At 48.5% G+C, this 565,726-nt stretch overlaps 18 protein-coding genes and 1 long non-coding RNA gene across 42 annotated transcripts; 14 read left to right on the top strand and 5 right to left on the bottom strand.

Moving 5' to 3' along the window:
* The first annotated feature begins 20,802 nt into the window (after positions 1-20,802).
* LOC308071510 (transmembrane protein 121) lies at positions 20,803-77,109 on the top strand. Its single transcript, XM_080407031.1, has 2 exons — positions 20,803-20,911; positions 55,668-77,109. Exon 2 carries the CDS (start codon positions 56,305-56,307, stop codon positions 57,241-57,243), a length of 939 nt encoding a protein of 312 aa, XP_080263157.1. The 5' UTR covers positions 20,803-20,911; positions 55,668-56,304; the 3' UTR covers positions 57,244-77,109.
* A 25,765-nt stretch (positions 77,110-102,874) lies between these two features.
* NOS1AP (nitric oxide synthase 1 adaptor protein) lies at positions 102,875-152,535 on the top strand. 5 transcript variants are annotated; one of them, XM_080407018.1, is made up of 12 exons: positions 102,879-104,729; positions 114,839-114,910; positions 136,978-137,070; positions 137,424-137,497; positions 138,118-138,226; positions 138,467-138,608; positions 139,818-139,981; positions 140,516-140,683; positions 143,764-143,929; positions 144,511-144,660; positions 150,030-150,297; positions 150,395-152,535. In XM_080407018.1, exons 1-12 carry the CDS (start codon positions 104,625-104,627, stop codon positions 150,888-150,890), a joined length of 2,007 nt encoding a protein of 668 aa, XP_080263144.1. In that variant the 5' UTR covers positions 102,879-104,624; the 3' UTR covers positions 150,891-152,535. The 5 variants fall into 5 exon arrangements, 4 of the variants coding, with proteins under 4 accessions (XP_080263146.1, XP_080263147.1, XP_080263144.1 ...); XM_080407019.1 differs by having other exon boundaries at positions 102,880-104,729; positions 137,439-137,497; XR_013931233.1 differs by lacking the exons at positions 150,030-150,297; positions 150,395-152,535 and adding an exon at positions 146,479-147,588 and having other exon boundaries at positions 102,875-104,729; positions 144,511-145,074.
* Positions 152,536-153,374: 839 nt separating this feature from the next.
* On the top strand, positions 153,375-169,067 carry UHMK1 (U2AF homology motif kinase 1). Of its 2 annotated transcripts, XM_080407026.1 has the most exons (9): positions 153,375-153,788; positions 155,072-155,364; positions 158,187-158,378; positions 159,177-159,271; positions 160,211-160,287; positions 163,459-163,557; positions 164,532-164,620; positions 165,099-165,173; positions 168,005-169,067. In XM_080407026.1, exons 1-9 carry the CDS (start codon positions 153,503-153,505, stop codon positions 168,158-168,160), a joined length of 1,362 nt encoding a protein of 453 aa, XP_080263152.1. In that variant the 5' UTR covers positions 153,375-153,502; the 3' UTR covers positions 168,161-169,067. The 2 variants fall into 2 exon arrangements, with proteins under 2 accessions (XP_080263152.1, XP_080263151.1); XM_080407025.1 differs by having other exon boundaries at positions 153,378-153,788; positions 165,099-169,067.
* Positions 169,068-169,189: 122 nt separating this feature from the next.
* UAP1 (UDP-N-acetylglucosamine pyrophosphorylase 1) lies at positions 169,190-177,569 on the top strand. 3 transcript variants are annotated; one of them, XM_080407023.1, is made up of 10 exons: positions 169,190-170,290; positions 170,373-170,577; positions 171,267-171,442; positions 171,723-171,895; positions 173,005-173,198; positions 173,609-173,752; positions 174,031-174,219; positions 174,667-174,714; positions 176,693-176,759; positions 177,004-177,569. In XM_080407023.1, the coding sequence occupies exons 1-10, from the start codon at positions 169,993-169,995 to the stop codon at positions 177,094-177,096; spliced, it is 1,587 nt and encodes a 528-aa protein (XP_080263149.1). In that variant the 5' UTR covers positions 169,190-169,992; the 3' UTR covers positions 177,097-177,569. The 3 variants fall into 3 exon arrangements, with proteins under 3 accessions (XP_080263149.1, XP_080263148.1, XP_080263150.1); XM_080407022.1 differs by having other exon boundaries at positions 169,963-170,577; XM_080407024.1 differs by lacking the exon at positions 174,667-174,714 and having other exon boundaries at positions 169,964-170,577.
* A 105-nt stretch (positions 177,570-177,674) lies between these two features.
* On the top strand, positions 177,675-191,991 carry DDR2 (discoidin domain receptor tyrosine kinase 2). The gene is made up of 17 exons (XM_080407006.1): positions 177,675-180,153; positions 183,690-183,790; positions 185,685-185,787; positions 185,908-186,139; positions 186,222-186,369; positions 186,500-186,605; positions 187,005-187,188; positions 187,260-187,503; positions 187,625-187,687; positions 187,831-187,961; positions 188,463-188,673; positions 189,140-189,363; positions 189,481-189,617; positions 190,038-190,229; positions 190,377-190,611; positions 191,113-191,262; positions 191,738-191,991. The coding sequence occupies exons 2-17, from the start codon at positions 183,700-183,702 to the stop codon at positions 191,873-191,875; spliced, it is 2,589 nt and encodes an 862-aa protein (XP_080263132.1). The 5' UTR covers positions 177,675-180,153; positions 183,690-183,699; the 3' UTR covers positions 191,876-191,991.
* A 1,196-nt stretch (positions 191,992-193,187) lies between these two features.
* HSD17B7 (hydroxysteroid 17-beta dehydrogenase 7) lies at positions 193,188-201,338 on the top strand. Of its 2 annotated transcripts, none has more exons than XM_080407029.1 (9): positions 193,188-193,407; positions 194,932-195,135; positions 195,231-195,323; positions 196,095-196,209; positions 196,703-196,897; positions 197,842-197,946; positions 198,981-199,037; positions 199,643-199,741; positions 200,151-201,338. In XM_080407029.1, exons 1-9 carry the CDS (start codon positions 193,199-193,201, stop codon positions 200,244-200,246), a joined length of 1,173 nt encoding a protein of 390 aa, XP_080263155.1. In that variant the 5' UTR covers positions 193,188-193,198; the 3' UTR covers positions 200,247-201,338. The 2 variants fall into 2 exon arrangements, with proteins under 2 accessions (XP_080263155.1, XP_080263156.1); XM_080407030.1 differs by lacking the exon at positions 193,188-193,407 and adding an exon at positions 193,423-194,741.
* A 9,881-nt stretch (positions 201,339-211,219) lies between these two features.
* Positions 211,220-228,142, top strand: OLFML2B (olfactomedin like 2B). 2 transcript variants are annotated; one of them, XM_080406998.1, is made up of 8 exons: positions 211,220-214,592; positions 215,385-215,648; positions 219,163-219,270; positions 222,868-223,044; positions 224,723-224,951; positions 225,884-226,474; positions 226,941-227,117; positions 227,419-228,142. In XM_080406998.1, the coding sequence occupies exons 1-8, from the start codon at positions 213,885-213,887 to the stop codon at positions 228,018-228,020; spliced, it is 2,856 nt and encodes a 951-aa protein (XP_080263124.1). In that variant the 5' UTR covers positions 211,220-213,884; the 3' UTR covers positions 228,021-228,142. The 2 variants fall into 2 exon arrangements, with proteins under 2 accessions (XP_080263124.1, XP_080263123.1); XM_080406997.1 differs by having other exon boundaries at positions 224,723-224,960.
* Positions 228,143-229,433: 1,291 nt separating this feature from the next.
* On the bottom strand, positions 229,434-311,149 carry ATF6 (activating transcription factor 6). 2 transcript variants are annotated; one of them, XM_080407016.1, is made up of 16 exons: positions 310,938-311,149; positions 310,779-310,855; positions 308,910-308,997; positions 308,489-308,583; positions 307,859-307,988; positions 307,409-307,615; positions 304,684-304,904; positions 298,731-298,916; positions 298,236-298,327; positions 286,240-286,383; positions 284,313-284,432; positions 283,287-283,389; positions 282,042-282,106; positions 278,126-278,240; positions 249,143-249,227; positions 229,434-231,879 (listed from the first exon to the last, which is right to left on the bottom strand). In XM_080407016.1, the coding sequence occupies exons 1-16, from the start codon at positions 311,005-311,007 to the stop codon at positions 231,671-231,673; spliced, it is 2,007 nt and encodes a 668-aa protein (XP_080263142.1). In that variant the 5' UTR covers positions 311,008-311,149; the 3' UTR covers positions 229,434-231,670. The 2 variants fall into 2 exon arrangements, with proteins under 2 accessions (XP_080263142.1, XP_080263143.1); XM_080407017.1 differs by having other exon boundaries at positions 278,126-278,237.
* Positions 278,764-282,033, bottom strand: LOC308071512. Its single transcript, XR_013931234.1, has 2 exons — positions 281,203-282,033; positions 278,764-281,075 (listed from the first exon to the last, which is right to left on the bottom strand). It is a non-coding gene; the product is annotated as an uncharacterized lncRNA (long non-coding RNA).
* Positions 311,150-311,247: 98 nt separating the features above from the next.
* Positions 311,248-321,709, bottom strand: LOC308071501 (P-selectin-like). 7 transcript variants are annotated; one of them, XM_080407003.1, is made up of 17 exons: positions 321,593-321,709; positions 320,513-320,603; positions 317,883-318,272; positions 317,678-317,785; positions 317,383-317,565; positions 315,059-315,244; positions 314,734-314,919; positions 314,416-314,601; positions 314,098-314,283; positions 313,778-313,963; positions 313,457-313,642; positions 313,137-313,322; positions 312,765-312,950; positions 312,484-312,606; positions 312,058-312,088; positions 311,810-311,865; positions 311,248-311,589 (listed from the first exon to the last, which is right to left on the bottom strand). In XM_080407003.1, exons 1-16 carry the CDS (start codon positions 321,593-321,595, stop codon positions 311,811-311,813), a joined length of 2,472 nt encoding a protein of 823 aa, XP_080263129.1. In that variant the 5' UTR covers positions 321,596-321,709; the 3' UTR covers positions 311,248-311,589; position 311,810. The 7 variants fall into 7 exon arrangements, with proteins under 7 accessions (XP_080263129.1, XP_080263125.1, XP_080263128.1 ...); XM_080406999.1 differs by lacking the exon at positions 321,593-321,709 and adding an exon at positions 321,147-321,320; XM_080407002.1 differs by lacking the exons at positions 313,778-313,963; positions 321,593-321,709 and adding an exon at positions 321,147-321,320.
* A 153-nt stretch (positions 321,710-321,862) lies between these two features.
* LOC308071508 (1-phosphatidylinositol phosphodiesterase-like) lies at positions 321,863-328,560 on the bottom strand. Of its 2 annotated transcripts, none has more exons than XM_080407027.1 (2): positions 327,821-328,560; positions 321,863-327,607 (listed from the first exon to the last, which is right to left on the bottom strand). In XM_080407027.1, the coding sequence occupies exons 1-2, from the start codon at positions 327,975-327,977 to the stop codon at positions 326,532-326,534; spliced, it is 1,233 nt and encodes a 410-aa protein (XP_080263153.1). In that variant the 5' UTR covers positions 327,978-328,560; the 3' UTR covers positions 321,863-326,531. The 2 variants fall into 2 exon arrangements, with proteins under 2 accessions (XP_080263153.1, XP_080263154.1); XM_080407028.1 differs by having other exon boundaries at positions 321,863-327,604.
* A 185-nt stretch (positions 328,561-328,745) lies between these two features.
* On the top strand, positions 328,746-331,267 carry HTATIP2 (HIV-1 Tat interactive protein 2). Its single transcript, XM_080407032.1, has 5 exons — positions 328,746-328,964; positions 329,049-329,156; positions 329,240-329,377; positions 330,116-330,177; positions 330,750-331,267. Exons 1-5 carry the CDS (start codon positions 328,806-328,808, stop codon positions 330,973-330,975), a joined length of 693 nt encoding a protein of 230 aa, XP_080263158.1. The 5' UTR covers positions 328,746-328,805; the 3' UTR covers positions 330,976-331,267.
* A 4,830-nt stretch (positions 331,268-336,097) lies between these two features.
* RGS5 (regulator of G protein signaling 5) lies at positions 336,098-349,870 on the top strand. The gene is made up of 5 exons (XM_080406995.1): positions 336,098-336,788; positions 342,067-342,177; positions 344,912-344,973; positions 345,086-345,252; positions 345,771-349,870. Exons 1-5 carry the CDS (start codon positions 336,745-336,747, stop codon positions 345,930-345,932), a joined length of 546 nt encoding a protein of 181 aa, XP_080263121.1. The 5' UTR covers positions 336,098-336,744; the 3' UTR covers positions 345,933-349,870.
* A 753-nt stretch (positions 349,871-350,623) lies between these two features.
* On the bottom strand, positions 350,624-555,673 carry RGS4 (regulator of G protein signaling 4). Of its 4 annotated transcripts, XM_080406987.1 has the most exons (10): positions 531,825-555,673; positions 437,581-437,684; positions 393,926-394,077; positions 383,873-385,866; positions 371,352-371,520; positions 361,708-361,890; positions 354,964-355,068; positions 353,925-353,986; positions 353,033-353,199; positions 350,624-352,495 (listed from the first exon to the last, which is right to left on the bottom strand). In XM_080406987.1, the coding sequence occupies exons 5-10, from the start codon at positions 371,369-371,371 to the stop codon at positions 352,244-352,246; spliced, it is 789 nt and encodes a 262-aa protein (XP_080263113.1). In that variant the 5' UTR covers positions 371,372-371,520; positions 383,873-385,866; positions 393,926-394,077; positions 437,581-437,684; positions 531,825-555,673; the 3' UTR covers positions 350,624-352,243. The 4 variants fall into 4 exon arrangements, with proteins under 4 accessions (XP_080263113.1, XP_080263111.1, XP_080263112.1 ...); XM_080406985.1 differs by lacking the exon at positions 393,926-394,077 and having other exon boundaries at positions 361,708-371,520; positions 383,873-384,031; positions 385,782-385,866; XM_080406986.1 differs by lacking the exons at positions 393,926-394,077; positions 437,581-437,684; positions 531,825-555,673 and adding an exon at positions 386,356-386,664 and having other exon boundaries at positions 361,708-371,520; positions 383,873-384,031; positions 385,782-385,866.
* On the top strand, positions 386,789-395,457 carry RGS18 (regulator of G protein signaling 18). 2 transcript variants are annotated; one of them, XM_080406990.1, is made up of 5 exons: positions 386,789-387,101; positions 387,757-387,858; positions 391,345-391,406; positions 392,273-392,439; positions 394,895-395,457. In XM_080406990.1, exons 1-5 carry the CDS (start codon positions 386,983-386,985, stop codon positions 395,147-395,149), a joined length of 705 nt encoding a protein of 234 aa, XP_080263116.1. In that variant the 5' UTR covers positions 386,789-386,982; the 3' UTR covers positions 395,150-395,457. The 2 variants fall into 2 exon arrangements, with proteins under 2 accessions (XP_080263116.1, XP_080263115.1); XM_080406989.1 differs by having other exon boundaries at positions 391,342-391,406.
* RGS21 (regulator of G protein signaling 21) lies at positions 399,954-437,573 on the top strand. Its single transcript, XM_080406996.1, has 4 exons — positions 399,954-402,038; positions 402,503-408,374; positions 409,569-409,735; positions 410,706-437,573. Exons 2-4 carry the CDS (start codon positions 408,209-408,211, stop codon positions 410,907-410,909), a joined length of 537 nt encoding a protein of 178 aa, XP_080263122.1. The 5' UTR covers positions 399,954-402,038; positions 402,503-408,208; the 3' UTR covers positions 410,910-437,573.
* On the top strand, positions 448,188-451,883 carry RGS1 (regulator of G protein signaling 1). The gene is made up of 5 exons (XM_080406994.1): positions 448,188-448,426; positions 448,797-448,880; positions 449,523-449,584; positions 450,143-450,306; positions 451,001-451,883. The coding sequence occupies exons 1-5, from the start codon at positions 448,323-448,325 to the stop codon at positions 451,184-451,186; spliced, it is 600 nt and encodes a 199-aa protein (XP_080263120.1). The 5' UTR covers positions 448,188-448,322; the 3' UTR covers positions 451,187-451,883.
* Positions 452,001-505,485, top strand: RGS13 (regulator of G protein signaling 13). Of its 3 annotated transcripts, none has more exons than XM_080406993.1 (5): positions 452,001-462,279; positions 464,812-464,880; positions 467,431-467,492; positions 469,356-469,522; positions 472,410-505,485. In XM_080406993.1, the coding sequence occupies exons 2-5, from the start codon at positions 464,816-464,818 to the stop codon at positions 472,593-472,595; spliced, it is 480 nt and encodes a 159-aa protein (XP_080263119.1). In that variant the 5' UTR covers positions 452,001-462,279; positions 464,812-464,815; the 3' UTR covers positions 472,596-505,485. The 3 variants fall into 3 exon arrangements, with proteins under 3 accessions (XP_080263119.1, XP_080263117.1, XP_080263118.1); XM_080406991.1 differs by having other exon boundaries at positions 464,812-465,600; XM_080406992.1 differs by having other exon boundaries at positions 452,001-464,880.
* RGS2 (regulator of G protein signaling 2) lies at positions 512,570-517,175 on the top strand. Its single transcript, XM_080406984.1, has 5 exons — positions 512,570-514,229; positions 514,475-514,573; positions 514,671-514,732; positions 515,598-515,764; positions 516,204-517,175. The coding sequence occupies exons 1-5, from the start codon at positions 513,904-513,906 to the stop codon at positions 516,396-516,398; spliced, it is 849 nt and encodes a 282-aa protein (XP_080263110.1). The 5' UTR covers positions 512,570-513,903; the 3' UTR covers positions 516,399-517,175.
* Positions 555,674-565,726: the final 10,053 nt, after the last annotated feature.

Genomic DNA, 565,726 nt, shown 5'->3' with positions numbered 1-565,726 from the left:
GGGGGATAGAACTGTAAGACGCTCCTTGCAGGAGACCGAGCGTAAATTAAAATAAGTACTGCTGTGCTTTTGGATCCGAGAAGACTGGGAAAAGCAGTGGCAATAACTCCAATTTGCACAGCTGATGGGAGAGAAAGGGCTCAGCACAAGAAGCCAGCCACACCCCCACCTTGTCCAGCCTCCCCATCCACCACTGCTGGCACAGAGGTTTGCGAGCATCACTGAGCTGTCAGAGGTCTTCAAACAGGGACATAGATCAGCTCACAATTTCTAAAAGGACAAAGCTCAGCTGATCTCAACATCCCTTTCTTGCATGCACGGTAGGGTTGTAAGACATAGTCACATTACAATGATCTACAGGATCTTTTGCTGGAGTCTTGCCACCTCCTGGCTGGGTTCCCGGCAGAGCTTGCGCGCCCTGCAGAGGCAAAGGCTTCAACGCTCTGTGGCCACATTTCCCTCTCCCCATCAGACCCCACGTTCCTCCTCCCCAGACGCATTCATTGACACGCTGCAAGCAGACATCTCTTTTTGGTGCTGCATCTTGTGCTGCCAAAGGAGTGCTTTGCAGCACATCCAACAGCAAGCGGTGGTGGTTTTACTTTCACAACAATAATTACTCTGCAAGGCGCTTGTCAGTTATTGTGCTCCATGGTAATCAAAACCTCCACTTTGAAAATACAGGGCGTATTCCAGTCTGCTTGTGCTCTGTGTGGGAAGATCACTCATTCATGGCTCTGTCTTGCAGCCAAGTCATGACAGGTGGGTGGGCTGGAGTGAAATTTGGGAGTCTGTGACTCATGAAATTGCTCCAGCAGCTCAAGGGGTTCAGTTTCCCTCCCAGCACCCAAAATTGTGGCCCGACTGCTGCTCCCTGTGCTGCATCCCACCTCCCCAGGAGGTATTGTCCCTTTTGCAGCTTCTGGGCCAGGCACTCTGCTGCACCCTGCTCCTACAGCACCTCCTGCGCAGGGCTGGGGGCTGCAGGGGAGCCCATCCATCTCGCTCTGACAGTAAGGAATGGGAAGGCGTTGCTGGTGATTCATCCCCATTAAGGGAATGCAAGCAAACCTCACCTGTCTAACTCCGCAGCTGGCTTCATTAACTCCCAGCACCCTCCGTCATCAGATCAATCACACAGTAAAGCTGCACATCAGCCCTTGGCACTCTCCTGGCCTCAGCCCCCTTAAGTTCCCACACAGATGGCCTGACAGAGCCAGCTGAGCTCAGCCACTCAAGCCATGCCCTGGAGACCCTCCCTCCCAGCTTAGGAGGGGCTGTGTGGGGTACAGTGAGGGTCTGTGTGCCATGCCAGCATCGGACAAGCAGCCACCACTGCAGCTTGCAGGTGGCAGATCCTGGGACGTGCTGCCAGGAGACCCTGCACTGTACCAGCAGGCAGAGACACCAAGGAGCCACCTGCCGTGGCCATTGCAGCACAGGCTGAGACCACCCCCTGCCCCCAGGACCACGCATGCAGCATGTGTGACTGCAGCCCAGTATGTACGCTGCTGCCCACTCCAGCTCCTTGCAGCCCTGGAGATGTTTGTATGAGCCAAGCATTTCCAGCAAGGTATGTATCCCATGGATCCAACTTTGCCAGCCTCTGGTCTTGGGGCTAGGAGTTTTAAAAACACGATTTTCCCCAAATCCATGGTTGCTGCTATGGCCTGTTTCGGTGCCATTGAGTGTTTGCTACCAGGATGGTGACAGAAAATGTTTCCTGATCAGCTAAACCTTCAGGCACTTTGGCTGAAGGAGAAGTGCCTGAAAAAGGTCAAGTTCATTTGGTTTTGGTTTTTCTCATGCTGCAAAACTGCTCTGCAGGGCATGCCACCTGGACCTGGTGTACCAAGGGCTGCAGTAGGCATGTGCCCTGGGAAGTGACATAATGTGTGACAAGTTTCAGCCTGAGAATTGGTTTGCTTGAAGGGCAGAGGCTGCTGGGGCAAGGGGAGCACCGGGAGCAGAGCCCAACACAATGGAGCAGGCAGAGGCGACACACATCTCGGCTGTGGGAGCATGTAGCAGTCCCCTGCACCGTGGCCAAGGGATGCAACGCTTGGCTCTGCCTCTCCCGGAGGGACCCACAGGCGGGGACAGGAGCCTAGCCCTGAGAAGGGGGCACAGCACGAGGAAGCCCAGTGAACCGGGGCAGCCATCTGACACGGTGCCAGGCAAGAGCTGTTGAGCGCAGCAGTGGCATCTCTGCCACAGTAGCTAATGCGCAGTACCATGGCTGTCTGGCTACAGGTGCCTGAATCTAGTTAGGTACTTCAGCACAATGACCATTTTAATTAAGTAAAGCCAATTGCCTCTGATGGATGCACTAGCATATGAAATTCCCAGGCAAGTTGCCATTGCATGTCCCCCCGCTGGAGTTCATTTCCTCTGCTTTGTAAACAGTTTGAACAAGAAGCCCTTTTTTTCCCCAGGTACAGCACAACAAACCTAGGCCTCCAAACCAGGCAGAAAGCTCCCCAAGGCAGCAGGAGCGGGGCACAAAATGCACATCAAGCACTGTGCACGCCGTGGAGTGCAGGCAGAACTCTGGTCCAGGCTGGATCCCCCATCCCACTGACCGGAGGATAGGAACACAAGGGCAACCTTTAACCAACAGCTTCAGCTGCAGTGGATTTCCAGCTTTAAAGAGGTTGTCAGGAGCCTAAACCAGACCACATCTTTATGTGACAGCAAGAAGCCGCAGGAGTTAGAAGCATGAAACACAGGCCAAGAGCATAATTCCCTTCTCCTTTACAACTGATGAAGAAAAATAAAGTAAATTGCCAAAGCAACCACTTTAAGGGGTCAGGGTAGTCTGATTTCATTAGGGGCTAAATCCTTCTAACATGCATGATACATCTTATTTAATGTATGTACTTCCACTGCATACAGAGGCCCCCTCCATCACCAGACAGCAGGTTGCAAGGGACCCCAGGAGCCATGCTGTGTTTTGGGGGCACTAGCAGAATTTGCTGGCTGTCCCACACAGCCCTCCTCTGGGAGCCTCCCCACATCCAGGCTCACCCTAACACAGCAAGCAGCTCCATCCCTGGCTGCTCCCTCACAGGGACCAGGGCTGTCCCAGCAGGCTGCTGAACCCACAGGTACTCACCATTGCTAGATATCATAGGAAGAAGCAAACCACCATCTTCTCCCCTGATAGCATCCCAGAATGGGTGCAGGGACCTTGCAGCAGCTCCCAATTCTTCTCAAGAGCCTGTGCTACATCCCCAGCCCTGCTCCAACCCCCAAAAACTTTGCAGGAGCCTGGAGCTGCCTTTTATCCCCCAGCAGCCCTGCCCCAGGCTGATTCCCATCACCTGGCAAGCTCCCTACCCAGGGCCACCCAGTGCCACCCAGGTGTGCTCAGCAGCTGTGGTCCAGCCCCAGGAGTGGGGTAGGATCAGGGCCAGGAGGCCAGCCTGCATGGGCAAGATCTGCCTCCAGCTCCATCGCTCCCAGCCACGGGAAGTCCACAGGGGCCTTTGGGAGAAGTTTGGATCTGACCAACCCAGTGTAGCTGGCCAAGCAACCGCGTGGGCTCCCGCCCCTGCTGCTCTGCAGGTTGGTCTCCCAGGCAGGAGGCATTTTTCTCCCTAAAGGGTTGTGCCCAGTGGCTCTTCCTGTAAATCTCCATCTCCCTGCGCAAGAGCAGCAGCAGCTCTGGGAACTCAAATCTGTCAGCTTCTGGGGGAATAAATGGTCCACAACTAACAGTTTCTTCAAGAAATCAAATAGAACAACAATATATGGAAAGACCACATGCTTAAAAGGAAATCATTGGGGCTGCTTAATTTGTGAATCCAACCCTACTTAACTTTTTTTTAATTACTCCCATAAAGCCAGCAGTTTCAAGCACACATGGAATATTGTGAGCAGATTCAAATCTAATTAGCTGTGTTCACGTTAATTAGATTCATTGTGGTTTTGATGCTCAGCTCTTCCTTCAAGTTTTATCTTGCAGCATGTGTTCATAATTAACCCAAATTTAGTGTGTAGTTAAGGCCAGTTCTGTAGGAAAGGCTCTGCTTTCGCTTTCCCGATGGACAGCCCCTCGCATGTGTTGCCTAGGGGCTGTAAGGGATGCAGGGAGCTGGTCCTGCAGGGAATGTGGCAGAGTCATGGCTCTCTTAACCTTCAGAAATGTGTGATTTGGGGCTCCAGAGAGATCTGAAGTGCACAGGGAAAACATCAAGCTTAATGAGTCCAGCCGGTACAGCCCATAGCAATGAAACCAGGGGAGATGCTTGTGCCTCTGGGTGATGCATGGGGGCTGAGCACCAGGACAGATCCTGTTCTGTCCCTGCCTGGAGCTGGCGCATTCTGGCTGGGCTCCCAGCAGTGCCCAGAACTCCTGCTCCAGTCCCCCCAGCCATGGCTCAGACGGCTCCTCACCAGCACTCTCCTTGCGTGGGCTCCTACCCATGTCCCTCACCGCCCTTCATCCCCAGGGCTCGTTTGTCCCTCTCCATGGGTACATGCTGCTCCTCTGTGGGACCCTTGTGGGTGTTACTGGTGAGAACCGGTTGGGACACCTTTATTGTGAAGCAGATGTGAGGTCTGTAGTCAGAAACCCCCAGTTATTCAGATGAAACCTTGCAGTTTTTATCAGCACACAGCTTTTGCTTTACTGTTTGTGCTCACAGAGTAGGACCAAGCAGAGCCACGTGCCAGAGGTGAGGTTTGGGAAGCACAAGCCTTTCCGAGGCTGCCAGAGCCAGAGCACCCTCATCAGCCAGACCTGAGGCTGCCCTACAGCTGGGCAGGGGGTCCGTGTGTCCTCAGGGCTGGCTCTGCTGGGACGGTGGTGGCTGTGGAGGGAGGTGATGCAAACCGCCTTTCTGCTGTGAAAGCAGGTGATCGCTGGGTTTGGGGCTTAAAGTTGTGTCAAAGTCCCTTGTGCTTGGTCTCCAGCTGGCTGGGGTCCATGGCCAGGCAGAGGTGCCATGCTGGGGACACGACAGCTGCATGAGCTCAGAGAACAGCATTGCCTTGGGGAAGGACGTCATTTGTATAAAGCCTGCCTGGCTCTATTTTAAACAAGCTCTTTTTTCCTTGCCTTGATTTCACCAGCTAAATATTTGCTCTTACAGGACACTGGTAATTAGATTAATGTGTATTTCTTGCTTATCTGAGAGCAGGTTTGGTAGGCATGGAGGTTCCTCCAGCATGTGTGCCTTCCTGCAGGCTCCAAGAAGCAGCAGTGTTTCGCCAGGGCTGGCTGGGAGAGGCTATGGAGGGGCTGGAGGGGCTGGAGGGGCAGCACTGACAGTCCGGGAAGGCAGCTGTAAAGCTCCCAGAATCACATTCCCAGCCAGGGGTTCCGTAACATCATTGCCCAGGGCCAGGGGAAACCTTCACCCCAATGTCTTAGAGGATAATTTGGAAAGTTGGATTTGCCTCCTCACCCCCCCAAAAAAGAAAAAAAAAGGTAAAGTGTTCAGTTGAAAATCCTGCCCCCCCTCCACGTATTACATTCTTCTTCTTTTATAATTTGAAACAACAGAAGTATTGGTTCCATTCAAAGAAAAATGTAAAGTCTAGTAATGAACCATCCACAACTGAAAGTCTCTCTCATATGAGATTCAAGGAAATGCTTTCTTGCATAATGATAAATGACATTATTAATTTATTTGGTATTTCCGAGCCACCAAAAAGTCTGAAGAAGTGCTATGTTGTGTTGACACTGACACAAAATAACCGTGACAGGTCATTCCTACTCTTCAGAATTGTCACAGGAGCAAAAGAGCAGAGATTTGTTGACTTGTCCAGCTCTGCACTCAGAAAAACTAGGGTGGTGGCCTGGCCCTGTGTGCCATCCCTGGGTGGGGGCAAAGCATCTCTCTGAAAAGCAGTTTTTGAGAACACATTACACAGAACAAAGCAAAAAGCACTGACTTCTACACTGTTGGTTTTTTGGTTTTTTGTTTTTTGTTTTTTGTTTTTTTTTTTTTTAAACAGGAAAAAAGCCTTGTGGCTTTCTTTTTAAGAAGAAAAATTCTTTGAAAGGACAGCCCCTTTATTTTTCTTAAATATCTACGGTGATACCTTCCAGAGTTCAAGGTATTTGGCTGCTGACAGATTCAGGATGTCAAATGGAACTCTTGCCAGCTGGCACCGTGCAGGCAGCCTCGGCTCAAAGAGAGATGAACCGTACCACAGGGAGTGCCGGGAGCTTGATGGGCAGGGAATAAACCCTTAAGACACAAAGCCAACCTTCTGCAAGGCAAGGATTAAGGTTTCTGGTGTTGCTGATATACGGCTCCTTCTGCCCATGTTTTAGGGGGCTGCCCTTAGCTAACTGGTGGGGTGCTACGTCTGCAACAGGAGCCCCTGCCATGCACCATGAACAGCCCCGAGGGCAGGGGGCTAGGGGCACAGGGGCTAGTGGGTGGGAGGTCTGTGGGGCTCGATGTCTCCTTAGCCAGAGAGCAGCACCTCACCTCCCACAGACCCCGGGCAAACACCTGTGGCTTGTCCCAGTATTTTCAAAAGCCACTGAGAACTGCAACTGATGGGCTTGAGCAAGCATATGGCTCCTCACCCGCCCCTACAAGCACACTGCCAGGGCCAGTGGCTGCAATCAGTTCCACCAGCACTAATGAGCGCATCTAACGAGTGGAGGGGGCCAGAGATCGTGACTGGGCTGCATGGCAGGAGGGGATGGTGAGGGGACCCAGTGCTGCTGGCGTCACCTCCGTTCCCACGTGGGGCTCTGGTCTGAGCTGCCTTGGGGGCTGAATCGCCCTGTTCCCCAGCCCTGCGCCCATCCAGCCGCTCAGCCACGGCTCGCTGCTCCCTCCACCCCGGTGACATATGCCAAGTCCAAAACAGCTTCTTCTACGAAGTTCAAACAAACTCTATGAGTTTGACCTTTTCTAGGCCAAAAAAAAAAAAAATTACTAGAAAGAAAGTCCCTGGTCTATTGAGAGAAGCTGTGTTCACAGATAAAACAGATGTGGTAAAGCAGAATAGAGTTTGCTGGACACCTTTTGACACAGTCATATCATCCAAAAAATGCAATTTCATCAAAATCTTCTGGAGGATGATGTGAATTTGAGTATAACCTCACTTCAGAACAAAGAAGCAACATGTACCTTGCAAAGCTCCCCATCTCCCCATTTGTCCCTTCTAGAGCACAGCATTTTCCCTCTTCTTGGTGCCTTTCCCACTATACGTTAGCAAACCCCAGCACGAGCAGGCGAAGAGCCCTCGTGTTGTGCGGGGTGGCAGGAGGAGAGGCTGCCCTGCTGCCTGGCACGTGCACGGGGTGCTGCCCTGATGAAGACCTGCAAATGAGCAGGATGAAGCAGGGCAGGAGAATCCAGAGACGGCTCAGGCAGAGACCAGGCTCTGGGGTCCCGAGCATGCCCCTGCCGTATGCCAAAGCAGCCACAGGCTCACCACTGTCCCCAGATTCCCTGAGCAGGAGCGAGTCACCAGGAGCATCCCAGTCTCCTTCATTTTTGGGTGTGACGGCACGGAGGGAGGATGTGCAGTGGGATCTGAACTTCCCTAAGGCTAAAATAGGGTTTTCAGGGACTGAGTGTAGGTGGGACATGGCCCAGCAGCATGGACAGCAAAGGCAGAAGGAGGGATGGATGGCATTCAGAGGTGTCTTTCTGTTGAATGCCACCTGCTTCCCTTTGATACAGCAGGTCTGGGGATGGCATTGGGTGGTCAAATACCTAATTAGAATAAAAATTTAGATTTCTGCTTTCTGAATGAAATAAATCCCACTCTACTTTGACAAATCTTTGACTCATCTTTTTTCCCCCCAAGACTTTTCTGGGGGAAAAAAAAAGAAAAAAGATGCAAGCTAAATTCCCTTTCATTCCAGTTTCACAGTTTGACCAATTAAAAATTACTTTTTTGGGCAGAGGAAGGAGGAAGGGCAGCAATTTGCTTCAATTCCCTATATTCCTAACAAACCCCATATTATTTCTATCAGATCTGTGCCAAAATGAGTTTCTCCTGGATTTTCAGAAAACTCTTCAAGCCCTGCTTGCAGTTTCCCATTGCCACGTGCTGCTCAGCTCCCTAATAAAGAATTGCAGTAGATTGGGCATCTAGCTGTGGAAATCAATACAAAATTCTTTTTTGCAGGTGAGTCCTCCCTGGCAGGCGGTACAGAGCAGGGGGCTGGGGAGAGCACAGCCTCTGCAATGCCATCCCACTTCCAATCCCCACGGGGGCAAAGGGAACCTGCCCCTGGAGACAGCCTGAGCCGGGACTGTCCTGCCTGCTGTTATACACCAGCTATTTTGCTGCAGGTTATTTTGTCAGAAATGCCCTGGCACTGGGGACAGAGGGACATGACACCAGGGGGATGGGATGGGGGGTCCAGCAGCCCAGCAGACAGTCTGAGCACCCCAGGGGCTGCTCAGATGCTGTGCCATCCAACATACCTGCTGTGGAGGTTTTATGGTTTTTCCCCTTTCTGATGGATCACTGGGTGATTTTTCTTTGCTTTGGAACGAGATGCAGAAAGCTTGACAAATGGCAAGGAGAAAAATTTCTTGCGCCAGAATAATTCAATTTTATTGTAATTCTTTGCCGCGCACCACGCTTCCTTGAACTTGCTGGGGGGTGAGAATTACTTGATGGAGAGTATAACATGTGGAAAGCCTCAGAAAGCTTGCTGGAGCTGGCTGTGCTCTTGTCCTCCCTTGCTCCCAGCCCCTGCCACACCATCAGGGTGGGAAATGCAAAGTAAAAGGGCTCTGGGTGATGTGAAGTTGGTATCTGCTCCCCAAAATCCTTCTCTGGCTGCTGGACCCAAAAGGGAGCCCCACACGTCTCCGGCGAGTGTGCATTGGTAAAGTCCCAGCTGGTCCTTGCCCTACAGCTCCAGCCACAGCCGTGGTCCTTCCTGTGTGATGGCATTTGCTTCTTAAAAATTCAGCTGGAATTTCTAGTGAATGAAAAAGTTCCCAATCCCCCCCAGTTTGGGAGGTGGAAATGCAGGACAGCCACTGTTCCCCCACGTCACGTAGGGTGGCTTGTTAAGCCCTTTGCCATGCTCTGCTATTAAGGTTACAGAAATGGCAAGCACCACTAGCTTTTTTTTGGCAGTTTATCACTAGAATGACCAAGGCATGCTCTGGGCAATCAGAGAAGGATAAAAATTGCTTGGAAAAAGAAGTCAGCCTACTGTTCCCTTGTGTGATTATTTTCAGCCCTTTGGACCTAAAAATCAATGCTGGAGTGCGGAAGGCAATGGTGTGTGAGCAGAGCGGAGGCACCCGCAGCCTGGGGAGATGCTGGCTCTGCCTCGTGTTGGGGAGGCAGTGGCCACCTCCAGGGCTGCAGGCGCCTGCCCCCCATCCCACTCCCCAAGAGCAGCTAGCAGCACCCACGCTCAGCTCTGCCCCACAGGGCGTCTTGTTTTGCAAGGGATTCAGCATCTCTCACTGCCATGATTTTTGGGAAGAAGGGGCGCTGGTGCCTGCTCACTGCAGGAGATGGGGCTCTTTGATGGTGTCTTGGTGCTGCTGTCCTTTTAAAAAGCCTTATGGGCTTACACCGCTGGAGAGGAGGAGCAGCAGCAGGGGGAATGAATTAGAGCCGTGAAATTGGAAGCACCTGGGTGAGCGCTGTTAGCAGGGCTTGCACAAAGATGAGCAGGAGGCTTCTGTGGTGGGACAGGCAGCACAGGACAGAAGTGGAAATGTGGCCCTGTCCCCCTGAGCACCCATCTGTGTGAGGGCCTGTGCATGCCTGCAGCACTGCCCCGGGGCTTTGCTCACTGCAGAGCATCACCCCCTACCCATGGCATGGGACAGCCCCAAAGGCTCCCCGGGTCGACGGTGGCAGCCCTGGGTGATGGCTCCCTGCTGATGGCAATTTCTAGCCTGGCCAATTTTCTGCCTCTTGATTTACGCTTTATGTATGTTAGGCAGCGCTATTTTTTAAAATTGAAATGTCACGTAATGCTTGAATCAAGTGACTTACAAAAACCTGGAAGGCTAAATATAGTTAATTTGCACAATAGCCTTCACCTGCCAAGCGAATGTAAGTCAGCAGGAGAGCCACAGCTTTGCTCAACCGGGATGTGGGCGGCTGGATGTTAGCTCCTCCGTGTATAAAGGTACTCGCAGAAGGAAGAACAGGCAGAGGAGTCTGAGACGGCAGGAGGTGGGTGATATGGGCAGTCCCCGGCAGGGATGGTGGGTACCACAGAGGTCGGCTTGTTTGGGAAGGATGCGGGCTGCGCTGGGATGGCTGGCCTGGGAGAGAAAAGCCTTGCCAGTGGGGGTAAGATAAGGGGTGGGGAAAAGCGAGGTGTGGGCTAAGGTGAGGTGTGCCCTTCTTGGCTGTCACAGCTGGATGCTGTCTTGCCTCAGGGCATTCACAGCATCTCTTCCCTTTCCACTAATAGGATTTGGGAGCTTAGCTACCTTTGTGCAATAATGACAGCTCACCCCAGAGTCTTTCAGGCATGGCTGCTTGGCTGCCTAAAAGCCTGGAAAACTGCTAATGAAAACTAATTCCTGCCCAGAGCCGCGGCACCCGGTGTGCCTTGGGAGGGCCACCTCTTCAGTGGGATGCCTGCTGCCCGCACGGCTGCTGGCCCCCATGCTGCCCCACTGTGTGTGGGGGTCCTCCAAGGATGGCAGCCGCTCACCCCGTACCCGTGCCACCCGTCCCGCTCCGCAAGGCTCTCCAGCACAGCACCCCTGGGAGCTGCAGGAGGGCAGGGGTACCGATCGTGGCTGCAGAGCCCTAGCAAGGAGGGCATCTCTAGCAGCAGGGGGGCTTTTCACCCCACAGAACAGGCTTAACAAAATTCAGAGGCTGGAAATGAGGAATACATGAGTGTGCAAAACCCTTTGGCTTTCCTACACCCAGGGCCTGGCATCCATCCTAACCTCCTCGCAGATGCTCACAGAGAAGCTCATGTTTTATTTAGCCCCCCTGGCCAGCTGAAGCAGCATTTCCTTCCTCTCACCTCCCTTCCCACCCAGCTGCTTCCCTCTCCTCTCCTCTGATACAGCCTGATGCTTCCCTGAGAGCCTGCCCTTGGTACCAGCCTCTCCGGCGCAGGAGCACGGTGTGGCTGGCAGACGTGCTCTGCCCTGCGACTGCTGATGAGTCTAGAGCATGTTTGGGTTTTTTTGGTTTCGGGGGTTTTTTTTGCCAAAAAAAGATGAACTGTCCAATTATTATCCTAATGGATGTGACATGTTCTCCGCGAACTGACACATAACATATGGCGCAGGATTACATCCCTCTAAATGATTCATGTAGTTCATCACCACCACGATTTTCTTCTCCTTTCCAGAGCTGCGTCTTCCCATGTAGCTACAATTCATGGCATCTCCTCCCCGTTGCCCCTCCTCGGCTCCAGCTGCTGTGGCATTTTCAGCCTCAGGTAGACTTCAGGCAGCTTTGCCCATCGTAGTGGTCATCTCCAGCCCGGCTACTTGTGCGATGCAGCCAGCACGCAGAGCACAGGTGGCTTGTCTTCACTCCTCACCTTTTAATAACACCCTGTGGCCAGCCCAGGGGTTCCCTGCCAGCACCTTTGTGATGAGGCTGCGAGGGCTGGAGATGCACATCCCGCAGGTGAGATGGTTGGAGCAGTTTACCCACAAGAAGAATTTTACTCCTACAATGGAAAATTCCTTCAAGGAAAAAGTATTAATTGAGATGCAAATTCACCATCCTCTTTGCAGAAAATAAGCCCATTTTCCCTACACAAAGCTCCAGTAACCTATTTGTAAGAGCACCACACGACAGCGATAACTCCAGCTCCCCAGGAAAATTAGCACGGAGCAGTATATGGCAACAGAGAGCAGCATCCTGGCCTTGCTTATCCTTGGGACATTCAAGAAAGAATTAATACAATTTAACTTTCCTAAGTCACACATTTTGCTGGGGAACTTTAAATGGGTTTTTAATATAGAAGCCTGGTCTGCAGCTCGTGAATCGAGAGAGCCTCTTGGGGCATTTACCAACCAGTCTGCTTTAATAGAAAAACCATACTGTGGCAACATGCAAAGCCTCGTGTTAGGGGGAGGCAAGGTAACGATGCTCTGTGCTGCCCACTTATAGCCAAGAGCTAATTATCTGATGAATTCCATGGGAATGGAACTGATACTAAATTACTTAAGATGCTATGAACAAAAAGCTCTGCTAAAAAAACATTGCTCAGGCAGCGAGTTAAATACTCAAATGTTGGGAAAGGCCAGATTTGTGGTTCCTGCGCAACTTTAATTTTGCTCCACATGCACTGGAATGAGAGAAAAGCCCCAGGAGAAAGGAGTAAATGATCGTTTAACTAAACACTGCATCGTAATGTAAATGGGGGCAGAATGAAGGTCAAACCGACTACCATAAAACTACCCTTGTCTGATTTCTGAAGCTTGAGCTTGCAGCCTTTTAAGGGAGACTTTGGCGAGATTGCCCAACCTGTTTTTTTGGTTTTTTGGTTGGTTTTTTTTTAAGTTTTCCAATCGTTTTAAAAAAAAAACCAAACCCAAGGGAGGGGAGTGATGATGCGCAGAGCCTCGCTGTGCCTCCACCTGGCCAAGCCAGCTGCCTCGAAGGGTGAGGAGCAAGGCCAGCAGATCTGCTCCTGGATTGACTTGACAGCTTCAGCCAGAGTTTTGGATTAATAAACCTCAGCTGACAGATCAATCTCATCAGACAGAAGTTCTTGTTATCCAAATTGCTCCTCTGCAACTCCGGGCCTGAATCATTTGTCTCTTTCTAAAACGTGTTGAAAGGCCATCAGTTGCCTCCAAAGCCATTTCTGGGCGGCTGTCCGTGCCGCTGCTGAAGCCTGCCTGCCCACCGTCCTACCCCTCATGGGCATGGTGCTGGAGTCGGTGCAGGCTGTGCAACCCCTCCTTCCCTGGCATTCCTCCCACCCAGGACCTCCTCTTCTCACCGAGCAAAGGAACCAGCACCATCCTGGCTTCTCCTGAAAAACGCAGCGAGTGCCCGTACACTGCTTCCAAAGAGCCTTAGATGTACCTCAACTGTACCCTGATTAGCTCTCGGTCTGAAATCCTCCCAGAAGTCAAACAGGAACCTTTCATGCATTTGAAATTAAATATAACCCAACTTCGCAGCTGCCTAGGCTTCTGCAGGGAGCTGCTGTCTCACCCGCACAGACTCCAGCTGTGCATTCCCTCTACAGTCATTTGGTCTCCCACCATAAATTGCACAGTGAGACCGTGGCCTTGTCTCATCCCTGATGAGTCTGGGTACAAGAGAGTGTTTCAGGGTATCACGAGCCTCTGGCAAGAGCTGCCAGCCAAAGCAGCCACCGGCAGCCTGCCCAGACCCCCTGATGTAAAAATATTTCTCTCTAGTAAGTATTGTTTAACATCCTTAACATCAGTTAAAAACGACCTGGGAAGTATTTCCCCCAGCAGAGGAGCAAGACTAGTAATTAGCAATAAAAAGCAAAATCCACCAACAGCCAGAGTGGGAAAATAGACAGCAATCAATGGGAAACACAGCAAATTGATCTGGGAAGCAAAAGCAACGGGGCAGAACAAATCCCTGGTCCAAGGGGGCAAGCCAACAGCAAAGGGGAAGTTTTGAGCTCTGAAGGAAGCCGAGCGATGGGGAGCTGGGGATCATAACCCAGTGCTATACTGATGTGGAAAAGGCAGTCACTCTTCCTAGTTTTCCTATGGAGTGCAGCCAGCCAGCTGCTGAGGCATGCCCCAGCCCTGGCAGGAGCAGCCTTGCCCCCCCCCAGCCCCCCCGAGCTCCTGGACCCCCATCCCACTGCCTCCCAGGGCTGACCGTTCCTGCACAGCCGGCAGCCTGCCAGCTCCTCTACACCGGCTCCATATAATTGCTCTTGCAGCTATAAATAATCTTTATCTCCCTCTCCGCTCTTCCCATGACGTTCCCTGGGATGCAGAGGCATGGCTTCCCTGTGACTCAGCCGCTCCGCGCTGCTCAGCCCCTGCCACCGCGCCTCTGCCTGTCCCTAGGGTGCTGCCGTGTCACTGGCAGGTGGCTGAGCAGCGAGGACAGGCTGGGGATGGCAGAGAGGTGGCTTTGCAGTGTCTCCACAGCTGTACAGAGCCATGTACCGGTCATGGGCCGTATCCGCAGGGACAGATTTGAAGGTGGGGGAAGGAATTTCATGGAGGGAGACTCTTGAGTGAGTTTTGTTTGCAAAAGGGGAAAAGAGAAGAAAGCAAGCAAGCCGGGGGGGGGGGGGGGGGGGAGACGGGGGGGAGACAAATGAGTATTTTCTTTTCCCTCCTACTAAGCAAGGAGAGTTTGCAGTGATTTGTCTTCACGTTTTGCTTGTCTAGAAGGAAAGTGCTAAGAAACTGCTGTGTTTTCACCAACACCTCCCCTTGCCATAAGAAGGCATCCCTCGGCTCAGATGGTTGATGTCCCTCTGCAGGGAGTGCTTACTGTCCCCTGGCACCACCAGCAGCAGGAGGCACCTCACCATGGGGTGCCTGAGGGGGAAGAGCAGGGAGATGCCCAGCAAGGGTGCAGCGAGCGGTGCCAGGAAGAGCAGCAGGAGCTGGGCAGCATCCTCACCCTTGTTTTCCCAAGGTGTGCCAGGTCTTGGCATGTTGGGGGCATTTTTTAGCTATGGCTGTGGCCATGGCTGCAGGAGCAAGGTGCATTGCTGGCATGAACTCGGCCACCTCCTTGCCCCAGCCTTCGCTTGGGGCAGATTTGGACACAGATGCACCCCAGAGAGCCCACGGGGACAGGCAGCTGTTAACAGGCATGAAGAAACCTCTCAGCGGAAACATTGCCCTCCAGAGAACCACTATTTCAGCAGCAGCTGTGAGATGCAAAGTCATTTTTCCCCTTTCCATTTAAGGAGATACCAATAAAAAAACCAAGCACAAAACCGCACTGTGGTTCCATTTTTCAGTTTAGAGGAAAGCGGGAATTACACTACTTTCTAGGAAAGTCACAAACCAAATGCCCAGGCTTTGAAAAAGGATTTCCCTCCTGAAGACAACCACTTCCATCATTATCAGCTGGGGGAAAAAAACCACCAGGCTTTCCACAGACAATTTCCTGGCTCTTTAGGAGCATCAGCCCCTATTGGGTGCCCAAGTGCACTCACTGTCACCCCACTCAGGGACACCAGCTGGTGTGCCCCCTCCCTGGGCACCCAGCCCTGGCTGCTGCCCAGCCACCTGCCTGGAAATTGGGAGCTAATTGAATCCATTTGCAATTACCTTTCCAGCCCCCCACCAAGGTTCTGTTTCCACCCTGGAAGGCTGCACTCTTTTGCTGAGAGCAGCATCTGACATTATCAGTGCTAATTCCCTGTGGCTCTGTTTATTAGGCCAGAGGACTTCCCCAGAGTAATCAAACCCAGCCAGAAATCGCGTTAAACCCACAAAACAAACACTGGTGTTTGCAGCACAAAGCCCTTCCTGTCTCATTAAGATCAATTAGATTGTCTTGAGCAAACTTTCCCCTTTCTTTCTGCTAAGCCTGGACCATTAAGCCCATCCTCCACCTAAACATGTTCAACAGCTAATCTGAAGGTGAAAAATATCGGTTGCTTCTAGGCAGGCTGTCTCCAAAGCAGGCTGCAAAGATAAAGACATCAAGGTAGGGTGGGTACCCGGGACACCCATCCCACAACCCTTTCCCCGCCTTGAAAGGATGCGCACACCCGAGGCATCTCCTCTCCATTACTCTCAGGACATCCCGGCTCAGCCGACCCCAGCACAGGCTGCAGGAGCCTCTCTGGGTGCATGGGGTGGGCTAGCAGCAGCTGCTACCCACCCTGCTCAGCCTGCGTTAATGCTTTGGTATATTTATTGGACGCCACAACGAATGCTTCTAGGGCCCAAAAGTCCCAGCTGGTGTAGAGCAGCACGGCTTATCTGCGGCACTGATTTACACAGAGCATCTGCTGCAAGGGGAAGGGAGGAATACATTAAAGAACTGTAAATTCAGGTGGTGGAGCAGCCCTGGCTCCCCAGCAGCCAGGGTTAGCCATCCGTGCAGAGTCCCGTGGGAGGACAGCCCCAAGAGAGGGAGAGAAGGAGAAGGGGTGTTGGCTGGTCCCTCAGCATCAGCTATGAATACGCTGGAAGAGCTGCCATCCTGGGCTGCATCCTGACCCTCGTGGGCTGCACACAGTCATGTCCCAGTGTGGGGGGATGCTCCAAGGCACTGGGGGAGCTGGGGTCCTGAGCCCAGAGGACTGTGCACATTCCCTCTCTCAGGGCCATAAGGACCACATGCAAATTCTCAGCTTGGCATCAGCAAGCAGCAGCCAAAGGTGCACACCCAAAGCAAGGACTTCAACCGCAGTCTGCAGCCTCCATCCCCCAGCTCCCTGCTGTGTAACAAGCCCACTTTCTCACAGGCATGGCTGAGCATCACACAGAGCAGAGCTGACGTGGCTTTGCTAAGAGCCAGCAAGAAAAGGAAAGACATAATTAAACTCCTGACTCTGGCTACAAACATTGCATAATGAAATTAGCCCCCCGGTCCCAGGCGGTGAACTTCCTGCAGAGCACGCGGGTGCAGACGGCAGCAGCCACCCTCCAGGGCTACGACAGCGGCGCCAGCTCACATCCACTGGCCCTGCTGAAGGCTGGGCATCTTCTGAGCTCTCCACAGAATCTCCCAAGCCGCACAAGGCTTGTGGATGCTGGCACAGACTTGTGGCGTTCCCCCAAGGAAGGAGCTCTCTGCACCTGAACAGGGACAGCAAGCTCGTGTGCTCAGCCGAGTGTCCTATTTCCATTAAATTTGAACATAGCAGGACTTCTGTAGGGCTTTCTGAATCACCCCAGATTCAACTGGAAGAGGAGTTTCTCATCCCCAAATGAGAGCAGCCTGGCACAGGAACATGCACATTCCAGCAGCTCCCAAATCCTGCTGTTCGGTATCCCCAGCCATGGAGAGAATAAATTTGCCACTGCTTGTGAGCCCAGGAAGTCACTCGGAGAGGATGCTGCAGGGAAAGATGATGTTGACTCAATGGGGAGGGTGTCTGTTGCTCCGGGGGTGGAAAAGGAGGAGGGAAGGGAGCTGCCCCCGCCAGATCTGGGAACCACAGGAGAATTTGGATAGGATTTCTGCTAGAAGGCAAATAACATCAACTGGCCTCTGGAGATTGATTGTTTTCTCAGAAATCTTAACATGCAAGAATTGGCAAATAAACAGCAATTTTAGAGAAACCACAAAGTTTCTTTTCTCCTCTTTTTTTTTGTTTTTTTTTTTTTGTTGTTTTTAACTCAGAAGAGGCAGCTACACAGGTCGTCCCTGCTCGCTGTGCCAAGTGCTGCGAAGGCAGGGCCAGCGCTCACACAGATGCAGGAAAAACGACAGGCTTGTGTGGCTGGCTTAAAGGTTTAAGCTTAAAATTGGAATTAGAGCCTGGTTCCGCCCTGGTATGGCTGAAAGCTGGTGTAGGATATCCCTCCTATGGTGTATTTGCCCCAGCCCCCTGCTCCATCCCTTGGCCAGAGAGGCAGCACCTCTGCCCTGAAGGCTGGCTGCACAGACACCTTCCGTGGGATTGCACCCGTGCGGCAAAGGCGCCACTCGGAAAGAGCCAGGAGCAGATGGTGTCACGCATGGAGGCGCTTGCACTTTCCCTTTCCGCTGGCAGAGCTGCTAAGTGCCTTCATCCCGCGTGGAGGATGTTAGCTGCATCCTACTTAGTGAGTTCGGTGCAACCCAGGGGGCCCGTACTTGCGAAGACATGGGGAGGAGAAGGAAGCTTGGCAATGCGAGGATGAAGCAGAGAAGAGCTCCTGCTAGTGGCAGATGAAGTTGTGGCTGGAGCAGAAGAGGCACAGTGAAGCGCTCAGGCTGTTTTGAAGAGCAGCACCTGCACCCAGCCCGGGAGAAATCCGCTGGGACCCACGCTGGAGGGCAAGAGGTGTGAGTGTGTTTGCAAACGGACAAAGCCACCGGCTGAAAAATGGAGTTTTTGCAACTAATTATTTTCAGTAACTGACCAGCTTTACGGATGGTTGAATAACATTCATCAGATAAATTATTCATGATTCCTTTCCACTGATCAGCAAATCAATTAGCCACAAACCTCTCTTCAATTATTCATCCAGCTCCAGTGGGGTAAATGGGGAGATTTACGACACAGACAACGAACTAACTTATATTTCAAAACAGGGACTCTTAAAGCCCTTAAACCTTGTTCTGAACTGGCTCAAACGACCCAGTGCTTTGGCTCACAGTTGAAGTCTCCAAGCTCATGTCCTGCGTGCTGCCTGCTCCATAACGTCCCCCGCCAGGGAGAGGAGGCAGCGTGGACCTGTGGGCACGGGGATGGAGAGGCACACTCTCGGGAGGTTTGGCAGGGTGCACAAGTGATGTGGAAACACAGGCGTGCTCCACGATGAAGAAACTGGTAGATATGGCCAAGTCAGATTGCACCAAGACCCGGTGCAGAAGTAACTGGGTAAGCAGAAGCAGCCTGCTGTGCGCATGAGGTCGGCTGTGAGCACAGGCAGAACTCTCCCCTATAATCGCCTCAGGTATGGGCCTGCTGGAAAGTTGCATTTCTGCAAATTAACCTCTACTGTTATAATTCACTGTAAAAGCACTCTCACACCAAAATTAAGGAGTGTTGACAATGTTACGCTGCACAGTAAATGCAAGTAAGAGTTATTAGACTAACAAATAGCCAAATTAGCATAAGAGCTGGCTTTGCCTCACTGGAGTAGCAACCTTAGAGGCTGTGTAAGTGAAGCATAATTCAGTGTAAGTGTGATAAGTGACCAGGGCTGCACGGAGAGATCTCTAAATTGCCCTGCTTTGCAAGGCTTCACATCCCGACTGTGCTGGTGCTCCAGCTGAAGTGAGGCCTTCCTGCTATACCTGGCATGGCCACAGGTCCCTTATGGCAATCTGCAGTATTGCTTGTTAATGTGGTTGGAAATTAGGGTTGTGGCTGCCCTGTGTAGATAAAGCGGGTTGAGATGTAGGAGAGCAGCTGCTGTACATGCCAGGCAAAGCTTCTTTTCCTGCAGCGATGTAGGAACAGGCACAGGAATAGCAAGGCACGCCAGGGTAAAAGCATCACTTGCAGCTTTGATTGATCTGGTTAGTGGATTAAACTCATACTCATATAAACACACTTGCTGCCTTAATCTGCTTTTGTGCAGCTTGCCTGAGAGGGCCCCCTCCTCACACAGTCCCATCCATAAGTGCAGAGGGTTTGTTCATTTGGAGCAACTTTGTCTACAGGCAAGAGGCTGTGAAGGCACCTACTCTGCTGGTGCTCACAGGCTCCCCCAGGACACATGCCCAGCCCAGCGTGGCGACCTAGTGCAGAGCAGCCTCCAGCTTTTAGCTGGGGAAGCTGTTGGCTCCAGTTTGACAGTTTTCCCATAGTTGGCATCCCAGTGCAGAGGAACTGTAGCCACACCGGGGGGCTGAGCCAGTCGGCTGTGCCAGGGGTAACTGCTGCTTGAGATGCAGTGGGAGACTCTGAGCCAGCCGATTCTGCATCCCGGGAGGGTGCCCCATTCACACCACGAAGCGACAGTGCTTTCCTCTGCAAAGAGTGCAATGGCTCCCTCTTTGCAAAGTGCTGTAAGCCTGTGGGTAGGAGGGGTGAGAGCAGGGCTGCTGGCTGGCCTCCCTCCACCCTTCACCTTTCAGTGCTGCACATCCTTGGTGAAGAAGGCAGCTAACCAAGGAGCTGCTGCTCTGGGATCACTGGTCCTGTGCCCCGGGAAACATCCCAACTGAAGCTGGATATCTAGGACAGAGCTCCCCACGCTTCAGCCGCTGCTGTCAACAGGCAAAGTCTGTGGAGTTAAGAGATTTCTAGGGGCATCAGTTCCCATCCCTGTTACCCACATGCCAAGCCCACCTACGGCAGGGTGCCTTGGGTGCTGTGGGGGTCAGGGCTGCCACACCAATGCCCCGGTGAAGCATCTTACCCATGCCTGGGCAGGGCCGGCAGCGGGAGGAAGGCATGGTGGGGCAGGAGGGAGGCTGGAAAATTGATACTGGGATAGGACATGTGCCTAGCCTGGGCTGCCCATGGGATGGTGTGGGAGCTCCGCTATGGGGGGGCAGGCCATGGGGTGGGGGAAAAGACGGGGCAGCCCCTCTCCATTTTCCAGCAAGGCAGCTGAGCCAGCCCCGGGGCACAGCCAGGAGAAGGGCTTGAGGTCAGTGTCCCGGGCTCTGGGACTGGCCACAGCTCCCCGGGATGGTGACGGGGGTCCTGGGCTCTGGGACAGGGATGGAGATGGGGTGGCGGTGGGGGAGATGGGGTGGCGGTGGGGGAGGTGGGGTGGCGGCAGGGGCGCGGAGGCTGTGCGCTGTGATGTTGCTCTTAGGCGGCAGGGACGGCGACCGGGGTCCCGAGGTCTGCGCCCATCCTCCAGCGACCCGGGGGCGGCGTGGCGGGGCGCAGCTTGCTCTCGGGTGCCAGCAACGGGGCTCCCCGGCCGCAGGACGCCGACGGAGCCCCCCCCCCCCCCCCCCCCGCTCCCGGGAACCGGGGCCCGCCCGCGTCCTGCGGGCAGAGCGGCGGGCTGCGGGGAGGGGGCTGGTCCCGGTGCCCCCCCGCGGCGGCGCGGGGCGGAGGGGCGGTGGGCACGGCCCCCCCTCCCCGCGCACCGCCCCGCCGCCCGCCCCCAGCGCGCCTCCCGCGGACGGCGGAGCGCGGCGCGGGGCCGGGGGGCGGCGAGCGGCGGCGGGGCGGCCCGCAGCCCCCGACGGCAGCGGCGGCGATGCGGCGAGGCGGGGCGGCGGGCGGCGAGGCGGGGCGGCGGGCAGCGCGGCGGGGGTGGCGGGCGCCGCGGGGCTGAGCGGCGGGCGGCCGGGGCTCCGCGGCCCCCGGGGGCACCCGCCCGCCCCGCCCGGCACCGCACCCGGCACCGCACCCGGCAGCGCACCCGGTACACACGGATTTACGGCGCGGACTGCAGCCCCGGAGCGGCCCCCGCAGGTAAGGCACGACCGGCAGCACCGGCGGGGGGTCCCGCCGCCCCCGCGGCGCCGCTCCAAGCATCGCCCCCCCCCCCCCCCTCCCTCCGCATTGCTCAGCGGACGCGGCACAAGTTTCCCCCGTTGCGGTCCCACCGGGCAGTGTCGTCCCCCCCCGCGCCACTCCGCCATCGGGTGCTGCAGGGATGGGGCAGCCCCGGCGGCCGCTCGCCCTCCGCTCCGCTCCGCTCCGCTCCGCTCCCCTCCCCGCTGTGCCCCCGAGTCCCTCCGGCGGGGTCGCAGCGTGGGCCGGGGTCCCGCAGGGGCAGCAGCGGGGTGCTGGGGGGGCTGCGGCCAACGCGCCCCCCAGGAGGAGGGTCGGTGGGCAGGAGGCGGGGGGAGAGCAGAGCCGGCTGCGGGGGCTGCTGCGGGAGATGCTTCTTGCTTTTGGACCAAACTTGGCTGCGGGGAACCTGCACTCAGCCCGGGAGCCCCGTGGTGGGACCCCTGCCGCGGGGGTGTGCACCAAGGGCATGCCCAGAGCATCCCGCCGCTCGGGGCACTGGGTGCCTCGCCTGGGTGGAGTGGCTGTCCCAGTATTGGGGATGCTCTCCAGCTAGGCCTCAGCTGGAGGATGCAGGAGCCGTGTTGGATCTGTCCTCCACCAGGATTGGGAACTCTCCCCAGCCCCCCTCGCAGCAGGGCTGGGTGCCGGGAGGCTCACCTTGTGGGCACGGGGTGCTCCTGGTTTCCCTGTTGGGAACCTGGACCCTTTGCAGTCGACCTCAGAAGGCAAGTGTAGGAGAAGTGGCATAGCCCATGGGAGAGATGGCACAGCCCGTGGGAGAGGTGGTGTAGCCCATAAGAGAGGTAGCATAGCCCGTGGGAGAGGTGGCACAGCCCAGTGGTCACCATACACCCTGAGGCACCGGGAGGGGGTTGGCCCTCCCCTGAGGATGCTGAATGTGCCCCCATCTCCCACCCTGCTGGCAGAGGCACTGCCCACCCACAGAGCTGATGTGCACAGGAGGACGTGGGTGATGCTGGGGGTCCTGCCCCACTGGCACTGTCGGGTGTGGATTTTATTTGGGGCCTTTCCAGTGCCTGGAGAATCCCCATCCAGAGCCTTTTCCCCCTTTTTCCTGCACGGTGGCAGGCTGTCACCGTCCGTCGGGCAGACAGGCAGTGCTGCTGAGCCGTGACTTCCCATGGGTGTGGGGTGTCGATCCGAGCTCCGCCAGAGCACGGGTGGAAGTTGTGCTCAGCCCGGTGCATCAGCTGGGGAGCCTGATCCGATGCTCCCGAGCTGGAGGGGAGTCAGATCCAGAGTCCTCACTGTCACCTCACATGCCACTGTCATACTTTTTGTGGGGCAGCAGGGCAGCTAGCACGTGGGTTTAGGTGTCCCATGGTAGTTTATGCCAGGAATCTGGATGCCTCTTTAGTTGTGAGCTGCCTTCACCTGGGCCCACCATAATGCCCAGTCCTGGTACCATCCCCTCCACATCTCCCGGGCTTGCTGAGCCCCACGGGTCCTGGGCAGCTCCTTCATCTGCTAGTGCTGATGCTGTGCTGGCCTGCATTCAGGCTGTGGGCTGTCCACCCTGGCGCTGTGCGTAACAGCTGGCACCTGCCTTCTCCCCTGGGTGCCTGTTGGGTGCGGAGGGTGCCCTGGGTTCATCTGTGGGATCAGATATGAGTGCAAGAGTCTGATCGCTTGCGTGCAAAATCCTCCTCCAGAAATCCCCTTCTCCTGAGCGCCACCGATGTAAGATGAAATAAGCACAGATCCTGCAGTTTTAGGGCTCTCGACAGGTTTTGCTGCAACCAGCATAGACTGGGCTGAATATAAAATGGGTTTTTCTCCATTTCCTGATGCAAAGCTTTTGCCGTCAGCATGAAAACAGATGTTTGGCTGTCTGTTTAAGCCAGTTTTACAGAAAACTGCCTGTGGTTTAAGACACTAGCGGTAGTCGGATCTCTAGCCCTGTCCCGTTCACCTCTGTGGTTCCAAAGGCTTCCTGAGCGTAGCTGTCCTTAAACTCCCCTGGACCTGGTAGAGCCAGGGCTGCTGCTGGAGGGGTATCCCCCTGCTCCCTTTAGAAACTAGTAGGGGAAATACAAAACACCGTGCAAATGCTGGAGGAGGGTTTTGGAGCGGTGAGCCGAGGAAGCGAGCGTGTCTTGGCACAGCGTCGCAGTTGGAGCTCGTGCCTGGAGCTGAGTCCCCACTGCTGTGTCCCCGAGTCCCCATCCAGCTCTGGGCGCCCTGCTGTGTGCTGCAGGTGCTCTGGGGAGCGTGGTGGAGGATCTGGGCCCTAGCTTCTCTGCCGCCTTGCTGTGAAAAGGCAGCAGCCGCAGCAGGCTGTCCCCCAGGAGTGCCGTGTACCCGTACCGGCCCGGGAGACAGCCCCACTGATTCAGTTATTTAGCACGTAGATCCAGAGAGAGCGTTTTCCTATGCCTGCTTTTCTGCTTTAACGAATTGATAGATCGCTGCTGCTGTTTTGCTATGGGCCAACTAAAAGCACAGCCTGTGCACTGTTCTGGAACTCATCTTGCTCGTTTTCTTGTAGCTACCCAGACCATGAGGCTGGCCGGGGACAGTGGCAGGAGGGAGGTGCAGGTTCTGCCCTGGGCTCAGGGTGCCACGGCAGGGCTCTGCTGAATCACAGCTACCTGGGTGCTCCCTCTGCCTTCGCAGGATGCTGCTGGTGCTCCAACAAGTAGCTTCATGTGTAAATGGGGATTTCTTCAAAACTCCTGGGAGGGGAGCAGCTGGCAACGGAATAGCTCTGTGGCAAAAAACGTTTGTGTGTGTGTGCGCGTGTGTGTGTTTGTGTGAACTCCAGTCTAAATGGGAGAGGGAAAACATCCAGAGTTACGGAACTAATGCAAATGGAGTTGGCTTTCATCTCTCCCTGCAGCATCCTTTGTGGAAGGCATTTGCATTTCCCCAAAGTCAGTTCCTCCCTGCCTGTCCCTCAAGCAAATCCACAGCTACAGAGCAGAGGAAAGCCTTTTACAAGGTGAGGGGTGGCTCTCCAGATCTGGAGAGAGGTGAACTCAAAATATTTGAAAAGGAAAGCTCTTATTTTAAGGTAGCAACTCTGGACATGGCAGTGGATTGCACACACAGACTGCGGTGTGCCCCGCTATTGACCACAGGGCTGGGGACCATTCCTGGGCTCCTACCAGGCTACCACAAGCAGGTGACCCATCCAGGAGGGGGACAGGGATGGGGATGGGGGGGCTCATGCATGCCTCTGACCTCACCCTAGCACAACTCCAGGATGCCACCAGGACCTGCTTCTGCAAGATGTGCTGGGAGACCCCTGTGGCTTCTATCTAACAGCTCTGAGGTCCCCAGACATCCTCTTCTCCCCATCCCCAGTGGTGCAGGGGGCTGCTGAGCCTGGGGGCTGCAAACAGCTCCAGGGTGGACTGCTGCTATTTGGGAGGAAGGCTCCAGCTCAGCAAAAATACAAACAAAACAAGATTTCATGAGCACTCTAGCAATAGCTATTAGCTATGCTAAAAGGATTAACAGCTCCGCAGGACTCCTCAAGTGTTTAAAACATAACTCAAGCATCAAAGGCAGCTCTTGTAGGCTCACATTTTCACATCAAGTAACTCTGAAAATTCCTATCCAACTTAATTAAAACATCCACTAGGCTCCTTAAAAGCAAAAAAGAAAAAAACTCCACCAAAAAACAAAGGCCTTTTTTTCCTTAAGCACCAAGCCATTTTGAAGAGAGGAGTTTACAGAAAAGTATGTAGGCTTCTTTGTTAAAGAATCACCTTTGTGGAAGTCCCCTATCCCCAGAGCACTGTGTCTGATTAATCTCAGGCTTTCCCAAAAGGAAATAAGTGTTTTTTGGGGGTTGTCCCCCCTACCCCCACCCCCTGCTGAGGGACCACAGAAGAAAGATGAAAAAGTGAGAAGAGCTTTGTAGAGAAAGTTAGGTAAGAGGGTGGGGGAGTGTCAAATCCAGACCTATAATAGGAAAGAAGCCACCAAAGTGCTGGTTAAAGTACCTTTCATCTTGAAGGCTCTAAAGTGCTGTGCAGCCCATGAATACACACAAAGGCTGGAAAATAATTGACAACAACCAGCATCATGAGATGAAGTCACCACCTTGGCTGGCAGCAGAGTCACCACAGGCACGTCACTGGCTTGTTTGCCATCAGTCCCTGACTGCCTCTCTGCTTGGCTGGATTTGTTACCGGAGTTGTGAGCTGGCTCAGCCAAGCTATTCTGCAAGATCCCAAGCCAAAGTTTTAGATGCCGCATTTGTGTGACACTTAGGTGGGAACATGTGGTCCTGAGCTGGCCCAGCATGGCCGAGGTGTGATGGTGCTAGTCAGCCCCTTCCCAGGCTCCTTCCCTCGTGTGCTGGGTCCTAGGCAGCATCACCAGCATCTCCCATAGCGTTGGGATTTAATCCTCCATCCCTGTGATGTGTCTGGCCTCGGTGACGCTGGGTTGTCCCCAAGCTTCAGCAAATATCCTCCCTGACCACCCTTACCCTCCTCTGCCTCAGGGGCCCTAGTTATTTCAGGTGCCCTGGGGAGACTTAAAATAGGTAGAGAGGCTCCCTCTGTACAAGGTATAACCAGGATGGTGTCACTGGAGCTATGGGTGCATTAAACACAATACCTAGACCTAGAAAATGCTTTTCTGACATCCACAGGGGCCTAGAACATTTTAGGATTTCATCCCATGATGTGAATTTTGTTGGTTTTGATCAGTAACAAATTAGCAACCCCCAAAAAAGAATTAAATAGCTCTCTCTTTCCTCTTGTTTTCGGGTGGGTTTGGTTTCTTTCTCTTCGCCATGCCCTGTGTGGTCAGAGGGTGCCTGCAAAGGCAGTGCTGAGAAACGCTGTCAGGAGCAGAGCTGCTGCTGCTGCATCTTCTGGGGAAGATTTGCAGCACGCCTTTCCTCTTCCCTTCCCGCCTGGCCGTTTTCTTGAGGTGGACTGTAGGACTCGGGCAAACAGCCTCCCACTGCTGGGGACCCTCCGGGCTGCCCCTGGGGACCCGTCGCACTCTGGTGCTGGGGACAGCAGGCTGCAGTTGTGCAGGGCTGGTGGCACAGGAAGGTGTGTGAGCACAGACTTTGTACCCATGCGCTCCGTGCACGGTCAGGATGTGAAATGCAGGAATTAGGAGGTAGACAGGGTTTTTACATCAAGTGTTTATAGCACCTTCCTCACTTTGTGTCTAGACATAGCTATAAATGAGGGAGAGGGCTATTACCTAGGAATAAAACTATTGAAACCAGCCCTGGAGAGCTTGTTGCTGTATATCCAAGGAACTGGGAGATTCCTTATGATTAATGTAACGATATCAAAGGCTATAAACTCACCACAGTTGGGTACTGAGTCAGGGGACACACTTACAATGTACCTGCCACTTGCAGCTTAGACTAAGCATTAACTATGGTCTCTTGCCAGCCCTTGGCCATTCCTGGGGCTGCCGCTAGCTTACAGATCATGGGTTCAGTTCAACTGACTCCACCAACTGCAATGGTGTAATAAAACAGCCCAGTAATCACCAAGGTGTAATTTCTCATTGCGGCGTGGACCGGCAGTGTGTGGAGGAGAGGCGATGCTGTGAGCGGAGCCCGGGCTGTGCAGCTCACTGGGAAACTCTGCCTTCGCGCCTGCTGAGTTCAGGCAGGGAGAGCAGGGGCTGTGCTGTGTGCGTGGGCAGCCTGTGCCACCGCTGACCGCTCCGAGCAGTGCCCTGCCTGTCTGCGTGGCGGTGGGCAGGGGGCTTCACTGCGGGTGGGACATGCCTGAGATCTGAACCCAGAACTCCCAGTCCCCATCCTAGCCCTGACGCGCAAGATCCTGCCCTGTAAATACTGGTGGCAGAAGTTAGACTGAAGGGATCTGATTTTTTTTTTTTTTTTGGATGCAAATTCTTTTCTCTGATCTTTGCTTCTACCATGTCTAGCACAGCGGGGTCTCGGTCTCTGCCTAAGGCTTTGCAATACTGTTATAACATCAGCAAAAGTAATAAAGAAGAGGATGGAGTCCCTGGAAAAAATACCATGAAGCAAACCGCTGACACACTCTTGACAGTGGCCACATCAAGAGCACAAAGACTTATTTTTTCAGCTAAGAGACACCTACCTACGCTGGGTCTGATTGATGGAGTGGAGTGGCAGGGGATGTCTCTTCTGAGCCCTTGGTTGAAGTGCTGTCATTAGAGGATGAAAAAGGTGGGGGGAAAGGCTTACCACTGACGGTTGGGACCCATTGGGACCTGCTAGCCCATGGCTAACTTGCCTTCCGAGGGATGAGGGATGGGAAGGAGCAGCAGTGCAAGCGGTTGGTGCAGGAGGCAGCAGGTGGGAAGGTTGGGTCTGTACCTTTGTGTCTGCAGAAAATGTTTCCCAAGTTAGGTTTCCTTCCCCACATTAGGTTTCCTCCTCCAGGTTAAATTTCTTCCCCAGACCGTGTGCCGTGTCCAGGACTTGTACCCCCCGGGAGTTTTACCGTGCACGCATTCAAGATTAGGACGTGCTTCGATAATACGGACCTCCTAAGTAGCTCAGATTTATTAAAAGCTGCACTCATTTGACTCCATAAAGAATGCTGTTGGGAATACAGCGACGCTTCTTGGATGTGAGTAAATATTGGCCTTGAATGAAGCTGCTGATAATGGGAGATAAGTTATCAACAGCTGTTTAACCTAATATTACTTCCATACAAGATAACTCTGAGCTTTTGCAAGAGGTTAATAACTAGATGCAGAATCCATTGCTGCGTACAAAGACACCTGACAAACTGTAGCCTTAATTTTTCCCCTGGGCTTTATTACACCTAAAGGAGCACGTAGCAGGGAAACATGCTGGTGGGTCAGGCCCGGCTCTGGCAGCAGCCGGAGGCAATGCTGTTGACCACGCAGCTCTATGCAGTGACCAAGGGAACAAGCGTGTTTCTGTGAGAATCTAGCTCCTCCAGATCAGAGGTGCTGCGATGGCATCACTACTATATGGTTATATTATGTGGCCATATAGAGCTTTTGCTGCTGCTAATCAGGCTTGAATCCCTGTGCTGGGCAGTGTCTGCACTGCCCATCCCAGCACAGTGACCGCGGAGCAAAGAGTGAAGGAAGGTAGATTATACATGGCATGAATACAGGTATTTGGGAGGTGATGTCAAAACACAAAGCGTGTATCAGTTGCAGGTCACAGGATCCGCTCGAAAGGGAATGCAGCTGATCCGATACAAGGTTTTAGCCCACAGTTATGGGTGTATTTTCCGCATAGCTTTAGGTGGCTACTGGCCTCTGCTGTGTCTGTTACAGCCTGCTGTTGGACCTGTAATTCCACAGGGTTTTTAGAAAGAAGAGGTTGGCAAGGGCCAGAAGCACTCAGGAAGATTGGAAGGGCTCTGCTAGCGAGCCGTGCTCGGCTCTGCAGCCAGCTGTGCGCACCAGACTTCTTTCTCCGCAGAAGGGCTGCTCCCCGGCGCTGCCCCAGGCGTAGGGCTGAGGCAGAGGAGATGTCTCCAGCCCCTCACCACCCCTGCGATGTAGGACTGTGCTGGCTGTTTTAATTACGTTCCTCTCACTTGGTCCCAGCCGTGGACGCTGTAGCCTTTCAGCGATCGGCTTCACCATCTGCTAAGGGAAGGGCTGGGGTGGGATGTGGTGGGAGTGGACCACCGCTTGGCCCTCTTTGCTAGCAGGAGCCACAGGGTTTCCCTGCGCTTTCCCTGAGCATCAGGCGAACACGACGGCACTGGTGTTAATGTCCAGCTGGGACATGCCTTGAATGTCTCTGAAGACACTGATCAGCCTGACCGAGCGCCCTCGGTAGAGGCTCCTGGCAGGAGCTGGGCTGGCTTTCAATGCTCCTGGCTCCCAGCCCCTTCTTTATCCAGCAGACCACACTGCTGCTCAGCAGAGCTGGCTGCAGATGCTAGGACAGCAGCTGCAGTCCTATTGATCCCTGTGGGGATGATGAGCCCAAATGAAGACCCTTGGGAAATCAGCACAGAATATAAAAATCTGGCTGCAAAGCAGAGGCTCGGACTGTGACAGCTCTGCAGATAAACCCATGTGAGAGCCCAGCTGTGCAGAGCATCCACAGAGAGACTGCTTTGAATGTGGCTTTGATGCTTGGGATACACAAGGAAATCTTCATCCCTTCCCAGGAGCCCATCACAGCTTTCGCTTCTCCCAGAGGAAGCACGTGGAAGTGGGTCCAGGTCCCTGCACCCATAGAGGGGACAAGTCCTTGGTTCCCCTGGGGCCAAGTGGTTCTTCCTCAGGTTGCAAGGCTGGAGGGAGCAAACTCAAGCACCTTGGGAACACGTTCTCTTCAAACCTCCCACTGCCTTAGGGCTGGGAGGGTCAGAGAAGCCCTGTGGCCCCCAAAACGAAGTAAGTCCTTTTCCTACTGCTGCAACAGCTGTTGCACAAGTAGATGGGGACATGTGCATTTGCAGGCCGTGCTGCAGCCCTGGCATGTAACTCTTGCCTGTTAGAATCGCTGGGCATAGGGGCTGTGATGCCTGAAGGCACTTGGCTGGCTCAGGTGGGTAGGGGGACGCTGCTGCACTACCCTGCGTGTTACTGGGCTCTGGGTAGCTGCGTTTGGGCTAGCCCCGTTAAACAGCTCACAGCACCGCCTGCTTAGGCAAGCACATCTCTGGGGTCTTGCTATTAACTCCAGTAAAGAAGAAAGCTGCTGTTTTAATCGCTGTATGTGGCTGCTTTTTCTCCACCCAAGCATTTCAGGTGAACTTCCCCCCCGCCCCGTGCTGTTTGCAAACCATGCAGTGTGCAAGTGTGCCCTCACCCTTTTCACACACCCGCCCGAGTGAGACAGCAAATTGCAGGTCCCTGGTTGTCCTTAAATTAGCAAATCACAGAATGGTTCGGGCTGGAGGGGACGTCTGGAGAACATCTAGTCCAACCTCCCTGCTAAAGCAGGGTCTCCTCCGGCAGGTTGCACAGTCACGTCCAGGCAGGTTTGAGCGTCTCCAGAGGAGACCCCATGGCCTCTCTGAGCAGCCAGTGCCAGGGCTCCATCACCCTCAAGGTAAAGTTCTTCCTCACATTCAGATGGAACCACCTGTGTTGCAGGTTGTGCCCGCTGCCCCTTGTCCTGTCGCTGGGCACCACTGAACAGGGCCTGGCCCCGTCCCCTTGGCACCCACCCTTAAGATGCTTGTGTGCACTGATAGCTGACAGCTCAGGCTGCTGCTGCCCTGGGGCGGCTTGTCTGTTCCTTGCAAGTTCATTTCTGCCACAGCGGCAGAGCTGGGCGCTTTAGGTTAGCTTTTCTATAGCCACCCCCTGCCCCTGCATGTCATTTACACTGTGAGGTTAACGTGTAGTCTGATAGAAACTTTATTATTAAAGATCCTGAGTTCTTGCATTAATTAAGTTAGGACAGCCTGGGTTGACTGTGGACTTGCTTGCCTGCATTTAAAAAGCACAAGAAATTCCTGTGGCCCTGCTGCCAGCGTGTGAGTGATTTCCTCGTGCTAAGGCTGGGCAAGTTCTGCATCCAAGCAGCTGCTCCCTGCTGCGGACTGTAACCTTGTGATTCTCTTCCAGAGCTGGATTTTAAGCTTTAAGTTTACTGCTGCGAGCAAGATCCTGGCTGGCAACAGCTTCTCTGGTTTTCTGCATTTCCAGGAGAACCTGCTGCATAGTGGTTCTGCTGATCAGCACCTCCCCTTGCCCCACGCAGGCTGCACTTCGGCATCCCAGCCCGCTGGTACCTCACACTGTGTTGTGTGGTACCGAAGCTTTCCTTGCTGCTGCGCATCCTTTTCCTAGGCAACTTCCATTTACCTGTGTAGCCATTGGCTCCTATTTTAAAACTTGCTTTTAATCCCTTTGCTCTGGTTTGCTCTGGTTTGAATTCCCCTGGTGTATCTTAAATTTGGGTGAGCATGACGGCTGGTTTTCAGTGGGCAGCACAGCAGTGAGCCACTTAGGGCTCTTCCTTCCACTCCTCCCCATCCCTTCCATGGTTGCAGAAATACAGTCACTGGCTTGTTTGGTTTGTATTTCCCTGATCAAAATCAATCCCGTGTTTTCTTTGGTTTCTGCTTTGATTTCTTAGCTTTTCTGATCTTCCCACCTTTACTGCAGCTACACAACTTTGTCCAACCTAATAGCCAGGGCTGTTCTGTCCTCCTGTGTAACCAGGCTTTGGCAGTTAATCCTCGATCGTGCCTGGGGATTCATGGGGAGAGGAGAGCATTGTTTTGAATTCCCTCTCATACCCAAGCCTAGCAGGGCGAGTATAGCAAATTTCCAGTTGCAGAAGAACTTTGCAAAGTTGTGCTGCACTTTATTTCCTTGCCAAAGGCAAAATAAAACCACCCAGGGAAGAGGGAAGAAAGAGCAGAGGAAAATGCAACAGACATCAAAGGAAAAATGCTGAAAGAGAGGGGAGAACTGGCACCCTTAATGTGAATTTGGGAGGAATTTATACACCTGAAGTGAAATAATCGTAGAGCTCAGGTAGTTTAGGTCACTTCACTGGGAGTCGTTGCTCTTCATTAACCTCCCAGCCACCCAGGTTCAGGTGTCAGCTCAACATCAAACCGCAGCCGATCAAAACTTACTCTGTTTGAAAAATTGCTGGAAAATTGGGTTTTCAAGTGACTGAATGTGATTTTATGAGGCACCTGCCTTCCTCAATATTGTAAATCATTCAAGATCAAAAATCTGAAAATGGATATTTGGGCCTGAAATCCAGTACTATGCTGCAGCCAAAAAGAGCTGAGAAAATGCTGTTGCATTTATTTGTAAGTGAGGAGTCTCTTTATTTTTCCCCATGTGCTGTGGGGATTTTCTTCCCCCTGCCTCCCCCAAGAAGGTGGGGCGGGATCCAGGCACTGCCTTGCCCGGAGAGCAACACAGAAAGCAACTTGGATTACTTCCACAGGAAAGAACCTGGTTTTCCAGCTGTCTCTACTGGCTGGGGATGCTCTCTCCCAGCTCAGCAGTACAGGAATGTGCAGGGAGATAGTAAGAAAAATGCTGCTGGGAAGGACAGCTGGCTCAAGCAGCTCCGGGATGAGCGTTGTCCATCATGGCCATTTATTTGGTTGGCAGAAAAAGTGGAAGCGGGTCTGGAGAGTGAAAGAGGCTTTCCCAGAATAGCTACAGCATATCGGGGCTGAGAGAGACAGGCCATGCAAGCCCTGGGTCTGCTGCTTTATTTCTGCCTTGCCTGTCTGGAATGTAGGAGTTCCTGAGAGAGCTATGGGATAGAAACTGCCACGTGAGATGTCACTTACGGTGATGCTGTGTGAGGAGTGCCTGTCCTGGAGGATGCGCTGGAAGCCTGGGTGAGCAGCTGGCTGCAGGCAAAGTGACCAAGTTCGGATCAGTGGCGGGTGCTGATGCCACCAAGGCACCCCAGTTGAGGACTTGCTGTTCCACAGTGGCCTCCTACCGGAATTCCTAGCCTCTGCAGTGCGGGGTGGCTGACCACACTTTTGCATTACATCCACAGCAGAGTGACCTGTTCAGATCGAGTTGTAGCCAAAATGCGTGCAAGCAGGCGTACAGTGTTCTCGTGGCATCCCAGAAACTCGATGGGACCCTGTAACCAAATGCTTGCCCGATCCCTTGCAAAAAATTTTTTCCTGGACAAATCCCACCAGTAGCTTCTACTGGTCTTCTGCATCACGTTATCTTGTTTAATATAAAGTGTCTGCAAGCCGTCGCTGAGCCGGCATTCATTGTCAGCCAGCTGTCAAGCTTAATTGGGTTGTCCTGTAAAATATCTTGCATATAAGTAAATCAAAAAGAGTGGGGCCCATAAAAGGGCCAGCATGTGGCACATTCATGTTATTTATAGGCTTCTCTGTGGTGCTCATCACCATGGCAGCTATGAAGGTTGACACTGACAGTTGTAAGGAAATGCCACGTATGTTTTAAAAGAGCCATGTGTATGAAATAAAGTGGGGCTTATGCGTCCCGGTGGAGCTAGGAGGCAAGTGTGTGGTGTTGGGCAGGGAGCTGGAAGGGGACATGGCAGGCGATAGCGGCTCTGTGGGCTGAGGGCTTCTGGGGCCATAAAGCCCACAGCCCTGTGCCCCAGGTGCTGCATCCTGCTATCTCTTTGGAAAAGTTGGGAACAAAACCTGACTCCCCTTTTCTGTGTCCTCTGTGCCCGGACTGGCCCAAAGCGCCATCCATCCTTCTTCCAGCCTGAGTTTATTCATTGCCAGTTTATCCTCATCTGTTCTTGTGACAGCACTGTCCTTTGACTTAAATAGCTCTGCTCCCTCGCTGGTGCTTACAGCCCTGCTGCGTTTGGCAGTGCTGATCCTGCCTTGCTGGGCTGCTGAGCAGGGTTCGTGCAGGGGCTGCACCCCATGAAGCGTGGCGTGACACAGTGTGGCACGGCACGGCATGGCACAGCGGCTCAGCAACCCCAGCCAGGTGCAGTCCTGGGCTGGCTGGGGCTGCCGACAGCCCCTGCTGAAATTAAGGCAAAAGGGCCCAAAAGTACCCACATGCAGGAGGCTGGAGACCTCTTCACCTAGTTTCTCCTCTTCGGGATGAAGCCTTCATTTACCAGCTTGTTTTTCATACTTTTCCGTTTAATTATTCTGAAGCCAGTGGTGATTGCTCACGCCGAGCTTACCTTCTACAGCTGGCTTTTTAATAATGCTCTTTCTACTTAAAAAGCAAACAAAAGCAGCAGCTCCTCATGTCGGTTCTGTAACTGGCAGATAAAAAGCCTGCTCCAGCCACATCCAGGTGGAATTGGTTTGAGCATCCACACCTCAGTCTCTGCCTGGAAAGCAGCCTCGTGCAGAATGCTGTCAGTCCCAGCAGCGTTGCTGTCTCCAGCAGCATTGCTCCAAAATGCCTTCCAGGGAGATGTATAGCAAACCCTCAACATGCTCTTTTTATTTCAAAATGACCTGGTCTCTCAGCTGGTGCCAGTCGTCCTAATTCCTCCGTATACCTGGTCAGGCTCTATCTCTCTCATCTCCATCTTCTTACTTGCCTCAGGTGGTTTCTTTCCCTCAGGGTGTCACAGCTGAGCCTTGACCCTAGAAACCCAGGACTTTTAAGCCAGTCCTTCATGGATCTCTCTCTCCCAGTGAAAAAAGCTTTTTATAAACCCAAATCTTTCTTTTCCTTTGCTAGCTGTGGCTTTCCCATCTTTTGTCAGGAGTTTTTTCCCTAAGGACTTGCCCTCTTGGAGAGGGCTGTTTCTCAGGGGTGCCCCTGGTGCACGCAGTGCCTTTCCCATTATCCTTGCTTCTCTGCAGCAGAAACCAAACCGTGCCTGTTTTCCCCTCACCTAGGGACAAGCAGGTGCTTCTTCCTCTCCTGGTCATGTCTTTTCTCTTTGCTCGCTGTGGGCAGCCTTAGTTCCCGGGCTCCCGTGGGTGATGCACCTTTTGTTGCCATGAAATAAATGCCATGTCTCCCCAGCAGCCACCCGTGGGCTCAGGTCACTGCTCCCAGCCCTGCACCTGAGCTGCAGCAAGGACACCTTCCTCACCATGTCAGGAAAGCCCCAGGGGACAGAGAAGTCATTATTAAAATCACTGTTTCTGCCTGTTGATGGTAACCATACCTGTATTCCTGCAGGAGCACGGGGGTTCACAGGTATACGTTTGTAAGCGTTCAGTTTATGCTTTCTTAATAACAGTAAAGTGCTTTTGCCAAAGGCATTTGGTTAAAGAGTTGAAGTAAATAAACACGCTGGGGATTTTTTTCTGGGGAAAGGCAAGTCGCGGGCTGTCCTGGAGCTGATAGAACTGCCCTACTAACACTTACTGCCCTGGCACCTAGTGTCGGTCCCACAGACACTGTGGGTCCCGGTCACAGCAATGAGCTCACATGGGTAATGGATGTTAGGCACTTGCTGCAATGCTTTTTCTGGCTCCTACAACTCCATTCAAGAGCCCTGCTTGGAGAGCAAATGCATAGGGTCTCTTTTTGCTCTAAGACTTATATGCTTATTAAGCTTTCTGCAGCGGAAAAAAGATTGCAAGGCAATTCAGCTTGCTAGCTAGGTCATGAATCCACATATATGTTACGAGTGCAAAGATATGCGTGTGCCCTGGGCTTTACCCAATCATACCGAGTAGTAATACAAGTCAGGGCGAAAATAAATCTTGAAACCAACTGCCTTACACGAAGCAAATACTTATTTTACCTAAAACCTAATTTTAGAACCTCAAAACTGTAGCCAGTCTCCTTTGTCTCACCATATGACTTTGCATAATGACATATATATGGATATGCATATATATATCTTTGTAAATAGATATGTATTTGTAAACACACTCTATTTTTTCCCCATTTTTTTTTTTTGAATGCAAGTGCCCCAAGAGCCAGCACTTGCTGTGTCAGCGGGGAATCTCTCCGCACGCTAGCAGTCCTCTTCCTCGCCCGGGCACGGGGAAGGCAGCGCAGGCACCCAGCCCTGCCACGTTAACATGCAGTTAGCGCTGTTTCTTTGGGCAGCAGCAGCTGGGAAATGCCAAAGCATGGCTTTAATGCTGACTTCCAGCATCGCTGGGATTGACGTGCTGCCCTGAGTAAAATGAAAGGCTGATGGGCATCAGGCCCTGGGGTTGCTGGCAGGGGATGCTGCCTGCAGCCCTGCCTCCCTCGCTGGCCGCATCTGGCCCCTGCTGTAGTGATCTCAGCTCTGGCACAGTGGCAGTGTCAAGATGCAGCATTTAGATGCGCTGTAGCGTGGGATGAAATGTTTTGCATGCCCTTTGTTTGATACCCATGGAGGTCATTTGGGGAATGCCAGAGGTTTCGAGGGAATGTCCCGAGGGAGTCAGGATGTGCTCAGGTTTTGAAGTTCTCTGGAAAAAGTAGCAGAGGGCTTTGCTTTTCAGCAAAAAAAAGTACTTTTCAGCATTACGCTTTCCTGCATCCTCCCTGTGCTGAGTGTCTGAGTTCGTTTATGCAGCTATATTAACTTTGAATTCACCTTTCCATGGTGTTTCCTTCCCCTGCACACTTTTCCCTATGCACAGCCCAGCCTCCTTCAACAGGGCTGGGTTTGTAGGAAAGGTTTGGATGTGCAGCGGTGGGAGGCGGTCAGGAAAAGCCCATCTCATTCCTCCCCAACCATGAGGGTCCAGAGGGGGTCCCTCTGGGCACCCCACAGACCAGAACCATGCTAGGGCTTGCACAGCGGCTCCCTATGATGCTTCTGCCTGCCCGGGTCCTTCAGGGCCCCACGCGACATCATGAGGCTGGGAGTGGGGCTGGTGGCCCCGATGGTTGCATTAAGCACCTTGCAGTCCTTGCTACCCGCGAAGGCGGCAGCCTCTCGTGCGGCTGCAGGAGGGTTTTGGCTTGTGACTGGAAGCGTCTGGCGCTGGTGGCTGGAGAACAAGGCTCTGCATGAGCCAAGTGAGTCTTGCAGGCTCAGGAGCCAGAAAGTGAAGCGAAAGGCATGGCTTCAAGATTCCTTTTTAAAGTAGTGCCATGACTGTGAAGCCACTCATGAAAAATCTTGGTGGGAGGCCCAAGTGCTCAGGACCGGCTGCCGGTGCTGGGTGAGGCCACATCATGGCGTGGAGCAGCTCTGAAGAAGCAAACGCTCGTGCAAATGTGTAGGGGTGTGTGGATCCCCGGAGACGGTGGGGAAGGGCTGTGTGTGGGGGTACTTCTCTCTGGGGAAGGGGAAAGGTCTGCCAGAGCCACCCTGAAAGAAACAGGGAGGTGCTGCCACCCTGGGAAGGTGCAGCCCTACCTCTCCACCGGAGGAGCAGAGCAGGTACAGGAGATGAAAAGACCTGCTGCTCTCTGCTTATTGAAGGAAAATGGTGTTTCCTGGCAGCACTACAGATCTGACATTTTGATCCATTGAAATGCTCTCAAAATATACATCAGGAGGAAGTGATCAAAGCCGGGGGCATGAGGAGAGGTTCTCCTCCCCTCTGCTGGGCTCTCCCCACCCCGGTACCCCGCAGCAGGGTGGATGCGCACAGGGGCTCCCACCGCGGCGCCAGCTTGTGGGGAGGTTTGACTGGGCGATGGATTGCTGAGCCCATCGCTTCTGGCTCAGCCCGAGCAGTTCTGGAAGGAGAAACCGATTGTGATTTAAAGATGTCAGAATCAGGAAATCCATCATGTCCCTCGCTAACCTGCTGCTGTGATTAATTACCCTCACCATTAACTGCCCTTTACAAATACACACCTTATTTCCAACCTAAATTAGTCCCTGGGCCTGGCTGCACCAGACAGTGATGCATGGAGGAGCATGCAGGGGCCGGTCGGCAGCGGGGCAGCACAGGCTGCGGGCATGGACACCCACTGCCATGCCTCGCGGCCGCTGCCAGCACCACAGCCAGCAGCGAGGGGGGCGGGAGTCCCCATGAAGAACACCCCCAGAGTGGCTCCACAAGGCTCCACCCAGGCTCGGGGACATTGCGGGAGTGCTTGGTCTGCGGAGGGAGCAGGAGTGGGACAAGGGACAGCACCCTGCCCCAGCCCCTCGTGGGAGCATCCTCAGGACATGCTCACAGAGCAGTACATCACGTACTGGTCCCCTTCCCGCACAGGAGGCTCTTCCAGCAAACATGCGGGCAGAAGCTTGCTCTGGCTCTGAACTAAACTGTGCAGTAAATTAAGCCTCATCTGCATGAAATTTCCTCTGCATGTACGTTCAGGGATGAACCTGGGAACAGGTTTTATCCAAATTCTCCTGTCTTTTGACTTTAATTTAAAAAGCTAGAATCTCCTATAATTGCCTCTGTGCTCGCGGAGAATTGGGGAATACTAAGAAACCCTCTGGTGGCTAATTGAATGCCTTATAAATGTTCCGACTGTAAGCAAAGTTCTCTGTCTTACATTATAAAGATATTTAGATCCAATTCTGTGCTAGGGTGATAATTTTATGAGGGATTTTCATATCTTTTGGACGCAATATGGAATGGATCATTACATTTTTTTACACTTAATTGCTTTTATCATCCAGAAATATTCAGCGTTTAATGATAATAAAGCACTTCTGCTAAGGAGGCCAAACACCATATACATTATTGCCTCGTGGTGCTGTAGTGCACAGCTCCTCAGCACTGCATGTCTGTGTGTCATCCTTCTGCTGTGGCAGAGGGGGATGCTGAGGCCAGGGGAGTAGCAGCTCACCCCCAAATCACCCTTTGGCCAGGAGGGAAGAGTGTTGTGATGTCCAGAGGTGCAGGGTAGAGCCCCACAAAACTGAGAGATTTTCTTGGTTTCCCTAGCACCCACATTTCCTGGCACCTGCCCCACGGCAGCCGGCACATGGAGGATGCTGCTGCAGCAGCTGGGGACGAGGTGGTAGAGCTGCCCGGTGCAGGCACTGCTGCATTCGGCTGCCGGGCTGCAGGAGGGGATCAGGAGCGGGCCTTGCTCTGTCCCACAGCAGGCACAGAGTTTCTCTTGAATCTGCCAGACTGCCTTGAACGGAAGCAATTTGCTGCTCTCCGGGCAGCCGGGTTGCTCTGGCACCTCTCTGCCAGCTTTGCTCCTCGGAGGCAGGGATTCAGACCCCGGTACAGATGTTTGCTTGCTGCGTTGCCCATAGCTTTCCAAGAACACATTTTTTGATGGCCTTCTACAGCTTTGGGTTAAAACCATTTACATCATTTATTAACTATTTATTAATGCTTTATAGGTGCTACAAGCCCATTGGAGACATCAGTGGAGTCCTAGCGATGCTTATAAGCTTATCAGCAGACACTATAATTGATGGCTATAAGCAATCTGCTGACCTGTTGGGCCCTGCAACAATTGATTAACTATGCATTAAAACATCTAGAAATCATTTATGAACCTTTTATAAACTATTTATAAGTGAGCAGGGACAGATTTATTCATTACTGTTCACGCGCTTACAGCGGAGGGGCCGAGGGAGCCCTGAAGCTCCAGCAGCCCAGCTCCAGGCAGCAGCACGTCCATGGGGAGCATGCCCAATATCGCAAGAAACCCTTCATCGCTCCACCCATTCTCCCAAATTACGCTGCCTTCCTGCAGGCCCAGGGGGGTCAAGTTTCCTCACGGAGGTGGGTTGTTCTCCCAAGGACCAGAAATGACACAGAATGGAGAATTTGCTGCTATTTTGCAGAGTCAGGTAGTTCAGCTAAGTAGGGGCTGGCGAGAATCCAGTAGCAGCTCTTTAATACACTGTTGGGCTAAACTTAGAGAGGATGAGCAGGCTTGTGTGTTGCTTTGCTTCTAGCAGGGTAGGATTAAATTACCCATTCCATTTTCCTTCATATTAGTATGCAGGGTAGAGAGAGCCAAAGGCAGCAGCTGCCAGCAAAACCCCATCGGCTGCTGGGCACTCTCAGGCAATGAGCTGATCCTGGTTAAATTGGGGATGGAGTGTGAGGCTCAGGCTCACATCTGAAGATGACTCTAGCATGGATTGTGTTTGGGTTTTTTTCCCCCCAACTAGATGAGTTTCCAGGTGGATAATGGAAAAAAAAAACCACACCAAATCTGTTTTCTACTACTGCCAGTACAGCAGGGGAAGGGAAGGTGGAGTTGACTTGCTCAGCTTAGACTTCATGAATCTTTTCCACGTTCCTGATATATAGCATTTGTACCAAAGAATAGAGGCGTTCCGTGGTGAGCACTGCCCAAAACGAGTTAACGCTGTTTCTCACTGCAGAGTCCCAAAACACTTACTGCCGCTGTGGGTTGTCTCCAGCCCACCGAAACATGTATCACTTGACACTGAGGAACCTGCTTGTCTCTGGGAGCTCACCATCACCGAACAGAAGTTGCCGATAGAAACTCCCCATGTGTTGACAGAAGAAATGACACCTGTAATGGGATCTTAGCATCTACTATCACTTCTAACAGTCCATCTATAATCTCGCCTGCAGCAGATGCTGTCTAGCAAGACGTGGGGATAAGTGATGACTTCCTAGGAGCTGGTGTTCAGCATAGCACGTCTATCAGCTAGCAGAAAGGGGGCAGATGTGCCCTGTGCTTATTGTAAGGAGGAAGGAAAGAAGGAACCTCTTATCTGCATTGTTTTCTTACCAAAGATGTTCAGATGACTGCTGTAGGCCAAACCAGGTGTGAACTGGAGGGATGTCTTGTTGCTCAGCAGAGAGTGGGTTCCCAGCATTAGCCACAGTCTGACAGCGGCTGATTTGTATGGCGACAAATGGTTAGTTGTGTTTCAAGACCTTGTTTAAGTTTACGGAACGGGTATATTTATGGCCATGTAATTCATTCAATGGAAAGCTGTGCAGAGTTGTTCTGTATTTATAAACTGGACTAATTCAAGATCTGCAGTGGATGTGCCCTCATCAGTTTAAAACTGACCTGAGGCCAAATTAGCACAAGCCTGAATCTCGCTGTGCTCTCCCAGTCCTGCTGTCACTCAGGGCCAGGGGCTTTTAGGGTGTCTGTAGGATATAGCTGACACAAACATCATGCAGAACGGCTCTTGTATTTCAGCTCAGAGGAAAGAAGAGCCAGCTCTCCAGTCTCTCCTACAAATACACTTGAGCTGTTTTGAAGTACAGCACAAAGAAATCAGCTTTCAATGGGAAAGGAACACAAAGACGCACCCAAAAAGCATAGGTGGCTCATTATTCATGTAAGAACACTCAGATCAGCATGCTCCTCATCTGGCTCTGTCCAAGGATGAGGGGAGGCTTGGAGGGCCAGAGGACCCACCACCCCAGCCAGGAAGCAGGGCTGAGTGCCACGTGGGGGCTGTACACTCCCCCCCCCCCCCCCCCAGCTCACACTGCAAGCTGGAGCTGCCCTTATTTCTGGGGGGCAAAGAAGTACAGGAGGTGGGGAGCACATCCTGTCTGGGCCAGCTCACTCCATTCCTGAAGCTAAACCCCACCAGGGTTTAGCTCCACAGTTAGAAACTACTGCCTGTCCCTCTGGGCAGGATGGCCAGCCGCCAGCCCCAGCACATCCCACAGGAGAAGGGGGATGCTGTGACACACAAAGGGTGCTGGGAAAGAGTGGTTTGGAAGGAAGGAGGTCTGGGAAAGGCTGTTGGGCTCCCAAGGTGGGAGGAAACCCCCAAAAATGGAGCTGAAGCAAAATGCTGGGGGAAAGAGCCCAAAGAACATCTCACAGAAGCAGGGATACATCCCCACTGGCCAAGAGCTTCACTGAGCAGCGTCTGCTCCCTGGGCGAGCACTCATCGTGGAGAGCAGCAGTGGGACGGAGCTAACGGCACTAGTGGCTGTCCCCAGCAAGGGAGCACGAGTGCTGCAGTGTCAGCCAAGCACATGCCAGTCCCTCCTTTGGCAGGAGCCCACAGCCGAGTAAGCAGAGCTGAGCTAAGTGATGAACGGCTGGAGCCGCACTCTTACCAGGAGGAGGTCAAGGGCTCTGCAGGACACGGCAGAAGGTGAAAGGAGGCTCCTACCATCCTCGTGTCTTGCAACAACGTGCTGCTGGTGCTGCTTGGCTGGGGAGCTGTACAGCTCCATCCTGAAAGCCCAGCTACCCTTAGCAGTGCACCCAAGCCCCAGCTGGGAAGGTGGCTGCCCCCAGCACCATCTCACGCAGACCAGTACACCCTCCCAGTGCACAGCAGCAATAAAGACAGCCCAGGCCTGGCTCCTTGCAGCAGCGTTTGCATTTTATACTCACTTGGTTCTCAAAGCCTGAAATAGCAGAAATCACATCAAGCCAAGCCCCCAGGGCACTAGAGATGCTCCACACCTGGGAAGAGTGGGAAGTCACCAGTTTCCCTGTAACAGCTCAGCTGCAGTGGCTTTTATGTTTGAAAGCCACTCCCCAGCTGTACAGACCGAGGCCCTTAGTGCCTCTCCTTTTAGGGTGGGAATGCTTGGCAGCTGGTTTTGTGGTGAGCTAAGCCTGTGCCTGGTTCCTGCACTCTTGCACCCTGCCTCAAAGCCTGCTCAAAGAGAGGCCAGCCAGGCTCTGGGCAAGGAACCGGGGGATGCGAGGACCCCCCTCTCAATTGCACGTTCCTACTGCATCCCTCAGACAACAGAAATTCAAGACTTTGTCCTGCATTTGGCCTCTGTGCTAAGCACCAATCCCTCTTGGCTGCTTGTGCCCGGAGAGCAGCAGCTGCATGGGTCGTGGGGATGTCACTGTGGGCAGGAGCAGAGCGTGGTGGCAGCTACGAGGCACAGGCTGCACGGTGCTGCGGCAGGTGTTGGCCACCTGATTACACAGGAATTAACTACCCAGAGCAGAAGACAGCTTGTTTCCTGGAAATATGTAAACACAGGGAACTGTTGTAATGCATGGGGCCACAGAGCAGAAAAGCACCCTTGGAGCTGTGGTGGCAGAGGGTCCCCTAGGTCCCCCTATGCTGGGAGGTGGGCTGTCAGGAATCCTAATGAGAAAAGGCTGCCTAACGAGGCAAATCAGGCAGGAGTAGGGGCTGTGGCCACGGGGGACCCTGTGGGAGGGTGGTGGGGTGTGAGTGGCAAAGGGTAAGGGTGGGAGATGGAAAACGGTGGTGTGAAAATCAAGGCAGAGTGTTCACTTAATGCTTAGGGAGGTCAGGAGGGCCTCCAGGAGCAGGTTTCAGAATACAAATGAAAATAAAAGCTGATTGCAAGTGCACCCACTGTGCCCCTGCAGCTTTCTGCAGGGCTTTCTGCAGCTCAGCAGGGACCCGGGGCAGCAACCCCCCAGACCCCCAGTCTCGCTGCTGGCTTAGCAGGGTTTTATCATTGCCCGTTCCGTGCAGGAGGGATGCCTGTTGCTCTGCAAGCGCTGATTTTCCCGTGCCTCTTGCAGTTGAAAGTTCAGTGAGAAATACCTGCCAGAAAGACATTTACCACATTTCACGTTTTCTCTGAAAAACTGGGAAATGTCTGATCTGTTCCTCACTTTATTGCCGCTTCCCCAGGGATGAGCTCCCCTCCCACCAGGGAAGAAGGGACAAAGCTGCATGATGGCTCTGTGGCCATTAGTGGATAGAAAAAGGTTTTATTGCTCTTTCCTTTGTCTGACCTTACTTGGGAATGAGGTTTGAATCCTCTTCCCCTGGAAGCGTGTTTTCTAGCCTACCGCACAACCTGGTGTTTATCTTCTTTATTGTTCCCAAGAAGTCCAAACAGTTTGCTATTTTAAAGTCAATGTAAAGTTAGCAGCAGAGGGCAGGGGAGGAGGAGGAGAAGAGTAAAACAACCCTGGAGAGAAAAAGGACGTCTTTCTGAGGCTGAACAAAGCATCTCAGGCTGACTCCTAACCATTCTCCACAGTTTTTTATTTTGCTCAAAAATTCAAGTGAAAATAATTAAATGGCAGCCAAACAGAAATAATTTATAGTGGATTTTCAGCCTGTCTACTAGACCGAATCTAACCTGTCATTCAGACACCCCCCTAACAGAGATGTGGCCCTCAGGAGGAGAGCTGCTGTCCCTGCCCTGCCCCAGGGATGTCCCACATCCCACCCACACTCCCCAGCCTCCATCCTCCCCTGCAACTGCCACAATTTTTGGGTGCCTGGAGGCTATGGAGCATGGGGAGAGACGCACATTCAGGCACGGCAAGCCTGGAAGTGATGCACGCTACTGACTGTGGCTGTGACTGTGCCAGGTCAACATTACGATGCTGCTTAATGTAGTTGCAGCAACGGCTGATGCAGTTGTTCCTGCATCCCACATGCGAGCTGTGGTGTTAGCCACGGTGCGGTTGCTTGGCTGTGATCAGTAGCAAGAGAGCTTTCCGTATGCATTTTAATTTAAAATGTGAAAAAATGGAATGGAAAATTAGCCCGTTCTGAGCACAGTTAGAAAGAAACAACTTCAAAAGTTGACAATTTGGGGCAAGTCTCCCTTCAAAGATGTTTCTAAATTAGCCATTTTGGGTCAGTCTCTGTCTCTCATCCTCTGAACATCCCTTGTCCCTCCCATTTCACAGGGGGGTGGAAAACAGTTAGCAGTTCCCCACTCCTAAATAGCATCTTTCAGCAGCTGGCTAAGCTGCAAAACGGATTAGCTTTGCCTTACAGCTCTGCACACAATTTCAGGCTTGCACTGAAGTTGCATAGCCTTTCTAAGCAAAACATTCCCCATGAAGCCCCTTCTGGGGATACCGGGAGATAGAAACGAGACTCCTGAGCAGCAGCACACTGGAGATGGGGGAGCGGAGAACACCGGGCAGATGGGGGTTCTGCCGTCACGGACAAAGCTAGCACTGAACTTGGGCAGGGCATGCTTTCCTGTCATCTGAAGTGAGGGGGCAAGGAGTCAGGCTGGAGCCTGGCAGCGACCCTGGTGCTGGGAGCCCAGATCTGGGGCTGGGGAGGTGAGGAGGGACCTTGCGCAAGCATCTGCTCTGTCCCTGGGCACCTGCAGTCGTGGGGACAGGGGTTTCAGAGGGACCCGTGGCAGGTCCCAGCCCGCGGCCAGCTGGCCCGTGGGACAGTGCCAACACTCGCTGAAGCCCTAGCAATGTGCAAGGGCAAGTCAGGTGCTGCCTCCAGGGATGCTGCGTCTGAGCACTTCAGCCTGCTTTCTTCCCTTGTGCAAGCACAGGCTTTTAAAGCCTGCCAGCCTCCCCTTCTGCAGGGGACCTGACCCGGCCACAGCCCTCCTGGCAGGAGATAAATTGCTCCTTTGAAAGTAGAAATGAGCTCCCGTTGCCTGCTCTGATTGCACCGTCCCATGCACAGCGCGGCTGGGAAGCGGGTGCAGTGGGAGCCCGGTGGATGCGCTGGCCGGGAGGCAGCCTTGGGAGGCCAGGAGACAGCCTCTGCCCTGCACCACCGGGCAGGGGGTCCATGTGTCAGCAGCGCAGGTGACAGCCTCAGCCCGGGGGCGGTTAATGCCAGCGCAGATGTCGGAGGCACAGGCCATACGGACTCAGCCAGTCATTTTGTGGCCAAAGAGCATTCACTGCGCACCCTCCCTCCCTCCCTTCCTCCCCCCCTCGCAGAGATACCCAAACAGCAAGAGCCTGCTTTTGAGGTTGGAAGTCAGGTTTAGAATTTTAATGATATCCTGTATCCCACAGCCTTTCATTTGGGGAAAAACTGCTCTAAATGACCCATTTTTCTTAGTATAATGATAATCATTACCAAGAGGAAAATGTGCACTGAAGCTGGGGACAAATGCAAGCACAGAGTAGATGGGATGGCTGATTCTGGCTGGCAAAACGCTACATGGAGAAATAAACCTTTTATACTTAGAATATGTCTTTAAACATGCATGTAAATTTGTAACAAATAAGTCACCATGGCTTGAAACGGGAAGCAAGAGAGAGCAGCCATAAATATTTTATCTCCTTGGCAATGAGCTCCAGCACAGCAAATTGTCACATCCTCCTGGGGGAGAGGACGCTGGCTCACACTGTCAGATGGAGAAGCTGCAGTATCTCCCGATTTCTGTGCAGCCTCTGCGCCGAGCATCCTCCTCACCTGTGACCTGGCAGCAAGGAGCCCTGGAACTTCCCCACCGCGGGGGACAGGGCTCCTGCCCGCTCACCCTCCTCAGCTCACACCGCTCCACGGGCCACTGTGGCACGCAGGTCCTTCCAAGCACGGATCCTCAACAAGGATCGATGACTTAGATATTTATTTTATTTATTTATTTTTTTAGGAGGGAGAGAATTTCATTAGCAAAGGAAAGCCTGAAAAAACAACAGCTCAGGCAAACAAACAACTCAATCCAAACAGGCCCCAGACCAAACAAGCAGCATACACCTCCTGCATGATGGGGTGCTGCCTAACCAGCAGCTCAGACCCTTGCAGGGGCACCACACAGGTGCTTGGGCTGGGCCGCTGGTGGTCTGAGCTGCACGAGGCGTATGGAAGTGTCCCCAAGTGGCTGACACCTCAGGATGGATGCAAAGGAGGGGGTACCAGAGATACTGACCGAGATACGCAGGCTGTTATTTCAAATACCCTGGCACATGCTCGCCCTGGGTGCCTCAAGACCTTCCTGGCTGCATGCCAGCTGGTGCCCACGCGCGGGGCTGTGGCAGGTCCCAGCACCTCTCAGGTCTGGCTCCTGGGTGGCTTGGAGCATCACTGTGTCACTGCCTGGGAGGCAAGTGGAGGACCTTTGGGAGGGCAGCACTGTGGAAACACAAATCCCTCCCACTGGGAGCTGTGCAGTAGTGCGTTAGCAGCATGTGACACAGCATGGGTGATGCTCCTTGTGAAGGTGATGAGACCAGAAGCCTTCATCAGACACACTCCTGGAAGCTCAGATCAGGGCATTTGCAGCTCATTCCGTGAGCCTCCAGACTCTGCTGAACTGTGACCCTGCACCCACGGGGGCCAGGGACCAGAAGATGCTCCGTGGAACAGAGCCACCATCCTGCCCCTGCTTCCAGGTGCTGGAACAAATTTGAGGAACTAGGCTTGGTCACGACTCTCCATGTGACCTTGAAATTCCTTTGCCTTTAGAGTGGGAGTCAAAGCCTGGGTGCTTGCTGGAGGTGGCATTCGGCTGAACCTGCTGTGGAGTGATGCGTGAGGGTATAAACAGAAAACGCTGTGGAGAGTTGTCCTCGAGGTGAAACATAAGGCACCTCATTTAGTGCCCAGGCTTCAGTTTAGAAGTCATCAGCTGCCTCTGACTATGATGTTCAAGCATCTGAAGAATTCAATTAGGTGTGACCTAAGGAAAACCTATATACATGTAACTGATGGGGGGGGGGAGGATGTTCTGATCCCAGGTAATTGCTCTCTTCTGGAGTAGCCTGCAGCAGCCCCTTGGTCTGGCTCGTACACCAAGGATGTAGCTGGTTAGGTCTGCAAGTGATATAAAAAGTCTGGTCTCTGGGTGCTGGAATTGGATTAGACACCAGCAAGACAGATTTTATTGGATTTATTAGATGGCTGGTAGAGGGAAGGCTGGAAAACAGAGGAAGAGAAATGGCTCCCTGGTGACCTCCAGGCTGGCATTTTTTTTCTTGCACTACATCAAAGCAGGTGCAATGTTTATCTCCCAAGTGATGCCAGAGCAGCAGATGCCAGCATTGCCCCCACCCCAGAGGCTGCAGCACACACAGGATGGGCAGGGTGACCCTGAGCTTGGTGCCTATGTGGAGGGCCAACCGATCTGCCTGCTGTCCTCCTGAGCCTAACAAGCATCGCGACTCACCGGCACACCACTTGGCAGAGTGCCTGGTCCAGAAGGGTCTGGCAGTGGCGTGGACATGAATGATGGAGAGCAAATGTAGACCAGAATCCGCTGATGCCCGTCTCCAGCTCTGTGGCACCACCAGCCCCCTACCATGACTCAGCTGTGTTTTAAGACCAGACAAGTCAATAGTTGTCTCCTGGAGGATGCACCACCAGCAGTTCTCATCCTGCTAGATTTTGTGATGACTGGTGGTGAGCTATTGCCATCAATAATTAACATTGAACCAGCCTTGCCAAAATAAATTCACCAAGTGCGTAGCAAGCAAAGGTCCCTTGATTTTGCAAGCTACCCACCGGTTCTTTCTCGCTTGCTGTCCCTGCATTACCAAGGGGAGCTTTGCGGCACTCGAAGTCAGAAAAAAAGACACGATGTTCTTAGTGAAGCTTTTACTGGGATACACTCATGCCTGCTGCCTGCTCATGAGCCACTTCACCAGGGAAGCAAAAATAGCTGAGATGCCTTCTCATCTCACGGGGAGCTGGCTCAGATGCAAGAGGCTGAGCAGCTCCACGCCTGTTCTCGGGGGAGCCCGTCGCCCGTGCAGGACAGGGCAGATGGCTGCCTTAGACCTGGGTGAGCAGCAGCATGCCAGGTGTCACTGGAGGATGAGACCTGTTGTCACAGGAGAGGCTCTGTCTCAGGAAGGTCCCTGAGGAGTAGGCAGGGGACTAGACGCTGTGGGAGCCAGCCAGGCATCACCAGCAGTACCGTCTCAGGTGGGCTTGGGAGAACAGAGAGCAGCAAGATTACCCCAGGGATTAACTGCACCCCCCCATCTCTGCTGCTGGGTGCACAGCAGCAGAATCCTGGCATTGCCAGTGGGGGAGCGTTCCCCCCTCTAGGTTCAGGTTTCCCGGCGAGGTTTGGAGGTTACATTGCACGCAGCCTGGGTGCATGGCTGGTGGGAGAAGGTAGCCTTGCCAAGCTCCACAGGAGCCAGCAGACACAATCTCCTTTTATCATAGTGACTGGGCTCTGCTCCTCCATTCCACCACAGTGGCCAGCAGCTGATTGCATTAATTAAGAGCAGAACAATCACTCTTAATCAAAGGCCAGACTGGTGGCAGCAGCAGCAGACTGCCCAGCTCAATCTCTACATGCTGCCCAGTGCATCCCACCTCTACTAGCCCTATGCTCAGGACAGAGAGGAAATAACAAGGACGTAATTGTTTCTCTCCAACTGCAACACGCCACCAGGGCCTGGCAGCAGGGATGAGCCTGGGGCAGCTCCCAGGGAGGGCAGAGATGCCCCCCTGCTTTGTGTAGCTGTTCTCAGGGCTGGTGGGTGAGCTGGTTGGCCTCCAGAGGTGCCTCCTTACCTAGGCAATGGTAACCCCTCAAGCACCCAGGTCCTCTGCTCACATGGGGAGACAAGGTGGGGGAGCTTTCCCATGGCAGCAGGACACACGGTCATTCTTGCTGTCCTTGTGCCCTAGCACAGAGCTGCTTCTGGGATCTGGTGCAGCACCTCCCAAAAGCCGTGGAGCACAGAAAGCGCTCCATAGCTTCAGCATCAAGTAGCAGGAGGTCTCCAGGATTGCAGTTTGAGAGTCAGGCCCCTCTAATCTCCCTTGTGAGCTTGCCCTGGTTTATATGCATCAGCAACTTGCTGCCCATGACCTTTCCTGGCATTCTGTGGGTGAGGGGGGAGGTAAGAGGACAGGTCCCTCACCTACTGCCTTTAGTCTGACATCCAGCCTGGTCCCAGGTCAGAGAAACCAGCAGGTGTGTCTCTGCCCAGGTCTCTAGAAGAAAGCCTGCAAGCCAGCCCCTCATCCCTTCAGCCATCTACTGTAGAATCATCCCTGTCTAAACACTTTCTCATGTAGGTAGGAGGTGCCTGTGGATCTCAGCTGCATCTTCCCTGGGACATTCTGGAGTGCTGCCCCAGAGCTCCCAGCAGCCCCCTCCCCTGCAAGCATGCTTTTAGCACCAGGGAACTCCCAGCACATCCCTATTTATAGCTTCACACACCAGGTTCCTTTTTTTTTTTTAATTAGCTGACTCCCTCTCAGTCATGCCTAGATGAGACGAGGGGCAGCCAGAGCTTCTTGGCTCTCAGGCACCTGATGCTGCCAGAGCAGTGCTGAGAGCACTCCAGTGCGTTGGGTAAGGGTGCTGGGAGCAGTGCTCTCAAGAAAATTCATGCCTCCCTGCCAGCACCCAGGAGAGTGAGAACAAGGATGAGCCAGACCAGGGAGCTTTTCCATCCTCCATCCACATGGATTTCCAGCAGGCAGTAGGGGAAAGTGTCTGCACGAAGATTCTGCACCGGCTCTGTAGTTTCCTTTCCCCTAATACTGACAATGTGAGGTTATTTGAGGGGCTGGCAGTGATTCACACACAAAAGTACAGCCTCAAGCTACTGAAATTGGATCCAAGTTTTATGCTCCTGGCCTGGTGTTTGCATTTATGCCTATTTGTAGCACAGAGAAAATCAAAGCTCTGGGCTTTGCTTGCAGGTGAAACTTGGTGACCAGTTGGGTTAGGCCTGTCTGTCCAGGAAGGTACCAGCAGAGGCCAAAGGCGGTGGTGTATCGCTGTATTTTAGTTGTGACTTGTGCGGATGCAAGTTGCAGGTGTGCTGTCAGCCCTGTGGTGCCTGGGGGAGGAGGGCTCCTGTGCAGCTACTGCTTTGTCACCTGCATGATGTGTTTTGCCCCAGCACAAAGATGGTGCAGCTCCATCAGCCAAAAGCAGAAGGGTTTCCCAGGCAGGGGACAAGTCCTGCTTGGGGAGCTGGCACTGTCACAGGTGGCCTGGCTAGGGGACCAGTGAGGATGCTGAGCACACACTGTGGGGTGGGCTGGGAGCATGCTGGAGGGAACACTTAAAATCCAATAGCATCTTGAAAAAGTGGAGAAATAACCTGAAAACCAAAAAAAAAAAATCCACCAGTGTTGTTGGGTCAAATTCCATGGGAAGGGGCAAGTCATGTCACCACTGTGAGAGCCAGTGGTGGGCACAATGTCTGCAGGAGCACTGGGGCAAGAGGGCGGCTTGGGAGGGCAGGGGCACGGGTAAGACTATGATGGACTTCGGCAGAGGAGGAGCGAGTCCCTATGGGAGGACTCCCGAGGTAGCAGAATGAGGAAAAGCCCCAGAACCGGTGGGGAAAGCTCTGCTGAAGGGTGAGCAAAGAGCGCAGGGAGCGGAGGACGGGGACACCTCTGCGACTGGGACCTGCATGCCATGGGCACTGAGCTCCATGTGCATCGCCCCACCATGGCAAATGCACACACAACCAGATGTTTGCCAAACGTGCCCAGTTTTGTGTGCCCAAACTGACAAATCACGGGGGATTTTGATGCTTTTAAATCTGGGGTTTGGTCCAGATCAGAACGAAATCTTGAAAATCTACCTGACTTGGAAACACCTAGCAATTCCTTTACAGAAACAATGCATTTAGCTAGGAGAATGGTAAATTGGTTTGGTAGTGTCAAGACATAGTAGTATAATTTAATGTTTTATGTACAAGTCAAAATGAGTCATTTACCTTCTCTAAACACTATGTTTAAACACCCAAGACATCCGAAAAGCCTTTTTAAATTTTTTGACACGTCTGTCAAATATCATCAAACTCAGCATGTTTGTGAACAGGGAGATGTTCCCAGCAGCTCCAGCTGCCTGTGTTGGTGGGAGAGCCCTGGCCAGGACAGCCAGGGGGGACAGGACTGCCAACACAAAAGGCCATCCATCGTCACAGGGCTCTGCTTTGGGCAAGAAGCAGTTCCCCACCCTGTCACAAAAGTGATGTGATTGAGAGGGTGGTTTTATTTTTTTCCTACTCAGGCAACAGGTCTGATACTTTCTGACTGGGTTTCAGGTGAAATAAACCCGCCTGAGGGAAGTGATGGGGGGTTGCAGCGTGAGAGACCAGTGGATGCACTCACCGCCAAAAGCTGGAGCTGGTTCCACCTGACAGCCCGGCTGCACTGTTTATTTTGGGCAGGTTCTGGGAGCGGTTTGCAGCTCTTTCCCTGTTTCTCGGATGTGCCTACAGTAAATTATCTGTAATCATTAGCAAGTGGGCTGTTTCCTCTTTCAGACACGATTAGTGGGCAGGGTCCGGAAAAAAACTTCCTCAATCTCATTTCCTTCACAGGATGCGCTTGAGATGCCAGTACTGCCTTGGAGGAGGCAGGGCACAGCCGCTGCCAAGCCAGCTTCCCGGCTCCACAGGGTACAAGCATCCCCCCTCCGTCAGTCCCCAGGGGCTGCCCTTGGGGGGCAGGTGAAATCCCAGCCTGCAGGTCAGTGAGGCTGAGTGAGGCACCCCCAGGCACCAATTTTTAGCAAGGCGAGGCAGGAAAATGCAATGGCATGGGGACGACATGATTTATAGTTTCTGACTCAGAGGAGAATTCGCTGTCCCTGTTAAACCCCATCCTTACGTGGTGCACGGAGCTTGCAAATAATTCAGTGAGTCACAAAAAGCATAAAGCGATTAAGAGCCGCTTCCCAGCCCCGACCTCTGCCAAGAGCAGGTCGCTTGGCTGTTACTCGGTTGCTCCCTGAAGCACAGCGGGCTGCTGATGGGCAATGCCCGGCTTTTGGTCCCCACAGATGGTGGCCATGGCCATTGCCTCATCCTGCCCCACACTGGGGACAGGGCCAGGACATGGGGCAGGGCAGGGCAGGCGCTGCCAGCCGGGGAAAGGGCTCTGTGGAGCAGCAGCTCTTCAGAGGGCTGAAGGACTAAGTGAAGGGGAGCTTCAGATTTACACTCAGGAAAGCTGGAATAAATCAAACCAATTAAAGTGCAAATGAAGCTTTAAGCAATGTGGCATCCTAACTACCTGGGAAGCACGTTGTGTATACTTTTGCCTTGCTCCCTCCCTCTTGTATTTATAGACAGAATTCAAATCACTTAAATAATTTAAACTAATTTGCCAGGTATGGCCGGGGTTTGGGAAGCGCCTGCTGGCATTAATGAAGCTGTGTTTTGACAGTGGCTCCACAAGCCTTCCAGGCTTTTCTGCAGCCACTTGCTCCCTAGACCTGGGAGATGGGGCTTGTCTGGCTGCGCAGGGATGCCTGCGGCTGCCTGCACTGGCACGGCTCTCAGTGATGCCGGGTGATGCTGGGCATGGGCAGTGCGCGGAGGTGGGAGAGGATGCAGGAAGGCACCGGTGATGGCTGGCCACGGGTTGCAGATGCTGGTAATGGCAGAGCCAGTGGTAATTAATCACACTGCAATGAGTAACTGGCATGACAGTGGAAAGTACAGTTTATTTTTCTTCCCAACTGCCTAGCCTGGTGGTCAAGCAAGACTGTGACCGCACATCCCTGGGTAACCACAGGTCCTTTATGACAGTCAGCAGGGCTGGGAAAGATGGGTAAAGGACCAAGAAATAATGTCGCCAGCCAGAGCAGATGCACCAGAGTAATAAGGGCAGGGGCTGGCTGCACCTCTGCTGCTCAATCACCCTCCGTGCCAGAGGAAGCAGGGCAGAGATGGCAGTGCAAACCCTGCACTTCACCTGTGTTTGCACCCACCTGCAGGACCACTGAATCTCTCCAGGAAATCACAGCCTACCCCCCCCCCCCCCCCGCCCCACCCATTCCCACCACAGCCTCTCCTACCCTGCAGGGACACTGGGAAGGCTGGGCTGGGAAATGGGGTGTCCCCAAGGAAGCCGCAGAGATGGGGAGGGGGCACGCTGCTGCTGCCTATCCCCGTGCTGTGCTGCCAGCCTTCACTGGTGTGGCTGGACACTGCCCGTGGGCTGCATCTCGCCAGCTGATCACAAGCTGCAGTCAGTGTTAGCGAGTGCATTTTCTCACTCAAGTGCAAGCAGCGGGGCTGTTCGCAGAGGGTAGTGGTAGAGGAGAATACACAGATATGAACTGAATTTTGTCCCAGTGAGGAGGCCCGTAGCTGCCAAGACTGAAGCAGCACTGCAATACCTGCTCGTGGGAGCCCTGGCACCAAGTGGCATGCAAAGGCTGCTAGTTCCCTTCCCGGAGGAAGCTGCCAGCCTGGCTTGCCAACATCTGTAACACTCCGAGCTTGTTGCGTACAGGTGAGCTGCCTTTTATTTACAAGAATTCCTGCAGGAAGTAAATTTTGTGAATGCTTGTCTAAATAAATATTTGCCTCAGTATGCTCTTGTGGCTATCTGACATGCTCATTTTCTTGTCTATCCAGCATGTTTCTCAAGTGGTTTCTGAATGTACTGTCAAATGCAGTCATTCAAAAATTATGAATCTGGATTTCCCAGAATAATGGTTATTTAAAAGCTACCTGGTTTTTTTAATAGTCCTCTGAGGAGAGTTTTACATGCCCCCTCCCTGGTAGGATGGTCACACATCACTCAAACAGGCAAGCTCTGCTCCATGGATAGGCAGAGACTTCCGTATTTCCATATAGCACCAGGGCTGCAAGAGGTGGGGAAAAGATCAGCTATTGCACAGCTGGAAAGTAAAAAGAAGAGCTTGTGCCATAGCAAGTGCTTGGAAACTACTTGCAAAGGCAAGAGAGTTGCTTGCTCTGGGTAATACAGGATTTAACCCAAGAGAAAGCAGGGCCTGAGCCCTGTGATTCAGCTCAGCCCCACGATCCCCTTCCTCCACTCTGAAAGGTCATTGTAACAAATGAACGTATTTATCAAACCCATCCCGAGCCGCTGTGAATCACTCAGGAGCAGACAGGAGGGAACAATCCACTGTTCGAGCATATTTTTTGCTGAAAACAATCTGCTCAGCACTGATGGTGAAAGACTTGTTTGCTGCTGTTATAAACACCAGGAATTAATATTGTCCGGTGCCCTGGGTATTCACCGAGGGGCAGGGCAGGGTTTTTTCTGTGCACTTTCATGTAGGCGTGAGGATAGCTTGGGCTGGGAGCGTGTGCCTTCCCCAGCTTCCCAGGCCACATGTCTAACGCACAGGGGGCAGAGGGGCATGATTTACAAGCAAGCTGCTTCCTAACCTTAACGTGCTGTGATGCACCCACTGCCCTTTAAATAACCGCTGTCTTTTGGATGCATAAATACTTCAGGGGGAAGAAAAAAACCCCACCATTTCCTCCTGAAAGACCTAATTTATCTGGAATTATCCATCCTTGGCTATAAATCCCCTGTAAAACTTGGCATGAGTTTAAAAGCAGTTACAGCAACGACTGTATATTTTTATCTGAAACCTCGAGAAAGAACAAATTGAAGCCCTAAACAGCAGTTACAAGACGGCGCAGAGAGCTGCGCTGGTGAGAGTGGGGCTGTGGAGGGTGCCTTGCCTGGAAAGCATTGTTTTGGGGTACTCATGAACCCACCCCCAGCTTTTTGGTTTCTTTCTGAGCAATTCCAGCTTGAGAAGTTACTGTAACGCAGCAGTTTTCCCTGCTGTGCACAAAGTCTGGCAGCACACTCAGTGTGGGAGTCCCAGCTGGGGCAGCAGTTCTTAAGTCCACTGCTAATGTTTGCTGAGAGCCACATCCTCGCTTGCCTCATCCTTCAGGAACCAGGGCACAGGTACACACAGAGCTGGTGTCCACCTACTCTCACACACGTTGAGGCTGGTTCTAACTCCTCCGGCTTCCCACTTTTTCTTCTTTCTTCTTCTTCTCTCCCTGAAGCAGGAGAGGATCTAGCTTTTGTTTAAATGAGGCCACATAAACATAAGCAGCTGCAGTACACTTCCCCGTGCAAAGTAGGGCAGGTCTTTAATGGCTTACAATTCCTTGGGCTGGGCTTCTTCCCTTCAACCTCCGCCTCTGCCTCTCTCCCTAAAAGATGAAGAGCCCAGGTTTGTGTGTGTCCTCATTATGCCAGCCAGCGGGGAGCAGGAGCAGTGCCACCGAGTCCCTCTGATACCTCCTGGGGCTCTCCCTGGGTCGTGGCCCCCCTCCTGCAAGCAGGGATGCCCCCCGGCGCCAAGGAGTGGGCAGCCAAGCTACATGCATGTGTGGGGTTCAGCTCAGCACCTTCACAGCCCTCCAAATCCAGGTCCAGGCTCAGCCCAGCCCCGCTGGGCTGGGTAAGGAGCACTCTCAGAGCCAGCAGCCTGGCTGCGTCACCTGGGAGGTGTCATCTCCAGGGCCGCCATTCCCACCAAGCAGTGCCAAAGGCTGGTGAAGCGCAGGTTGCGTGAGACGAGACTCTGCGGCCAGACGCAACCGTGGTGGCCAGGCTCCATAGGATGCAAGGGGGTGATGGTCTGTGGCATCAAGCACTTTCCTCCCAGGCAGCTGCCATGCACGAAGGGCTAGCTGTCACACGGTGTGGGATGGGCATATCTGACTGTGATCGTTATTTATGTCTTCCACTCTGTGTAAGCAGTTTGGTAGTACTCTTGAGTGCACTGGGACCTATTCACTTCCCAGGAGTGCGGTCCCTGCATGGAAAAGATTAACAAGTGAATCATGCAAGCGCAGCATGGCGAGACAGAGCTGTGACCGTGAGCAGCTGAGGCAGTTCAGAAAGCTGCTGGGACCTCATGCCACCCTGGGGACAGCTTGGCTACCCTTTCCCCTGCTGTGTTCATCCTCAATAAAAAGTTATTCTGCATTAAGCGAGGCGCAGGGCATGGTAGTGGGGGCCCTGGCAGTGGGACAGTACCTGGTGGGAGCCCAGTTCATGCCATGGTGTGGTGGGAGCTGAGGGGGGCTGTTGTCCTCGCTGTCCCCTGGCCAGCACGTGGAGGGACCCTAACGCTCCTTCTCTGCTATCTTTTCCAGGGATGGAGGGATGTGTGCGCAGCTGGGAGCAGCAGGAGCATGGCACAGCCCCACAGGGATAGATGTGAAGGTGGTTCCCTGTGAGGACACGGCGAGACCCTCCCAGACCCTGGAGGAGTGCGGGGTCTCACTGGGGTGAGGGGAGCTGCCCATCCTGCCCAGCCGGCCAGGTCTGCCTGCTGCCCAATCGCCTAGTGCATTCCCAGGGAGCTGTACCAGGATCTGGGGCTCGGAGCCTGGAGGTGCATTAGCGCCGTCAGATCACTGGAGAGGCTGACAACAATGGGGAACCTGCCACAGAAGAGGGACATCCCTCCAGGAGGCCCCACACACCTGTGAGCCCTGGCTGCAGGTGGCAGAGGGTGTTCGGCCAGCCCTGGGGCTGGGGCCAGAGCTGTGGCACTTACGGAGCACAGCCAGCAAAGGGCCAGGAGCTGGGGTAGGGTCTGCAGGGGCAGCCTGGAGCCCTGGGAGAGCAGGGCTGCCTGCTGAGCCGCTGCTCCTCCAGGAACCTTCTCCTGGAGCTGGGGGACGGAGCAGCCCTTGGTCGCCGGGCTCACTGCAGATGTCCCCTTGTGCCCCGCTGGCAGGGCTGCTCCCCTAGTGCCAGCTTGGAGGGACAGCTGCTCATCTCACCATGGTGCTGCCGCCGCCTGACAAGCGTCACGTCTGTCTGACCACCATCGTCATCATGACCAGCATGGCCTTCATGGACGCCTACCTGGTGGAGCAGAACCAAGGCCCCCGCAAGATTGGCGTCTGCATCATTGTGCTGGTGGGGGACATCTGCTTCCTCATCGTGCTGCGCTACGTGGCAGTGTGGGTGGGGGCAGAGGTGAAGACGGCCAAGCGGGGCTATGCCATGATCCTGTGGTTCCTCTACATCTTCGTGCTGGAGATCAAACTGTATTTCATCTTTCAGAATTACAAAGCTGACAAGAAGAACCTGGAGACGGTGGCCAGGAAAGCCCTGACCCTGCTCCTCTCCATCTGTGTTCCGGGGCTCTACCTGGTGCTGGTGGCCTTGGACAGCATGGAGTACATACGGACCTTTCGGAAGAAAGAGGACTTGCGGGGACGCCTCTTCTGGGTGGCTCTTGACCTGCTGGATATCTTGGACATCCAGGCTAACCTGTGGGAGCCGCACAGGACCGGCCTGCCCATCTGGGCAGAGGGGCTCATGTTCTTCTACTGCTACATACTCCTCCTGATCCTGCCTTGCGTGTCCCTCAGTGAGATCAGCATGCAAGGGGAGCACATTGCCCCGCAAAAAATGATGCTCTACCCTGTCCTCAGCCTGGTCACCATTAACATCGTCACTATCTTCATCCGGGCCATCAACATGGTCTTATTCCAGGACAGCAGGGTCTCCACCATCTTTATAGGCAAGAACATCATCGCCATCGCTACCAAGGCATGCACCTTCCTCGAGTACAAGCGGCAGGTGAAGGAGTTCCCCCAGAACGCCATCGCCCTGGAGCTCCAGCAGAACTCCCTCTCCCACAACCAGACCATCCACAGCACACAGGGCATCCCCCATGAGCCATCGCCCACCAGTGAGATCCTTGACACATGAGGGATGGCCTGCAGATGAGCCTTGGTTCAGACAGCCCCATGCCGAGTGGAGGAGGGATGCTGCTCTCTTGCTGCCACGGGGCGAGCGCAACGGACAAATCCCAGCAGTGAGGGCTCTTCTAGGCACAAAACACCAACCATGTTTTAATTGAGCTATGGAGTGTCCCCTAGACGTCTTCATCTCAGGTATAACCCTAGGAGTCCTCCAGACAAACCAAATGAACTTGCAAAGGACCTGAACCAGCTAACCCTCTCTCTCCCTCCTGCCACCATCTCCCCTCCTGAGCAAAGACCACTAAGGTTGCAATGTCCCTTTTTACTCCTCAAGCACCTCACCTTTACTCCAAGCCTGGAACGAAGGTTTTGTTACCGGAGACCTTTTTATGGAGTGGGGACAGGGGCATGGGTGTTTGGGCTGGGGGGGAGGGTGGGACGTTTGAATCAGTAAACCCTGTGATCGTAGATGTCTCTTATCTCCAATGGTTGTGTTTACAGTTTCCTATTTATAACGGCTCCCAGGGGCTCCCGGGCAGCCCCAGGGGGCCGGTGTCCTTGCGGTGGGTGCTGGGCAAGAGCAGCAAGCCCTGCGCTGGGGAGCAGGGCGGGGGGCCAGCGTGGCTCCCCAGCCCTGGGATGGGGGGGACTGCGCCTCCACCAGCACACTGTGCCGACTCTGCTGGGAGCAATATTTGACAAGCTAAAGCTAATCTAATGCTGGTGTTTTATGTATTTCATTCAATCCAAACAACTCAGCACAATATTTCTATTTTTAGAAGGGTCTCTCTCCCCCCCACCGCCATTGTGAGCCTCCCTGCCTGCAGCAGCCGTGCAGCCTGCCTGCAGGCGCAGGCACCCGGGAGGGCTTAGTAATAAGGACAGCGACGATGCCTTTCACCCCAGCATCGAGCGTTTATAAAGAGGGCTGCTTTCCACAGCTACTATATTTTTAAAATTAAATATTTCCAAAAAAACCCCAAACCACAAAACCCCCAAAAGAGCTGGGAAGGACGTGCTGCCCCGGGCAGGTGGCTAGGTTCGGGTGGGGGGGCACGGGTCTCTGCCATGCTGCTGTGGCGGGGGCTCAGCTGGCCACGGGCAGCATGGCGAGAGGCGAGGGCCAGCCAGACAATAAAAGCCCCATGAGAGCAATGGCTTCTGGTGGTCTCTTTTCTGCCAGTGTGTGGAGGGAGGGAGGGGGGCAACTCGGGGGGCAGCTCCTGTACAGTCCAAATCACTTGGGTCCTATATCTGCCTCCCCTGGAGCCCCCAAGTGCCCTGCCGAGGTGCTGTGCCCTGCACTCAGCAAGCAGCGGGCACAGAAAGCAAATAAATAATTTTTCCAGATTAAATGTTGCCCCAGGGGCTGGGCACCTCTCAGCTGCCTGCACCTGGGGGGAGGCGCAAGGAGACAAGCAGAAAAGCTGTATCTCAAACACGCTGAAATGGGATATTTTTGCTTTTTCTAAACCAAACATTTCATTTTGAGGACACAGAATAAAATGCCTGATGCTGTTTACATTTCTCTTCCACATTTTCTCCGGGCTCTGCTCACCAAATTTGACCTAAATCCACAAATCATTGTAGTCTCTATCTTTTCAGCCCATCATGATCTGTCCAGACCGTTTTGCCCAGCCCTGGTCCAGCCTTCCAAATTTAGGACCAGGCAATCACAGCCCTGCTCAGCTGCTCTGTCACCCAAGGATGACTTTGAAGGGGGGAGTTCTCTACTGGGAATAAATCCGCTGAGAAATAAAATGACACCTTTGCCAGCAGAAGTGAGTTTGCAGTAGATTTAGCCAACTGGAAAAGTTTCTTCCTCCTTTCCCTCAGAGAACATGAAAGGAAGAGGGCAAGTGATTTAAAAGGTATTAGCAGAAATTAATTAAATTGCGAAATTATTATGGAATACCTATGGAATTACATATTACATCTCTACTGGTGCCATTAAAATACATGCGATTAACATCAGTACAATTAACTCCCAAGTATCTAATATCATTCTGCCACTCTTTTAGGTAATTAATTTATGAGCTTTTGTTTTACAGCTCTTCCCTTGAACTGAGCGGAGGAAAACCTGCCGGTGCTGGAAGTGCGGTGCTGCTGGCTGCAGCGCGGTGCTGAGCAGCTGGGGCTGGCACCAGCTCAGGCAGCGCCCAGCATCGGGCTGCACCCACAGCAGGTGTTTTATCCTGGGGATAAAATAAATTACCCAGGGGTTACTCTGACAGGTTGTTGTGTGTATTTTTGTTCTGTCTCAAGCCTGGTAGCTAGCTCTGCAGCCATGCCTTATATTGGAATGGATTAATATTGCCTTGAGCCTGGTCTGTTGCTAAGGTTGCTTGGGGGGATGTCTAGCTGTGCTCCCTGGGTGGAGCCGGGATGGGAAGGGAATAGTGCTTCATCCTCCTGGTGCCGTAACCTCTGAGCAGGCTTAGGAGTCCCCACCACCTTTTCCCTGAGGTTGCAAGACACTGTTTTCCACTGCTGACAGAGGGTTGTCATCTTGGTGGAGAGGGGTGTCCTTGGGGAAGGGCTGCCCTGAGCCCCTGCATTAGGAGCAGCAGTGGGAGGAGAGGTCCTGGAGGCGATGCTCACCTGGGATGCAGTGCACTGCATCATTCCTGTAAAGGTGCTTGAGCACACTGGTGCTGGAAGCCTGCTCTGTGGTGAAGGGAGGGAGGAGAGGCTTTTCTCACCTTCTGCTGTTCAACATCCCCTGGGGGCTCTGTGTGCATCATGTTTCTTACTCAGCAACGCAACCCTTCCTTTTCAAAACCATCTTGGAAGCAAGTGTTACGAGCCAGCCCCTCCACAGCAGCCGCCAGAGGAAGGCTGGGAAGCGAGGGGAGAGGAGAGCTGGCTGGGAGAGGTGGTGTGGCTGGTGGCTGCGAGCAGAAGGGAGAGCCAGAGCAGCCAGCAAAGAGCTGGGAGACATGGAGACAGTGTCGCAATGGGAGCACTGCAACTGCTCCTTGCCCAGTGCTTGCTGAGGGCAATGCAATGCAAACTGCCACCGCCACAAAATCCAGCCCTGCCCAGCAGGTTCAAGAGCTCCAGGAGCCTTGGGACCGGCAGGAGGGATGGCACAGTGGTGGTGGCCGTGCAGGGTGAGTGGCTCCCAGCCTGGCTGTTTGCTAGGCGAAGGTGATATTTTGCTGCGGGCCATGAGAACTAAAGGAAACAATTAAAACTAAATAGGCTGGAACCGAGCAATTTTTCAGCTTTCCACTGAGAAGGTGTATCGGCAAAAGAGCTCCTTTGTGAAATGCTAAATCCTCCTGGCAAGCTGTAGACTCCCACCTGCTGAAGTGAAAGCAGCACGGCAATAATGCAGAAGAAGGGGTGCAAATTCCCAACCCTCCAGTGGAAAACCCACAGAGCAGCATCCCTTGCTGCCATTCAGAAACAGGCCACGGGCATGAGGGAGCTCCTGCCCTTGGCGGGGAGAGACTGGTGGTGCTTTTGGGGGCCCAAGTGGTGCTTCCCTACCGGTTGCCGACCTGCTGGGCAGTGCTGAGGTGAATGTCTCCTTCCAAACCAAGAGACAGCTCCTGGAGGAGCCAGCTCCAGCCTGTAGCTTGTAGGAGATGCCAGGGTGATGGTACCTCTCAAGATGCAAACCCCCAAGCTTCTCTGAGCCTTCCTGTCAGGCTGGTCCTGAAGGGCAGCAGCTTGTTCCAGTCCTGTGCAGCCACAGGTAATCTGTGCTCACTCCCTGGGCAGTGGGGATGGGCTGGACAGAACCCATCTACCTCCTGAGCATTGCAGAACTGCAAAAGGAGCTGACAAGTAAGGGGAGCAAAGCATCACACTCGGGCAAATCCATCTGATGAAGAGGCAGCAACAGGCTGGTGCTGCTGCATGCCCAACGCCGCCTGTGAGAAGAGCCTGGATCTAGCTCTTGTGTCCCCACAGCCTGGAGGTACCTGCAGGACCTCCACCCTTCTTGCTGCCTCGGGCTGAATCACCAGATATTTTATCCTCCTGGGGGCTCACATCCCGCATGCAGCAGCACAACTACCTTGCTGCTGCACTGACCCATGTATCCCACAGTCAAGGGCACTGGGAAGGCAAGTGGGGTGCGAGCTATAGCTTTTCTTTCCCAGGGTCCTGGCAGCTCTCATGTGTCCTGCTTGTCCTCTGATGATTTGATGTTGGCAGGTGAAAATATCTGATGTTGCAGCCCACGTGTAAGGCTGGTGTCAGGCACCAAGCTGAAAGCACCCTGCGGTCCTGCAGCCAGATTCTCTGCATGAGCATGGCACTGGTGTCTTTTCAGGGTCTGAAAGTGCTTGGGAGGATTGAGGAGAAGACAGACAATGCAGCACAAGAATGGCCCTGCAGCCAGGCTGGCTCTCGGCAGCGTGAGACTTTGCAAACCACACGCCAAGAGCAGGGTGCCTGGGGACAGGTTGCCCTCCCAGCCCAGCACCTGCTCCTTTTTCCTGAGGTTTAATTACTGCTCCCACCCGAGTACTTCCCAGTGAACAGGCTCCCTCACAGCCACCCACAGACAAACACCCACTGCTGCTTTGGGGTGCCTGAGAGCATCACCTCCTAAAGGAACCCCGGGAAGGTGCAGGGGGCAGAAGCTGCCTGGGCTGCGGGGAAGCCAAGGCAGGGTGCAGGGAGGTGCTGTCCTGCAGGCAGGAGAGCAGTAGGATGCTTTGCCTCCTAACATGTACCGCTCCGATGTCCTCCTCAAGCACACCATGTGCTTGTGTGCACAGCCCTGCTGAGCAGCCACCAAGCCATACGGTGGGGAGCGAGTCAGGCTGTCAGGTTGTGTCTAACTGGGCAGGGTAAAAAGGTTCTCCATTCCCTCCTTGGCAAAACCCATAGCGCTGCCTGTGGGGTCCCATGCATTCTGGTGCCACCCAGTGTAGCCCCATGCACTGCCACCTTGGCACGTATTCAAAGAAGTCTTTCTTTTTTTTCTTTTCTTTTGTTCAGTCTGAGTTAATTTGTTGAGCAGAGGGAGACTGAGCATTCATGCCAATAACTGTTTTCCTCCTGCCTGCCCCAGATTCACTGCACTTTTTAAGCTCAGGCCAAGGCTGCAATAAAAAACAAAGGACAGGTGTCCAGAGCACCATAACAGCAATTCCCGTCCTCCTAAATTCCTCCTGCCCAGGCTCTGTGGCCAAAGTTTGAGCTTCTCATTAATTTAATCCTGACTTTGAACACCCTGGATTTTTCAGCTGTGTCTGGTTTTTAGGTCTGGCATCCTTGAAGGGTAATATCCATTTAAGTTACTGGTTCGGGTTTGCTCATTTAATTTCACCTTAATAAAGATTTTATGTGGTTTTGACATGTTCAGTGTCTCAAATGTATTGACACGGCAGCCTGAAGAAGCATTATGACCATAATAGCTCAGGAAGCATTAAAAAGACCCCGGCAAGGTATATTGATTGCCCTCTTTCACAGTTGTTTGAAGACAAAGACCAGTCATAGGGAAGAGCAAGTACTGTATTTTGGTTTTATGTGAGCTTCCCTGATGTTACAGCACTTTATGTGTGCAAAAGGCATTTGCAAAAATATCTGTACAAGTCCTTCATTTGGGATTCTGTCAGGAGGGGGATTTTGAAGGAATAATGCTGCAGATAACAGAAAAGTCACCTCCAAGGAAAAGGCATCAAAGCATAAATAAATAAATAAGTGAAGAAGATGCCCAGATTCTCCCCACTGGTGTATCCCAGAGGAAAATCCCACGGCTGACCACAGCTCGCTGGGGACTCACTGCAACACGTTGAGGGAAATGGTAGATCATCTTCCCAAACCTGTCCCTACAGCTGTGGGTTTCCCCATCGGCTCTTCCCGGCTAATGTACCCCTCAAGTCTGTGTGAAAATGCAAACGCATTACGGGCATGGTACACTAACTGCAACAGAGGTAAAAATTAGTAGAATGACCCATTGGCAGGGGTAGGAACATACTTGGGAGAGGAGCATAATTAGCACCTCGTGGCCAGTATTTGCTTACAAAGAGACATCCCAGCAGGCCCTGGGCAGCCACCTGCCCTACTGCTAATGGGAGGATCTTTTTTTAAAGGCAGTTTACTAATTGCAACCAGTTTCCTCCAACCCAAGCAAACATGACTTCTGTTCAAAGGAGCCATGCACCAAGGAGGAAAACCAGCTGCAGTAAAACAGCAGCATCTCTAACTGTATGGCCATGCATGATTTTGCCAGGTGATGCTGGCATGGGCTCTGCCCTCTGCACCAGCCCAGTGTGTGGGTGCAGGAGCCAGTGTTGGGCTCCTGCTTGGCTTTTGGGTAGGGAAAAGGGAAGGAGTGTGTCCCAAGAAGCAGGTCACAACAAGACACATGCAATGAGAGGACTGGTGCAGAGAGAGGTCCAAGGAAGGACTTTCCTTCCCCACCCTTACAGCACAACGTGGCAGAAGAGATATTGCTATGACACCAAGTCAACATTTCAGGCCATAAGGCCAGCAGACGTGAGGTCTGCAGGGTGTAGTAGCCACAAACCCTTTTCCTTTACATTGCCATAGCTGAGTGATTACCCTTGCCTTGATGTCCATGGCTCCCTGACTTCTTCAAATCTGCCGTGAAATAATAACCCGTTGCTCGCAGGAGCTCACGGAGCTGAGGATGCTGAGAAGCAGAGCACAGTGCCTTGAGCATGCCAGGCACATCCTCCCCCACCCTGGGTGGGCCACACCGGCAGGCATCTAATAACCCAGTGTCTCAGCTCCCAGGGCTTTACACATAAAGCCTGCTCTGCCCAGCAGAATAAATACCTCGAGCAGAAAAAGGCACTGTTTCCCTTTATTTGCACTAGTGCCAGGGAGAACTTAGTATTCAAAAAGTGTTTTCGGATGCTTCACTTCACAGCTGGTGAATGAACTCGGAGAACTCAATAAACCCCTTTGTAAGAAATTATCTCTCATTAATCTCTCCGGTGAGGCTGGCACCTGGAATAGTATAAATCTTTACCTGCACATAGTAGGAGACAGGGGAATGGGCCATAGGCAGAAAGCGTGTTATACTGGGAGAGTCCCAAATGCCAAATAAAGAATAAATCCTCATAAAATTTTCCTCCTCATCTCCTCCTGGGAAGAGGACATCAGCACTTGCAGGAGGTGGATCCTTGGTGGAAGGGCTTTTAGCAGGAGGAAAGGCAGCACAAGGGCCTTGAACAGTCTGCAGGTACTTTGGGGGGAACCTCCCCTCCCTTCCATCAGACATTTCAGGAAATGTCCAAAAGCTTTCCCTGGTGCTGCCTGCTCAGGAGCAAACACAAGGACTGCCAGCTTGCAGCTCCCTGCCTCATCCCGACTACCTGCTCTGGAGAGCACACGCTTTCTGCCTTGTCCTTAACCACAGCAACAAGCCGGGCTGGCTGTGCTGCAGCACACTGTGCACCTCCAGCATGTATGATCACACTCCTACAAGCCTCACAGCTACCAAACCCATCTCCCCCAGGCAGGACATCTCTGAGAAACGCTATGTTTGGAAAGGAGAAAGATGATTCGAGCAAACCTGGAACAGCTTGCTGTAGAAATAGCATCCAGAGTTTTCTCGCTTGCAGGGGATTCTGAAGTTTATTTTGCTGTTCTCTGCTTCAGTGCAACAGATGGCAGGGAGACGCGGTGGCCCAGAATATTAATGCTTCCCTCCAGCATCTGTGTCCTCAGAGCAACTGGCATCTCTCTTGCTGAGCATCATGCAGCCTCATCTTCTGTCTCAGGGCCATGCTCAGGGCCGCGCTCTTCCCACGTCAGCTAGGAATTAAAACGTGTGACTCCATCCGCAGTGGCTCTCTCAGAGACAGAGCATCTTGCATCACAAGCTGCAGGGCAGAGGCTGGGGCTGGGAAGCAGGGATGTGGTTATGGCAGAGATATCAACCACCTTGCCCAAATGGGGAACAAATGAAAAAAATAAAAATGCTGTGAAGCAGATCTGTTCTGTGGCCATAACCACCACGCTGCACTGGAAAGAGTATTCAGCTTCTATTTTAAGAATCGTCTCTTATTGATGTCTAATGTCCCATGACCAGTATCCAACGAGGAGCAATTAAGCATTTGCTTAGATAAAACGTATGTCTTCAAGCGATAATCAGGCAAAATATCTTCCACCATAATGTCAATATATGATTTTGTACCATGGAAATAAATGTGTCATAAAAATCCCACTTCTCCCATGTGATGGCTACCCTCTCTCCCTGTTCCCAGCAAGTTGCAGTGGCTTGCTCTGTGCTGGGGCTACTGGGGCTGTGAAGCACTGCATGGCTCAACTTTCCAGCTTGCTGGTAATAAAAGCCAAGCTCAGCCTGCTGTGTTCCTTCAGACACCTTCAGCTGACAGGCTGTGGCAGAGGACTGTAAGCCATTCAGAAGGGATAAAATTTTATACAGCTCCAAAATTTAATAATATGAGCCCCAGCAATCACACAGATAAATTTAATGGTGACCACTCAGAGACCTGATGGCTGAACTGTAATATTTGACAAGGCTGCTGAATAATGAACGAGGCTTTCTCAGACCCAGAGGGGTCTGGAGACCAGTGTTTTGGCCCTCTCCAGCTCTGTGTAGGAAGGAGCTGGCACTGTGCTGCCCATGAAGTGTGAACGGCCATGAGTTACACCTGCCAAGCCCAACGCTGGCAACTGGCCAAGTATTTTCTGCGGGGGACGTGATGCCACCAGCCCACTGGTACTCTGCAGCCTGTGCCACCCCTGCTTTGGGTTGTTGGGACACCTGAGCATCGCTTCCCATGACTGGCTTTGCCCTGCAAGATCTGTCACCACTGCCTCACACTTCTGCCAGGCACTTTCCAGGGGCTCCGCCTGATGGAGTTCTTCCTTTATTCATTTTTCTTAAAAGAAGAAAATTACATCCATACTATTATGTGCAAAGAACATGACTACTGCGGGGTTCAGGATTTAAAAGGCGGCGAGTGCTCATAGCAACTGTGCCTCTGCCATCCTCACCCAGGCACTGTAAATGCTCTTTGATTTTTGTTTTAACAAGAGCAGTGCCAGGTTCAGGGCACATGGACTTGTAAGGGAAGGGATGTGCTTTGATAGCTGGTTCTGTTCTTCTTCCACAGGTTCATGTGGGATGCAGGAAAGGTTACCAATGCCTGTAGTCAACTAATATCTGGGGCCTTGCGGAGAGATCAGCGGTGGTGCCGGGAATGACTCAGCTGCAGCAGATCTCCTTGCTTACAAACCCAGCCTTTCCAAAGCACCCTGGGCATTTGCTTTTGTCAGGATCAAGCTTACAACAGGTTTCCACTTCTTTTTCTTTTTTTTCCCCAGAACATCCCACTGCAAACCGTATCAGACTTCCAGACCGTCCCTGGAAGAAATGTTGCCTCTAACCTGCTTAAGCCTTGCCACAGTGCCCATTTAATCACTCCTTTCCTGGGCTGAGCACCTTGCCATACCCACCTCCTTCAGCCTGAGCCTTTGCAGAGCACGTTCCCAGCAGCATGCTGGCCCCAGGAAGGGTGAGATACACCTAGCATGGTTCTCAGGAGCACGATAGCAAGCTTGGCATTTAATCTGCTCAGCACCAAGTGGGATTTAGCAAAGGATCTACCTGTAATTGTCAGGCCTAAAGGACTTTTAAACATGTCCTTTAACTGGTTCCTGAAGGACTTGTACTATTTTAATAAACATCTCAGGAAAGAAAAGCTCTCTGTGGAGCATTGGCTTTGAGAACTGAAAGCAATCTCACCCTACACACAACATCAAATTTGATTGACAAGGCCAATACGATAAACCATGCTGATTGACATTAATTAGCCTGCCAGCCTTTAATTGCTTCTGATCATGTTCTACATCACTCTGATTAAAAAATTAGTCCCCTGCAAAAAAATCAATGCAGCAGGGGGTGGTTTGAGAAGATCTCAACTAGGGCCTGGGATTTCACGCTCAATGCCTTTGCTTAGCATGGGCGGATCTTTTCAAAGGGACATCACGGCACTGGGTCAGGCAGGCAGGGAAGAAGCCTTTCAGCCTAACAGTTATAATGAACCGTTCCTGCTCAAGGTGTTTTTTCTTTAGAGGAACCCAGATCCTAGAAGAAGAGGAGAGCAGCTAGCCACACAAGGCAAAGTCATGCCAGCAGCCAGAGCTGCAGCATTACGGGGCAGCAGGAGCAGAGGTGCAGGCAAGACCCCGTCAAGGAGCTGATGGGATGCAGCCGAGGCAGCTCCTTGTCCCCTTGGTTACCCACAGCCATGCATCATCACAACCCCTGCTTTGAGGCTGGACTTGGGTCTCTTGGCACAGAAAGACAGTACCACACTTGGCAGAGGAGCTTTCCTTTCACCCAGGTGCCATCTGATCCCTGCAGAAGCCCCTGTCCCTGCAGGAGTCCCCCATGCCCAACCCAGTAGATGCACACCCACCATGCCGTGTTCTGTCCTTAAGAAGTGCTGATGAGCTGGGGCATGTCTGATGAGGCACAGGAGAGGCTAATTACTGCTCCCTGTGGCATAGAGGGTGTGGGTGGTCAGGCTGTAGCTGACCTGGGTTTAGTTTAACAGCAGCTTTCTGAGCTGCAGCCAACCAGCCAGCTGGCTGGATGGACCCAGCTGAGGTGTGCCGCAGCACAGGCATACCTGGAGCCTGCAATCTCCTGCCAAGCTTGAAGCACTAACTGCAGCCAGGACCAAGTCATTTTTCTCTCTTTCCATCCCTTCTTCCTTTGCATTTGATTGCATTTGCAAATACATCCTACACTGCACCCTCGCTGCTGCACACAGGCAGGCTGGGAGGGTGGGCAGGCTGTAGCCCCCATTTCCCTTCTCCCACTTGCCTCACCACCTGGCATTTTGGGACTGTGATGACTGTGGAACCCGGGGAGTGCTTCCCCTGGCCTACTTCTCTCCCTCCCCTGGGATAATTTTCAGGAAGCCTCTGCTTTTCATAGCCTGCAGAGGTGCATTGCTGTGGGGTGGCTCCCTGTGTGGCCGGGGACAGAGGGGGCTTGTTCCTGGGGACAGCCCCAGTGTGGGGCAAACACCACCCCATCAGCCCTCACACCCCAGCTCTGCGCTCAGCCAGAGAGTCCTCCCTTTTCTCTCTTCTTCCCTTCTCTGCCAGTCCTGGCTTCCCTCAGCCCAGCCGAAGCGAGGGGGTCTGTGAGGAGCTGGGCAGGAAGGTGGGGGGCAGCAGCCTGCCAGGAGATGAAGTGCAATGCTAAAGAGCAGCCTTGGCCAACAAAGAGGGGATGAAAAAGTCTCAATGGATCGATTTTTGGGGAGAAAACCTCATCAGTTCTTTGCCAAGCAAGGACGTTTGGGGGGTTCATCACCTCTTCCCTTTTGATGCCTACAAACCGGAGCTGAGGAGCTCTGTGAAATCCACAGTTCCCATGGCAGCCAGCAGCAGCTCCCAGACCAATAAAAGCCAGGATATGATCACAATCTATTAGTTTGATAATATCATTTATAGTTGACTTAGAACTGCGTCCCATCTAATTAAAAGGGAGCTGCGTGTGAAAAGCACAAGAGCAGAAAAAGGCAGAGAGTATCGTTGCCCTGAGCTCTGTGCCTGCGCAGCTGTCTTGTTGGTGAATGGCTTTTTATTTCCTGTTTCACATTGGAGCTAATTTCATCCATCACCAGAACCAATGTGACTCATGCCCCTAGCAAGAGACTGATGCAATGAGAAAGCACCGAGAGGGAGGGGAAAGCATCGTTCTCCAGAGCCAGTGTCATCTGAAGCTCCTTTTTTCCTTAATTATGCTGGTCTATCTCCTGGGTTTTTCGGGGACTTGTGTTGTGCAAAGGCAGGGGAAAGCATGCAGTGGAAACAGAAAATCCAGTCCAAATCCTTCTCCTCTTTCTCATTGCAAGCACAGGGAAGCAGGGACAGCACAGGGCTGGCTCAAGAGCCCTTGTTAGAAGGGTTCAGGTGGAAGGCACAGGAGAGGGTAGGGATTCCTCAGAGATACATGCCTTCTTGGCAAACTCATTTTTTGTGGAAAGCAAAATGCTGCTTTTTCACCTACAGCCAAAATTCCCCCCACATGCCCCTGAATTAGAAGAGGAAAGGGAGCAGTTGTGGACACAAAGGAGTAAGAGCTGACCACATCCTATTTTCAGCCTGGGCAGCTGTATTCCTGAGGCAGCTCTCACCCGCTGGAGCTCTCTGGATGCTGCGTTTGCTCCCTGAGCCGTGCAGGTGCAGGCTGACAGGCTGCAGCAGGGCTGTGATGTTCTGATACCGCACCCACCTGTGGGCTGGGAAATAGTCTCCCACTCCCGCAGGCTGTGGTGGGTCTCTTCCCATGTCCTCTTGGAAGTGGCAAGGAGCTCAAACACACCCAGGAGCATTCTGGAGCCCACCTCAGTTGGGCAAATTATGATCTGTGTTTCACCGCAGGGCTCTGCAAAGCTTTGCCAGCATGGAGCAATCCAGCTTCCCTACTAAGAAAGTCATCCTGAGCAGGAGCATCGCTTCTTTCACAAGCACCTAATTGTCAGAGCTGGAGAGGTGTTGGAGAGCATTTGGAGGATATAGGTCATGCTGATGAAGAAAATGTAGACAGGTCCCTGGCATCTTATAGCCCAATGGAGCTGGTTCAGCCGCAGTGGCCGCTGCCTCGTCTTCCTCACAAGAGGAAGAAGGAACGGTGGGCTCTGGAGCCTGCCCAGATCCCTAGGCCCAGCACCAGCACCATGGGGTGTTTGCACAACTGTGGGCATCACGAGGACTGCCAAGGGCCTGCAGGCTCCTGAACGATTTAGGTGCTTTTGAAAGATGTGTACTCTGTCCCTGAGCAAAGGCACTGAAAGAACTACCAAGCTGGAGGATCTCTTGGGGATCTCGTGGTGCTGTAGCACCAGCAAGGAGCTCCTCTCCTTGCTCCTACCTGCCAGCTGACCAGAAAATCCCCCTGGCCCGGCTGCAGCCAAGAGCACAAGCTGCTTTCCCAACCTGCCCCAGAGGGTTTGCGAGAGCTTTTCCAGGTCAAAGGGATATGAGCTGTTGCTTTCCTGAAAGACTTGTTAACTGGAGCACTCTCCAAGGAGCAAGCTGTGCAGGATGCTGGACAGAGCATGGGCAGAGGGGCAGCCTACCAGGGCTTAGGCTCAGGGTTGCACAGGAGGGGGTGCTCACGCTGTGGGGAAAAAGCAAAAGCCCTCATCTGATATCCACCCTGTGCAGGGACCCATGCAGGACACAGCCCCTACATACTGGGCACAAGATCTTCCTTGCTCACTCCCAGGCTGCCTTGTGGCAGGGGCTCTGAGCAGGGCTTTCCCCTGGAGTGCAGCATCCTGCTGTCTGTCCTTCAAGGTGATCACCAGCATCTCGTGGCATCATTGCCTGGCTGCTCCTGCAGCACCTATACTTAAGGTGAGATTTTCTGGGCCATCAAAGCATGCAGGGCTGGCCACCATCCTTATTCAGAAAGCAGAGACCTGCTTGCCTTTCAGAGCGTGATAATAGAGCTGTGAAATTTCAGCTGCTTTATTCTGCAGGCAGCCTCCAGCACACTGGTGTTCTCAGAGAGGCTGCCAAGTTGTCTGTTCTCACACCACATTAGCTGTGCTCATTGCAGGCTCTCACCTCTCCTTGTGAGTGCCAACGTCTCCCTGATGCATGCGGGGTCTGCTTGTCAGAAGTCCAGCTGCAAGTCTGGGTGCTCAGCCTCCAGGCTTCACGAAGTCCCTCTTACCTAGGCGCTAAAACTTAATCTTGCATGCTTTAACTGAAATTCATGGCCCGACTATGTGCAACTCCCTGTTGGAAAGATGCTACTGACAGCCTCTGGTTTGTTCTCTGCCAGGGAGCTTGGGGACCAGCTCCCAGGAGCACTGCACAGCCCTTGGCATGGGGACACTGGCATGGGAACCCTCCCCACTACCTGGGCTGGTACTTCTCCCCTTAAACAAATAACCTCTGTGTTGAATTACATTTCTTAATTTAACATTCCATCTAATCCATGTATACATTGACATCCAGGGCCATCTTTCCATTTCATTTGAGGCCATCACTGGATTTCATCTTCCAGCTTCCAAAGGCAGTCATTTATCTCCTCCACAAAACACCTCCTTCCTGGGCTTTCAGCATCGCACTGCTGCTCTGGGCTTTCAGCATCACGTTGCTGCTCTCCTGCCTGTGAAGCAGAAATCCGAACAGAGCCACGTTGCCTCCCAAGCAAACCATCTCTGCGGGGCTGGCTGGGCTGGCTGCAAGTCACAGCTCAGACAGGCTGCAATTAGTAGGTAGGATGCTTTCTGTAAGCCCTCTGCTTCTGCAAGCTGCCCCCGCTAGCTTCACCCTGATACTTTCTGGGGACGTGCTCAGATCCAGAGTCATGCCAGTGAGCAGGTTACAAACTCTGCGAATTATTTCACCTCTGTCCCTGCCAGTTCCTTCCCCTGGAGCCCGGTGGCAGTTCTGCCTATGAGACATGGGCCATGAGTGGGGCTGCTCCCTGCTGCCGCGTCCTCCTGTTGGTGGCTGACATGAGGAGCACAGTCAATAATTGGAGCTGATGAGCTGTTTCAAGCAAATGCTCTGTCTCCATGTTAACACGCACCTCCAGGATGCAGGAAAATTAAGCAAACTCATGAAGCAGAAGCCAAATTATCTCCAAATGGGTTTTCTTTCCAGCGTTGCTGAAGAGGTGTCAGTCACTTTTCAGATTATTTCCCATAGCTGGGGATGATGAAGGAAGACATCTGGGATAAAGGTTCCTTCTGCTGCCGTCATGCAGAGCAGCTCTGTGACAGTCTCTCCACCTGACAGGCCTGAAGAATTAGATCATTTATCTGTAAAATCAGCTTTCGCAGCGATGTCCCCAGGAGCCGAGGATGATGGGCTGGGAAGGAGGGAGTAGCCATGGCAAGACAAATACCAGTGATGGGCAGAGAGGCTTGCAAAGCATGTGAGAGCATCCCGGCCACTAGTCCATACATTTTAATGGAAAATTACTTCCAGTCTGTACACTTTAATGGAAAATGAATCCTGTCAAACCCTGCATGTTGGGTTTCTTCCCCTCCCCTGTAGTTACAAGCTTGATTGATAAAAGTAAATGTGTTGACATTACACATAGGTACCTGCCATGGTATCACCCATCAGCCTGATTCATACACATGGGAGGTACAGATGTGTGCAGTTTATAGACTGAAAATTGTCTCATAGATAGATCTGAGAGTACCTGGAAATGGAAAAGCATCACTCAGTGGTGCTAATTCTGGTGGCACCCCACAGATACCAGTCTTCTGTTGTATCATTTTATTAAGATTGTTCAAAGTGAGCAGGAACATGATTTTACATAATAAACAGGCAGGGGTGGGAGCTGCTCCTTGAAGCTCCATGCTTATTCCCCCCAGAGCAGCCACCAGCAGCATCCCTTGCTTCATTGGGATGCTGCAGCAGGATAGTGAGCAGGTTGGGCCATGCTGCGGGACACTGCTCTTCCCCTAACCCCCCTGTCTCTCCAGCCTGGAGGGCTCTGATACAGCCTCTGCGGTGCAAATCAAAGCAACCGCATCAAAGGAGACAACAGCAGAGGAGAAAGGAGCCTTCAAAGGCAGCTGGCCATGAGGCCAAAGAGAATTTATCTTTAATCATTTTCTCCTGAAAGGGGAAAATCCCACCCACTGCACTGGGCTCTCCCTGCCTAAGGCATGAAACAAGCAGGGGCAACCCCTGCCACCACCTGAGCAAGCAAAGCAGGAGGACAAGACATGTCTCCCAGGACCAAGGACACATGAGGTGATCAAACCCATAAAAACAAGGCACCTCTGAGCTTCCCACATGCTGGAGAGCGCAGGCATGGGGCAGTTGGGGTTGCTTCTGCCCACTTCAACTGTGCACAGGGAGCAGGAGGCTCCTGCCCATGGTGGGATGCTCCCTGCAGCAGCTGCCTAGTGCATCACCAGCCCTTTTGAAGTGGAGGCGGTGGCAAGATTTCCACCAGTCCCATCAAGAGGTGCTTCTGACCACAGCATTTCCCCCTGGGGATTACTCCTGACAGCCAGCTTCATTGCTTCTGATACTAATATCCTGCTGCTGCTCCTCATCCTGCAGCCCTGGCTTGAGTGCCATGTCTGCACCTGTCCAGCATTTGCTTACATTTATGGGCTGCTTCTGAGATGTTGTCTCCCTCTGCCATACATATTTCATTTGTCAAAAAAAACTACTTGGGAAAAAACTCAGATGAGACTAAAAAATCCAAGCCAGAAGTCAAGATGCTCTTGAGCTGACCTGCCTCAGGGGACCTTCACCCTCATCAAATAGGGTGACTAAAATGAATGCATCTGCAATATTATTGCAAATGAAGCCGGCTGCTTTGCCTTTTCAGTATTTATGACCCTTTTCATTTGTGAATGTTCAAGTATACCAGCTTAGGCTCACAAAAGGTGGAAATGAAATGCATCGTGTCTGTCTAAGAGCAGAAAATAAGAAAGGAATTTCCTTGCCATTTGGAAAAGCTCCTTTCATTATCTTTATAATAAAGGTACAGGCTGGAAGTCCTGCAGATAATTTGCACAGGACAAGGTACTCTCGGTAAGGGTAAAAACCCATCTAAAATAAACCTCTATTGCCAGAGAAGTATTTAGTTTGGATTTGGGTCAGGATATTGTTCTAATGCTAGATGCCATTGCAAATCTCACTGCAGGCACTCAGTGCCATATTTCTGGTGAGCACAATGAATGGCTCATGAACATCTGTATCACAAGGATTCAAAGGAAATCCTGACGAACTAGATAGCCTTCTAGGATGGAATGACTGGCTGGGTAGATGAGGGTAGAACAGTTAGTGTTGCCTACCTTGACATCAGCAAGGCTTTTGACACTCTCTCCCATAACACCCTCATAGGTAACCTCAGGAAGGGTGGGTGAGATGGGTGGGCTGTGAACGGGCTGAACGGCGGAGCCCAGGGGGCTGTGACCAGTGGCGCAGAGCCTAGCTGGAGGCCTGCAGCCAGCGGTGTTCCCAGGGTCAGCACTGGGCCCTGTCCTGTTGAACTTAACCGTCAACGCCCTGGGGGAAGGGGCAGAGGCACCTTTGCTGGCAGCTGTGCTGGAAGTCCCCGTGAGGAGGGACAGGGACACATGTCATAGCCAAGCTCGGGGACGCAGGAGAAGGGATGAAGCTGGCACCAGCTCAGCTGCCAGCTGAACCTGGAGCACAGTGGCCCACCAGCACCAGAGACCAAGGCCTTCCAGGAGCCCCGTGTGGGCGTACAAGTGTCACGCTTGTGGCTAAGGAGACAGACAGCAGGGAAGCCTTTGGCTTTCAGTGCTGAAAATACTTGAAAATTCACGGAACGGCGGAGGTTGGAAGGCACCTCTGGCAGTCAGTTTGTCCAGCCCCCTGCTCAGGTAGAGTTAAGATTTTTGTTTAAGATTTTTCGGCTCTCCTCCTAACATGGGCTGCCACTTAGCCCCCAGCAGGGTCCCCAAGAGGGTTTTGAGCAGAACCGCGTCACGCCTGCCCAGCTGCGGCACAGCGCTGAGCGCAGCTTGGATGGAGCTCTGGGCACAGCTCCTTCTCGCTGAGCAGTTCAGGGCACTGCCCAAATGCCCGGGGACACAGTCCCGCTCCCCTGCTGGGCTCAGCGGCTGCCGGCGGCGCAGCAGCACATTTCCCGCCAAACCCGCCTACACAGGTCCTGCCCAGCTCCGCCTCATCCTTCGCCACCTGCCGGGTGGGCAAGGAAGGGCATTGTGACATGACAGAACCTGGCGTGACATCAGCCCATGGCTTGTCTCACCGGCAACCCTTGCAAGCGCAGACAGTCAGGGCAGCCCCTCGCGCCTGGTGGTCAGTCCCTGAAGTCTGCTCAGGGCGACAGCCCAAGCCAGCTTGTGCATCCAGATTTTTTCTCTCAGGAGAGAAAATGAAGTGGCTCTGCCTCGTTGCCTCCCTGAGCGTGGCTCTCTGCGTGGCAGTTCCAGCTGTTGGTGGCCTTGACTTTTCTAGCTACTACAGCTGGATCACAACCAAGATCAACATCCTTCATGATGTCCTGAAGGAACTGCCGATTGTCACAGACAGCATGGCCGCCGAATGGATGAGCACCATTGGCCTTCGCATCCCCCGCAGCTGGGTCAGGTTCAGGATGGGCATCTTTCCCAAGGGTCTGAAGCAAGCACCCTCCAACGCGGAGAGCATGGCCGCCGAATGGACGAGCACCATTGGCCTTCGCAACCCCCGCAGCACGGTGAGGGTCAGGATGGGTGTCTATCCCGAGGGCCTGGAGCAACCACCCGTCAGCGCAGAGAGCACGGCCTCTGACCTGCCCCACACTCTGGTCTGGCTTTGACACTGCCTTGCCCAGGTGGACATGACCTGGCTGCTTTGCAAGTCTGGCCAAATCGTGTGACCGTTCATCACGGTTTGGATTGAGCTTTACCTCTGGAGACAATGGAGGAGACGCCGGGAACAGGTGAGCAATCGCGACCAGTCGTGCAGGAAGGGATTGGGCTTTGGGGAGCAGGGAACCACAACAGCCTTGGCCCAGAAGGCTTGCAATGAGAAAACAAACCCCAGCACGGGCAAGAAAGCCTCAGCAAGGCCCCGATAGGTCCTCTGCCTCTTCCCCAGGGACACACCAGGCCGCAGGACTGAAACCCTCCCCAGCCCCCAGCATGACACAGGGCCTGCCAGAGCTTTCCGCAGCCCAGCGTGCTGCCCAGAGCAGACCGGCAAGGCGGGAGCTCTTCTGGAGGAAGCCAAGTCCAGCAGGACACTTCTTGGCCCCCCAAGTCCCCGTCTGTCTCATTGTGCTCCCGGCCCTGTCCTTTCCAGGGAAGGGGTTCGACGGCCTCATCTTCCGTGCGGACAGGCGGCCGGGAAAAGGGCACCTTCTCCAGACACGAACTGCTCTGCCGGCTGGACGCCCAAAACACCCGCCTGCTCAGGCTCCTGAGGACTGTTTACCGCCTCTGCCTGAAAGATCTCCGGCACCAGTACTACAAGAGGAAGGCACGAGAAGAGGACAAGAAGAGGAGAGCCTCTGGTAGCTCCCCGTGCAACGGCAGCTAGAGCGTGCGCTCGGTGGGTTGGCACTGTGAAAGGCAGCGGTGCAAGCGAGTGCTTGCTGTCCATGCGAGGTGGGATGTGGGGCAGGAGAGAACAGGCATCCATGACTGTGAGGTGCTGCATGAGTGCCTGCGTCCCAGGAGGAGGGCCCCGCATCCCGGCAGTGTGCCCATGTCCCCGTGAGCTTCCCGGTAGGTGTGCGTGTCCCACTGAGGTGCCTGGTGCGTGCCCTTGTCCCAGTGAGGGGTGTGGGGGTTGCTCCCCACGTCCCAGAAAGGTGGCCATGGCAAGTGCCTCCCCGTGACCCACTGGGGTCCTTAGGACCTCCAAGGTTGGTGCAAGGGCAAGCGTGACACTAGGCAGAGGGTCAGGTGTTAGGGACCCGGTGGATAACAGTTCTGCCCGTGGCATTTTCACCCAGCTAACAGTGACTTCTCTTCAGGGTGACCGCCGGCTGCTGCCTCAGGCCATGCCTCAGCCCACCAAAGGCTCCTGGGATGAGGGCCCCTCCACAGACCTCAGCCTCCTCCGCTGGCTGGAGGCCATTACCTGGGCCCCGGTGACCATCTTCCCACAAGGTGGCCATGGCCATGGCCCACGGGTGACCACGCCACCGGTGGGCCGCCTGTGCCTGCCCTGCACAACAGCCAGCGGGCATTCGGCGAGGATCTCTGCAAGGGCCCCTTCGACACCCTCCCCAAGGTGCTGCCAGGGCCCACCGGCATCCCAAAGGCCAGGGCTCATCTCCGTCTCCTCGAAGCGGACAGCCAGAGCATGCCTGTGCAGCAGACACCCGGGAAACTCGGCTGAACTCCTGCCGGGAGCAGCCTGCTTTCTCAGTCTTCGGGCGCTGTTCAGATCTATAAAGTGTATTTCTCCTGGAGCACGTGTCGTTTGGGTACCGAGGGGTGCCGGGGAAGCGGGAAGAGGAAATGCAGTGGTGCGAGCCAGGCTGCTCTGTGAGGGCTTGCAGAGCGTGCGCTCCAGGAGAAGCGGGAGAGCTGGGCTGGGAGAGAGCGGGCACCCATGGCTGTGAGGTGCCCCGCAGGCACCCGTGTTCCAGGAGGAGGGCCCCGCATCCCAGCAGGGTGCCCCACCTCCCAGTGAGATGCCTGGTGGGTGCCCATGTCCCAGCAAGGCGGCAGTGGCCGCTGCGCGCCCAGGGCCCCACGGGCCACCTCCCTCCAGGAATAATTCTAGACTATTCGCACTCCTCATTCTCAAGGGGATACGAGCACCCGCATGCAGCAGTGCTGGCGGGCAAACGTGGCCAACCTCCTGCCAGGTTGAATGAAAAGCGAGGCATTTTCCTGTGGGCTCCTACACTGCCCACCTCGGGGTAAGGCAGGCTCTGGGCAGACATCTGGAGCACCAGGCGGCTGCGCTGCCGTTCAGCGAGTCCGGGGCAGGGTGGAGAGCTGGGCGCAGAGGGACCCAGAGAAGTTCAGCCAAGGCAAGTGTGAGATCCCGTGCCCGGGGGGGAGCAGCCCCATGCATCGGTACGTTCTGGGGGCTGGCCTGCTGGAAGGCAGCTCTGCGGGGAAGGGCCTGGGAGCGCTGGTGGGCAGCAAGTTGCCCATGGGCCAGCAGTGTGCCTGTGTGGGCCGGCAGGCCTGTGGGATCCTGGGGTGCGTGAGGAGGAGCGTGGCCAGCAGGTTGATGGAGATGATCCTCCTGCTCTGCTCTGCCCTGCTGAGGCCGCGCCTGGAGTGCTGTGTGCAGTGCTGGGCTCCCCAGTTCTAGAGAGACGTGGGGGGGACAGGGTGGGCAGCCTCCCTACTGGAGACGGTCCAGCGGAGAGCTATGAATCTCAGGAAGGGACTGGAGCATCTCCCTTAGGAGGAAAGGCTGGAGGAGCTGGGCCTGTTTAGCCTGGAGAAGAGGAGGCTGAGCGAGGATCTTATCAATGTCTACAAAGGCCAGTTCCGAGAGCACAGGGCCAGGCTGTTCTCTGTGGTGTCCAGTGACAGGGCAAGGGGCAAAGGGCAGTGGGCACCAATGCAACACAGGGAGTTCCACCTGAATAAGAGGATAACTTTTTCACCTTGAGGGTGATGGAGCCCTGGCACTGGCTGCCCAGAGAGCCCATGGGGGTCTCCTTCTCTGGAGACGCTCAAACCTGCCTGGAAAGGACTCTGTGCAGCCTTGCTGGAGGAGACTCTGCTTTAGCGAGGGGTTGGACTCAAACCCTGACCATGCTCTCATTCTGTGAATTTTCATTTTTCAACATCAAAACATTTCCTGATGATTTTTTCAGCTGAAATATGCAGGTTCCTTGTAAAAGCATGATCTGTTGGAGGGCAAGGCCATTCTGATAAGCGTTGTGGCTTCTTTCTGAATTTTCACCATGCAAATTATGCCTGGGCATCCATGGGCTCACAGCTGAAGACACATCTGGGGATAATAATAGGCAGGGCATTTACTGAAAAGGTAGCTCAGATGCTCCAGGTGCTTTAGAAGATGGAGGCCATGCAGTCTGACCATGTCCACCTTGGTGCTCAGACAGCTGGAGGCTGCTCTGTGTGCTAGGAGCTTAATGGGCCAGCTTGGTCATCCATTACTAACCCCATCCTGCACATGGATAGTGGTGGAGCACATGGTCCTGAACAAGCTTGGGCTGGCAGAAGGTCCCTTGGCTGCAGAGCTGGTGTCTTCTGGCTCAGAGAGACAAGTCCACCGCTGCAGCCAGGAACTGTGTTATGTCTGCTGTAATGCAACCGTAACATGCAGGGTCACTTCTTAACTACTGTCTGGTTCATATATAGATGTGTTTAAGGAGAACGTAAGCAGGAGTTCCTACAGTATCCTGATAGTAGAACTACTGTGTAAAGCAGGGTAAGGAGGGCATCTAGCTGCAGGCAAGGGCACACAGGCTGGTCCCCACACATGCTGCTCGCCTTGCATCCTCCACCACTCAGCTCCCACCCTCCAAAAAAACATCCCTGATTTCCCCATGGCCCCACCAACCAGCGGCTGTTTCCTCCCCTCTCATGCTCCCAAATGAGTGTGAAGTGGAAAGCAGCAGGAACTATTTCCATTTGAACGCTTTGAGGCTGATTACAGTGGAAAAGCAACTAGGAATAGGGGAAAATATAATCACAGGTAGCGGTATTAGCATCACTAAATGGGGCTCTGAAAAAGCAGCTTCTTCCAAAAAACTTCATTTCTTTTAATTCCTGCCTTTTAGTGGGCTGTGGAGGTATTTATAGCACCTTGTTTGGCACGGTATGAAAATCCCTGCTTGGTGCAAGCAGATGCTGGCCACGGAGCAGCACCCGGACTTGGCACCTGATTGCTCACAGATTAATAGCAACCTGTCACATATGTCATCTCTCTGGCCCTAATAAGCAGGACTCAGCCCTCTCCACTCTGCAGAGGGAACAGCGCCAAAGAATTTCTCCCCAGTGCTGTTATTTTGTTTATGTTTTCTCAAGTATATAATGGGTAAGGGAAATATTGTGGAGGCAATAAAATTTCAGGAGCACAAAGCAAAGACTTTATTCGTAAAGGCAAAGTCCTTACATACTGAAGTTGTCAAAAGATAGCATGAATTATTGAGGGGGAACTGTGATGCCTTCACACAGTACAGCAAACCACTGTATCTACCAACTGGATGGAAAGCAGCTGCACCAGCACCTGACACCTCACATCATGAGAGGGCCCAAACCGGCAGCATTGTTTTTACGGCATTAATTATGGATGCGGCTCTGAGCACCCACTGCCAGATACCCTCTGCTTGAAGCGTCACTGCTCTGTGAGCTGCACGACAGCATTAGCTTGCTTTTGGGAAAGAGAAACCCCCATGAGCAGATGGAGGGATGCAGGGGCAGCAGAAGAGGTCTTTGGATGAGGCTGGCTGTTACATGCATTTATTTTCAGATGTGAGCAGGCTTACTCTTGTGTGGGGATGCACCAGCACAGCTGGGTCACAGGATCAGCTGCACTCCTGGGTCTGGGTGAGCTCAGTTTACTTGGGTGTTTCAGACCATGCTTTTCTCTTTTAAATATACGCTAAGCCCTCAGCAGATAGGATCTCTCCTAGTTTGGCATTTTCATGTAAGCTTAATTCTTGATTTTACTAGACACTGGTGTTCTCTCCAGAGTTGCCATAGTTACTGATGCATGCATTTCTGATTTCACACGCTAATGACTGTCCCAACCTCTTGTTTGTGGAATAAACTATGCAACCCTGAGAGCAACAGAAAATGAAATATTAAAGCACTTATGGTTCAGAAAGTAGACATCATGAATCAGAGATCAGAATTAATGGCATTATCAAGCCTGGATTAAAATAATCCAAGCCTTTAGGCCAAGCATGAAAGCAGAACAGCCCCCAAACCAGATTTGTGAGGGTGGTCCGAATGTCAGGGGCAGCGTGGTGTGGGGAGTGTCACCCCACACCTGCACACCAGGACTAGCCAGGCAGAAGCTCCGGCTCTGCCACTCCATGAAATGATGGTGGGGAAGACCTGGCAGTCTGGCACTGGAGGGGCAGAGACAGAAGCCATGCTCTGGGGCAGCCCAGCCTAAAGAGCAGCATCCCTACAGGAGATACCATCCCCCACTTCCAATGCTTCTTTCCCACAGTGAGGAGAGAGGATAAGTAGATATCTTCCAGACAGCATTCAGAGCAACCTCAGGGAGTGATGTACTGGCACAGGGAGAGCACTGGTCTTGCAGCAAGGCCCAGGCTGTCACCTCCCTCTCCCTGTACATTGCCGGCTTCCCAGAACTGGGCTGTGAAGATGCTTCTGGAGCATGCCATTGCCTTGGGATAGCAGCAGCCTGCTCCAAAACACTGGTTTTGCCCTTGGGATACCCACAAGACCCTGTCCAGAGGCTCTCAGCACCCTCCAGCATTTGACAGGGCACATAAGAGGCCCAAGGGTCCATCAGCACCCCGACGGCTCTGGGGTTCGGATTTGAAAGGGGAGGGCAGCAAACCCCCCAGGGTGCATCCCCCAGGCACTGCAGCATGGCTTTTGAGTGTCTGGTCTGTAGCTTTGCTGGTCCCATTGCTTGCCTCCTGCCTGGAAGGGTGGTAAGATCCTACCGCCCACCCCAGAGCTCCTGTCTCTGCCTGTTCATCCACCATGGCCATCCCCTGGGGACAGCCAGCAGTTCTCATGCATTCTTGTGCTAGCCCTGCTAGCACCAGGCCTGCTAGCCAATGGCCCTGTCCTTAGAGAGGTCACTGGGCAGCAAGGTGTCCCTGTCAAGGGCAGTGTCATCACCCAAGGATGCATGAGGTGGGTGAGCAGCCAGTGACAGGCAGGAGCTGCATTACCCCATGCCAGTGCTGAGACAACTCATTACGCACTTGGCTGGCTTGGAACTAAATTATAATAAATGCATAATCAACTATTTAAATTTCCAGCAATGGGATGGAAGTGCAGTCGTTTGCCCTGCTGATGCAGGGCTGTAACAAGCACCCTTTCCCCCCGGCACCATGGGGCCCATTGCCTTCTCCTGCAGCACACCCACATCCCCAGCAGCTCTGGCAGGCCACCAATTAAAATAGCTTTGGATAGTTAAAATGAAACCAAATGCAAATTACAACGGAGGCCAGGCTGGGGGAGCAGCAGCAGTGGCTTGCCCTTGACACTTATGCTGGGTCTGTTTGCACATGCCACCCAGGGAGCCAGACCTGCTCCACCCGCTGGGTGAGCATGCAGGTCCTGTGGCAGGAACAGAGCCTGCCAGCACCGGGTCATGGGATGAAATCTTGACCCCAGAGATGGATGATGGTAAATTCAAAAGACCCTTCCAAAACCTTGCCTGCCACTGGCACACACACTCCCCTGCTCCATCACTCAGGAGCATGACCATGTTTTGCCCGGGAGCAGTTTCCAGTCTCAGTCCACCAGATGCAGGGTTATTTTTAACCTGCTCTCCTCTCTGGCAGGCTCTGGCTTTGGCAGGAGATTTTTGCAGTGCCACAATGCCAGGCTAAGCTTGGAAACATCCTGTGGGGACTGCTGGAGGGCCAGATAAATGGCAGAGGCTCTCGCTGGCTGCAGCCACACATGTACTATGTGACAGGCAGCATCCCTCCGGGCAAGCAGCAGGTCTGAGCCAGGCTGCTTCTCCCTGCTGCCTCAGCTAGTGCAGTTTGGGCAGTGCAAAGGGAAAGCAGCAAGGAGGTTCCTCCCTGATGCTTTCCTCACCCTGATACAAGGCCAGAGACCAAATGGAGACGATGTTGCACTGCTACAACCAGACCATGGGGGTCCTTAGTGCTCCGGAGTGAGGGAAGCATCTCCTCCCTGCAGTCTGCTGTGGGTGCTGCTGGAGAACCTAACCCTGGTCTCTGGCCAAGGCAGAAGTGAAATCAAGGGTCCTTCTGGTGGGACTAAGACCCTGGTGGGTGCAATGAGGTGGGATGGGGAGGGGGTTCATCGCAGAGGCACTCTCTGCTCACTGCTGCAGACTTCTACCCCTGCTGTGCTGGCCTCAGCTTGGGGAGCCCCCGGGGTAATCTGAGGAGGCTTCATCCTTGTGCCAGGGAACTCTCTGTAGCCAGGGCCAGCAGCCCGTCACGCTCCGCGATGTGCTCATCTCCGGCTCGCTGCTATTAATTCACGATCGATACCTCCCTCGGCAGGGTGCCCTTGGTTTGTCCGTATGGTGAGCAGCACACAATAAACCCGCAGCTAACTGCAGCAATTGGGGCACAACACCCACCCCACCCCCACCCCCAGGTTACAACCGGGAGGGTTATGGCTGCCAGGTACCTGCACCCAGGAGGTTTCCAGCATGCATCTCTGTGGCACTACATCCCTCTGAGAAACAGGGCTGCAGCAGGTTGAGATGAGGAGGAGGAGAACAGAACAGGGTGGGACAGACAGACAGACAAGCAAGAGGCAAACAGCCCAGGTGCATGAGTGCCCTTTCCCTCAGGAAGCCAGGTTAAAAGTCACTTCTTTTCCTTGGCGCAATGTGAGACAAGCTGTGCCTACACTTCTCCGGGTCCTGAGCCCTGCCCCCAGGTAATTAGCTCTTTAACTGTCTTCACACCAAAGAGTGATTTAAGGAGCTCGATCTGTTTAGCTTATTAAAGAGCTGGGTAAAGAAGAAACCTGACCACAGCCTTTAAGCACCTGTCTGTGGAGATGATGTATGATATTGAATAGGTCTTTGCAGTAGATGAAGACACCACAACGTCCAGCACTGAAAACTCAGCAAATTTCAAGCTGAAAACACGATGAGCACTTTGCTTGTAGGAGCAGTTGGCTGTCTAGGAGATTACTGAGACATGTGATGGGCTCAGCGCCACTTGGAGAAAACTTACATGAATGCTTCCAGCTGCCAGTGCACAGCAGTATCTGAGAAGGGCTGTCCCGAGCAGAGGGTGGTGGATGGACAGCCCCTTGGAGAAAGCAAGCAGTACATGGAGCAGCAGGGAAACCTGGGCGTGAAGAGAATAGTAAGGGAACCAAAACTAGAGAAAGAAGTTGAGTGGAAGTCCTTTAAACCTCCAGACAAGCTTTCACAGTGTGCTCTGGCGCAGGTGTATTCCTTGCAAGTACACGGAACCAATTGCTTTTCCTCATCACCTCCGTGGGCACAAACATACTCTGAGTTCTCCCATCATTGTTGCTCCAAATTCTTCAGCTTCCCTCTGAATCACAGCTTTACTTTATCTCTGCAAGTACAATAGAGGGAAGGAATTGTACACAGAGGAAAGCAATTAAAAATGTTCATTTTTTGTTAAATTGTTGAAAAGACAAAACTGACATAATTTCTTAGCACAGCATGCGCTCAGGAAAGTCACTGTTCAGAGCAAGGACATGGAAATACATGATGACTACCTCACCTTCAGGACCACTAGCTTGGAGCTGGCCATATCTTGCAGCTCCTAGCTCCTAGCTTTGTAGAAACCTAGAGGTCCATGCCACCAAAGGACCCTGAGGGACATGTAAAGCAGCGTATGGAGAAGATGCATTTTGTGAGACAGCCAAAGCCACGCCATGCACTCCGTGCTCCTGCCAGCTGTAGCCACAGGGTCTTGCAGGTCACAGAGAGCTTGCAAATATCTGAGCTGGCCTGATGTGGCCCTGGGGGTGGTGGTGAGCACCGAAAGCATCCAGACACATTTTCTGCTCCCTGCCCCGTGAGCCTGAACACCTGGTTATCTGCCCGGCCGGTGGCTTGGTCCAGAGATTTCTCAGTAATTCTTGGAGGTGTTTACTGTCTCATGCTATGTATTTGCATACATCCAATTTACAGTTCCCATCATCTAACTGCCTTGGTAATTGGGCAGCTGGTCTCAGAAATGCTGATTTACCACTCTGCTGATGACATAATGTGTGTTTGCATTTGCAAGAGGCAGCCGTGAAATCCCTCCCTCCTGAACTGAATTCCACTATTGATTTTGCTTTATTGGATTAATATTACCATGACCTGCTGTTTTACTTGGTGCGTTTAACATACCAGCAGGAACACACCCATGCAGCTCTTTCACCACAAACTGCATCTCCCGCATGGAGCACGTGCAGCTCCCCGGTCTTGGCACTCCTGCAAGGGAATAATAATCCCTGCCCGCTGGGAATAGCAGCGAGACTGCAGCTGGAAGTGCAAACAGTAAAGGCCACCTCAAAATGTTTCTGGTTGGATTGTGTTTTGCTCTGCCAACAACTGCCTGAGGCTGGGAGCAACTTTACTGCTGCCTCCCCATCTTGCCCCGTGACCACCACTGGCTGCAGGATCCAGCTCAGTGGCCGAGCAAGGGGCTTTGACGTGGCTTGTTCGGGTGGCTGCATGCATCCCTGCTGAGCTCCGTGCACCAACCATCTCTAGTGCTGGCAGTGGCGGTGGTGCCTGAGCTGCCCAGCCCACACTAGTACAGCTGACTCAAGGAGGACAACGTGCAGGACAAGGGAAAATGGTAATGAAGCGTTCCCTGTCGAAGAGTGAGAGCGCTCAGAGCCAGCTTCCCACGCGGCCAGCTGTCTCATGTGCTTTTTACATTTGGTTGCCGTCCAACCTGAAATAAGAGCAGTCTCCAAAGGCAGGCATTTGTCACTGCCCAAAAGGACTCGTGAGCAAGGTCAGCCCGGACCGCTGCAGCACAGCTTGCCGGTGCCTTGTGCTGAAGAAGGGCTTGAGCATACTGTCCCCAAACCTCGGTCCATGTCCCCCTGCAGCCCCCGAGTGCACAGAGAAGGAAACAGCTACAGTGCAGGCTTGCTACAAATAAAAAAAGCAAGAAAGTGATTTTGCTTATAGACACCCTTATTCTTGCAGTCCAGCAAAACTGATCATTTTTTTCCGTAGCTGGTAATTCTTGTATTTGCTTATTTCCTAAAGGAAAGCTTTCTCTTCGAAAGCAGAAATGACAAACGCCGGTGTTTCATTCATACGGTGCTTCAGAGGCTTGGACATCTCTGCGCCACCTGCCATGGCAGAGAGCAGGTACCTGGGGGACGTGGTGTCGCTTTGCATCACCGACTGGCTCAGGATGTCCAGTCACAGAGAGCGAGAAGCTTTTAAAATTTCTGTGCAGTCCTTATGTACCAGGACTTACAGCAAAACCCGCTTTTTTTCCAGCACTGCACAACACAATTGACTCAGATTTCTTAACGTGCAATTTTGGGTAGCAGAAAACAGGCACCAGAAGGATAATTTCAAGAGAGCAAATGATGAGGAGAACATCATAAAAATGAAATGCACTGGAAGGAAAAATACTTGCATAAAGCAAGTTGAGGCTGCCTGAACGGGACTGGGCAGCGGATCTCCATCTCTGTGATGGATAATATTGTTTTCTACTAGTTTTTGAGTTGCTTTTATTATCGTGGAGATGCAGGAACAAGCTCAGACCATGCCCTTGGACCGTGCCCACCTCATCCATCCCCGAGCTCTCCGTTTCCCATGCTGGGAGGCAGTGGCAGCCGGGGCTCAGGGGGGCCAGGAGCAGCTCCATGCTGATGAGCCCCAATCACCAACTCCACACAGCAGGTGGGCTCGAGCATATTCAAATGCCAGTCTCCCAGCTTCGCCCATACTAATTTTCTACGGTCTCTTAGTAACTGGCTGGTACAGGTTATGTTAATATAGATCTAAATTCTCCAAAGAGCAGAAAATTAAAGGAAATTATGAATCAATTTACGTTTCATCTGATTCATAAACCTACACACTCTACAAAATGAGTTGATTTGAAATAATTAAGGTTAAGAATGTCCTCATCACCTCTTCAATAATCCTACTAGATGCACTGCATTTTCCCCGTCTTCACTCTTGTTCTCTTTAGCATTTCAAATTGCACATCCCCCTTTGTTTTTTTCCAAACTATTGAAAATTTACCAGGCAATTAAAGAGTGATATGTAATAATAATAACAGCAATAACAATAATAAGAGCAATAGGCTGTGTTTGCAGCAGGAGGAGCAAAATGCTGAAGGAAGGGAGATGAAGAGGGAATTCCTGTGTACATGGAGCCCTTTGCAGAGCAGCCCCAGCGCATGTTATTTGTCAAGCCATAGGAATCAGATTATTTATAAGCCCTTTCACATGTCAGAGCAGGACATGGCAGCAGGACTCCTCCTCTGCAAGCAGGCTCTCCCTGCACCTTCAAGACCCTCCCTGGTGCAACAGCCACCAGCACAAGCGAACATCTTCCTTTGCCTAGCAAACCATGCTCTGCTATAAGTTTCTTCTGCAGAGCTGCGAGGATGATCACTCCAACCCTTCCAAGGATTTCTCATTAAGGTAATTTTTTTACCAGCAGGTTTTTTTGTCAGGATGATACATTTAAATCAGCTCAACCACAGCTGACTCACATGTGAATAGCCCCCAGTGAGGAGCAGAACCTACTCCTTCCATGGAAATTTTACAGGGAAACGGAGAAGGGATTTTTCCATCGCCCTGGACCTGGCATAACACATCCCCCATGCCATATTGGTGGTAAGATGACCTAACTGCACCTGGGACCTCACAGTACAAATGCATGGCAATTTTCTTTATCTACTGAAGGTAAAGGAGGGAGAATGGCTCTTTTCATGGATTAATTTCATGACAATGGGATGCACTGCTCCAGTATGCGTTTGCTTCCATTGTTGATTTTTATCAGCGATCAGTTTGTCAGTGGTTACAAGTCTCTTCATTGGGAAATAAACATCAGCTACATGCAACTACATGGCGGCAGCAGTATTTAGCTCCAACAGACAACTGTTGTCTGTCCGGATTGCTCCAGCGATAAAGCAGAAACTGTCATGCATCCCCAGTACCACTTCCACAGGTCTCCAGGGAGCAACAACGTGTCCTTCCCCACCCGACATCAGACAAGTGTTATGGCGGGGATTTGTGAGCAGGAGCTGCCACAGCCTTCTGCTTGGAGTCGGATGCAGCAGGCAGAAAAGTACCCAAGGATCAGGGCCTGATGCCATGAGAAGATATTTCCTGGTGCCAGCTGAAGGGCTCTGCAGCATTTCCAATGGAGCAGAAGGGCTCTGCCGGCACTGACATGTGATGTTAAATAGAAGTGAATCGTGTCTTTCCTTGGCTTGGCTTGCTGAACCCTTCAGCACTTTGCAAAGGAGAGGGTGTTTGATTTGAGCGGGGCGATGCGGAAGCTCAGCCATCTCCTTCATGCATTGATCCGGCTCCATCCACTGCAAGCCAGAGAATTCGCTCCAATGGTGGGTGACCCTGTGGTTGGTGGCCAGCTGCCTGTCATCTCAGGGAGGGGTGGATTTGTGACCCTCTCCTCAGAAACAGGCCCCCAGGCATGCCAGTCTGCAGAGACACCACAGGACAAGGCAACCACATCCTGGGCTACTTTGGGATGAGGAAAGACAGGTGATGCAGGGGAGTTATGACATCATTCTCCTCAGTGCTGGCAAGGCTGCGCCTGAAGTAGTGCCCACTTTGGGTCCCACCCCCAGCTCAGAAGAGGCTTTGGGGAGAAACCAAAGGCTAAGGTGGTCAGGGCCAGATCTAGCACTGGTGATAGTCCTGCTCTGAGCCAGACAGGGGCTGGATTAGGGGCCAGACAGCAAACTTCGGTGATTCTGGGGTTTGACATGCAAGGTCTTCCCTGCAAGGGAAGGACCGTGACGTCTTTGGGGAGACAAGCATGTCGCTTCTTGGTACGCTGCAGCAACAAGATGAAGACGCTGAACCCTTGTGAACCATAGTCTGAATTGCAGCCTTGCCAAACAGACTCAGCCATGTTCAAATGGTAAGAGAAATGTCCAGGGGCAATGTCAGACCCTGGGACATACAGAGCAATTACAGCAATACCCAACAACGCAAACCTGAGGCTTAGGAGAGTAGCTGCACTTTTCTCTTTGAGCCTTCCAGTTTGTATTGCATCTCAGGAGCTATTCCCCCTCTTCCTCCCCTCCGTGTGGACCAGCAGCTTGGATTCCACTTGTTGACACAGTTGTAAATCACTCTTGACAAATTTAACGACGACTCAAGGGCAGCAAAGAAACAGTAAACAGCAAAGAATGAATGTTGTTCCTGCTAAAATCAGTGCGTGACCGGTGCATCCTCCCGCAGCCACCTGTGCCTGACTCTGTGGGGCTGGGAATACGTGCTGACTGTAGCCAGAAAGGTCACTCACCCCCACTTAGAGATAAAATGCCAAATCACAGCTGACATCTCACTTAAACTCCCCTAGCCAAGTGTGCTTCAACACACTGCTCCGGGCAGGCTTGTGCCAGCCAAGGCGAGCAGAGCCCCTGGCCCCTTTGCAGGTGGGCTCACCTCTGGCTGATGCTCAAGGCTGGGAGCGCTGCCATCCCCAGGAGCTAATGACCACGGGCAGCACAACTCCTGGTTGAACCTTCCCTGTGAGCTGCAGTCCTTGCTCAGTCTTGGATGTTGCCCTGGATGCTGCTGGCTGGCTGGGGCTTTTAACCAGGCACAACCATGTGCATCCTGCAGAAGAGCCCTCTCTCCCATTTCATGCTGCCAGCAAAGCAAGGGGCTGGGTTTTCCCCTAGCACAGGGGCTGGAAGCGGACTCACAGCTCACTGTGCCAGTAACTGAGTCCCCTGTGGGGCCGCAGGCTACTTCTCTTTTAAATAAAACCATGGGGCAAGGTCAAGAGCCCAGCCCCACAGCTAGGATAGCTCATGCCCTTTTGCTCCCTGCTCCAGTCCTCACCAGTACATGCAGAGAGCACAGTGAGCACGCAAGGAGGGGTCCTGTGACCCAAAACCAGGTCGGTCTGTGACATCCTCCTTCCAGCAGCACCAAAGCCGGCACTTGCCTGCCAGGACGCCCAGCTGTAGTTGCCCATGCTCTGCAGCCACCCTTCCCCCTGGCCCCAGTGCAGGGATTTTCAAGTTTTCATGAGGCTGTGGAGATCTCCTGTCACCAACATGTCTTGCCTTGATTTGTGTCTCAGCCCTTTTGCTCTGCAGACTCCTGGGGCTTGGGTGTTCTGCGTGCTCCCAGCAGGACTGTGTCAGTCAGAGAAGCAGGCAGGGGTGGAAGAAGCCTGACGGGCTATTTGCATTGATAGCAGGAGATATGATGGGAATGAATATCAAACTGTCATCTCCGTCATCTTGTGGCCAAGGTAACGGTGGGAAGTGGGTTCGCCTTGTTGAATCCCTCTTCAGATGAAAAATAGCTAGCATCAAGCTGCTCTTGCTCACAGATTCCTCCTGTTCAGTTTTTAATATAACGATCCAATTTGCTCAACACAGCTGCAGTTTTTGGGCTCTTTCCAGCTTCCGTGTCTGATACAGAAATTCTGCCTCCTGTGCAGAAAGGAGCTGTCCATCCTTACACAGGATCCAGCCCCTTCCCCCTGCAATGCTCCCTGAACACACTGTCCCCACGCCCCAGCATGCAGGACAGGAACCGGTACACATGGGAATCTTTCCTGTACTTTTGAGGTTTTATTGCCCATGACAAAGAGTTCGAAGAGTGCAGACCCGAGAGGGGATGCCCAAGCCAACAGCGCGCAGTCACGCCATGCCCTTCCCTTACCCACAGCTCTTTCCCAAAGGCACTGGGAGCTCTTCCTTTAACTGGGCTCTCCTTTGCACACAGGTGCTTTGCTCCCTGAATTCCTTTGCTGCAAGATTAAGGTGTATGGCAAAGAAGCAGAGCTGCCCAGGTGGCGTGGCTCTTGCCTGCAAGAGAAGATCACCTGGAATTCTTCTGAGGCTTGCTTCCTTGGGTGCGGGGCCAGCCAAGAGATCCCTATTTCTCACCCAGATGGGGGAATCGAAAGTTCCTTGGCCTGCTCAGCTTCACTGAATTACCCTAATCCAGCAGGAGAGGAGGATAAAGCAGAAGGGGGTGCCCCCCTCATGCTGCACAACTCTGTGCAGCTAAATAAGAGCTTATTATTCTTAATTCTTGCTTGTTCTTACCCTAAGTGCTGCGGTTTCCCCATGCTGCAGGTCAGCTGAGCCCCCTCCCCACGCCACACAGTCTGCAGCACTTTTCCATCCCCCGCTCAAATCTGACACCACTCCCACGGGGAAGCCAGAGCACTTGCAAATCGGACCATCTTCCCTCTACTTAAACAAAACCCATCCTAAATATAACCTTGCCCTGGGCAGTGGCTCGCCAAGCTTCCTGTGCATTGCAAGAGCTGTGCAGCTGTGAAAGCAGCAGTGTCTCTGACGGAGGGCTGCTGGTCCCTCGCCCTGCACGCAGTGCTCAGCACCCACGGCTGGGTGCACAGCACCCATTAGCTGCGGGGGATGCTCTGACAGACAGACCCCTCAAACTTTCCCCATTTTACTGAGCAGCCCTGGGAAAGGGACCAGACCTCAACATCTCCCCTCACTGAAGGGCAGCAATCTCTGCACCTTGTCCTCTGTGCCATGCAGCAGGAGTGATGCTCAGGAGCTCTGACCTTCTAAAAGGGGATGTGGAGGTGGCAAAACAAGCCCTGCACCTCTGCTGCCAGAGACAGGCAGGCATGGGGCACTGCCGCTGCTTGGGGGGTGGCTGATGCCATCAAAGGCTCATTTCTGCTTCACTGACAGTGAGAGAAGAGCCGTGCAGAAGGGCAGAAATCAGAGGCACAGTGCAGCTCTGGCCAGGCAGTTTGCTCATGCAGCTCCAATTCAGCTTCTTGAAAATGTTGTCCTACTTATTTAATCTTTCAGAAAGATGCCTGATGGGTTTTATAAAGTGTCTGAGTGCAGTTTATGCTCTTGGGCTGCAGAAAATTCAGTGCCTTTTGGTTGTCTCTGAGGGTAATAAAGAAAGAGTTCGGAAGCCTTATTAGGCTTCATTTCCATTTCTCTCCGTGTTGAAGGCATACTAAATAACTCCATCTGGGTGGATTTGGAGTATCCGTCATTTGCTTTTCTTCAGGACAAGCACCAGTATAGATTATGAAAAGTTAAAAATTAAACAAAAATCTTACTCAGTCTCTCATTTACTTTATTTTTTCACTTTTTTCCCCATGCCTATCATCTTGCAATTGTAAACAGCTTGGGCAGCTGAACTACTGTTTCTCCCCAGTTCCTCAGTCCCAGACCCTGAGACTTCAAAGGCATACTGAAATCCAGAAAAGAGATGGCTCCCACAAATTCTTATGCTCAGGTCATGTTTCTGTGGCTCTCCAGGAACAAGTGTATTGTATTTCTTCTTCATTCCAGGCTCAGAAGGGTTTTTCTCCCATGTGTTTTGGATCTGTTTCTTTGAACGGAGCAGCCTGAGGATGACCAAGCACAAAGCAAGTGTAAGATGAGGCTCCCCAGTCATTGAACCTGCCTTTAAATTGGCCCCTTAAACTCCTCCACTGAGTTGTTGCACCCAGGAAGGCTACAAGTCGTTTGGACTCCACAAATTGGGCACAAAGGGAATAACTGAATTTCAGGGAGGAAATTTAGCTTTCCCTTAGACTGTTACCTGATGCTACACCCCTGCTTATACTGGCACTTCTCACCACACACCTGGCTACTGAGCTGGTTGCAAGGTGTGGGGGCAGGTGGATGTAATTCAGGTCAGGGAATGAGGCTCCTGGGAACCCGAAGCAGGAGAGGAGCTTTTTCTCACCTTCCTAAAAACAACACTTCTATCACAAAAAAGCCACTTGTTTTGCTGCAAGTGACAGAATCCATGCTCTTTGACATTTCTGTTTCCCTGGGAAATTTCTTTTTTACATCCTGTATATTAAAATATATTCTAAATGATTGTTATGTCACAGGGAAATGGCATAGCTATTTTAGTAATTATCTGGTTTATAGATTCAAAGGCTTTAGGGCCAGAGGGGACTATTATCTGCAGAGCCGCAGCCAGAGAAGCTCGCCTGATGATTCCTCCCTCAAGCCCAGCATTTCTGGCCAAGTGACAATCCATCTTTACACAGACAGAAACCCATTCATAACTAGAAAGCATCAAATGCTGGAGAATTTACATCACCTGTGGGTGCCCTGTACCTGTGCAGGGTGCTTGGCAGTTCTCCTCCCCAGCCACCCTGACAGCAGCAGGGGGGCAGCCCACGCTCCCTGCAGCCAGCTCCCGGCTCGCTCTCATTAAGACAGAGCTCTGTTTATAGCAGAAAAAACCCCAACCCTCTCTGCTTCGACCGTTTCCTTCCTAATGTCTGGAGCAATTGCAGAGGAAGGACGAGCCGAGGCTGGGCTGGCGGCACCAATCCAGCCGGCTGCTGCCATCTACGGCAGGGGCGCACATCGGCCAGGGCTGTGCCAGTTCCGGAGAGCCCAGCCAGGGTACCCATCCCCGCACCATCCATCGCCTCCCTTCTCCCCATGGGTGTCAGCATCTGTAACATCCAGGGCAGCACGACTGGACATCACAGACCCTGCCAGAGTCCCTGAGCCTCTCAGTTATTATCCTTTCCTTTCCTATGAGGAGAAATGCCTAGAAGTGGGACCTGGGGCCCTTCACAGAAGCCACAGGGACTCCAGCCCCCGGGGTGTGAGGACCAGTTGATTGCTCCAACACGAGCTGTTGATCTGTTACCGCCAGACCCTCCTTTTGGGGCTGTGAAGAGTTTTGCAAGTGCAGTAGGCAGAGACTGATGCGCTCCCCGCTGCCCGGGAGCCCCTAGCCCCAGCACCCGGTCCCTCGCACCCACTGCAAAGCAGTTGCAGGTGGTTGTGGCACCGTGAGCTGTTTCACCTGCATACCACAGTGGGGGATGAGGAATTAAGTGGACTCTAATTTTATCATCAGGGTTCATTAGGTTAATTAAATACTGTGGATGCACTCTGTTAATCAGCTTTGCAATGGGAGAGTGGTTTCAGCAGGAGTCAAGGAGCTACTCAGAAGCCACTCAGCTAATGGTGCTAAATCCAATTTCATGCAATGGAACAGCACCGGGGAGATGATTAATGGGTTTCATGTCTCCCCATTTGTGGGGGCTGTCCCCAGCTCCCCCCAGAGCCAAAGGGAGCGGACGGTGGGCTAGCCCGCAGTCAGCTTGTTGCTGGCTCGCAGTGCGACGGAGCCTGGTGGAGCTCATTACTCCTTGAAACAATCTTGGGATCTGGGCAAGGGAAAGAAGAAGTTTTTCTGGGCTGGTGTCAGCATCCCGATGCCAGGCGGGGCCAGCCCAACTGCTCAGGTGAGCCTCCTCCCCGTGCCCAGCAGGGAGATGCTGATTTGGAGCCATCACGGCAGAGAACACTCCAGAGCTGCACTGAGGCAGGGCAGTGATTTCAGAGACAGACAACAAATTGCCCATACAAATATATTACTGAATTCAATGATCTAATGCCGTTTGGAAAGGGTTTGCATTTTCATACGTCTGAGAGGAAGATCAGAGACACCACCTTCAAAAAAGCTCTCACGGGCTAGTCCCTCCTCTCTCCTCAGCACACAAGAAGTGACTTTGAAATATGAAACGGCGTTGACGGCAAAGCAGTTGTAATAAAAGTACTCGTTATGCGACTCAAAGGGTGGGGAAAATTATCACCTGAACAAGCAGGAAGATGTGACTAGTGGTGGCGTGAGGACTGGGCTCCACGCAGAGCAGTGACACAGCCACCCCGTGCTGGGGGATTGCCCCATGCTGCTGAGCCAAGCAGCAGTGGGGGGATCAGAAATAAGGGTATTTTCCCACACTGCGTGAGAGGGAGGAGGGAAGAAGTGGGCACCAGAGCATGCTCCGGCAAGGCATGTTGACTGAAGGGCTGTGAAGGAGCTGGCAGAAGGATGGACTGGACCCGTGATGGGGATAGCATCCCTCGTAACTTCACAGCAGCAAATAAAGGGCAAGTTTACTGGGATTCAGTGATTTTAGAGTGAGTGATAAGAAAATTCATGCCCCTTCTCTGGCTTTTATGGGGACTCTGTGCTCATCAGATAATTCTGATTTTGCTCTTTGGTGAGGCTACGGCTTTGGCTGGTAAAGGTAATGGCATAGGCATGAAATACTTGGGCTTTCCTGGCATTTGAATCTGGACAGTGCAACAGTTTGACTTTAAAAGTTATCAGGAAAAGACACATTAGGTGAGTTAAAACACAGCCGACAAGCTTGTTTTAAGAAGTCGGTATAAGCCAGAAACCCGGAGCCGGTGGGCATCACTGGGGTCTGTGCAGGTCAGGATTTGGCATTTCTGCCAGTAGCTGCTGGCAGTGCTTGCCGCTTGGCCAGGGTGAGCCAAGTGGCCACGACGGTGAACACAAAAGGCTGAGCTTTGCAGTCTGTGCCAAACGGGGAGACAGGGGTAGGGGCTTCTCAAACAGCTCCCCTTCCCTAGGCTGAGCTAATTTAGCTCCCAGCTTCTGTCCTTAGAGCCTGTGCTCCCATGCTGGCCACCACAGTGGCCTCACCGGCCTCGCTTCGGGATGTCACTGTCCTTGTGCTGGGGAGCCCAAGCCAGCCCCAGCTCTGCAGCTGCATTTTTCCTCCATCATCACATGAACTTGGGTGATGCTATTTTAAAAGCAAAAATATGTCCATGTGCGCTTTTCTTACAGACAGTAATCTCAGCATCTGTTCAGGCTGCTGAAGCACCTTGTAGCACTGGAATCGCGTGCTCCAATATTTGTTAAAGGACAGGATTATTTTCTGTTGATTTCAGGCTAATCACACAAAGAAAAGCAACATCTGCTGAGTGAATGGGCTCCCAAGGAGAATTAACCACTCTCACACAGAAAAGAATGGGAAAGAGTTGAACCAGCAAGATTCTCTTTAGGAAGAAGAACATTTATTTTTAGCGCCTTGTGTGGCCCCATCCACCCCTCCCTCTTTTCTGCCAGTGCCTGTTGGAGGCAGGCAAATACCGCTGGCATTGGCTTTTCTCCTTCCTCCCCCTCATCCCCAACCCCACATTATGACCCCCTTTCACTGATTGAGCCACTCAGGAAAAAACACAATTTCTAGCAGGAAAAACCCACAATTTCTAGCATGTTGTCCATCTACCGTGCAGATAAACTTATTTGCCCATGAAATTAGTGCAACAGAGATTATTTGAATCCATGCCAAGGTTACCCATAAAACACAAATCAGCCACACAAAGGTGGAGTGGGGAGCCCTGGTAATAAGATGGAAGCAATATAGGAAACTATCCTAACAGGAGTGTGGTAATTAGAATTGGGCTGTTTTTTTCCCATTGCATGAAGAGGCACGCCATAAATCAGGAAGGCATCTGCCGTGCAGGATCCAAGGGCTCTCAAAGCAGTAGGAAAAAGCCATCCATCACTGTTAGCGGAAGGAAGATTTGAGTTTAAATTACGGATTCTCAAACTATGCGTTTGCAATTGTTTGGAAACAAAGTCCTCTTTAATTTCTCCCTTGGCTCTGGGAGGGGGCTAAACTGGCTGCAGCAGGGTTCAGCTGATGCCTAATCAGGCCCCAAAAGGAGCAGAAAGGGAAAATAAAATGGGGACCCAAGGGCTCTGGTGTGTAGCTGCTGCTTCTCCCACCGAGCACCCACACCTGCCCTCTTACCCACCTTGCCTTCTTTCCTTTGTGGGCATTTTGCCACTTACAGCATGTTTCTGAAATAACCCGGTCCTTGAAACAGAGAAGAGGCAAGAGAGGGACAATCTCAAGAGCTTTCTTCCAGCTGCACACTCCCGCTGGCACGCTTCCCTTCCCACTGACCTCTGTGCTTCCACCAGCACCAAAACCTCCTGCAGGGAAGCAGACCCAGGGTGCCCAGGAGATGCAGGCATGTTCCCCCATGCCTGATCCTCTGACAGTCCAGACACTCGCTCGCAGCCCAGGACAAACCCTGTGCCACAGATTTTTGGACAGATGACCCTTCCCTGGGTGCCACCTTCAGCTGAGGCTGTGGAAATGGTTCCCTCTGGATCCCAACTCCCAGCTCCTCCTGCGGGGCTTGGTCACCCCCGCTAGCCCCATCATGCAGCCTGCAGCTACATCCCCATGTCCCCTTCTTGCCCATTCACTGTCACCCTGCTGGCATGCCCAGCACATTTCCATATCTCCCACAGCCCCGGTTCCCCAGTGCTGAGGGACACCACCCCACCCGGTGTGGCTTGCCACCTCCCTCTGGTGGCGCTGGTGATGCTGAGGACCAGCCATGCTCTGGCTCTGGCAGGCAGCTGCTGGGCACAGGGGGCTCTGAGCATCCCTTACCCCTCTTCCCAATGTCCCACCAAGGAGCTGGCTTGGACTCAGCACGATGGTCCCCACACCTCCTTCCATCCATCTGTCCACCCATCCCAGCAGCAGCAAGCACCCACCTAAGCTGTTCATCCCTTCTCTCGCGAGTGTCCAGCCACAGTGAAATTACGTGAATTCTGTAATGATGGAACCCAGGGCTGTTAACTGTGCTGCTTTAATTCTCCCCCAGCATTTGCAGTCACTGGGTTTTGGGGGCTGATATATATTATTTTTTCATGTGAATACATCTCCAGGCAAGAAAGTCGAGCAACAAACACAGAAATGTTCATTGCCCAGATATGAGAGGTCCCTTAGGAGAATATATCAGAGTTATGGCGTTAGCATGTACAATACGTGGGACTGAGAGTGAAATATTGCCTCCGCAGGCCATTGCCTATCGACAGGCTGTGGGAAGAGAGCTGTGGGTGAGGAGCAGAGCCAGGGGAGGTTTTCTAGGTGAGGGTAGGGACCGGTGTGTGTCCCCGAAGTTGTACATAAGTGCTGAGAGAGACATTTGCCATGAGCTTTGCCCTGGCAGGGCTGGGTGCAGGGAGTGTTTCTGGGAACGCTGCACCCATCTGCAGGCACTGGCCCGCGGGCACAGCTATGGCACAGGTACAGCTGTGGTCTGAGCACCCATGGGATTTTCACATCCCCTTGCACGGGGAAAGGTGTGCACGCTCTCACTTTCGGCAAGGGTGAAGACCGACCACTCGTACCTAGCCCGAGAGGAGCTCCCCCAGCCTGGTGGGCTGCACGGAGGTGTCCCAGCCCCTGCCTCACCACTCTCGTAAGTCACTGTGTGTCAATCCCCAGATGAACACAGGCGTGTGTCAGAATTAATCATTCTGGCAGTTTACAAGGCAATTAAAGGAAGGGGCCATGTGTCTGATTATACAGCAAATAAGCCTTGGCAAATTACAAACATATCAAAGGTAGTTCCAATTAGCTGCAGTGATTCACGGGGGAGAGCACCCAGGATAACAGCTCCTCCTCAGTTTGGTGTCTTACACTCGGGAACCCAGCAATAACATGTCTGAAGATCAAAAGCTGCATTCCCAAATGAAGAATGCCAAGTATTGTATTTATTTATCAGCCACAAGTGAGGCATTGCTACAAGAAGCTTGACAACTAGATGCGGCAATTAACATATCATTTGAATATGGCTACTTGCTTGTCACACAAATAAGGAAGATGCTCTTCTTCCTTGTGCCTTGGTATAGAAGCTGAGAAAAGCCATATTCCTTCTTTCTCATCTCTGGTGCAACATAAAAGCTATGGCCAAAATCCTGCCCTCTGGACTGGGATGATAGGGACGAGGCTAGCTTGGAGTCCCAGGCGTCCTGGGCTCTTGCTGCAGTGAGGGAAGTCTTGCTGTATAAATTCCCTTACATTCAGACAAAACCAGCCTCAAGACCTTTCCTTCCACAGTGATTCAACCTTGGGAACAGCATCCTGATAAACCGTGAATGAATTTCAGACCAGCAGCTCTCCGAGCCAGCACCTTGCGGTGTCACACCCCCAGGGCAGCTGCTTGCTGCCGCAGCCCACCCTACCACCCTGCTGAGGGATCGCCAGCACCGCTCCCTCTCTCTTCAGGTCCTCGCCCTCCTCTTGGGCATCTGCCCTCTGCAATTCCCATCCTCATTGCTGTGTACAGCTCAAACCTTGTGTGGGCAGGGGAACCTGCCAGCCAGCCATGAACAAGCCCATTTGTTGGCTTCTTCCACTTTTGCATTTTCTTTTTGACCTCCATGGTCTGACAGGTAGCGTGGGGCAGCTTGTTTCATTCATTGGGAGTATGTGGAGGAGTGATGATTTAAGGGGATATGATTTACCTTGCAGTGAGGTGGTCTGGCATGATATCTTGGGTGGGCAGCCCTCAGCAGCTTGCTGCAGATGTTTTCTGGCTCCATCTAGATACAACCTAAAAGTTCTGGGAACTGGGGAAGGAGCTGAGCCCTGGTGCTGTATGCTGTGCTTGCTGTGGGGGTGGCTAACACTGTACATCAAGAAGGTAAGTTCTGGTTCTTACAGTGAGCAGCTGTTAATACATTTATTGATAAGTTTACTGACAACTATTGTAACTGATCATGCTGAGGATCGTTAAGAATGATGTTTATGCAGTGTGTGTTTCTTATTATGCCTTGTAGGCATGTTTATCATTAATGGGCCAGTGAGATTAGAACAAGACGAATATTGTACAGTATGGCATCTGCGTGGCTGGGAAGTGGTCAGTGGATATGGGTGTTGCTCCAGCCCGCTGTGGGAGTACTCCTGGTCCTGGGTAGCTCCTACATGTGGAGCCCCGTGGGAGGCTCCCAGGGGTGGGCTCTCACTGCCACTAGCTCCCTGCCATGGCACTGGGACCCTGGGTGCTCCATACCTTCCAGGCTCTCCTAGCTTACTTGCAGACTGTAAGCTGTCAGGGAGGAACGTTAATTTTAGCCAGCACCTGCTTCACTCCAGGGAGTGTGTTTATTTCAGAAGCACCATGTGTTTGTCTTTCTGAAACAAAAATGTTTCAAGACTTGAGGTTTGTGGAGAGCTTCCAAAAACCTGGGCTAATTGCAAATTGAATAGAAATCATAGTGCAAAGAATCATAATGCCTACAAAGACAAAATCTGAGTTTTCAGGTTGTTCCATTAACAGTCTGTCTGCACCCCAGCAGATATCAAAGATGTGCCTGTGTTTTTAAAAACAGCTCTGGAATTGTTCCCAGTCCCACCTCTAAAATAAATAAATACATAAGTGTTTGCCTGATGAGAATGAGCTCTGCCAGCTCATCAGAATAAAATGTCAGCAAATGCCAGCAAGTTCCTGACCTTAATTCAGCGGCTTGCCTTCCTCCCCTTTCTGAAGTTTTTTGCTTCCTTCCTAGCCCTTGCTATTTAGATGTTAATCACCAGGTTTTATTAGGCAGAAAACGAATCTGCTTGCTGTGCTGACCCACATGCCTTGCTTAGCACTTCTTCCACCTGGGACTGTGCATGTGACTGGAGGGACAAGGTGACTCCCTGCCCAAGCCCATCATAAGCTCACAGGTAGTGAGCATTGGGATGCTCTACTGTCGCACAGGTGTGTGCTCTAGTGCACTCTTCAACTGCAGGACCATGACCTTAAAATAATTTACTGCTATAGGATTTTGTGGATCTGGAGCACCCAGCTATGAGCTGGATCCTACCTTTCCCATTTGAATGCCTGCCTAAGGGCCAATTTGTTTTATAATTTATTGCTTAGAGCTGCAAAATCTGCCATCTGCTCATTACCACTCACAGCCACACTCTGCGATGTTTCCCATTCCCACCCACATCCAGCACAATAAAAAAAATATTTGCATACCTGGCCAAAAGCTCTTTTATTATCGTTGTCTGGAGGAGGGGCCTCCCAGGCGCCAACAGCACGCAGTGTGTTTTCCCCAAAACCACCATGCTGCTCTGCTCCTGGGGGAGCAACAAGTGCGATGGTGGCTGTGGAGTAATCAGCTGTGGGTGCATGGAATTGCTGGCTCTGGGAGCACTGGCAGCCAGGGAAGGGGGGTCCCGGCCTCCTGGGGCTGTGGGGAGTGCTTGCCACCGGCTGCTTCACAGATGGCTGTCCTCTCCTCCCGCAGCCGTGTGGCACAGGGGCTGGGGGGAAGGCTGCAGTGTTGCCATGCTGGTGCAAACAGTGTTTTGAGGTGCAAAGTGCTCTGCAAACATTGCGTTTCCCATGTCTTCCAGGCTAGGTTAAGGATTGCAGGTGGATTCTGTTAGAGGCTGTGGATATTTCAGTAACAAATGTACCTTTCTGCTGGAATTACTGCAGCGTGTGTATATACAGAGTGTGTGTGTATACATAGATAGATAGATATAGATATGCACGCAGGTTTTTTTAAGGGTGAGACCAGGCAATGGATGCTGGCACTTGCAGGCCTGACTACCTTTATTAAATACTAGCACGATTATCAGCTCTTCTCTAGTCCCAAACCCTACCAAAGCTTTGTGATGCTTTGAAAACTGCCACAGGCAAACCTGAAACCCTCCTGACCCACTCTTCCAGGCTTTTGGGTACGTGTCCCAGTGCGGACCGAAGCGTGCCCAATGGCACCCCAGCACCCGCGGCCTGGAGCGGGGCTGCTGGGCCTGCCTGGAGGGCTCGCTGCTGCGGGCACGCAGTGACATCCTTGGTATATTTTTGTCCGGCTTTCGCATGCCTGGCTGCAAGCACATCCTCAACGGACGGGGGATGGCGGGCGCGGGGAGCAGGCCGGGGCCGGCCCGGTTTCGAAGCTCCGGGCTGCCGCGCAGGGGGCTGGGACCAGGCCGGCGCCAGCCGTGGCCGCCGGGCCCGGGCTGCCTGTGCTGCACTCCCCGGCCTGCCCAGGAGATGGCAGCCCAGCCTCACAGAGCCACACGCCGCGGCGGGCGGCCGGCGCCGGGAGAGGCCTGGGCAGGGCCCCCGAGCGCCGGGGGCGGAGCGGGGCCGCCGCCGCCTACCCCCGGCACGGCCGCCCGCCCCGCGGGCCCCTGTGCCGGCCCACGGAGGGGCCCTCGGGGCCCGCCGGTCGCCAGTGGAGGGGCCCGCGGGGCCCTGTGTTGGCCAGTGGCGGAGCCCGGGGGCCCTGCTCTCCTTTATGGAGGGGCCCGTAGGGCCCTGCCTGTGACCCCCTGGCCCACGGAGGGGCCCTGGTGGCCCTGCCCCCCTTCATGGAGGGACCCTGGGAACCCTACCCGTGGCCCCCTGGCCCATGGAGGGATCCGAGGGGCCCTGCCCTCCTCCATGGAGGGGCCCTGGTGGCCCTGCCCACGACCCCCTGGCACACAGAGGGACCCGAGGGGCCCTGCCCGCGGCTCCCTGGCACACGGAGGGACCCTGGGGGCCCTGCCCTCCTTCATGGAGAGGCCCGAGGGGCCCTGCCCGCGGCTCCCAGGCCCATAGAGGGGCCCTCGGGGCCCTCTGCTCCCTCCTGGAGGGGCCCTCGGGGCCTGCTCGCAGTTCCCTGCCTCATGGAGGAGCCCTTGGGGCCTGCCGAAACCTCTTGTTAATAGATGAGCCCTTCAAAATGTCTTTGTGGTTCACTCGGGGGCCATGTGCCCGATCGTAGGTGTCCCTGGCTTTGGGGTCCCCCCCCTGCAGGGGTGGCACACGGGACCTTTGACCCCGGCTGTTGCGTGAAGGCGGGCGAGCCGTGCAGGGTGGAAGTGCATGGGGCTGCAATAACAAGCAAACCGGTTACACAACTCCAACGTGTGCTTCCAGGGCTTCTAATTATTGATTCTGAGAGCGAGGAAACAGGTTCCGGACCTGCAAGACAAACAAGAGTGTGAGAAATTAATCCTCTCCCTTTCTTCAGAGATCTGTACTTTCTGGTAGTGGACTAGGCTCAATCCTGGGATCAAAAGCCCAGAGAGGGTCTCCCAGGACAAGGTGGTGGCTTGGCAGGCATAGGGCAAAGGCAGGGAGAGTTGGTCACTGATCTCAGAAAAAAAGACAGTGTTTGTTTTTATAACAGGAAGGTGGAATCATGTGAAACGCCAGAAGTATCCCAAACCGCCTGCAGCACCTGTGTCTGGAGCACCTCCTGATGCAGCAAGTACTACCCAAACCACACTCGGGGCAGCAGGTGGGGGCTTTGGGGATAAACAAGTTGCAGGAAGAGTTACACACACACACACACACACACACACACACACGAGCTGCTGTTTCACACACCACAGCAGTACTGAGCTGCTGATGCGGGGCCCACAAGCTGATCCAGAAGCAACTGTGGAGTGAGACTCGTCCTTTGGTTCAACCCTGGTATTTTCAGAGCAGGCTCCAGGCACCACAGCAGTCGGTGAAAACAGCCACTGTGACCGTGGAAGGGTCCAGAGGAGCTGGCTATGGACTGCCCAGGGCATCCACCACCTACCAGGGGCTGCCAGCAGCCCCAGCGCTGCCAGGCAAACCCACCAAGACTGCCTGGGAGGGACTGGTTTGCTTGCCAGGCTCTGAAGCTTTTCCATCAAACACCAATGTCTGCGCCTGGGGAAAAACCTCCCCAAAGGCACCGTTCACTGAAGAGATGCTCACAAGCCTTCCCACATAGGAATTCAGTTCTTCACCAAATCCATAGGGCTTTGCTAGCTGTGGAAAGCCAGCAGCTGGCAAGACTGTATGTCTTTAATCAAATTTAGTACAGGAACAGGGCTCCAGAGAAGCTGTGGGACCTCTGTCCCTGGGAATACTTGGAGCCTACCTAGACACAGCCCTGAGCTGCTGCTCTCATCTTGAAGCTTGCCCTCCTTGGTGCAGGCGTTGGACTAGAGACCTCCAGGGGACTTCTCCAGTGGCTGTATCATTCCCAGCACTGGGACTTCAGTGCTGTCAGCTAAAACTTTGCTAGAGGTAAACAGAAACCTTCAGCAAGAAGCCAGAGCATCAAACACCATGGAGCAGATCCTGCCTCAAGACTGTCCCACCAATCTGCCTTCTCCAGACTTAAGTGCCTTGTGGGTGTTCAGTGCTCTGCACCCTTTTCGCCCAGGGATCTCTGCAAGCGCAGTCACCAAGCTGCTGCAGCTGCAACACACAGCGCTGATCCCCTGCCCCCTTCCAAAACAAGGAGTAAAGGTTTTCAAGAGCCCGGGGCTTGCTGGCATCTTGCCTTCAGTGGGAAATCAGCCCTTGATTCACTAGTCCAAATGCTGACAGCTCCGTGTGATCCCACCCTGAGCGGCACAGCAGCCATTCCCATGCACATCTCCTGGGCATGATGGAACACAGGGATTTCTCAGCCTCTAGGGATGCTGGAAAACTTGCTTTGCTTTGAAGGGAACAATAATTTTTCAGATGTGGCTGGCTCTGTAACTATGTTACAAATGCACGAGTCTGAAAAATCAATGGCCCTGAATCTATTCCACCCAGGAAGGATCAACAGTTAGCACCACTGTGGGCTCTGCAGTCATTTAGAAACCCAAGGCACACGAGGGAAACGTGCGCTGGTGTGTAGAAACATGCAAGCAGAGCAATGCAAGGGCTTTGGGAATGGGGAGGTCTCCTGTGGAGCGGGGGGGTGCATCTTGTTCCAAGCATAAGGCCAGCATGAGTTCTCAAGCCATACTGCAGTGAGATGAGCTCCACGGCTGTGTCTGTGGGTACCAAACCCCAGAGGGATAGAGCCTGACCTGCGGATGCATGACGTGTGTTGGGGGGAAGGGGTGACACAGCCTGCGCTTGCGGGCAGAGCTGGGTGAGTGGGTCTCTGCGCGTCTGGAAAGCAGCAGTGGGGTGCTTTCCGTGGGTGGGGGGGCACTGTACAGCTTTCGGGGCTTCTCTAAAGTAGGGCACAATAGTGTCTGCTCATGACCGTCGTTAAGCACAGGGTGGTGATTTCGGCTTGATTGCCGTCGCGTCAGGTGCCGATACCAAGACCTGGACATCGAGTCCATCGGCCCGCGTGGTTGTAGCAGCCCGGGATCTCCCAGCCAGGGTCTCCCGGCCCTGCTGCCAGCCCCCGGGAAGGTGGCACGGTGCTCCGCCACTGCTCTGCGCACCCCGGGCTCGCCTGCCCCCCCCATCCCGCAACCACGTGCCAGACTTTTTAACGTTCCTTTATTTATTATATTTGGGGTTTAAAAAAAAACAACTTCGGCGGGGCCGGGGTGCATACCCGGCACCGCGCACTAGGTGTCAGCGGTGCCTTCACCGGCGCCCCTCTCGGGTGCTGGTTTTTCGCCGGCTCCCCCGCGGGGGGGTGCGGAGACCCGCGCTGGCAGCCCCCTCCCCGCCCTTCCTCCGCGCTGCGCGGCGGCGCGTCCCCGCCCCGGGGCCGGCCGGTGGCGAGGGGCGGAGGTTCCGCGGCGGCGGCGCCGGGCGCGCTGCAGGGGCAGCCCGGCCGCCGCGGGGCCGCCATGCCCGCCAAGTCCAAGTACAACCTGGTGGACGACCGGCATGACCTCCGCATCCCCCTGCACAACGAGGACGCCTTCCAGCACGGCATCTGCTTCGAGGCCAAGGTGGGCAGCGGCGGGAGGTGTCCGCGGGGGCCCCTGCCCAGCGCTCGCACCCTCACCCCCCGCGATTCCCTGTTTTCCAGCTCTCCCTTCTTGGGTTTTCTCCGCTTTCCCCGGGAGCCCTTCCCGTTGGTGTTGCCTCCTCTTCCCCAAACTCAGCTGCAAAGAGTTGGGTGAGGCTTCCCACCCATCCCGTAAGGATGTGGAAGCTGGCTAGCCGAGTCAAGCGGGAGCGGGGCCACCCCGCTGCTTCACCCCAGCATCCCTCCGTGGCCCTGCATCCCTCCACGTCTCTGCCTGGCGCTGCTTGGGGCCGTTGGCCCCAGGGAGCCGGGGGCTGTGTGCACCTTCCCGGGAAAGGGTCGCGGGCTCGGGCTTTGCCCTGCATTCCCACCGCCGTGGGTAGTGCTGGAGCGGCGGCTGGCGGGTGGGCGGTGGGTGCCTGCAGGATGCTTTGTACCCTGGTGCTCCGCTTATGGGATAAACCCATCGTGTGCGCAGCCGGAGGAACCGCATGCCACTTGCGGTGCAGTGCAAGAGGTCAGGGCCGCCCGCCTGAAAAAAAATCTTGCTATTTTTCCTTACCATTCTCGCTAGTGGGTTTGGCAGGAAGCGCTCTTTCTTTTTCTTTTTTTCTGTTGGGACCTCTCAGTCTCTTACTCCTCTTAGACCGTGGCTTCCCGCTGGCTGAAAGCTTGTGGTCTCGGGGCGGGCTGAGAAAAAGCTGAGCTACCTGTCCGTGGGTCGGTAGCGCTGGCTGGCAGTACACCGGGAAGTAGCTGACCATGGAATTTGAAAAGGGAAAACAAAATCCTTCCCTGTTTGCTGTTCCTGGGGGATACAGTTATCACACTGTTGAGATACGCAAGTGAGGTCGACTTGGAAAAACACCTGGTGTAAAATAGTTTTGAGTGGCAGGGAAGCAGGCATCTGTCACCCACTGTTTTCCTCGGAGCACATATACTGGTAGGGGACACAGATATGGCATCTAATTGTGCGCAGTGCCCTGGGGTCAAGGCTGTGGCTCATGGGAGGGTGTTGAAGTGTTGCTTTGCCCCTTTTCTCAGGGCTAGGAGGGTTCCTCTGCAGAGACCATCACCCACCCGATGGCAGGCACCCTGCTGCAGAGAGTATAAAGCAGCAGAGTTGTTTACGGAGCAAACTTAAACCTGCTTTGCAGCTGTTTCCTGGGAAAAACTGTTCAAATTCAGCTTTTCAGCCTTTTGCTCCTGGGTTATTGGAGCCGATTGCCATTTTGTTGCTAGTACCTGCTCACCCCTCACCTGTGGGGAGGCTGCAAAGCATCTCGCCTTCTAAACCCCGTGTGCCTCTTCCATGCCTGGCTTGGGGGGTGAGGAGTGGGATGGGGCTTCAGTTGCCCCTCAGTCTGCTTGTGGCTCATCTTTTTTTCCGTGCTGCTGGGTTTGGCTGCATTAATAGGGTAGTGCGTATTAGTCTTTGTTAGCTCCTCTTTCTCTTATTTGGTATCCTGTGGCACGCGTTGATGCCAAGCACAGTCCGTACAAAACCCAGCTTCCGAATTTGTGGGTTTCTCCAGCATCCCCTAATGCCAGATGCAGAATGCAGATGGCTTAGGCAATTACTCCATCCTTTTATTAGATTGCTGGAGATTAATTAAATGCTTACACTCCTTTAGTTCCTTTTATCCCCAAGAATCCAGAGCACTTAAACCGGCGCGGCTCTTGTTTCGGCCAGGCACCCAGTGCGAGTCACAAAAATGAGGATCTCTGATTTAGAGCAGAACTTTGGGGGAAGATTGAAGAAGAAAAATACTCATGTGGGGTGCTGGGACTTGTGTGCCTGTCTCCTAAAAGCCTCCTGGGATCGCTGATAGTGCAGGCAGTGGGGATCCTGGTGTTACAGCCCTCAGCAGCTGGATCAGTGCTCTTTGCTCTGCTGCCTGGGATTCCTGACGAGCTTGCTTGGGGCTCACTGCAGGGGGGTAATGTGGGCTTGAGTCAGTATGTGCTGATTTATTGTTTTAATTTTTAATATTATTTGTAAACTCAGACCTACGCTGTCTGTTGCTGTCTTTAAATGGCACGTGTAGTGGATGTAGTGGGTGTTTTGGTTCATCAGTAGTTGCTGACATCCATGCTGTTGTCCCCTTTGCCTTTCTCCCAAGGGAGTCCTGGCATCCCAGGGGTGAGTGGCTGCAGGCAGTTAGGATTTGGCCATTTTCAAGCACAGAGCAATGGACTCACTCTGAAGCAAGAGGTAGTGTCACACGTGATGCCATCAGGAGACTTTGTTGCTTGTCCCCGCTGAAGCCATTTGCAGCCATATGCTCTGGCACGGGGACACTGCGTCTGAGTGAAGTGTCCTCTAAGGATTATGTTAATCCATTTTCTGGACATAAATCCAATAGTTGGAAAATCCCACTCCATCTTCTTAGGAATAGTAATACATTTCACACTTTTGGATCTGTTTTCATTGGCCACCTCTCTTGACATCAAACCCCTGTGTGTCCTGGAGCCGCCTTGGCCAGGCTGCTGGGAGTCGGAGGAGCTGGCTCCAAGGGGAGGCCAAAAGTTCATTTTCTTCTGCGCCTTGTGGTCTGAATTGTTGAGTAAAATCAAAAGCCTGGCCTCTTGGTTTAGCTGAAGCTAAATTCCCACTTGTGCAATGTTTTTTTGATTAAATAACTGGATATGTAGAGAGTAAAGACAGCTCCTGTCCTCCTCCACCTCTCTACGCAGCACGGCTCCTCCAGTCCGGGTGAGGTGGAGGGGGATGCAAGCTTACTCCTTATCTTCCCAAGGCCTTGGTGCTGCGGGACAAAACCCAAGGGCCACCTTGTGCAACACCAGCAATTCCGCACATTCAGAAATCATGACTCAGGCTACTCCAACGCCTCCAGAGATATCAGTGTGTAGAGGGAATTAAGTGGGGTGTTGGAGCCTGTCTAGAGTGCCAGACCCCCTGTCTGTTTGAGTGCAGGGGTTCTGGGTGCTGCTGGGTTCGCACAGGCAAGGTGTTACTGGCCCCTGTTAAATCTGCTCTCGGGAGTTTCGCTGGGCTGGGCTCTCCTCCTGCCGTGGAGGTCTCGTGGCCCACAGTGAGGTCCCACCCACCGAGTACCCATTATTTGGAAACAGATGTCAGTCCTTCAGTCCTGAGACCCATTAATCCAGTCACAGTGCTCTAATGTACATGGTTCCCAACGAAGGGGCAGGTGGATGCAAGGACCCTCTCTGCTGCTCCCCCATCAGCAGTAGAAGGGGCTGTCCAAGCAAACCCTGGTCCTTGGAGAGACCCACCACCTGTGGTCCAGGACTGCCAAGAGCTGGGACGAGACATGTGCTGGTGTTCCCAATCCCAGGCCTGTTTGCAGGTAGATGTGGGGCTGGAGGTTTGGGAGGATTGCTGTTCTTCTGGGCAGCAGGTGGTTTTTTTGCATATGAGTGGTGGTTCGGTTTCTTCTTTTTTTTCCCTTAAGGGATCTTGGCAACCAGGCATTTTCTCTCGTTTGTCAGTACTTTTCTCCTCTTTTGTGCGTGGGAAACTGAAGTCGAACCAAGCATCTGCTGCTGTCTATGTTTGGAGACGGGACATGAAGGAGACTTTATTCTGATTCAGTTATGCCCTTTCCTATGAACCCTGCAGCTCACCTGCCCGCCATCCTTCCGAGGCTGCGAGCGCTGGCAGTGCCTGCCAATTGCTGCAAAGATAAATCATTTATCAGGAAAAAGGATTATAGCCTCAGGTGAACACTATGCAGCGGATGCGTGTGTGTTTCCATTCCTGTGTGTATTTTCATGTACGTAGGGGCTATACATAAAAGGGTTTTGAAGTGAGTTGAATTGCAGGCAGCTCCGATCAGGGTTTTAGTTCCCATCCTCTGCTTCAGGCTCCCTTCCCAGCGAGGTTCCCTTTCCTCAAGGGCTGGGAAGCTGGAGACAGGTTATGTGAAGCTCTGCACTTCTTTAGCTGGCTGGGAGAGACTTGGCAGCTTTATTTGGGGGCTGTTTGTACTGGCAGCTCTGGGATATGGTGTGCTCTGTCAGGGCTGCTCAGCCCAGAGCAAAGCTGCTGTGTGATTTAGCCTGGGATTGCTTGCTCAAGGCTATAAATAACCTTCCCAAGTGCCACAAAAGTTCTCATCTTGAAACAGTGGCATATTTCTGCCATACTTGTTAAGTCAGTTCACAGGCTGCTTAGTGAAGCTCTTAGCAAAAAAAAAAAAAAAAAACCAACAAAAAAAACCCAAACCAAAACCACCCATCTCTGCTGGGATTTGGCAGGGCTGTGCATGCCCAGACCACGGGTCCCGGCCTGGCAGCGCGTGGGCTCGGCGGATGCCAGAAGGTCCTGAGGAGGGAGCGATGGGTGTGGGATGCTCCCAGCCCTGCTGTCTGGCCGCTGCAGTGCTGGGCTTGCACATCCCATACCTGAAGGCTTGTTAAGTCCCATAGCTGGGTGTAAGTGCAGGAAGCTTGGCCCCTGCGTGGGGGCAGCTGTGGGCGGCAGGGCTGGGTGGGTATGGAAACGGGGACGAGCGGACAGCCCTACTCTGTTGATATGGAAAAACTTCAGGTTTCCTGCTGCACCTGCTCGCTCTGGGTCCTGGTGTTCCCGCTGCAGGGCCGCTTCCTGCTGCAAAGGTGTCTGCTGTTACCACATGAGCCCTGTTTTGGCTGGCGAGAGGGGAGCGTGGGTGAGGTACACATGGCTCTGCTGGGTGCTGGGGTCTTGGGACCCTCAGAGCTCTGTTTATGGTACTCGAGCCCCAGTGCAGCTTATAGGCAGTGCAAATGATTCTAGTATCAGCAGGCAGATAAGCACTAAATATCCTTAAGGCATCAATTTGACCAGTGCTGCCCGGTGTGAGGTGTCCCAGTGTTAGTGCCCGCTGTCTGGTTGCGTAGCTCTGGATGGATCTGATATGCTGCATTAAACTGCCTGGCTGCCACAGCTAGGTGCACCCTGGTTTCTCGGGGTGCAGAGCCCCGTTAAGGGAGGACCGGGCAGGGCTAGAGCCCTCCAGCTCAGCAGAGAGGCTGCTGCACCTGCCTGCCAGGCTCAGGCTGGAAAGCCAGGGCTTTTTTCCACTGAAGTCAGCGGGCATGCTGACTTTTCCATCCCTTTTGGCCTCTGAGCCTGCACCACCACAGCCTGAATAAACTTCCCCCCATTTCCTTCCAGCGAGGCTGGGTGTTCCTGGGGCGCAGGCAGAGCTGGGGCCGTGCCAGCCCAGCCCCGTGGCTCCTCGGGCAGAGGCCGTGTGTGGGCAACTGGCAAGCGGGAGCACCAGGACAGCGAAAGTCGCAGGAACTGGATTTCTCCTTGCTTTCCCTGATGGCAGCAGCCCTGGGGGAGAAGTTCTTACCAGCCAGGCTGCAGACAGGCTGCGTGTTTCCCTGGGCGCTGGTGAGGTAAAGAGGTTTCTTGGGGCACCTGGCTGGGGACTGGTGCCTGAGCACTTTGGCCCTCGCTTTGTGGCACAGCCGTGTGTCATGGTGCCAGTGTCCCAGTACCAGGTACAGCCTCACACGGCCCTGGACTCTTCAGAAATCATGGGACACTTGCACCCCGTATCTGATGTCTGCCACCCAGCTGCCGGTACATCTGGCAACTCCTTCCAGCCAAGCTGGGGTTGAAGCAGGACCCCCTGCTTGGACGGGGCTCCATGGCCCAGGGGATGGCTGTGTACACCGTGGTGCGATGCCCCAGCCTGGGCATGATGCCAGTGTGTCTCCTCTGCCTGCGCTGCCCCGTTGCCCACCTGCCTGCAGCTCCTGTGCAGAAGCAGTGGCTCCCCATGCGTGGCAAGCTCTCTGACTCAGGGTGGCTTTTGAAGCTGGAAGCCCGGCAGCCAGCCAATCTAGGCTCCCCTGTAAGTTGGGTATGATTCAGCGCTGACCTTTGCATGCAGTGTGGGGCTGGCAGAGCAGCAGTGTGCCTCCCTCGGGAAGGCTTTCACTGCCCACCACTGCCCACCACCCGCAAGGGATCTCATCAACACCCCTTGGAAGGTGTCCCCCTGGCAGCGATGCAATCGGCCTTCAGGTTTCTGAAAATACCTGCCACCTGCTGTCACAGAAAAAGCACCTTCTCAAGAAAATGAATTTCTGACAGAGCAGAAAAAAAGCAATATTAAACAACGTCAAGGAAAAAAGAGAAACTAAGTGACTTGTGCAAACAGTGGTTTGGCAAAGTGATCTCCTTTGTTTTCTTGTATTATATTTTTTTCCCTCTGGCCAGGGAAGGACCAGTATTTCCCTGAACTGGACAGGTCTTTCGTAAGCCATAGGAGGAGGGTGCGTGGTGTGGGCTGTGTCTGGGACAGACAGAGGAACCTGTTTGCAGGGGAGGGGGGCAGCAAGCAAAGTCCCTCAGGTGCTGAGAAGCCCGGTGGGTGACAGCCACCAAGCCTGTGCAACAGCAGAGAGAGGGGCTGCCCTTTCTAGAGGCCCTGACCGATGGAAGGCTGGATCCCACGCAGGAGGATGAGGAGCAGTGGAGCACACAGGGGACCAGAAGCACCCTGCAAAAGAGGTGCTTTGTGCCTCCCTGCCCATGCCACCGGGCGTGATGTGGCCCCCAGCAGCTCTGACCGTTTGCAATGCGAGGGCTGCCTTTGTCGGGCTGCCAGAGCGCCTCGTTACAGAAGGGACCCCCTCAGCTGCCCATTCACCAGCACTCTGAGAGGGTGGCCTTTCTTCTCCTAATTGGACCGGGGAGGAGGGGGCTGCCTGGGATTGCCCTCCCCACTGAGCCAGCCGTGCCCCCTGCTTTCAGAACATGGGGATCAGTGACCCCCTAATCCTGCCTGGCTCTTGGGTGCACGTGGGGGGCCCCCACCTCTGCCCCCCATCCCCGGCAGTGTGGTGGGGCCATGGATCTGGAGGTGATTATTTGGAAAAGCCACGTCCTGCATATGTACATATGGTTTCCTCCTCAGTTCCTGGCAGCGTGGGGAGGGTGGGCTCTTTCATGGGTTTATTTTCTTTGTCAGCTCTCTTTCACACAGCTTTATTTTCCCTCCTTTTGTCTCGGGCGCCTTCCTTTCTCCTCCCCGGGCTCAGCCCCAGCCCTGCTGCCTCCCTTTCCCGCAGGGTCGACCTGCTGGTACGGATGCTGGCATGGATGCCAGCTCGAGCCCTGGGAGCCAGGACGCCGGCCCCTGCGGGGACCAGGACCACCACCATGCCTGGCACCCTGCCTGGGGCACATAAGTGTTAAAGGCAGGCAAAAGCCTATGCCTGGGGTCTGGGAGCCCCAATGCGCAGGGGTCCCTGGGGCTGCTGCCCTGGGAGAGGGGAGCTGGGTCTCAGCGTTGGGGTGGGATAGGGGGGAAGTCCCACACCCCGGAGGCTCCGGCTGCTTTGCTGATCCTCGCCTCCGCCTTGCCTGCTTTATCCCACACCTCTTTCCGAAATGGAAGTCGGTGCTGTGAGTGGGAGGGCTGGAGGGGAGTGGAGCAGGAGCGGCCCTCGGTGCGCTTATCGCCTGCAGATCACTGGTAGATAGGGGCGGTTTCTCAGGCCATCCCTGCTCCTCCCTGGGAAACGGTAGCTTAGCTGACAGGCTGACCTCCGAGTCCACGTTTCTGGGGGGATGCTCACCACATTGGGAAGGGTTACTCCTCTGCCGTACAGTTCCCATGTGGGATTTCTGCCCTGAAAGCAAAAATAATCTGGGGGGACTTTATCCTTCTGTTGAGTTTTGTGAAATGTGCGAAAAATACCTGGAACCGGAGGGAGAGGTGGGTGTGTTTGGAGCTGTGAGGACAGTAATTGTGTGGAGCGAACCCACGCTGGGGCTGGAGCTGCCATGGGCTCTGGCAGGGGCACACTCCCGCGGAACGTGGGATGCAACAGGATGCCCTGGAGCCCAGGCTTAGGAGAAAAGGTGAATCCTGCATGGTTTATGTCCCGCGCCCCTTGGTTTGGGTACACGTGAATGTGCGCCGGAGGGGAATAGCTGAATAAAGGGGTGTAGATAGGACAGCATCAAGACATTCCTACTGTCGGTGCTGTTTCCCAGGAGGGCCATCCAAGGAGGTGCTGCCTGGTCCGAGGTGGTGTCTGGCTTCCGCTCCATCACTTGCTTATGAGGCGACCCAGCCCTGCCAGGGTCCCCCATACAATCATGGGCATGACTGAGTGCTGCTGCTGGCCAAGGTTGTGGTTGTCAGCCAGGAGGTTGGCATTGCTCGAATTCGTGTGGCTGTGGGAGCCAGTGGTGGATGGGGCCGTCTCCTGCCCTGCTGATAGCTGCCGACGCTTGCCCTGTCCTTGCACGTGGCTGTATTCTGCGCCCGCCTGGGGAAGGAAAATGCAGGGAAAAGAAAAACGATTACCCCTCTGGTGGCAGTGACCTCGTGCTGTCGGGAATAGTTGGAAGGAGACAGATATCCTCTGGCTGCAAATGGCTATCCCTCTCCTCGTCTAAGCTATAGTCTGCCTTGCAGGTGCATGGGAAGCAGTGCCGGGCAGTCCTACCCAGAGAGCAGCGTGGGCAGGCCGGGTGGGAGAGGTGCTGAGCAGCTGAGATGTTCACCTAGCAGGGGACGGTGGGGGAAGGTCCTTCCTTACGTGCTGCACTGTCATCGTGTGCCCAGGGCTCTGGCTGCCTCAGCCCTCCTCACCTCCTACTTTTTATTGATGATTTCCAGACTTTATGTAAGAAAAGAGAATCGACTGATGTCAGAGATGCCTCTCTTAATATGGCCTGAACCTTTGAAGAGGTGGGAAGGCTCTGCTTAGGGGATGTGACTGAAAATTTATCAAAACCTGTGCTTTTGCAGTCGTGTGGTTGGGGTCTGGGCAGTTAATGTTGCTGTTGCCGGTGGTGTGCACCGTGGGCTTTAATTCCTGCTTACATAAAGCTGCCCTTCACCATGGCAGCCTGCTCAGCACGTGACAAACATGCCAGCTGTTTGGTGTTTATTTTTATATCCTCTGCCTTCACATCTACTCTCAGCACTGACTGCCCGGTGCCGGCCGCTGGATGCCTGCCTCTGTCTCCACCCCAGGCAGGAGCCGTGCAGCTGGGGCTGGCCATGCTGGGTGGTTGGGCTGGTCGAGTTTGTGGTGCAGACGTGAGGGTGAGCAAGGAGGGCTCTCTGGGACAGCATGCACACACTAAGCCCAGGCAGGGTCACGCAGCCCCCACACTGTGCCCTCAATAGAGATGGCAGCAGCGTCCCAGCGGAGAGGTGCTGGCAGTCCCGTGGCGATGCTGGGTGAGAAATAACCCCTCTCCACAGCCCCTTCCTGTGCGGTGACCCCAGCACATGTTCAACCATGTTAACTACTGGTGCTTGAAACCAGTGACCTGGGTTTTCACGGTGCCAGTGAAGGTTATGGCCATATTCACAGGAACATACAGCCCTGCCAGCTTCAGTGCCTGTGCTGCGCTGCCGAGGGTTACGTCAGCGCTCATGTCGAGATGAGGCGTGGGAGCACAGGGGGCTAGTAAATAGACTCAAACCACTTTTCTTCTAACTACACGTTTTTAGCGCTCAGCTTTGACTCTTCATCGCTTGTCTGTTTTCTGATCCTTCTTCTGAATCTGCCCTCTTCTATTTTATTTTTAAAAAGGTTTTTGTTCGGCATCTCTCTGTGCTGGGTCACAGTGGTGCTGCCTTTGGTCCCCTTTGAATAGCAAAGCGGTTCCTTTATTCTGGAGGCTTGGCCTGGAGGCTCAGCATTGCTGCAGAAACAGCCAAGGGTTTGACAGTGCTGTAATTAAATACTGAAGGGCCTGTCACAGGACAGGTTGCCCCAGCTATTTTAGGGATATTCCAATATCCAAGTCTCTAATAGATGACTCGGTGCAGCCGAGGGGATATTGGCTTATACCTATGTACTTTGGTTGCGGCATAGATGAATGAGTCCTGCTGGCCTGATCACTGAAGTTATTTTCCTTTTAGAATAAGGGCTGCTGAATTCTTGAAACATTGCAGTGAGGGAACAGCTTCATGGTGGGAGGCGTGTAAGGCTTCAGGTGCAGTGGGCAAAACACCACCTGTTCCCCAGAAGTGTCCCTGGGTTCCTTCCAGGCATGCCATCGAGGCCGTGGTGGGACTATGAGGTTTCCAGTGCCATGGAAACTCAACTAATCTGCTGTTTCTTTCCCCCCAGTACATCGGGAGCCTGGATGTGCCGCGGCCAAACAGCCGGGTGGAGATTGTGACGGCCATGCGGCGGATCAGGGTGAGTGTGGTGAGGATGCTCGTTCCACTTCTGCGTTGGGGTGGTGGGTGCACCGATCCGCCCTCTCTGCTTACAGCCTTTACTTGCATAAATCCTGCTCTCCAGGTTATTCATAACTGTATTTTTCACCGTCCTTCTGTCCATTGAGATCTCCATGTAATCCAGCACGATGCCTGCAAGCTTTATGTGCCACACCGTCAGTTTGAGCATCCCTAGCGCTGGCTGTCCCCTGTGGTACCTGGGCATCCCGTGTGCCGTGGTAGCACGTCTGCAATTTGGAGGATTTCCTCATGCATCAGTCCCAATTAAAAAATAATAGCAAACTACTTGTGGAAGAGGTCTGTTTGTGTTTTACTGCTTGTGTTAATGCTTCAGCTGCATGAGAATTTGGGCACTGCCTGGATATGCCAGCAGGTTAGTGCCTGGTAAATGGCAGTGTGCAAATTAAAGTGCTGAGTAATGAGCTGCTGGGGCCAGCCAGCAGCGAGCTTGTTTAACAGCAAGTAGGTCAGGGGATGTCATCTGGTAATGAAGTCATCTGGCTTCCCAAAATACTTATAGCCAGGATGCGGGGTGCTCTTGCCATGTAACGCTTGGCTGATAGCCAGGAGAGGAGCTTTTCTTGTGCTCCCTGGCCTCTCGCCTGCAAACTGGAAGGTGTTCAGGGGCAGACTGGGTGGTGAGCAAACCACACACCCGGGGACCTTGCTGCCCCCAGGGTTAAAACAGCACAAGCCTGACTGCTTTTCGAGGTATGAGACATCCCTTTGGTTAGACCTTGGTCTGGCATACATGGTGGTATGGCCATAGGCACAGGGAATTTGGTCTGCTCCGTGGGTCACAGCAAGGGGTCTCCCCTGTCTTCCAGGGGTGGCTCTCTCCTTGGAATAACATTCTTAACTGGAAGGAACTGAGGATGCTTGCAGGGATGTTGAGTAATGGACGAGCTGTCTTTCTGGTGGCCTCATGGGATCCTCTAAGCACCGGACCTGCTCGTGCAGCTGAGCAGCCCTACCAGGGCTCTGCTGTCACCCTGCTCCTCTCTCAGCCCCTTCTGTGGACTCAGGCTATAATCTCGTTTTCCCTTTTCTCATCACCAGTGGAAGAGAGGAGTATCATATCCCAAGAAGAGAAGTATTGTATCGCAAGGACACAGATTGCAAGACTCATCTGTTTCAAATTTTCAGGGTGTAAATACTTTGTGGGCTTTTCTCAACAGCTTTCCTACCCCTTGCCCTGTCCTCTTGGTGGTGAACGTTGTGGCCACTGCACAAGCTGGGAAGTCCTTTCTGGCATTAGGTTTGCTCACCTTGGTTCCAGATGAGGTTTGGGGCAGAACAACTGTTATGGTGTCAAGAGCTGTTATAAACAGCTGTTTCCTTCCCTGCCTTTCAAGATAAGACTTTTGAAAGAATGCAGCTCCACCCCCAAAAATCATGTAACTCCACAGCTGTATGGGAGAATGGGCACAACTTTGGGGGCTTAAATAAACCCTAGGTAGAAAAAAAACCCCAAACACCAAAACATCCTTGTTGACAAATATAAATAAACTTAACCATAGTCGAGAAAATCCATAGGTAAAGCTCTGAATGGGCAGGGGAAGGACACAAATTAGGGTAAAATAATGATTTCTCATGGTGAATGATGTGCTTGAAACGTGTGCTCAGGCTTCCCTGACCAAGTGTAAGGCAAGAGAGATGCAAGTCATTGAAAAACCGTGATTTTGCAGATCAGATCTGCCAGGGAGACTTTTAATGCCTGTTTATTTGTTATGGTGTGCTGTTTGTGAAGAGGATGCCAAGATGGTTTGTTTTATGGAAATTTAGTCCTGTAGCCCTTCCCTGGTTTCCCATGTTTTGTGCTGGCCTTGCACCCAGCAGCAAGACGTTACTGCAGCATAGCAAGGGCATTTGTTGGCTGAGCTGGGTGCTGGAAGCTGGTTTCAGTTTGGCTGGAGGTCAAGGAATGCATGTTCTTAAAGCAGAAGGGTAGTTATGTTCTTCAAGGAATAAAGTAATCCCAAAATATTGATATGGGGAAACCAGAGGAAGAAAAATTTTATTTAGGCACAGAAAGCAAGCAATGGGAGATGGTCAGGGGCAAGCTGCAGTGGTTCTGCGTGTGGTGTGTGAAGCAGCTGCTGTCCCTCAGGTTTGCATGGATTTTAATGCAGTCCTTGGTTTAGGAAGAAAGTGCTGTGTCCCAGTTTGTTCTGAGTTAGTGGCTGCTGGTGAAGGAGGGGGACCCTTGCTGTCTGCCCTGCTGCTGCAGCTCCCCTTTCTCAGTGCTGCCTTTGCCCTAGCTGCTCGCTGGGCTTTGCCTCTGTTTACTAAATGATAAAAAAAAATGATCCTGTCAAGAAGTGAGGAAGCATGCTGCCTGACTGTGAGGGTCCCGAGGGGGAGAGCGCCCTGGAAGACCCCTGTGCTGGGCTGGGAGCAGGGAGGGATGGGGCCATGAGCAGCAGCAGCTCCTGCAGTGCTGCCTGCCCTCTCCTCCCTGGCAGCTGGGACTGGAGGGCAAGTGCCTCCGGCCTGGCTGATCCCAGCTTCCTGGTTAGGTGCAGACCTGACCCTTTGGGGGCAAAGAGGAGAACACAGCATAGCCAGCATTGCTGGAATTCCTGCTCCGGCAGGGCCCTGCTGCCACTCTCCCTAGAGCAAAGCAGAGCAACGGCTGTGGGCAGAACGGCTCCGCCAGAGCAATATATTTATATATATATAAAGCCCAAATCTGGTCCCTTTCGTGGGTTGGATTGAGAGGGGTTTCATACAGGGCATCAGTGTTGCAAAGCAGGGGTGCCATCCCCTTCCTACCCCCAGCTGAAGGGCTGGCAGTGGCATGGCCATGGTGACTGCACTGGCTGCAGGGAGAGTTTCTGTCCAGAAGCAGGAGGATGTTGGAGAATTCCCGGGATTCTTACAGCTCAGGGGGGAGAGGAGGGAAGGGGAGGTGCTCAGCCAGCTGCCTCTGCCTTCCTGCTTTTCCTGCTTGAAATGTGTGCTCGGGCTTCCCTGATATAGAGTAAGACAAGGGAGATGCAAGTCATTGAAAGGCCATGGCTTTGCAGCTCAGATCTGCCAGAGAGACTTTTAATGTCTGTTTATTTGTCGCTGGGCTTTCCTGGGATATCAGCTGGGGTTGTTAGAGACACAGCCCCATCCTGCTCTGTGTCTTGGTGCAAATCCCTAGCCCTGACAGGACTCGGTGGAATGGGACATTAGCCGTGCCAAGGATGCACTTGGACAGCAGTTTTGCAAGCTGCAGCTTTCCTCCAAAGCCTACATCTTCTGGCTGTTTGCTGCAGCTTTCCATCAAAGCTATGTCTTCTGGCTTTCCTGCAGATCACTGATTGCCATGTCAGTACTCATAAATACAACAGGCAAGGACTTGTTTTCCTGGCAAGTGGCTGGGCTTGTGTCTGTACAACTGAATCCCTTCTCCTCATCATCCCAAAACAGGGTGACCCGGTCTGTGTTGCTTCATGCCCTGCACTGCTGTGGTAGGTTGGCCTTCAGAGTGCTCTTTGGCTCCTCAGGATGCAAGGTGTGAGAAACCAATCCGTAAGTCCAGATAGTTACCTGTTGGGCACCTGAACATCAAAAAATCCTAAGCTCAACAGTAATTAAATGGTTGTTAAAGCTGCAGCCAGCCTGTCCTGTTGGGGTGTGCCCAGGGGATCTTCCTTGCCCAGGCTCTCCTGGGAAGCAGCAGCCCAGAGGTCACAGTGCTCTTCTGCTCTGCGCTGGTCACGGGCAAGGCTTGAGAAACTCACATGGGAGCTCATGAGAGTGGTCTGGGACAGGTCGTACACCCATCAGTTGCCAAAGAGGGTGTTATGGTACGGGAGAGCAAGAGCCCAATTGATGCATCTTCCCAACCATGAGGACTATGGGCAGTTTAAAGTGCCTGAGCTAGCTGCAAGACATCCTTTCTTGTTTTCTTTTCTTTCCAGAATGGCTAAGCACATGGGGCCCTAAATGACAAGGATAACTGTATATTTTTCATGTTGTCATGATGTAAATATATGCAAATGCTTTCCTCTCTGTGCTCCTGGCATGTCGCCAGTGCTACCTGGCTGGGGCTTGGTGCGGTCGTTCTAGAGAATTTGGAATGATCCTTTTTTTGCTGCTTGGATTGCTGAGTGCAGCTTTAATCCAGGTTTTCTTTGGTGCCAGAAAGGATGAAATCCTATATAGGCACTTCTTAAAAGCTGCTTCTGTGGAAGTCTTCTGCAAGCCTGTTTCTGGGAAGCGTCCAGCTGAGTTTTGCAGGCTCAGAACAAGGAGACATTTAAAGTATTTTAAAATCTAGCTCCTCAACGCCTCCTACTCTGTCAGGTACATCTGATTTTGTGGAACTTCTGCTGCTTTGCATAGCTGAGCTCTGATTTAGCAAATTGGCAAAATTGCTGAATTTCAACAAGCTTGTTTAAAGCGAGATTTTGCATCCTCTGCTAAGCCACATGCACAGTTGGACTGGTGTGAAAATTAGTGCATGCGGGCAGTTATTTGTGTAGAGCACCTGGTGTAGTTTGAGCTCATTTAATTAAAATATTTCTGAGATATCCCTGTTCTGCCATGGCGAGTTTTTAAAAGCGTTGGGTCATTTACGATGATGCCTTCCTTTTTTTCCTTTTTTTTTGTTTTTTTTCTTTCATCATGCAACGAGCAGCATGGATGTCCCTGCTGTAAAGCAGAGCAGGATTTGAAAGTGAGCTGGCCCTGTGTGCATGAGCCCTGCCTGGGGGCAGCCCACCCCTGGCTGCCCGTGGGGGACCTGCAGGCAGGCAGCAGGCTGGCCAGGAGATGCTCAAGCTTTGGCCTCCCAAAAAGCTCAGCCTGCTCTTTGCCAAGGCACTCGGCGCAAGGTGAATTATCGCCGGGCTAATGACTTGATGTGATTATCCCAGATGAACAAGATTATGTTGTATTAGATCTGGGAGGAATCGAAGGGATATCTGTAATAATTTCAATTGCTCTTTCAGTGCTCTGACAATTGCAGTAAAAAGACTGAAGGCTTCCGGGCAAGTTCATTGTATTTCTCCCGGCACCACCAACGCCACTTAACTTCTTAATGAAATAACGGCTAGTCTGCTCTTGCTACCAACGTGCTGCCTACTTGATTGCATGAAATAGGTCAGGATCTCATCCTGTGGTTAGTATTTAATGAATAAACTGATTAAATTAGTACCCAGATTCACTGGAGCAGCCTTTTAACCAAGACTACCTATAGGGGAGGGATGGTTTCCAGGAGAGCTGGCCAAAGCGTGGTGGCCCTGGCTTTGCTCTCTGTTTTAATACCATGGCCAGGGTGCGGCGGGTGCTTTCCAGTGATGCTTTGAAGGTTACTGGCAGTGTTAAGTAGTGTGAGTTGTACATAGGCTCTGTTGTAACGCATGTGTAGTAAAATTAGAAGTTGAAGGAGGTGAATGATTCCATGTGGCAGAGGGCAGGCATCTGAACTGGTAAGAAGGTGTGGTGTGAGACATTAACGATGGAAAGCAAGGTCTGAGCCCCTGGGGAAGCCAGGTGGGGATGAGGCTTTGGGCACTGCTTGCCAGAGGGACTTCGGAAAGGCGCTCCCGGGCAGATGTGAGCAAGTCTTGCCTGTGCCGGCTGTCTGCCAGGCTTGCTGGGTCATGCAGTGGCAGGAATGACTGGGCTCAGCCAGATGTGCAACATGATGGGTCCCGAGGAGACGAGGAACAGGCATGTTCCTCTTCCCCCAGTAGCTGGCCTCGTAAATAAGTCATGATAAGCTCATTGTCTGTTGGCTTTCAGCAATACCTTAGCTAAGAATCCTCTGCTAGGGTTGGGGCAGCAGCACGTCCCTTGTGGCCAGTCTCCAAACCTTGGTGGGGAGGAGAGCTTGGTGGCAGGGGGTCCAGCCTGGGAAAGAGCAGGGGGTTCCCAGCCAGACAGAGAGCTCGGTTGTGGAACCAGTGAGGATGAAGGAAACCATAACCCAGGTGGGGGAGAGTGCTTTGGGAAAGCTAGTGAGCCAGGAGGTGCATGCTGGCACGTGGTCTTCCCCATACCTCCTGTCTCTCTGAGGAGCTCAGCACTTCTGATCTGGGCGAGTGTCCCAGGGGCAGGCAGTGCTCTGGCAGGAACACATCAGCTGACACTGGGCATGCCAGTGCAAGCAGCGATGCCCTGGTGGGCGATGCTGGCCTGTAGCCAGTCAAATGCCTTTGAGAGGGCTGGAGCCAAGTAGGCACTGAGCCTGGGGTGGGACTGGAGCTGCTGGCAAAAAGCTGGGAGGCAGCAGTGCTTTGTGTCCTCTGCATCCCTGTCACACATCCTTGCCCTGTGTTTGCTTGGGTTGGCCTTTCCCCGGCTGGGCTTCCTTCTCTGGAAGCCGACAGTGGCTCCCTGTGACTCATCTCACTCCCAGGCTGGGGGCTTTCCCCACCGGCACTCGCCGTGAGTCAAGGTACCAGCTTGCCCATGCCTGAGCCATTGGCAAGTGTCTGCTGGGAGCTGAAGGGAGAGGATGGGGAATAACATCTGCCAGGCTCCCTGAGCATGGGGGGGAGGGCAGACCTTCACATTGCTCCTTCTCAGCCAGGTGCTACTCTGCCAGCTCCCACCCCCCCTCTAAATTCATGGCCAACACCTAAAGTCATTTCACAAATGCCTGTCCCCTTGTGTGCCCTTGTGCTCCCTCCTCTCACTCCTGCTTCATGCGTGTTCTTCCTTGGAAACGTTACTTCGGGCAGGCTGTAAGTATTGCACTGATGGGTTGCGTTACCTGTTGGGGTGTCACTGTGTGCTGGAGAGGTGCCCCCGGCTTGCCGTGGCTCCTTCCTTTGAGGCTCCCATAGTGCACGCACGGTTTTGGTAGCACAGCAGGCCCAGTTCAGTGCCAGGGCTCAGCTGCACTGGAAGCAGGGCACTCTGGTGCTGCAAACCTTGCTTTCTGCGGGAACGTGGCGTAGCTGGAGCACTGATGCACAGAACCTTCTGCAAATGCTGTGGAAGCTGCCAGCGGCGCCCAGGTCGCCCTCCTGCTCCCCGTGTGCCTGCTCTGGCTTTTCCTCCTGCCAAGAAGGGAGTGATGTGTTACATGCTCTGGCTCACGGGCATGAACGGATTTAGCCTGGCTGTCAAGGGGGAGGTCTGCAGCTTGCTCTGGGAGCTTTGGGGTCATGAGGGCACTAGTAATTGCTGTTTGTGAGGGTTTGAAGAGTGCTTACAGAAACCATTGTCCTTTGATAGCTCTCTGCTCCTTCTGCAAGGTGACAGAGCTGCCTTTGATTGCCTGACCCTCTAACCTGCATAAACCTCTGCAGAAAGTATTATTACTGAGGGAAGGGACTGTGTTCAGTGTCACCAGCCGTAATGCACCCAGCTCGGTGCTCTCCAGCCCCACCACTGTCACGAAGAGGTGACAGTCTCTTCTACTGCTAGAAACTTGCTAGCAAAGATAACATCTCCACTTACCTTTGCATTTTAGAGTAAATTCCAAACTGCATGTAAGAGGGAGCTCCTGGCAGACCTGAGAGGTGGTTGAGAGGAGAAATGGGTTTGAGAGGGGTACGCTGAGGTGTGGCTGATTTCAGGGTCTGCAACTCATCCTAGCATCTCCCAGCACTTCCCTGAGCAGCACAGAAGGTGCCAGAAAGGAGTTCTGTTGGTAGTTCTCACACTGCCCCGGTAGCCAGATGAAAGGCACCACAAAAGTTGGGCTACCTGCTTTCTGGGCTGAGATGGGGAACTGCTGACTTTTGTACTCGGCCGGAGAAGAGAGCTGGACCCATCCCTCTTTTCCAGTTCCTTTGAGGGTGTGTCTCTTTACACCCATGGCATTGCTTTTATTTGGAGGTTTTTTCTTCTACCACAGCATGGAATTTTCCTGTGTTTTTTAATATATCAGGGCTTTCATCAGTTTGCTGCCACAATGGCAGCATTTTACTCTTGGGATGGAGCGGGGTCCAAGTGCTGCCTTGTGCTGAACACTGGAGTTTACGGACCTGAGCAGGAGACATGGGCAGCCATATCCTGGGCAGCTGCCTCTTCCAGCCAGGCATGAGTGTGGCCAGAGATGACACCTGGCTCTTGCTCTGTGATTAGGGGGAGAAATAGCTTAGGAAGAGGAGAGCAAAGAGTAAAAAAAACACTAATAAGCAGGGGGTCACAGGTCAAACAGTATTTAGTATCTGTCTTATGGATGAGAAACTGAGGCATGGGGAGACTAAGTGACCTGCCAGACTCCTTCCGAGGGAGGCATCTCTGCGCAGGGAACCGGGCTGAATTAAAATCAAACCAAGCTGAAGCCAACACTTTACATGCTACTCTTGTGTGTGATTCTTTCTGCTCTCGTGCTTCCCTGCCAGTCCTGGAGGGCCAGGGACCTCTTTATTTAATTTGTTGAACTGTTCTCTGCTGCATCACCTTGGAAGAGAGGCAAAACGCAGATTTACAGCCATGCAAAAAAATGCCACGTGCCCCAGTTTCTTCACTGTTAAAATAAATTTTTGGTGGTTTTGGCTTCCCCAGGAAGATGTTCCAGGGGATGCTGTACACCAAACAGCCAGGGGGAAGAGCAGTGTCAGAGCCTGCCTTGCAGCCTGCAGCAAGGTGCGAAGGATTTTGGCACGGGGCTTTGTGGCTGTGAGAGCTGTAAGGGCAGGTGCGTAACGGTGTGTTCCTGCGGTGTGCGGGAGCAGAGGAAAGGATCGCGTCTGTTTTAAGGGGAGAGGCTGCAAAAACTATTGTGTGCGCTGGTCTGTGGAATGGATCTTGTTTAATTATAGAGCTGGTGGAAAGGATGTGTCTATTGTAGGACAGCAGAACAAGCACAGCCGAGAACAAGATAAAGGAGCCGAGCCCTCTCCCAGTCCTAGCGGAGAAGGGCTGTAGCCTGCAAAGCGTGATGAAAGCCCTGGAGGTCCCCTGCTGCCTCCTGCCTGCACCTCTCACCCTGCGGGGAGGCCGTCACGGCCGTGCAGGGGCTGCTGCTGCTTCTCGGCACAGCACTGCAGCCACAGGCCGGGTCCCCGGCTGCCCCGCTGTCCCCGTAGACGATAGTCGGTGGGTGAAGCAATGTGCTTCAACTGGGATTTTTGGAGGGATTGGACTTTCCCAGGCTGGAGTGAAGTCTACCCTGGGCAAAGATGCTACATGAAGAATGTAGCCAAATTTGAATGAATTTTCGGAGAAGAAAACCTTCTCAGGTCAGTCCTCTCCAATGGAGAACGAGGATCCTAGTGGTTCTTAATCTGTCACTCGGTTTTCACCAGCCTGAGTTTAACATGGTGAGAAAAAGCCCCAGCCAAATCAGTTCTCCTTGCCATATGCTTGCCTATGGAAACTGCAGATCCGTTTCAGTGGAAACTGTAAAAATCGGCCTGAAGCAGGTATTCATTGCAGGAAACTGCAGCAAAGAAGGTTAAATTTCATCTTAACTCTTCAACTGAGAACAGCCCCGTTCACAGTAACACTGTGATGTTTACAGTGTTGTTCTGGGATTGCAATAGTGATATGCATTATAAAGATCTATCTCCTCCTTTTTCCCCTCCAAGGCCTCCAGTTTTGTTTTGGCATTTTGCTCCAATGACATTTTGTTACTCCCTCTTAACATGATGGATGGGACTGTTCTGGACTCCTTCAAACACTCCCTGATCCCAAGGAATTTCGGGGATGCGTGCGTATCTCTCCAGTACTGGAAACACAAAGAGCACGTCTCTGCTGACCTCTGCATGCGTGCTAAGGAATCCTTAGTATCTAAAAAAGAGCAATCTGGAGTAATTGGCCCAAAGCTGGTGGTGAGTGTGATTCAGGCTGCAGGTCCTGTTGAGCTTTCTGGGAAGACAGACACATCTTTCTGTGGTTTGAATGGGTCCGACTTCAACTCCCAGTTAGTCAATCTTCTCCATTTGCCTGAAGTCAAAGACCCTTCGATGTGCCGAAGCTCTCCCCGAGTCCCAGGTCTCAGCTGTGGACAAGTCCCCCCCAGCCTACTCTTTAGATAAGCTGAGTGGAAAGAGTTTGTTTTAACCTCTGGCACTTCAGAGTCTGAGAAACCTGCCTCATGTTCCTGTTGCTTTTTTCTAAACTCTTTTCTGTTGCTTCAAGTGTGTGATAAAGCAGAACGTTTTATGTCAGGATGGGTATTAGTAGTGATTCCAGCAGTGGCATGTTTTGAGATAGTATCACCTTGCTGTTTTGCTACACGTTGCCCTGCTCATGTGCCCAGGACCACACGCTCTTCAGTGTCCTTTCCACTGGGTGACACCTATCGATGTCTCCAGGTTTTTTTTAAGGATGCATTTCTGCATCATGTGGATGCAGCTTCTGTTCCTTTTTCCTTTGGGAGGCTGCTTGGCCAATGCCATGTAAAATCAACCTGAAATGAGTGGATGCCGAATTCCTGTACACTTGACATGGAGAGCAAATACTCTTTTTTTCTTCCAGACCTGCATAAAAGTGAGCATTGCTGTGCTCCCCTCGCCATGGGGTTTCCTGGAAGCACAGCACCATTTTGTCACCTATCTGTCATTGCTTCGTTTGGGGCTCCACCAGTGAGGTGGATTTTAGCCCCTTAATCTGGGCTGTGTGGTCACTTTAGATAAAGTTTTTTGTCAAAACGCATGCAAAGGGGGAAACGGCCATGTATTCTCTTCAGTTTCTCAGCCAGACTGATGCGTTTGTGAAGTACACACTTAATTTCAATGAGATAGTTTAGGGTTTCAACTTGCATAGAACTCGTGCTGTGCAAAGTTGTACTGCAATCCTTTTGCTAGATATGAAGTCCTGTGCTGGCTGTTTTCTAACTCTGCCTAAAGTCTTGGAGCTTTTATTAGCTTGGAAATTTTTCTGTAAGTCTTTCTAAATCTCTCTAAAGGACGTTCTTCTGACTTGTTGACTAACGTGTAGAGTGTAGTGAATGATTTTTAATACCTGCATTAGTTATTGCTGAAATAGGAACCGTGAAACAAGTGTGATACGAATCATTACCTCTTTTTCTCCAGTTACAACCCAGAAACATCGTTGAGCACTGCCAGCGTCTAATGAGCCCCACAGGGCTGGCTTGTTTCTGCTGTGCCGAGCATTTAATGCTGCTGCTCATTCATTCTTTATTAATTGTCTGAATTTCATAATTGCTGATTTAGTTACACTGTTACCAGCTTGCCTTCCTTCCGTTCATCACTGTATTTAGTAGGGCCTGTAGCCATAGGATGAGGGGTAATGATTTTAAACTCAAGGAGGGTACATTTAGATTAGATATTGGGGAGAAATTCTTTACTGCGAGGGTGTTGAGGCACTGGTGCAGGCTGCCCAGAGCAGCTGTGGATGCCCCATCCCTGGAAGTGCTCAAGACCAGGTTGGACAGGACTTGGAGTAACTTGGTTGGAAAGAGATGATCTTTAAAGTCCCTTCTAAACCAAACCATCCTATGATTCTGTAATTCCACCTGGCTGTTCTCATCTGCCTTCTCAGCTGGTCTTACTCAAGCTTTTTATGCAACTGTGAGAGAGCAGCTCTTTGGTGAACAGTAGAAAAATACCAAAATAAATCCTGTATTTCACAACTTAGGGTGTAAATCCCGCAGTGTTCTGATTCGGCTCGCTTTGCTGAGCTGAAACCTTTCTGAAGCACTGCGTGGGCATGTTCTTCTGGTGCCCCTCTCTTTCTCACCTACTTGGGGCAACTCCGCGCTCTCCTGCAGTGTCAGCCCGGTCTCCAGCCCCCTGCGTGGGGGTGGCGATGATCTCAGCTGCCTTGAGGCAGGGTCCCTCTTAGAAAGGAAGCATTTGGGGAAGAAAGCTAATCTTGAACACAGAAATGTTGTTTTCCTGCTGAGGCGGTGGAAGATGCCCAGCTGGGCACTGCCTGCACTGCTCGGCACCGCGTGCTCCCGGGGTCCCCCAGGGCATCGGTTCTTGCCGCGCCAGAAAGAGGCAGGAGTTTAATTAGGGATTACTGTAAACAGGCATGACTAAACTTCTGCAAATGGCAATGCTTTTCGTTAAGCTGAGCTCATTCCAGCACATGGGTTCGAAACCGCTGTAGGCTGAGTGAGTAGAGGCCATTTCAAGGCTACTGTAGCTTCTTACCTTCAAAGGGCGGTTGTGAGGAACCATCACCAAACAGCTAGTGCAGCCACTGCCTTTGCCTGCATAGGTCAAACCAATGCTTATCTAATTAAAAATGCCACAAATTCCAGTCAGATGTGGAGTTCCCAAGGAATGTGCTTCTTCTTATTTTAGCAACAGGTGGTAAATATTAAAATGTGTACAGCTCATCTCTTGTCTTCTATCTCCAGGGCTGTGAAAAGCAGTGCGAAAGCAGTGCCTGCAGATGCACACAGAGCCTGCTCCTTCTTTTTGTTAACCGAAGGGAGCAGCTCAAAGCCTAGTTATTTTTGCAACCAGTTCAACCAGTATCCCATAGGCACCCATGCACCAGTTAATCTGTGTGCGCTGTACTTGGTCATTGGAGATGGCAGCGTGTGAAGGCAGGTGGGAGCCCGCTGTCTCCCACACAGGTCCGGTCCCTGCTGTTATCACTTCCTTGGATTTCTGAAAGGAGTCTAGAGAAAATTTCAAGGCAGGGGGTAGCCTGTGGGACGGTCTCCACTGGCCTTCACGCCTGGCTGAGAGGCACCGCTTTTCCCAGCCCATGAGCAGTTGCTGCCGCTCGGAGCCATCGCTGTGTGTGCCCAGCCTGGGGGAGAAATTATATGGTTGTGCTGGGATGGGGTCTCTCAGCTTTCTTTTATAAGCTTGGTATTACTTAAGCCCCAATGAAGTGAACAATAACGCGTGTGCAGGGACCTGTTGGTGGCTTTGATGAGCTGCTGGGTGGAGCTGAGGGGTGTTGCTGGGGAGCGTGCTCCTGCACCACCGGCTCCATCCCTCATGCGCATTGTGCTGCTGCACCCCTCTGCACAGCGCTGGGCTTCCACGGCACACAGAGTGGCTGCAAGCTGCCTTGGGAGGGGAGATATGCTGGTGTGTCTCAGGTCTCCTTTGAATCTCTGATTTGATGTAATTTTAAAAAAAACCCAAACCACCACAACACTGTAAGACTGGGACAAGGAGGTATGGAACCCCTAAGGATTTCCTGTAAGGGAGGTAAATAATCTTGTAAATGGAAGTCTGCAAAAGAGGGGGTGAGAATAGGTGCTTCCTAGAGGAACCGTCTCCGTTTAACCCTATGATTGATATTGATTTAATTGGTACCAGTTCTGATTTCTCTGAGATTCCTGTGAAACTGCTCGGATGGAAGATGGCTTTTGTATGTGACCCAGTTTGCCACCTCGACCCGTGAAGCATGCAGGTGGTGAGGGGAGGCTGGAGGAAGCAGATCAAGGCAGCTATCTGGTAGGAAATAGCAAGCCAAGCAGAAAGAATTTATTGTGAAGTATTCAATGTTATTGGAAAATATTTTTTGTGTGATAAATGGATATGCTGTGATCCAGGGATTGTTTCAAAGAGGCAACCTTAACTCTGCTGCTCTCACAACATGGGTATTTTTAGACTGATTCCCATTTATACCCATCAGTACTCGCAACCATCACAGACGGATACCAAAATTAAACCTGAAGTTGGATGGGAAAATAGGCATTGACCTTGTCAGTACGAACCAAAATCATATCTTATTTCAGACAAACACATGCACCTCGGAGTCGCATTTTCCCATATGTGCAAATGCAAACTCTGTGGAACCATGGAAGAGTTTTAAAAAGCATCGTTAAGCCCAAGAACAAGCATCCAATACTTCATTACTCCTCCCCCACTTCCAAATTACCATGCCCTTTGATTAAAGTCTAGCTACTGGCAAAACCACCAGCACCGGGGTGTAGACAGTGTGTTGGGGGAAATGTAAGCCTGAGGAGCAGCTCAAATCTGAGCTGGTAGGATGGCAGAGGCATCCAGCTTGTTTGCCCATGCCATGCTGGCAGTTGTTTGCTGATGGAGCCAGCAGGAATCTTGGTCCTGCCCCGAAACATCTCTGTGATTTCATGCCCCGCAGTGGGAGCCATCCCCACCGCAAGTGCGAGTGCTGCAGGCTGGTTTTGTCCCAGGTTTTGGTGGCAGGAGAGGGGAGCACAAGCAAAGTGGCCACACCAAGGAGATCCCCAAATCTCCCTGCTGTCCTTGTCTGTCTCCCAGCCCCAAGAGAGAGCAGGGAGGTGCTGCCGGCATCCCACGGGTGAGCCCCTGCTGGTGCGTGGTGCGCAGGCGTGACCATGGCCATGGCCAGCATGTACTTTGCAGCTGCATGTGGGAATTGAGGTGGTAACATGTCTTCACCAGAGCTGCAATGGGATTGCATGCCCCTGGCAAAGGGTCAGGGGAGTCCTCGACAGGCACAGGCAGCAGCACAGCACTTTGGTAGGGCAGCTTAAGGCAGTCTTCTAAAAATGGGTTTCAGTCCATTTATTGCTGATCAGATTAGTAGGCTAAGCAGGTATTCCAGCGTGCTCCCCTCCCGCAAGCCTGAGTCCCTGTGGGTTTAAAGTGCAGCCTGGAAAAGCAGACTGTCAGGTTTTGAAGCCTTGTTCAGAAACGCCTCTTGGATGAAGCTGACCGCGTTCCTGGGAGGTATCACACTTTCCAGCTGCTTTATCCCCTGACATCTGCCGGTGCCACGGTAGAGCTGGGGCGATGCACGAGGGAGAGGTGGGCTGGGACGGGCTGGCATGTGCCTTTCTGCTAGTGGGAGCAGCAGCCCGCAGCGGGAGGGAGTGATGCTGCACGCCTGGGGACCCCGCTGGCGGGGCAGGACCCCCGGCTCTCCGCTGCCCTGCCCGCCTGACAGCCGCGCTCTCGGGAGAGGCAGAGCTGCCTGCGCTCCCTGCCCCGTGGCAGGCTGTGCCCAGCTGCCTGCCACACTCTGATATTCCCAGACCCGTGTGGGTCAGGGACTCTCTTCTGATCTGCGAGGCTACTCCTGGCCAGGCTGCATCTGTCTGCTGCTGTGCCAAAGCTGTATTTTAAATTATTCTCTTTCTCTCCAGTGCTCTTATCTTTCTGCCACTGTGTTTAGAGATACTGGTCGTGTTCTCCCATTTAGCAGAAATGCTTACACTTCTCTTGGATGGCCAGTGCTCCCGGCTGAAACTCATCGGGAAACCTTTCTCCGTGCTGCTTTCTTGCCCACATAAGCCTGTCTGGGCTTGTACTGTGTGATTCTAATGAGTACTCATCCTGCACAGTGGCAGCGCAGCGCATCCTTATCGGGCACAGTTGCATTTGATGCGTCCTGTATGCGTGGCGCCAGCCCCAGCGCAGAGCGTGTCTGCACCTGGCAAGCTGGGCGCAGCGTGCGCCTTGCCGACGCGTGGGCTTTGCCAGCCTTTGGGCCCAGGAAGCTGTTGGTTCACAGGACCCACGGGCACGTCGCCGTCCTGTGCTCGCTGCGCTGCCTGCCTCGAGGTGGTGCAGCCCCTCCATCACTGGAAGCCCCGCTTCTCCTCCAGTTAGCAAAGCACCAGAAGGAAAAAAAAAGAAGCAATGAGATGTTCCTGGCTGCGGTGTGCTGCCAGTGCTTCGGCAGGACCCTGGCACTGAGTTCTGCATGTTGTTTACCCCACAAAGGGCTAGCGGGCAGCAGGTGCTGCCTACCTGCTCCTTCTGCTTTCCAAGCCCATCGGCTGGGCAGCTCAGCACCCCTGGCCAGGAAGGGGCTGTGTCCCTCCCAGGTTCCCTTTCCTGCACAGCCTGCGGGCAGCTGTGAGTCATCCAAGGGCACCAGCGTTGGTGCCATTTCCTTGTGTGTTCAGTAAAGCGAAGTCCTTGTCCCCTGCACAGTGCCGCTGTTAGCCGTTCCTCCCAATTACTGCTGTTAGGATCCTAGCAGGGTTTCTCAGGCTTCCCTCCTGCGGGGTGTGCCTGATCTCCTGTACCTTTCTGAGATTTACTTTCATTCTCTGTGTTTTCAGCAGCAGAAGTTTCAAGGTATGTGGTTTCCCCCCGCGGTCATTAATACTTGGAGCTGTGGAGCCTGTGCCTCAGCTGTCATTTTGCAATAAGTTAATTCTTCATCAAGAGAACAGTGCCACTCCTCCCCCCAAAGTGCTGGGAAAGCTTTCACTGGTCTGCCACGTCTTTCGTTAGCCTGAGCTGACCTTGGGTTAAAGTCTAACCCTGAAGGTATTTTATTAGCTGCCGTGCCAGGCAGCTGCGAGGAGGAGCCAAGGGAGTGGGCACCGGCTCCCAGCACCCTGCCCCGCTCCCCGGCCAGCGCCAGCCCTGTGCTTGCCGTTGGGTCCCCATGACAAAGGGTGGCAGGAGCCATGGGAGAGCTGCGGGGACATCACAGCAGGCACAGGTCGGAGGGTCCTGGCCAGCCAGCCCTTCGCACTCAGCTAAGGTGGCTCTGCCGGATGCCGCTTTGCTCAGGTTTGTGTCCTTTCCGTGTAAACACAAAGAAATACAGTTTTCTGGCAGAAAAATACCCCCCTTTCTCTGCTATTTCTTACAGCAGGTCTTTTTTCTCCTGCCTCCCAAGCTAGCAGAGTAGCACTGAATTTTGTTAATTCTCAAACCACTGCTCTTTCCCCAGCACAAGCTTGTAATTATTTTTTTTTTTAATATGAGGAAGAGGAGGAAGAGGATAGAGGATGGAAGGGGACAGGGACAGCTCGATGCATTTAGGGGAACTTCATTAAAAAATTTTCTGTTTATTTGTGTTCTGCTAGCACAACCTGACCATATTCCTGGTACCATATTCCTGGTACCATATTCCTGGTACCTTCCCTTCGTGATGGAGAGTGCTAGTGGGCAGACTTAAATCTGTACCCGCCGCAGTTTAGATGGGCTGGAATAAAATGGGGCCAGTTTTATTCAAGTTAACTTTTTTCAGGTGCTTGAGAATGTGGGGGGGTGGGGTGGGGGAATATGATGAATCTAGAAAGACATCATCTCTCCTCTTTAGTGTCTGATCTGCCTAACCTAGTGTGCAGTGCGTGGTTACAAGTTTTCTTACACTTTTACTGTGTAGAAACAGCATGACAGGGATGGATAACACATTTCTAAGGATGCTGAGTTTTCCGTGCTTTTCACACATACCCGTAATACTTGGATTCATACACAATTTTACTCTAAGCTGACAAGGTTACATGCGCTCTCTATTAAGCAACATATGTTACTCTGTTCTCCAGAAAGGGCAATTTTAATACTCCACCAGTAGGAATATGTTGCACAATGATGCATACCCCAGCTGCCGTTATTTTCCATCTAAAGTTATTTAAATAGTGAACTCTGCATAAAAGGCAAATGTTGAAAATAGACTACTACTAACCTCAGGTGAATGGTAAGGTGCTCATGATCTGATTAAATAGACGTTTCTTTTCTAATTGGGAAGATGAACATCTTTCTTTGTGGGCAGTGTAAAATTAATGGATAATCTGTATTCACCTCTTAGCTGCTTGGGGTTTATGAGTGATCTTTTTTATTAGTGTGACCACCTGTACTTTTTTTCTTGATTATTTTTATATATATCTCTCTCATAGGTTCATTTTCAATGTGTGCTTAAAAATTTTAGTAGAGTGCTTAGAGCTTCAGCTGGAGACTGACTGTGGAGCTGTGCAAGTCCAGGAACAGACTGGTGTCTCTTCCGCTCTTTCCATTTTCTGTGTATTTCCCATCTATCTTCTAGGATTCCCACATTGCTGTAGCCAAGAATTAACCCAAACTTGCGGTATTATTACAGACATTTAAAGATCCAGAATCATGCCCAAGATGGGCAAACTACCTAGGGTCGAAGGCCAAGAAAGCTCCTCTGACTGTTACACCATTTGGCAGTGAAATGCTGCATGGTGTGAAACTAAAAAGGGATCATGGGGAAGTTGCACAAATCTTCATTCTTTCCTTGATCCAAAGCTGGATAATTATTTCTATATAATTTCTTTATTAAACAGTAGGCTGGAGCTGGAGCCATCGGTAGCTGAAGATACCATCCTGGTTCCCTCAGTGGAGGGAAATGTGAGGGTCTTTGTCCTGAAGTAGTCACTTAAAATCAGAATGCGGTACCCAGAGAGCACGGAGTGAATTGCTGTCACCCAGCTCCCTGCACCTAGTTGCAGAGGCGCTCCTGTTGCTCCTGTCGCAATGCACAGCAAAGCTCCCCCTGAGCATCCCCCTCCTCTCCCAGCAGCAGGGCAGGCTCCGGGCTGGTGGCTTTGAGAAACCCCACTTTTGCTTTGCTTGTTGGCTCAGTGAGAAGCTCGTTAGCAGCCATGGTGTGGATTTTAGTGCATCTTTGGGGATGCAGGCTGTGTTCCCAGCAAGGGTTGTATGGCATTGGTCCGGTGCCCCTGGAAATGTGCAGGTTTTCCTCTCCCCTGGGTCAGCTAGTGCCTGTTGGGTTTGGATTCGGCAGCAGCTGCTGAGACTGTGCAGACCATCTCAAAGTCCCTTCGGTGGCATTTCCAACCTTGCCATCACCTCTGCTCTCCTCCCAGCAATAGGGAAAGCTAAAATCTTAATGCTTTGCATCCCTCTCTGTTCCCCAGCAGAAGGAGGGATGTTGACAGATGTGGGCAGACCCAGCAGAACTCTGTGCCCAGGGCAGACAGGCTGTGGTCAAGAATAACTCCAAGCCAGGGAGGTCCTGATCAGTTGTACAGAGAGATGTTTTCTGTGGCCCCATTAAGTAAAGAGGCTTGCAGGGCAGGTGTTAGCAAGGGCAGGTCCTGTCGATGTGCACCACGTCAGTGAGACCATCTGAGATGTCCAGCAGGAACAAAAAGCCCATACTGGCACCTGTAGTCTGCTAATGGGAAGGATTTGCCATTGCTTCGGAGAAGTCCAAGGAGATAGCAGAGGGCCAGCCACCCCTCCCGGGCTGGGGCATGCCAGGGTGCACGCAGGGCAGCCAGCCCAGCCCCAAGCACTGCTCCTGGCACTCGCCTAGTGCCTCCGGCTGACTGTGACCATCAGCCACTGCCTTCCCGGGAGCTGCGGGGGCTTGCTGGGGTGTGCAAGGACTTGTGGTGAGACATGCCTTTCTCCTGCCGTAACCAGCAAGCGGTACCCTGGCATGGCAGGGCACTGAGCGGGGCTGGCTGTGGCAGCTGCTGTCACTGCCAACATGAACTGCTGCGCCATGAGCTGGCAGGTCTGAGCACAGGTTCTGCCCTGCGCAGTTTGGGGTTCATCCCTTACAGTCTCTGTGGCTCAAATCTCACATAGAGGAACTACATAAGCCTGATGCCCCCTTGGACTCTAGCCACAGGTACTGCTTGGGGTTAAATCCCGCTGATTTGCTGAATTAGCTTTGTGAACAAAGAGCAAATTGCACACTGTGGCTGTAAGGAGCGGGGTGGCAGCCTAAGAATGGTGTGCCAGGCTCTGCAGAGCTTCCTCTTGGTTTGGTCTGCTGCTCCTCTCTCCTGGGTCCTTTTCCTCCCTTCTTGCACCTATTCACCCAAACTCAAATTTGAAAGCCCCTCAAAACCAGCGATGCATCTCCTGGCCGGTGGGACTCGGCATGCCTGCCCTGCGCAACCCAGGGATGTGTGTGGCGGCTCAGTGGAATTGCTGTTTTATTGAATCCTCTTCCATGCTAATTTGTTATTAAATTATGGTTAGTGTTTCATTAAAGCCCCAGTGGGCATGAGTTCATTAGCGTTTTAGTGGCTAGAGCTGCGCTTCGTTGAATGGGAAATGTGTCCCAAAGAGCATCTGAACTCGTCGGAGCGATCGCGCCCGTGAGCTCTGGTTGGGGCGGGATGTGCCGTAGCTCTCTAAGTGCATGGCTCGGACTTGCTAAGGAGCTTGGCTTTTGCCTCGGCATCAGGATAAGGGCCTGGATTTATGCAAGGGCTTAACAAATCTGGCTGGTCGAGCTGTCTGAGAATTTGACTTCTTTGATCCAGTCAGTTCTCATTGGAGTTTTGCCGTGAGCTGTCAACACAAAGGGACTTGGGCTTCAGCGTGGCAGAGGCAAACCAGCTTTCTCCATGGCACTCCGCTGTGCCAGGCTCGGGGCGAGCCCGGGCAGAATGCCTTGCTTGCAGCAAGGGATTGTGGAAGCTTCTCCAAGGAGCTTTGCATTGATTTTGTCCCTGAAACATATGCCAGAGCTGGGTAGCATCTTTGTTGAAACATCCTGGCCTGTCTGCATTGCTGTCCTGGGGCTGTTACTCACCCCCAAACCAGGCTAAAAATCAGTCTCTCTAACCCTGAGATATTTTTCAGGGTTGTTGTTTCTTCCAAGCCCATATTAATTAGCACTTGGGATGGCCCAGAATAGAAACCCCACAGCTCCAGGAACGTGGAAATGCAACTTGATGTTTATAATCAGTGATGGTTAGGACCAATAAATCAGGCTGCAGCTCCACAAGGTGCCATGCATCACTGTGGGTGCTGCAGAGAGCATCCAGCTCAGCCCACGGCTTCTGGAAAAATGGCATGCAGAGCTTTAGAAGGTGCTGGGTTAATTAACGCAAGGTAGCTGGGCTGGAGCTCACCTTTACAGAGCTAAGTCAAGACATTTCTTTAGTGTTAGGTACCAGACACTGCTGTGACCTCGCTATTGGATTGGTGTCTTAGCAAGGCTCAGAGAGGGGGTTCTTGGATGCAGTTTCACCTCTGCTTGTAACGATGGGGAAGGGGACTATGAGAGAAGGGGAATACAAGAAGGACCCTGATGGGCTTTTTGGTGAGACCCTTCTCCCTGCAGAATGAGCCCTGCAAGCAGCATACAGGTATGTGCTGGGGATTTTGAGGCTGGCTGTAGCCATGATGGGAGCCCGAGCTCTGCTTTTCCTCGAGCCCATCACCACGGCTTCAGCCCCATAGTGGGTGGGCTTGTACAACTCACCTGGTCTGTGCACTGAGGGGGGCAGAGCTGTGTTCCCCCCCCCCGCCCGCCCCCGCTGTTTTCTGAGTCATTTGTATCTCCCATCCCCATCAGTGGACTTTAAAATGGCTTTGAGGAATTATACTTTCAGCTCTTTTATCATTCGATCACAGGTCAGGGCCAGCAGCTTTTCCTGCCTGCTGGTTCTGTCTGCCAAAGTTAATACATCATGCAGTGCTGGAAATGTCACACCAAGGCTCGAGGCTCGGCACGGACTGGAGGCAGAGCTTTGCATTGGGGCGCCTGCCTTGTGCTCCCTCTGCAGAGAAACTGGCAAAATAATGAGAGGATAAATTAAATTCTTCTTCCTCAGGTGTGCGACGTGCAGGATGCGGGGCTTTCCTGCTGCTGGGCTTTCCTGCTGCTGGGCAGGCACAGAGGATCTGTCCCTACGGCTGTGCACAGCACCCTGCGTGTGGGACCAGCACACCGGGTACCTGATGTGGGTGCACCCGTGGCAGACTGGTTATGGGACTCCCCAAAAGTCCTACCGCAGGAGGTTGCTCAGCTTAAATGGCTCATCTAGCCTATTCCCCTGCCAGCCCCCTCCCTGCCTGTAAGAATCTAAATGCTAAAGTGGCTGAATTTTGGGGGCTCTAGTTCTCTCCCTGAGCTGGACCAGAGCTTTGTGTTTAGTCACTGATCCTTGAAAGTTCCTGTTGGGTTTTTTTCCTGTCCAGTGGCTTCTAATTCAAGTGGGTAATTGCATTATCCCATCTCCCCTGGAGAGGGAGGTTCAAAGAGTCCTCAGTAATCACCTTCAGTTCTATACTGAGCCCAAAAATAACCCCCACTCGAAATGCCGTTTCCTTTACCAGAGCTCAGCAATGGCCACAAGCCAGCAGGGCAGACCGGCCGGCCCTGGGGGCTGGCAGTGCCGGGGAGGTGGCAGTCTCTTTCCAGGGAAGTACAGCCCTTTGGAGGGCCAGAGCAAGTGCCTGAGAAACACCAGTTCACGTTTGCAGCAGCATCCTGAGCTGAGCAAAGCATTATCCACATCCAGGAGCCAGCCTGCCTTGGGGTGTGCTCCTCCGGCTGCTGGGCATGGGGACACTGCAGGGCCCCCCCTGTGCTGTCCTAGTGTGGGTGCGCAGGCTGATGCAGGCATGTGCTCAGGGAGTCATCTGGGATCAGGGAAACCTTTCCCGGTCCCTCTCGCCCCTTCCCGGCAGAGCCTTTTCAGTCCTCCCTGGGGCTTTCCTGGTGCCGGGAGGCTAATTCAGGTTTTTCTTCCATCTCCTGCAGTATGAGTTTAAAGCCAAGAATATCAAGAAGAAGAAAGTGAGTCTCATTGTGTCGGTGGACGGCGTGAAGGTCATTCTGAAGAAGAAGAAGAAGGTAGGCAGCCGTGCCTCAGCAGCAGGAGCCCTCCCCTCACGGTGCAGGGACCTGCAGCATCCTTGAATTTCTGGGATACTGGTGCACGGAGAGGAGGGAGGGGCTGGAATCAGCCTCGGATGGGCCAGTACTCTCAGGGTGGCTGAGCCAGTCCTGATGCAGGTGTAGAAGAGGCTCAGGGGCCCACATGGGAGGTGATGTGGGACATGGCCGGTCCCCATCAAGACCTGTCCCTTGGCAAAGGGTTGCAGGGGAAAAGCAGCAGAGCTGTGACAAGAGCTTCCCGGGTCTGTCCCTGGATGGTCTGCCCTGTCCTTGATCTCAGGGGCAGCATCTGACGTACTCATTTTCAGCTTCTTTCATTGCAGAAAAAAGAATGGGCCTGGGATGAAAACAAAATGCTCGTCATGCACGATCCCATCTACAGGTGAGCCTGCTCGGTGAGGGGACAGAGGCTCGTGTGGCTCCACCGTGCCACTTACCCCATGCCACACCAGCACCACACTGGGGACCGACTGTGCAGAGCTGCTGCTGTCCCCACAGAGGGCAGCTCCCCTCACGTGCTGTGCTTTCCAAAACTGCCCATCGCTCTTCTTCCATCTTGCTGGCAAAAGCTAAGAGCATGAGGTGTCTGTGTCCTGGGGAAGCTGATGGGAGCAAGAAAGGGCCCCAGCCATGCCAGGGAGGGAGCAGCAGGCACCCCAGTAAGGAGGCCAGCTCTCTGAGCGGGCAAAGCAGAGGGGTGAGGTTTGCTCTTCTCTGTCCCTGGAGGGCTCTGGGACTCCTGTACCTGGGGGCGGAGCGGAGAAAGCCCCATGCTGCCTCTGCAAAATGCTTGCTGCTGCCAAGTCAGCAGGCTAATTTTCCCAGCCAAGGCAAAACCACTGCCAAAAAATTTTCTAATGGGCTTTAGCAGGGATGTGCTGCAGAGGCTGGGCATCTGCCAGCACCCCATGCCCTGGGAAGCACTGGCTGTGGCCTCGGCAGTCTCCTGGGCCTGTGGGTAATATGTATGTTGATATCTTCCCTTCCTTTCTGTCTTTGCAGGATATTCTATGTGTCTCATGACTCCCAGGACCTAAAGATCTTTAGCTACATTGCCAGGGATGGGTCTAGCAATGTCTTCAGGTGCAATGTCTTCAAATCCAAGAAGAAGGTAAAGATGCTGGGATGTGCATCCAACCATCGCAGGGCCTCGGTGGGATGGCTGGGGCAGGACCCCATGGCATTGTGCTGCAGCTGGTGGCCCAGAGCACCCTGGGGATCTGAGCTCTGGTGCCTCAGTCCCTGTGGCAGCACACCAAGACCCGAGAGCTGTGCCAGGTTGGGGAGGTCACTGGGCAGGGGCAACCCAGCTGAGGTTATGTTCCTTCTCTCCTTCCCTTGCCTGCTGCAGAGCCAAGCCATGCGCATCGTCCGGACGGTGGGACAGGCATTTGAGGTCTGCCACAAGCTGAGCCTGCAGCACACCCAGCAAAATGCAGATGGGCAGGAGGATGGAGACAGTGAGAGGAATGGGGATGATCTGGATGTCCCAGGTATTCTGCGAGGGCAAAGGCAGGGGTGGCATGCGGGTCCTGGAGCCTGGCAGAAGTGGTTTGCAGGGTCAGCATCTTCCCCTGCCACTCCTTGCTGGCTGACACCTGCAGGGAATGGATTTGCACAGCAATCTGGCCTGCAGCACCTCGGGCTCAAGCTGGGATCTTGCCCAGCAAGAAGCCTTCGCTAGGTGTTAGCCATCATCCTCGCAGACATCCCCCTTGCTGGGAGCCCATTAGCAGCACCAGGGACTCTGCTGGGCGCCGAAGTACTCTGCGTGCTCGGCTGCACACACTGCAAACATTTCCTTGCTGCTTCCACAGAAGCCCTAAGCTCAGCCCTTCCTCGTGTCCCGAGGTGCTCCCGGGGCCGGGACTGGCTCTCTGCGATTCCCTGCATGTGTGAAGCTGCACTTGGGGTCTTGCATCAAGCTCCCAGAGCTGCAGGCAGCCTGCGGACCCCCTGCCCCCTTATCGGCTCCATGGGCAGAGGGTGCAGGGAGGCGTGCCGCTGGCTGGGGGGCTGCTGGTGCAGCCTCATCACCCCAGGCTCTGCCGGGCCCCGGGAAGCTGCTGTGCTCCTTGGTGCTGGTGCCTGCCATGGAGGGGTGGCAGATGTTTTGCAAGAGGTTGGTCAAACGCCTCCAGTGCCCGTTGGGATGCTGGTGGGTGCTCCTGCCCGGCCAGGTGCTGGATCCCCCCCCATCCCAACAGGAGCAGCCTGGGCTGTGCCGCCGTTTCCTGCTTGCCTTTGCAACCGGTGCTGTTGTGATGACCTAATCATCGGGCTGTCCTGGGCCGGTCATTGTTTGATTTTCCTCCACACAATGTCCTGGCCATGATACACAGCTCCCTGGGGATTTCTGAGCATCTGTTTTTATTGGGTTTTTTTCCCCTGTAATCTCTTGTTTACCTTTCTTTAGCTGTCTCTGTGTCTCCTGCTCTTGGTGGCCCATTTGTCTCACATCAGGGGTTTTGGCAGCTGTTCCCCAGGTTTGGTGTGCTGGGGCTGGCTGTGTTTTTGGCCACAAGCCTCATTCAAAGCAGCAGCAGGAAGCACAGCTGTATGCCTCCGTACCAGAGCCCGAGGGTGGGTGGCGTGGGGGCGGCGGGGACCGACCGGTGGGCATTGCCCACCATGCCGTGGGCGCAGCGTAGCAAGCTCCCACTCCACACGGGCTGTGTTCTGCTCTGACGCTGCTCCCACAGCCTGCCGCCTCACCAGCGTGGAGAGGGCAGCCGCCTCAGCTGAGGAGACGGACATTGATGCCGTGGAGCTGCCGCTGCCTGGAGCCGACATCCTCGACTTCAGCCGCGGCGTGACCGACCTCGACGCTGTGGGCAAGGAGGCGACCGCCTATGCCGACGCCAAGGTGCGTGGGTCCCTGCCCTCCGCTCTCAGGGCATGGTACGGCCCCAGCCCCGGCGGCTCTGATGTGCATCCCAGGGGCCCCAGGATCCGGAGGGATTGTGCAGCATTCCCCAGCTCCTCAGTCAAAGCCATCTGCCGCCGCAGGGCAGCCCTTTGGCTCCGGGCCCAGGGTGCTGTGCTGAGCCTCAGCTGTGTGCAGCCACACGGAAAGCGTCTGGGGCAGAGCCGATAGGGATTTTTTCACGCACGCACGCAAAAAAAAAAAAAAAGACTATTTTGATACACTGGAAATTTCATGAGAAGCATCAGCACTTTCGGGAGTTTTCTACAGAAGTATTTGGGCTGTGTTTGATACTGAAAAAATACTGTCTTTGAAGTTTTTCAGCACCCCCAGCAAAGCGAGCATTTGCTTTGAATGCAGCAGCTTCTTTCCTGGGTATTTTGGGGGCTGCTCTGTGCCGCAGCCCGTGTGTGCCTGGTGGCTCTCTGTGGCGAGGGGCACAAGATCACACTTTTTGATGTTGGTGTTTTGCAGAGCTGCCTCCACCCTGAAGATATCTTGACGGCGTCGCCCAAAATGCTGCTGCCCTCGTCCGCCCAGCTGCCTGACCTGGGAACACCCCTCTCTGCCCACCACCAAATGCAGCTCCTCCAGCAGCTCCTGCAGCAGCAGCAGCAGCAGACACAAGTAGCCGTGGCACAGGTTCTCCCCTCCGCTCTTTGCCCAGGGGAAGCAGCAGGCTTGCTGCCCGAGGCGGTGTTGAAGGCGGGCAGCTCCCTGGGGAGGGCAGGCTGCCTCCAGGCCCAGATGCTGAGGTGGTGGCTGTGGGGGAAGCTGGGGCACAAGGGGATGGGGAGGGGCCACCTCCTGGGCTCTGCAGCAAGGGGAGAGGAGTGGCCATTTGCCCTGGCCCCTGCACAAAAGATGAGGTGCTTAGGTCTGCGTGCCACCAGGTTTCTTGGTCCTTTGGCTCCTGTCTGCTTGCCAGCACCTGGCCTCAGCGTTTGCCCCGGCCGAGTGCTGCCTGGGCTGTGCAGCTGACAGCTCATTCTCTGTGCCGGTATTTCTCGTTTAAGCAACTCCAGCTGCTTCATCCAACTGATTACCTTAGCTTTAGTTGTTCCCTGACCCATCTCGGTGCTCTCTGCAATTGCTCGACCTTCTTTCTGGCCTGAGCAATCAGCTCCAGCAGCCTGCTGTGGTTCGCGGCAGCTTTCTTCTTCTCACATCAGAAAGTCAGTATTGGTCCTTCTGGCCAAGCTGCTGCCCCAAGAGCCCATGTGGCTGCTGGGGTCATGGTCTTGGGAAGCTGCTTTCCCTTCTGGAAGAGGGACCTGCATCCTCGGGGAATTCTTGATGTCTGCTCAAGTATGGTGTTGCTACAGGCAAAGCTTGCCAGGCAAGCAGTGCTTCTGCGGTAGGGACTACTCACCTTCAGTAATTCCCAGTCTTTGTGTAGCTGCAGAGCCTTGTGGTGGCAGTTTCTTTTTCTTCTTATGGAATAGCCTAATGCCATTTCTTGGCTGGCTCCTGGGATGGCAGCCAGTGGCCTCACCCCCCTCTCTCTTAAGAGCTGATGCCCTGCTCTGGACCCCTGGCCACCCCCAGGGTGATTCTTGTCACTGAGCTGCTCCCCAGTCTCTTCAGTGCGCACCGTGGTGATTTTGTATTGTAATTTATTAATAAGAAAGTTGGGTCCTATCATGTCAGATGCCTTTCAGATGACTGCATGCATTACATCAACACCTCTGTCAATGGCATTTGTCATCTTCTCTCAAAAAGTATCGAGTCAATTTTTCTCTGAACATGTGGTGGTGAGCACAGGCTTAATTCTTCACTAACAAAGCTGGGAGATCCACTGTGCTGACCAGGGCCTGTGCTTAGTCTATTGCTACGGGGACCATCCTGTAATTATGTTGGCCTGTAATTACTTGGGTGAGGATGAGACGCCGTTTAGTTCCCTCACTGACCAGACACTTGCTTTTGCAAGACGTTTCCAGATACCTGTGAGAGTTCGTTGTCTTGAATTAAGGCCAGGAGTCCTTCCTGGGTCTTGTCCCAGATATGCAAGATACGATGTTTGGGCTGTGCTCGCATCTTCTCTTGGCATCACATGAGCATCACCTGGCCCCTGCTGCAGGCACCTGTGGTGGAGACAGCTACGGGCTGCAAGGAAGGGCGATTTCCAGGCTGACGCTGCCAGCACCAAGCTTTGGCACCCGCTTAACATTTAAATGTGATTCCATCCCTGCCAGCTCGGCTTGGGGTCTCTGCTTCACCCACCAGTATTTGGGCAGAGAGTCCCTTTCCCACCATGCTGCTGTGCCCGCCCTGCCCTACCAGCGGCAGCAGGAGGAGGAGGTGACGGTTGCTCCTGCTGCAATGGTGTCGAGTGTCTCACCTGGCTGATGGCCCACAGGCAAACCAAAAGGGCTCTCTCTGTGCTGCCTGCTCAGAGTACAAAGTATTGCACCCCTTTGCCCTTGGTCTGACTTCATGGGCAGTTGCAAGTCCCAGCCCCTGGCCTGGCCTCGAGCTCGCTGCGCTTCAGCACTGCTCTGCCAAGGGCACTGCCCCGCTGCCTCGCTGGCTGCGTTTGGGCAGCTCAGGACAAAGCAGGCAGCAGCGGCACTGCCTCCTGGTACCCATCCAGGGGGGCAGGTGGTCCCCAGCTGGGCTGCTTTTGGGGCCCTGTAGCCGCAGCAGCACCTCACCCTTAGCAGCCCTCCTCTTCCCCAAGGTCATTTCCAGGCCAAGGTAAAACTCTTTGTGTTTGTTGGTGGGGCTTTTGTGTTTTGAGTTTTTGTTTGTTTGATGTTTAATCTGTGCTCTCCTGGTTGCCCATGAGCTGTGGCTGGTGCAGTCCTTGCAGGCATTTGTAGGAGCTGTGGGTGGGTGGCAGGGAAGGGGTGCTGAGCTGGTGTGGGCTCTGGGTGGCTCTGCACTGCTCTCCCGTGTCCAGAGTACGCTCCTGGGGCTCTCCTTGCTTGAGCTCAGACCAGAGCGCTGCCCAAGCTGCCCCTGGCAGGGGCTCCTGGCTGGCCTCACCCAGCAGCATCCCACCTTCCCTGGGGCGTGGTGCTGGTGATACAGATGCTTGCATACGCGTAGTTGTGCTGAAATTAACCAGCTTCTTGCCCATGGACTCCCCCTGGACTAACATCCAGGCATTTCTTTCCGGGGCCAGAGCGAGCAGCCAGGTCGCATCCCCAGAGCCACCGTGTCCCAGCAGCACTGCCATCTGTGTTGCTCCAGGCGTGTCGTGCCTGTTGCAGCCGGAGCTGCCTGCAGCTCCAGGGCAGCTCTGATGCTCCAGCCCCTGCTAGCGACAGGCACCGCTGGCAGGACCCTGTCTCTGGGAAACCCGCCCAGAAAGGCAGCTCGGCCAGGGCTGGCTTGCACGCCCAGCACCATCCAGTTGGTCAAGCCTGTCTTCTCTTCTGCATCCATCTGGCTTCCTTCTGGGCTGCCCTTTCCTTGTGCATTCATGGCACATGTGCCTGGCCAAGAGTTCCAGTCAGTGCCTCCTCCCTTTGCCTTGGGCTTTTCCACCAGAGAGGCCAGGGGACCATGCGCTAGATTTTCTGTGCCCTGGTGCAACACTGCTGCTTGTCCCCGCTCCCCATCACATCTGCGGGTACCTGCGGATACCTGGGCTTCTTCATCAAAGCTTGGTGGGATACTGGTGAGCCCCGGTAGATGAGCAGGGGTGGCCGGAGTTGAAGCTCTCAGCCTTCAAGCAGCATCTCCCACACGCTGACCCCTTCTTTCCCATCACACAGGTCCACTTGCTGAAGGACCAGCTGGCCGCGGAGGCGGCAGCGCGGCTGGAGGCCCAGGCTCGCGTGCACCAGCTCCTGCTCCAGAACAAGGACTTGCTGCAGCACATCTCGCTCCTGGTCAAACAGGTGCAGGAGCTGGAGCTGAAGCTGGCGGGGAACACCACCAGTAAGCGCTCCTGCCCTTTCTTCTTCTCTCACAGCTAGCTGGGTCTGTGGAGGACATGCATGTGCGTGTTTCTCTTGGGGTTTTTGTGCACTTCCAGTGGTTCTGTGTAGGGAAGTATTAGTGCCCTTCTGGCCTGGCTTGTGCATGTGCGGCAGGGTGCCTGCATGCAGCGTGGGAAGGGGCATGGGGAGGGCTGTATGGACAGGCAGTCACATACGGCTATCAGCTGTACGTCTGCTTTCCCCAGTGGCTGCGTGCTCTAGGCCAGCTCCTTACCTGCCCAAGAGCCCCTCCTTGACCTTCTTCTCCAGCAGATGTGGCCCTCAGCTCCCTGCAGGAGCTGGGGTGGGAGACAGACAACTTTTTGTCCTGCAAAACTGGCTCTTTGTTGGCCAGCAGCAGCTCCAGGCACCAGTGTCACCAAATGAGCCCCTCCGAATGGTGGCAGTGGGGAGACTGACACCGAAACGGCCCCAGACCATCCTCCGCTGGCCAGTCTGCAGCCAGCCGTGGTGGCCGGGGGATGCCCGGGCAAGCCGGGGTGGCACTGCCTGTCTCTCAGCCGTGCCCTTCTCTTGCAGCGGGCTCCCAGGACAGTCTGCTGGAGATCACCTTCCGCTCCAACGTCCTCCCCGTCCTCTGCGACCCGACCACCCCGCAGCCTGAGGACACCCACCCGCCACCGCTGGGCTCTGGCTCAGGCTTCCCCAGCACCCTGGGCAGCCCCATAGGTAGGAACGACTGTCTGGTGAAGCTGGAGTGCTACCGCTTTCTGCCAGGCTCGGGGCCACCCGCCCCGGAGCCAGCGCTGGGCAGCCTGGAGCTCATCAAGTTCCGCGAGTCGGGCATCGCCTCCGAGTATGAGTCCAACACGGACGAGAGCGAGGAGCGCGACTCCTGGTCCCAGGAGGAACCGCCGCACCTGCTCCATGTCCAGCCCAGGCAGGACCTGGGTGACAGCCTGGAGGATGAGATCGCGGTGTAGGGGTCAGCAGGAGGTAGTGCAGAGCAGCCGGGCCCTGCCGGAGCTGGGGTGGACCCTGGCCGTAGCCCCCTGGCCCTGGCAGGGATGGGACAGCCCAGAGGGAGAGAGGGCAGAGAAGGGAGCGCGATTCTTCCAGCCCGCGGCCGGGAGGTGTGCGGAGGTGAGGATGCAGCCGTGCCGAGGGGGTGCGCTGGGTGTGCTGCGCTCCGGTGTGCATGGGCTTGTGTGCTGAGCTGGAGTGTCCCCGCTTCGCATCGGACAGTGAGCTGACAGCCGCTTGTGCTACCCCCTGGTCCCTGAGCTCCACAAGATGCCTTTCGAGGGTGGGCAGAAACAAGGGGCTCCCTGCTGGATTAGCCACTGCTGCTGGTGGGGCAGCAGTAAAGCAGGTGGAGGTTTTCGCTGGGAGAATGAGAGAGCAGGCATGGGGCAGTGAGCAGGGACAAGAGGGACCAAGGAGGCAGCGTCAGGGCAGTGGGCAGGGACAGAGCTGCTGGTGGGTGGTCTGGCTCTCTGCGTGGCGGAGAGGGTGGGGGACGAGGCCAGGGCCATGCTAGCAGGGTGGTTGGGGTTGGTGATGGTGCACTGTCAGCGAGGGCGTGTGAGAGGTGAAGCAGCGGGAGATGAGCCTGGGAAGGAGCTGGAAGGATGGGATGAGGTGAGGTTGTGCAGGGTGGCCGGGCACAAGCAGCTCCTGGCAAGGTGATGGTGTCTGTGGCGCTTCCAGGACAGGGTTTGTCCCAGCCTAAGGCAGAGGGAGGTCACACAGGCACTGCCCACTTCTCTCCCAGGCTGCGGAGCAGAGAGGAAGGCATGGCTTGGTGCAGAGCAGGGAGCCGGGGCAGACAGCACGGGGCTGTGGAGTGTCCTTTCCCTCATTGTCCAGTCCTTGGGCTCTTTGGTATGGCTGCGAGGTTTCAAAGCCTTTCTGGTGCTCTCAAGTCACGTTTTCAAGCACTTCCCTGCACCCCCCATCACCACAGGCTCCCTGCTTTGCTTTGTAGAAAACCCTCCCATTTCCCAGCACTTGTTTGCTCCCAGACCAGGGCTGGGGGATGCAGTGCTGGTGTCGACCTTGCGCAGGGATGGGCACATTTGCCACCCCTTGATGGGGAGCAAACTGCTTCCTCTGCAGTGGGGCTCCTTCCTGCCTCTGGTTTGTACCCTCCAGAAAAGTGAATCCAAGACCTCAGGATCCCCCACCAGAACCCAAGATAACCATGGCTGAGAGCCACCTGGAGATCATCCCAATCTCCAAGGGATCCAGAGCTTGTTTCTTTTCTACAAACACATTTAATAGCTGCCTGTTGCTGCAGCCTGTAAGAGGCCACAGCTGAAGGGGTGTGAACCAGTCCTAATGTCCCCCCTGCTCCTTGTGGAAACACTCAATGAGGTGGGAATTGGCACCGTTACCTTCCTTCCCATACACCCTTCTATCCTGCTTCTGCTTTGCTTTGTTGCTTCCCTGCTGCTCTTGCCTTTGCCAGCTCTGTCTCTGCTAGATCTGCCTGCAACTAACCCCTAGCTGAGGATCTCCCAGACATGAACTCTTGCTCTCCTCCAGGGCTTAGCCCAGCTGCTGAGGAAGGTCCATCACTTCTTTCTGCCCTTTGGAACTGAGAGCTGCTGAGGAGTGAGGTGTGGGTGAGACCCTCGGGGTCGGTACGGGCTGTGCTATGCACCCTCTGCCGCAGGAGGCTGGGTGCTGTGAGGAGCTAGAGTCCTAGTGGGAGGGATGGATGTTTCAGTGTCCCTAGCAGTGGCCTGGTGTCCAGGGGAGCCCCCTGCACTGGCCATGGAGGAGGCAGAGTGGGAGTGGGTGCTGTTTGGGACACGGGTGCTCCTGTCCTCTGGCCACCAATACCTCCATATGTCCTGTCCCACCCTGCTGTGTGCCAGCCCCTCTGCTGGGGACCCCAACACCCCACTGCCAGCTCACAGTGGTTGGAGGTGAAAGCATGGGGTGGGAAGCTGGTCTCCCCAGAAGGAAGAGGCGGGGATGACAGCATGCAGAGGACGTGGTGCAGGCAGCGTAGGGATGTGTGGGTGAGCTCAGAGCGCGACTTCCATGTGGGCAGACAGATCGCGCAGGAGAGGGGACTGCAGGAGCTTGGCCCTACGCACAGGGCAGATGAAGGGAAAGCCTGGGAGGAGCAGCAGCAGGCAAGAGCCCTCTTCCAGGCTGTGCTGTCTCAGAAAGCAGCTAGGGCTGAGCCATCTCCCCACACCACTGCTCCTGCCCGTCCCTGCCACACATGCCCAGCCCAGGCTGTGCCCCACAAGGAGCTGTCGGGACCAGCCGCGGGCTCAGGCTGCTGCCCAGCGCTCTGCCCGCAGGGGACGGTGGTGCGTGCCCCACAGGCTGAGGGTGCTGCTGGAGCTGGATGGGACCCTGCCAGCGTCCCGCTGCACCACAAGTGTACATGTGTAAATGATCCTTCTCCTCAGTCAGCGCTGCCTCCAAGATGCCTCTATCCTCTCACTTTTGTTATGGGCCTTGACTGGGGATTTATAGCTATATTTTTTTGTCCTTTCTTTTCCTACAACTGTTGTGTTACTAACTGTTGACTCAATCTTATCTGGGAAACCAATCTGTCAATGTAAGTGCACTTAACCCTTGGGTGTTGTCATTAGTCGACTGGCTTTTGCTAAATAAATCTTTCTATTTCTCAAGGCTTTCTGTTGTCTCTTCCTTCTCACTGACTCTCTCTCTTTCTGTACTTCTCTCCCCCTCCACGCTGGGAGTCAGCACCGGCTGTGGCATCCCTTGCACAGACCCCTCCAACCTAAGCACCCTCCCCAGTGGGACCCTCGTTTGTGCCCACCAGAGCGAGGTGCCTGAACATTGCTGGGAGTAGCGGGGGGTTCAGCCTTCCCCTTCCACCACTGCACAGCCCAGGGTCGTCTCAGGGCTGACCCCACAGTTCATGGGTGCCGGGGCACCCCCAGCATCAGCAGAGCTCCCTGCAGAGATGCTAAGCGGCGCTTTCAGGGGCTCATGCGATTTTTGGCCGCTGGGGAAGGAGAAGTCAGGAAGAGCCTCTTAAAGGATGGCGGAAATGTTGTGCAGGCAAGAGCAGCAGGCAGACGGGGCTGGCTGCTCCTAAAACGATTTATTCCGGCGCCGGCAGGAGCAATGGAGCAGTGCCCTCCCGCGGCGGCTGCACCGCTGGCTGGGCTGCACCGCTGCCTCGGGAGCTGCAGCCTCCTGCGCCTTGCAGGGCCTTGAGCTTGCGGTAGTACACCTTGCAGCTGTAGCCCTCCTGGGAGCTGTGCTGGATGTGGGTCTTGACCATCCACAGTGTGGGGAAGAGGCGGCAGCACGACATGCACTGGTAGCCGTGCCGGGTCACTGGCTGCCCCTGGGAAGCAGCAAGGATGTCCCGGACCATGATGCTGGCTCTGCTGCTGGCCAGCCTGTCCCACTCGGGGGGCTGGGGCTCGTCTGAGGAGCCGGAGGAGGAGCAGACAATCTCTGAGAGGTCATCAGGCTCCTCGTCCTCCTGGGTGCTGGTGGCTGAGCCGCAGGAGAGGCGGCCCCAGTGCTGCTGGGTGGCTCCTTCGGTGCGCACAAAGTAGCTGTAGGGCGAGCACCAGGGCCGGTAGATGGTGCAGGTACTGGCAGGGGGCTCACTGACCGATGGGGTTGCGGGGCTGCTGGCTGCGGAGGAAAGGGTCTGCAGTGACTCACGGGTCCCTGTAAGAACCTGGCCCCTGCAGGGTTGGGAGCTGTGCTGGAGACCCTTCCTCTGTGTCTCCATGGGATGCAGAGGTGGCTGGTTCTATCCCAGTATGTCCCCCCGGCATGGAGGGTAGCATCCCTCCCCTCATGGGGCATGGGTAGAGATGGGCGCAGGGTGGTGGTGGGCACTGAGGCACCGGCACAGCACCGGGCTCACCCAGCAGCCGGCTGGAGCCGTCTCGCAGAGGGCTGCACTGGCTGGCACAGGGGCAGCAAGGTGGGGACTGAGCTGGCACTCCTAGGGGCAGCACCCACAACTTTGAGGATTCCTACTGGGAAGACACAGGGGAGAAACCAGTGTAGCTCAGAGGTGGAGTGTGACTGCATGAGCCCACCAGGTTCCCAGAAAGCACCCGCTGCCACAGACCCACCTGGTCCCCTTTTCCCCACCCATGCAGGAGGATGTGCCCAGCAAAACCCCTCCGTGGCCACCTGCCCACCAGCCCTCGCTGTGCTGCGGGAAGCTGAGCAGTGCCAGGGCTGTGCCCAGGGTGGGGTGCCCGGGGGAGCCCTCCCCATGGCAGGCTCACCGGGAAGGCTGGCAGTGCCCCAGGGGCATGGGGCCTCCAGGCTTCTTGTCCTGGTGCCACAGGGCATGGCCCTGATAGAAACGGTGGGCTCCACAAAGCTCTCCATCACCCTCGCGTAGCTGCTGTGTGGCTCCTGTGCCACAGTACCCATGCTGTTATTTGGCTGATGTCATAAAAGGCATGATGTCACACGTGTGCGCAGTACATAGCAGGATACTCTGGGCAGTGTGCTCAGCCCCCAGGACCTCTGGGGAGCTTGGCCAGCGCAAGGGGAGAGCCAGCTTGGGCTGGAGAGGGAGCCTTGTGGGGGTGGGCAGTGCAGAGCCCAGGCTGTGTGTGGCCCCAGAGAGCCCCTGCTGCTTTGTGGGTGCCTGGCTGGCACCACACGAGATGTCTCTGCAGGCAGCACGGCAGGTCTGGGCAGGGGGTTGGCAGCACGTCTTGCCCAGCAGCGCGGAAGGGACTTGCCTGCTGTCCCCTTGCCATTCCCTTGGTAAATCCTCTCTCTCTCTCTTTCTTTCCACAACCTGCTTCCCAAGTCACTCGGTGTCAGGTAAGAGATGCTCTCAGTGTGATGGCAGTGCCAGTGTGGAGCCTTGGGCTTGCTGCTACCCCAACTCACCCTGTGCTATCCCCAGTGCATGCACTGCCCTGTGCAGCCCTGGCATGGCCTGGCTGCCCACAGCCTCTGCGGGGCCGCAGGAGCAGCCTCCCCGGCCCCCAGATTGTGTTCCCATGCTGCTGGGTTGGGAACTGGCAGGCAGCTCTGGGACATGCCATCCCTGCCAGGGTCCCCCCTCCAGCCTGGCTCACACCCCCTCTCTGTTCTCTTTCCCACTCCAGTGGACCAGAGCATGTTTGAGAACGCCAGCGCCAGCACGGCACCTACCCCCCGGCCACAGCACATCCCTGCCACGGCGGGCACCCCGTTGCAGCCCTCCCGCCCCGCCAGCAGCCAGCACCTCCGCAACCTGGGCAAGGCCGTGGGGGCCAAGGTGAATGACCTCCTGCGCCGCAAGGAGCCAGCCGGCCTCCCTGTTGTGGGAGTGATGGAGGTGAACGCCAGCGCTGGGGCCATGCTGGACACGGGACAGCCGGCTAGTGAGGATGGGTGAGCACCTCCATGGCGTACACCCCACGGCGGGGCCATTGGGACAGGCTGGAGGGGCCTCAGCACGGGGCTGTATGTGACTTCTCTGTGCTTGCAGGGCTGTGGGGCTGGATGCCTTTCCCCGGCTGGAACCCCCGCCCCCTGTCACCAAGAAGCGGATGCCACGTGCCCTGAAGACCCCGCAGGACATGCTCATCGCACCACAGCCGGCAGGGACCAGCCCAAGGAGCAGCACGGAAGAGCCCCCTGAACCGCCCACAGCCCACCCTGACCCTGCAGAGGAGCAGTCGGGGATGAGGGACCCGTCCCCTCCAGAATGCCCTGGGGTTGCCAGCATGATGGGCACCCCAGAGTCCAGCGGGGACCAGCCCACCGGTGCCCTCCCTGTGCCCGACCTCATCCATAAGGGCAGCCTGGATAGCCAGAGGCGAGTGGGCGAGAGGGCTGCTGAGACCTCACCCTGCACAGAGAAGCCCTCGCGGAGACAGGGGCTGCTGGAGCATGAGCCACCGGGGAGCACGGGGCAGACGGAGCCACATACCCCCAGCTGGGAGGTGGAAGGGCCCCATCCCGACCTACTGTCCTTCGAGTAGTGGCGGGGGAGCTGTGACAGGGGCACCGTGGGGGCTGGCTCTCCCAAACATGTCTCTCGCTGCTACTTGCTGGTTTTGGGGTCATTATTTTGGAGGGGGGGGGGGGGAGCGCTGGGGTGGCAGGAGCCATTGCTGCCCCAGCGTGGGGTGTGGGGAGCCATGACACCCCACTTCTCCCCAAACACCCATGGGGGCACGGCCCATCCTGCTATGGTTTCTGCAGCCCCATCCCAGTCAGTGCAAAGCTCCCATCCTGCCACGGCACCACCATCCTGTCCGCAGCCAGGGGCCATGCTGAGCTGGGGACCAAGGGTGGGCTTGCCCAGCAGCCTGGGTCCTTGTGCGTGGGAGCAGAAATGCCAGCCTGCCCCCAGCCCTGTTGGCTCTGCCGGGGTGAGTGTCCCACACTGTTCCCCACATCTGCGATGACTGCCCCAGTCTGGAGGATTTCCCAGCCTGTGTTGTGTGCTTGCTGAGATACCCCGTCCCAGGGTGCCAGCAGGCTCACCCAGCCCTAGTGCCTGGTGCCAGGGAGCCAGATGGCAGATGTGCCCCAGACCGCCTCCAGGTACTGACCCCTCAGCGTTATTCCTCCCAAGTGCCATCTGCAGTGAAGCCCCAGCCTCAGAGATGCGCTTGCAGTGCAGGCTTTGTGGGGAGCGGGGCTGGATGCCTGGGGCCGCATGGATGCTGGCCATTGGCTCTGGTGGGGAGTAGAGCTCCCCAGGAGAACCCTCTCCAGCTCCCGCTTGTTTCTTGGTCTTGCCCCAGCCACCACGCAAGCAGGAAGCCCACCACCCCTCTCCTTCCTTTCCTGGGGCAGTGATGTCTTTGCGAGACTGGGATGCAGGAAGCCATGCGGTCCTCTGATACTGCTCTATGATTGTTTCGCCATGAATTACAGGAGAGGTTAGGCAGCCTGTGGACCCTTGGGCTGGTGCAAGGAAGCAGCTGTGAGATGGCACTTTTTGCTCGGAACTTTTACATGCATCCTCACTGCAAAAGTGCTTTTGAGAAAAAAAAGCTCCAAAGACCAGATTCTGTCTGGAGGAAGCTAGGGAGTCATGGATGGGGTACCTCTGCTCGCAGCTTCTCCTGGGCGACACAGGGTGGCTGGGCTGAAGCAATGTCTTCCACCACCCAAAGCCACGTTGTGGTCCTGCTGAAGGAAGGAGGTTGTGAGCATGGCTGCCTTTGCCCTGGGAGTAGCCGCTGTGCCTCCTTGCCTGGCGGCGTGGTGGCTTTCGTGGTGGCGCTGGGGCTCTGCAGTGCTCAGCCACTGGGAAGGCCTCACTCAAGAGCGAAGGAGATGCCAGAGACGCACAGAGCCTGTGGTCGGTGCTGAGGTATAACACACCCTGTGTATAATGTGATTATGTTGTGCATGGCTGATGCCACCCCACAAACAGAAATCTACATGAGTATGTATATGTGTATGCTGCCTAGACCTACACTGCATTGTATATGTTCATGGAAAGAAGGGCTTGTAGCCACTTTTTGAGGAACCAGCATCTTCCAACCCTGCCAATCACAAAGGAACCTCACTGCTGGTCCAGTCCCTCTATTTATGTTGTCTAGGGTGTGTATGTAGTTTGGGACAAAATATGCAGATTGCACAATAAATATTTTTTTTCTTTTTTACTCACCGACACGTAGCTGTCCCTTGATGGAAGGGAACTGCCAACCCCAGCTCAGTATAGCCCTGAAGCCCCTGAGCAAGGCCAGGTACCTGCCAGGTGCTCATGCAGGGGGGGCTGCACAGCCAAGGAGTGAGGCAGTGGCCCTGGCAGCCCCATGGAGGTGAGGGGAGCTGGAGGAAGCTGCCATCCAGTTCCATACTGCTGGACTGATCGCATAGGACGACAGGGTCTGCTGTGTTAAAGCCATGGGTTTAAGGGAAGTATCCCCCCAAAGCACCGCCAGAGGCCTGACACCTACAAAGGGCACCCCAGTCCTGGAAGCCAGGCCCGGTGGCACAGCCAGGCACTCATCAGGCGAGTCTGGCAGTGCCCAGGCTGAGCGTGGCACGGCTGCCTGGTTGAGCTTGGTGCTGAGGGGATGGGACCCCCAGTCAGTGGCTGGGCTGAGGGGGTAGGACCCCCACAGCTGCTGAGGGACTGAAGCCCGCCCGCTTCGGGGCTGAGGGGAGGACACATCCCCGGCGCTGAGGGCACCGAAGCCTGTCTGCTCCGAGGCTGAGGGGAAGACTGGCCGCGGGGGTGAGGGGACCGCAGCCCACCCGCTCCGGGGCTTGAGGGGAGGACAGGCCTCGGGGCTGAGGTGACAGGCCCGCCCGCTCCGAGGCGGAGGGGAGGACGGGGCCGAGGGGACCCCAGCCCGCCCGCTGCGGGCCTGAGGAGAGGCCGGGCCGCGGGTGCTGAGGGGCCGCGTGCCCCCGGGCAAGGCCCGCCCCGCTGCCGGCCCCGCCCCGCTGCCGGCCCCGCCCCGCGGGAGGGGAGGTCCCGCCGGGAGCTGCCGCCACCGCCCCGCCCCGTTTCCGGTGTCATGGCGGCCGGAGCGCGGCGGCGGCCGGCGCCGGGGCGGGCGGCGGTGGCGCGGCAGCGGCGGGGCAGCGGGAGCGGCGGGGGGGCGATGTGAGGCGGGGCGGCGCCATGTCGGGGTGCGTGTGGGGCGCGGCGCCGCTGCTGGAGGCGCTGGGCCGGCTGTGGGAAGTGCAGGCGCCGCTGGGCAGCGGCTCCTCGGCCTCCGTCTACCGGGTGCGCTGCTGCGGGGACCCGCGGGCCCCCCCCGGTGCCGTCAAGGAGTTCGTGCCGCCCCCGCCGCGGCCCGGCCCGGCTCGCCGCCCCGGGGCCCGCCCGCCCGCCGCCGACTGCGCGGAGTACGGCTTCCGCAAGGAGCGCGCCGCGCTCGAGCACCTCCGCGGGCACCGCAACATCGGTAACGGCACCGCGGCCGCCGCGGGGTCCCCCTAGGGCCAGGCGGCGCCCCCACCCGCCAGCAGGGAGGGGAGCCCCCAGACCCTTTGGGAATGCGCGTTCCCTCGCCCCCAGGCAGAGCCCCGCTGGCAGGGCTCGGTCCGCAGCCCGGTGCGCCCCTCCCCGCCCTCCCCGGATCCCCAGCCCGGTGCGCCCCCCCTCCCTCCCCGGACCCCCAGCCTAGTGTCCGGCCCCCCCACGGCCCCCCAGCCCGGTGCACCACCCCCACCCACCCTCCCAGGACCCTCGGCCCAGTGCATTCCCCCTCCCCAGCCCCCCAGCCCGGTGTCTGTCCCCCCCACGGACCCCCAGCCCGATGTCCATCCTCATGTCCCCCCCGGGACCACCGGCCCGGTGCACCTCCCAAGCTTGGCACCCCTAGGTGGGCAGGTTTGATGGCCCTGTGCCCAGACACGCCGAAGCAGTGTCCTTGCAGTGGGCGCTTCCTGGTACCCCCTGCCCCGGGGCAGGCTCCTGGGTATCCCCCCCCCCTTCCCTGGGCTGGGGGCCTGCAGGTGACGTCCCCGGGGTGGGCAGGAGCAGGAGATGGTGTCACCCTTTGGGCTGGCAGAGTAGGTGGCCACAGGCAGGGCACCCCAAAGTCCCTTTTTGGGCACGGCTGGCTGAGCTGCCCCAGCAAGAGCTGTGCTGCCTGCTAGCCCCCCTGCTAGCCCCCCAACTGTGGCAGGAGCCCCTGGTCTGCCGTGTGGGTGGGGATGAGCCTGTGGGGGGAGGAAGCCTGTGTGTCAGAGGCGGCTGCTGGAAGCCCCCAGGTTCACCTGCTTCTCTTTGGGTTTCTTTGTCGGTGCGACAGGGTTTTTAATGCTTTTTAATACCTAGACACCCAGACAGAGTTCAGGTTCCCTCTGTGCTAGGTCTGTCACAGGAGGAGACTGACACATCCCAAGAAGGGTGGTATTACCTCTGTTTTACCTACTGGGACCTGCTTATCCATGTCCCAGAGATTGTCCTGAGCGGGAGCACCCATCCCTGTCGCTTTCGCAGAGCCTGGCAGGGTGCTGTGAGACCAGCCTGTCCTCCAAAGCCTGTAGGGGTGACATGGCTGGTTTTCCCTTGCCGCTTGCCTGTGGTATCTGGTTCTCCATCTCTGAACATCACACCTTGTAAAACAGATGAGCTGCCTCCTGCAGCTTTTGTGGTCTTCTGGGCAGTAGTGGAGAGTGGTGGAACATGATGACAGTGTAATTGCTTGTTACTGATGCCTGTCACTGTGTCTCACCATAGTGACACTGTATGGCGTGTTCACCAACCACTACTCTGCAAATGGCCCGTCTCGCTGTCTCCTGCTGGAGCTGCTGGACATCAGCGTGTCTGAGCTGCTGCTGCACTCCAGCAACCAGGGCTGCTCCATGTGGATGATCCAACACTGCGCCCGAGATGTTCTCGAAGCCCTGGCTTTCCTGCACCACAAAGGCTACGTGCATGCAGACCTCAAGCCACGCAACATCCTGTGGAGTGCAGAGGAGGAGTGCTTTAAGCTCATTGACTTTGGACTTAGCTTCAAAGAAGGGAATCAGGTTTGGAACATGCTGCTCTCAAAGCAGTTGTCTGTGTTGGTTTGTGTGAGTCTGTGATGCTTTCAGCTCATGAGCATAGCAGTTGACGTGGCCTGATGAGAGCAGTAGCTGAGCTGGTGCAGAGGGTTTCCTGGAAAAGGCTAAAATGTTGTCTGACCCCAGAAACAGGAGCTCGTGTTCCCATTCTCTGTCTGTTTCTGTTTCTCTGGTTTCTGTTGACGTCTTAACCTTTGCATTACACGTGACAACGAATTCCAAAGTTAATGATGCACTGATGAAAGCGATGTCTCAGCTTCCTGGAAAGTTTGCTAGTTTTCATGTGGTCAGATGAGTGGGAACACCCAGATCTGTGGAATGTCCTTTTATCATCCCTTATCGTATGTAGTCGTAATCCAGGCTTCACCGTGAGCCTCCCCAATCAATTGCATTATCTCTGGCAGTGTCCTTACGCCTGTCTTTACTTTCATCCTATCTTCATCAGCTTCCCTGTTTCAGGAAGTCTTAATATTTCTTTCCCATGTTACTGTGTTGATGGAAGCCCATACTGTGGTTGTGGGTGGGCAGGGTCCACTCTTTACTGATGTGAACAGATCTCTGCCTGTCCTGCTCTGCTTTTCCCATTTGTTGGGCTTTCACTCCCTCTTCATGCTGTCACTTTTTTGTTTTGGTTGTACTGGGTTTTGTAGGTTTGTCCTTGCCCATTTTATTGTGTTCCGTGGCCTCTGATGAAAGTGGAAAGCCTCAGGAGGTTCTGCTGTAGGCTTGATAGGTTTTTTTTTCACCCCTACCTCTCTCAGTAATGGCCCGTGAGGGGTATCGGTAAAGTTTTTCATCAGGTAACCTCTTAGCCCTTTAATCACTGGGTGATGGACAGTAAGTCTAGTAAACAGGCTATGGTTTTTCTGTGCAGACGTTGTCCTGGCTTGTCCCTATTCCATGCAGTCTTACTCATTTAGAGGCTTTAAATTAATATACTATTTTAACTGGTTTACCTGGTATTTGATGGTACAGCCCACTGATCTGTGACTATCAGAGGACTGTGTGGGTGACCTGTCTCTGAATTCTTTCATACAGGAGCTGGTTTTAATGTTTGTACTTCTTAACTCCTCCATGTTGTCTTCACTTCTCCCACGTTCTTGGCTGAATGCTGGTTTCTGCTGGTAATCTGTTGCTGTCTATCAGAAAAAAACATTCTCTTGGTGTCCTGCGTCTAATGCAGATATTTTTTTTAATTCAGGTCTGTGTTCTGCTGCTTGCTCTGTAAGTTGCCTCATAATAGTTGATCAGGTGTTTTATTTGCTTCTGTGGTTCCTGCCAGTCTGCTTTCTTTGGGCTGATTTGCCCTTGCCTGTTCTCAAAAATATGCTGGCTATATGACTAACCTTCTGACCCTGCTCTGAATGTGCACCGGGTATCAGCTTCCCCTTGCTTTCCCACCCCTGCCTTGGGCAGCAGCATACACGCATGATTTCCTTGTCTGAGTCAAGACTATACTACTTTTATTTGTGATAGCTTTGCTGAGCTTATCCTTGCATAACTTTTCACATTGTTGCTGTGTAACAGATAATAGCTGTACATAGCACAAGGTCTCAGCCACTTATATCTCTCACAATTATTTAGATGGTAGGAGTGAAATTCTACTTGCTGTTTTTGCTGGTGCCATTGACCACGTTTTTTTCCCTATCTCTAAATGTTTTTTGGTGGGGCTGCTAAATTGCTGATTTTGCCATGCTGGAGGTTCTGCTCTTTCCTGATAGGAGGATGGGCTCTGATGGGTAATTTGTGTATCAATTTTTTTTAAGTTCATAAACCACTTTTGAGCTCTGTTGCCGGAAAATGTCTTCTGTAAACTCTGTTTTCAATCAGAAACTTAGATAGCTTTGGTTTGAATATATTCCCCTGGTAAGAATTCCCAATCCTGCGCCTTGTTCAGGAGGTAGGCTTGCCTATTCCTCTGTCATTCCTTGAGTTGCATCAGTGTGTCTAAAATGAGCCCTCCCATGTTAAAAAGGTGCAGTGTGCAGTTTGTCTTTGGACCCTTAGAAGACTTGGCTAGACAAAGCCACAGCTGGCTGATGAGGTATTGGCTGTGAGCAGGAGGCTGGACTGGAGACCTTCAGAGCAGCCCCTCCAGCCAGCACTTGTGTGGTTCTATAATTTCCTGTTTTCTTCTAAGGAGGCAGTGGGTGGGCATTTTATTTTACTCAGCCAGCCACAGCAGCTGGGCAGGTGTTGATTGCCGCAGCACTTCTGGCTGCAAGGGGAAGAAGGAAGAGGTGCGTGGGAAGCATCTTTGATAATTTCCTTGTCTGAGCGTTAGGTGTCTGCTTCATTCTTTCAACGTTTTGTTCCAGAGAATGTCAGTACTTGAATAATGGCAGCTGTTACTGATCCCCACTCTTCAGACCGGGTTGTTTGTGCTCTCATGCAGCCAATGTGAGAGCGTGTTGTGGGTGTCCGAGACTTATCCTGAAACTTCTAGCATCTTCTGCGCTTATGAGAGTTAATGGGCCAGTCTGCAGTGACATCCAGCCTCTTCCTCCCAGCAGTGCTGTCTTTCAGAGTGATCAGATGTTAGTGGAGTGCCTGCTGTTTTGCTGGGAGATGTTTTCCAGTCAGTCTGGGTTTTTTTTCTCATCAGCACAGCAGTATAGCGAGTTGAACTGCCTGCCTAACATGACTGTCTGTACAACGCTTTCTGTCAATGTAGCGGTAGTATTTTGGTGATCTGTTTGGAAGGATGTCTGTGGACTGATTTAAGGATAGAGTGGAGAACCTGGATCTGGAAGATTAATGTTTTCTGTGTGTTTCATCTTCCATAGGATGTGAAATACATTCAGACAGACGGGTATCGGGCTCCAGAGGCAGAACTGCAGAACTGCCTGGCACAGGCAGGGCTCCAGAGCGAGACGGAGTGTACCTCTGCTGTGGATCTGTGGAGTCTGGGAATTGTTTTACTGGAAATGTTCTCAGGAATGAAACTGAAACATACAGTCCAATCTCAGGAATGGAAGGTGAGTGAGAGCTGCTGCAGGCATTCTTGCTTGCATCGAACAAGTCCTCCTGCTTCTTGTTCATAACCTGGATTTGTGAGCTAGCACCTGGCAACTAGAGAGTGTTTTTAGGATGTTCCTCTAGTCCTGTTGCCTGGAGAATTAAGGTTCCAGAGCCATAAAGACCCGCCTGCCCTGTGGGTCTGGCATGTCTGAAGGCTGCCTGTGTTCAGGTTACTGAAAGCTAAGGGATCCAGGAGTCTGTGTTTGGAGCCTGTGTCTTGCCAGAGTTTGGGAGGCGAGTTGCGCTGGCTGTAGTGTGGCGCAGAAGCAAGAATGAAATGTATGGCTGATGGCTGCCAGCTAGTTCAGCAGCACAATGACAGAGGAATTATTTGCTGGTTTTAGTCTAACAGTAGCTTTGATTTAGGGATCTTCTTGTAAGTCTGTATCCTGAGAAAAAAGGGGAAGGCTCTGTGCTGCAAGCCTAGAGCCTGACTCTGTCCTTCGTTCTGTATGAAACAATATTGTTTTGTGTTCCCCTTCCCAGTAAGTATCCTTTCAGCATCATGACATCCGCAGTAGCAGCAAATTTGGCTGTGCCTAGAAACTTCCAGCTTTTGCACAGGGAAATGGGAAAAACTTTGTCTGCTTTGGGCCTGCTGGTTTAACATGTGAGGCTTCAGCACTGGGGATCTCTCACAAAATGCCACAGTACCAGAGCCCTCTGCATGCAGTCCAGAAGATGGTGGGATGTTGCAAGCTTTGCACTGGTGATTTTTTTTTTCCTCCCTAAGCACTGTTTCTTTCTCGTTCCAGACAAACAGTTCTGCCATCATTGATCGCATATTTGCCAGTGAAGGGGTGGTTAATTCAGCCATTCCAGCTTATCACCTCAGAGACCTTATCAAAAGGTATCTTATAATATTTACTGTTGCTTAAAGATGTGCTCTGTAAAGTCTTGTACTTTGCTCTTGGTAACTTAGAGCCCACACCTAACACTTTTTTTTTTTGTTGTTGTTTTTTTAAATTTCCCTCTGCTGTGCTAGTAACAAGTGCAAGCATTAGCAGAGATGCTTCAGCTCCTCTGATTTTGGCACAGTTTGGAATAAGCACATAAAGAATATCAGTCATTGTATTAATTATTTGCTCTTTCAGTGTTTTGCATTTCCTGCCAATGAGGTTGTATTTGGAGAAGACTGCAGACTTTGATGCTTTAGGGGAGTGTTGTCAGAAATAAGGGGAGCAGACAGACAGTGCTGCTCCTCCACCACTGTCAAGATTCAAATGCACTTGTGCAGCTCCCTACTGAGAGGTCTGCTGTGGGGATTGCTTTTGCTGTCCTGTGACTCTGCTCTGAGGCTACAGAGTGATTGAGGACACAACTTGGCAGAAATAACATCAGGAGCTTCTAGTAAAGCCGAGTAGGGGATGTTCTCAGGCAAGCCCTGGGCTATTACCTGCTTTGAATCCCATTTATAGACAGATGTGGGAGCTCCTTGGAGTGTGATTTCTTTCCTGAGTCTGCATGTGTGCCTGAGACATGGGCTGAATGGCTCGGGGACGTGCAGCTGGAACGTGCCATGTTCCTTGTGAACTTGTAAATGACTTCCATCATGTGGTGCTGAGAGACATCGAGAAGGATGTCCTACTGTACCATGTACCCAAAATGCTTTCAGGGAATCGTTCTGGTGTGCTTTAGCTGTGAATTGGAAGACATGCTTCTCCCTCTTCTCTTTGTACCATGAGCACCCCAAAGACAGGGTATTCCTCTGTACTGGCTTCCAACCCGAGTTGAATTTGTTGATGCGGGAATGTCACGTGCAAGATCATAAAGGTGTCTTCTCTTCCAGCATGCTTCATTGTGACCAAGGAAAGCGAGCCTCCGCTGAGAAGGCTTTATGCAGCCCGTTCTTCAGCATTCCCTTTGGTAAGCTGTGCATGTCAACCGTGCTCACGGCTTTCTCAGCATGTACTGGAAGCAGGGCCGAGTGCAGTTAAATTGTGGTGGCTCTGGTTTTGGCCTGGTTGCTGCTCCTTTGCTCTTTGCTGGCGCTTGCCAGCCCTCTGTGGTACTACAGCAGGCGGGTCGGAGCAATGCCTGTGCTCTCAGTGCTGCCCTGCCCCTCTTGCCCTGCGAGCTGTCGCTTTTTCTTTGGTTGGACTCCCATTAAATTCTGCCTAGATCAAACTGACCAAGAGTGTATCAGCAGCGGCATTCATGAGAGGACAAAAATAACTAAGGTATCTACCTAGTACTGTGACCATGAAGGTGCTTTTGAAGAGTACAGTGCTATTTGTGGCAAGTGGATGGTTTTTCTTAAGACAAGCGTTTCCCAGTTCAGAAGCCAGGAATGTGAGTGACTAGGGTGGTGGGAGCATCTGCTCCTGCCTCCTCTGCTCAGGTCCAGTAGTCCCACTGTGTTCCTGTGGTGCGAGCCTGTTTTTGCAGTGACTGGCCTGCCTCCTCTGGTGCCTGTGTGGCAGGTCATGGATAGATGTCAGTGTTGTTTTCACTGGCACTTTCTCTTCAATTTAATAAAATGGTGATGTTTTCCCAGGACCAGCCCCATGTGGGTTGCAGGCTGTCAGCAAAAGATGGGCTGTCTTTAGGCCCATATCCCTGTTTTCTGTTCCAAAAGCAACACGGTAGCATTCTCCAGAGCTTGCCTGCTTTCAAGAACACCAGCAAAGAGCTCTGCATCCAGTTTTCCTGCAGCATAAATTAATGCTTCAGGCATCCAGCTTCTGGCTAGGCTAGCATTTTCCCTTGGATCTAGCCCTGCTTTTTTTGAGCTGCTTGGTGTACCTTGCAGTGAAGGTTGTATATTGCCTGTTGAGGTCATGTCAAGATACTGGAGTTCCTCTGTATTAGGCAAAGGTAATAACAAACTCGTTCCTGTATTCAGGCTTCTCTTGCATCTCAGAAACTGGGACTGTTGTAACCAAAGCCACTTTCTGTGGCTGAACCTTGCAGCCAGTATTGCTTTAGAGCAGCGGGAATAGTATTTTGGCAGTACTTTCTGGTCTGGTTTTAACACAGGCCTCTGACTGTACCTGGGAAGGTGCTTCTGTGGTTAGCGCTACAAGTTTATGTAACAGCTTCAGTTTTCCGTAGTTCTCTTTGCTGGTTCTCTTCTTTGCCAAACTTGTACATACACTTGTCTGCACAAAGGAGCATTTACTGTTGCTTTCCTGGGAAGTCAGAAAACGAACTGTCGTTGCCTTTCACTTGGACACGGTTTTTCTGTTGAGAGCAAAGACAGCTGAGAATGGCTTTCCTTGCCTTTTACAGCCAAGTTTTGACTTTCAAGTTCATCAACTTCTTTCCTGAGCTGCCTGCAGGCTCTGTTGTCAGTGGTTGGTATCACCTGGTACTTTGAAGAGGACCAGAGGGGCTGGGCAGAAAGTACCTCCTAAGGTGGAAGGGTATTGCAAGAAATGCAGTTGTCACTTGGTTACGGGAAGACCAGATGGCTCTGAGTCCTAGGAGTTGGTTTGTTTCCCTGTCTGAAAAAGAGATGTGAAACGGACAGACTTACTTGAACAAAAGGGGCAACATATAAGACCGAGGCAACACTTAAATATTTTTAATATTCCTTTCATTCCCATTTCCATCTGATGTTGTCTCTTGGTTGCCAACAGTCCGGTGGAGGAATGGTCCCAGAGGTTTGCTTGGAGCTGGAGCATGCCTGGTTATCTGAATGCAGCACCTTTCTTCAAAGGGCTGTCCCACAGTCCTGTCTGGGCATCGTCTAGACTGATAAGGTGTTTCATACTCTAAGCTTTTCATAAGAACTCTTCCATGTCAGGCAGGAGGAGATTTATAGTGTGTGTGCTTGTCTGTCATCTCCTCTTGCACTATGATATCAATGTCTTCAGTCTGTGCCTAGCAGAGATGTCTGCTCCCTCATTTGTATTGTGTGCTTAGCTTGGAAAAGTATTTCCAAGGAAATAATAGCCCACTATGTTTGTAAACATAGTCAGAAGGCTCAGATGGGAGAATTGGAGCCGTTTCTTCCCTTTTCTCTTCCCTCTCTCACTGTCAAGTGGGGGAACTGTGAGATACTGCTATTGTGTTTGGCTACCGTAGCTGCCAATACAAACAAAACGTTAACACTCTCCAAGCACTGCAAGTTGGGCTCCCAGGTCTTAAATTCCTGACTGGCCTGCCAGTTCTTTTCAGGAATGTGTCTGTGGAAAAGTGGTACTGTCCCTGCTGTTTTGAGTTTCTAGAGGACTGAGTGTCCTCTCAGACGTGACTCCCATAATTTGGCTTTAGTCTGGCCACCTTGGCTGTTTCTTTATTCCACCTAGCATCTCTGCTACACTGTTCCAGGCCATCCTGGAGCTGCTTGTTTTCTAGAGCCATGTGCTCTGTGGCGGTGGGCTGTATTTCTGCTCCTGTAAAGCTGTTGACGGGATCACTGTTCACCCACCTTGCGGCCACCTTCTTGTGGCTATGCCTCATTCTACAGCACTGCATTGTTTAAGTAACTAAGTAGTTTTCCCCATTTCTCTTGGTGGTCTTCAAAACAGCGCATTGCAGTTGGATTTTGAAGGGGGAATGGTTTACATGGGGTTTAGGGAAGAACTGAAAGATACCCTAGAAAATGCCGAGGCTTGTGCCTTAGTAGAGCTTAAGAATTGGAGTTGCAGAAGCTGGCCAGCCTGTTTTCAGCTTGTCTGGGAGCAGTAGCAGGAGAGGCAAGTTGCAGAGTAGTTCTTTCATCTCGTGTCTCTGTATATACAGGGCAGTTTGTTTAACTAGCATAGCGTTTAAGGTCACATCAGTTTCTGAACCTGAGCTAAGCAGACGTAACTCCGTTCTTAATTTCTGCTAGCTTTGTAATTTTAAAAGCAATTTCAGGTGCTGGCCTCAGTATAATTGCAGAGTGCGCTGAACCCTTTGAAAGAGTGTCTCAGTGCACAAGTGAAGAGAAGTTGGAAATGGGGCACACAGGTGGTAGTAGAGAGAAAGCAGAACTACTGCAAAGAGCAGTAAGTGCTTGTGTATGATAGTGTATATTGAGTCACCTTCCTGTTTTCTTGCTCCTTTGGGTTTTGATTTCTATTCTCTAATTCTTTGTGTTTCAAACAGCTCCCCATATCGAAGATTTGGTAATGCTCCCCACGCCTGTGCTGAGGCTGCTAAATGTTCTAAGTGACGCTTCTCTGCAGTGTGAAGAAGAATATGAAGGTTGGTGCAAGCCATGCAATTTCAATATAGCAGTGTCATCTTACAGACTGTTTTGTTTGGCTTTGGGGATGTGAGAGCAAGCAGGAGGGCAATTAATAGGCTCACGAACAGTAAACAAAGAGCTGCTCAGCTGAGATTCGATACCAGTGGGTCAACTATACCAACAGAGAATAGACTAAGAGATTGAAACAGAAAGCAGAGCTTGTAGCGAGTTCTTGATGGATTCCAGATTTTATAAAAAAAAATAAATTAAAAAAAGTTTATTTTCTCCTTTGGCTAAATGCCAACAGACCTCATAATGCGTTTGTGGCTGTGAGCTTCCACTGGACATGTACAGGACTGTGGAGCCCAGTAGCAGAGATCCTTAAAAATTTGCTAATGAACTTACCCAAGATCTCAGCAGAGAACTGAAGTACCTCATTGGAGTTCTTAAACTGTAGCAAAAACTATGCATGGTAGGTGGCAAGGCATGTCAGTGGAATTTGCATTTTTGCTTGCTCTCAGATCCACGTGAGTGGCAAAAGCTAGAGAGCTCTGGGGATATGAGCAGAACCCAGTCTCTTAAACTCATACAAAGAAGGGTTTGTGGCAGCCACTTTAGTTCCCCTCCTCCAAGCACCATAACAAAAAGAAAAAAAAAAAAAAAAGCACTCACAGATCCCAGATGTTTTAGCTAGTGGAAGGCCAGGCTTTGTGTGCAAGGAAAAGCACTGTCCATGTGCTCCAGAGCGTGCTGTTGGGGATTCACTGCTTGCCGGTCTGTGCTCTGAGCTTTGGTTCAGACACTTGTCTCATTATGCAGCCGTTAAGCAGTGTCACCTTCTGCCCTGGCATGTCTTGATTGTTTATTTCAAATTGAAAGGAAAAGGCTATATGTTGACTGAGTGTTCTTGATGTGTTCATCTGGCCTTTGTTTGTTTCTTGGCTCATTCTCATTTGCAAAACGCAAGACAACCAGCTCTTTCCTTTGTCAGATATCCTGGAAGACATAAGGGAGGAGTGTCAGAAATACGGACCGGTGGTTTCCTTGCTTATTCCAAAGGAGAATCCTGGTAAAGGCCAAGTAAGTGAATTAAGAGGCTGTGTATTCCCACGTACACTCCATGTGCTGCAGGACTGCCTCTCAGCTCCTGAAAATCTCCTGGCTGATGACAGTGCTAAAAATAGCTGGTTATCTTGAAGGATGGCACAGGTTCCTTGCCCGTTATGTAAGGCTGCCTAACCTGGGAGGTGCCCAGACAGCTTCAGCAGGGGAGCCGGGATATGGGCAGGATGAGGAGAAGCCAAGGGGTGGGAGAGGATGTAGAGCAGCATCATACTTTGTCCCACCTTACCGAGCACGCTCCCTTTAGAAATGAGGAGCAAGAGATGAAATTCCAGTTCAGAGATGCAGCTCCTTCCTTTTTAGCTGTACTGCTGTGGGCTCAACCAAGGGTAGAGGGGAAAAATTTGTTCAGGAACAGTTTCCCCGGTTGCATGGGTGGGAGGGAGCGAGTGGCATGCTGCACTGGAAGTCCTGTTTCTCCTCTCTCTTTTTTCAGGTCTTTGTTGAATATGCAAATGCTGGTGATTCCAAAGCTGCCCAAAAAATGCTGACTGGAAAGATTTTTGATGGCAAGTTTGTTGTGGCTACGTTTTACCCACTGAGTGCCTATAAGAGAGGATATCTGTACCAAAACTTGCTGTAGGCAGTAGCAACAATCAGGAGAGTTGTCTTGCTCCTCTTCCTCACGTGTTTTACAGTTGAATGTACAAAAGAGCTTCCTAGCCCTGCTTCAGAGTCATCTGTGAAGGAGAGATGCAAAGGACTTTAACTGGGCTTTGAAACCTTTACTGCTGCTTTGTGATGTGCAGAGGAGGCTGGGATGGCTTTCAGCGTGTGCTTGTGTGTATGTTGTGCTTGCTCGTTTACATCGGGTGTGTGGCTTTGCCCCGGCGGGCGCTCGGGTGGCAGGAGTGGTGACTGTGGGAGCCTGGGAGGCCAAGCAGATCTTGGCAAGCCCTTGTAAGTGGTTGAAGTGAGGCCGTTGAAAGTCTTGGCCTTAGCACTTGACTTTGCTCTGAGGAGAGGATTTCTTTAAGATTTCCTATCCCTGTAACATATGTGCTCTTCTCCAGTGCAGGGGAGGAGGAGGAAGGCTTACCTGCTTTTTGTTGATATCTCTAATAAATAAACAAGCAGAAGCACCATCCTTTCTAAACCAAACCAGGAGGACTTTTGAGTCTTCACATCACACAGAGCAGAGGGAGGTGGTGAAATCGGATCTGCTGAGCCTACAGTGTTACCCTGTCACTGCCTCATGACCCGAGAGGAGCCATCCGTCCGGCCTGGCCCACGTGCCGTGCTGGGCTTAGGCAGCGAGGTGTGGGTGACGCTGCGGTGAGCTGAACTTGCTTGTATGCCTGGGGTGGGCAGGGGCTGCTGGTGGATACGTGTGGTCAGAGCAGTGCAGCCTCAGTCCCGACAGACCTGTAAGCACTTTGTAGCCTGAGGTGATATGAAAACCCTGTTGTGTGGAGTCATCTTTCTAGCTTATACCCTGTGCTGGCACTGATGCTCCCTAGCTCTGGTGCCAAATCATCTGTAATATGTAAGCGTCCTTAGGTGGTATTTTTGGAAAAGAGTGCTACAGCACACAGTATTCTTTGTATCTCAGCAGGACTGCTGCCCTGCAAGTCTTGTAAGAAAGAACAAATATTTGTCCGTCAAAGGTCCCAAGCTTGGCTTTTCTGTGTTGTGCATTTTGGTTTTGCATTAACCCATTAGACTTGTAGGTTAGAAGCACTGACACTTTTGGTCCTTCGTAGGTTACATAAAGGGCCTGAGGCAATCTGAGATCCTGTATGGAAAGCGCTCTGTCAGTAATCAGACTTAACCGGTCAGGAGAAGGTCGTTCCGGGTTATCAGGGACAACAGCCACATGCTTTTGGGGGAAAAAATCCCTGGGCGAGCAGCATGGCTGCTCCCCCCAGAGCATGCTCTCTGCTGCTGTGGCTTCAGTGCACAGGTGGGAGCTGCCATCTGGGGCAGGCGGTGGCTTTTTCCCAGGGGGGTGCAAACCCGTGCACCCAGCGGACCCTCTCCCTGCAGAGGGGGCACTTTGCTCCTGGCAAGTGCAGTGTGAAACAGCCCTCCTTAGAGGGGGACCAGCATATCCTGGCTCGTGGCCCTGATGCAGTTTTTGTGAGAAGGAGAGCCCTCGTGAATTCTTTTCTCCAGCTGAAACACTTGCAGGCAGCTGCCTGAACCATCTCTGATCTTCCCTGGAATAATACCTGAATTACCTTACAGTTTACTTTTTGCATCTTGCTGATGCTGGACTTGCTGGAATCCCGCACTTCAAAGTTCCACTTGATATTTTTTTGCCCTGTGCACGTGTGTGTGGTATATCAGGAGATCCGATGTCTGTAGCATTTCAGGAGCTTGAGTTCCTCCCTGTGCTGGTGTGTAGTCCTGTCTGCTGTGGCCCTTCCCAAACTCTCCCAGAAAGGACCAATCTCTCTGAATTTTTCTGTTGCCTTTGAGGTGGTAGGTTTTCCAGGGAGGGGAGTGGGGAAATCTCACAATGAGTTTTAAGGTGCGATCTGCCCATCAGACTTTTTCTGGGAATTATGCTACTTTGGTGTACATAGCTGTAAAGCAGCTTTGCATAGATGGAGTGAGTGATTCATTGCTTTTAATGTAACTGTCCTTGCAGTGAAGCACCTTTAGTGTCTGGGAGGAATTGGATGATTAACTGGGTGAAGGTTTCTCCTATGTGAAGAGGAGTGTTTAAAGCACTCCAAGCATTGGTAGGTGATGACTGACCTCCTCAACTCTGGGTTGTTGCTTTCCCTGGTGGGCTGAGCCATGGGTGAAAGCAGTTTGGCCCAAAATTCACGTGTTGGATGCCATCGTGTCAGCAGCGTTGAGCTGGCTGCGTGTGTGCCTGTCAGCTGGCAGAAGCAGACTGAGAGCCCCAGCCCCGCTGAGTGCCAGCCCATGTGGGGACATGGGGAGCTCCCCTGTGTGTGGGGCGTGAGGTCTGTCACCTACAGCGGTACCAGGACAGGGAGATGCTGGGCTGCAGGTGCAGAACTTCAGTGCATTTAAGTTCTCACATGTGTTTGTGTGAGAGCAGCTGTGAGCTGCTCTGTCATCTTTCGAGCACGTCTTTTTCAGTCAGAACTATGCTTTGAACTTGCAACTAAAGATGAGCCGTGCCAGGATTAATCTTTAGAGAGGAGCTACAACCTGTTCCTGCAATGTGGTAGAGCTGTTCCACCAGATTTTGGCTAGGGTTTTGTTCAGCTGCTTTAAAGGAGCTAAATAAATCTTCAAGATGCAAACTCCTGCTACCAGATTTTCTCTCTGGATGCTCATTGTTCAGGCTTGAGCACTGAGCTGGGCAAAACCCCCAAAGCTGCTTTTTTTAATTATTCTTTTTAATTTTCCTCCTGGCAAGAGTTGGAAGATGCTGATCTCTGCCCTGTCACTGTACCCTGCCCCTGGCATCCCTCCGGAGGCTGTGGGGTACAAGGAGGTTTAGAAGCTCCTTGGAGCAGAAGCATTTTATCTTTATTCCTCATCCTCTACCTTCAAAGCCTTTTTCTGTCAAGCTGAAGCTCGCTCTAGTGTCTCGGTGATCTGTTGGTGGCTTGGCAAAAGTTTCAGCCCTGCTAAAGCCTGTGAGTTTCTTAACTCTGTAGATTGTATCCGAAGTGTGTGTGGCGATGCAATCCAAGGTGTCTTGTCGTGGTGTGTGCCTGGGGGGCCTGGCTTTCCTCACCTCCAATGTACTGCCGGCTGGAGTTGCAGAAGCATTGATGCTTTCTACTCAGATGCTTGCTGGGTTTCTCATTCTGTGCTGCTGACACAATATAGCCCTTGGGGTAGCACCCACCTATGTCCTAGCTAGGTGACAGCTAAACGTAAAAACCCACAGGCTGCCTTTGAGGGAGAGCTCTGCTTGCGGTGGGGGGAAAGGGATGAAGGATGGAGCCTCTGGAGCCAGCTGGGGAGGGATGCAGCCCTCCTCCCCCCCCCACTGGAGCAGGCAGTCGAGGGGCTGTGTCCCCTGGGAGCGTGTGAGTGAACCAGGAAATGGGCGCTCTGCTGTTCCTTGGTGGTGGGGTTTTGTAGGTGCTCTGACACGGAATGTCACCGCTCATTGAAGCGTAGCATCCTTCCTCTGCCACCAGCGTCTGCGCGGGAGCAGCGAGGGAGAAGGTTCTTTGCACTTCCACCGATTTATCATATGCAAGGAGGGTAACTGGTTTTTAAATCACTGGCTGAAGCACAAGTTAGCTCCAATCTTCGTTGTATTCCTCGTTTTCTCACTGCTCTCCAGCCTCCGAAGCTGGCAGCCTGAGCACCATGGTGCCCCCAGGTTGTACCCCGCGAGGGGCTCGGTGCTCCCACAGCCCCGTGCGCCCCCTCGGCCCCTGTCAGCTGTTGTACCCCGCACGCAGCGTTGCTGAGCAGATGTGTGCTTGATACAGGTGATTAATAAACGATGCTTCAGTACGAAGCGGTTGTCTGGCGTGACTTTCTGGGACACCGCCGCCACACGAGGCCTGTCACCCCGTGCCGGGCCGGCTGGGCGACGGGGCCGTGACCCAGCCACGGCGGTGCTGGCGCCTTATGCTCGGTGGCTGAAAATTCCGGTGGGGGCCGGGCCGGGTCCCCTCGTGCCCCGCCGTGTCCCCCGGGCTCCGCTGGCCGGCGCCGCCCGCGCGCTCCCTGCGCTCGCCATGGCGTAATGGTTTCCGAAATGATGTCACCGGAGGGAGCGCGGGCTGGGTCGGGCGGCGCCCCCGGGCCTTGCACAACTTCCCGCAGCCGGGCGGGCGTGGGCCGAGGCGGGCGGGGTTCTGGCTGCAGCCCACGCGGGTTTTACCCCATGCTCCCCTAAGGAAGGGACAGCGGAGCCGCGCTGGGGTTGGCCCGGGCACGGCTGCCCGTGGGGCTCCTGTGCAGAGCCCCCGCCTGCCCCGCTGGGGGGAGGTTCCCCCTCCTGCGGCGCGAAGGGGTGCTGCCCGTCCGCCCCGGGGGGTCCCGCAGCGCCGCGTCACGCGTGGGCCGGGAGGGCGGGGCCGTTACGGGAAGCTCCGCTCCCGCCCCGCCCGCACGGAGGGACCCGGGCCGGCGCGCTGACGTGGCAGCCGTTACCATAGCACCCGCGGGGGGCACGCGCGCCCCTCCGCCACCACCGCTCCGATTGGCGGCGCCGCTGGGGAAGGGGGCGGGCTGTCACGCGCTCCTTCCCTCCGCGCCCATTGGGTGAGCGGCGGGCACCGCGTCGCGCGGGGTGCACCCGCCGCGGTGACATTGCACCCCGCAGCCAATGAGGGAGCGGGACGTACCGCCGCCGCTTGCTATTGGCGGCCCCGCGGCGGCGGGGGTCTATAAAAGGGCGGCGGGGGGGGCGCGGCGGCCCCGTGGCGGCGGGCGGGATGGAGGCGGTGGAGGAGCCCGCGGGCGAGGCGCTGCGGCAGCGGCTGGCGGCAGGCGGGCAGGACCATGTCCTGCGCTTCTGGCCCGAGCTGGGCGACGCGGCCCGCCGGGCGCTGGCGGCGGAGCTGCGTGACATGGACGTGGTCGAGATCAACCGCTTCTTCCGCCGCGCCCGCGGGAACGGCGGTACCGGCGGGGCGGCGGCGGGGCTGGACGCGCGGATGGAGCCGGTGCCGCGGGACGTGCTGGGCAGCGCCTACCGCGACCGCGGGCTGGTGCCGGGCTGGGAGAGCCGCGGTAGGTGCGGGGGCCGGCGGGGCCCGGCGCGGCGCGGTGCCGGCGCGGCGGGCCCCACGCGTGTGTGCTCTCCCGGGCGCAGGGCTGGCGGAGATCGCGGGGAGCCGCGTGGCCGCGCTGCTGCTGGCCGGCGGGCAGGGCACTCGCCTCGGCGTCCCCTACCCCAAGGGCATGTGCGACGTGGGGCTGCCCTCCCGCAAGACCCTCTTCCATCTCCAGGCCCAGCGCCTGCGGCGGCTGCAGCAGCTGGCGGAGGAGCAGCACGGCACCCCCTGCCACATCCCCTGGTGAGCGTCCTGCCCTGCGCCCCTGGGTGGCCTTGGTGGGTCACAGGGATGCTAGCCCCCTTGGTGTCAGCAGCCCACAGGCTGGTGGCAGCCCAGTTGGTGTCCATAGCCCGCAGGTCGGTGCTAACCCCTTTGGCAGTCCGAGGGCCCGTGGGTCAGTGCTGACCCTGTTGGTGTCCGTAGCCCGTGGCGTGGTGCCAGCCCAGTGGGTGTCAGTAGCCCACAGGTCAGTGCTCGGCAGCCTGAAGGCCTGGGGTTCAGTGCTGACCCCCGTGGTGTTTGTAGCCCATGGGCTGGTGCTAGCTCTGCTGATGCCAGTAGCCCACGGGTCGGTGGCAGCCCGAGGGCCTGTGGGTCAGTGCTGACCCCCTTGGTGTCAGTAGCCCGTGGGTCATTTCCAGCCTCCTTGGCAGCCTGAGGGCCCGTAAGTTGATGCACACCCTCTTGCCGGCTCAAGTCCTGAGGTGCAGTAGGGTTGTGGAGATGAGTGTTTCAAGGAGGGGTGAAACCCCTCGTTGACTTGCCAAAGAGGTGGGACCGCACCAGGTCAGATCATTCTGAATGCTCGGGCAAGGGGGAAGAAGCCTGCCATGGGTGTTACGGCTGGGGCTGTTTGCCATGTTTGGGCTGAGGGGTGTGAGACCCTGCTTCTCCTCACTGCTCATCATCTCTCTCCTGCGCTGTGACAGGTACATCATGACAAGTGGCCGGACTATGGAGTCCACCAAGGAGTTCTTCCTGAAGCATCGCTATTTTGGCTTGAAGAAGGAAAACATTATCTTCTTCCAGCAGGGCATGCTGCCTGCCCTAGGGTTCGATGGGAAGATCCTGCTGGAAGAGAAGGGCAAGATTGCTATGGCACCAGGTTGGTGGCCAGGAGGAGCTGGCGGGAGGGGTGCATGGGGTGAGACACAGTGTTGAGAACAAGCTTTTGGAGCCTGCATAGGGCAGCCTTACAGCGTGATGTGGCCCATGGGTGACACAGGCTGGGAGGTGTCCGTCTTGGTGGGGGGAGGACCAGGGTGGGGTATGGCTGGGCTGGTGACCCTCCACCCTGGCTCCATGGGGAAGGAAGATGGGTGTGGGTGGTTGACGGGACAGCTGAGTGTTGCTGCTGCATCCCCAGTGTCTTGTTCCCTTTACAGATGGCAACGGGGGCCTGTATCGTGCCCTGGGGGCACACGGCATCGTGGATGACATGGAGCGGAGGGGCGTGCAGAGCGTCCACGTCTACTGCGTGGACAACATCCTGGTGAAGGTGGCTGACCCCAGGTTCATCGGGTTCTGTTTGGAGAAGGGAGCAGACTGTGGGGCCAAGGTATGGTTTCCAGGGAAGGCAGGCACCACTTCCCTAACTCCTCATCCTTTCTTTGCCAGCTTGCTGCAGTCAGGAGGGATTGCTAAGCACCAGAAGCTTGCTGGTGGATTAGCATGTGCTGCCAGAGTCTCACCTGCCCCTCAGGTCTGGCATCCCAGGGGATGCAGGTCATCACTGACCCCTGCCTGGCACTGCCCCTTCCCTCCCATGGGAATGTGGCACTGACAACCCTAGGGCTCACAGGTTCCCTAGTCCCTGGGCCCAAGAGCTGCCAGGGAGCCCTGGATGCTGGGTGGCTGTGGGGAGCACGGACAGCCCGGATTCCTGCCGCAAGCTGCCAGCTGTCCCCAGCCGTGACGTCCTGGGCACTGGACCAGGACAGGGTGGGTGCAGCTGACTGCTGACGCTGAGCTCAGCCCCGTGTCTCCCGGGTAGGACGTTACACACCCAGAGCTTTATTTAAGGGCTGGATTAACAGCCAAAGGGGCTGAGTGATTGTGTTTGCGTTGGGCTTGGCTCTGACAAACAAATGAGAAGGCTTGCTGGCCTTGGAAGGTTTCTGAGTGAGCTGGGAAAGGGAAAGCAGTTCCTCCTCCTGGCCTGAGCGAGAGAAGGAGAAAATAAACCTTAGCAGGCAGAAAGGAGAAAGTCCTGTGGCCCTGCTGTGGTGGCAGTGACGAGTAGGGATTTGCTGAGGGGGTCCCATGCCCAGAGGGAGGTGTGTAGGATGCGAGGAAGAGGAAGGAGGTCAGGTGTAGGGTGATGGCACTGCTGAACCAGCAGCCTCCTGCCTGTGCACTGCAAGCTGGCTGTTCGCAGGCGGGCTGGGTGCTAAAAATATCCATGCCCTCTGCCAGCCACGTGCGGGCTTGGTGCCAGATCCTGCCCGCATGCTCTTGAGTATACCCGGCACCCTGTGACCCAGCCCTGCCATCTCACCCAGTTCTGGTCACCAGCTCCAAAAGCAGCTGGGAGGGGAGGGCTGCAGCATCCCTATCCCTGCACTTTCCCGTGCAGGCAAACACCTCTACAGGGGCTGCTAGATACAGGAATACATTTGAAGTGCAGGGCTTTGGAGAGCTTTCCCCAACAGTGCTTCCCTTGGGCAGGTGGTGGAGAAGACCAACCCCACAGAGCCGGTTGGCGTGGTGTGCCGAGTGGACGGTGTCTACCAGGTGGTGGAGTACAGTGAGATCTCCCTGGTCACTGCCCAGAAACGGGGCCCAGACGGACGGCTGCTCTTCAATGCAGGCAACATCGCCAATCACTACTTCACCACTGCCTTCCTGAAAGATATAGTCAAGTAAGGGCCTGCTGGGGTGCTGGAGGAGGAGCGCTGGTGCTGAGCCGAGCTGGCTGCCCAGCCACCTGTGCCTTGCTTTCTGCTGGTTGAGCTCCAGCTGTTTGCAGGTGTGCTGGGGTGAGGCCCGTGGGGCTCTGGTCCCTGGCCCCAGCATGCACGGCCTGACCCCCAACTGCACGTGGTCCCTTCCTTCAGATAAAGTTTCCCTTGGTCATTCCGCTGGTGCCAGAGTGCAGGCCCCTGGGGCTGTCCTCTCCTGGCTGCCATGGGGATGAACAGCCCCTGCCTCGGGGGCGGGGGGGTTGGGGGCCAGGGCAGAGCAGCCATCCTGCTGCAGCAGTGTCTGAGCCGGGGAGGCTGGAAATGTGCCTTGCTTGGGTGACCGACACCTCTTCCTTGGCCCATTGCAGCACTTACGAACCGCAGCTGCAGCACCATGTAGCAGAGAAGAAGATCCCACATGTGGACATCGCTACAGGGCAGCTGATCCAACCGGAGAAGCCCAATGGGATCAAGATGGAAAAGTTTGTCTTTGACATCTTCCAGTTTTCCAAGTATGTTCTTTTCTCTCTGTGGGGAGCAGGCTGCTGGCTCTTCCTTGGGCAGCTTGGAGACCCTCTGGGGGGGTGCCAGGGTTGTGCTCAGGCAATGGGACAGGATCCCAGCTCCCGTGCTGTTTGACAGCAGTGGATGATTGGGCTCTGAGATGAGCAGGGACGTGAACAGCAGGAGGGACAGGTGCTTCCTGACCTTGGGAGAAGCCAAAGTGACAGGGAGCAGCCGTGTTTCCCAAACCTGAACCTCCTGTGCCCTGTTTCCCCTCCCCCACCAGGAAGTTTGTGGTGTACGAGGTGCTGCGTGAGGATGAGTTTTCTCCTCTGAAGAACGCAGACAGCCAGAACGGCAAGGACAACCCCACCACAGCCCGACACGCCTTGATGTCCCTGCACCACTGCTGGGTTCTCAATGCAGGGGGGCACTTTGTGGATGAAAATGGCACACGCATCCCTGCCATTCCTCGGTGAGTTGCTGCTCCCAGCACTCCTGCATCTTTTCTGGGCTGGATATAAAGCACCGGGCAGTCCCCTGAAACCAGTGCTCCTGAAACCAGTGTTGCTGGAGTGACCAGCTCTAGGTCCCTTCTCCCAGGTGATCTGTGGGGTAGAGCTGGGTGCTGGCCGGGTGGTGGCTGCCGAAGGGATGCTCGCTCAGTCAGCAGGAGCTTTCCTTCTTGATTGAATGCCTTTGAACCAAATCATGCCGATCTCTATTGCACAGCCAAGGTTGCCTGTGCAAGAATGAGGTGGCTTTCTAAAGCCCAAGTGTGCCAGCAGACCCCTGCAGCAGCCAGGCTGGGGTTGCAGCATCACTCAACCCAGAGACCTCCCGCCACCCCTGTTTGGAGAACAGCAAACCCCAGACTTTGTTTTTTCCCCACCCTTGCTAACCCTTGTTTATTCCCACGTAGAGTCACAAACGGAAGGTCAGATGCCACCCCAGCAGATGTCAATGACAAGTAACTATACCGTGCAGCGTGCATGGTGGCGGGGCTGTGCTTAGGCACTAACGGGCTGTAGGTGAAGCAGTGTGCCAGGCTGCAGTTGCCGCGATGGGTGCGCGCTGGTGAGCAGGTGCCCGTAGTGACTAACGGGGCTGGGGGCTGCATGCTGGGGGTGGGGCATGTCTCACTACAGGACCCTGCGGCTGCCGCTTCTCACGGTGGCGGGCGGTAGGCAGCATCTGCTCCCTCCTTGGCTCCTTTCCGCAGAAGTGGGGATAACTGGAAGGGGCTTGTGCTGCTGGTACAAATGCAGGGCAGTGGGCTGTCTGCGCGCAGCCCTGAAGGCAGGATGCTGTTGGGAAACACGCTGGCGTGTCCCTTCAGTTACGCTCCGCTGTGCGTCACACCGTGGCGTAGCACAGCCTGGGCTGATCCCAGCCGGTCCCTAGCTGGAGGTGGCTGCCATCTCCCGGTGTCCGCCAGGCATCCGGGCAGATGGAAACGGGATTAAAAACACAAAGTAAACAGCAAGCGGGCTTTGATGTAGCATGTGCAAATCTCAGTGTGGGCGGCCAGCTGTGCTTTGTGTGACTTCAGCTCTTGAGTTTTGAAGATCCAGACTGTGACACCAGGGAAAGCCCCTGGCTCAGCACCCAAAAGTTTACAGAAGTAAATGGGAAAGTTGACAGAAACATTAAAGCAACTTCTGTAATAGCAGCGTGTTCTTCTGCAGGTGCAGGGCACAGAGCTGGTGAGTGTAAAATGACTTGCAGAGCGAGCTAGCCTGTTGCCTTCCCTTTTTTCAGGAGAAGGTGTACTTTCTGGTGGGATACGCCTGGGGTCTTTGTTTTTAGTTCAAGGCTCCAAATGATTTAAGGCTTATTACTAGGCCATCACACTAGTTACAGTGTAGGATAAAGGAGGCACTTTATCCTACACATCCGTCAATGCCAGTTAACGGCAATTCTTTTTTTTTTTTTTTTTTTTTTCAAAAAAATATTATCTGGAAATTAATCCAGCTCTAAGGCAAACACAAGTGCAAGGGCTGGGTTAGGATGGGTGAGTTATATTTACTCGCAGGTGGAACAGGAGGGGGCTGAGCGAGTGCGTGGCAATGACATTGTCACAGGTAACATGCTGCAGTGGCGAGCGGGTGTGAAGGGGTACCCTGGGGTGCTGCTGTGGTTCCTCATCGGCTCTGCATGGCTGCACTCCCTGGGGCCAGGCTTATGTGCCGGCTGGATCCAGGGAGCATCCTCAGGGTCCTACAAAGGCTGGTGGCAGCAGGAGTGCGGTTAGGGACTCCCGGCAGACCCTGCCCAGCAGTGCTGCTGCGGCTGTTCTCAGGGGCAGGCAGAGCTGGTGTGGGTCTGCTGTTGTCCTCGCCAGCTCTGGCTTGCGTGCAGAAAGGAGGAGCTGTGACAATTGATCTGAAAGGCAAAGGCAGGAGGAGCAGGCGGTGCCGCAGGGAGTATTCCTGAGCAAGCAGACAGGCTTACCCTGTGTCCTCAGGTTGTGCTTTAAACAAAGAGTGTATTTAAAAAAAGACCTGTTGTGACGAGCCAAACGGGAAGGTGCTGTGAGTGCATCTTTCATCACGCCAAGGGTGCAAGAGGAGGAGGAGGAGGAAGGGGTGACTGGCTTGCATGCAGCATCAAATACAGCAGGGCGGTGGTCCAGGCCAGGGGCATAGGTGCTGCTGTAGTTGCCTACACGGAAAGGCGTGTAGATCCTCATTAAAGCCGCATCTAAAACTCTTCTCTTTCAGTCGCTGCTGGTACCTAAACTTTAGCTTGCGCCTCTGTGGAAGCCACGCAAGGCTTGACTAACTCAGGGCAGCTCTGCACTGGCGGGGTCTTTGTGGGCCGGCAGCCACCGGTGCCCCAGACAGCCGCTGACCCCCACACTGGCATCTGTGAGACCTCTGGGCACCGCCCGTGTCCCTGGTGGGATGTAGCTAACCCTCCTGCCCTTTTTTTATTATTCTCTGCAGCTTGAAGGATGCAAATGACCTGCCAATCCAGTGTGAAATTTCTCCCCTTGTCTCCTATGGAGGAGAAGTGAGTACTGGCTCTCCAGAGCTCGGGTGCCCTTGCAGATTAACCAGCAGGGTGGGGGGCTGGCAGGGCACACGCATGAGCCCTGGCCGGGGAGGGGGTGTAAGCCACAAAAGCATGACATGAATTCACTGTGGAGCTTTTTGAGGCAGTGTCCTGGCACAGGAGGGGACCAGAGCCACCTGTGAGGAGGTCAGCAGAGCAGATGACATGTGTGTTCCTCACGAGCTGCCTTGTCCTCCCTTAGGGTCTGGAAAAATACGTGAAGGACCGAGAGTTTCGTGCACCTTTGATTATCGATGAGGATGGGATCCACGAGCTGGTGAAGAATGGGATGTAGTGGCAGCATGGTGCCCAAGCCAGGCTGCCCGTCCCACTGCTGGGCTGCAAGTTCAGACACGTGAAGGTTTTTGGCTGTTACTGATAGGGGCTGGTCCTGCTTGCTCTGGCCCTGTGCAGAGGAGGATGTAACGCACTTGGTTCTTGCCATGTTGTACGCTTCTATTTATATGTTAATTTAAAACCCAAACACTTTATGGATTCTCCTGCCACAAAGCACAGCTATGGTGCTGCTTTTTGTGCTCTAGGCTGTGGGCATTTGTTTTTAAACATGTATATAGTAATAGTCATTGTACATGCAGAGGATTTTTATGGTACGGGGCTGGGGTTAATCTTGAATTTTTATTTTTCTCAAATCTACATGACTATTTTTTTTATTAGGGTCCTTGTCATTGCCCATGTCCTCCCTTTTGGTCATCCTTTTTATGTTGCACAACTGGAAGCACCCGATTAAACTCGTGAGTCCCTCCTGTCTGTCATCTGGTGGCGTTTTAGTGATGGTGGCTTTCTGCAGAGGCTCTGCTGCTAGAACAGAGGGCTGGCTGTGTCACACCAAGTGCCCCACTCTGCCCGGCGTAGCAGGGTTTGCTGCGGGGGGGCTGCAGGCAGCTCCTCTGGCCTGTGACACTCATTTGGGGCATTGCCGCAGGAAGCGGAAGGCTGCATTTCCCTCTTGAGTTTCAGCAAATGGTGGCAAGCCCTGAGCAGGTAGGAACAGGCAGGTGTGCTGTGCTGTGCTGCGCTGCCGGAGTGCTCGGGATGAACGCAGCCTGGCGCGGTGCCCTCTGGCTGTGCTGCGTGCCCACTGCCTTTCCAAGGAGGGCTCCTGCTGGAGCCCGGATCCCCACAGTGGGGTGTCCCATGCCCTTGGGCAGAGCAGCTCTGCTGCCTCCCCTTCAGCTTGCCGGGGGAGATGGTGCTCAGCCAGCTCCTCTCCTCCTCCCAAGCCCCACCACAGCCTCTACTGGGGGGGTGGGGGCACAGCCACCCACGGTGCTGCAGCTGCCTGGGGGGGATTTTCCCTTGCAGGGCTGGGACTGGGGCCCAAACTGCTCCCCTGGGGGAAGTTGCCTGTCCCCCAAGTGCCAAGGTGGCTGTCGGGCACCCCCGGCTCAACTGAGCACTCGCCCCCCCCAGGCAGCATGCCTGGGAAGCTGGGGCCATGTGGGGGGTCCTGGCCGGTGCTGTGGCTGCTGGTGGCTCGCCATGGGCCAGCTGGGCTGTGTGTGGCCAAGGCAGGCTGGCAGCTGCGGGTCCTGGGGGGGATGGCCTGGGATGGGGGCCAGAGTAGATGCAAGGAGCTGGTGCGGAGTGCTGTGGGTGGTCTGCACAGCCCCCCATCTGCTGGGCCCTGGGAGCAGGCACTGCGAGGAAGGGATATCTGCTCTCCAGGGAGCAGGTGGACGCCCCCGAAGCTGCTCTTCCTTGGCATGGGGCAGGCAGCAGCTGGAGGATGGTGTGGCCCACCTGGGGGGAATGCATGTGGTCCTAGGAGCAGTAATGAGCAGGAGCGAGGGTCTGCACAGTGGGCCCGAGGGGGTCACTGCTCTGACCGGCTTCACAGCTGCTGGGAGGAGTGGAGCAGGAGGTGTTGTTCACTTCGCGTTTTTTGGCTCTGCACATCGACACCTTTGCGTTAGGTCCTGGGATGGAGCGATGTGGTGCTGGCTGCTGCCAAGTCATCTGAGCGCCAGTTCTAGGTAGCAGGAGGCGAGCAGAGCGGAGCTGGCTTGTGTTTGTGCCAGCGTGCACGTAGGGCAGCCTGTGTGCCGGCAAGGGCTTCATCCTGCCAGCTGATCCGAGGCGGCACGTGGGGCATGGCACAGAGCCCTGCAGTGGGCACCGCGTGAACCTGCTCCTTGCCAGCCGTCCCATAGCTGTGCTGCTGCAACCACTGCCCCCGCCGCATCCATGGCTGGGCTGGCACCGCAGCCCCTCTCTGGTGGCAGCAGTGAGGGTCACCAGCATCCTGCCACGGGCAGGGGATGGCTCTCCCTGCTTGTGACTCGGTTTGCTCGGCTGGAGAGCAGGCAGGTTGGGAGCCGGGTGAGGTGGCTGGTTTAGGAGCAAGGCTGTAGCCGGGCTGCGAGGTGCTGGGTGGGATGGGAGCACTTTTTGGGAGCACCGACTTGCTGCTAGAGGTGCTGCTTTCCTCCCACAGCGGTGTGGGCGCTGGCATAAAATACAGCCGAAACACTAGTCTTAAAAAAAAAAAAAAAAAAAAAAAAAAATTGCTTTTTTTTAAAAAAAAGATTTTAATTACGCTTTTACCTATTGCACAAAAATGAACGTGATCTGACGATTATTATTTTCTCCCTGCCCTGTTGTGTAGTCAGTGGCCGCGGTGCCAAGCTAGTGCCTGGAAATGATGTAAAACCACGACTTCAGCACGCAGCCTGGGGAGCCCCAGCACTGATTCCATGCCATGTGCCAGGGCCAGGCAGCCCCGGCCGGTGTCCGTGCCGTGTGTACCCGCGCAGGGCACGGGCACCCTTCCCACCAGGGGCTGGGAGTGGGGCAGCCCCTGCGGGACCCTCCAGGCCAGCGATGGGGCCTTGTGGAGACCCCCCCATCACCTGCATTCTGGGGGTGTCCCGCCTGACCCTGATACCCCACGGTGCAGGAGGAGGGTCCTGTACACTGTGCCATCCCGCAACCACGGGAGCGAGCGCTGGAAAGCAAAACCCTGCCTATTGCTTTAAGTTCCCTCACTGGCCCTGGGGATTTTTTTTTTTTTTTCATTTTTTCTCTTGCGCTATGAATGGGTTTTGCTGTAAATTATAGCTTTGCACACATTCCCTTGGGCCGAGGAAAATAACCTCCGTCGAAAAGCCAGCCTGGATTGGTGACTGGCTCCCCCTCTCCGCTCCCTAATTGAAACCAAATGTGCAAGATGTAGGATTGTGGGATTTCTGGCCGGCTCCCAGGAATCCGCAGAATGCAAACGCGCTCCCAGAGGCATCTTGCATCAGCCCGGGGAAGTTTGCTCCTCGCCTGGCTCCCCTGGCCCGGGCGAGGGGCGAGGAGCCCGCCCGGCCGCCACCGCCACCCCGCTCCGGTGAGTCACTCTCGGGTGCGTGGGGACATGTTTGTCCCCGGGTTGGGGTCTGGGGGGGATGTGGGGCCAGCCGTGCTCCGTAGAGGGGCCAGAGCGTGAGGTTGGCTGGGAAGGGGCTGGGGCACAGCAGGGCTGTGTCCCCTCCCGGGGAGGTGACATTTGGCCCCTTCCCTCCAGTTTTGTCCCCACTGCCGGCATTGTCCCCCCTGTGCCTCGTGCCAGGCCAGCGTTGCGTGGTGTCCCTCCAACAGACCTGTGTGTCTGTTGGCAGAGCCAGCGGCGGTGCTGGGCTAGCCAGAGAGGCCCCACTGTCCCCAGGGACCCCCTCGCCAGGCACCAGGTCACACTGGCAAGGGGACACAGGGCCACCGGGCTGGTCGTCCTGAGCATCCTGCCCCCTATCCTGGTGCTGGGGACCTGCTTGTGGCACCCCAGCCCTGCACTGTGGCAGAGCCCCTCTGTGCGCCGGGGCACGGGGCAAGGAGGAGGGCTGCAAGCTCCCAGCTGGCAGGGAACGCTTGCAGGGTGCAGCACCCACAGGTCCACATCCCCAGGCCCCTTGGCCACCGGCTGTGCCGCTGGCAGGTCTCCCCAGGGCAGCTGGCACCAGCGGGGACGCAGTGGACTCCCCTTGCACCCTGTACGACTGCAATGTCCCCGGCTGAGCCGGCCAACCTGTGGCTGGGGAGGCGCTTGCCTGTGGAGAAAATGGGGCTGCATCCAGCCCAGAGAAGGTCTAAAATGGCATTTTTTGGAAGGAAGGAGAACTACGGGTCCCGGCATGCTGCACTACCCTCCCGCCGAGGCTGCGCCGGCGGCACAGCATGCTGGGGGCTGTAGTGCCCGCTGGGGTGGGGGTCCTGAACCCTCTTACTGAAACACTGCGTGCCTTGGGTCATGGCCCAGGGTTGCAGGGAGCCTTGTGCCACTTGGGGACATTCCCTCCAGCGTGGCCTTGGTGCGTCCCACCCGCCTGCCATGCCAGCAGGTGGTGAGTCCCTGGCCCCGCGTGAGGGCAGGGACTCTGCAGTGGGAGCCCTGGGAGACCCTGTGTCCAGGAGCTGGGGTGCGCAGGGGGTGTGGGCTGCTGCTGTGCAGCCCCTTCCCCACGGACAGTGCTCCTCTGGTGCCAGCAAGGACAGTGGTGCCCACCTGGGGAGCGAGCTGGGGACTTCTACAGCCAGCGTGGGCTGGGAGCGAGAGGGACCACGGCTCGCGTGGTGTTTGTTTCTAAACAAATACGGATTTGATTTCAGTAGAATAAGAAGGGCAGGAAATAAAAAGGGAAAACAAAAATACAGCAGCTGAGGGAAGGTCCTGAGTCCAGGCGACGCTAGGGAGGAGCTCCAAAAACTCTCTGCACTAAATATTTCCAGTGATCGAAAATTTTCGGTAAACATTTTCAGGCAAAACGTTGCAAAGCCATCCCTTTTGCAGGGCTGTTGGAACAAAAATTATTTCCAGCTGGGTTGCCAGTACCGCTTGGCCAGTTTGACCGCGTGTCCCTTAGCCCCCAGCCTTGATGCCTGAGTCACTGTCTCCCTGTTGTCCCCCAGTCCCACTCCCCTGAGGAGCGACAAGTGCTTCCCGATGGCCACGCTGGGATAATTTCCCTATATTAGACTAAATGTAAGCGCATTCCCTGCGGGAGATTACGGCATCTGGTATCCTGATGCTTAAAGGGTTTACTCAGCCTGAAAGAATAGTGGGGAAAAAAATATCCCTAGATGTTTTTTTGGAATGTAGAAGGAAATTAAGATTTTTAATGTTGGGGGAACTGGCCATCATCAAACACAGGAGCCTTGTGTGCACCTCTCAGCGATGCAGCTGAAATTCCCAGTTGCAGCTGAGTGAGTTGCAACTAACTAAACTTTCCCAGCTGGGAATGTATTTTAAAAAAGAGGAACCACATAGGTTTTTTTCAAAAACAAAGGGGAAAAAGTCACCCTAAGTCGAGGTGTTTATTTTTACCTCCTGCAGAGCTCATGGCGTTTAGCAGAGATCCCCTGGGAATGCAGCCATGCGCTGCTGGGTGCGGAGAGCCTCTGGCAGGGTGTGGGTGGCATCTCCCGGGGCTTTGCACTCCCCTTGGATGCTGGCACGGTCCCAGCAAGCCTGCCTCGCTCCGGCCGGGCCAAGCCCCCCGGTTCTGCTAGCCAGCGGGGCTGTGTCCAGCACCTCCCAGCTGGGCTCTGCAGGATGGAGGCATCCCACCCTGTGGCAGCTGCTTCAGGGTGGGCTCGGGCTCGCTCTTGGTGGTGGGGTGGGCACAGGCAGACACAGCCAAGCACCCACCTGTGGTGTCACCGATGCTTAGCCAGCTTGGGGACCTGTCAACCCAGCCCAGACATCCCTGTATGGCAGGACTTGGCTGGGATTTACCCCAGCACTTGAGTGCAGCCAGGACCTGTATGGCCAGGAGCTATGGTCCCCTTAACCCCCAAGTTAATAAGTTGTTCCTGCAAAGGTTAATGTGCATGTAAATTAGATTAAAATAGCCTTTTTTTTTTTTTTTTTTTTTTTTTTAATAAAAGGAGGACTAATCTGCATCCAATGCTTGTGTGAAGGGCTGTCCCAGGAGGACAGATATCCTCTTGGCAAATAAGGGAAGGGGGTGCTGGGGGCAGGGTTGGTTTCAGGGTGTCCCTGGTGTGTCCTCCATGGTGCCATGTCCCGTGGGGGACCTCCAGAGGTGTGTGTGTGCAGCAGGAGCTACTGGGGGTCTGGGGCATCCTGGCAGCCAAGGGTGAGCCAGGGCCATGGCCACTGCCCTGCAAAGTGGTGGTGGTGGCAGGGCTGACTCAGAGGCAGGGACATCCCAGAGCTGGGGCCAGGGGGATCCCCTCATGCCATGGGCTGCACGCTGCCCTGAGGAGCCCCACTAGCACTGGTCCTTTCTCCCCTTGTTGCAGCCTGAGCCCCGCTGCCAGGACCCCCAGTCCCCTCCAGCCCCACACTCCTCTAGAGGCAGCGGGTACAAGCTGGTTCCCGCTCCCTCTGTCACACCTTTCTGTGTCACCCATGTCCCCGAGATCCGCTCCGCCGGAGAGAACTGTCACAATAAATACACTATAAATCTCAGGCCATTATCTGCTATTATCTCTCCCGAGCCAGCAGGCAGAGAAACCGCTGGTTGCAACACGCTATTATTTAGTTATACGATGGGGTTGTGCAACGTCTTGCTTTCAAAGCCATCCAAGGGCGGCCGGCCCAGCCTTTCTGCCCATCGGTGGAGCCAGACGGCGCCGGCCCTAAGCAGAGTCCCGGGAGGTTTGTGTAGCTCCCTGTGGCCCTTTCATGTGGCCGGCTCCAGGATGTGGCATGCCGTGGCTGCCAGGGTGGTGGTGGAGGGGATGGGACACGGGGACCCCTTTGACCGCCATCGCAGATGTGAGGCTTGGGGCTCTGCTCTGGGGCTGAGGCGGGGACGCAGGGTCTCGTGCCGGGGAAGCCCTCTTGTCCTCGGCTGACCATCCCAAGCAGGACTGGCATTTCCCCATGGCTCAGCTTGACAAGTCCTGGCTCTGTCTCTGCAGGACTGCCGACATGCTGACCACCCCCAGGCCAGCCCTGCTGCTGCTGCTGCTGCTGCTTCTGCTGCACATCCCACAGGCTGTGAGAGCCCAGGTCAACCCAGGTAAGTGAGATGGTGACCGGGTGGCTGCAGGAGCCACGGGGTGTGTTTCCAGGGCTGTGCTCCTGTCAGGGCATCTGGGCTTGGGCTTGTGCCATATCCACCATCGCCGAGAGTTTCCCAGCTCTGCGAGCAGTGTGTGATGGCCCCCCAAGCCCACACCTGCCCTGGGCACTGCTGTCCTGCATGTGGCTTGGCCACAGCTGGTGACACAGTAAGCATCCTCCGTGTGCTGTGGGTGCCTATCCTGGCACTGGCGGGGTGGTGGGGCACAGGCAAAGCGCTGCAGCTGGAGCCCCAGGTGCTGAGCAGGGCCCTACTTCATCGGGGCTCATTGAGCCTGCTCAGTTTTGAGGCTGCGGCGTGCAGAAGGTGAGGCACTGGGGTATTGTTTGCTGCCGCTGGGACATGCTTTCTTTGGTGGTTTCGCAGCAAGCCAAGGTTGGCTTTTGTAAAGCGGCTTGACTAGGTGCCTGGCTTCTGCTGAGAAACCACAACACTGCGCCAGATGTCAGCGAGAGATGTGTATTTAAGTGGTTGTTTCTGCAGGGCTCAGCCCCCTCCTGTGCTGCAGGGATGGACGCAGAGCCCAGGCTTCCTCAGTGTGTCAGGGTTTCCCCAGGGCATCCCTGTAACAAGTCCCTTCAAAGGCTTCTTCTGTCCGTCGGAAGTCTGCTGGGTCTTCCCTGAAGGTTGCATGGTGCTTAGGGAAGCAATTCTGTTTCTTCTGCAGCCATCCAGGGCTGACAGTGCTGGCTTTGCCTGGCCAGGATGGTTATTACCTAGGGCAAAAGAGCTAGGCACGTTCAGCAAGAATTAAACGGGAATTCAGCGGGAGTTGCACTCTGCAGAACATTGCAAATGTGAAAGATGGAGCCAAGAAGCGATGCTCCCCATTGTGCTAAAGGTCATGCCGAAGATGTTCCCATCCCACAGTGGGATGCAGGGGATGGTCTCTGTGGCATGGGGACCAGGGCATGGGAGCTGGCTGCCAGGTGGCACCACATGCTGGGATGCAGGCTCCTTGCTGGTGCAGCATGGGGCCAGCTGGAGGCGGTGGAAGCAGGAGGTGGCCCTGGCACTGCACCCTTGCCTGGGCCCTGCCACCTCTGTGCGGGTGTTTGCTCGGGGTGGCTTGCGGAGGGAGCACTGTGGGCTGGAGCCGGCGGCCAGACAGTAAACATGGCCAAACAAGCTGGCCTTTCAGCAGCTCTCTTGGCAGCCAGGCGTGAAAAAATAACTCCTGGGAAGTGGTGTGGATGCAGTGCCGGGGGAGCCGGCTGCCACTCGAGGATGCAGCCCGCCCGCCACCCTGGGTACTTTTCCACTGGCAGCTGGAGCAGGAGCAGGGCTGGTGATGGGAGCTGTGGGGACAGTGGGGACAGGGAGCGCCTACCTTTGTTGCTGGTACCCCAGGCAGGTGGGGGAGCAGCGGGGCAGCTGAGAACAGGTTGCTGCGGGTGGGTTTTTTGGGCAAGCAACCTCTGGAGCGAGCCCTCTGGATGCCCCCAGAAAGAGGAGCGTGGGGACAGCAGTGCCAAGCCACAGGCTCTCCCTCCCCGCAGCTGAAGTGCTTGCCAGTAAGGCTGGAGGGATCTCCAGGGACCAGGTGTGCCCAGCAGCCCTTGGAACGCTGCCTTCCCTTGCTCCCAGCTTTGCTTCGAGCTGGGCTGGCATCTGCTTCTGGCCAGCGGCTCCGTTTGCTCGGGCAGGTGTGTGCCTGCGCAGAACCATCCCACCACGCTTCATCCCCTCTCTGTAAGCCAGCAGGATGAAGAGCTCTGCGCCTGAGCTGCCCGTGGTGCTGTGGATGTGCCGCAGCCCCAGCAGTGCCATGTGTCTTGGCTGGCGAGGCGAGGAGGCATGCCCGCTCAGCACCCTGCTGGTCTCGTTGCAGCGGTGTGCCGGTACCCCTTGGGGATGTCAGGCGGGCACATCCCCGATGAGGACATCTCAGCCTCCAGCCAGTGGTCCGAGTCCACAGCTGCCAAGTACGGACGGTGAGTGCAGGGACCTTCCTGCAACAGCCACGGCAGGGTCTGGGCTGCCACAGAGGGGCAAAAGGTGGACATGGGGCTGGTTTCAGCCGCTGGAACGGTTCCTCCACTCTGGCTTCGCAGGCTGGACTCAGAGGATGGCGATGGTGCCTGGTGCCCTGAGATCCCAGTGGAGCCTGATGACCTGAAGGAATTCCTGCAGATCGACCTGCGCGCCCTGCACTTCATCACACTGGTGGGCACCCAGGGCCGCCACGCTGGTGGCCATGGCAATGAGTTTGCGCCCATGTATAAGATCAACTACAGCCGGGACGGCACCCGCTGGATCTCCTGGAGGAACCGGCACAGGAAGCAGGTGAGGAGACGGGCAGGGGCTGCACCGGGCACTGGGTAAGGGGCTGCACCCGCCCATCCCCATGGTGCTTCTCTCTCCTCAGGTGCTGGATGGAAACACCAACCCCTATGACATTGTCCTCAAGGACCTGGAGCCACCCCTCATCGCCCGCTTCGTCCGCTTCATCCCTGTCACTGACCACTCCATGAACGTCTGCCTGCGCGTGGAGCTGTACGGCTGCGTCTGGCTGGGTGGGTGCAGCCCTGTGCCTTGCCCGTGTCACCGGAGCCCGGTGAGGGGGATGCCTGTCCCGCTGGGGGCTGGCAAAGCCCTGAGTGGGGTGTCAAGCGTGGGCTGCCGCTCACCCTCTCCTCCCCACAGATGGGCTGGTATCCTACAACGCACCAGCCGGGCAGCAGCTCATCCTTCCCGGCGGCACCGTCATCTACCTGAACGACTCGGTGTACGATGGGGCATTCGGGTACAGGTGAGGACCCGGCAGGCTCATGCATGTTGTGGGTGCCGTGCTGGGCAGGAGGGGATGGGGGTGTTTCTTCCCTGCATTTGCAGACTGATGGGCTGATCCTCAGCAGAGAAAATACTTGGGGTGTCCCTGAAGCGGGGGACATGGCCAGCTCTGGGAGGCTGCACATCATGGTGGGGAAAGCACCCCCAGACCTCCACTCAGATTTGCACTGACTGCACTGCATGCGCAGCACCCCGCAGCCTTTTCCAGAGAGAACAATAAGAAGAACAAAAAACCCTCCTGAATTTTCCAGGGGCTGCGAGGAGCTGCTGGAGGGGGGTGGGTGGGTGGGTTGCTGGGTGGTGGCAGATTTGCAGGATTGGCAAGAGTCACGCTCCTTTTCCCCTTCACACACACCAGCATGACAGAGGGCCTGGGCCAGCTGACGGACGGGGTGTCGGGGCTGGATGACTTCACGCAGACCCACGAGTACCACGTCTGGCCGGGCTACGACTACGTTGGCTGGCGCAATGAGAGCACCGCTGGTGGCTACGTGGAGATCACCTTCGAGTTCGACCGCATCAGGAACTTCACTGCCATGAAGGTCCGTGCGCCCCCCGCCCTGTTCCCTGTCCCTGTCCCCCACTGTGGCTGCGCTGACAGGCTGCCCCACAGGTCCACTGCAACAACATGTTCGCCAAAGGGGTGAAGATCTTCAAGGAGGTGCAGTGCTATTTTCGGTCTGACACTAGCGAGTGGGAGCCTGGTGCCGTCTCCTCAGTGCCGGTGCTGGATGACGTGAACCCCAGCGCCCGCTTCGTCACCGTGCCCCTGCTCCACCGCATGGCCAGTGCCATCAAGTGCCAGTACTACTTCGCCGACGCCTGGATGATGTTCAGCGAGATCACTTTCCAGTCAGGTACCTGCTACCACCAGTCCCACTGGGACCGGACACTCCTGGGGGGCTGTTTCAAGGAGGCAGTGGGGCTGTGGGGTACCCATGCCCCCCACTCTGATGCTGTCCTCTTCTCCCTTGCCAGACGCAGCCATGTACAACAACTCGGTGGCCCCCCCTGAGGCACCTGTGGTCCCTACCACTTATGGTAAGGCATCAAAAAGCACGTCACCCTGAGCTGGGTGGGGGGATGCTCTGAGGGGGGTCTGCCCTGCCCGATGGAGGAAAGGGGCAGTGGCTCTCCACACACCACAGCATGACAGGCTCTTGCTGTCCCTTTCTCACTGCCAGACCCCACACTCAAGGTAGATGACAGCAACACACGCATCCTGATCGGGTGCCTGGTGGCAATCATCTTCATCCTGGTGGCCATCATCGTCATCATATTGTGGCGGCAGTTCTGGCAGAAGATGCTGGAGAAGGTGGGCAAGCGTGGGATGGCTTGTGAGGTGCTCCAGGGTGGTGGGCTTGTACCAGAACGGGGAAAGCAGACTCCACATGGGGGCTGATGTTCCCTTCCCCTCTTTGGGAAGGTTGTGATTTGCACCCATCTCCCAAGCAAGGGGATTTAGCTGAGCAGGGTGGTGATGTTGGGATCTTCCTGCTCTCCCACCCCTCTACCCTAAAGCTGGGCTGGGGAAGAGGAACCTGAGGAGGGGGTCTCACTGCAGCCCCCGGCTAATCGAGGGCAGTCACAAAGGTGGTGTAGTGAAACTCTTCTCCGCAGAGGCAGACAATAGAAAGGGGTGACATGAGGACCAGCATCTTCCCTAGATGGGTGCTGCAGCCCTGGGACAGGGAGCTAGAGAGGGGAGCTTGGGTCTGGGCACAGGCCTGGTGCCATGGAGCACAGGACACCCCGTCCTGCCAGTGCCATGGGGACCCGCTGCCCAGCTGTCTCCTCCCTTGTCCCTCTCTCACAGGCGTCGCGGAGGATGCTGGATGACGAAATGACCGTCAGCCTCTCCCTGCCCAGCGAATCTAGCATGTTCAACCACAACCGCTCCTCCTCCTCCAGCGAGCAGGAGTCCAGCTCAACCTACGACCGCATATTCCCCCTGGGACCTGACTACCAGGAGCCCTCCCGCCTGATCCGCAAGCTGCCCGAGTTCACCCCAGGGGAGGAGGACACGGGTGAGAGCCAGGACACCCTGCATGCCCCGAGCCCCCTGCTGAAGCCCCCTCTCCCCAGCCCTAGCTCCTGGCCAATCTCCAAACATTTAAGCACAGAGGGGTGGGGGGAGGTCAGCCATGCTCCTGTGCATCCTGCTTGGAGGTCACGCAGAGCCTGCGGCCGGGAGCCATCGCCGGTGTCCATTGCCAGGCTAAGCTGTGTCCCCAGCGCATCCTTGGGATGCTCTGGCATCTCCTCCTTGGTGAAGTCTGGTGCCTGGGGCTGGGCTGGTGCATTTGTCAGTGGCGGGGAAGGGGCAGAGCAGCCTGTGATGCCTGCAGGAGCCCAGCCATGCTGGGGCAGCACGGCAGCTCTGGGGAGGACGGGGACGGAGAAGCCAGTGGCTGGAGTGTGAGCGGGTGCCAGGGAGCAGAGAGTGCAGGGCCGGACACCCACGGAGGGGCTGGCCCTGCTGTCCCTCCCCAGGCTGCAGCAGCCCCGTGAAGCCATCCCAGGCCAGTGTCCCCGAGGGCGTCCCCCACTATGCCGAGGCAGACATCGTGAACCTGCAGGGTGTGACAGGCGGCAACACCTACTCAGTGCCGGCCCTCACCATGGACCTGCTCTCCGGCAAGGATGTGGCCGTCGAGGAGTTCCCCAGGAAGCTGCTGACCTTCAAGGAGAAGCTGGGGGAAGGCCAGTTTGGGGAGGTGAGTGGCAGCTGGACCTGCTCTGAGGCAGGCTCGGGCAAGGCTCTTCCCAGTTTGCAGGGGCCGGGGGAGGCTGCCAGCCCACAGAGGTAACGGCTGCCCTGGGCACCCCTCCAGGTTCACCTCTGTGAAGTGGAGGGGATGGAGAAGTTCAAGGTGAAGGACTTTCTTCTGGAGGGCTTGGACGCCAGCTCCAACCGCCCCGTGCTGGTGGCTGTGAAGATGCTGCGAGCGGATGCCAACAAGAACGCCAGGTATGGGGCTGGGAGTGCACACACCCTGGCATTGCCCCCCATGTAGGGTCCCCCAGGAGAGCCAGGATGCTTGGAAAGCATCCTCCCCCTGCAGCAGGGTGCTTGGTGCAGCTGCAAGGAACACACATCTGAGCTGTCTGGGGCTGCTGGGCTGCTGCAATTCAGGACTCTTGGTCCTCGCTGGTCCTAATCAGCTCCCCAGTGCCCCACCAACCCACTGAGGCCACCCCAAAGCCGTGTGTGGATCAGCCCTGAGCTTCCCCTTGTGGCCTCCAATCCCAGGGGAGGGGGGACCCGCAGGTCCCCCATGAGGCTTGGATGGGAGGATGGCACACGGGTGGCATGTTCGGCCAGTCCGTGCGCACCTCCGTGCCCCTCGGGGTCTGTCTATCCGATCCGTGTGGTTTCTGTTCCGGAAAGGAATGATTTTCTGAAGGAAATCAAGATCATGTCGCGGCTGAAGGACCCCAACATCATCCGGCTGCTGGCGGTTTGCATTGCGGACGACCCCCTGTGCATGATTACAGAGTACATGGAGAACGGAGACCTCAATCAATTCCTGTCCCGCCAGCAGGCAGGCAGCCCCCCCGCCGGCCATGCGCCCACTGTCAGGTAGCACTGCCCGGGACAGGCAGGGGCAGGCAGCGCTGCCTGCTCTAGGCACGCTGCCCGGCAATGGGGCACCTGCTTGGGGCCATGGACCCCATGGCTGCCGTCCTTCCTGGCATCTCAGTCCTACTTTGTGTCCCCCCTCGGCAGCTACAGTGACCTGCACTTCATGGCCACCCAGATCGCCTCTGGCATGAAGTACCTCTCCTCCCTCAACTTTGTGCACCGAGACCTGGCCACACGCAACTGCCTGGTGGGGAAGCAGTACACCATCAAGATTGCAGACTTCGGCATGAGCAGGAATCTCTACAGCGGGGACTACTACCGCATCCAGGGGCGGGCGGTGCTCCCCATCCGCTGGATGTCTTGGGAGAGCATCCTGCTGGTACGTGGGGGCTGAGGTCCTCTGATGGACACGACGTGGACCTGGGGCTGCTCACAGTCTTGGTTCCTTGGGCTGGGGGGTGCAGAAGGGATGGGGAATTCTCTCCTTCCTGGAGCCTAGCTTTGGGGTGAAGCATGCAGAAAGGCATGGCAGGAGAAGAGGACAATGGTGATCTTTGGTGTCCAACCTTTGGGAGGAATGCTTGATATTTTCTCATGGCCATGATCAGACATGGAAAAGGGAGGAGGGTTACATTATCTCTGCAAGGAGCTGAGTCCTTACCAAGCCCCAGCTCTTAGAGCAGTTGCTGCAAGCTGGACCTGGAGCTCAGCAGGCTCTGGCCCCAGGCAGAGAGCCGGTCCGTGGGACCAAGCCCTGCTCTGGGCCCAGGTCTGGAAGCTGAAGCAACCCAAAAGATGTATTGAATCCTGAGCACGTAGGGCTTATGGAGCAGGATGGGGTAATGCCTGTGCCTGACCCTCCTCTGCTCCCTCCGGCCAGGGCAAGTTCACGACAGCCAGTGATGTGTGGGCATTCGGTGTGACGCTGTGGGAGACCTTCACGCTCTGCCGGGAGCAACCCTACTCCCAGCTCTCCGACGAGCAGGTCATCGAAAACACCGGCGAGTTCTTCCGGGACCAGGGCCGGCAGGTAGAGATGGGACAGGACAGGATGGGCTGGGATGGAATGGGATGGGATGAGTCAGGGTGGGACGGGGTGGGATGGGGCTGGATGAGAGGGGATGGGACAGGATGGGACATGACAGGCAGTGGTGTGCTGGGGACACCAGGGTCTTGGGGAAAGACTTTAAGGTGACCAGATAGGGAGCCTGGCTATGCGGGAGTTATGGGACAGGAGCTCCTCTGGGAAGGAGCCCTGGTGAAGGGCCTGGCGCAGCAAATCCTGCACTTTACACAGCCCTGGGCACCGCCAGCCTGCTGACCCCACTCTGGTGTTTAGCCAGGCTGGGAAACATTCCCAGGACCTGCACTTTGCTGTCTGGATGTCCCCTCGCCCCTCAACACACAGCAGCACAGCCCCTTGCCTCACTGCAGGGAGCGGTTTGCTTTTTTATTTCCGTGTCAGTAAGTCTCTCCCTTTGTCATCTTTGCTTTTTGTTTCGAAGACCTACCTTCCCCAGCCTGCACTTTGCCCTGACTCAGTCTATAAGCTAATGCTCAGCTGCTGGAGACGGGACACTAAAGATCGGCCATCCTTCCAGGACATCCATTGCCTTCTCCAAGAGTCAGCCAGTGAAGAATGACCTTTTGCTCCCCCGCAGCCTGGTCCCCATCCCTCCCCATTCCCAGAGGAGCCCCATACGCAAACTGAAGCCACTTCACTCGGACTTAGCAATAAAACCCAGGCAGCTGGTCTTGTTCTCATTGTACAGTGAAGCCTCAGAAGAAAACCCCAAGGGCAGCAAGGAGAGCCACGGCATGGGACGATTCGGACCTCCTGCTTGCTTGCTGACCCGAGCCCAGGAGCGACGTGGGCTGAGATGAGGGTTATTTATTGACACAGTGTGTTCTTGGTGATGATGACCAGGACAGAGCAGCTTCTCTCCCCTGGTTGGAGGGGAGAAACATCAGCTGGACCTTCTCCATGAGGAAGCTCCTGGCCCATACATGGGGCAGGTGCCTGGGGAAGGGATGCGTGCGGGTACGTGCCCGCTGGAGCAGGGACCGTCCAGCAGCCACAACCTGCTCGAGGAGGAGCTGGGAGTTGCCGCTAGCTCACAGCGGGCTGTGCAATTACAGGGAGAAAACAAAAACTCCCCAGACATTTTGGACTTTGGATATGCTGTGTGGAGGGGCAGGAAGCCCCGTCCCTGCTGGCCAGACCCCAGTTGCACAGGGAGAAGCCTGGTGTGCTGCCGGCTCCTTGCCTGGCTGCTGGGGTGGGCAGCGTGCTCAGCTGCAGCTCCTCCCTGTCAGCCAGGGAGGAGTGGGCATGCCAGCCCCGATGAGAAACATGCCAAGGGGACCTCCTCTCACCACCCACAGCCACTCTAGAGCTGCTCAACTGCCCACAAAATGCATTTTGGATGCCCCACGGGTGCTGCACAGCAGCAGGATGTTAGCACCTTTCACCTCCAAGGGGAAATCTTCAGGTCCTCCTCTCCCAGGATAAATCCACATCTCCACCTGCCGTGTGAGAGGATTGCACATAGCAGAGCTTTCACCGGCTGCTGCCCAATGCCCAAGCCTGCAACAGCCCGTGGGCATGGAGCAGCAGGCACCCCAGCTCTCCCTGGCTCTTGGCCCAGAGATCGCAGCTCGGCTAAAGCACCTGGACTCTGGTGCCCTGAGCATCCCACAGCAGTCTGGCACCAGTCCGTCCTTCCAGATCCGGCAGCTCCGTGAGCAAACTGGACAGGTGCCAAAGCCGCATGTCCCCCAGGAGCCCTGGCAGGGTACCCATCATGCCCCCGTATCGGACCCTCCTGCTGCTGGACAGGAGGAACTTTGTACTTTGAGAGTACACGGACCCCTCCATACTTTCGTATGCATTAATTCAGCACGATCAAGTCACGCGTGGCACAGTTTCCAGTATACTATTGCTAAGGCATGTATATATTCAGTAGATGCACCTACATATAGGGGCAAACCCGCTGAAGAGACACTTGCTACGTGAATCTGCTTGCATGGTTTCCTTGTGGCACTTCAGAATGCAGCTCGCCTCCTCTGTGGGCATCCCCGGGAGCCCGGCCAGTACCCGCCTGCTGGGGTGCTTGGGGGCTGCGCTGTGTGCCCTGAGATGCTGTGTGGGGAGAGCTTGGGGGAGCACACACGGGTAAGCATAAGAGATGGAGGAAGGATGCTGAAGAGACCTGCTGGTTGACCCACAGCAGTTGCCCATCTCCTTGGGTGACAGGGAGGGAGGGCGCTCTGAGGCTCAGCATCTGCATCAGGAGATGTCACCAGCAGGGACCGAGGTGTGATGGTGGGTCTGGCAGAGGGGAGGGCAGGGGTAGGGGTCTGTGCTCTGTGGGCAGGCTGGTTGGTCTCCCTGCACGTGGTTCTGCTGGCTGTGGCAGAGGAGATCTCGTCCTTGCTGTGTGTGTTACTGGTGGCCACGCGTCACGCTGTGGCTGAACCAGGAGCGAGGACAGGCTTTGTTCATGCCACTTAATTGATATCTGTCTCTGGCCTCAGATGCCTTCTACCTGCTCAGGGAGCACTGCAGCCACTCCCAGCCCTGTCTCAGCAAGCTGGGAGCTGGGAGCATCAGGCCAGGCAGGGGCACATCTGCCCAAGGACACCGCAGACCCCACCAACCCGACCCCTGGGCTTTGTGCCTGGGCACCCTGCACTGGGTGCACATGGCCGCGGGCCATGGCTCAGGGAGGTGCTGGGGGCTGGCGTGTCCATCCTCTGCTCCAGCCATGACACCAGCCCACCAGGAGAAGGGTGGCAGCTGGCATCTCTGGCAGGGTCGGTGCATCCAGACTTCTGCCACAGTAGCACCGGGAAACAGTGACCTGGTGGTGCTTCTGTTTGGCTGCAAAACGTCTCTCTGTGGCGAAGGATGGGAGGGCAGAGTGTGCCAGGGCTGCCTGCGGAAAGCCTGCCTGCTGCAGTGGTGGAGCACAATGGACTTGCCTTTGCCAGGCTGGCAAGGCAAGGCAGGGGAAGGCAAGGCAGGGGAAGGCAAGGCAGGGGAAGGCAAGGCAAGCCAAAGCAGCAAGGCAAAGCAAGACAAAGCAGTGAGGCAAGGCAAGGAAACGAGGCAAAGTATCACGGCAAGGCATAACAAGGTGAGGCAAGGCAGCAAGGCACGGTATGACCGGGCAAGGCAAGACTGGGCAACGCATGGCAAGGCAGCAAGGCGAGGAGAGCAGCTCGAAAGAGTAGGCGTGGCCTCCACACAGGGGAGTGGCCGTCATATGGGGCGTGGCCTCAACATGGGGGCGTGCCCAAGAGGGCGTGTCCCCTTGCGCCCCGCCCCCTCCGCTCGGCCCACCATCACGCCACCGGCGGCGCAGTCCCCGCCCCCTCCGCGCGCGGCGATTGGCGGGGGCAGCGGGGCGGGGCGTCACCGCCGGGCGCCCTTATAGTGCGGGGGAGGGGCGGCGGTAGCGGTGGCGGCGTGATGGAGCGGGTGGTGCTGGTGACCGGTGCTAGCGGGTGGGGAACGGGAGCGCGAACGGGAGGAGGAGGAGGAGGAGGGGGAGCGGGAGCGGGAGCGGGAGCGCGAACGGGAGGAGGAGGGGGAACGGGAGCGCGAACGGGAGGGGGAGCGGGAGCGCGAACGCGAACGGGAGGAGGAACGGGAGCGGGCGCGGGCCAGCCGGCGGGTGACACGGTGCCGTTGCAGCGGCGTGGGGCTGGCGCTGTGCCGGCGGCTGCTGGAGGAGGATGGCCGCATCCACCTCTGCATCGCCTGCCGCAACGCCCAGAAGAGCGAAGCCACGCGGGACCTCATCCTGGACACCCACCCCGCCGCCCAGGTCTCCACCGTGGAGGTGGACCTGGGTAACCTGGCCTCTGTCCTGCGCGTCGCCCGTGAGCTGCGCTGCAGGTACGGGGCCCCCCGTGCCGGGGTCCGTCCGTCCCCCTTTCCCCCCTCCGCCACCCCGCCGGGGCCCCCTCACCCCTGTGCTCTGCCCCACGCAGGTTCCAGCACCTGGACTTTGTTTACCTCAACGCTGGGATCATGCCCAACCCACACGTGAACTTCAAGGCGCTCTGGCACGGCCTGCTCACCGGGTAGGAGATGCCGGGGGGGGCCTGGCTGACAGCGGCCAGGGTGTGCCCCTGGGTCCCAGGCCAAAGACCCCATCATGTCCCAGTGGGATGCGTGGCCTTGTGTGGGGTGGCCTTGGCAGCTGGGGTGTTGTGGGGCACCCGGGGCTGCTGCTGATCCCGGGTACCTAGAAGGTGATGCCGGGTACCGGGTGAACACCGCCGGCACGCTGCCGGGGGGGGTGAAAGCTGCTGCTGCTGGGTCTCCTTGCTGTTGTTTTGGTTCTGCTGTAGGTTTTTGTAGTTGTTTTCAGCTGCGGATTGCGTGTTTTGTGAAGCTAATGGTTGGTGTGGGTGTAAGTGCTGTGAGGCTGAGCATCTCCGTCCTGTAAGCCCCGTGGGGATGTTGAGCGAAGGGGCTGGCACTGAGTCCCATGCCGTTGTTGGGGTGCTGGCCAGAGGTGCTAGACTGCTTTCCTTATCTGAATTAGGGCTTAGTTCCATGCTGGAGCTTGATTTTTGTTACCTGAATATGAAATGGGAGAGTAAGACTTCTTTTTTTTTTTCTTTAATGGTACTTTACTGTGGGGAAAGGAAGGGACAAGTCATCTCTGCTCAAGTCAGTACTGAGACACTCACAAATAACGAGACTGGGATACTCTAGTAACTTTTTTTCCAGTCATTTTTTTCATGAATCCTTTGAAGGTGAAACTAGAGAGCCCATGTGGAGCCTGTGAGTTGGGGAGCAATAGGTGTCTCCTGACAGTGTTCCTAACTCCCATCCTTGGCTTTCAGGAGGGTGCTTCACATGCTGACCACTGCGGAAGGCATCATGACCCAGACGGACAGGCTGAACGGAGATGGACTTCAGGAGGTGTTTGCTACCAACCTTTTTGGACACTTTATCCTGGTGAGGCTGCGTGTGAGGGCCGAGGTGTGCCTGGTGTGGGTAGGGGTGGGTGCAGGCAGTACTGGTGAATTGGTTCTGGCTTACAGGTTTGGATGATGCTGCAGCCTGGCAGGTAACGAATGATAGGGCAAAGGCTCCATTTAAATAGCAATTGAAAGCAGTGTTGAAAGGATTGATATAATTTTAAGGTTATTCTAGTTAGCTAGTGAATAGAGGTGAGCCATACCTAATTCTCTCTGTGTCCAAAGTGAATACTGAGGCTCGGCTGTGTTAAATCCTGAGGGCTCAGCTGAGCTGTGCAAGAGAATGGCAGGTGCTTCTAAATGTTCCTGGTGGACTTTGGGCCAAAGTCACACCTGAGCAGTGGCCACTGGCTTGTCTAGTGAAGACTGGCCAAGAAAGCTGACATAAGGTTGCAGCTTTTGAGAACTGTAAAGCTATACTGTAAAACTTGACAACTACTGTGTTAAGTAAGTTAAAAATTCTCTTGCAGGTTCGTCAACTTGAGTCTCTACTCTGCGGTAACGAAAAGCCCTCACGACTCATCTGGACCTCTTCCAGCAATGCCAGGGAGTCTGCCTTCAGCCTCTCTGACTATCAGCATGCCAAGGGGCAGGAATCATACAGTTCCTCCAAATATGCTACTGACCTGACAAGTGTGGTTTTGAACAGGAAATTTAATAAGCAGGTGATGATGGGGTTTGTATGTCTGAAGAAACCTAATGAGCTCCTACTATTTATAATTATCATTACATTGTTGTTGCCTAGTTGCATTCATTCATAGCAATCCTATATGTTCCTTAATGCACATGTAGATGCTAAACACGCCTGAGGTTGAACTGGTGGTGTGGGTGGTAGAGAATCTGCCAGAGAGATTGCTTCTGGGGTTCTTGTTGGAAAAACTTCTGAAAGCAGAAGACTTTAAGAGCTGTCCCTGCCTTGCAAGCTCTAGCCGTCTCTTTAGACTAAAGAATTGGTCTTAAAGAGCAAAGAGCTGCCGCTCTTTTCAGGCATACCTGCCTGTCAGAACAGGGCTGCACTGGCAGCTTTGCCTGCGAGCTCTTGAGGTGCAGGCTCTGCTGTCTCTCCTGATGGCTCCAACGCTGCTGTTCACATTTGTTATACTAAGATGTATGAGCAACTTGCCTTCCCTGTCACGGGGGACTGCCAGCCTTTGTTGGCAAGCTGCAGCCCTAGTCCAGTGATGGTGATTGCACTCTTTAGAAGTACTTCAGGAGAAAATGGCTTTGTCCTAGAAGGCTGAGCCCTTATCTCTTAAGTGCGAGGTAGCCTTTGACCTGAGTGGGCTGTAATTTATGGGATGACTGCTGGTGGTGCTGAGCCGCATGGAGGCTGCAACATGAGGTGATGCGTTGGGAGGCTGCGCCTTCTGTCTCGTGGGCTTGCAACAGGCACAGCTTTAACTTGACCATCTTCAACTTAAACTTCTCAGAAGTCCTGACATCTAATCACTCTCTGGCTCTGGTAACTTCAGGGAGGAGAATACCTACTGTTTACTAGTCCATACTCACCTTCATTTTCTTGCTGAGAAGTACTAAGACAGAAGGATTATGATCAGTTTTTAAACTGACTGTTGTGTATTTGCACACTGACTTGGTTTCTCCTCTGCAGGGTCTGTATTCCAGTGTTGTTTGTCCTGGTCTCGTTATGTCTAACATGACCTACAGAATTTTGCCAGTTTTCCTGTGGAAGCTGCTGATGCCCATCATGTGGCTGGTAAGTGGATCTCCTGGCTGGTTTTGGGTTGAGGTAGCTCTGCTGTGATACACTTCACCGCAAGTGATGCGCAGTGTGCTTCTGGCTCCTTGCCACCTGTGCTGCTATACACTTCTGTTGGATTGAGCAGGCTGGCCCCTCTGCAAACTTTCCCATTGCCACCTTGGCGCCCTGATTTCCAAGCTGAGTTCAGAGGTCTGGCGCTGGGCAGCACTGTGCACAGAGCCAGGGTTCTGCCCTTTGGTCACAGCGGTGTTTGTAAAGGCTCGCCTTGGAAGGGTAGCCAGCCTGCTGAGGGCCTGTGAGGCACCATCGCTTTGGTGGCAGCAGAGCCGAGGACAAAACTTGGCCCCTGTGCTTTGAAATGCTGTTTGTTTCTAGAACAGACTCTGTATCTTTCAGTGTTCTCCTTTCCATCCCTCCAGAAGGCCATGTCTCCTGCTGTCTTCTTTCCCTCCCTCGGAAGCCAAAGCCTCCTGCACTCTATTGCCTCTTCCCCAAAACTTTCCTTGTCTTTATTCCTCTGGGCTCTAGCTTTTTACATTCGCTACGGTTCTGCCCCTGAAGGCTGTCTGCTGTAAGCTTTGATGCTCTTGCTGCAAGATTGGCCTTTCCCCTTAAGCTGCCCCAGTTGGCAGCAGCTGATCCTGGTGGATCACATTTCTCCTAGCAGGGGAGAGGCAATGCCTTCTCGGTTGTCCTGGGTGCTGGCAGCACTGCAGATCTTCTCTGCCTCCTGCCCTACGTGTGCTTGAGACCGTGCAGGGAGAGGTGCCCACAAGGCGTGTGTGTGGCCCGTTGCCTCTTGCTTTGGGGGTGAGTGTGGCACAGGGCTTCCCGATCTGCTGGGTGGCTCCAGAAGATAGTTTGTGGTGATAAAGGGATGCTTTAGTCGTAAGCACACAGTGTTACCTGAGTCAGCTTTGAGAAGCCTTTCTACCTCTAGTAAATTATCTGGCGTGGCTGGGCTGCAGGGGGCTTGCCAAAGAACCCATGGGCCACAATACAGATTCTGTCATTACTTTTCCCCTCAGATCCGATTTTTTGCCAAAACTTACACTCTGACACCGTATAATGGAGCAGAAGCTCATGTAAGTAGTTCACAAAAATTGATTTTAATATTCCCTCCTCCTGGGTAGCCCTTCCAGGGTCTGCTGGCTTGAGCAAAGAGCCTCTGGCAAGGCTGGTGGGTGGGTGCTGTGTTTCAGCCCTCAGCAGTGTACAGCGGGGGGGGCTGGGGGCCCAGCTGTGAGCGAGGTTGATCCACCAGCTGATGCTTTATGACCTTCATCAGGTACCCGTAAAAGAAACTGTTTTGGAAAAAAAAACTATTTCTTCTCTCTCAGTGCAGGGAAGGCTGCTCTCCCTGTTGGCAGCCCAGCAGCCGTAGACGTGCCGGCATGGGGGTGGAGGTGGGTGGTGCAGGGCGCAGTGTGTCTCAAGCACAGCAGTGACCCAACTTAGCCACGTTAGTGGTTCAGCACTGGGACACAAGCCTGGGTTACTGTTGGCTCAGACAGGTCACAGCTGAGGGGAGCCAGCTCGGAACTTTTTCTCTAGATACCAGGTCTTCCCCTGCTCGATGGAAGCCCCTGTGGCGTGTTCTGCTGCATCCATGGGCAGCTGGGTTGCTGGCCGCAGGCTTGGCTGGGGCAGTGTGCACCAGACTCAGACACGCTTCTGCTGTCCTTCCTAGGTGTGGCTGTTCAAACAGAAGCCGGAGCACCTGGATGCACTTGTCAAGTACCACAGCTGTACTTCTGGACTGGGGAAGAACTACGTGGAACCCAGAAAGGTAAATGGCAGTCTCCGGCTGCAGGGGACTTGGCTAGGGATCTTGCCATCTCCCTTGCATGGAAGGGTTGGTGCCAAGGGTGTCCTGTGGCTGGAGTGGAAACAAGAGGCCTGTTGAATGCTGAGCAGCAAGGAGGGATCTGACATTATCTGTGAGGTTTCCTAGAGTAACTTGGTTCAGGCTGGAGTCTGGAAGGCGGTGGAGGTGATGGTTAAAACAGGGTGAGTGCCTAGTGGTGCTTCCCCAAAATACATTCTGGCTTGTGCCCTGGTGACAGATGTCTCTGCTTCCCTCTCTGTGACCGCAGAAGCTCTGGAGATGCATCCTGCCTGTCCCTAGAGCTGCCCTCAGCATCTCTGCTGGCTGCTGTGAGTGGTGGTCTCACACTGCTGTTCTTACTGTCTTCCAGATTGATGTGGATGAGGACACTGCTGAGAAACTTTACCAAAAGCTGTTGGAGCTGGAGAGGGAGACTCTGGAGAGATACAGTGATCTCCTAGATTGAGTACCGCCAGTGTCAGTGGGATCAACAGTCTCGTATTCAGTAACGTGGGCTTTCTTCATTCTGGTGCTACTTATGTTGCCTGCTGTTCTGCAGGCACGTGGCTTTGGACCCCGTCTTCTCAACAGAAGGTGAACAGTTCCTGAAAATGGAAATGTGAAAACTGAAGAGAAATACTTAGTCTTTCTGGTATAGGACTTTTTTCTGGCATAAACAGGAGACCTAGAGTAGGTGGAGACTGTTTTAACACAGTTGCAATGCGGTGTCTTGCAAAAGCATGACTGAACTGTGCACAGTTCGGGAGCAGCCCCAAAACATGTGGTTTAAATCTGGCTTAGCGCAGGAAAGGCAACAGTCTGGGGTGCTTCCCTGTGTCTTGGCCCTACCAGTCTTTCTAGATGGCTCGAACCCATTACCTGTGGTGGATCCTGAAGTACTTGAAGGCTCGATCTTCAGCAGAGCTGCTCTTACACTTGTGCACCAAAGCTGGGGACAGCTTGCCGGACGTGCTCAACAAGGTTGAACCTTACTGGGAGCCAGGCTTTGCACAGCGTCTGAGGCCAAGCTCCTGAAGGGCTGGCCTGAGAAGCGCACCCCCTGCCCCAGCTGTGGGGACAGATGTCTTGCTGGGTATGGGGCCATAAAGGTTCTAACCACGACTGGCTGGAAAGGCTGAAGCTGTTGCTGTTAACCTGGGCTCAGGGCTAGTCTGCGCTGTTTTTAGCAAGAGTGAGAGGTTACCGTGTCATTTTATCTATTTAATTCTCTTTTTATATAAATCTACTGTACCGAGTAATCTTCCTGTTGTCTGTCTGGGGAGCTTCACCAGGTACCTGGTGTACTTCAAATGCTGCAATGAATAAACGACTGGAACTGACTTGCCCTTGCCGCAGTGGTGGTTTTACTCCAAGAGCCAGCCGCTTTTGACTCAGAGGGCTGGAAGGGAGGCTGGTTTATTGCCTTGCACAATGAGCCCGTGCATACCTGGGGAGTGCGGGGTCTCTTCTCTCCTGCTGCAGGCGAGCTGTTAACTACCTCTTTGGGCTTACTTCTCATTCCTACTAGTTAATAAAAGACATGAGTGGCTTCTGAAGACTTCGCTGTGGTTTTGTGTGTTGAGCACCTGTGGGGTGTTTGAGATTATTTCCCAGCCTTAGGCACTTGGGAGACAGACGTCTCTGGTGCTTGCTCACCCTGTTGTGTCATGTAATTACTGATTTAATGCTCCCTCATAAGGGAGGATTACAGTGTGCCCAGGCGCTTCCCTGGGCGCTGGCGAGGGCCAGGTGAGGTTAGGAGGGAGGCTGTGCTGCTCAGCCCTGTGCCACCTGGGCCGAGGTGGAGATGACCTGTGCTCTGGAGCTGTGGCTGCGCCCGTAAGGAGGGGCCGGCTGTGGGGTCCGTGTAGGAAACTGCAGAAGCACAGAGCTGGCAGAAGCTCATCATTGAGTTGGCTCGTATGGATACAGATTTAAAGAATCTTACTTTTTTCTTGTTTGTTTTTTTTGTTTTTTTTTTTAACTCCTTCCCTCCATCGGCTGTTCTTGAGCACCCCTGCCAAGTATGGGGTACTGCTAGCATGGTGGTGTCTGTAGTAGGAAATAGTTCAGTTCTGAGTTTGGGCTGAGCAGCACCTCTCAGCTGAGCCCTCACGTGAGGCTACCTGAGCTCCCAGTGCCGGTGTGGGGGGGAGCACGGTCTGTTCTGGCCTGACATCCGAACAGAGTGAGAGGTTGGCCATTGTGGAGTGATGCTTCCCTCGGCTGTGGCTGTACCTGTTCGGAGTTGTGAAGCAGCTTGGGGTGTGCTCACGTGGACTTTTACATAAATGCGATAGTGTTTGTCCCAGCACCACATCTGGGTGCTGTGGCTTTGTTCAGTTGCATCCTGACACCCCTGGGGCTAGAGCCCCCCCCTTTTTTGGGTGCCTTTCCTTCTCCATGGGGAAGGAGTCAGCGGCTGCCTGTCTCTTCAACTTGGTGTGCTTGATCCTCACAGCATCTTACAGCAGTATTTGGATCCTTGTTCTGGAGACTAATTAAGCAGGTCTTCTTGATTGGTTTTAAATTAGCATCCTGAACTTTGCTGTGCTCTGCCCTGGGCTGTAGCAAGTATCCCTCACTGCCTCCACCTTTAGGATTCCCCACCTACCCCAAAGCCAACTTATCCCTGCTCTCACTGTTCTGATACTGCTCCTGCCTCATTTTCTTTCCAGGGTGAGATAAACAAAATAGCAAACATTACTCAAAACGGTCTGATGCAACGTTTCACGAAGCACGTGCAGGTTACCAGGTGATGGGAAGGACAGGGTGCTTACGCTAAGCTGATCCCTGTATTGCCCTGCACTGCCTGCCTGCTGGCTCTGCGGCTGTGGCAGCCTGAGGGTTAGAATGCGGCAAGGTCTGGAGATGCTGGATGAGGTAGCTCCGAGTAAGCTAGTATAGTTAGGAAAAATAAATGCGTTCTGGTACATGAGGTTTTGGTTTTGTTTCTTTTTCTAGAGCCTGGAATAAAGCGACAAATTTCTAGGGTGGGCAGGGATTGATGACCACAGGTAGGACCTTTGAGGTGTTTTTCTCAATTGTGTGCCTGTGGGCTGAAGTTGGGCATTTATTGGGGAAGTTGTGCCCGATGGGATGGGGCGAGTGCTTTTTGCCTGTGGAGCATGTAGAGGCCGGTGAGTGGAGGGGGCATGTGATACACCACCACTACTTTTGAGCTCTCCATAATGTTGGTGTCAAGTAGAGCTATGAACAGGTTTCTGGTCTCATCTTAGAAGCACTCTGTAGCTCTCACTTGAGGATTTGGGGTTCAGGGTTAGAGAAAATGTGTAATTCTGTCCCTTTGTGTCTGAGCTTAGCCTGCTGCGTGGTTTAGTTTCACTTGCGCTGCTGTGGAGGCACCTGGTATGCTGCGTTGTTACATCCTGGGAGATGCAAGCATGGGATTCAGGAGCTGCAGAGCATCTGCTGCGGCATGTAGTTCTGGTTGGGGTGGATGCAGAGTGGCCTCTGGAGGTCTCTAGCTCAGCTTCCTGCTCAGAGTTACATGAAGAAGAAACAAGAAGTGCTAAAGCCCAAGCTGAGCCTCTCTGGAGAGATGGGACAGCCTGAAAAGATGGGACAAAGCTTGTGGTTTCCCATGCGTTGGGTGCTGCATGGAGCTGGAGATGCACAGTCGTCGCAGGTGTCTCCAGAAGACTGGTCTTCAGTTGGAGGAGGTGCTTTAGTGGCCTACAGAACTTGTCACAGCACCCCACTGCTCCATAGGCGTTTCTGCCTGCTTTTGTGACCCCAGGCATTATTGTCCATGTCCTTCCGTAGAAGAAAACCTGGCTGTGCTCAGCCTCACCTTCTGCTTCTCTCCTCGATGTTGTGAGAAGCTGGACATCTCTGCAACCAAAAGATGGGACTGTTCTGTGGGATGGGAACTGTAAACACTTCTGAAGCTTCATTTTTCATCCTGACACCACAGGTAGACCTGGTGCCTTGAAATGTAGACTGCCCAAAGGACAGCAGGTGGCTTGCTGTTTGTTGCTTTCTGTGAACTTTGCCTGCTGAACCTGGCCCAAGGGGTGCTATGCCACCTGCTTTGGCTGCCCACCACGCAGGTGACCATGAACAGAGCTGGCTAAACGCTCTCGAGCTGCCAGGCTGCAGGGAAGAATGGCTCCTCGCGCCCTGCTCTTGGCTAACAGATGCTGATGCATGGAGCTTAATCCCCCAGCCTAATCCCTTTTGGCCGGCAGGCACATCCAGGCATGAAAGCAGTAATGGAGAAACAGCAACTGGGTCAAGGAGAGCAGGCAGGTACACACATTCCATCAACCTCTTCTCAATGCGCTCCTGTCCCCTTGCCTTCACTTGCCAAGGGAGCAGAGACACCGCTGATGCCATTGCATGAGTCGGACGCCTCTGTTGAGGTCATGCACGCGGAGTTGTTGAGCGCTTTGTGCAATGAAAACAGGTCCTGCCCAGAGCATGTGGCCCCGTGGTGGAGCTGGGGGTGATGCAGGGCGGTGAGAAATGCCAGGCGTGGGATGGGGGAAGAGCCTGCAGTGGCAGCTCTGAGTCAGTGCTAAGACAGGAGCCTTCTGTTTGTGGTCCTCAGATACGGAGCTTTCCAGAGAAGTTCCAGGGCAGGTCTTGAGCCTGAACACACGTTGCGGTTGCTCTATGACGTCCTGCGCAATCGGGCTGTGCAATCTAATATCTAACCATCATACCTCATCCCGAGTCACCAGTTTCTTATCTTCATAGGCAAACGTGTCGCCTTGCTTCAAACACAGGGCAAGTCCTCCATCGCCTTACAGCTCAGCTGGCTTTCAGCTATGTAGGGCACTGATAACAGGAGCGTGGGTAGGAACTGCAGGCCAGCTGTGGCCCAGGGAGGAGAAAGCTTGAGATCGGCGTGGTAGGGCTGAAATCCCCACAGCTGGGTGGCACTTGCCTCTCCAGGAGGGGAAGGCAACAGGATTAAAGGAAACAAGGACCAGGATGTGCCCTGTAAACAGAGGTGGATGTAAGACAGCCAGTTTGTTTCCAAACACCCAGGGGGTCACCTTCAAATGGCAATTTTGATGTTGACAGTGTTTGGAGGGGAGCTGCTCTGAGGGCGGGGGAGGAGAGACATAGCTCTGAAGAGCTGGGTGAGAAACAGGGAGCAGAAACCCCTCTGGAGCGCTGCAGGAGCATGGTGGGTCTGTCTGGCAGGGGGCAGCCAAGAGGGACATGGATCCCGGTGGGTTTTGCTGAGAATGGGCAGATTGTAGAACCCCACGAAGTTTTTGGCTGGGAGGGAGAGCTCGCACCTCCAGCCAGCCCCACTCCAAGCAGATGGCCTCGTGGCTGGCCCAGGCGGCTCAGGAAAATGTCCAGGTGAGTTTTGGAGTCTCAAGGGATGAAGACCCCACAGCTCCCCCGAGCTCTGTCCCGGGGCTGCTCCCACACCCCACCCCACTCTGCAGCTCCCCAGGGGCGAGGAAGGCTGAATTGCTTGAAGGGTGAGATGTCGGAGGCTTGGGGCAGGCATGTGCCACACAGCCAAGGAAATGGGAAAGTCCACAGAGAGCCAAGTCTGCCTGCAGGGTCAGGGAGGCTTTCCAGTGTTTCTTTGCAAGACATGGAGCTGTGCCCGGAGGAGAAACCAGGAGTTTAGGAACAGTGTATGCAAAAAACTGGAATGAGTAATAAATCCTTTATCTAGCTCATCAACAGATGCTCCTGTGTAAGAGCAGAGCTTGGAGAGGCTACAGTGCTGTAATTAACGTTTTTGGCATTGGTGCTCAGTGAGAGGAGTCTAGGAAGGCTGCTTGGCCAGAAACGCTCTTGCAGATGCAAGGATTTACTTCAAACCAAAGTGCTAGCAGGGCAGGTGGGTGAATGACCAGGGCTGGATGACTTTCATCTTGAGGCAAAGTAGCTGAACTGATCACTGTGCGTTCATTTCTCCCTTAAAATTGCCTTCAAGCAAAGCAAACAGGAGGAGGGTGGCTGGATACTCCGCCTGGGGTCAAGCTGTGCAAGGTCTTGCTGAGAGGTGGCACTGATGCTAAACGCTTATATAAGATCCTCCGCTTATATAGGATCCTCCTTCTCAATCGAGAAGCTACTAAAAGACAAAGACGACCTCAGGGTGCAGCGGGGAGGCACAGCTCCAGTCTTGCCCTGCTCCTTTTTTTCTGTCTGTCTCAGCAGAAGCTCTGGTCAGTTCCGCTTAGTTCAGCACATGCCTGACTGCAGGAATCATGTCCCCTGGAAGAGGCTGCGTCAGCTTCTCCAGGGCAGGGGCAGTGGGGGTACCCGGCAGTCTGGCAGAGTGGAGGCGGTGGGGTGTTCAGGGCTCCCTCCGGGGCTGGCTGCATGGGGACAGCCCCCGTAACCCAATTTTGGTGCCATGATGTGAGACGGCGTGTTGTGCCACCCGCCGCTGAGCACAGTCCCACCCTCAAGGGACAGCACCAACATCGGGGCGGGGGATCCAGCCAGTCTCTACAAGTGGCTGTGTGGGACAGGGCTGAGAGGACAGCCATGCTTTTGAGCATCAAATTCAGTTGCAGAGACCTAGGCATGCTCGCCCGCAGCTCAGGTACTCCTGAGATTCACCTCTGAAGTAGCTCCATGAGTCACTGTGGCCTGCGCCTCTTTGGGAGGCACAAGGCGGGTGCAGCAATATCTTATGTCCTTGTGATCTGAATAGATGGTGGCTCATCCATGGTGAGCCAGCAAAAGCCGGACCTGCTGAGATGGTTTGGGTACGTCATTTCCAAGCAGCGGCACGTGGAGGCCGCAGGGATGCTGCTCGGCACCTGTCAGCCTCATGGAGCCCAGGGACATGTGCTGCTTAGCCTCCAGGCACTGGGGATTTATTAATGGTCTTAAAATGCAGTGGCACCACTCAGGAGCAGAGCAGAGCCTCACACTGCCTACCCACACTCTGCCTGTCAGCAGCTGCCACAGCTCGGGGGTCAGGCGAGCTGCATCACAGCCCTGCCTTGAATTCCCTGGATATCTTTCAGCAGGTCATGGCTTCCTTGGCCTTGAGCAGCTCTTGGGCTGACTCAGGGTCTCCCTGATGTGCCCAGCAGCTCCCCGTGCCATGCTAGGCATCCTTGTCTGGAGAGGAATGTGTTGACACCTGGGGCTGGGCTGCATGGGTGGGAGCCGGCAGAACTTGCTGGGGGGGGGCACCTGGGTCTGTGGCACAGCAGAGGTGTCGCAGAACAGAAAGGGTTGGAGGCCAGCTGTGAGGATGGCTCCACCTCTGGGCTAGCTGCCAGGCAGCGGCGGAGGCTGAGGTCCATGGAGTTAGGGAGAGGAGGCTGTAGCGTGCACATGGCCTTGTGTTTAGTTGGGAAGGGAACGTCAGATCTAAGGCCAGAGAAGCTGGATGGGTGGGAGCAACTGGTAGTTTGGGCATTTCTCTGCGTACAGGCAGCGTGATGTCTCCAGATGGTTTATTCTAGACTTACTGGAGTGTTGATGACCGGAGGTCCCTTGTTGAGGATGTCCTTCTTGGAGCAGGACTAGCACCCGCACTAACAATCCACCCCTCTGTCCCCTGCAGGGCCCCACGGTGCTTATCATGTCCTTCGGCTCTCCTGCTCTCCTTTCATGCCCTGAGTCACGAGGCTTTTGCATCCAGGGCCTTGCAGCTCACACCTGAGGTAAGAGATGCATCCTCGCACCCAAACACCTCCTGTGGGGTGAGCACTCTCCAAGGGGGAAGATGTGCCAGGGCAGCGTAGCCCCCGGGGTGCTTAGCCGCGGGGACCCCTGTGGCAGGGCTCCTTGCTCTGCATGGGATGGGTGTGTTGGCAGCTGCCTTGTCACATGGTGGGCCTTTTGGAGACCCCTCTGCCATTTGCAGTGGGACCAGAAGTCAACAGAGGTCCCCCTGGCTGGGGGGAGGCCCGGCCAGTCACATGAGTAGCACTCAGTTTGGCTCCCACAGCAGACACCGGGAATGGATTTTACCTTTCTGAAATCCAGCCCTTGGGCTGGTGAGCCACCTGGCAGGCAGCTCTCGTGGGATGCCAGAGTCCTGCCTCAGCACCGTGGGCATCAGTGGCTTCCTCCCACCCACGTGGTGATGGCCCTTGGCGCTTCCTTCACCAACAAAGCCCTTGGCGAGTTTGGTGGCTCCCGTCGGGGCTGTTGGGGTCCCGGGCATGGCATTTAATGAGAAGGGACCGTGAGTGTGGGAAAGCTCCTGCAGGTGATGTCACTCCTCGGTGTGCACAGTTGTCCTCTGACCGCAGAGGCTGAAAGCCAGGTCCAGCCTCTGCTTTCCTTTCTTTCCCCAAATGTGAGGACAATGTTGTTGGGATGTAGAGCCATAGTGTTGGAGAGGTTATAGGTGAAAAGGGTGAGCACACAGTCTGGGTGGTGGGATTAGAAGCTGATGGTGTCTTCCCAAATATCCCTTGGTTCCCCCATGAGACTTCAGGCTCCTCAGTGAGGCGTGGACACCGAGCGCAGCGGAGTGAGCTGCTGCTGCTATCCCAGGGCAAAGAGGGAGCACATTGGGACAGGTTTGGTGATGGTGGGGCTGGTTCCATCTCCAGATGTCCTGCCAGGGGCATCTCACCAGCAGGTGCTGCTGGCACGTGGTGCTGTGTCCCAGAGTGACCTGCCCTGGCACATCCACCTGTTCAATCACCTGCCCTGAGTGCTGCAGATTGGGTTGATACTTGCTGCTCACTGCCTGACAAGCTGAATTTAGTAATTAGTTACAACTTGACCTGCCAATACTCCTTGTGACCCAGACCTCTGACAGGGAGAGGTCATGTCTTTATCAGCCCTTGCTAATCCCCATTTTCTCCCCACCTTTTCCTCTTGACTGTGCCCACGTGTCCCTCTCTGAGGTGCTCAGCAGTGACGCAGCTGCTGCAGGACAAAGGTTGGCCTTTGTGGTGTTTAGCAGGGCACCGGTATGTGAGCTGTGGGTCCAGCCACGGTGTCCTGGACACCACAAAGCCAACGGGCAGCTCACATACCCATGTGTGTACGAGTGTTGATGGAGCAGCCACGGCAGCGTGTGGGTGTGCTGGAAGCGTGCTGATGCGGCAGGGCATTGGCATTGACTATGTGGCCTCAAAACCCAGGGATGGTCTTGCACAGCCCCACGCAGTGGAGAGGGCACATTGTGCTACTGTGATGTGCGTGCTCGAGGGTATTTATATTTTGAAACATAGCAAGGTGGAACCTTGCCTTGATCACAGGAGCTCAGCCAGGTTTAATTACAGCGTGCAGTGGGGCCGGGTACAAACAACTGGCATCTCAGGGAAGCAGGATGTGTATAGCTGCATCCCTGCACCGGGGAAGGCGACAGTGGGTATGAGCTGGAGGTCAGGGGTGAGGACACTCCCTCCCATTACCCTCTGGCTTTTTTTGTCACCTTTGGTGCTGCTCAAAGCTGGGTTCCTAGCCAGACCTGTTTTCCTGGCCATGCCAATTGTGGGGTAACCACAGAGCAGAAGTTTCCATGGATGAAGAGCAGCGCTGCAAGGGTCTCCAAGGCTACCCTGGGAGCTGTGCTGCCTGCAGCCCGCAGGTACCGGTGCCGGCACAGGGCAGGCACCCTCGTGTGCAGGAAGGCCCAGGTGAGTCCAAAAAGCTTCTGACACTGACGGTGTCAGACAGGCCCCAGAGTCTGGCACTGCTTGGTGAGCGGGAATAGGAAGCCATGAATTTCAGCATAATATGATTGTAAGGCAGAACTTTTATGAAGTCCCACTTTTCTCATATTACAGTAAGCTGTCCTGAGCTTTGTACTTGGTGCCTGTGCCACTCAGCTTGGTGCAAGTTCTCCTAAATCCAGCTTTCGGCTGCTCTCATAAGCTCTTACCAGCTCAAACAGACCGGCCTGGGAAGCCTGAGGCTCATCCCAGCCAGCTACCCCATCTGACACAGCACAACTCTCCTGGCCTGGCCCAGGTGTGAAAAAACACTATTTTAAAGTTGTTGTTGTTATTATTATTAGCATATTTTTAAATACATCTCCTATTCTGGCTTGGACAGACCTCCTCTGTCTGCCCAGGGCTTGCTGAAGGAGGGATGCTGAAAGGTCAGGCTCGATGCAGTCGTGCCTCCCGCAGGTGACATGGCTTGGACAGCCTCCCAAAGGCTGGCTGCTGGGCCGTGTGCCTGTTGACCCAGGTCTTGTTTGACTTGCAGGCATAAACACGGGTGTCACCGCCAAGGTCTGTAGGGAAACCTCTCAAATTGCTGTGCAACTCAGGGCCGTGTGATGGGCTTTCCCATCTAGTCAATTTGCTCCTGGAGACGGATTTCCTCCTTCAGCAGATGAAGGTAGGAGGGAGCTTCCCTCCCCCTGGGCACCTGCAGCAAAGCTGTGTGGTGGAGCTGATGCCTGAGAGACTGCTTGCTGCAGCTCCTCGCCAGGCTGCGTGGTCTCCTGCCATCCAGCCCTGTGCTGTCCCCAAGTGAGTGGCATCTGTTGAGTCCACCTCTCACTTCACATGCTCAGCTATCTCTCCGCTGGCCCTTGGCAGCTACAGAAGCATTGCCTGTTGGCAGCAGGCACTGAGCTGCAGAGCCCAGGGCCATGGTGGCATGCCCCGCCAGCCTCTCTGTACGTGACCTCTGGAAGGCACAGCTGGACTAGCTAGTGCCTGGCAAAATCCAGCCTGGGAATGCTGACAAGGAGACCTACCTCCTGCAACATCAACAGGATGTGGTGCTGGCACCTGAGGCCACGGGACCAAAAGCCACAGGAGCTGAGGCCACAGGGAGGTGCTGGGAAGAGCAACAGCACGCACAAGGAGTGTGCGGGGATCAGCCACAGCCTCTAGCTCACCTTGCTCACCTCTGGGCCACACAACAAGGAAGATGACGTGCACCACTGGCGATGCTAAGCATCACTCAGATTTTGGCCCTAAGTGAGCTGGGGTGTGTGCTCTGCAGGTGTGTGTCCTTCTCGCCCCCGCCATCAATACCAGCCTGGCAGGAGTGGCTGACACACCAGAGGGTCAGGCTGCCATCCGGAGACAGGCGGGAGAAATGGGCTGACAGGGACCTCATGCAGTTCGGCGCAAAGGCCTGCGCTTGGGGAGGAACAGCCCCCCCCCCCCCCCCCATCCCCACATGCTGGGGGCCACCCAGTTGGAGAGAAGCCCATCGGAAAAGGCCCCGAGGGTGCTGGTGGGCACCAAGCTGCAGCTGAGCTAGCACCCTGCCTCTGCGGTGATGAGTGGTGTCTGGGGGTGCCATGGGGGAGTGCTTCGGAAGCTGAGGGAGGGGATCCTTCCCTCCTGCTCAGCACCGGGGTGCTGTGTCCAGTTCTGGGCTGCCCAGTACAAGAGAGACATGGGTGTACTGGAGAGGGTCCAGCGAAGGGCCAGGAAGCTGATGGAGGGACCGGAGCATCCCTCCTGCCAGGACAAGCTGAGCCAGTTGGGCTGCTCAGCCTGCAGAAGGCCCGGGTGTGTGTGTGTGTGGGGGGGTGTGTGTGTGTGTGTGTGTGTGGCTCGGGCAGGCAGCGCTGCCCCCTGCCCCCAGCAGGGAGCATTTTAATTGCAAAGAATTTTACCGAGCGACAGCCCCGAGGACCCGGGCCGGGCCGTGCGGCGGTGCCACGCGGGGGTGCTGCGGCCCCGCGCAGCTGGATGCGGCCGGCGGCGGGCACGGACCGGCAGCGCCGGGACCGCCCGCCTCGGTACCGGGCATCCCGGGCAGCGGGCATCCCGGGACACCCAGCATCCCGGGCAGTGGGCATCCAGGGCAGCGGGATCCCGGGGCAGCAGGCATCCCGGGAAGCAGGCATCCCGTGGCACCCGGCATCCCAGGGTACTGGGCATCCAGGTCAGCAGGCATCCCGGAGCACCAGGCATCCCGGGGACTAGGCATCCCAGGGCAGCGTGCATCCTGAGGCAGCAGGCATCCCAGGGTACCAGGCAACCCAGGGTACTGGGCATCGTGGGCAACAAGGCATCCCAGGGCAGTGGACATCCTGGGGTACCGGGTATCCCAGGGCAGCAGGCATCCCTGGGCAACAGGCATCCCAGGGCACTGGTCATTGCAGGGCAGCAGTGCCCGGGCAGCCATTCCAGTGCTGAGGATGGCAGCGGTTGGGTGCTCTGCCACTGTATGTGCTGTCTCCCTCCGTCCTGCCAAGCTCAGCATCCCCTTGCATCAAAATTAATAGCTCATGATGGCACTAGCGTCGGGGTCAGCCCAGATCTTAAGCTTCCCACCATCATATGACCTGACTTGACCCACAGTGTCACAGTCTCCCTGTTGCTGATGTCTCTCACAAAGTGCTGCCCAGACCTCACGGGGGAGGCAGGGAGGTAGAAGGTGCCCAAGGACATGCTTTCCGGGGGGGAGCTGGAGCTGGGGGCAGGTTTTTTGCACTCACAGCTTCAGGCACAGAGATGCTGTGTTGCTTGTCATGGGGCTGTTAGATTCCCTTTTTCCCAGAGCTGGTGATGTCCTCACTTGTGGCACTTGAAGAGCACCATGTGCCTGCTTCTTCGGGCAAAGCCCAGCTTTGCACAAGACCAGTCACATGGGATGGGGTCAGGCATGGGGACACTGGGGCCTCCTGCTTGGGCCAAGGTTTGGGCCAGTCTTCTTCAGCAAGACCGAAAAGCCAGAGCGACACTTGCTTGCTCCACTGTCCTCCTCTGTTTGTGGGTTTGTCTTGCTCTTGTCTTGAAGGGGGAATGCTCAGCCTTTCCAGATGATCACGGTGGATCCAAAGTGCCTGTCACTGTGTCCTCTTGTCCCCAAAGGACCAGCTGAAACTTGCCTTAAGCCAAGCTAAATACCACCAGCAAGGCTTTCTTCCCCTCAACAAAGCATGTCAGTAATATGTGAAATCCTTCCTTTTCGTTTTGAAATGCTGTGGTCGATTTGTTTTCCTTCTTTTCCCAGCCTTTGGAAGTGACTTAGGAAAAGGCTTCAAGAGTTTTAGGTGCTGTTTGCCATGGGACCTCTCGGGGCTGCTCTCAGCTGCCAGCCGGGACAGTGATGTGACTGTCTGGGGGTCTGGCGCCCTGAGCCAGCTGGGGACTCCGGAGCTGGGGGCTCAGGGAGCCCCTGTCTCGCAGCCCCAGGGCAGCCTGTGCTGACAGATGGAGCAGCTGCCCCCAAGGAAGCTCGGCTGCTGTCAGCACGGAGCAATGGAAACAGAAGTGAAGGAGCTGATGCCCAAGGGACGTTTCATCCTTGAGAGAGGTTGGTGGGGGGAGGCTTTTAGGAGTGACTTCCCCCTCCTACTGCTCTCCAGATACCCAAAGGCTGGATGTCCTTGTCCTCCCATTCTCCCTGGCTGCTTGCCCTTCCGCTCTGTTCTGCTCAGCCTTGCTGCAGGGATCTGTGCATCCCTTCCCCCTTCTCCACAGGCTTCACTTCCCAGGGAGGCTGGAGGAGAGGGAGGCACAGCACCATGCCACACAAAGCCTGCGGTCCTGGCCCTGGAGTCAGCAGCTTCTGCTGGCCTCAGTGCCACAGGCGCTTCCTCTCTCACGGTAGATGTTTTCCTTGTGTCTGCCAGCTCCATCCCTGCAGACTGTCCCTGGGAGAGAGTGATATGGGATGGGAGAGCTGGAGCCCCCCCAGTCCCAGGGCTGCAGGCACAGCTTTTGGGTGGTTTGGGGATGCCTGTGCGTTAAGGTCTGGGGGTGCTTCGCTTGTGCACAGCCGTGCTTCAGCAAGCGTTGGTGTGGCCTCCTGTGCCACCCACTGTGCCTGAGGCTTCTCCCTCCGACCTGGGGGCAGGTTTGGAGGAAAACGTGAACTTGTGTCACACCTGGGCGCGCAGTGCTGGCGTGTCTTTGATTGCCATAGGTGCGTTTATAACAGTATCTCATGTTGCTTCACGTGTCAGCGAGGCCTGTTGTAGACACCTAGATGGCGGAGGATGCTGTGCCCACGCTTTCCCCGGGAACAGCACGTCCAGGACATTTCCCTTTGGCAAGAGGTGCAGAAGGATGCGGGGCTGCCAGAGCACGGCTGCTTCCCGATGGCGTCAGCTGGGATTTGAGTGAGTGCATGGAGGTCTGCGCTCATGGCTGGGAGCCTGGCTTCTGAGACACGAACTGCTGCATGTTCCCAGCGCACGCTGGGTTAACGGAGAGCCACAGGCGCTGTGTGCCGCACCGTGCCGTGCCGTGCCATGCCATGCCGTGCTTTGACATGCCTTGCTGTGCCATGCCATCGAGGTGGCTTCCCTGTGACCCCAAGCACATGGAGGAGGGAGCCAGGCTTCAGCAGGGGATGGACAGGAGCCGGGCGGGCTGCGGTGCCTTTCCAGCCCGCAGCAGCCCGGGGCGAGCCGCAGGGATGCGCAGGCCGGCTCGCTGCGGTGCGCCCGCTCCGGGAAGGTGGGTCGCAGCCCCCCGGGGCAGCCCCGCGTGCGGGACCTGCCGCGGGCAGACGGTGCCCGAGTCCCCCCGTGCCCGGAGCCGGGCTCGCCCTGTGCCACGGAGGCAGCCCCGAGGCTGGGGGCGAGCCGCCGGGGGGCCCCCGCCGCAGGTGGGAAGCACCGCCCGGGGCGGCCCCGGTCCCGCCCCGCCGCCCGCCCCGGCCCCCCCGCCGCGGGGGGAGGAGGACCGGAGGGAGGAGCGGGGAGGGCGGCCCGGGGTGGGGGGGGGAGCCCGGCCTCGCCCGCGCCCGCCGCGCCGCACCTGAGCGAGCAGCGCCGGCTCCGCGCCGGCCCCGGCCCCTCCGCCGCCCGCCCATGGCTCGGCCGCTGCCGCTGCTGCTGTGCCTGGCCGCGCTGGGCGCCGGCTGCCGGGCGGGGTCCCCCCCCGGCGGCACGGCCGGGCCCCCCCCCCAGCCGCTGCAGGACGAGGCGGACAACCAGGAGAACATCCTCTCGCAGGTACCGGCCGGATGGTGCTGGGGGTGGGCTGCGGGGACCCTTATGGCCCGGGGGGCGGCCGGGGGGGGGGGCAGCTCCCAGCCTCCGTCCTGCAGCCTGCGGGGGGGAGGATCGGGGCAGGGGGAGCCCCCCGGGTGGAGCCTCTTTGTGTGCAGAGGGTCTTCCCCCGCCGGCGGGACGCGGTGGGGCCGCGCTGTGCGTTGCCCCCAGCCCTCGGAGGCGGCTGGCGGGGGTCAGTGGGGGCTGTCTGTGTGCCTGGGCTTCCCGAAGCGCTGCCTGCAAAGCTCCGTGAAGGAAATTCCTGGCATTGTACGGGGCTAATCAGAAATGCTGCTTTGCCACCAGTTAAGCTGCCTAACGGGTGGCTGTGGGTCGCCCAGCCGGCGCACACTCGTGCTCTTTGCCCGTGTAAACCCACCTTGCTCAGCGCAGCAGGTGACTTACTGGGGTCTGGTGGACACGGAGTGGTAAAATCCAGCAGGGAGGGTTTGTGTGTTAAACCCTCCTGTTTGCAAACCAGAGCGGCTTGGTCCGATTTGCACGAAGTAGAATAAAAAAATACCCTGTTGGAAGAAGCCAGGCTTTATTCCCCGTGTAGGCAGGGATGGGAAAGCTCTGTGCTCTCTAGAAAACCTCCCGGTCAGTGAATTTTTGGGAAGAGCTGGCCAGTTTCCTCGAGGCTCAGGGTGTCCAAAGTGTCCTTGTTTGGCTCTGGAGGCACAGAGTGTCCTTGTCCCTTGCTGGGCGGGTGGCAGAGGAGACCCTTGCTAACTGCTGGTGCCCTGTGCTCAGTTGTTAGGTGACTACGACAAGGTGAAGGCGGTGTCCGAAGGCTCCGACTGTCGGTGCAAATGCCTGGTCAGACCCCTGGGCCGCGGTGCCTGCCAAAGGATTAACGAGGGCGCTTACAAAGCGGAGGATTTTTACACGGTGGAAACCATCACGTCAGGACCCAGCTGCAAGTGTGCGTGTGTGGCCCCCCCCTCAGCGCTCAACCCTTGCGAGGGGGACTTCAGGCTGAAGAAGCTGCGGGAGGCAGAGAGCAGCGACCTGAAGGTAGGAGAGCAGCTTGAATACAGGGCTCTCTGGGGAGGGGGGATCTTCTGAAGCCTCTTCTTTCAGAGGTTTTGTCTAAAACCCTTTTTTCCTAAACTTTTTTGTCTCTAAACCATCTCTTAGTTACTTTTATATCTGCATGTTTGATGTAAAAATCAAGCTCAGCTTAAGGGATTGATTTCAGCAGCTGCAGTCGATGATTCATTTGATTCATCCCGTGCTGCTTGGGGTCCCCGGTGGCTGCCTCTGCTGGAAGCCCAGGAGGGACTAGGCTGCTCCCTGCCCTTTGTCCAGTCGAAGTGTCCCTAGGGGACAGCTCTGCTCCGCTCACCAGCTGCCAGGTCTTTTTCCCGTCGCAGAGAGGGGCTCCCAAGGACCCACGCAAAAAGCTGCTCTGGCTTGCAAGGGCCGAGAGCCACTGATGCGTCAGCGTGAGGGTGTGTTACACAGCTGGCTGATGGCAGGATGGGGTTTGTTGTTTTACAATGATGAAGCTTCTATACCGTTTAGTATGTTATCTCTTTAGTAACATGTACCTCTTTTCCAAATGTGACAGTGTTTGTTCTAAGTACTTGTGACTTTTATGGGATGCTGACTTTGCTGGTCTACCCGCTGGCAGCAGACCCTGCTGCATTTTCCAGTGTGTTACCTGCACGGGGCAGCAGAAACCCTCCCTGAAGGGCCACTGCCTTGGTCCAGCCCTGGGGAGTGCCCAGAGTAGAAGGCTGAGTGCTGGTAGCACTCGTGTGCAAGGTGATGGGACATACCCCTAGGCTGTGCTGCTAGCCCTGGCTCAGGCGGGAAGGCAGGCAGCACGCGAGGTGGGGTGTGTGGGGCAGCCTGCCGCTGGGGCCACCACGATGGGTTTCTTCTAATTAATTTGGAGCTCAAGGATGTGTTTCATCTTGTCCGACTGCAGACAGTTAGAAGCTTCTTGTCCAAGCTCCCCTGCAGCTAGGGAAGATAAACAGGCACAGGCAGGCAATCCATCATTTCAGGGAAGGAGGAGTCGCAGCCTGGAGTTGTTTGGTGGTCCCTCATCTGCAGGAGAAGCCAGGATGTCCTGCTTAGCCTTAGATGAGGAGCGGTGGGCCCTCAGTGGTTAGGGGAGGGGACAGCCTCCGAAGTGACCGAGCCAGCCCTGTAGTCCCTTGCCGGGCGGCAGGCAGAGCTGCTCCACCAGCAGCTCACACCTCTCTCCCTGTGCTCTCCAGAGCCGGGCAGCCTCCAGGAGGAGCCGAGCAGCGTGACGAGCTGGGCCCTTGGCTCCGGCTGCCTCTTCCCACCGGGGAGCTGCTCACAGCCAGCTGTGGTGTGAAAGCTTGTCCTCTAGGAACTGGCCCAGGCTCCTTCGCTCGTTTTGCAGGGATCTGCGGCCAAACGATTTCACAAGGTTTATCCAAATATACACATGTGGGGTTTTTCTTTGCTGCAAGTCAAACCCAAGGAGCTGTGAAAACAGGCTGGCTCTCTCGCCGAGCACAGAGCCCCTCCTCGGGTCGAGCATGCTGGGAACGGCCGCTTCTTGTAGGAGAAGCTGGGAAGCAGGAGAGGATGCAGCTCCAGTTCCTACGTGACTCATGAGGAGCAGCTCCCGTGCTCATGGCAGGGGGGGAGCTGGGGCTGGGAAGGATGAGCCAGGCCGCCTCACCTCATTGCTCCTAACGGCTCCAGGGGCTTTGCTGCCCGTGCTGGTCTGATCAGCATCGTTCTTGCCCGCTCCAGCAGTGGGAAGCACATGGAGTTGTGCTTTACGTCTGTTGTGTTCTACTGGGCTTTCTTATGCTCCAAGACAAAAACTCTGGGGACCCATGTGTGGGAGAGCCGTGGGAAGTTCCCCCAAGTGAGAGCCCTTCCTTATGGTGGGTGGGCTGGGGGATGCATCCCCAAGGGAACAGCGAGGAAGGGAGTAGAGAAGCCCAGGCAACAGGAACGTACCCTTGGGACACCCTGACTCAGTCAGATGGCTGTGCTGGGCATCCCAGCTGAAGGGTCGGTCCCATCTGTGCCTTTAGTAAGGTCCCATGGGAATTCATGGACCGTTAGAGCAGTGAGAGCCGAAGTCTGCGTTGGGTGAAGGGAAGGAACCATCGAGCTGGCGTGTTCAGGGAGGGTCACCTTAGTGTTGGTGGGGGTAGTGAAATCTAAGATCTGTTTTTTGTGAAATCACAACGTGCTGCTCCTCCGCTTTGTAGGCACAGGGTGCGTTTTGGGGGTCTTGGGTGCAGAGTCTGGGCAAGGAGCCTGTGCTCAGGAAGATTTGGAAGGTGGTTAATAAAGTCTGCAACCTTTGTGCGCTGATGGAAGTTATCCAGCCTGGAGGGAAAGCATATGTCTCCAGTGGCTGTCTGGCAGGTTGCGCGCATTGTATCGGTCGTCTCCGTCCAGTTCTCAGTGGAAAGTGGATGCACAGCCATAAAACAGTCCTTGTCTCTTAAACGCTGCCATTTTATCTGGCCCAAAAAATCTTTCCTTTGCTGTCAGCTCCACAGGGAGACTGCAGAGGCTGGGCTGGAAACTCAGAGTGCTGCCAGCAGTGCTGCCTGTACTTCTCCCATGTTTATGGAGCTCTGTCGACCAGTTTGTAGCTGCTGGGAGAAAATGTCACCTTGTAGTAATTCCCATGCATTGAAAATACTTCTCAGCCATCAGGGCTCTAAGTTCTGCAGCACCATGCTGGACACGTGGGACTGGGGGAAGCAGGAGTGTGTGGGAGCTGAGGCAGGGAATGGTACCGGAGTCCTTCTCACCATCCTGTGCCTCCCTCAGCGCTGTCCTCTGTGGAGTGAGCACTGAGAACCCTGTGAAATGCAGACCAAGGGTATTGCTGTCTGGATCCCCGGGATCAGTGAGCAGGGGCTGATGCAGGACAGGACACAGGGATGTGACCCTTCCCACTGCGGGAAGGGGGTGAGTTAAATACAGGGTGTCTCTGAAATGGGTGGCCGAAAAGAAAGCAGCACCCCTCTGACAAAGCTGTTCGCCAGGGAAGCAAACTGTTATTACCAGGCTGGCACTATGTTTCAGTTGCTTCACTCTTGTGTTTGTGAATATTTTAAAAATTTTTAACAAGTTTCTTCTTGTTCCAGGGGAAAAAAAGCACGGGACGGCACAAACTCAGAGTCTGATCTCAAACTCACTTTTATTTGAGATGCTGTTCTTTTGTTGCCTCTTTTGCTGCTAGTCATGTCACTGATGGAGTTGCTAAGCCTTTGGGCTTGTGAGAGAGCTTGCCTTGAGCTGGCAAGGACAGTGCTGCTCCTTGCTGCGCTTACAAATCCCCAGCACCCAAAACGTGCTCCTGAAGCCCTGCAGAGGTGGTGTGTGTTGCTGTGCATGCTGTGCACTGACCGCAGCAGCAATGCCGCAGGGCTGCCTGAAGAAAAACTTGCTTTTTAGTAATCTTCTAGCACTCAGATGGGTGCCTTGCCCTTGACTCTTTGGCTGTAGAAACCATGCAGGGTGTTTTGCAGCAAGTGTCTCTGTCTGACGGTGCGCTCCCTTTGCCTTGCAGCTGTCTTCCATCGTTGAGATGCTGGAAAGTGCCTTTTATGGCTTAGACCTTCTGAAGCTGCACTCGGTCACAACCAAGCTGGTGGGTCGGGTGGAGAAGCTGGAGGAGGTAAGATGAGTCCTGCTTTCCTTCGAGGTTATTGCCTTAGGTGGGACTGGCCTCAAATAGAGTCCTTCGTACCTTTGGTGCATTCAGAGCCTCGTTCCTTTTGGAGGAAATGTTAATTAACTGTTTGGCTGAAACTAAACTAGACTAGACTGTCCAGACTAGACCCTCCATGGTTCCTGGTGGGCAGTGCCCAGTGCCTCCCCTGTCAGCCTCCCCGACCCTCTCCAGTTCCCCCATCCCTCCTGGCCCAAACTGGGTGTGGGGTCCCAGCTGTGGTCTCACCAGGACCAGCACCTCCCCGGGGGCAGAAGAGCCTGCTGCTTAGTTTTTCCTTGTCTCTGTTTTCTGCCTGTGCCGGTTGCTCTGAACCGGCTGCTTTTGCGCTGTGTGATGTGGGGGCAGGAGGCTCAGGGCTCGTGCTGGGGCACGCTCCCCAGTGCTGCTGGTAGCTAAGGAGGTCACATTCCTTAAGGACCAAGATGGTCTGCATTAAAAAAGAGCTGAACCCTCAACACTCCTAAAAAGATATATAACGTACCTTCAATTTTTTTTTTTTCTTAGTGCAGACTTCCAGTGAAATAATTTTCACTTCCATACAGTTTAATATTTCTTTGGCTAGCCCAGCGTAGGGTTTGCAGTCTGTTAAGCTGTGCTCAGCTATGTAGGAACAGGTTGCCAGATTAAATACTGGAGTTTTCTCCCGTGGTCCGTATCTGGGACAGTAATTCTACATTCTTGTCGGAGCGGAGCAGTCCTGTTCGTCTGCAGCCAGGAGCTGAGAGGCGATGATTTATAAAGCCAAAATTCCACTTGCAAAGTGTTTCGGGAAGGCACAGCGTGCTCCATCCCGGGGTCAGGAAGGAGACAGCCGAGAGGAGCATGCCTGCCTGGGGGCTCTGGGTTTCCAAGCACGATGGTTGACCCACAAGGGGGAAAAAGGGGGTTTGAGGTCTAAAAATAACAAAGCCCCAATGTTTTTGTTTGAATCCCACCCTCTTCCTCTGTGGTTTAGTGTATTCTCCAGTTTTCGTTGGGTTTGCCGCTGAGTCTTTGCTGATTAGGGGTGAGGAGCAGGGGAAGTGGAACCATGCCGCCAGCCCCCTGCCGCGCGTCCCCACTGTGGAGCTTCACTGCTGCGGCACTGGTGGCCACAGGTCTGGTGGCAGAGCGAGCCCTGTCCCCCAGCATGGCAAGCTGGGCTCGCCTGGAGCAGGGGATGCTGCACTGAACGCAAAGGGCCCCATCAGGGGTAGCGCCCACAGTCGGCTGGGTTAGGGATGACGGTGGGGAGGAGCCTTTTTTTGGGGGTATCGTTTATGGATCTGTGGCCCATGAATTGGTCTCGCCCTGAAACTAGCTGAGTGAAAACGGTACTGTTAGACATTGTCACCTTTAAACTGGTCAGACCAGACTGATGCAGCATGTCAGCCCAGTGAGTTCCTCAAAGACCTTGCTGGTGGCTGAGTCAGAGGCTAAGGTAAGGGTTAGAAGTTTGGGTGTTGACAAATGGCGTAAGGCATTACTTCCCATGAGGGTATCGCTTCTTCGGTACCAAAGCGGCCCTGTCTCCTAGCTGGTTCCTGCACAGGGGTCTCAGCACGAGCAGTGCTGGTGGCACTTGTGTGTCTGGGTGTGTTGGGGTGACCTTGCTGTGTGGCTGTGCTGCTCGCAGCCCGTCGCAGAGAGGCAGGCAGGCAGAAAGCTCGGTCTGGCTGAAGTAGGGTGACCAGGGATGGAGCAGTGAAGGCATAGGATGGGGGAATTCACAGGTTTGGGTCTTTAATTTCCCAGAAGCAGGGCTGCTGGATTGTGTAACAAGCAGCTGAAGCTGCCTGTAGGCACTCAGCAGGATGGAGAAGGGCAGGAGGGGTCCGGGTTCGATGGAGATTCCCCAGTGCCGCTGGGGCAGGGCAAAGCTGATGCAGGCAGCAGGTGTGAAACACTGGCGTAGCACGTAAATTCCTGTTGAGAGGAGGAGGAGGATTGCACCCGGCATCGGCCATGGGGTCTGATACAATGGGCAGCTGAGATGCTGAAGAAGAGCCTGGCATGGCTTCTAAGCATCAGCCTCCCAGGCAGGTGGGCGTTTAGCAGCTGCTCCCCGGTGAAGCAGCTGAGCGGCCTTGAGCAGCGTCACAGGCCAGGCTTTGGTGGTGCCCCCCCACTCAAGGGGGAGCAGATTTTATCCCGAAGCAGGCCATAAAACAACTGTTACACAGAATAAACGATAAGGACAAAGGCTGTTGGAATCTGTTCTCCTCCCAAAAGGAGGCTGGTGTCGAAGCTGCTTCTGCGCTGCTCCTAGAAGAGCATCATGAGATTCCCTGTTCCTTTTCCTTCTACAGCAAAACGCTTGCTGCAGGGTCCCTGTGTGATTGGGCTCAGCCTCAAAATTTGCATGACAAATCTGTGGCTCTCAGTTCCTGAGTAAAGGCTGGGAACTCAGATGCCCGTGGAGGAGGTTGGGGGTTAACTGAGCTCAGGATGGTATTTTTGTAGAGATGAGAACGTATTGCGAGTTGTTTCCAGTATAATGAGGTATTTTACACCAACGGTGTTGGTAAAGGGAAGGAACCCCCAAATACTCGGTCCGCAGGGCTAGCGCCTTGGCTAGTGAGGCAGCTCCTGTGCTTTGTCTTTAGCTTGCAGCTGTTGCATCAGCTGCGATTCTGAGGTCGCAGGTGGAGGTCACAGTGCTTTTTAGCAGAAATTAATGGCAGGGCAGATTGAAAATGAAGGATTGGGGGAGCTGGCCCCGGTCTCTGTGCCGAAGTGCTTTGATGGATGTGCCATCTATTCAAAACTGTCACCATTTAAGATGTAAAAGACCGAGGAGTGATAAGCAGAGACTGCAACAACCCCTTGGCTACAAGGTGCGTCTGTGGTTGGGGGACTGAGAAGGGCGAAGGGGATTGCCTGCCCTGGGCTGCCTGATGAGCTGCAGCCAGCCCCAGCTCCCTCCTGGTCCCAGTACAGCTCTCTGAGGGTCACTGGCTTTCTTCCTCTCCCCAAATACTTCCTCTCTTCTGTGGGAGTGGAGAGCAGTGGGGAGGAGCAGTGCTGAGCATGGGTGGCCAGGCGGCAGGGCAGGACCGGGGGAACAGAAACCAGAAAAGTGGGATGCCCACCCCAAGGACTTGTCTCGGGGGTCAGGCAGGCAGCAGCCAGCCAGGACGGGACCCTGCTAGGAAAGCGGGTTTAATAAATGGGAGATAAACTGGCTGCCGTAGGGAAAGGAGGTGAAGCTGGGACTCTAGATGTTTTAGCTTGTCTTTTCCTCTTCCTTCCGTAAGCCAGCGAGCATGGCTGAAGATGGATGTTGAAGAACCTCAGGGCCACTCTCCGGCTCCATGGGGCCCTGTGGCAGAGCAGATCTGGGATGTGCACACCAGTGATGGGGTTTCTGGATCCCACTGGGGTCAGGGGCACCTTCTTGGCATCTGAAGTGCCCAGCTCTATGGAGAAGGCCAGCTGTGAGCCCAGGGTGGGAGCACAGAGCTTGCTGGCTCCTGGGCTGTGGTTTGGGGACTGTGGAGCATCCCCTGTGGGTAAAATGTCCCTTTACACGCGGTGAAGTCTCCTCTCTCCCTTTTCTAGGGCATATCCAGGAACTTCATGCAGGAAGGCCACCGGGCAGGAGCCAACGTGGACGAGCATCTGCAGGATCCCCACCGCAGGGACAGGGAGAACTGCTCCAGCCTCATCACCAACAGCCTTGCTGACATCGAGAGCTCGCTGCAGCGGGATGCCGAGGCTGCCTACACGCACACAGAGGTGCGACCCCCAAGCGCGTTGCATGTCTCGAGGTCACTGCTGCCACGCAAAGCAGCCCAGAGGGTGTCTCCTGGATGTGGCCCCTGGCAGGCCACCAGCCCCGGGTTATTCTCTTCTTGGCACAGCTGACCCCATTTCTGTGCCTCTGGCTCCAGCCTGCTTCTTTCGGCAGAGCCCAGCTGCGCCGGGATGTGGGAGGGAGCAGGAGCAGGAGGCTGCGCTCCTGGCCTCCCCCCTTCCCACAGGGCTGTTGGTTTTCGAGGTCAGCAGCGGCTGCGCTGCTCGGGAAGCGTGATGTCATTGCGGGGCCGGCTGGGAAGCACTGGGAAATGTGGAGCCTTTGATTAGCAGGGCTTGGGGGCTCGGTGGAGGGACAGCCTGTCGCCCACCTTCCCGGGCAATTACCCTCCCAAGGCAGCCCCTGCGCCTGGCAGGCTCCGGGCAGAGCCTTGGGCATCCCACTGGCTCCAGCGCCCAGCCCCAGGTTGCAGGGGGTCCCAGTGCAGGGACCTCCCCTGCCTGAGGCAGTGGTTTCTCTGCAGCCCCAGAGAGAGGTGTTTTGGGAAAAGGCCTGCTCAGAGGGTCCTGACCCCCTGGCTGCTTCGGTGGTGCAATCTAGCCTGGCATCGCGCTGCTCTGAGCCATGCTGGGTGGCTCCTGGAGCGTCCTGCCTTCACCCCAGGGTCCCCTCTGCAGGGCAAAAGGAGGTGTCTGGGGAGGGGGGAAGAAGTGCCACATCGTTTCCAGCTCCAAACAGGGGTGCTCAGCTCCTGGGAGCGAGGACAGCCTGCACGTGCGACCCCCCAGCACTGAGAGCGGGGGTTGTGGGCCCTACGCTGGGGTGGGCTCCCCGAGCCCTGGTGGGGACAAGGGTGGGCTCCCACGCAGGCACTGGGGGTCAGCATGTGGGGGAATGGCATGTGGCGGGGGGGTGCCTGGCCCCTCTCCCTCTGCTCCCCATAACCTGAGCTGAGGCTCCACTGCCCACTGGAGAGGAGCCAGCCCTGGCCAGGCAGGAGAGCGAAGCGCCGGGCTTTTATTACCCCGAGTGACCTCATTTCCCAATGTTCCCCTTCACTCGCTGTTAATTGCAGCAGGGTTGTGAAGGAACCCTGGGTCCATCTTCTCAGCCAAATGGGCACCGTGTCAACCTTGGGGCTGTCTTTCCGATTTCCTTTAATGAGATGAAATCCTTCAGGCATGAGGTGGCTGCCTCAGCATGGAGCTCCTGGTCCCTGCCCCGCAGGGGGGTTTCCAGTTCTGCTGGGACGGTGCCTTCGGCCTCTCTGCTCTGCTGGAGCTGGGTCATGTCGCACGCTCCTGCAGATGGGCTGCTGGCACTGGTCCCCGCTGCGCGAGGGGGTGTGCGTCGGGTGCGTGGGCGAGTGGTGGTGGTGTGGGTGGACCCCTGCATGCTGCCCCCGTGTCCCGCAGCCTTACGGAGCACGGGGTCCCGGGTTTGCAGGGAGGCATTGGGGTCATGCAGAGGCAATGCTGGCCTGCCACCCCTGCTGTCTCCTGGAGGGTTTCCTGCAGCAGCAGGGACAGAAGGTGACCCTGAGAAAGGAGGGAGGACCGAGCATCCTACCCGCGCTTGGCTAGCCAGCCTGACCTGCCCCATCCCCCAAAACGCTGCTGTTCTGACCCATCCCATAACAACCTCCTGTATCTCTTCCAGGGAAAATATGAAGAAAAATTCCTGAAAGATGAAACCATCTCCCAGCAGATCAACTCTGTTGAGTCCCTTGCAGAGCTGCACCTCTCTCCGGAGGACGACAAACCCAAGCAGCTCTTGCAGAGGAAACTGCACGTGAGGAGCCGGCCTCCTTCCAAGCCCACCATCATCCGAGGGGTCACCTATTACAAAGCCCAGTCCACGGAGTCAGAGAATGACATCGAGGAGCAACGTGAGTCAGGTTTGCAGCTGCGTCCCACAGCAAAACCAGCGTCTGCCCTCAAGTCCTTTCTCATCCCCCGGGCAAAGCACGTGGGGTCACTCACGACAGCAGGGAGGGCTTGGAGGCAGGAGGAGGTGGGATGGCTGGTACCTCACCACTGCGCAGCCTTTGCGCCCTGCGGGGGGGAGCAGGGCAGCATCGTTATTTGGTGGCAGATCCCTGCTAGCTAAGGAAACGGCTCACTGCTTTGGTTTAAAACACCCAGCACCTTTCCAAAAAGTTTATGTGTGTTAGTCCTGCAGATCCACCTGCCCGATGGCACCCAGGGAGGTTTGTGCAGCGGTCTGGGTGGTGGGAGGCAGCTCTGAGCTCCTGCTGGCTGCTGCTCGTGGCTCTGGCCGTGGCAAGAGCCCGGAGGCTCAGCCCCCCAGCACCCTCGGTGCCTGGCAGCGCGGGCCAGCAGGGCAAGTGCCCTTTCTCTGCAAAGCCAGCTCAGCAGTGAGGTGGGCCAGCACAGCCACGCGTGGGCTCCTGAGGTATGAAGGAGCAAAGGGTGGCCGGGGGGCCCAGGTGGTCCCTGTGCCCTGGTTTCCAGCCTGGGTTGGGTGGATGGGAGCCGGCTGGGTGCCACGGCTGTGTCCCCGTCCTGCCCCGTCTCTGGGAGCTGACAGGATGGAATCGCTCTCTGTCACCTCCTGCTCTGCCCAGCCTGCAGCGGTGGATGTCGCCGTGATGGGGTCTTGCTGACCTCCTAACGTGGGCATCGTCAGCCCCTGCAGGTCATGCGGCCCTTCTCTGGCTGGAATTTAAGCGGCGGATTTAGTCCAGGACAGGCTGGAGGAGCAGGCGGAGGAGCCAGAGCGGTGGGGCAAGTGCAGAGGGGCTGTGGGGGAATTGCTCCTGCTCGCTGTGGGGCTGACACCCATGCCTGTGTTTGGCAGCGGATGAGCTGTTCAGCGGGGACAACACCGTGGACCTGCTGATCGAGGACCAGCTCCTGAGGCCCAGCAGCAGGGCGGGTGAGGGCGTGAGGAAGCCCTCCCCGGTGGGATGGCCACCCACCCCCGGCAGCGACCCCACCACCCCGCCAGCCACCGACACTGCTGCAACGGCCACGGTGCCCCTGTCCCCTGCCACGTCCCTGGGGCCCACGCCAGACCCCACTGCTGTCAGCAGGTTGACCCCCACCCCGGAGACAACTGCCTCGGTGGGGCTGGCAGAGGAGGGGACCCCGCAGCTACTGGCAACCTTGGCCAGCACAGTGGTGGCCACAGCCACGGTGAGCCTGTCTGCAGCCACCACCGCTGTCCCCACCACCGCTGTCCCCACCACCGCTGTCCCCACCACCGCTGTCCCCAGCCCTGCCATTCCCACCACTGCTGGGACCCTGAGGGACATGGGGACAAGCCCTGCCCCAGAGAGCAGCTCAGGAGCCTGGGGACAGGCGAGCACCCCTGCGATGCCAGTGAGCCCCAGCATCCCCGCCACCCCGAAGCAGGCCCTGGACGAGGAGGACATCAGGAACATCATCGGTGAGTGCCTGCAGGTCCCGCACTGACCCAGCTGTGTGCGTGGGGGCTGGCTCCTGCCCACAGCTTGTCCTGCTAGGCGCAGCACGCCTGGCTTTGCTCATGGGTGGGAGGTGTCCTGGAGATCGAGGCTGGACAGCACTTTACTGGGGCACCAGGTTTACTTGCTTGTTAACTCTGGAACCTCCTGTAGTCTCCTCCAGTTTGAGGGGCTGGGCAGGGCGGAATGAGGCCTCCCTGGAGATGGACCCGAGACAGGCGGCAGCCTCCACTGGGGCAGGGACACTGCTGAGGACGTGGGGAGCTCTTTGCAGGGTCTGGCGGGCACTGCTGGGCTTCTTCAGGCTGCGGCAGTGGGGGTACCTGCTGGGTGGGTGAGGGGCTGGGCGGGGGGTGTTGTCCCCCAGCAGGAGCAGGGAGAGCATGGCTACATGCCTCGAGCCTCACGAGCCTTTCTCTGTCCACGCAGGTCGCTGCAAGGACACCCTGTCCACCATCTCGGGGCCCACCACCCAGAACACCTATGGGCGCAATGAGGGGGCCTGGATGAAGGACCCCCTGGCCCGGGAGGAGCGGATCTATGTCACCAACTACTACTATGGGAACACGCTGGTGGAGTTTAGGAACCTTGACAACTTCAAGCAAGGTAGGCTTGCACCATCCACTGATCCGCTGGTCCAAGTAGTGTCCCTGTTCCCTGGGATGCTGCACCGTGCAGGGATGCCCTGCCTTCCCTCCTGGGGGCCAGTGCCCAGCGTGTGGGGTTTGGAGCATGGGGCTGGTCAGGCTCCTGTGGTGGCTCTGGACTTTCTTGTCGCCGTGCCAGGCTGGGGCTGGTGGCTGGGGAGAGAGTGCAGGCAGTGCGGAGGGCAGAGTGTGCTGGTGGCAGGGCCACCAACCCCAAAGCAAAGGGAGGGTCTTGCCAGCAAGGTGTCTCTGCCCCGCAGGTCGCTGGAGCAACTCCTACAAGCTCCCGTACAGCTGGATTGGGACAGGGCACGTTGTCTACAACGGCTCCTTCTACTACAACCGGGCCTTCACGCGCAACATCATCAAATATGACCTGAAGCAGCGGTATGTGGCTGCCTGGGCCATGCTGCACGACGTGGCCTACGAGGAGTCCACCCCATGGCGGTGGCGAGGCCACTCGGATGTGGACTTTGCCGTGGATGAGAATGGCCTGTGGGTCATCTATCCAGCCATCAGCTATGAGGGCTTCAACCAGGAGGTGATTGTGCTGAGCAAGCTGAATGCAGCCGACCTCAGCACCCAGAAGGAGACCACGTGGCGGACAGGGCTGCGGAAGAACTTCTACGGGAACTGCTTTGTCATCTGTGGGGTCCTGTACGCGGTTGACAGCTACAACAAGAGGAACGCCAACATCTCCTACGCCTTTGACACACACACCAACACACAGATCATCCCCCGGCTGCTCTTTGAGAACGAGTACGCCTACACCACGCAGATAGACTATAATCCCAAGGACCGCCTGCTCTACGCCTGGGACAATGGGCACCAAGTCACCTACCATGTCATCTTTGCCTACTGAGACCCGACCCCCCACAGTGGGGCACTGCGAGTCAGGGGCCACCAGCACCTTTTATTATTATTTTTATTGTTATTATTGTTATTTTGTACAAATCAAAGAGTAAATGATGGGTTTTGTTTCAATCTGGTTTTTTTTTTTTTTTTTTTAAATGGTGGATTGTAGATCAATCCCCCGGCCAGAACCACCCTCTCTGTTTGCTGTAACTTTGCTTCTGGATTCTTCCCTTCCTGCAGGGAGGAGGTCCTCCTTCAGGAGCTCAGACCCAGCTCTCCTGCCCTGGGAGGAGGAGGAGGAGGTGGCCCAGACATGGTCCTCCTGATGAGGGTGGTTTGTTTTTGTTTTTTTTTTTTTTTAGCTAAAGATGATCAGCAAGAGACCCAGAACTAGTGCAAAGCTGGCCTTTCTGCTGCAGGCACTGGGTCCCAGCGGGACGCCCGTGCCTGTCTGTCCTGGTGGAGGATGTGTGTGTCCCGTGGGAAAGTCCCGTCTCTCGGGACCACCTTGCCAGCAGGCCCTTTGGAGATCCTGCTGTACGATGCTCAGCTCTGACAGCCCCTGGTGCTGGCACTTATGCCAAGGACTGTCCCCTCCGGCCAGGGCTCTGCCCTTTGCAACGCTCTGGGGGGGCCAGGTGCACTCTGAGCCCTGACTCACGTCTGGAGCGAGCTGGCGGTGGGAGGGGGACACTGTAAATACGTGTAGATGGCTTTTATTTGTTCATTTTGTAACCCAAAATAGTCCCCTTTTGGCATTTGCTGGGCGAAGGCTCTGCTCGGCCAGGCGCTGGGCTGGGGGGCTGGGGGGACCCCTCGGGGCAAGGGGAGCCCTCGCTCCCCATCCCACTGCCACTCCGTCTCCCACGTGCCCTCTTGCTGCCGTGCTCGCCCTGGTCCTGGCTGTTGGCCATCGGGAGCCCCTCACGGAGACCCAGCCCCCGCCCCTCTGCCCGGCAGCACCTTGTATTTACCTGCTGTCAGTAATAAAACATCAAGTACCTTTGCAGCTGTTCGGGACTTTCTTTGGGTCTGGCTCACCCTCTGGGCGCCCAGAAGGAATACACGGGGGCTTTGGGGTGGGTTTCGGTTGGGGGAGTGCTGGAGGGGGCCTCGGGGTGGCTGGAGGCTGCTGGGCCCTGGCCCTGGGGCAGGGTGGCGTGGCTGGGGCCAGCCCTGCGAAGGGCTCGGCTCTCTCGTGCCTGCAGTCACCCTCGGGCTGCGCTGAGACCCCTCACCGCCTCCTCTTCCCTGGGCTCTGGGTGAGATGCCCACTCCCCAGGAGCGGAGTTTGGGTGCACACACCTTGGGCAGTGCCAGCACCGTGCCGAGGAGAGCCGCGCTGCGGCCCAAGAGACGGTGGGAGACAGCGCTGCCCTTCTAGTCATTTGCTTAAGAAAGACAGTATTAACAAGCAAAATAATAATAAATAAAAGAACTGTTTTATTGCCTTCAGTGCTAGGGACACAAACAGAGCTACACGGGACGAGAGGTGCTCTCCACCCCTGGAGCCCACGGGTGCTGACTGAGGATGCAGTGCCGCAGTTGCCCCCAAGCCCCTGGCCCCCCACAGTAGCCCCCTGCACCGTGCCAGGCTGTGCGCCCACCACCCCGGCTCCCCTGCGGCAAACACCCTCCCGGAGCAGCCTCTGCCCAGGGCTGTGGCAGAGCTGCGCGCCTCCGGCTGGGGCACCGCTGGGGTTTTGGGTTTTGCCTATTGTGTGAGCTGGCCCACGGTCAGGTGGGGCCGAGGGCCAGGAAAAGGAACTGGTGCAAGGAGCGCAGCCAAACCCCTCGCCGAGCCCGGCTGCTTCCCAGCAGCGCGAGCGCCGAGGGGACGGGGGCCTGTGCAGCTCACGCTGACTACGTGGCAAAGGGCAAAGCTTTTCCATAGTGTTGCAAGGCACATACTTCACAGGGGTGTATTACTCCTCACTCTCCTCCTCACCTCCCCTGAGCTGTTTGTCTTGCTGGAGGAGCAACCTTTATTTCCTAACAGTGCCACACACAAATAATAATAATAATAATTATCAACAGTAATAAAAAAATCCACATCAGTCAGTGGTTCAGACAATGAAGGAAAGGCAGCTGGCTGTCAAACTGAAGCCCGTCATCTGTGCTAAATGCAAAGGGGGAAAAAAAAAGTAACATGCTGAAGTCATTACAAAAGGCCGATGCTCTGCTGGCGCCTCATCCCAGCTGAGCACCGCAGTGCACCGTGCACCGGACCCCTCAGCCGCCCAGCTCTGGCCCAGGGCTTGGCTGACAAAGTTGGGACCATTAAACAGAGCTCTGCAGTGGGCTCTGGAACAGCAGCAGGCGACTGCAGCAAGAGCCATGTCTAGTAGTTCAGTGCTTGGGGACAAATGGCATGCTCCCCTGCTGCGTGATGGGCGGTTGTCAGTGCTGGCAGGGCAGAGGAGGGGTGGTGTGGGGGGGTGTGTGCGTGTCTCTGGGGCTGGGTTTCAGGAGGAAGGTGCTGTAGCTGCGTCCCGCTGAAATGAAGCAGCTCTTCTGCCCCAGCAGGGCCGGCACTGCTCTGTAGGCTGTTAGCAGCAAAAAGCGTCAAATATTACACCCTCCCCCTGCCCCCCGAAAACAACGAAGCACCAAATCCCAAACAAAACGGGAAGGGTGGGGGGGACACCAACAAAAAACCCAAACGAAAGTACAATCTTTAGAAACACTGCAGTACATCACCACCCTTGGGCAAAGCCCCAGCCGCCTGCCAGCTCACCACGCTGCTGCACGGGCTGGGGACGGCAGCAGCCGGGCACAGGAGGGCTCCGGCAGGTGAGGGGGGGATGTGTACCCCGCCTCGGTGGCAGCGCAGGCTGCTCCGCTTGTAGTGTTCTGACTGTAAGCGCAGCTCCCCACCACCCCACCGGCTGCTGGGGCTGGGCTGCCCCACAGCACTGCTGCAGCCCTGGGAAGCAGCCCGGGGCGTCCCGGCGAGGGAGGCTGCTCGGGCAGGGATCTGGGCGGGCGTGCGGGGCTGACGAGGAGCGGGGCCGCCTGGCCGGGCTCGGCACAGCCACTCTGGCAGAGAAGGGATGCCCCTGCTCCTGCTCCTGCCCCTGGGGCACAGGGCCAGGGCTGGGGTGCAGGGCTGCAGCTGTCCCCACACCCACAGCTGGGAGCTGGACACCGCTTCCTCCTGCTGCCCCGAGCGCCCTGCGGGGAGGGAGCCTCACCCCGAGCACGGGCCCTTCAGCGGTGTCCCTGGGCCAGGGCCCCAGTGCTCAGCGCCCCATCTACAGAGGTGGTTTAACAGGGACAAAACAATAGCCAGCAAACCCAACAATTTTACCCAGTGCATAAGTATCAAGGATGGCCCACGTCCCCCCCGACACCAGCCCTGGGCACCTGCAGCTGATGCAGAGCCCAAGACTGCAGCAGCATGCCTCACCCGCACCTCTGTCACCAGGCATTGCACGCTGCGTGGCTCTGTTCCTGGCAAGGGGCCAGCTGAGCTGTATAATCCACGGGCAGGATGCGGCCACTGGATAGGGTCAGGCGGAGGAATGGGCTAAGTGGGCCTGCCCTTGCTGTGCCGAAGTGCCAGGAGCCCCAGGGACCTGCTAGCAGAGAGGCTTAGCCCGGCAGCAGGACCTGCTGCACGCCGGGTGCGCAGGCCATGCCGCTATGCCGCAGGAGCTACTGCAGGGATTTGACAATGGCTCTCAGGGCATGGGGCGTCTCTGGGACGGAGGGAGACGAGCTGTAGAAGGTGTCGGTGTGGTTTCTGCGCTGCTCTCGGAGGTACGGAGGGACAGAAGAACTTTTGATGTGGAGGATCCTGGTGTCCATCACTTCACAGTCGATCTGCATCATCACCTCATAGTCCTGCCCATTGATAACATTCTCTGCAAAAGTAAGGACAAAAAAAAAAAATAATTTTGAGTTAGTCCTGTAGTCTAGTGACCCAACAGAACCAAGAAGAGAGCTTTCTGGACCTTCTTCTGTCTGGTAGAGGAGGGCAGCCCCCTTCCTTTTTGCAGCTCAACACATGGAGCTCCATCTCAGGCAGTGCAGCCCCAAACTCAAAGGGCCCAGGCCACGCTTAGCATGTGCAGTCACACGTAGAAATTCCTGTCCTTTTTTTTCTGCCCTTCTTCATCTGCACATAATTACCAACGGAGTTTGCGTTGTGTAACATTTAATACTGAACTGTTGTTCTTGAGCCACTAAAGTATAGGGGTGATTGAAGATAGGGCTTACTTAAGCAAGCTGAACGTTTCGCTTTCTTTTTATTGGTTTAAGAATACTTACGCATTCTTAAAAAAAGGTATGTAACCCCCTTGACACCGAGGATCTAGAGGAATCTCTTCACCAGCTTATTAATAAAAAAAAAGTTAAAATGCAATTTCTGGAAAGAATTAACTGTCCTAATTACCATCCTGTTGTACTTGCATGACATTGTGGTGGCATCGGCCAAGGCCATTATTACCCCAAGACCTCCAGACACAGGGAGACCCAGGCTAGTGCATGGGACCCTAGCACAGGGGCATGCCGGGCTGCATCACCCCAGCGCGGCCCCAGGCTGGGCACATCTGCTGCCACAGAAGCTGCTGGGCTTACAGGCAGGGGCTGTGCACATGGCTAGCATCTGCTGCCTGGATTTAAAGGTGGGAGACTATTCCCTGCATAGACAGTATGTCCAGGAATGTGAGAGCTGAGATTGGATTTCCAGGCACGACCAATCCTCGCCTTTCAAAGTCAGAAGACTGCCATCGGCGGGGTTTTCTTTCTGTGCTAAGGAGGATGGAAGATCACCTAATGGAAAGCGTATGGATTGGAGGAATGCAATATACATTACTGATTTTTACTGTTTTCCTGGATTAAATCTGACTCTGGATGACAGCTGACAACCGGGGCTGGACCTGCTTGTACCCCACGCCACCTGTAGAAGCCATTAGATCAAGTATGTCTGGTGTAGTAATGAAAAGCAGGAGCAAACCCTTGCTAAGGGGGCTGAGAGCCTGCAAGGGAAATCAAAGCTCCCACCTGCAGAAATGAAATGGAAAAAGTGCCACCGAGCGACCGAGGCCAGGAGCAGCTGTGCATGTCTGCGCTGCTGACCCCAACACCCTGACAAGCACCTCATCCCTTCCAGGCATGGTGCTGCTGCTAAAGCCCTACCATGGCTCAGGGTGCCGTATGCCCAGCTGGGACCCTTTTAGAGGCTGTTCCTCCAGGTCACCCTTTCCCTCATCCTTTGGATGTGCTCTTGGTTCCCACCCGACAGGCTCAGGAGAAGATGGTGGAGAGGGCTGGGCTGGTTGGTGGTGCTGCTCAGGACAGGAGGTTGCATGGGGCAGCAGAGGGGCAGCTGTGAGGGGCAAAGAGCCTGGAGACAGCAAATGGGAGCAGACTGGCTCCCTGCGACACAGCAAGCTGAAAACACCGCTCCTCAGCTCTCACATTGCTTGATAGGACCCTGGCTATGTCAGAAAACGTGCTCCAAAGCCACAAGTGGGTGAGGTGGGATGGGACAGCGGCCAGGGCCAGGAAAACCTCTCGGTAAAGCAGTAAGACTTTCCCACATCTGCCCGCAGCAGCCAGCGCGGCGGGGTATCATTAGGGTCCCTGGCATTACACAACACGGAGGAGAGCAGCAATCCCAGGGAGCAGCCCGTGCGAGGGAGGGAGCTGTGCTGCGTGGGTGGCGGCGCCCAGCATGGGAAACATCAGCCCATCTCGGCCGGCTGGGATCCCACTTCTCCCCGCGCTGACACAGGCTCCCCCTGCGACTAAGTGAACCACGATGCAGCAAGGCACAGCTCTGCTACCCGCTGCAAGAGCTGCTGTGTCTTCTGAGGCCACCACAGCTGAGATGATAGCTGGGAGGGATCATGCTCACAACGAACCTCTGGCCAGCAGGCACGGAGGGGGCTCACACACCCAACTCGGACATCCACAGAGTGCCTGAATCCTGCCCGGTGTCGGTACGCTCAGGTTTAAAGACAGGTATCTGATTCTTTCCCCTTTCGGGTTGAAGGTGTTGTCTATGAAGAACTGCTGCAGGGAGCTTCTGCAGAGGGTCTCACCTCACAGGGATGAGGACAGTAGCAGGAACGGCTCAGTTCCCACTACAGACATTTCTAGCAGCCTTTCCCATTACCATTAGCACCGAAGTGACCTAAAAGAGGAGGTGGGATTTCCCACAAAGACAGCAGTTACTGCTTGGTGATGCTGCTGGGCGCCTGGACCAGCTGCATCGCAAGGCGCAGTCTGAACGCCGTGCCAGCCCTGGGACAGCTGGCCACCACGGGACAGCCCTGCCCGGCCCACCCTGGCCCAGAGGGTGGAGGGGCTGATGCTCTGCCTAAGCCCACGTGATGCTCTCAGCAAAACAACAGGCAAACGTGACCTGAATGCAGCCGGCACGATCCGCTGTTTGGAAAGACTAGCTCACTGTCAAAGGGGCAGGCATTGCAAAAATGATTCCACATGGCTCCATCCTGAGCTTGATGCCATTAAACTGTTTCATGATCTGGATGAGGAACAGAGAGCATACTTATAGGATTTCTGGAAGATGCAAAACTGGAGAGATTTCAACCACCTTGGAGTATTGGATTAGACTGCAGTTTCGATAAAACAGAGAAGCTGTCCAAGATCTTCAGGATGCATTTCAACCAAGGCGAGAGCGAAGTACAATGCTCAGGAGAATTGGAAAACACGAGTACAAAATGGGGCTGGGCAGAAGCACTGCAGAAAAAGCCTGAGGACTGCAGAGGATCACTGTGGATAAGCCAAAAGCAAGGCAGGACTAGAAATGACCAACTCAAGTTCAAGAGAAACAGGTTTATCTTTGACCAAGTTTCTAATGATAAGGAAATACAAGCCCTGGGTGAAGCTACCTCAGGAGACCACAGCATCTCCGTGACTGGCAGTTTTGAAGCACAGGCTGGGTGGCCGCCTGTCGGACAAGACCCAGGGTACTTGACCCTCGCTCTGCAGAGGCACTCGCAGCCACTCGTGGTCCCTCTGGCCCTGCCTTTCTGCGAGCTGCAGGTGCCTGTTCGTGACTGCAGCGCCTTAGGGTAGACTGCGGCCCCTCACTGAAGAGCTGAGGTCCACAAGGCAGCCGACACACGTCAGCGGAGCTCCTCTTTGCTCGTGACAGACAAGGCAGTGCAACTTGGGCAAAGGCCTTGCAGTGAGACTCGAGCTGATGTTTGCCACAGGGTAGGGGCACACACCTGCAGCGCCCATGGCTCAGCCGGCAGTGAGAACTGTGCCCTGTTGCCTTGACGCTCAGCTTAAAGCCAGTGGCCATGTTCAGCTGCGCTATTCCTAATCCCTTGTCAGCAAGTGGGCACTCTCTGGATGGAGTAGAGCTGTGGGTTCTCCATGGGACCCTCAGCCTGACCTCATCCACAGAACAGGCCAACAATTTTGCCTGGTGATTCCTGCATCAGATCTTTTAAAAATAGCCCAGTCCAGCTTTCTTCCCTTCCCCTCCCATGAGGTCACCCAGCAGCACCAACATCTGGAGACACCAGTGGAGCACAGAGAGGCCCTGGCGAGTGCTGAGCTCACCAGTTGCACGTGGCCGATCTCTGGAGGGGTCAGTGTAGGTAACCAGGGCTTTCTCTCAGCGCTCAGGTCAGCAAGTACTGCCCTGCCTGAGGCACAGCAGGCAGGGGTGTCTGTGCAGGCAGGGTGACAGCCCCAAGGTGCTGCTCCACCGCTGGCTGGAAGGTCGGCACTGCTAACGTGCCTTACACTGTGCCGCCTAATCGCCCAGGGCAACACTGACACTGAATTATCTCTAAATTTTATTGTCTTGAATTACCTATGACTGGTATTTTTTGGGATTACCTAAGTGAAAACACAGGAGCGGATCTCCTGTAGAGGTGTCTGGATTTATAAATAGATTTACTGCTCCTCTTTGAAGTTCAGAACGTACGGCCTCTCACATGGTACAGCCTCGGGCTTAAGAAGCTATCCTTCCCAGGCCAAAAGGCTGTGTTGCAGTTAATTATTTTTTAACAGGTTTAAAAGCCGTGCTTCAAATGATAGACTATTTCAAATTAACAGCAAAGGTAACCGTGCCAAGTGTTGCTGTTCCCTGACTGCACCTTCCCAACGAGGCTCACTGGCTCGCACAGGCAGCACCGAATTCCCAGCACGAGCTTGGTCTAGGGAACAGAAATCTAATTCCCCAGTGCTGCTCTCTAGGGTTTACGGCAGCTCCTCTTAAAAACAAACATGTTGCAAGATCCAACTGATGAAAGCTGAAGTCTGCAGTCCAAACCAAAAACATTTAGCAAATAAGGCTGAGGGTAATAACTACTGTTACAAATTACCAAAGATGATGGAAGATTGTCTTCAAACTGGAAGCACTAGATTTTCAAAATGGGCTTATTAGAAAGACCGTAAAATCAAAATCCTTCTTCTCCCCTTAACGGTACTGACACACATTAATCAGCTGAATGTTCAGAAGTCCATCTTCTTGGTATTAGGCACCTACTTCTACAAGAGGTGCTCTCTTAGAGAAAAGCAGAAGGCAGGTGGAGAGCTTTGACAGGCATGCAATGAAAATCTTAGTGTCTGCTCTGGAGTAAGTCAGAACAGACGGTGATGTCAGTTGTCTCTCTAGAGTTAAACTCTACACATGTCAGTGGGCTGTTTGGCCCTACGGATGCAGCCATAGAACAGGGACACGTTATTCTGGTGATTTACCCTTTCCCACCTATACGCACCTTCTTCCCTAAAAAGCTTTGCTGCAGGAAAATGCTTGTCTTGAGAACTGCACGGTTTGAGGAGAGGCTGAAACAGAACTCCTCTGAAACGCCGCCTGACCCTGCTGGAGAGTTCCAAGGCTGTAACCAAACACCATGGAAGAGCTCCTTGGCTTTCTGAAGGTGTGCTCACGCCTCAGGTACATGGATAAAGCCTTGTTCTACCAGATCAACTATGAATTTTACCTTATTCTGGGCAGCCCCACAGTGGGCTACCTAAAAAACATTCTGACAGACCACTACAACAATTCAGGGCCTGGACCACCGAGTTGACATCACCGATTCTCAGACTCTTCTCCAAGGCCCCAGCTGCCTTTGCAGCAGATAGCCCACACACCTACTGGCTGCTTCCTTAGTCAGTGACTTCTAAAAGTGGTCAGAACCTGCCCAGCTCTACTCCCACTGTGCTCACTGAGTACACAGCTAAGCTAGTGTCAACCACATGGATGTTAAACATGTCCTTAGCTCTTCCAGTAAGACAAGGAAGGGAAATCACTTGCCCCGTCTTTAATTTAACTACCTGTCTTTGTCGGTAAGGCTAGAGGATCATCCCCTCCTTGTGGATAATAATGTAGAGTGATTTTGCTATCCATGGGACTAGTTTAGTTGATGTCGAAGTAGGTGCCAGGGAATTATCTCTGCGTAAGGTGATACAAACCACCAGCTCTTTTAAAACCACTTTTGCTGAACAGCTACTCATGCCCTTTATACTTTCCACATTTCCTTCTAATGAGAAAGTTTGCTTTGCCACACCAGATTCCAAAGACAGTCTGTTCCAGTGTTAATTTACACTTGGAGCTCCTTCCGCAGCCCCATCTACCTCACCAGCAGCCAACGCAGCTTTCAAAGAGCCACCAGATGTGTTCCAGTACCTGGTTGCTTTGTGCTAGCTGCGCCAAGATGATGACGCTAAAGTTTGGTTTAAAGAATGATTTAGCACCAAATTACCCAAATAATTTATACTGCAACCTGCCCTGGCCCAAAACAGAGGCAATGTTCAAGGCAGCAGAGGGTTCAGAAAGCGCAGGCTTCAGGAGAAGGCGAGGGCACCAGCTGCAGGCAGCTCTGGGGCTGGCCTCCTGGAGGGCTGCAGCTGTCCCCAGCCATAACGCAGGGGGCTTCCTCCGCACTGTCACCTCTGCAATCCTCCGCCCCATCTCTGCTGAGCAGCCCTGACTGTCCTACCCAGCACATCTGGACGATGTTTCCATCTGAAGGGTTGGTATACACTACCAAATAAGTATATAAATGAAGCAGTGTTACTCTAACAGCTACGCAGACTAAAAATACACTCACTGCAACAGCGCAGCAGGGCTCCTAAAACATTTACAGATTTACTTGCTATCCGGGATTATTTGAGGCAAAGGAGAAAGTTATACTGTGACCAAAATAACGTCTCTTTTTAAACGTAAACTCCCGCTTAGAACTGTTTGCAAACAAACCAGATGCAATGGTGTCCCCTCTCAGTCCCTGACACAGGTTAAGTGAGACCCTGGGCATTGCAGGTCTTCAGGTGTCCTAGCACCCCTCCATCAGCGAGCGAGGCTGCTGGGTCTACATGCATACAGGAGCAGGGGTCACAGTCAGAACCACTGGATCCGCACAATCAAAGTCACTTTGACAAGCCACAAGATGCTAGCAAGGAGACAGGGGCTGTCTCCATGTCTAAGCTGTTGGAGCACTGGTGCCAGGGGCTATCCAAGGGGGATATATACAGGCATGAGAGGTAAAACAAGAAACCTGGAGGAAACAAGCTCTCTGTGATCTCCTAAGTAAATAATGGAGGTGCAGGAGAGATTGGCACTGGCTGTGGATGAGGACCAGAACATGCCCTGAGGTTGCGCCACTATGTTATTTATGGAAAAGGCCAGTGCCTGTGGGCACGTGGTCAGTGGCAGGTTTGTGCCAGACGGTGACCTGCAGCACCTGGTCCAGACTGGGAGATCTTGGGGAGAGGGAAGGAACGTTGGCTCTTCCCAGGGACCACTGCCCACCTGATCTCCTCCCATTCCAATCTTCTTTCATGCTGCACAGTCACTTCCCTCTAAGAGAAAGAGCAAGAACTACAGAGGAGAGGGCCCACCACTTAAAGCTCCCTCAGGTAGAGTATTTCTCAGAAATACTGAGATATTTTTGAGAGCACTGGCTGTGCATATGTGTGTTGTTGGCAGAGTATCATTGCTGCAGGATGGCCATACTTGAAACCTAACCAGCTGTGGCAATGCTAATGACAAGGGGAAAAACAGAAGAGGAAAATAAGACAAGATGCAAAGCAGCTCTGCTGTGCTGAGTGAAGGAAAGAGGCTGGAGAAAGAGCAGCTCTGTTAGGCAGAACCATCCTGTGCCTGCTTGGGAGGCACAAAAAGTATAAACAAGCTCCCCACACAGCCTGCAAACCCAGACATACCCACTTACATGACAAATCACTGTACACAGGAGAGCAGACTAGAGAGCAATTCCAGTAAAGGCTTCTTTCAAGAACAAGGGCTGGAGGGCTTGTCCCATCACACAGGGGACTGCTCCCTTTGAGAGTGGCAGGGAGGGACTGGGAGGCATGGGCACAGCCCCTTTGGTTCCTACCACAGCCATAGCATCCTACAAATGCTGTTATTGCTGGAAAACCCTTCTGGCCCAATGCTACCTTTAGTTTTAAAGGCCAGAGAGCTCCTCTTTTTCCCACTGTGCTGGTAAACTGCCTGCTCTCCTTTTCCAGCCTTGGTGCTGCCTAAGGACGGCGTGTTCTGCGCAGGCAGGAGAGCAAAGTCCCGGCAGCAAAGTCCCATCCAACGTTCTGCCTCTAACACTGACCAGTAGGACCAGCAAAAGTCAGGGCAAGCGTGTACTTTTTGGCGATATGTGAAACAGTAAATAACTGCTTCCTAGCTACCTCATCTACGCCGTTCATGGTTCTTCAGGTCTTGTTATAACCCTTCCCTCAGCCATCGCTGTCAAACTCAACAGTCGCTGTGCTAAGGGAGCTGTTGCACTTGATGTTCATCGCTGTTGCTTTTCCCCTGCATCTTTCATTGTTTTATATACATCTATAAACATCTATGACAAAATATGTATAGCACAGAAGATGGGGATTCAGCAGGGCTGTAAAGATGGTTCATGTTTTGTTTTCTACTTCCTCTCTAATAAATCATAGTGCTCTTCCTCCTTGGCTAAGCCAGTGCTCCAGGGAAGGATGCACAGTGCCTCCTCTGAGCAGCAGCAGCTTGGTTAGAACCTGCCATTGTATGTTTGGTCAGGAACATTTTTCCCATGCAAATCCTTTTGCATTTTTTTCCCACCGAGTTTCAACTACTGAACAGTTTTGCTCCCTCCCAAGATCTTCCAGCCTGTGACTGGAGATGTACAGGCATCTCCCCAGCACAGACCTGCGTGGGAGCCTCCTGGTAACACCCCCTTTATTGGGGGAACATCTGTTTCCACCTTTTATTTACACCTTGTAGAGGGATACTAATCCACAAGGCAGCCTTCCCCGTTGTCTCACAACAGCTTGGTTTCCTTTAGCAGTCGCTGAAGAACTACCTTTTCCCAAGTTTTTCAAACGCTCAGGTATGTTATTGCGCTGAAGAGACCACCCTTATCTTCACACTTGTTATCCCTCTGAGGCCTCTGATGGAGCACTGAGGCAGGACCTTCCCCTGCAGCAAGCTGTGCCAACTCTTCCCAATCTATCGTATGTACCAGGGCATGCTCGACTCTCACAGGTTGAGCCAGCTTGTGCAGAAGCCAGACTTGATTTTTCACAGTTGCTGAGGCTATTTTAAAACAGTTCACCTTATTTGTCACTTGCAATTCTCCTGACACTTACACAGCCTCAGTGGTTAACATCAGCACAAGAACTTTTTGCTCTTCCCTTCAACAGTGCTGATTTCAACTTCAAGTGCTCTTTTACACCTTGGTCCTCCACAGGCACTAGAGATTCCCTGGCAGGTTTCCTCTGAAAAATGTTTTTATTATTTTTTTTTTGCCTCAGGCACACTGTTCCTCAGTATCTTTTTCTGGCTTGACTTCTTATGGTTTGACATTTAGTTTGCCAGAAATTGTCCTCTTTTCTATTCCCTCATTTGGCTACAATGTCTATTGTTTAAAAGATATCTTCTTACTTCTATGAATCGACATTAATGTGTTACTTAAGCCCGCTGGATTTTTTAGGGTCCTTTTAAAGACTTTTGCAGTGAACTTTTAATCTTTAATCAATCTTCATAACATTTGCCAGCATTTTACCCTAACGGTTATTCTTTTAATATGTTTTCCTATTCTTTTTTAGCCTTTACCTTTGAACTGTAGTATCATTTCACTTTGTAGACACTTACTGATAGAATTAGTTTAACTATTTGAGTTCATTATTTTTTTCAAGAGGCAGCATCACTTTTTCATTGACATGGACCTTCTCTATCACCCAATATCATTTGTATCCTAGTCCTAAAGAGTCTCACTGATTTAAGAGCGAAGGCTGGTGAAAGCCTGTATTCACTTCTAGTTGAAATGGCTTTATAGGTTGGATGGTATCCAAAGCATGAGCTGAATTTTCCACCTGTCTCACTTGGACACGTAAAATTACCTCATTTATTTAGATACTGTGATCAGCTCTTGCTTATAGAAGAATATTTTTAACACCACCTCTGTGAAGATTCTGTCTGTGTGGGGTAAGCACCTTCCTCCACATGAGCTTCTCTGATTCAATGCATTCACCAGTTAATTAAAAAGAAATCATACACACACGTTGCAGAGCACCTATCTGAATGCTGCACACTAATAAAAGCGAGACATCTGATTCAAAGATTTCTGTCTCCCAGCTACAACAGCAGGAGATTCACACCTTTAATGTGAGTCCTGCTCTGAAACAGAGTGCATCCTTTCTCATGGTGAGGGGCTGCTCGGGCTGGCAATCTTTTTCTTCATCCACAATCACCCAGAAAGCATTTGTGCTGTACAGGGACATGCCATGGTCTCTTTGTCTGGGGCTACTACAGACAGGATGGAGGTAGGTGGTTTGCAATGAAGTGCTGGATGACCAGAAATGTTCTTCAGATGCTCAAGATGTATTTCTCAAGTGCTTTCCTACAGCAACCCTGCTACAGAGGATCAAGCCCAGAGGATGTCCAGGAAGCACACCATGAAGTGCCAGAGGTAAGGTGGACAGTATGAAGAAGTTGAGGAAAGCTGTAGCATGGAGGACAGACCTGGGATATGAGAGGAAAGCAAAAGCCTCTCCCAGCCCCGCTGGTGGCAGTCTCCTTAGAGATTGCAATCCAAACGCTGAAAAAGACCGTCTTAGATGGCTGTGTTTTTACTGATCTCTAGGTTTACTCCAGTGATGTTCTCAAGACAGTACTCATAAATATGAACCTCCTCTACCAGGTCTGTTGCAGATTTTTATGTTTTTACAGGGCGAGCTCATTATGGATAATTATGTTTCAGATCACTGCAGAAATAAAGAGCTACCAGAGTTGGCCTGTGTATCGCAAACATAAAACTGTTTTAACACTAAAAGGAATTATGTAATCCTGAATTTACAACATTTGAAAATGTATTAAGGCAGATCAGCTGGGCTCAGGGCTAGAATTACGATGTGCTGCCCAAACACAGTTCAGCGTAGCAGAGATGGCAACGGTAATCTCACGGATTGGGAAGCAAATCTTCTCTTCGCTTTGCAGCACAGCTCTCGGCACAGGGCTTTCTGGGACGCTCGGTGGGCGAGCATACCTACATGGCAGTATGGGCATGCAGGGTTAACGGACACCTAGAAGACAGGGTCTCTGCAGCGAGAAGCATAAACATTCGGTTCTAAACTGAATTTGGCTCCTTCTGCAACTCCACACTGGCATCCATACTGGCAGCTAATGTCACGGGTTTCTTTTTTCTTCTACTTCGCAGATTTTATAGAAGTGTGTCTTTTATATGGAAAAAACAATCTGGTGTAATAACTCGAACACTGGCGTTGGAAATACTAAGTACGAAGTCCAATTAATTTATGACTCATTCTCTACCCCCTTCGTGAACAACATGTTCCCAAGAAAATGCCATCTGCAGCATTTATCCTGCCTATACAGGGAAGACCAGTCACACTGGAGCTTGGCCTGCTCCACCACACAAACCCCAAGAGATAGTCTTTTTTTGTATTAATGAAGGGGCAAAAAGGCACAGAAGATCCTCTGAAATCATCTTCCTGTTCTTTTGAATACACAAAAATAGGTTACTCATTTAGCAATTTAGGTAAACAGCTCGTTATGAAAAGTCATTGGGGAATAAGTTTTTATGATTTCATTTCTTGATTGTTTCCTGTCTAACTAAATAAACATGAACTCAAGTGACACAGATTCCATTACTCTTGTGCGCAGATTCTTGAATGATGTCTTTCATACTTTTCTGAATAATTTAATCTCCTTTCTGTCAAAGACAACATATATTAACAGACAATGGTTGGGGAGAGCAAAGTCTCTCAAAGACAGCAAAATCTGTTGAAAACTTCTCTTTAAGGTTGAATCTAGGCAATGATCGATTCTGATGTTCAAAGAAATGTAGGAAAGTTTGGGGGAGGTATTATGTTTCGATAAACTGTGCTTTTACATCGCTTTGAACAGAGAATGGGAGTGAGAACAGCAGCATCTTACAACATGACTAAAACCTGTCATTAAAATTCCTTGATAAAGTATGTTCTGCCACGATCCCAATCCTGACCTCTACAGCACAGCTTTACCCGAGCACGAGAGCTGAAGTACAGCTGTGACATTAGCAAACCATCCTAATTACAGCAGAACCATAGCGACCTGACATGATACTTGCCCACAACTGCACACAAGGGGTGGCAGAATCTCCCCGTTTCTCAATCCAGGCTCAGTAATCGGTTATTGCAGTGAGGTCTAACCCAGAGCTAACCACAGCTCAGATTCCTCCCTAGTCAGGCTTCACCAAACTACTTTTATCCCACAACTGGCAGCCCAAGAAGCAGAAGGGTGGCGTTTTCAAAATAGCCTGTAGGTTTACGGCATGGAGACATTCTCAGATATATTTCCCTGCATCCTGGTTTAGAGATCTTGATGCTTTGAAGGATTCTCAGTGACCTTCCTGAAAAACCTTAGCCGTCGCCCTTCTTTCATCTCACAGATAGGTTGCAATCCTACATACACAACTTCCAGAGCCTTCTGCTCACACACTATAGCTTATAAGGCTGTGCTGTTCTCAGCACTTTTTGCTAAAGCCAGATATAAAAGCAGAAACAATGAGGGAAGTATCTCTACAGATCATGCTGGTGTGGCCAAGAGATGTGATCTCTGCACCTACTAGAGTGGCTGAGCTTCTCAGTCTGGGGCCAAGGACAGCAGCTGGGAGATGGAGCCACACAGACTGAGTTGTGGCTTCTAAGCATGATGAGAAGAATGAACCAACAGCTAGAGATAGCTGGGGCCATCAGCCTCCTGGAAACCATTCCCAAGCCATCCCAAGTGAGAGAGAAGGATACCCAAAACGTTAAGCAGCAACCTTCAGGGAAGCAGCTGCTGTTGAGCAGTACATATTGTTTTAGATCTTCCTCATTCAATGACTGACTGAGAATTTTACTTCTTGCTCTGAAAGACGGAAATGGCATCTTTTGTTTGCTTGACCCTGAAAGGCAGAGGAAGTTGGAGACTTTATTTATTTAACCCCAAGACATGGGAACTTACAGAACATTGTCACTTCCCAAAGAGCTTTTGTTTTTATTTTCCTTCTCAGCCTGTGTGGGTTCTGTTTGCCTTATGGATTTTTCACAGACAGTTAGCTACCAGCCTTGGACATCTGTGAGTGGCCTGCACATGGCTGCAAGTTGAAAAGAAGGTTCTTTGTAGCTGCATGCAAATAATCATGCTGCTTGATGGCAGAAACAGGTCTAGCTTTGATCAAAAAGCCTTACCACTAGATTGTTATTGACCTTTTTCATTAGAACGGGTGTTATTTCAGAGCACTTTTGAAGTCTGTTACATCAGTATGATGATGGATGCTAGGAAGGAAGGCTGAGGAAACTGGTTGCAATCACAAGCTGGCCAGCACAACAGAGCACATGGACTTTGCAAAACTCACCATCCCATTCACAGTACATTTCTGCCCTTAGGAGACTATTTTGCTGTTGTGTGTCACGACAAAAGGAGCAGGGCTCCTTAAGAACCCAGAAACATACAAGCTACAGAGGGTCAGGCACCCAAACAACCCTCTCAAAGGCAGACTGTGACACCTATCCAGAGTCTTTGTAAAGAATTCAAAACTCTCTCTGTCATGGCTGCCAATTCCCAGAAAATGAGCCTCAGACCTCACCAGGGGCTTTCTCATCAGGTCTTTCACTTTTGTTTGGCTGTGAGTGCAGACACCAGCCTTCAGTTTAGAGACAGCAAACGATGGAAGGACTTTCAAGTACGGGCAACTGTTCTGCACGGGGATCCTAGTGAAAAAGGCCTTCTTAGCCTTAGTGCTGCTAAGGCCACCGGTACTCACGGTGAGCACACACCTGCACAGACATACACAGCTGCTCCTACCAAGAGGACGTGCAAGCTGTGAGAGCGCCTAACCTCACCCTAGGGAGAAATGCATTAACAGAATGGGCTAAATGCTGAATGCTGTCTCCTACACGGAATGGCTGTGCACACGTTAGCACTTTAGTGTGCTGCAAGGAGGGGACTACTGGTGGCGTGTGTGGCGCTGCAAAGCTGCAGGCATTCTGCAGAGACAAAGGCTTGAGCTTCGGGCAGGAAGAGTGGCTTAGCTATGCTGTGCTCTATAGATTATTTTGACCCAAAGATCGATCTTATAACCCACTGTATTTTTTACAGAAGTTAAGTAAATAGAAAGCTAATCGCAGATGTTTTCATTTAAACTTCAAGAAAGGCACCGCCTATATGTCAATCTGGAATTGGTGTAATGAGCCAACAAGACTCTGAATTACAATAAAAGCAAATTTAGGAATGAAATCTACTGGAGACTTAACTGGTCTCAAGTGCATAGTTAGATTTCTAAAATAATAGCTGCGATCCAGCATAACAAACATGACTTGCTTAAAAACAAAAGCCAGAGTTTAATTGTACATTGCAGTTGGCTTTCATTCCCATGAGAAACTGCAAGATATTTCTTTTTGGAATAATTTCTCAGTAAAGGCACACCAATGGTGCCCGCAAAACCATGTACATCAGGACAAGGACTACCCAGTCCTGCTTTTTTCCTTCCAGGCTTACCACCCCTAATGTCCTTATGTACCATCAGGCAGATATTCTGCGGCACTGCTTGTGTCCACAAATGCTGGGGCTTTGCCGTTGGGCAGAGGAGGTCAAAAAGTGGACATGGCTGGCTGCAGGGGCCAAGGGGAGAGCTGTACCCAGGGAGAGCAGCCAGCAGGGGAATGGGAGAAGGGTAAAGGGCTCGTGAGAGCATCTGAGGAGGCAGAAAGGGAGGAGCTGACAGCAAGTACTGGCTGTGAACTGGGGGTGGCCCAGCAGGCTTGGAAAGGGGTTTGGAACAGGGTGGGGAAGGAGGAGAAGAGGGTAAGAGGGGGAGAACTAACAGGTACTGGCATGTAACGAATTACTATACTTTTAAAAAAATGATTAATACTTAAATGTATTTAACATGTTAACATATGAAACATTTAAATATTTAAACATACTTCTGTGTACCTGCACAGAAGCCCACAGAAGGGGATTTCGCTGGCTTACCATGCTTGTAAAGGCGCATGGGCGATTCAGGCTGACCAGGAGAAGAAGCACATAGGAAAAAGTTACATGGTAATGGCCATTTTTACTTTTTTCCAATATGCAACAACTGAATAGTTTTTATCAAGTTTTTAACTTGAAAACAAGTAACATACTGTTATTGCTTTGTACAATATTGTTCTCTTATTTCCACCTTATTGAATGCATGCGTGTGCACATACACGCATCAGTCTACTACAAAATTTTTGCCACTAGCTGCACAGCACTGGGACTGCCACTGGCCAGGCTTACCCCAGTTCTTCCCTCCAAGAAAAACTCTCCGAACTGTAAACCTGATTTTGCTTCGTACACTGGTGAAAACTGCCAGACCGATCTCACACAACCTCCATGCAGAGTCATGCAGGACAGTGACTGACAACTCCTTTTACTTCCTAATCTTTGCCCATACCTGTTCTCTGTCTCTGCAGCTGGTGGTGGGAAAGGCTCAAGCCAACTGAAGGCAGAGTCTCTAGCGAAGCTCAGAAGGCACTCAAGCAACCAAAATGCAATCAGAAAAGGATGATGGTCCTACTAGGAAAAGACTGTCCAAGTAGTTCGAAGGGTTCTTGGATGAGCAGTAAGCTGTCTCGTGTTTGGAAAGTGTCACGGCTAAACTGTAATACACAGACAAATAAAGATCCTGCAGAAGAAAGCAAGTGATGGAAGTTCTGAAAAAGTTCCAAAGCACAGACCACTTTCATTCCCTTTATCTCCTCTGCCAGGCTGGGGGCAGCAAAAAGGAAGAGCCAGGAAGTGGCAGTGGAAAAGGTTTCCCTTCCTCCACAGAGATCTGGCTGAGGCACAAGAAAAGGCAGGAGGGGACAAGTTCTTTCTCTGAAAGTTTTGCCAGTTCCTCCCAGGGAGACCTGTCCTCTTCTAGCAGCCAACTCTCTGCAGGTGGACAAAGAATTAAGGTGGGCTTAAAGAACAGCAGACAGCTGGGAGGAAAGCTTTGCTGTCAGCTAACTTCCAGATGCTTGTTCAGGACGTGCTCAGTCCCCACGGAGGCAGAATAGGGTGGAGAAGCAACGTTCTCAAAGGAGAGAAATGGGTTCTTCTCCAGGCAGAATTTTTAGTGAATCATCTCCAGGTAATCTACTAATAATCAAATTAAAAATCAAGACAAGTTACCTACTGGCTTCTGTGTATCTTGTGATTTTTTTCCTAATACCTGGCTGAGTGTCACAGAGGAAACAGTGTTTGATGCTGTTGTTTACTTAATGCTATCCTTGTGTCTCATCTGTTTCAACATCTCTGCCCAAATCCCTGGACGTTTTTTTTTTTTATTTCCTGGATTATGCTGATGTTCTGAAGAACTCAAGTAACTAGAATTTCACAATGTTTCATTATTAACAAAGGATAAGATTTGTCACTGGATTCTGATGTGTATTTTCCAAATTCTATTTCCTCCAACAACTGAAAAGTTATTTCAAGTGATACAAGACTCAGTAACATGTAAGAAAAAATACTTTGCAATCTTGAAACAGTGTTTGTTCTTCAAGTGATAAAGTGCCCATTTGCATGTGATAATTCAGCTCGGCAAGAAAAGGATTTTTGTAAAGGACATGAAAAGGGAATTTCAGGCAGATAAATGCCAAAAATAATTCTGATACATCTAATAAAAATTCCCCTAAGATAGCTGGTTATAGACTATCACACCCTACTTACTGTATGGCATGGGAAAATTTAATTATCAAAATGCTGAAAGCCTGAACTGATTATTTTTTTTCTTAGTTTATGGAAATTTGCATCATCAGATAATGTTCTCGGCATGCCTGAATTTAACAAAAACATTTGAGTTTATGATTCACTTGTACTGTTAAACACTTAAAGTTTTAAAAAGCATTACGTCCACAGATATTCAGAAAGTAAAGTTTATACTACTACAGGATTCACGATGTGTTTTGATGACTGTGACAGTGACCCTGTGCCCCAAACATGTCCTAACTTGGCAGCTCCTCACCATATGAATTAATGATATATTTATTCAGTTCATGTCCTGTCTTTCACGTGGGACTAAGATGCAGATCAAGAATATTTCACTAATAAGCCTGTGCTCCTAGTGCAAAGCTGTTTTCTCTGCCATCCTGCAGCACTGTAACATGATTATTATTAATCCTGACCATGCCGTGCTGAGAGGTCCCACTCACGCTGAGTGTTGTATAACAGAGCGGTAAACAGCTGAGGAAGCTGATGGAAGGCAGTCAGCATCCTAACAAACCAGGAAGGCCAAGGAATTTACCCTGCTAAGCAGGCGCAGGAAAAACCCAAAGGAGAGGATGAGGACAGTCTCCACACTCGACAGGATCTTTGCAGCCACCAAGTTAGAGAAACTAGATCACATTCAAGTAACCCTTAATCAGCTATGCATTAAATCACTGGGACTGGATGGCACCACCCCCGTCCTCGCAGGAGCTAGAATGAGATACTGCGGAACTGCTGGCCAGGCCATGCAACCTCTCATTACAGTCCCGGTGACCAAGCTCTGGTGATTTGCCAGCACCCCAGCTCCAGCGGGGACCCCAGCAACTAAAATGACCAGCCTGACTTCTTTTTCAAATCTATGAAGACAGACATTTGGTCTAAGTTTGGTTTCCACATACAAGTTAGGCACATCTCTGAAATTATCGTTCTCTCTCATGTTTTGGACTTACCATTGATGTTTACAGCTGGCAAAACTATAGACATCTTTGGTCTTCTGGTCTTGTTATGTGTGGTGGCTGGCAATAACAGGTGGTCCTGGAAAATAGGGGAAAAGATGTGTTAAATCTACCCTGGAAGTACAGAGCTGGGAAAATTCCTTTCCATTCTGTCTTACAGGCATTCCACATAAAACTATTTATGACAGATTAGCAAACTCAAATTGTTGAGGGAGTCTTCCAGCAGTCACAGCAATTGTTCATGCTGTGTAACTGAGAAGAAATCCCTATCGCATGCAGCAGAATATGAAAAAGCCTTGATCATGTGGAAAGAGATGGAAACTACTATTAGGCCCTCATTCAACAGAGTACTTATGTATATGATTAAAGTAATTCAACTTGACTTCAATGATATTTAAACATGTGGTTAAGGGCTTTGCTGAACTGGAGCCTTTACTTGCAGCGCTGTCTGCTTTATATATAAATGTCATCTTGCCGTATCTATGTCAAGCCCTACACCGCATGCCTCGTGCGATAGGACTGTATCAGTCAGGGTTGTGACGGGGTGTGAAATAGGAGCTCTGCTGACAAAACGTACCAGAGAAGTTCAACGGCAAAGCTGTGCTTTAGTAGCTTATCTCAGCTTCGAGGTGGCTGGATGCTGCTATAAGACAGCAGTGTTCAAACTAACTACCCTGGGTTTTGGCAGTGCAGCCTGCATCTGCAGGAGATGCTCTGGATGTGGACCTGACTTGCCAGGAAAAATGCAGCTTTTCTGCAGTTTTTTAGCTGTTGCTGAACTCAAGTTGCTCAACTTGCAGCCTGGGAAAATATGGTTCTGCCCTTACCAACAGAAGTAATAGAACGTAAAGCGCCAGTCCAAGCATCTCCCATATTACTGTGCTATGCTGATGCAGACAGACCAAAAAAAGACCGCTAAGGACAGGGGAAGCATCGCATGCCTTGCAAAGCTTAGCTTCCCTCACAGAAGGTTGCTTCACTGCACCGCCTCAGTATGCAGTGGGCGTTGCAAGGGAAATGTATTTGCTCTCTCTTAGTAATTAGGAACAAAAGACTGTGTTTAGACAATTGACAAATTGAGTTTAAATTTCTGACTCTGGCTCTAAGTGAAATGAAAACCTGCCAGTCACTAAGTATCTCTTCCAAGTCCCAAAGAATTAACAGAAAGGTTTATTTTCCCAGTCCCTGTGTTTGCCCCCTCCCAATCCCAGCAATGCCAAACTCACTCCCAGTACCTCTGAAAAGGATGAAAGCCAGCAGTTGTCACCATGTTAAACAGGCGGAGACCAACTCATTAAGAAGTCTTTGCAACTGTCCTTTGCAACCAGATCTAAACATCTGTCGTTCACTTTACAAGAGCCAGCATCTACCTCACATGGCTAAAAAGCAGAAGCAAGTTTGATGCTCTCATCTCATTTCATGCTTTCCCCTTTGTAAAACTCCCACGATATTTTACAAACCCAGCATTCAAGAAACTTTACATGCAGCTTTTCAGCTCCCTGCTTAAGGGTAAGAACAGGCACGCAAACACCTCATGCTTTTAGGCAAGGTTATCTTTTTGGCAGACAGAATAAGACTTCCATCAGGACACAGTTAACTTCTTAATGCCAGGGTAACTGTATTTTCCCCATTTCAGTACCTAAACACTACACTGTCATGTCTAAGATGCAGGGAACTGAGTTACACAGGAGGTTAGGTACTAAATATGTCAAGGTAGTCTGCAGATACATTGCAGAAATATCACTTTTTTTTTTTTCCCCACCAAAAAAACCCAAACCCAAAACCAAATGACTGACCATGAGAAGAAAACATTACTTCAATAAACGACTGTAATTAAAACCATCTTGGTACCAAAATTATAAAACCACTCTGGCATAATTCTCAGACTACATATGTAATTCCCATCTCGTTTCTGATCCACTAGAGATTAAGACAACACTCAGGAAGACAATGAACTTTACAGAAAAACTGTTCTTGAAATTCAGCGTTCCCGAGGGAAGAGGCCAAAGATAAGACGTCCATTAAAACTACATTTTGCGACAACGTCCTCGCTGTGATTTGATGACTATTTTTAAAATCACTTTAAAAAAATGCTTATCCTGTTCTTTGTTTTTTTTTTTTTTTTTTTCTTTTTCAGTGCTTCTGAGAGCCCACAACATCACTACCTAGCAAAATGCAAGTGCTGCAGATTACAAGTAACTACTATTTTTTCACTAATGTATCTGAAGATAGGTACATTAATTGATGCTGGCTTAGTTTTGTTTATAATGACACCTTTATTTACTGTAAGTATAAATTGTATTAAGAATTATCACAAAGACTTAACACCTGGAGTACCTCTACAGAAGTAACATCAGTGTCACACAGAACCACAGGATGGTCAGGGTTGGAAGGCACCTCTGGAGACCATCTAGTCCAACCCCCCGCTAAAGCAGGGTCTCCTCCAGCAGGCTGCACAGTCACGTCCAGGCAGGTTTGAGCGTCTCCAGAGGAGACCCCATGGGCTCTCTGGGCAGCCAGTGCCAGGGCTCCATCACCCTCAAGGTAAAGTTCTTCCTCACATTCAGATGGAACCACCTGTGTTGCAGTTTGTGCCCGCTGCCCCTTGTCCTGTCGCTGGGCACCACTGAAAAGTGTCATGACAGAAATGCCAAATTCCTGGATAGCAAAAAAATAAGGGAAATTCCTCTGGCACCTCCTGTACGATTACCTTTCTTGGCTGCACCATGAAAGGTTCAGGCTGGATGTTCAGAAACAGTTTTTCACTCAGAGCATGGTGCAATCCCGGAACAGGTCAGCAAGAGAGCTAGGGGATCTTGGAGTTTTCCAAGCCCCAGAGCCACGGCTGCCCTTATCTACTGTCAGCAACAGTTCTGCTTCAAGGGAGAAAGTTGGGCTAGGCACCACCAGAGGTCTTCTCTACCCATTTCGATGATCTTACGATTCTCTTTCTGCAGTCCACAGGACAGATGCTGGCAGTACCAGCTTCTCCTAACAGTCCTATGGTAACCACAGGGGCAGCGCAAACACCTCAGACTTGGCCTTTTACAAGCTCTGCATCTCCTCCATCATAGTTAAATTCAAAGACTTGGCTCAGACTCACCTGCAAGTAACAAATTGTACACCATGACTACAACACAGCCAAGCTATGCAATAATACTGCTGGGCAGGTTCAGATTCCACTAAACTGATTTGCTGGAAAACAATACTTTAAACCTTGCATTGAAAATGAGATGTAAAATTCACATTTCTTAGTTCTGCCTCACCTAGAAACTATTTTTTTTTTTTAATACCAGGAGTTAGATTTAATCTCAACTAATTTTAGATTTCTGTGAATGATGTTTCAAGAGCTGCAAAGAAGAAACAAGCAATTCACTACTATCTGCATTCTTTCGTCACGATCTGGATTAAAACAAAAACGTTGAGTAATTTTCTGTTACATCAGCCAACTAAAGCAGGCAGGTATTTTGCTCTACACTAAGACAGCACTGGAGACAACAGGAGCTCCAGAGAAGTCTGATGCTCTCCAGTGACTCCCATGAGAATGAGGTCTAGTTCAGACCAGTCAACCAACATCCAAACGCCTGAAGCTGTATGAAGTGAATCCCACCCAGCGGTCCTCCTTTCCTTGCCTCAGAAGAACGAAAGGAGTGTTGTTTTCTAGACAATTACAGACATTCAAAACCGAAGGACTGTTAAAGAGGACAGATATACAAAATGTCAATATTGTAAATCAGTCTAACCTAGTGAACCTATTTTACACATGGCAGGCCCAACACATCCTGCTCAGCCACACAAAATCCTGTTAGACAGAAACAGATAAGATAAAAATTTTGCTGCCTATTATCTGTACACCATTGGCAGCAACCCCTCCGCACACAACCCGACAAGATCAACTCACCAGATCTGATATAAAGTCCACAGGGAACCATTTTCAATGCAGCTGAAGGCATTAAAACTAACTTCCCGTTAGCTTCCAGACTCTGAAATGTCTCCCAAACCTACACAGCAAAGTGTACGTTCACGTATCCATTCACCTGCTGCTCTGTTTTACCGGACCAGTTTGAGCGGTAGGAGGGAAGACCCAGGGCCTTCTCTCCCACAGCAGACAGCGAGACAACAAAGTAATTTCCACTTGTGTTTGTGTATCCAAATGTGCTCTGGAGTTGCTGCACAACTCCTCAGTGTTTCAACGCCACCTTTGGAGAAGCCAGTCATGTAAGAAACCAGTCAGCTAGAAGTCCAAACTGCTACTGGGAGCTAACGTGCAAGACACATGGATTAGATACTGCCTACCTCTACTAAAGCCAGCCGTTTTTTAAAGTCTGGAATTAGGGAAATTTATCCATCTCCCTAATAACCTTTATCTTTTATATGCAGGAGTGTCCCTCTGACAACTAGTCCTAACTTGCAACATTTCATAACTACCCTCATTCTACACTGAAGGCAAAGGTAGCAGCCGGTATGCTGCAGAGCATCATAAATATTCTGCCTACAGTTTAGGAACCTCCAATATTCTCAAGCCCAAATGTCTTCATATAGTCCACAACTTTTATTTAAAAGCAATACCTGATTATTTATACGCAACATAAATGAATGGATGGGTTAGTGACTGGGAAGATATTAGGCATTTAGAAACACTGTTTGAACGCGTATCTGAAACATTAACTATCTTCTCCTATCCTGTTCTGAAATATGCTGAATTGCATCCCAGAGGGGTGTGTGATGTTATTACTCATCCCTAATTTTAAACACTAGACAAAAAAAAAAAAACCTATCTAAAATTAAAATGCTGGTTTGTGATATTAACACATGGTATAAAACTGAAAATGAATAAAAGCAAATCCTGCAAGTCAGCATCTGGCCCGCAAGCATGAACGTCAACCAGAGGCAGAATAAATCACAACTATTACCCAGCAACAGATGGCCCTGGCTTGGGCCAAGATCTGCACTTAGATGAGATGACAATTTAAACAGACGATGCAGACCTGAGACTGCTGGCAGAATGACTGGAAAAATATCAGCCTGGAAAGACAGTATTTCAAACACAACCCTAGCTTCAGCATTCTCATTTTGCTTTTGATCACCTCTACAATCCAGTGATATTGAAGCCAGATGAGACGGACAGACAGATAAATATAGATATAGATACTAAAAAACTAGCCACAAATGTATTACCTTAATTTAATAAGTTGGAATACAGAAACACATTTTTTCCAGGGGATAAGGTCTGAAGCTGTTACTTGTTAAATTTCTGATTAATAACCACGTTTATTAAGTCCTTCCCACCACAAAACATTCAGGACACTATTCTTAGAATACAATTAACCAGAGTTGTAAACGCTTAGAAATTAGGCACCTCTATAGAATTAATTAATTCTTTTTACTCTGCTGGCTAATTCAGTGCCTGCTGATCTGCTTCTGGACTCAACAACACATGGAACTGCAATAAAGTTTTTAAGGCTTCTTACATAAGATCAGTGTTGTCAGGGCTCTAACAGGGATTAAGCTTTGGAGCCTCATGTATCTCTAACCCCCACAGTCAACTGGCAATAGAAATCCTGTTCCACTGTGCTAGAATATTCCAAAACCCGCTGCCCCTGCAGCTTCAGCCCGAGTCTTATGACATGTGGTTTGGTTCCCAAAGTTCCCACTACCTAGATACATGAAAACTTGTGGGCATCTTGGCTTTCATTTAAAAAAAATAAAACAATTGTTTCTAACTCTCATAGCTAACAGACATAAAGAAAACCTCATCACTGCATACCATGAAGTTTCATTAAACAGAGAAAACATGCTCAAAGGGTCTTTTTGGTATTTTTTTTTTTTAAACTGTCATCATTTTGGAAGTTGGATTCTTAGCTTTTAAATTATTAGACTTGGCAATATTGCTTGGTTTGGTTTTTGCAATGCATGTCCCGTCAGCAACATGCACCCAGCAGCAGCCACCTCCCTGGGGAGCAGTTTGCCCCCTCACTACAGGCAATTTGTGGAGCTCCTCCTCCATTTCTGTGTGTTTGAAAGAAACACGAAGGAATTAATCCTTGCAGCATGCTTTTGAGAAGGAAAATATTACCAGTGTTATGCAGAATGTTTAGAGATGTGCACGCATTTGAGGGATGCCCAAGTGACAGGGGACACAAAGGAACGGATTTCCAAACCAGCCTAGGGTCTGCACTCCCAGCATGAGCTGTCTTTCCTCCCATCCCTAAGGTTACTTATCTATCAAATTAATTCCCCTACATTTTTCTTACCTGCTGTGCTTAGGTAGGGATAAGTATCTTTCAAAAGCCTTTTCTACTGTCTTGAGGAAAAACATTACCTACTAGAAAATAATGAACATAACTTGATTTAAACATGCTTTCTTGCAGTGTATTTAGCACATCTGCCTACGTAACCACTGTTTGTCACGCTGTCGAAGGGCAAGCCATGCCTCTGACCCTTCCCAGCGGTTTGGAGCGTGTGCCCTGCAAAGTACAGATGTGATCCGTGTGGGAGCCACGACTCCACTGCTGCAAGACAGACTCTCTTGCTTCTGACAAGGACTTTGCCAAAGTGTCCGAATGAGACCCACTCTTCGTTAAGAGATCCATCTCCGATGAGCTAAGGATAATCTTTTAAAAAACAAATGACATTTGTTACTTTACAGGAATAAGAGCTCCAAGGAGACTGGATTAAAATACCAAAGGAAGACCTTCATGTGCTGTTCTTGTAATGCGCTGTTCTCGTAATTTGCCTTGATGAGGAGATTTGATCTTTACCATTGCCTTGGAGACCAGCTATGGACGAGAATACTGCAACTAACAACGATAGCTGCCAGAGCAGAGTGGGCAAATAAAGCCAGGCGCCTCGGCATGCCAAAGGGTACTCTGTCCAGGCAGCTTCACAAGACTTCTTACAGTAAACAAACGCTGTAGCTGGACATTTTTTCATCTCTGTTTATGACTAAGAGGTCTCCCAGGGAATCGTGCCTCAATCTCTTCCAGCCTGAATCTTCACGCTGTGATCCTAGGACTGCGTTACAACTGCTGCCGATGCATGCCGAGGAGCTTCCCACATCCCACTGAAGTGCTGGCAGCTTCCCAAAGCTGCTGGGGGTACCAGTTTTCTTTAACGGCATTAATTTAGGTACTGTTCAACAACTCCTGACAGCTTAAAAGCTTATCTATTAACTATCTGACTACACCTAGTTATCTCAAGATGAAGCAGATAGAAAGCAAGCGGCTTTTTTGACCATAAAAAATTGTGCATCAAATCCATGTATTGTCTTTCAAACCTGTTTTTTCTGAACATCATCAGGGATTTCAGGTCAACAAGACAACACCAGATCTTCTTTAGAGGTATGCTTTTGGCCATAGAAAGAGTGTGAAACAAAAATGTGCTTTCACGGGCCCAGAAAGCTGTATGCAACTTCAGAGACCGCCCTGTACAGGTCCTCTGAGGAGCTGTACTTTTTAAAACCCTGTGCTGACAGAGTCAATGAGCCAGCTTTTCTTTCATAAACCACAGATTTCACACGTTTTGAAAATTTCAAAATAATTGTTTCAGGCTGTCTAGCTGTTGCCAGAGATGTGATGTTTCCATCCTGACCTCCTCCACAGGCCACTGGACCTGCACTGAGCAGCACCGCAGCCTTTGGCACGCGGCTCCTAACCGTGAAATGGTACCCGTGAGGCTGGAACTTCATTCTCAGGACATCCAGGGCTGAACATCAGCAGCTCTCTGGACACAAAAGGAGGCTGTGTTCTCCAGGGAAGAGAACTTACTGCAATGCGCTCATGGCCTGGGAGCTGATTCTCATTTACCCCAGCAGTTCCCAGTGCTGCAAAGCACATAGCACGGATCACGGTGTAAATGAGAACTGGGTCTTGGCATATCTGTTTCTGGTTTCCTCTATGAGTTTGAAGAGGACGTGTATGAAAGTTTACAAATTTGTAGAGGAAACAGCTGTATAATTTCACCATTGGTTTGGTTGGGTGATGGCAACCATATGGTGTCCTGAGGACACACCACACTGGATACAGCACTGGTCCATCTGAAAACACCAGAAGCTCCTGCAGCGTTACTTTGGCTATCAGTGGATATTAAACGGGCAGTAGCTGTAGGGGGGAGGGTGCCTCTGAAACTACCACCATCCTACCATTTCAGTCTGACCCTTGTATCTGAAAAGCTTGGGAATGGTTTTAAGAGCAGAAAAAAAAGAAAAAGAAAAAAAAGAGAGAGAAAACCAGTTAAAACCTCTACACAAACTGTGACTCATAGCCACAATACTTGCTCATTATACCATGAACAGTAAAGCTGTCTTGTTTTTACAGTTGTGTCTTTTTTTTTTTTTTTTTAAAGGTAGAACTTATAAATCCAAGCAGATTTACTCACCCCATCATGGATCCTTACCGGGAATCCACGACATGCAAAGATGACTATGGGAGTGAGTGAAAGGTGGGATAATGACTGCAAGGAATCCACAGAAAACCCGCAATAAAAATTCACAAGGTCTCAGTCTCTGCACCCACTCTTGACAGCCCACCTTGGGAGGCCCCAGTAGCTTTACTGCTTGGCGTTTAACAATAACTATTTAACTTAATTTGAAAGAGTACCAGCTCTGCATGTATTAAACTGGAGGTTAGCTAGCATATATTAACACTGTTTGGTTTTGCAGCACACTTAAAGACGACAGTTTGTATTCGAGAATTCAACTCCCAACTCCTAATCATAGAATTTACTCAGTCTTCTAAGTTTTAAGCCTATCTGGGGTGGGGAGGGCCACACACACCACAGCGCGGACGGGACTGTCCCATAACAGGAAAGCTCCCAGAAGTGGTGGGAATGGAGCTTCTCTTTCTGATTTTATTTTTGCCCAAAGCACTCCTATTCACACCGATGTGGTTCCAATCCCAGTGTTTCTGAGCACAGGTGGTTTTTACAGCCTGTACTTTGCACACAGCAATGAAGTGATGAGATATGCTTTTTATTTAAGCGTTTTACCAGAAGCAGCTCAATCCCTCAGTCAATAAAATGTCCTGTAGTGTAAGATTACACCTTTCTGACGTTCCCAGACCATTTTTTACAAATAACACCTAACTGCACTCTGGAACTCTTTCTGGTCACTGTCCCTGCAGAAAAGGGAGTTGCTATCCAGTTTAGTTCCCACATGAGAGACCTTTTAATGAAGAAGTCTTTAGTGCCTTTTATTGTCAACTGTGCTACTGCCAGATGTGATGTGGCTTGGGCTCCAAAACTAAACTAACTGGAAAGCACCTCGCTGTGAGTCAGAGAGCCTTGTGAAAATCCCAGAGACTTCAGCAGAATGGAAAATTCACTCTGCCACCAGCTTCCTTCGGAGGAGTTTCCTCCACTCCCTTCAGTGGCAGCACTGCTGCTTCTCTACAAGCAGGGCTCAACTATGGAGCATTTTCTTATTGGAAAGGAGAACCAGCAGCAAAGGACCTCTTCTGGATTAAGAACTAAAAACATTATGGAGACTACCAAGGATATGGGGACCTGCTGTGAATGAACCGTGTCCTCCTCTGCAGTTCACAAATGGAGACTGCAAACATGGGTAAAGCAAGAGCTACTTTTTGTCCTTTCTCCTTTTGGGTTGAATTTATGTTACACTGCCTTAAAGACAAAAAGGAACCTAAAAAACAGAGGCCAAATTAAAGACACCTAGTTTAGATTTTTAAGTGGACGGCGAGCGTCTCGACATTTCTTCACATCATCCCTCCAGCAGCACTTGACTCCCAAAAGATCTAAGACATAACAGCAATCACCATGATTCCATTTTAGAACAACAACAAAAAATATTTCCAGGTATAAAACCAGAGGACCTAGCTCCACAATGACTTGAGACAAATTAAGCTTTCCCGCTGCTGAAGCTGTTCCTGATTTCCTCCTCCTGACTGTCCTGGGCTGAGCATTCCTGCTGCTGCCCCAGAGCTGATGCTGACCTCTTCTGCCTCCAAGGAAAACCAACTCATCTTGCTAAGATGGAAACAAGCAGCACGCACAGATATGACAACTTCCCCTACCTGTCTTCCAGCCACCAACCGTTTTCAATTACTGTTATAGGGATTTTCTAACAAAGATGTGAATTGTGTATATTTAGTAGGTATTAATAGATTTCTCTTCCATGAACTTTCTCAGTCCTCCCTTGAATACATGTAAACTTAGATCACCTATAATACATTTCTGCAAGAAGTTCCACAAGTCTACTTCTATTGTACACATTGCTTCCTTTCCTTGGTTTGAACCCACATGCTCCTGCTTAATTTGTTGCCCTTTGTTTCATCTGGTATCCTACTCTGTTCCCTCTATGTAGAAGATCAAAGTTACAATTGAGAAAGCAAGAATAAAAATGCAAGAGGATCTCATTACTCCATCAAGGTTTGAAAAGACCAACACAAGAAGTTTCTAATACACAACAGACTATAATGCAAAGTATTACTTAGATGCACCAAAGACAGCTGCAAAGCAGATGTCATATAAAGGTGAAAAAAATTCATATACTATTCAGTTCTTTTTTTTTTTTTCATGGTTTACAATCCCTTTATTCAACTTCCAAGGCTGAAGAGGAGGAATTATGCCTTACGATAACACTGAAATATGCCAGCAATTAGGTATCCATGAGTCAAACTGTAGAATCTACCTAGTGGCCTCTGAGAAGGAATCCTGTCTCCCTTCAAAGAATCAGAATATAAGCCTACTTTTGGAAGAGAGGCCCACTACCCTTCCATCCTACCGAAACAGCTATCTTCGTTTGTTAACAAAGTGACACCAGCTGCAAAATGACTGGCTATTCTCAAGCTCCCTGTCCCCCTGCAAATTCCTCTTTCTGGAGTTAGCCAAGATGAACCCGCCTCATTTCTGTCCAAGCTTTTTTGACTCTCACTTTTGACTTGCAACACATCCTAAACAAAAAGCACTAAATATCGTCAGCCTCCTCCTGCGAACAGGAAATCCTCCAGGAAATCGCAGTCAGTAGAAGCTTGTGTGTACAGATGTTAATTAGGCACACCAGGAGGCACAGCAAAGCCACTCAACTGCAACAGAAAATGAGAAGGCACCCCATTTGGACTTTATATCTACCATAAACACACTCTTCCTTGTAGTTTTGTCTTTTCCCCCTTGTACAGGAAAGAAAAAGAAAGGCCATGTGAACAAGGAGGGCACAGGACAGAGACTGGACAGAAATCCAGCCAATTAAACTTGTCTGCAGAACGGCTTTGCAAGGCCTGAAAGTAAAGAACAATGCATGCATTTGCTATGATGTAATTTTGGTTTGGCAGCAGATTAAAAAAAAATTCCTAAACACAAAGTAAGAGGATGTGAAGAACAGAATTCTATGGTTAAGTAAACAGTTTGGTTAAAATCATATAGGAAGGTTTTTAAGGACTTGAAAATGCTTTGATAATTTGTGTGTTATTTGTGGAAATTAGTTGAATTTCAAGATAAACTGGAAAAGATAAGCCTATATGGATAGTTCTCAGTTCTAAGCTTCCATGAAGAGTAAAAAAAAAAAAACAACCAAAAAAAACCAAACCAAAAAACCAACCAGCCTGTACTGGTGGAAAAATTCTTCCTATTATGATGGATAAGGATAAAATTTTCTTATAAAGGCTTTCTCATTCAAACCAGCATCATAAAATTTAAAAATTTTACTCCAAATTATTTGAAAATTATGTTTCTCTGCCATTTTCTGTCCTTCCCACGGGCTATATAAGCACAGAAATGCAGTTCATTCGTAACTCCCAGTTCAGCCTGTCAATTATCTTTGTAGATTTTACAAAGTTGTAAGACTCAAAAGGAATTAATTGTTTTATTACTACTACCCATAAAAAGAAATTCCCCCTCCTTCTCTAATTCATTGCAGCAGAGTTCTGCTTTTGCATAGCATCTGCAGGCTATTAGTTTTGCAACTGCAATCTGTAATTGCAAAACCATGTAATTTAGGTAGGGCATGTGAATAAGGTCCAGTAAAACCAAAAAGGATATAATCCAGATTCTTTGCTTCTCTGACAAAACGTTAACCCAAAGTTTCTATATTTGCTTGCAAGACCTCAGGTCTTCTGCATAAGAAAAATTCTGGATTCCCAGAATTATTGCCCAGCTGGAGTCCCAAAAGAGCGCACACAACACAAACTGAAGCAGGGAAAGTTATTATCAACAAACACCTTTTCTCCGCTGTGCTGCCTTTGCAGCCCTGCCACATAAGCAGAGAGCCAACCAACGCGCAGAAGTGATGTGGTTTCGTGGGCACGCTCCTTGGATCCAGCATCATGAGATGGGCTAGACTGTAAATCCTGATTTCTCTCTAGATCAGAATTCCCATGAAACAGAAGCTGGATGAGTAAAAAGAAATTTATGTCAGGCTTTCTCCAAATGCTGGATCAACATAACACTGTGGTTTAAAATCCATTTGCTAATATGGCTGTCTTCTGCTTGCTGTTCTGACTGAGTTCAAAGGACAGTGAAGTACCACAACACTTTGATCTCACTTTGTGGTGAGACCTCCATCCTTAGAGCTCTTCAGAGCCCACTTGATGATGCCACAGCCAACCTCACACAGCATCAGTGACAGCCTTCCTTCACACAGGAGGCTGGACCAGAGGGTCTTTCTAACCAGCATCTCTACGATCTGTAAGGACCTTGTCTCAGATTTGGAAGAGTCTGTCAAGATTATACTTCTACCTCACCCTTTCCCTGTCTTACTAACTCGCAAACCACTCATGGAAAGACCATATGAGGAAGATGTTGATCGCAATCGGGGCTACATACACATGAGAATCCCATGAAGTGCCACACGATCTGTGACTGCACACTCTTCTGACAAAACAATTTCTCTTCAAAGGAGAAGAAAGCATCCTTTCTTACAGAGCAAAAATACAACCCATCCCCACCCACCCCCAGGTAAGTAGGGAATGCAAGAGAACTTTAAATTCCTAACCAGAAACAACTGCCAAGTAGAGTCCAGACTTCAACCTTTTTTTAAATCATGGCAATTCATTTGATCACAGTGTGTTCAGTCCTACAATACATATGGCACAAGATCCAGCCCTGGTTTGAAATTACTGCCTTCTTCAGCAACAGAAATCATTTATTTGCATCCCTCATTGAATCTCCACGCTACGTAAGATAGCGGCAAGGCAAGAAGTAGATCACTTGCAGTTGTCAGTGCAGCAGACTCATCATCTTGGACAGCTCAGGCAAAGAGCTGAACAGACCACAACACAGATGCAGGATTCGGTCTCAAGGGCAATTTTTATAAAATGGATCCAAAAGATGTTCTCAAGAAAAGAACAATTATATTTATTACTGGTGCACAGGTGAATATACAGTTAAAGTTTTGGATGAAAATACTGCTAGACTGCAAAACTCAATTTTACAGAAGCTGTTAATTACTCTAAAAAGTAGGTACCTGCTACATCATACTTTACAAAAGGACCAAAACTGTTCATTAGCCCAAATGCTGCACGTGAGCTGATGCATTCTTGAGCTAAAGACCTAGCATGGGATTTATCTTAGAACATATTTCAGTGCCTGCAAAAAAGAACATATGCGTCCTTTGCAGCCAGGACATTAAGTACTGGATTCAAACCTGGTCTGAGGGAATAAAATGACATTTGGCCAACAGCAACTTATATATCACAGTTACTGTGACTTTCTCCCTTTCCCGATCCATCTACTGATCCGTGACTGCTTCTAACTTCCTGGCAATACACTCACTGGGGAGGGTAATGCATATGGAGGAGGAAACAAAAAACCGGAAAGCAATGAGCGGCAAAAACCAGGAATAGCTTTCAACGCTAATGACAGGAGAGAATAAAGTAACAGTCTGAATTAAATTCTAGGCCAAAAGCAGTGAAAGGCAAAGGGCAGTAGCAGAGGATGCCCCTCTCTGTTTTCCCCACTGGGACAGCCGCACTCGCTGGTGTTTGCCTTCGACTGCCCACGAGCAGACAGTGGCAGCCCGACTCTCATCTGCAGCCAAAGAGATGCTGCTCCTGAAAGTGCAGTAGATGTACAGGAATTTAGCAACAAACCTTTCCTAATTGTGGAAGTTGAATCAGCTACACAGACATACATCAGAAGGACTGGAAAGTATCTGTTCAAAATATTTGTTATCCCTCAATTTTCTGAGAAAAGCGACTGATTGTGAGAGTTGAGCCTCTGGGGATTTCCTCCTGCCCCCCATCCCTTAGCCTCATGTGCTCAAGGTACCTGAATATACCTCTTAACCTCGCCAAGGGTAATTCTTCTTCACTGAGATAGGGGTATTGCCTCCCAGCAGAAATGATGTTTTGGGTCACAGGCAGAAAGGTGTTTTATAAACACAGGCAGTACTTTCAGCAAACTGCCTTTGACCTGGTTTTAAAAATTGAGGTCCCATTTGCACTGTCAGTTCCTGCTGGTCAAAGCGGCTTTAGAAGCATCTCTCTAAGGAAGCCAAAGAAACGGGTGCTCTTCCTTCTCTACTGACCTACCGTCTCCATCCTCTGATTTCACTATGGCAAACTGTTTCCCCCTTGTTCCACATTCTGCCAAAGCTGAACAAAAGCGTGCCTTTATAGAAACTTCCCAGAGTGCAAATGCCACTGTCAAAAGCTCAAGAATAAAGGAACATGAGAGAGACAGAAAGAAACACAACCAGATAACAAGGAAACAAACATTCTTCTCAGTCAGCAGGAAGACTGCATTTTTGTCTGAATCCCCTAGATTTACCCAGAGCTCTGTAATGACTTCAGCCCAGACTTGGGTGCGTCTCTGCACGTCTTGGCAGCAGGGACAGGCAGAGTTCCTAGGCTGCTGATGGCTGGACAGTGGTCTGGCACACTCGGGCCAGGGCTGGTGCTCCAGATCCAAGCCGCCTTTTGTTTTTTCCCCAAATGTTGGTTCAGAGTCAACAAGGTTTTAATATCAAGATGCAGTGGGCTGAATCTAAATTTGACGGCAGCGTTTTAATCTGTGCAATGTGTACTGCATTAGAGATGCTTGCTGGAAGATGTTTCTCATTCTGCTGATCCCAGGACATCTGTATGGCTAAGGATATATCAACTATTCATAGCTTCTTCTAATTAAAGAGATAGTCAATATAATAACATTAAAGAAGCTGTCACCTCTGTTACTAATAATCTCAGTTAAAACTAGAGGATGAAGATGAAGTTTCCTTCCATTATTTTGCCTGTTGGTTTGCATAACTCGTATTTACCCCAGTCTGATGAGCTTCCTTCTCTTCACATTTGTAGCTAAGTTTCACTTCTAAATCTCAATTCTGAGTCCAGTTTTGTTGCCAAGTGCCTGCTCTGTTTGAATTTCTAGTGTTGCTGAGGAAGACGTAAATCAGTTCTAGAAACAGACTTAATTTTATAAGGGGGGAAGAGGGTCTACAGATATCTAACATTTTTTCCCCGAAAAAGAAAACCTCAAACCAAAACACAAAAACAACCTAATGGAAATGGCCTTGAAAGGCATAAATAACTTACATGATTAACTCACATTCTGTGGCAAAAAGGATCTTGGGTGCCTGATGTTGAGGATGCTTCCTTCATCACCCCCAACCTACCTTACAAAAGTGCACTTTAGAATGGCTGGGCATAGCCTACAGGTGGGCTGAGCAATCAGACCCCCATGGCCACCAGAAACAGAGGGTTCCTTCAGCATCCCTCAGCCCTTGCACCTTCCCTGCCAACCTTCTGGCAATCGTCAGATCCTCCTGCAAGTCCCCTGAACTCTTCAGGCTGTTTTTCTGCCCACACGATAAAATGGCTCAAGGATGGATCTGACAAGAGCACACACAACCAAGGGAACACTGACAACAGGAACTCTCCTTTCTGGTGATGGCAAAATGTTTAATTGACTCACTGGTCTTTACCCTTAAAAAATCCTGGAAGCTGCTCATGTAGCTAGGAAAGAGAAGAAATCATCCAACTTCGAACAGTGTGAAAGCACAGCATTTTTTTTTTTTTTTTTCACTACAGTGCTGTAGGAACTCATACAGGCCATCTAACCTTACAGCCCTGTGATGGAGGCAAAGCACTATGCACTTTTTGTGACCAAAACAGCAGTTTCCTTAGAAAAAGCTTTCTCTTGTGACAACAATAATTTACTTGTGTCCTGGTCTGATGCCTGACTGATAAAGGATAAACAGGGGTATCAGGTGGTGCAAGAACATCGCACTCCTTGTCCATCTTGTGACTGACCATGTGAGTAACTGCCTGTCTGCCACAGCAATTGAATTAGCAAGATCACAGGCACCAGATTAGATTAAAGAAAGTGAAAGGTCAGCTTCAGGAAGATAGAAATGTAGAGAGATGCTTGCTACTCAAAAGACACATCAGGTTACAGCTTTCAGGCTGGCCCTGTCTCTCTTCCTGGAGACCCATGTGTTTTCTTCTATCAGTACTTGCCAACTCTCAACCACATTTAAAACATAACGGCTTGAGCAAATAGAAGCCTTTCATGTCCCCACTTAGGATGAGATTAATTTTTTCCAGCTTTAGCTGTCTGACAGAGTCGTCTAGGCTCCCTTCCAAATCTACAGAAGGAGAGAGGCACCTCTGGAAGGAAATTCAGTCCATGCAATGGTAGGTGTTTGGGACAGGTGGGAAAAATTGAGGGGAGCTTTTTTGCCTCCATTGAGTGGAGAAGAAGCCTTACGCAGTGCACGAGAATTTGTGGTGCCTGGTAGTCCATAAAGCAGCAACAGCAGTCTGCAAAATGATTTAAGAAAAAACACCCAGATGCAGAGAAATCAAGGAAGAAAAACAGAAGTACTGGAGGAACACTGCAAGTCAAGCAACCCCAGGCCACATCTAGGCAGCACAGCCAGGGCATTGAGGAAAGTTTTGTCACCTTCTGTTCAGCACTGGTGAGACCATAGCTGGAATACCATGTAAAGTTTTGGGTCCCCTTCTCCCAGGCAAAGGTGGATGTTGGGAAACTGGAGAGGGGCCAGTAGAGGCTATGAAGATGGTCAGGGTCTGGGGGACGTGGTCTGGGAAGAGAGATGAAGGGAGCTGGGCTAGGATGTGTTCTGCTGGAGAGGAGACAAGGGGGCCTACCTAGGAGCTACCTACAACTACCTGAAGGGAGTTACAGAGAAATCAGAGCCAAATTCCATAGCACCAGATGACACGCCAAGCGCAGTGGTTTGGGACGTTCAGATTCTTCCCCTGCCAGGTGGTGCAGCCCTGCAATGGGTCACCGCAGAGGTGGAGGGTCTCCCTGTCTTCGGAGGGTCCCAAGACTTGGCTAGATCAAGCCAGAGCTGATCTGATCTAGTGCTGACAACAGTCTCACTTCAGACTAGAGAGCTGCAGAGGTCCCTCCAGCACACTCCCACGGTTCTGTGAACATTCACAGTTTGAGTGCAATTGTTAGCAAGTGAAAAACAAAATGGCAATACTGCACAAGACTGTAAGCAGATTTTTACAAAATATTTTTCATTAAGGATTATTGAGAAGCTCTGGTGTAAAGGGAGATGGTGCCAGTGATACCAAACAAATGAATGTGTGCAGTTCTCCGCATTTATCTGTGCATATCTCACTTGATATGCACCACTAACTTAAACACCTAGAAATACAATAAATGCGTTTGCCTTGAAGTACTCTAATTACATACATTTTGCTTGTGAAAAAAGAAGTCTCAAGCTAATTTCAACATTTTCTGCCAATATCCTGCAAAGTATGATGCAACCATATCAGAGAACCACAGAAGCTGTGTTTTCATAGATGTGGGTTTTAAAAATGAACTGTCCCATTGACAACATTTCACCAAGCCAGTGGAGTTTCCAGCTTTTCCAACTGTTCCAAAATACGGGGGACTTTCAGGTCAAAGAAAGGCTCCACTGGAATTCTAATCATAGAAGGAGGATGTGAAGAATGATGCATGAAGGTTTTCAGACGAGTAAGTACATCATTAGACACTGAGGCTACAAACACTATGGCAAAATAACTGATTTCACTATGTGGATAGCATCGATTGCACCGGCACTTTTTTAATCATCTGAACTACGCTCCCATATGAACCCTCCCCTCTTCTTACTACTGTAGTGGTTTTAATTCTACACAAAAAGCTGGAACATCCTGGACTCACCACAATTACTGCAAAATATCAGAAAGGTATTGAGCACCCTGAAGGCACTAACTACTAATCCTCTCCACCAGCACAGCTGGAGGGCCACTCAGCTTGTCATTAACCAATTCAGTATGTGTAGTCTCTGTTCTCTTTTACCCCAACTCTTCAATGAAAACACCTAATCAGACCCTCAACGTGAGGGTATACAGAAGAGCAAGAGCCTGAGGTTACTTCATCCTGGTGGATGTGCTCCCTTTCATCTCCATTCCCTCTTGCCCTCTGAACCTTTCCCGGCTCTGCAGAGCTATCCCTGACCTGCACAAAGGCAACCTGAACTCCAGGCAGTCCCCGAGCTGCAGATCATTTTCCTCTCTCCCTCTGATCACACAGAAATCTGTTTATAAGGATATCAAAAGTGCACACAGCCCTGTAACAACTGCACATGCCATTACTGGGAGGGAAACACAGACAAAGAGCACAGCAACGCATCGTTTGACGGGTCAGATTCGACACTGTAATTTCATACAAGCCAAAGCAGCTGCATCAAGGCTTTGTCAGGATTTCTGTTTTCAAACAGAAAAAGCACTGCAAGCAGATAAAGGTGATCTGTAACAGAATCAAACAAAAGGTGCCGTAGCCGAGGTACAGGGTTCTGGGTTTATTTTCCTTCTTTTACAGACCATTCTTGTTCTTAGGTGTCTATTTCCTATGTGAATTAAGTTACTGGGAGTGGCTTTTCTAAACAAACCGGTGAATTCTTAAATCAGCTATCGAGATTTGGAGAGACTATGTTAAGGGTTGTCAGTTTTGATCCAGGTGAAGAAGTGCTAATCCACGGAGGCTAATGGATGGTAGTGGTTGTAACTGCCAGGATGGCTGAGGAGGAACAGCAGTGCTGTAGGGAACTAAATGCTAATATTTGAGAACATACAGGACATCAGGCTGCTCTCCCTGACAAGGTCTGCAGCGGTACTCTCCTGTTTGCAGACACATGTGTGCAAGACAATGACAATGAAGTAGAGATGAACCACTTTTTACATGCATTTGTTACATCCTTTTGACCAGTCACACGATGTAGGTAAAGCCCTCATCCTGGACTGCCATACCAAACGGACACTAACCAGCTTTACACTGAAACAGAAATACCCTGTTCACAACACTGCAACAGTTTACCCAGCTGGCTTAATGCTCCTTTTTTAGCATTTGTAGTATCACCTTTGTGTTCAGCCTGAACCTGAAGAGTTCCCTTGTGCTTGTGTAAATGTAGTTCTTCGCACCTCCTCTTACTCTCCTAGAGCCACAAGTAACTGCTTTTGTCAAAATTTTACACCAAGAATGTGTACTGCTGCATCTGTCCCTTTTTCTCCAAATGACAGCATGTTTATGTCCTGTTTAATTTTTGTACGCGTTTCTCTAAGCTGCCCCTTCAGAAACTGAGCTTGTGAAGTTAGGAAACCTCTTGCCTAGACTGTATGCAGCACCTTGGTTGCCTGCTGGGGAGTTACAGCTTACATCTGGTAAGCAAATACCAAACAGATGGTTTACGAAAGGAAAGATAAACCCACAGTGTCTTTCCCTGATGGCAAGAAGATACTCTTCTGGAGATGCTGGCCCCAGACCTACCTGAGACAGCAAAATGGTTCCTTTTCAACCTCATTTTCCAGCAGTCACCTGCCCAGTGATTACCTGCTGAGTTCCTGATCCTGATGTAAAACCCCAGGTCCGAGCATTTAGGACTGTTCTTAGACAGCAGGAGAGCTCTGTACTGGTTTCCTGGAAAGGATATTAAACCAGGGCCTCCCAGACGCTAACAAGTGACTCAACCCAGGAACCTCCACACTGGCCAAGGTTCAAGGAAGGAACCCTCAGTGAGGAACAGCTTGGGAATGTCCACTTCTGGAGTCTCAGAGAGTATTAACAGTGTAATGCACAGAAGCTTTGCCGGACTTAGATCCAGAGAAGGCAGCCTGTGTACCTTCCTTGCACACAGTGAGCTCTCAGTCTGCACCCAGCTTAGACTGTTTTCCTCACATTGGATACCACCTCTGTTTGAGACAGCTGACACTTCAAACCTTATTTTGGATAGTCACAAAACCAGGGAACAATAATAATCACTTATGCAATGCAACGCTTAGCAGAGCTTTGCTAACCAAACTCCAGGGGCAGTGGCCCATGGGATTTAACAGACAGGCCATTTCCACCTCCGGCTCACCGTGGTGCAACATGCTGTTCGGGTTGTTCATGTGCCCCTCCAGCATAGCTTTGCCTTCTCTTGATGAGAAAAAAGTATTTTCTAGGACCAGAATTATTCATAAGCACATTTTAACATTTGCAATCAAAACACAAAGAGGATTTCCTGAACAGTGGATTCCAACATGAAAAATCTCTTGGCTTAGCCCAAGGTATTCCAAATCCTTTATCACTGACCCAAAGCCGGACAGATTCCATTAGCTATGCTGGCGAAACTGGAGTTTATCCAGCTACGCGGTAAGGAGCAAGCCATATCAGGCATAAAGCAAAAGGATCTCATTCTCAGATCCATCTCTCCGCTTTAACTACCAGTCAACCCTACTGGAAGCTGGTATGGAAGTATATTTTGAAAGAATTAAGTGGTGAGAAGCTGCTATGGACATAGGCAGACACACCTATACAGGACTCTTAAGAAAGAGTGTTTAGCCACAGAGCATACACTTCTGCAACAGATCCATCCTGATAAAGCACAGTGAAGGAAAAGTAGATTGCATTCTGGGGAGAAGGCCCTACTGCTTTCTAGTATTCACAGAGAGAAGATTTAGGTGCCAAAGAGTCTCCTTACACTCCTACACTTTATAAGAGCAAGTGAATTTCTGCAACTACTACTCTGTCTTTACATCACTCATGCCGGTAGACAGGCCACAACCAACCATGAGTCCCAGAAGTAGAAAACAAATTTTATGCTCCGCTCTCAAACAGTTTTAAAGCTAGCTACGAGTTTCAAAGCCAGTTTAAAGATAAAAATGTACAGTTAATTTTACTTCTATTTTATCACACTTCTTGTCCTAAGGAGCATAAGTGATTTAAAAATAAAACCTGGAAGCCACAAGTGTTCTGTTTGGTCCAGTGGGAGGTGATGATAATCCGCATACACTCATAATAGCACCTGGGCTCTTACTTCATAAAATAAGCTTTGTGTGCTGTCCAGCTAGAAATCTGGCAGAAGGATTAATTCAAACTGGAAGCAAATAACTTCATCTGACCAGAATTAACTCTAGAACTGTGCCTAAGATTTTAAATAACGCTCTCAAATGTAACGCTGTAATGATTAACATTCACTAAGAGGTAGGATTTCTATTGTGGACACAAAGACTACCAAATAAAACCAAGAACATCTCAGTTCTACACATTTTACTTTTGTAAAGACTCTGCCTGGGCTGTCAGATATTAAAACTGAAAAGGAACAGAAAAAAACAGTAGTCTGAAGCTGTGGAAGTATGAAGTTCAACTAAGAAAATAAGCATGGGTATTTCAAAGTGCTCACTGCACATACTATCATTCAAGGCAAATGAAATATCATGAAGGTCATTTTTTACATGAAGCAGCTCATTCCTACCAAACACAGGTCAATGCTTTACTGGCTACTGCAGCTCGAGAGTTGAAGGTATCATTTATGTCTTTATACAGTTAGGGCTCCGTCAGCATCGACTCCATAACTAAAAACTACTACAGATCATAAGCAAAAGCCCATCATTCCCTTCTGGGAACCATTCAGAATAATCTGAGCCAATTTTTCTTCAATTAATACTGTGTTGTCATTAAAGAAAAACACATTATTATCTGGCATTATTAAAGTATTATTAATGCATTATTAAACTTGGGTTATTTCCTGAAGGAAAGGAACGGCTTCAGAGCTGCATTTCCGCTGCCTGCTCTAACTGAACGCACATTCCTTGTTTGTGGAAAAACTTGTGTTCCTGCTGACTTTGTTGTCTGCAACTGTCTGTTCTCTATTCTTAATAAGTGAGATACTGCTGTCACTTCCTTTACCAAGGAGGCAATTCCCACTTTATAATCACGTCTTCCTCCCACACTTCCCAATTATACTCCTCTAGCCTATGTCCACACCAATTTCATAAGCAGTGGGTCTTTTACAGAGGCCTTCCAAAACCAGCAATCTTCCTCTACTTCTTGCCCACAACTCTTTGTCTGTCAAACATGCAGCACATTTTAAATACATGTATACTATTACTGGTCACATCTGTCTGCAACCAGTTTGGGTTTTGGAGACATTTTTTGCAGTATGTTTTATTTTCACTATAATTATCTACAGTGTATGTTGTCCTTCCAAATACTAGTTTAAAAATAGCAAAGTATTAGTTAGGCCTGGGACATATAACGCTGAAAGAAGTCCAGTGACGGCATTAATATGATTCATGAAGTTCCAGCAACCATACAGAAGACAAATGAATCAAGACTATAGACAGAAAACCCAAAAGTATCTTTTGCTCCATGCCAGAGAGATTCAAGTGACTTTTCTGTCTCTGCTTATACATTTGTCCTCAACACCACATTCATTCTCAATTTTATTTGGAGGACAGTGCGGTTCAAAGGGACCCAAGGAGATAAAAATCAGAGTGACTAAGACTTTGCTTCCAAAACGTCTTGGAGAGCCGGGAACAGAACAGACATTTCCAAAGGATGTCTGATGCGACAGGCATTACCTCCCTTCTCAGAAACGCGTTTTGCATTCTCATTCCGGTCCGTCCTAACCACTGTTTGCATCTGGCGGAGCCAAACAGCTGCTGCCCGGAAGAGGCCACACTGCAGCTGGTACTTGCTGGCTGCTCCTCTTTGGCTTCCACCCACTGCACATCCAAGATGTCTCATTGCCTGGCTCCTTTCCTTCCTTCTCCGCTCAGCCTGCTCGCTCTCTGCAGCACACGCAGAGCCCTCCGCTGCTTCACTCCTTAAAGTATGTTCTTACACAGGAACACAACTTCTAGGTGTTTCAGAGTGACAAGTGAGAAATAATGAAGCGATCAGAGGTTTTGCTGGAAAACACTACGGCACTGATAGAAAAGGCTTTTAAAGAACTGCTGGCCTGTAGCTGTAAACCTAAAAATACTTCTTTTGAGTTCCCAGTTACCTAAATGGGGAGTGGAGTTGTTCTCGTACACGTGTATTTTGATAATTCCAGGAATGAGGTAAGGCCATTTATGCTCTATATACCAACATACATTTTTAGACTTAATTTTAGATTCCTGAAGTTGTTTCTGGAGGTTTTTAGACTAAGATGCTACCAAAAGCAACATCTTTCCCAGCTGAGTACGCAAAAGATGACAGAGAACCCTCTTCCCCACCACCTCCTAGTCCCTTTGATATGCTGTCAGCTCTCCCTGCTCCCCACCTACCAGAAATATTCTGCACTCGAACAGATGACAGTTTGAGGAAGACCAAAAAGAAAGCTTGCTTCACTGTTTTCACAGGGACACCTGGGACTTGGGAGGAGAAAGTTCTCGACACAGAGAGAATCCACAGTTTAGCCAGAAAAGAGGGAATTTATAACAAAGAATGCAGCAGTCCAGACTTCATTTTCACTCAAGACCCTTAGATGGAAACAGGAGGTTTTCATAATGGATTTTCAAATTTGAAAGTCAAATGCAACTGTACTTTGACAGAGGCCGGCTCACTGAGCTTCAGGGCATACTGAAGCACAATCACACACACTATTTGCTTTTTCAGATTTTCCCAGGGAGGCAAGGGCTGACCTCACAGAGAGGACAGGCTAAAGGGTGACCTCTGCTTTGAAAAAGACAGGCAATTTTATCATGAATACTATGCCCCAAGACTCAGTTCTTTCAACAGGTATTATTCTCAGCATCTGTATACAATATAGGACAAGACCTTAAAATCCTATGATCCTTGGTAAAGTAATTTTTTGCTCTGCATAGCTAAGCTCAGGCTCCCCAAGAGCAAGGGGATTTTGTAAAATCTTTCAAAAATCTGCATGTTAACTTGCAGCAGTTGCAAACCCAGAGGACTCAAACATATAAAACAGCTACCATGTCTTTAGGAGCAGCAGGACTATGCGAGTCTAATCAATGTATTTTATCTGAATGAAAGAGCAAATTATACATCCCAGTCCACAAAAATGCACAAACAAAGTCAACAGCAGAAAACTTCTTGTTCAGTAAAAAACACCCATTGTCAAGTGCAACAAAATAGGAGAAAAGTGTATGTTAGGACTGAATTTCTGGCTACAAAACATCATCTCAAGCCGACTTCTTACAAAGCAGTTTTGCCTGCAGGACGTAGATGGCATCAAGAGTGCAGTGAATTGGAACCTGCCTCACTTGTGCTCTCTGAACAAATTCAAACTATTGCCAGAATTGTGTGTGCCGCACAGCAAACTACTGCTACACAAGCACGTCAAAGCTAGGCATTACAATCTTTTACTGTCTGAAAGTATCACCCCAAATTCAATTAACACAGCACAAGCACAGGCTTATTACCAACAAAAGCAAAACACAACCTAGATGTTTTTATTTCTAGCACACTCAGCGTTCACACAAAGAATGAACAAAAGTTCTGATTTAAATTTGGCTTAATGACTTAAATGAAAGTTTGTTTGTAGAATTTGAGAAATCCTTAAATGCTCATTGCAGATGTTGGCTTGTAAGTCCAGAAATTCACATCCATAATAACACACTTCCCTGAAGGTCTATGGTTGAAGTGCCATGGCACTGAAGCAGAAAGTTACAAAGTGAAATTCTGGTCCTACTGAGGCTGGTAAAGGCTTGCCATTGATTTCCATAAGGCCAGCATCAGTCTTGCTCTAAGAAATAATAACCAGAATCACCTTTTAATATCTAATTTTTTTACTGAAATATAGTGTACAATAGCGTATAAACGCTGCATTAAATGTAATTGGCGACTTTGCTACCAGGAGTGATTTGTGCTTTGAAATAAATAGTGAGAGGAAATGCTAGTAGCCTTCTAAGTTTCCCAAGTGAAAACAACTTTAAGCCACGCTTTCTTTAAAAACAGTAATTACATCCTTACCCTAAAAAAGTCACTGTCTTTAATAAGCCTGCAGAGATGTCATCAAAGGGTCACTGGCAGAGTCTTCCAGGATGGGGAAATGTACCACTTAACCACCGCAAGTTGCGGGGACTCTGATGCTAACCACACAAGAGCAGAATGATCTGTAGTGGCATTTACCAGCCAAAGTAAATTGGAACAGATTTGTTTTCTCCCATGATTTACTTAATTACCTTTCAAATTAAGCCTAGCTATTCAAGTAATTCTAGAAACAATCTCAAGGTCTGAATACTCCATGGCCAAACAGATGTGAGCTCTGAGAGAGAACTGTTTGGGTGCCAGGCTTACAGGAGAACAGCAGCCAGGTGTCTATCTCCCTCCTGACACAGCATGTTGTACTAACTAACTTGAATTTTATAGCTGTGCTCCACTGGGGTTTTAGAACAGATCAAGCAGACTTGGTATCACAGACATTAAAGGGCAGAAATCAAAGGTGCTGGCAGAGCAACAGGCTCTCAGTCCTGCATCTCAGACCCGGGGGAAACGGAAGGAAGGTTCAATGCCAGCTGGAGACTCCAACGTGCTGCGGCAGAGCTCAAATTGCCATAGTCTTTTCACCGAAGCACAACTTTTCTCTTGGTACCTGCTGCACAGACCTCTCAGCTCTGAACACGCTCCCAAAGCCAACCCAACACAGCACAATTAGAGGCACGCTACAAAGACACAGGTTTTGAGTGCTGGAGCAGAAGGCACAGCTGTGAAGATATACAGCTGGGAACGCACATTTTGTTACATTGCCAGGTGTCAGCTTCTGCAATGCTAAATGACTGCTGAAAACAATGGTTTCCTAAAAGTTAAGCAGCAAGAAAAAATTAAATTAACAAGTTAACATCCCAAGAAATAAATGGTGGCAAGTCTTGCCTATGAGGGATGTTGGCCGCTGAGGCCTGGCGGAGCTGGGAGACTACTCTGCTTCTGTTCAAGAATTCTTTACTCACTGTCAGTTACACATTTCTTCTTGTTTAAAAATGACATTACAGATTCCCCTGGCACTAGGAGAAAATTAACTTCTCTAGACTCCCCAGAGTGAAAGCCCTGCTTCTTGTGTGGACTCAGCTGAACCAAATACTACTTTATTTTCTTCTCTCCTCCTTAAAAACAAAATCAAATTCCAACTGTAAACATACAGACATGCAAGCCTTCCAAGGCAAGGAAAGAAAATCAAATCGATGAGATCATGAGAAATTCAGTCTTACAGGTACAAGCAGTACCAGAGGATGACACAGTGCATGTGAACTTTGCTCCTCTCTACTCTGTGTCTCCAGAAGCCCTGGCTGAGTCTTACTACATGAGAGGTATGGGCAGCCCCAGCAAATCCCATTTTCTAGAAAATCCAAGGAACTCAGGTCACAGCTCCTGCAGTGCAAGTGAGAACATGCAGAAGACACACAAAAAAGGAATTATGTTTCAGCACATGCACCCAGGAGAGATGATACTGCACACAGAGCAGATAGCGTGTGGTAAGAGGATCCCAGAGACATCAGGTAGAAGGCATCTCTGGAGATCCAGTCCCACCTCGCGCTTGGAGCAGCACCATCACCAATACCAGAACCATCCATATCCTAGAACTCTTAACTGGATGATGCCTATTCTCTTGTATATGGCTGTTAACAGCTTACTGAGTGTTTGGGAGCGTCTGCATGGCAAACAGCCAGAGAGAACAAAGTCTATCATCTCCAGACCCTGCCTCCTAACTTGGACAAGTGAGCAAGCAACACAAGTGAACGCTGAGGAGGAAACCAGTCCCCTCTCTCAGCTCCTAATCATTAGTGAAAAGGGAATTGTGGTCCAAAGAAAATGAGCCAGCGGTACTCAGGAGAAGGTGAAAGGGCACCTCGTGGCTGGGGGCCTGCTGATAGCAGCCCTCCCTCGGGCTGTGCAGGAGTCCTTTCTTCTGCACTCACAAAAGAATCCAAGCAAGTCATTTAAAAGTGCCTCAGGGCAGAGCTTGTCACTAGATCAGGTTTGCCCTGTTAAAATAATAAATGAGGTAATGCGTAAAATGCCTTCAATTTGAGGACATTTTTCATTCATAAAACAGAAATACCAACAGCTTTGCTACCAAATAAACTTCATGGATGGTTAAAGTCCCTGCACCTCTCCTTGCAATAAAGCAGAGCCAAGCAGTAGGGATTCTGCGGCACAAGACACACTGTTTCCAAGGACAGCTCTGCGAGTCGAAATGAGAGCTGACAACTTCCAGGTCATTAATCCGACAGCATAAACAGAACCCATGTACCAGTACATGCATTCAGGTGGACTAGAGCAACGGCCGCAAAGGAAGAACTAGACAACGCTATTTTGCTTTTTGTTCTGAGTTTCCAGAAAAAACTTTTATAATCAATCCTCCACTCCCTTCTACTCATCCTCAGGATATGTGGAGCCTGGTGCCGGCTCTATTTGTGTTGCTAGCTGAAAGAACAGCAGAACATGCCAAACATTTAATAACAAAATTCCAGCCTTGTGACACAACCCAGTAATCCCAAGACTGGACATGTTTCTACTCTGCATAAAACCCTAATCCTAACAAGAGCACCGTTATTTTTATTTTGCCTGAACCTTTTCTAAAGACATGTATCTCACAAATTAACAAAGCTACCACAAAGCATATTGAAGGTGGTTGTGTTACCTATGTACCTATGGCATCTACAAATTGGCAGAATTATGACAACACAGAAACAGCTAAAACTAGTTACGCGTATCTGTGTGCTCTTACACTGAACTGGTTGTAGCTGGATGAGCTGTTCTAGCAGCAATTGCTTGTTCCCCACCACCTTGGGACCCCTCTCAGGACACTCTATAATAAGGAAACAAATGGAGAGTTGCAGGGTCCTAGGAAAACCATGGCTGGGCACGAGCATGCATATAACAATTCTCATCTAATATCACAACTGCGAAACAGCAAGGCAGGAGGCTTCATAAGCCAAGACCCCAGGTTCAAGCCAGGGACAAATATGCATTACAGACATGTCTAAGGACTCATCAAGACCTCTGCAAAAGGGAGGGAATAAACTCTCCCAACCCCCAGCTGGTGTTTCAACCACTGTTTGCCATGATCATTTCCATCACCAGATCCCAAGCAGCTTCTCACTGCTGCAGCTGCTCTGGCTTCAACACCACCCAAGCTTGCAGTACAGAAAGTGCCATCAAACACCTGGAATTCCATTTTAAAACAGCTTGTACTGTCACTAACTATGCTGCAGATGTGAGGCTGTGCCTGACAAAGCTGTAGCACAAGCCTATGCTGTATCCCAGCACCCCCAGCAGCACTGCTCATCTGTCTTGACTTAGAAGTCACAAAACAGCAGAAAAACTGTGCCACTGCACACAGGCCTGTACAGCTGCAATATGCGACACATAAAATCTGCAAATGCAAGTGTTATAGGGGAAGGCAGAAATAATATTATGTTAAGCTAGCAGAAATAATTTGTGCATAGGGTACATTTATTCCTATACCCAGAAGCACAGAAGGTTTATGCACCCATTAAAGTAAATATCCAGTTAACTATTCTGATTATTGGACCGCTACCCATGCATAAGTATTTAACCACAAGGTTCATGCAATTTTGTGCTGCCTTGTCCCAGCACTACAATGTTTTCTGCAAAGCCCTCTTCCCATTCCTAACTGTGATGGGCATATTTTGCAAAGACCATGCATGATCTGGCCATATTACAGTAAAGGACGTACAGAAGTGTCACTTCTGAAGAAACACATTTAGCTTCAACCTTGGCTAGGTCATCTTTTGTATTCTAAAGAAAGACACTCAGTGTCAGAAACAGTCTTATGGATACACATAAAAGGCAATACTGAACAACTACTATACTTACTCTGCGAAATGACACCACATAGAATGTATCTTCCCTTCTGCGAATAGCTTCAAAAAAATCTTGATAGCTCCTTGGAGAAGCGTAATACACTTGCAGTTCATTCCCTGAGTTCCTGCTGAAATAAAGAAGGGGGGGGAAGGTAATTATTTTAGACAAGACAGTTAACTTCAGTGAGACAATGACTTTAAAGACCTGATATTCAAAAGAACAGCAGCTCTTCATCCATTGAGAGAAGCATAAGGAACATTAAACACAGGTGAAAACAGTAAAACTACTAGGCATTTTTTGAAAGTTCAAGGTACTTTAAAGGTCTTGCTGTGGAAAACTTTTCCAGCCTTAATTTTATTCATGTTTTTCAGGCTGGCAAAAATCTGCTTGCTAGCTCAACAGGAGAAAAAAAAAAAAAAGTTTCAAGTCAACCTAAAGTATCTGAGAAATTGTGATGACTTCTGAAAATAGTTTTTTTAGCAAATTTTAGAATGAAATGTAATTTCAAAATAAAAGAAAAACATTTATTAATTTTCTTTTTACTGCTAAGAATCCAAACCACTCAAATTGAAATAAGTGCAAAGTATAAACAGAGCTTTTCATTTACTGACAAGTGAGAACCCCACCTTCTCTCTCACTCCCTTCCCCCCCCCCCCCAATTCTTGTCTTACATGTATCAGACATCATCCTAAACCAGAACACTGGCAAGTCATACAATCCTAGTACTTATCCATTGTTTATCTCTGAAAGGTGAGAAATTCCATGAACATACTGCTATCATGTGTACTTCTCCAATCTCATTCAAAAGTAACATATTTAATCAAATTGGAAAGCTGTATTTACACACACCATTAGCTGGACCTTCAACCAGTCATTTTAATTCTTTCCCACTTTAATAGCATACCGTCTGTTTGCAGTATTTGTGGCAAACACACTGATTAGGCTATCCCTCCCGAGCTGTCTTCTGCTGACACAGTGTTTAAACTATGGTGGCTAATTCAGATTATTTTGGTATGTTTCTAAAATATACACAACCATGCACCCAAAACAAGGCACAAATCTATCATCAAGTGATTTTCTCGAGCAGCAGTAATAGTAGACCATCATTATCTCCTCTCCTACTGCTGATACAGTCCCGTTGCAACCGAAGGACTGCAGCTGCCAAGCCAGTTGCCCTTTAACAGGATTGGGGGTGTAAGCCCTGGGGGATCAAGAGCAGGCAGCTCTACCCTGTACGTCCTCTTTAGCACAGCTACGCAAGTGAGGAATCAGATCGCATCCTTCACACACAGGAAACAAAGACTGGAGCTAATGTGAACTTGATTACTCATTCCAAAAAACACGTCGGCCCACCAAACCACCCCTGAGATTCAGCATTGAAGTTTTACTGTGATAAAAGGCATCACGCCCACACACTGCTCAGTAAAACACATCCTGAAAACTGAAACAGGTCCCACAGATCCGTTTGCTCGCCCACACTCCAGAAGACACAGCTAGACCTAAAAAACAGCCTTTTATAACTCTAAATCCAGCCATGGGATAAAATTGTTCCAAAGCACTTGGAAAGCATTGAGCCTTTACAAAGCTCTCCTGGTCCATAGAACCAGTCTAACACTAGTCCCAAATTCCAAGTGACACCAGTGGATTACAGGTATTACAGCGCACCTACCTTTGAGCATCTAAGGGTAACCACAATGGACTGCTCCATGAAAGGAAGGGAGGAATTTAAGATCTGAAAACAGGTGCAAAGCTACCAGGTGTTTTAGTAACACCTTACCATATCACAAGGAAGTATCATATTTAATTGCGTATCCAAAACAGTGGTGCTGAGACTGGCCTTTTATTGGGAGATCAAGGAGTCTTTATTTCAAAAGTTCGAAGGGCACCCTATTACGCATCGCCGAGCACTAGGATGTTGCACATCTTGTTTTAAGAAGGAATGAGGTTGTGGACAGGGTGCCTTATATGGACCAAGAACCACAGTTTTAATAGTGCAAAATCTAGAAACAGGAAAGTAATTGAAGAGTCCCAGTTTGGTATCTGGATCCCTAAAAACACACTTGCAGAAACCCTCATCAAAATTACCCCTGAAGAAAGCTCTGAAATAGACTATAGAGAGCTGAGGGGCTCTCATGATTTTCTTTGAAATCATCTTGAATTTTTATCTTCCTCTTCTGCTTTGACTTCACTGCAGTACTTTTCAGTGCATCAATTTTCTTTTGGAATTCAGGACCAACATGACAATGTTGGTATCGTCAGCGCTACAAAGACAAACCTAGATCCTGCTAATGTGGCCCTGTTCATGGATGCAGGTCACCAACAAGGATATTGTAGAAGGTAAAGGTCACTCAATTTCCAGTCACAGTATTAATAATATTTTTTTAATATTAAAAAAATAAACACCTTGACCGTATACTCCACAGGGGTAGCATCAACGACAAAACTGAATGAACAGCACCTTCCTGTGTGCCCAAGAGATGAGGAACAAGCGCTGCAGAAAGGACCTGGGGTGCTGGCAGGCAAGCTGAACACCAGCCTGCAGGGCACCTGGAGGGTAACTTACCAGGCTGCATTACAGTCAGGGCCTGGAGCACAGAAGGTACCAGGAGAGACAGGAGACAGAGGGAACAGGGCTTGTTTAGCCTGGAGAGGCTGAGAGGGCTCTAAGTGCAGTCCTCAGCCTCCTAATGAAGATCACGACGGAGATGGAGACTGTCTCTTCTAACAGAGACACACAGTAAATCTCAAGTTAAACCTACTGTGAGTAGGAGGTTGGACTAGAGATCTCCAGAGGTTCTTTACAACCTAAACTACCCTGTGGTTCTACAATTGCATAGAGCATCTAATAGCTGATGGCTCTGGGAGGAACTGGAAATCTGTTCTATGTTCATGACAGTTTCAGGACAGTCACAGCATGCAGCTGCCATGACTCACTGGTCCTGTTCATTTAAACATCATCCATCTGAAAAAAAAAATAATACAATCTCACTTCCTTCTGAGCACAGCAGATTATTCCATGCAGAGCTGCATGATGTTGCAGACTGTTTTTAATAATTCAGATCATTCAAGATATGCAAGTCAAGACATACCAAAATTTGGCAGCTTGGTTTCCATAACGTTTGCCTGCAGCTTGCTATTTTTGCTATTTTCTCCCAGGCTGATCCTGCTTTCAAGGCAGCAATGCAAATGGAAGGGCCACAGCTGTCTTACTTCCAACAGCAACATTTCAGGTGTTCTCAGCAAAAAGTCCCCTTTATACTCCATTCTGCTTGTGTACTCCTCTTTAGCACTTCAAAGCAGAGAATCTTTTAAACTGTGTCACAGAGCATTCAGAAGAGAGAAATTCCATTTCCTTAAGCTCTTCTCTCCAGTTCGTCCTGTTGCCAGGGAAGAGGGACATGACAGCTAGGGGTGGGGGCAGGCAGGGGGCATCAGGCAAGTTGGGATTAGTGTGTTCTAATCATCATCAGGGAAAATCAGATGGAGACAAACCATACAAATAAGATGTAATGATACTCTGTCATTACAATTTGGTGCTTGGAAATAGTGAAAGAAACCTTCCTCTTACTGGACTCACGGCCCTTTGAAACCTTCTTATAAACTAATTACGTTCCCCCAGACAGTCCTAAGACAATTACCCCTTTTTTTTCCCTAAAAATTCAAATCTCTTTAGGAAGGGACTCTGTACAGTGAAGTAAAGGTTTTCTCATTGGTAGAAAGACCCCAGCTGTGATACAGGAATCCCTTCAAGAGTAGTTTAAATCATTAGAAGCAGTTATTTGCTAAGGGACAGAAATCATGCCAATAAATGTAGCTAGCACCTGGCTTAAGAATCCTGATAAAGTGAAAACCGGCGGTTTCTACCATTATTGGCAAAAAATTAGGTTATTAAGTAGAAAGCAGTAACAAAGGAGTTGTTCTGCCTTACCTGAGGCGGGTGTCTGTGTAAGGCATGGCCATTAGCTGGGAATCTGCCTTCTCACTGAGGGAGCTCTGAAAAACGGGGAAAGTAGAAAGATGACACAAAGTGAAAACAATAAGCCTTTTCTTGGTTTTGCATGACGTAAAATATGATGCACACCTGTAGCAGAGAGTGAATATATAATGGAGTGCAGAGGTTTATCAGTGCCCTGCACAACAAACGTGCATTTTTCCACTGGTGAAACATGAATAACTGAAATGGCCAGCAATCAAGCCGGAACCACAAAAAAAGCAAGTGTTTTAATACAGCCAAATTTGAAGTCACACATTCAGAGACAAAGAAGGGAGGCTGGCACCATACACAACAGTATTGTGTCATCCAATGGCAAAATTTGCTATCACCAATGTCAGATTTGCAGAATTCTTCTGGCTTCACATTCTCTTTGTACCTCTGCCAAAACATACTATCCACAAAACGCTTCTGGTGTTTGAAACACCAGAAGTACCTGAACTTGCCCCTACTTAGATGTTCTACGATTCTCCTTTGGACACCAGTGAGAAGAATGTGAAGTTTAATAGTCAATATTTTTTCTCCAGAAAAGCATGGTATTTCCCACATTGCTAAGCTGAATTCTTTTTAAAGCTGTTACTACCTCTTAATCAAATGAAACACTTTGAAAATTCATGGGCTTAATTTCATCCTCGCTATCAGTATGCCATGTAGATGAGTGGGATTTTAAAAAGTTGGAAATATGAGCACAAAGCTCATAATTCTGTAGTCTTACCAAAAATGTAACCCTCCAGCAAAAGTCTGAAAAAATGAAATAGAAATATTTCAACAAAACCAATCAGCTGTGACCCTTAACAGTGAGCCAGATGAATGTGTTGTAGGGTGTATTTCTCTCCATTAACCAACTGCTTATCCTTATCCTTACACAGCCTTACCGAGAAGCTGTAAAAAGACTAACTATTGATTTCATTTTAGAAAACACTGAACATATTTTGATGACTGCTAAAAAAATTAAAAACTTCTAGCCTGAATCCAAGGGCAGAAATGGAAGCAGAACTTCAGCAACATAATAATCAACCAAACCCAGCAATTTAAAATGGGAAGTGTTGGGTACCCTAATTACAGGCACCACTGCTACTTTTGTCTATAATGACAAGTGCAGACAAGTAAGACAGTATATTTTGTTAAGTTGCCTGAAATTATCTTGTCATGTTATTGACTCACGAGTATAAACCTGCCTACCTGCATAACCCGTGCCTTCTGCTGTTGGTTATTTGACAGCCTTCTAGATCTTGTTCGTTCCACTTCATGTCTATGAACCCATCCTCGAAGTTCATGATTCAGCCTAGAAAAACCCACAGCATTGACAGATGTTTCAAAGAACAGTGGCAGAAGTTTTTATTTCAGAGAACAGTTCAACTAGTCGCTATAAAGACGCTGTAAATTACTACTTGTTTACCTTATGATAATTTATTTTTAATGCTAGAAAAAGAAAATATAACTACAAGATTAAATTTATGATGGAATTCATAAGGAAGTATCTGTAAAGTACTGGGGTCATGGATATTCAACATAAAGCAGATAGAGTACTTTTTTTTTCCCCAATGAACAGTAATTCTGAAATTACTGGAAGGACGACTGAAATTTAAAATCAAAAGTTGATTCTATTCAATTGGTTAAGAAAGCTAAAATACAGCAAATAAATTTGAGAAAAAGAATGGACAAAGCAGAATGGAGATAAGGTTAGTGACACACTTGTATCTTTGGAAAAAGTGGAGCTAGGTGTTCTCTAGCAGTGAATAAAGCACATCTGCAATGTCAGGTGCACTCTGCTTGTATTGGAAGCTGAAAAGTAGGAGACCATCTTTAATGTATTTCAGATGGAACAGGCTTTTAGCTGGACTAGATTTCCATATTATGAACATGAACATCTCTACATATGGAGTGATTTCTCTTTCAAGTCATGAACAACCTCCAGGCAATCAGAAAATTGTTACTAGGTTATTGCAGATGACCAGTGTGAAAACAGTGAAAATCATTACTAAAAACATAAAAGGTTACAAAGATCCAAGTTGATTTTCTGTCTCTATGGCAGTAGAGACCGGATGGCGCAGACACTTATAGAGGTACTGGTCACATACTGGATGAACACTATGAATGGGCAATAACATCATTCACAGTTGTCTGTCCAGCAGCACACACTCAACACACAATTTGTATCTGACTCCTAATAAAAGCTTAAATGCTCAATAAAGGTTGTTTGCTCACCTCAGCGACTCTGTCCGGTTGATCAAAGGCTGACAGGGGGGTGGAGGGGGTGAAATATATAACAGTGGTTCTTCTGAGACTATCATCAGGGCTTTGTTATCAGATACAGAATGATCATACCTGTGAAAAAAGAAAAAGACATCAAGAAATCCCCTAAAATAGTTTTTCATGAATCTTTGACCAAAACCAGAGAATAAGCACTACCATCGACAAACCCATAAAGTTACAGCTGCTCCCATGGAACCTCTGAAGCTGGTGAATAACAACTTGTATCAAACATCCAATGGTCTCAGTCAATTCCCCAAAGGGGTCTGATAGCACTCAACACAGGGAAGACAGATGAGCATTAGCATATGTTGGATCTCTTCCCAAACAGGCCAGATATTGAAAAAAACATAGCTTATAAAATATTCCTTATAATATGTGAACTATGAGATCTCGGCAGAAGCAGCTTTTTCTTTCATTCCAGAGCTGTTCAAGATTTTCTACAGAAATACCAAATTTATTATTTACTAAAATCATGCAGATGTAAAGATCGTGAGCTACATGACAACGGAGCAGCCACAAACTGTATCCAACAATCTCCAGAAGCTAGCTTGGCTTTGATAAAAAGTGAAAAAGAGCGTGTATTTCGATACAAAAGTCCACAGCACTCTCAGCCACAAAGCAAAGACTAATATTCCTTTCTCCTGGTTATCTGTACCTCGTGAAGAGTTAACTGCTTATCACCAAATACCTATTACAAGTTCCTCTCTTGATAGGGTACCAATATAACAACCTTCCTCTTGGCTTTGACAGAGACCTGTAGCTCCTAAACCTCATTTTCTTGCTGAAGAACCAGGTGTAAGAGCTGATGAAAGCCTTATTCACATTCCCCTCCCTTTCCCAGCTTCCTTTCCATCTTCATGCCTGCTTCTCCTGTTTACTGCATCTAGAACTGATAAAGGAGAATATGCAGCAAAGAGCTCACAGCTTGCCAAAAACCAGGGTGAAAGAGTGTAAGAAAAGGAGGAGGTACAGGCACTAGCATATCCTCCCAAGAGAGCCACTCTACTACTACGTCACTTAAGTCATGGTCTGAAATGTGCCACATAGGACACAAAGCCCTCACCATGGCTACAGCCTTAACACCATCTTGATTTATTGCCTTCTTTCTGCATGGCAAAATACATTAGGGCTTTTCTGCACATCTGTGCCTGGCTTTGTTCAATCAGCCAAAACACTCTACTGGAAAGGGACAATCTGAGAGGATAAATCCTGTAAGGGGAAAACATGAGCTGGATTAGCCAGACTTCAATCTGGAGACAATTATATGTTCGCTTATGCACTGAAAGCGCTAGAGATCTAGGAAGCTTGAAAGCAACTACATAATTAAATAATAAGCATAAGGACGGAGTCCGAGATTTCTAAAAAAGAACGAAGTGCTAAGTTCAGAGTATGTTCTTAATTGTAAACTTCCCAAGTCTTCTCTTGAGCAACTACAAAAATAAATACTCCAGCTTGAAAAGTAACATGTAGATAACATGACAAATACTGTAACTATGCAAGCGAAAATAAATATCGGGGGAAAAGCAGACAGATGAAAAATTGAAGAAGATCATGAAAATCTCCATGACATATATGTGTTTATATGCTCTCTTCCACCACACTGTCCCTAACCATACAACATAGACATGTGTAGACTTCTGAAGCTGTGCATATTGGCTGCTCTTGGAGACAAAACATCATACTCATTTAAAAATCAACATTGTAAACTTTGTTAAATAATAGAAAAATAAAACAGATCAGCTTTCAAAACACTGTGTTTGTAAATTCAATTGTTCTACAAGAACAGCAATAACACTGGCCAAAAAGGTTAGCAAACAGTGAGGTCTAAAAGCACCACTGCCCTCTGCCACCTGAAGTATGTTAACCGTTTTCCTTTCACCTGTTGCTGTTCTCGGGAATGATGCCCCCAGGTATTTTCTGAGCTGTGCTGGATTCCTGTCTAGCTGAGAACTCCAGAAGATTTCTGGTCCGGTGGCTGGAACTTCCAGTGGAATCAACTCCATTGGGATCCTTTTCAAACACACTGGAAAACATAATAACCATAGCAAAACATAACACATACATAAAGGCTCTGCAACACACTTAAGGTTAAATACTCAGGTGAGTAAGTTTCTGGCTGCTGCTGTGTTACATGGATAAGGTTCATGTCATAGCCGATGTAAAAATGTGATGTCTTGTGTCATATTACTGTTGTGTAAAGCATTAGTAGACAGAAAAGCAATTCCATTCTCTTCTTCAGTTTTAATTCTTCGAAGGATTTTGATGCTTTGGTTTTCATGTTCCCCTATAAGCTTCATCTGATGAAACTGAGATCAGTCTTTTGTAACCTAGATCTGCAGGCGTAAGAAGATTACCTATATTCATATCAAAGTACCCCTGAACTTTAACTTTCATCAGCTTCAAAGCACAATTGACATAGTTTATATCAATACAATATGTAAGAAAAATACAGCTACCAAATTCCATGCAGCTGCAAGCCTGGAGTATTATGCCAGACATCTAACAAAACCATATACAAACGTACACATGTTAAATTCTACTTGGATTTAGAAACACTGGCAGGGCTGACAACCCCCATTTACATAGCAGCAGCAGGCCATGGTCCCAGATACCCTGTCGCCCTGGTCTGGGCTGGCAGTTATCAAAGGATCTCCCCCTGGGGGCTGCACGGCCACCCAGCCACGCGGCATAGGAACCTCTGCGCTGCTCTCCACGCAGAGCCAGGCAGGAGCACTTCACACGCAAGCTAGAACAACAACCAGACAACTGCTATGAGACTGACTGCATCCTAGCTCAGAAGGGCGATTTACAAGTGAGAAATCTTGAAAACACAAAAGCAATACTTCAATATATGCTCTTCAGAGACCAAGCTTTACCCTTTTGTCAACATGGTTGCTTCCTGAAAGATGTGTTTTTACAAAACCAGGTTCTAACTTCTTAGCTGACAACAGCAGAGCATCACCAGCAGCAACACAGTGGAAATACACAAATACAAGAAGACCCCAGCATGCCAGTGAGATCTTTGCCACGCATGTTGATCACCGCCTACAGAGTACATTTTAATTCACCACCCACCTCTCCCGTGCAGCAGAGCATAAGCTCTGCAGGGGAAGATCTCATTTTCCTATTTGTTATATGGCATTATTTTGCAACGGGCAAGGAATACAAATGGTAATAACAGAGAAAGGCAAGGCCTAGCAAGGAGGGCAGATTAAATACTCCACAACTAAGCAGAAGGCACACAGACATAGTTGCCTAGCAATCCTCTCTCTTTTGCCAATACATCTGTGCTCCTGTTAGCAGTAACCCAGGTCTCCCTGTGAGTAATTGTGTCACGTTCTGCAGAACCGCTGGAGCCAGGGCAATACCAGATCCAGCTGACGTCGCTTTGACTGCCTCCTCTCCTTCAGGTTTCCAGGCAGCAGCACAGAATCAGGGCAGCAGAAACGCTACAAGAAAGGCTTTGTTTTCATTAGTGACATTGGGCAGAAAAAATACAATTTCCTTAGCGTATACGTACACTAGCATCCAAACGTCTCATTGCTTCTACTGCACAGCATGGAAAGTTGGATGGTTTATCCACAACCTCATAGATCAGGCAACAGCAGGCTACCTAATTTTACTGAAACAATCCCCACTATCTACTGTATTTTATGAGATCATGTTTTTTCTCTTCCAATGAAAGCATCAGCACAGCTGGCAGCATCTCAAGCCCAGAACCAGAGCTCAAAACTAAGGCTGATGCTTAAAGTGCTGGAAGTCACTCATCTGTGAAATGTCACTACTCTTACCTAACTTAGAGCCATGACTCTAGACAGCTAAAAGTATATGGAAGTTTATTCATTAAACCAAGAAAATCCATCAGAAGATCTGAAAGTTGTAGCTCTCCTGCAAACCATTTCTCCACAGCCTGACGTATATCAGCCATCCAGTGTGTCCATAGCCCTCCTGGGTCTGGCGCTTTATCCTACCCTACTTCTCTCCTTTCCTGTTCAAAATGACATGTTGAACCACAGAAACTAACGAAGACCTAATCAGCAGAAGTGTAACAAATCTGCATTTTTCCATGATGATTCTTCCTTCCTATTTGCCTCGTTCTGCAAAAGCAGTTCTTGTTATTTCAGGTTCCAATTAGCATGGTGACTAGTTTGAGGTGAAGTGCCACATGTAACATATTGCTACTCCAGTTCACCCTGAGCTCTGAACAAAAGTAGTGAAATCCAAACCAAGTACACCAAGGATAAAGATAAGTACCACTCTTCAATCACAACTAATCCTTAGTTTTTGTAATTTAGTCATTTTAGCTGTGCAGCCACTCAAAAACCACACACAGCTGCTCATTTGATTGTATCAGCTTTAATAGAGAGGAGACATTTATTTTCCCTCCTCTTATGCTTACAACATCCTAATCTTTCCATCAAAATTAAAATTTCACTTTTGGCACCAGCTAAGTATGGGATGTTTCAACCTGAACGAAGATATCTTCAGCCATAAAAGACAATAGAGGTGGCAAACAGAGCATGTTTTGACATCCTTACAGGCCAAACCATGGCGCTCACTTCTGAGAACATGGGCACCAAATAAGGACAAAATATGGTATTGTTTACAGTATTTATTCCAATGTCATTTCCCTTATTGGGATAGTTTTTTTCCACAAAATGCTTCCTTGGAAGCAGGGCTAGCAGAAATTTCTGCCCTAAGCTACATGGGCTACATTTGCTTCCCCTTTCCCATTCATTTTTTTAGGACCTTGAAGATGAGCAAAAGCTTCCTTCTGGAAGTCGTCAATATGTCTAAAAAACCCCCATAATTCCCCTTCTTTGCTCCTTTGGTTTGCGGCAGTGACCCAAAACCAAAAGAACTTCCATTTTGGATAAGAAAAACCCTTGCAACTTGAAATACTGTCCTGCTTCTACCTTGTAATTACTCGGGGAGTTTTGTCAGTTTTTTGCCCATCTGAATAGAAGATGTCCTTCTGTTGTACCATTTCTTCTCCTTCCTTCTTCCCACGAGAGGTCACTTGTAGAGTTTGTCTGTAAACAAGGCTCCATCTTCGGGTGACAGAGAGGTGAGGACATGCAGGTAACTGCCCATACCCTCTGATCCCTCATTCTCAAAGACCTTTCCTTGCCAAGTGGGTACATGAGGGCATGATATCAGGGTATCAGAAATATTCCTCCTTGGACACCTCAAATTAACATGGGGGGAAAAGCATTATTTAGGACCAGCGAGAGCAGCTGGGATGAAGGACAGACCTCTCCCGCAGAGCTACATTTGGAAACACCTGCCCACCTGAGGCATACTGAGCTTTACAAGTGCTACGCAGAACAGCAACAATACAAGCCAGAACAGCAAGGGTCTACAGAACAGCTCCCCCGTAGCATGACACTAAAGACTGAGTCAATATCGAGCATCAGAAGCATCAGGGAGAAGACATTAGAAACAGTGAAAAAGAAAGGTAGGTGATCCCATTCAGGGGAAAAAAGGCTTCTGAAAAACAGTATTTTCAGCTAAGATATCAATAGTCACTTCAAAAAAAATTTTTAATATGACAGGTGGTAAATACATGGAAATTTTTTTTTTTCATTCTGTTGGGCTACAAGATGAGAATTTGGAAAAGAAAGAGCATTTATCTGCCCTGAGCAAGTCCTACCATGTGCAGGAATGGAGTTACTGCTCTACATTACAAGTCAAGAAAGACTGAAGCTGAGAAATGGCTTTACTGGACAAGATGAGCAGTTAGAAACTGGAACCTCTTCTGTTTGGCCACACTTTACATACCTGGGGTGCCTACCATGGCTTTGCAGCCTGCATTTGGACATCCCAGATATCGTGAGCAGTACAGGCTTTCCAAACAGCCACAAACACCCTGTCCAAGCTGGCTGAGCTATCAGCTTGTTTAAGATGCAAAACCAGATCCAAGAGGAAAAAAGAAAGAATCACTAAATACTTCATGAAGATGTTTGTTCAGAAGTGTAGATAAATCTGATTATAGGAGGGAGAGAAAAGCAACACTCCTGTCATGATTTCTCCAGGCATTCAATGGCACCTGATATTTTAGCTGTATTTTTACTTCTTTGGTTTGAACGTCAGTTTGATAAATGTGAAAGCAAGTCTTGCCAGGAGCCCGAACTAAATTTCAATTGAACTTCTGGCTGAACAAACCCTGTGTGCTTCAAGTTCGGAATACTGACATTTAAGTTGCACAGTAATTTGTAGATGAAAGCCAATAGTGATATCATAACAAAGAGTTTTCTGGGGACAGAACCACCTCTGAGTATGAGCTGGGATGCTTCCAATGGGCTAAAGTTGACATTGCAAGGAGACACCAACCAAGGACCTTGTCCTCTTCCTAACTGATTCCAGACAAGGCTGCTGCAGTGCCAAATGCTGTCTGGAAAGTATTTCTCCTTTCTTATTCCCGATGAGGGCACCATCTGCTGACAGCAAGGCGCTACCTTCTCCTGCCAGGCTGCTCCAGAGTTACCCTCTGCGAGCGCTGGGCTGGCAAGAGCACCCCAGCTTCTTTCCTCTGCTGGGGACCACGAGGAAAGCAATCCAGACTGGAAGGTTTTTGTGTTTTGTTCTTTTCAAAACCTCCATGTTTTTCTTGCGTTCTGCTTTCTTTAGAAGACAATTTACTTTTAATAAAGCTCTTGGAAAAGAAAGGAAGCAAGCAAGTATCGACACCCAGAGCATTTATTCTTGCCTTCCAAATGATATACAGTTATCTGGAAGTGGGCTGGCTTTTATTGCCAAAGCTTGGGCAGCCCTGATGCAAGCAGTCTCAACTCATTCAGGGCAAAAACTTTCTGCGCTTCACTCCCAACCCTGCAGATGAACACACGGAGGAAAGGGTAAGTTATCAGTGAGTGCACCTGGCATTCTGCGCAGGCTCTGCAACCGTATCAGTGGCGGCAGGCCAAGGCAAGCGAGCACAGCCAGGCCACGGCAGAACTCTGCCAGGATGAACGTGTGGCTGTGATCAGTAAAGGAAAGAGAAAGGAATCACTTCCTGCTCCTGAAGTTGTAGTTTGTAAGAAAATCAAGGGTATTACATTTTATTCAAGCACCAATCCATCAAGAGAGGTTCTGAAGGTCTGGAACCTGAACCCAAGTCCAAATCACTCAGCCTGCCCTTTTCCTCTCAATTTCTCTCTCTTTTCAAGGAGAAACTACACCACAAGACCAAAGGTGTGCTATGGAAGCAGTTTTCTGGCTTTGGGCCGCCTCCAACACAAATGTACACTCAACTCAGCACTGAAACATATTCTTTCAGTGTCACAAACACCAAAGTAAGTTTCCTGCATTAAAAGTGTTAATAACACAAACATCTTCCAGAGCTTCTGCTGGTTTTGCTAAAACACTCAGAGGGCTCTGTATTTCCTCAGCAGCCAGAAGGAGCTGGCTAACGTGGCACTATTGCATGTCGCTTGCACTCATCTAATAGTTTTCGCATTTCACCAGTTCTTCTCTACTAGTAAGAAATGAATAGCCCTTTGACTGTCAAAATTTGGAGGTATGTTTCCTAGCATACTTCAGGTACACATTACATTTATGACTATCAACCTCCAGAAGATATATGGAAGGCTACTGAGGCTTGCAAAAAGCAGAGAAATAATCCTTTTCTATCCTTCACCAAGTGCAAAAAAGCCCAGGATTGGATAAACTGAGATTAAGAAACTCACCCTGTTGTACAGCCCACAATTAGTGGTTCTCTGTTCTCAGAACATCTTTTAGAGATGCTTTAATCAGTCAGTGTTTAGACAACACCATCCAACCTGCAGCTTGAAGGAAATCGCAGGCCACAGGTACAATGCTTAATGGTCACAATTCAGCGCCGCTCCCAAACCAGGCTGAGCTGGAAGGTGGCAACAGGCAAGCAAGGAGCCTGGCTGGGGAGTTCCTCCTCCACTGCACTGCAAGCCATGGGTGTTTTCAAGTAACCTGCCCAACTTTGCACTGGAATGGAGGGAGGAAGAAGCACACACACAATCAGGAAGAAATTTTAAGGCAACAGGAAAAAAAAAATGCATTTCAGTTGCTAGTCATTACCCTTCATTTTAGGCCACATTATTCATCAGGACATTTTGAGTGTTTTCAAACGTGCCATGATGCTGCTTGATCTTGTGATCGAGCTCACCTGCCAGGCCAGCACAGTGATGGGATCCAGACCATACTGAGACCTCAGTCCAGGACTGGCTGCTGTGGGTGGGATCTGCACCGACAAACCTGAGCACACAACTTCCAGCTCAAACATCTCTGCCGCAGCACAACACTTGCTGCATGTGATGTTATGGTGACAAGATTAGCTTCTTTGTCCACTTCAAGGGAACTACAAAATTATTTCTCTAACTTTCCAACACCCCACCAACCAAGGTAATCCCTAGGCTCCTGCTTGCCGTAAGACAAGTCTGCTTCTTTAATCACAGAGTCCGGCATTAAGGCTCAAACGACAGCAAACTTGCACAAAATCACTGCTGAATGCACCAAGCCTCCAAATTAACCTGCTCTCTCACATACCAACTCAAGACTACCCAGCCTGAATAAGGGCTCTAAACCATACTGACACCAAAACAGCTGTGCTCCACGGATGGTGCTTTCAGCAGCCCAAACCACATGTGCTCCAAAAGCTCAGCAGGCAACATTAGTACTGACTAGCAGCCTGCACACTAGGTGGGATGCTAATCTGGGTGCTGGTGAAAGACTTGTGTTTACTTACTTCATCCTTACAAGCAGCAATTGCGATAGCATGCAGCTGAGCTATTTCCTCATTTTTAGTAAAAGAGGATTAATCTTAACCACTTCTGGGTTTTTTTTTTTGCCCCACTGTTTGTGTTAGGACCTAAGAAATCAGACACACCTGTAAGTCTATCAGGAGACAGAAATCAGTGCTTCTTCATTTGTTGCAGTCTATGACAACAGCAGCCAAATCACGTTTCTCAGCTACCAAGGCTGGTGTGTCTTTATTTGCAGATTGTTCAATGGATCTAAATTTTTAATAGATTATTCAGTTTCCAGGATAGTCCTGGAAAGTAGGGGAAAAGCCATCAGGACACTCTAGAGAGGAACCGCAATGAAGTTTCTACAGAAGGCCAGCAATTCTAGTGCAGCTGCTGTAGGTCAACAGGACACAAGAGATTTTGAAGCAGCAGCTTTACTTAGTTCCATCAATCACCACCTCAGTCATCCTCCACCACAAATACGGCTTAAGAATTTTTGGTTACATCATCAAGTCTGTTTTCCAGTTTGAAAGGGGTTCCAGCCATACAGAGGTGGCCAACTTGTAATAAAAAATAAAATTAATAAAAAAAATCACACCACTTTCTCAAACCCCCTGTTCCAATCTCTTTGCAGATCTGCCTTTCCCCTCCCTAACTTCACATTTTTCTTTGTTTTCCATCATTAAATCTCTGAAATGGTAGTTAGGACACATTCTGGCTGGCTGACACCTTTATAAATGCTCTAGACGATGACCACCAAAGTAAGCTTGAGCAGACTGATTAGGGGGAAAAAATAACTAGCTGAACATTTTTCATAGCCAAGAAAATAATGCTAGGGCCACTAGCAAGTACCCAGCTTGCATGCTTTGCTGCTGCTGGCTCAAAAAGCAGAGATACAAAAATTCACCTTTTGCATCTTCCATGATGGTTCTCCATTCTTACTTCTTACACATTTATTGGGTTAGGTTCTGGAAAATATCTTACCATCACATGTAGGACTTGTATAAAAAAAAAACAAAAACACACACACAAACCAATTTATATTCAAATGGGCACAGGGAAGAGAAACAAAAGAAAAATACTCAAAAAAATAAATGCAAAAAAATAATAAAACCAATCTATATTCAACCGGGCACCAGGAAGAGAAACAAAAGAAAAATATTCAAAAAATAAATGCATGGATTATTTAGACTAGAACATGTGCTTGGTTTCCATTTGTTTCAGCATTATTTGTGCTTATTTAACACATTTTCAGGTCTGGTTACTACCCAGGCCCAGCCTAACACAAATTTGAAAATTAAACAAGGGGGAGGGGAGGGGGGGGGAGGGCACCTAGGGATCGTAATAGTTTGAAAATTTTCAGATTTCATGTTGTAAGTAATTTGGAAAAAAAAAAATAAAAAAAACCCAGCACAGCTAACTAGATGTTTCTTAATGCCAGAAGTCAGCAGTCTTTCAGGGGTGCTGTGTCAGCTGAGAACGCAGCCCTGCTGACCAGCACTGGCTATCTAGCAGAAGGCAAGTGTGAAAGCAGGACATGCTGCCTCCCACAGATACCTGTCTCCAGATGTCATGGTTCCAGCTCCCAACCCTGCTGCATGCCAAGGTTTGTGTGCTCACTGCCTTTTGTGCAAATACTGCAGGGCTGCCAATTCCTGTCTTACACCTCATGGTACGTGAGACTGGGGCAAAGGGGTGACCTCTGCAAGCAACAGAATCAAAATGTACCCTTCTCCCTTCATACACCTCACCAATCATTCTTAAATAATAATAAAAGGAAGTTTTTATAGATGTTAAAACCAAATCCAAATAATTCACAAAGATTAGAGAATAGTTCATTGACACACAGACGGGAAATATCTGGGCGCCTTTCTTCTGGTATAAGACAAATAGATAAAATAGAAACTTACACTAATATAATCCCTGCTGAATTACTTCTGCTTTTAATAATTGAAAGCAGTTTTCTATACAAAATAGCAACAAACCCAAAAGAGTTTAGTAACACAGTACCATGTAATGCAGAGTTACCGTTTATACAAGCCACTTGCAGGACCAGAAACTATTCAATTCACATTTACATTAGATTTATATTTAATTCAACTTGCGTTCTTCTCTCAGAGATAACATGGTGCCATGTCCAAGACTGAAGGATGTTCTGAAAAGCTTGATGGCAATTAAGCAGACTGGACTAGACTCTCCCTCCAATGTTTTCTTAACAGGTTTCCTGGGTTGATATGCCAGCTTCCCTACCAGACGTTCAGTGCCGCTCCCATATTCCCAAATTAAATGTTACAGATTACCCATACACTTAGTATATTTGTCAGCATGAAAAAAATGTGTCAGCAGAATAATTTTATCTGCTAAACTTGTTTGCCAAGGGCTACCACATCCTGGACTGCTTCCCATAATCTTAAAGCAACAGAACAGGAGAGCCTCAGAGTCCTCCATGAAACATCACAAAACATCCCACCACTTACCTACGCAGTCAATGTGATGTAAGACCAATAAAGAAAATTACGTGTGAACCAGTGTTAGTGCAACACACATCCATTAGTGCAGAAGCAAACACAGAACTAACTACAGAGCCAACCATTCAGATTTATTACTTTTTTTGCAGAACTCCCTGTCGTTCAGCTTCACATCCCTGTCCCAGAACAACCAGATCACTTCCCTGCTTCCTCTGATTTGGTGGAAATGGGCAACTAAAGAGAAAACCTATATATCTGTCCTTTTGTTCTACCTCTGGCCTTCAAAGAATCCTATCACTTCCAATTAAGAGTCTGAGAAGCATCTTACAATAAGGCCAGCTAAGGGAATTTTAAAGACTGCTACCTATTTTAGGGGGCAAATTTCCCATGATTTTGCTTTTTTTTGATGTAACTCTCCTTTTGCAATGGTTTGTTGGTTTTAAATAATAAAACATTCAGTGCTAATATATTTGAATCAAAATATCCCGTGCCCAAATGCTGTCACACCTCCATACAGGTTTGCAAGTGAAATGGTTTCCTACATAAAATAAATGGCAACACTGTCACAAAGTTTCAAATCGTAGTTGACAACTGCATAGAAATTAGGTATTCCACAGCTAGCTAACTCAGGGGGAAAAGTACTTCTGCTGAACTATAAGCTAGCATGTATTATAAAAAAAAAAAAAAAAAAAAAAGATTACTTATTTCTGTAAGAAGTTGCAGGGATGGAAAAACATCACGTGTACTGGAAGCTCCTGTTGTTAAGGACCAAGCAGAACAGCAATCATGACTATTACGTTCGTGGAGCTACTATTCAGTGACACCTCTATAAAAGGAAGAAAATGCGTATGGGAGGAGTGAAATCTTAAGTCATGGTTTGCATATCCCACATTCTGGGCCTTCCAAAGAGTACTGCACAATCAACATTCATACCACCTTGATACAGTCTAGTATTTTAATTGCAATGCAAGCATTTACTCTGCTAGGGAAAAAAAAAAAAAAAAAAAAGCTGAAAGAGTAATTCCTTGCAAATTTGCAATTACATTGCTCTTCACTGCCTAAATCCAGCACTGATGCAGACCACCTAGTCAGGTACAGCAATCACATGGATATGCTAAGCTACTACACCGGCAAGAAATTTCTTTTTATCTACTTTAATAAACATCAAATGGGTCACGACATTAACCCCGTAACATTTCTACAGTTACCAATTGTTGCAAAGGTATGAACACAAACCGACCTTTCAGCCTACTTTGACAGCAGTTTCTTGCCATCAAGCTCAACATCCTGAGGGTAGAAAAGCTGACACAGGAACTTTAGAGCACTGTGCTAAAAGACTTTCCACTCATCTTCTGTATGTTTCCAAGCCTCTCAAAACCAACTAGAGCTTCATGCATTCCAACTCCTCACTGTAATGTGGAGGCAACTAAAGTTTCTGCCAGCTTCAGAAAGGTTACTGGTTCTATTAGTTCTCACCAAGCGTCTCTCAAGTGTGTGGTAACATTTGCAAATGCAGATTGCTTAGCACAAACGTACAAATCAATCACTTCGTATCTGATTTAGTATCTGGAAGCTGATTTTTCTGCCTGATCGTCAAAAATACCAATACAAACCCTAAATGCACTAAGAAATAGTCTACCTTAATTTTACCTTTGATATGGATGAGTTCATCAGCTGTATTTCACTGCCGGAGATAAACAGTATTTACAATAAGTGCAAATACTTCAAAAGTAATTTCAGCTTTAGCAATTTTTCTAATATTATTAAAAATGTACAAACATCAACATTGTAAAAGCTTATCAGAGTCAGAAACAGCATCTTCCTCCAGATCTATCCCATCCCATTCCTTCAGCTTGACTGGGGTTTTGAGAACAAATGGAGACACTGACTGGGAATCTACCGAAATATTCTCCCCTTCTGAAAAAGCGAACAGATTCAAATAAAAGGTCTCTATGTTCCAAAGCCAGGTTAAATAGACAGATATGTGTAAGAAGTATCCCTTTTTAGTCTCCTCTCTTCCACGGGTTTCTTTATCAAGTGTCTGGGAAATAACGCAGCATTTCCTTCCCGCTGTCTTGGTTCCTATGCCCCACTGATACAGTTTGAATAAGAGAGGTTTCTGATTACCGCTTCAACTAATTAAGGAGAGGAAACCACCTCTTCACCAGATCTAGAAGACAAATAATACAGGGCTTACACTGTAATGAGGAAGGCTGCAGCGAGACACACCTAACGGCCAGGATTGCAAAGCACTAGAACAAACAGTGGGATTTCCTGCACTGGGTACTAGAAGCAGCTTAAACTCAGCTACTTACATTAGCACAAGTATAAACAAGCAGATGAGCTCTCAAAGTCTGCGACTTTTTTTCTAAAAGGATTCTAAACACAGCTCTGTAACCTCTTCAGGTATAAATGGAGCAGACAAACTGCTGTACGCTGTATTGATTAACAAAGTGCCAAGCCAAGAGAAAATAAAAGTACAAAACCTATCTCTTGTGGGCAGAAGGATTCCAAAAGAGGAACTATTATACAGATGAGTCTTCCCCTATGCAGGAGGAGAGCAAAGGATGTAAGTCAAGTTTCAAGCTCAAGACTAAAACACAACACTGCCTGTATTAAAGATTCAAACAAAAATTGCAGGACAGCAAACTTGCTATGCAAAGAGGAATTCTTAGGCAGCTTACCTCAGTGGACCGTAATTCAACATTATGAAAGCCAGTATCACCATCACACACAGGGTCCTTCTCTTTGGAGATGATACTTTGAGCTTCTGGTTCTACACAGGAAAAACCAGAGAAGACGTGCAATATAAAAGGGGCACAGACATACAAAGGTATGTCATGTCAGAAGCTGAACACACCAAATTATTCTTGCTCTTTGGATTTGTATTTGCCTGATTATGTATGAATACAAGCCAGGACTACTTAAAAATAAAACGATTTTGTTTGTGCATTATATTTAGCTTCTATCCAGTCTATCTTCTCAGTGAAATCTTCAGAAGTACCATGAAATAAAGAACTGAAAGTCAAATAGATGTGACAGCTGTCCTGACCTAGAGCTGGTGAAAGTCCTGCTCAGACTAGGAGCCCTGGGCTAGAAACCCCCGAAGGTCTTCCAGTCAACATTTCCATGATTCTGTTCAAGTGCCTCCCACCTGAGAAGGTGGGACAATCTCTTACCTCTAATACTACTTCATCCAGCTGCCTCTTCAGCATGCTGTTTTCTTTCTTGAGCTTCTCATTCTCCAGTAAGGCTGCCTTCAGCCTCGTCTCTAGTCCCAACATGTATTCTTTCTTTTTCTTACGTGACTGGAAGGCTGACTCCCGGTTTTTGATCATGCGCTCCTGCCGTCTCAAGACATTGATCTAGATTGACAATACGGAGGCCTGTTAATGATCCACAAGTTAAAAGCGTCTCTATTTCATGCATAATTTCTGCTCCTCTATTTTCTCAAAAGTTTGCACAGATAGCTTCCTGCACTCTGCTTCAAATGAGCTGAAATGGTCAGCACAGAGCCAGCTAGGAATCATGGTACACCTCCAAGAGTTATAGCTCATGAACAATGAAAAACAAGTCTTACACTGTCTTGTTTTCTCCAGAGTTCTCAGCCTCCTAGGTGTAGGGGACACAAAACATATACCTGAGCAGCAGTTTTATTTGATCAACCAAATCACAAAGACAGATAATACCTACCTTCAGGTCTGCAAGGTAGACTTTCACCTTGACTTTACCATACACCATATTTTATAGGCCACAATCAATCAGTCATCTGTTTTCTTACCTGGAAAGTTCTATGGTTTTTTAGTCTGTCCTGTATGGAAGCCATTTCCACACTGATCACACCTGTGTCTGTACCTTTTGCAGCTAAGCTATATAGTTTTTGACATCTTGAATGCTGATGCTGACCTCAGACTGCACATTCTATGAGTATCAAGCACTTACATGGCAGTTGAAATGCACTCTCTGGGTGCATCCATGCTAGCATTTTAATTCAGATCAGGTGTGTGGCTTTGATGCACGTTTCCTGAGTGTCCCACTGAATATGCTTTGGTTCACATCACAGAACAGTCTCTGATAGAGCACACAAACTGGATTCCTTCTGGCTGAAGCTAAACCAGCAAATAAACTCCAGGAGGGCACATAATTCACTCCAACCACTAGCAGGCATTCAGTCTGCACGACCAGACCAGGACAGTTCAAAGTAACCCTTCCCTATCCTCCAGCAGTCCTGATGACGTGATTTTTTTCCCCAAACAGGAACAGCCTATCATCTTTTACCACTTACTCATTTTGTGGTTTGGTTTGCACTGAGCGAGTGGGACAACCTAGACTGAAAGCATCTTGCTGCTGACGAGGATAATGATGATCGATACTGCAGAGCTATAAAAAGCTACTTGAAATCCTAGGTTTAAATACTACTGTGTTGATTTCCTTTCCCTCACAGATTAGCAACAGCAACTCTTTTTATTAAAAACAGAAGACTTCCATCACATTATTAAGCTAGAACAGGATGTGTCTTAATGATGTACACATTGAAAAAGAACTGAAATGCCGCGTCTTACACAGAACTGAATATCCTCCAGTAGCTACCAACATATGCACCGGTGTAAACTGTATCTATTAGAGCATAAAAACTAAAGAAAAAAAAGATGAGAACTATTCTAGAAGTATCAGTCTACAGAAAAAATAAGTCACAGAATAGTAACACTAATGAACTCTGTGTGCTCTGGTCAAGGTCCGGCTGCTTAAACTCTCTCCCTATATATACCCACACACAGACAGTATGGAGCTCTAGGGCTTTGGTGTCTGCAAGAAAATTTGGCTACAGGCTGTTTGAAGAAGTCATTCTTCTTCACGATACCGCAGTCTGGTGACAGAGACTGAGAAAAAACATTACAGTGCATTAACACTTTGGGCTGTCTCCATGTTGATCTAATTGCTTTCTGTAAAGATCATTTATTATATGTCTAGTCTGCTGCCACCAAGAAGAATCTCTGAAGCTGTTTGTACTTAATCCAGTTTCTCTCTCTAGCAGAGAGTGGAGATGGAAAAGATTTTAACATTCTTTCATTAACACTAAGCTTTGTCTTGAATTTGTTAAGTACTACAATACTTAACATAAGAAAACTTCTGCAGACATATAAACACTTTGGGGGAAAAAAAAAAAAAAAGAATGATTCAGGCTAGCCAAGGACCACAGTGTATAGAACACACCATTCTGGGGCCAGGATCATTTCAACTGAGATGAAATAATAAGGAATGAGTTCATGCAGCAGCTTTGGCTTCAGCTGTGTGATACTCCAAACAAGTAGTTACATTCTTCTTCTTTTTAAAAAGAAGTTTTTCATCATAAAGTCAAACAGAGAAGACCAAATTGTTTACAGCCATTCTTGTTTGCAGACCTGCTTAGGACTACTCACTACTGGAGAGGTTTTGACTAAGCATCTGGAACCTCTGACAAATCTACTTACTGCCCTGGAGAAAACATGGGAGTTAAAGCACCAGTGCAGTGTTTGTACACTAAGAGTACATCCTAAGGTACATCTATCGTTGTTTCAGACACCACCAGCTACATTTCAGGCTGCATTTATCTAAACTGTCCTCCTTTACTCAGTGTTCTCCAAATGCTGTCAGGAACAGCAGCTCTCTCCAGTCCGATTCAAGGTACCCTGCAAAATAACTGCATTTTAGTTTACGCCACACCACTTTCACTTTGACTCATTTCTTAAGCTTGCTTAAATGAAACCCAACTGTTTGTGTCCTTGAGTTACTTTGTTTTAATTGAAAATCCCTAAAACAGTTTAAGATCCTTGGTCAACCCTCTAGCACTTGTCTGCCTTTCCTTGGGGAATAAAGTCACACTACCTGATCCTACCTAAATCTGATGCAGGAAATAGAGCTCTGTGTGTGAAACAGTGCAACAATGCTTGAACCTGGAAGCAGTATGGCACTAAGCATTACATAGCTGGCTTGGCATCAAGATAAACATGCCCTTTGCATTTTGGTAATCAGAAGAGAGAGAGGAACTAATATATAAAGTCAGACTGCTTGACCAACATTGCTTTACACAAGTGCTGAACAAAGACTCAATGTAGCAAACAACTCTAACTTCTGCTGCAGTCTCCCTCTTTGTAGGTTGTATTGTATTAATTTACCACTCAAGATAGTAACTTCTGGTTCCCAGGAAACACCTACCGTAACGGGAAAACATCAGCATTAAAATCAAACATTAATCAGTGCTGCAACTTCTGTTACCCAGCTTTCAAAACTACACCACCACACACATAAAAAATATGTTGTAAATATTGAGAGGTGAAAGGTTCATTGCAAAATTGCTTCAAACTACCAACTAGATTCCGATTGTCCTCTAACTTCAGAGTCTTTGCAAAGAGTCATACACTTTACAAATAAACACTGCTACCTCAATTCAGTCTTCCAAAGAAAAATCAGTTCTGAGCAAAATTTAACCTCCATTCCAACGCTAACTGTATTTCTAGCACAAGGCACTAAGAATGTCTCCCACGCACTGCAGGTTTTGGTACACACACTGGGAAAGTTAACAGAAAGCTGAAAGTACAAACCATTTCAACTTTACATTGGCTAGACTCCTGCCTCAACTTATGAAAGCTGCTGTTTTCAAAGATGCACCTTAAATGCAGGAACACAAAACCTATGCAAATGTTTTTTCTGTTCTTATGAAAGACCTGGGTTTTCTTGTTTCTAACTCAACAGAACACAACTTGACTAACGAGTTTATTTCATATGAAAATTACCTAAAGTACAGCACATAAAACAGGATTCTTTAATAGAAATGTTGAAGTAATTTTGCATACATAAGTGTGAACTAATTTTTTCTAAATGTTCAATACTTTTTTATCAACAGAACTGGAAGGCAGAATTAAATCTTTTCTTGCTACAGAGTGGAAACATGAGAAAAGGGCCCTATAAGGACACACCTAAACTGGATTCCTGCACACACCTACTGTTTATGTCCTCATATCACTTCACAGCAACAGGAAAGGCAATCTGCTTACTTGATTAAGAGCCTCCTTCCTTCATCTGGAAGAGTGGCTTGCTTAGGCAGCATTTCTTTTGTCCAATTTCCTAGTGGGAAGTTCTTCACCAGTTTCCTAGCGAAGAGTGACGGCACTGAAAGCCTAGCACTTCCCCAGGGCTGGCAAGCTGTGTAAACACGTGCCATCAGGACACGCACAATGTACGGCCTCACAGCGTACAGCTTGCTGTCAGCCGATCTCAGCCTAATCCACTGGAAGGGCTGAGTGTTAAGCTAACTTTATCCCTCCTAAACCCAAAAGAAAGTCCTGCAGTGTTTCTTTTTATCCTGCAACATCTGCTTAGATTACCAAACAATAAAACTTGTTACAGAGCTCAAATGACAGCTACATCTGTGCAGCTCTGTGCACCACATATGGCACCTAAGGCAGTCTCAAGATCTTTTAACCCCACTGGCACCAGCTGTATTCTGAAACATTTGTTCTTTTTCAAAGTGCTATGACACAGTATGTGCTGATGAGCAGTTGCAACTGTTTTTTTCATGTTTCAATAAGCACAGGTAAGATACGCAGCATTTAGGCTGATACCAAGTCTAAAAACTGCCTCCCTAAAACAGCTTCAGGTCAAAATATCCACACAACCATCATTCAAAACAAACAGCTATTCGTTATCACAGCTACATGTTTGACTACTGACTGTCAACAGATGCGTATATGAAGTGTGCTGACAATTAGGCGGTTTTGTCAATTAAACCTTATATTCAGACAATGGCAAGGTGCCATGCTAGTCCTGATTACAGGGAGTCACAAACCTAGTGACTGCTGACAGGTCTCCTCAGTTTGGCTTTGTACAGCAGGCGACTATCATTTAAAAATGCAGTGCTCTTAACTGGTCTGTCTAACAGACCTTTGTCAGCTTCTTGAAAATTCAAGACTGGGTTTAAAATGCAGTCTGAGTGCTGAATTATTTGTAGCAAATAATTTTTCATTTAAAAATGCAGCCCACACACAAACATGAATAGTGAGGAAAATTTAACATCAAGCATGAGTGGCAATTCCCAGACACTAGGAAACCGTACAACAACATCCCTCCGAAGAAGCCAGAAGACACATGCCTTTGCGAAGCAGTGCCCTGCACTGCTAATAAGCAGGTGACTACACGGCAAAATTTCATGTGAATGAATACCAGTGTTTTCTCCCTCACACTGAGGGATGCAACAGGACCTTCAGCTCATGACAGCAGCACTTGGAACACCACACTAGAGAACAACACCCTGAGAGTTTACAAGCCACAAACAAGAAGCTTCTGTATTCTTCCCAACCATGCCTTCTTTCGGACAACAGAATGCAACCAAAGCAGCTCCAGACTACTAGGAACTAAATCAAGTTAACACCCACCTTCCTAGCTAGTTAAGATGTCAAAGCTAAAGGAGGAAAAAAACCCTGCACATCTCAAAAGTTATTTCTCTTTACTGCTTACTGTGAACTACTGTGGAAAAACATATCTATTTGCGCAGTGACTGTCGAGAGCTTACCCCTTTTCTACTCATTCAGCATATGATCAAAAGGAAGCCTGAAGAGATCAGGATCATATGAAACTCTGTATCTGAAGTTTCTAAAAATCATTAATAAAACCTGGGAAGATAAACAGCATGGAAGAATCAGGCCTACTGCTGACACTTCAATTCATCTACTTCCAAAGCAGTGCTTTTATTACATGGATTAGAAAAATGGTTTAGCACTAATCAAAAAGCAGACATATCAAACCTTCATGTATGTAAGAGAGCTCCAGTCACTGAGAGTCTACAGTTGAGAAGACAAACAAAGGGGGGGAAATTTAAAAAAAAAAATGTATCAGCACTGTCTTCTGCCACAGTGCTTACACACCTGGTCTGCAACTCCAGGCAGGCCAGCAGATATCAAGCTGTTCCTCCCCATTCCTTGCCAAGCTGCCAAACTCCGTTTACTGTTAGAAATCCTATTAGACAAGACCAACTGCAGCTCTGTCCTCCTGAAGACTCTAAAGCGACATGGTTCTCCCATCATATCCCAGACGCAGATAACTGAAAACTCTTTCTGAGCTTCAGTTATTAGCTATCATCACACAGCCAGAACTTACATCCAGCCCCATTGCTGGTGTGGTGCTTTGAAGCAAGGGCTTAGTTGCTGGTATTTTGCCGCTTGTTGAGCCATTCGCAGCAGTTGCAGGCAACGCATTCACTGTATGACTGTGAAGTGGCGTGGTCCCTCCAGGGACGGCAATGACTGGCTGGGAGGCAGGAAGCACCCCAGAAGCCTGGAGCTGTACCACAGTGGGCTGGGGGAGCACCACCAATTGACCTAGAACACAAGAACAAACAGGAGTGCTCAGTGTATAGTATGAAATGGATTTGTACATGACCAGTTTGTAGGGCAATACTGAGGTAGGACATAGAAAGCTTTTGCTTCCTCTCCTGCCCTGCACAATATATCTCAAGTTCAATTCTACAGCACTAGTATATTCCACAGGATAGGAATAAAAAAACCCTACCCAAAGCCCTCAAAAGTTTGCAGGGGTCTTAATCCACCCTGTAAGCCAAAACCACACATATTAAAGGGATCCAATAAATCAAGCTCACTCCCAAAAGCTCTTCAAAGTCAATAAAAGTCAACACTTGTTAGAAACATTACTCATTTCAGTATTGCTAACACTTGATGTGCTTTGGGCAACTTCCTCAAAGAACTTAACCGGTCTACCTCAATCCTCATCCTCCTCCTCCCTTTTGTCCGTCCCTTCTTTATTGCTGTATTCTGTGTGGTAAGTTTTCCACTGAACTGACTCATACTATACAAACCAATTCAGAAACAGCATAGAGAAAGAAGATGAAAAAGAAAGAGCAATGGCAGTTACACTTTCAAAACGTAAGTTAAAGCCTCAATTCATACCAAGACAAGACCAATTTCTTTTTGAAAAATGTCTCGTGTAAGAAATTTTATGCACAAGCTGAACAGAGCTTAAAAAAAGGCAAGCAGGAAAAATGAGGTAATTTTGACAGTCTGAAATGGAATTAAAAACAATCACTTCCAAGAAATTTCAGTCCAACAACGACATCTAACTTAAGCAGGTGCTTGAGTTGTCTGAAAACACATGAACATATCTCCAATCCTTTGTAACAGGATGACCTCACCACCTTTCAGAAACAGCATGTTCCAGCTGAGCATTCCAACCAAAATGCACGGCAATGTATTACAGCATCTACCCAACCTTCTGGAAAGTGACAAATGAAGTAATTTACCTAGCGCCAAGATCTTTTATGTATGAGGTGTAAGATTAGATCTCCTTTTTTTGCAGACATAATCTTGAAGTTAGTACAACCCTATTTAAGAACCTCAAATGGTGAGTTTGAGATTTTGACAATTGTTTTTAATGCATAAAGACCATGCTTTCTTCTTTAAGCTTTTATGAAAAGGACCGTAAAAGTATCATTCCTCATGCTCCTTTGAGGATAATGGCATATTTCAAACTGGTAGCTCCAACTCATCATGTGCAGGAGATTCTGATGAATTAAAAAAAATCCTTATGGTTCTTGTTATGGAAGCAGCACAACAGAATTTTTAAACACACCATCAGATAAAGTAAATACATGGCATGGAAACACTTTCCCAGAAGTGTTTTCTCTATAGTGCCTCACAAAAATTACTCTCCTGACTTTTCTTCAGGGAAAAAGAGAAGTTGATCTTCACAGTATTTCACTATACTTATATCCAAAAAATCTATATTGCCAACATTCCTTATTCCAGATGTTATTTTATCAGCTGGAACATCAGAAGGAGTAAAAATTAGGTCATGCTGACTGTGCTGACCTGTGTTTTAAGCGGTCTAACAATCTTAGGCATGTTGTAACAAATGTCAGTGCCTCCAGATACGGCTTAACTCCTGATGGAAGAGCAATTAGTAATGGAGACAAGTATTTCACTATTGCAATAATTTCTAGATACATGCCATTAAGTATTTGTCTCATTTTCCTTCCATGCCTCCACGTCTGAGTCAACGACAAGAGGCTGCAGCCATCAGCTGGTGAAAACCAGCAACTGCATCTGACTATTTCAGCAATGCAAGTAACGTCCCTACTGCCTTAGCTGAAGAGCAAAACAATGCTTTGGATTCAGAAGTGAAGGCTCAAGCTACTTCAAATATCTGTTATAGGCCAACAGGAGGAACGAAGAATTATCAGTGGACTGGAAATCACTTGGCTCTTGTTAACATCAGCTTGCAGCTATAAGCAACTTTTCTGACCTCTGACATGCCTCTCTGTGCAGATTTCACAACACCCTATTTAATGTTGTTTAGCGAGATAAAAAGCCATAAACTCATATTTCCACCATCCTGTGGCAGATTGTCACATGGGTAAAAAAACACTTTTATCACTCCTCCCAAGTTTTCAAGTTTCATTCAATCCATCCTAACTGATCCTGCTGGATCTTCCTTTGGTTGTCATAGAGTAGCACCATTATCACCTTACGCACCACTTGCCATCACAAGTAGATCAGAGCTAAGGGTCCCCAGACATCCTTCCAAATCAACAGTTTTATCCCCACAACTGCCAGTGCTCAGCATAGTCTCTTCTGCTTTACTGTCTTCCAGTAAATAATGCCCAGGTGAGTGTTGCTTCCCTTAAGATTATATGAGAGAGGAATAAAGCCATCTTCTCAGCCTAAAGCTTTTTCGACAAATCATGTAGAACCCCTCTTTTCTCCTACCCCTCCCCATTTCACCTGCAAAACCTAACTTCATTCTAGTGACCATCCCCAACAGGTGCGGTGTTTACCCCTAAGACCTGGCTCAGTCAAAACAGTTCATCTACCTTTAGGAGGTGCTGGCTGGATGTTAACAACTGGCTGATGCTTTGGCAGTGGCACAAGTGTGGGAAGAGTCTGAATAATGATGGTTTTAGCTGGTATGCCAATGTTAGCCTGAGCCTCAGGTACAGCTGGCAAAAGCGGTTTGGGTTGTATCAAAGGCCTGGACGCTGCCTGACCACACCTCTTCAGGGTCTTCGCAGAATTATTTGCTAGGAAAGGAAAAAGAGTCAGAGTTGGATCAGAGGATATAAAATGAAGAATTCTGGTAGTAATAACATGGCTTTTGGTATGGGTTTTTTTTACCCATCTATAGCATTTGTTAAGAACAGACACATCTGATTACAAATTCAAATCAGCAATGACAGGATATACTAGTGTCTGTTAGTTAAACTTTCATATGCGAGACAGTATGCATATTTTCTATGGAATCAAAGTAACTCGGTCTCTCATACCAGACCGAGAAGTGATGCTGACAGCAGGCTTCTTCCCTCCATCTCCTTCGGGGGATGCAGGGCTTCTGCAACTCTTGCTGTAGAGAGAGATGGGAGACATCTGGGAACTACAGCTGAAGTCCACATCATCCTGCAGGCAGAAAGTACATGAGATTAATGCTTCAGAAACACAGAAAAGTGCCTACCAGCAGTTCAGATTATAACTCTCTTTCATCACATCTGTGTTGCTGCTGCAGCAAACAGGAGAAAGGTTTTGTTTTGCAGTTTTATTCTGGTCAACGCTCAGAATCACTGAAAACCAAACAAGTACTTCTCCCTATCAGCAGAGCGATGGGAAGCAGAGGCCAGCAACTGCTAGGTTCAGAAGCCTTTAGAAGGCATTTTGTTTGGCAACCAGGCTAATAAACACAGCTGAGGAAACAGAACTGAACATGCTCTTTTTAGACTGGATCACAGTGGGAGAAGAAAGAAAACATCACTGAAGGGAAGCTGGTTTTCAAGGGTTGGAAAAATAAGCTGTTTCCTCTTATGCCATGAAGTTGGTCAGAGAAGTAAACCACTGGGCTTTCTGTTTGTCACAACAGCAGTCACTCAGAGCCAGCTATCTGTTACACGGAGGTTTCTGCGTACAGGCACATTCTGCACTGGAGAGTCCACAGATGACGGAGAAGGGACCGAACAATTTGAAGCGGCTGGTGACAAGGGTTCTGTCTTCACAGTTGAATCTGCAAGAGACAGATAATGAAATTTTACTGTACAAAGTTTTGTTAATGGGAGATCAGTAAAGGATACACTGCCCTACACCAGCTATTTAATTCCTGAAGCAAGACATAGCAGAAAACATAGTGAGACTAAATGGCTCAGCTTGTAAGGCAGCCCTCGCCAGCTGCACCCATCCTACAGAAACACATCATGACTTCTCATCACAGAGCTAAATGCTGTAAGGCATCAAATAGTTTCATTAAGTTACCACCATCCTTAAGCTGTGGCAACTCAACCAGGTGTGGTGGGGAGGAATAGTCCTGCCTGCAAAATGCAGAAGGTTAATTACCTGTATAAGCATGGCTCGTAATATTCCAAAGGTCTGAGTCCCAAGACATCAAATCCAAATCAAAATGAAAGTTATAGAGATCATTTTCCTGAAACGACAGTTCAGAAAAAGAAACAATACAAAAAGACAGTATACACTGAAGCCACCAGCCATTATGTTCACATTCTTACAGCTCTGAAAAACAAAACCAACACAACGATCACTTCAGTTGCCTTAAGACACACAAGAGATAAATGCCCTTAAGGGAGCAATTCTCAACTGAAATACACAAGACAAGGCTTCTTTTAAAGCTTAGACCTGTAGGAAAGGAGCATGTCAGTTTAAGAGCATCACTAATTATTACACTGTTATCAGTAATTTGTAAAAACAAAGTTCTAAGTCCAGTCATTGAACCACCTTATATAAAGCACAAGTTTTAGCAACTTGTTGCCATCTTCTCCCTCATCTGCACCAAAAGATTTACTTAATGCCCTTCCATCATCACATCTCAAAGCACTTTATAAACAAAAGCAGCACCAGGGGCAGTTTACCAGCAGGAAAAGAGACACAAGGACTGATTTGCTCAAGATCTGATTAACAGTATGGATTAGGTCTCCCTATACTTGCATAAAGTGATGTCATCATCTTCTAAAGCCTAAGGCACCAGTTTCCTTTTCCAGCAGGGGAAGACAGGAAAAAAAACAAACACACCAACAAAACTGAAAAAAAAAAAACCAACAAAAAAAGCCCCTAAAATCACTTCACACATTTTATTGACTGTATGACCTTTACAGCAATGTTGAGGGGTTTTTTGATCCATTTTTCCTGTTGATGCATCTGTAAGTCTCAGCTCCCTACTCAAATGTGGCATTTTATGAGCACTTGGCATGAAAAATATAGATATCACATACCTGACTTATACAAATATACAGCAAATATTTTCTTGCTAAAAACTATCCTGCAAACATACCTTTCCTGACATTCTCAACTTGCCTTATAAAGAGAGGCTCAGAAAGTCTGCAGAGTGCACAGATATTAGTACTTGCAAGCTAGGATGAAGAGAAAGCACTTCAGAGTGCATTTATAGGAAGAATGACCAAAACCCACTGCCCGAGCTCCGTAGCAAGAGCCTCCACGCAGGTAACTAATGCTGACTTGCTGGCAGGCAATACCCTCTCCTTGTACAGCCAAGCAGTTCCCACATTTTCTCCAGCGCCTGGTTCCACAACACCTGTTGGAATACGCTCAATACCTGGGGTTTACGTTGGACAACCGAAGGGCTGTGCTGGAGGTGGGTTAGGACACGGTGAGCAGAGAGAAGGCAAGGGGAAGAACGCACAGCAGAGAATCCAGGAGGCAATTGTCTCAGGACAGAAAGCGCAGTACGCGCAACCATTGAAAAGCAAGGGGATCAACGCATAAGGTTGCAAGCAAAAATTTTAGGGGAAAATCCTACAATAGGCAAGAAGAGAAACCACCTTATAGGCAAAGTGATAAAGCACAGCGGTGGTGGGTGCAGCGGTAACATATTGTGCTGCTTCTCATGCAACGAAGCCCCCCCCCAGCACTGCCTTCAGGGGGCCTTCCCTTCCCGGGGCCACCGACAGCACAGCTCCCCCTGCGCTCACCACCTCAAACTTTCCCCTTGAACTTTCCCCTTTAGACTCGGCGCCCGAATCCCTTTCGACGCCGACAATTTATTAAGCGACTGGCAGCTCTGCCCCTCGGCAGCTAAGGCGGGGCGGGCGGGTGAAGGCCCCGAGGCCGCCGGCCGGGGGGCGGCTCCGCTGTGAAGCCACAGCGCCGCTCCTCGGGGGTCCCCCGCCCGCACCCCCAGCCCCCGGGGCGGGGCACGGAGCCCGGCCTCCCGCCGTGCTCCCCGGTACTCACGTCGGGCTCGTCCCTCGGGGCCCGCCGCGGCTCCGCGGCGCCCAGCAGCTCGCTCAGCTCCTCACCCAGCACCGCCTCTGCGGAAGAGACAGCGGCCTCAGCGCCAGCCCGGCCGGGGCGCTCGCGCTCCCCACCGCCCGGCCCCGGCTCCCCGCTCACCCCAGTCCAGGCTGGTCCCCGGGCCCGACAGCAGCCCCGCCGGCTCCCACTCGGCCTCCGCCGCCGCCATCGCTTCCGCCTTCCTCCCGAAACACACGTCTCCTTCCGGGCCCCGCCCCGCTACGGCGGCCGCCGGCGGACACAGCGCGGGGCGCGGCCTCCTGCGCCGCCCTCACCCCCGGGCCCCCTCGCGCGTCCCCCGGCCCACGGAGGCCCTCAGGAGGGCCGCCCGCCCGCCCGCCGCTCATCCCCGGGCCCTCAAGGGGGCCGCCCACCCCTCGCCCGCCCCCCAGCTCACAGAGGCGGCTCGTTACACACAGACGTTTATTCCGGCCCCGCTGACACAAGCCTGTCGCCACAAGCGCGAGTGGGGGGAGCCGCGGGGCGAGGCCCGCGGGCAGGGGGCCGCTCCCTGCGGGGAAGGGCCGGGGTGGGCGCCCCGCGGGCCCGGGCGGGTCCTCAGAGGGCTTCGTGCGTGGGTGGGTGCTGCGGGGAGGCGGCGCCGCTCCTCGGGGGCCGGGGCGCACCTGCGGTCTCCGCTGGCAGCGGCGGCCCGGGCTCTGGCGGGGGCACGCAGCCCCCCGGGCCCTGGCAGTAACTCCCGCCGGGTCTGCGGCACCGGCGGACGCGGTGGGGTTTGGTCACGGCCAGGCTGCAAGCACAGGAGAGCCGTCACCTCCTTCGGTGCAGTACAAAGCAGCGGGTCCCCCCGCCTTCCCCTCCCAAGGGGTGTCCCCACTTGGGAGCACCCCAGCCAGGAGAGCAGCTGCTCAGGTGAATTTTCCACGGGCGCCTGCCAGCAGGCGCAGCGGGGAACGCTGCCAGCACGCCGTGAGAGCGCAGGGTGCTATGAGCGTCTCACCAGCGCTCACCTTACAGGTTGGCATCGTACGCTGCGTTGGTGAAGATGCCCGGTGATCCGAGGTCACTGGAAGGCAAGCACAAGGGTGTCAGCCGTGCGGGAGAGTGCAGGGTGTGAAGGGCAGGGGTTGGCTCAGCCCTGAAGATGCTCCCACTTATAAAAGCAGCCTCACCCAGGCAGGTCTGGGTGGCAGCGGGGTGACCGCAGGGCTGTGATGGGCGCGGGCAGAGCCACCCTCCTGCAGAGCACAGCTCTCACCTGGTGGGGTTCAGGAGCTTCTTCTTCTCATCTGGTAACAGTGTCAAAACATCCATGGGGACAGAGCAGATAGAAAAGAAATAACCAGATTTGTTTAGGGAAGGGTGTGGGAAGCCCCAGCAGCGGCATCTGAAATTGAACCATTTGGCAAGCATGGGATGGAGGGGGGAGGGGGGGCTGAAGCATTTGCCTTCTTCCCCTTTGCAATGAAGGTGTTTTTCTGGCTCTCCAAACCTGGCTGCCGACCCTTTGAGCTGGCCAAACTGCCAAGGACCCCCGCAACTCACAGCAAAGGAGACACATGGACTGAGGCAATCACATTGTTAAACTCTTCTGTTCATCCCACCCTCCTCTGGGACTCCGTAACCACCTTGCCTGAGAGCCCCTGGCCAAAGCAACGGTGTGCTGTGGGAGATGTTTCTGTACCTCTGTCGCTGAGCCGCTTGGCAAGGAGGGCAATGAGCATCCCAGAGAGCACAATGCCGGCTACTGCTAGAGCTGTGCCACTGCTGTAAGCCAGGACTTCCTTTAAGAAGGTGGCACCGTCCTCTGAAACAGATCCACAGACCCACAGGTTAGGAAGCTGTCAGAAGGACGTCACAGCACCCAAGTTTCTGGGGTGCCCCCCTGCCATGTTCATGATGTGCTGCAGTTAGCTAGACCCCCCCCCCCCCCAAGTGCTAGAGGACCAAGCAGTCCCATCGTACCTGTGCAGACAGGGACATGCCTAGTCCAGTTCCCTGTGGCCGCACATCGGAGCACCTCTGCTCCCCTCCGAATAAACCCCTCCTCGCAGGAAAAAGTGCACGTGGAGTTGTACGTGAAGTTCCCATGGGTGTGAGAGCAGCTCAGCTGGCCTCTGCTGGGGGGGTCCAGCACCGAGCAGCTGATGACTGCAGATAAAGCACAGGGGCAGCATCAATTGGACAGGAATGATGGTGGTGGGGTGGGGACATGTGGGCTGGGGAGCCAGGGGATGAGCTGCCACAGACCAGGGGTGCTAAGGGAAAGGGGACGCTGGGGAAAGCAGTCTGCTGCAACAGAGCACTTCCAGACGTGCATGTGATCATGAGATCTACCTTTGCATTGTGCGGTGTCCCCAGTCCATGTCCCTGTGGCTGTGCATTTGTGACTCTCCATCCCTACCAGTGCAAACCCTGGCCGGCAGGAGAAGGCACACGTGGAGCCGAAGGCAAAGTCCCCGTGGAGGTGGGAGCAGTTCAGCTCTCCATGGTCTGGAGCACTGAGCACCGGGCAGGCAATGGCTGCAGGGACAGAGATACACTTCAAGCAGGAGCTGGGGACTACAAGGCTCAACTGTTGAAATGAGAGGATCAAGACACTGGAGAACACCTCAAGGTCATCCCAAGGCCTGGGACACCTCAAGCAGCAGCTCTACCTTCACAGTGTGGAGGATCCCCAGTCCAGGTCCCTGCGGCTGTGCACTCTCGGCTCTCCAACCCCATCAAGGCAAACCCCGTATGACAGGAGAAGGCACACGTGGAACCAAAGGCAAAGTCCCCGTGGAGGTGGGAGCAGTTCAGCTCTCCGTGGTCTGGAGCACTGAGCACAGGGCAGGTGATGGCTGCAGGGACAGAGATACACTTCAAGAAGTAGCCTGGGGACTACGAGGCTCAACAGTTGCAATGAGAGGACCAAGACACCAGAGAACATCCCATGGTCATCCCAAGGCCTGTGACACACTGAGCAGCAACTCTACCTTTGCATTGTGGGGCATCCCCAGTCCATGTCCCTGTGGCTGTGCACTCTCGGCTCTCCAGCCCCATCAGCGCAAACCCTGGCCGGCAGGAGAAGGCACACGTGGAGCTGAAGGCAAAGTCCCCGTGGAGGTGGGAGCAGTTCAGCTCTCCATGGTCTGGAGCACTGAGCACCGGGCAGGCAATGGCTGCAGGGACAGAGATACACTTCAAGCAGGAGCTGGGGACTACAAGGCTCAACTGTTGAAATGAGAGGATCAAGACACTGGAGAACACCTCAAGGTCATCCCAAGGCCTGGGACACCTCAAGCAGCAGCTCTACCTTCACAGTGTGGAGGATCCCCAGTCCAGGTCCCTGTGGCCATGCACTCTCGGCTCTCCAACCCCATCAAGGCAAACCCCATATGACAGGAGAAGGCACACGTGGAGCCAAAGGCAAAGTCCCCGTGGAGGTGGGAGCAGTTCAGCTCTCCGTGGTCTGGAGCACTGAGCACAGGGCAGGTGATGGCTGCAGGGACAGAGATACACTTCAAGAAGGAGCCTGGGGACTACAGGGTTAAAGTGTGGGGACCAAGAGGTTGGGGAAAATCCTATTGTCACCCAAAGGGAGCGACACCCTGAGCTCTAGCAGCACCTCTACCTTCACAGCATGGGGTATCCCCAGTCCAGGTCCCCATGGCTGTGCACTCGTGACTTTCCAGCCCCATCAGTGAAAACCCTGGCTGGCAGGAGAAGGCACACGTGGAGCCAAAGGTGAAGTCCCCATGGAGGTGGGAGCAGTTCAGCTCTCCGTGGTCTGGAGCACTGAGCACTGGGCAGGCAACGGCTGCATGGATAGATATACACTTCAGCAGGAGCCTGGAGACTATGAGGCTCAACTTGCAATGAGAGGATCAAGACACTGGAGAACATCCCAGGGTCAATCCAAGGTCTGGGACACCTCGAGCAGCAGCTCTACCTTCACAGCGTGGGGCATCCCCAGTCCAGGTCCCTGTGGCTGTGCATTTGCGGCTCTCTGGCCCCATTAGTGCAAACCCTGGCTGGCAGGAGAAGGCACACGTGGAGCCAAAGGTGAAGTCCCCGTGGAGGTGGGAGCAGCTCAACTCTCCCCAGTCTGGAGCTCTGAGCGCAGGGCAGGTGATGGCTGCAGGGCAAAGAGGCACACTTCAAGCAGGAGCTTGGGGACTGGGAGGCTAAACTGCTGGAACCAAGAGGCTGGGGAACATCCTAGTGTCTCCCCAAGGCCAATGACACCCTGATCTCTGCTCTAGAAGTGGCTTTACCTTCACAGCGTGGGGCATCCCCTGTCCAGGTCCCTGTGGCTGTGCACTCTCGGCTCTCTGACCCCATCAGCTCAAAGCCCATCTGACAGGAGAAGGCACACGTGGAGCCAAAGGCAAAGTCCCCGTGGAGGTGGGAGCAGTTCAGCTCTCCGTGGTCTGGAGCACTGAGCTCTGGGCAAGTGATAGCTGCAACGGGAGAGCAGGTCTCAGAGACAAGATAGATGAGGTTAAATCTAGGGATTAGGGCTGAATCCTGATCAGGCAAAACCAAACCTATGGTGATATGTCTTTGATTTGCCTTTCCTACCCAGACAAGTCTCATCTCTTCAAAAACAGTAGTAATGTAGTTGGTGCAATGTTTTTTCTGCCATAGGAATGATTTCCTGGTGGTGGAAGTTGCTGCTCTGCCAGAGCCCTGTTCATCCCCTGCACTACCCTGGGGTTGCAGCCCCCAGGATGAAGGACCATGGCTGCTACAGTCCTACTCGCCTCCCTCCCTGGATTGGAGCAGAGACCTGCCTCCATTCTTGTCACAGTAGCAGTGGGAAGGACACCCAGGTGGCTTTGGGGCTGTAGGGGATGGGGATGGGATGGCTGCGATGGCTACAGGGGCTGTGTGCCAGCCCCTCCAGGCTGTGCCTGGGGTGTGCTTCGCTGCATGCCACGGCAGCACCCAACATTTGCTGGGGCGAGCAGCTCTGCCTGCCTGCAGGACCACCGCAGGTTAGTGGCAGGAGCACACCTAACATCACCCAGCCCTGGTGAGACAGACCCCATTCCCTACACCTTTCAGGCTGACACCGAAGACTTTCCTTGGCAGACTTTTCCTTTCACAGCTATTTTACAGGCAAGCCTGGTTTCCCACAGAATCCCTGGAGGTGTCTATCGGGGCCCCAAAACCCAGCACCGATGCACCTTCCAGCAGGCAGCCCAGGCTCTACCTTTGCAGCATGGGGAGGGCATGCTGAGGGTGTGAGGGCTGCAGGCAGACACCCGGCAGCGCGTGTGAGGGCAGGGCAGGCAGCCTTGCCCCTTATGGTGTCCGCAGTAGCATCAGCCTCACTGCAGCAGGAACCTCTGCTTGTTTTTGGAGTAAACCCAACTGGCAACGTTTGCTAATGCAGCTTCGTAATTAGCAAAGGCGGCTGACTGACTCTTCTGATTCATTGCGAAAAAGAAAAATAAATCATACTTACAGCCAGCAGGAAAAAACAGTGAGCTGGGAAAGCAAACCTTTGGGAACTTGGAAAGCTTGGAGCAGGCAGGCTCAGCCCAGCTTGTGTGGGAGGACTTCCACAAAATTGGGAGCCAGCCTCTGACCCTGCCACTGTGGGGGCTGCCGGCCACGGGACAGTCACATCTCCATGCCCGTTCCCCTTAACCACAGAAAGATTTGCTGGTCTCAGCTGCCTAAAGCAAGCCCCGGGCTGGACCACAGGCCCAGCCAGAACAAGCATCATTGGCAGCAGTAACTTCAAGGCAGGATTTTATTTTTTAAATATCTATACAGAGACCCTGCCTGCCCCCGACCCCTCCTGCTGGGACTCCCAACACAGAGGGTCCCCAGCTGTGTCCTGTGTCTGCTCCAGTCCTTGCTTTGTCCCACCCTTGTGCAAGGCTGCAGATGCACCACGCAACAGCACAGGGAAGGTGGAGCAAGGCTCTCGCACCCCCCAAAAAAGCCCAGCACCTCTCTGGGATGCCTGGCACCTGGCTGTGAACCTTTGAGCCGCTAACAGGAAGACTTTCCCTGCAGCATGATGTACCGCAGCTTTCTCTCCTTTGTGGCTTCCTGCCCTGTTTTGTCCCTCCCAGCTTATACCTAAGCTCATCTCAGAGGCCCTTGCTGCCGCTCAAGGCAGCCCAGCCCCGCTGGGATACACCCTTCCCCTGGCCACAACAGCAGCCCCCCTTTGATCTTCTCTGAGGATTCCTGAGATGCCAAGCACCTTCCCAAAGTGGATCGGGGTGAGCAGGGGGAGATGGAGATGGTGCCACCAGGATGATGGAGATGCCAAGACACTCTCCTGCCCTCATGCTCAGACCATGCAGGGTGCTGGCACCTGGGTGGGATTCAGGTCAGCGAGCAAGAGCACTGGGACAGCCAGGGCAAGCAGGGGGCTTATCCAGAGCTCACAGCCACTCTGCCCATTGCAGTCTTATCAGGGAACTGCTCCCCATACGGAACACCGGGAGCTGCTTCTGCAAAGGGCTGGGACACAGCAAGTGCAGCCCATCACTTGCCTGAGCAGTGTTGGGCACATGGGGCTTGACCCCCCCAAAGCATCAATGCTGCATCCCTGAGACCCCCTGGCAGGCCCTACCTGTGCACGTGGGGATGTCTGCTGACCACTTCTGGGAAGGCAGGCACCGCAGCATGCCAGCCCCTTGCCGCTCAAACCCCTCGTGGCACCCAAACACGCAGGTGGAGTTGTAGCTGAAGTCTCCGTAGGGATGGCTGCAGTTCATGCGCGCTTCCCTGGGCTCAAGCTCAGCACACTGCACAACTGGGAGAGACGTGGCACCGCCAGCCCATTAGGAGCACAACAGAATTGCCCGCTTTGATGCCAGGGCTCAGGCTTTCCAGCATGGATGGAGGGATGGGGATGTTTGCCTCACCAGCCTCGCACTCGGGGCCATAGAAGCCAGGGTAGCACTCGCAATGATAGCTCCCGATGGTCTCCACGCACTCGCCACGCTGGCTGCATGGAATGGGTGGGCAGGAGGCTGTGCACACAGAGGATGGTCATCAGGAGCCACTGGTCACCCTTCTGAGGTCCCCAGCCCACCTGATCTGGGCCTGTGCCACAGTCCCCCCACTCACCCTGGTAGCACAGAGCCTTTTTCCTCCGGTTGCAGGGCTCATCGTTCCACTTGCCCGACTCCCGTGGCCGCTTGATGTAGATCTCCACGCAGTCCTGGTTGGAGCGGCGGTTGTTGGGCTCCCCAGCTGCCCAGTTCTCTGCCTCCTTCGTCAGTGCCTTCTTGGTGCCCACCCAGGTCCAGATGCCGCTCAGCTTGCGGATGCCAATCCAGTAGTAGCGGTTGTGGAAGGGCAGGCTCTCATTGAGGTACTCAATCTCCCGCTTGTTCTGGATCGCCACTAGGTCAGTGAAGAAGGTCTGGCAGTAGTTCCTGGCCTGCTCCCACGTGTAGTCCCCTTGGTCGCTGTAGTGGTACTTCCAGGCACCCACCTCCATCCGCATCACCACACCTGCGAGAGAGAGTGAGGTCCAGGGTCGATGCCGAAAAGATGGGAGCCAGGTTGGGGATGGGGTCCCTTGGGACATGAGGGTGGGCTAGGGCTGGCATCAGGGCCAAGAGATGCCAGTGAACAGTTGGACGAGGGGACAGGAGGAAGGGATAAGAGTGGGCAATAATGGTGCTCTAAGGGTACACAGAGATGTGGGTGGATTGGGCAGGGCAGAGGGGGGACTGCATGGGGGTGAGGAAGGTGGAGGAGACGGGGTGAAGGCTGAGACAGAGGGAAGCATGGAATGGGGTGGGCAGAGCACAGGTGGCAGAAGAGCCCCAAGTGCTGATGCCTCCTCCTGCTCAAGGGGTGAAAGCCCAGCCCCACAGCCCTGCTCCCCTGCCCAGAAAGGTTTCCCAAAGGGGAAGACCCAACATCAAGATGGTTCCTTAAATGTGGTTCCTTCCTTGAGCACAGAAGTGTACCACTTCAATTTTCTTGCTTTATGCTTCTACATGAGAGTTAGCTTAGATCAAGGCAGAGGAACGAGCATGGCCTCACCCCCAAAAGCATCTGTATCCCAAGCTGCTCATCTGAGCCAGAGATGGTCAAAGAGTCTTATAAAATTCAGTGTTGCAAAACAACTGTCTTGCAACACTGAAGTTCACATCCTAGCCATGCCCACCATGCAGGGCAAAGCCAGAGATTAACTGGAACCCACACCCAGAAGTTCTCCTGCTCTTATTTACAGCATTTCTCACCACAACCTGATGCAATCTAAGTGTTTAAGCCACAAAAAAGTCTTCCTCCCTCCTCTCCAGTAGCATGCATCTCCACAACTACAGAAAGTGATATGGGGATTGTATCTCTATCTGCGCAGAAAATTAGATGGGGATCAAAGATTGCTCCAAATAACTGGCCTGGGGTACCCTGCATCTCAGGGGAGCATATCACACTGTGGTCATGCAGGCCAGGGTCTGGGCATTGCAGATTAGATGCAAATCTAGGGCTTCCAAAGTCTAATTAGGGCTCTGGTTTGGTCAGTAGTTACGCATTTTTCTAAGCAGAATTCCCATAATTTGTCTGATTTTCCTTGTGAAAGAGCAAACTATCCACTTCGTCCAAGAAAACTGAGGAAAATGTGGCCTTCAACAGCCATCCTCTTCACCCCTTGGGAGTCTGGGGCTGCAGAACAGAAGCTGAGGGCACCTCCTGGGAGCCTGCCCTGGCCTCAGCTCCCACCACCCACCTTCTGGCCCTCGCTGCCTCCCCAGCACAGCTCAGAGCAGCTGCCCTGCTGCCCTCACACACCCCATCCCTAAAACAAAAAGGACCCAGGGAGCCCATCCTCTATATGCTCTCCTGCCTCTTTCCTCCAGCTCCACTAGCAACTCTGTAGCACAGCTCATCCTCGCTCCTTCCCCTCAGCCTTACATCACCTCTCCCTGCCCCACCTGGAGTTGAACCCCAGGGTGGGTGCTGTTTGCCTACGTGTTGACCCCTCGGCTTCTCTGGCAGCCCCCAAAGTCTCCTGCCCAGGGTGGTGCTCAGCATCCACAGCACTTGGGGTGCCTTTGCATTTTTGTTTTCCCCTCAGAGCTAAATCTCAGCCTCCCCCTGGAACTTCTGCATTTACTTCTGTTCCTTAGCTCAATCACAAAAGGTCCTTTGAAAATAACCCAGCTCACTGCAGGATCCCTAGGGACAAAGCAGGCATCGGCAGGTTTTGCTCTGTACAATGCCAAAATGAAGGAAATATCCTACAGGCAGTAAAACCAAATTAGTTTCTACTCTGATGTCTTCTCCTGATGTTAGTTAGCAGCTTTAACTCTGTGTGGTGCTGCCCCAGGTGTGTTCCCAACCCTTGCACCTGTGGGTCCTGTGGCTGTGGCTGTGCCCAGCTCTGCAGCATGGGCATGGGCAGGGAGCTGAGCTGCTGCTGCCTTTCTCCAGATCACGGTGCAATGCACCAGCTGCCATACTGCATTTGGGGAACCAGAAACCCTGTGGGGACACCACATGTGTCCTGATCCTCCCTGGGGGAGCATGGTCCTGCAATAGGTCTGGCTGGGGGGAGCTGGCCCCAAGAGATGCGGCCCCCTCCCAGCCCAGAAGGAGCCAGTCCTGGGCTAGCAGCTGCAGGGAGTATGACTGATAAGCCCCCAGAATAACATTGCTGTCCTCCTCCAGTTTCCTGGACCTGCAGGCTCCTCGGCAACAGGGTCCCGCTGGGCTTACCATGCCCGCAGCAGGTGGCTTACCCCATGTGATGACAGCGATGCCCAGGTAGCAGATGCCATGAGAACTCAGAGCCCACATCCTCCCAGCAGATCGCAGTCCCGCAGCAGTGCCCTGGATGCCAGGGAGGGAGTTGTGAGCATGCATGTTCCACGGGGGCTCACACACCCCACAGTGCACCCACACCGCTGCCGGGTGGTCCTGGTAGCCACAAACGCATGTTGCTTGTGCCAGCTTACATGCAGGCACGCACAATGCTGCCAGCCAGGTACAGCTCTGCTGCAGAAGGGGCCCCTCCAGCGAGGTACTTTTGTGGGGGCTGTGCCTGCAGCACAGCTGGACAGTGAGGGAGGCTGTGCCAGCAGTGCAGTTCACTCCTGGGGAGCCCCCAAGTCCAGGGCATGCCCTGTGCCCCCCACTCCTCCCCACCCACCCAGGGCTGGTATCTGCCTCCATAGCAGTGTGCCTGGCAGTGCTCTGTGCACCTGGCACAGCCTCGCTGCTCGGGGCAGAGTCTTTGGGGCAGTCTGGGTCCGTCCCAAGGGTCCCCAGCAGCGCTGCTGGTTCCTGGCAGCACCTGCCCACAGCCCTGCTGTCCCGTAACCCCCTTTTCCAGGCAGACCCCAACTCATGCCCAAGGAGAGGAGTGGGACCTACCATGTCGGTGCTGCAGACGCACCTTGTCCGACTGCCGGCAGCACCAGCGCGTCTGGCTGTCGGCGGGCAGCAGCGCTCACACTTCCTCCGACCACGCACAGCATCGCTCCCTGCCCTTGGCCTCTTCCCCTCCCGCCCCAGCCCCGCTGCCACCCGCATCCTGCCCTGCGTCCCCGCCTCCCCACCGAAGGGCTCTCCCACCCCCAGAGACCCCGCTCCCAGCCCAGAGCCAGAGTGGAACAGCAGGGGCAGCCCTGGCCACAGCCCTGCCGAGGGACCTGCGTGCATCCCCACGCTGCCATGGGCACATGACAGCCACAGGAGCCAACTTGCAACAAGCCAACGAGCCGAGCTTGCCTGAGCCCCCCAGGAGATGGAGAAGGTCCCCCCAGGGGGGTCCAGCCCCAGCCCATGGTGCCCAGGGCACTGAGACCTCTTTGACCCACCATGTCCACGTCGCAGTGCCTGCACCAGCAATCAGAGGACAGAGGAGGGATGAGGTGTGATGAGTTCCCACAGGGGCTGAGCAGAAGCGTGGCTCACAGCCTCCCGGCTCCTGTGCCGGATGCTCTCCTCACTTGCAGGCTTTTTGCTCTGGCTATGAATCTTCATATACCAATAAAGTTACACAAGGTATTTTCCTGTCTTTGCCTTCAAATCTGTATGAGAAAGGGCCATGAAAATGCCAGAGGAACTTCCCTGAGTTGTTAATATCCTTTAGGAACTTCCACTGATCCTTCAGGGACATGTCTCATTGTGTCCACCTCCCCTTGGATCATTCTTGAATCATCATAAATTTTCCTTGCCCTGTTCTGCTTCTAAATAAAATTGTCTTGGCCGGGCTTTCTGCGGGAATTGCTCTGCTCACTTCCAGCTAAAGCCAGGCAAGAGCCATGCAGGTCACATGCATTTTCCAGTTCCAGAGAAGTTGATGCTGCTCCAAGAGGACTTACACTAGACAAAAGGAGGAACCCATCCCACAAAAGCCGTAACCCACTACAATGACTATACTTTGCCAATGTAAATGAAACTCAGTTCCTGTCTCTGGATACCTTCCTTACAAAATGTTTTACTGCAATTGTCTATTTTTATGGAATTGCTGAGGATGAGCCTACATATCCAGTAATTCAGGAGCACTCGTATTCTAGCAGTGCACGTGCAAAGGGTACGCAACTATGGCAAGGGAAGAAGCAGCCAGGCAGGCAGAGAGGCTGAGGGGCAGCTGCTGGGGCAGGAGACACCTCCAAACCTGGGCTGGTGGGAGACCAACTGGGTCAGAGGGGTGCTCGTGGGGGAGCAGGCTGTGCCCCTGCCAGTTTCACTTCTGCTGAAACCTGACACGGTAGGGCAGAGCAGCAGGAAAAAAAAATCCCCACCTTTATTTTTGTAACTACAAATAGTTTCTGGTATTGTTTTAAAAACAGAAGCAAGGTGGCTGAGACCCAGAGGCTGCTGCTGCAAAGGGCAGAATGTGGCCAAGTTCAAAGCTCTTTTTTACATGGGCAAGTGCCCCATGCCCACAGGTACCCGGGCTCAGGGAGAGGGTCCTGCAAGGCAGGACAAGGCAGGACAGCTACTGGGGGTTGCTTTGCAGGTAGTGGAAAAAGGTACACACGGTGGGAGGGAGAGAAGAACCCAGTCAGCTCTGCAGCTCTGTGGGGAGCTGGCTAATCACCAGGAGGCCTTCCACATCTCAGGGGGTTTCCAGGCTGGCCCAGCATGAAGGGTTCAGGATGCTGTAGGGCACACGCTCCCTGCTGGGTTCCTGCTTTACCGCTTACCAAGGAAGGGCCCATCCCTGCCTTACTGGCTGAGCAGCCCAGGGATTTCCCATGGGATGGTGCATTTTCCAGGCGGGATGGTGCATCCTGTCTCCCCAGCCACCCCTCCAAGGGTACAGCACAAGCTGCAAGCCAGGGCTTTGCTTGGAGTGGGCTCAAGGGAGCAGGTACAAAGACACTTTCCTGGGTCACCTCCTCACTGTCCCTCTATACCCTACAGGTATCTCAATGGAAATGTGCCTCCTTTGCCGTGCCTGGGTCCTGAGCCACAGACAGAGGTGATGCTCTCTCTCCCATGAGAGCCCTCCCATGGGCTGTATCTGTGGGGAAGGGACAGTGTGCTCCACTCCCACCTGCAAACCACTGCTGAGGGTGCCATGCAGCTGGTGGTGTTGGGCGACCCACCCACAGGCTGTGACTGCAGGGCTCCTTGGGGCAAAGCAGCCTGGCCGCTGCAGCCATCGCTGCCCACCCAGCCTGGTGCTCTGCTCCCTCTCAGTGTGCTCAGCCGTGCTGTGGGCAGGGTGTCACGTGCAGGGCAGGGTGCAATGCTTGCATGAGCATCCTGACAGTGCTGGCAGCACCCAGGTGTGGATGGGACCCACAGTGCCAGGGGCTCTACATGCTGCATGGGGAGGTGGGCACTGGCAGAGGTGAGCAGATGCCCCAGGGCCATCCAAGTCCAGGCTGTGCCTTGCAATGTGTCCCTGGGGAGTGCCCAGGACCTGGTGGAGTGAGACCCTTGGGGCAGGGGGTGCAAGGGGCACCCCCATCAACCCCTGCCCCATACAGAGGAACGCTTGTGTTGTTTTTGCTAGAAGCTCCCACCCGACGCTGGCACAGCCTGTTCCCCTCCTTGTGCAATGTCTCCCTGCAAACCGCAGAGGAACCGAGTCACCCTGACACAGCCCGTCCGGCTTGGCTGCTGCCAGCGATACAGGGGGCACCTTCCTGGGAGCCCCTCTTGCCCCTGCTGCTTGGGGAGGGCTCAGCAGCCCACCGGGGCAAGGGGGCACCCAAGCAGTGCCCCGGCAGGAGGTGAGGACCCACATCCCACCGGGATACAGCCCCGCTGCTGCCATCCCCTTGCTCCACCCTGGGGACTGAGGCTGCTCTCTCTGAAGCTTCGGAGGCACCTCCTGAGTGTGGGCAGGGGGCGGCTCCCCCTCACCACAGGTGCCCCCCAAGGGGTGTTTGACCCAAAGGGTGTCCCTGAGTGGCAGGGTGCCTTTGGGCATGTCTCCCAGGGCGACGCCTGGCCTGCAGCCTGAGCAGCTGGATCCTCCTGTGACAGCCCCAGAGGAAAGTGGCACCCGATAAAATCTTTCTCACAATTTGGGTGTTTGCCCACAGGAAGATGTGTTATCTGTGTGCCACCCTGGCTTGCAGGGTGTGAGATGGTTTCAAGGATTAGCCAGGACCAGAAGCATGGGGCTGCTTCCAAGACAGCCCAGGGGCTGTGGCACCCTGCACCCCCCACCCACAGGGACCTCATGGCACTGGAGCAGCCCTGGCTACGGGACGCAGAGGTAGTTTTGGGCAAATCACTCCTGCCCACCTCATCTGGTCCCTCTCAGAGACATTTCTTTGATCTCAGCTGTAGGACAGCTTTTTGTCTCATGCCTTTTCCCAACTACGCCAGTGATGGAGACCCTTTTCACTGTGCACTGCTACCAGCTGGGTACTCCTGCCCGTGCTGCCTGCTGAATCCCTGGCGCCTGGTAGCAGCAACACGTGCATGTGGCACAGATAAGGGCTCACCAAACAGGATGCTGGGGGCGTAGATAATGCCAAAGTTATCTCACGGCTTGTGTGGTAAGGAGTAAACAAGCAGTTCTACCCACCCATGGAACCCCAGGCAGCACCTCTGCCCTGCCAGTGAACTGGGGCACAGGGTGGGTACTGGCTGCTGGGGTGCAGCTGCGGGGATGTGCCACAGCCCTGCTGCCATGCAGGCAGCCCTTGTCCTCAGTGACAGCAGAACCACCCAGCCTGCAGAGACGCTCCTGGGAACTGCGATTGCTCTGCCTGCACCCTGCCCGGCTCCCCATGGCACTGTGCATCCCTGGAAAGCTGGGACAGGCCACTGATCTGACTGCCCCTCCCTTGATAGCACCCATCTTCCTGGCATGAGAACAATACCTAGAGCTTTCATGCTGGCTGGGCACAGGGGTGGCCCAGGCAGTGGAGGTCTGACAGCCAACGGAACAGGCCACCGGCACCCCAGACATCACCAGTGCTTTGTCACATGTCCAGTTTAATGCAGAGATTTATCACAAAGCAAGACCAGAAACAGATTTCTCTGTTTGTCACCTCCAACATCCCCTGCACGCTATTGCCTGCTCCCCTCCGTCCTGGCTCATGGCAGCACAGGCTCCGTCCTCCCCTGCTGCCTGCCCAGCCCAGCGCCGCCGCAGCCCGCCCAGGGCCAGCAGATGACCATGCTCAGCACCAAGGGCTGTGTCTCCAGCCAGGGCCGGGCCCTGCAGAGAAAACAATGTCCTTGCCTCTGGCCAGGAAATCCTGCAGCATGCCCTCTGGCAGGCACTGTGCCAGGCTGCATTTTTCCCCTGAGACAGAAGCATCTTTGAGGGTGTTCTTCACCTTTTGACAGGACAGGGCTGAGTTTTCCTCTTCTCTTTCTCACCTCCTTGCTTCAGTGCAGCTGGCAGTTTGATGCTTTCTCCCCTGGGATCCCAGTTATCTTTCTGCTTCAAGGAGCTACTGTGTCCTGTGGCTTGCCGGTCTATTTAAATTGCAGATTTATTTTCTGCAGGTAGGGCAGGTGCTGGCACAATGTGCATTTTAAGGTCTTTTTTACATCTCAACCATTTTGCTTTTATGGATCTACAAACTCTCCTGTCCACGCTGCCTGTGCTGTTGCAAACTGCTGGGCTTTGCCCTGTGCAGCATCCCCTGGCTGTGTGACCCCAGGGAGGGGGTAGCCCCATCTGAACTGCTGCAGCTGTGGCCATCCAGCTTTCCATGCACGGGGCCAGCGGCGCTTGCTGAAGTCACCTCTCTCTAACAGTCCTGACTTTTGGGGCAAGGCCCTGCAAGAAAAAAACAAAAGCTAAAATAACGAGGGGAAGGATGTTCCTAACCATTTACTGTCATCTTTGAAGTGAATTCCTCCTCCTCTGACCTCTCTCACAGCTCTACTTTAAGAGCGAGATGGTTACAAACACCAATTTAACTGTGCTTCAGCCATGGACAGAGGGGTACAGGCTCTTTCACATCTGAGCAGCAAAAGCAAAAGGTCTTTTCTGCACTTTTTCTGCTAGGGAAGGCAATATAGAAAGTGCTTTCCTAGAGTCATTTTATTTACCCTTGAAAGGAATAAAGGCTGTTTTGCAGAAAGGCATTTCAGGTGGACTCACCAGCCCAAGAGGAGGCCTGGCAGGACCTTTTCCCTCTGCCTGTCCCTGCTGCTCTGCTGGGGACTCAGTCAGCCCAGGCCCTGCCAGGACTGTGCCCAGCTCCTCAGGGGAGAGCTGCGTGCAGGGGGCAGCTCCCCAGACCGCCCGAAGCCACCAACCCTCCTCTGCTGCCTCTGGCGCTGTCACACCATTGTCACATGAAGGCTTCCTGGTGCCAGCAAGAGCTAGGAACCTGCTTTTGCTCTACTGGGCGCTGAAGTCTTTCGGCGGAGGTGTGAGGCCGGGAGCAGTGTCCGTCCTGATGGGCACCGGCGTGAGCAGCGAGTGGAGCTGTGCTGTCTGTGGCGCCCATCCCCTCTGCCGCGGGGGTGCCGTGAGGGTACTGGGGGGGTGCCAGGGGCTGCTGTGATGGGGCCACTGGTCTGTGGGCTGTTGCTCTCCACAATGAGCTGGAGGAGCCCTGCACCAGGGAAGTCCATGATGACCACTCCCCAGCGCACGGGCTGCCTGCCCCGGCGCCGCAGGTGCTGGTAGCAGCGGGGGTTCACAAAGCGTGCCACCTCCTCGGGACAGGTGAAGAGCCCATTGCCTGAGCAGAAGGTGAGGTGCATGGTGGCTGGGTCCCCACTGGCTGCCCTCTCCAGGTGCCGCCGGGCCCGGGCCCACTTGCGCTCCAGTGAGAGGACGTTCCAGGCATCGCTGATGCTCAGCTGCTCGTAGGGAATGCCCAGCACCTCCCGTGCCAGCGCCTCCAGCACCACAATCTTGCCCCGCACCTGGCCCAGCGTTGGCACCTCTTCCCGGCACCACATGCAGCTCTGTCCCTCCTCTAGCAAGCAGCGGTGCAGCCGGGCAGCGAAGCCAGGCTGGGAGAAGATGGGCAGCTCCTCCTTGATGCGCATGAGCACGGCCTCGCTGGGGTGAGCACGGAGGAAGCGCAGGGTGCGGCGCAGGACCCCCCGCAGGCTGGCCCGCTGGAAGGTGCAGAGGTGGTAGACGTGGAGCTCGCCCCGCGCCAGCTTGCAGCGCACATCCAGGAAGCGGATGCCGGCCGCCAGCTGGGCCTCCAGGCTCCAGCTCTGGCACCGCAGGCGCTGGCCACCAAACAAGCTGAGGGAGTCGTGGGTGCCAGGAATGGAGAGGCGAGAGATAGGCAGGGCATCAGGGAGCCCTGCCATCCAGTCAGGGCAGCAGGCTGCCGGCTGGGGAGTGCAGTCAAATGCCGCACTGCGCTGGCACTGCACCTCCATGCTGCCGGGAGAGCGGTTGCCCCGGCACTTGGCCAGCCCACCGAGCCCTGCTGTGGAGGAGAAGCAGACCATGAGCAGCAGGAGCACTGTGTGGCCCCCATGCATCCTGGTCCCACCCCTCCCCAGGGGTATCCCCACCACCCCATGGAATCCTATAGCGTACCCCGTGCCCTATAGGCATTGCTGCCAGTACCGTATGCTTCCCCCCCCCCTCTCAAGCACTCATCCTGCTACCCCTGGCTCATCCCAGCCCCTGCACCCACCTGTGTTCCCTGCGGCTGCGGGGTGCAGCCCGCTGGACGGGGCGCATGACAGTGGGTGCCAGCGGCACAGCGGCGCACTGGCAGGTGAAGCGGGATGCTGGCCATTAACCCGCTGATGATCATGACGTGCATCCTGCCCCGCAGGTAGCACGTGCATCAGAGATTCATCCTCAGCCAGGGGGAACTGTCGGCAGACACGCCAGGCTGGAAAATCGCCTGGCTGATCCCGAAAGCAGCCATCCAGGCCCCTGCACCTCCCTCCTCAGGAATCAGGACAAACAGGATTGGGGTGCCATGGGGCTTCTTGATGCTACTCATGGGAGCAGCTGTACTGAGCACCCGCGTGCCCACATGCCCGCTCGAGCTATGCCCCAGTGGGACTCGGCCTGCCCCAGGGACGATGGCAGTCATCCCACCGGGCGGGCATCTGGAGCAGGGCCTCTGTGCCTAACAGCACACCCCAGGACCTGCTCAGCGAGGGTCCCCTGGGGAGTGGGCTCCATCTCCCTGCTCTTCAGGCATCAGCAGCTGCTTCACACTGGAGTCACCAGGGAAGCTGCCACGGCTGTGGCAGGTCCAGCGCGGGTGGCAGGGGGGGTGACTCACCCCCTGCCTGGAGGACACAGCTATAGGGCGCCCCGTGGCACCGAGCCCGGTGCTTTTCAGGGAGGGTCTGCCTGGCAGGTCACCCCGGCACACAGCCCCTCCACCTGGCCTGAGGGGCACGGAGATCCCCCCGGGGACACTTTCTGCATGGGCTCTGCCCCGCAGGGACGGGAGAGGGGACACCGGCAGCAGTGAGGTAGAGGCGGGTCCCCCGGGGCAGCCCTTTGCTTAGGCATGGGGGGACACAGAGACCCTGCAGCCTCCCCCAGTCCCTGAGAAAGGGCTGCTGTGCCTGCCTGGCGGCTCGCCTGTGGGCAGGCAGACCGGAGGCAGACCGGAGGCAGACCTCCCTGCCCGGGCCTGCTTCCGCTCCCCCATCATGGCGGCAGACGGCGGCAGGGCCTGCTTCGTGCTGGGCGCCTCGGGGGCGACTGGCCGGGCACTGCTGCGGGAGCTGCTGGCCCGGCGGCTCTTTGCCCGGGTGACGTTGGTCAGCCGGCGCCGGCTGAGCCTGGATGAGGAGACAGAGGCGGCCGTGGTGCGTGGGGCCGGGGGTCCCGGGGCGGCGGGGGGCGGCGGGGGGCGGCGGCGGCGGGCGCGCTGAGCCTCGGCCTCCCCGCAGGAGCAGGCGGTGGTGGACTTCGAGCGTCTGAGTGAGCACTCCGCCGCCTTCCAGGGGCACGACGTCGGCTTCTGCTGCCTGGGCACCACCAGGGCCAAGGCTGGGGCGGTGAGTGGGACCCCCCTGGGGGGGGCGGGGGGCTGCCTGCCCTCCCCTGCCATGCTGACCCTCCATCCCCCCTCGGCCTGCAGGACGGCTTCGTCCGCGTGGACCGGGACTATGTTGCGCAGGCAGCGGAGCTGGCGCGGGCAGGGGGCTGCAAGCACTTTGTCCTGCAGTCCTCCCGGGGGGCAAACCAGCACAGCCGCTTCCTCTACCTCCATGTGAAGGTGAGGGGGCAGCTGTGGGGGGGCTCCCGGTGCTTCTGCAGGAGTCACAGGACGCTGGGACGCTCTGGATCGAAGCAGGAGATGAGGGTTCAAGGGATGCAAGTGGCTCGGGGCGTCCTGCTGGTGCTGAGGGGCAAGGGCAGGGGTTTGGCTGGGCAGCCACGCGAATGGCTTCGCCCAAAACGGCACAACACCCACATGCGGCTTCTGTCTCCCACTTCAAACCACCCTCTGGGGTCTCCAGCCCAGCCCCAAGCTGGGATAGCTTCGCAGCCAGGTGGGGAATGTCCAGGGGAAACATGAAGTGTCCGGGGATGGGGAGCCCACAGGCTCCCCGGGGGGGACCATACCTACTGCAAATGTTCTTTTTCCCCATATATCATGTGCTGCAGCTCCCAACACCTGCTGGGCTCAGCGCTGTCTGCCAGTGCCTTCTGCCAGGATCCCTAGGGCTGGACACCATGTCCTTCCTGATGCCACCTCTCCGGAGCAGGCAGTTGCAATTAGCATGATGGTTGCAAGGGTGCGCTGGTGACCCACAGTCAGTGGTCCAGACCCTCACCCAGTCCTGCCTTTCCCTGGAGAGCTGCTGCCTGGCTGGCCTGTACCCGCTTTGCGTGGGCATTAATGCCATCCTGCTCGCGGCTGAGCAGCGCTCTCCTGCCAGTTCATGGGGCGGCGGGGATGGTGCTTGCAGTCACCCTCATCTCCTTTCATCCTGCCTAACCGCTCTCACAGGGAGAAGTGGAGAACCTGGTCCAGGCTGTTGGTTTTGATCGCTGTACCATTCTCCGGCCAGCGTGAGTAGCGGTGGAGGAGGGCTTGAGTGGAGGGTTTGCCAGGGCAGGGGTCTGGGAAATGGAGAAAGAGAGAAAGGATGCATAAGGTTAAGGCTGGGAGGCGGTGGGGGAGTGGAAAAAGCCACCAGCTGCAAATGCAGCTCCTGGATGAGTGCACTGCTTCCCAATGCTGCAGGGAGCATGCACAGCAGTTTCCCACAGCCAGTCCCAGTCCTAGCGTCACACACCATGCAAGAAGAGGCTTGGGTTGAAAGCAGAGGTTGGGGGACATAGGCCAAAGCTTATCTCCGCACAGACCTTGACCTCATGCAGTGAGGATACTCTCCTGTATCCCTTCAGCTGTACTGTGCTCTTGCTGCCCGGGAGAACTAGCATCCTGGTTGTGCAGCACTGCAGGGAAAGGAGCTTAGTGTCCCTGGGCTCAGCTCAGTCGTGTTTTAGGGCCCTGCTACAGCCGCACAGCCTCCATGTGGGTTTAGCAAGCTGCCCCTAGTGCAGCTGGAGAACCCAATCTCTAGCTTTTCCCCAGGGAATGGTTTCAGCCTGACCCACCTTACCTCCTTGCTCTGCAGGGTGCTGCTGTGCAAGCGTCAGGAGTCCCGGCCCGCGGAGTGGATAGCCCAGCAGTTTCTGGGTGTCGTGGCTTGGGTCTTCCCCACCGCTTACTCGGTGCCTGTGGAAACGGTGGCCAGGGCTATGGTGGCCAGCGTGCTGCAGCCAGGCAAGGGGAAGGTGGAGGTGCTGGAGAACAGGGCCATCCACGAGCTGGGAAAGGCAGTGCCACAGCAGGGCACGTAGGGCAAAAAGGATGGGCAGGAAAGAGCTTGACTCACTGCTCAGATGCTCTTCTGGGCCAAGAACTAACGCACGCATGGGAGGGGAGCGTGGTGCTTGTGTTAATGTGGAGGTAGAGGTGCACTTCTTTGCACGGCAGCTGATACTGTCAAGCGACCAAAAATGTGGGTGCTGGCTGGTGGGTGAGGAGAAACAATGTGCTCTGCTACTTGGATCCAGCATGTGAATCCAGGTAAAATGGTGTAATCCAGGCAATTTCTTGAATTCCGGGCTTAAATAAAGTCCTATAACTGTTCTGTTTGTGTTAACTTTGTGCTGAAATTGTGTCTGTCACCTGCACACTGCCAGCCCAACCGCATCTGTTCACAGATCATGTCTTTTGGCGACACTTCAGGGCATGCACGTGGGCAAGGGGCCATGCTGTAGATGGACATGGGGAAGCAGGGACAGCACATGGCTGCCCACGCTGAGGCTGCACCCCCCAGAGCACTTGCTGGCACCAGCGCCACATGGATAGTGGAGCTCCAGGAAGCTCAGCAGCAGTTGCTGAGGTGCCCGGGGTGGTGGCTCTGCCTGCAGTAGGTGGCTGCAAACACACAGCCTGCCCTCACCAATCTGCTCTGGGTGCAGAGGGGCCACTATGGGGGTGCTGGTGTTCAGTCCTGGGCTATCACTTAAGTAGCGTAAACACCATGCAAATACTCGCGTTGACTTGAAAATGCCTGTCCCCACAGGCTCCTCTGGGCTTTCCTTACGGATACAAGTAAACCGAGCTTGGCCCTGTGTTCCCAAGGGTGCTCAGTGTGTGCCAGCGGTGAGGCCAGCCCCATGCACGTCTCGGCGTGCGCTTGCCCCTGCCTGTGCTGCCCAGGTGCTGGAAGGGGAGCAGGTCCCTGCTGCTGGCACTGAGCAGGCATGAGGAGCAGCACCGTGTCCCAGCCCCGGTCGTTCTCAGGCCTCATGCTCAGGGTCGAGGAACTCGGTGGCTCTGCAGCTGGGACGCGGGACTTATGTGACTCCCAAATTCCCAGCTGGCCAGAGTCCCAGTGCTCTGGGTAATGCTGCTTTCCAGGATTTTCTCCTCTTCGACCTCACCCGTGGCTCCTGTGTCAGTGACTTGGATGTGGTGAGCAGAGGGAGCCTGGGTCTCTCATCTCCTTCCTTTACACAAATGTTTTCATCATCGGGCTGGATCTCAGAAGCTTGGTGGAGGCAGTGGGATGGTGCAAACCCACACTAAGCATTAATGGGGAGCAAAGGAAGAACTGTACCGGAGCACACCCTCAGCCATGCGTGGGGCTTAGTTTAAATGTAACAAACGAGGAGCCACGGAGCCATAATCAGCGATCAGACTGTGCTGGTGAGAGCAAAAGCAATACCTTTAGAGTAATATTTAATGTCAAAAGGGAAATGAGAGGTAGGCTGGTCAGGAGCATCACACAAGTATGTGAGTGGTGTTGAGCTGATGTAGCCCAAGAGCTGCTGAAGCATGCAGCGTTGGTTGTATAGGTGTAAATGCACGCCAACGCTCAAAGGGATTTTTTAGAAAAGGTGATGTGGTTATATAGGGGAGTGGAAATGAAGATCTGAAGTGGTAAGACCTTAAAAGAAGTGAAAATTGCATACAGGTGAGAGAATAAAAAAAAGAATGCAAGCTCTGGAAAGTTACAGGTGAAAGGGAAGCCACAGAAGATCTGAAGAAAGCATCCTAAAGGTGGGAAAATTAATCATGACTGTGTGAGAAGCAGAAAGCTCTCCAGAGAGCCCCAGGGACAGGGCATGAGCAGGTGCTGTAAGAAAGAGTGAGCCATCACAGAAAGGCTCGCTGAGTTACTTGCATTGGCCTTTGCTGTGAAGGAGCACACGCTAGCATCATTCCTGAGGGGACATGCATTTGCATGACTGTCCCAAAGCACTTGGGGGGTGGGTGGGGATATTTTTAACCCCATATTTAGAACACATGGTTAAAAAACTGCTAGAAGGAGCTCTCGGATGAATTGCCAAATACATGCCTGAGTGAGAATTACAGTGGTCCTCTACCAAACAGTCAATGTTGTTAAACATGATGCTAATTTTTAAAAAGTTCCAGTGGGAACCAGGAAACTGCAAAACAGCGCGGCTGCCTTCTATAAAAGGCAAATTGCTAGAAGGGATAATAAAGTCTGGAAATAACAAGGCCCAGGATAAATCTCATGTAATGGGAGATTCCACATGGCTTTTGAGGGGGCAGTTGCAAGGCAAGGCACAAACCTCGAGTGCTCTTGGAGGAAACCAGCCATTGTGTACACAAGACAATCTGGTCCTCAGAGTGCACTTGGATCTCCAAAAAGCTCTCCCAGAAGGGCTCTTAAAGAAATTAAGCTGTCGTGGGAAGAAAAGGAAGGTCTGGGTAGTTTCTTATTGGAAATATTTTCTTAGCATTCTAAAGCCTTGAAATGCACAAACCAAACATTTCTTACTGGACAAAGATCTGCAGAAAATACAAGCTGTTTCTGTGTAACTCTTGTTTCTGTGCAACGGTATATGGTTTCTTTTTCGGTGTTGCAGATCAGTCTCTGCTAAAATGTACAACTGCAAACCCAGCACATGGTATAGCTTCCTTATCACCCCCTTGCATGGAGTTTCTCCACTCATTTTGGACCTCAATTTCCCCGACTTGCTCTGCGCAGTCATTAAACCCCCACCCTAGGCCTGTGGAGGAGAGTAAGAGCATCCATCACTGAACTACCGCAGAGCCACAGGAGCAGAGGATTTGCCTGCCCAGGGCTGAAAGAGGTAAGGTAGGTAAAGGTCTTTAGGGGACAGACCCAGTTCCTCTGTGGGGTCTCACAGGGCAAAGCTTCAGGCTCCTCCGAGCAGCAGGAGGTCTGCAGGGCTAGAGCCCTGTCCCTGCGTGCCCAGAGCAACTGCCTGCTAGCCAGGAGCAAATGGCCCCAGGAGCAGCTGGAAGGAGAGCATATAAGGGTGCTCGGTGTCTGCTGGACAGCATTTACACAAACCGCCTGGTCCCACAGATCCAAGGTCCCCTGGGATTTCGATGCTAACTTTATTACTGAAGATTAGTGAGAATAAATAACTGTGTTCCCAATGGCTCAGCAGCTGAGTGCGAGGCTGCGGGGGTTTCTCGCCCAGTCCCGTGGCCCTGCTGTCCTCCCCAGCCCTGGAGCTGTGAGAACCACTGGCACATCTTGCCCACCCCCCACTGCCACCCGCTGCCCTCTGTGCCAGGAGGGCCCAGCCAACTGGCAAAGCACCCTGCGAACAGCACCTCAGCCTCAAAGGAGCTTTTCAAAACAGCCACCAAGCTGGCAGGCACTGACCCCGCATGTGGGGTACCCTGGTGACAGCCCCAACATGCTTTCTGGGCCTGAGAGCAACAGGTGCAGCCCAGAAAATGTGCTGAGCTTGCAGGGTTGCAGTGCTTTGGGGGGCGGGGGGCTGCACCCCAGCGGCTGGGAGATGGGGCAGCTGGGTTATTCCCAAACAGAGGCACTAAGAGCAGAGCCTGCCCCGACTGCTCTCGGAAAAGAGCAAGACAGCAGCAGCCTGTAAAGGAGTAAAGTACTTCCATCCTCTGCAGCTGCCATCGTTGCCTTCCCGGCTCTGCGAGGCACAAGGGGGGTTGCTGGGGACGTCAATGCCAGGCAGTGGGAAGGGGCAGCCCCCAGATGTGGCACCAGTGCCTGGGTACGTCTTGGGGATCTCTAATCCTCCCAAGCCCAGACAAATGTCATTCAAAAATCTCATCCTCTGAAATTTTAGGCTGTGCTTTTTTTTCGTTCAGTTCCTGTTACAAACCAGTACAAAGGCAGCCCAGCTCTCTGGGGAGGCATGGTTTCTAGCAGACCGCTAGCTTTTGCTTACTGCACCCACATGCTGAAACATAGACGTTGTGCTTTCTGCATAATTCCAGAGCAGCAGGAGACAGGATTGCAACGCAGGTCTGAAGTCCATCCAGGAGCCAGAGCCAGGCACGACTCTGACACTGCTCCACGGGGGAAAGCGGGCCCAGTGCTGAGGGGGCTGCTGGGGCTGCTCAGGGCAATTAGGGCCATTAGTGCCCTTGGGGTGTGGACAGCCAGACTGGGAGCAAGGTCTCTATTCCCCGCTCAGGGCTGTGCGTGTTAAAACAAGGCACTCTGGATGCACATTTAAGGCACATAGTCACTCAGGCAGCTGAGGCCAGGGACAGGCATGTGGCAGGTTTTTAGGGTGAAGCCTGAGCCCCCACTCCAAGTGGGACGCCCAGGCGATGCCCTGGCTGGGGTGGAGCAGGGGATGGAGGCAGAGCGGAGCCACACACCCTCTCTGCACCTGTGCCAGAGCAGGTGTAATTGCACAGACACCTGTGTGGGGTGGCAAAGACCCATGTGGGTGTGAGTGAGTGCCCCCACACAAACTGCAGAAGAGTTTGTGCAGACCTCCACAGCCACCCTGCGTGTGTCAGGGCTTTCCCCTTGTGCTAGCTCTAGTCCAGCCATGCAAACCTGGGTGATGAGCCATGCCGCAGGTGACCCTGCTGTGGACAGGCTGTCACATCCTAGCTGGAAGGCAGGAGGGAAATGCCCAGGACAGTCGTGGTTACCCTCTCCAAGTGCTGCTAAGCTGTGTTAGGATGACTCCATTGCAGCTGTTGGCTGCAGTGCATCCTCCCCTCAAGCGGCCATGGGGACCCACCAAGTCAAGGCTTTGGCTATGGGTCCCCTGGGAGCCAGGCTGGTCCCCGTGTTTGCCATGATTTGCCTCTCAGCAGGCAGCCTCGCTCACTGGGGTTGCGCCTGCACCATGCCTGGCTGCTTGGCTGAGGCCGGGAGAAACTCATGCCATGGATGTCACGACCACAGGGAGGCACTGGCTCCGTGACTGCGAGTTAATGGAGTGACCAAAGAGATCTTCCCCGAGCAAACAGGAACACCCGTGTAGCACCCAAGCTTTAGGTGAGCAAGGGGCTGTGTCTCAGTGGGGCAGCGATGGGGCAGAGCCATGCAGGGAGAGGCGGGGGCCGGTCCCTGCTCAGGTCCCGCATCCTGCATCCTGCATCCCACATCGTGGGCGGCTCCAGACTCGGCTGTGTGTTTTACTGCTCTACAGGGGAGTGGAAAAAGGCTCCAGATGCTGGGCTGGGCTGGAATTCTTTTCGGCCTTATTAAAGTGTCACTGTCAGATAAATCAGAACCTTTGCTACGATTAAAAGATTTAATTTGTTTTACACTTACATTCAAATGAATTTGTTCTGGAGCAAAAGTCACTGTTACCCACCAACCGATAACCACTGTTGAAGCTGTGGATATTCTGACACTAGCCACAGCCTTTAAATCAACAACAAGACTTCTTGTAAGCACTTTTATTTTTATTAAAGTGACATTTTGCACTGGGAAAAAACCTTGCTTGAATGAAGCACTTCTACCTGGCTCTTCTAAACACTGACCTGGAGCCTGATATGTCATTAAGTCAAAACTCCGTGGGCTTCCCAAAGACCCCAAACAGCAACTTGGCCCTTCCAATTTGATTACCTGATCTCACCCCAGAAAAACCACATTTTTTTCCCCTCCACGTGAGCTTAGAGAGGAGAAAACAAAATCCAGAAGCCACTGGGGCCGGGGCCAGCTGCAGCGGGATGGACGGCATTGGTTACGGGGCTGGCGGGGGTCCAGCTCCCAGTGCTATATAGGGGTGAGAGAGGGGAGCTGGGCTGCAGACTGAGCTGCTGCTGCCTGCTTGAGCCATCGCTCACACTCTTCTCGTGGCTGAGGAAAACCACAGCCTGCCAAGATGTGCAAAGGATTAGCAGCGCTGCCCCACACGTGCCTGGAGAGGTGAGAGCGGCCAGCATGTGCCGGGGTGCTGAGGGGGGGCTGCCTCCCTGCAGGGCTCTGCTGGGGCAGAGAGGCTCTTCCTACAGCACATCCCCACGATGGACATCTCTCATGGGGACTGGGATCACCCAGCTCTGAACTGGGAGGGAAGGGAGGCTTGCTGGCAGGGGCTCAGTGGGATGCTGCAAGTGGCTGACATGCTCAGGGAGGGGGGCAAGTGCTGATCCAGTCCCAAAGTCTCCCCTCTGGATTTGGACCCTCTCTGTGATTCTGGGCTGCCCCAAACCCACCCCTCAACCTCAGCCGCTCCCCTGTGCGGGCCCAGAGCACAAGCCCCTTCTCCTCAGATCTTAATATTTGCAAATTCTGGGGTGGATTGGGGAAGGAAAAAAGCAGGAATGCAGTTGCCTTTCCGAGGCAAAACCAGCCCTGGCTCCAAAGAGCCTCAAAACCCTCTTTTGCTGCCTGTGCCTCCCTTGCACACGGATTAGGCACCCCGGCCCCTCTCACAGGGCTCGGCTCCCTGCAGAGCGCCCACCCTGCCCTGCTCCTGGCACCCATTCATTCCCCGCACTGCCCTCCAAGCCTGCCCGGGGGTGCTGGTGCTTCCCAGGCTGCTCCCACCCCTTAGGAACCCAGGCAGGCTCCAGCCCCCAGCCCCTTCCATGCTGGTGGAAACCCTCCTGCGGAGCTGGAGGGGCTTTGGAGGGGGTCTGGTGAGAAGCAGAGATGTGAGGGAGGCCACCGCACACGGTGACAGGGCACTCAGTCCTTGGTAACTCTGTGGAAGACTTCCTGTGTGAGTTCCCCAGCAAGGGTCTCCTTGCAGTTGCAAATGCCTTACTACTGGTTTTTAGAGAGTGAGGGTGGCATTCACTGTTTTGGGGGGAGCTCGAGAGAAGTCCCCCCTTGTCAGCTGAAGCTGCGCCACTGGAGGCTGATGCTGCTGGCACAAAAGCAAGGCAAATCCCCATCAGAGGCATGAACACAAATGCCTGTGACAATTTCTTGAAACATGCTTTTTGGCCATCCTTACAGCCCCATGCTCACCTTGCCTGGTCTGCAGCCTCCTGCGCCACAGGCAGCTGAGCAGCACTCTTCCAGATGTGGGTAATCTCCATGTTTCTGCTCTGCTGTCATCTTCTTTGTTACTCTTCCGCTACTTTCTAATCCTAAACTAGTTTTTTTTCCACTGCTGCCATGCTGCTGATTTCACTGATCTCTGTTATGCCCTCAAATCCTCCCTCTTGAAGGCAGCTTCACTTACACGTTTATACACAGAGCTGGGACCCGGTTTGTCCCATGTGCATCATGTTGTGCTGCTCTATGAGGCATTTCAACAGCTGCTGGTCTCATGAGACCCTCCTGCAGTTCCTCACGACTGGTCCCCAAGTGCTGTACCCTGGCAGCGCAATATCTGCTGCTCGGCCACTGACCCCCTTCTCCCCATGAGAGTGACATTTCACAGCACATTCCCAGCCCGCGCTCCCCAAGGAGTACACCATGTCCCCTATGCGTTGTGGGCTACCTTTCCCATGCCGTCATCCGTGAGATGAGCTTCCCTCCTGCAGCTGCCTGGGGTCTGGGGAGCCCATCCGGGGTCCCCTGCAGGCCCAAGGGGGCTGGTACCCCCAACTCTCCCCAAAGCACGTGCTTGCTGGCCTTTTCAGAGGGGGCTGATAGGTTCAGAGGAATCTCTTCCTACGGCCAGAGCTGCCTTGACTGCTCTCCAATAGACCATATTTGTCCATGTGTCCACCACAGCTCTCCGATGCAGCTGCTGCTGACTTGCCCATACAGCATCACACTCGCAGCTTCATGGCTCCTCACATCCCGCCTGGCGCCTTTTTCTCCCGAAGGGGCATTCCCTCTGGCACCCGCCTGGCCTTGGGCACAGCAGCAGCTTTAGCTTTCAGCTGTAGCTTTAGTTCTTTGAGCTTCTTTTTTGTTTTTAAAGGTGGAGTCTCTCCTGACCCTCCTCAGCAGCCTTCTCACTCCTGATGTGTTTGACAGAGCCCATGTTTTCATTTAGTGCTTCTTGGAAGTTGTTTCTCAGACTTTTTCTTGGCTTACTCCCACATGTTCTTACACTTAACCTTCCACAGTTTACGGTCTTCTTGCTTTTTCTCACTCAGACATAGCTGGGGGCTTTTTGAAGGATGCCTTTTTGTTTATATCTGCCTCTTTTACCCTGCTGCTTAGCCTTTGCTGAAACCTTTCTTGAAAGCTTGTAATATATCTGCTGGAGGATGCCAGGATGATGCCTTCAAACAGTCCTTCCCTCCCACCAGCCTGCAGGCACTCAGCCCTCTGGCTGTCCTTTTTGTTCCCTTTCTACAAGCTTCCTCAATGTCCGCCACCTCCCCATATTTCACAAAGGCCGCACAGGTGACTACCTGCTCGGTGGGAGCTTCTTGCTGCTGTCCCCACACTGGCACCCGCGGGGCTTCAGCAGGGTGGGCAGCCACTGATGGTCCATCGACAGCACCATGGGATGGAGCCATCCCAGGAGCCCCATTGGGAGCAGCAAGCAGGGGGACTGCAACAGGAGTCCAGCATCAATCCAGAAGACCAGGCTGGGGAGAAGCCTACCCACAGCACAGGCTGAGAGAAGGTGGCCCCAGGGCTGAGCTTAAATGGAGCCCCCAGCTGTGGGCAGGGTGTGGGGCTCAGCTGGGGCTGCTCAGGGCCATTAAGGCCCATTAAGGCCTTTGAGCCTGACAGATGTTGGCCGTAAATCACTGTCAGAGGGTGGGGATTGGAGAGAAAAATCTTGAACAGGTCTAAGTGTTACCCAGCAGAGCGTTTGCTGCTGTGTGAAGCCGCTGCCAATGGCACCCAAACCTTGTGTGTGTGTGTTGGCCTCATCCACACCAGGGCAGGGGGATCCCCTGGTCCTGCCCAAACAGTGACAGAGTCCTGGCCCTGTCTTCCCACCTCCTTCGGCTGCTGTGTGTTAGATTTGGCTCTCGGTGCCGCCCCTGCTCCCAGCACAGCCCACGCTTTCCCCCTGCCTGCCCAGGACCTCCTGGCATCCACCGTTCTGGCTTCGGAGGTGGGTGAGCCCCTTCGCCCTTGCTCTTCACCCCTGCCTCTGCCAGGCAGCAGCTCTGCGATGGGACACGTAGTCCAGTCTCCTGAAGGGACTGTCCCTGGTGCACAGCACCCAGCAGCGGGTTGGCTGTGGCGGCGTCCCTGGCTCTGCCCTTCTGAGTGTTGGGTGATGGCAGGGAGAGGGACACAGTGGCAGGTGGTATTTCTGCCCAGTCCCTCTTGGAAAGACGTTCCCTGAGCCCATGCATCCCATTCCCTGTGGGGAGCTGTGGACACAAGCACAGACGTTTGGGAAAGCAGAGCCACGGGAGAGGCTGTCCTGCTCCATCAGCTTTCCTGGGCACCCTCTGCACCCACTCGTTGCTTCGGTGCCAACAGGGCTGCAGCTCCTGCCCATGTCACCTGCTGCTCCTTGCTGCAGCTGTGCCATCCATGTGGGCTTGCTGTGGGGGTCCCAGCATGGCAGTGCCAGCCGACCGGGTGCCAAGGGGCACCTGAGGCTTGCAGGAGAGCCAGCCCCAGGCTCTGGGCATCAGGAACCAGCTCCAGCCTGATGCATTTATCTGCATTTTGTTTAGTTGTTAGAGGGAGGAGAACGAATGGTGCACGACAGCATCCCTGTCCCAGAGGCACCTCAGTGTGGGAGCGTGGGGACCTTGTCACCTTTTGCCTGAGGTCCTGGTCTTTCCATTCATAATTCAAGTTTTCTCAGAAGCGCAAGCAGCAGAAGCCATCCCGTAGCTGCTGTTTTCCATGAAAACAGTTGGGTGTCTGGGTCTGTGCTGCCCATGCTCTACCCCCACCACGGGGGTCCATGCAGACCCAGGCTGGGCTGCTCACTCCGGCTGGCCCCGCTGCCCACTCCCGTGCAAGGGCAGTTGTCAGAGGCAGGTTTCTGCCTGCGCCCCCCGAGAAGTGGGGGGCAGCCAATGTAGCAGCAGTCTGTGCTGGGTCTCAAAGAATCACCCAGGGGGCTGGCAAGTGGAAAACCAAAACACAGGGGGAGTTTTACAAAGAGGGAAAAAATTAAAGCAGTGGAAATGAGATAGCAGACCTAGCAAGGGAGTGATCATCCGCACAGGGCTTGTGACAACAAAGAGCAGAAAGGAGAAGCGCAGTGAGCCCTGAAGCTGGGGAGCTGCAGCCTGGCTTTGACAGCCGTGCCACGGTGAAGGCACCAAGCCCAGCCAGCCCCTGGGGAGTGGTGTGTCCCCTCGCTCTCATTCACCTCTTGTGCCAGCAAGATGACCTGGAAGCCACCAAATGTTGCTGTGCTGGGGAAGAGTCCTGCCCTGCAAAGATGGGGTTGGGGCGGGGGGGCTGTCTGTTTTCACCCCTTTATTTCTTCAGCCTTATGCAGCACACTTGAGTTTGCTTTGCAAAAGCTCGGTTTGCTCTTGCTACCACCACCAAGCTGCAGCAGAGCAGAGCCTCCTCGGTGGCTTTAGATGCTCAGGACCATGTTGCAAATTGTATCGCATGGAAGGGAACACTGTGGGAGGCAGCTGGACCTGCTGTCAAGCCCCAGGAGCCCTCTTGTTTCCACATCCTCCCAGTGGAGGTGGGGGGCATGGCCTTGGGGCAGTGGTGACTGGCACTCAGCCTTTGGCAGGCAGAGCACTTCAGCTCCCGAAATCCTTCCTTCCCCTCTGCCCAGGGAAAGCAGCACCCAGGGGGTACTCTTTTGCAGGAGACTTCCTGCTGCAAATATAAGGCTTATATATTACTTATATCTATATCTATCTCAGGGCACCCTTCTCCAAATGCTGTTGCCAGCATGGGGCTGGCATGGGGCTGGTGGGTGCAACATGGAACAGGGCTCGCTGCGGGGCAGCAGCCCAGCCCAGCATCCTGCACAGCTCCTCCATCTCCTCACCAGCATCTCCTCCGGGCTCATCACTATAGAAACTGAGTGCTGCACACGTGTCCCCTAATTCATCCTCAGAGCAGCCCGCCAGCCCTGCTGATACAATTACCTTGGCCACAGATGAGGACAAAGCAAAGAGATCAAGATCAAGAGCTGCCACTAATTCTAAGTGCCTGGTTTGAATTGCCTCAACCAGGCGCCTTTACAGTATTAGGGTCCATTTGTTCACGTGTAATTAATTACACAGCTTTGTAGCTCACCAGCAGCTGTGCAGGGGTCTGTGCGGGCACAGGGCAGAGACCACCCCTGCTGCCCCAGCCCGCTGCCTGACCTGCCTCTGCTCGTCCCCTCCTGCAGGGCCAAGGAGATCAAGACGAAGCTGGGCACGCTGCTCCAGAAGCCTGACTCGGCCATTGACTTCATCATTCCCTACCCGGAGAAGCCAGAGAAGCTGCCCAAGGTCCAGAAGTGAGTACTGCTGCACTGGCATCTGAGCCCAGCTGGAGGGGTGGGTGCCAGCCCCTCTGGGGGGCAAAGCAGCTGAAGCCCCGGCTGTGGGTGGGCACAGCAGGCTTTACACGGCAGGGAGCCCATGGCACGCTCCTGGTGACCTACCGGCTAGGTGCAGGCTCAGAGAGTTATGTCAGAGCAGTGGGAGATGTGTCAGGCAATACAGCTCTATGGAAACCAGATTTCTCATGGAAACTCTATTTACTTTTGATGAGATTTCACATTATTCGGTAGAGGTTTTGCCAGAGGCATACGACACTTGGCTTTCTCCGGGTCACCTGCCTCATCCCAGAGGTGCCAGCCCTACAAAGCCTGCTGGCTTCGGGGCGGCAGCGTGTCCCCGAGCTGGGTGCACAGCCCCATGGCACAACACCTGGCTCTGGGCAGCTCCATCATGATGGTACCATCTCACCTTATCGCCTTTTGTCCTCAGCCTCTGCTCTCTGGCACTGAGCTGATTTAATGACAAAGCAAAGCAGAGGAGAAGCTAGAGGCTGATGGGCTGTGCTGCAGGATTAACAGTTCGAATGAGGCAAAATAAACCTTGAAAAGAAATGGTAGCTTAAATCTAAAAGCAGGATGGCTTTCTGGATGTAGGGTGATGGTCTCACCTGGGGTGCCTCCAGCCTAGCCTTGGGCAGCTCAGCCAGCTGCCTGAGCTGCTGTCCTGGCCACTCCTCTGCCACCCCTCAGCCCTGCCACCACTGGGTGTGTGAGACTGTCCTGGGAACACATGCCCCGGCCCCAGGGAGCTGCTCGCTGCCCTGGACCTGCACCCAGACACACACAGTGCTGGAGGACCCAGGTCTGACAGCACCCAGACTGCCTAATGTGCCTGCGGTAGGAGAGGCCGGCTGGCCCAGCTCATAGCACCAGGAACAAGGGCTCATCTTGAGGGACTGATGTGGCCATGTCATGACAAAACCAGGAGAGGCACGTATCCACTCTTCGCAAGGCCAGGTTTCTATTTCCACTTTAAAATCACAACCCTGTTTTACACCAGTCCTTCTCCCCACATTCCCCTTCAGCCCAGGCGATGTTACCCTACGCTGTGGTCACTTTGGCGGCTGTAGCATGGGGGGACGCCTGTCAGAGCAGTGCCTGCCGCCCCGCGAGAGCTGCCGAGCCAGGCAGGGTGGGCATAGCCACGATGGATGGTGCATTTTGCACTTGGTTGCTGCCAAGCCCTGGATGCTTCTGCGAAGGAGACACATTTGTCCCCATTACCCATCCTTGCAGAAAGCTGGAGAACTCTCCACTGGCCGGAGGAGTTGTCTCCTGCACTGCACCATTGCGCAGCCTCAGTATCACTCACCCATCAGCATCTTGCTCGCCGTTCATATCATCCCAGGGACATTCAGATCGTGGAAAAGTGAATTTGGTAGTTTCCAGGAAATCGGGATTGTGTTGGGTTGCTGCAGCGATGCTCCTGCTCATCAGGCCGGGGAGACCCCTGCCAGGAACATGGGGGTAGGGAGGGATTTTGATCCTTGATAGCAAGTGCAAATGCAATTTGAGGTCCAGAAACTGAATGATCAGAGCCCCCATCATGGTCTTTACCGCTGAGTGCTGGCGATTTGATGATGAGTGAGGGCTGGACACCCAACCTGTGCCAGCCTTGCATTTCTGCCATCCTCTCCCCTGCTGGGTCCCCCCGGGCAGGGCGGCTGGGCAGGAGCACCTCCACTTGCCTCAGAGGCACCGCTGAAGCACCAAGGTCCCCAGGACTGTCAGGCTGTCCTGCCCTATGCTCCCTCCCCGGCCGCAGGGATGCTGTGCCCACCCAGAGGGTTTCAGCCCTGCAGCAGCAAACCAAGCCTGAGTGCAGCGCTGCGGGTGGCGAGCGGCCACGGTCTGCAGCCAGCCCAGCGCTCCATGGCCCTGGGGGCTCCCCTTGCCTCCAGCGCTGGGCATTGGCCCCCGTGGGCAACAGGACCCTGTGCCCCAGGGCAGCTTGGGCGAACTCCATGGGGCTTAACAAAACCACAAACAAAAAAACCCCACAAAGCTCTTTAGGTCATATTTACAAGCGTTGCATTTAAAAAAAAAAAAAAAAAAAAAAAAAAGGAAAAAAAAAATAAAAAAAGAAAACCCACGCAGATGAAAAACACTGAAGGTTTTCACTGGGGAGGGAGGGAGCTGAGGCCGGCGTCATGTCCCGCCGTGGGGCGTGGGAATGGGGCGGCCGGGTTGTGGGAGTGGAGGGGTGCTGACCCCAGCCCCAGCAGTGCAGAGCTGGAATGATCCAGCCCCCTCCGCCCCTCCCCACCCCCCGCAGCAGGGAGCATCCTTCCCCACTCCAGCCGGAAAACATAGGGATGCTTCCCAGCTGCCTGCAGACCCCGCCCCTACTCTGCTCTCCTGTGCATGGGTGCTGGGGCAAGCAGGGCACCCACGGCTGCAGGGGGGACTCACTTTGCAGTTTGTCCATGTCTCTGCTCAAACACGGAGGAATTTGCCCACCCAGCCCCATCCTCACCTTCCTTGGCACTTGCCTCTCCCCAGGAGGAGGGTACCCGTCCTGTGATGCAGCGGTACCCTATAGCCTGACCATCGTCCCTGCTCTGCAGCAGTCTCCAAGGCCTGTTCCTCCATTCCTCCCCATTTTTAAAGGAATTATTTAAAAACCTGGAGCCCAGACCAGGGCTGTGGGGTGAGCATGGACCACCTGGGCTTTCTTTACTCCCTTCAGGCCATCACCGGAGGAGGCTCTGCAGTGGCGTGATTCCCTGGAGAAGCTCCTGCAAAACCCCTGTAAGTTCACATCCCGCTGTGGTCCCCACCCAGCATCCCTGCCAGTGCTCAGCAAGGGCTTGCCCCCCCCGGGATGGCTGGTGCTCAGCAAGAGCTCGCTGCCCCCCCACAGATGGGCTCGCCAGCTTCCGCACCTTCCTGCGCTCTGAGTTCAGTGAGGAGAACGCTGAGTTTTGGGTGGCCTGCGAGGACTACAAGAAAACCAAATCCCCTGTGAAGATGGCAGAGAAGGCCAAGAAGATCTACGAGGAGTTCATCCAGACCGAGGCACCCAAAGAGGTCAGTGGCTGTGGGCCAGGAGATGGGAGCAGGAGGGATGAGGCTGCTGCTCCGGTGGCCTCCATCCCAAAGGAGAGCGGTGGCTGCAGGGCACCTTGTACCATGGCTGAGGGACTCGGAGGGCTGCACCCTCAGCAAGGGGCAGCCCCATCCCCACGTGCTGCACTCCCACCCCACACAGCCCTGGTGCCCCCTTTTACATGCTCAGCCTCTGCTGGGCTGTCTCCTGCTACAGGCATCTCCAGCGCATGCCTGTCCCCCTCTCCCCACAGAGGGCTTACGTTAATCATAAGGGATGACAACTGACAGTAATCCTCCTTCCCCGGTTAGCTTTGCTGCAGGATAAACCTCATCCTGACAGATTTGCCACCAACAATTCCCCCCAATAAGTGAACCTGCTTCAGTCCCTCCCCTCGACCTTCGCGTGGTTGTTGGTAGGACAGAGCAGGCAAGGGGAGATGCCATCACCCACACCTTGCACAGGCAGGATCCCCATCCCTCTCACACTCCCATCACAGGTGAACATCGACCACTTCACCAAGGCTGTGACCATGAAGAACCTGGTGGAACCATCACCAAGCAGCTTTGACATGGCCCAGAAGAGGATCTTTGCCTTGATGGAGAAAGACTCCCTGCCCAGATTTGTGCGGTCGGAGTTTTATCAGGAGTTAATCAAGTAGCAATGTGGCGGGGCTGTGCGAGACGTTCCCTGCGGGCGGTCCCACTGCTTCTGTCTAAACACCTGCCCCTTCTACTGCAGCTGCTTTGCTTTCTTCATACCACCCTAGAAGAGCACCCAGCGGCGTTGCTAAACATCTCCCCCCATGCTTTGGACTGCCAGATGTCCTGCTGTTTCCTCTCTTACAGTCTCTTTCCTCTCTCACAAAAGACCCATTATCAGAAATCCCTGGTGATCCTCACTGGGTTTGGGACCCAGAGGGGCAGCAGAGCAGCCCCAGCCCCGCAGTGACCGGGAGCCACTCGGGCAGCCGGCACGTCCCTGGCACTGCAGGGCTTGGCTGTAGCCAGTGGCTCTGACACGCCGGCTCTGCCTTCTGAAGACTTCTTAGGCCATAACATTTCTGAAGACTTCTTAGGCCATAACATTTCTGAAGACTTCTTAGGCCATAACATTTTTTCTCCCCGTTTTGCACATATCGCTGGTTCAGCCCAGGCTCGCTCCCTCCTCCCGGCTTCCCGGGCTGTTGCTGAGGCTGCGCAGGGCACCCACGGCTGGCTCTGGCCAGCAGCACCTGCAGCCCCGGCACGTGGGGTAGGGCATGTCCACCACACGGCTGGCATCACCTCACCTTCAGAAAGCAGCCGATGGGCTGTGCGGTGACGGCCGCAGGGCAGTGACAGCAGTGTGGCAGGGACAGTGGAACGGCAGGGATGGCTGCATGGCGGTGCCAGGAGCCGCACGGCTGCGTGCCACAGGTGACCCCTGGCTGGCGTGAGGGGTGGGCAGAGCGAGCCTGCAGCACCGCTTCCCCAGTTGCTTCCCACTAAAGACAGTAAGGAGGATAAACGAGATCTGTCTGTTCAAAACGCCGGGACTGTTTAGCAACCCAGACCTCCCGCTCGCTCCAGCCGCTTGCATGACGTGCTGAGCTCGCAGCCCGCAGCCCACACCCGTGTCCCCTGTGCCCAGCTGGTGGCTGCTGGTGTGCTTGGACTGCAGCTTCAGGTGTTGCTGCAGCAGCTTCTTGCTCCAGTTGCTTCTCTCTGCAGTAGGCACGCCAAAGCGATACTTCTGCACAAACCCAATCGAGGGGCATCAGTTAGAGGAGGGAGGAAAATCATAGTAGGGGAAAAAATGCTGCAATCGCAACTCTTCAGATCCAATTACAAAAATATATATATATTCAAAACGAATCCAAAAAAACAAGCCCAAACACAAAACCATTATGGGAAATATGAAAAATAACCCCCTGCCTTCTTGAACAGACAACAAACTCTGCTGAGTTTGTGTAGCCTGCATCTCTCCTGTCTCCTCCCGTCTGCCCAGGACGTGTTTCCATAAGGCTGGCTCTTAAAAAGACCAGCTCTTTTGAAATGATTCAAAGCCAGCCCACTGTTCACTACCAGAAGAAATGACATCTGAGGATGGGGCGAGGGTTTACGTGAAAGGCAGCTTGGGGTCTCATGTCAGCCTCGAGGAGAATGTGATGAACACCCGTTCCATGGGGCCTGGACGTTTCGTCCCTGCGATGGGTTCCTGGTGCAGCACCTGCAGGGCCATGGCTTGCAACGAGCTGCTTCAGCCGGCAGCCTGACAGATGTCGGCAAAATAACAAGTGGCCGTGCTCCCAGCAGGCATCCTGGACCAGCCACCCCCCTCCGGCTGCTCAACCTCAACTGCAAGTCATGAGACTCCATGCGAAATGCAGTAAGATAAACAACGAGTTTGCCAGCCTTGTCAAGACTTTCAAAAGCTGATCAAAACCCCACCAGCCCCAAATATTTATGCATTGTCACTATGGCGATGAAGAAAAATACATCCTGAGCTGCAGGAAGTGGGCTGCATTTTCCAGGCAGGGATGGGGAGGCAGGGGAAGGATGGAGGCCATCACAAACGTGGCTTTTTTTTTTTTTTTTTTTTTTTTTTAAAGTCTGGAGCAAATGGCCTGGGAAAGTCAGTGTTGGAGCAGCAAGGGGTGATGATCGTGGGGCAGTCCCCTGGGGTGAGCATGGGGGGGGCGGCCCCAAAGAGCCCAAGGGAGCCCATGAGCAGCAGCAGGGTCCTGTCAGAAGGGCGCAGGATCCCCTGGCAGCACCCACTGCCCAGAGCTGGTGGGCAACAAGGGGGAGGCAGGAGCAGGGCTGGGCATGGGCTGGGCTGGGGGGGGATAGGGGGCTTGGCTAACCTTTCTGCTGCACGGTGCTCCCACTGCCTCCGCCCACATGCGCTCCCTGCACCCTCCTAGCATCTCCATGAATTGGTGTTGATGCAAGTGGGTTCAACATGCTCAAGGTCCCTGTTTACAGCGTGACCCGTAGGAATGGAAAACCTGACAGGCTCCCCTGCAGAAAGACCTAGATATTTCATTTTTACTTAATCCTATTTCCAGATACTGTCACCCATACAGTGAGTGTGAGTTTAACGCACAGTTAAATGCCAACACTGACACCACAGAGGTGGGGTTGCTGCTGGAGGCTGGCTTGCTACACACCACCAAAACCTGAGATGTTACTAGCTGCAACAGCAACGTGTGGGGCAGGGCGAAGGTGTCTAGGTATGTATGTGCCAAGAGGAAGGGTGGAGGCTGGAGTCAGGAGAGGTGAAATAGCTCTATTAGAAAACCCTCCCCAGCTCGATTTCTGCTAAAATGCTGGAAGCCTACTTTAGGGGATGATCATACAGGTGCCAGTGATCTACAGGGTGGCCATCAAATGTGGCCTCTGAAGTGTTTTGGAGCTCTTGGGAGGTTGTGTTTGTGTAGAAGGGTCATTTGGCTAATTACTCGGGTGGGTTCACCCCTTGCCCCAGAAAGGCGGCAATGCCTGTACCCACCCCATGGCCAAGCTTTCCACAGGCCCAGAGGTATTTACTGTTGGGCTGATACCAACCATCATATTTCTGGTCAGAAATACTTCATGTATTTTATTACACTTTCTCTCATAAAAATTGGCAATGTATGAGCACTACACACACAACATAGTACACCTGTATCCCTATAGCCATATATAAGTATACACACACACATATATACGTACTCCTAACATGGACATCTGGATCCCCAGTGAGTCAGAGAGTCAAAAATAAGAGTTTCTGGATCTTGTGTTTGAGGTCCGTCAGAGAGATGAGCGTGCGTGGGTTTAGTGTGGTCCCAGACCCCATTGAGGGAAACCTTGGCCATTCACCCAAGCGAATGTGAAGGTGCATCTTCCAAAACATCCCCTGAAACCACCCTGTGCCTGCGGCCGCTGGGTGCCCATAGCTGTGCTGCATCCCGGTGCCCGAGCTGGTGCAGGAGGCAGGTCTCGTGCCCTCCAAGGGACTCCAACCCCTGCCGTGGGGCAAGGCAACCCCACGTTGCAGCCAGGGTCCCAGGCACCAGGCGCTGCCTCCGTGCCTGCCCGGTGCCCTCTCCCCACCACGGCAGCAAGTGCAGGAGGGCTCCCTGCAGCCACATCCCCTCAGATTAACACCGGGGGATTGTTTGCTGCATGTTTTCTGGTTACTTCAGTGACCCAGACCCTGGCACCTCAGCGGTCATGATGTGCATCACTCAGCTGTCCCCTGTACGCTGAGGCAGGGCTTTGCTGGCACTGCCCTGTCCCAGTCTCGGGGACCACCAAAGCCTGCAAGGCAGTGGGGGGGAGCTGCCCACGGGGGGCTGAGGGTGTCCTAGGGCTCGCCCAGGCTCCCCTGGTCACTCCCTGCAGGTGCCGAAGGCTGTGGCCAAGGGCTGGAGAGCGGTCAGGAGGTGGGCATCGGCTCCTCACACCCACGAGCAGCAGGTTTTCATCACAATGTTCTCCATGTGGTTCCCACTGGAGATCTTCACACGGGGAGCACATGGGGCACTGGTGTGCACTGAGGAACTGGTTGTGTTAACCCATATTCATGTACCACTCAGTAAACCACACATAAACATGTATTTCTGCTACTGTCTTAATGGACTATTCCTTTTGTCTCTGCACTGACGGTGCAGCGTTTCCTCACCCTCTACGGGGCGCTCCCCAAACTTGTGCCCAAAGGCCCTGACAAGTCTGGGAGCTTCTGTTGTAACAGACGTGGTGGTTTCTCAGGAAACTGAAAATGGAATAAAAACATCACCCCAGAAGGCAGAAGAAACTCTCCAGTGCCAGCATGGCAGGGGCACCCCCAGCCCTGCTAGCAAAGCCAGCTCCGGCAGCAGCTGCGGTGCCTGCAGGGGCAGGGGCTGAGCACAAGCCAGCCCTGCTCCCCGCACGCGCCTCTGCACTCACGAGACCCAGACCCAGGGAGATGTTGAGCTCTGAGCTAAAATGTGTTCCCCTCCAGAGCTCCGGGTGGGAAAGCATTTGCAGCTGGGAGTTGCTCCTCTATGTTCCTCCCTCCAAGGCTGTCAAGGGGGTCTCATGCTCACCCCAGCCCCTCGGCAAGGATGGGTGCTCCCTGTGCTGACCGTGCTGTCAGGCACGGCAGCATGGACCCCATACAGCCCAGCATTCCCCAGGCTCACAGTGCCGATGGTGTCTGAAGGATAACAACAAGATGAAAAGTTTCATCTCTGAAAGGTGTAATTGCTGTTTCATCTTTCCATAATTTAAAACAGCCTCTGAGCGAAGCCATTCATAAAATGACTTTTTATAGTAACGTTGCCTGATGAATTGGATCTCCATGCATTTTCTGAGGTTCACACAACGGCATTTTAGAAGGGTCTAATGCAAACATTTTTATTTAGAATGTATTCATCATTAAGTATCAATACAGTTTTTGCAATAGTTATCAGGTCCCCAGTACCAGGGGAAAGTAAAACATAGCCACATGCTTGGCTACGTTCAGAGCTTTAGCAAGCCTCTCCATCTCTTAGCTGAACATGCAGGGTGGTATGTGTCAGCACAATTGAATAAATACAAAATAAAGTGAATTTTAAATGAGACATTTCTCTGTGGGCCTGGAAGTGCCTACTGGAGAACCACAGCCGCCTCCTGCCATTTCAAAAGCCCAGCGTGAGAACTGTTCTGGGCTGGGCTGCAGAGCGGGGAATACGCAGTTGTCAGAGCAGCAATATCCAGCTAAGGAGAGACCAAGGGCTGGGGGGAGCATGGTACCTGGTACGGCAGCCCAAGGCAGCAAGCCCTGCACCCATTCCTTGTGCCTCCAGCTGCAGGTCAGTGTCAGCCCCAAAGCCCCCAGTGACTGAAAAGTAAGCGGCCGTCTGGCAAAACCCAGGATCGGTAACGAGACTGACACATTCCTCCTACCATCTTCAGGAAAAAAGTGAGTCATGCTGCTACTGAAATACAAACTCACATAAATAACATTAAAAAAAAAAAAAAAAAGAAAGAAAGAAAGAAACAAAGACATTGTCAAGTACTCCTCAAGCAGGGCCTTTCCTCCCCAGCTGTTGTGTTTGTGGTCTTGCTCCCTCACAAAATGCTCCGTGCAAGTCAGGGCAGGCAAACCTGAATCCAAAGGGCCCTCCCGGAGTCAGTAATACACCCCTGCCAGGCTGGGGGACAAGGAACATGCTTCTGTTCTGTTCAACTACAGTATTTAACCAGGGAGCACGAAGGACTCGATTACTAATATATGGAATAATGAACTTCCTCCAAAAGAACAGCTCTGTGCAGCCCTAGGAAGGATCCTCGGCCAGCATACGCTAGATGCTACAGAGGGAGCAGCAGCCAGAGGGGAGAGCTTCCCTGCGATCGTGGCCAAGAGGATGGAGGGAGGCTGAAAAGTTTTGGTCTCCTCCCTTCGAAGAAAGAGTAGGAGCTCTCCCTGGGTCTGATTGCTGTGCTGCAGCACAGCCCGGGTTCTGAGCAAATACTGACAGTCTAGCCATTTGGGAGCTCTACAAACACAGCTGAGGGCCACAGCGAGTCCTTTACATCTAAGCTTTTTGCCAATTAGAAAGGGGAGATCGTGGTCCCAAACGCTTCCCTTGGCTTCCTCTTTCCCCCGCTCCCTGCCAGGTGTCTCATGGTGACGTGGCATGCCTGGTCCCTTGGCTGGGTAGCGCTGGGTCTGAGCACCCACCGCCCTGCCACCCTCCCGCGCCCGCAGGGCTCGCCAGAAACAGAGCGGCCATGCAGTGCCTGCACCCAGCTCTCGCGTCAGACAGGCTCCAGGGCTCCTACGCCGACGGAGTCAGAGGAGGGTTTGCTACACAAACTGAGCCTGGCTTGGGTTGCAAATGCTGGCTGTTGCATGACATGGGATACAACTGGGACATTAGACAGGTATTGGAGACAGCTCTGATGCTTCATGCCGATGAATGCCTTTGCCGCCATATACTCTTGCGGGAGCCCAGCCTACTCCTGCCTTGCTGCAGGTTCAGGCGCACTGAGAGATGATGTTCGAGTTGCAGTCTAAGGTGTGAGTGTGGCTCCTTTTGCAGTTTTCAGGCCGGCAGCCAGCGCCAGGTGGGCTGACCAAGTCCAGGTAGTAGGGGGACTTGAGGAAACGGCGGTAAGAATCCTTTTCCATGAGGGTGAATATTTTCCTCTGAGCCTCATCAAAGCAGGACAGTGTAGGCTCCAGCATGTTGTGGCTCGTCTTCTCCCGTGTGCATGAATCCAGGTTCACCTGTGGGCCAAAAGGGACAGCATGAGCAGGACCTGTCCCAGAAGTGGCTACCACAGGAAAGGGAAAATCCCAGCATCTCTCCACCAAGTGTGCTTCAGCCGTCCTTGGTGGGCAGCTGTCTGAAACGGCTGTTTGACACCCCATCGCCCTGGCAGAGTCTGTGCAGCTGGGTACCAACTCACCTCTGCTGCCAGCTGAACTGCCAGGGGGACTGACACGTACCCTCCTGGGATGCAGCCAGCCAGGAAACTAGAACAACTGCATGGGAGCAGCTGGAACACTGGGAATTATAGTCCCCTCGGGCTTCTCCCGCTTGAGTGTGCATGTGAGATGGCCATGTGGTTGTAACTAAACTCACTTTCTCTCTATCCAAGTTTAATACAAAAGCAATACAAAGTACACCATTTCCTTGCTAACCAGCAGAGAAGCAGCACCCTGCAACTCTTGTGAAACTACCGGTCTCTACTTCCCCGTGCTACTGGCCTGGTTCAGAATTTAGGGTGACACCTTTGCCCAAGAAACGTTCTCTGCACATACCTCTTTTGTTGCCTGCACTGAGATGAACTCATCATAGATCTTTTTGGCCTTGGGGCTGAGCTTGGCCGGTGACTTGGTTTTCTTGTAGTCCTCACAACTGACCCAGAACTCGATGTTTTCCTCACTGTACTCAGATTTGAGAAAAGCACGGAAAGCAGCCAGTCCTCCTACAGATTGTTTAGAGGAAAACCAGATCAGGTAAGAGTGCTGGTTCCTGGATAGTCGTACCCCTGGGCCCCAGCAAACAGCAATTCTGGGTTCCCCTTCCCAGAGCTGAATGAGCAGCTCCCTGGGGGCAAGCAGTGGCGACAGCCGCCTGCCTCCGTGGCAGTTGCTCCTGCACGCGGAGGGAGGCTGGAATTCAGACTGTCCCCATGGGGATGCCACACGTGGGTCCTCAGCTGAACACAAGCAGACTTGTGCATTCCCAGGAGGCCCGGAGGAGACAGCCAGCACACGCCACGGAGTCTCAGGCCATGGGAACAACGCGAAGGAAAGCTCAGGAAAACTCAAGGCCATCAGTGTAGCCTGGAACCAACGGGAAGACAAAGTCTCCCATGGGCTCAGCTGCAAACAGCGTCTCTGCTTCTTGGTTCTCGTTTAACCCGCTGTTAACTCGTGCTGCAGCCTTGTCCGCCCCTCGCACAGGGGCTTTTAACCAGCTGCCTTCACAAAAGGGACAGCTCAGCAGTACGGCAAAGCCCGACTTACGCTGGGATTATCCCTTGGATGTGACCAAGAGGATGCTTCACCACCCCTCCCCCCAAGGCCTGTGGGGCCAAAGCAGCTTCCGCCTGCTGCTAAGAGACACGAGACAGTGTCCCGTGCCCACTCCAGGGACCCCTGACAGCACACACACCCTGCAGGCAGCAGAAGAGCCCTCTTTACTTACTGTCATGATGGATCAAGTTTTCCAAAGAGTCTGCCCACTTCCTGACTTCCTCTTGGCTAACCCTAAAAGGAGACAAAGGGAGAAGCATTGGGAAGATTTAATGGGAGTACAGAAGGGACAAATTTGGGTTTTTGCTCAGCACCACTAATCTTTTTCGCTGATTGTTCTAAGAGCGTACACGAGAGACCTAGAAGAAAACGTCTGCTTGCTTTACAGAGACCTCTGGGGATCCCAGATCTAATCTACAGGAATTCTGGTTTGCAATCCCTGTCACCAGCCATGGGCTGGAAAGGAATTTTCCTGGAAAAACTGTTGGGGTCTTTGTGTTTATTTTGTGACTGGCTGCACGTCTTGCTGGGGCATGGACCTGGGGTCACACTTACAGGTCACATGAGTGAACTCCAAAGGGACGATTTCTTTAACCTGTCAGGGAAACAGCAGCTATATTGAAGAAAAAGAGGAACGTGGGAACTAGAAACATATGGGGAATGTATGAACACATCCTGCATTCATCCCCCCCCCTACCATACCAGAACATCCTAGGGCTCGTTCTATTCCAGGAGTATACCTCAGCCTTTGGAGTCCTCCTTGGAAAGAACACAATCTACTTGCATCTCAGTGAGAGCAGTGATACCCTGACAGGCTGCATTCCCTGTTTTCTGTGCCAGTACCTCTGTGCAGCTGTGTGGACTGTTGCACAAATCCAGCTCAAAGAGACAATGACGCTGATTCTGCACTGTGTGAAGTTGTGCTGGGTCTTGTGATGGTGTTATTCCCCTGCGCAGCAGGCTGCACAAGGCTGTCCATGTGCACATGCATACTGAATCACAGAAGCGTTGGCAGAAAGGAACCTCCAGTTCAATCTTCTTCATGGAAAAGGACTATCAATACCTGAGGACTACTGCCACACAAAAACCCCAGTGTTCAGGAGGTACTGGGAAGCAGTAGCAGAGATGCTAATGAAGTTCAGCTCAGTGAAGGAGTAAACAACATGGTGCAACCAGCCTGGGCTTAACTGCGTGGCAGCATCTGCTCTTACCTCTGGCTTGAGGGTATTTTCTCCTTCTTGCCCTGGGAAGAGCTGTAGTCACAGGAGTCCGACTTCTGCAGCAAGAAGCCCAGACGATGCTTCATGTCTTTGGCACTGAAAGAAACAATTCAAGAACATTACAACCCCCTCTGCAGCCTCCTCACCCACTATAAAGTCCTTCAGTGTTACTTGGTGACACAAATGCAGGCCTCTGCTTGTGACTCCAGTGCTGACTTTCTGCTCCTCACATAATGCCCATTTCATTTACTAGACAAATACAAGAGCCAAAGAAATCATATTTTCACGTTAAACAGCACCATTTTCTTGCTGAGAGGGTCACCAGCCTGGAGGCAGGGCTGACAAAGCGGGAGAAGCTGCTCTTTTCCTACTGTTTTTTGCAGTTAAAATATCGGGATAGAAACGCATCACCATGCTGGTAAATGTGTTGCTTCTTGGGCTGATTTGCCCAGCTACAAATGTCTGGTTCTTACCCCCTTACTAATCCTTTCCTGCAGCCCTTGCCACCTCCCCACCTCATCCCCCACCTGCAGGAGCAGCAGGGCTGTGCCAGGCCACCCCCAGAGCAGCTGCCTGTGACACCGAGGGAGGGGACGGAGCAAAGGGCTCAGGGCAGGACCCTGGGGTGACAGCAGGGAACGAGCCAGAGCTTCACCACCACTAGCCCATGCTGATTGCAGGCTACTCTCTTGCTCCACAGCAAGCTCCTCCGAGGCTGCATGCTTACTTTTGTTCTTTCCACCGTGCTTAGGACAATCGTTGCCTGACAGCAGCACCGAGATGTGCAGCTGGTACTGGCCTCAGCATCCCTCTGATGTCCTTCCAGTTTAAGGACAAAGGGGTGGGTAAATCAGTCCTGCCTGCTCAGGGGTGCAAGCCCTGGCCTGCCGCAGGGTGCAGCGATAGCGAAAGCAGGAAATTCCTCTGCTCCGCACATCAGAGCCTGGACAAGAGCAAGAGGCTGTGCCGTAGGGCTGAGCCCTGGCAGCTGCTCAGCTTCCCAGCACTGCTCTTTGCTCCAGCCACAGCATCCTGCCAGCAATCCCGGCCACATCTTATCTCAATGCTTGCTTGAGCTCGTGAAGGCTTCCTTAACAACTCCAGCACTAGGGTGAGGGGGAAAGAACCTCGACAGCTTCTCTAGAGCAGGGTGTGCATGAGCAGAGCCAACATCCAAACCCTGCCCGGGCAGATGTTGGGCACCCTGAGCTGTCTTGCTGCTTGCCCAAGAGGAGACCCCTCCTGTCTGCAGGGAAGCAGCAGCAGTGGGAAACAGGACACTGGTGCTTGCAGTGAGCCCCGCAGCTTTCTGGCAGAGAGAGGCATTTTCTTGGGAATCCTGGAGAGAGATGGTTCAAAGATGTGAACTTTTTCTTTCTTTTGCATTTGCAAATGCTCTCCCCCGGCTCCTGCAAATGTTCCTGCAAATTGAGGGGGAGGGTGTCAGTATTTGTTCCTCACATTTTCAGCACTTGTTTTCAGATCCACCACAAGCAGGGAGCTTTTTCTCCCAGATGGGAGCAGGCTGAGTTTTTGTTTGTATTTTTCCAACCCTCTCCCATAGCACAGCCACTGGGAAGCAGCCTCAGGGCTGCTCCTGAAGGCATGAGTAACAAGAAGGATTGTTCTGCGCCATCAGAGACCTGTGCAAGTTTGCACAGACTGGATGAGCAGGGAGTTCTGTGGGGCCCGTGCTGTTCTGAGGGCCCTGGGCCACCCTGCTGGTGGTCTCCAGGCCCCATAGCACCTGAAAGCCCCTCCGGAGGGCTTATGGCCACCTTGCAGGAACAGTGAGCCCTTCACACTGGGCTGTGGGGAGGCCCAAGGCCATGCTTGGGGGTGTACGGGCTCAGCAATGCTGGCACAGGGATGCCTGGCTGGTAGCGTGTGCTGGGCTGCGGCTAGATCCTGCATCCATGGCAGGGGTACAGCTCAGCCCATCCTGATCGGCACCACATGATGGGGGTATGGCCAGCTCCACACCAGCCCCATAGCACTGTGCACCAGGGGTATAGCATGACCTGGTCCCTCACCATCAGCCCACAGAGCTGGGGGATACAGGCAGACCCCACGCGGGCTGCTGCCGCATCCAGATCTGTGGTGCCCTGGGCTGGCCCGCATCCCTGCCCTGCCCTGCCTGCTGGCGGCCAGGTCCCTGGTCCTGCCAGGCTGGGTTTCTGCATTTGGGATGTGTTTTGGGGAATGACTCTCAAATTTTCTTATATCCTGTCTGCCTTGCTTCCCCCTCCAAAAAAATCAAGAAAAGAAAATTCAGCAGAGAAAGGATTCAAAGGAGAAAAGGGATGCAAAGCTTTCAGCAGAAGCAGAGGACAGGAATATCAAAATATAGCAATGCTTGTTTTGCTGGTGGGAAGGATGGCTTTAGAGTTCCCATAGTTCAAAACATTTACGCAATTCTGCTTCTGAATAACAGAAAAAACAAAAGCCTGTAAGCAATCATTTGTGTCTAATCTTACAAAAGAATCAGAGCTGAATCTGCCACTTCTGCTTCAGACACAAAGTGCAGTAAATACATCGGCATATCTCCAGACTTACGAGACCATTAATAGATGCTCAGAAATAAACAGTACCTTTTTAAGCAAGTGGCTGGCAGCGCAGCGAGTCCCTTGCACATCTTGCTCCCGAGGTCGGTTCTGTATTCCAGGAAAAACAACAGCGCAGGAAGCAGCAGAGGCTGTGTGCGGGTCTTTCGCTGTCTGCAGAATTCAGTCTCTCCTCTGAGCCAGCTGCGCTGCCTTGGCTCTGTTTTATAGCCTAGCCCAGACAGCCCAGCAGCACTGGGTGACCCAGTCAGGAGTCAGCACAGCAGCAGCACCCGTCCCCTTTTTGCCCACCCAAGAGGAAGAGGGTGACGTATAAGTCAAGACAAAGGAGTGAGTGGGACTGAAAACCTTACCAGAAATGAAGCTTAGTGTCTGGCTGCAGAGGTGGATTCAGTTAAAAGGGCGGAAAAAGCTTCAGGGGCTTTCCTCTATTACAAAAGGTGGAATGGCACAGATAAAAGATGCTGGAGACTTTCAGAGTGGCAGAGATAATAAAAAGGGTCAGAGAATCAGATCTGAGAAGTGAGATGAGCTTTGCTGGTTCCTCTCTTCATTTTCCCCTTTGCTCTCCCCAAAGCAACCTGAGCAAAACAAGGGACAAGAATTTTAAACATAAAACTTCCTTGCAATCCCAACAAATTCAGAAACCAGAGCTCTAAGGAAAGAAAAATGTAAATTCACCAGGCAACTACCCAGGCAGATGACACTGTCCTGTTTTATTCTAGAGGCACATGGATACGTGCCTTTGGTGAGGCTGAACATCACCTCCCCCCCCCCCCCCCCCCCCCGCCATCTCCCCCGCCGAGCGGCATATCACTATTGGAATATAAAATGTGTGTCTCCCAGCAAACACATATTTGGGGACAGCTCATGTACATGTGTAGGAGAAAGACAGACAGGAGGCTGACAGCACAGCTGCCATGGGTATATGAGTATCGCTGCTTCTTTTACCTTCCTTCTCAATTTGTGTTCGCCCCTAATAAAAAAACAGACTGTGGGGCTCAGGAGTCCCCGAGTCCCCAAGGGAAGATGATTAACTAAATAGACATAATTGTGCCTGTCCAGAGAGGACTTTGTGTCAGTGTTGAGGCTACTCTGTGTGAAAGGATGAACCCATAAGACACCTGGCTGTGGGGATGTGTGATGGTGACTGCGCTGCCTGGGCTCTGCTGCAGTCCCAAGGCAGAGCAGAATGACCCGAGCTACACCATTTGTCCTCAGCTTTGGAGGATGCAGAAGGCAGTTGCTCCTCCAGAGAGAGAGAATTGGCTGATATTTATTGAGTTGTGGCTCAGCACAGCCTGTACCATCATTATAGAAGAGGGGAAAGCTTTGTGCAGACGGACATGCATATGGTCTGCTGCACGTCAAGCCTTGCTCCCGCTATGCCGTAAAAAAGCTTCAGTTCAGCAGCAGGCTGTCTGCCCACGCTACCCAATTCTGCGCTCCCTCTCCCCAGAAACCTTTAACTACTTTGCCCACAACCTGCTGAAGTCACAGGGTGAGCTTTTCCTTCCTGTGTCTCTAGAGCCTACAGCCAGCACCACAGACAACCCGAATCCCCCACCAGTTTACCTGCCTTAGCATACTGCATCCTCCCAGATCATTAACTGTGCTGAAAGGCAACGCTCTAATTAACTTCAAAATGCTTTTCTATGAACGTGACTGTCCTGACGCCAAACCTAAGGCAACATGCCTGCAGGTCCTGCACTGTCTGGATTAAAAATGAGCTCCGGCTCAGGGGAGCGTAAAACTTTGACTGAGTGAAGCCCCTCGTGTTTTTGGTAAGAAGCGACTGAGCTCTGACAGAGTTGGTGCCAAAGCTCTCTGATGCCTTCTGTTTAGGAAGAAGAGAAGCCAAAGGGTAAAATATAGCCACCAGGAAAAAAATCTTAACCAGTTAATTAATTGCTAAATATTTCATTTAATTTTAATCTCAAACTTGTGCAACATTACTGCTGTTCATGGCCAACAGCAACATGCTCATTCAAGCAATTCAAGAGCTCAGCTGGCCAACACAGTCAAGGTGTCTGCAAGCTCTACCACCCCTGACATCAGGGCCTGACCTCCTGGCTTAGGAAGGTCCCAAAGGCTGATTGCTAGGGCAGGGAAACTGTGCAGAACACAGAAATTTCACAGTTTCTTTGTAAATTGGCATGTGACCATGTTTGGGAATGCCACCTTCTCTGTGGATTGTAAGCACGTTGGCTGCATGGCTCTAATGATGCTCGAATGCTGGTGTTGTCAACAGCAAGTCACCTTCTGTATGCCTCAAGTTCTGTGCGAGCAGAATATAAGAAATTCCTAACATTGCCGTCACGACAGCCAGCCCAAAGGGCTTTGTAGTTAAGACTATCCTCCCTGGAATGGGTACGCAGACTCTTAGAATTGCTGCAGCTGAAATTTCTCTTTTTCCAGTTCATTAACGCAGACCGGTTCAGCCTGGCCCCCATGTGAGGAGTCTGGGTTTGTGTACTGTTGCTCCTCTGTTCCCAGCTGTTGCAGTTTCCTATCGCCATAGTGCTGCAGCTGGCCCCCAATCAAAAGCACCTCCTTCTACCTCTTACCCTTCACAGTCAGGCCTCTTCTCTCAGGGCACAGGCTGTGCTGTGCTCTACACCAAAATCTCCTCCCTGCCAGTTAAAGCAGCAGCAGCTCATGCCACTTTTACGCCTGTCACATCACCTCTGCTCGCTTCAGCTGTGGCACAGAGGAATCGGCAGTGAGGACGGGCTGGCATGCAGGGCTGGGGGCTCCCTGACCAACACATCTCTTGGCCGTGAGGTGCTTTGGAGGCACCCAGGGGTTCACAGGAGACCACAGGATAGGAACAGTCTGCGGTTCCCACTGTGGCATCTCTCACCCCCCCACCCACTCACCCCTGCTGCATCCCCCGCCTTGCCTCCCCAGGCAGCTAGAGACAAGGCTACGAAACCGAGCTTTCCCTCCCACCACTGCTGCTAGGGAAAGACGTCAGACACGTGTGCTCACCCCCGTACACCAGCGCGGGTGGGACGTGTCCCTCTGCCACAGCCCAGCAGCAGGCCGTGGGAGGGGGCAGGGAGCATGGGGAACGCTGCTTTGGTGGTCACTGCCCAGAGGCAAGCTACGGCAGGCTGTTGCCCTCCTGACAGCACAGGGCTCTCCAGCCTCAGCCCCGTCCCATCCCAGAGCAGCACGCTGTGGGATGCATGAACGCACAAGGAAAACGGCTGCTTTGCGTCACTGGAAGCGGAGAAGGACATGACAGGGGAGCTGTGAGGATGTGCTGCTGGGCCAGCACCTCTCCTGTCACCGCTGCCTTCCCCTGTCCACCTGGCAGAGGCTAACAGCATCCCGCTCTTCCCCTTCTCCGTGTCTCGCAAAGCCAGCCCAGCACCACGGGAGTGGGCACCACGGGAGTGGGCTGGCAGAGCCGCTGGGTGTGCAGGGGCACGCTGGGCACAGTGCCGCCCGTCTTTCTCACGGGGTCCCCACCCCAATACACCTCTGCCCCCCCCCCCGCCCCCCCCCCCCTTGGCAGACGGCGTCAGTGAGGAACTGGAGCAGCTCCCACACCACTGAGAAGCACCAGCCAGGGTTTCTGCCCAGGCGAGCAGCCCCGGCCCCAGCGGTGCCCAGCTCCCTGGCACGCTTCCCCCACACCCCAGCCCTGAGCGCTCTTTGCACAGAACCCCTTCCAGTGCAATCCCACACCGCTGATTTCTTCTGCGGTGCACCCGTTAGAGGGTAAGATTTCCTTCCACTAATGAGGGCTGCATCTTCTCCACATAAAGGCGTGCTTTGATTGAATTATGGCTAATGAGCTGGGAACGGAGAGCCCTGGAAGGACCATTTGGGTCTGAGTTCGGGTGAATCAGCCCAGCACGTGCCTGACGCTGCATGCAGCCATATTTCCTGTCCCAAGGCACTGACTATGACCTGACCTCCTTAAAGGACACATGGAGAGGCCACATTTGTCCCCATAGAGTCCCCCAGCCAGCACTGGGATTCCCAGGAACACTGTCCCACAGCATCGTTTGAGGAAGTATTTCTTTCCCATGTCTCTGCAGTGCGCTGCCTTGGCTTCACGCGTGACCACAGCCATGGCCCTTGCAACCAGCCCCCAGAGGCAGCCTCCGAGGAGAGAGCATCTCTTCCCAAATTAGCCCTGACGAGAAGGATGACTCACCATTCTGCCACACAGTTAATTCGATGCTCACGTGGAAATCTTCTCAAGTGGATGTACCTCCAGGCTGACCCAGTCACCTCTCTGCCTCTCTTGGATGAGGCAAAGATGAACTTTTCCAGGCAAAGCAGCTTTGGTTTGTTGTTGCAGTTTCTTGCGGAGCCTGCTCCTCTCTGAACCGATGCTCTGTCAATGCCAGCACATTCATTCAGCACATTCCTTAGCCCCAGCTTCATACAACTCATACAATTTTCCCATGCTCTCAGGTGTTTTCCACTTATGCATGCACCTACACCATCAGTGGATTTTTGTCATTTTTAAGTGCTTGGAAGTTCCTAATAATTTTGGGGGGTTTGGTTGGGTTTTTCTTTGCTTCAGCCCTCAGTTTATAGGGCTGCCTACTTCTTCTGTTACTACCCAGACGAAAATATTTCATCTTGTAACAAAGGAAGAATTTTGTTCAGCACAAATGGACTTTTTATTTTCTCCTGGTTAGGGTTTGGTAATGAAATAAGTGTGGGTTTTTTTGTCTGGCTATTGTTCTTTGTGGGCATCAGACAACAGAAAAAGCTATAATTTGAGTAATTTGCCTTCAGTTTGCCAGATCTCTCTCCATCGTCCATCTTGATTAACAGCTCCTTTCCTCTATCACTAAGAAAATTTTGAGTAGGACTGGACCACAAACCAAGCCAACACATGCCTGTTTACTGTTGCTTTCCCAACACTGAAACCACTTTGAAATGTCTCATTTAGCCACTTTTAGTCCATTTAATATGGCTTTTATGACATTTTAAGCCAAATATTGATAGCAAGTCATATTCATTTATAAATCTCTTTCACCACCACAACTCCTTCATAAAAGCACTATTAAGCTTATTAGAAAAGGTCTGTTTTACCATTAAATCACATCAACTGGTATCAATTATATCACCACCTTTTCAAATGAGCCTTTTGTCTTCCATTGTAATAGCGCTGCTGCACTGATCAAAAGGTTAATAGCTCTTTGACTATATAGCTCATCCCGTCTTACAGCATGGCTTTCTTCCAGTCTCCTTTTATTCTAAAATGTATGAAAAAGAACCGCTCTTTGCCCTGAGAGTTTTTTAGCCTATTCCTCCAAGAATCTTGGAACAAGTCAGTTGCACTGGGTTGGTATAAACTGTGTAGGTCATCCCCAGGGCAACATTGCCCCCGGGCAGGGACACACTCACTGACTTTTGCAAGGGACACTGAGCAGACACTTGCAGTGTGTCCCAGCTCTGCCCGCAGCTCCTCTGGAAGTCTCCCAGTGCCAGACCCCAGCACTGCCATTGCTGCTTCTGTCCCTGAAATGCCTGGGGGTGTGAAGCAGGTGGTTTTGTCCTGTCTGGGTGCTGGCAGCCCCTCCCCAGCCCACAAACCCCAGCCCACACACAGCACCCAAGAGCTGGGTGCTGCTCCCATGGAGCCAGGGCGGCTCTAGTGAGACACGTGCTACATACTGCTTGTGGTGAAGTACTTCACCCTTGACAGCAACCAGGTCCAAGTATTTTCACTCCATAGTTTGACCTGATATATAGTGACGTGAATGTAGCTGCTGTTGTTTTAAATGCACCATTCTGTGTTCTTTCATGTGCTTTTTCACAAGCTGTTTGCACTTATTATTTGAAGCTTACTGGGAAATCCCCTGTTGAGACAGGAACTGTGACAGGTGATGGTGGGACAGCTCAAATGGACCCCTGTGGGCCCATCACCATGTAGCTTTCAGCTTTGCGCACACATCGCCTGGGAATGTCTCACTTGTGGGCTGACGGATTCACCCGAATGTGCCTGAGGTGCAGGGAGGAGACGGCATAAAGGGAGGCAGGAACCAGGTGGATGCGTCAGAAATGAAGATGCCTTCATGCAGAGAGCACAACAAAATCACCTCTCATGCCTTCTGCACCTTCCTTAGCAACCCAGCTGTGCAGTGATTTCTTTTCTACGGCCTTAAAAAGCCCAGCTTCTTAATGTGGTGCAGCTGTCTTCTGCCTGGACAATTGCTAGAGGATGCGAAGTTACAGGCTGCCAGGTTAAATCTTTCCTCGCTGCAGATCTAGTGAGATCTACTGTCTTAACCTTAGATGGACCTACCTCCCTTCCCTCTTATCTTTCCAGCAGCAGCTGAGCAGGATTAGAGCTGATGGGCCCATGCCAGGGAACAAAGGCTAGAGCTTTATTCAGAAGTGCAAAGCCCAGGGGATGTTTTGTTAGTGGGGTCATGGCTCAGCATCCAAAGCAAGTTGCTTACTGCTCTGGTCACAGTGTAGTTGTTTAATTCTCTAAGCCCACTTACAAAAGGCAGCTTGGAAGCAGCAAGCATCTGTCAATGCCTGTCTCAAGGGTATGCCAGTTATTTAAAAGGTGATGTCTGACAAGTCTGCAGATGGGGTTACAGAGCAGCATGATTGCAGGCGAAAGAAACACAAAAGCAAGGACAAGCACCTGCAGCAGAGAAACAGCATCCATTCAAAAGCACTGCATCACGCCAGCCTGCTGCATACAACGGCTGAGTTGACTTGGGGTAAAAGTAAATGCTCCTGATGTGGCCCCAGCCTGAAGGGCAATTCTAAAAGGTGACAAGCATTCAAGGGGTGAGTCAGCCCTGATGGGCAGCTAGTTTAGAAGTCACAAAAAGGAAGCAGCAAAATGAAACTGCACTGAAAACAGTTGATCCTAGCCTGAAGTTCCTTGATCTACGTCTTGGAGATGAACTGGACAGAATAAAACTGCAAGTGGAAAACATCCATTGTAGAAAAAATGTGGAATTGCTACACTAGGAAAAAGTCACTTGCTTTGGAGGCTGGTTGCATAGGAATGCATACAGTATATAATAGACATGCAAGGACTACTGGAAAAGTCCGTGCTCGGTGAGCTCTGCTTTGCCAAGACCTTTTGCCATTTAAAATTTATGTTGCAGCACTGCTGAAAATCCAAGCAGACCTGAGCGTCACTGTGCCACAGAGGGGGAAAAAAAAAAAAAGCAGCAGAGAAAGAGCTGTGAGCAAAATCTATGGCACATGGTACATGGCTGTGCTCTGCAGCTGATGCTCAAATATCACGCTGAGAGCGACAACATTTAATGCTGCATCATTTAGACATTTCTGCTTCTTCCAGAACAGAAATAAATGTTCAATGTTGTTACATTTCATCCTTCTGGACTCCTCCGGAGGATGCACATGGCTGAGACCTTACTGTCTCTTCTGAAACAGTGTTTGCCTGTCTTTCTGGTACTCTGGATGCAGGCTGGATGCTAAAGACTGCAATTACTGTCTCAGCAGGTGAGACTGCTGCAAGCTGCTATCCCAAGGCACATTTGTGCCTTGGTGTTTCAGCTAGAAATAAGTTTCAATGTGGAAAGAAAAAACATGGGCTTCTACACCTGTTTTGAATCTAGCCTCCAGTATCCATTACAGGCTCGTCTAACACAGGATCACTTGGATCACGCAGGAATCTGACCAAGACCTATTGCAGCAAAGTTGCAGCAATCCTTAGACCATCATTCACAGATAGCCCGTTATCTTACAAGGAGATAATGCAAAAATCAAAAGAGATGCTGCCTTGGATAATCTCAAAGATGGAGCCACAGATGGAGCTACAGATGGACCTGGACTTTCTCAGATCAAATATGTTCAGATCCAGGGTGCTGTTTCTGACCTCTGGAGAGACATGCTAGCTCAAAAGACACAGCTCTGAAAGGAGCTGTGCTGTTCAGCATTATCACGGTATAAGTTGACTGCCGTGATGTACAAAGTTTATCTTATTTGGGCATCACAGGAAATTGCAAGCCTCTGATGAGGGCAGCGCCAACAAATTCTGTTTCCTCATTTTGTGAAAAAATGCTGCAGTCCCAGTCAGTCCAGCTAAACTTCCACAAAACCCTCACATGAGATTGCCGCTCAGCCCAAGTTCATGGGCTTGTCCCAGCTGGAAAGGCTTGCCAGGCACAGACCCTGGTTTGTTACACAGTGTTAGATTCCCATAAAAACATGCCCAATATCCAATTAGCCAGCAAATCCTACTGGGGTATGGCTTGTCCTCTCCCTCTGTCGCTGAGATAGCTTCATGCCATGACCACACTGCTCTCTGCATTCACCTCCACTCCGTGAGATGTACCCTACCACTTGGCTGCCAGCAGAACCCAGTATGTTCCTCCTTTGCCCTCCGAGCACTGGTGTTTCAGGGTGCCTGTGGAGGGATGGCCAGGCTGAGGATGGAGCCACACTGGCCAGAAATGGGAAAGGCTGGGGCCATAAGAGCTGGAAAGGGGAGAAGAGTGGTCAGCGAGGTACAGGGGGGCAGGAAGCTATATGAGGAGAGGCCCCAGCCACGAGCTGTGGGAAGGAGAAGGACAGGTCCCACGGCATCCGGACAAGACAATCCTTGGGAACACTGTCCAGCAGCCAAGGGTCTCCAGGGACACTCGGCTGTTTCTGGAGGGAGCACGTGCGTGGGCTGAGTGGCCTCACTGCCCTGCAAGGGAGGTCACCAAGAGCTGAAACCAGTGCCCCAGTGCTTTGGGACAGCGTGGCAGGATCTCTGGGGGAGCTGTGCCAGGCACATGCCTCCAGCATGACCCTTTGCTCGGCAACATCCCTCTCTTTACTGTTATCTTGTACTTGAGATTCGTAATGGAGATTCACTTATGTTCTGAGTGAAAGCAGCTAAAAATAGCGCTAATATAACACGGATGAGAGATGAATTTACAAAATGGATCAAGAAAGCCCAGAAGCCCCTCAACAGTCATTATGTGCTCCCACAGCCTCCAGACATGCTTTCAGCGGTAAATGCTCTTGCTGTTTGTTAGGCAAAGAAGGAAATTGCCTAATACAGTCACAGATGCTGGGAAAGCTTTATGTTGAAGTGATTTCTTTTTGCCCTTTCTTTTTTCAACATCCCTCTCTCTGTTACCTACCTTGTAAACCTCCTTCCTTCAACCAAAATAGGTGAGGCATGCAGAGCATCTGGTAAGCTTTCGCATCAAACCTTGCACTGGGAGAGAACAGACTGGTCATTTGTCATTTTCTAAGTCAGTATCAAGCTTCAGTGAGGCATTTCTTCCTTGTCGGAGGCAGACGCTGCCAAAAGCATGGATGGCTTTTTTCAGGCTCATCCTCCATTAGGGCGCTGTGATTTCTCCCCTCTCTGTCCCTTCTGATGTGAGCTAGTTCATCTGCAGCTCAACCTCTGAATAAGCACTATGGATTTGTAAAAGTTTTAAGCACTTGTTGGTGAAAGACAACCAGAAGGCTGAGGAGGGGAAACAGCCAAGAGCTCAGGCTACCACAACACCTGGATCCCTGGTGCTCGTGCTCCTTTGGATGGTGGGACAAGTACTCCTGGTTGCACAGTGGCCCAGCTTCAGAAGGATGGGGGCTGGGGGGGAACATAGAAAGAAACCTACTTGCACCAGACAAGCTGCCTAGACACCTCTTGCAAGCTGCAGGTGCTCCAAGTTTAAGCCTTATCTTAAGAAAAACAGCCATTCCCCCCTCAGAGTTCAGCCTTTTGAATCAAAGGGCCAGGGTGACACCCTGCCCTGGCGCTGCCTCTCCCGTCTCGCACCCATGCTGGCTGTATCCGCACTCTGCTCTGCACAGACCCCGAGCAATCCCAGCCCCGCTGTGAGGCTGATGCAGGGGAAGTGCCTAATTTGTTTTATTTCCCCCTCCAATTGTTCTGGAGGTTTTTGGGGGTGCTTACTTCTCCTATTCTAATAGGCAAGGGCTCCAGGGAAGCTACCTTGCAGTCTGAGCTGTATTTAGAGTGACAGGCAACTGATGCAAAACAAGCTTAAAGGCAGTTTGAGAAAGATAAGTTGGATAGAAGCCTGGCTCACCCCTCCCTATGCCCACAATAAAGCCTTTGATGTGTCCCTTCTCTGCACTTGATCACGTTCCTGCTGCCTCTGTGATTCATGTTACGCAACTGATTGACTTTGCAAGATATGAGAACAAAGTGTCTCCTTGCCCTGCTCCCTGATGCACGTTAAGTGTGTTAGATTGGAAGGCTGAAGCAGAAATCAAAACAAGCCCTCAAGCCTGGTTTCTCTGCTAATCACTGGTGCTCATATCCTTGTTAAGCTAAGGGACTCTGTGCTAAATCTAAATCTAAAGGCACCACCCTGGGCATGCTTCCATTGGTCTGTAGAACTGTGCTGCTGCAGCTTCCCAGCTTTCTGTACCAAGCAAAAATTGTGTTCCAACAGGATTTTTCTCTTCGAGGGTTAATGACCAGCTCTTGAAGCAGCCTCTGATCAATGAGATGTGAAGGGAGTAAGCCAGGAGGCAGAGAGGCCAGCTGTCTTGCCAGTTGCATCCCAATTACAAAAAGTAAAAAAATCATGGAGAGAGGAGTGGGACAAAGGGCATCACCTGCTCAAGCAGCACTATTACCCCTGAAAGCATGGCTCAAGGTATTTCTCATGAAAGCTCATACTGGTGCTGCTCAAGAACGCAGTGCCCAAAGGCCAGCATATTCCAGATTAACATCTACAGTCTGGTGCCACATCTCCAGGGCTGGTCTGTCAAAAGGACTTCACACCATGATGCTCATACTAGGAGGGAACTGACACTGTCAACAGATGATGCGCTTTCATAGCCAAACAACACATCATGTGCTTTCATAGCCAAAGCACATCAACATGCTAGTGCCGAGCTTAACAGAGTTACTCCACTACATGAAAGCTGGTGTCGACAGAAAATATTTTTGCTTCTGTTTTTCTCAATTTTTCCTGTATCCAGCTGTGGATTGCCTTCACTTATGGCTCCTGGATAATAGAAGCTGAATCCCGCTGTGCTGTTTTACTGCTTTTTAAATTCTCTAATATATGTGCACGTGGTCCAAAACCCATCAGTCCAGTACAAGGGGCAGGCTGGACTCCGTCAGCAGCAGAGACCAAAGTGGGTTCAAATTTTAAAGAAATTAGCTCTAAAATCCTGCTTGTCTTTGTTCTGTATGAGTCACACAAGGTAATGTGCAGCAGAGGCTAGAAGGGGAATGGGGACAGCTCTAAGAATGGAAGGATATATTTCCCCCCCCCTTCTTCCATATCCCTTTCATATATTGTCTGGAATTATTCCTGAGACTGCAAGGGAAAGACATGCTACCCCCCATCTGAGAACAACAGAGCCTTACAGCAAATACTTCAGCCTCACAGTACCTGCTTTCTATCACGGCAGAACAGTAACAGTCCCTGAACCCCGAACCGACACTCAGCACATGCTCAGGTGTTATTATATAGGGACATGGAAGCTATTCCCAGCCAAGACTCCATCCAATTTTTATCCAGCCCTATTCCATGTTCTAGAGCTGCTGATGTATTCTCAGGAAACCTGCTTCAGTACTAGTACAGAAATTTGACTATCAACCAGCCTCCACTGATGAACTAACTGGCCCAATTACCCAGAGTTTACAATTCAGTGAAGCAAATATTTTGTTTAGCTCCAAGTACATCAGATCAGACCACCAAGAAAGCTCGGGTGGTGTCACCCTCCCCCTTCTTAATCAGTCCAGAATCCCCAAATATTCAGCCATGGAAAAGCAGTGCTGAATCTGGCACGTACAGGGCTCAGCAGCAGCATAAGTACAGACTTGGTAATGAGGAAAAGCGTGGAGATTTATAATGTGAGCAATCCCGCACAGGGAATGAAGGGAGGGAGAGTGTGCTGTCCACACAGTCAGCCTGCTGAAGGTCAGTGCAGGATGAATAGATGAGTTATAGAAGCTTTCAATCAACTACGTGGCTAAGCAGATAAAGTTTTTTCCCAGGAAGTAAAAGGCCACCAGCCTGGGACCAGTGTGTACCAAGAAGCAGGACTAGGACTGTGCAGCCAAAAGCACGGGACAGCAGGTAACTGTGAACTTGTGACAGGGAGAAAAACAGAGGCAGCTGGGATACTGCGGCAGAGCGAAGGGTTTGCAAGACCAACAAGAAAGATGACAGACTGCAGAGGAGGAGCAACAGGGACCAAAGAACAAAGTACAGACAGGAGAACAGCAAAGGCTGGGGCAGCCTGATGTTGCTGGAGGAATGGAAGGAAAAGGTGGCTGAGGGCAGGGCAAGACATAGGACACGCAGAAAGCCAGGTACATCAGCTTGAAGCTGTACACAGTGTTCTTCTTGTTAACAACAGCATGGGCTAAACTTTTCAGATTTGAGAATTATCTACTTCTCCTAGTCAGGACATGTTTGTTCCCTTGATGGCTTGTCAAGGAAAGCAATGGTATGTGGATTACTGCAACCTCAATGCCATTGCCTGGGCAGGATGTAGGGTCTTCTGCTGATAACATGTCTGTGCTGTGACATTACCACAGCACAGGCCTTTTGGTCATGCCATAAACACATTCTTCAGTTTTACAACCAGGAATGGCATCCTAGGAACCTGGTTCTGGGATCAGGGCTCTACAGTCTCAGCACGGGTCATACTTTGAATCCTCATTCTGTTGTTCTCCCCCCATTGTTTACACACACATTTCAATTCAGACATCACTTCAACCTTAATATTTCTATTACAAGTCTCTTATACATAGATATATGGGATAATCAGAATATTCTGCCTCATTCAGATGTTTAGTAAGAGGTCAGAAGACTGATACTGCTCTTCAAGAAGGCTGAACACCAACTGGAGAGAGTCCAGATCACAGACCTATAAGGCAAGATAGAAGAATGAGAGTTTGTTCAATCTAGAAGTGAGCAGACCAAAGGGACACAGGGTAACGATACATGAAGTGCCTAAATGTCACATCCATAAAAGGCTGTAGTTACCAAGAGAAAGATGATAAACTATTCGGTGCATCCATGCTGGTTAAGGACAAGAAATATTTGTCTGAAATTACACTAAGTCAAGATTAGATTAAGCAGCAGACAAGATTTTTCCAACTGTAAGATCACGAAGTACTAGACTAGATCACCTGTGGAAAGGCTTATGACACCACTCAGAAAAGCTCCCACTACAAACGTAGTTTATTTGCCTCTGCCTTGGATCTTGATGAAGTTCTAGATGGCCTTTCTGCATTCCCTCAGCAAGGGCTTATTGAGGAGGTGATAAAACAGTAGTCTGAAGTTCAGCTTTGATACCCACATGCAAGGATCCTAATGATCCCACCTGGCTGCCTCAGAGACAGACACAGAGCTGCTGTTGGGTAGCTGGGCCCCACTGGTTCTGTAGAGCCTGTCCTTCAACATGGGAAGCCCAACTGCCTTTTGCAGTCTAGACCTTCCCACTCTTACCAAGCTTTGCTGCCCTTTGACTGCTGCAGGAAGCCAAGCTGGGCTGCTTCATCAAACCTATTCACTTTTTTTTTTTAAGCTAAACAGGTTTCCACCAGCTCTGCAACACTGGGGAAAAGGAAGTTAATTTTCTAACTGGAGAAAGCAGCTCACAGTGACTACTCCCAAGGGAAAAAGTTGGTATCAGTGTTTCTGCGTTTCCAGTTAATTGAGTTTACTGAAGGGTACATAACATTAGAGTGCCTTGAGCCTTGGCCAAGTTTGTAAAAGTAAATAAAGACAACTCTAGTCTAATGTTAGAAAACTGACCCTTGGATTATTTCTGAGCTCACTCCTTTCAGCAGCTAGAATGAACACTGATGCATATGATGTAAAATAAGGAGCATTGGACTCATACCTTATTAATTCAACAAGCATGTTTGACTGCTGTAGCTAGAAGGCATCTCTCCTCCAGAAGATGGGCCACAGGACAGAAGGGCAGATCCTTCCTCCCAGGGCTTGTCTGGTGACCTCTGTGCAGCTCATCAGGCTTCCAGTGACCTCAGGAGGACCCGCTGCAAAACACCCTGTTAGGAAGCAGCAGGAGGGGAAATGCTCCATAAAGGGGGACAAGTGAGGAGCTGAGAACAATCCCAGCACAGACTGTAACCTCACTAAAGCACACTATCCCACAGCACCTGAGCAGGGCAGGCTGCACAGGGACTAATGAATGGTCCATCCGCAACCCCAGGATGGACCAGGGCAAGGAGCATTTAGGGGCCCCTATTAAGTGCAGCAGGAGATGGGGTTAGAGAGAAACCAACCTACAACATAGCTCAGGAGGAATCTGTGGCCCAAAGCCCGAGTTTAAATAGAGCTCCTGGTCTGTGAGCAGAGGGTGTGGGTGGGGGCCCAGGTGAAGCTGGTTTGAGGTAAGTAAGGTCTGTGAGTGCCCTCAGGGTTCTGACACCACATCTTCCCTCTGAACCTGCTCCCCATGTAGGCAAAGCCATCTCTGACCTCCCTGGGAAGAGCTGTGCCGCCCTACTTACCCCAGAGACAACAACAACCATTGTGTGCTGCCCAGTTCCTCCTTGGTCCTTTCCAGCCTCATCCCTCTACCCCCTCATTGTCTGCCTGGTCACGCTGCATTCCATTCGCCAGCATCCTGCTGGCTCCTCCTGTGCTCTACAAGCACATCTTGCAAATTACAGCCATCCTAACACAGCCTTTTCTGCTCAGTAGAGTCCTGTTAACCAGCAACGCTCTTCTCAGTCTCTAGTGATTCAAACCACAAAGCCATTTGTCATGCTACATCTTCTTTCCCAGCGAGTAAAAGTCAATTAGTGTTTTCAGCTTTGCTCTGAAATATCCCCGGCTCCCTCTTGCTGCTTCATGCTACCAGGAAACCATCTACAATAATGACTTGTTTGGATGTCTAGTGCTGTGTTGCAGTGAATTTCAGGCTCTCTAAACTTTCCTCTCTGTGTACCAAACACCTTAAGCAGGAGGCACGTTTTACTGCCAGAAATTCTAAGATTAATGAGGTTTTGTACCTGTCGTATGCCCATTCTTTATATTTTATTTCTTATGCTCAAGAAAATAATGATGATTTTTGCTACCAGACCTTATCTCCTATCTTAAACACCTGAATTTTCAGCAATCTCTCTCATTTTCCTAATCTTTAGTAAAGGAATAAACTCTTGAAAAACAAATGCTCCAGAAGGTTTGCAGGATGTGACCTGGTGCTCTACACAGTCCAAGCATGTGCAGTGAGCACAGGTGGCCCTGTGTCCATCACTGAGTTCTGGTGGCCTGCTGTCCCCCGGGCGCCCTGGCCAGCACCAGCTGCTGTCACACGGTGCTGGCCCAGGCTCCCTGCGAGGTGGCTGGCTGCAGCCGTGTCCATGCCCAGAGCCAGGTCTGAGAGGGGCTTGAAGCAGGGGGCTGTTGCACTCAGCTGCAAATCAGCTCCCAACACAAGCTGTTGAGAGTCAAGGTGAATTTCTTTTGAATTTGTCAGTGTTAGGGTGCAATAAGGCACTAAAACTTGACTAGTGCGTAATAATTGTATTAGAGCTGCAAGGGTTTTAAAGTTAAAACAGTAATGTTTCTAAAACAGAAATTTCAGAAGTAGTGGTTTCTATCATATTGATATTTTAATTTGAAGTTATGGCTGTTACAGCAAATTCAAATTAAATAAGTTTTTTTTTTTTAAATTAAATTATTTAATTTCCTGGCTATTTTAAATTAAAGAATATGCAAGTCAATTATTAAATAAAACCATATGTGCTTAGGTTCATTCCTACTCAGCAATGAATCTACACATTTGCTTAAATATTATCATATGCATTTTTGAACCATAGCCTGAGAGAAAAGGCTTGAGAAGGACACACTTTTAATGTGCAGACCATGGGTCTCCTCCAGCAACGGCTGTCAGTCACCTGCTGATAACCGCTTCTATTTCTCAGCAAGACTCTCAGAGAACGGGCAACTTTTCTTCTGCCAGTATGATAGGACACACATTTTGTTTGGACATCGTCTCTACACTTGCTCCCAAAAGAAAAATTCCTATCTTTCCTTAAGGCTTCCAGAACCAGCTCCTGGACAGAGATGCAGCCAAGTGGTGCCCCTCCAGCTAGACAGCGGGGTACAGGTGCTCCACATCACACCTCTGCATCAACCCCAGCGAGAAGTGCCTGGTTCAGCAGGTTTGTCATACCACCCTCTGGTGAGTAACAGAGCCACAGCGGACGAATGGCATCTCTGAGCACTCTGCTTGAAAATAGTGGCTGAGGTCTCCTACTCCACCGTGGTGTCAGTGGCCTCCCTTCCACACCACGTGAATGCCCAGACCTGTGGATATAACCAGTCCTTCCATTTGTAAATATTCCCCCCTGGGCAGTTTGTACTCTATTATCTGCCTCAAAGTATTAACAGAATAGTAATTCCTGGTCTGTGGCAGAAATGTGGGCTGGCCTTTGATTTCCATGGCATCCTTTCTGGTACTTCCTGGGGTAAGCTGCGTGCAATGCCAGGCACCTGGTGCTCCAGTGAGTATGTTCTCTAACACCCACATCTCCTGGTTGTGTGGGGCTTGCCTTGGGAAGCAACGCAGGGTGCACAAATAAAAGCCTGAGTCAGTTTTGGGGAGAAGAGCTGCTGTTTAGATGCGACTGAGCATGTGCGCAGTGGAGTGTTTGTGAGGGTTTTGCTCATCTCTGATTCAGCCTAGGAAGGAGCCGGCAAGAGTCACCCAGCCTGGCTTCAAGCCCAGCTCACACAATTAGAAAAGTATTAGCTGAACTTAATAGGAAAATCAACATTAAGCAGATAGGAGCTGGTGCAGTTGTTAAAGACAATGTAGTGTTTTATCCCTGGCAGAAGCCCAGGCTAATGGAGGGCTTCCAGCATCCAGAGCAGCCTCCAAATGAAGGCTTAATTGGCCTCTGAAGCCACTCATATAATTACAAACACTTGTAATGAAGCATGAAAAATACAACAGCCCAGGACTGTGACATGGAGGGAAGAAATGATCTCATCTGTCTCAGAAAGGAAATCGAAGTTGTTTTACCTTCTTCCCAACTCCTACCTGGCCTGCAGGCTCCACTTAGGTGCTAGCTTCCAGGGCGGTGCTAAGACCAAGGGGAAATACGGCTTCTAACAGAAGGCAGAACTTCTGCCTTCCCCTGGCTGCTGGGGACACCTCTCCCACCCTCGGTGCAGGCTGGACACCAGGTGGACACTAGAATGGACTTCGACTGCCCACTGCTGGCATGCACAGCACGGCCCGGCCAGCAGCAAAACATCTGCTTTGGTGAAAGCTTTATATTTTGATTCTGCTTTAACTTTAGCTGAGTGACCCTCCGTGATTTCTGTTCAACAGCTGCTCCCTGAAACACGTGTCCCTGCCGATTACTCAGACACAGTAGCAGCAGCTGGAGCACCTGGTCCAGGCAGAGCCATGTACGTTCCCCCTCGCACCAGGGACCTGCAGACCCTGAAAGTGTGCTCCAGAGCAAAGTGGTGAGGAGTCCAAGGTACAGCTCCCTCAGTTGCTATGCTGGATTGAGCCAAAGATCAATGGGGTTTGTGCTGCTCGTTGCTCTGCAATGTTCTGGTTCACTGGGGGACAATTTGCTGGCTTGTTTGCGTTAGGGAAGTACTCTTGAGCCCTTTGGTGAGTTCAGAATCACAGAGTGAGTGAGGCTGGAAGGGAGTCAGGACCCGTCTGGTCCAACACTCACGCAAAGCAAAGGCAGCTTTGAGGTCTTGTATCCCTTTTTATGGATCAGGTGGCATCTGGTCCCACCAAAAGAAAATCTCAACCAGGCATGTTAGGGAGGACCTAGAACTAGTTTAACTTCAATCAGGAAGGCTTCCTCCTTGCATATACCAGCAAAACAGCTGTACCTCCACCACACCCAGCTGTGTCCAAGTAGCCATGCCATCACCCTGACTAGTCAGCCTACTCAGAGTTTTGCAAGGCCACAGAAATATTGGTCACTCTTTCAGCATCAGTTCAGATGACACTGGACCATTTCACCTTATGCTTTTTCCCAACGTTGATCACTAAGGCCAGGGGCAGGAGCTGTGTGCATCCATCATTTCCCTCTATTCCCGAAGGTCACAGCTGCTAACGCAGGGAGAGAAAAATTTCAGGAGAAAAATTCCAATGTCTCCTAAGGAAGGGGAAGGCATGGCACAGAGACTACTGCCACTGCCAGAAGGACAGCAAGGAGCTGTCAGCTGGGTGCCTGTCGCGGGGTCGATAAGACACCACCGAGCAACACTTTTGTTCAGGTTGGTTTTCACCACACACTTGGGATTTGAAGGCTCAGTGCTCTACACACACCTTGGCCTTCGCTCTTGGACACTACGTCCCTCCATCTGCAGAGCTCTGGTGCTCTTTTCTCATGTGTCCACATATGCTCCACACGGTGTCCATACAAAGCTACTGAGTCACTCCTACTGGGGATGAGAGGTAAGAAATTTCCATCCTCTTCAATAAACTGACTTTGGCTGGACTTATCCAGCCTCCTGTTATCACTGTGGCATGCAGCTGCAATTAACCACTGAGTGCTGAACATTGGTCACTGGGCAGCCATCATTTTCATGTGACTGATGTCGTTTGCCAGCGACTTCTACCCAAGAGTTGGAGCCCTGTGTGGGCCAGACTATGTCAAGAAATACTATATGATAAGCTCACATCTAGCACTCGCGATCTTAGGGTACACCAGCTGGTCTTCTAAAGCAGGCAGTATTCCAGCAAAGGGAGAGCATCCTCTCCCACCCAGGAAGATGATGGTTAACAAACTACAGCTTCCCTGGCACAGTCTGGACAATCAGTCCCAAAGCCATGAGTTCTTCCTGGCTTATACCAAGCTTTGTATCATTTTACGGCTAAAATGCTAAAATGCGATCAAATCACGTTTAGCTAGAGCAAGGCCTGACACGAGTTTAACTGCCCTCAAGTGATGACAAGCAGCAAGTGCAGATAAAGAAGTCGCCTGAAGAGAAGCACGTTTTGCAGGAGCCTGAGTGAGACTTCAGAGGCTCACCTGTGCACAGGAGGCTTTCCCTCACGTGTCAGGCTCAAGCCTGGGGTTTTACTTTGAAGTGTCTGCTCTGGCTCTGCCCCAAGGCCTTGCTGGGCTTCCCTGCTTTCGGCTCTGCTCAGATAACCATCAGTCAGCTCCGCCTAAATGAATACAGCATGGCAAGCACAGAAGCAAGGCAGTGACCAACAGTTCTTCAGGAGCATGAAAAGGACCCCAGCTCACAGCCCACCTGGTTTTTTGCAGCCGAGGTTACGCAGGTTCCTGCACGCACTCAGATACCAGATAATGAGCCCACGTGCAAAAACGTCAGGAGAGCAGCTGTGTCTTTTGCCACGTCTGCACAGCCCTATCACGGAAGTAGCAGAAACAAAACCACGGTGCGTGCCCTCAGCACAAACAGGGAGTTCTGGCTGGTAGGGCTGTCACTGGAAGAGGGTGACCAGGATACCAGTGCATGGTCATCCACCTCTAGATACCCGAGATCTATCAGAAGCAACAGTGTACAGTTTGAGCAGGTGAAAGGATCATCCTGATCATTCTCATCAGGGACAGAAGGGTTCTCTGATACAGATGATCTCTAAACTGAGGGTTGATGGTCTGAGTTTGTGGAGTCAAGGGGGCCAACTCTTTTGCTTCCCCAGGCAGCTGACAAAGAAGGTCACATGTGTCTGGGGTGACCAGATAGCAAAACCGAAGGTACCAGAGAGGCCTGGCTCACATACGAGCTCTCCCATAGCTCACAAGGAGGATCATCAGGGAACACGGGCTGTAAGCTCAAGCATGAAGCCAGGGCAAGAGCCAGCACAGCCTGTGCACTCCTGCAGGCCACGGCACTGTCCCACAGGAGGCACAGCAGGGCTCTGCTCGGGCTGTATCATGGACACAGGCACATCCCCTTTGGCCCCATGGTAGCCCGCCTCTACCCAGCTCCTGCTAGCTGGCCTTTCTGCTGGCTACAGGACTGGCCCTGCTGATAGAGCCAGCTCTAAACCTTGGGGGAATCCTAAACAGGGCAGGATGTGACTAAATCACCTCCAGAAAAGAAATACAGTGTGATAAGGAAAAGGTGGTGAGTAAAAGGAATATGGTAAGTAGAGCCATGAAGACCAGCCAGTTTGCCTGCTCTCAGTCACAGCTAGCCCAGCCCAGGGTAACTGTTTACAAGAAGCAACAACTGACGGAGCAGAGCTCTGTCATCCGCTCACTGCAGGGAGTCCAGAACGCAACTTTTATAACTCTGGTGTGACCCATGTCCTGGGGTCCGCAGCCCATGCCTGCCGCTGCCTGCTGCTTGCTCTGCCCTGGTGAGGCAGAGGGGCACAGGCAAGCCCTGAGGCAGAGTGCTGCTGTGTGCTCAGTCCCACAGGGCGATGGCTGTGCGAGCCACCCTGGCTGCGGCAGTGATACTGATACCGAAAAATCAGAGAAAAAACCCTCTAATACCTGGTTTGGAGCATTAGAAAGCAGGCATTATTTATTTTTGGTGCCAGATGCACGGGGGATAAGTTCCACCCAATGTGCATGCTGACTTTGTTCACTGTTTATATGGGCGATCTAAACATATTAAAGACACTTCTGAGAAACTATTAGCATATTCATTACAGTTCTGAGAACTACGTATCATATCTACACTCCTACTACAGGTTTGGCCTAATGGGCCGGGGGTCCTCTGGTGGTCATTTGGGACGTCTTCATCCTCTTCCTTGTCATCTTTCTCTTCTTCTTCTCATCCTTTTCATGACCTTCTCTTCTTCTGACCCTGTTTCAGCACTCCTGGCTCATGCCTTGGTTTTGGACTAGCTCTAATTTACTTAGTAGCTGAACTATACAATGCAGTGTTCTACTAATAGCTAAACTACATAACACAGTGTTGTACAGCTCGGCAATGCCATGGATACATTAGTTGCAACCTTTACCGTTATACACATGGGCAAAATTCACCCGGTATTAATACCGTAAAGTTGGTCATGGAGAAAAACCCTCTAAGAGTGGACCTGAAGTTTCAGAAGGCAGGTGTTCTTTATTACAGCACTGGGAGCACAGAGGAATGTTTCCTCCAAGTGTGCTCACCAAGTTACTGGAGGGTATGCATTATAATACATGTATGTGCATTATAGATGTATACAGTGGAGCACTTACACACTCATAGTGCGTTACACATTCATTTCCATTCGTGTACAGGACTGGTTACAAGTTTCTCACTTCTAATGCAAACCACCTTCAGACAGCACTGCTGAGCTTTGTTACTACCTCCGCGTGCCCCCCCAGCGGGGCTTGCCCTCTCTCGGGGGGGCTGTTTGTGTCAGAGGTCGCGATCTCCCACCACCACAGTTATCTTTGTCCTATTTTCAACCAACTGTCTGTGACTTGCAGCACCTTATCAGTTAGTCTCCTCCTGCGGCCAGAGCTTCCTCACTGGGAGGCTTCTTTCTGCGTAACTTAGATATAATAGTGTGCTTTCCCCCATCCTTCCCAAGGCTGACTCCCTGGATTAGCAGTCCCTTCATCGTCACTTTTAGAACTTTAGAGACTCAGCTTGGCCTCAACTTTGTGCACAGATTTCTTTAACACAGAGCTAAACACTAAATCAGAGTTTGGTAATCTGGGAGTTTAGGCATCTTGTGCCTTTGCTGAGCCAGCAACCTTCCCTTAACCGAATGCTTTGACATGAATAGATAGATACCTATATCTGTACCAATACAGTGGTATCTACACAGCAGCGTGAGTGGCAGCAGGCCCGGCAGGGTGCCGGGGATGTAGGCCCAGGGCCTTCAGGTCAGGCAGAGCTGTCCTGGCTGCCACGTTGCGGCTGCAGCATGCCAGGAGGTGGGGGCTCACCGGTGGCCCTTTCCTGCCCGGCAGCGCTCCCACCACCGGTGCTACTAGCCACTGTGGCCCCGCGGGCCAGGCCACCCTGCGTGCCATGCTGCTGGTGCTGCCCTGCGTGCCACCACTGTGCTTCTGCCTCTGCTTGGCAGGCCCAGCGGCCATCGCCATGCCTCAGCCTGGCGAGCCCACGGCTGCATCTCCTGGAAAAAAACCCCAGACAACTCCTTTCACCAGAGAATCTCCTAGGCAAAATATTTGGAAAAAAGCAGGCTATTTTACCGATTCTCTTTTTAGTCCTTAAGAATGTATTGCTCCGTATATTGCTACGCCTGGCGGAACCAAAGCTGAGCAAGCCACCTCAGCAGGGCCGTCTTGGGCAAACCGCAGCTTCCAGCGCCAGGGACAGAGGGAGGGATGCACTCAGCTTGTCTGGATTTGACTGGAAAACACCAGGGACATGGATTTCCAAGCAGTGCCGTTCGTGTCCCCTTTTTGGAAGGAGGAGAAAGGACATGTCAGAATTTTTCCAATAGAGCGAGCAGCGGGACAGCTGTGGCCATTGCACTGCCTGTCACCTTATCCTGGCGCTGGAAGACCTGGATGCCCATACAGCTGTTCTCACCTTCCATCCTCTGGGAAAGATATATCTGTCAGGACTGGGGTGAGATTTGGTCATCAGAAAGCAAAGATTTTGTTTTAAAGCTGGAGACCATTCCATGAAAAAAAAAAAAAAAAAAAGAAAAAAAAAAAAGAAAAAGGTCTTACTTAGCCTCAGTGACAAACTGTAAAGTTAGGCTTTGAAAGGGGCTTGTGGATGGAGCAAAGCAGTCTGCAGACCTTCCCTAGGGATTACAAAAAATGACCTGCGGTCACTGCAAATTAGAATGGAAACTATTTCATACATGGCACAAGGACAAGTTTCAGATCAACATTTTCTATCTTTAGGCAATCTAGGCTGATGTGCAACAGATGAAATGCAACATTTGTATTAGATTTGGTGACCACAGCAATATTAAAGTTATTACAAGTTTTATGTTTATCGAATTGATAATGTAACCTGATAAATGATCACCTGATTTTACTCAACAGAGAGACTAGAATAGTTTGCTTCCTGGTGTGCATACCGAAAGTGCAAATACCACATTTCCTCCGTTTCGAGGAAGTATTTTGGCAAGCTTTGCAAAACTTATTTTTGTGATTCCAGTTATTCTAGCTGCAACAGAAAAGGTCAGACAAGAAAGACAGGAGCAGCAGACTGGATCTAATGAGAATCTGGTTTAGATGCTGGTGTGAAAACCAGACATCAGCATTTGCAAAAGCCAAGGACTGTGTCAAATCAAAACTGCAATAATGAAGCACATCATGACTTGGGCTAAAAGCCAGAAAAATGCAAGAAGTGAATAGTGCCCAAATGACAAGGTTTTTTTGTCATGAACATGACAGCAAGGGTGAGTACGTAAAATCCGTACTGCTGCTAGGGTCCAGAATGACGAGTGGGTTCAATTCTTTCTTATGTTGCTGCTCACATCTGCTGTGTCCCAACATCTCTCAGATCTGAACCAGGTCACACAGTGTCCAATCCAATGCAACAAATTCAACAGATAAGATTTCTTGCATGACTGAAATTAAACATATGCTTAGGTACTTTGCTAGAGCAGAGCTTTATCTCTACTATGCCTGAAGCTTTTCTGAAGGCTAGCTAAGAGTCACAGCCCTCAGCATACTACTGTGTTAGGTAACCAGCAAGCTTTTCATGAGGGTTCCTGCAAATCTGAAGAATAAATTGGTTGGCAGTTTTGGGGAAGCTGGTGTTACCCTGATGCTTGAAAACTGAAGACTTTTATTAGAAATTCTGGTATTAGCTAAGAAGAGGAGAGACTATGACTGGCTGGTGAACACTGATGATGAGTGTCCCTGCCCTGAAGCCAGCCTCTTCATAAGAGATTTATAACAGATTGGGAGGAGGACAAAGAAACCACTGTTGCCAGACTTTCATCATCTAGGAAACAAAATTGCCCCATCTTAGGTTTTAGGATACAGCTTTTCTTGATCCTCAAAATATAGTTGAACCTTCCTGAATAATTTCTCAGTCATTCTGAAGATTTTGTAATTATTCAAATTTGACCTGGCATTATGATTAAGTTATATCTAATTTTAATGGTGAACTTCTTTGGGTAATTACTGAAGAGAAAAATCAAAGTGACTGGTAGGTTTAAAATCTTCAGACGCTGCCTTCTTTTGACAGACTTTGAAGATAATATATTTATATATTCATATACATTTATACATTTAGTAAGGACCAAGAGATTAATTTTTCATTTTTTTGTACCAACTTTTTTACTGCTCTGATGAGCAATCCACCATACTACTTTGTAAACCCTGGGACTATTTACATCAGCTAAATCAGGACATCAGAACAATGCACTATTAGGAAGAAGTAGCAATGAATACAACATAACAACATATAAGCTGAAGAAAGTATTATTGCAGAAATCTTAGCGGTGCTTTAAATAGGCAGAGTTAGCTGTATCTATATCAGTGCTGTGTTATACTGAAGCAGCACATGATGCAACACTGCAGCCATCAGGGGCGGCTTTACGATAGAACCTAAGCTCTTAGGTCCTGCCTGATTTCATCTTATATTCCTAGGTGTGACCTTCAAAACCTGTTTGCTACCTCCCAGCCCTGGGGTAGCCCTCTTCCCTGCAAGGCTGCCTTTTTAATACAAAATCCTCCTCATGGCTTCCCTGGTTCTGCATTATGGAGGTTTGACGATGCCTGCCCTAGTAGTTCAACCTGTGCTGCAGCATCCCTGAGATATTCCTGAATCATCTGACTGGAAGAGCAGAGTGAGGACATGCCTGAAATCCAACACGAGAGCTCTGCTTAAAACACGTAGTAGTTCAGTGATTACAGACTCAGTTCTGATGTAAAGCAGGTTTTATTCCCTCATCTGCCATATAGAGTTTGAACTTATGGCTAGTATTTGGTGGACCAGGAGTCACAGCCCCCTTGCATGAGTAACCAATAGTCTGTCCATTCTGTTCTCCCACATCTTTCACAGAAAGAGCAGCAAACGCTCAGCCCAATACTTGCTGTTTCTTGCACTGTTAGCATGGACTGATAAAATCTTTCTCTTTGAAAACAAGGAGATGTCATGTGAGGAATTCCTCTGGCTTTCTGTAAGATGGAAATAAAACCAGTAGTGCGTAACTCCAGTAGGATATTTTGGGCAGGATTTAGAGTACATTCCTGCCTTCAGCATTTCCTGTGAATTCCACACTAAAGCCCCACATTTTAAAATGTGTGTGAGTGTCCTAAGTGAGCCCTTCCGGAAGCTGGTCATTAAAATGCAATTGTCTAATGAGCACTGATGTCATGACTGCACACTTGTGGAGAGCTAGTTGTAAACACTGAGTGGTTCCACTGAGGAACCAGCTTCCTGCAGATTAATTGTGACAGTGATGTATGCAATATGTAAATATAACTAATCAGAGATGCTGGCCATATAACCGTGGGGCAGGCAGGAAATGACTACAGCTGCAAACTTTGCAAACTCACTTTCTTGTTTTGACCTTTCAAAAGATGAAATGAATGAATTTAGTTTAGCACAGATGTAAACATTTTTCCACATTTTCAGCAGAAGTTCTGCTGAAACTATGAAGATTCCCAAGCCTGCAGCAAGCTTGAGTTTTCATCATGGATGCCTTAGAAAATTCTTTTGAGATCCCTGGCTGACAGGATGTACAGACTCCGAATGCAAAGCATTACGTTCCTGTTGTCAGTGATCCTTGTCTGAAGCAATGTAATTTTGCCTCCTTCCTTTTAAACAGCAGCAACAAAAGAGGGTTTTATAATGTGAGTTATGTGTAGGTGTTATAATGCTTCTCCTCCACTAACTCTGAGGTATCCCACATGACAAATTCCTCCACCAGGATGAACCATTTGAGTCCTCCACTGAAGAAATCTACTGAATTAGCAGACTGCAAGCTCCTTTACTTGAGATTTATAACAGAACTATTTTCTGTTTTGTAGTGCTTCATGAAGCAAAAATGGTTTTTTATCTGAAAATGAACAAAACAACCATATGTTGGATCTTGTCAGCGTTAAATTGTAGGTCCAATTACAGTTTCCAATAAGGAATAAACAATGTAAATACTTAGGAATGATAAATTGCTACTGAAGAGCAGAATTATTTATTAAAGCCAAATTAATTCAAAACATGTCATTTTGATTTTCAGCTCTTCAAATCCCTTTACAGGAAAAAGGAAGAGAAATATGGACATATATCCCTTCAGCCCATGCACTTCCGTGAAATTTCTTTCCACGCTTATTCTCCACAGGACAGTAAAGAGACTGTGTTGCTTTTTCTTCCCACAAAGATGAATATTGCTTCCCTTCAGCAGAAGCTAAAACATACATAACCCCACAAAAGTCATACTGATAAAAAAGGATTTGAATAAGAACAATGGTGGAGCTCAGTTGTGGAGAAGCCCAGGCAGTGCTGGAACATGAACATGGACATAAAGGAGGTGAAATTTACACTTACCTGGCAAATAACAAAGCCAGTCTGAAGAGCAATGTGGCAGGATTACTAACAAAGGAGAATTTCTCATTGTGCTCTAGTTCTTTGAGCTGAGCTGAACCATTCAATCAGGGCTCCATTTCTATTCAGCTGAATTGAAAGTCTGAATCTTTCAGCATTTACCTTTAAGAAAGAAATATGACATATTCAGTGTACGATGCAATGTCCTTATAGCTAATGGTATTGGTCAATATTTCTTGCACAGAGGGCAGCTATTGGGTCTACACAAGTCAAGCATCATCAGCTGTCACAGGACCTTATCAAACATTGACAGAAGCCTGTGCAGATATGTTTCAACCAAAAAGCAGGCCCAAAGAGATCAGGACATCACCTCAAGCAACTTCCCCCACCTTATGATCTATTAAATTTTGCTTTTTTGTCACATAAAATTGTTTTGAAAATACATTTTCTATTCATCAAACTATGAAAAATGTATTTATCCTTTTCTACAAGTAATAAATCATTAAGTCAATATTGCTCTCACTTTGCAGAGATGACCTTGATTTGAGGGCTTAAGAATCAGTAGTCTCCTTCCTAAAAAACTTGTGAATACATTTCATTGGTTAGAGAAGTGGTGAGGAATCAGGACATTTAGTTCTCATCCCAAATTTCTTCGGAGCTTTCTAGGTCTCTAGTGGTGTAATCAGCATAATATTCTGGGTCTGCTTTTTCTGGCTTAAAATAACTTACTCATTTTTCTACATCGTCATCTTGCAGTATACAAAACAGCCCAGGAGCATTTACAGGGTCATTAATACTGTTGCTATAACTACTGTAGCCTGCAGTGAAAAACAGAAATACCTATTAGCACCAGCACCATCGCTGACAAAACACAGACTGACTTTGATGCAATTTGGCTACTTCAGGGCCTGGATTTAATATTAGCTTTCCATTAATGGAAAAAAAAAAGGGTGGGTGGGGTGGGGGAGAGATACTGTTTGTAATTACCCCTTTCCTCCCTGTCGTGTCTGCCTTCCCCCAGTTTCCAAATGAATTCTCAGCACATTGCTGCATTCAGGACTGATGCTATTGTCACAGTTTAGTAGTTATACTTGAAGTATCTAAGACATAACGCCTGTTGCTTTAGAGTCATTGAAGAGTGGATTGGACAAGCCACTTGGGAGTGGACAAGTACACTGGGGAGAGCCCATCGCTGGTGGCTGCTGAAAGAGATGACCTAATGGGTCATTTCCATCTATAAGTTACATGGTATAGTGTCAAGACCACCAAAATTCACTTCTGAGTAATGTTTCATGCTACAAATCTTTCTTAAATCATCTTGTATCAACTATTGAGGCTACAATTAACAACATATTTCAGGAATAGAAATCACCTGGTAATAAAATAATGGCAGAGGAACACAGACAGTATTATATACACATAAAAGGTGGGGGGAAAAGAGACTCACGTGACTACCACTGTTGCCATAAAAGTGAAATAAAATAATGCATTCTATATTTATTTACTTACTGGTAAAAGTCAGAATATGTTATTAAAGATAGCTGTGGTTAAAGCCAGTTTACAAGAAGCAGGATGCGATATATAAGCCCACTCTGAAACTGAAAATGCAGTTTAAAAATCCTGCTTCTTACAAGTCCTTGGGTTACAAAAAGCAGATTTGCACTGGATATTTCCCATTCAGTCTAATTTTTAAATTTGTAACACACATGTAATACATGTGAGTTTTCTTTCTTTTTTTTCTTTTTAAAAATAGTAATCACAATAAATAACATCTTTTTTTGTCATGTTTCAGGAATTTGGAGCCCCAGCAGAGTTATTTTTTTCAGTTCTTTTGAATATTGGTACCTCCTGTCCTCCTTAGCTCCACAAGCCGCAAGGAAAAGGCTGTGGTGGGACTCTCACCAGAACTTACCCAAGTTGTGGTGATTGTGCAGAACTGGACACAATGGAGGGAAGGTGATGAGGCCATGTTCTCTCCCCAGGGGTCAGTGTCTTATCTGAATGATCAAAACAAGGGATTGGTGTTAACAAAAGGAGGACTGTTTAATTCTTAATCATCTGAGTGCCACATAATTTTAATCTTTTCCAGCACCTCATTCACCAAACACTGAAATGGTTTCTTTGATAGATGTATTGTTCTTATGATATCTTCAACACAAATTGTACTTAAGAACAAGAAACTTAATCGACATCAAGCGTGTATGTAAGGAGGTAATTTGTGCTGATCAGCCTAAAAAATTAATGCATTTTTATTTATGCAAGCTGAAATGAGAAATTTGGGTTATTTACTGTCAAAATTTAAAAACCAAACAGTTCACAAATTTCTGTGCTAAACTAACGACTTTTTATCTTGGCTGGGAGACTGTAAATGAAAATAAAGCCACAGATCTAAAAGATAAAGAAGGAGTTAAGTGGATGAACTTGAAATTAGAAGTAGGTGCTCATCATTTCTGAAAAATGGTGCAAAAATTAAAACCTCCACTTACAAAACATCTGATCAATCACAGCTTCATCTGGCTCTTGCAGGAGCCTGAGAATCTCTGAGTTTCAAGTTAGCATGCTATGGATAGAACTGGTTTTGTGTCCAGCATATAGCACCTGAGGCTGGAGGGAGCTGTTTGAGGTCAGTTAGAAATTCTAAGAGGTGAAGATAATGTTGCATGTTATTTTATGCAAAATTATTCTCATTAAAGTTCATTTTAGAGAAGCTATGTACACTTCTCACAGGTGTTTTGGGGAAAAGAATGGCTTCATCCTAAGTCTAGTGAAATACCAAGTTCCACAAGCAGGAGCTGCTGTCTGCAGATAGCTGTGTTTGTCTGGATGAGCAACAGCCATTTTGCAAAACTGCAATCTCACTTCCCTAAGTGACGACTGTAAAACCAGAACTCTACTTAAAAGTCCCGTGTATGTGTAGCTGCAGGGGCAGTGAAGGTGGAGAGCCTCCTTCTTCCCACTACCAGCTCTGGCAACAGCTCAACAGCCAACTGGGGGCAACCCAGCCTGACACAGCATGTGAGAGCCCTCCTGAGCACGTCAGTGACACCAGCTGCAACTGCTGTAAGGAGGTAAAAGAAACATTTTCTGAAACTGGGAAGGTTCTTTAGAGGAAGATGGAGAACCCACTTCTTTTATTCCCCCAGCTAAACATCTCTGCTTCAAAGGATAAATCATATTACAAAGTCATGAAATCAACAATTAAAGAAGAGCCACATAAAGCAAGCAAGCCTGGGTAAGTTTTAAGGTCATGCTCATGCTCTGAGTGTCCTGTTTATTTAGAGGATTCTTCAAACATAGCTTGTGGGAATGAATTTAGGACACAGAGTGTTTTATTTTTTACTTTATGTATATGAAAATTCATGAACCGCAATCCTAGGAATTGTATACATAAAATATTAATTCATGGTGGAAATATTTTTTAAGAACAAGAAATGAATCAATTAATAAATTAAGAAAACAAGAAAGGAAGGTTTCAAGAAGTTCTGAGAAAAGCCTCAATACGATCTGGGAAAGTTTCTTCTTGAAAATTTCAAATGACAGGAAGCAATACTTCCTTTTTCTTTACGAAACATTACATGTAGAAGATGCTGAGCCAAGTGTTGATGTTCTCTACAAATTTCACCCCCTCATCTTTAAAATAAATGAAAAAGATACTGAAAATGAAAAGGCTTCTGTTTCACCTTATGAGCGCTTCATATGTAAATATGTGCTAAGCGATAGAGAAAAAAAATCATTGATGCGAATAATATATGTAGAAGCAACATCAACATTACTGTAAGTGAACATTCTTCATGATGAAGAAGGGATATTAGTGAAAGGAAATGTTTGAGGGAATAAAACCAACTTTCAGCAACGTTGCCTGAAAAGCTACCCTAATTCTGTTGTAGAGCTAAGCAGAAAAGAAATAGGCTGAGCCTTCTCCTGCAGAAATCTGAATTCCATGAAGGTGATCATCTTGGTAAACCTGGAAATTTGACAAAAGCAGCAAGGTAAGCACTGTAAAAGACTGAGTCGATGGGGATTCCTCTCAGGAAGTGCTTGTGTGACTCAGAATGTTTCCTGCATTTGTGTGTGTGTGCATTTAGACCTGGCAGAGAATAACGCTTTCAAGGTCTCTTTAAGTTAAAAGTTAGCAATCTAACCCAAGCATACAAACACTATAGAATTATTTGGTACACATCAAGGTAACTGACGATTAGTGTTTTCACACCACTAAGTAAAAGTGTAGACTGGTCCCCATACACTTGCAGATACATTTAAGCCTTTAGTCATGCCAACAGCGTTTTTACTAGCCCACTGACTATAGTGAGCAAGTATCAACTCAGAAATGTAGCTGACAAATTACTGCTTACAGGGAAATCACAGCTCCTCGGAAAGCAGGTTTTTCAGATTTCTGTGATGCAGAAATGCCAGATGCATGTCAAATACCGAATGCATAGTTCCTCAATAATTGCAGTAATTGTTTGAACACGCTTGTCTCCAAAATTCAGATGCTGATGATTAAACGCTGTTGTTATGTTGTCCCTGTTACAATATTTCTCATAAAGATGCCAAGTAAAATCTTGGTTTTGTTAACTTCAATAAGTGTTTAGTTCCTGACTTCAATGGAGTACCAAGATCTCAACTGATAGATTAAGAATTGCATTTGTAGATCTTGACTGAAAAGAAGGAATGTGTAAAGTACTCCATGGCCTAAAATAATTGCCACCTTTTCCTTTCCATCACAAATCACTTCAGAATGCTTCAGTACTTCCCGTGCTCTTTTGTCTTGTTAAGCCTGATGAACCTTGTTTAAGCAGTTACTGTCTTTGGGACAAAGATGCGTGCTTTGACCAGAACTGCTTCTACAAGCTCTTACTAATTGTGAACATGTGGTAGAAATTGTATAAAGGCCCAAACTCTGTTTCTAGAACCCATGAAAAAGTGGCTGAGAAATGGGTGTCTAAATGCTTGCACCTATGCATCTGAATAATTAGGCAATGTTTGTTGCTCCCATGTCCAAATATCATGCCCATCCAAATGATGGGGTGGGCTTATTAGCTGGAATACTTTCCAGTCCTTGCTCCGAGGGCAGCAGTAGGAGTGGTGTCATTACTTTCTTTTATTTGCTCTTTGTTTTGCTGCTGGCGGAAGCCTTAACTCAATGGTTTTACAGTGCAGTCAGAAACACAAGACATTGTGATGACGAACAAAGGTAGAAGAGTGCTGAGAACAGCCTTTTTCCATTTCTTGGTTGTAAATGCAGGCAGTATTGGGTGGCTGCTTACCCCCAGGTATTTCATATAAAGTACACAGCCATCAATGCATTCTTATAACCTGTGTAAAGGCACTTTCAGACACAGATACAGTAGCAACAAATAATTCTCTGAAGAACTTGCCCCTTTGAAAGGACTATCACTTCCTCACTCAGCCGCCTTTTACTGTGTTACGCCCAGCCAGGTGCCTGACTAACGGCTCTTGTATGGAAGAGAAACTGGTAGATTTTTGCTGATCTTTCTCTAGATATAGATTAGAGAGAGAGATATAGATAATTTTTAGCAAAAATGAAAAAAAATTACTTTTTTTCAAATAATAAAGTGAGATAATACTTTGAGATTTGTTAAGTGGTTTACTTAGTTTTTATGATTGCCGTTCTTCACGCAGAGACACTAACTAAGCAGAAAGAGAATTTAATGAAACACTGCAGATGGACATTGTGGTGATAGTGGAAATGCCTGGGACCTGTTTGTTAATGAGCTGCTTCTCATCTTTAGAAAGTGACAAAGCTGAAGAAATCTTGGTTTCTGTCTATTATTGCAGCAACTCGTTGCTGCACCCGGATGTTGGGGATCTGTGAGGCTACTGGGTTGATGCAGTTTTTGAAGGAAAACCAGAAATTCACAGCAAGAGCTTCCAAACCCAGCAAAGAATCTCTCCAGCGTTCTGTTTGGTTGTGGACCATGTGTGTTGTCTAAAGTCATCAGGGTTTATCTTTCACTATGACCAAACTAATTTCTGTAGCCACAGGAACCCACTGTTCCCAGACTTACAAGTCCACACGCCTCAGAGAACTGTACTTTTTGTACTTCTTATAATTTAAAATCCCTGTAAGGGAGTGGGGTCTCATTTTCCCTGACTCCAGAATCATCCTTCTTTACTGACATATGCTTATTTCTTGAATTTCAGTTCTCCAGTATTTGTACCTCTCAAGAACTGTTTGTCTCTCCCTGGTGAGAGATTTCATTCCTATAAGCAATTACATCAGCTGGGAAACATGTGACACCTATAAAAAAAAAAATTAAAATCCTCCTTATAGTTTTGTGCAAAACCAAGATCATTACTGGCTTAAATTAATTCCCAAAGTCATTTGAATTTCCTTTCATCTAAACTTCATATGACTACAGAATTTGCAAAGGGAACTCAGACTACAGGAATCAGGCAACAGAACAGCAAGCCTCCACAAGGGAGGGGGAGTCAAACTCAAGAAGTATTCAGTCCAGAAGAAGCTGTTCTAACCAACTAACCCTGGACAAGTTGCTGATTGATATTTCAGTGTACTTTTGCCCTTGAATGAAAATGGTTCTAAATATTAATATTCATAAAGCACCTGATAAAAATTGACTTCCCCTTCAGGCTTGGAATTTAAGTCCTAGTCCTAGCATGCTGGAGTCCATGTCTGGACTTACTCCAGTTCTGGTCTACTGAAAATCAAAGTGCTGGCCAGGTGTGCATTCAGGGTTAATCTGTACAAAAAAAAAAAAAAAAAAAAAAAAGTTTCTCCAAAATTGTATTTGTATGAATGAAGTAGGGTGTTCTTTTTTTCTTTTCTGCACTGTTCACCAGGGCAGAATATTTGAAATCAAAGTAAAATATGTGCAACTTGACATACTTGATGAAGAACACAAGGAGTTTTATAAATAGATCACTGTGTCTCAGAATAATATGACATTTGAAATATGTTTGTGGTAAACTAACCACAGGCTACGTATGCTATTACCCTTTAAGACTTATCACCTGAAGTATATTGTTAGAACGTTGTCTTCAGGCTATAGAATTTCCCGTATTTCATTAAAAATAGATTGTGGTAACACAGCCTCAGACCAAGTGTGTTTAAAATCACATCTCTGCAAGAGTATTTTTTAAGTTTAAATAGGTGACTGACCTGGTTCCCCTATGAGTTTTAGCATCCTGAATGATGTCAATTAACTTAATAGTAGTACAACACAAACATAGAAAAGAAAAATCTCTATTCTGATGTTTGGTTTTTTTCTTTAAATAGGGGAAAAAAGTGCAGCTCTGCAGGAAAAATGTCACAAAAAACCAAACCAAATGTTTCTAAGGTCTATAAGAGAATGAGCTGCTTTAGTAATGTGATCTAATCAAAGGCTTTGTGAACCAGTTCTGAGCAATAACGGTAACAGATAATGTATGTTACAACAGCCTCATAAATACACAATATGCACAACTCTTCAAAACCACTTTGTTTTCTTAAGCAGTGTGTCTCCTGAAGAAGCAGTGAAATGGGGAGAGTCTTTTGAGAAACTGCTTTCTGAGAAAGGTTAGTCGATTTTTCCTCTCTGTGCAGACTGTTAGGATGGAAAATTGATGGAAAACGATGGAAAACTATAAAATCCAGTTGTGCACTTAAATAGACTTGGCACTTACCTAAACTAGGTATGATGGGTGATTTATAGCAGCATGTGTTTCTCATGTCCTCATGTGCTTAGGCTGTAGTATGCTGTCAACTACTGAAAATAGTTGAAAATAACTTTCAAGTTTCATATTTTATTGAACAAAGTAATATAACAGACAGTAAACAATTCCTTCAATAAACAGTAGCATTCGATGTGAATATTGCTCAAAGAGTTCTGACTGCAAGACCAAAACTGAAAAATGAAACCATGTTCTGTGCATTTAAAAAAGGCTTCGGCACTTCTGATACAGTTTGTTTCTAAAACAGTGGTAGCATCAAAGCCAGCCATCATTTGCAAGGGCCTGTTGCTCACATAATTATCGAATGTACATATGTCCTTCCTTTCATTTTGGAGGGACACGTGATGATCCAGCTGCAGTGCCGGACACTATGTGCTTTACAAATGTTCCTTGGACAGCTGACATCAATACGATTACATTACTTCCACAGATAAGCGTACTTGGGAAAGAAAATATCTTCAGCATAATAACAATGGATAGTGGATTTTTACAGAGGCTGAGAATTCTGTAATGGGAGTTACAGCACTCGGGATCATGATGAAAGACCTGCAGTTATTTGAAAACATTTATGTATTTTAAAATAATTATCTACAATGCGATGTAATTCAAAGGGAGGACAACCTATTTTATTACCTTGCACAGACTGTGTGAAAAGAGTAACTGCCTGAGAAGGATATATTTTTTTAACACAATTCAACATTCCTTCTGTAGCTGGATTGGATGCCTTTACGAAGTTTCTGAAAACTGAGTTCAGTGAGGAGAACATCGAGTTCTGGATAGCTTGCGAGGATTACAAGAAAAGCAAAACTGCACATGAACTTTTGCCAAAAGCTAAGACCATTTATGAAACATTCATACAGAAAGATGCTCCAAAAGAGGTACAGTAAAAACGTTCTTCATCGTGCACAGTATTTGACCCAGCTACAGCTGATGAAATCTGCTTTTAGGAAGTGCATGCCCAGAACAACAGGGGCAACAGTTAATCGTGTAGTCACTGATGTAAGAAGGCTATATCTTAAATGTCAGATCTCTGGAAGGAAATCTGGAAGCAACCGCACAGATTATTCTCACTGTCCTCCACACTCCTTTCAGTACCCCTTCCATGTTACTCTTCCAAGTGTAGAGCATGAGTCTAAATATTTTGTCATGGGAACCAGAGCTCCCTAGTGGTCTGTAAAGCCGGGATAGACATGTACAGGCTATATTTAAGAAAAAATAGTGATGTTAAATGTTAAAGCTGAAATGAGACATGTCAGGTAGCACAATCATAAGCAGAAAAAGTATTTTCTGTTTTTATTTAAAGTTCCCTCCAGAGCATGATTTAATCTCCCTTTCTTTTAAGTCAGTATTTTTCTATTAAGTTATTACATAACTGAGATTCAGAAGCTTTTTTTTTTTAAATTAACCAAAAGACTAAAAGAGACTAGAAGAAACTATTAAATTAAACATATCCTTTAAAATAATAATTATGTTTTAAGCATGGGTTTTCTTCATTGACCTCTTTCCCCTTCTGCTCCCCAGCTTCAATTGCATATTCTTGGTGTGTTACTGCCAGCATATACACAAAAAACATGTTGACAAGTCAATTCTCATGAGCACCAAGGCCTTTTTATATAATAGTGCAAAAAATTTTCTTATTTACAGTTTCTTCGTGTTACTGAAGCATCTTATAAGGGATCCATGAACAAGCAAAAGGAGTATTTTTTGCCTGCTTTAGGCAGGACATGAACAGGTTGGGAGATGATGAACTCTCACTGAAATCACAATCAGCTTTTTCAATAGTTCTTTTGAACTTGCAATTTCCTGTAATTCTATCAAGTTTGAGCAATCAAAAATGTCACTTGCCAATACTTCTTTTCCCCTGTGTCCTTTTTTTTAAAAAAAATATTTTTCAGAACAACAAAAGTTAAACACTAACTGCTGCTTCCCTGTAACAAGCATGAAAGAGGCGTCATTCTCCCTGTAAGAGCTGCCAAATGGTGCAATTTCCACCTGTAATTCCCATAGGTTATATTTAAGATTCAGATCTGCTTTTCCTAGGAAATGTCCACTTCCAAAGACTTACGTTCCTTTTTATTTCTTCCCCTGCTGCGTGTCTTTGGGGCGGACCTTACATAAAAAGAACCCCTGAGCTGTTTGAGGTGGAGACTGTCGTCAGTTGACCAGTCTGTCGGCAGTTACGGTAGGGCATCAAGCACTGATACTGTCAGTGCTTATGAGACTGATGTAAGCAAAAAGACGAGCAGGAGGAAAGCCAGGGAGGGGACTGCATGTGGAAGCGGTACATTGGCTAACGGTAATGTAACGATTTCTTTATCTGTCATACTTGTGACTGGTGCACATAGTGTGGGTGCTGTTGCTCACCTTACGCAGCTGGCTTTGCTGAGGTTTCCTCCCTTGGCTTTGGCTGAGCAGCTAAGACCAGCCAACAGCATCTCATTTCAGACCACACAGCTCTGGAACTTCCATCTTCTGACTAACTTCTCATCCAGAAGAGCTCTTTTACACACAAATTTCTGGGTGTAAAATTGTAAAATATTAGGTTGGATAAGTGGACCATTTTATCATATTGCTAATTGCCTTTTAGTTCTTAGATCTAAACTATTTATTTTATGGAACTGTTTTATGCTTTTTGGAAAGCTTTAAACTTTATGGAAATGACAGGTGTATCTTGGCGAGGAAAAAAAACATATTACAGAAGTCACTTCCTGACTGGTTCAACAATTTTTTTAATTATTCTATCTTATTTTTCAAAATAGCATGCTTCAATCAGTGCCTGATACCTCAATAAAATTCTCATACTAATTAAACCTTCCAAGGATGAATGCAATGGCACAAATTATCATTTTGATGTGCTTTTCCCATCCAAATCATCTTTATATTTTTAATAATTAGTTTTCTCACCTTCCTACTACCAAAACTCTACACAGGAACCAGAAATTTTAAATATTCACTAGCGCAGTCTAACGAAACAAAGTTCTACATGAATCCTAAATGAGAACGGAGGGAGTTCTATATCAGTCTGCAAAGTCTGACAGCTGCAACTGTACGAGGATCATAATTACAAAATTACTTTTAGCCAAACATCGAACTGTATCTTCTATGTTACCAGTTGTCCATTGCACCAATGACACAGCTGTGAAGCCTTTCTGACAGCCGTTACTGAACATGACCATACTAACTAATCCCATGGTATCGATATCCCATTGTGTCAGGGATTCAAGGTCCTCTTAGCAGACAAGACTCTCACCAAAGTAGAGTCGTTGCTACAGACAATAACACAGGCAATGCATCAATGTGTGTTAAAGAAATACACTTTTCCTCATTCTCCAGGTGAATCTGGACTTTCAAACCAAAGAAGTCACGAGTCAGAATATTGAACAGCCCATCATCACCACCTTCGATGCAGCACAAAACACAGTCTACAGGCTGATGGAGCAAGACAGCTACCCACGCTTCCTGAGATCTGATCCTTATTTAAATTTGGTTAAGGGGAGAAATCCCAGTCGTCCTACCCTTAGGAGACGATCACGGTCTTTTACTGTTCATGATTTCCAGGGTGTACGACCAGACTTTACTATTTGGTAACAGGGAAACTTAACCCTCATAAATTCTAGCTACTGCAGCAACTTGTATGTTGTTTAAAATCCAAATCCTTAGCAAGTGTAAATCAGTGGAAAACAAAGTTACATGCACTTACACCAGGTCAGAGTTCTGTAGCTGGTGATTAATCTCATTTATTATAGAGAAGCAGGCAACATGTTTGCAAGACTGAGTATGTAAATTTTTCATACAGTAATATATTTTTGAACTCGAGCAAGAGCTGTGATCATATTTGGAGAGAAAAATTTGAGTTTCCTGTGTAAAAATGTTGTATAAAATGTCATTTGATGATATCCACCATGTATCCTGGGTCTGTATTATTTAGGACAGAGTTTCATCACAGTCAGAACCTATATACCCAGCCTTTGCACATATTTGTATTTCTGCAATATTTCTTACACTAAGCACAGAGTATCTGGCATTTTCTCTTACTGCAAAACATGTAGGAACGTTGTAAGTATAGTGTAAAGTTACATGGATTTTAACTACTGCATAATTAAAATTTATCTGTCACATATATTAAGAGGAACATTAGAATATCTATTTAATTTTGGGGGGTACATTTTGTACTGTTTTTTTTTTATTACATGTGTCTGTTTTCTGTATTTAAGTTATGCTATACAGATTAGCTTTGCCATCAAATATTTGTATTCTAAATTTTTGCAACCAAATGAGCAGCACCAAAGGACCAAGAATGCTATTTTAACACAATGTCTGTCATTAAATATAAGGCCATGTGTATGTGTATATATACATATAAACCAAATATTTCTACTTTTATTTGTAAATATTCATGGTATACCAACTTTGTTACTAAACTTTGTTCTAATTTTTTTCCTGCCTTTTATTTTGAAAGAGGATCTGAAAATTAACAGCTCTTGGACTCAGTTAGAATAACCTTTGGCCTCCAGTCATTGATACGCTCTCTGTGGTTATAGAGGAGGAAGGAGAAATCTCCCCTTTAATTTCTTTACTATGAAGTCACGCATAGCCTTTTCACAGTCAGTGTATGCAGTTATCCTGTCTTCTTCTTTCAGAATTGATGCGGACGTACCTTGAAGCATGGGGCAATGAGCATCTTAAACATCGGTTCAGTTTAGCAAGTGGCTGCAAGATTTAGTTGTAACTATGACTTGTATATCCAGTCACTTTGCATTTAATTTAAGCTTTAACCCTTTTCTTCCCCTTTCTGTAAACCAGTCAAAGTGAAGAGGTACAGCTCCTGAGGACAGGACTTTATGTACATTACTGATACAGGGTATATATGAACCGCTTGATCTGAGGGTTGCCATGTCTGCTTTACTGATTTTCAATAAATCTGAAGTGATCTACTTAAAATGTTGTCAGGATTCGGTTTATGGCTAGTACATTGATGAGTAAACCACGATGACTTCGCTTATAATTCAATACTAGCTGTGATCAATGCAATTTCAATCAAAACTGTCACTGTGCAGAGAGATCCAAACTCAGCAGGAGATGCTGCTGAGCCGCAGTGACGTGGGAACCACCTCCAGACTCTCTGCTTCACCTGGGGAACAGGCAGGCAACGCATTCATAACAATGAGGATTATGATCCTTGCTGCTTTATTCTGTTCGCCTTCCCTGAGCCCCAGACTCCAGGCACATGTTATTTCTAACTGTGCAAGCAGTCAGAACCTGGTCACGGCGATTTCGGAATACATCAAAAGCTTTCAGTAGTGCTGGTCCCATATTTCAGTCTCTTCATCAATATCAAATGCAGCTGTGGAGCTTGTCAGCCTCTCTTTTTTACAAGTTGACTATACTCCTGTTGTCCTTGTCACAGGTGTCACACAAATGGGTAAATGTAGTGAAAGGCAACTTTCTAACAGAATTTCCTTGCTGAAGTCAGTATATTTTTCTGCATAGATTATTTACCCTTGCTCTTTGAATGACTGTCTCTTAAACAGGAATCAATTCTGCCAAAAACGATCCTGTTTCTGATTTAATATCACCAACAATGTCTGGATGCCAGAGTTGTCAGGTATTTAAAATATGCCTGTTTCTATGTTTTGTGTTACTTTCTTAGAGAAAGAGAACAGGTAACAGCAGGTCTGTTGCAACAGAGGTGTAAGACCTACACGCCTGCACCTCGATTCTCCCCTGGTGTGATTATGTTCCTTTCATACTGGCTGAGAATCTGCACTTTTACTCTTGCCATGGATGAAATACATGAAAAAAATATGTATATTTAACACTGTTCCAAAATCCAAACAAATGACAAATATAGTACCTTGAGTAAGACTTTTTCTTCCTAGCAAAAAAACCAGCTGTTAGTCAAACGGCTCTGTAATGATAAGTGTAAGTCAGCGGGCGCCTTGTGTTTCTTTTCAGACACATGGAAAATTTTGCTTATCTCCATGGAGGCCTTCCTCAAAACCATCAGTCTGTGGTACTGACAGTGCTAGTCCCTCTTATGAGTTTTGTAATGAAAACAAACAAACCAGATATTCCTGGTAGCTCTTTATGCTTGTATGTTTTTCAAAGATAATTATGAACCGTAGCTGAATTTACAGCAGACTAATGCGATGGGAACTACTGTAGAAAGAAAGTCAAGATAAATTCAGAGAAAGGAAGGCAAAGGGCACAAAGATAAACTAAAATGACATAATTATCTGCCAAAGGCTTTTTTTTTTTTTTTTCTGGAAAAGGCTCCTTCTAGTGACAGAAAATGAGGGCTCTGGTATTTAGTGCTCTACTGTAATTCTGGAAGTGGAACTAAGCATAGATTTAGTACAAGTCTGTGATGCTGTTCCCGGATTGTGTTAGACAGGACTGATCAGATGTAGTGCCAGACAACATAGTCAGGCTTCTCCAGTTTTGGTAAAATCAATGTAATGGTTATATAAATCCTCTTTTTTAGCTGAGACAGTGCAAATAATAAATATACAAAGCCTATGAGACAAGTATTTTTTATTGGAGATTATTTTATGTAGCACCTTTTTAGATTTGTATATGCCATTCAGCATTTAGTAAGAGCTCTCAAAATACTCCTCTTAGCAACACAATAATTTACCCTACATAAACACCTTACTCCTTACATACTTGATGTCTCCAGACCCAAAGTACAAGGGAAATAATTTTCGGGCTCGTATTAGCTGAATTATTACCCACAGTTCTTGTTTAACTTGAGGGAGATGGCAATACTCATATACACATATCTTCCTCAGCTTTTGGGATTTGTTATTGTGCAGATGACAACTTGATTAATTTTTGAACTGACGAGAAACAAGAGGAATGAAATCTAAGATAAAGAATCTCAAAGAAGAAGACAGATTTCCACCTTTCCCTAAAGTGATTGGTGTTGTGGCTCATATGTACCTTTATGTGTTACAATTTATAAGTGACTCACAAAAGACAGATCATTTTTCCTCTCCTTTTTGTCCCCAGCTGCTCAGCCTGCCTTAATTAACTCCTGCTTTGAATGCAGCTCCCTTTCCTTTCCATGCATACTGTCAAAAGACCTCAACCGAGAAAAAAATTTATATAATATCACCTTCCTCTTCAGTGATTCATATGCTCATGAACTTATTCCTTGCTCAAATTCCTGTCCTAGATCCAGCTCTGTTTTTTGCATTTTAGTCAAATATCTCAATCAAATGCCCTTTAAGCTCCTGTGTGGCTCTGTGACAAAGATGAAAATGTATTTCCTCTAGACACCACCCAGCTTGCTTCCATTTCTACTTTTTTCTTGCTAGTGTCTTGTCATCTTCCATTTTTTGTACTCTGATCATTTAGGGCTGGTCTCATAAAAGCTCCTCTGGTTTTACACCAAAGCTTTTCTCTCTCCTTTCTTAAACGACACCTGTTTGCATAGCCTCTTCATAAAAGTCTCCGTACAAGAGATTATCTAGATGCCAAGATTCACAACCTGGCCTCTGTCATTGCCTTCTCTGTGAAACGTAACAAGAATTAACTAGCATGAAATATTATCCTATGGAAGTCAGTTTAGAATTTTCAAACAGGACAGAAGATTAAGCTGAAGCTTAACATAAGGACAACCCTGAACTGTTGTTTCTTCACCATAAAATTTGCTCATATTTTAGAAACCCTTTGTTTCTTCCCAACTTTTCAGATTAATTTTAAATTTCTTCAGTTAACGCTACTCCAGTTGTTCAAGGAAGAGAAGGTTTCTGTGGATTAAATCCTTATCTGGACTGTCCCCTGGGGGGGACCCAGTAGGAACTCTCCTACATCATACACGTACTTTGCTCAGGTTACTTGGGTATGGGCACGCTGGAGAAGTCAGAGTCCAGTAATCATTTGCAAAAGGAGGTAACCAATAACATCGGTATATTGGTTTTCCCTTTCATTCATTCCTAGCACAGCTTGCCCTGCGACAGACCAGCCACAAGGCACTGCTTAAGAGACATTCAGCATGGGGAATTATGGCTGAAGAGCTTTCTGAAGTGTAACGCCCAGCTTTCATGTGTTATTACATTGGTGCAATTTATACCTGTCTCCAAGCACAGGGTCCTATCATGATCCTCTATGTTTGCTCTTGTATGTAGTTTTGTGAAGTCTGTGTAGGCTTCTTGTATGAAGTTTTGTGAAGCCTGGTGCTGTGTAAATAACAGTGTATTCATCCACGACACAAGCTGTGCCAAATAATGTGCTAGTTAGTATTAAATGAGAATCTTCAAGGTTGCACTTTTTCTTGAGAGTTGTTTCCAATTCACTTCCAATGTAGCTTTGTGTTTGTATAGCACTTGGAAATCTTGTATATGAGGAGCCCAGAATGTTGTAGAACATTTTGACAGACTGTTCTTGGAACCAAAACATTTTACCTGAAGGGCATACTTTGCTTGGGTGGAAAATAACAGCTCATTTTCTTATGCAAAACAACTCTGTGGCATACTGAAGGCACACGGAGTTATTCGTATGGAAAAAAAATATATTTTTGTGAGTTGACCATGCTGTGCAGTGATATTGGAAGGCAGGCATTTACATAGTACTGTGATTAAAATGTATTTGCATCCCATATGGCAGGTGTTTCCATGTTAGTAATATGCCAGCTCAGATCGTCTTGGCTTTTCCCAACATAAGAAATGCAGTGACGTCTCTGTCCGCTTGAATTGCTTGGACCAGCAGAACATTATTTTTTTTTTTCTGCTATACAAGACAACACTATCCAAGCAAACCTGGGTATGGAATGGATTTAATGGAAGCTGAGTGCTGAAGGGCAATGACATATTGCACCTGATCCAGGGGAAACACTGGCACATCAAAACAGCTATTGGAGAGTGCAAACTTTTCTCACATTGCACTCAGGTGAGTACAAGGCAATCCTTTTAGGAACATATACAGATGAAAGTGGTTTCTTAGGTTAATACACCTGTAGTTTGAATGTGAAGAGCTGTTTTGTACTATTGAGATTAGTATCTAGCTCAGCTATGGGTCAGAGGAACAAAACTGACACACCTTGTTCCCCTAAACAACCAACTAAACAACCAATAGCTTTTCATAAAGGAAGATAACTCAGTGAAACCAATCTATAAAGATAACTACAGAAAAAAAAAAGAAAAAGTATCAATAAAAAGTCAAGCAGTAAGCCTGAAAGTTCAGGATATTTGAATATTCAATAAATCAGTAGTTCTTAGCAAAGTAATACTGGCAAAGGAGGAAACATTCTATCACTAGATCCACATTCCCTTTCCTGCAGTTCTAGCTCTCCTATGGCCTGTCAACGGCAGGGGACTCAAAACAAAAATCCATAGTGCAGTCCTCAGTTACGGAAATGTTAAGGCAGAGGCCTCACAGATAAAGTTTTTTAAATACACTGAAATTAGCTGAGCAGATAAGGACCCAAGCTACTCTGCAAATCCAGTCTGGGTTATTCGTGAACTGAAGCTGCAGAGAGCAGCAGCGTCAGCTGGAGCCAGGTTTCTAAGAACTTCAGAAATAATTCTATGTGCAATTTCCAGCCCATCTCTAGTACATATTCATATTTCTTTTTGTTTGCTTGATACTCTTTTATTATGAATAGCTCATACATTTCCACAGGCAGCCGATATTTTATTTTTTAATACTAAGATCACTTTTTCTCATTATGAAATCTCAGTATTAGAGTTTTTTTACAGAAACTACTAAGTCCCAAGCAGAAGAAGTATATGATAATACTACCAGCTACTTTTTATCAGAAGAGGTGACTGCCTAACTTCGGCTAGAGGACTTGTGATATGTGTAGTGGGATAATAATAACAGCCCTATTACCTGCTGTGTACCTGAAATACAATCAGCTTACATAGACTAAGCAGTCACTGAACAGCATGTTACACGATGGTGAAAACCCTTCATAGCTTCCTTGTCATTTTGCGTACTGTGATCGGTACCTCATAAAATGCAAGAGCAAGCCAATTGCATCCATCCAGTTATTCGGTGTGCTAGTCAGAACACCCATGGCTCCTAGCATCCTTCTTGGCTGCTAAGACTGATTTAAAAATATCTGTCAGCACTGAAAATCTTCAAGAGATGGTCATGTCACTCAGACATCAGGCAGACAGAAATTTAGAAAAAAATACATCTGTTGCACTGTTTCATTCTCCTTTTCTTAAAAAAAAAAGTGTATCATCAGTTCATTATAAAAAAAATAGACACAGGTCCTGCAACACTCCCTCTCAAAAATAGTGTCACAGAAGTTAATGGGGCTATTATATAACAAGAATGATGTTACCTCTTCAAAAATGTAAAATAACTCAATTTATAATCACAGTTCTAAGGTGGGTGAAGTGTAATCATTGGGATTAGACACAGGGTAAATACTAAGAAATGATCCAAGAAACCCCATGGCACTGTGGTTGGGACTAGATGACCTTTAAGGTCCTTTCCAACCCAAACCATTCTGTGATTCTGTGATGTGTTGCTGATTTGGTGTCATCTCTGTCCTTGTAACTACACTGACTCTACTGGCGTTACATCAAGGAATCTGGAAGAAACTAGCACCAAGCCTTTATCTAGCAATTTGTTACTTGGCTGGAAGTTCAACACCTATTTTGAACTGCTCCTAAGTCTTGGCCACTTCTCAGTGAGAACCTAGGGCGCTTAAAAGCCAAGTCGCTTCCTAAAAATAACAAGACATAGTAATGCATGTACATGTTTGCAGAAGAACCTCCTGTTTGTAACTTGAAAAAGGTAGACCAGCAATCACACAACATAACATTAGAAAAAAAAAAAAAAAGTACTATTTCAACAACAATTGACAGAAAGACAATCTCACTATTAGAAAATTCAAGCTGTGGCTGTTTACAGCCTGCCAGGCCAAAAAATTGACAAATAAATATTGTTTAGACTCTGTTTTATGTTTATCCTCTTTTACCGAAGCTCAAACTTGGGACTAAATGAGTGACAAAGGATTTAATGTAAATGCAGATACTGAAGGTTTTCTCCCCCCCATAAGATGCTGGAGTTAACCTTACTAGCATGGTGCGTGGGTGGCTTTTCGCCCTGTGTGGCACGGTGTCACAGTCCGCAGTACATACCCTGGAAATAAGACAACTGGTTAAGGAAAATAAGATAGACTGCAGAGAATCAGGATGATGATTCATATTTCTCTCTTTCTGTTACAACTTTCAGAAGCAAGTGGAGGCAAAGGTAAGAAATTGCAGAAAGGATTCCTATTTTGCTGCCAGGAATCTTTTTTAGTACTATGTAGGACTGAAAGGGGTATCTTGGGTGATCATTTCTAGTTTCCTGTTATCAAAGGCACAATTTAAAATAATCTCTTTCATAAATATTTGAAGCTCTATTTTTGAAGTACAGAGGAGAAAGTAGACAAAAATTCTACAGGAAGTCTGTTGAAGCCTATACTTTTTCTGAAGCTTTCTTCTGATTTCCAGCCTAAATTTATTCACTGGCTGTTTGTATATTTTTTTTTTCTTTTGCCAATAATGATCAAGCTAAAATATTTTTTTTTCTCCCTGAAGCTAAAATAATTATTTTTTCTCCCTGGGTTATCCCTCTGTATTCACAGAGAGAAATCATAGCTCCTCTTTGCTTTCATTTTACAGAAAAAAATGAAGTCTTACTCTTCTGCAAGACAGTTCAATTCTCCCGATCATCCCAGTCACTCATCTTCCTATATCTGTTCCCATTTGATTTCAATGTTCTGGAACACTGTTGACCAGATTCTTTTTTTTTTTTTTTTTTTTTCCATGTGAAGTTCATCAGATAGTTTGGCCTGAAAATTCTGCAGATCCACAAAAGGTGAGGATAAGGAATAACCCCTTAATGTTGCTAAGGTCAAAATGTGGCATGTGGTGCTTGGGCTTTTCTTCCTTACCTTAGAAATAGCTAAAGTAAAAAAGACTGTGTCCTCAGCCAAGCAGAAGGCAGCTTTGCCTGTAATTATACCATGTGGGAAGACCAAATGGGACCTAAATTCTTGAGGCTGCTCTACTTGGTGTAAAATATTTTAACTGAAAACACAAAAATGCCTTATTCTGCAGGTTGGGACAGCTGAATCCCAGCTCCTGAACCACTGGAAGTTTGTCTATGTCAAGTGGAGACACTGAGAACCAGGATAGGTTCACCTGGGTAGGGTGAGCAAAGCATTAGGCAGTGGGACAAGATCTAGAGGGAGGCAAGAAGGCAATGTTCTGGAGAGTGAGACACAGCAAGGAACATACAGAGAAAGAAAAGAGCTGGAGAGGAAAGAATAATTATCACGAGCAAGTCCCAAAATTATATGAAAATGTTCTTGGGGCAGAGTGATGCTCCTAGAAGATGGCACATAGAATGAAATATCAATAAGAGTTAAAAAAATCACTGGATTGAAAGTATCAGATACTGCATGGTTATTTGCAACAGCATCAATGTGCAGATGATGGCTATTCCAACACTCCTTGGTCCCATTGTGGTAAGTCTTGTATCAATAAACAAAAGAAGCTGGTTCAAGGGCCTCAGACCTTCAGGATGTATAAGGTGATGGATAAGCTTTTCATCACTGCCTACCTGAAAAATAAATAATGGATAATAAACTGAGGGTCGTACCAGGGTAGGAAGCTTTCACTTCACATCTTTAACCCTGGCCCCAGGGAGGCAACAGACTTCCCTAAGAAGTGGGTCTGGTCTGCATATTGGGCCTTCTGTTCCCTTCAAAAGGGAGTCTTCCATGACAATGACCCATCTTTTTTTCTTAATGGAAGTGGTTTTGACATAGGGCATAGGCCTGCTAACCCTTGGTGCCACCTCCATGCTAGACGAACCATCGTCCTTGTGATTGTTGGTTCCACTTGCCGAGGCTCGTACCCATCATGTGAGGGCAGCCGGGCAGGTGGGGTGGCCACTGAGGAGATGCGCCTGCTACGCCGGGCAGGGACCCATCACCATGGCCCCTCTCCCTTCGGTCACTGTGTTATGGCCACTGTTATGTGTGAATGGCCATTGTTAAAATAAAAATAATAAGCCATGTTTCCGAAAGACAAAATTTTAAAGGAAGTGTTAAAATGCAGTTTGTCAATTTGCATGGTACTGTTTGGTTATTCACAGGCTAGAGTTGTGTTGTTCCTGCTGTTCATGTTACCTTCAGCCTGAAGTTCATTCAGGTAAAAACATTCTGCCCAACCTGTGACAGTCAGACAGTGGAACAAAAAATGCCAGTGAAGTGAGTTGTTTATAGATGTTGCAATCGTAGGATGGGATGATCAACTTTTGAATAAGCTGGATAGTTTTTATTTTCCTTCCCCCTTTAATGTGGATGTGATTATTTTGATTCCTTGCTGTCAATTCTGTTTGTCATTCCCATTCAAGTAAATGCCATGAGGTCAGTGAGATAATTCTCCGAGTGGTAAGTAAATATTAGATAATATCCATAAGGAAGAGAAGCAGAATTAGGTTTGTTATGTTTGTTTTGTCTTGGCCTTTCATTTTCCTTTTTTTGTTTGATAAAAAAGCTAGTAAATACTTACTGAACAACCTGGTTTTTTTTTATATGTTTGTTATATATTTGATAAAAGTTCATTACAGTTACTAAAACAAATTCTCTGCTGATTAATTCCATCAGCACATGATGTCCCACAAAGTACTACATAATGCTACATTTAGTTTTCATTTGTGTTTTCAATACAGACTGACTATATTTGCACTGCAGTTTCCCTCATGAATATGTGCATATATATGAAAAAGCATATTTTTATTCTCTTTGTTTAAATATGATTTTCTGCAGTCTGAATACAAGCAAACTCACAGCTGCAAAAAAAAAAAAAGCTTGCTTATCAAAGGTGTCAATGTCACAGTCTATTGTAATAATTATAACTACAGCTACATAATATAGTGACACTATCATATAATCTCTTTATAAATTTACAATTAGAAAATACTGTTACCAGTGATGCTATGGATGGCTGTGGAATACAGCTCTCAAGCTAACCTGCATACTTCAGAGCAGGGTTTTGACATTCAAGCTCTCAGAGTCCCCTTAGGAATGTCAAATGGTTTTTATGGAATTCTAGGGTTGGGGTGGGTTTTTTTGGGAAATTATGAAAACCTGTAATATTTTATACAGAACATAGTGTTTGGTCCATTTATCAGAGCCTTTTAGCTCCTAAAATACCTATTTTTCAAGCTAGTATCTACAGTGGCAGAAAGTCAATAGTATAAAGGTCTTCCCATAGGTGATTTCAGACACCAGTTGGTCAGACCAAAGCGTAGTGAACTTCACTTCAAAGGTTACTTTAAAATACTCTCCTGATGGATAGGCATCTTGTCAGCCTTGAGAATACATGCTAACCTAGAGGAAAGAGCAGCACAGCATGCGCAGGCAGGTGTGGTGCTTTAGCAGAGCCTTTTCCACCCTGTTTTCCGCTCACCCAAGCTACCAAGTGACCTAAATACCCCTCAGGGGTTTGGACAGCCTCAGAGGCTTGTCATGCTTTGCTGAGCCAAAGGTGAAGGCGACCTGTTCTACTTTTAATTAGGATGGACTCCTGTCCTGCCTAAGAGATGTGAATACAAGACCTAGCCATGCAGTAGAAAAGATTTACACCCCGTGAGTCTGTAGGTCTGAAACCAGGAAGACCAACTGAGAAAAGGCTTTCAATACAGTATCACTAACCTCCATGCAGATTAAGTTGTGAATTAACTCACGTTAATTTAGAGAAAATTAATTTTGAATGGAAACAGGGTCTAATCCCAAAACAAGATTTATGGTTCCATCAAAAATCCTGGAATTTGTTTTTATTTTGCACTGAAACAAAACAAAATGTTTCCAAATTTTCCAGTTTCCCCTTTCTTGCCATCAAATGAGAGAGGAGATGCACACAAATCATTCCAGAGCTACCAAGATGTGAAATGGCTATTATATTCACATGAAATGTAAATTCAGTTTCAGATCCCCTGCCTACCATAACCTACGCAAGATACATAACCAGAGGATTAGAAAGTTGTTTTCCTCTCTGTCTGGTTAATACATCTCTAATATTTGTATAAAATGTAACAGTTTCAACTAAAGCAACATGAAATACCAATCTATTTAATTATTACCTAGCTTTCCAGGTATTCTTGCAGGTATTCTCTAGTTAATGTGTCTTCTTGTCTGCTTAGAAAAAAATCTGTATCCAAAATGAGGGGAAAAAAAAATATTACTTACTCTGCTCTGGCCTTGAACTTAGAAGTAACATTTCCAGATCTGTCACAAATGCAAAATGCTAGTAAAACTTTCTTAATTATCTTTAAAAATTTATGTTTTTTAAAAAATTAATATGCATTATTTTTACTAAAATTTAAAATAGCTTGCAATAAAACTTTCTATTGAGCCTGTCCTGAGTAGGTAACAGGGTATCAGTTCAACAAAATTCTTCATCTTTTACTTCCTATCTTTAGAGGTTACAGAAAGAACTGATTCAACACTTGAAATTTCCAACTGAAAAATTTTGGCCAAGGACATTTGTAAGATTCGTTTTTTTTTCTCCAAAATTTTCTTTAAAAAGCTATTTTAAAAAAAATTTAGTTACAAACCGCTGAACTGAGGTTTATTGAAAAAGTATGCTTCTTATTCTAAAACAAAATATGAGCTAAGTGACCAAACAGATTTATTCGTGCTTATCACTGAACGACGGATATGACACTAAGGTTCATTTGGGGATAGTCTGAGGCTGCAAACTGACTGACTGCAAACACTGAGAAAATTAAAATTAAATAGAAAACCTGGCATGCCAGAAAGCAGGTAAGCACATGCTGACATCTCCACGTGTGTGCCTGACATTTCCGCGAAGTGTTTAGTTTTCAAGAAATCACATTCTTCCAAGGTTTTGTGACAGAGTACAAGCAATAACAATAATGCTGGTAAAGGAGGTTCTTTTTCTCTGCTACGTGTTTAATTGAAAAACTCATACAGTGGCAACTTAAATCAAAACATAATTTTAGAGGAATGAAAGACAGGTCTCTCTTATCTATGTACTCGTGGATTAAATTTAATATGACCATCCTTCCCAAGTTACAAGAAAAAAATATTCCACAAGTAGCAAGCAGTTCCCTTCTCTGACATCCTTTTGCCCACCAGATCGTGCAGCTTTCCTAGTACCCTGCACACGAAGCCTGGCTTTTGAACCAGCTTGAACATCTTCAGAGCAGCCAGGCTTTGTAAAAGCAAGGGTTTATTTAGCTCCATGTCTCATTTCTAACAGAAGCCTACCGTAAGTTACAAAGGAAGAGCCAAAACTATGAATTTACTCGATTTTTTATACCATGGAGAAACTGAAATAGTATCCATTTATCCTAACACTGTTAGCATGATCATGTTTTAGAGAATTCTACTCATTCCAAGAAAAAATTGTCATATAAATTAATGGTTAATCCACTTGAACTCAGTAAGAAATTCAGTAAGTACTCTAGAACATTAATATCCCTCCCATGCTTTTATTATAGTCCAACCAATTACAAGCATTACTACTATCTCCTGCTTGAAAAAGCGAGTTGCTAATGTCAAATAACACTGTACTTTATGAGTCTATATGGTTCTTTACACTCTAAGTGTGTCACACTTTTTGTTGACTTTCTGTTATTCAGTGCAGAGGGTAATATTAATTGCTCATGCTGCTCCCCCAAGGAAGCAACCAAATAATAAATGAGGTAACACGAACCGCACAGGTGGAAGATCGCAATGCTATTTTCAAGGATAGATGTTGTTTCCACAGGTCAAACGCTGGGGAAGTGATGGCCTGGGCTGAGTCTGTGGATACACTGCTAGCTAACAAAGGTAAGAAGTGAAAAATATTTTTTTAAAAAACGTGGGTCAACCCAGTTCACAAACGTTGCTGTCGGGGTTTCACACCGCTCTCTGGTTTGACACTCCGTGTGCTTTGAGCCATGTCAGTGCTGGAGCCTTGCGAGCTGCTGGGCTGAAAGGCATGATTCTCCAAGCTGCAAATACACCTTCTGGCCAACGTTTAAGGGACATTCAGGAAGGCAGAGGTGCTCTGAAAGAGTTTTGTGCTATGAAGAGAACTGTTCTAAACTTTTCATGCAATGATTCTGGTTTTCCTATTTTTTTAAAATAAAAAACCCACAAACCTTGTCTTAGGTGTTCCTGTAACAAAGGAATAGATGTGTCATGCATTGACTTCCAGTCAAACAAAAAATGATTATTTCTGACATATCTAAAGTCAGTTTTCCAAGAGACCCCATTCCTACTAACCCGAAACCCCAAACCACATGTAACTTAAAGATTTCCTTGCCCTTGCTCCATTTTCCTGTAGTATCTGTAGCATGGACCCTGGGGCCCCCACACTGTTTCTTAAGAGTGTTAATTTGACTAACACAGTGAAATGTGGGTGCTGCCAGCTTTCTTTCCTAAGAGGTTGTGATTTGGATTAATTTTAAAATAATTTCTTCCAAGAAACCCATTATTTGTGTCATTTTTTTCTCTAAAAAGTGCCAAACAAAGAAGTAACAAAGAGTCCGTCTCTTTATCCACGTCTTAACCGTTACTTGCAAGGAGGTGGAAGCCTAAAGAGGGCAGGCCAACCTCAGCTCTGAAAGGAGCACACTGCCACAATATGACTTGTTTCTTAAACCAGGGTTCAGCCTCAGATCCCCAATTTCCTAGTCACTACAAATCCTCTTGAAGACCATAATCTCCAGGATCCCCTTTTGACTAGTGTTTCGGTGCTAGGGAGACCAAACCATGGTGAGCAGGTGTTGGGGGCATTCCTCAACCAGTAATTCTCTGAAAGAATTCTCTTAGTCAGCTTATGATCGCTATAGTTCCATCTATTTATTTCTCCCACAACAGCCTCTTAAGAATAACTGCTGGCCGACAGGCAAAGCAGTATCAGACACACGTTACACTATATATACTGCATATAGAGAGACACACAGAGGGCTGTATAGACATAATCTGCATTAGTCTTCCAGTTTTCCTTTAGCCATCATCTCATGCATTTTCCCCCAGATGGCTTGGCAGCTTTTAGGACATTTTTGAAGTCAGAGTTCAGTGAGGAGAATGTGGAGTTCTGGCTGGCCTGTGAGGACTTCAAGAAAACCAAGTCTTCCGCTAAGATTGCCTCAAAAGCCCGGAAGATTTATTCTGACTTTATACAAGCTGATGCTCCAAAGGAGGTATACAAGTTTTTTGCACCTACTGTGGGTACTGGGGGTGGGAATCAAGTAGAAAGTTCAGATCCAAACTTCCAGGAATGACAGAAAACACAATTCAACATGGCTGTACTTCCATTTTCATGTCAATTATTTGCCAGGTAGAAAACGCTGTGTGGAACTCTGTGAAGCGAAGAAAGACCTCTCCTGGTTTATACTTTAAAGATATTCTTCACATAGGGCACAGGTTTATTTCACCTTTTGAAACTTCTACCTTACAATTTAAGGAAATAGATGTTCAGTATAATTTGTTTTCTCTAAGCATTTTTATAATGCAATGAGCACCATTTCCTCCGTATTTTAGGTACCAGTATGGAATGTTCATGTAGTATTTGTGCTTCTGTACAGGTGCTTTTGACATGATGAAAATTAAAATGTCAACTTGCAAAAATTTCAATCACAGCATTCAATTTTATTATTATTTTTAAAATGTTTACTGTGAAGGAACAAATTGCTAATTAATTATTGTCCACATACTACTCCCTAATAAACTTTTGCATTGCTATTTTCCCCTTCAGTATTGAATGTGCTTTGAATGTCCCCATGTCTTACATATGGCTGAAATCCATTTATTATTATCAAAACCAAAAAGTCCTTACAAAATACCTAAGGCCAAAACCTAAGAGGATGCCGACTACCTTCATCTCTAATTTAGTCTTTGGTAATCGCTGCTTCATAGGATTTGGCTTGGCAAAAAGATGAGATCATCGAAGGACAGTTTTTATCTTCTTTTTTTCAGTGATGCTATCTTTTTAATAGCCAAATGAAGTCAAGAATTCAGTATGCTAGAAAATGAAGGGATGACCTTCCTGCTTATTTGCATCAGCCAGGTTATTTGGGAAGACATTCAAATACAGGCTGTGACCTGTACACGGACAGACCTCAGATTTCCAAACAAACTCATTTTGGTTTTACATCTCCTTTCTTCCCACAGATTAATATTGACTTCCACACCAAAAACCACATCTCTCAGAACATCTCTGAGCCCACCCTCAGCTGCTTTGATGACGCTCAGAGGTTAGTCTATAGTCTCATGGCAAAGGACTCTTTTCCCAGGTTTCTAAGGTCAGAAGTGTACAAGGAACTAGTAAAGAAGCAACAGAATGGAAATCAGAAGAGATGGCTCCCATTTTTGTGAGAAAATACATGAAGAATTATGAATTTGTAAATGTCTCCCATTGCAACTCCGTACAGATACTATTTTTTTAAAGTGATTGTACAACCAGAGCTAAGAATTTGCCTTTGCCAACGGGTTTTTGAGTATGATATGCACTTGATACTTTCTAATAAGAGTGGAGAAATAGTCAAGAAACAGGCCAGAATATGCTAAGACATTTGAGATACCTTTTCAATAGCTTGCCACTGATAATTTTTCCAGTGTTTGCTTTATTTGTTACACTGTTGTCACGTTTTTAAGCACAAAGTTTTGGTTTTCTGGTTTGCTGTTGATTTTCCTTTAGGAATATGGCCTGGAAAATAAATTCCTTCAGGGGACTTGAATACATTTACTCATTCATTAACCATCTTATTTGTAGTTTGTAAAAAACCTTAACATCCTCTTTTAAACATGTATTTTACCAACTCAAAACAGAAGTAGAAATGTAGATAACACACTATGATCATATTTAACAAACAGGCAGCTGCTTTATAACAAATGTTCCTGGCATTCAGAGCAAATGAATGTTTCATAATACAGCTGTCTGCAACACGACTCTCTTAAATTTTCTTTGTGTTTATTTAGTTTGAATCTGTTTTAAATTTGTATTGAAAAGTCTCATTTATTAATTGCCTAGGCATTTTGGAAAACACTAAGTAAATCTTCCTTTGTACATTTTCAATTGATAATTCATTTTCTTTGCTTTTCCAAATGTTTCAGTGTTACTGTCCCCATGCACTCGTGAAGAAGTAATGTCAATAACTGTCACCATTTCTCAATGAAATACAGATAAGCAGAAAAGTAGGCATCAGAGAAACGGTATTGGGCAAGTAAGCATGTAAATCAGGGTTTGGTCATGGTGTTATTTTTCAAATAAGCAAGATATGGTAGGTTCAGGTGTCTCCAAATACACACACTGATCTTGTTCATTGCTATTAGAGGATTTATTGCATATATTTAGGTGAGGGAAGGAGCTGTAACATAGTATTGAAAACCAAAAATTTTTAAACCAGATTGGACAGGAAGAATCTTCACTATGGAAAAGAATTCTAAACACAACAGACAGCAATAAGAGTTTTGGGAAAAAAAAAAGAAGAAAAATCTTACATTTGACATGAAATCAATCCTTTTGATTCTTTTGTTTTTGAGCTGCCTTAAACCTCCAGGAATCTCTCCCTGTTTGGAACTCTGTTCATGCCTTCTAGACACCATCACAACCTCTATGCAAAAGACCCTTTCTATTTTATAAAACTACATTAAGGAACTAATTAATTTAGAAATAAAGGTTATTTAAGGGGTCTGAAAGCCCCAATATCCTGCCTTTGATTATGCACTTCAGTTAAAATCCTGTCACAGCTTATATAGGTAGGTAGGTAAGTAGGGTGTAACATACCTATCTAGTTCTTGATACCCATCATCTTTTCTATCACCTAGTTTTACTTCTTCATGTCTGTATTTCTTTTCTTTCTTCCCCAGTAGTAGTGGTTAAACAGAGAAACTAGCATGATCGCTGAGGCTGAACTACAAGGAGGATGTGGGTTTGTTTTGCAGTCCCACAGCTACTATTAATTTTGCAATGATACTTCAGTGGAAAATTGCAACTTCTGCAAGCAGCCCAGCCTTGGTATCCTTTCTACACCAGGGGATTTCTGCTGGTTAAAGTCACAGTAAAGACATCAGTCAGAACCGCAGAAATTATATTGTTTACTCAAAAACGTAGCAAGTAATTTTCCCTTCTTACAAATCCAATTCTCGTTTTCAGAAGACAAAATTCCAGCATGTAGGAAGAAGTGGGATCACATCACCTTTCTTAGCAAGGCAAGTAGAAAGCCAAAAAATTCTGCTCTACCAATCGTTTGGGACCTCAGATGTGTGCTCATGAAATCTCACAACTCTCTCTGTGCTCCTCTAAAACTCACACACTTCTGCCTTCACCCCGTTCAGAAACAGAACTAGAAAGTGGTAGAAAGATGGATGTCAGGGCTCTCTAAAACAAGACTGTTTGAAAGCACAGCATAAACAGAAGCTAAAAATATACACAAAAATAGTAAAACTTGCAAAAATAATGCATGTTATTATTTCAATAGCTATATAAAACCAACAGCAGGAAGCATCATGTCCACATGATGTCTGGCTGATTCTCTATGATCAACAGCGTAGTTACTGTCAAAAGAGCAATCATTCTTAACATTTTAGCATTTGAAATTCACTTAAATAATTGCATAATAAAGCATCATGAATAGTATAAAAACTTTTTCTATTAATTTAGAATGTTTTGAGAGAAATGTACAGTAATGGCACTTCTAGGGATTATCGGAGACACAAATGTAAAGTAACAGTACTAATCTTTTCATAACTAACTAATTAAAATAGCACTAGTTTTAATTAGCTAACAAAGCAATTAAAGTTTTGTTGTTGGCCAAGCCATTTAACATTTTTATTAATCTGCCTCAGATGCTTAAATATGAGATGAAACCTTGCAAACTTTAAATAAATTTCACTATAAATTCATGTATATCCAATATAATTGGATGCACATTCAGAACTAATTTTTACAACCGTAAGAGAACTATCTGGCTATATCATATGCAATAAAACAGAATCTACAGCATATTGAAGTGTTTGGGAATTTAAAAACTAAATTTGTGAAAAATTCTATAATATAACATATTATTAAAGCTTTATTAAAGAACTGTTTTAGAAAGCATCTGAAAACACCCAGTTGTGAAAGATGGGAGCCAGTAGTCTATATTGCTCTTTATTTTCTAGGTCTAAAACTGATTCTTCAGACTTCTACACCACCTAAAAGAGGTCACAGCCTAGCAGCCGAACTCTGATAATTTGACATACGAAAAGGCTAGGCACCAAAACGTGATTTAGAAGATTTAGACTGAATTTGACAAAATCCCAAAGCTTTACCAAGGACTTCCAGCATGAGCTTGGCCCAATTGTAGAATCTGTTGTGCAGCAGTTATGAAACGGAGACATTACCTCCATCTTCCATTAAAATGTAATATATTTATGCCCTTTAATATCTGGGGAGTGTGCAGACACTCCAGGAAGGCAGGATCTATGTTCAGGCTTCAGGGCAATCCAGGGCAAAGCCACTTAACGTCAGAGTAATACCTTCATTGTCAAAGCCACTAAAGTTTGAAAAACCTGGATAAAAATTTTGTGGAGAGAAAAAAATCTTGTAAGTTTGTACATTACCTGTTCCTGTGGGACCTTGGGCACTAACACATCACTGGAATTATTTATCCTATTAACAGCTCCAGGTTATGATGGGAAAAGAAGGCTACAGCATTGTTAACACCGAATATTACACATTCAATAATTACCTTACAGAAGTTATGGTTAAATTTTTAAGGAGTTTTTGGTGTGATGTTTTTTTGCTAGCCCCTAATAAAAAAAGAAAGAAAATGCTGTTGTAGCTAAACAGAAAACACTTGTAAAAAGTTACATTAGAAACTAAGTTTGCACTCCAAGCCTCCCGCTTGCTTTCACTGAAAACTACAAAATGGCTATTTGGGTTTTTCCCCTCCTCTGTTTACAAGTCCAAGTCAGGCAAAAATCTTAATTCTGAGAATTATTATTATTATTATTATTATTATGTTGAGAATTATATATAAAAATTCGATCTATTTCAGCACAAAAAGGTAGATTTAAAAAAATACTGCCAAATAGAAAATGGTAGAAATAAATGCAAAGTGATCACAACATTTCTTTAAAAAATAATAATAATAATAATAAAAAAATCTCAATTCCTGCACACAGTACCAACAGCATCTAGACTCACAGGCCCCATCAGATCCATCATGCACACATCATGATGGGACTGTCCTAGAATTAAAACTAAAGGCACAATAATATAATAAACAAAAGATTCTCCAATATATTATATATATCTATACAAGATATAAATACAAAAATAATAAGCCTATACTTAAGTATGACAAATGCATAATTAGTCCTCCACACAGGACTGATATTAGTATTGTTCTGAAACACAGGATCCCAATTAATAGGCAGACAGGACTTTGTGAGCCCCGTACCTATGTCTTGTCACAGGTTTGCTAAATTCAGCACACTTCTGTGAACGGTGGAGACAAGGACCCTGTATTTTCTGTTTTGTCAGAAAATTCTCTGCTAGCACCATAATGCAAAAATGTACTTGAACAGACACGCATAATCACAGGCTTTGCACAAGAACCTCCTAGACCTTTGTTTTGATCTCGACCCAAAGAAAAAAGTTCAGAACACAGAACCCCTTAAGCAGTGCCTGCTGCTAGATAAGACAACCGTCATGCTAAGAACCTGCATGATCTGGGAGGGGTCGTGTGCCCATCAACCCGTACCAGATAACACTTTTGTTCAAGTACCCAAGTAGGTATGGTACAGCATTTGTCTCTGCTAACAGACCTGTCAAAGCGGATTATCCGTTCACAGCTTTCACTGCAGGGCTTTGCTAAGGCATTTGGATGGATGTCAGACCCGAGACCTGTCCCCACGGCACACCGACACCCTGCTCATGCTCTCCTCCCTCGGCTCTCTCCAGCCATGGCAGCAACAGTGCCATTCTTAAACTAGCTTTATTTTCTGTGTATGAAGGTCTTCCTCTTGAGGACATGTCTATGGGAGGTTCTCCTCTTGACCCAGTTCAGCTGTTTTAGAGGATACAGCTTTTGAAATTAAATTCAGTCATGGAAAAGAGGCCGTCACAGCTTTAACAATGCTGCAACTCATCCAAACGTGAATATGCGCGTCAGAGCTGGCTCATTACATTTTTGATTTGTATCTTCCCTCTATACCGCGCACCTTCAGGAATGCTCCAACTTGTGTGGAATCGTGTGAGCGAAGGCATGTGAGCCAGTGAGAGCCCCTGCTCACCTCGGTTAGATCAGATGCAAGATAATACAGTTCAGTGTCTGAACTAGAAATATAAAATATCTAAAAGTTTTGAAGACTAAAGGCTAAAACCAGCTGGTTTGTTTTTTTACCAGAAAGACTCCCTGCTACATCTGGACTTTACTGCAGCGTCTAAGGAAGGGAAACCTACCGTATATAGCTTGGCTTTTGCAAAGAAAGGTCAGTTAGATTAAATTACTGAAATCTTTGTATGTGAATCATAATTACACTTTGTATTGCTGGTGGAACTTCAAGGCACATTATAGGTCTGAAAAATGAAGCATGCTGCCTGCCTTTCACTGTACTGAAAAACAAGGGGGAAAAACTACCTCCCAGAAAAGTTTCTTTTTCCATTTTTTCCCAGCTTTTCAACTTCTATAACGTTAGGCCTTGGAAACTAGACTCAATGTATTCTTACCCATTTCAGATGTGGCCCTGGATGCTTTGATCTTTAGTGAGAAAAATGAGACTATACTAGAGCAAATGATTCCCTGCCTTCTTTATTTTATATTGTTGCTATAGTTTCTAGCTGTGATGTTATCTTTTCTCTGTCCTCAATGAGACATTTCCTTGAATTTTTTTCTTTCTATATTGCATAGGTTTAGTTATTTGCATATAAAATGAGCAGAGCTGGATTTCTCTCTCAATCCATATCTGTTTCCATTTAGGTTTGCATGTAGGTTATTTTTAGTTCGATGAATAGTTTCCCTACTATGCATAACAGTCCTGGAAAGGCAAACAAAAGCATGTCCTCAGTAAAAAGTCAAGGAAAACAGTTTTTTCCTAATAGGGCGGTCATAACTTCGAAGCTCATAAACCAGAAAAGAAAGGAAAAAGAAAAAAAATCCTTAAATAAGTTGTGTGTCTGGAATAATTTCAATGTATTACGCTTTCTTCTAAATATTGTGTTTTAACAGAGAGAAGAGAGCAGGAAGAGAAGAAATCATGAAGATGTATGGTTTAGTATTTTGGATAAAACCTTCTTATTCTTATCTGTGTTGGCAGCAACACCTGCATGCCTGCACAGCATGGGGAACACAGCAAGGCAGGGTACAGAGAGATGACCCAGCTCAGGCTCCCACCCTGGTTCATCATCCCTGGGCTGAAGCTCCTTCAGTGAGCTGCACTGTATTCACCTTTCAATCCTTCACCAAATTCCAGTGGCAAAAAATCCACTTTTAAAAAATATATAACCTTTTCCTCCCTCTGAAATATAGAATAACTGTGCTATGTTAACTACAGGCTGTGGAGTGCCTAGACTTTAAACTACCACCACACATAAATACTGTTATTAATAGTAATTCTGCTCTAGTGATTGATATTTCTGGCCCTAACCTCTCAGCAAATACCCGGCACCCAGGGCTCAAGGGGCATTTGCTTCTAAATAGATAAAAGATAAAGAATGTAAAGAAGTACAAGTATTGCAAACTCAAGAAAGCTAATTCTTCACATGATGTAACAGGGGAAGCTCCTTTGAAAGGTTGAACTAGTTTGTTATTTAAAGCATTCCATTCAATAGAGGAGATACGTAGGCAAATTCAGCAAATGTTCTTGACGCTGTAAAGCGACACTACATAAGCTAGGAGGCACCAGATAAAATGCCATGGACTGAGACAACGACATAACTTCTTGTATCACTAATATTTTGATAAGTTCTGCACTCAGTCTACCTGGTCTTTCAGCCAAGCTCCTCACCACGAAGGGACTTCTCTTGCTTCAAGCTCGTTCTAACTTTGTACAGTGCTACCACTTGCCTTGAAGCACCACCAGCAACGATACAATATGAATAGTTTCAAATTGATTTGAATTTAATTTCCAGAACAAATGGACTGGATTTTGATCTAAATGCAATCACTTTGCCTGTCGTAATGGGTTAAAATGGCAGTAGTCAAAAGCCCTGGTGTTTATTGTATTTCCCACCAGAGCTGAGCCTTTTCAGAGACTAAAATGAAAAACATAGCTTGTTAAATGGCATCAAAGGGGGTTTGTGACATGATGTCTTTTCATGTCAAATGGTAAGTGCGATATATTCCAGACTAGACAGACTCTTTAATACTGACACCTTTCACAGCCTCAAAACGTTTTTCACTTTTGATTGTGAGTTGGTATTGGAAATTCTGTATTCTGACACAGGAATAATTAAAATAAATCCAAGAATCATACTTCATACATTCTAATACTTATGCCATTTTCCAGTTATTCTCTCACGTTATGTAGATGTCTCTGCAGTGACAGTGACGTATCAAAATGGAGCTAAATTCTGTTACCAGAAACACACTGCATTTTTGTGTAGATTTTAAAACAGGAAAATTGGATATTTTAAAAATATGCTTGCTGGTTGCAGTTGTTTTTTAATGCTAAGTTTCTGAGCTTGTCCTAGCACTTTTATTAGGATAAAAACTTTTTTTTTTTTGCCATGCATGACTAGGTAATAAGTCTGTATTCTGAACTGAAATTAGAATTGGAGGAATAGTAAAGAGAGGCACAAACAGAGGATTCCAGTTTTAAAAAATGTTCATCTGGTCCCCTAAAAATCTCCACAAGTTTCTGTGGAGTGAATTACTAAAAAGGAATGCCTACCACCATGAAGTACTTTATCTCCTAAAAATGCAGTTTTAGGTCAAGTGTATCTACAGATTTAATAATTATGAAAATAAATATTTTTTTCTTTCTTAAACAAAGGGGGATTTGTTTGCTTTGTTTCCTTTTGAATGGATGGAAATATGAATTAATTCATAGTTTGCTGTCCTCTGTGAAAACAGGTTTTTGTGCATTGGTAATTCAAGTCCATCAAGACAATTCCTATGAGTTGGTGCTTACCAAAGTGCTTACAGAAGCATTGCAGTCTATGCCACAAAATTATCTGTTTTCATTTTTTAAGAAAATTATATCTCACATCTCATTTTTGTAATAACTTTCAATATTATTTTGGTGCTTTGGTCATTATTTCTTTTTGTTAATCATTTATTTAAAATTATCCCTGGGAATGATCTTTTCTTGGCAGTCTGAATGAAAAAAGAGAAATGACAGAAGGAATTACAGCCCATTAGAGATCTCCTTTAAGCTCTTCAATTACATGAAAGCAAGGGAAAATCATATGCAAATGAAGTCTGCAGGCAGCGAAAAAAGAGGCAGTACAATGTAATTGCAGAGAAGCTGCACAGAGGCAGCAGAATAATGGCAGGAAAGAATGTAGTGAAAGTCGGCTTGATAAATTTTAATCTAATATACTGAAGGGAAGACAGCTCGAAATGCAGCCCATTGGGCAGGTGATATCTACCAATACTGTTGAAAGACATTGTGCACCTTTGTGTAAGAGCTTGTTTATTCAGATGTATGTATTAACTCTTATCAAAACCACCCTTCAAAGATCTGAACCAGCAGTTAATGTTTGTACAATGTCCCTTTAGGCTTTGGCTACAATGAGGAGTATAGAAATCAAATTCCAGGGGCATGGTCTTGCATTAAGGACAACCCATTCCACCGAGCTTTGGTTCAATCACTGAAAGCAGTGCACGTGGATTGTACTGGTCCCAGAGCGGTCCTAGAATTCAATACACATCTTGGATGTTACAATCTGGAACTGTTTAGGATTCATTTCCTTTCAAAATACTCTCAGTATTCACAGCGCAGAGAACTGTTGCTCTCCAAAATGCTCTCACACTGGCATTTTGTAATTGGAGGCACTCGTCTACCCAAGAGATATTAGTGAATCGGCAGCAATTCAGCGACTGGGAAATTAAGGCAACAGATGTTTGATTTATGAAGAAACATTAAAGAGGCAAGCGTAAATACAGTGTGTAGTCAAGGAGATGTGAACCACGTGTGGTAAAGCAGCACAAAAACAAGACGGAGTGTGATTCAAGGAGCCTGAGCGACGGGATTACAACTGCATGATACAGATCGAGGCTTTGTTAGGAATTTTTCCTTGCTTATCCTGAGGGAAAGGACAGAATTCCCATGAGATTAGATACTCACTAGAAAAATAAATAGATAGTGGACCAGAGGAGAAATCCTCACTGGCGTAGCAGGCGGGCTTCACCACTAAACTATTCTTTCCTGCCTGTAGTCCACTTCAGCTGGAGGCTGAACCCAAAGTTGACCCCACCACTACAGCAGACACGGAACCCAAAGTTGGTGCTCAATTCCCATACAGCAAAACTGCCCAGATTTTCTGACCCCTAAGTATGCTGGTATTTTCAGGGAAATGTCTTGATACAATTCAGGCACAACTGCCCTTACTGAAGAGCTGAAAAATGTTGCAGCAGCCAACGTGGGAGGAGAGGTGAAAACTCAAAACTTATCTATCAAGATGAATTTGCTTTTTTAGGCAGTAATTTAGGAAAATATTTCATCTGCTTAACCTCCAGCACCTAAGCAATCTATCTTCAATAATTAGGGCAGGAAAGCACATTATAAATGTCAATGTCCTGTTACATCAGTCAGCTCTGGCAGACGGATGGACCCAACTGCTTCTGCATTTACAGGAGCGATTCAAAGTTCTGCCGAGTATCTCTGCAGCACTGAGGGGCATTACCTCAAAATGAAGGCATGTTTTGCATCTAAAACTATTTTACATTACACCTATATTTAGAAACGCGTTGTTTTCATACAGTGATTTCAACATCTTACAAAATACTCTGGTACCACCTTGTGGCAGTGTTTTAGATAGCACTGTTGGCATTACGACTGTGGATGACTATTTTTAAAATGAAATTAGAAGAACTAGCATTTGCTGTGGTTGGGGTTTGAGCTACATTCAGAACTGCCTGCATCCTCCTAGCAATTCGAATACTTTATGGATTTATGGGTCTTAGTTATAGGATATTTGAAGTAAATGTCAAATGTATTTCAGTGGAAGCTGGGTATCGGTGTTCTAACACTACTAGAAAATCACTTTATAAATATATATATATCTCAAGAACTCACCTGTTGAATCTTCTCAGTCTGTAGTTATGCATGTGCTCAACTATTGTCAAAGTTGGGAAGCAAAAAGGCACAAACAAGAGAATTTCCCACCTCCATTGAGGCTGACAAGTCAGCAACAGCATTTCCAACTCTGGGCTCCAGAAGCAAACCCAAACCTCTTTTTAAGGAAGAGTGGTGGGAGAAGCCACCAGGTAGATCTGCCAGGTAGGGCTGGCTGACAGCTCCTGTAACCACATCGCTGCTGGCACAAGCTCAGGAGGTTGCTGGAAGCCGGCCGGCATCAGCAGCACAAGAGGGAACAAGGAGACACGGAGGAGCCCAGGTTGTCCCTGTTGTCTCACAGAGCTGCCCAGCGAAGGGAGCTGGTGAGAGGTGCGGGGAGGTGATGCTGGGAAGACAGCAGCTTCTGCTCTCATATTGTTAAGATTAGAGGAAGGCATGGAAAACTCTGGAAGGCATACAGGCGTGTAACTGAGCTGCCATGGTAAAGATCAGCTTTTGCAAAAAAAACCCCAGAAATCCGGATACCACTAAGTGGACTGGAGACAGCAGACTGAAAAAGCATTTATTTTAGGTGACCTGGCTGGGCCAGTGGCTAATTAGCCCCGCTGTATTCTCCTGGGCTTTAATCTCTTTGGAGACACCAAAGTATAACAAACAGGAAAGTTTCAAAGACCTTTTGGTCTGCTTCTCCCACAGCCATCTTCATCCTCCTTTCCACATCACCGCAGGAAATGAGGTTTCTGCTCTTAAACAAGATGTACCATCTGTTTAGACTTTGTGCTTTGGTTTAGGTCCTTCTCAGGGTGTTGAAGTTTAGGTACAGATTTATCTCTCACCATTTTGACTGATTTGAAAACACAGAGCAGGAAGGAGAGTGTCTCTTGTTTGAAAATGGTAGTTAACAGGTTGTTTATTGTGTGTAAGAAGAAGCTCTGGGTTTCTTCAAATGAATGCTTTAAATCTGAAGCAGCTTGCCATGTTCCAGCTCGAACTCATACATGCTCCTGTTATTCCCTAACTACAAGCATCACCATAGTGTAAAAAAAAAAAGATTAAAAACTGGCACAGAAGTCAGGCATAAACAAGCCAATTTGAACCAAGGCCTTTTGGCTCTGCGAGGTCTAGTTCTCCTCCAGCACCCTGCCTTCTAGTTTCCAGCTGAAGCCCAAAGGGAAAAGTGTTGGGATTGTGTATTGCACATACTGACTAAGGTTGACAATGAAATACAAAAACGCCGAAAGATCAGACATTTGCGTCAAACTGAAGAGAAAGCATAAGGCTAACATATAAAGCAACAGAAAATGTAAACCCTCGCAAGAACACTCTCTGTTTAGAAATCTCCTTGTCACATTTTCTCATCTCTCCACCCAAGTACCCGTGCCACTTCTCTACCTCACACTCAGATTAAAAAAAGATCACAAAAGAGTGCCTGCCTGGTGATCACAGGGGTAAAACCACCTTCTCCTGAAACAGTCTGATGGATACCAGTTTCTAATAGATAAATCAGATACATACTTTACTTTTTACTATTTTCTTAACAATTTTAATTATTAACAGATATATATAATTTTAATAGATTTTTAATAGATAATAGACCTGTATAAATAATCTTAACACATTTTTAAAGGTTACCATTTGAAAGCTCACACTACTGTGCTACCAGTGAGTGTCACAGCCTGTTACTATAGTAGAATGTTTTTCCACTAAGTAGGCACTTATGTACGTGGGACATTCGTTTTCCATTCTCATGCATACTCTATAAGGCAATGTTGATTGTAACCTGTTAAATAATCTCTGCAAATATACATCATTTATGGTAGCTATAAGCCCATGCCTTGATGTTAAATTAAATAAGTCATAACTCATGATAAGAAGCAGAAAAGGAAGATATATAGAGCTAATTAAAGGAATGTTTCTTAAACAGTTTCTTTAACCTTAACACACTAAACTCCCATTTATCATTTTATGCTGTACGCTCGCGAGAGACCATGTCACATGTCATCTCCTTGAGGAAGGAGACCAGCTCAGAAATTATTCAAAGACAGGCTCACCTCACAGCTGGTGAGCAGCAAGCCAAGTGCCTCTCTGTGAAGAAGTCTGAGGAAGAGAAGGAACATTAGGAGAAAACATGGGCATGACTGCTTAAGGACAACAGCAACAGAAATACAGCTTTCTTCTGAAACCATCTTAGAAATCAGTTTAGATTTACGCAAGGAGATGGGTGAAAACTCCATTTCCTCCATTTGTGCTCCTGCAGTTACAGGGTTAGTGGTAAGGGTAGGATCACAAAGTTGTATGTGCTTGCTCGTATACACAGAACTGGAATAGAAAACCGTGAAGGCTCAGTGAGAGTCTTCAAACTCCGACAGAGCCCCTGTATACATACTTCCTTGTGCTTTTTTTCTTTTTTTCTTTCTGCTACAATAAAGGCTGAATGCTGCCCCAGTGGACTGGATAAGGAAGCTGTAAAGTGCCACACACAAACCATTGGCAAAATGGAGCATGGAAAGGTCGCACACAAACTGGAGCAGGCTTTCAGCAGGTGCACCTGTAACTGAACATTTTTGCTCTCAACTTACTCGTACCTCATTCCTCAGCTTTGTATGCAGGATCCTTTCAAGTTCAGAACTTGCAATCAATATAAAAACGAATGGCCTGCAAACCCCTGTTTCTGCATGTCAGGTGATTAAATCTGGGCAGGATTTGTCAACAAAAGCTTTCTGATAGAAACTTCTGAGCAAACCCCCAGATTTTCTAAAGAAAATATGTTTCAAAAAGGTGTTCAGGAAATTTTCTCAGGACAAGGTTGGAGAGGAAAGAAAAAATAATTTATTTTGTTCATCACCACCACATTTCCCCTCTCTCTGTCTCAAATAACCAGTGATTTACAGGCTAAGTTGGGACATATGAAGTGCATGCAGAGCACAGTACACATATCTCCAGTCCCCCTCACTCCAGATGCTGCTTATCTTGTGACTAAGGGGTGTCTGTCTGACTGGTGTGGGTTCTTCTATAAAAGCAGTAGTTTCAGTTCTTCTACAGTGAAGTTCCTACTAACTTTTTTTTTTTTTTTTTTTTTTTTTTTACCCCAGACCATTTGTCCCCACTTCCGCCCCCCTTTTTTCTTAATTTGGGTTATTTTGGTCTTTGAAGTTCCGATGATGTGATCCGCTGCCTGCCCCTTCTACCCACAAAAGGGTAAATGCTACTCAGCGTGGGGGTGGACTCGATGGCCTTAGATGCTTTTTTTGGTTTGTCTGACTTGTGGGAGAATGGAGGTAGCACCCTGGCCCACAGCTGAGCCTCTTCATCTATATATAGATGTATAGATGTGATATTTCCATAGCCGCAGGGTTTAAGGGCTGCCTCATAAAACAGAAAGGTGGCAGTGACTTGCACAGAAAGCATCTGCCGACATACCTGCCCAAGTCAGCCCGCTGGGTTCCCCTCCTTGACACTCCTGAATTGCCCACCCTGACCCTGCCTGGTACACAATCCCCTTTCCTGCTCAAAGACATCCCCTTCTTAGACTGAAGTAAAAGTCTAGCTATGGCATTTGCAATGGCATCTTTTTAACAAGTTGTGGTGAGAACACTGGAAGCCTGCTTTCCCTACGGAAACTTTTCTGCTACTCTCAACACCACAAAGTCTTGCCCTGCTGCCACCTACCACCTCGCCCTTATGTAAGACTCCGTTTCTTACACCCACAACCCTTACGTTTCATGCTTTCTCCCTCCCACTGCCCACAGACCTCTGGCGAGACACGGAAGAGCAGAAGCGGCGCGTGGTTCAGGGGCACTGGGCGGTTCAGGGGCACCGGGCGCTGTTTGTCAACGGTGAATAGAACCAGCCTCTGCTCAGTCACCCGCTTCACACAGCCAGGAGGACCACAGCTCCGTCCGGCTGCGTCAGTCGGCTGAAAGCTAACAGGGTTACTGTGCAAGGTGCTCAGGCAGGCAGAAGACAACATAACTAGACTTCATTTCCCGGTGACACAAATTTGGTAATTTCACTCTTTATCAAGAATAGATCATCCAGGAGTAGAACCTGGGTTCAGTCCTGTTTACCCAGTTACACACAGAAGCAGGCACTGGTGGAACCACTGGATTTGAGGACTCTGCCTTAATGACCCAGATCACTCAAGCACAGGCGCAAAAATCAGACAAACACAAACACTTTACCGAGGTTCCAAGGGACAAAAAGAACAGCAGCTCGCAGGAATGCGGGCTCAGAGGAGACTGTAAAAAGGTGTTTCAAAAAATTAGAGTTTACATTAGTTACCAGCAGGGGACAGCAAGGCTTTATATATACAGAGAATTTGATCTGCTTTTCTGCTCTGATAAAAGAGCCTGTTCAGTCTTCAGATACCACTGGGCAAAGGCTTCCAAACAGGAACAGTATCGAGTGCTCAGATTCAGCCAGAACTGTAGAATAACAACAGTAAAGACGCAGAGTACTGATCTCAAGGCTCAATCTCAGATTAAAAATACAGTGACCATCACCCCCTATTTTGATGACCAAAAAATCCGGGGAGAGATCTAAATTTTTAAATATAAACATTTGGTGCTATTTTACATGCTGAATGGGATCCTACCTGCCCCTGCTATTTCAGAAGGGCAGAGCGCTGCAGGCTCAGTGCCATAGCTGACAGCCCTATACCTTCAATATTTTAGGGTACCTACAGTGCCTATATTTAGGCAGCTCCTCACATTCTCTGGTTCTTCAGATGGGGAATGGTTCAAAATGCATGCGATCATTTCTGATCATAGCTGTCCTTCCACGACTTCATATTCCACAAGATTTTATGACACTTTTATCATCAAGGAATGACAACATTTATGTGATTCCCCCATCACAAACTAACAAAAGCCTGCACTATGTGCCTTAAAAATCAGGACAAGGGATTTCTTATTTAAAGGACTAGGGAAAACTGAGAAGTCTTATTTTCAACTTCGGCATATAAGAAAAAGTGTCCTTTTTGAAAAAAATATCAATAAGGCATTTTCAGTTTGTTAAAAATGTTTTTGAAAAACACGCGCTGCCCTGTAGAATCTCCAAATACTGAAAAAAGAATGGGACCGTCTCCAAACAGCGACCAGCGTACGCATGTGCTGCAGGTATTTGAACTGCAGTTTCCTTTGAAAAGAGGTCTGCAGAATTAAAAAATGGAAAGGTATTCCTGCCCTTCATGTACAAAACTGCATTTTTTTCTAATTCAGGCACTGCTTACACATTACCCATAGTGAGAGGATACCAAGAGACCGTAACAAAAAATCTGTATTATATTAAAAAAATATATTATCTACACACATACATATTTTTCTGCATTACAAATGTGATTAGGAAGTTCAGTTTTGTATTTTGATTATTCATAGAGAGGTATTAATGTCGCCACATACAAAGTAGACCATAAATACGCCCTCATACCTAATTTTGATTTCCGTATTTTAAAACTACCATTTTAAAATGTAACGGGCATATAAAAAGAATGAGGGCTGGGGTCAAGCAGTCTCCTTACTAGTAAAAGAACAAAGAAATTTAACCTGATTAATTTGTCAAGGAACAAATCAACAAATGACTTCATCACAGCCTGTAATCGAAATAAAAATACAAAAGCAAGACAAGTCCCAACTATAACGAGACATGCTGTTTAAGGCCAACACCACGCTAAGACATGTTAGACTTACACTGAGACTTTAAATCGAAACCGGATAGCATTCTAAAGAATGTTTTACTCGCACACGATTCTAAAGCCCTTATTTTGCAGCAGATCAAACTAGATCATCAAGGTCTTTAGGAGGTTTAAAACCTCTGAATCTATTGTATTAATTTCTTTTGCAAGTATTTTTTAAGCCTTTTACAATCTTATCATTACCTCTGTGATCTAACATCTAGAATTACTGTAGGGCCTACTATAAAACTTATGAACCTTGTAACTACTCACATGGATTTCAGAATCAGCAGAATCAATTATTTTATTGCTATTCATGGGGTACATGAAACTGTAGGATTGCGCCTGTTACGTCTTTTCCCATCAGTAAATCTTTTTGAATGCAAGCTGAGCAGATGAACATTCATCAAATAATGCTCAAAAAGAGAAAAGGCAGAACACCCTGGCTGTTAACATTTATTCTACGATACATACTAGTTGCTATTCACAGCTAGAAACAGTCTTAAGCTTCTGGCAGTTATGTTGTTTCATTGTCAGCAGGATTTGTAAGAACTTGGCAATCGCACTAATGATTAATGAACTTGATTAAGGAGCATTTCTAGAGTTACAGTTTTGCAGATCCCAGTGAAGTCAGTTGGAGGCCTGAGAGCTGAACAACTATAGGAACAAAACAAAGTCATATTACCAAGGTATTTCATTTGTTAGAGATAAAATCTCTCTTTCCCTTATTATCTGAGGTGAGAAATTAAACTATGGGTTTTAAATACAACTGTATAAAGCCAGGTTAGGGTGCATTTAATATGGAAGGGAATGCATATGAATGCTTATACATAATTTCAAGTTCGTTTACAAATGGAGTCATAGCTCTATTAACCAGGACAGCCTTGTCCCCATCATGCCTAATTAAAAAAAACAAAACCCAAACAAACAGCTACAATGACTGGTTGACATTCTCTTTAAGCTTTCGTGTAATCTTGTTCAAGGCAAAAGTTAGTAAACTTAATAGTGTCTATAGACATATTAGTAAGATTAAAACCCATATCAGTTGAGTATCCCAACCAACTTTTCTCTTTTCTTAGACATTTGTGTTACCAGAGGTAAGTGCTCACGGGTGCTTCTGCAAGCCTGCATGTGCAGCTGTGCACGAAGGAAATGCTTTATTACCCTTCCCTAGGTAGCACAGAAGTTTGGTACATGGCAGATATTATACTAGGGAGAAAGGACAGAAAATCCAAGGCTTTGGTGACTTGGTGAAAATCTAGTTTTTAACCTTTCTGAAAATCTAGTTTTTAACCTTTACAATATTTCTGTGGGGAGGGAGACAGGAGAATCTTAGGAGGGAGGCATTAACTTTCAAGTCCAAGAACTGGTACTGCAGCGTATGCAGTTTCTCCTATTTCTCTTTTCCTTGAAATTGTTGATTTGTATGGTATCTCAAAATGTACCTTATCTCATTACATCTCACTGCAAAATTAAATGTCACGTACAAATAATTTTAAATGGGAATTATAAAAGTTTAAACTAAGAACTGATCAGTTATGTCTTCTTTTATATGCTACCTTTTGTGTTCATAAATCAAGATTACATGATTTATCTTGGGCTTCTAATACAATAATAAAAACAATGGATGCATTTTAAAAAAATGTCATTTAAATATATTGAAAATGTTTCTTTCAATGTCAGGCTTAAAATTTATGTCATCCTTAGATCCAAATGCTAGAATAACTGAGTTAAAAATTCATTTGACAATTCATTTGACCAGGTCTTTAACATACACCAGAGTATTTTTTCTCAGGATTAACTGTGGTAATATTTGTTAAAGTCAGGGAATAGTATTTTCATTAAAACTGGATTACACATACTGAAAATACGCAGTCTGATTGATAATACCTGGCACGAACTACAACCCATCACACTATAAGTAAACAGAAGAATATGCTTTTCTTTTTAGAAAATTACATATAGTGTGATTGGAAAAAGCAGTCCCAAAAGATGTAATGAGGATCTATTAAATATATTAATTTATTCATATTGAGGAGACAGTGCGTAAGACCAGATTTGGGTCTGTCTGGCAAGAGCATGTGGTTACGTGGGACATATGTCTCGAACGCAGTTTTTCAGACTACTTGTCCTCAATTTCCTTTTTTATGTTTGGTCTCCTCTGTAGTGTGGTTCTGGGTGGAAGTCTTCTGCTTCCGTTTTAAAAGATTGACTAATCAGTCGGGACTTGTGTTACTCATTTCTCTCGATATTTGTAATCTCATGGTGAGATTAAAACAAGAAGAAAAAAAAAAAAAGCTGCGTAGGCAAGAAGACATTCAGGACCTATCTGATACTCTATTTTAATGATGGGACATGGTAAGAGTATGGGGGAAGCATAGTCTTACACTCACCTCTTCAGTGAAGTGTAAATAAGGAGGACAGTAAATGCAGTCCTGTTATATACATATATAAAGCTGTAGAAAAGGAAACAAGAAAAAATATACTTTTCTGGTTTTAATTGTCTAAGGAGCAATAAAGCAAAAAGAAAACCCACATTTTAAAAGGTATTCCCCAAAAGAAAGATAAGCTTATCCATTGTTAATTGTGGTGCAGGGTCAGTCTGCCTGAAGCTGCCAAAAATCCGTGCGCTTTGACTATGAACAAACCACCTAAAAAAATCCAATCAAACCCAGGCCAAGTACCTTTGACAGCTTCATAAAACTTACCAATCCACTTCAGATCCCCATTAGGTTGGAGTAATAACCTTTTCAGTTCACCCTTCCTGTCCCATGCTGGACACCTAAACTGAACAAAACTCCCCTGTAAAGACCAGCAATCCAGCTCAGGACTACATGAAATACAGAAAACCTGACATTCTGATAATAAAACTCAAAATTAGTCTTTACTGACATGAAACTGTTCCAAGGTTCGTTTTACGTTTTCTCCTTATTCTTGGATCTATGTTGTTCTACTACCGACAGCACATTTGCTAAATCCTGTAGAAATGCTTTTTTTTAACTTCAGTTCTTGCCACTTACTTACAGTGGCTAAAGCAGGTGCACTTTCTACATTTTTGTGCATGTGTTTGAATGATGATAGGTTCTGCCTTCCTTGCAGATCCTTTACAAGATCTAGGGCTCCATTTGCTCACCATAGCCCAGACTGAAGGTGGGAAGGTTTCTCCGTGGTTCGCAGAAGAGGCATTCAATGATGGTGAAAGGCAGAGCACAGCACTGGTGCCTTCCAGTGTCTAAAGCAGATGGAAACAGGACAAAACTTCTCATTGTACTGACCAGGGATGGAAATGGTGACTAAATTAGAAGAAAAAGTAAAATGGATTTCCTTTCATGCTACTAATAAAGCTTAAATTGTTACTTATTAAAGAACTTAAATAAAAAAAATCTCCCCTTTAAGTGAATAAAGTGACAGCCCATGTTCACACCCTACTACTCTACATTCAATTTTTCTCAGACGTAACCTCACTATTCTGTCTTTCAAACCTCAGTAACAGGGTTGGCAGGCTTGTTTTGTCTGTCTGCTATTACTTAAGCAACTGAATTATTTTTGTGAATGCTCAGGAAAAGTGCTGGAATGTTATGGTCACACAGTCTCTTTATATCATATAGAGCCTCTGGAAAGCTAATTTTACAATCTCAGTGAGGACAGAAATTAAATGGAGCAAGAAGCAACTCCTCCTTCCTTCATTTTACAGGTGTCAAAAAAGATAGATGATTCAAGTCAGTTGACCACACACAGTGATATAATGCCATCTGACATCCCCTCATGTGTCACCTGATCTTCATTCATCACCTCAGAAGACCACAGGGCTCCCACAGGTCCTGTGTCATACTTGCCAGTGCTGACCAGACTTGCAGATACCCGACTATATCTCAAGAGGAGCAGACACCCATGCTTGGGTGACATATGAACCCAGAAAGACGAAGTTTTGCTCTAACTCACACAGGAAATCCATAGCAGAGCCACAAATTAGACCCGGTTTGCTTAAGTGTCATCCCATAACCACAAGACCCCTGACATGGCTGGCAACGAAACTTGTTTAAATAGATCACCACTTTTCGGTGGTGGGAAACTGCCTTCGTTTTTTACATCCTTTAACACCAAAAAACCCCCCCCATGCTCTATCTTCCAATCACTCTGACATGACTTCTCAGCTATTTTTGTCCCTAACATTTCATCTGCTTCCTTCTCCTGTTCAGCTGCTTACCGTTCTCACCACTGTAGCAGTAAATACTGCTGATGTGACCAACATACAGATTAAGATCCATTGAAACACTGAGCTGCATATCTACCTATCTAATACTCTAGTATCATACATTCAGTGTGTACTTCAGAACTTAAATTGTGTCTATCTGATACAATGAAACTTTATCCGTAGCATAGTACTTATAAGCCAAATAAAACCAGACAAAATGTATGTGAATTTGAAATACACAAGTTCAAATTCCTGTCATTGTTTCAAGGTGGCAAGCTGATGTGCTTTCCTCTTTAATGTCTCCATATTTTCACCAATTACAAGTGCCTTTGAATCTGCTTTGACAACTAGTCAGGTGCCTGGCTGCCTCTAGTTGAACTGATAGGAGAGTGAACTCAACTTCTGTAGGTCAAAGGAGAAGCAACAGGAACAGCAGACAACTCTATGACAAAGCAAAAAAAAAAAAAAGCAGAAGTATAAAGGAGGAATAAAATTCACATGTTAGAGAGCACGTTACCAGATCTCAGAGGCTATTCCATGCTAAAAAGTGCCAGTTAGGATCAAACCCTCATCTTACAAGGGGCAAGTAACGTCCTTCAACACTTCTGCTAACAACTGTAACTAGACAAAGTCAAATATCATATGATGATGTTTTGCAAAGGTTGGCAAGCATCTATCTGCAGATTTCTGTAAGTAGGCTCAGGTCCTTTTAGTTTTGTTAATGTTTAATGTAAAAAAACATTCCAAAGAGTCAATAAATTTTAGGGCTACGCAAAGCATTTAACAAAATCTTTTTTGAAAACAGGATGGGATCTGATCTGATATTGCAGCTTCATGTGTGACAAGGGGACCCACAAAGCGCAGCCAGTTTGAGACTAGCACTATGTGCACAATCTACAATCCTGTTTGGGCAAGAACCTCCACTTCTGGATACTTGTTTCTTCACAAAATGTCAAAGATTTTGCAATTTAGGGAGAAACTCAACCAAAAAGCGGCTGGGTTCAACATTTGCAGGTCCAAGACCCAAAGATTATCTAGCATTTTGATATTTGTTTGGGTTTTTTGTTTGTTTCTTTCTTTGCTTGGTTTGTTTTATTATTTTAAACCTGTAGTATCACACTAGGAGCATCCCACATTACCATGTCAGCAGTTGTTCCAGGAATTCACAAGCTACCTTTTTTGCATTGCAAATGTAGATTGGTATGTATTGACATTTAAGAACAATATGCCCAGACATAACGTCCAAACCTCTTTGCTATGTTTCCCTGAATATTTCACTAAGTTATCCTTAAGAACAAACAAACAAAAAAGTTTTCCTTTCTCTGTTACGTAAAATATACATCAAATTGTCAACAGCTAACCAGAACTCTATGTTAAATAAATTACATGAACTGTTTATGGCTAGCCAGTACTTTCCGCCCCTCCTCCGGCTATCCAGTGCTGAAAATAACTCCTGTTATTCCCAGACCCTGAGGACCCAGGACTACCCATGACCATGATGGAGAAAGATCAGAAGAAGTTCATACATCCACCTTTACTTATGCAAGCGTGCTAACAGCAGTGGTTACCACTATGCCTGATAGTGCTGGACCACAGCCTGTGTCCCCGGTTTTGTGACAATAGAGGCAGTCAAACAGTAAATTTACCTCTTCTCTCACAGATGTTTGCAGCTTTCTTGTGCTCGTGCTTTGAGCTAAAACTACATGGCCGTACCAGTGTGGCAAGGAGTTTAACAAAAAAGCATGTTATCTCTGCACTGGCTTCTGAAATTCTTTACTGTGCACAAGTACTTAGTGAACTTATCCTCTGTAATCAGGAAAGTTTATTAATGTAGCAAGTCTCCGAGGGTGCCATTCTGCCTTCTCTGCAAAATAGCTTCCAAGTACTTTCTCATTCTACTCAAGGACAAACGTGATATTATTCAGTGTTCTTTGCTGGGGTGTCTGCATGGCCCACCCTTGGAAAATATTCTGGATAGCATGTTAAAACAAGAATGTTTGCATGGTATTTGCCCAAAATTGACTACATTAAAGAGAAAACCCACTACCATCAGCCAGGTTCAACAGGAACTAGGGAATTACAACCAGATTTTTGAAACAAAGAAGTCATCATCCTGAAAAAAACAGCATTAAAATTTGTTACTGGGAGGAAAGAGATCTTTGAGTGCAAACAGCAGCAGTCAAAACCTAGTTGACACCAACATCCCTCCACTGACAGCGTCACCTCTGCCAAGGCCAGGCAGAGCATCCTCCCCGTGGGCGTCGGAAGCAGCCTGCCCTCAGCTGTGGCAGCGACAGCGCAGGGTGCAGCAGCAGAGACCTGCACTTGGGTGTCTGTGTGTGACCTTGGTGGTTTTTTCACCAGCACATGGAGGTGTAGGGAGGAGCAGGCATACATGTAAAGCTGGGGCACCCACAACTCCAACAACGGGTGTATGCAAATAGGGAAACCCACACATGAGAAGGGGGATGTGTGCTTGTAATGTACATATCTGCATTGTTAATGGAATAAAAAAAAAAAAAAAAAAAGACACGAGAGGCTTTTCCCAGAACAACTGATAGGAAACAGCTAGAAAATTAAAAGCATCAAGCAGAGCAGGAGCGTGAGGAGAAACCTTGCAGAGGTCTGTGGTGAGTCTGGAGTGAGAGGCCATTGACTGAGCTGCAACTTTGATAATGAACCAGAAAATTTCTTACAACTTAAAAAATTACATTGAGAGAATTTTCTCATTAATATAGGTGCAATTCTATGAAGTAATGTTTTTAAATTAGAATTTTCTAATGAAAATGTATACTGAAAAATTCCAAGTCTGTTTACTAAGAATTATGAACAAACTTCCTAATGTTACTCTAGCAGCAGCACAGACTTCTTAGAGCTCATGGCCAAGTGACTTCCTTTTATCTGCTTTTGAAAGAAAGTTCAGTGCTTTTCACTGTTGAGGTGAGCTCGTAACAGTCGCTTACTTGTAATTATAGAGCATCCTGCAGTTCTGTGAATGCTCCATAAAACTTCCTATCACCTGCCTCCCCTGCTAAAAATATTCTGCAATAAGCTGGCTAATTAAATTTAATAAGCTGGCTTAATAAACAGAGATACAAGGGCAGTCGGGCTCATTTATATAGAAGGAAGTAGAGAAGGAAAATATGAATCAGCAAGATAGTGCTATGCAGGTGCTTTGTGTAACTGACAGATTTCCAAGTTTACTGCAAAGAATCACGGCTTGGGTTTGTCCTAAAGCTCAGGTAAGCTCCTGCCTACCGCATCCTGCTGGCTATTGTAAAAGGAATCTGTTACCTTCTGACAAAGGCTGATAAACATTGCATAGACAGCGGAAAACCACTCGTTCTGAAGCGGTTTCCTTTTGCCAGCCCCCAGGGATAGCAGCTACAGAGGCACTGGTGGCCACAAGGGGTTCAGGTGTTTTAAGAATCAAGCACCGTGCTTCAGATCACGTGAAAAAGGAGAGAGGAATGCCTTACAGCTTCGGTATTATCTAGGACAAATAGGTCTGTGCAAGGCTGGGTTTTCTGTATCATTCCTTGAGCACATGTGTGGTAACAAACCACCCTCAAAAGACAGAGAAGTTTAAAATGGAGTCATTTGTTTCTACAACCTCGCTTTCAATACCCTTGGCAAGTTCTGCTTTGGGACAGTGCTGGCCTGGCTTTGTTATTTTCATGGAAAGCTTCTGTGAACACGAGGAAATGTCAAGCTAAACTCTGCTATCAAGTTTAGGGAGAAAATGAATGCAACAGCTTCTTCCTCATCTCACTAAAGCCTACTGACCTGAGAAAGTACAGGGCTCGGACTCATTCCACAGCACAGCTGCAGGTTGTATGGGAAAAGTGCCCTCTCACCCTTTTTATTCCTTTATTCTTTCTTTCTTTCTTTCTTACCTCCTTTGTTCCAGTCACCTGCTACCGTGACCCCAGGCACAGGCCTGCATCCTGCCACCTTGAAGTTCACAATAAAAAGGCTGAGCTGAACAGTCGCTCTGGCACTGACAGAGATGCTTCACACAAAGAAAGAAAGATGAAAAGCAAGAGTTAATGACTATAAGGGGGAAAAAAACCCAGATAAATTACAGGTCCGGGGTGATACATACATTTTTTTTTTAGATAATTAGGTTATTTGCTTGTTTGTCTTAGCATTAGCCCTCACTTCATTTCTTGAAAATGCACAAAGCAGATACAGTACTCAGTTGTCTTGTGGCTGTCTTCAGAGAAGAAATCCTTAAACAGATTCTTTTAGATTGCAAGTGCTCTCACTTCTTTATGAACACAAAGTGTAATAAAAGTTAGGCAAAAAGGAAACAGGTGTGAGTATGAGCCAGTGAAAGCGAGAAAGCAAAATTCACAGAAATGACATTTGCAGAAATAGCAGAATAGTCTGAAAACGTGTCTGGTCTCGAACAGAGCCTGTCAACTGATAGATCAGGTAAACAGCATCCTCACTTGATAATACAACCATAAGCTTTGTAAAACATAAATTCTGTGTGGTGTAATGTTTTGAGGTCGGTGATAGTCTCTTGGGTTCAGAGATCATATTTTTCCAGTTGTTCTGCTCTGTGACTGGAAACCACATGCAGCCTTGGGCTCTGTTGTACTGCAGCTCCCTAATATTTGGAGTGTTCCATAGCAACACACAGTGAGACTAAACCAGATGACAAGTGAAAGTGGTGCTGGTTATTCAATGGACGTAAGAGGAATCCAAGAGGTTGGCTTGTAAAAAACAAATCTCACTACAATAGGAAACTGAAACAAGTTAAAAAAAGAGAACAGTATGCAAAGAGTATTCTGAACTTCAAATGACGCAAGTAAATGTTGGTAGGTCTCTCTCTTCTATGAGGACCTGACTTTGGAGGTTGATTTGCATGAAACATGAGCATACAGTAAGGATGTATTAACCTTTAATCAAGGCTCACTGTAGCTTTCCGTTTAGTATATTCTCCTTATACCATCCTTGATGGCCAAAGTTAGAGCAGCCATGTCCAACAATGTCATTTTACACATTCCGCCCCCCCACCCCCCCCCCCAGCAGTAATAAGACATCCTTACTTTGTAATTTTCAAAGCAGCAGTGTTTGTTTTTGTGAGGAAGAATCTGCCCCATTCAAGATCCTAAGCAAAATGTAACCAAGCAAAATCATTACAATGGGAAATGTTTTCCCATGAGAACCAATTTAAAAAAATTATTCATAACCAATAATCAGCTGAAAAATAAGTGCATGATGTGGCAATTCACTAGAGGAAGTACTACATAAAGTAGGAAAATACCTGCCATTTTCCAATGACAGGATAAATTTGATCAATAATCTACTATATCTGTGTCCTTCTAGTGCAGGTGAATGCTGTTATTTATATTATTCAGCTCAGCAGTTAGCATTCTTATTTCCTGAATTGTTGTCTTTACTTATTTTGGTCTGTAATGGGTTTGCATGGCAAGGTTTTGGTAGCATGGGGGGCTACAGAGGTGGCATCTGTGGGAAGATGCCAGAAGCTTTGCCCATGCCCAATGGAGCTGATGCCAGCCAGCTCTGAGACAGACCCACTGCTGGCCAGGGCCAAGTAATCAGCGATGGTGTGCCTCTTGGATAGCACGTTAAGAAGGAAATAAAAAAAAAAAATAAAAAATCTGCACCAGTAAGAGAGGAGTGAGACTATGTGAGAGCCACAGCCCTGCAGCCCCCCAGGGCAGGGCAGGAGGCAGGAGCAGCTCCAGGTGAGAGCAGAGATTCCCCTGCAGCCCATGGGAAGCCCGTGGTGAGGCAGGCTGTGCCACCAGCCCGTGGAGCCCAGAGGAGCAGACGGCACCTGCAGCCCTGCCGGGGCAGGGGGTGCCCGAAGGAGCCGTGACCTGTGGGCAGCCCGTGCTGGGGCAGGTTGGCTGGCAGCGCTTGGGACCCCATGGGAGGGACCCACACTGGAGCGGCACGTGAGGAACCGCAGCCCATGGGAAGGACTCCTGTTAGGTTTGTGGAGAACTGTCTCCCACGGGAGGGACCCCACGCTGGGGCAAGGGAAGCGTGAGGAGGAAGGAGCAGCAGAGGTGGCGTGTGATGGTTGTAAATAGTTCGAGTAGATAGGTGGAGTGGGCTATTCTGCAGTTTTCAGAAAAACAAATATAGCAAGGGTTAGCATTTCAAGAGCATTAACAAACATGAAAAAATGAGAAAGTCATACTTCAAGATCTAAGTCACCTTCCATTTCCTTCACTTGCTATGGATATTCCTACATTAACTGAATGTATGGTAAAACTGAAGAGTGTAATCGGATTCTACACAATTCTAAGAAAATTACACCTGTGTTTCTATGCAGAATAACAATCTGTTATATTACTATTTTATTTTCTATTTGTAATACCAATATTAGGTTTGGTGCTTCTGTCTGCACTGAGCACAACATGTTTCAATACATCACTTGAGTGTTAAACATGACAGCCAAAGTTTAAATGAAAAACAAGAATAAACTGTGTTTGAGAAGACTTGGAAGGTGCAAAACTGTTTTTAAGTAATACTAATACTAAAACATAGGTAAAGAACTACAAATGTTTCCTAGCAGCTATGTTTTCATCAGATCTGCTGCAAACATTCTGATGTTATATATCATGTATGGAAAGAAAAGAATCATTCTGCTCTTTCATGGAAAGGGATATTAGAGATAACAAAGTTATATATACACATACATATCTACATGTGTTTCTACAAGTATCTTACACTCTAAAGACTGAAAAGATGAAAAGTCTGCTTTCAGAGTAACTCAGACCAGCATTAAAAAACTCAGCAGTTAACAGCAAAACTGCTATCGTCTTGAAACTCAGCAGGTTCTGTTTCCTGCTGCTTATATGAAACCTTCCCTCCAGATGTGGTTATCTTGGTTTGCACACTGAATTTTCATGTGTTCAAATTAATTTCAAAGTTAAAAGGAAATGGTCATATGTATTAAAACTCACCTGGTTTACAGTACTGCAGTACTGACACTTACAGCACACAGCAGATGGGGAATTCCAGACCTGCCAGTGTATAACCACACTGCAGAAACGGCAGCTTTAGTCCTCTATGGAAGTCACAGAAACAAGAAATAATTAGTTTTCAGCGCTGGTGGGGAACTGGTGGGACACAGTAGTAACTTTGTGTTTTAATAATGACACATATCAGGAAAATCCATTCTAAGGGTGTGACAGCTCCTCTTTTGAACAGAGATTATATTCAGCACTTGTATCAGCCAAGGTCTGTAGACTTCCAGGTAGATAATTAAAGAACTGTACAGTGGCTTTGAATGATGAAGGGCCATCTTTCTACGTCCTGTAATTTAGATATGAGTTACAGTCATTTCCCACACACTTTAGAGAGCAGACACGTGTAGGGACCCAAAGAGGCAGATATGCATTTTAGTAAAACCATGGGCACCTACATAAGCTCCGTTCCTCACTCTGCAAGAAGAAGGTATGTGAAGGATTAGGCTGTTTTTAATCAAACTCATGCACCAAAGACTTTGCTAAGCATCCACACTGGCATCCCGAACGATGCACATCTGAACCAAGCACAGTCACTATAATGTGGGTGAATACACTCAGGAGGATTTGTCTTGTCAAATATAAACCCACCTGTTTGTTACAGAGAACTTGTTTTAACTAAAAAGTATGCAATCAAAGAGGAGCTCAGATTTCAAAGAAACATAGTAGACTTTCATTTTAATAATGGCTTTGCCCACATTCTTCCCAGGAATGGTGTGCTAACTGCTGGTAGCTGGATTTCCCCAAACGCACAGAGCAGTTCACAAGTAGCAGCCACTCTAGTAAAGAAATTTCATAGAATCCTAGAATGGTTTGGGTTGGAAGGGACCTTTAAAGGTCACCTAGTTCAACTCCCCTGCAATGAGCAGGGACATCTTCAACTAGATCAGACTGCTCAGAGCCCCCATCCAACCTGACTTTGAATGTTTCCAGGGATGGGACATCTACAGCCTCTCTGGGCAACCTGGCCCAGTGTTTCACCACCCTCATTGCAAAAAATCTTCTCTCTATATCTAGTCTGAACCTCTACTTTTTTAGTTTAAAACCATTACTCCTTGTCTTATCACTGCAGACCCTGCTAAAAATTCTGTCCTCATCTTTCTTATAAGTCCCATTTAAGTACTGAAAGACCATAATAAGGTCTCTCCAGAGCCTTCTCTTCTCCAGACTGAACAACATCAACTCTCCCAGCCTGTCCTTGCAGGATAGATGCTCCAGCCCTCTGACCATTTTTGTGGCCACCTTCTGGATCCACTCCAACAGTCTTTCCTGTACTGGGGATCCCAGAGTTGGATGCAGTTCACCAGGTGGGGTCTCTCCAGAACAGAATAGAGGGGCAGAATCACCTCCCTTGACCTGCTGGCCAAATTCCTTTTGATGGAGCCCAGGGTACGGTTGGCTCTCTGGGCTGCAAGTGCATTTTCCCACCTCATGTCCAGCATTTTATCCACCAGTACCCTCGAGTCCTTCTCAGCAGGGCTGCTCTCAATACCTTCATCCCCCAGCCAGTACTGATACCAGGGGTTGCCCGGAACCTAGCTGCAGGACCTTGCACTTCACCTTGTTGAACTGCATGAGGTTCATGTGGGCCCACTGCTCAAGCTTGCCCAGGCCCCTCTGAATGGCATCCTGTCCCTCAGGCGTGGCAACCACACACTCAGCTTGGCATCATCTGCAAACTTGGTGAGAATGTAATTGATCCCACCATCTGTCATTGATGAAGGTACTAAATAGTCCTAGTCCCAACACAGACCCCAGAGGGACACCAGTCATGACTGATCTCTTCCTGGTCATTGAGCTGTTGACTGCTACTCTCTGGATGCTATTCATTACAGGCTTCTTTGTCATTAAACTAAACTGACACTAACCACCCTGCTACCCAGCCAAAACCCTTCCCCAGACTAAATCATAGCTTCCTAGCATTTGCATTTTCCAGGCTTGGCTTCATCTTCCTCAAGCATCTGGAGGGTCTCCAGACCCATAGATCCCCCTCCTTCTCCTTCTTTCATCATCCTCCCTCAGTGCTTCCTTTGCAGCTCCTATGCATGCAGCAGCAGCTATTTCAATAGTGGCAGCACATCAGCTCTTTCCCAGCCAGCCCAAGCTCTGCAGGGATGAGTGTGCAAAGTCCTAAGGCACTGCAGCAGATTTTGTTTCACTGCCATCAGCAACAGGACTGGCTTTGTCTTAGAGGTTGAATGGATTCAGGGAAACAGCATGGTTGGCAGGAAATATCCTTGAGGATCAGCGAAATCAAAGATTCAGCTGTGCTATCGGGATATGTCAGGTGCAAGTCATATAGAAAGGCAGGGAGGCAGACTAATAGGACTGATGGGGTTTGTCCCTGTGGTACAGCTTGTAAAGTGTGATGTTCCTATGTAAAAGAGCCAGTATGAAAAGTATGAGGAGACTCAAGTGTTTCTTTTGCAGACATTCCATACCTGATAATTCAAAGTCAACAGCAAGTGAGATTCAAAGTAAATGACAGGAAATGGAACTAAACTGTTCTTCTTCCCTGGTTCATCACAAACAGAGCTAGTTCCAAGAGAACATCACAGAAAATATCTAGCTTTTAAATCTTTATATATTATATTGAGACTACACAGCTATCTACAGTTTCCCCATTTCTTGAAGTAACCTTCTGCTACCTCATCTGTGTACTAGGTAAGTATTTTCAGAGGGAGGTGGAGGAAACGGTAATTTGAATGATGCGCTTTCGGTATGCAGTTCTCATTCAAAAAAGCCAAACTGGAAACCTGTATTAATTTCTACAATTACCATTATTCCCTGAGCAAGGCTCTAACTGCATTAGACTTCTGTGGTGTGGCTTTCATTCATTAGTTCTAGATAGGATCTAGTTCTAACCAGGATCAGCTATGAGCTTAGACCAGGTTACTCAGAGCTTTATCCAGTCTGGACTGGAAATACCTTCAAGGATGGAGATGGCCCAGCCCCCTAGGCAAGCTGCCCCACTGCTCAGCTGCCCTTAAGGGGGAGAAAGCCTTTCTGTATATTCCTGAACTGCTCCTGTGACAAGTTGCACCCATTGCCTCTCATCCTCCTACCATGCACTGCTGGGAGAGCCTGATTTCATCTTCTTGATAGCCCCCCTATATCCCTACACACCTGGACAATGTTTCTAAATTCCTCCTTTGCATCCCCTATAAGGATGCTTTCCAACAGCATCCCTACACACCTGGACAATGTTTCTAAATTCCTCCTTTGCATCCCCTATAAGGATGCTTTCCAACAGCATCTCTACACACCTGGACAATGTTTCTAAATTCTTCCTTTGCAGCCTGTCTGTTCTTCCACCCTCTGTATGGTGCTTTTTGAATCTGAACTCTGTCGTGAGTTCCCTGCCTAGCCATGGTAGTCTCCTGATATTTCTTGTTTTCCTGAGCTTCAGAAGAGACCCTTCTTGTGCCAGAGTGGCTTCCAGGAACAAGGCAATCTTTGGATGAACCCATCTCTGTGAGGATTTTTTTGGTCAAAGTGAAAGCTGTATGTGAGCCTGCACTGATTTCAGCTAGGTAATTTATAACACCAAGTATAAAACAGACACTTAAACTGTTTGTAATTCTACAAAAGAGTCTTTACCAACATAACTCCACTTAATGCCTCTGTAATATTTTTCTTATTTAAAAGCGTCTGAAAATATTTTCAAAATAGAAACCAAGAGTTTTGGCTTGCTGGCTGTGTTTAATCAAACCATTTGTTATTTTGAAAGTGAAAGATACAGAATTTTTACCATACATTGAAACAATAAGAAGGAAAAAGCATCTATTTTTTCCATTAAGATTAAATTAAAACTGAAGTCTGCAATTTCAAAAGCTAAATTTGTATTGTGCTCGCATATCACATTTCCATGTTGACAGTGAAAACACTCAGCAAACTCTGCTTCACACCCTGCTACCTCAGGCCCCATTCTCACATATTTTTTTTGCTTAATAACACAAGCAGCACTGCACTAGTCCAGTGTATCAGTGTGCCACTGCATAAAAATATGAGTAGGTAATCAGAAATGTGCGCATTTCCCACATAGTGCGTGATGAGCACATTTCCTGCGCTGCCAAACATCAGAGACAGGAAGCATCACCACCAGCACCCAAAAGTTACTGTACTGCATTTTTTTTTCTCTCTCTTTTTTTTTTTAAATCCAGGTGTCAGTCAGCATGGCTGAGAACTAAAAGTCCCCTGATTTCACAGAAACAAAACAGTTAATTTATTTCAGATGGAAAGCCCCAGAATGAAAAGGATCTGGTTTCTGATAAACTGCATGATCTTATTATGCTCTAATTACAAAATAGTTGTAAGAAAAAGGAGAGTTACTAGGTATGTGTGTCTCAGATTGAAATGTGCTTTGCTATGATGAGGAAATATACATATAATTGCTTGCAGTGACTCTATAGTATACGTGTCTATATAACTATATATAGCACAATAGTTAATGCTAACAACATTCATCATAAAATATTGTTAATATTCTTCTGTAAAGACAAATCATAGAAATTTGAGAGGATGCCATAGAGAAAATAGTAACTGTAAGAACAACTTATATTTGGCAACTTTTTTTACAGGAGACTTCCAATAAGTAGTGGTGACTTACAACAGCTGTGTGAAATAGCCAGAGAAGTTAGTAAAGTGGCTAAAGTCACACAAGCTGGGAGCTCAGTGCCCATGGAAATGTCTGGAGGTTGAAACAAAGGAAAAAACCTGTAGTAACCTCTTCAAAGAGGTAGAAGGCATACCACAATGGATGCAGGGAATGGACTGTATTTTAATCTCCATATAATTCATAAAACCAGGGAACACTTCACTTATATGGCCTCCACAGGGATTTCAAGAGATCCTGCCATGTCTCCTCTTTGCTGTCATGGTAAAAAACAAAAAAATTCCACAAGGTCCTCTACAGAAGCTAGGAGAACCCCTAAAAAAAAAAAATCAAAAAATCCCCAGAAATATTTCAAGTATTCTGCAGATACTTTAGAAGCAGACAGGGCAATTTTGGACACAACTAGCAGTTCGCAGGAACATTTCTGTGAAGACATTTTACACTGAGGAAGTGAAAGAGCTGAAACAGAATTTAGGAAAGCTCTGGTCACTTGCTGTCCAGAGTCAGATCTCTGGCTCTGTTCATGCATGAGCTGAAACACTGAGCTAAATACATCCCTAATGTTATGCTGCCCACAGAACAAATGCAACAAAATTTTTTCAAGTGGAAGATAGTTGCCCAAAGCTTAACTTGTGGCATTCCTTGGTTGGCATTAGGCTTCAGATATTTTCAAATATAAAAACCCTCTTGTATTTTGAGAAATCTGATGCCATTCAGGCTTGATTATGCCTTATTGGTTGCAAAAATAAAAACACCACTATATTAATTGGGAATAAAAGCTAACATTGGGAACATCTGAAAGTTCAAACCAAAGAAACACCTCTCAAAAAGCCTCCAATGCTCAGTTAAATCAGCCCAACACCATGACCCCTAAAAACAGTAGCAAGATTTTAGTCTCAGTGGCTTCAGGATTTCATTCCAGAAAGCATTTGCTCATAGCAGAAATTAGATCAAAAAGAAAATTAATTATGGATACCATCACCCCGTTATGAACTGACTGTATGATATTAGAGAATTTTTGTGTTGCAAAATATTATCCCTACTGCTCAAAAGCGCCCTCCCCCCCTTTTTTTTTTGTAAAATGAACACCATTTTCTCTCACATCAAAACTAGTTTCTATTTCCTTTAAGTGCCTCTTTTGCTTGAGGATGGATTATCAGTAGTTTATCTCTTTAGGTCACGTAAAAGACATAAGCATTTCAAAGAAATCACTTGTTTTCATCGTAAAGTCAAAGCTCAGCTACATGACCGGCAAGTGGATATCCTGCAACAGGGCAGCACTGCTTGTCTGGGCACTCCAGACCAGCCCTCCAGCACAGCACAGATTTGGCCAGCTAATGCTGGAGAAGTGTATGATGGACAGCAAGAGTACAGTAAAGCTAAAAATTGTTCATACGTGGAAGCTAACACCTTGCCTAAGCCAAAAAGTAGCATTTGGAAACAAAAATAGAGAATGGAGGAGTGTAAGGCCAGTCAACAGCAACCAGAAAGAAACCTAAAAGCAGAAGTCAGAAGAAGCAGCTTGAAACTGTTTACACCAGCAAGCGGGACTTAAAGACTTCATGGGACTTTTTATCCTCTTTGCTTTAACTAAACTTGTCCAGTGTGGTAATCTTGGAAATTCTCTCACATTTTTTCCGTCTCGCACTCTACCAAGTAGTTGCCAGAAAGAATGGAAAACAATGCATAGGAACAGGTTGAATACTAGGAAGTATTTGCAAGTTTCTTCTGTGTACATTCAGAAGTTAGATGAATCACTCATCACAAAGCTACAGGAATTCTGGAAAATGGTAAAAAGCAGGTGGTGATACCCAGCTGTGCTACTGCTGCAAAAAAAATGTTCCTCTGTCCTTTTATTGGACAGAGTCCAATGAGACGATGCCAACCTAAGGACAAAAAGGGTTCTGTATCAAATGATGGGGTTATTCTAATAAACACTGAAACTGATAGGCTCAAATTACACTTTTTTTTTTTTAATTTCCTGTAATAATAATAGAAGAAAAGGAGACTAATAATTAAACAGAAAGGTATTTCAAGCAGCAATTAGCCACCATGATCTGCAGGAAATAGAGCAAGGTGTTACACAGGTAGGTTCAAGTGGTGAGAGATGAAGGAGACAGGTCTGTTACCAACCATCCCATGATGAAACTGAAAACCTCCAGCAAATCAGGAGGACAGAAGTTATGTGAAAAGGTTTTCAGTGGGTCAGGACATAACTGTTCCTCATGGTATCATGCTAAATCTCACCAGAGCCTGGACTACGCTTCTGTCTACAGGAAACAAGGGTAGTGAAGCTGAATATGGATAAACACACAAGATTTTTAAGTATTATATTTCTAAAGTTAAGAATAAGTAGCCCTTTTGACACTACATATGTCATGTAAGGGCATTCAGAACAATGGAATCATGCAAGCTGGAGGGGACCAACATCTAAGTCCATCTGTGCAAGCTAGTCCAACTCCTCAAAGTAAGATCCTCTACAATAACCATATTCATAGTTAGCAGAATATTTTAATTTAGGAAATTCCACACAGGTGTTTCCCTGGTTTCCTGTGGTCTACAAAAGCAGAATGTAACTCAAGCAATAAAAGAAAATCTTGTCAGCCCTATTATTATATTTTCTCATTTTCCTCTCACTTTAACTGTACCCATACCTAAGTTTTGTAGACATTTTTCCCATTCTCAAAATGATGTAACTCGCTTTGGACTCAGGAAATAAAATCTTAAAGATGAGTAAGCTTGCATAGAAAGAGTGAATCAGAGTCAGTGAAATATTCCATCACAAGAAAAAAGAATGTCTTGAAGATCAGAGTCATTCAGAGGAAGAAAGTAATTGTTGAGGGGGGGGGGGGGGAAATGTGAATAATAATCAAATCAAACTTCCATGTTGAGATATCTGCTACTGAATGCAGTAAGCTTTGGTCTTACAGCATTTAAGCAAGGCTTACAGGAGAGTGTGAGGATATTGTAGCTTTACACTGTCTTTATATGTCCTATGACCCTAAGCTAGAAGTTTAGGTGCCACACTTCTTTGTAGATATACATTGTTCATCTCTTCTCCAAATCAGATACTCATACTCCCACTTTTCTCTCTATTTTTGCCAATCTTACACAAATCTTTACACAAGTTGACAAATAGACCTGGTTTAGAGCGAGCCAGGGAGGCAGCACTGATTTCCTTTGCGCAGGGACAAAGAGCAGCAGTAGTAATCCAGAGACTGGGACTTACTGATTTGAAAGACTGGAGAGAACTCTCCGATGGCAGCTTAGAGGATCAGGACATAACACTGGTGTATTAAGAGCATTATAAATTCAGCATATGAGAACAGCAGAATGTAAGAATATCATCTAGTGCCAGGTGGTCGGCTTGGTAACCACAACTTTTTCCTCCTTTACAGTACAGTACTCCATATATTCATCCTGCCCTTTTGGCTGCCTTCAAGTCCAGTAGCACCAGGATCCTAAAAGCAAAGGCTACTACCTACCCCAACGTTATAATATCTTCTGAGGGCCTACATACAATCTTTCCACAAGTAGGCATTTTTCTTGACCGTACTTTACCTCACTTCTATTCCAAACTTCCTCCAAACCATAGCAAACACAGCCCCCCCCCCCCCGAAAAAAAAAAAGATCTCCTGCATTTATTTCTGTTGATGTGTTACCATCAAGATATTCTTGAGTGCATTCAGTGCAACATTATCAAGAAAAGTAATATCATCTCCTAGTGATGTCCCAACAAGAATGTCAGAAGAAGAATAGGTTGTACAGAGATGAAGCTGGAAAAGACTTCAGACTCACAGAAGTTTGTCAGATATAAGACAAAATAATTCATGCAATATGCCAGAAACAAGCTTGTAGCCTCGAAGAGGCTTCATTTCAGAATCCTTTAAGATAGCGAGGCCAAAGCTCTCAGTGAAATGAATCTGTTGCACCCTACAGACTACACTGTTATCCTATAGTAACATAACTGATCTCCTCTGCCAAATAAAGTACCTGGAAAACAATTCAAATATTGTGTGGCAGCAGCATCGCCTTGATGTAAGTGACCAGGATACTGTTCTTTATTTACTCATGAGATATTTACTGCAAGAAGGTGAAGTACAGAGTCCATGCAGTAGCACATGATCGTCCCTTTCTAAAAGAAGGTCGGAAGCAACACCTGTAATGTCCATTGGTATGCTTAACAAATCCCAAAGGTAGGTAGTAACTTCATTTTAAACGGAGAACAGACGTTCCCTGTCTGGTAAACGACCTGCCAACAGCCTTATATTGATAATAGGCACAAACAAGCAAACCTTCCTGTTCTTCAGGGAAGTGACTCTGGCTACTTCCTCTTTGACTCACAGAACCTAACTATTGGCTTACTTATACCTGCTTGTAAGTATAAGTTCAAGACATTGCCCCCTTTTTGCCTGAGACCACCGAGTACAGAGGGATGTGGTAGGGAATAGGGATTTTCCCTTGATATAACTTTGGCCTTTGCCTTTTAACATTTTATTGGACCATTCTGAAAAGAGTTTGGACACAGCATCTCTGTAACCCTCCCAGTAATTCACGGAGGACAGCTACTAACTGAAGAAACAGGAGGCACTGTCAAAAAAAATCATGCTAGATATGAAAACAAATACCGTACTGATAACATCTCTTACTTCCTTTTTAGCCTTGTTCAGGGATGTTAAGAGCAGTTAGTAAATACCTCTGCCTTACAATGGTCAGTGTTTACCTGATAGCCTGGAGATAAATATTTCCTTGCAGGACAGCCTATGCAGACACATTTATGTCACTGCTCATGTGCAGAGGCTCAGTAGCCTCCTGTGGTTAAAACCACCCTGATGCAGACAGTCTGTCCTTGCGTGCACATCTGTCTGCAGGCAGCTTTCGGTCTCCCTGGGTCCTCTATATCACCACCCACTACGGAACTGTAGATACGCAAGCAAGTTCTCAGTTACCATGATCATATGCAGCCCTGTACAAATAATTCATGAGCTGTTTATAAGTAATCAAAGTTGTATGCATTATTTAATAAAACAAAATCATCAAAATGTCCCAGAAAAAAATCCAAACCAACAAATGAGCTGAAGTCAGGATGTCCAGGGACCAGATTAAACACTTAAACCTCTAAATCATCAACACAGATAAATAGAGAGTAACAATTAATTATTCATCTTGCTTTGCACCCATGGTTTCTTCTTTGCAGTGGAACTCAAGTATGTATGAAGAACACATGGCTCCCTCAAACACGTAATGTTCATGTTGTCTTTACAAACAACAGCTCTTTAATCAATCTTTGCACATCCCAAATCACTTAAAATTATGGAGGCATCACTGAACTATGGCAGTGTGCTTCCAAATAATCTGACTTTGAAAAATTAAACCAAATTAGATGAGTTCTCGCTGCTTCAAAGCCCTTTCCTATGAAAATCACTTCTAAATATTTTCACAGCACATGTCTAAACAAAACAGATGTCTCTGTCTAACACAGTATTCTAGTTTAAAGAGCAACTGGTGACTTGCAAATAGCTTGTTGCATATGGAACCTTAATAACACTGGCATATCTTAAGGCACTTTTTTGTAATATTCCATTGAGCCCATCTAATCAATAGTAAAGTACAAAATTTCAGAATGCAGGCATGTAGCAGGTGAACTTTGTCAAGACAAAACTGCAGTATTTTCAGCCCATTTGATAAAACCAAGCAGTACTTCTGGTTTGAAAGTACCAATCAGAAAGGGACAAGAATTCAAAGTTCTAGAGGGGATTTTTTTTTCTTTTGGTAACACAGACATACACAGACACAGAAAACAAACCCACAGTAATTCAGTCTCATCTGGTTTAACCTCAACCACGAGACCCTGCTGTCTGTTTTCTTTCTCAAAGGACTCACGTCACTGTGCCCTGCAAAAAGGGAACTTCCACCATTTGTGGTGAGGATACATGATAAACAGATCTGTTCACACCAACTAGCAGGGCTGCCTGCGTCAATAAAAGGCGGTAGCAGAGTCAGTGAACTGTCATTTGGTGCTTGGAGGATTATCGTTTCAAAAGTCGCTTCACGTTAAAGTAAGATGCCAGGATTTTTTTTCCCCCACAGCAACATGACTGAATTAAATGGAAAAGACGACTGCAAGCTGGCAGAAGGCAAAATCCATAAAAAGAAGCAAAAGGCTTTGTAAGTATATACATCTTAGTATAAACTCAAATGTATTAGAAGTGAACATAGCACTAGAATCTTGGAGATTAAGAATTAGCACCGTGTTTCAGGCTAAATGACTGTACAGCCTTCTCAAAGCCCAGGACTACAACATCATTAAAAATGGCTTGTGCTGATGCACACCAATGAATTGATTCCCTTATCAATCAGGAGTAGATTTCAGATACACTGGGAGCCTCAGTCTTTTAAAAAAAATTACTTGGATATGTAACTCCCCAGACTTCAGTCATAGGATGGAGCTGTCTGCCTCTGTTTAAGAAATTTAAGTAGAATTGAAATGCAACTACAATTTTAATGGATTACAAAAATGTTTGTTCATTGGTTTCAGTGGTGCAGATCTCAAAAATTATCTGAAGTGCATGGTACCACGTATCGAATCTGGGATCAAGACTTCTAACTCCAGAAACTTCATGTAAGTACCAAGGTACACTAAACTATTACAAAATATAACTATACTAGATAAGGATATGGTAAACTATTTAGTTAATTTCTAAGCTACTTCTAGAGCAGTAAATACTATAACAATGCCTAGAATTTCCAAAATGCAAAAGATGTAAAAAATAGGAAGTAGAAACTATTTTTGGACTTAAGGATTATTTTACATAAGTTTACATCAAACAATGAGGGACAAGACACCTCCGTTAAATCTGTTTTCTTCAGAGGGACATTATATCCATTCCCTAAAGATTTGCAAGAAATGGTGCTTCACACTCAAGTGAAGAGCAGGTGCAGTACTATTCTTATTTCAGGAATATGGAAACAAAAGTACAGATACAAAATTAATGGTCAGAGTTACAGTAAAAGCTTATCTTTCTGGCAACAGAATTCAGGATAACATCATAGCTCCTTGGTTTCCCATCTCTCTAATGATTTTTCTCAATGTTGACTTGCCTCCAGGGTCTCAGATTATGTGAAAATCATAAATTTAATAAATACCTGGCACATATTCCTAGAACAGAATAACAAATTATGCAATCTGTCTCCTTTAAACATGCAAAAAACCCCACGTGTTTTCTTGCCTAAAGCCTTTTTTTTTTTTTTCTTATCATCTTAGGCTTCCTGCAGAGGAAGTAATACAGTGGTCCCAGTCTTTGGAAAAGCTCTTGGCCAGCCAAAGTAAGTCTGTTACTCCAAGATGACTTTTTTCTTACTCTGTGGACAAACTCTTATCTGATTTTGCCAAATAGGCAAAGCCATAGCATTCTGCACACACTGACAGAGACCGACCAGTTGCATTTCAGTTATTTACAGCTCCAGTGTAACAAGGCCACTGTTAAAGTTTGTTAAAGTCTGGGTTTTTTCTTCCATTTCCTACTCCCAGTATAGTAAATAAACCTCAAATAGCTCCGTTCAGTGTTTTTTGACCAGTCTTCTGTCCTTGTATAACATACTGGTTTGATTTAGAATTTTCCCTCCACTTGTACCCTAATACAATGCACTGAGGGAGGACTAGAATCCATTCATGTATTTTGGTACCCAGGGTCTAGATCTAAAAGCAGTGAACACAATTAGGAAAACTCCCATCACCCTTAATATTAGAGTATCTATGGTATGCTGAAGGAGGGAATAACAGTGTATTTTGGCAAGATTTTAATACAACTCTTGTTGATTATTTTATCCTCCCTGGTCACAAATATCATGCTATAAATGATGATGTGTTTGCGTTGGCTTTAGGTGGTCAAGGTGTCTTCCGGGAGTTCTTGAAGTCAGAGTTCAGCGAGGAAAACATTGAGTTCTGGTTGGCTTGTGAGGATTACAAGAAAACCAAGTCTGATCACTTACAAGGCAAAGCAGAGAGGATTTATGAGGAGTTTGTTCAGTCAGATGCTATTAAACAGGTACGTACAAAATTAGTATCTGTGTAGTGTTAGAGTGCAAGGATTCTGGAAAATCAGAAAATAGATGAGATGCTTACATGTTCATTCAGTTACATGGGATGAAGCCACAGACACAGGTTTTTACAACTGTACTTGCATCGTTATTGTCTTCAGCCACGAGAGTGGAGTCACACGACACAGGCCAGTACATGGGAGCACCACTAGCAGAAGCTCAGCAGAGGCACCAGCAGCTCAGCAAACGTTGCTGTTCACCAAGCCAGCCCAGATGGAATTACTGCTAGTGTTTGGAATCAGATACTTAGAGCTTTGCTAGTAGGACAGCTGTGGAATATTTCTTGTTTTTTTAAAATACATTCTGGAGAATTAGAAGTAGTGTGTGTTGATCATATTTCAGACTGGAGACTCATTACACACAAGATCTATCCTAGGTTTTAATTGGAGTTTGTTCCTCTACTTACTCCATTATTGAGTTGTATTACCTCTGACTCCATAAGAAACCACATTTCTATAGTGAGCAACAATTTTTGTGCATAACTGGGATGTAAATGTTAAAATTATCTCATTTTTCAATTTTGATATTGGACTCACACTGAGTTTTAAGGCTGTGAACTTGTTCATTGACAGAACAAAGTGATAGATGTAGAAAGAGAGTACATTTTAAAGATGTCAATGGCATTTGTTTTTCACTTTCCAGATAAATATTGACTATCAGATGAGGGAAGCAACAGCCAAAAGGGCTCAAGACCCAACTCACACAAGTTTTGATGAAGCCCAGAAAACTGTGTACATCCTCATGGAAAGGGATTCATATCCCAGGTTTTTGAAATCCAAAGCCTACCTGAACCTTTTGAACCAGCTGCAAACCAACACCTCAAAATGAAGTGCTTGAGGCAGTGAAGAGCCAAGTAGACTCTGTGTCAAATATCCCGCGGAGAAATCCTTCAAGGTGGTTGGATCTTGGCAAGGAATACCCTGGCCTTGGGAGGAGGGGTACAAGCGAGATGCAAACAGCTCCACAGCCAAGACACCGCAGGATAAAAGCTGGCAAGACTGTTACAAGGGTGAGAGCAGCACAGGGAGAAAATCCTCTCTTCCCATATGTTATGGAGTCAAGACAGCATATGGATATTATTTATTGTTTGAACTATGCTGTGAACATTGAACCAAGTCTTAGATCCCAAAGAACTGCTGAATGTTAGGAAGTGCAAGACTAGCAAGCTAAGCGTTGGGGAAAGGTTACCAAGTTCAGAAGAACAAGGATGACTGGCAATTTTGTGCCTAACAAGAAAATGCCCAGATAAGACTGACTAATGGCTTTTTTTCTAGTCTGTGAAGTGTTAATAAGTGTGAGTGCAGTTCCATGATGCTATTGTGCTATGTAAATATATTATAAATTGTCATGTCTTAAAATTTATATTTTTTAAATTATATAAGAATTATATAAGCTGTGTTTTACTAAGTTTGTATTCAGCAGGCAGGTATGTAGCATCTTTTCTGTTTAATTTATTGCAAAACAATAAGCAACTCTTCAATTAAATTACTTAAAAATAAAATTTTGTGGTTATTTTACATTTTAAGTGATCTTTCCATCGAAATCACTGAAATATTGAAACACATTGTTCCCTTCTGTCCCACTATGCCACTGCTTCCCATCATCTTAGCCAAATACTCATTTTCCCCATGCTATCTTTTCTCTTTTTCATCCATTTTACACAACCGTAATCTTAGTTATCCGAGGTGGGTGATCCTGACTCACATAGACTCATCCTCATGACTCCCAAAAAGAAAAGGAAAAAAAGAGAAGCAAGTCTAAATTTCCTTCCTATTTTGCATAATCCCCCAGCTACCAGCACCCAAGATACATCTCAGATATAGAAAACATTTAATCACTGACATACAGTTCAATCCATTTCTATACTGATGACATGTTGAACACAGCAGATCACCTGTGCTTGCTTGCATAGAGAGACAGCAACTGGTGAGACTCACTAGTAGTTGCTTTCCTTGTGATATTAGTACTCAACCTAATCTTGGCAAGTTCCAGACTCTAATTTACAATACCAATACTAGCATCAAAGGTCATTAAACTTCACTGCAAATGTCGTGTTGTATTTACTCTAAAATATACAGTATCATGAGTAGTCTATACCACAGTGGGCTGTGATGAGAAATAAAGCAAATGAAGAAAAGTTGCAATTATGCACAGGCACTACCATGTCTAAAGTATTTAAGACCTTGTGACTTTAGAGCTCATAGCAGAAATAAAACAAAGCATGCCCTCATCTTAATGAGTTACCATCATGAGACACAGCTATCACACAGGTGGCGATACAAGATTTTATCTCACCCTTGCAGATTTTCCATTTTCCAGAATCACATGAGCTTAGTCAGGCACACTCCATTATTCCATACCAAATGGAGAAGCTATAAACCCACAGACGTACGTCATCTCATGGGGAGAGCAAACTGTGTTCATGCTGCCACCCTCCGGGGACCTTAGGACCTCCAAGGGAGAAAAAAAATCTTCAGTGTTACAAGCAAAGCTCTGCTGGAAGGAGCATAGCTAAGTGGCAGTTGCTACTCGCTTCCACCATCACTTACTGTTGCAGCTGGAAGCCACTGCAAATCACACCTTGTTACTTTCAAGGCCAGTAAATGCAGAAGACTATAATCTGGTCTCGCAGTATGATGCATACCTGAGGGAGTCTCTGATTGCAAAACATGAATGCTCCTGAAACATTGTAAGCCCATCTCCAGTTGGCACTCTCTTACATGAATTAAGTTTCGAGGATCAGTAGGAATAAATCTAATTCCTGTGAAGTAGGAATAACAGCTATGCCTCCCACACAAGGGGCATCCTCCTGTTTGTTCTGACACAGCTAACATGGACCAAATGTCACTGTTTACATAGCTTTAACCTTGCAGAAGAAAAAAGGTAACTATGAAATATCAGCTACCCTGCCTTCAAGTAACATTTTTCTTTTGACTGTAATTAGTATGGGCCCACTCTTCATTTTCTCCCTCTGCTGTTTCACAATTTTGGATGATTTAGCCAAATCACTGTACGAAATTTCTGACTAAAATCATATTTCATAGTATGTCTATTTAGGCTTTTTTTTTTTTTTAATGGCTTATTGCTGTCAGAGTATACTGTCAGAAGCCATTTGACCTGCTGTTAGCGAGAGTGCTGTGTTTTACAATGAGCAGATACAGGTTTCCAACTCAACATAGGTCTCAGAGACAGGTGTCACAAAAAGAAGGCAGACTCTAGAGTCGTGACACGGTTTTGGGTGCTGCAGCAGCCACTGCTCACTTCAAGAGACAGCCCATGTCACTGCCCATGCCCACTGCCCTGTGACTTTGCATCAGGCAGAACAAATCTTTTCACAAAGACTGAGTGCAATCATTACAGCTGCCTGGCAGCCTGCCCTGCACCCTGACCTCCTGCAAAGAGCCACCAGGTCTTCCCTAACAGGAAGGGGTGAAAAAGTGACACTATAACATGCTGGTTAGAACCCTCTGAAAATAAGCTAAACCTGCCCACAGAACAGACTAACACAGCTCTCAGACAGCACACCAACCACTTGTGTTATACATAGTATAGACCAGGATATTTGCAGAGAGAAGAAGGGACTTTTCACTCTTTTCCACAAGCATCTCTCCCTGCTGCATGATTTGGAGTAGTGTGAGAATGGAAAGTTTCGTTTGGTTTTCGTTTTGGGTTTGTTTTTTTTTTCTTTTTCCTTTTTTCAAGAAGAAACTATTCTGCTTCTTACAATCCAACCTTGGTACATTTCTAAATCTTTCACCTTACTTGCAGTAGGAACCTGAAAACAGCTACAAAGATCAATCGCCCAGGTTGTTAATTCCAGAGATATTCCAGCCCACTCCAGCGTCCTTGGCAACATGACCATGTTTCACCAAGCCATAAACAGCATAGCAGAAATACAGAACTGTCTCTGGGATGCTGTCACAAGTCTAGTATTATATATCTGTTGCCATGGCAGGGTTATACAAAGCTGGTTGTTTAAACATGGTCCAAGAGATCTGGATGTATTTTATGGCAATTTATAGTGCCGTCCACACTAATCTACTTTATGAAAGGAAGAACCTATAAGTATCAATGGAATGGTACAACCAAAACAATTTTTACAGTATTGACACATATTATTTATGTGCTTTAAAATCATCCAGAGATAGGCATTTTCATAATTTCTTCAAAACCTCTTTTTCAAAATGCAGTGTACAATGCTTATTTTGCAGTGATTTTATTTTTAAGACTGCCTGAATAGAGGCTCTTTGGACTCAGAAAAAGAGCAGAACATACAGATCAAAGGGATTAAGGACTCAGTATTTTCTGTGACCCTTGGTTCATTTACAGGGCACAAGCAGTGCATCAAGTTCATTCATGATTTCCATCTCATCTCTTCCCCCCACCCATGCACACCCCAGCCTCAGTATCACAGCCTGGTTTCATGGCCGTGGGCTGTGCCCTGCCCAGCGCAGCAGACTCTTCCAAAATGGGACGTATTATGCATTGAATGCAGAAAGTGGACTTCCCTAGAAACTTCCCATACTGAAAGGAGAAACTTGTGAACGCAAGCTCTATTTACTGTCTTGTAAATAAATTAGTAGGCCATCAAGGAAAACTGTCCTTTTTCAACAAATGCTAGACTTTGTTAGTTATCAGTTAACCGCTAAAGCTTTCCAGAACAATCAGGGTCTGACTGTGATCCAGCACTTATTAATATATTGAATATGTATGTCAAGCAGCTTATTTGATCATTTCTTTTAACTAGATTTAAGTTTTCCTTTTTGGAAAAAATATACCGAAGGAATGGAAATTTGTTCCGTTCACAGTCTCTATGAAAAATAGGTTGAATCAGATTGGCCATCAGCTACAGATCAGTGTAGGCAAACAGGATGCACTACATGGAGCAGCTTTAAGGTTTGACAGTAGTGACTCAGACTTTAAGTGTTCTACCTTGCCCCCGAAGGAAAGAAACATTTTCATAGTTTTTCTGTGTTTCAGTATAAAAATCAATCATTGCATCATCTTCAGGCATACTTTTGAAATGGAATTAATGTCTCCCTCCTGCAGAGAGAAGCTTTCTTTATAGGACTTAAGAGTCCAGCAGACCCTGAATGTGAGTTTAGGAGACTAACTTTAACCTCTCCAATTTGGAAAACCTTCTCTAAGTGTATTCCCTGAAAGAGATATTTTTAAAATTATCCCAAATAGAACCAAAAATATGGCATAACATAGTATCATTCTCTTCCATATATTGAAAAGGCCATCCATGGAAGCCCGCTAGTACAGACATCCTATTGTTACGCACAGCGAAGCAGGAAGGAAATTAAAGCTGAGATGGCGATGAATAGTACAAATTCTCCACCTTAGAACCCTAAATGCCATCTGTCCCTGCCCACACTCTGAAGGAAAAGGCTTTCCGGATGTCCTCTCCTTTATGGTAGTGAAATGAGTTTGAAAAGCAAAAATAGATGACAATAGGTGGAAAAACTAGATGTTCTCATCTTCCATTCAGAGACACGGGTTGATTGTATCAGCGAGTGTGATGTCTGTAAATGAAGCCTTATGAAATGAAATCTTTAGTCATTAAACACAGGCAGAAATTGCAAAACAGGTTCTTGCTTAATATTCATTGGGTGATTTAAATTTGTCTTGGATGCTCAGAAGCAAAGTCAGAGAGGAGTTAAGGTTATCCCTTGGCTTTCTTTGAATAAATACAGCCTCAGAAGTTTTAGTCACAAAAAGAACATTTACATCACCAAGAACTGATGTGCTTATTTTGGGGATGAACTCATTTCCCCTTATTTGTCAAAACAGTCCCAGAAAGTACTTTCTTGAAAGATCCCAAAGATAATCAACATTTAAATTCTACTGAGCACTTCCCTTCAATTTCTTTGAACAGCCTAAACACCACAGAGCCTTAAAGCACTTACCTAAGCTAGTTTGGTGACCAGCTTTCAGATGGCCCTTTTCACTAATGAAATTAAAAATAGCTTTAGTAAAAAATGAGATGCAGTAATGTAATCCTCTCAGGATCACTCTAGACTTGTATGCAGAGAACAACAGAACAGAATAGCAATGTTTCTCTTCAAAGTTTGTTACTCAGCCAGAGTACTAAAGTGACAGCACACCTGCCTATGAACTTGACATTGCTTGAGTCACAAGGGATTTTGTTTTTTTTCAAGTTACTGTGGTCAGAGGGCTTCTGTTATTAGAGGACAGCCTTTAAAAATAAAACAAAATAAACACTCTGCATAATGGTACTAACTTAGTAACCCGTGAATTTCATACCACTTATGGAAAAAGTCTGTACTATATTTGCTGTAGCAAATGGTTTGTCAACCATGAAGGCTGAGAAGCCAGCTTTAGAGATAGAGAAGACACTTGCTGTTGAACAGAATTTGATCAGGCATGAGTCTGAGCAAGACAACATGCTTACACATGCCAGTCTGAGGAAATAGCTAACACACTCAGGATGTCCTAATGTTGTGGTTTAACCCCAGCTGCTAATTAAGTGCTATGCAGCCACTCGCTCACTCCCCCCTCACCCAGGGGTATGGGGAGAAGAATTGGAAAGGAATGTAAAACTCAAGGGTTGAAATGAGAACAATTTGCTAATTAAAATAAGAACAAGAAAACAATAGTAATGATAACAATAACAGTTATAATGAAAAGGAGGGAGGAGGAGAGAGGAATGAAATCCAAAGGGAAGGGAGACGAGAACTAATAATGCACAATACAACTGCTCACCACCTGCTGACCAATGCCCAGCCAGTCCCCAAGCAATGACCTGCCACCTTGGCCAACCCCCTCCAAGTTTAGATAGCGACCATGCTATCCTATGGTACGGAATACCTCTTTAGCCAGTTTGGTTCAGCTGTCCTGGCCATGTCCCCTCTCAATATCCTATGCCCCTCCAGCCTTCCTGCCAGCAAGGCTTGAGAAACCAAAAAGTCCCCAACCACACTGTTCCCACACCAACCCCAAACACAGCACTGCACTAGCCACCAAGAAGAAAATTAACCATATCCCATGAAACTAGGACACCTAACAAAGCCCAAAGTCCAACCAGAAACTTCATGTACTGGAACAAGCATCGGGGGGATAAGGGACCCTGGAATAACATGATCGAATGTTCTGACCAACTTGGACCGAACTGTAATCAATAACTTTACACTAAACAACTGCAGGATGGACAACTGACATCTTCAGATAGATTACGCTTGCAGGAAGGGTAAGTAGCCTTTTTCACTGCTGAGCTTTTGTGCAAGTGTGTATGCAGTCTGACAGAGAGCTAAGGGCACATGGTGCTGTGTATCCAAACAACAGTACCTACCCCTCTGAAGCCTAATTGAATGGGAGGGTTGAAAGTTCACGTAAAAACTACTCCAGGCTTCCAGTCACATGATTTCCTTCTCTGCTTTGATGGTTGCAGAATATCAGGGCCACACAATGACATCATGGCTTTTACCAAAAAAAAAAAAAGAAAAAAAAATGGAAGAGAAAGGTCAATAGTGTACAACTGAGGTAACGTTTTCAAGAAGTGCTACCTAGACTTCATTGTTTTCACTCAGCAGAAGGTTGTTCATGGAGTTTGCAGAGAGACTGGCCACAGTGTAAGATTTGTCCAACCTTATTGATAAAACCTGAAGCCATGAATATAGAAACTATTCAAATTCTTGAAGTCAGTGATTCCTAGCAGGCCATGCCTACTTCTACCCAGAAACAGAAACCACTTCATCATCTGTATAGCTGCAGACAGTTTCTTTCTTCAGACAGTCATCTTGTTGTGGCCTACAGTAGGGAGCTGAACTGGTGAACCGTGTTCCCTGTTGCCCTGTGAGCAGATCTTTGCTGCACACTGAACCTAAATTTTCTTGAGGCTACTGTCAATTATATAGCAAGAAAGTTCCCAACAGAACTGATCAAAGCCACTGAGAAAGATGCAACCAGCGAAAACAGGACTGTCGGCTGCAAACACCAATGGCTGTGCTAAGTGAAAAGCAAGAATGTTGATCCGTTTTTTGTACGCGACTCCCACTCAAACAGGAATGAGGATGAGTAGCACCTAGACTGGAGTATCCACTTTTTGCTCTCCTCAAGGTTAACAAGGGCCTCTTCATATTTTACTGCTCTTCCTGCGCTTGGCCCTAGATCTCTAGGCATGTCCTCAGTGCTCCTATTTAACATGCCCTTGTAAGACACTGTGTCAGGAATGTGGGTGAAGGCAAGCCCCAGCAAGCAGTGTTCCTACATTCATGAATGCCAGCGTGTGGGCGTACTGCAGGAGAAAGGGTAGCAATGTGAGAGTGAGGGAGTATGTGGGTAGATGGAAAGAATAGCTACAACACAGAGAATGAGACAGACAGTGATTCCATGTTCACTAGTGTGAAAACAGATGTAGGTGGGCGAGATGTTTATTGGGCAGAACAGCATTAAAATAGAAACACAAATAGGAAAGAATGAATATAAGAGCAAAGGGAAAAAAATAAAGAGACGGCATGAGAACTAACAAAGATGCTACTAAGCGAACACAAGAAGACAGAAAATGAAACACAAGACTGAGCAAGAGCTCACCTGGGAGTATTACCCTAAGTAATAAGGAAAAAATTCTTGCAATCAAGATGGTTGACATACATTGCCTAAACTAGCTGGTGATTGATAGTTAATCCCTATAAAACAAACAGGCCAGAACAACTGCCAAATTCAGCAGCTTTGGTGTGATACAGCCATTTTCTCAGTTTTCATACTTTGGCTTTTCAATTTTCCTCATAATTTTCTTTTGGAAAAGTATGTCCAGAAAAACTTCTAAATCCACCAAGAAATAATCAATTCCTACACAGCGCATGCCCTCACAACACTGAAGTTGTTCTGTACCCATACATGTGGCAACCTAAGGAATTCAAAGGAACAAGGCCATATCAGGACCCACATTAAACCGCCTGTTCAACGTACATCTCAGACACCTGCTCGTCTCAGGGTCTCACCTACCTGGGCAAGGAGTCTCTTTCAGGCTAAATGAGACCATGAGTTACAGAGAAACTGCAGAGAGTTTCCCTAGAGCCTGCACCCACATCCACCCTTGAGAGACCATGCTTTGACGCAGTTATACCTTCTTCTTTAGGGCGATACCAGATGACATCTAGTGGAATATCTATGCAATAAGAGGAAGGGTGTGATTTACATTCAATCACGTAGTTTTCCAGTGAAGCAGCATACCTGGTTAATGACTAAACCTTTCACTCTTACGTGCTTTAAATATTCTGGAAAGGGAAGTACAAAGGTAGTGTTCTGGGTATTAAGCTAGGAAAGAACGGTAGTGGAAAGCAGCTGACTCGGAGAAACAAGTTGTAAAATCATATTTGCAGCAAGTTTAATGAAATAGCCACAAGCCTGAATGGTAGCAGTCCTGTTGAAAGTAAGAATCTGGAGTGCTCGCAGTGGCTGGGAGGCACGGTGACGGCAGGCAGGAACACAACCATAGCCATTCAGGGTCCCTCAGACTTTGAGGGCTTCCCAGCCAGATTCTGTGGTTTGACAGTTCCTCTGCACTGATCCAAGGACAGATTTGGCAGCATGTTCACCACCCCATGTTAAGGCACTTGGTGATCTTAAGTGCCTGCAGGTTCCCATTAAATTTCAAATGGTGCTTTAGAGCGTGGTCAGGGACAGAACAAAACTGCAGACATGAAGTAAGCAACAAACCCTGCACCTAAATATCCTCCCACTGTACAAGTCAAGATGAAGTTTACAGAAGTATCTTCTGCAGTTTAATACTAAACCAAACTTAAGGGAAAAAAACTAAACCAAGTTTATTTCAATTTTAAGCAGCATTTTAAAATGTCTGTAATATATGAAAGAAAATATTTGAACACAGAGTCACTAGTTACTGACCCTCAGCCTCTGCACAACTCAAGTTTACAAAGAGATGATCTTATATGCAGTGTCCTGATAATGAACATCAGCTAATGACAGAAAAAATCCCTACAAGCATTTTAAAACTAAGATTTTTAGATGAGTTATCCTTTAATACCAATATAATCTAATGCAAAAATAAGATCTATTTAAGCTTTTGCGAAAGAACTTACATACACACAATGTTTTTACAAAATATATGTAAATCAAATAGTTAAATACGGGTTCAAACCACTAGTGGAAACTATCAACATAATTGGGATTTTCATTATGAACCTTTTCCAGAGTCACATTTATACATATGGTGCTTTATATATACATATTTTAATTTAAGTATTTTTACAAATTCCTTATAGCCAATTTTAGCTTGACAAGTTCAGCCCTAAGTTACTTCCCTCCTATGCTTTTAGTATATAACTGCCCGTACTTGCAGGCATAAGAAGTAGTATTATTTTTGAAGAGACATGTGAGAAAGTTGGATCATCTCACTGTTGTGATTATTTGAATAATCAGCTCAAGTTACATTACATATTTTCCCCTGACCATTCCTGTTGTAGAAATGAAACAAAATACTCTAAAACCCTGTGTGAATGTAGGAAGAATACAAAGTGAGATTTAATGAAATAGCAATCCATAGAGAACAGATCGTGTTATGATATTTGTCCCTCCCTTCCCATAAGCACAGGCCAGGTCCCATGGTAAGTTCTTTACGGTCAGGCTCTTATGGTGCCCCGCTGACACCAGGTTCTGCTGTAGGTGTGCATACCACACGTTTCCTTCCCTACAAGAATCTTTACTGTTGGAAAACAGATGTACATCCTTCTACACTAGGCCTGTATACCAGTAGGGTGAGCTGCAATAAAATAAATGAGTGTGCTATATTACTGTAGACTCAAACTTAAGTTTAAGATCAAATACTACACAGGTCATGCGCTGCCTACAAGGCATTGTAAGAGAAAGATGAGTCGAAACAGAGACACAAGATTGAAAAAAACACATTGCACACTGCACACAGCTGGGCTGTCAGATGGAGCAGGGAGAAGACCAACTTTTCCCTCCTGACACAGTCAACCTGTGCCTTGTAGACACTGGCAAATCCCCAACTACCCCCAGAAAGGACAGAAAGTTCTCTAGAAAGATAATTTCCACCCCACCTCTCCTCTGCAGCTAATTTACAACAACTAGCTGAGCTAATGCTTACTCCCAAAGCCCCAGCACACTACAAACAAGTCCACCATTAGCATGAACAGAGCTACTTCGGTGCTACTGCACCACTTGGCTGCTTTGAAACGCTTGGCTAGAGAAGAATAAGTGGCACATACACAACGTGAGTCTCAATTTAAAATGAGGCCATAACCTGGGCAACAGCTATGAGAAAAATGACAGAGGATTTCATACAAGTTTAAAGAAAGTTCTGCTCTAATGTCACTCAGATGGCGTGCAACACCAACTTGACTGGTTAGCAACATGTAAAAGCCTCACACTAATGGGTCAGAGCAGATAATAAAGGCTCTCCCATGGCAATCCAAAGTACTTCATAAAGCTGCCTGTAAGAGGATGAAACCTGGGTTTAATGCAAGAATACTTTTGCCTTTCATCTCATTTCAACATGGACTTTAGGTTTCATATAAAGAACTTTGATAAAGGGATGGAAAATATTAGTCACAAAACTTGGACAATACATGCAAGATTTCAATGAAGTAAAACACAGCTTCATTTCATTACAGCTGATCAGGAGAGATGTCAAGATAATTTCAGAGCAAACAGCCTCTATCAGTGGTGAATCAGAGTCCAACTGAACTTTTTCTGACAGAAACCACAGCCACTGTTTGCCTATGGTATGTATAAGAGGAGCCAGCCACTAACACGAGCAGCATAGACACAGCCAAAGGGTAGTAAGATCTTCTACACTAAAAGAAAGTAATGAAGAAAAAAAACAGGTCAAGGAATTTGGAAAATTATCCCTACAAATGCAACTACTAAATGAAACTTTTTTAACCAAGGGAAACAATCCAAGAAGAGCTTCTGTAAGTATGAGGTTTTGTATTTTGAAATACTAACAGAAAAGTATAGAAAAGGCAGGGAGATTACCTCAGCATAGTGAGGGCATTCATTTTAGAATGTTTCTGATGTATAAACAACTTCATCCCTATTTATATATGAATATTTTTTGTAACACTCTTAGTACAAACCAAGCTGAGTGACACTACAGAAGGCAATTAATTAGAACTTTTATATAGCAGTTTCTCTCTGAAGGTTCTGCTGAAACCTGAGTACTAAAAACTGGACATTAGGCAGCTTACAGATCCACTGGCACAGCATAAGGGTGCTGAAAAAAAATGTTTGTGTAGTTTGAAAAATAAAGAGCTCTTGTTCTTTGATCTACCAAAGTAGTTTTCTTGGTAGTTTTCCAATATAAAATATAGTAACAGTTAAACAGTTGTTTCCAGATCAGTACTGCTTATAACTTTTACAGACGTGAATAACTTCAGGACTGATTCACTTATTATATCAGACAGACAATTACTTCTCTGAAAATGTTGTAATCATGTGATTTTCTTTTTGATTACAAGACCCGCAGGGAGCACAGAGCCTACATATTAAAGAACTTATGGCCTTGTGGCAATAAAGTATTATAACGAGAAAAGGAAGAGGTAGATGATCTACCATTTACGATAGAAGGTAGGACACTACCATCGGTAAAGTCATAGACTGCCCTTGTGAAGATCAGCCAACACAAAACTGACACAAATTGCTCAAGGGCATGCTGTAGCTTTGTGTACTATTTCTGTCTTATTTTAGGACTAAGTCTATTGCCAGCAGAAACAGGCAGCATTAGAGTAATGAGGCATAGACTATGCTTCAGTGGAAAGAAGACATTCCAAAGCAGCACTGAAAAAGATAAAATCAGCATGTTCTGTTCCTCAGTCCATTAGGAAGTATTTCTGATACAAAAAGAAGAAAGAACCACAAAGCCCTGGGATATATGCTTGGCAAATGTGTGCACTCAAGCCCTGGGGAACAATATTTGCTTAAAGCCTCCAAATGAAATGAAAATAACATTTCCTTATACAAATGTGACTTCATGCAGCAACCACCTGAAGAAAAATAATTACTGATTGACACTTTGAATTTAGGTGGAAGTAGCTGAAATAGATTACTTAATATTACTTCATGTAATATTTCTTGGGCATTTCTGTATAGTAGGCTTATAAGCTTCCTCAAGTTTCAAAAAAACCATGAACGCTGTATTTGGTTTGTATTTCTGTGAATAGAAGACTCACAATTGCAACATGAAAACAGCAAAAATACAGGGCATTGGGTAAAATACTCTAAAATATGATAAGCGATAACCATATACCAGAATTTAAATGCATAGCTTTATCTTAAATATGGACCATTGTGTCGTTTCAAAAGATTGCTTTCAGACAGAGGGTAAGATGAGTAAATACCAGTAAAAGGCAAGTGTAGAGGAAGTCATACAGAAACCAAGCAGAGAATTCCACAAAAGTAGGAAACAGGCAACAGCCACTGGTGATCCTGCAGGGAGCATGAGCAGCCGGAGTTGCACTATAGCAGTTGGGCAGACTAACAAAGTTTCCATATCCTGTAGGAAATCTACTGGGTAAGACTCTAGTATAATGCAAAATTTGATATAGCTGTCAAGGAAACAAGGAAAATAAGACTAAAGGTAAATTCAATCATTTCACAGGTTCAGAATGCTGGGAGATACAGACTTGTTCTGTGTTTTACAGCGTGTTTCAGTTCGGAGGAATAAAACAGCTGCAAGGAGTAGAATGTGCCAGTCAAACCCAAATGTGAAAAAATACCTGTGATTTTAAATTTTAAAAAGACTACTGTTTTGATTCCAGGCAGGTCTATACAAACTTACCCACTGTCCTATGTAAACTTTACAAAGAATTTGGCATCTCCTGAAAGCCAAAGAATAAAAATTAAACACACTCCAGGTCACAAGAGGTTGTTGGTTTTTTTTAGACAAACATATTCTTGACTGCCTTGTTCCTAATAAAAAATTACAGCCTTTCTTATGGATATAATCTCTATACAAAATCAAGTTTAATACAAATTTTTATTGACTTTGAAATATTTGCTAGATAAATATCAATGTTAATCTCAGGCACTTAATTTAATCAACACTGTCCAGCTCACATTGAGCTCTGATCCCTGATCCAGGTCACCCTGAACTTTCAGCAGAATGATTCCTGGTTTCCTTCTGCTTTGGGTCAGGTTCAAACTTGTAATCTCTTTTCACAATTGAAGAAGCAAAGAAGGAGAATTATTAACACTGTTTCCCTAAGAGATAGCCACAGGACCGCCTGATTTTTTGTATTTTTAGTTTTTCAAAAAAGTTCTTGAATGTTACAAAGATATATTTTAGTCTAATGTTTCAGCCGTGACTCATAGGTAAAGATTAGATGCATAGAATAATACTGGTAGAACTGGTTGCACTGCTATATGGAGACTGGATTATAAATGGTATTTAAGATAGCTGGAGCTGAGCACAGCAGGTTTAAAACTCACATATTTTCCATTTTTAGAAGAATGAGTCGAAATACTTGTTGGCTTTGCAAGATATTCAGAGCAGAAGAAAATGGGATCAATTCTAAGTAAGTAACAATAAAACTTTTGTGTTCTGCAGTACATACAGCTGTCTGAGTAGGAGAGACAAAAATTTTAAATTTCATAGTGGAAGTGTTCTTTGCAAGCTTAAGATCAAGTGAAAGAGTGCAACATCTTCACAACTGCCCCAGCTGCCCATCTTCATATAGCCAATTCATTTGCCGTACATGAAGTGTAAACTGGCATCTCTCTGGTGGAAGGAGGGTATATCCCAGTGGGAACTTCTTTTATATTAAACAAGCATAGGCCGAAACTAAATCCCTGGATTAAATCCAGTTGTGGACCTGTGAAGACTTTTTGAGCCCAATATTTTGGGTCAGTCTTTTAAAAGAATTCAGACTGTTGTCAAAGGTTGAGTACACAGGTGGCGGATAAGAGACATGGCCAATTGCATCCTGCAAGCCCTCGGCTGCCACCAGCCTCAGTGGAGACCAGCCATAGCGAGAACTTTGGCCAGCACTTCACATCAGGATGGTGAAATGCTTCCATCCAACATGCCTGTCAACTGGTAGCAGATCACACATGTTATTGATTAGAGAAAAATGTGTCCTCCACAGCAATACTGAGGAGTGTCTGATGACTCCTGAAACTGCCATTTGGGTGAGGTTAAGTAGCAGAAATCCAGACAGCATTTCCACAAGTGCCTGCTGGATGAGGACTTCTCTCCCACACAGCAGTGGCCAGAGGAGCCCCTCACACTGGAAAAGGTACAATAAATGAATGATAGCTCACACAAGGCACTACAAAACCATTTTTCAACTTAAACTTTGGAGTCTCAGCTATAAAGCCTTAGCTATTTATAGAGAATATTCAGTTTTTTTCAGTGTAATCTATGTTCTTCAGCAAATTTAATCACGTTGTAAATCAGTGCAGCGAGAAGTTTATTGTCAGCACAGCAGCTATGAAAGTGGCATTAATACAGATCCTAATAACCCATGTTCATATTTCTCTTACTGCCTTTCATATTTTCTGATTTTAAAAGGAAAGTAAAAAGGTTTTCCTCTGTGTCAGCTGCCCCATCAGGCAGCGTTCTTTCTGCTTCACAGATTAATGCCAAAGACAAATAAATCAGAAATGGAAATAAGATGGCCCTACTAATGATGCTTAGTGAGACAAGATTGTCACTTGTTCTATATAGAAGTGCTATTGCTAACAGAGGTGAAAAATTATCTGCGTCAGTAGCAGTGAATATGACTCAGAAGCAGCTTCTAGGGGAAAAAAAAAAAGCATTCAAAGGACTAAAGTCTCATTCCTTATAACCATACGCTTCGTGAGTTTATACTGAGAGGAGGCCAGTAGCTCATGAGAAAGAAAAAAGAAATATCTTTTACTGGCAAGAGCTACTAGAGAGTTATTGACACCACAATTTGATAGAGGTACAGTTTCTTTTACTATACATTTCTCTGATCAGGTCAGACTGATCAGGAAAGCCTGACAAAATAGTCAGTGAGTTACAGCATGTACTCTTCCAGAGAAAGAGAATTGTATCAAGTTAATAAATAGGTGATCACCAATTTAAAAAGCTACAAAGCTACTAATGACTGTTGTACAGCAGAAGTCTATGAAGCATCATGCAGCACTCATACCAAAGCCAGTTTTGCTTTTTTTTTTTAATTTATTTTTTTTTTTAATTTATTTTTTTAAAAAAAAGTTCAGTGATACTAGCTTTTGTCAAAATTGTAGCTCATATGAAAACAAAATACTCAATGAGAAGGGATCTTCCCCCAGGTTTGGCTGACGTGTAATGGAAAGCACCCACTGGAATACATCCCTTGTGTTTTCTTCTACTAACATAAGCATAAGCATTTTTTCCAGGTTACCAGCACTGATGTCCTGTAACTGCAACGCTTAAAAATTAATTGGTGTAAATGGAACTACATGCACTTAAATGGAGCTATTGGCCCTCAAACATTTGTTTTTCCTTAAATTGTTTAGTCTCTCACCTCACTACTTCCATAGTCTTTCCCAGAATCAGGCAGGAACCTCCTACAAGCTTATGAAATTATTGCTTAAGAATTGCAAACATGAAAAAAAGAAATCTGATTTTAGTCACCTCCGAGAACTGCCTAGACTGTTACTGATGTGTCATACTGCATTGTAAAACACTTTGATGTTAAAGTCAACTTAGACATTAAAGGCCTTTAAATATTACACTAACATCTTGAGCCTTTATAAGAACATTGCTACAAACATCAACATTTCGTTAACTATACAGTACCTGTCCCAAAGAAGTTGCTACCTAGAAAGCTAGTACTTCCCTTGTGCTTCCTCTAAGCACAATTTAGATAAGCGAATGCCATTTCTAGAGGAATTACATGAGAGCACCTTGAGATGGAACTGTATTTGTGATGTCAAGAATACTTGCTTCAGCACATTAAGCACAAGATTTACGACACATAGGAAAACTTTTTAAATGTAAATTTTGTGCCAATCTTATGTAAAGTAGGGGACAGATTTTCAATAATGTAATTTCATTTTGGTTTTTTTTTATACTTTGAACCACAGCTAATCTTACAGTAATCTTCTTTTTTCTAAAGAGTGTCTTTGGAAGAAGTGCTACAATGGTCCCAGTCTTTTGAAAAGCTTGTAACAAGTAAATGTAAGTAATTGCATATTTGTATTCCAGATGGATTACTGAAAAAAACTTCCCATGAAGCAAAATCAGTAAGTCATGCAGTATAATGTATGCTGTCTTACATGCAACTAATGAAAGAAAAACCTTTGTGTGAATGCTTAGCATGCATTACACTGAAAATAAACGTAGCATGCTATAAATGCTTTCCCAAACTTGCCGTTTCTGCAAGCATGTGTAATTCTTTTAAAGACATATGATAAGGGCAGGTTTATGTTCCATGCTCCCACTTACAGCACTGCATAGCAATATGTATTAGAAGAAAGTGAAAGAAAAGTTGACTCTGTGAATCCTGTGCATGGCAAAGACACCAGACCTAATGCTACATCTGTACAGTGTAATGCCCTGGAAGGTGACTTAGACCCTCATCGCAAGTACGGGAAGAACTGTAGCTTCAGTAGCAAAACCGAACTTTCCCACTTCAGCATCCCTCTGTCTCATTCAGGGCTCAGAGCTCTCTTAACGCTTCTCACATGGCCAGCAGTCTCCAGCGACACTGCCGAGTTACTTTTTTTTAAAATATTGACTAGAAAGTAGTGTACAGAATTACATCACAGCACAAACCTCTCAGAATTATTCCCAAGGACTGGCACTATTTTCAAACTAGACAAAACACAAAGAGCAAGAAGATTAAAAGACAGAATATGTAACAACTATAAAGAAAAAGATTTTGCCATTAAAATCTTTAATAGCAAGCAATGTAGTATGTTAGAGTTTTCAGGGAAAGCACAGGGAGAAAGCGCACAACAAAACATTTAAAAAAGACAAAATCATAGTACAAGCAGCATGCATGCACGCAATCACTGTCAGTGCCAAATGACAGGCAGTGCTCAATGTCTTTAAAAACATGAAACCATAAAATGCTTGTAGCTTCCAGCAGTACTTGGATGCTGCCTCTTCTTGAAACACCTCCCTCATTCCCTGTATTTAGATGGCACTATTTGTCGATTCTGAATTTAAGTGCCTAATGACATCAGAAAATCCAAAGATGTACTCGTGTGAAAAGCTGGATGCTCTAAAGGCAATGATTTGCTGTTCTTTGTGAAAGGTAGGCAAAGTATTTGCCTATCTTAGGTTTTACTCTTGAAAGTACATCTTACAACTGCAAGCATCATTCCTGCCCGAGTGCTAGCACAGGGTGAGCCTCATAAACTCTCTCCTGGCTAGAGGCATTTTAGCAACTGTCACCTAGTTCTGTACAGAGCAAGTCTAATGACATGACAAAAGGCAGCCTCAGGAACTTCATCTTTGCCAAGATCCTGCTGATTGCTGCCATCAAACTCCATTACCAGGTGTTACAAAGAGATCCTCAGGTGCAAAACCACTTTGCTTCAGAGAGAATTCTTTTAACCACTTGATTACAGCAACAAGAGACAAAGTTATTTCCTCTTCTTTGCTAATTGCTTTTCCCCAAAATTCTTACATCAAGAAAAGAAGGTGTTGTTTTTTTTCCACTCAGGTCATGATTGTTTGATAATACTCAGATATTTTCTATACAAAACTAGAGCCAGAATTTTAAAATATTTGATGGTCTTTGGATACATTTCACAGTGTTGCTGGAGCTCAGGAACAACAAAGGTTTTTGTGCTCTGTCCCTGCACAGCAAAATGCCATGGAAGGTAAAGGAAGTTCTGCCCATGCAGGAAAAGGCAGTGTTGAAGCGTAGGGCTCTGGGTTAGCGTGTTGAATTCCCCATTTCGATATAGGAATATTTGTAGTTGTACAATCAAGAACTATACTGTTTTGTAATCGTCCCTATTGCCTTTGAAGGACTCTAAAGATAATGTATATATACATGGTATATAAATTTGGCTTATGAAATATTTACAGATGGGCCTATGATCTACAAGACCTACTTGAAAACAGAGCACAGTGATGAAAACATAGAATTCTGGCTTGCTTGTGAAGCTTATAAGAAGATCACGTCACAGAGGAAAAGGATTTCCATGGCCAGGAAACTTTTTACAAGTTATATTCAACCTCAGGCTCCCAATGAGGTGATACGTGATAACACAAACTCTTTTTTTTTCCTCTAATAGGAATGCCTGATGCATAATGTGGCTTACAAAAAGCAACAATAAATGCGTAGCACCTCTTGTATTAAAGGGAGTGAAAACTGTTGCTAGTCATCCTCCCAAAACTCTTTGACACCTAGAATTTTAATACTTGCCATCACATCTTGTCTACAGGCAAATCTTTCAACTACATCCAAGGACACAAGCAAAAGGCACAACTAGATTAAGAACCAAGTTCTTGGATCTGTTCTATTCTTTTTAGTGTTTCATCCAGGGGCCATTGATACTTCTTCAACAGATATTGGATGATGACATTGCTACGTGTATATATTACTCTGGTCTTTGCAAGGGTAAATGTAAATGAACTCTACCCGGTACTGTCCCCTTTGTATAATGGACTAAAAGAAATGTTCCAAGACAGATTCTTTTCTGCTTCCAGAGCAGACTTGTATGCAAAATGTTTGAGAGCGATTTTTTTTTTTCCCAACAAATGGCTATTAAAAAAGCTATTCCTGCTCAGCTAGTCATGCTCTATGACCTTTAACTATTCCTGCTTGTTACTCTCTTCTTGCAAAAATTAGCTAATACTGGCTTTTACTGCCACTGTCTCTGGCAGACTGACATAAATGAAAAATCAGGCTAGAGTGTTCTCTGGTTTAGGCAAAACAATAAAATTATTACAGAGTCTCAAAACATAGCTTCCCTGTTGACACTGAAAGACAAGCCAAAACCAACTCAACTGGGTTCCCAAATGCTGAGAGCAGTTGCTGCTTTAAATGACTAAACCACTCCCATCAATCCAAAACTTGAGGAAATCTGAAACTTCCCTCTCCTGGTTTTACATGCCAATTGGCAAGACAATGCATTTTTCTGTCTTTTTCTGATTTATTTTATTTTTAGCATGTGCAGCTATAGGAAACTCAGCAAGACATTTGCATTTCCAAAAGAGAAATGTCAGTATTGCCAAACACAAATGCATTAATCAAAAGTTAGCGCTTAAATCAGGACAGTTAAAAATAAGCTGTATAATTTTTTTTCTAAAATAATACACATTTGAATCTTGCTGATGGTTGTCTGATTTCTAGGTCTTCAGGACACACTGGTTTCATATTTTCTTGGTATTTGCTATTAACACAAGAACTAGGTATCACTCTAAAAATGTAGATGCTCATGAGGGTTTAAAACACAGTTTATATTCAGATTTCAGCAGCATTTTAAAAGGTGCAACCCAAACAACTCCTCTGGAAGAGCAAGATCCCAACCCATGACAGACATCAGCACTAGCTTCACATCTTTAGAGTTCTCCTTTCAACAGTAAACAAAGTTAAGCTGAAAAAAAAAAAGCAATGTAATTAATCATCAACTAATGTGTTATCAAAAGCCCCCATTTTATCTGCTATCTTTTCCTTTAACTAGACCTTTCTACTCTTACACATCCACAGAGCTTCAAGTTGTCTGCTACAAACCCTGGATCACATCAGAAAAGCTCTAGGAACCAAAGCTTTTTCTAAACAAGGTTGACCTATGGGTTCAGTTTTAATTTCTCTCAGAGACCATAAAAATTTTAGCAATTGTTTTTCACTGGTACTGTGCACCTCCAGCCACTTGGACTCATTAGAAATCCAAAGTCAGGTTTCCTTTTCGGGGATCTAATCCTAGCTCTAAGAACAATTCTTAGTGAAAGAAAGGGGCTGGATGTCAACACCTTTCAGCTACTTCTTCCACTGCAGCCACTCCATGCAAACCACATCTGCAGGACTTCCTCTGCGTAAATCATACATATGTTCATATGCTTTCTAGAAGTAGTGAGCAAGTCAAAAATATACTGCTTAACCCCACTAAGGTTTGAAGTCTTGGTCCCATATTCTATATATGAGCCCAGCAACAGTGACTTTACCCCTGCTTTTGACCTCCACTGATCACAACAGTCAGGATTAAACCAGCCACTTCATTGAGGGCATGGGGCAGGCTAGGAAATTCAGGCAGATCCCAGTCTTCCAGGCTTCTTGTACTTAAGGGAGCAACCCCCCCGCCATTCAGCCACTAACATACCTCTTACTAAATCAAAAACCAAGAGGAACAAATTGGTCAACTAATAAAACCATGTTTTCTGGCATTATAAGGAGAAATCCACTCTGCTAGAATCAATGTTTTTGGTTAGGTGCTTGTGCTGGCTTTGGCTGGGATAATTTTCTTCATAGTAGCTAATATGGGGCTTTGCTTTGGATTTGTGCTGAAAACAACACTGATTATACAGAGAAGTTGTAGTTCCTGCTGAGCAATGCTTACAGTCGAGGCCTTTTCTACTCCTCACCCCACCCCACCAGCAACCAGGCTAGGGGTGCACCAGGAGCTGGGAGGGGACACAGTCAGGAAAGCTGACTAAAGGGATATTCCATACCATATGGTGTCATGCTCAGCATATAAAGTTGAGGAAGAAGAGGGAAGCAGGGGGATATTCAGAGTGATGGCATTTGTCCTCCCAAGTAACTGTCAGGTGTGATGGAGCGCTGCTTTCCTGGAGATGGCTGAACACCTGCCTGCCAATGGGAAGTAGTGAATGAATTCTTTGTTTTGCTTTGCTTGCATAAGCAGCTTTTGCTTTACCTATTAATTGTTATTTATCTCAAGCCACGAGTTTTCTCACTTTTACCCTTTCAACTCTCTCCCCCATCCCACCAGGGGAGAGTGAGCCAGCAGCTGTGGAGCTTAGTTGCCAGCTGGGGTTATACCATGACAGTGCTGATTTTAGATTAAAGGGTATATAAAAAGATATAAATGAAAGGCATTCAGTACAGGTCCCTGTATCTTCCTTACCCTTCTTTGCATGCATTCAGTGATACTTTAGTAATGTTGTTTTCTGTTTCAGATTAATATTGACAGTCCTGCGAGGAAAGCAATTATAAGAAATATTCAAGAGCCAACACAGTCCTGTTTTGATGAAGCACAGAGAATAATTTACATGCACATGGAAAGAGATTCTTATCCACGATTTCTTGAATCAAAGTTCTATCAAAAACTCAAACGCAGCCTTCAAAATAATGGTGATAATTAAATGATGAAGAGAAAGGCTGAAAATTTAGGAAGGCTTCTTGTGGCATGCAAGTGTTTAAGATTTAAAGTAGACAGGATAAATCGAGCAGTAACGTGCTCAACTGTTTTGTTGATGTTCAAATTGGCAAGACACTATCCTCCCCCTTCCCTTTCTTTTCCCATGGAAGAGTTCTGGTTTCGTTTTCCTCCCCTCTCAACAAAACCTTAAAAGCTAGCAAAAACTAAGTAAACCAAAGTTTCAGCCAAAAATGATAGCCTAAGGTTCTACTCTTTTATTGATATTTTTCAACTCAAATAACATTTTCAGTATTGTTTTGAATGATCTCAAGTAAAAAAAAAAAAAATTGTCTTCCTGCTAGGAAATAAATATTTATTTAGCTATACATAACACAGAAGAAAAAACATCTGCATTGCTGCATTGACTTTGTGTTTTTGCTTTGTTATACTCTTCCAAAGTAAAATATGATAAGTTGTGAGGTACAGCTGCTTGCTTAAGCCATGAAGCATAGCATTCACGTGGCGTAGAGTCAATTTATGCTAAATTATGATGTACAACATATGCTGTAAAGGTACTTTGTCTACAGCATACTGTAATACTACCAGTGTTTCCTGAATTTATCTTCACTTATAAAGCTCATTTATCTTTTTTTCTGGGTATGGACACAAACATATCACTTTCCCTTTGGCATCTGAACATCATACTGTAACGCAAGCAGGTTGGCCTCTCATGCATGCACTGTAAAAGACACCTTGCTTATGTATTGATCAAGTATCAAAAACTGGCTTACATTCAAAAAACAATCTAACTTCTCATGTCTCATTAAAACTGGAATCTCTTAATTCTTTTAATGGACTTAAGCATAGACACTAAAAGACACAGTAAACCAGGGACCTTTTTGCATCCTCTCAAGCTGCATTATTTCAAGGAATACAAAGAATAAATTCTGACAGCAGCCCCATAAACCCCGGTAGCATCACACTGATCCTCTGGGATGATTTCGCAGGAGAAATGAAGTATTCATTCAGTTGGATACATTTATTTGACTGAGGCTATTTCAATCATGTTGCCAGTTCATGCTTTTTAACACTTTAAGCTGTAACTTGCCTGCCTGGTTTAAAAAGGTAATTTTTGTGACAATGTGGTAAATCATTGCCTTGCTTCTGCTGGGAAAACTCAGTCTTTCTGTGGGAGGCTCACAGCAGTCCTTTGTGCCACCTGCTTAACCACAGTAAGTTTTTGTTCTCCCCGAGAACCTCCTTTACTTCTCCAATGTGAATGTCCCAGCCTTTTCCTTACAAGGCGAGCATGAAAACACAGGTCAGTGCAGACAGTGAACAAACAATTGGGTTTTACTTTGGTGGCATCTGTCCTGTAGCGAGGCAACACTATACTTGTTAAGAAGTTTCTCTTGCCAGTGTAATAACATATTGTATGTAAACATTTTAAGGTAAAGTCTCAATCCCTCCTAAAAAAATAATCATTGTTTAGGGCCTCCCTGAGCAGTGGTACTATTGTGGTGCACAATATAGCTGGGAAGAGGGACAGTAATTTATTGATGGCAGATGAGCATGCTTATCAACAGCTACCAAATGCATGATATTACATCTGGCTTTGTATTAAGTTATATTGGTAAACCGTAACTGTGTGTGTGCGCTCTAATGTCAACAAAACTATAGTGTAAGTGGTCATGTTGTAACTTATTAATTATCTAAGGCTCCACAAATTAATTTCATCCATCATTTTTATGAAATTTTCAAGCTAGAATTTATGTACATGCCTAAAGCAGAATGCAAAGCAAGTATAAGCATAATCTACACTAGTACAGAATCCTTAAAGATAACAAGTATTGTAAGAAAAGAGATTGTTAGTATAGGAGATAATCATGTCCTTTTGCATTGACCCCATATAAAAGGATTATCATAGGAACACGTGATTATTCAGCTTGTAAAGCCACTGTCAGCAAGCAGGGACACCATAGGAAATCCAGGCAGGGGTAGCATAGCTTTCTGTATGTACTTCTGAGGTACATACAGTGCACTTTGGCTTCACAGATCCTGCAGATGCCTCAGCCTCAGAGCGAAGAAAAACTATAGGAACTATTAAAAAGCAATTCCTACAGGGAAGTAGACCTGTGACAAAAGTCAGCCTGAGGAGAGGAAAAAGCAAATAAACAAGGGACTACACTATGAAAAGCCTTCCCATGTCTGTGAGGATCAGAAATTCAGAAGACCTAGGTATTGCTTTCTAAATGGAAAAGACTTGTAATGACCAAGGATAATAGCTCTGCATATCCAAACAAGCCTAGCATGCAGTCTTCTGAAGGGCTTACAGGAAGAGGCTGGTCAGGCAGTGTGACAGAACATTTCTCCTTGCAGAAAAGAGATTATCCAGAAGGAGGAAAAAAAAAAAAATCATCCACAGAGAATGCTCAGAGAAATCATAGAGGGACTCACAAACATTTTTACAGCATGAAGTGTTTAGCATTTATTTTGATAACAGGTCATGAGTCTAGCAACCCTTATTGCTGGTGGACTTATTAACTTTATATTTCCTTCTAGAAATAACTAAAAAGTTTATTGTTTTTTGTGGTGGTTTTTTTTTTCTAGTGATGTCTCCCACCCCCCCCAAGTTGGAAAAAGAGAGGGTCCTTTTCCCAAAATAGATTTATTGTTAACTGTTAGAGATCTTTCTCTTGCTTGATTTTTCTTTTATGTTATGAGAGGCATGACAGTAACAGTGTATTTCATCAGATCACATGATTCATAAAACAGTAACTACTGGCAGCAGCAAAAACAAATCACTGCTTTTAACATTTTCATTAACAGCACTTGAATAAGCTCAGGTATACTTTCCACTGGCAGACAACACTAAAAGGCATTTGCTCACATTAATCATCCAAAGCTACTGTTAAAAAAGATAAAAAACTTTATAACAGCTAAATTTGCAGAATTCTTTGTCATTCTTCCCTCTTTATTTAACAAGAACAAAAAAAAAAAAAATAAAACCAATGGCAATTCTTCAAACACATTAAATTTGGCAAGACAAAAATGTAGATTAATCAAACCACTATAGCAATTAACTGTATTCAACCCTGGAAACTGTTGACCTATCAAGGCTCTAAAAAAACAACCCATAGTGGACAGATGGTCTGGGGTTTTGGGTGGGTTATTTTGTTGTTGCTGTTGTTTTAAAAAGAGCTGACAATTAGATCTTTTTTACTTTGTAAATGTGAGGCGTGCATGAGCTTCTTTCTTGACAAAAGTGATTAAACTTACACTGTATTGTTATATTGCTGTTTTCATGAGTTTTGTATCTGCTCTCAGTGTCTAGATGATGATAAGTGCAGAATAACAAATGTAGTTTGCATATCAGGTCTAAAAAACAAAGTAAAAATCTGCTTATAAGTAGAGTCAGCCAAAACAAACCAGTAAGAACAGCATAGTCCGGTCTTTTCTGTACAGATGGGTGGTAAATGAGAATATATAATGTCTCTCCATTGTATGATCGAAAGCCTTCAGAGAATAAGTTGCTAGGAGGCTTTTGTCTGAAGTTACCTCAATTATTTCATATCTTCATATTAACTCCAGATATTTCTGCTTTTAAGTCCCAAGAAATAAAATATAGGCAGTTACACTCTAAGCGCAGTAACTAAGTAATATCCAGAACTCGGTACTGTAGACAACTGATTTAAACAAATATTACAAGCAGAGATGTTTGTCACCAATTCCAGGGCAGATGAGGATGTTTAGGAACCTACAGCCTCAGAGGAAAGGGAAATGACTGTAGCATTTCCAAGTATTGCCAAATATACAGTACTGTTGCAATCACAGGTCCCTTCAGAAACTGATGTTTGGTCTAAAGTTCAGTTCACTAAACATGGAGGAAAGAGCACAATAGAACAAGTCTTCCAAACAGAATTTTGCTGCACATGACGATTAGCTAGATGATGTGGCTACAGACTGTAGCCTTCCCTGGGCAAAGACTGCATCCTAATATCGGCTTGCATAGGGTGTTCTACAAGGAAGCTTCACAGAGGTGGTAACCTCTCTTGGCAGAATTACCCATTTAATAATTTTGCAGTCGCACTGAGTAACTGTACAGCTTTGAGATGCCTTGATTTCAAAATTTAAAATTTCAAACTCAAATTTTAGAAAAATGAAAAACTTTTCAAAATTCAAATTTAAGATAGCAGTCCCAATTCAGAGTCTGATTAGAATACACAAAGGATTTAACTTCTTTTTCTAAATCAAAAATAAAAGAAACAGGTGCAACAATGTAGAAAAATAAAATCACAAGGCAAGAAAATTAGATATTGGGGAAGCAAATCAAGCACTCTTTTAGATATCATACATCATAAGTGCACAGATTCTAAGAACCATGAATTCTCATCACAGCAGCAACAAGATATCAGCCACTGAAGCCAAACAGTGCAACTGGTTCTTTAGAGAGGAATGTAAATTAGTAAGAACATGGTAGCATCATATTATGGATTCCAGTCAGTGTCTTTCAATTGGTTTTCAGGCACCTACATATCCTTATAGAAACAGCAACATGGAATGAGACATCTTGCAGTATACTACAAATGGTCAGAATTCAGTACATATGCATTCTGTCTTGACTCAGTTGCATGAACACTTTACGGTATGTAGAACCCTTGGGCTAACTAAGGCTTCCCCTGGTGCTGGTAGATCTGACACAGGTAGGTAGTAATACAAATCCAGATGTATACTGCCCATTCCCTGCTGCAGTGGCAGATGGATGCCGCATGGCATCCTAGAGCATCTCAGAAGAACTAGATGCCTGTGTTTACACAACCAAATCAGGCCTGCTTTCTTAACTAAAGATTTCGCATTTGCTAGTTTTTTTTACCCACCCCAGCATCTTAAATCATTTACTGAAAAGTTGTTTATAACTTTACAACAATATTTTCCCTCCAAAATTACTATGACAATTATCTCAAGATGGTCACGCTTATATAGAAATCCTTGTGTCCTGTACCTCAGATTTTGCTCAACTCAAAGTACAGTGCAGCTATCCAGGGACTGAGAACCACTCCTTACTGCAAGAACATGTACCTCACAAAATGGAAAGTGGGGTCAGCCTACCCTGACAAGTCTAAGCAAGTGGGGGGTTTTAACCACAGCAAACCCGCACTGATGGCTACAGACCTCCTTCACAATCCTAGCTTTTCAGTCCTGTGCCTTCCCTCTGGATTTGTGCATCAGCTGCACAGATGTGAGGATAAGAGGAACAACTCAAGGCTTTACAGCATCAGGGCAGGAGGCAGGGCTGCAGTTCCTCTTCCACAGCCCCATGCCACTGTAAATTTTTTTACAGGGCCCCAGCAATCTAGTAGCCTATACTTATCAGAGGGAAACAAGTCAGTGCGTCAAAAACCTACAAATCGTAGCAAAGACTTTATATGACCATTGCCTTCCTGTCCAGCCGCGAAGAGCAGAAGTTTTGCAATAGCGGTAAGAGTGCGCTCTGCTAGGCTGGTAGCAAGGCTTAAGGTATAACATGAAACCACACCTGAAAGACTGCATTTTGTGTGAATAAGCAGAAATGACAAATTGTCACTGTATTTGCCGAGTCCAAAAGGAACATGGCATTCATCTAATGACAGATTTAAATTGTTGCCTCTGTTTTGTGTCCTGGCTTGCCTGTCTCACTAGTCTCTGATAAGTCAAGTTTCCCATGCCATCCATCACTAAAGCTGTTGCTGCATATTGTACCAGCCAAGCCAAATAGTTTTTTCTTCCACACTCCTTGTCTGCAAACAGTGATTCCAGTAATCACCTCTAACAGGTGAGTAAATAAGGACAAGATTTTCTTTTTCTTAAAGAAATGGTTACATACTCAATTATTTCATGGAGTTATTTCCTTTCTACAATACCATGATCCACTTTGCCTTTGATTAGAGGAAAGAGTACAGGACTGTAACTTCACTTGCATAAATACACAGGGAAAGAACTTTACAGGCAAAGTTCTAAAAGCAGTTTTCAGACATTTGCAATTATAAAGATTTATCATTCATAACACGTGATCTGGTCAGTTATTAATGAGTCATTCAGTGCCATGACAGATCACTTCTCAACAGTAGGAACCATAAATATTTTTATTAATTATTCTCTACCAATGATGACATACTTAGTTTTTAGTCTCATCATTCAAGAAGTCCACAATAACAAAAATCAAAGGGAAGAAATATCTAGAAACTTCTAGCCTGTGAATCAATTCCCATATTGTTCCTTCACTCAGTTTTGTCTGCTGCTGAAATAATCTTTTAATAACGAAAGAGTAATTTATAGTTAATATTTGTAATCTCATTTCAGTTCAGATACCAATACAAAAATTGCTTCTTTATTCCTCATTATCTTCTTCACTCTTTCACTATTCATTTTAGCTGTATTTTTGCAACAGTTTCTGTTGGTGGTCACTCTACTTTTGTTTTCTAGAACACATTTTTCTTTGTATATTTATCTCAGTAGCTCTCCAGATTCCTTCCCTTTCTATATACCTCCCATTTCTCTTTACATTAAATACTGATATTTTTTAAAGCATGTATAACACATACATATTTTAGGATATTTCAAAGGGTTTGTTGTCTGTTTTAAATAACTCAGGATTTAGATCCTGTAAACTGCATTGGTTCTAGATTAACATCTGTCACTTACAGCTCTTTCAGACAAGTTCATACTCTCTCAGGAGTCACCTTGATGCTACGTCAAAGACCTCTCTCCACTCTATACGTATTGAGCCTTCCAGCACAGTCTCTGGCACCACCACAGTCTGTCTTCATAACTAGGCCAGGTAACATGTCCCAGAGCACCACCAATACATCAGCACACAACACAACCTTCCCAGAAACGCTGTTCACAGACAGGTTTCCCACAGTCCCACTCAAACCATGGCAAGGTAAAACTAAGTTTGCTTATGGCAGCTCTCTGCTGCTCCGCAGGAGTGCCACCCACCCAGCTCACAAGTTGAGTGGGCCTATTAATTGACTCAGACATCGACTCACATGGATTCATTAGAGGACTGAAATGATGAATACCACATTATCAAATGCAATTCCAGAATACAAACACTGCAACAGTCCCACAGGACAAATTACAGTAGGGCAACTATTTAAACTTTTATTGCTGCTACATCAGCATGGCAATTGCTTCCTAGCAACATGGTTACTGGTAAAATAGGATAAAATTGCTCAGAGGATAAGCCTGTATTGTCTTTGCTATTGTAGTACACTGGATGAACAGTTCACTGACATTTAAAACCTTACAGCTTTACATTGCTAAATATTGAAGAGTGGGTGAAATCAACCTCTAGTATCAGTTACAAAAGTAGCAACAGTTGCTGCAAAATCAGAGCAGTTGCTGAGATAATTATGTTCTGTCTAGGTCTGCTGCTCTAATACATTTAAGCTATAGTATTACAAAAACGTCAGAGTGTTTTTTCCAGCATGAACTGAAATGAGATCAAATAGTAAAGATGAAATCTAGCGAACAAATTACCTGTTCTAACAGGTGAAAGTTTAATAGAACATGCCAATCATTTTGCCTCTAGCAACTTAGCCTGCACTTACTGATTGTTGTGCAGTGGTACATGAAGCTAATAGTTTAAATAATCCAGTTATTTTTCCACAGCTTTTGAAATAATTTTTCTAATTGCTGTATCATTGCTGTATCTGCACTGGGTCTGCCAGCCATTTTGGCTATAAAAATATATTTTCTACCTGACATTTAACATTTTACAAGTGAAGTAGCTAGCTGGAATACATCTACAGCATTTGTAGAAAGGTGTTAATATACTCTGTCTGCACTTTACATCAGTAGAAGAAAGATCACTTCCAGTGCCAAGAATGACCTGACCCCACTAGCATAAGTTTATAACCATTGCTGAGAAACTGGTGTGATAAAAAGCACGTTTTACAATTCTGAGGCAGTTAGGCTTTAGCAGTGACGTAACTTGGAAGTATTTCTGGACAGTCAGGACTAGATTGTCGTTTATTTATGTTACATTAAGGCTGGTAGTCCTCACTGAAAGCCCCAGGGCATTAGTGCATGCTACTTGAGAAAACTCGTGAAGGAGTAACAGAGAGCTGAAAAGCCAGCAGGTAAGAAACTTAATGAGACTTAGGGGCAAAATATTACCCCAAATAAAAACAAACAGCTGAAAAGTCTGAAAGAAAGCCAGCTTACCCCCCAACCTGACCTCTTCCCCTCCACTTTCCTCTTTGGCTAGGACTCACACCATTAGACAGCCCATGCTAAGCCATGACAAGCCCTTGAGGACACTCACTGGAGCCACCCAGGACTGAACTGCAGGACAATTTGATCAGTCTCCATTGGCACAGGCTTTGCCTTACAAGGCAGCTGGGAATGGAAAACCCCAACACAGTGGGGCACCTTCTTTACCTGCTACAACCAACCAGGTAAACGTTGCCCCCACAAAAAGGGACAACCTAACCAGTGTTGTACATAGTGTAACCTATCAGTCACACCATGCTGTAAGTGGTAATTATGAAGCGTTCAAAGACAGGGTTAAAAAGTTGAAAACAATATTTATAGAACTCAGCTATTTATTAAGATAGATTCTTCCCAAATTCCAAACTAAAACCAGAACATCCACATTTCCACATCAAGCCGTTTTAAATTACAGCTTCTATTTCAGTAAGAGTGCACAATTTTATATTAGAAAAGTATTTTTAATATGTACAGCTTACAAAACCCACAAAATCATTCTTAATCATTTAGGTATCCAGAGGCATTTAGAGAAGCAAACTGCATCAAACTTCTAAACATAAATCAGAAAGAGTTTCCAACAGACTTTTCCCATTCCATTTTATTTGAATTTTTTTTCATTTTAAAACACAATCAACATGTGACCAACAGGCTCCAGAAGGCAGGATGTTTTAATTAGGACACCACTCCTGCAAGACCAGAAATAACAAGAGTTAAGAAAGAAGAGAAACAAAACTATAAAAAGACTCTGGCTTCCCATTTAGTTTAACACAAAACCTTCTAAAGCCCTCACAAACATTTTAAGTACCACATATGGACGAGATCGGAAGCTTTCTTCTCCCTCCCAACTTGTGCACAGTCCATTCATGCAAACACACCAGCATACATTGGAACAGCAAGATCTAAGACTGATCATATTTAGCCCAGATGTAATAATATTACTGAAGCAATGAAAAAAGTATTTATGAGCAGTGTTGTAAAGGAGGCAACTGGGATCCCCATGGGAAATACCAGTATAGAAAGTCAACATTCCTTTGGTTCTCGATGAATTAAGATGGCTTTTGGTCAGTTTTCCACTGTTGCTATTTTTCTTTTGTTTGGAGCACCACTCTTCCCTTTTTTCCTTGGCCAAACAGCTGTGATACATGTACAACAGAGACCTGTCTGGACAGGCATAGAAGAGTTATATGATAAAGAAAATAGGGTCCTCAAACATGTTTGGGAAACTAAAATTGTTACTGATTCTCATCTAAAGAGCTCTATCAGGAAACAATTGCATCATTAGGTTTGTCGTTGATATTCAGCTGCTTACCATTAGCTTTCTTTTTAATGTGAAGTGAAAGATTTGAAAAGAATTTACATCACAAATGATTAAAGTCTGTGACAATTAATGAGTGATAAAACCCAGTGAAGCTAAAAGCACAAAGCATACTCTGCTTTATTGCAGCATGACAAATGAAGTGGCAGATGCAACCACACTATCCAATTCAGAATTAATCCTAGAACACATTCTCAGATAAGCGAAGAAACAAGAAGTACAGTGTCACAAGAGGGGACGTGCCTATACCTGCAACATCAATCTAAAAAGAACAAGAGAAACAAACACAAAACGGTACTTTAAAAGCAAAGGCACAGGGTGAACAGCTTTCATAGCAAGTAGAGCAGTTTAAAGTATGTTGTATTTTTTTCCTGTATCAGTCCTGCAGTGGTCCTGACCCATATGGATCAGGAAAGGGGATGAACAACAAATTGCACCTGGACATGCATGGGGATAGCAAAAGAAGAATTTCTTTTGCTATTAGCAAAGGTAGCTTCACAAACAGAACAGCATTTAGGGAAAAGATCAGGATGGTGATTATATATATAACATGCAAGTTATACCCTTTTACACATCTCCTTTCCAGCCTCTCTAGAGCTGCATTGATTTCAACATGCAAAAAGACCAGTTGCGTCACTCAGTCACTTCAATATTAAAATTCAGTTGGAATCGCCCCTTCCAGTTAGCGCTGCTGTTCAGCCAAAACTGCCCAGAGAGAAGGGAAAGCCAGCAACAGGGTACAGCCCATGGGTTCTGTCATGTCACCATAGGTCTTAAGCTTCCCTCTATTTCTAGTTCAGGTTTTTAAAAGTAACAATACTGTCAGGCATCAGTTTGAAAGCCCTCAAAGATGTCTGAAAGGCCTCATCAGATCCCAGCAAGAAAGTAGTTTCCCAGCACTACCTCTGTCACTGCAGTTTTCAGGGAACATGTGGCTAATGTCACACAAAGAAAACAACTGGACTCCAAAAATTAATAAGCTCACCAACATCATTAACAAAAATCCTAGCCATTTTGGTATATAAAGAGAAGCAGTTAACTTAGATGAACAGTTATTTGTTCATTGGAACGTTACTGGTTTCTGTACTTGTTTCTACTCTATTTTCTTGCTTCTTGTTGAAGATCCCATTTAGAAATACACAGGTCTGACTTCGTTATTTAATTACAACTCCCTAATTTACTTCTTAGTTATGTAACCACTTTCCATGGGAGAAGTTTTACTTCAAATATAATGGTATTTCTACAACCATGTCAATTTAGGGCCCTGTATCTGAAGGGACGAATCTGGAAGTGAACTTTTCAAAATTTGCATGCAACTTCTCCAGATGTTTAGGGCCTTCTTTATATGAGCATCATTCTTATTAGGGTCACTTGCCAGCTAAATATTATGTGGATTTTTTTTCCAGTCATTACTTGCAGGATAGTTGTGTCTATTTCCTCCACCATAAAGATACATCGTATTTCTGACACAGCCATTCCCATCTGGTTAGTGTTACTGCAAACAGTAGCACGCTTAGAGCAAAAGTGAATTCTCAACACCCCTGAGCACTCAAACCCCTGGTTGGGTGCTTTCCTAAGTGCTCTGATTACCAACTACAAAAACCAGTTTGCTCCATCATCATATGGGAAAGCATATTTACTGCCTGGAACAAAACCTAAAATCCCATCCATCTTTGCCAGTATAAAGGAAGAGAAAACAAGCACATTTAAATGGCCTGCAAATTAACCTCAAGTTTTGCTGTCAGCTGGTTGTATACTGTGTAGAGATGTTCGGCACCTTTTCTAAGTTTGTTTACCGTTCACAACTTCTACACAGGTGTATGATGCCATGTATTTTGGAATATTAACTACACTGAGCCCTTCGTTCAATATCAAAAGATATTAAAGCTTTATAATTTGCTGCCTTGATGAGATGAAGGAAGATACAGTTCTACAGAGCCAGCAGTGTCTACACTTACAGCTTAGGTTCAGTAGGAAACTAGCAAACAAAAAAGGGGGGAAAATCCAAGTAATTATCCTTCAAAAGGTCACTTCTCTTACTCCAGTTAGAACAGACAACACATACAACAGTGCATAATCTACTAAACATTAACAAAGCATACTCAAAAAGGAAGCATGCAAACCTGGGGCTCAGAGAGGAGTCAGGAAGCATATTCCTTTACTGATAGCAGTCTTGGAGCAATTTTCATAAGTGATACCTTCCTTCCCAAAGGATCTCTTCTGTAAAGCACACAAGCTTAGAACTAACCAATTGCAAAACACCACCTTCCACCACCACAATTTTCTGGTTACGATTTAAAAATAGGCATTTAAACATCTCTTTAAAGGGTATATAAAACACAGCATTTTGTTTTGGCAACAGTTGTTGCCCCCAAACAATTCTCATCCAAGAAATTCTCACTCCATAGCTTTTTGAATAATCCTTCACTCCTGCATTGTTCAGAGGGAGCATGGACAGAATACAAAACCAGCCAATATCAGCTTTGTAAAACCAGGAGCACAGCACTCATTGTGAATGTCTCCACTCATTGCTGCAATTTGTGTCAGTAAATATGGGGGATTTCATGTTTTTCTCCTAACATAATCTGCATCCACAACAATGTGAATATCTTCTTCCATTTCTACCATCCTCACCTTTATATGCACACACAAACACTGCAATTTTAGGGGAAGAAGGTTAAACTGCTGCACTGTCATCAGAGATCCCATCCTCATGCAGATGAGAGAAAATTTTCCATGGATCTGTCTGGGGTGCTTGACAGCCTCTCCTGAGAGGTGTTTTGATACCACAGGTTTGGGAAATTACACAGTTGACCCAAAATTTACCAGGAACAAAAAAGCAGCAAGAAGTGTCAGCTGGGAATAAGTTTTAAAGAGTCAGTGGAGCAGGTCTGCTGAGTAAGAATATGTCACTGTTAGTATGCAACTTCTCAGAATAAACTGTTTTATGTAGTGTTCCAGGAATATTACCAAATAACTTTAGTGTATTGGGTGAGTCAGTGTGCTGGTGACATGGATTAATAGTCAAAAGGAACAAACCCAAGAAAGTCAGAGTTCAATTTCCTAATGCTGCTGAAAAACTCAGCCACCTAAAACTTGGCAAATTAACAAAGCACTAAATGGTAATATATCCTCACAATAAATTAAAACTGCATAGTGCTGGCTCAGCAATCTAAGAAAGAAGATGTGACTATTACAAAGCAGATGTTTCAGTTAATTTGTTATAACACACTTGCTCCAAAGCTGTGGTCTATCAGGAAATAATACAAGACCCAGACCTAGTCTGACACAGATCCAGTAATATTAGCAACAAATAAGCTAGCATTTACAAAGCAGATTTTGTCTGTAGTCTCTGAAATCAGCTTTTTCAAAATCATGTAAAATACACATTGCTCAGGACACTGGCAGTGGCTGAGGCTCTCACTGTGCTTAGTTTTAGCTGCATGATTTCCAGGGTTTGCCCACCGGCTGATGGAAACATCCCTCATTTCATCCATGCTAGCTGAGAGAGGTGAGCTCTGCAATCACAATGTCAATGTCAGAAAGATTTCTCCTGTAGAGCATGAGCTCTCCAGGTGATCTCCCAAGGTGCAATTACAAATAGCCAGAAGTTGTAGTGAAGACTTAACCAGTGTTAACTGAGACTGAGTGCAGGCCAGGAATGACACCCATTAGTTTTGGGTGCCCGTTTGTCTTTTCAGGAGCCGTACTACAGGAGACAACTGACTACCAGCCCTTGCTGTACCTCATTCAAAGCCAGAAGCCAACGTCCTAAGTCCCTACAAATAGACTGATTTAGATTATATCACTGTGAGTTCCCACATCCTGCCAAAACCCGGTTGAAATGGCAATTTGATCAGCACCCTCAGCTGCCCTATGGAAGAAATAGCTCCTGTTAAATTTGGTTACACAAAGTTGAGCAGAAGCAATCTGCTGCTTTAGAAAACAAATTGAGGACATCAAGGTTTTGAGCCAGGCACCCCACACTCCACCTGAGTGTCCAGGCAACATATTTTAAAGGTGTTTTTCTCTCAACTTATGAAAAGAGTTTCACCACAGTGCTGAGAAATCCTTCCCATCAGCAACTCAGATACCATTGATTTTTATCAAAACCGAAAAGACTGGTGGAATCGTGATTTTTTTTTTTCCATGGAAAGCTAATGAGAAGTTCTGAAAAGGAGAAAATGTTAAGTGCTTGTAGCCAGGGCAACTGAAGTGTTCAGCTGAGCAAAAATTTTCATTTCTGAATAGAATGCAAGTATGCAACTAGGACATCCTTAAGAATTTTACCTTTGGTTTATGGATATGTTTATGCAAGAGAACTGGAATAAGACAGCAAACAAAACTTGCCACACTTTTTTATAAGTTTATTAGCAGGATTAGAGACCAAGACAGACAAGAAAGCTGAACTTCATCAGCTACATCTGTAGCTGTCACATATCTCCAAGTGATACTTACCATAAGTAAAATGTTCCATTACTTATCATATGGATCTGCTGAATGGTTGCATTTTAATCTTCAACTCCTTTATGTCTTTAAGTCTTCCCATGAAAATAAAGGAACAGTGAAGCCATAAGTGGGGAAAACAAGAAGAGCACCATTACTGCATAGATTTCTCATACTCATTTAGAAAGTGATCCAACAACACAGATCAGATTAGAGGTATGATTGAAAAAAGTCCATTCTTGTGCTTAACTGCACAAGTTTAAAGAAACAGACAGGCAGGTTGAAGCACAAGAATCCTCTGTCAGCTGCCTAGATGAGATGTAAAGATTGCCCTAGTTATTTCCTCATCATGCACAGCACACCACTATGCTGTTCTTTCTTTTCCGTCAGATATGGACCAAAACTCTACTCAAAAGCAACCGACAGCAATGAATTTACATCAAGAACAAACTTAGCATTTCCAGGCAAACCTACAAGGACTACAATACTTGGAAAACCACCCCAAAAACAACAGTGAAATGGGCAACGTGTACTTGCTACTATAATTGGAATCAGAGAGATTAAAATGACTACCTACTGTGCAAATAAAGGATCAAAGCAAACAGCATTGCTTCTGGTACTCAGGAGGTTACTTCATTGTTTTTTGGTGGTTGGGTTTTTTTTTTGTTTTGTTTAAATAAAGTGTTCTGTTTATTCATTCTTCCATCTTTCAATAGAACCATCAATGTCCCCAGTCAATGAGGCATACTTCCTCCTGGGATACTTGGAAAGAGCACCCTGCATTTAGAGAGCTACTTCTATTGCAAACATTTATTCAGAGGTGACTTCAGAAGACCATGCATGTGATCCCTCTGGGTTTTCTCTTTGGCTTTTTTTTTTTTCCCTCCTCTGAATCCTGGACTACAGGAGAAAGAATGCTACCTACCTGGTGAGATACAAAAGCATTGCTCATACAGATAACCTTTTATCAAGGAAAGGAACCAGAAGGTGACAGCAGGCAAATGAAAGGGAATCTTCTACAATAAAATGTGAAGCGGTACAGGAGTAAAGATGTAAAATTACACTCCACACTGCAACATTGCTGCCTCGAAAAGCTCTGCAGTGGAAACTTTTGCCTACTTTCCCCAGTGCAACAGGCCCCACCAGCACAGCTGCCTCCACGCAGCTCGCAGACCTGAGCACCAAAAGGCCACCTAGATGACAGTCAGCCCACCTTACATTCCCCTGCTTAGGCGTACCCTCCAGAGCAGTAAGTGGTGGGAAAAGTAGATCCTTTCCTACTATGCTCAAGCTGCAACATGCGCCTGTACATTAGTACACCAAGCCAATAGTAAAACTGAAATAAGGCAAGGTTGTGGAGTTTTTTAATTGTTATTTTTTGATTTTTTGGTTGAATTTTAAACGACATTTTCTTTCTAGCTTCTGGAATGAAATTGAGAAAAATATTTTGGAATATATTTTAGAAAAGGAAGATCTGTTGGGTAAGATGAACATTCCCATCTCTCAAAAAAGAGACACATTCAGAAGGACATAATTTAGAGATGTAGAGGTTTTAGCCACCTTGACCCAGGAAATGGTACTAATGGTCACTAATGATTTAAATCCTTCCGGACTTCTTGTAGATTAAGTATATTTTGTTTTTATGTTGTAAACAAAGAAATTAAAGGCAGTTTGCAATACAAACTCTGCACAAATTCATATGTACAAGACAGATTAGGAATATCAAGCCTGATCTCCAACATAACATTAAAGGCAACAATTAGCTCCGCATTAGCCTTGTCCTGATCAATAAAGCTATACTGACTTCATACCACATAGACATCTGGCCAGATTTAACACATAAAAAATCCCACACACTATACACACAAACACATAACTTTCTCCAGCTTACCCACATAGCTTTTCTGTCTTTCTATGCCAGAAGTACAAAATATTTTAGAACAGACTGTTCAAATTTGCTTGCAGCTTTATAACTGGAACATTAATTCTCTCTGACACTTACTTTTTTTGCCCTGTTTTTCTTTTCAGATACTATCTTCAGTGACATAGTAGCAATATATCAACAACTGTAATTCTGCAAAACCTTAAGTAATAAAACAAGTTCCAAATTACTTCAAGGAAGGTTAGCAAGAAAGAACAATTCATTAAGCCTGGGTAGGTTTCTGTGATGTAAAACAAATACATAATGTTGGTTTTTATACATTTGCAATATCAAAAACATTTATTCTACACTCACTTTCTATAACTGTTTCCAAGAAAGTATTTCAGATGGAAGTGAGGAAACATGCTCTGACATTCATTTTCCTCAAGAAGAAACCTAAAATGGCAGTTGCAGCATTCATTGGTGATTTTTCATTACTAAAAGTTCTCATATAATATATATACATATAAATAGTATATACCAATGACTTTTTTAACCCTTTCATTTGTAAAGGGCTTTTTGAAGTCATTCACAGCCTAATTTTATGCAAGAAAACCTGTGATATAATCTGCTCTCTCCCCTCTCTCTCTTTATGGCTACCAAATCAAAACATTAAACAAGGAGGAAAGAAACAAAATCTACTGGTTTGTAAAGACCACGTAACATCACTTGTACAAATTTGCAGGTAATGCACATATATAACTTTGTCTTATTCAGGTGGAAAACTTAACTGTTGTGATGCACAGATTTGAAGATAATCAAGCCTGGAAAGCAGAGCTACAAATATAAGGAACAGGTATATTAATGGTATTCTTCACAAAGGTAAACACTTGCATAGCTATATTATGCAAAGTAGTTGCCAGAATAAAAGATCACACAACAAAATAATGTTCCCATTTCTTTTTGATGCATTAGTGTTGTCAGTAGCATAACCAACCCCAATTCATTCTAAAGTATGCTTTTATATAGCTACTATTTTACATGTTGTACATAACTTCATATAGACTGTGATGCAACCAAAATGCTACAGCTCTTACATGAGACACTTCCAGGCTCTGCATTGGATTTAAAAAGCAAATTAAATGAAAAAAAAAAAAAAACCAACCAAAACCATCAGCTTTGTCTTCCCCCCCCCTTAGTACTGTTTCTACACAGGATCATGCATCTGTCCAGCTCCAGTGACATAAGATATTTTATAGATAAGTAGCCAACGCAGCTCACTAAACACCAAAGAGCAAAGAAAACATTTCTGGGATCTGCCAGTACAGGTCTGGGCTCAGATTTAGCAGCATTACTTCCTGCTGAATATCCCTGGGTGCAGGGCACATAGGAGAAGGCAACAAATGTAGAACTTGGCTAAAAACTCTTTCCCCAGAAAAAGCACAAAGATGAGCTTAAAACAGGGAAGAACAAAAGGGTACATTTACACATCTCTGTTTAGTGCTGGGAAATGCTGCTAGTCAGACTCAAGCATCAGCTCTATGAATGCTGCTGAGCTTACTAGCTTTAGCAAGTTACTGAACAGTGAGTACATTCTGTCTCCCTGGTAGCAGGTCAAATCTATATCCCTGCTCCTCAAGTTTATTTCTCAGTAGTTATTGGAGATTTTACAATCAAGTCTTTATCAAAAGCTAATAGAAAAATACAAAGAGGAAACAGAATTGGTAAGAGACATAATGTCCAGCATACTCTGGCTGGATGTACCTTGGCCTTGTATTGAATGCACAGGTTGACCTTAGAGTACTTTGCAAGCAGAAACAAGCTTGACTGGCTCATTACCAAAGCAGACATGAGCTCTTGCCTATGCTACAAGATGCTCACAAGTTGTACAGCAAAACCCCTGAAGAAAGCCTCCTGGCATTATGGGCAGGGCTAGCACAGCACTGAACTCAAGGCAGCTACGGTAACATCCCTTCCCAACTGTTCAGTATACAGGCAGCCCAAGATGAATTCTGCCTGCAAACATCTGTACAAACTTCTGAACAGCAGTGCTTGTAGGCCCTGTAACACACAGAACATCATCACAGTGTTCATTTAGACTTTGCTGCTCTGAACCATGTCCCTTTAATGGGCTAAACAGAGCTCACAATCTTTGTTTTAAAATACAGCTACTGTCAGCTGTAAGGAAGATGACACTTACCCAAGATGTAGAAAACCCAAGTTCTGGTCTTTCCTCTCACTGAAGGGGTCAAGCCCATGTTACACAGGACTTCTGATAAAATATGAGCAATTATTCAATTGAGTATTTACTCAGCATATTTACTCTAAAATATTTTATTACTTGACATATTTTATTATTCAACATATTTATTTAAAATTGTGGCAGTAGAACCCACTGAACTCATTTGCAGATTGTTTATCCAGCCACCCGTACCAGAGGAGCTTGCTATAGGAATGGTCTGGCCTCTCAACTGCTCAGATGGTTTGGTGCAAGTATCCTGTTAGTGAATTAGAAGGATAATTCAGGATAACTTACATTTCTTACATCACTCAACTATGTATTTTACATAAGTACCTTAAAACAAACTCTTCACATTAAAATTTACAAAACACTTGCCTACCTTCTCAAACACATGCCCTTCCTCCACTCAAAACCTTCTGAAACTTTAGCATCTCTATATAATAGCAGTTAATTGCTCAATTTGCAGTTACCACATCACCTGCTTACTGTTTAGGACAATCCCAAACCAATAGGGATTCAGTACTGTAATCAGCAGCAGGTGCTAAATGAGCTGTTAAACCCTGTCTGCAGTGGAACAGGAACTGTTACTTGTTCTAAATTAGGCTACCCTTACTCAGATTACCTATATGGCTAATTTTATATGTGATGTATCTCCCTCCAAAAGTGTGGCATGTTTTTCCTGGTAGTCTTTCTTTATAGTATTCTCTAAAACACCATTTTGTCTATTTTCAAACACTGCATTTCATTCACAAGCACATATCCTTGGCATGCAAAGAAAAAAATGTTAAACTTGAATGTACAGAGCCCTTTGGCATAACACCATCATTAGAGAACTAGAGAAACCTAAACCAGCCGTTCCATTGAGGAGCATTAATGAAAAGAGAACTTTCTGCTTGTAGTCTATATTCCCAGAAGAATGGCTAACTGCTATTCTTTTTAAGGAACTGAAGAGTTGTCATCTCTGTGTTGCTATTGCACTGATTTGTAATCACTATTGGCAAAAGTAGAAAGCATTACAGAATCTGCCAATTAATTCAGTGCAAATTTCCAGTAACGACAGGCCAGTGGAGAGTCCTGGCCAAATTTCTTCTGAGTTCAGAGGAAATTAAGGAGATAAAAAATTGATAATCTGAGCCTGTCTTTGTTTTCTTAATAGAAGGTGCACCAGAGGATGGCTATCACAGTTACTCTCTGGAGAAGCTGCCAAGTAGCAATGGTTATGTGCTGCACTTCAGGAAATCTGTGCCAAACTTCTCAAAAAAACAGGTGCCAAAAGTTAGATTCATATCTCTGTTTATGCACACAGTGTTATGACCTGCATTTGATTAGCTCCCATGAACTTTGGGTTGTAAGCCTGAATCACAACTGTGCAAGGTTTTAATTAGATATTCGGTCACTCTGCCCTTTCTTAAATTCCAGCCATTTACTTGCATGCTTATACACAAAGCTGGAAGCTTAGGTCTGAGAGACAAAGTGAAAAATCTGAACCATCCCAAGCTAGTAACAGATAACTACCCTCACAAGGTAGCATAAAAAATAATTCCAGCAGGAGAAGCCCATTGCTGAAAGATTGGAGTTTAGCAGGTAACTAACCACTGTGCACAATGCTACATTAGTACTGACCGGTAACGAAGTGATTTTAAAGAGCTACTGTGATTTCCTCATTACACATGACTGCTACATGTCTCACCAAAGCATTGTATAGTTTTGTCCAAAAATGGTGTATTAATTTCCAGTAATAGTTGCACATCCTCAATACCAGTATAAGAAAGAGTATGGAACAAAAAGTGCATCTGATGCCTACACAAATATTTTCTTTCCAAATCTTATTAACACTTAAAAAATACCTTGTAGACTAATTTCCAGCATCAAGCTAGGAAACAGTCTAAAAATACAACAGAATGTGAGATAAGACCATTTTTCATTAATTTTGTGGTTCAGTACAGTTTGCACTGCAGCTTTTTCAGATTTATTGCAGTTTCAGCTCAGCTCAATGTATTGTATGCAGAGGAAATCTCTCACATACAGGGTGATTCGTCCAAGCCATACCAGATGGGTAAGCAGAATTTTTTATACCTTTCCCTGCTTATCATTTACATAAGTCAATATTAGTCCAGTCTTCGGTAGTATTTGGTGCTATTCACAAATACTGCACCTACTCCTTAAGTTTCCTTTTCACTACCAAAAGGAAGGCAAAAAACCTCTTCCTGTTGAGTGAAAAGAAATTGCTTTGCAAGAGCACAGTAATTCCTACAGCCCTCCTTTTACAACATATATTTCAATGCTATGTAGCAAATCCTGGCATTATAAAACTAACCAATTCATCCTCAAAGGAACTGCTTGCCAAATTTAGCATATCAAAACTTGCCTCCTGTTTCCTATTCCCCGCTGAACACAGATGTAGTTGAAAACAAGAAGTCATGGTACCCTGCAAACCATGTGATACTCAGTATCTTTCCTGACCTTCTCAATGTCTCTTTTCCTTTTTCTCCTTCCCACATTTCTCTATTACCAGTCCTGTGCTTTGCAGTTATGTTCTTAAATTGAATTATCTCCAATTTTTATCTTTCCCCTATTAGAAGAAGGGACAGTTTGTATCCAGCTACCTACCCTGTTCTTTGAGATTTCCTTTCCTATTGCAGGAATGATTCAGCTGATAATGAAACAACTGCTGAGACTCCACAACATAAAGCAGCACTTTTAGTTTGCCTTGTTATGATATGCTGCAAATCTTGATAGGGGCTCAGGTGCTGGCAGCTGAGTTCTCCCTGCAGCAGGCAGACAGCGAAAGTAGGAACTTCTGCAGCCATCCAAGGAATGAAGTCTCTGTTCTTCAGCTAGATTTCATGGACATTTGTCACGGACTTTTACAGGATTGCAGTAGTTCCATGTTTTTCTCATGAGTTTGCTAGTAAAGCTAATCATAAGTCAACATTCTGCTAGAGGAAGTCACTCAAACCCTGACTGTGTCTTTCTATGAAAGACTTCCAGCCTCATTCCTGGGAACTGAAGGTTAAATAAATATTTTTGTCAATAATGTAAAATATTATTTTATGCAATGTAAGACTTATCAGACAAGTTTACCTGGAAATATGGCAAATGTTTACAATGTGATTAATAAGGAAAAGCCAGGAAACCACAAACAGGAAAAAAATGTTACTTTGTATGGGTTAAACAAGCCCTCTGACTCATTCTCTGAAAGTTAAAAGAGTAAGCACATTTTTTTTCTGGCCACACGAATAATACAATTGCGATTAGACAAGTAGAGGGTTGTAATAAGATGGTTTCTCCAGAAGTTGTTCACTGCAGTCATCAAAAATACCAGTGAACAGGTTGCATTAGTGGCTCAGCATCCCTATGGCAATGATCATTTGTTAGCACTCTACATTCAACCCACAGGTTAAGGTAATGTTCATATAAATCGGCAAATAAGTACCCTGAAGATACTTGAGCGGGAGAGCAGCCCCTCCAGCTCGGGCGTGGGCCCTGCCCTCGGGCAGGCCTGGCAGTGGGGCCTCCACCTCTGCGCACTCTCATTCTGATCTATGTCTGAATAAATTGCACTTCATATTGCCCAAAACACACATCCTTATCCTTCCTCAGCTTGTTCCTCCATAGAAGTTTTTAAACCGGTAAAGTCAGAATATTTTTGCTGGTATGAAGTTTTCCTTCCCCGGTGACCTCCCCCCCAGTGCAGGCCTTGCCCCGCAGGCCGCACAGCAGGAGCCATGGGGCAGTGTGGAAAGCAAGGCAGGAGGGCCAGGATGGCCAGGGGGTCAGCGGCAGTGAGGGGCCAGGCCTCGGCGGCCTGTCAACTGACCTCCATATCCTCAGACGTCAGAGGAAAGCAGGCAGCCACGTCTGCTGGCAGGCGGGCAGAACCCCAGCCAGCCCTGCCCAGCACAGCGGGGACATGCCCAGGAGGTTGTTCTCCCAGAAATGGCAAAGCCCACCGGGTTCCTTAATATGCTTTTATTTGTCATTGGGCATACAAGCAATTCCCACCCTAGACAATGCTAAACTCTGAATACTTGCTCTCATTAAGACAGAAGAAAAATTTCCACCACATACACTCTTGCTAGCCTCCTTCAGTACAGAAGAGCACCCCCTGCCTGCAACCATCATGTCCCTTTCTTATTAGTTTGTTTGTTTTTTTTTTAATCAGTTTCCTTGGTGGCCAGCTCCTTGAATGTGGCTTATTGCTATTTTTTTTTGAATGCAGCCCCAGAATGTCTCCTTCTTCCCTTGCCCGCCTGATGCTTCTGAATTTCTGAGCTCAGACACCAAAACTAAAGAATTTTTTTTTCCTCTCAAAACAGCCACCATCATGCACTTCATGTCCAAGAACCCTTTCCTGGGTTTTGGGTAGGAAGACCTCTCTGGCATTGAGCCTAGAGCGGAGTGAAGAGAACAAGCCAATGACTCCTAATAATTCTTCATTTGCTTCCCCTGTTTACAGATAAACTATACAGATGTTAAGTAGGACCATCTAATTCTTCTTGTGAACATGGCTTTGCACAGAAGAGTATTAACTTACCATCTTAAATAACTATCCAAAAAATAAACTAAGCTAAACAATGCTTTTAGTTCCAGCATTAAAGAGCTGTTATTCAAAGCAATACCCCACTGAAAGAGACTTTTATAAAGCCTCTTCTTCTAGTTATGAGAAGAAATGAGGTTCAGGACACACAATGTCTCCCACAAGTACTATGCAGTTATGAGGGAAATGGAAGACAATTGTTTTGGAAACGAGACAACAGATTCCTTTTCTGAGAACTGAGGCCTGGCTCCTGTTAGGAGAAGGTCCTTCTAGGCTTCTTATAAGCTTCCTTCTATTGCTTCTTATAGCAGTAATATGCAATAACTCTAAGTAGCAAAGCTATACAATAAAACACGCTTGGTTGTTAGCTGTCCTACACAATGAGAAGAAAATAATACACAACAGAAATAATGCATTTTTGAATTTTCAGCATCCCCATGACATCTATTTACAGCAAACCAACCAAAACTCCAATGTTTATACTACCAAAGCCAAGCCAAAATACATAGTAGAAACCAAATTATATAGCACTGTTTACATTCCCATAGGCACTGAAAACTTTCCTTGTGGGAATGTCTGCAAATAATTGTTGAGATTATTTACCTTCTGAGGCACCTCTTTCTTCTTTGAAATTAGTAAGCAAAAATTCTAGACAATTGACCTCTTACAACTTTCACACACACTCATATCCCACCATGCTGGCACTTCTGCAAAGTATTGGGTAGCAAATTTGGTCTTGAGTTGTTCTTTTAACAATCTATTTCTAGTAAAAAAGATTTCCAGATATGGAGTTGAACTTATTCCTCTTGCAGAAATCCTGTCATGCTAGGGAGAGCCTTGAGAGGCAAGAGCACATCCATTGCAAGGTTAGAGAAGGAGTATTTTTCAGGTCATTCTCAGAATATATTTGGAGCAAAGGAAAGTAGATCAACACTCCTGTTGTTATTCCTTGCTTCTTTCCCAGCAAACTTGCAAGAAGAACCTTTGCTGGAAAAGGAGGTCCAGCAGCCATCCTTTCCTCTGCTTTTTTAAATCTTCCTCTGGTCCTGAGAAGGTTGATTCTTTTGATATCACGCTGCAAGAGACAGGATCATTTAATAGAAGCAGTCTTCAGAGCCTTTAAGTATCATACTGGGAAGTTTGTTTTCCAGTTTTTCAATATGAGATTGGATTATTTAAACATCTTCCTGAAGTGAAACTGCTTATCTCTCTCTTAATTTTGGAATGCATGCAACCAAAATAATGTTAATAAGTTATCCAAAGCACCTTCTAAAAATGTAAGATGTTCTTGCCCCTTGGAGCTCATGCCTCTCCTGTCCCTTCCCAGGGACTAATGAAATGTGAGAACTTTAAAACTGGAAACTTTGCTGCAGAAGTGGATTGCTTATATTCTTAACAACCCCAAAACAAACTTGCGGCACCCTGTGTATAATAATACATACCAGTACTAAAACTAAGCTGCTGTCACTGAAACTGGACCACAGCAGGCCTCATTGCAACCACAAATCCTGTGCCATTGACAAGATGTGCTATTAAAACACCTGGTCTTTGAAACATATCCATAATCTTGACTGTAGTATTCAGCCCATCAAGACAACCCATATAATAAGTATACAAAAACATTCATACCTTATTGGACCCTGTCACCCAAGTTTTTGAGCCATGCAAAGCCCAGCAATAATATTTACAGACCCTAGCACTATCCCCAACTCGATCTATTAACTAAAATGCAGTGTAAGTCATCACCAACACCTGCCACTGTTGCAGTTTTGCTGGCCAGAGGTCATCCATTTAAAAAGTACCGTCAGCCTTCCTTTACTGAGCCCTCTCCTTAACTGTAGCTTAAGGCTGACAGCCTTTCTTTGAACAACTGTATAGGCTGCACTGCACTGGGATTCCTGCCACAGTGTTTCTCATGTGTTGCTTTGTTTTTGAGAGATAGTTTGTTATCTTAAAAAAGGTCAATAAATAGGACAAATAAATTGGAAAGTACAGGCATTTTTAAAACCTGGTCATCTCACAAGTACTCTAAACTGTGCAAAGTATATTTTGCTAGTGCACATAATGTAGAAAGAAAAAAGAGTATTTTATGTCATGTGTATCCTTGGTGAAATCTGCTGATCAGAAGCAGGGAAAGACTGGTGTGTTCCCCTTGTAAAGGAAAGAATAACTTGCTTCAGTGTCCATCAATTCAGGGTTCAAACAAAATGTTTCACAGCAAGGAAAAAAACAGATATATTTTTTAAAAAATATCTTGCTTCATCTAGCTGCTGTGCTGGAGTTTGGTTTTGGTTTGGTTATTTCCCTTTTTTTTTTTTTTTTAAAATAATTACACAGTCCCAAGGAAAACAAAGGGAAAAGGCATGATTCAAGATGCAGATTAAACATTGTGCCATGGGACCAGGTCCAATCTTTCAACCCAACCCTGTTTTCATCATTGTTACAGCACACCCTTCTAAAAACCGGCTTCATTCTTATTTTACCAATTATCACTAAAAAGGAGAAGTCATTTGATCCACAAAATACCTGTTTTCCCTCCTAAATTTCTATCCCTCAGAGAATCCTTCTGTTGGTGTCCTGAAGTCCAGGCACAGGATTTGCAAAGGAGTAAGCAATGCATTCCTTAGGGTATAATGCCATGCAGCCAAGGCAGTGTAACCGACGAAACAGCACTGACAGGAGGGTTATCCTGCACCCTCTTCCCATCATTTCCGTCGTGTCAGATATAGTGACTGGGCAGGTGAAAAAAGCACTACAGTAACCATCTGAATTGCACCCAGAAGTCGTATGAGGGCTAGACCCAGAGCAGGATGAAACAGGGAGCCCACTCCCTGCAGAAACAAATCACCATTAGATGTGTTTAGCTGTAAGGTGAAACCACCTCGCTCCATATCCCTTTTAAGGATGCACAAGTGGTAGGGCTGAGGGACAGCCCGCCTCTGCCAGCAGGAACATCTGGGAGTTACAGAGACTGAAATGGCTCATGTTTAAAGTCACTAATGGTTCTTCCATCTCATAACATAAACACTGTTCTGTAAACATATTTTTTCTCTTTTGCAAGAATTAATTGTCTAGCAATTGCCCCATTTTTCTTCTTCCTTCCTTCCTTATTAGTACAGTAGTTTTCATATAGAAAAGACAAAGATGAATACAGACTTCCCAAGACCAGGGTAAATTAGGCCTAATGCTGTGATAAACAAATGTAAGTGACTTCTCTGTTTCTCCTTGAGGTAACATCTTGTCTCAACTTCCAGAAAGGGCAAGTCCATGGCTGACATTTCTTCCTGGGATATGACTTGTTGAGCTTAACGTTTTTCTTGCCTCATATGTTGCAAAGTCTTGACATCTGTGCCACAAAGATATAAATTACCAAGCACAAAATAAATCTCTCTGATGGAAGACTTGTACATCTTGGAGCCAAAAAAAGGTATAAATATTGTAACTGAAGTAAAGGACTGTTGTCTGATGAGGAGGAACACATAGTTTTTTGTTCCTGGTCTGTCATTCCAGCTATACTCACAGTTGCAAAGCCAGTAAAATAGTTAGCTAAAGTGAAATTTTTGATTGAGGAGCTACCAAAATATTACAAAATCATCCAAACTTTTACCATGCCTTTAGGCAGGCACAATCCTATGAATTTTTAAGGGAGTGCTTGATCACAAATGAGTTACTGGAAGAGAAGAACAGACTTCCAACAACTTGGCAAAGAGAAAACTTAGCAGTCTTTTGCAAGGTGCCTTGCCATTTGTACCACTAAATGTCTCCATTTACCATGCTGTAGCCTGCTTCCTACTTGCAGCTCTTGAGACGTCAGCCCTGAGGTGCTGTGTCAGTGCTTTTTCCTCAGATGGCTACTGAGACCTCCCCTTCCCTTTCCTGCCTCTCTTTCTAAAGGTAAGATGCATCATTAGATCTGACGTATGCCAAAAGCTATGAAACCCTCTCACAAAATGTCGTATGTATGAACCTTTCTCAGCACCCTTTGTGCCACAAGTCCCATTTCATAAACAAACTAAGGGTGAAGCTTAGCACATGCCATTAAATATTATTTCACTGCTAGAGAGAGGAATAGCCCAGTGTCAGCTGAAAAGAATTCAGAAAAACACTGAAGATCGCTCCTGATTTAAAAATCAGCAATCAGGAACCTGTTGAAGTGAAGTTTTGGTTTTTTTCCTGCGTAAAAAAAAATTGCATCTGGTGTCTTTTCTCAAAGGGCTCCTCTTGCCTTTAGGGTCTTTGTGTATTAATGGAGCTGCCTGAAGGACTTCCTATCCGACCTGTAAAATATTTCAAGCATATGAAAAAGTATCATCTGGAATGGTAGACTTGGATAGCCAACACAGCTGACAGGGCTGTAAGAACAGATGCATGCCCCCAGGGTGGGAGAGCTCAACTAGCCAGGTGCCAAGACCAGGCAGGAGGCACTGCAAATCCAGCTGAGGAAGAGGCAAAGAGCTCGCTCTCCTCTCCACCGGCTGCCTGGCTGCCTGCCAAAGAGCCTGCCAAAGTGGGACAACAGGCTGGATGGAGCACAAATGAGTCTCATTGAGGCTACATATTCTGGAAAAATGCTTTCATTTGGAAGAATCAGCATTTTCTACCAGAAAACCAGTCAGCTGGAACATCTCAAACAGCTCCACTATGCAGTTTAGTCATTCATGTTTTTCTACCCATCTTCCAGCTAATTAGCTACAGCTAAGGCAACACATGGAGATTTGCTACCTCTGCAGGTAGCATCTCTTTACAAGGTATGCGCAAACCACCAAAAGCAACCAAAAGGTTGTCAACAGCCACTGGGTACTGTTTGTAATCATCTCTTGTCGCTTATTAAACACAGTCTCCTAATCCAGCCATTAGATATGGTTTGATTTCTTGTAAAAGATTAACTTATTTTTCTCACCTCTTTTATTTCAAACTGATAAACATTTTACAAGCAACAGAATACCAGATAATTTTGCTTATCTGATTTTATCTATACCTCATCTTCTAAACATACTTTGAGCCAGGGTAAAATTAGAAAGAGATGTTCTAAGCCCTTGGCACTTAAAATCTCTACTTTGGCTCAGCTGACAGCACTAACTGGATGTGATTATTTATATAGCTGTATAAATGTTCATGGTACTATTTAACCAAATAAAGTATAGACCCTGAGTCTAGCAAAATCCTGTGTGTGTACAAGGTCCTTACTTGTAGGCTTCTCAGGGGTAAATGCTTTAAATCCTAATGGTGCGGTGGCCTGAGTAATTAATAACACTTATAAGGACGTATGAAATGCCACAGTGGGTCAGAGCGATGCCTCATCTAGATCAGAGGTCTCCAGTGGTGGCTGAAGTAGCTAAGTAGGGAAAGCACAAGAAACCAAATCTTGGTTGCTCCATTCCCCACACAGTTGCTCAACATTAACAAATGTGACATTAGGGATGTTAGAGGATTCTCATCCTTTTCAGCATCTCTTTGTGGATCTGTTGTTCATGAATTTGTTTAATGCCTTTTGGAACCCAGTGACTGCCCCATCTCCACAGCCTCTTGTGGAAGCAAGTTCCAGATATTCACTACCTGCTGTCTAAAGACATGCTTGCTTCTATTCTGTTCTAACTGGTCTCCTATTGCTTTTATCAAGTGATTCCCTAGTTCTAGTTTCACCCCTTGGATCATTGTCATTTCCTTTCTTTGCACTGTTTCCTTGCCCCTGCTAGACAAGCCCCAAACCACTGTTCTTTAGTATCCATTTACAGATTTATTGACGATGAACATCTCAGCTTACTCCCAGCAAGAACTAACAGCATGTGCCGTAAGGTCCCATGCATCCAGAAACAAAATAACATGGATGGCTTATGGTCACTGCATTTCTCAAATGGCTCTGAACATGGCATTCCAAAAAGGACAACAATTAAGCATCAAACAGTAACTGCTTAGTAATGGTTTTGTCTTACATCTTGTGTACTTGCAACATTTCTTGAGAGCATCCAAATTTAACTACTGACTAAAACCTGGTTAGGAAAAATGGATAAAGAAATCAGGAACAAAATTAGTGTTTCAGCATTTCACAAAATGTGTGCCTAGAAAATGGAGGATGTCTTCTGCAGCCATGAAAATGGTATTGTAGGAACTAGCAGAAAAGTTCAGTTTATCCAGGAGCTGATGAAAAATCAACCTGGCAACGACTGAGCAAAAGGTGACTGTGGCAAAGTAAACAATGCAAATGGATGCCTCTGCCTAGAGTCAGAAAAAGAACTGTTGGAGCTCTCAGTCTCTCTCTCTCTAAAATTATCCTAAATCCCAAAGAGCAAAAAATGCTGCTATCACACTCTGAGAGCATTCCAGTCCAAATTGAGCTGGGCTGTAGATGAGGATAATTTCATGTGCATTGAGTCTGCTTCTTGAAAAGTTTGGTTTAAAAATGTATCTATTTAAAACCAGCAATTGAATTAAGCAGGAAGCTCAATGTATTACATCAATGGCTGAAAATATTCAAAGATTACATGTATCTTAAGGAAAAGAAGTCCCTGAGCATGTAAATTCTTGTTAATTAATGACAGACATGAGACAAAACACGGAAACTAACCACTGCTCCTCTAAAAGATGATAGCCTAATCATGCAAAAGACAGTGCAGCTGCACGATTTAGTGCCCAGATGCCTAGGATTTAAAAACCTTGTGGTACCAACTAAACTAATCTAAAAATCTCATCACATCCCTTCACAGCAAGTTTAGCCTTCCACATACATTTTCTTCTGCACTGGTCTGACTGGTTTTAAAACATCATGTTTCTCAAATGCAACCCAGAATAAAGATTCTTGCTTTTGAGTCAATCACTACTCTCTCTGAAGGCAGTGACTAACAGCAGGGCAAAATAAAGGCTAATAGAGAAACTTTTGAGATTGCAAACCCTAAAAATCCTCTGTTACTGTAAAAATAACAGGATGCTTTCCAGGTAACAATTTCTCCTAGACTTCTGCAAACAAATAAGTAGAAATCTGACCAAACCCTCTTCTGTATCCTCCAGGAGAGGCTAGGTTCCCGACAGAGCTTTTTAGCTCAGTCTGCAAAGCAGAATGTTTTATAGTCATTTTCTTCCAAGAAGAGTATCTGCTGGCATTTATGTTATCTAATTTATTTTGCTAAATAGTATATGGTTTGTTAACGTAGTTAAGACTCAATTACTATTTAATCTTACTGATCCCGTCCTTGGACCAGGCTTTCAGCTATATACAGCTTATGTAGAGCAAAGCAGGCGAGGATAAATGTTAGCCATGTTGCAGGTTAGAGCAGCCAATATAGACTGCCACAAATTTTCAGGATGCTTCATACTTCCCCATTTCCTCTAGCATATGTTCTGGCACAAACTAGGGAAACACTAGGGAAAACTAGAAGCTGCCCACAGGCAGCTTCCTTACCTAGGAGAACTCACAGGGCTGAAAAATTGTTGTAAACATACTACATGATACCACCTGATCAGGTCAGTATAGACTGGAGAAAACATTCCCAGTTTCTTGTTTCTTTATCCTTTGGGTAAATATTTATAAATCTGCTCTTAAACTTGAGCAACTATAAATGGCAATGTCCTGCTTCTTTTAAAAGCTTAAAACATAGGATTAGTATTGCTATTTCACTGAGGATTTTAGAAAATAATTACAATCACAGCAGCACTGAATACACAGTTCTCAGAGTAGAACAAAACCACGAAAAGTAAAATAATAAAAATAAAAATATATAGAAAGGGAAACCTTCAGCCTTATTATTCAGAGGGTTGAAAGTAACCCTCTGCCAGAGTCATTTTAAAGGGCTTGCTGAGCCTGAGGTTTCCATATACAGGAAGAAGGAAGCCACAGACACATTTTTCTGTAAAAGAAGAAGAGTAAGTGCATGGCCCTGGTGCCCACCTGTCTGGAAACAAGAGAGGGTCCGAAGGGAGCTCCCACCCTTGCAGGGCTGGGGCTGCCCAGCTCTGCCCTCGGGTCAGCCTGGGGATGTCTCAACCTGTGCAGGGGTGAGAACCAGCTGCAACCAGGGAGAGATCTGGAGTGAGTGCCATTGCGGGCCAAGTCATTGGCTGGTGTAAATCAGCATAGCTACGTGAGAAATTGGCACTGTGCTGTTTCACACAAAATGTGATCTCGTGTTGAATGTTGTTCCAGGAGCAGATAAGTAGTGATCAGCACAGACGCAGAATGGCAAATGCTAGTGTCTCACCCCTCGATAAAATCTCTTGGCTTTGTGGGTATAGATGTCTTTGAATACACATTTGCAGTAAGTGAATATGTAGTTTTTTGATCACGCCAGGGGAAATGGAGGCTCATAGAGAACAAGGAACAACCTGTCCACTTCTAAAGGCTACTTTACTCAAAGGCAGTCCAGCCAGACTTCCAGTCCCTTCACCTGTGCTGCCAGCTGGGTGGGTGTCTGCCAGATCTAGCAGGAAAGCCACACTGCCATGCCTGCACGAGGCTGGGCTCCAGCTGAGAAATGCAGGGTTTGGGACTAGAGCCACCACAGTAACACAGCTCCATCGCCAAGACAGCCAGCCCAAACGCTACGCAGACCCACTGTGTGTCTGACTGCCCCTGTTCAAGCAGACTTCCCCTATCTAGTTCCTCCAGTTCAGAAAGGACTCACTGTAATAATGTCATGGTTGATTATTAAGCCAGAAACTTAAAAAGCAAGCAGACAGGCAAGCAAAACGAAGTCTTAGTAGATTTGCTTCCATGAGGGATGAAAAAATTGGGGATGGAGTTTAATAAAGAGCTGTTGTTTTCTCAGCTGTAATTATAAATGAAAATAAAGTCCATCAGAAGATAAAATGAGCTGGCTGGTGATGTCATTATAAATGTAAATGCAAACTGGCAAAGAGAATAAAAGTATCTCAGTTGGTTTGAGTTGTAACAACCTTTTGTTTCAATTCCACAAATTTGCTAGCTTTAATACATGCAAATTAAATAATATGGGGCAGACAGAAGATTTAGTAAAAAATATTCAAAGTAGCTGGCCTGATGATGCATACAGAGTAGTTGCCTGGCACCTCCCCAAAAAAAACCTACAGCAGAGGAAACCATCACATCCTTCTTTACTCTCCATTTACTTGCAAACTACCCATATAGAGACTGTCAGTGCAAAAATATCCTGTTGTTTCAAGAGGCTTTTCATGTGTTGATTCTGTGCCCAGTTCCAAATGTGCATCCTTTCTATATTAAATATGTAAGAAAGTTACAATCAAGGTGAATTCCATACGTAAAGGGAAATCAGGAAAACCAGATATAATGAACATATTTTTTAAAATTTTCAAGCCTTGACATTGCAGGCCATTAATAAAGTCAGCTAGGGAAAGTAATAGTAGTGACTGAAACTATATTCTTACCACTTACCAGCAACAACAGAAGTATGGTACTAAGAAATTGGTGCCAAATGCTATGTCAACATCAGTCGTTAATGACAGTAAGATATAAAGGAGTTACATATTAAACACAATGTTAACAAAGTTAATATTCAATTTACACAGTGTTTTCTGCACATATACACTCTTTCCCCCCCTCCTCCCCGCCCCCAATTTTGAAACATACATTTAAAAGTAATCAAGAGGTTACTGCTCTGATTACAAATACATTTACATTCATTTCTGAGAGCTGGCACTAAAACATGCAGCATGTTATGAACCAGGGAGATTAAGCAGGTTCATCTGTGTTCCACTTGCTGTTTTCCCCCTTCAAACAATCAAATAAATACGTGTTGTTTTCCCTATGCATATCAAGACATCACCCTTACATTTGCTGCTCACACTCCCCCTTCAGCTGAAGTTAGTAGCAAGGTACACAAATCCCCTAACCACATCGTTAGTTTGCTGATGTCCAGCAGAAGAGGATTGGCCAATTGTTCAGGCAGAAATTCCTTTGTGCATTAAACACGCTCACTTTAGCCTTGACAGGAGCTCCCTACTATTGCAGCAACAGCCACAAAGCCGGGGAACAAGCAGTCACTGGCAGCACTGAAGGTCCTCTCTGCTGTTCAGTTCCATCAGTGCTCCAGTCTTGGAGCAGTTACAAAAGTTGTGGCATTGCAAACTCAAGTATCTCTTGTCATTTTTTTCATTGTCTAATCTTCTTCCCCATCAGAGTAAACACAAGTTTGCCTTGAACAAACTCAGGGCTACTTCTGAATGACTTACAGAAAGAATGAGAAAACAGCGGTCGTTTGATCTAAGTGTCTTCAAACGGACCTGTGAGTAAACAACACTGGAAAACCCACCACTGTGGGTTTACTGGTTATTCTTTCTTTTACAACTTAATGTGCTTGTAAAATTGCTTTAGTTTAGATTTAGACATATATGATATTTAAAATATGAAACCTCTTGTTAGAACTAACAGCTCCTGTTACTCCTAAAGCACACTGTATTCCTCAGAGGCTCGTCTGCAGATGTGAAATTCATCTCTCTTAACTGCTTACTGTATACAGATTAGAATATTTGTATGAAATAATGAAAATACACTACGCAAAGGAAGACTAATCCCATAATACGTGGAAGAAATTGTCCTCACTTCTCCTGTAGCCAAAGCAAGCAGAAGGGGGCGTTAGTTATTCAGTGGATATTGGAATAGGACATGGCAGAGAGTATTTTCCTTGAGATAATTTTTGTTCTTCTTTCCATTCCTCCTTGTAATTTACCTAGGATTCCTGATATGTTCAGGTATATCCCAGAGAGTTGATCTAAGCCATCTTGTCCCCTGATTTCTTTCTAAGTTCCAGACTTGCCAGGAATGTTGTCTCAGTCTTCAAATAACAGTTTTTGTTGGAAAGCTACCAAAACCCAAACTTATTGAAAACAAAGAGATTTAGTAAACAATTTGATATAAAAAAAACCCAAACAATCCACAGCAACTAAACACCAGTTTTATGTTCACTGTAAAATAAATTCCCCATTCTAGAACTTGAACTGCAGCTCACATGTCACACCTCAGAGAAATGTGCATCAGAAAAAGTACTGAAGGATCCCATTTCGGAGTGTACTTTTAGAAACTGCCACACAGTCGGTTTCATTTTTAAAAGAGTTTGGTGTTGAGAAAAGCTTACTGAAAGGATCTGGTAAAATCACAACTAACATCACAGAATGTACACCTCATCTGCAGTAGCTCTTCATCTCCGAAGAGAAGCTGCCAGCTGGGAGAGAAATGCCAATCTGCCAGGTCACCCCCGAGGAAAGCGATGGAAGCATCACAGCCGGGCTCAGGCAACATTTGGCCACTCGGTTGCAACTAGGGAGACACGTTCTGGGTCTGCCTCCCTTCCCCTCTAGATGCATGCTGGAAGATTGCTTTCTTTCCAGGACTTCATTACTGTCTTTCATCCTAGCTTGCAGATAGTAAAGGTCAGAATTTGTGGTGTCTTTTGAGGTTCCAAATGAGCTGGCCAACATCTTTGGGAGGCTCCGCTGCTTGGCAGCCTTGCTAGATCTCTACTGAACTTACAGATACAAGGCTGTTTACAGGTATATTCACCTCTCCTCTTCGACACCTCTGACTAATCTACACCATCCTTTAAGAACTGGCAAGACTTCCTTTGTTGATTTTAAACTTTCTTTTTGATATATTTTAGTATTTATGGTCAGTGAAAAAACGTTAAATTGTTGTTGATTCTTTTGCTAATGAAGCATCATTTCTCAGTGATGCTTCAGGCAATCCTTGAGAAGCATCTTCTTGCAACCAGAAAAATACTGCAAACATTCATGTAGAGGTCTCATCACAGCTGCTAACTGAAGCCTGAGACACAGTGTGGAACCAACAGAGCTTTCCAAAACATAATCAATGAGTCATATACGGCCTCTTAGACTTCTAAGTACAACCCATGGTAATGTGCATTCTTGCACTGCCACTTCCTAGAGCTGTAAACATTCCAGAAAATATTCATTTGATGCAAAATTACCTGTCACTGTTTCTGCCATGGTGTTTTGCCCATTTAACATACACTCAAATAATACAAGAAGTGATGTTATCACATGTTTTAGAAGTTTAGACTGTTATTTTCCACATGGAATGATTCACCTAAAGTCAGCTATGAATTGCTTTGCTTTGAAGACCTATTTGAATGATGAACTAATAGCTGATGAGAAAAACACTCTAGAGGAACAATGTACCTGCCTACAACTAATGTACTTGGAGGACTGAGACATTATTTTGCAACACTTGGCATTAAGGGAATGACTAATCTGCCAAACTACTTGTCTATGTCTCCCCCTCAGGCTACCTGCAAGTCCGCCTGCTCCTTCAGTCCAATTCTGGCTATGGTCTTAACTCTTCAGTGTACTCTTTAAGTAGCCAGGAGGGATTTTCCAGAGGTTGATGAAGCCAGATAAATATCACCCCATGCTTCATTTCTCTCCCAGCCTTCAGGAGTAGATCAGGGTGCCACTGGATAAATGTGTGGTTACCAATACTGCACATTGGGAGTGAAGGAAAACCTTCATTCTGGCCATTTCTAACTCCAGAGAGCTTAACTTCATCAATTTTGGGATAGTTTTTGTCAATACGATAAGTAGAAAAGGTATAAGGCTACCCTTACTCAAATGAAATGTCCTCTGACTTTAATAAGCAGGTTTGCTCAGACAGTGCTTTCTGCCCTCTCCATTACCATGCATCCTTTGCCAGATCTGAAAGACATTCATTACCTTTCTGCTTTTCACAGAAAAGCCTGTACTGCAACACTGAAGGTGATAAAAAAGGAAATACCACCTTAAAATAGTTTTAAGAAATGAAAAAATTTCTACTGACAAATTTGATATTTTGCTAGTGTTTTTATTTTCCACTAAGAAAGTCTAATTAAATCTCTGCTAGTTCCACCTAGCATGGAGATCAGGTTGTTCCAAGAAGTGGTTTTGTTTCAGTTTTCTGCCGATTATAAAATAGGAAAGACCAACATTGTATCTCCATTTCAAAAGAAATGCTTATTTTCAAAAATCTGAACTTTTAGGTCATGCAGATCTCTTATGCACCTCTCTAATCTTCAGCTCGCTCACTGTTGTGCTCCTGACAGTATTCACCTGTAGGAGTTGTAAAAGGGATTGATTTTGTAAGCCACCGAGACCTTGTAGATCAGTATCTGACTAATACCATTTAGGTATTTACAGGGAATTTCATTAACATGGATTAAATAGTCATCAAAAAGGCTGTGTGCTGACTGTGTTGCATGCAGATAATATGATAAAGATGGTGCCCACATCCAGATTTAACAAACATATTTGTTTAATGTCCCTCTGCACACATGATTTAACAAATACGGCCTTGGGGGCAGGGGAAACAAAATAGACTGCAATTTGAACAGAACATGGAGCCAGTGTTCTGCATCACCTAGTTAACCTCAAACAAGATTAATCAGATCTCTTTACCTGAGATGGTGTAACCCAGCTCGTACCTGCTAAGAAAATTTCATTGTTAAAAATACGCTGCTTCTTGCTAAGCTGTTTGCTTTCTGTATTGACAAAAGATGTAAGGAATATGAGAATGTCCTGTCCTTTAAAATGCAGACTGTATTATCGGGTCTCCTTTCAGCTTGTCTTTGCAGAGGAATAAAGCAGATCTTACATGAGCAGGACAGCCAAGCCAGGGTCCTCAGGGAACCCACTGTTCTTACTCCCGCCTGCCATTATTGAGTATCACCCCTTGAAAAACTAGCATTTCCAAATGTCCATGGAATCACAATCAGCTGCTCAATGCCTAAATACACTTTCTTTTTACGGTGTCACTATAACAGAGACGTAAGCATCCACGTAACAGCAGCACTGCAAGTAGACATATAGTTCCAGTTTATCCCCTCTTTGATAAATTTCAGCTCTATTTTTAGAACTTTTATAAACTAATGTGGGTGTTTATGTAAAACAAGGTGGCTGAGGGCTGGGAATGGCGACTTCTTAGAGAGCTCCATCTAGTTTATATGTTACTCAGATGATTTTGCTGTTCAGTGAAACAAGATCCATTTGTAATGAGACATATTTTATTTTCTGTTTAGGAAAGACTGAACATTTAATTGGTCCAGTCTTAGTGTTAATGCACGGTAGTGCTAAATTTAGATCCAGAAATGACTTCTTATGATTTGCCTGTTTTCAGCTTTATAACTGGAAAGCAGAATAAGGGGAAGCACAACAGCCAGTCAGGCACAGCCTGCAAGGCTGAACTCAGAGAATGCAACAACTTGACCTCAGCAAGCTTCAAGCAATTAAAAAAAAAACAAAAAAACAAACCACCACAACCCAAAAATAAAAACCATCCACCCACACTACATGCCATTGAAATTGTAAAAGGGACCAGAAAGACAGAATGCAAGGAACAGAAACAGAATCAGACTAAGGGTTTGAGTAAACATCTTCACTTATACAAAAAACACCAGAAAGAGGGGCAGTTACAGTATTCATCTAGAAAATAGTGCCTTGCCATACATACCATGCATGACTGCTATTATCTAACAATGCATAGCGCAGCAGCATATCACTTCCACCCATCTTCCACTGGGCATCTCTGTGCTTTTTTGTACAAATACTTGTCAGTCCCCTGTACCTCAGTGAAAACACAGCCTAAAAGAGAGGTAAGAAGAGAGGCTCAGTTGATGCTATTATAAGCAGCACAGTGGTCTTCCTCGCCAATCTCCTGTTCCGATGCTTACATGAACTATCTCATAGACACAGCACCAGGACTGTACAGCTCTAAATTTAAAGAGAACGCTGTAAAAATACAGGAAAGTGCACCTGTGCCATTTGCAATTTGTAATGCAAAACAGAAAGAGATAGCTCAACACCTTATTCCTTCTTTTGGATATGATTTTTCAGCTAGTCAAAGACACCAAGTGTTCAGTAAGGCATCCCTCAAATAACTCTAAGGCATGGTTTGAACTACCATGCAAAAGCATATTCTCCCCTCTTGACTTTATGAAACTCAGCTATAAAGTCTCTAGACCATTTTTCTTATGTTCTTTCCCATCATCGAAGCCTTCCCTATAAAAAGAAGAAACAAGGACTGGTATTTCAGAAAATGCAGACATGGGTTTAAGCATTATGCAGTGAGAACAGCTACTCACTGGGGATTTGGAAAAGATCAGCATAGCTATTGCAACATAACGTAACTGAGATGGAAAAAACCTCATCTTCCATCCTGGATGTTTATTGCATATATTACTGTCCTTTGTACATCCAGACATCACTGATGCTCATAGGGATCGTATAAGCACAAAAAGAACAGAACATTCTCAAGAAAGCCTCTGCAAAGAGAAGTGTGATCTCCAGGGTGAGAGCTTGTGTCATTATATGTCTGACATCAGATTTCACTGCAGGTGATAGTGAAATTCTCAGACTTCAATAGCAAAGTTTGGGCTAGAGACTCCCCCCTCCATCACTTTCCATTGGCCTTGCTCCTTAGCAATGAGATTAGTGTTACGGAAATAGACTGAAGCTTCAAGCGGCACATAAAGGAAAAGATTTGGTGCTGTTTGTATTTGTCCTCAGCTAGCAAGAGCTTCACTGTTTTGAAACAGCGGAGGTCAGATACACAGAGACAAATCTGGAGTGCTGCTCTGTACACTGGATCGAGTCACACAGGCAGGGTCGCACACCCCTCGGCCCTATTCCTGACGAGAGGCATCACGAGAGGGAGGCACTTACTTTTCAGCAGCATTGTGCACTGTGCTACGCTAACACACCTGAACCTGTGCTGCAATTGCAATCCAGGGCTTTTCCGGAAAGTGTTGATACCTAATTTTCCTGAATTTTTTCAAAATACTGTTGCAAAAGACAGTGTAGGACAGGGCTGAGATTCCCAGTCTCACTTTGCCAGGTTAGTGTGTGGCACCATTGGTGTGAAACCAGACCTGTCTCCAGAAAGGCAGGTTACCGACCTGAGCCATTTTGCCATCCTTGCTTTGAAAAACTAGAAATTGGTAAAACAAAGTAATACTTAGGTTCGGTGTATCTAAAACTACTCAGTGAGCCCAAATGCTCTGGCAGGCAGTGCCTGGCAGAGGGCTGCACACATGGCTCCAGGGGCCGGTGGCTCAAGGGGAGTCAGCCCCCTCCTCCCAGAAGCATCCCCCCTGCCATCTGGGGCCTGGTGACATTGTTTGAGGTCAGATGCACTTTTTTTGTTGTTTTGTAAGCATAAATGGAAAATACCTTTTATCATGCAGATGTGCAATTGACCTCCTGGCAAAGGTTAGCATCCTAGCCCAAAAACACACTGCACAGCATGATGAATTGAGAAAGTATTTCATAAAGTTTCTCTTTTACTGGAAAAAAAGTGATATCCAAGTTCTTAAAGTATAACAAAATTTTAACCTAAAAATATACCTTAATGCAGCCAATAAAATTCAGTTTTAATCTGACTAGTTTTTAAACCAAATGTTACAGTAAGTGTGTTTTATAAGGCCATCTAACCTCACTATTCCATATTCAGCTTACTTTTTAACCTGGAACACTATTTTTTCCACTGTTTAAAGATATTACAAATCTTATAGCTACCTTCCTTAACTGGCACTTCCATTTTTATGGGTATCTGAAGGAAGCAATTAAAAAGTTTTAAATAAAAAGTATCAGACAAATAGATGATTCATGCTGCAATTTTCCATATGCTAACTACAGCCAACTTTACAACTTGGCACATTCTGGGAATATCTTAGCTCTACCCTTACAAATCTCCTTCAGAACCATCAAGAAAACATTCCGTCAGGCTTCAAACATCTGCAGTATCTCTGGTGTGCTACAGGTAAGCCCCCAAAATATAAATGCTGGAACAAACCATACTGTAGTTTACCAGACTTGAAATTTTCTGATTCCCACTATTTTAGGGCACATTTCCCCGCAATCAGCTTTGAGAGTCAGGTGGAAGAAACTTGAAACCAGCGTAAGAAACAGGGAGATATCCTACAAGTCGGGTGGAAGGTGAGGACGTACTGTTCCTCTTGCAGACCATTTGGTCCTTTACAGAGGCTCTGCTTTGGATAACGCCTGGGGCTGAGTTTCAACCTGTTGTTTGAAGGCAAGGCAGCCTGCCCCCCCCCCCCCCCCCAGCCAGGAGGCTGCGTGCTGCGAGTTTCGCACGTGCAGAGAGTGTTCCCGTCCTTGTGCGTGCTACAGGCTGTTCAGCAGCTCCTGGCAGGCTCCTGCCCAAATCATTCCCAGCTGCACAGCTCGGCTGACCCTGGCACTCAAAGCGAGTGACGATGGAAGTGCCTGGAAGCGATTCAGCACAGCTCCATCCATCATGCAGGCACTGCCTGCCCTGGGCTTTGCTTTGGCAAGTTCCCCCCTGCAAAGTTTCTGGAACTGATGTTTTACAGCATTTAGAGCCTTACCTCTGTTAGCGTTTCCACATTTACCCCCTCCCACGGTAAAACCCTCGTAATAATTTCCCATTAAAAAGCATACGTATTGCATATACAAGACTAAGAGCTACCTGTTGCAAAAATCATTTGAAGCAATTTGGTAAAATTTAGAGGATAGGACTTTATTTTCCTATCAGACCATCAACATATGCTGCAAAGGGCTTACAACAGGCAGCACTGAAAATCACCCTTGTTTAAATGCTTTCACAAATTAAATAGCATTAATTTTCATCATACATCTCATTGAAAGCAAAATGCCTTTGCACATCTTTGCGCACACTGGGCAAGCAGAGAGGTTGTAAGACTGTAAGACTAAGGCGATTACCTAAAAGGATCAGACAATTGATGCTACGTGATTGCATTGAAGTCAGCCAGTGTTTTGGGAATCGGTCTCTCTGAACGCTGCTTTCTATAGCAGAAAAATACATGCTGTAGGGTACTGTGGAAAGGAAGACATACGCACGGGAAAGAGAGAAAAGCATGGTATGTTAAAGAGAAACTCATGTGATTCCTAAATACAAATTCTTAGGACCTGATACCCTTCAGCTGGACACTGCAGATAAGGACCACATGGCCTTTTCCACAAGCTGAAGGGTGGAGCAAAAAACATTGCAGTTTCAGCTTCATGTACTGAGAGTCATTTACACAATTCACTGGTAGGTGGCAACACTATACAGAGATGAAACACACGTGCAGACAGCGTATTAAAGTGATGAACAGCCTGGGTTAGCAGACAAGTGGACACCAAAAATACCGTATACTCGAACTGACCGTTACTTCATTTTTTGAAGAAACGTGGCTAAGACCTTCCTTACACTTTTTAACATGCTGGCCACACTCAAAAGTCTGTATTTCCTTTAAAAAAAGACAAATCTGCAGAAACGCAGGGTACATTTCTGATGGACAGAACAGAAGGGACAGTCACGCCCCTTGGCTGTGCCACAGGGGCGGCTGCTTCTCCCCAGGGTGTCCGTGCCACTGGGTAAAACCTTTCCAAGAGGGTGCTAGCGAGGGCAAGTTAAGAAGGGGGAACAACAACAAAAGAAAAAAAGAGTGGAAGAAAAGGAATAAAATAAAAAGAAAAAGGAAGAGGGAAGAAAGGAAAAACAAAATGAAAGGAAAAACAAAAAGAAAGGAAAAATGAGAGGGGTATTCTTGCCATCGGGTAAAAGCTTTCTAAGAAGGCACTAGCAAGGCAAGTTGAGAAGGGGGTGAGGGGAATAACAAAACCAAGAAGAAAAAAGGAATGAAAGAAAAGGAAAAAAATAAAGCAAAGAAGGTGAAAAAAGGAAAAAAATAAAGAAAAAAGAATGAAAGAAAAGGAAAAAATAAAAAATGAAGGAAAAAGAAAAAATAAAAAAGGAGGAGAGAGAGAAAATAAAGGAAAGACAAAGAGAAAGGAAAAACCGAAGGAAGGAAAGACAAAAAGAAAGGAAAAGCGAGCGATGACGCCGGGGGAAGGCGGCACCTGCCCGGCGGGGCGGGGCCGGGCGGGGCGGGGCCGGGCGGGGCGGGGCCCGGGCGCTATAAGGCGGGCGGCGGCGGCCGGTGGGGCTGTCGGGCAGCGCATGGAGCGGGGCGGGCGGCGGCGCAGCGAGGCGGAGGAGGCGGAGAAGGGCAGGATGAAGCGGACAATGTGGGTCCCCCGGGGCTGGCCGGGGGGGAGCAGGGGCCGGGCCGCACCGCACCTTGGCTAACGCTGGCCGCTGGCTAGCGGGGGGACCGGGATCCCTGCGCCGGGGCGCTGCGGGTGGCGGCGGGTGCGGAGCTGGCGCAGCAGCGCCGGGGAAGCTGCCGCAGCCTTTGCCAGCGGCGGGGCCGGTGTCTCAAAGCTCTTCGAGTTGGCGCTTTTAACGTGTGTCTTTGTCTCTGTTCTTCCAGAATTAAAGATTGGAAAACAAGACTGAGCTATTTCCTGCAGAACTCCTCCAATTCTAAAATGAAATCAAAGAAAGTGGGGAACCATCGCACTTACTTCAGGTAAGTTGAGAGGGAAACTGTTTAAATAACTGGAGTGTTCTACAAAAACAGTAAATCTTGAGCATTGGAGTCTAATGTTCTCCATCTCTTCATGCAGACCTTCCCCTGAAGAAGCCCAGCTGTGGTCAGAAGCCTTTGATGAACTTCTTGCTAACAAATGTAAGTTTGTCTTTGAAAAGTAGCATTTAAGAGCAAAGGGCTGGTGAAGTTTGTATGTAAGAGAGTGCTTCTTGCATGCTGGCGTTGTATCTTTCTAATCTAAATAGCTTTGATTCTGGTCTTGAAAGTTAAATGCTTTAAATGGTTTAAAGCCAAAATTCATACAGGTGTTCTTTAAGAAAAATTACACATGTTAAAACATGAAGAATACTTCATTGTAGTACATCTTTTTGTAACCCTTCTAGTTAAAATCGTGCCTATCCACTTAGCTTTGCCAAATGTGAGAAGAGCATTTGTTCATTGCTCAACCAAGACCAAAATTGAAATGGATTCAAATAACTTGGGAAGGATTCTGCAACACAGAAGTTCAGTGCTGTCTGGGTTTTACTGTAGTTCTGCAAGGAAAAGCACTCAAAAGCAGAGCAGAAAGACTAAGAAATATTACTGTTTGCTCTTTGAACTTGCTTGAGTCATCCTTTCCATTGCAAAAAATATTCCAAAGGTTTTGTAGCACAGTCAAATATTTACTCCAGTGTAAAGGTTAACACAGGAGAGCACATCTAGAAAGAAGAGGTTTTTAAATATAATGTGTGGGCATCACAAAAAGGAACATACTGATTAGAGATGGCTTTCATTTTTGTGCTTACCTAAAAAAAAATTACTAGCTGGGTGAAGCCTGCCAAGCTGTTACAGCATTCATTTGCATGCATACATATTTGTGGAAATATCTTTTATTGCTATGATATCTCTGAAAGAGCCTGACCCAGAACTACAGCAAAATGTTTTGGTAGAAACAGATGTAACCAGTGGGTAAATTCAAGATTCTTGAAATAGTTAATTGAGGTGTATTTTTTCCTTACTGTAGATGGTCTTGCTGCTTTCCGAGCTTTTCTGAAGTCTGAGTTCTGTGAAGAGAATATTGAGTTCTGGCTGGCCTGTGAGGACTTCAAGAAAACCAAGTCACCCCAGAAGCTGACATCAAAGGCAAAAAAAATTTACAATGATTTCATTGAAAAGGAAGCTCCCAAAGAGGTAAAGAAAAACCTGTTTAAGCATCGAGTGCCCTGTTCTAAGTTCTTACAGCTCTTACTTGTTTCTCTGAACTCCCTTTAAGATACAGGTGCCAAACTGCGCTGTATCTACCTCGGTATCTGTGTCTGAATGTAACTCTCTCCCTAACTGCCTTTTCACCAAGCTGGAAAATGGCACAACCAGTATTTTGGGGAGTTTCTATCTTAAGTGGGGAAGTCAACAACCACATTGAACACCTGTAACATATTTGAGTTTAGCACTGAGAGATAAATGGTATCTGAATCATTTGGGGTTTTGTATAAAAATTTCTGTAAAGGAAACTTCATTTGTTTGACCCTGAGTAATATAGTCATACCTTTTTTCACCTCTTCAGGAATTTTGTGATTTCTTATACTTTACTTCAGTTCTCAGAAGTAAATGTCTTTTTTTCTTATTTCAGATAAACATAGACTTCCAAACAAAGAACATGATTGCACAGAATATTCAAGAAGCCACGCATACCTGCTTCAGTGCAGCGCAGAAGAGAGTTTACAGCTTAATGGAGAATAACTCATATCCACGGTTTTTGGAATCTGAGTTCTATCAGCAGTTGTGCAAGAAGGCGCCCATCACCAGAGCAGTCCAGGGGACATGAGCAATGGAGGAGAGCACAAAGAAGCCTCTTGGCTAGTGGGGAAGCAAGCCACAGCTGATGGCAGCATCCTGTCCTAAAAGACTGAGATACCCAGTGCTCAGTATGTTTGCCATGGTGCAAGGACAAATGCTGACTTTGGTGCAATGCTGATGGCAAAGAGTGGTGCTGTTGGAGGGCATTCAGAGGTGGTGGCAGGAGCGTGCCAGCCAGCTGCTGGCAGCGCACTGTGCTGTGAGTGCTGCAGGGAAAGGTAACTGCATTAGACCCAACCATACAGTGTAAAAGCCCTTCTGTCCCGGCTGAGGTGGTGATGCAGCAGGTCAGAGCGGAGCTGCCTCCTTGTAAACAGAAGTTGCTCTGCAGTTGTGCACCTTTGGGAACTTGAGTAATTGGTTATGTATTTTTCCTAAACATCAGCTGGTGTTGCTCTTGTCAGTCACTTGGTGTGTTCATACTAGTTCAGCAAACTGCCTCTAGTTGCAGAGATGTGTTGGGGGGTTTCTGAGTGACCTCCAGGCAGTAACAGTGCTGCGCAGCGTGAAGTGACAAGGGACAGCTCTGTTCTGCAACTGAAATACACGGGGCTGGATTGTGTCAGTGGGGCCGCAGAAGGCCAGACTGAGGGCAGAACTTGGCCAAGGCGAGCAGGAGCTGTATAGTATTATATTTATATTTGGATTATGATTGTGTTGAATGCTGCAATGTCATAATTCTGTCTTGAGGACAGCAAGCTTCAGTGAAGTCTCTTACTGTTTTTTAATAAAATTTTGATACAGAGCTTCTTTTGTTGCTTGTTTTGTACACACAGATATATACTGTCTGGCACTGAACTCTCAAGCATTGGGACTGCGTCCCGGGTGTGATCTTAATAGAGCTAATTTTAAAGCTGTTGCTTCTTAATCTACCAGGCAAGTGGTTTTTTTCTGGATTGTTTTTGTTTTGTTTTTTTAACAAACAAATCCTCAGAGCTTGGAAACTTAACAGGGAAATACTTATTCAATCACATGCTCCATCTTAAATATGTCCCCATGGAACAAGTCTCCAAGTGCAAGGTACATGTATGGCTAACATGACAGATCAGCTAGAAAGCAACAGTATTGCTGCTGGAAGTCACAGGATGCTATTTGGATACAGGCATTATTCCAAATAGTAGTACGTGAGTAGCACAGTTACTCCTGCTCAAAACCTCCCCTTTGAAAAAGGGTTTAGAAGGGCTTTGGCATCAGGCTGTAAAACCTGTACAGAGTCAGTAGAAGTAAGGTTACCATAAAAGTATTTGACTCACTGCTAGGTGAGTAGGTCTTAGAGGGAAGGTTACTAGTTGCCATTATTCTATGTCACTCTTTGACAACATCCAAACCCAATACTTCTGAAAAAGATCCCTAGTCTGTTAGTTTTGTGACTTGTCTGAACTCTAGGTCTGCTTATGTCCTGGCTCCAGTCCTCAGGTTACAGCTTTAATTGCTTAGTTCACATATATACCCAGTAGTCACTTCTATAGTGGTCTGCTTCTCCAGGCATCAGGAAAATTCTCACCACAGGATTTTCGACATCAGTTACACATCCAAAAATTGTTCAAAAGCAACTACTTCATGCATGTATATGCATATTGCAGGATATATAGTAGTGTGCATATATACATACACACAACATATGTCCATTACGCTGCATTTACACATGGAAAGAAACAAATGTGATGCAGCCTCTGCTTTGCTTGCAGCCCTGTTCCTGGGGCTGTGAGAGCTAGCCCTCACACAGCAAAGTCTGCTGCTCAGTTAAGTCTGCTTAAAATAAGCACAAGAAAAACTCAGCCCAATAAGTTACTGCAATGGAGAAAGTTTTTTTTTTTCCAGGCAGGAAAAAGATTTGGGCTGATAATTGCTTTCGTAATCTAACAAAATAATTTGAAGAGCATAAAAATAGCCAGAACTATACCTATTAATGACTCTGAGCCAGGCAGGAATAATTCCATGAAGCTTCATTGGCTTCAGTGAAGCAGCTTTAATCTGTGCCAATTTGGAATGTGGTAATTAACCACTGCTAATGTCTGGTTTCGGGAAAAGCAACACTTCTAGTTTCAGCAGGTGCCAGAACTACTTATAGAGCAGTATGTAGTTCAGAGGGGAAATTAGGTGGGGCCGTTAGGCAGGGCATCGCTGCCTGAGGGCTGTTCTTGTATATTTTTAAGATCTGAACTGTGAACATTGGTCTTCAGGAAGGCTGTGCAGGCAGTTCCATAGCTTCCACTGAGCGTGGCACAGGGGTAGCCAACTGACCAAGCCATGCTGGCTCCCTGGCACGGCCGCTCTGCAGCGCCTGAGAGCCCTGGCTTTAGGGGTAAGCTTTGCAGCAAAACAGTTTGGTGTATCAACAGGGAAAACAAAAATAAATCTTACTTTTTGTCAAATACAGCTGATCTGTGCACACAACATTCCTTCCAATTGTTGCTTTTCCCATTTTTGATAAAGGCCCTGTTTTCCCAACTCCCAGGGGTAACCACCATTAAAAAGGGTACGACAAGCACGTTGGGGATGCTGCAACCCAAAAGATGGCTATGAACATTTCCTGGAGAAACGCAAACCCACCAATTGCTTTAAGAGATGATGGATCCATGCTATGGGCAGCCATACAGCTGCAGTTAAAATTGGAACTGTGCTATCAGTTTCCAATGGAAACAAATCATGAACTGCTCGTTCCTCCGCAGCCCGGCCAGCCAGTTGGCCCCTCCACCCCAATCCCACTGGGCAAAACACCAGTCGGGGAACGGCGAAGGGAGGGCGGCAGAGCTGGGGGGGATTCCAGTGAGGGCACTGCTAAGCAGCTGGCCAGAGCACAGTCCTCTTCTTAGCTTCCATCGGGTTATAAAGCTGCTCCAGCCCATATCCCTACTGACAGGCACCTGAGCAGGCAAATCCAGAGGAGGGACCCCAGCGGGGAACTGCATTCCAGGAACTATAGCTGCAAAGGAGCACGAATCCTGAACAAGTCTGTAAACAAGCTCAGCTTTTTTGGAGAAAGGACTTGCTGCAGAAGGCTAAGGACAGGGAGAAGAGGACCTCTCCGGAGGGCAGTGGGCAGAAGGGCCCCCCGGCTCTGCCGGTGCAGCCTCCAGCCACACAGCAAGCCCTGGCTGAGCCCAGGAGACTCCCTGTCACTTCAGCACTGCTAACACGACTGATGGTGGCACGTAGAGTCTGAGGAGCTAGAACTGCTGAAAAATACCAGCAAAGCAGGAATAAAGGCAACTTTTAACTTGCCATGTATCACGTTTTCAGACCACAGTCTCTCAGTAACTGGTGCTTTTCTTAGCTGCTACAGACAAGCAATTCCCCTGCTTTAATATTACAGAAATTACATTTCTCACCCTTACGATTATGAAGAAAATAAATTTTCAAATTGCAACTGGAGTATCCCTAGTAATTCTCCAAACCAGAACTTAATGCAAAGGATATGCAATCTTATAAAAAAAAGATATCTAATTTTCTAAGCCAATCTCATGATTTTGAGAAACTAGGTCATGAGTTTCAACTGTCTGGATCTGGTAACAGCTTGTTTTTTTTTAAAGGACTTGTGCTGACACTGCAGCATAGGGCGATTTGAAGGAGAGTCCTTTGTGCTATCAAGGCGGCAACGTATAATCTCCTAAAATCCGACCCAAAGCAGCTGGCTCTTGCACGTGCTCTCTGGCCCAAAGGCTGGAGAGGACCTCTGAGAACAGGGCAAGCTCACTGGTGATGCTGACTCACCACTCCAGGCGAATGGGAAAGCAGTGCCACTCGGTAAATAAATGGCAACGCAGCACTCTTGCTCCTCATGTTTACGTACTGTGGCTGAAAAATGTACCAAGAGTATAAATAAAACCTGTGTTTCCACTTAAAATTCCCAATTTCCATTTGGAGAAGGGGACACTAATGATGTTTTAAAGGGCTTTATAGGCATGGGTATATGTGTGTGTGGAAGGCTTTCTTGGATGAGACTTTTAACTTGGCAGCTTGCATGGAGCAGAAGAGTGACCTTTAGAAGTAGTTTTAGGCTCTTTATGGATTATTTTTTTTTTTAATTTGACTAACTGTGATTCAAGAGGGGAAAAACCGGTTGGAACCTGGAATAGCATCCCGTATTCATCTTCCTTCAGGTGGCAAAACATCACCGATGGCTCCCCCTCATCCCACCTGCACAGCAATAGCTGGTGTCACTACTGGCTCACATGTGCCAGGAGCAAACTGCCAGGCAGCAGCAGGAGATGGGGACGGGGCTAGCAGCAAGGCCGCCTCATCACCCCAGGGTCCATCCCAGAGACAGGGCTGGTGACAGATCTGTCTGCAGCACAGGGCCTGATCCATCCAGGAGAGAGAGGCTGCACCTACAGCAAAGCTTGGGGGAAACACGTGGCTCTCAAGGCTGAGCTGAAACGGGGCCATGGCCACGGGGCAGCACCAGCTGGGGCTACTGAGGGTGCTTAAAGCCACCCCTGTCCTCAGGGCCCTAACACCAGTATGAAGGAGCCCCTTTCTGAGGGTTACCGTGCTAGCCATAGGGCCCACAAGCTCATGACCCCAAAACAGTCTGAATTTTTGAGGGGGCTCTGCAGTCGGATTTGCAGTGGAGACCCTCAGCAATCAGCCTCAGACCATTCTGTAAGTGTGGTCACTGGCATCACCCGGAGCGCCGTAACTGGGACAGGGCTGGCCAGCACGGCAGCCCAGGGAAAACAGTCCCGCTGCTATCCTACGTAGGAGTTTAAAATGTGAGTCCTTTGGCAATCTTTCATTAAAATAATCTTTTAGATCAGAGTTTCCAACAGCTACAAAGTACCCGTGAGCAGCAATTAAATGAGGTTCCATTAAAAGTATTAAATATTCCATTCAAGATAATCTAATTGACAGAAATTAGTACTTATGCTCCCCAGCCAGTGTTCCCACCTGGGTTCTCATGGAATAGGCTATGTTTCTGCGTTACAGATTTAGAGCAGAGAGCAGCTCCATGGCTCCCTGGATGGGAGCCTGACTCTGGGCTTTCAGGGGACACGGTACTTATGTATTTATAGGGCTCATAAAGTCAGCTGTCCGATATGGAAAAGGCACTCGGGAGCAGAGCGGGCTGTTTATTGAGCCGGAGTCTTCCTTTGCCATTGGGGATGTCCAAGGAAAATTGAAATGAGGAGCGCGGCAGGGCGCAGGCGCTGCAGAGGGGCAGCGAGAGGCTGTGCTAGCACCCTCCTGTTTCAGCTATTGCTTTTAACAGCCGAGCTCAGGCTGGGACCAGCTGGAGCTGATGGGGCTGAGCTCAGGAGGCAAAGGGGCGCTGGGGGGGAGCTATTCTGACCACCCCAGGGCCATCTCAGCTGTGGCATGTGCAGATGCCGGAGGCTTCCCCTGCTCTCAGCAGGCTTCATACTGCGTCAGAGAGATGATCTGTCGCGTGTGGCTGCCCTCCCTGGCGTCCGCCCAGGCTGAGTACGTCTGTTTGCAAAGTTGAGCTGTCTCCTGACTTGGCTGTGGTTGGTTCCCACTGTTTACTTTCCCTGATACCCACTGCGGGCTGGGACCGGGCGTCCGAGCAAGGGGAGGAATGACTGTCAGGGACACCAGGACTCTCCCAGCCACCTTTGGTGCCATCGGCAGACTGAAACATCATTTTTGCCGCTTGTCCTTCCTGCAGGCTGCAGGGTTTCGGAGCAGGGTCCTTCTGTTTTCAAAAGGAGAGGTCAGCCTACTCAGCAGCAGAAGCCCTTTGAGATGAAAATGCTGGATAAATATGCGGCATAAATGGGTCACAGTTGAAAGCTGAGGAAAAGCTCAGCCGTGACCCTAGGATCAGATAGTCACAGAGCTTTATGGAGGGCAGGGTGGAGTGACATAGTTATGTGATCCCACTGGCTGCGTTTTTATGATGCTATGGAGATCACACTTGTTTTGACAGGCTAATACCTGTGTGAACACATAGGTAGCTACTGAAAGTGTGCAGAATTTTTCCCAATAAAGCCTCTTGGCTTCATCTTTTTAGAGGAAAAAACAAGGTGTTCTACAGAGCTGGCTGTGGGAAGAGGTTGGGTTAGCCTAACACAAAGGGACCAGATTAATTTTCATCTGGAATTCTGACAACTAGGTTACGTCTCTAGAGATATGCGTACAAATTAGGGCCAAATCTGTCATTTTGAGGAACTCAATAAGCCAGGAGTCAGCTCAGCAGCCACACAGCTCTTTCCGTAAGTCAGCAAGGCAGGAACCATGGATGTGCCTTTTGCTAGCACTAAAGCAACAATATACTACATCACCCTCTTGATTTACCTGCAATTAACATTTGCTAATTGTTCATTGAGCCAAGATTCCCAATCCTGATGGACGCTATCACACCTGCAGGCTGCTGTCAAAATGCTTCTGTTACCCCCAAAACCACTGTATGTGTGCTTTAGTAACACTGAGAAGCTCAAATCCTTGGCAAGGAAAATGTTCCCAACACCTGGAAGAGTCCGTGTGGCAAGAGCTTTTATCCAGAGCAATTTCCCAAAAGTTCAGAGGTCTCAGTGGTCTCTTGCTAGGTTAAGCATGCTCTGTGCCTCGGAGCTGCCTGGGAGGATGGCTGGTGCTGTAAAACAATGTCACGGACTGGGATAATTAAGCACTGGAGCAGCAGGCAGATTTGGAAAGAGGTGGATGCAGGTGTGAGAACAGTACTTGGCATCAGCCTTCACATCTTCTTTGAAAACTGGGTCCCTAGGAGAGCTCCCAGCTAAACTGAGCTTCACTCGGCCACAGAGACCCCCCCGAGGCTGGCAGTGGTCCCCAAGCACAGACCTTCACGGCATGCCTTAGACAGCTCCTCTCCAGAATAGACCAGAGGAATTTGGACATGTAATACCTAGGAGACATCATCTCCCTGGAGATTAACATTTTTGCTGAGTGTTTAGATACAACATCTGAAAAGGCAGGCAGAGCACAGCCCTCCCTGCCAGCTGACCTCCTTCTCCTTTTCATACGCACACAGCCCCCCACACCCCCCCACACCCCCCATCCAGGTGTTTCTTCCCCACAGCTTGCAACGCTGCGCTTGCACAATAACCTCTTGAAGCTGTTTAGCTCTGAGGAAAATGAGAGTACACAATTTTTATGAAGTGTGGTGTTCTGAAACACATACACACATGTAAACCACATCTCCTTTTGTACATTTCCTTACAAAATCAACAAATTACAACAGTGTAAAAGCCACTGTGCTCTAGAACAAGCAGCCTTTGCACACCAAAAAGGCTTGGTGTGCTTGTGCACTGTGACTTCTGGAGAAGGTGCCTACACCACACACACAAGAACTTTAGCAAATCTCTTTCTATTTTTTTCTCAAGGCTGCTAATAGTGGGGCAACCTCCTGAAAGTGAGTCCTAACTACTGTCCCTTTTTATGGCTGGAATCAGAAGAAATGTTTTTTAATCAGCTCCACTGGCCACCCTAAAATGGTTAGTTATTCTCTTTCAGTAACTTCTGTGTTATGAGAGAAACCCAACGTTTATCAGGGCAACAAACTAATGACAATGTCTAGTATGGAAAGGAGCACTGAGCAGCTGGGCTGTTCCCTGCATCCCAGCTAATGCACCTGCCCGGCAGCGTTCCTGTCATATTTAACCTGGAGTAATTATTACGTAAAGCCTAGCTGAGCAAAGTCTGGGGTTTTATGGTGTCCATCTAAGTTTTGAGCAAGGTGTTGGATCTGGTGTCAAACATTCCCAGTACAATGCTGAACTTGTATCCTCTGCCATGCTAAGAGTTTACAGAAAGAGAGTCAGCTTGGTGAGGTGCCGGCACTGCCCGGCTAGCCACCAGCACTGCCTGGCTAGCCACCAACACTTCAGCCGGGGCTAGCTGTGGCCCTTCTCTTCCGAGCAAGGGGCTTTACATCCATCAGCAGGTTGATCACCGCTGCCTCACTCTGTGGCAGGGATTGGCAAACCAAACCACTAATTAGTTGAGTGGAACGATACATTAGCAAATACGAAATAGAGCTCCTCAGCTTTGTGCAGAGCAATTACATCGATCTACAGCGTCCAGAAGATCTCAGCTAATGTGGTGTAAGTGAAGCAGCGAAGCACAGGGGTATGCCTATAACTGGCTTGTAATAGCCAGCTCCCAAAAGTAGCCCCTAGAAACCTTGGAGTAGGTGAGTCTCTCTGAAACACCACTCCAGCAATCACCAGTATGCTTCTTGTACCGCAGTATGCCTCCAGCCCAGCAGTCTAGCATAACTGCAGGAGTACTGGGACTGCAGAGGAGCATCCTTGGCATGGGGAGAACCTTCCCTAAAGACAGAGCATTCCCGTCAGGCCAGCCGTGTGGCTGGCAGCATGGCCAAGCAGGACGTTGTGGCGGGATGGCTGGCCACTAGCAAGGGGAAGAAACGTGCCAAGCATTTGCTTCAGCCCCATGAATCACCACCGAGAGGTTTCAGTGGCCTCCGGATGGGAAAGTCATCCCCTCTTTGCACGTGAGCAGGTACAATCAGTGCAGACTTGGAGAGCAGTCTGTGTTGAACATACTTTCCACTAGGAAGTAGTAAGTGACTAATGATGATGGCAGTCGTTAATAAGGCAACAAGTTAGGAAATAACGTGCAAAGGCAGCAGCAGCTCCTGTGAGCGAGTGCAGGCTGGGGAAGCATCAGCCCCGCAGCTGCCCGGGGAGGGGAACGCTGGGCTCAGGCAGGTGCTGCCGGTGACAGCAGGAGGACCGGGAATCAATGCCACCAGAAACAAAACAAACACGAGGGGAACAAAGTACTATTTACAGGCAAAGAACATGCCAGCTGCAGGGTTTGCATGAAGTTTGAGTGCCACAAACAATAGAGGAGTGTGGAAGAAATGTCACTGAGGAAGCGTGGATGCAGCTGCTAGCAGATTGCCAGCAGATGGGAAATATTCTTCCCTTCAGATCAAGAGGAGCTGGAAGAAACATCACTGCTGGCACTCCCCAAGGGCAGAAATAATGCAGCTGCTTTGCTGCTTTACTGACAACAGAGCGTAGCTTGTGCCTGTGGGACTCAATGGGGCCCAAATTACTCTTTCCTGGAACAAACCACTTGTAGAACTGATACAACCACAAATGGATGCATAAGGTTATTTTAATAGCAGTTTACCAAAAGCAGCTACATTTGGGTAACTTTTTTTAAATCTCAACATGCTGTTAACATGCATAGCAAAGGACCTTGAGCAACATCGCCAGCTGGGTGACAGCTGTTGGGTCACATCCTTCCTGGTCCCTGCCACACCGGGTGACTGACAAGGCACAGGATACGCCTTTGCTGGGACACCAGCAGCATTCCTCAGGGAGCTTTCTGTTGGCAGTTGCTAGCAGCACGGATTCAGGGAATTTTGCTCAGACAAACCAAGGATATGGTTTTCATGTTACGCTTTGGGATGACGTACCAGCAGCAGCTGCTTTACCGGGAAGTGGGACAGTTGTGCTCTCCCACTCCCTCCCCTTGCCCAGTCACTGCACATCCCTCGCTGCCCTCGCATCTGATTCAGCAGCTGTGCAGCTGCTGCAGAGCGGGATGAGCAAGTTGGTTGGGCAGGAAATTTTTCTTTTCTTGGTGGATTTGTTTTCCATGAGATCAGATCACTGATCCAACTTACCCTGTGGTCACCCAGACGCTAGAGGAGGGTGATCGGGAGGAGAGAAACGCGCTGATGGGGGCCCGTGGCCTGAGATACAGGAAGGAGAGGCTGATTGACCTCAAGGTTCAAGCCCGTCATCACTGGTTTTGTTATACTTTCCCCTTTGTGCTCCTCCTCCACCTTCCTCTGGCGCATCACCAGCCTCTTCGGAAGGAATGCCATCCATCTGGAGTCGGAACTGCCGATTTTCTGCCCCTCCTTCCCCGATAACCCAGCCAGACTGGTCACACAACAGCACATCAGGAGACATTCACAGTCACAGACTGGGGAGCAGTTCAAATGGTAGATATTACCAGCAAAGCTGTGAACACGGTGTTGCCCAAACAGGGAAGGGGCATCGTGCGTCAGTCATTAGGAAAGAGAAGGGCTTCTTGGCTGGTTTAGTATCCAATAAATGGTTGCACGTTACAGATCACCTGAATATACCTACTGATGCCTAACAGCCTTGCTGGGAGGTCCAAGGTTCAATTATAGCCTGAAAATAATTTTAGCACATTGGCAATCTGAATCATTGGCATAATGTAAATGGGTAAAAGTGTAAAAGGACAAAGCTGCTCAGCATCATCGTTTTCCAAGCAGCTTACCCGATTTCCAAACAGAGCTAGGAAAGCAGTGATGCAAATGCGTATCTTCCAGCAGTATATCCTCATATGTTTAGTGGCTTTCCAGTAAAGAGTGCAGTTTCCAGAGTAAGTAAAACCCATGCTGTTATGGCATAAGGAATGCTATCTGCAGAGTATCAATTTTTATAAGGTAAGTATCCGATTGAATAATTCTTTACTTAATTTAATCAACTGCCAGGAGCCAGTTTCACCAGATCTTTCTTACTGCGTAGTTTATAGATATTCTCCCCCTCTCACACCCTACCCAGGATAGAGAAAACGATGTGCTGGGAAGAGGCGCAGCTCAGCAGCTGTGGCTGAAGCTGTTGTTATTATTGACTGCGTGGCCTTTTCTGCACTTACCAGACTTACACTCTGACTAAGGCCAAACAAACTAATTCCGGTTAAAGCATGGACTTTAACGGTTCTTGCTTGAACAGCTTCAACTTTCACCTAGAATCTACTAAAGTTTCCTCAAAAGTTTAGAGTGCATATGTGTTTCTAAATAACCCATACATCCTAGCATCTCCCACAGTGAGGCAGGGGACACAGCAGCGGCCGGCAGGGCTCCAGTGACTGACCCCTGCTGCAATTTCAGAAACGGCAAAAGACTCGGATAAGTTGACGTAGCAGGTTACTTCCCTTTCCCAGACCCTGATTTACCATGATAATTATTTCTATTCTTGCAATCTTTTATGATTCCTCAGCTACTGTTTCTGTTTACTGCCACAGCTGCAGTATTGCAAAACTGAGGGAATCCTTTTCACCCACATTTCCTCCTTGGCAGGAGTAAATGAAGGCAGCTCTGTCCGATGTCTCGTTTTCTCTGACATCTTGTTACAAAGAACCAAATGGGTCCTTGGTACTAAAAGCTGGGTCCAAGGGTCAGAGGCTGTGAGATGACCTTGGAGCCAGGTTTCTGGCTTGAAATGCCTTCGAAATATAGGGTTTTTGTGTCACCAAATGATGGCCAGTTACTGAAGGGCACACCTTGAGCTGCATGCTGCCAGCAGAACTTTCCTTCCATTAATCCCCACAGCAGCCACTCTCTTCCTGGGGTGTGTTTTCCAAAAAGATGTCTCACACAGACAGCATTTATATTTCTGACTAGCCTTTCATGAGAAGCTGGCTTTGGGGCTGAGCTGGTGTTGGAAGCTCAGCTAGCATCCCTGCAGTCAGGTCACACCCACAGCAACACTGTCTTGCTTGCTTTTAGGGTGAGGATCGAGCCCTCCAAGACCTACAGCTCTGCTTGAAAGTCTCATCTTCAAAAATATGCCTCATTTTTGCAGCTACAAAAGGTGAACTGGCACAGCTCTTGCTTTAGACGCAGAATAAAGCACAGTGAGTTATGTTGCAAGATACCTGTGCACTCTGTAGGTGGTTAGAAGCATTTTTCTCTCTGAGTGGTCTTAGGTTAATGCAGCCAAACCATTGATGAATGCCTAGATCTGGCACAAAGGGAAATCATCCCATTTACTGCAAGGGCCGATCACACATTTCTACCTACCAGTTAGCGCTTAGGTAGGAGTTACCATCTTTAAAGACTGTGTTTAAGATACAGATACTCATTAATATTAAAAAAGATATATCTATCTCTATAGATAGATAGATATGAAATAGCAACTGTTTTGAATAAACAGATGTTGCCCTTAAGTTCAGCCTTTCAAAAAAGCCTGAAATTGAAACCAAGAAACTGGCCACATAAGCATTGACTTCACCCTCCCTCATTGCTCCATCTGAGGCCTCTGTGCGTGGGTTTTGTAAGACAGCAGCAAATTCTGAGGAAGGGTTTATTTCTTTATCTTTTAATCTAAAGCTGGTAAGACATGAAACCTGAAGAAATACAACACTGGATGTTAGGAAAGCCACAGCAATGGGCATAAGAAAGAGAAGCAAGAGAAATACACACACTAAACTTGCAATTCTTTGATCTTCAGGACTGACCAGCACTGGTTTAGGAAAAAAGTATTGTCCTGAATGTAAAAGGGAGGTTTGTTTCTGCACCATTGAGCCCAACTGTTGTACTGGGTTCTAGGTCATTAATTTTGAGTTAATTGGGTGTATGTGCAAACTGCAGTCAAAGCTGTGACTTTAACTCTTGCAGAAGAGCCTCCACGTCTTCCTCGCTGGCCTGGTGCAGCAGCAGGTGATGGGGCAGCCCAGACAGCCTCTGCCTCTGCTTCCTACCATCTCTCCTGCCCCTGCAGCAGCCCCACATCTCCAAAAAGATTTTTTCTCTCACCTACCCGCTGTGAGCTGCCAACAGCAGCTTTCAGTTCCGCAGTCTTTGCTTCCTGGAAGGTATTTGCCAAGAAGCCCTGACAGAAAAATGGTCGCTGCGGTCAACGCCAACAGTTTTGGGAGGGGGTGAGCGATGAGAAGAGCTTTCAGCCCCCTGGTGCCCTGCGTGGGCAGGCGGGGAGCTGGAGGCGAGAAATCTCATTTTGTGAAATAGCCGAGATTTTGGGGACACATTTGAAACACGCCCTGGCTTGGACTTGGTTCTGCCACACAACAAGGCTGGCCTACTTGTGTTACAAAAAGGAAAGTTATTGCTAAACCTTTCCTGCTTCTCCAACTAAAATGAGGCCTGTCATTCTGAAGGCTATTCTGATCTAAACAAGAGTAGAAGATTTTTTGCGAAAAAGAGATGGTTGGTATAAAGACTGGCATTTAGAAATGTCAGCATTAAGGCATAACAGAAACCTTGACTTTTCTGTCCAAAATATCCTCCTCAGTTCTTTAGTCTGGGAAAATATGAAGCAATTCAATGAGGTTACAGTGATGCTTCAGTTTTCTGGGGGAAAAAAAGGGTCTTAATTCTTTCCACAGTTCTATTAAACATTTTTTTTCACAGGAGAATTTGCTGGAATATTTAATGTGGAATAAAATATTCCATAGTACCTGGTCCAGGATAGAAATATTCAGATGCTGGTACCCAGTTGTCTTTTCCTTACTTAGTTTAGCTCATTCAGGGAATCACATTAAGCTAAAATAGACTTGTGTTTGGAGCAAGGTTCCAGGAACAGAGACATTTGGGAATTGCTTTAAATTCTAAACAAACCTGAGCTAACTCCAGAGCAATTTTCTAACACTAGGTCTCACTTTATTATTGTACGTTACTGGGAGGAGATGGAAAATTAAGAGATGTACAAAATCCCCAGGCAGTTTTAGAACAGCTTTCAGAAGCAATTTTGGCTTCCCAGGGCTCCCACTGCCTTCAGCAGTGAGTGCTTAAGAGAAATCCCGTTACTGATTTAGACAGCTTTCTCTTTCAGAGGTTTGTTTCCCACAGAAAGCCCATGGGAACAAGATGATCAGCAGAAAGACCCGGATTGTGAAATTGGATCCACACTCCTCTCCCTGACGGACTGGGAGAGGGTGGACAGTTCCTCCTTGCACCTCGTTCCCCGACAGCTGGTTTTGAGGGCATTTCATAAAAAAAGGTGGCAGAGGGACCTGTTTATAATTTTTCAAACAGGGCAGGGACATTAAAAAACCAGCCCCAAACGAGCCCTCTTTGCTTCACGCCATACGGGAAGAGTCTGGCACCCAACAGCATCTGCCAGGAGGCAAATCTCAAACAAACAAGCGGGAGCACGTCCTCGCACACTCTGTAATCACAGTCTGGATCATCCAGAGGTCGAAAGTATCAACAGTTTTAATAGATGGCTGGCTAGATCAAAAAGAAACCTAAACAAAATTGGGCTGAGTGATTATTAGAGCTGATGGGTCTGCTTGTGAGAACTCTCCAAGCAGTGGTTTGCAGCCAGAGCATGAAAGGAGAGGAGTCAGCTTGTGTTTGCCCCTTCACTGTGCTGAGTAAGGCCATGAGCAGCAATTCAGGCTGTTGTGCAGAACACCCTTAAAAGTTAGGGGGCTCAGCCAATGCACAGATCTAGGAAGGGGAATGACTTAAGCAAAGCTGAAAAGCTTCTCAGGGCTTTTGCTGAGGTGGTAGTTAGGACTTAGGAGATGCATATTTTACATGCCCCCCAGCACACTCCTGTAGCACATGCTGCTGGTGCTGCCAGTTGCTGAATTGTGCAGCTAAGGAGGGGGCAAAACCGCAGTCTTTTGCAAATGGTAAAAATCTGTGTGATTAAAAGTTACCTTTCTGCACACCCACTGCAAGAGCTGGGACAAACTTATTTAACATCACAGACAAGCACGTACACTACAACATGAAAGTACTTGCCTAGCTTTATGTCAGGGATGTGTTTCTACGTTGTGCCAAAGCTGATAGCACACGCAGGGCTCAGGCAGCATAGCACAAGGCACTTGGGAGAGAGGTAAAACTTTGAGAGAGAGGTAAAACCAGCATTATGCTGCAAAAATTTGGTCTGAAAATCATATGCTGTTGTCAGAGACTGGAATGCAGTCCCACAGCAGCGTAGCTGGGGACTTCCCATCTATATTTAGGGTGTTGCAATCCTATCCTCTCACCCACACGTTCTCACCCTCAGTGGGATGCCAGCTCCGGCATTTCTGGAGCAGAAAGCAGCTGCCTACATCCCTTTCCACGCCTGTGTCGCAAGTATCAGGCTCTTGGGTTGGGACGAGAGCATGTGGCAAGGCAGGGCTTGGTTGGCAAAACTGTTCATCACTTCCAACTGCTTCAGTGATAGAGAGAAAGGTTAGGAAGTGACTCAGAGCTCTCAGATACTTGATAGCATCGCGGTATTAAACCTACATGCATAGTTCTCAAGGGAGCTGCTTGCACAGCACCCACAGCCTGACCCACAGAGTGGGCTTTGATAACCCCTTGTGCTGCGAGCCGCGACAGGGCTGGTAACAACCCTGCAGCCGATGACGCTTTGAGCACGAAGGCAGCATTTACACTGCCATGCCCGTGCCCATTCCCACGCTTCCAGCCAGCCGGAGCGCAGGCACACCTGCTGCCCACCATCCCACCTGCGCTACCGCAAGGCGCCTTCCCTGCACGCACATCCTTCCGCACAGCACCAAAGGGATCAGTTTAAGAGCAGAAACTCCATGCTCTCTGCTTGTTGGGTTTGCTGGTCACCTAAGCCAGCCCAGAAAGCCGAGGTGCAGCCTTTTTTTTCTCACTCTGTAGATTTAAGATTTATTCAAACAACTGTCGGGTGGTGCGAGGCTTTCCTTTAGTGAAGCCCCACGTACACCCAGTGCTCCCACATACCTTACTCATGCCGTGTCTTAATATTTTTCCATATCAGTCACTGCTGCACACCAGGATATACATATTGAAGTTTGCCCTTCCCTTTTGATTCATTCGGCGATGTCATCGTGCACAGCCTCGGATGTCAGCGCGGTGGCACTTACGCGTCCCTGTGACACAGCTTCCTGAGCAGAGTGGTAAAAGTAGATTAGTGGGGAAATAACCTCTTGCTGCTACCAGAGCACAAAACTGTCATGGTATGTTAATTAATTGTGTATTTAGTAATACACTGCAGTAAGATTATTTGACAAGGTTTGGGCAAGGGGAAGTGGAAAGTGAGAGTTTAAGACTTAGAACCAGGTGCAGATTAAAAGCACTTTGTGCTCGAGCGGTGGATCTTTTTTGCTTTTATGAGAACCCTCAGTTCTTGGAGATGTGGTTTAACATGACAAATCCAATTTTCTTCTTAAAACATGTTTATAACATTTGTGGTTGCAGAGCAAAGGCTGAAATACAACTTCCAAAAGCACAAAAGACTACAAGGCTAATACCCCCCCCCATCCTTCCCCAAACCAAATTTTCTTTCTTAATATTTTAAAGGTCTTCACTTTTTAATAATTATTATTCTGAGTGTTTAGGGCTGCCATAAAATGGCACGATGTCATTGCCTTTGCTTGGAGCTCCTGTTGCTGCTGGAAGGTGACAGACTCTTGCCACTGTGGAACACTTAAAAATGATTATTTAGTCCTAGTTGCAGAAGGTTAGAGCCAGACTTTCAGCAGCAGCTTCTTAAAATAGCAACTGTTTACCCAGCTTATAAATCTACATACCATTTACGGACACAACCCCACAGACAGGGGTGGGATTCTCTTTTGATGTATGAGCCTAAACTCATGCTTCAGACTGAGAGAATCAAACAAAACTGCCAAAATAAAGGCACATCATTGAAAAACCTGCAGACAGACAGGGGAGGTGATATATGAGCGTGGAGGTACGTGCAAATCCAGAAACAGGCACTGCGTTGTTGTTTAACATCTACCACGTGCGTGAGCACAGGGGGTGAAGGAGCCCCTGGGTTTTGTTACCGTCCCCAGGGTACAACCGTGTCCCAGCCCCTGCCAGCCACAGCGGGGACAGCAAAGCCGCGTGCCAAGCACCAGAGGACTAGCACAGACTGCTGCAAGAGTAAGAATTGCCTCCATGAGGGCAAAGAAGCAATTTCACAATTAGGGCAGAAATAAGACAGGCTGCTACACTCATCATATCTCCAGGGATGTGACGTCCCTCGCCAGGCACCAGCGTCTCATGCTTCACGCTGCAGCAACTCGTCCCCCGTTCAGTGCAGCCGCGTGGGGTCTCGCAAATGAAGGCTTCTGTTGTGTAGCCCTAAATGCAATTGGTGGTAAAGATTTTCAGGGGGGTTGGGGTGGCTTTAGGGCTTTTGGTTTGCTTTGGCTTGGGTTTTTTTGTTGCTGTTGGGGTTGTTTGTTTTTTTCTTCTTGTTACCACAAGCTGGGTGCAAATAGCACTAATCACATTTAGCAGCCCATTACTCTGGCTTCCAGTGACAACCTGCGGAGTCAGGCAGGGAGCTTTACAGATGCCAAGTCAGTCCCAGGTAAAGGCAGTTTTTTCCTGAAGCATACTGTCCAGACCTCAGGTCTGCATCCACGTGGATTTAGGAGCACATGGATGCAACTGGCCTAAATGTGTTGGGTTTACATCACTTTTTATTCAAACAAAAAGCTCTCCTCTGCATGGATGACATTGAGAAGAAAAACGCAGAGAAAGAAAAAAATAAAGTGCAAGCAGAACTCAGACATTTTGCGCAAGAGTTCCTGAAATTGCACATTTTTAAACAAGCACTGTAGTTTAGCTCTAAAACTTCTTGCATCTTTGTAAATGGAAGAGGCAGACAATAAGTAAGCATAATAAGATATATTTGTATTTTCTGTCTAAACATTTCAAGAACCAGAAAGAGGATGGAGTAGGACTGGGTGCACATGAATTTAACGTAAGACAACATTATTTATAAATAAATTTTCTGAGGAATGATACAAACAACTTTTCTAACAGAAGACTTAAATTCTTGTCATATTTTCCTTAAACACTTTTAGGACTTTTGATTATTCTTTCAGAGAAGCTGCCAGTATCCCATGCAAACCTCTGAGATAAGCTCAGCAAAGCACTGTGAAGTGAAGGTCTCCAAGGCCAGTTCGCTCTTTGCTGCTGGGCTCCACAGCGGGGGTGGGTGGGCTCCATGGAGGAACTGGCTCATGGATAAAGTGCGAAGTGAAAGAAGAGTTTGATGGCACCTGAAAGAATTCATGCCTGTGAGCCACACAGTGTTGCAAGCCACTGCATGGGAAGTTAGGAAGACATGTCCATTGCTAGCCATCCCCTGCTGTAGGGAAACACAGGTTTTCGTTTGTGTACCCTGGCTCTCACAGCACCCTGCAGCCACAGAACATTTCTGCCTGTGTTAAGCGAATAACAGAGTCCCTTTGACCTGTGCAAGGTTTTGTACTTTTGCCTTCAAATACAAGGCAGAGAGAGCCCCATGCCGCCTCCCACCAGCAAGCTGGGACCACTGGCAGAGGCTGTGGCTCCTCTCCTGCAGCTGGAGATCCACTGCTGGTACATCAGAGATTACTGCAAAGTCCAGACCAGACCATTCTTGTTTGGGGAGAAAATGAGAAAGTACAAAAGGTGACTGCGGGTTATGTTTATAGACGTACTGTGCGACGGCAAAGCAGTACAGAAACTAGAGAATGCAGAAGGGCACCAAAAAATACCAGTTCCATGCAGATTTTGTGTGTCACCTACCTGTGAACGATCTGCACAGAGATGAGAGGACAAGCTGGCTGCAGCCTTTTCCAAACTAGGACAACAGTATGCATTTGGAGTGTCTTTGGAAATCAAAGCAGTACTTGAATTCTAGATTTAGAGACCATGTCTTGATGCATACACTCAGGAAGCAAAATTTTACAAACAATTTCTTTTGACGATGTTCTTTTGTCACAGACATACATGTACCATTTATGCACTGATGCAATATTCTTTTGTCACAGGTGTACATGTACCTTTTACACACTGATGCAACATCTATTTCTGTAACGCACAATGCTCTGGGACACACAGCAGAAGTTCTCGGGGAGGAAATCCTGGCTGCTTGGTGCTGCTTTCATGCAACCTCCCCTTCCTTCCCCCTCTCTGTACAGTGCAGAAACTACAGGGACTGTCCCCTGACATCAGCCGTACACCTAACAGTGCGGAACCCTTCTTGCTTACTTCCCTGTATGATTCAGGTTCATTTACACTAATTACAAATAGATACATTGTGTTGTCAGATGCAATTTCATGGCATAAAATGGAAGTTACTTTATCTTGCATGCTCTCTCTCCTGGTGTGCTGTACGCCCTTCTTTTTTGGCTTACTAAATGGTATGCATTTAATGTGGTATTTTGTCTCTGGTTTTGAGATAGCCTGCTAGTTCTAGCTAAGTAGCTCCGAAAGTTTGTGCCGGCTCTCTTGGAATAATTAATTTTGCAGTAAGGTCAATAGATTCTTACTATTGACTTCAGAAGTGTTTAACCCTAGCCAGTAATTTTGAACCAAATACTTCTTATTTTTCTCACAGAAACAGTCTGTCTTGGTATTCTTGCTAATGCTTTGTCCATCCATTGTGAGTCCTGCTGTAGTCTATGATTTGGGATTACAAAGGCTTGGAAAATGCAATGGAGGGAATAGAAGATCCCTAGAGTTCCTGGTTTGGGATCTGTCTGAAATTTACTGATGGGTGCTGATAGTATGTAGGCACTCAGTTGCAACAGAACACCTACCACCACCACCGAGATGTCTATAAATAAAAGAATATTGAACTTTGCTCTTCTGCATCCAGTTAATTTCAAAGGGGACAAATTACAGTCTCATATATTATACTGGGGTTTCTACACCAAGCATTATTCTCAAATAGTTTTTACAGGAGTCTTTTTTTTTTCTTTAAATGGAAGTGCCAGTAACTTCGAAAGCAGGTTTCATTACCTGCCTATGAGCAGTTTTTCAAGTATTATGCATGTTTCTATGGAGAGGTTTACCTTTGCCAACGTAACACAGCACTGAACCATTTGCAATCAATGTCTGGTTCTGTGCTATAACTCGTATGCCACAGAGCATCTGCTGTCCACCCACTTCTGCTGTGTTTTGTAAACACTTACTGGCCTCTGCAGCTGTTCTGGGTAGCTGGAAGACAGCCTCATCAATACATATTCCGTATAAATTTGCACCTTCTCACATCTCTGGTGGTTTTTCCAACTGGTGCTGCACATCTCCCAAATACTGTTGCAACTTGCTCTTTACTAAATGCAGCATCTTTACTAAATGCAAGCATCTCTGACAAAACATGAAGTCTCTTCCCGACTGGAGGTCACATTGCTGTACAGCGAGAGCCTTGCTAATGTCAGGAGTGATTTATTATTGGCTGGAGATTTTGATCTGATAACATTATTTGTGTTGGTAGATTGCTCACGTGTCAGGATTAGTGCAAGACACCGGACAAGGAACACAGTGTTCTGCTCCTATTTATGTTTCTTGCTATAGTTCCCTCAAAGACTAACATTATTAACTTCCTCTGTCAGAGAAATGACACTCGAGTTTGGGGCGTTTATACCTGCCTCTTACACCTCAGGACTTCTTAGATGAGCTTAAAATCTGATGGAAAGCTGAAGGATAGACACAGCAACTTGTAATACATGTATTTACATCAAAATAGGTGTTTTTTTGTGGATGGTTCCTGTCACAGTTTAGGACCTTAAGCCATCAGCAAAACACTAGAGAAGCTACATTGACTTCAGGGACATTGCTGATGTGCTTTGCTAGACCTAAGGTCTTAGTGGTTCCTTTCTGGAAGTTTTGGAGCATCAGCCACCAAAGACAGACCTTGTCCTTGTCCATCAGGCCCCATCACCAAGGGACCCCTGCACTTGACAGGGCAGGGTGGCCTCTAGCAGCTCCACACCGAGAGCCCCAGCTGCTGCAGCTGCCCCCAGCAGGGACCATGCTGGCACCGGTGGCATCGCAAGCAGCTGGAAGGGCGAAGCAAGAAGAGATCTGCAGAGAAAAGTCTGCACAGCAAATGCTTCTCTGCACCTAAATCTTTGCATTGCATACGCATTATCTCCATCCCGGTTTCCTTCTTCACACCCACTGCAGCCTCCCCTCTTGGCAGGGCAGTTCCACTCAGGGGCAGGGCTGGCGCAGCAGCTGCTTCACTTGCTGCTGGCTGTGAAGTGCTAAGCAATGAAAACGCTAACACCTATATGCTAACTGCAGCGATTGTAACCACCCGCACGCAGGAGGCCAAACAGCCGAGACTGGTCACACAGGCAGAAAACGGAGCCGGCCGGCAGCTGCTGCTTTCACATAGCTGCTTTCCAGCACCCGAGCGCGCTCCAAGTGCAGAATAGTTTCCACTGTTTCCCCTTTCACACATACTCAGAGTTTTCCAAACCGTTCACCTTTAACAAAAAGCTTCGTGCCTGGCCCCTGCTAGAAGGTCAGCTTGTTTTGAAACGTGAATACGACTCTCAGTTGTTAAAGATGCGGGGAAGCAAATAAGATTGCTTCTAGAGTTGTTTTTTTTTTTTTTTTTTTTTTTCTTACTTCATTTTGGTCATGAAATTTGTGCACCCACTTCCTTAGAATTTATAGTTCATTTTTTGAATGAGACTTTCGCAGACTGGTAAACAGAATTATCCCCTAATAATTTAGATATGTAACAGAGGAAATTAGGTGTCCTGTTATCACACAGTATGATGATTATTTTTTTTTTAGCAAAATCTATTTTAGTCCTGTACTTTTTGTGCCATTGTCAGATTTTTTTTTTTTTAACATGCGCACAACTGACATTTGCATAATTTCCATGAGGGAGACCGAAACATTTCAGGGAAACACAATGCAAAGTTCAGGAAGACAAAACTTTTCATACGGGGAGGAAGGAAGCAGGAGTGCCAAGGTGAATCAGGGAAGGCTTTGCCACAGTGCCGCTCGGGGCTTGCTCCCCAACCTGGCTGCTCTCACAGGGGCACGTACACCCTCAACCAGTCATTTTCCCCAAACCGGAGCGTTTGGGCCAAGTGTTACTGTACAGACCTACATTCCTCTATGGTCTGTCAGCAGAACAAGTGCAAACAGATGCGATGCCAGTAAGACTTGACTCTCGTGACATTGCTGAGAAATCCCCCTGCACAGACCACTATGGGAGCCATCCCCCTGCACCCAGCCAGCCTGCCCAGGACCTGCTCTGGCACCTGTCAGGCTCTTTCACTCACTGAAATGGCAGAAAATGGTCCATATAAAAAGTTTAATATATTTTATATTACATTAGAAAGATTAATTAGCTCAGTTATGGTTTAGAGGCAGTTTGAGGATGGGGCAGGACTGCATAGCCAAGAGCGAGCTGAGGAAAGGGCAGAGGAAAGAAGAGGTAGGGCAGGAAAGCAGAAAAGGCAGAAAAGAAGCAGGTGCATTGCCTGGGCTGCCACTGTGACCAATGCTCAATAGCTAAAGCATTTCATCCTGGCCATCAAGACATACCTTGGGCTGAAACATGAAGAATAACAAGGGAATGTAAGAAGCAGTGAGACTTGGTGGAATAACAACAGTAATCTTAAAAACCTGCAAATCTGATGATGTGTTACACATCATAAGTTAGCACATTAACAAATGGGGAAAAAATGTCTTCTGAGAGACAGCATCAGTTTTAAGCCACGCTGGAGCTATCTTGTTTCCTGCTCTCCTCTGTTTCTGTGACTATGCTGTGTTAATGCTGACAATTTATTGCATGGCCTCTGTAAACATTCTGTATGTTAGGTTATTGTGTCACTCCGCTTCCATTTCCCAGAGAGAGCCCATTTGCTATTTCTTACCAAACCTCCTTTTCTAGGAGAAGGCCGTTGAAATCACGACATGGCAATGGCATCTCATTGGTAGGCACCACCACGGTTCACACCATTACAGTATTTCCAGTTCCCCCAGTTACACACAAATTCATAAACAGGAGAGGTGACAATAAGAAGGCTGGATAATTTAAATACTCTATCTTCATATAGGCAACCTCTACCTCAGATAGCCTCCAATCCTCTAAAGACAAACTTTCCTTACTCACATTATCAAGTTACCAACCACATCCAATAGCTCAGAAATCTGGAGCTGGAGAAAGACCAGAAGCAGGGAGGTTGCCAGGAAAGATGTTTAGGACAACGGTTTCTTTTGTGTTACCAGCACAGCTGCTGAACTGCCGTTTGTTTTACAGTTATCTTACGCTTCAAAGTCAGATGGAAATGTGGTACACAACAGCAAGTGTTCATCTGAAGACTGAAGAAAAGCATTTGTGCAAATAAATTAAATAATTATGACAATACACATAAGGAAAAGAATTATGTTCATTACACACTAGGGAAAAATGACCAAGAAAGTTTATGCTGATGACACAAGACAAGGTCAGAGTTTAGAGCTGAGTCTTGAACCCGTAGTGCCTACCTTGTTGTTGCCTGCTGTCCTTTCTCCACACTTGTGGTACAGAACACCAGAATTATTCAATGTTATGTTTTTTACCACTCCTTCCTTACAGCTATCCACCACAACATAGGTGAGAGAGGTGACCAAGGACTCAAATACCCCAATTCTGTCCCATAAGAAACCTCAGGATTTTGGACAACTCTGTGTTTCTATACCTTTTTGTTTCCTCATCAGTGAATCATTTGTTACTCCCACACCCCCAGCCTTTCTGGCCTGTTTTCTTTATTTCAGCTATAACCTCTGTATGGCAGGTGGGAGCCCAAATGAATCTCAAATGCAACAAAGCATTCAATCTCACCACACTACAGTAGAAAAAAAGTCCTTATGACCTTCAGAGGGACAGAGTTACTTGACATTTATTACACTAGTGGACAGTCTTCCTTTATTTTTCATAGTTTTCTTGCACATCTTGTAGATGAAAACCTGATTTCTTTTATACTTTAGAACGAATGATGCTTTTTTCACTATCGTGTTTCAAATGGATTCCCCATATGTAATTCCATCCCTTCATCTTTTGGTACAGGCCAAAGACTTTTTTAATCTTCTCAGGAATCTGGATTTATTAAAAATAACAAGCAATAGTGTGTGTAGGGGGGAGAGAGACAAAGAACAAAAAAACCTATACAAACCCACAGCTGGTCAAAAACTTTGATACTCACAGGAGAATACTGACTGCACTTGCACCACTGACTGAAATTAACGGGCATCACACAGTTCAGCCACCCAGTTCAGACAGCTGGCAAGTCCTTAGGAGAACGGTTTTACTTCTCCCCAAAAATCTAACCCAAAGCAGAATGCTGAAATGTTTGTGTTCTTGCTTACAATAACGTTGTTTCTTTTAAAAGAACATCCCTCAACCTATAAACAAGGAACTCAGGCATTCATAATAATATAATTTAAATAGAACATGGATAGTTTAAAATTGGGTTTAGAAAGTCTGGCTTGTAGCACTTAATGGACGATGGAAAATAACGCAGTCAGAGAAACATTATACTTCACAAGAGAAATGTTCTAATCTATTCTTAACTCACTTTTATCAATAATCCCCATAGCTGGCTTCTGGTGATCCCAGATGAATAATTTAGAGCCAGGAAAAAAAAGCAATTTGGACAGGCATTATACACATCTGTAATTCATCTGCTTTGCTATATTAAGTCATTCACCTGTTAAAAACTAATTTACTAGTATATAGATGAATATGCTTAAAGGTTACACAGCTAAAAATAGCACTGCCTCCAGAGTTTTCTATACTGTGAAATACATAAATTATCCTCGTCAGTATGCTGCTATAAAAAGGCATTGGCTTGTATTTCTAGAAGCAGACAATTTCAAAGTTCAGTCAGGGGTTACATTTTGCAAATACAGTTTAAATAGCTTTGTAGCATATATAAAGGTATGTGTTTTGTTTTTAAAGATATTTTTATTGCCGTCATCTAGCAAAAAATGCTATCAGGCTCACCATATGTGAATAGCAGTACATGCCTAAAACTAAAAAAAATGTGAGGGTTTGGTTGTTTGGGCTTTTTTCCCTTAATTTATTTTTTTTAAAATACTCTATGGCTAATCTAACTTAAACCTGCAAATTTTCCTTCTGCAAAATCATTGCCCAAACATGCTCCTCCTCCTTCGAGAGGGGTGACCGGGCAGCTGCAGCTCCTTCCCACCACCACTGACCCCCCAGCTGGAGCTTGCACTCCCCATAGCCCCTTTGTCCCAATGGGGCTCCCAGTTGCTTGCGCTACAACGGCTCCCCATCACAAGAGCCAACCAGTGCCCACGCCCACCCCCCACAAGCTTCCACTCCAGGGTCCCATGGCCCAGAGGGAACATGGCTTTATTCCATCTTGAGCATCATGAATAAAACCATTTGCAAAGCTGCATATGTGCCTCACAGCCTCCGCGCCACTGTTGCTACAGCCCGGGTAGAGCCTAATAGAATATTTATTGTTTGTCATTATATACAAGATGGAAAAAATGTTCTTTGACTCTTGGGAGCCTGAGATGACTTTCACTGGCCTGAAAGAGACACAAACCCCAAGGTTTCAGTCTGATTTGGATCTGGGAATCACCGAGATGCAAACTTAACTCTACAGGTGACATCTGCAGTGGACAGGACATCACCCTGTAGTGCCACTCGGCAAGGCCGAACCAGAAACGACTGAAGTCATCTACATACAGCCGCTGTCTTACAGTTTCTGCCTGCTAATGAAAATGCAGCAGAAAAGCCAACGTGGCAGAACGTCAGTTACATTAAATGCAAAACACGCAGCCAGTAAGCTTTTGTCCATAAAAGTTATCCGAGGGTCAAAACAACAATGGAAAATTGTAGTTCTAGTGTCAACACCAGCCCTGTCAGAAACAGAGAGGGTTTCTGCTCCAGCCAAGCAGATGGAAATACTCTACTGCGTCGAGATAAAGCAGGGCTCCCACCCGGGAGCTGCCTGCATGACTACCACTCCCTGCCCGAGTGGAGCCTTTCAACCACCCCCCATGCAAAGCAGCCTTCAGGAAGAAGTTTTGATACTGCAGCTATTTTTACTGTTCCCTATTTCTCTTGTCCAGAGATGCAAGCACAAGGACAACTCATTCCATGAAAATCAAGTGACTTCCTTCAATAAACAGGATGGTGGCTTTTCTTTGGAGTCACACTCACACCCGTTCCCTTTATGGCTGCATAAACATCCTTAGCTCCCCGCAGATCCTTTTACATACTGTACACATAACGCATCTTCCTCCCGCTCAGTCCATCGCTGGGCTTCTGTGGGCGCAGTTGGCATGTCTCTCACAGTGTTCGCATCGTTAGCAGGCTACATTAATCACTATTTATCTCATTTACGGCGCTGCAGCAGGAAAGTGCAAATGCAAATATATGCATCCATTCACAAACATTACAAAGAAATACATAAGTTTTCCTTTTAGCACAGCAAATATTGAGAAGTGATTTGTCAAATCACAAGATCAGCTGGCATCCTGGTCTATAGAATTACTAATATTTACTTTGTCCTGTCTTATCTAACTCAATTAACTTACATTCAGGATATAAGCATACATTCACGTTTACCTTTCTGAATATAGACCATGACTGGAGTAAACTTCTGCCAGAGTGAAATTCCACTTAAGTCAATGGCATTCAGCCATGTTCCAACACGTCGGCTGGGTTATCTTTTGTTTTGATTATTTCCATCACATTCTATGGCAGTGCCATAGCTGCACCAAAGCCCAGCACTGCCTGCACTGCCCTTCGGGGACAGGGTCCGGGCATCCCAGCCTCTGCCGCCAGCAGAATCCTTTGGGGTACCATCCTCCTGATGTTTCTGAGCAAACAAGCAGGGAGCAGTGTCCACATTTTCCCACTCTTGTGGGTCCATGCCCTTCACACAGTTTTCTTTTCCACGGTTCCTTTCCTCCCTGTCTCCCCAGATTCATTCAAGCTTTGGTTGCTCACATGCCCCTTTTCCCTTCCTGAGCCTCGGCTGCCTTTCTCCAGAGCAATCTAACTGCAGCCCGTCAGCAGGAGCTGACAGCCACGAGTGGCGATGTGTGGACAAGGTTTATCACGGCAGTGAGGGCACTGTGCCTCAAGGCAGGGCATTCCCCCAGCAGCAGAAATTAACAACTTTGTACCAACCAAGACTTGTCTCTAAGCAAGCAAAAGTGCCAAACTATCAGATAACACACTCACTTTTAAACTAAAACGTTTAACGGTTTACCAGGTTGAAGAAACCTAGGCTGGCTTAGAGTTCTAGGTAGGAAAACAGAACTTTGGTTTCATAAGCTTACAGCTTTTAAACCCAAAGCAGCAGCAGCAGCTCATGAGCTGCAGTTGACTTTTGGCTTTGGATCATTTAACTCTGAAGCTTGAACAGTCAAGAAGCGGCATATTTATGGCCCTGAAACCTCTAAGCTTTGCACACATCCAGTTTATGAGCTAAAGAAAACGAAGGAAGATTAACAACTTCATTTCTTTAGTCACAGCAGCATCTTTTTAGAAGCAGTTTGCCTGACAGACAGTGGGAGGTAGTTTCAGAGATGCAAATGCAAACTATCGTATCGCTCTTCCTGGAAAACAAGTAGTCCTTCACTAGCAGCCACCTGGAAATGAAGTAACGAAAGAAACAACAGAGGTGTTCGGTGGCTCTTCTAGAGTTATTACAAATTTAAGAGCTGAATCACGAGTGGAGTAGCAATTTTCCTGCAAGATCAGAGAGAGATCCAATATCTGTAATAAACGACAGACTTTATCTTAAAACACTTATCACCTTAATAAACAAAAGGCAGGGAGAGAAACAGGAAATCAATACACTCATTTTAGAAATGACATCAAGAACAATGATCTGAGGAAGAAGAATAAGAGGAAACAGAAGATAAAGCGCACTGGAGTAATTTTAGACAGAAAGACGACAATAACATTCTTCTAAACTAGCAGGGGAGCTACAGTGAGAGCGACCTGGGTAGCGGGAGGTTATAAATAGTATGGAACAATAAAGAACAAGAAATACCCAAACTTTTCAAGCCAAGGGAGAGGAAAGAAACAAAACTTTACAGTCCCATAAAGTTTTTTGTGCAGTAACTAATACTGATGTGACTGGGACACTATTTTTTTTCCTCATCGGTGTTTGTGAGTGTCCCTCTCACTGCAAGTCAGAGCTAGAAAGACCAGGGCTGACGGGAAATGTTACCCAACATCAGCGCTATTGGCACAAAGCCACAGGGTAAGATTAGAGAACTTGTAATTGAACGGGTCTAGTGAGACCGACAAGATAAAGATGCTGAAGAACTTAGTGAAGACAGTTTTCATAATGATTATACAAAAAAAAGGGTGATTACAAGTACAACAATATTTGACAGGGAAAATAAAAAAAGAACTAAAAAAAAGAAGTTTAACTGCAATGCCAAGCAAAAGAAGAAATATCTATAGCTGTTACTTTCCCTGAGTCTGGTTGCCTTAATATTATTAGAAATGACTGATGAGCTCCATGACTGGCTCATCTTTGAGAAGAACCAGTCTGGAGTCCAATAAGCTGTTCACCACTCAGGAACAGAGTTTGTTTCATAGGGATTACTTTTTATCTTCTTGAGAATATTTTACCAGATTATAAAAGCATGCCTCTGCCTGCACAGATTACTCTCCCTCCACCCCACTCCATTCTCTTTTAATCAAGCATCAAGGTACAACAGTTGCAGGCATTTACTGTGACCCTGCAGTGCCCAGGGAAGTTACAAACAAGGCAACGTGAGAGAGGAGAGAGGTGCTGGAGGGGTGATGGCAACCAAAATAAGGAACATACTGTAATACTTGTTGCGACTTACTCTTAATCATTCCACTAGCTCACACTCAGGCAACTCCACCTCCCAACACATTTAATGGCATGCCCAAGTCAGCACCTGGATATTTCACTGAAATCCCCCATTTAGCTTATGGAAACCTATTTATAGTAGTCACCATAATCATCCAGTTTTCAGACCTTTCATGGCTATTACATTACATTCTCTGCTTTCCACAGTGACTCATTCCTGCTTCAGTCATTTTTGAAGACAATACAATATGCAGAGATAATGCAATATTTTCCTCCCTCCAGAAGTTTTCTCAATTTTCTTACTCCAGAGGGAATTATAAACACATATGACATTTCTACTGTTCTTTGGTCATCAACTGCTTTTAATCAGCATAGTCCTGGTTCAGTTACCAGTTCTAATGAGTTCTTTCTCACTGAAATTAGTGAAGTGATACAGACATACATTCAGTTAAGATCTGGCCCAATTAAATAAATAAGCCAGTGAGTGTAGCAAGACATTATTTCTTTATTTTTAAACAGCTGGAGTAACAACAGTCCATTTAATTTTTGGAAAAAGTTTAAGGGTAGTATAAATAGGAGGAGTGCTGGAAAATAACCACATATGCAAATACAATAATTTAAAGGGGTAGGCAGAATTCTTTTGGATCAGCTAGCAACTCCTAAAAATGCTTGTGAATCACTGTGCTGTTTTCTCCCCCAAATCCCTCTTTACCCACCAAGCAGCTGAGGACAGGACACATGCCTTTTAGACCAGTGTGGTCTAAATCTGAGAGCTGGGTAAACACCTGTTGGAAATATTTTAATAAAGTAAGGTCGATATATTGTGGTAATTTTCCTTATATTAGACATGAGGAGGGAGAGGAGGTAAAGGGAGTAGATGCCAGTTTGCCCTCTTGCTTTCCGTCCCCACTGATGGGGGACCTCCAAGAAGTGCTTGGCGGGGGGAGAATTTGATTTACCTGCCACTACAGCAGCTCCTCCAGTGGGTCCCCAGGGGATGTAAGGGGACACTTTTGGACCTTGTCTAAGTGCTGCAAAATTAACATTCCTACCTGGGCTCTAATGAATAGAATAAGCAGAGAGGAGGCTCCATCAACAGCCTCTTCTGAGTGGGAGGGGGTTGTGCCCAACTTCATACTTCTAAATAAAAAATTCTATGTTTGGACTCACTGCCTAGCTTTCTTTTACGATTACTGAAGAGAAAAAGACATTTTGAAGTTGTTTACTCTGCTTTAAATAGAAAGATGTTTAAAATAGAGTGGGCAAACAGCAGAGCGGAGGAACCTATTTCACTGCACTCAACGCCGTGTGAAGCAGGCGGCTCAGCAACAGTTCCTACGCATCTAAAAGCAGGCGAGATAAATCCACCTCTCTGCTTTTCACTGGGGGTGGCTGTCCGAAGGGAAAGGGCATGGCCCAACAACTGACATTCACTTGTATGCCAGGCGGAATGGCGGGCTCCCAGCTGTCCAGGAGGCATCGAGGGAGACTCAGGAGGTGGTGCCCACCCGGGCAGCAGAGACCTGCAGGATGGTCACAGGTCACTGCCATGTCATGTTTTGCAAGTCTTGATTAAAAAGTGTCCACAGCTATTTTTAAATCCTAGAAAACAGTCCTAACAAGGGAAGACAATTAAACTATTCTATCTTTGGAAACACACTTGCTGACAATGGATTTGGCTTCCTTTCCCTTTGCTCTTTTCTGGCCCCGCTGATTTTTTTTTTATTTTTTTTTTATCCTGATCTTCAGACTAAAAGACCAGGACCAGATGTATCTGATCCACATGATTTCTATGACTGATCTATTTAAACATACTGATAAATTCTTGTCTTAGTTCTCCTTTGCTTCTCCTCCTCCTTCTCCCGCTTCTCCTCCAGGCAAGAAATAAAAATACCTCAACCAGTGGAGAGTCTGTTTGATCTCATCACACAAAGTCTGGTCAGAAACAACATTTTGTCTGAGTAAGGATTGTGTTACAAAATCTTTTCTGTTGTGCTACAGGATTAACTCTCACATTGATTTAATGTAAATCATACAAGATCTGAAAACTATAGAGGTTTTTTTTCCTACTTTCTTTATCAACAGCTGGTATGTTATCTGACTATCTAGAGAAACAAAAAATTGAATTTTGTACAAACTCATGACATTTATGTTGGTTTCTGTGAAAAAACAAACAGCCCCTGTTTTATCCACCACAGTATATATGGGTTTTGGTTATTAATCATTAAGAGAACCCAGAGCTTCCATTTCTAAAGTCATAATTTCAAAAGCGCTAAAGCTAGTGCCTGGCAGCAGCCCTGTCTTCAAATAACCACTGACCAATAATCTCCAATAAACAAGTTAATAAATATTCTACAATGTAGAAGAGAACTTTAGTGAGGAGATCATTGCTAATCCTTCAGATGTATTTAGAAGATAGCATTGAGAAACTGTTGGTCATTTAACATCTAATTTTACACTTAGTAATTCAAGATTTCAGTATGTCCCATCACTGTATGTAGTTTAGATTTGTGTAACAGTCGCATGAATTTAATAGGTAAATAAATAAAATCCTTGTTTTCCCTTTACGGATGACAGAAGATTGTTCTGCACAGACAGGGCACAGGACAAACATTAACCCCTTGCAGGTTTTCACCAAATCCTTAGATTTGTGCAGAACAGAATAAGAATGCAAGTTACCAGTTGCCCATGGCTGAAGAGGCCAAAAGCAGCCCACTGAGGGAGAGGCTGGCCTGTGTACTAGGAAAGACGAACAAGAAACATAAGTTAGGTACATTTAAACCAGAAATGAGATGTGTGTTTTCAATAGTGAGTGCTAACACCCACTGGAAGAAATACTGAGAAGAAGCAGGGAGCGCTTTCTGCACAGATTTCTTCAAGTTAAGACTGTGGGCTGGGGACAGGCTGCATGTGGTGTTAGGAGAAATGTGCCCAACTGCTGCAACAGCGAGATCCTGAAGACGGTCTCAGTGACAGTTAGGGCAAAAAGAAACTCCTAAAAAATTCCAAGACTCATTTGATTGGGTCAAGCTGATTACCTTAACAGCTGTAAGGTATGTCTGTCCAGCTGTGACTACTGGGAAGAATTTTGGTAGCAAGACTGAAAACACAGAAGTTTGCAAAGCCGTGGACATCTGCTCTCCTAACAAACCAAACAGAGCCAAGCCCCAGCCTCACAGACCAGTGGTGTGGTCAGGAGATCCAGCTCCCCCTGCCTAATCATTCTTATTGAAGCAAAATTCACGCTGAATACATTGGGACACTAGCTAGGGAAAGTACAGTGGAGGCTGATTACATGGGGATCAGGTTGGTGTTTCTCAAGACACGCTAACATTTATTCTTACATCCTACCGAGGTTAATTTAAATTTTTACAGTGGTTCCCAAAGAGCTGAGTCGGTCTCTTAGGGAAGGAGATACAGAAAACCAACTTACTCATTACTTCATCTTGTCCTTCAGTAGCGCCTCTATGTCTGCTTTCAGCTATTGTAACCTGTTTTTTTCAGGCTGAACCTGAAATGGTTTGGTTTGGGTGAATGCCTATGAAAGATATACAAAGTCAACCTTTTTTTACTTGTTCTAGCATTGTTTTTAGTTGCTGCTAATGTCTTCTACCCTACAACAATAAAAAGCTTTTGATTTCTTAATGGTGGAAAATCATAATCCCTTGCATGGAAATGCTATTAGTACGCCATGACATATTGAAACCCCTTATAAACATTGACATCTGTGTGTTAGGTGGGATACCAAGCAAGCAGTCACTTACTGTTTGTAAACAAGCTGAACACTGGAGACGTCCATTCTTGAGTAATCTTGCTGCTCCATGGAACTGACAGTAGAGTTAAACAAAAAACCACCAACACTAAAAGCAAATTGCCCCTGCAGCCAAGTATCTCCCTAAAGTTCATTTGACATTTATCAAGCACATAGAGCAAAATTGTACTGAGAGACGGGAAAAAGAACATAACAGGCAGATACTTCAGAAATCTCTACAAAACCTGTAAATGCTATGAAGAGGTGAGCAGAGAGGGAGAGGGTGCGGAGCTGTGGCCTCTGGACATGGCAGGTGCCAGCGGAGCACTGGGGGCTGGCTGCTGCCTGCAAACCCCTGAACCCTGTGCTGTCCCCAACACACCACTCACACCCCCCAGCACAATATGACAACTCAATAGGAAAACTCTACAATAACTGAATCAATGCAGATGTTTCTTAGCTCCAACCACATGCAGGATTTATAAAAATTCTATTTTCATATAAATCAAAGTGTCCTTGGAGCAGTATATAATTTGCTACCTGAAAAAACTGCAGTTACTATCATTTGCAGTGAGCTATTCTCACACAGTGTTCACCATGTTTTAATAGTTACTAGACTGGTAGCACAACCCCTTATCTCAGCACTCTCATCTAGAAATCCTAAATCCTCTATTTCCTTATTGAATGTATCCTATAAAATCAGTTACTAGTTTTACAGTCCTTTCACCCCATCCCACAAAAATCTGATCAAACCCCAATTTAAGTAATACTCCACAGTAATACAGCATCATTCTCTCGTCTCCAAATTGTAAGGAGTGAGAGATTATTACATGTCAGCAAAGCAGAAAATGGAGGCATAGCAGGGAGAAGAGACTTCTGCTCCAAAGTAGGGGACAAACCAACAAACTCAAGCTTTTCAAGAGAACCTCATCCTCAAAAGGGTGAAAAGAAGTTAAGAGTTTTATTTCAGCCTTCTGAGTTTGGGCAAAGCATGTGAGGCAATCTGAACACAGTCTCTGTGGATGCAAAGTTCATAGATGTGACAGGCTGCAGCAATGTATTACAAGGTCAGTTATATTTGCTTTTGCACACAAATGGAAATGATTCCCATATGGATTTACTGGGCTCATTGACAATGTTACAGAATAGATGCGGTCAGTCAGAAGGTCATTCAGTGTGGCTCGGTGTATCATATGCTTTCCTCAGAGCCACTGCAAAACGGATAGCTGTTTCTGGACAGAATACCTGCAGATGCAGTGAATTTCTTCAAAGAATCTTGAGTCAATCACTTCCAGCAGCCCTTGGCGATCCAGTCCTTGCTGCAGCTCTGACTGCTTCTCTCTCCTGTCAGACAGATATTGAAGGTAAAACTCCGTCAGACCATAGAGTGTGGTTTGTTATTTCAGCCGTTGTTCAATACTGCCACTAACCTTCAAGCTAAGTAAGACCTGGTTAAAGGCCTCGATGCATGCACTGAACTTCACATCTTTTAGTACTTGCACACGACAGCAAAATGCCTGCAGCACTGGAAGGATTGAGTGCTGTTTCAGGTTAACCAGAAAGGTACTTATCTGAAGAAGATATTTAGGTAGGCAAGGAATTGCACACCTGGAAAAGTGCTGTCTTTTCAGGTTCTGGTTTTGTCATTTTACAAAAGATAAAAAAGTCTAATAGAAATTTCCACTTTCAGTAGTTCTCATACAAAAGAAATATTAAAACTTTTGACCAAAATCTGTAGAGACATTTTATCTTGCTATTTGGCTCAAAGTTTTACATTATAATAATGAAGGTCAAATTCTTCTCTTTGTTGTCATGGACTTCAACAGGATTAGAGAGGTGTTACAGAACAGGATTTGCACCACTTGCAACAAATTATGGCCAAGTGCCACTTCTTTTAAAGCACACTTCATTTCAAGTAAATAATAATAAAAAAAAACCAAACCAAAAACAAAAAAAACACCACCAAAACCAATCCTGGCACTTGCCTGTTAAAGCATTCACTAAACACATTGCCTCTGACACCAAGCAAACAAAAGAAACTTCTGAAAGAAGATTTTTCTCCATCTGACCTGTAGTGAGACTTTGTATATTGGTCCTTTCCTCTGCTTAAACCTGATAGCCACTTAGTTACTAAGGTGTTTCTTGAAGTAGGTTCAGCTATTCACGTCAAAGTATTTTGAGAATCTGTCTTTAATTTGTTGCTGGAAGAGACAAGACTGTTGAACCTTAAAGCTTTTGCACATTGTGGGAACACATCAGGCCTTGAAAGCCTTTTTTGCAGACCCCACAATACGTATGACTCATGAAATGCTATTCTTTTCTCAGTATGCAATTAAAAAAATATATTTATAGCATCATACAAACAATTCAGAAACTGTTTTTCTTTGAAGTTTATGCATAGCAAGGGAATAATAATTTGGGTAAATTACATTTTCTTTGAATTGAGGCCACACATCATATCTTGGCAAAATATGCGGTTATGATGAAGGATCCCAATTCCCCAAAATAATTCTGACATTCACAAGTTTGCTGAGGTCTAATGTCTGATTGTTTTTGGCTCAGAAGTGACTTGAGCGCCAAACTACTTTTAAGAACATGAACAGTGGGACAATTTCCTTGCCTTAGGGGTCTCACTCCCGTGCCTCATGCTGGGTCTTTACATACATCCTCAAAAAGGTCCTACAGTTCTCAAAAACCTGTCTGGGTAGGATTTGTCAAAACCTTTCAGCACAGATGCATTTGTTCCCACTGAAGTTTGTGGCAAGAGCTTGTTAAAACCCTCCACAGCAGAAAGTTATAGCAAGTCGTACATTACATGCCTGTTACTGCTGTTATCAGTTGTGTTTCGAGAACTTTGGTCATACAAGGAATAGCTCAGTGCTCATTTTGGTCCAGACTAGAGAGATACAGAAGTCTTCCCAAAGATGACATTGGAGGCACAATCAGTTGTAACAAAATGTTCTGGAACAGCATCAGGTTTACGGCAGATATTTCGTACAGAGAAAACCCACCCTTTTTCTGAAGCTGATTACAAGGAAGACCAGAAAACATCATCTTAAGGAAAATAAGAGAAAACTGGTTGTTTCACATGTAACCGGAGAAGAAATGTATGTTCAGTTCTGGATAGCATAGCACCTTGTAACTTGGGCTACAACATGCAGCCAAAAAGTTGTGTTTAAAGCCAGGCTCAAACCTTTTTGTTTCAAGCCTACTCTATTCAGGTTAAAGCCTTCTTCTCGTGCCTGCATCCCAGCAACAATTTCAAGCCTAGAAATTGTTAGGTACGACTCAAATGAGACAAAATCCTCAATACGTGCAGAAACTCCCCCACCCGGGTGAACTGGAATGCAGTAAAGATCTATTTGGGAGCAGACACCTGTAAACAGATGAGACACATGACTGAACACAAGTGAAGCAGCTTGTACACCCTCTTTAGCACCACCTTCATCCCCCAGGCTCTTGCAGCCAGCAGATGAAGAGAGGAGCCCTCAATGGTAGCCCTGCTATGGAAACAACACTTGTTCTACTTACAGTACAAAAGGCATTCTCCTGCAGCTGTTCATGCTGCAACACAACTTAAAGCAGTGGAAGAGTTTAGATGAAAGATTCAAAAACATCAGTAATTTCATTTTTGCCTTCCCTGACTTCATGGCACACCATGAATGCATACAACATCCACAGACCCCAACAACGGGTTGCCTTCACCCTTAGAAACAGAATATTGCTGCAAGATTTTTTTTATTTCCTGTGTTTTCATTCAGAGCAACATATAGGGAACTCAAATGCAATAAAAAGCTGTTGCTAAAACATATGCTGAAACATGACCTGGGCTGAAGGAACAACTGTCGCAGTTTGCACACAACTCAGAAGGGCATGTGGGTTCCTGCTGTCACCAGAAGCTGTATTTTAATCACTGCAGAACATGATATGCCTGAGATAAGCATGCAAGAGCTGCACAACAGCCAGTATTTTTCCTCAGGTCACGTCAGGCAAAAAGTACCATAGTTTCTCTTCTCTCCATCTGATTTTATGCCAACACGTACTCGGAAAGCTGTCGTCTGGCCTCTCCATCCCTGTGATGGATTGCATGAACCTACCAGTTCCCACAAGTTCAATTTTAAAAAGCTTCTGTTCACTTATGTCTGCCTCATAAAAGATCTTGTGCTGATTTTCTCCCCACCCCCTTCACGATTAACAAACATGCCGCTAAGAAAGAGCTTCACCATCAATCGGATTTCATCGCTGATCAGATGGGAGATACCCGGACTGCATTTGCAGTGGGCCTCCTCCAGCTGTTTTTACTTCTAAAATTAGCTCAGCTATTTCCTGAGCGAAGTCTCAGCCCAGAAGGAGACACCCCCACCACGCAGTACCTTTGAGCGGTGCCAGAAAGCTGTAAAGCTGAACAGACTGCCTGAGGAGGCCAAGAAACTGTTCACCCCGCCGCCGGCAGCGGGGGTCACGGGAGCCCCTCCTGTCATGCCCCACGCGGAGGGGCCCGTATTTGAAGCACCAAAGGTCCAGTCAGCAAGGGAAAGGCAGCAACTGGCCTGAGGACGAGACACCGCTCATCAGCTCCATCCCCTGCGTCACCAGAGCTGCCATTACCCCTTGTGCCAGGCCGTGTTGTGGCCGGCTTCGCTGCTGAGCGGCAAGGCCGCGCTTCCTGGGGTGCCCCAGGGGTGACCCCACAGCCACCGGGGAGGCAAGGGCAGCGACGCGCAGCCGCCATCCTGCCCTCCCGCCTAAAGAGGGGCTCTGCCTGAACCAGGAGCATTGAATGCAGCCGATTTACTCAGTGTCATGAAACTCAGCACATTTTGGAGCAAGCGACAAAAGTTCTAGGAGCCACGTTGCAGGCAATGTATCTACGTCAGAATCTGTGCAGGCCTCGTTTATGCGGGCTTACATCCTTCTGACAGTAGGAAAAAGATTGGACCCTGACAAAAATAGGTTACAGCTACTTTTGCAAGACACGTACATATTCTCCCTTCACCCAGGTTCCCTTTCTTCCACCAGCCAGCCCATATCATGAGACAAACCTCTACTCCAGGTGCTGTGCTGCAGTGGGCCTCGCCAAGAGATTAAGAGGAGACATTTCCTTTTGAAACGAAGAACCAACAAAACCACGTCCTGCCGCAGACAGTTCTGAAAGGGCAGGCTGAGGATGGGCGTTATGGAGTCAGATGCAGTTTCTAACAAGTCATTAGAAGAAGAAGACACTGACTGCTTTGGAAGTTCTGCTTGAGCAGTGCTTAAGGAAAAAAAAAAGTAATCATGTTGTAGCAGGATGGGAGGTATGCCTCATGTAAGCATATAGTTTCTTTATCTAACATGTACTGTATAAATAGGAAAGTTCTTCAGTAACTGAATGAAGCCAGCATAAAAAATAATAATAAAAAATAAATCATACACAGCTGAGGTTTCTAGGGAACTAATACTACAAGGCCTGAGGAGCCCTTTGAAGTAGGATAACTTGGCAATACTGCAAGTAGTGTCTTCAGTTTTATAGACAAGGTTTGGGATGAAAGAAAGAGGCACAAGAGATCCCTTGTTCTTTTACTTGTTCCTTCTTTCTGACTTCTTCATACCATAATTAAAAGCTTTGAGTTTTAACTTCCAGGACTATTTTTTTTTATGTTCAAAATTAAGAAGAGAAAAAGAGAAGGGAGCATCTCTTTGCAGCTACTACGTTCTTTATGATCCTGAGGTTTAATTTAGGCAAATCAACATAATGTCAAAGCAACAAAATCAAATCATTGACATGCAAGCACACAACAGTCAAAAGTGGTGGCTTTTTTTTAAAAAAAAAAAAAAAAAAAAAAAAAAAAAAAGTAAAAAAATCACTCCCACCTACATGCACATGCAGGATTATGCAATACTTATACCAGAACAGCATCTGCTCTTCTGTCTGAATTGGTTGACCCAAAATGGAAGGGGAGGAAACCAAAACCAACAACAAAATGCTAAAACATTTTTCTTTCAGGAGCTTCATTAGATTTTATTCCCACAATTACAAAATAAAAATAATTTTGCTACTGCAAACTAATTCTGTACCACTGATTGCAGAGGTGATAAGCTAGCTAGTGCTACCTGAGATTCCTGCTATCTATTGTCAACTGTTTTTGCTTTGTATTATATCTTTCTTACCATATCTATTAGGCCGTAACAGAAGCCTCACAGAGACTCCACTGCACTATCAGCCAGAGTCTAAGGCTTCCTTTTGAATGTACCTATTTAAACTAAACTTTAAAAAAATATGTTTTTTCTAGCATCTTCTTTTCAGAAAGGGGCTAATTTAGCATCTTCTTTTCAGAAAGGGGCTAACTGATACTTCCGAATCAAAATGCTTTTAAATTCATGACTCAGATCAAATTTTTCTGCTGAAGTGAAACAAAAATCACAAGTTCTCATAACAATTTTTTGGGAGATGTGCTAAGGATTAAGCGAGCAAAAGCCCTCCACATCAGCAATGACATCCGTACCTCAGGCTCTCGCAGCTAAACTGTTCCTATTAGTCAACAGCTCTAGGCTACGTGTTGGTGTGAAGTCTGTGAATGGCGTTTGAAACCTTTGTAGTTCCCTGTCTCCACAGTCAAATTTTACAAAAAGAATGTTATTTTGCACTGCTAACTATAACAAAATACCCTGTGTGCTATGCGTACCAATCAAATAGGATATTGCACTTGAAAATTCACTAAAAGATGTTATTCTGTTCAAGAAAGCTACCAAATAATGAACGATCTTTGCGTTGGACATACAAGTGTCCAAAACCAGAATGGATGTTGGGAAAAACAATGCGGTGACTGACAAGCAAGATGTTTTTCTCTGGCAAGTGGATATCTTACCTTGCTAGGAGGATATGCACAATTATTAACTTTCTTTTAATTAAGAAACTAAAAGTTTCTTTTACTATTTTTTTTGGTAGGGAGAAGAACTTTTCATAAGTGGTAACATATCAAAATCACATCATTCTTCATGTAGGATTTTGAACTCAAATAAAAGGTTAGGTTATTGAGGAAAAAAGAATTATTTCATAAAAATGCTCACTGAGGCACCGATACTGACAATTTTGGGCCAACTTCTTCCTGTCTTGGTAAAGACACTGACATGATTACTTAAGACCACAAAATGCAACATGCCTGCTCACGAAGGTCACATATAATCCGCCAAATAAAAAAACGCCAAACATACAGGGAAAATGGCATTCAAAGACCCATACAAAACCAAAAAGCTGTTGGAAGTATTGAGGAAAAATTGGGTGGGGGTTTTTTCAGTCCTTTTAACAGCTTAGACCATGTTTTCACTACAGGCATGACTGCTCTCTTTAACAGTAAGCACCAAGGACTCGAAGAAAGATAAAGATGCAAACAAAATGGATCGTAAGAGAATTGACGCAACTGAATGTAAGTGCAAACTTCACAAACTTCCTTATTTAATGACTTTCCAAAATATAGCATAATGGTGATTTCAGTCTAATTGAGTTAATATTAACTTCTAGGAGCTTGTAATTAGTTTAACGTACGCTCTTAGTAGAGATAAGACTTCTCTAGAGCACAAGGACTATTGCCAGTGACTCGCTTATTACAATTTGCTTGAGTTGTACTAAAAAGCTAATTTTTCTTTGTATGCTTAAACCAAATCCTGTTAGACTCTGTAAATTATAATCCAATTATACAGCCTCATCTAGCCTATGCAGATACTCTGCTAAAGGAGTCAGTGCACAGCAGGAAAACGCAACATGCTGCAGCAGCACTTTGTAGTGACCGGGTACTAACACATCAAGCCCAGTAGCCAGCAGGGACCGAGCAGTAACCGAGCATAGCCCCTGTGTTACGCACATCCAGTCTTTTGTTGACATGCTGTGCACATTGATTCTCCTCACTGCTGTTAGTACAGAGTTCCAAAATTAGTGTATCATGTAAAATATAAGTTGCCAAAGTAGATATGTTAAATGGCCAAGGATGGTGATTTTCACAGAAACTCTTCACATCCAGCTCCATCCATTAAAGAATCTGAGGATTTAAGTCTGTATCTTTCAGTCAGATGGTCACTAAACTCCAGTAAAGTGCTGTTTGCTACTACAACCCTGAGGAAGAACGTGGTGTCCATAACAGTGAGGAAGATCGAGACTCCTACAAGTGGCCTACAACAAACGCCCAGTGTAAAGCCACTGGGAATCCTCCCCTGGCATGGACACCGGGCAGCACAGGGGGATGTTGTGTACAGGGCACCCGGCACACCTGATGAGCACACTCCCCCAGCCTTCCTTTCTGAGGAAGAACAGGAATCACGCTTTTCTTTTAAAGATGCGCAGAGGAAGAGCACAGCAATAGCACTTACCTGCGCTGTAACTCCCTCGCAGTTAAGGCGTTCCCCAAGGAAGCAAGCAGAAATCCTCTACTTTGCCCACAGCGAGGCCATGGTGTGGCACAACCGTAGGGGACGATGTGCCTTCAGCTAGCTAAAGTCAGAAAATAAGAATACAATAAACCCCCAGAAACACCATCCACACTAAGTAGCAACAAGTTTTCTACACCAGTCTCTTGGTGGTTGGATTTTCTGCATCTTTACTCCAATCAGCCGTAATAAATTACAGTCATACAGGAACCAACTTAGGCTATGTAGGTACAGCCTGAAAACATGAAGAGAGAACAGCTAGAGAGGATCCCATGCTATCAGCTGTTTTCTCAGAGCTTAGGACAAAGTGTTCACTGAGGACAGGGTACTCTGAAGGCACTTGTAAACCAGAAGCAGCTCTGCTGCTGGAGAACATCCAGACTGGGTGCTTCCCGTGCGGCTTTGGCAGAAAGGAGAGTCTCATCTCCACAGCAAGTTCATCCTCCCAAGTTCCTGACATGCATTATCTTTGGAAAATAAGATACCCTAGCTGACTAGCCCCTCTCCCAGCAGTGTTACAAGCCTTTCTGGACACACCATGCATCATTAAGCCTGTGATGTGGTCTAAAAGGTGAAAAGAATTAGTAAAACTAGCTAGCGTCAACACTAACTGTAGCTCCCAAAGAAAGGCATGGTTAACCCTCACTTGATCTTACACACCGTATCCTTGAGATACTTGAGAAGCATTGGACTATTTGGTAAATGCTGATGCAGTTTTAACAACAAAAAAAAATACAAACCTAATTAGCATTCATCCTGTCTTAACTCTGTATGTACTAACCATGTGTGGGGTACATCTCACACTTAAAGGTAAAAATATGCCTTAATACTGCCAACATTTCCAAAGTCTGTTGGGGAAGCTGGACAAAGAGGTCGGGGTTTTTTTCAGTGATAGTTTGATCTTGTCTCCCACTTCTACACAGTAGCCAAAGAGATGGCATTTTCAAGTTTAAAAATCCATTACTGTATGCTTTATCCTCAGGAATAAAAAGAAAAAAGCATACGTTAAGACTGCATTAATTAGTACTTCATGCAAAGCAGACTAGGTTAACATTTTGTAACTTCCAAGTAGTCTTTGAATCTACAAATATTACTCAACTTTCTGGTTTTCTTCAACATCTTTCCACCACAAACTTGTGAAATTGATCTATTTTGCTTGACCATGTTGGGGAAAAAAAAAGAAAAGTCAGGAAAGCAACTACAAAAGTAACAAAGAATTAAGATAAGTTTAGGTAAAAATGAAGAACAGGAGCAGCATGTAGAAGATTTTTTGCTTTAATTGTTCAATATGTGGTTTAGCAGAAAGAAATAGTGGCCTCACACACTGAGCATTTACGAGTTTGTAAATAAGCAAGACAACAGTAGAGCATAAAAACTTTTATAAATAGTGGATTAAGACAATATGGACTGAAGCTCAGTCTAAATTAAACATCTAATTTTTATTTCATCACTCAGAGCTATTCTGAACTTAGTTTTACTTAAAGCGTGAAAGAAAACATTGGAGGTATTTCTCATCTGCTGTAGTTAGACACTAGGATCTTGTATTCAAAAACTGTAGAAATACAGCAAGTAGTTACGCAAAGACAGTGAATGAAAAAAAGTACATAAATTACATATGCAGGCATGAGCCTTCCTACATGTCTACATTAAATATTTATGTAAGAAAACTATAGCAGGACTCTTCATATGCACATAAATATTTGTGGAATTGGGAATCAGTCAAATACTGGGAAAAAAAATCTTCTTACGCTAAAAAAAAAAAAGTTTCAATTAGGTTGTGACCACATCTAAAACAGTCATGAAGCTCTTAAGCTCTGCTGTTGATCATGACATCATCACAAGGAGAAGAATAATTAAAAACTTCCTTACATGTGTATGAGCCCTAAGTCCAAAACTAGCTGAAACACATAAACTGCAACAGATTAACATGGCTCATCTTTACAAAAACATTAGTCTGCACCAGTTTTCCTCACCAGTGGAACGACTGATGCATCTGACACACTGTCTGATTCGTCTGTTAAATGTTTTTATTTGGGGGCAGCGGGGGGGGGGTGGGTGGGGGTGGGGGGTGGCGTGGGGGGGGGGGGTGAGAAGGAGAAGTATGAATGTATGATTTCAAAATGAAGGATTTCAGATGGACAGAGCAAGCCCTCATATCGGATCAAAGATCTGGACTTTGTCTCCATCACAATGAGGACTGCTACCTTTAGAGCTACCCTTTTGCCATACATTTACCAAGGTACAAGGTACTGTAAATTCAGGCTAACACCGAGCCTGAAAAGCATACAATGTACCCACTGTGTCTGCAGTCGTTAATATTTTACAGCAGTTGAGAACTATAAACTTAATTTCCTGTACATTGTGTTTGTGTATGCAATAAACCATGCGGTAGATAGAAGTCACTAAATTTAGCTCTGCAGAGAAAGCGAAGCGGCCATTAAGGGAGGGCATGAATGGCTCCGCGTGCTCCTGTGTGTCTCCAGCTGCCACCTACAGTAACGTACCAGCACAGACAGAAAGTTCGGTAGCGCAGTATTGCATAGCAGAAAAGAAGCCATCTCATTCTGCTGGATGAAAAAATAATAATTTGAGGCATTCGTGTTAAGAAAAATTGGTGTTAGAGTTATAGGAATAATGAACAACTCTTATTTCCTTACAATACAGAGAAACAGGGTTCTTCATTTCTCTTGCTCTCCCATCCAACCAAAGCGTATTTTCAAGTGTTTGTTCCACCTTCATTAGAAACTTTCCTATCCCTGCCTCACATTTCTGAGAACAAGTCTCAGGACATTTTCTTTGACGGTACTATCTAACTTGCTTATCTCCTGCACATCTTGTACATCTAGTTGTACTCATTTGTTTTGGAAAGAACTATGATGAAATTATCCTGATGTAAATACCGCATGAATATTACTACAGTACAGCTCCATCTAACATGAAAAACAAGTACCTCTAGCATTAGATAAATTCTTGCCCTTCCCATTATCTTTTAAGTCCCTTCTACTTCTGCAGAAGATGCCAAAAAGTTGTCTGACAGAAAAGGCCACTTCTCTTGTTTTTCCAGTCTGAGTACTCTTTGTTGGTGTTGAGCTCTATTTTTTGGCTCTTTGTTTTCAGTTTTCCATAAACTCTCCAAGCAGTTTCAATTCCAGCATCATCGTGTATACAAGCATTGCTAGCTTCTCCTCAAGACAGGAGAGCATCCCACTTCTGCAGTGCATGAAGCCCTTCCAGTTACACCTGGCTTCCTCTCAGGTGGTCACAGCTTTTACCGGTTTTGGTATCCTGAGTGTGTCAAGCTCCAGACACGCTTAGTCAGACTTCTGTTAAGTAACCCAGACAAAACTGTTAATGGATTTTTGGTGGCTTCAGACTGTTAAAACTGCATGCTGTGCCACCTGCTAAGTGATTCATGAAATACAGAAAGGATCACAATCTACTGGAAGTGTCTCACCCCACTTCAGAGCACTGAACCAAATTTCCAGCTGCACAGGACATTGTCTTCTGGCTTTGACTTTTGTATTTCTATTTTACTGTAAAATTAGATTATAAATTAAACATAACACAAAACATCGCTGGCAGTTCATATCCCATTTGGTAACTGACACAGTAAGAATAAAACTCATGGAATTAGACTTTCCCACGTGTTGAAGGGGTTTGAACACTTAAAGGAGATACACAAAGAAGGAACACTGATATAATGTACTACTACCATGAAATTATTAGAAATTTGACCTAAACATTTTGCCATCTGGAAAGTGCTTTTATAAAAGTTAGCGAGGATTGCTTTCATATTAAGGCTATGTTACTACACCTCGGGATCGCTGGCTAGCAAGAAGGCAGAGGCTAGAAAAAGCAACATCTCCAGCATGGTGTTAGCTCTCAGCCGTCTCTCTGGAGTCACTGAACCCGACCGAGTTGAAGCATGAGAAGCATTGCACCAAGTGAAGGAAGAAGAGAAAAATTTAAATCTAGAAGCACATTAAGCTCCAGAGAGCCAGAATGACTGTGATTACTATGAAAACCAGCTAACACAGAAGCAGGAGTCAAAATATTAAGCTAAGATTCAGAGGACAGCGCTGCCAGAAAGCCATGCAAATACAATTACGCATATAAACTCCACAAATACCTGAGGATTCTTTGAGACCTTATTTCATAAGCAGAGATTTCTTTTTCTTTTTTTTTTTTTTTTTTTTTTTTTAAATTTGATTTCAAACCCACCGGGTCCTGGACATAGCTGTGACTTTGGTGGTATTCAGCATGCTTTAGTTTGATTCAGGCCAATGAAGCAGGCTGTTGCATCTGACCAGCACTGGACCCAGAGCAGCACAGAGCGCGGAAGCAGTGAGGGCAGAGGGAGGCAGGCAGGGCAGTGCCCTCCCCGACAGCAGCACTGTCCCACCATACCTGGCAGGGGTGAGCAGAGCAGGTCCAGGTCTTCAGACAGGACAGGAGGAAGGTCCAAGGTCAAGCTAAGAAGGTGAACCAGCAGGTGAGGGTCAGGCCCAGATCTGTAGACAGTAACCAGGGTCAGGCACAAGCAGCGATCACCAGGGAAGTCTGCAGCAATCAGGCAGGTCTAAAGTCAAGCCAGAAAGTCAAGTCAGAGCCAGGGTCTGGATTAACAGGGTGTGCAGCCAGGCAGGGGCATGGCTGCAACACAGGGACCTTAAATGTACCAGCAGGAAGGGGGAGGATGTGCCTGGGGCTCTGGCAAGGTGTTTTTTTAAAGCCAGAACAGCCAGAGGCTTTATTCTGGATCACGCACTAACCACAGGTTCCGGAATTTTCAAAATTTAAACGCTACCATTAAAACAGAAATACAGGGGCAAGGTGGGAGGAAGGAGGGTATGCTTCCTTCAGGCATGGAATACAGACACAGGGTTTTCCCTCTTCATTTGTCATTTTACTTCCCACATTTGTTGTGTTAACAAGAGCAAGTCAAGTGCGTTAATTAGAATGTGTGTAGGACAAAGTGAAAATATATCCTGAAGTTAAAGCATAAAGCAAAACCTAAAATTCTACACTCAAACTTTCTTCTTTTGACTTTTTTCTTCTCAATTCTAAGACTCAAATAACTTTGGTAATAAAGTTTGCATGAGCTTTACACATTTCGTATCCAGAATGCTTCCTATAATCATAAAAATTTTGAGTGGAAAAAGGAAAAATTTGTCACGCTATAAGTAAATTCAAATTCAGTTGCACTCGTCATATCTTTCTTTTAAACTGCTCTCAATTATTTGCTTCAGTGCTTGTCCTTGCTTTAATTGATCAAACCTGTGGATGACATTTCTGATATCTGAAGTAGTAAACATTCATTCTGACCAGGAATTTGTAGGGAAATTCTTATGGGAACTCTCGCAAACTGGAATATCTTCAGTTAAGCAACTGCTGAACAGATTCCCCACACAGAACCAAATCTGGTTGGTTTTACTGGACATGTCTATGCTTTTTTGCAATGGGAGGAAGATAATTTTGTGTTGAATCACTGATTTATTATGAGTCACAAGAAGTGAATCGGCTTCGGCGGAACATGAATCACAAAGCACTGCATTATCTATTGCTACTTCCTCAGGCTAAATTTCTTGCTGCTTGTGGAACTCTTGACATTTCTATTGTCATGTCTGACTCTCACATGTCAAACATACTAAGAGGTTTAGATTCTTCATTACCTAACATCATGAACTTAACAGAAACCGTTGCAGCAAACGCCAACAGAATTAACTTCCCCAAACAAACTGCAAATCCCTCACGTAAGAGCATACTTCAGAGAGGAAACTGTCTCACCTAAAACTACAGATTTAATTTTTAAGAGTCAAAGCTAAAGGCCAAGTTCAACATTTCCTAGTCTCAAACCCATGTTATACAATGCTCAACATGTAGAAAATGCAAAATAAAGTACTAGGGAGAGGCTGTATATATTGAAAAGCTACTCAGAAATGGCATAGTGGAACATGAGTAGGTCCGACTACATCTGAAAGGAGTACACTCAGGACTCCTGTACTCTCCAAGAAAAATGACTGAGTATCACAGGGATTAGCATTTGTAAATATTACAAATCAGTCAAATTTACTGCATAGATCTTCTGTTTACTATGAAAAAAAAAATCTTTAAAGCCAAATATTTGTCTGCAAAATACTTGGGGAAATTCAGGTTAAAAAGTCTGATATAAATGTATACAGACCTGTGAAAAGCCCACATGGTTATTTCAGCATGCCATGTGTTGAACTGAAGGGTCACCCTAGCAGCTCTAAAGAGCAGCAAACCTCCATTACCCCAAAACATCCTACATCCAGGGGCTTCACTTGCAACTTTATACTCACCGAAGGGTGTACCTTTCATCCAACTTTTTCCCCTTCTTCTGGGAAAAGAAAACAAAAAATGAACTAATGATTTCTGCATCTGTTCTTTCTTAGGCTTCTATTATCATCATCACCACCATCATCCCCAGTTCAGGCTTACCACTTTATTGTAAGTCTCCCTCACTTTCCTTCACCAGAGCCAAGACATGCTATACATCTTTTTGATGTTTTTTCCTTTTTTTCAGGGCAAACTCTGAGGCAAAGAGAGAGAGAGGTTTCTCAAGGTTCTTTGGCCAAAATACCAAGTTACAAAGCTGAAGTTCATGAGATGTAGCAAGACTACCCCACAGCCCAAGTCCACGCTGGAAGTCTGCTGCACCAGCATCTGCCGTATCAACTCTTTCCACAAAGGGGAGATAGTTTCAGCAAGAATAATTCAGCTTCCCAGAAACTGAAATCTCTGTGTTTTCTTGTAAGGGCATCTAAGTTCCCATACTCATTGCTGCATGCACACGTATCCTCATTTATTTTCTCATAGAACTAATAAGCAACTTCATGCTTCAAGATATGACTGCTGAACTTCAAAAAGCCTTCATCACCGAACAGAATCCAAATTGTCTTAAGGGGGGCAAAGTCAGACCTGTAGTTACTGTGAAACAAATTCTTACAAAGTATGGGTTATAAGCACACAGTTTCGAGATCTTAACAATAAATACTTGACCCTTCAAGGTGCACAGGTAGTGGGAGAGATCTTTTCTTTAGTGTGTAATGAAAACTTTCAAGCATCTCACAACATCCTTAGGTAACCACTACCTGTCACCTGAAGACCAGGACTACCAAGGACGAACCCCTGGTCAGTAAGGCCACATCAGCAAACTTAATCTTCTGATTTCTGACTACACAGAGAACAAACTGGCCAAGTGAAGCCAGTGCCTTCAGTTAGGAGGTTTGTTTGCTCTTATAGGCTTACTGAGCTGGGTGACACAGAGAAGCTGCACAGACCTCCTTTCCCTGCAGTGTTTTTCCATGCCACATGTAATACTGTACAGAGACATACAGATGAGTTCTGCATAATGAGTCTCAGGTATCTGGGACAGCATAATCCCACTCTCCTTATCTCTCTGTTTCTCAGCATAGCGTGAAAACTCCCCTAGGACAAGCTCTCTCTTCCTCATCTCTCAGGCAGCCAAGAAGTTTTCTTGCTAGTATCTAGACAACATTAAGTAATAGTCTCTACCTGTCTGGTGGGACAGTAATGTCTCACTTCCATGTATCAACATTTAATTCCAATTATTGTTTTTCTTCATGTAATTAAGCAGGTGGGGCGGCGAGACAGATACAGAAAATTCAGTACATCCCTCAATCTCCTTTTACTTTTCCCCTGAGGGTTGGAAATGAGTTTACATGAAGAGGGGAAGAGGAAAAAAAAGTCAAAGGGAAAATGGATACATCGTCTTCGGTTGGTAACTTTGGAGTGTAAATATTCTTTGAACTGAGAAAACAACAATTTGAAGGAAGACAGGAGTCACTGTAAAGACACCACATCTCCCCACACTGCAGCTTCAAGTTAAAAGATGAGATACATGAACATAAAAGCTTCCAACATCCCCAGGCCTGTCACAAGAACCTACATTTCTCTTTTCCCTCCACCACTAGAGCATTTCCAGCATTAATGTCACAGTCTGTTTGGCTAGTTCTGCCTTCTGATAAAATAAATATCACTCACCAAAACAGACAGTTCCCAAAACACGTATCTGATGATGTTTCATCACTTTACACAGCAAATCCCTGCTCTTCTACTGTGTGAGTGGGGATACAGGGCTGGAGGTCAGAGTGACATTTAAAGATGTCATAAGAGAGAATAGGGGAAAAATAAATAAAAGCAGCTGAAGTAGCTTCACTTTTAAATCTCTTCTTTTTCCCCTTAAAACCAACAGCAATCTTGGAATCTGTAGTCATGTTTAGGTCACCTCTTAGTGCTACCATATCAAGACTTCAAAGAAAACGTTGAGCATAAAACTTCCTGAAATGCTCTGTAGATTTCGAAGTGATTGAGAAACCACCAAAGCATTACTGGAAAAATAAGTGGTGGAATGAGAAAGACAAAGCACAAGAAAAAGCTTATAATATTCTCTTCCACTCTTGGAAAATAATTTTTCTATAGAGAAACAAAATTCATAAAGCCATGATGCTGGTTTAATTTTTGAAGCACACCACATAGTAACCATGATAAGTCAGATGTGTCTGGACTGTTCAGAAGGTTGCTTTAAATACTATCAGCAGAACTATGCACATGTTCTATTTCCTCAAGACTTACTCTTTGCTTTTCCATCAACTGTAAAGGCACAACAGTTTAACAATATCTTAACAGACTTGACAGGCAACACCGAATCACAAACTGGTCTTCTGTAGTACGCTATTGTCTGTTAAAGACAAGGAGATCTGACCTGTTACTGTAAGAATCATTTTTCAGCACTGGCAATGAAGAAAAGGTAATTCACGTACACACCTTATGCACAGATTTGCGGAAAATGTTTCGAGTAAGAGTTGCTACTGGATGTTCAAGTCAGAAATTATTCTTATGAGAACTATCTT

Source organism: Falco punctatus (assembly GCF_963210335.1).
Source record: "Falco punctatus genome assembly, chromosome: 11".
Classification (NCBI taxonomy): domain Eukaryota; kingdom Metazoa; phylum Chordata; class Aves; order Falconiformes; family Falconidae; genus Falco; species Falco punctatus.
This window is presented reverse-complemented; position numbering and strand designations above follow the sequence as displayed.

What these genes read in the sequence shown, in the direction of transcription:
- ATF6 (XM_080407016.1), bottom strand. Translation starts at nt 311,007, where the DNA reads ATGGCGGCGGCGGAGGCCGAGTGGGAGCCGGCGGGGCTGCTGTCGGGC. An exon ending in CCAGCCAGCACCTCCTAAAG is followed by an intron (nt 304,905 to 307,408) that starts GTAGATGAACTG and finishes CTTGTGTTCTAG; the next exon opens with GTCAATTGGTGGTGCTCCCC. An exon ending in ATGTGGTGTCATTTCGCAGA is followed by an intron (nt 249,228 to 278,125) that starts GTAAGTATAGTA and finishes CCTATTTTCCAG; the next exon opens with GACCACCTGTTATTGCCAGC.
- RGS1 (XM_080406994.1), top strand. Translation starts at nt 448,323, where the DNA reads ATGCCAGGATTTTTTTTCCCCCACAGCAACATGACTGAATTAAATGGA. An exon ending in TCTAACTCCAGAAACTTCAT is followed by an intron (nt 448,881 to 449,522) that starts GTAAGTACCAAG and finishes TTATCATCTTAG; the next exon opens with GCTTCCTGCAGAGGAAGTAA. An exon ending in AGTCAGATGCTATTAAACAG is followed by an intron (nt 450,307 to 451,000) that starts GTACGTACAAAA and finishes TTCACTTTCCAG; the next exon opens with ATAAATATTGACTATCAGAT.
- UHMK1 (XM_080407026.1), top strand. Translation starts at nt 153,503, where the DNA reads ATGTCGGGGTGCGTGTGGGGCGCGGCGCCGCTGCTGGAGGCGCTGGGC. An exon ending in CCGCGGGCACCGCAACATCG is followed by an intron (nt 153,789 to 155,071) that starts GTAACGGCACCG and finishes GTCTCACCATAG; the next exon opens with TGACACTGTATGGCGTGTTC. An exon ending in GTGTGAAGAAGAATATGAAG is followed by an intron (nt 163,558 to 164,531) that starts GTTGGTGCAAGC and finishes TTCCTTTGTCAG; the next exon opens with ATATCCTGGAAGACATAAGG.
- UAP1 (XM_080407022.1), top strand. Translation starts at nt 170,060, where the DNA reads ATGTCCTGCGCTTCTGGCCCGAGCTGGGCGACGCGGCCCGCCGGGCGC. An exon ending in CAAGATTGCTATGGCACCAG is followed by an intron (nt 171,443 to 171,722) that starts GTTGGTGGCCAG and finishes TTCCCTTTACAG; the next exon opens with ATGGCAACGGGGGCCTGTAT. An exon ending in TTGTCTCCTATGGAGGAGAA is followed by an intron (nt 176,760 to 177,003) that starts GTGAGTACTGGC and finishes GTCCTCCCTTAG; the next exon opens with GGTCTGGAAAAATACGTGAA.
- RGS21 (XM_080406996.1), top strand. Translation starts at nt 408,209, where the DNA reads ATGCTGCTCCCCCAAGGAAGCAACCAAATAATAAATGAGGTAACACGA. An exon ending in TACACTGCTAGCTAACAAAG is followed by an intron (nt 408,375 to 409,568) that starts GTAAGAAGTGAA and finishes ATTTTCCCCCAG; the next exon opens with ATGGCTTGGCAGCTTTTAGG. An exon ending in AAGCTGATGCTCCAAAGGAG is followed by an intron (nt 409,736 to 410,705) that starts GTATACAAGTTT and finishes TTCTTCCCACAG; the next exon opens with ATTAATATTGACTTCCACAC.
- RGS4 (XM_080406985.1), bottom strand. Translation starts at nt 361,949, where the DNA reads ATGAGTTGTATGAAGCTGGGGCTAAGGAATGTGCTGAATGAATGTGCT. An exon ending in ATTAACTGTGTGGCAGAATG is followed by an intron (nt 355,069 to 361,707) that starts GTGAGTCATCCT and finishes TGTTTCTTTCAG; the next exon opens with TGCCAAAGACATGAAGCATC. An exon ending in AAACTTGATCCATCATGACA is followed by an intron (nt 353,200 to 353,924) that starts GTAAGTAAAGAG and finishes AACAATCTGTAG; the next exon opens with GAGGACTGGCTGCTTTCCGT.
- HTATIP2 (XM_080407032.1), top strand. Translation starts at nt 328,806, where the DNA reads ATGGCGGCAGACGGCGGCAGGGCCTGCTTCGTGCTGGGCGCCTCGGGG. An exon ending in TCCTCTACCTCCATGTGAAG is followed by an intron (nt 329,378 to 330,115) that starts GTGAGGGGGCAG and finishes CCGCTCTCACAG; the next exon opens with GGAGAAGTGGAGAACCTGGT. An exon ending in TGTACCATTCTCCGGCCAGC is followed by an intron (nt 330,178 to 330,749) that starts GTGAGTAGCGGT and finishes CTTGCTCTGCAG; the next exon opens with GGTGCTGCTGTGCAAGCGTC.
- RGS18 (XM_080406989.1), top strand. Translation starts at nt 386,983, where the DNA reads ATGGAGAACCCACTTCTTTTATTCCCCCAGCTAAACATCTCTGCTTCA. An exon ending in CATAAAGCAAGCAAGCCTGG is followed by an intron (nt 387,102 to 387,756) that starts GTAAGTTTTAAG and finishes ATTCTGTTGTAG; the next exon opens with AGCTAAGCAGAAAAGAAATA. An exon ending in GAAACTGCTTTCTGAGAAAG is followed by an intron (nt 391,407 to 392,272) that starts GTTAGTCGATTT and finishes TTCCTTCTGTAG; the next exon opens with CTGGATTGGATGCCTTTACG.
- OLFML2B (XM_080406997.1), top strand. Translation starts at nt 213,885, where the DNA reads ATGCCATGCCGTGCTTTGACATGCCTTGCTGTGCCATGCCATCGAGGT. An exon ending in AGGAGAACATCCTCTCGCAG is followed by an intron (nt 214,593 to 215,384) that starts GTACCGGCCGGA and finishes CCCTGTGCTCAG; the next exon opens with TTGTTAGGTGACTACGACAA. An exon ending in GGGTGGAGAAGCTGGAGGAG is followed by an intron (nt 219,271 to 222,867) that starts GTAAGATGAGTC and finishes TCCCTTTTCTAG; the next exon opens with GGCATATCCAGGAACTTCAT.
- RGS13 (XM_080406991.1), top strand. Translation starts at nt 465,365, where the DNA reads ATGGTGAAATGCTTCCATCCAACATGCCTGTCAACTGGTAGCAGATCA. An exon ending in AAAGCTTGTAACAAGTAAAT is followed by an intron (nt 467,493 to 469,355) that starts GTAAGTAATTGC and finishes AAATATTTACAG; the next exon opens with ATGGGCCTATGATCTACAAG. An exon ending in AACCTCAGGCTCCCAATGAG is followed by an intron (nt 469,523 to 472,409) that starts GTGATACGTGAT and finishes TTTCTGTTTCAG; the next exon opens with ATTAATATTGACAGTCCTGC.
- LOC308071501 (XM_080406999.1), bottom strand. Translation starts at nt 321,305, where the DNA reads ATGCGGGTGGCAGCGGGGCTGGGGCGGGAGGGGAAGAGGCCAAGGGCA. An exon ending in GGATGCCCCACAATGCAAAG is followed by an intron (nt 313,643 to 313,777) that starts GTAGAGTTGCTG and finishes CTGTCCCTGCAG; the next exon opens with CCATCACCTGCCCTGTGCTC. An exon ending in GGACACCGCACAATGCAAAG is followed by an intron (nt 312,951 to 313,136) that starts GTAGATCTCATG and finishes CTTTATCTGCAG; the next exon opens with TCATCAGCTGCTCGGTGCTG.
- LOC308071508 (XM_080407027.1), bottom strand. Translation starts at nt 327,977, where the DNA reads ATGCACGTGCTACCTGCGGGGCAGGATGCACGTCATGATCATCAGCGG. An exon ending in CGCAGCCGCAGGGAACACAG is followed by an intron (nt 327,608 to 327,820) that starts GTGGGTGCAGGG and finishes TCTCCTCCACAG; the next exon opens with CAGGGCTCGGTGGGCTGGCC.
- DDR2 (XM_080407006.1), top strand. Translation starts at nt 183,700, where the DNA reads ATGCTGACCACCCCCAGGCCAGCCCTGCTGCTGCTGCTGCTGCTGCTT. An exon ending in GTACGGCTGCGTCTGGCTGG is followed by an intron (nt 186,370 to 186,499) that starts GTGGGTGCAGCC and finishes TCCTCCCCACAG; the next exon opens with ATGGGCTGGTATCCTACAAC. An exon ending in GGCAGAAGATGCTGGAGAAG is followed by an intron (nt 187,962 to 188,462) that starts GTGGGCAAGCGT and finishes CCTCTCTCACAG; the next exon opens with GCGTCGCGGAGGATGCTGGA.
- RGS2 (XM_080406984.1), top strand. Translation starts at nt 513,904, where the DNA reads ATGAAAGAAAAGGAAAAAATAAAAAATGAAGGAAAAAGAAAAAATAAA. An exon ending in GGCAGGATGAAGCGGACAAT is followed by an intron (nt 514,230 to 514,474) that starts GTGGGTCCCCCG and finishes CTGTTCTTCCAG; the next exon opens with AATTAAAGATTGGAAAACAA. An exon ending in TGAACTTCTTGCTAACAAAT is followed by an intron (nt 514,733 to 515,597) that starts GTAAGTTTGTCT and finishes TCCTTACTGTAG; the next exon opens with ATGGTCTTGCTGCTTTCCGA.
- RGS5 (XM_080406995.1), top strand. Translation starts at nt 336,745, where the DNA reads ATGTGCAAAGGATTAGCAGCGCTGCCCCACACGTGCCTGGAGAG. An exon ending in CCCCACACGTGCCTGGAGAG is followed by an intron (nt 336,789 to 342,066) that starts GTGAGAGCGGCC and finishes CCCCTCCTGCAG; the next exon opens with GGCCAAGGAGATCAAGACGA. An exon ending in GAAGCTCCTGCAAAACCCCT is followed by an intron (nt 344,974 to 345,085) that starts GTAAGTTCACAT and finishes GCCCCCCCACAG; the next exon opens with ATGGGCTCGCCAGCTTCCGC.
- LOC308071510 (XM_080407031.1), top strand. Translation starts at nt 56,305, where the DNA reads ATGGTGCTGCCGCCGCCTGACAAGCGTCACGTCTGTCTGACCACCATC.
- NOS1AP (XM_080407018.1), top strand. Translation starts at nt 104,625, where the DNA reads ATGCCCGCCAAGTCCAAGTACAACCTGGTGGACGACCGGCATGACCTC. An exon ending in ATGCACGATCCCATCTACAG is followed by an intron (nt 137,498 to 138,117) that starts GTGAGCCTGCTC and finishes CTGTCTTTGCAG; the next exon opens with GATATTCTATGTGTCTCATG. An exon ending in GCTGGCGGGGAACACCACCA is followed by an intron (nt 143,930 to 144,510) that starts GTAAGCGCTCCT and finishes CTTCTCTTGCAG; the next exon opens with CGGGCTCCCAGGACAGTCTG.
- HSD17B7 (XM_080407029.1), top strand. Translation starts at nt 193,199, where the DNA reads ATGCACCTACATATAGGGGCAAACCCGCTGAAGAGACACTTGCTACGT. An exon ending in GCTTGGGGGAGCACACACGG is followed by an intron (nt 193,408 to 194,931) that starts GTAAGCATAAGA and finishes GTGCCGTTGCAG; the next exon opens with CGGCGTGGGGCTGGCGCTGT. An exon ending in TGATGCCCATCATGTGGCTG is followed by an intron (nt 197,947 to 198,980) that starts GTAAGTGGATCT and finishes TTTTCCCCTCAG; the next exon opens with ATCCGATTTTTTGCCAAAAC.